Source organism: Hemiscyllium ocellatum, chromosome 22 (genome assembly GCF_020745735.1).
Source record: "Hemiscyllium ocellatum isolate sHemOce1 chromosome 22, sHemOce1.pat.X.cur, whole genome shotgun sequence".
NCBI lineage: Eukaryota > Metazoa > Chordata > Chondrichthyes > Orectolobiformes > Hemiscylliidae > Hemiscyllium > Hemiscyllium ocellatum.
Genome location: NC_083422.1, coordinates 49653458 through 50157396, shown reverse-complemented (window position 1 = coordinate 50157396; position 503939 = coordinate 49653458). Strand labels below are relative to the sequence as shown.

At 45.5% G+C, this 503939-nt stretch overlaps 6 protein-coding genes and 1 non-coding gene across 11 annotated transcripts; 3 read left to right on the top strand and 4 right to left on the bottom strand.

Moving 5' to 3' along the window:
• Positions 1–11389: 11389 nt before the first annotated feature.
• On the bottom strand, positions 11390–30692 carry LOC132826347 (cytochrome c oxidase assembly protein COX15 homolog). Its single transcript, XM_060842205.1, has 9 exons — positions 30565–30692; positions 25371–25552; positions 24305–24427; positions 22754–22940; positions 21561–21728; positions 20488–20569; positions 18129–18283; positions 14309–14422; positions 11390–12457 (listed from the first exon to the last, which is right to left on the bottom strand). Exons 1-9 carry the CDS (start codon positions 30661–30663, stop codon positions 12326–12328), a joined length of 1242 nt encoding a protein of 413 aa, XP_060698188.1. The 5' UTR covers positions 30664–30692; the 3' UTR covers positions 11390–12325.
• Positions 30693–30907: 215 nt separating this feature from the next.
• On the top strand, positions 30908–61266 carry cutc (cutC copper transporter homolog (E. coli)). Of its 2 annotated transcripts, none has more exons than XM_060842481.1 (9): positions 30908–30946; positions 41375–41450; positions 42944–43003; positions 45061–45270; positions 46832–46867; positions 50748–50881; positions 52005–52032; positions 59294–59399; positions 60771–61266. In XM_060842481.1, exons 2-9 carry the CDS (start codon positions 41381–41383, stop codon positions 60880–60882), a joined length of 756 nt encoding a protein of 251 aa, XP_060698464.1. In that variant the 5' UTR covers positions 30908–30946; positions 41375–41380; the 3' UTR covers positions 60883–61266. The 2 variants fall into 2 exon arrangements, with proteins under 2 accessions (XP_060698464.1, XP_060698463.1); XM_060842480.1 differs by lacking the exon at positions 30908–30946 and adding an exon at positions 31132–31309.
• trnar-ccu (transfer RNA arginine (anticodon CCU)) lies at positions 47558–47630 on the top strand. The gene has a single exon. It is a non-coding gene; the product is annotated as a tRNA-Arg (tRNA).
• Positions 61267–87885: 26619 nt separating the features above from the next.
• On the top strand, positions 87886–163778 carry abcc2 (ATP-binding cassette, sub-family C (CFTR/MRP), member 2). Its single transcript, XM_060842204.1, has 32 exons — positions 87886–87927; positions 96071–96244; positions 99792–99938; positions 102296–102433; positions 103631–103753; positions 106517–106572; positions 106791–107016; positions 111416–111594; positions 114446–114623; positions 115696–115950; positions 118956–119021; positions 124695–124832; positions 126630–126776; positions 128548–128632; positions 129717–129783; positions 130288–130414; positions 132482–132658; positions 135020–135187; positions 137986–138232; positions 140295–140364; positions 142230–142353; positions 143848–144067; positions 147280–147434; positions 148462–148617; positions 150158–150357; positions 152806–152932; positions 154308–154409; positions 155454–155597; positions 158283–158441; positions 159588–159754; positions 160925–161119; positions 163129–163778. The coding sequence occupies exons 1-32, from the start codon at positions 87886–87888 to the stop codon at positions 163256–163258; spliced, it is 4689 nt and encodes a 1562-aa protein (XP_060698187.1). The 3' UTR covers positions 163259–163778.
• Positions 163779–167476: 3698 nt separating this feature from the next.
• Positions 167477–277015, bottom strand: dnmbp (dynamin binding protein). Of its 3 annotated transcripts, none has more exons than XM_060842201.1 (17): positions 276953–277015; positions 240523–240673; positions 233141–233263; positions 221893–223527; positions 191648–191829; positions 191059–191158; positions 188959–189106; positions 186966–186983; positions 184172–184371; positions 181689–181819; positions 179968–180072; positions 179183–179311; positions 177331–177663; positions 173286–173465; positions 171772–171970; positions 170265–170842; positions 167477–169089 (listed from the first exon to the last, which is right to left on the bottom strand). In XM_060842201.1, exons 2-17 carry the CDS (start codon positions 240668–240670, stop codon positions 168904–168906), a joined length of 4395 nt encoding a protein of 1464 aa, XP_060698184.1. In that variant the 5' UTR covers positions 240671–240673; positions 276953–277015; the 3' UTR covers positions 167477–168903. The 3 variants fall into 3 exon arrangements, with proteins under 3 accessions (XP_060698184.1, XP_060698185.1, XP_060698186.1); XM_060842202.1 differs by lacking the exon at positions 276953–277015 and adding an exon at positions 259363–259457; XM_060842203.1 differs by lacking the exon at positions 186966–186983.
• A 13768-nt stretch (positions 277016–290783) lies between these two features.
• cpn1 (carboxypeptidase N, polypeptide 1) lies at positions 290784–321892 on the bottom strand. The gene is made up of 9 exons (XM_060842200.1): positions 321670–321892; positions 314150–314346; positions 311041–311187; positions 307163–307345; positions 306134–306245; positions 304268–304407; positions 301372–301471; positions 293648–293766; positions 290784–291178 (listed from the first exon to the last, which is right to left on the bottom strand). The coding sequence occupies exons 1-9, from the start codon at positions 321890–321892 to the stop codon at positions 290999–291001; spliced, it is 1401 nt and encodes a 466-aa protein (XP_060698183.1). The 3' UTR covers positions 290784–290998.
• A 10140-nt stretch (positions 321893–332032) lies between these two features.
• Positions 332033–443473, bottom strand: LOC132826515 (Kv channel-interacting protein 2-like). Of its 2 annotated transcripts, XM_060842479.1 has the most exons (9): positions 443384–443473; positions 353767–353776; positions 346215–346339; positions 344964–345033; positions 342291–342361; positions 341299–341406; positions 338561–338665; positions 332787–332849; positions 332033–332264 (listed from the first exon to the last, which is right to left on the bottom strand). In XM_060842479.1, the coding sequence occupies exons 1-9, from the start codon at positions 443471–443473 to the stop codon at positions 332217–332219; spliced, it is 690 nt and encodes a 229-aa protein (XP_060698462.1). In that variant the 3' UTR covers positions 332033–332216. The 2 variants fall into 2 exon arrangements, with proteins under 2 accessions (XP_060698462.1, XP_060698460.1); XM_060842477.1 differs by lacking the exon at positions 353767–353776 and having other exon boundaries at positions 443368–443473.
• Positions 443474–503939: the final 60466 nt, after the last annotated feature.

The window sequence follows — 503939 nt, the reverse complement described above, 5'->3', positions numbered from 1 at the left end:
GTCTATCAAGCAGCAGCTGCTCAGCAATAACCTGCTCAGTGATGCCCAGTTTGGGTTTGGCCAGGGCCACTCAGTTCCTGACCTCATTACAGCCTTGATTCAAGCATGGACAAAAGGGCTGAATTCCAGAGGGGAGGGGAGAGTGGCAGCCCTTGACATCAAGGCCACATTCGACTGAGTGTAACATCAAACAGCCAGAGCAAAGCTGGAACCAATGGGTATTGGGGACAAACTCTGCTAGTTGGAGTCATTCCTGGCACATTATGTTTGTGATTATGATTGTTGGAGGTCAGTCATCTCAGATCCAGTGCATTCAGTCATGGCTGATATGTGTCTCAATCCCATTCTCCTGCCTTCTCCCCATTACCTTTAATCCCCTATTTCAATCAAACGAACCTCTCCCTGTTTTAGATACACTCGATGACTTCACCTCTACAGCCCTCTGTGGTAATGAGCTCCACAGAGTCACCACCCTCTGGCTGAAGAAATTCCTCCCCACCTAAAGGGTGAGTTCTAAAGGGTTAGCTCTTCACTTTGAGGCTGTACCTTCCAGTCCTTGTCTCTCCTACTAGTGGAAACATCTTTTCCACATCCACTCGATCCAGTATTCTGTAAATTTCAATCAGATTCTCCTGACATCCTTCTAAACTCCACAGAGTATGGACCCAGAGTCCTCACCAATCCTCATAGTACAAGCCCTTCATGCCCAGGATCATCCTTGTAAAGTTGCTCTGGAACCCCTCCAATGCCAGCACGTCCTTCCTTAGATACAGGGCCCAAAACTGTTCACAATATTCCCAATGCGGTCTGAATGGAGAATTACACAGCCTCAATGGTACATCTCTGCTCTTGTATTCTCGTCCTCTTCAAATTAATGCTAACACTGCATTTTCCTTCCTAACTGCCAAGAGAACCTGCTAATCTTGAGAGAATCTTAAACTAGGACATCCTGGCTCCTTGTGTTTCAGATTTCCAAAGTCTCTCCCTGTTCAATAAATAGTCTACTGCTCTATTCTTCCTATCAAAGAGCATAAACGTAGATTTCCCACATTGGATTCCATCTACCAGTTTGCCCACTCTCCTGGCCTGTCCAACTCCTTCCGTAGCCTCCCTGCCTGCTCAACACATATCTTTGTGTCATCTGCAAACTTAGCAACAATGCCCTCAGTTCCTTCATCCAGACTGTTAATGTATAATGTGAATAGCTGTGGTCCCATCATGGACCCCTAAGGAATTCCATTAGTCACTGGCTGCCATCCCTGAAAGGGCCCTTTTATCCCGACTCTCTGCCTTCTGCCAGTCAGCCCATCCTCTATCCGTGCCAGTAACTTGCCCTAACTTCATGGTATGTCATCTTATTCAGCAGCCTCCTTGCAACATCTTGTCAAAGGCCTTCTGGAGATCAAAATCAATTACATCCCACTGGCTCTCCTTTATCTAACTTGCTTGTTACCTCCTCAAAGAATTCTATCATTCATCAGGTATGACTTCCCCTTTACCAAGCTGTGCTGACTCAGCCTGATTTTACCATGCATTTCAAAGTACTCTACAGTCTTATCCTTAATAATGGACTCAAAAAATCTTACCAAAAACTGAGATCATGCTAACTGGCCTATTGTTTCCCATCTTCTGCTCCCTCCTTTCTTAAACAGGGATGGTCCATTAGCCATTTTCCAGTCCTCTGGAACTGTCCCTGACTGCAGTAATTCCTGAAACATCAATGCCTCCTCAATCTCCTCAGCTATCCATGTGATCTGGGTGATTTATCCACTTTCAGATGCCCTAGCATCTTCCCTTTAGTGATGGCCACTACTCTCACCTCCACATCCTCACTCTCTTGAAGTTCAGGTATGTTGCTGGTGCCTTCCACTGTGAAGACTAATGTAAAGTACCTATTCAGTTCCTCCTCCATTTCTTCATTCCCCATTGCTACTTCTCCAGCCTCATTTTACAGCAGTCTAACGTCCATTCTTGCAATGAAATAACTCCACAGAGGCCAGTATCCTGTCACCAAGTCACCCTTTATTTACACATGGAGAGTCCTTGACAATGATCCAGTTCCCTCAGAGCCAGCTTTTAGAGTGAACAGGACCTCTGACACTCCTGTTTATACCTGTCAGCCAGGACTCCCTGATCGGACCGGATGAACAGTCCCAAACAGGGAAGTCTATTAAATGAGGTCCACCTAGCTGACCTCATTATACTCATTTCAGACTCTTTTTTTACCTTGTAGATATCTAAAAAAAATCTCTTGCAATCTTTTTTTACATTACTAACTTGCTTCCTTTTACATTTCATCTTCTCCCTCTGCTGTTTTTTAAAGGTTTCCTACTAATCTTTAACACTTGGTATGGTTTTCCTTTTGATTGATCATTAGGCTCTCCCTGTCTCCCCTTGTCAGACATGGTCGCCTCATCCTCCCCCTAGTATGTTTTTTCTTCCTTGGGATAATTTTCTGCTGTGCCTCCCGAATTACTTCCAGAAACCCTGCTAGGCTCCCATTCCAATCTACTCATCAAAGAATCATCATCATATAATCTCCACAGTGTGGAAACAGGCCATTTGGCCCAACACATCCACACTGACCCCCCAAAGAGTATCCCACCCAGACCCATTCCCCTACCCTATTACTCTACATTTACCCCGACTAATGCAATTAACCTGCATATCCATGACACTAGGGATAATTTAGAAGGGCTTTTGCCCGAATCGTTGATTTCGCTGCTCATTGGATGCTGCCTGAACTGCTGTGCTCTTCCAGCACCACTGATCTACAATTTAGCAAGGCCAATTCACCTGACCTGCACATCTTTGGATTTTGGGAGGAAACTGGAGCATCTGAGGAAACCCACGCAGACACGGGGAGAATGTGCAAACTCCACACTGACAGTCGCCTGAGGCTGTAGTACTCTTGTAGTTTGTAGTGGATATTGATGGCCAGCCTACTCCCAGAAATGGAAACAGAGATGGAACAGGTGAAGATGAGAGCGACACGGAAATTGGAAGTGAAATGGATAAACTTTTCCAATTCCAGACAAGAAAGAGAAGCAGCACTGATGATGTCATTGATCTAATGGAGACAGACCTGCATGTGGGAGGCGGGACTAGGACTGGAACATGGAATGTTCCATGTACCCAGGAGAGAGACAGGCATAACTGGGGCATATGCGTGTACCATTGGCCACCCTTTTCACCTGAAGAAAGTGAGAGGAGTTAAAATAAAAGCTGTTCAGGGGGAGGACAAGCTCAGCCAGGCAGAGGAGGGTGGTGGTGGATGAGAACGGTTCAGGCCTATTTTCCTGGACAGAGCAGACAGCCCAGAGACCACTCTGATGGGCAATGTATGTGTAAAGGGATTGCACATTTATAGTAAAGAGGAGGCTGCTGGAGCGTGCGAACTAGAAATTCTGAAACGGATGTAACGCATTAGAGGAATCACAGATATAAGTGACAGGGACTGAACAAGAGGAGAACAAAATCAAGTCCAGATAGGAAGAGATGAGTTCTGTGTGGCAGAGGCAGATAGAAACAGAGTCTGGGCAGGCAGTCCTGTTTGTGAGAAGGAGGTAGAAGGGCTGCACGGGGTTGGGACGCTATGAGCTTGGAGGCAGTGATCTTTGGGGAGATCACCAGACAAAATGAGATTAGTAACAGTTATGGCCTGGTGTTTCATGGTGGGGTCATGGTCCAGGAGGAAGTATCTGAGAACTAGCACTCAGTCTTTGCCCCGTCGAGGTCAGTACGCCAGACAACAACAGCACCTTATCTGCTGGCTTCATTACAAAGTCAGTGTTGGATCTGACAGCATTAAGTGCAACCAGTTCAGAGGGAGATAGGTTCAGATGAATTTTTTTGAAGATCTAAAACTCCCTAATCTCCTAAACCAGCTTCCGAAAAGCCCAGAGAATAGAAAACTGAGGTAGAAATATTACTGCCTTTGTCTGGATGAACTGAGATGATTCTGATCAACGTTTCAGAAAAACCAGCCTAGAAGTCCACATTTATACATGTGAAACAATGCATTGTGAAGGCCATTGAAGTAATCCAGCCAGGATTGTTATCTTATTTATCCCTTCACTTTGTTGTATTTGTCCGTCTTTCATGTGAATGGGGACTGAGACCAAATGATTCCTGTTTAACACACAGACATTAATTAGATTACTGTGTTGCTTGATTTTCTTTCTGCTAAAGTTACTGAGTAATGAATAGTTAAGACTTTTTTGTTTAAGATATAAAACACTTGCCTGAAAGGTAATTATTTGCAGACTGGTACACTATTCAAATATCTGGTTAGGAACCAATGGAGTGAATATTTGGCAGGAAATACTACGACTGACAATGGTTTTTTTTAACCGTGTTGTGAATATTTACATGGAATCCCTACGGTGTGGAAACAGGCCCTACGGCCCAACAAGTCCAAACTGACCCTCCAAAGAGTAACCACCCAGATCCAATCCCCTACATTTACCCTGACTAATGCCCCTAACTTATACATCCCCAAACACTATGGGCAATTTAGCACGGCCAATTCACCTACTCTGCACATGTTTGGATTGTGGGAGGAAAGCAGACAGTCGCCCGAGGCTGGATTCCAATCCAGGTCGCTTAAGCTGTGAGGCAACAGTGCTAACCACTGAGCCACTGTGCCGAGCACAGAGGTAGGAAAGCAGATTTGATTCAGCTATCTGTCACTGTTAATAAATACAGGCTTGCAGATAAACCACCCTCTGTAAAGTTGAAAGCAGCCTGCTGCTTAGTGGCAGCTGATTATCTTGAGCAAGACATTCAAATATTAAGTAGTAAAAAGTGAGGTCTGCAGATGCTGGAGATCAGAGCTGAAAATGTGTTGCTGGTTAAAGCACAGCAGGTCAGGCAGCATCCAAGGAACAGGAAATTCGACGTTTCGGGCCAGAGCCCTTCATCAGGAATTGTTTCCTGATGAAGGGCTCTGGCCCGAAACGTCGAATTTCCTGTTCCTTGGATGCTGCCTGACCTGCTGTGCTTTAACCAGCAACACATTTTCAGATTCAAATATTAAGACCAGTAAGATATGAGCAAAGTACAAAATGCACAAGAAGCAAGTCAGCAATTTCAGTCTTACAAATATCTGTTAAGGACGGACCTGCCCAAAGGGTAGCAGCTTTCTTTCTGTTCCAGAATTTGGTGGTGCCGGTCCTGGAATGTGTTCAGTCTGAGAGATTCCGATCGAGGTGGACTTGAAATCAAGCGACTTCAGTCAAACACTGAGGAGTGCGTGGTCTGTGCAGAATTATCTCGGGTCAGTCGAGAGGTCGCTCATCTCCGTAGCCACTTGTTTCACCCTCCTGGTTCTTAACCGTTTCAACCTCTTAATACATTTAGACGCGGCGTTATTGGTCTGTGTGGTCGGGTGTCTGAATATCCCTCACTAGGAGCAGCTCCACATTATTACTTGCTCACTGGGGAGTTGAACAGAATGCAACATGAGAAGGTGCAATTTTTAAACCAGCTTTCAAATGAAGAATGAAAGGCTTTCCCAGTCACAGGATCAAAGCTCCATTCAGGCACACTGCTCCAGCTGCACTGGGTTGCTTGTATTTTAGTACCTTGCCTTTAATAATTTAACAAGAGTACATGATAAGGTCAGCCTGTGACTACATCTGATACAGCCTGGCTTTATCGACATTGTGTCCCGTAACCTACTTTGCCTGCAGTTAATTATTGACAAAAGGTGTACGCAAATATTGATTCCAGTTGCCTGTACCTCCTGGCACCAGCGATCTCGCCAGCCCCAGCCCCCTGCCATCATCCTGGTTGAGGCGCAGTAGTAGGCCATTCGGCCCCATCAGGTCCTGATTGATTATGTGCCTTTGGCTACATGCTCCCACACCAACCCCATATCCCTTCAATCCCCCCAAATCTGTTCACTTCTACCTTAAATACGTTCGACAACAGAGTGTCCATACCTCCGCGAAGGTGGAGAATTATAACCATTCATAGGGAAGAAATGGCGTCCTTCCACCAAAATGGCCGGCCTCCATTCTGAGGTTCCTCAAGCAGAGCCAGCATCATCTCAGCATTTACCCTGTCAAGCTACTTCAGAAATTTCTGTCTCGTTCTATCGACTGGCAATTTTCTAAATTCTAGTGAATGTGGCGCTGACTCATTTAATTTCTCATCATTGGACCATCCCAGGATTCAGTCCAGTGAATGACTGGAGCCCTTCCAGAATTTTCCTTCGTCCTCCCCCAGGATGTGCAAGAAGATTCAATACATTCTCAAGAGCAATGTACGATGCCATGATGGGAGAGGTATTTTGGTTAATTAAAGGATTTGACCAGAGGATCTTAATGAAAAGCTTGAAATGGTAAGTGATCTTTTCCCATTTCTAATGTAACATTGCCAAGACTAGGGTAAGCAAAATACGACGAATTTTACCCCTTGTGAATAAAGGGAACTGTGATTCCCTTTGCTATTTCAGCAAAAGCTGAATTCTAAAAGGTGTGGTGTGAGAAAAATGGCAGCACCTGAGTCAGCGTTCCTTGGGCATGGCACAGAGTACAAAACCGGTTCAAAGTTTAATACTGAATCTGAAAACAGAAACACCCACTTGTGGAATAACAATTCAAGTGAAATAATAAATGAACGGATAATGACAAAGTCCCTTCTGTCAGAAAATGTTAATTTGTTAAGCTAAATGACAGTGGTTAAACGGACCAGAGTCCTTGACTTTGGTCCTGGAAGCACACAGTGCAAAAGCAGGGAGATGGAACATAGTTAGGAGTGTGGCCAGAATATTTCAAATAGCTTTGGGTACTTCCATTCCAGAAGTGATTTAAAAAATACAGGCAGTCCCTGAATTGTGAACAGCTTCTGTGCTGGAGTCTGTTCACAAGTCAGTTTGTACACAGGTTGGAACACAGTGCAAAACAATGTAAAATAACCATTGGTAAGCCCTGGAAACATTATACGTCAGATCTTTAAAATTACACCCTTGTCCGATCACGTTCACAAGTCTGAGTGTTAATTTGGATGTTCTTAAACAGGAGCCTTCCATACAGAGAATGTTACCAGGGATGAGAGCTGTCAGTTCTGGAAAAATAAATGAACATGTTTGTTTTTTTTTTCTCACTGAATCGGAGAAGGTTAAGGAGAAGAGAGTCAACAAGTGTGACGCTGGAAAAGCATAACAGATCAGGCAGCATCTGAGGAACAGGAGAGTCAATGTTGATTCTCCGGCTCCTCTGGATGTTGCCTGACTGGCTGTGCTTTTCCAGCATCACACTTTTTGACTGATATTCCAGCATCTGCAATCCTCACTTTCTCCTTAAGGGGAAGAGAGATGATGAAAGAATGAAGAACAGAACAGTGCAGGAACAGTCTCTTTGACACATCATGTTTTTCTAAACTTAAAAGCCTTTTGCTTCTGTTGTATCCCCTATACCCAGCCTGTTCAGAGATGTCAAAATGCCTCTTAAACATTGCTATTGTATCCACCTCCACTATTTCTGAAGGTACATATCAAGTCTTACCATCACCCTGTGTAAAAAAAAGTCTCGTCTCCTTTACATTTACTGCCTTTTACCTTCAACCTATGTCCCCTAGTAATTGATATTTCTATCCTGGGAAAAAGACATCAACTATCCATTCTATCCATGCCTCAATTTTGTAAACTTCTATCAGGTCACCCTTCATCCTTCCGCATTCAAGTGAAAACAACGTTTGTTCAATCTCTCCTCATACCCAATACCCTCCAATCCAGGCCACCCTCTCCAAATCCTTTGGTCATGTGGTCACCAGAACTGTACATAATATTCCAAATGTGTGACTGTAGGTTTGCTCGGTGAGCTGGAAGGTTCTTTTTCAGACATTTCGCCACCGTACTAGGTAACAATCATCAGTGAGCCTCCGGATAAAGCACTGGTGGTATGGCCTGTTTTCCATTTACGTGTTTAGGTTTCCGTCGGTTGGTGATGTCAGTTCCTGTTCTTTTTCTCAGGGGATGGTAAATGGGATCCAAGTCAATGGGTTTGTTGATAGAGTTCCAGTTGGAATGCCGTGCTACTAGGAATTCTTGTGGATCTCTGTTTGGTTTGTTCTAGGATGGATGTGTTGTCTCAATCGAAGTGATGTCCTTCCTTATCTGTATGTAAGGATACTAGTGAGAGTGGATCATGTCTTTTTGTGGTTAGTTGATGCTCATATATTCTGGTGGCTAGTTTTCTGCCTGTTTGTCACAATTCTTGCAAGGTATTTCTTAAATAATGTTAGTTTTGCTTGTCTGAATAGCATCTTTTAAGTTTGTTAGCAGCTGTTTTAGTGTGTTAGTGGGCTACCATGATGCCAAGAGGTCAGAGTAATCTGGCAGTCATTTCTGAGGTGTCTGATGTAGGTAAGAGTGGCTGGACGTATTTTGTCTGCTTGTTTGGGTTTTCTGCTGAGAAATTGATGGACTGTGTTCACTGGGTACCTAGTCTTTTTGAATACACTGTATAGATGATTCTCCTCTAGTCTTTGTAGTTCCTCTGTGCTGCAGTGTGTGGTGGCTCGTTGAAATAATGTTCTCATGCACTTTCATTTGTGGGTGTTGGGATGATTGCTTCTGTAGTTCAATATTTCATCTGTATGTGTTGTTTTCCTGTAGACGCTGGTTTGAAGTTCCCCATTGGCTGTTCGCTCTGTGACATCTCAGAATGGCAGTTTGTTGTTTTCCTCCTCTTTAGTGAATTTTATGCCAGTAGGGGATTATTAACGGTCTTGAAGATTTCCGCTAATTTGTTTCGTTTAGAGACAACAAAGGTGTCATCCACGAAGTGGACCCAAAGTTTGGGCTGGATGGTTGGCAGCGCTATTTGTTCAAGTCTCTGCATTACTGTCTCTGCTAAGAACCCTGATATCGGAGATCGCATGTGTGTTCATTTGGTTTGTCTGTAGGTTTTGTTATTGAAAGTGAAGTGGGTGGTCAGGCATACATCCACTAGCTTGACGATACTGTCCTTCCGATGAAGTTGGTGGTGTTTGGTGTTATGTATCTTTGGTTCTTTTAATAATGTAGGCAGTACTTCCTTGGCCATATTGATGTTGATGGATGTGAATAGGGCTGTTACATCAAAGAAGACCATTATTTCATCCTCTTCTATCTTAGCATCTTTGATGATGTTCAGGAATTCTTGTGTGGAGTGGATGGAGTGGCGCGGGTCTTCTACAAAGTGTTTTAGTCTTTGGCGTAGCACGACTATGGGTCTGAGGGAGCTCCTGGTTTATGAATTGTGGGTAATCTGTAGAAGCATGGTATGCTGGATCCGTCTGGTTTCATTTTTTGGAAGTTGGTCTTATTTATTTCTCCAAAACTCTGATTGTTTTGACTAGGGCTATGATTCAGTTCTCTAGTTGTGGGGTCAGGTCTACTGCCACCTGTTGCTAAGTGTTGGTATCTGCAAGTAGTGCATTCGCTTTCTCAACGTAGTCTCTTTGATTTTTTAAATTAGATTACTTAGTGTGGAAACAGGCCCTTCGGCCCAAGTCCACACCGACCCGCAACCCACCCATTCCCCCCTTCACCTAACAATACGGGCAATTTAGCATGGCCCATTCACCTGACCTGCACATCTTTGGACTGTGGGAGGAAACCGGAGCACCCAGAGGAAACCCACGCAGACATGAGGAGAACGTGCAAACTCCACACAGTCAGTCGCCTGAGTCGGGAATTGAACCCGGGTCTCAGGCGCTGTGAGGTAGCAGTGCTAACCACTGTGCCACCGTGCTGCCCACTAAATTTAAAATGACTGTCAAGTGTCCTTTGTCTACAGATAGGATAACAATTTTTTTTACTCTTTCTAGCACTTTTCTTCCTTTTTCCTATTTAATATTGGTACAACTATCTGTCTGATGGCTTGCTGGATTTCTTCTGTGAGTTGGTTGTCTTTCAGCGTTGTTTCTAATGCTGCTAAGAAATCTTTCTTGTCCGCATTCTGGCAGTTGTAATTTCATCCTCTTACAAAGATGGCTTTTTCAGCATCCTGCCATACAGATGAGGAAGGACACCACTTTGACTGGGACAACACATCCATCCTAGGACAGGCCAAACACACAGTAATTCCTAGAAGCACGGCATTCCAAGCAGAATTCTATCAACAAACACGTTGACTTAGATCCATTTACCACCCCCTGAGAAAAAGAACAAGAATGATATCACCAACCCAAGGAAGCTTAAACACACAAATAAAAAGTGGGCTATTTCACCAGTGCTTCATCCGGAGCCTCGTTGAAGATGTTCTCTAGTATGGTCTGAAAATGAACCTTCCAGCTCACCGAGCGAACCTACACGCAGAATGTCAACCTGAGCTACAAATCTTCTCAAAACTTGCCAATTCCAAATGTGGTCTAGCTAAAGTTCCATACAGTTACACCACTTGGCAATTTTTATAGTCTATGCCCTAACCACTGAAAGCAAGTATGCCATATGCCTTTGTGACTACCTTATCCACTTGCATGGCCACATTTATGAAACTGGGGACCTGTTTGCCCAGCTCCCTCTGTATGCAGATGCTAAAGATTCTACCATTTACTGTATTCTTCCCTCCTGCATTAGAACTTCCACAAATGCATGCTCTGCGTTTGTCTGGATTAAACTCCATCTGCCATTTCCCTCCCCAAGTCACAAGCCTCTAGATCCTCTGGTAGGAGAAAGTGAGTACTTTATTTTTATCCTCAAAGATGCTACTGCTCCTCAGATGGTGCCTGATTGGCTGTGTTATTCCAGCATCGCACTCTTCAACTCTATGTCCTCTGGGAATCCTCACTATTCAGATTCCCCCAATCTTTATGTCGTCCGCAAACCTACTAGTCAGGCCACCTGCATTCGCTTCCAAATCATTTCAGGTCCCAGCAGAACACCACTGATCACAGATCTCCAGTCTGAAAAATACCCTTCCACCACTACTATTTGTCCTCAATGGCAAGTCAGTTCACTATCCATCTTACCAGGTCACTACGGATCCCATGGGATGTCACCTTTTGTATCAGCCTGCCATGAGGGACCTTGTCAAAAGCCTTGCTTACGTCTAAATAGACAACATCTACTGCCCTGCCCTCTTTGTAACTTCCTCCAAAAACTCAGTCGAGTCTGAGACATGACTTTTGCCTCACAAAGCCACAGTGCTTATTACTACTAAGTCCATATTTTAAGGGTGTTAAAGATGGTACAGACTTAGAACAGAGAGTTCTGATGAAAGATCAGATTCTATATCCACACCATATGTCCCTCTGACTTGCTGAGTATGTCCAGCACTTTCAAGAATTATTTGGAGGTCACCAGCAGTTGTAACATCTTACTTTTGGAAATACTGAGGGACTATTGCTGACAGTCAGAAAACCAAAACAGCTTAGAACAATCCCCCAACAAACAGGATACTGGGAAGAATATTTTAATTTACAAGGAATTGTTGATTTTGAAATGTTGGGTTATTCATAATATACAAGAAACATCCAAAAACAGCACTGGAGTGATTGATTTCTGGTTGCTTTCTGCTTGATTTACCCTTAAGCCATTTGTTAGATTTTTGTAAAAACTGTGGTGTAACACATTTCTGAAACTGTGCATTATAATAAAGTTGCATATAGTTTGAAGATGGACTGCATAATATCTGGGTATTTTACTATTGGAACAGCAGTGAGGACCAATGAAGCAGTTTGAGTTGGCTTGAAAGCATCGATATTTAAACAGGTAAGGTTTGTCATTATTGAGTACGGATACAGTACAACTGAATTAAACCTTGTACCCAATAATATTAACTAACATTACCTAGGTTAAAATTAATTAGTTCAGCAACACATCCATGTTACTTCTGGTCAACAGAATAGCTCACACAAAGGTGTTGGTTAATGGTTTGATGGTAAAGATATTAAAAGAAATAACATCTTCTCTCTCCCCCACACCTCACCAACCTAACAAAAGGCAGGGCTCGCTCTCGAAGCATAGAATGCAAAATTAGGGAGAGGGAGATAGACCATATATACCGATGTAACCAGAGTATTTCACACAGTTTTAGGCACCTTCATTACAGAAAGGATTTAAAAGTAAAAGGCAATGATTGTCAGGGATGAGAGCTGAATAATAACAGAGTTAACATCCAGCAGGGAAAATAATGGTCAACCTTTCAATCAGACTAACACTATCTATACAAAGATCTCAATCAAATACACAATATTTGAGTACTGAATAAACAATTCAACCTCTCATTGGCATTGAAAATAAACTTTGTAGAACAAAAGTGCTTGACAGTTGCTGTAGGAATTTGTCAGATCTTGCATGCTGGTAGGGACCAGGTTCAGTTAATGTCTGACTTCACTTTGGAATCCTGCGGAGCTCATGAATCAACCAGAGCGCCAAGCTGAGCAGTACGAGGGATCCCGACTGGTGTGTGGCTGCCAGAGGAGTTGGGACATACAGCAGTAGGGTAGTGATTCCCAGAGCAGCCTAAAACAGGACAAAATCGCATTAGTTATTGGGAGTGAGCAAAGCATTTGAATGAAAGTTACCCGCTCCATGTTACTCTCCTGTTTTTGAAAACAAGTGGCAACAATGTTCTGCCAACTTTGCCCAAAATGGCCAATTAATGTTACAGGCAAATATAATCTGACCCAGATTGGGTGGCACAGTGCTGCCTCACAGTGCCAGAGACCTGGGTTCAATTCCTGCCTTGGGTGACTGTCTGTGTGGAGTTTGCACATTCACCCTGTGTCTGCGTGGGTTTCCTCCATGTGCTCCAGTTTCCTTCCACAATCCGAAGATGTGCAGGTCAGGTGAATTGGCCATGCTAAGTTTCCCAGTGTTAGGTTTTAGATTAGATTAGATTACTTACAGTGTGGAAACAGGCCCTTCGGCCCAACAAGTCCACACCGACCCGCCGAAGCGCAACCCACCCATACCCCTACATTTACCCCTTACCTAACACTACGGGCAATTTAGCATGGCCAATTCACCTGACCCGCACATCTTTGGACTGTGGGAGGAAACCGGAGCACCCGGAGGAAACCCACGCAGACACGGGGAGAACGTGCAAACTCCAACACAGTCAGTCGCCGGAGTCGGGAATTGAACTCGGGTCTCAGGCGCTGTGAGACAGCAGTGCTAACCACTGTGCCACCGTGCCGCCCACACCACTGTGCCACCATGCCGCCCACTGTGCATTAGTCAGGCACAGATAGAGGGGGTAGGGGATTGGATCTGGCTGGGTTACTCTTCAGAGGGTCGGTGTGGACTTATTGGGCTGAAGGGCCTGTTTCCAAGTTGTAGAGAATCTAATAATTAACTTGTTTCATCAGTTGTCAACTCCATCCTTTCAGTTCCTTGCCTCGGAAATTGGCACAAAGTTACGTTGTGCTGTTGGTCTGTTCCTGCAGGATTTAACAATGCCAGCATTTCTGCTTAGTGGGGATAGATTGGCAATGGAATGAAAAGCTAAGTGACATGGAAAATGAAGTCAATCAATTCCTGGTTTTTCCTGCATATTCTAATAAACCAACCCAGGAAGTAAAATACAAACAAATACCTTGCAACACTACATCATGATGCCATGGCAAGGCGGGGGGGGGGGGGGGGGGGAAGAAAGAGTATGGAGAGAAGAGAGAGACACACACACATGCAGTTATAGATCTCCATGACTTTCATCTCCTTTCTTCAGTACCTGATCAGATCAGCTAAAAAACAAAATTGTTCTGGCTCACACCAGATGAAAGTCTACGCAGTGGTTCACTGACTAATGAGTGGAAACTCTTGCAAAACTGTCTTTGAACTCAGGTACCGAAACCAGTTGAAGTCAAGTTAACATCAAAGCTCAGGGATGAAACCAGTGATCCTCACAGCTCAGTTCCACAGTTGGCAGGTCATCATCACTACGTAGGGATCGTCTTTAAGCGCCATGTGCTAGAATACAGTGACCTGCCGCAACGCTTACTTTGCAATCCAGCAATTGTTACGTTGCTGCAAATAATAATCCAGAGATCACAAATTCAGATTATACTACAGACCTTCAAATTTGAATTTACTTCTAAAAACATCTGTTGGCAAACAACAGTTCTTCAGATGCTGTGAAGATGTCAGGTTGTGTTAAACCCCCTCTGCACCTTTAGGAAGGGACTGTGGCGCTGACCAATATGTGAATTGCTTGACATCGATACAGTAGTCTCTTAATACTCTGAAGTGGCCCAGCAAGACAGTTATATCAATTAGGGACAGCCAGTAGACACCAGCCTTACCAGTGATGTCCACATCCTGATTATTAATTTTTAATTCATTAATACTGAAGACTGTCACTGCCCCCGTTACCTGCATGTAAACCATTGCTAGCAAAGACGATATTGCAATCTTTGTCCTCCGTGGCATTGGTATCCTCCGGGAAAGCATGTAGAGAATGGTCACTGCTGTCACTGAGGCGATACCCTACAAGACACATCAATAACTACAGTGAGAAAAGGGACAGAACCAGAAGTGGAAGAACTAGCCTTCTAGTTGTGACACAAACCACAGCAAATCACTTCACAGCCAGACTAGAAACCTACAATACAAACACACACACACACACACAGGACTGCGTGACTGAACTGGAGAGATGGCATAATATTTCAGGTTAGAGCATATTGAACAGATACAAGTATCAGGAAGGCTTTCTGCCCCTTGTTACTCTGCTGGACAGTACATGTGGAAGTCAGCTACATCAAACTAAAACATATTTCATGTAAGGTCTCAAAATTCACTGGCTCAATCACATCATCAGGAGTTTTAAGAAAATGGGAAGGAGCATTAACTGAAGTCTATGGTGCAGGCACTATGTTAACATCCCGCAGCATTTGGCAAATACACAGGGTCTGAAAGCCACTCAGTATTATGAAACATTAATCTGTTACTTTTCATGCTGGATGACTAAAGAAATTGAGGGTTTGGTTAAGAAAAAGAAGGAAGCATATGTCAGGTATAGACAGGATAGATCAAGTGAATCCTTAGAAGAGTATAAAGAAAGTAGGAGGAAATCAGGAGGGCAAAACGGGGACATGAGATAGCTTTGGCAAATAGAATTAAGGAGAATCCAAAGGGTTTTTACAAATATATTAAGGATAAAAGGGTAACTAGGGAGAGAATAGGGCCCCTCAAAGATCAGCAAGGCGGCCTTTGTGTGGAGCCACAGAAAATGGGGGAGATACTAAATGAATATTTTGCATCAGTATTTACTGTGGAGAAGGATATGGAAGATATAGACTGTAGGGAAATAGATGGTGACATCTTGCAAAATGTCCAGATTACAGAGGAGGAAGTGCTGGAGGTCTTGAAACGGTTAAAGGTGGATAAATCCCCAGGACCTGATCAGGTGTACCCGAGAACTCTGTGGGAAGCTAGAGAAGTGATTGCTGGACCTCTTGCGGAGATATTTGTATCAACGATAGTCACAGGTAAGGTGCCGGAAGACTGGAGGTTGGCAAACGTGGTGCCACTGTTTAAGAAGGGTGGTAAAGACATGCTAGGGAATTATAGACCGGTGAGCCTGGCCTCGGTGGTGGGCAGGTTGTTGGAGAGAATCCTGAGGGACAGGATGTATATGTATTTGGAAAGGCAAGGACTGATTAGGGATAGTCAATATGGCTTTGTGTGTGGGAAATCATGTCTCACAAACTTGATCGAGTTTTTTGAAGTAACAAAGAAGATTAATGAGGGCAGAGCAGTAGATGTGATTTATATGGACTTCAGTAAGGCGTTCAACAAGGTTCCCCATGGGAGACTGGTTAGCAAGGTTAGACCTTGTGGAATACAGGGAGAACTAGCCATTTGGATACAGAACTAGCTCAAAGGTAGAAGACAGAGGGTGGTGGTGGAAGGTTGTTTTTCAGACTGGAGGCCTGTGACCAGTGGATCGGTGCTGGGCCCTCTACTTTGTCATTTACATAAATGATTTTGATGCGAGCATAAGAGGTACAGTTAGTAAGTTTGCAGATGACACCAAAATTGGAGGTGTAGTGGATAGCGAAGAGGGTTACCTCAGATTACAACAGGATCTGGACCAGATAGGCCAATGGGCTGAGAAATGGCAGATGGAGTTTGATTCAGATAAATGCGAGATGCTGCATTTTGGGAAAGCGAATCTTAGCAGGACTTAATGGTAAGGTCCTAGGGAGTGTTGCTGAACAAAGATACCTTGGAGTGCAGGTTCTTAGCTCCTTGAAAGTGGAATCACAGGTAGATAGGACAGTGAAGGCAGCGTTTGGTATGCTTTCCTTTATTGGTCAGAGTATTGAGTATAGGAGTTGGGAGGTCATGTTGCGGCTGTACGGTGCATTGGTTAGGCCACTGTTGGAATATTGCTTGCAATTCTGGTCTCCTTCCTATCGGAAATATGTTGTGAAACTTGAAAGGGTTCAGAAAAGATTTACAAGGATGTTGCCAGGGTTGGAGGATTTGAGCTACAGGGAGAGGCTGAACAGGCTGGGACTGTTTTCCCTGGAGCGTCGGAGGCTGACGGGTGACCTTATAGAAGTTTACAAAATTTTGAGGGGCATGGATAGGGTAAATAAGCAAAGTCTTTTCCCTGGGGTCGGGGAGTCCAGAACTAGAGGGAATAGATTTAGGGGGAGAGGGGAAAGATATAAAACAGACCTAAGGGGCAACCTTTTCATGCAGAGGGTGGTATGTGTATGGAATGAGCTGCCAGAGGATGTGGTGGAGGCTGGTACAATTGCAACATTTGAGAGGCATCTGGATGGGTATATGAATAGGAAGGGTTTGGAGGAATATGGGCCGGGTGCTGGCAGGTGGGACGAGATTGGGTTGGGATATCTGGTCGGCATGGATGGGTTGGACCGAAGGGTCTGTTTCCATGCTGTACATCTCTATGACTATGTACCAGCTACAATGCACTTGTTTTTGTTGAAATTTTTAAAAAGCATGCTGTGACAACTTGGAATATACTTTTGGAATACATAATTACCTGACTTCTAGATTATGGAACTGATGTTCCCATTGTCTCTACCCACCTTGTATATATCTCAAGGCACATTACAGAGATTGAGTTTGATTTATTGTTGTCACATGTAAAGGGAGATACAGTGCCATAAGTAGATGGTATCATACAAAGTCAATTAGGGTTGCAGATAGGAGTGCAGAATTTGGTGTTAACAGCTGCAGAGAAGGCGTAGGGAGAGATCAGAATTAACATTTGGGAGGTCCATTCAAAAGTTTGATAACAGTGGGGGGGAAGCTGTTCATGAATCTGTTTGTAAGTGTATTCAAATCAACAAAGAGCTGCAGCAGTAGGAGACATTTTTGCATGAACATGAACATTGAAGTAATTACTTTTGTAGTGATTAGAACAAGGTCAGCCAGGTGGACCTTACAGAATGAGTTCCCTGATTAGGGCCGTTATCCTGACCCAATCAGGGAGTCCTGGCTGACAGACATAAACAGGAGTGCCCTGTTTTGTGATGACTGAAAGTGGGATTTGAGGTTTGTCCACATTTCCCTGAAAACCGGTTGAATGTCAGAGTTTGGGGCCTGTCTTTGCCATTCCTCTTCCTTGTAAAATTGCTGTTTCTCTGTATACAGCTGGTAACGTTAACTGTTTTGTAAACTGTGTATCGTTTAATAAAATAAAAAATAAACAAGAGTGTCAGAGGTACTGCTCACTGTAAGAGCCGGCTTTGTGCTAGCTGAATCAGTGTCATGTACTATGCACGTGTAAATAACGGGATACCAGCCTTTGTGGAGTTAGTTCAACTTTCTTATTTTAAGAAACCTTTTGGTTTAAACCACTGCAATGCATTAATCAAGCCAAGTGTGCCCACAAGCAGCCACTGGCTGAACAGGGATCAGAAGCACGATCCCTAACTGATCACATCTCTCTCCAGTACACAACTGAAGACAGCCGTCGTGCCTCCACCAGTCAGTCTCGGCAGAAGCAGCTAACTCAGCTCAGAGTAGGAAAAGAAATGAGATACCATCTACAGTCTTGGAAGATTAAAAACAAAATCCAGAAGGTATTGGTTTACGCTCTCCTTCTGGGGCCTAATTCCCCACGTCATAATTCCGGAATTGAACTGCATGAGTGTTAATCAGTAATAGAAGAATCTAGGATGAAGATTACATTCACTTTGAAAACAGTTACCAAGACTCGGTGGTTGAACTGAACAGTAGTTGGATTCTCAAAGAAGTTTCGGAGAGCCGGGGAAAAAGCCAAAAGGTCATCAGGCAACCAACGCTCTCCCATCTTGGGGAAGGAATTATAGACAAGTCCAGCATCCAGTCCAGCTACAAAGGCACCTGCACAAAGATTGAAGAGAAAACCTAATTATTCAAGCTACCATAAAATGGCTCTGTTGTATAGCTTCAAAAGACAAGGTGCCCACCATATTCACCATTTATATGCTCAGTACTATTGGTCAGAAAGCAATTTAACAAGCAGCACCAACTGGAAAAACAGCTTTACTAACCATGTCTTATGGACGCAATGGTGAGTCATCTCCTAGAAAGCAGAGTAGTTTGCTGGACCATTTCAAAGGGCAGTTAAGAATCGACCTTAAATGGGCTGAGGGTCTGGAGTCACATGTAGGTCAGACACAGCAAGGACAATAGTTTTCCTTCCCTAAAGGTCATTAGTGACCAAATTGACAATAGTTTCATGGTCACCATTATTGAGAATACTTAATTTTTCTGCGATAATAACTAAACTTAATTTCCCCAGCCTGCATGGTGGAATTTGAACTCAATATGGATCATTAGCCGTGTAACAGTACAACAATACCACCATTATACAAAGAGCCTTCTAAAACTGATAGTAATGGAGTTGAAAAGAAAACCCTCCTGTAGTGTGGCACAGAGGAATACACAGAAATTAAGGGTACTGGGAAACCAACGGTTACATACCTGCAGGAATTCCTCAGGACAGTATCCTTGGTCCAAACATCTCAAATTCATAAGCAATTTGCTGATACTTCTGTGCACAGCTTCATTTACAACTCAGTGAAAGTGAAGCAGCCCACAGGTGGCCAACATCCAGGTCTGGATAAGTGAGAGTTGGTTCCATACAATACACTGATCAGTTTACACTCACCAATTAGTTGATGATCACATCATTCAGAGGTTTAACTGGAATGATCTTTTCAACACTGTCCCACTAGAGTAGGTCAGTGACTGATACTCTGCTGACACTTGCCACCTGCTGTTCTTAAAGCCTCTTGATCATGTACCAGGCTAGAATCAGGCATGTGATGGAAAATCACCCCTCCCCTGGATAGGTGCAGTCACAACATTGTCATCCATCCTCGCACACTGGGAAGGATGGCTCACATCCAGTCCAAGGGGATAGTTTGGATTTATTATTGGCATTTTTAAACAAGGATTGTTTTTGGGGCTGGGAGGAGGTGCAGAAAGCAGTAAGCTAAATTAAACCTTCTTTGTAGTTTTTGATCCCATCAGCACATTAGATTCCGACAGGTTCCTAAACTTAAGTACTGTATTCCTGTTTTGTCTTCAGTTAATGGAATTAAAAAATCAGTTCAAGCAAATATACGGCATAATTAATCCAAGAGCAGAGTCCCTCCCCTGAATTTAATTACTTTCACTAATTTCTTAAACTTCTCTGTGGAAGGCACCAATTCTAACATGGCCATTCAGCCCACTGAGACTGTTCCAGCCTTCAATTTGGTCATGGCAGATCTACAATCCAACTCCACATACCTCATTTTTCATACCTTTAGTTAATAAAAATCTTACCGATCGTAGATTTAAACTTAACAACTGATCTTGCATCAAATGCTGTTTGTAGAAGTTCCAAACTCTGATCATCTTTTGCATCTACAAATGCTGCGTAATGCCACTTGAGGTCTTAGAGTCAGACTCTATCCCCTAATCCTGATTTCCCAACTAAACAGTTTCTCTCCATTTCACCCTGGAGAGCCAACTAAAACTTTACCACTGTATTGTGTTTGTAACAACATGTGGCTGTAATTTATTAACAGACATTGGGAAGACTTCTTTCGGGGCATCATCCATTCACACACCTGTATTTTCTCATGGTGGATTGGTTACTGGATATCACTCAGAAGTTGGGGGACATTAAGGTTCCACTGATGAAGGCAATTCAAACAGTTCTATCACTGATTTCAACATTGACTTTAGACAAGAATTGTCTTCTCAACTCCCTAGTCATCGCCAATCATTCCTCTGCATCTTGGGAGCTGTTTGCAAACCTTTGTAATAACGAAGACTTCTTGCATCCTGACCATGTATCCCTCACTTGCCCCCCACAACCTGACCAAGATGCAGCTCTTGTATTATTTAATCTCTCCCTCTATTTTAAATCCATCAGCTGGCTCTCGAGCATTCCCAGACTCTTCAACTCCATTTGTGTATCCCTCCACAGAATACAGTGTGGGTGGCCCTTCAGTCTGATGTCACGGTGCCTGAAGACCAACTTTATTTTGCCTCTTTACAGCTTGGCCAATCACCTGAGGCCAGTTCCTTACCTGACAGCGCTGTAATAAACACTAAGCCCCCAGTTCCACGAGCAAATCTCCTCAACAGCATCATCCGATTGGTGTTGGGTATCTGTGTTAACAAAAAGGTGGAATTAAAAGCAACGTGTGCAGACCTGATTGCAACATGTTTAAGCGAAAGCCAAATATTTAAATTCATCTTGTAACACAGTTCTGGTTGCCAACCTCACTCAGGGGCCACAATTTAAAATAGAGGGAGAGATTAAATAATACAAGAACTGCATCTTGGTCAGGAATAAAGAACTGATGGAAGCTGCTCACTGACAATGGGAAAAGCATACATTGATGGAGGACTGCATAGAACTACAAATTGGCTTGATGCCCAACTTTAGAATATGGTGTTATTCCTGTTACCTGCCTATCTCTATGAATCAACTCTGAGAACTTTCTAAATTGATTCATCTCTGCTTCATTCCAGACGGTCTGTCCCATAAAGATCAAACATCTAAGCTCTATAATAAAACAAACAGCATTCACAAAGGCACAATTCAGGAGTGCCATTGCCTGTGCAGCTTCAATAACACTGAAGAAACAGGAAAGTACCTAGGATAGAGCAGCCTACTTGACTGGTACCCCATCCCCTACTGTCAACATTCACTTCCTCCACTACTGATGCACAGCAGCAACACTGGACCATCTACAAGATGTGCTGCAGCAACTCACCAAGAATCCTTTGACAGCATCTTCCACGTTACTGAAAGGACAAGGGAGCGTGGGCTGCAAGCTCCTCTAAGTCTACACTGACCAGCCAACATGGAAATGCACTGGCCGTTCCTTCAGTGGCCCTGAGTCAATACATTGAGATCTGCCTCTTGAAAAACACAACCACAGCAGGTCAAGGTGATAGCAAACTCTCGGCACTTCCAGGACCAATTAAGGATAAACAATAAATGTCAATGCCACCTACATCCACAGAATGAACTTAAAATGAACATTCTTTCCTCAGCAGCTCTGACCTATGAAAACACCATCCTTAGCTGCATTTTATTTAAAAGCAATAGCTTTGAAAGCCAGAGACACTGGTTTTGTTGGAGGAGGATTACCTGGTTCAGGGGCAGAAGCAGGGACAGACCAGTCCACAGGCTGGCACAGTAGAGTAACAGTGCGGATCCAAGATGAGCAGCCAGGCGATACTGGCTGACCCGGGGAATGTCATATGAATCCTCCTTCTCCTCCAAACCACTCTTCACCATATACCAACCCAGCAAACCCTGAGGAGAAACAACAAGGTGAGGTGCTAAAACTTTACTTCACACAGAAGGTGGTGGGTATTTGGAACGCGTTGCCAGCAGAGGGTGGTAGAGGCAGGCACGGTAGATTCATTTAAGATGCGTCTGGACAGATGCATGAGTAAGTGCGGAGCAGAGGGATACAAATGCTTAGGAACTGACCAAATAAAAGCAAATTACTGCAGATGCTGGAATCTGAAACCAAAAGAGAAAATGCTGGAAAATCTCAGCAGGTCTGGCAGCATCTGTAAGGAGAGAAAAGAGCTGACATTTCAAGTCTAACTGACCCTTTGTCAAAGCTTTGCCAAAGCTGAGACTCAAAACGTCAGCTCTTTTCTCTCCTTACAGATGCTGCCAGACCTGCTGAGATTTTCCAGCATTTTCTCTTTGGGCTTAGGGATTGAGTGACAGGTTTAGACAGTACATTTGGATTGGCTCAGGCTTGGAGGGCCAAAGGGCCTGTTCCTGAGCTATAAATTTTCTTTGTTCTAAAACCCTGGAGAGATCAGGACTGTGAAAGCAAAAACAGGTCAGCCAGCACCCAGAAAATTAGACAGAAATTGCCCAAATATTCAATGAATTCCTCATCTAGACTGCTTTGTGCCATCTGATTTTTCCCAATGTACATGCAGGACTGCCTGTGATAATTGCTGAACCCCTTTAACAAGTTCCCATTATTTCCTGGAGAAACTTAGCAGGTCTGGCAGGATCTACGAAGAGAGAAACAGAGGTAATAAGTCTGATATGATTCTTCTTCAATTCTGAAGTGGGCAGGTGTAGAGAAAGAAATAGAATTAACACTTCAAACAATGATCTGTCAGAGTTCAACCCAAAGGCCTAAAATATCAACTTTCTTTCTCTCCCCCTCAGGAATGCTGCCTGACCTGAATATTTCCAGCATTCTCAGTTCTAATCTAGGTCATTTGCAGATTTACCAGGCTTCCCTTTTCGATCTCTCAAGATGGAAGCTGGCCTCTCACTCAGCCCTATTACAGTATTTCACCTACCTGAAAGCACACTAATCCACAAAGTCCTGCCACCCGCAGCTTCAAGCTCCTGGAGAACCAGCCCTTCCTCCAAAAGTAAATAGCAGGCAGGACGTAGGTCAGTCCCACTGCACGGCCCCACATCCGGTGGGAATACTCCATGTACCAGATGAACTTGAACTCATTTAAGGTCATGTCATGATTTAATCTGAAGGAAGGAATACAGAAGCAGGTGATGCGGAGGAGTCACAGACCAGCTGTTACCACAGATAGAGCATAAGTAGCTACTCATTCAGACCAGAGAGAATGTCAAATCATCCACTCCACCCTAATATCTGCAAACTTCAACCTGTTATTAATAAACAGAAGGGAAGGACCAAGGAACTATGGGCAAAATCAGATCTTATTATCTCAACCCAGATCTGAGCAGATGAGAATATCATTGCAACAAGAACTGGCTACAAGCATAACCACTGCGGGAAATTAAAAAGAAATCACATTGGTTTTTAAAAAAAACAAGGCTTTCATTTCTGTAGTGCCCTTATCATCCACAGGATCTACCAAAGCACTTTGCAACCAATAAGGTTCTTTTGAAGTCACAGTTTCAATGCAGGAAACGAGGCAACCAATTTGCACAGAAAACTTTGACAAAGTTGAGGAGTAAACGATGACCTGGAAATCAGGAACAACTATTTATTCCGATATTGTAGAAATAGTGTGATGAGATCTTTTTAATCTTGGGATTGGTTTTGAATGTCATCTGAAAGCCTGCACCTCCAACAGTGCAGCACTCCCCTGTAGTGCACTGGGGGTTTCAACCCGAGGATCTAAAATCTGGATTTAGGCCGTTGTCAGAAGCAACCATTTAATGCATGCTTTTACTAACTACAAAATGGCCTCTTAATGCAAGTAACATAAAATATCAACAAAATGGCTTCCAGGAGCAATGGCACCTAACTCTGCTGAAAACTGCATGCCTGAACTAATTCAGTGATTAGCAAAAAATGCCCTGTTCATAGTGTGAATTAACTAAATAAGATATGACATTACTAAAGTATCCTAAATTGACCTTGGAAACCAGGTGTCCCGGAGATAACGAAACGCAAACAAGTCAGTTCCCAGGAAATATCATAGACATAAAATTAAGCCAATTTGCCATATTATGTCATTTTATTGGATTACTTTTGCAGTTAAGGCTGTTCTGTTTGTTAGGAGACCTATACAAGTTGTCTATGTTTTAAGATTGTGTGCAGCTTTTCCAGAGTACACAGAGGTGATTAACCCTTGCTATGCCCAGCGTCGTAATAATTGTTAAAACTTGCTACAAGAGACTGAGCTGCTAGTGTTTATTTCACCGATCGCAGGAGAGAGAGGCCCCTCTCGGGGGGGTCCAGATTTTCAAACCTGGATAATGTGCTCAAATCTCTGGAATGATGAGTGAATCTACAATCATCTGAGCCAGAGGAAAAATATCAAAAGAGAGCACATCCAACACGGATTAAAGCCAGAGTGATCGACACAGCATTGTCGACCAACATGGTGAAGGGCAGAGATGTTACTATTGTTACTTACATCTTAAATTCTGGGAACTGCTGGTACTTTTGAAACTCAGCTTCCCATTCCCCTCGAGTCTTTGGGGGTTTCATCTCCTTGATGAGGTGCCAGTCCACCATCGATAAGCCAGACTCGGTCAGCCTGTGGGTAATTACGGAAAGCCCTTAAAATATGTGCTCAGCAAACATTCTTCATCTCATCCTACTTGGACAGCACCAGTGTGAGCTTTAATCAATGTAGATTTGGAAAAGAGTTAAAAGTCATTTTGTCATGAAATGATTTCCGACACATTTCCTCCTATTATTCTCATCAAATCCAGCAGTACTACATCCAATATTGTACAAAAAAGCACAACAATACTCTACTTTCTCAGGAGACATGTCCACGAAGACTCTTACCAATTCTTATCGGATGTACTGTAGAAAGCATCCTATCTAGATACATCACAGCATGGTATGACACTGCTCATCCCAAGATGGCAAGAAACTACTGAGTTGTGAACATAGCCCTGTCCATTACGCAATCCAACCTTCCATCCATTCACTCCATCTATACTTCCTACTGCCTTGCAAAAGCAACCATTATAATCAAAGACCCTTCCCACCACAGTTGGGCAGGACAATGGCTCAGTGGTTAGCAATGCTGCATTGCAGGAACCAAGGCTCGATTCCACCCGTGGGTGGCTATCTATGTGGAGTCTGCACATTCTCCGTGTTAATGTGGGGTTCCTCCAGCTGCTCTGGTTTCCTCCCACAGTCCAATGATGTGCAGGTCAGGTGGATTGGTCGTGTTAAATCACCCATAGTATCTAGGGATACTAATGCAAGCTGGGTGGATTAGCCATGGGAAATGCAGGGTTACAGGGACAAAATGGAAGGTGTGGGTCTGGGTGGGATGCTATTCGGAGCGTTGGAGTGCACTCGATGGGTCAGATGGCCTGCTTCCATGCTGTAAGTTTCAGAGGGTAACAATTAAGATGAACATCAAATATTGGCCTAGCCAGAATCACAAATGGGCCATGAATACATAAGCATAACTTAATGGTGGAAGCTGTTGCTTTTAATCACAGAAGATTTTCACTTACCTGGTTACTCCACCAAGGACTACAGCACCCACAACCGTTCCACTGCACACAATCATCCATTTGCCCAGGATTCGGTCGGTGATGACACTGGGCACACGGGCTGTCCTGGAATGTGCTGATACTTTTGTAACAACAGAACTTACTCCCTTCCTCACTCCCCATTGTTTCCAAGACTGACTTAGCTGAAAAGAAGATTTAACAAAACAACATGACTAACTCCCTTTTACGAACCAGATGAAGCTGCATGATCTTTAGAAGAGCTATTGAATTAGAGCCTAATCTATTCTTCTGCCAAAAGTCTGCAAGTTTTCTCAAGAATCTGTCCCTCTTTTGAAAGCTACTCTTAAAATTCCTTCCTATGAGTTTTCAGGTACCACATTCTAAGTCACACTTTCCCTATTTCAAAGGTTGAAGAAACTCAACAGGCCTGACAGCACCTCTGCAGGGAAAAAGTTTATGTTTCAATATGACATCTTGCAACTGCCTCAGTTCCAAACTAGGCATACTGGACTTGAAATTTAGTTGTTTCGTTTGCCACAAAGTTAAAGACCACACACCAGGTTATAGTCCAACAGGTTTATTTGAAAGTACAAGCTTTAAGAGTGCTGCTCCTTCGCCAGATAGATGAAGAAGGATCAGTGCTCCAAAAGCTTGTACTGTCAGAGATGTTGTGTTGAGAGATTTTTAATTTTGTCCACCCCAATCCAACACCGGCACCTCCACATCTTTCTCCACAGATGTTGGCACATCAGAATTTCTCCAGCAAGTTATTTTTATTTTAAAATCTTACAGCATTCACCTTTGTTACTTAATTCTTTTGCTGTTCTGCCAATTGTCATAAAAAAGTCAGAGGTACAGCTCTATTTGTCCTATCCATGCCCCTTGATTTTATAAGCCTCTATAACGTCACCCCTCAGTCTCTGATGTTCCAGGAAAACAGCACCAGACTATTTAGCCTCTCCCTATAGCTCAAAACTTCCAATTCTGGCAACATGCTTGTAAATCTTTTCTGAACCCTTTCAAACTTTTGCAACATCCTTCCGATAGGAGGGAAACCAGAATATCACATAGTATTTCAGAAGTGACCTGTACAGCTGTAACATGGCCTCCCTACTTCTGTACTCAATACTCTGACCAATAAAGGAAAGCGTACCAAACGCCTTCTTTACTATCCAATCCTGTGACTTCACTTTCAAGGAACTGTGAACCTTCACTCTAAGGTCTCTTTGCTCAGCAGCACTCCCCAGGACCTTACCATTAAGTGTATAAGTCCTGCCCTGATTTGCCTTTCCAAAATGCAGTACCTCACATTTATCAAAATTAAATTCCATCTGTTACTTGTCGGCTCATTGGCCCATTTGGTCAAGGTCCCATTGTAGTCTGACGTAGCCTTCTTGGCTGTCCACGACACCTCCAATTTAGGTGTCATTTGCAAATTAACTAACTATACCTCCTATGTTCACATCCAAATCATTTATACATTAGGGAGCTCTGGCCACTAACCAACCTACTAGTGAAAGCAGCTTTGCCTGATCCATTATAGTTTCATTATAATAATTATAATTGCAAACACTTTTTAAACATTAAATCCTATAATATTCATTACCCTTAAGCGAGTAAAACCTGAGGCAGAAGTTTTGAGGGGAAATGCACAGCTTCCCTTTAAAATCCTAACTGAGGTTAGGAACCATAAAGTATTTAAGGTCATGGTAACCACATACCAAGACTCTAAAACACCAGGTTTCAAGGCATCGTGTCCTAGTTATTTTTAATTAACCTGGTTGGCCATCTCATGAGACACATCTGACACGTGAGACTTGAATCTTACAACTCAGGAGGTAGGGACAGTAGCATTGTGCTAAAAGAGACTTTACAATCTGCCTTATATACTTTACTTAAACTCTCACCCTTTGCTGTCCTTCAACTCCTCTCCCCTTTCACTCTGACCCAGCTCTTCGTGGCTTGCATCTCAACTGTAGGACCCAACATCTAGCACTCAGCCAACATTAAGATAATCCCAGCAGATTTGGGGGAAGGAAGGGGAGACGATGGGTGGGTGGGGGGAAAGGAAGAAGGGGGGGGAGAAGAGGAAGGGGAGACGATTGGGGGGGGAAGAGGAGGAAGGGGAGACGATGGGGGGGGAAGAGGAGGAAGGGGAGACGATGGGGGGGGGAAGAGGAGGAAGGGGAGACGATTGGGGGGGAAGAGGAGGAAGGGGAGACGATTGGGGGGGAAGAGGAGGAAGGGGAGACGATTGGGGGTGGAGAGGAGGAAGGGGAGACGATTGGGGGGGTGGAGAGGAGGAAGGGGAGACGATTGGGGGGGGAAGAGGAGGAAGGGGAGACGATTGGGGGGGGAACGATTGGGGGGGGAAGAGGAGGAAGGGGAGACGATTGGGGGGGGGAAGAGGAGGAAGGGGAGACGATTGGGGGGGGGAAGAGGAGGAAGGGGAGACGATTGGGGGGGAGAGGAGGAAGGGGAGACGATTGGGGGGGTGGAGAGGAGGAAGGGGAGACGATTACGGGGGGGGGAAGAGGAGGAAGGGGAGACGATTGGGGGGGAGAGGAGGAAGGGGAGACGATTGGGGGGGGAGAGGAGGAAGGGGAGACGATTGGGGGGGGGAGAGGAGGAAGGGGAGACGATTGGGGGGGGGAGAGGAGGAAGGGGAGACGATTGGGGGGGAGAGGAGGAAGGGGAGACGATTGGGGGGGAGAGGAGGAAGGGGAGACGATTGAGGGGGGAAGAGATGGAAGGGGAGACGATTGGGGGGGGAAGAGGAGGAAGGGGAGACGATTGGGGGGGGAAAGAGGAGGGGGGAAAGAGGAGGGGGGAAAGAGGAGGGGGGAAAGAGGAGGAAGGGGAGATGATTGGGGGGGGAAGAGGAGGAAGGGGAGATGATTGGGGGGGAAGAGGAGGAAGGGGAGATGATTGGGGGGGAGAGGAGGAAGGGGAGACGATTGGGGGGGTGGAGAGGAGGAAGGGGAGACGATTGCGGGGGGGGGAAGAGGAGGAAGGGGAGACGATTGGGGGGGAGAGGAGGAAGGGGAGACGATTGGGGGGGGAGAGGAGGAAGGGGAGACGATTGGGGGGGGGAGAGGAGGAAGGGGAGACGATTGGGGGGGAGAGGAGGAAGGGGAGACGATTGGGGGGGAGAGGAGGAAGGGGAGACGATTGAGGGGGGAAGAGATGGAAGGGGAGACGATTGGGGGGGGAAGAGGAGGAAGGGGAGACGATTGGGGGGGGAAAGAGGAGGGGGGAAAGAGGAGGGGGGGAAGAGGAGGAAGGGGAGATGATTGGGGGGGAAGAGGAGGAAGGGGAGATGATTGGGGGGGAAGAGGAGGAAGGGGAGATGATTGGGGGGGAGAGGAGGAAGGGGAGACGATTGGGGGGGTGGAGAGGAGGAAGGGGAGACGATTGGGGGGGAAGAGGAGGAAGGGGAGACGATTGGGGGGGAAGAGGAGGAAGGGGAGACGATTGGGGGTGGAGAGGAGGAAGGGGAGACGATTGGGGGGGTGGAGAGGAGGAAGGGGAGACGATTGGGGGGGGAAGAGGAGGAAGGGGAGACGATTGGGGGGGGAACGATTGGGGGGGGAAGAGGAGGAAGGGGAGACGATTGGGGGGGGGGAAGAGGAGGAAGGGGAGACGATTGGGGGGGGGGAAGAGGAGGAAGGGGAGACGATTGGGGGGGAGAGGAGGAAGGGGAGACGATTGGGGGGGTGGAGAGGAGGAAGGGGAGACGATTACGGGGGGGGGAAGAGGAGGAAGGGGAGACGATTGGGGGGGAGAGGAGGAAGGGGAGACGATTGGGGGGGGAGAGGAGGAAGGGGAGACGATTGGGGGGGGGAGAGGAGGAAGGGGAGACGATTGGGGGGGGGGAGAGGAGGAAGGGGAGACGATTGGGGGGGAGAGGAGGAAGGGGAGACGATTGGGGGGGAGAGGAGGAAGGGGAGACGATTGAGGGGGGAAGAGATGGAAGGGGAGACGATTGGGGGGGGAAGAGGAGGAAGGGGAGACGATTGGGGGGGGAAAGAGGAGGGGGGAAAGAGGAGGGGGGGAAGAGGAGGAAGGGGAGATGATTGGGGGGGAAGAGGAGGAAGGGGAGATGATTGGGGGGGGAAGAGGAGGAAGGGGAGATGATTGGGGGGGAGAGGAGGAAGGGGAGACGATTGGGGGGGTGGAGAGGAGGAAGGGGAGACGATTGCGGGGGGGGGAAGAGGAGGAAGGGGAGACGATTGGGGGGGAGAGGAGGAAGGGGAGACGATTGGGGGGGGAGAGGAGGAAGGGGAGACGATTGGGGGGGGGAGAGGAGGAAGGGGAGACGATTGGGGGGGGGAGGGGAGGAAGGGGAGACGATTGGGGGGGAGAGGAGGAAGGGGAGACGATTGGGGGGGAGAGGAGGAAGGGGAGACGATTGAGGGGGGAAGAGATGGAAGGGGAGACGATTGGGGGGGGAAGAGGAGGAAGGGGAGACGATTGGGGGGGGAAAGAGGAGGGGGGAAAGAGGAGGGGGGGAAGAGGAGGAAGGGGAGATGATTGGGGGGGAAGAGGAGGAAGGGGAGGTGATTGGGGGGGAAGAGGAGGAAGGGGAGGTGATTGGGGGGGAGAGGAGGAAGGGGAGACGATTGGGGGGGTGGAGAGGAGGAAGGGGAGACGATTGCGGGGGGGGGAAGAGGAGGAAGGGGAGACGATTGGGGGGGGAGAGGAGGAAGGGGAGACGATTGGGGGGGGAGAGGAGGAAGGGGAGACGATTGGGGGGGGGGAGAGGAGGAAGGGGAGACGATTGGGGGGGAGAGGAGGAAGGGGAGACGATTGGGGGGGAGAGGAGGAAGGGGAGACGATTGAGGGGGGAAGAGAGGGAAGGGGAGACGATTGGGGGGGGAAGAGGAGGAAGGGGAGACGATTGGGGGGGGAAAGAGGAGGGGGGAAAGAGGAGGGGGGGAAGAGGAGGAAGGGGAGATGATTGGGGGGGAAGAGGAGGAAGGGGAGATGATTGGGGGGGAAGAGGAGGAAGGGGAGATGATTGGGGGGGGCGTCGGTTGGGCGTAGAGGGGTGTGGATGAGCGGAATGGGGAAGTGCGGGAGCGGAATATCGGGTGAAGGGCGCTAGAGAAATGCAACTTCTTCAGTCGGGCCTTGGCAAAGCGCCTCCCGCCACACCGCGTGGCGTTATGTAAAAGCCAGTCCTTCTCCTCACCGAGTTAGCCCGGCTCCCGTTCCAAACGCAGCTCCAGCTCCAGGCCCGGGCCCGGGCCGCGCTGAGGCCAAAGCGGCCGCACCATCCGCTCAGCAGCATCTCCGCGAGGGAGGGGGTCAGCCGCAGTGACCAATCAGAAACCCGCTACCGGACCGCGGGGGGGAAGGGTGAAAGGGCAGAGGTCAAACCCGACCCCAAACAAAAGTAAATCTGATTACAAACTCAGGCAAAAATGTCAACAAAATAACAATCGAGGCCGAGAAATAACTGGGAGAGGAAGATTAAAAAATAATTCGGAGCCCTTGAATTTTCTGTTCGGGCGGAGGGTGTGTGAGAGAGGGCGTGGTCACGTGACTCGGGCCTACCTCAGGCTGGGGCTAAAGTGAGTATCGATTAAACTGTGGTTTAATTCCGATTCACGCAGCTGCAGCAGCTGGTAAACCTGCTGAGGGGGAGGGTGTTGTATTTTGAGGCACGACGTTAATGTTATTTTATTCTCGGGGAGAGGGTTATTGCTAGCACCGGGTGGTATTGCCGAGCCCCGGTTACCATGGCGATGCCTGCTCCTCCCCAGGAGCCCTGCCAGCTGTGGGCCTCGGCTCTCAGGGAGCCTCAGCGCCGGCTGCCCTGTGTCCACCAACCGGCTGGCTTCTTCATGGCAACCCCAGGGCTTCTTGACCGCCTCTACACAGACCAAGGCACCTGAAGCGATGTCTGTTGCCTGAACCTTGCTGTGATTTGGGAGGTGATGACCAACTGCCTTCTTGAACTGCTGCTGTCTGTGTTTTTTTTCGCCAGTGGTGCACCCACAGTGCCATGAGGGAGGGAGTGCTAGGGTTTTGACCCAGCCACAGCAAAGGGGCAGCGATAAACTCCCAAGTCAGGATGGTGGGTGGATTGGTGGAGAACTTGTTGGGGAGTGTTATTCCTGTATCCCTATTTGCCTTGGTCCTTCTAAATGATAGAGGTCATGCCTTTGGATGGTGCTGTGGAAGGTGATTTACTGTAGTGCATCTTGTAGATTGTACACATCGCTACAACTGAGCATCAGTGATGGATGCCGTGGTTGTGTTCACCAAGCCAGGAAGTTGATTTGCAGATGTTTTGTTCTCCGTCTAGGTGACATCTTCAGTACTTTGGAGTCTCCTGTGAAGTGCGGCTGTACTGTCTCTTCTGGAATTTATTTGGTTCCATCCTTGCTGTTTCCAGTTGCTGGTTCTAGTAGTTTGTTGTAATGCTTGGAATGTTGGCTCTGGGTCTATGTGTTGGTTGATGGAGTCCGTGGATGAGCGTCAGTGATGGATGGAACGTAAACAGTATTTATGGTAGCGATGGTGTGCCAACTGTATATTGTTTTATCTTGAATGGTGTTGAGCTTCTTTAAATGTTGTTGGAGCTGGTCTTATCCAGGCAAATGGGGAGTATTGGATTGCATTCTTAACCATTGCAAATGATAGGCTTGGGAAGCCTGAGAAATGAGTTGCTCAGTTTGACCTCTATTTGTGTTCATTATTAGTGTGACTACTCCAGTTAGATTTCTGGTCTATGGATATTGCTGGTGGGATATCTGTGATGGTAATGCTATTGAATATCAGGAGATGTGGTTAGATTCTCTCTTGTCAGAAATGGTCATTGCCTGGCACATGAATGGCATAAATATTGCTAATATGATTAAGTCTGCATGTTATCCAAGTCTGCTTCAATATTTGAGGAGTTTTGAATAGTGCTGACTGTTTGCAATCTTTAGTGACTATCCCTACTTCTGTTAGACAGAAAGTCTTTGATAAACTCATTGAAGATGGTTCGGTCTAAGCATAATGCGTCTATAGCAATATTCTCTGGCTCCAGCAACACCAACCATCCTCCTTTGTGGTAGTATGATTGACACCAATGGTGAGTTTTCCCACGATCCCCATTGAATTTACTTCAACTACGACTCCTTAATGACATTTTCAAATCAAAGTGGCCTTCATGCTGAAGTACAAATTTTCAAAATCACAGCCAGGATATTGTCAAATCCTGTAGCCATTGTTATTTCAAATCCCTTTAACCCTTTCTTGCCTATTTGGAGTGAATCAAACCAACTGATGACTGACGTCTATAATGCTGGGAACTTTGGGAGGAAGTAAAATGGATCATCCACACAGGCCCTTGGGCTGAGGTAGTTGTAAACACTTTGACCTTTTCTTTTGCAAATGATGGAGGATAACCTCAGTATAAAGATGGAACTTTAGCTCCTCAAAAACAATTCAGTGGTCACCCCTACCAGCAATGTGGTGGACATTTTCATCTGTAACAGGTAGATTGGTGAGGACAAGCTTCAGACATGTCTATATACTGACGTTCTACCTGAACGTAGTGTTGTGTAGATTGGGTCTAGCCAGTTTGCTGCAAAACACTCTAAATTAGTAGGATAAATCATATTCCTTGTAAAAATGTTTGAAAAATTGTGAGCAATTTTGGTCCCTTTTATCGAAGGAAAGATATTTAGGTATTGGAGGCAGTCCAGAGAAGGGTGACTGGATTGATTCTAAGTACGGAGGGATTTTCTTCCAAGAAGAGGTTCGTTAGGTTGATCTTGTAATCGATGGAGTTTTTAAGAATAAAGAGAAGACCTTATTGAAACATACAAGATTTTGGCCATGGCAGGGTAGATGCTGAGAGGTTGTTTTCCCTTGTGAAAGAGTCTAGACCTTGAGGATTTTTTTTCTCTTAGAGACTAGTGAATTTGTGGAATTCTTTACCAGAAAGGGCTGTCGAGACTGGATTGTTAAGTATGTTTAAGGTTGAGATAGACAGGTTTTTAATCAATAAGGGAATCAAGAGTTATGGGGATAAGGCAGGAAAATGAAGTTGAGGATTATCAGATCAACCATGATCTCAATGAATAACTGAACAGACTCGATGGGCTGAATAGTATGCTTCTACTCTTACAATCTTATGGTCTTACGGTGTTATGGTCTTGTCCAGAAAAAACCTTTGATCAGAGTTTATCAGGTAATTTTAGGACTGTAACTTCCTCAATGCCGTGCAATGTTTGGAGATGGTTGATCCTTTTGGATGTATTTATGAGCAGATTGTCAAAATTATTTGGCAGAATGCATCATCACCAGAACTTTCAAATAAACACCACGCAGTTGGCTGCTGGTAGGAAGTGTAACCTTTCATTTTAAAACCAAAGATTATGAGTCTGCACACATTGAATGCTTATTTGTTAATGTGATATTTGAATTATCCCAGATATTTGGTGATGCAAATCCTGTGAGTATTTATTCACAGCAATACTTAACAGAGCTAGACAGCAACTTGACAGACCCAACACAATGCTTCTCGACGTAAATAAGGGATCGGGCAATACCTTGTCTCTGTTCTCTCCCTGTCACTTCTTTTTCTGTGGTCTTCTGCTTTTGGCCAGACAGCAGACTCTGACCTTCAGATTCAAACTTGATATGAGTTTTGGTCACTGAAAACTTGCATTAATAAACTATTTCCCAACCATACCCATAACGTGATCAGTAGTGTTAATGTACTCTGATCAGTTTAAGTGAGGCAAGGCTAATTTCTAATTGTTCCAGGGATGTGTGGTCAATTTCTGGCTGTTAACAGTGATGATCATCTGACGAAGATGCAGCGCTCCAATAGCTTGTGATTTCAAATAAACCTGTTGGATTATAACCTGGTGTTGTGTGACTTCTGACTTTGTCCAGGAGACAGTGAGATCTGCAGATGCTGGAGATCAGGGTTGAAAGCAACACACTCTCAACTCTGACTTTATCCCCCCAGTCCAACATTTGGAATGACACCTCCACATTTGGAATGAGGTGAAAACTTTCAAATAACAAAAATAGTAATTGCTGGAACGCTCAGCAGGTTGAGCAGCATCTGTGGACAGAAACTAGAGTTAATGTTTCAAGTCAAGTGACCCTTCCTCAGAACTGTTTGTCACAAAATACACAAGTGTCTTATGTTAACTATAATTAAACAAAATAATTGTTAGAGTAGGCTAACCGATTAATAGCCTTTGATTATTTCATCAGAAATTAACAAAAACTAATGATTAAATAAATACTTTCCGATAGAAGAGCAGTCCCATCAGATCATTCATGCCTGCCTGGACTCTCAGTGCTGCCCTTGAGACGTGCACAGTGGTGAAGAGACCATGACACATTGTCATCTGGAATGTGCCTTTACAAGGAAGGGGTGGATAGAGACACATTTGTTTTTGTGGAGATATATTCCCAGCAACTCCATGACATAGGACACTATGCTGCGAAACGGGCTGTTGAGACATGCACTGAGAAGACATCAGCTTGATTAAAGTCATTCTTTGGACTGCCTGAAACTTGCTGGCCTTCCAGTGCAAGGAGTTGACCTGGACCAACTGTTTGGGACTGGCACATTCCAAAGTCCAGGACCACATGCTGAGGGATAGCTTGGGATAGCCACTGCAAAGGTGCAGTGGGGAAAGGCCACAGTCCCAGCCCTTTCAGGCAAAGTGCACAGAGAGGCTGGTAACGTTTGAAGCACTGGGGTTGAATGCTTGTCACTGAATCTGTATGGTAAATGCCATGGGTTGAAGCACCTAATAATGCACAAAGGAGAAGAGTTGTATTTATTGCTTTTTCAGTCATGATTTGTTATGAATAAAGTACCACATTTTTGCAAAATTAATGGTAAAAATGAGGTAAAATAGATTTTTATCCTCTTCTGTGTGCTCCCTCAGTATTCGCCACAAACCCCATCTAACAGCAATGTCATAGAGACCTCCAGCACAGAGACAGGTCCTTTGAATATTGTTGGATTATTGTGTGCAGTCCTGGTCTCCTTCCTATCGGAAAGACATTGTGAAACTTGAAAGGGTTCAGAAAAGATTTACAAGAATGTTGCCAGGGTTGGAGGATTTGAGCTATAGGGAGAGGCTGAATAGGCTGGGGCTGTTTTCCCTGGAACGTTGGAGGCTGAGGGGTGACTTTATAGAGGTTTACAAAATTGAGGGGCATGGATAGGATAAATAGGCAAAGTCTTTTCCCTGGGTTCGGGGAGTCCAGAACTAGAGGGCATAGGTTTATGGTGAGAGGGAAAAAATATAAAGAGACCTACGGGATAACGTATTCACGCAGAGGGTGGTACGTATATAGAATGAGCTGCCAGAGGATGTGGTGGAGGTTGGTACAGTTGCAACATTTAAGAGGCATCTGGATGGATCTATGAATAGGAAGGGTTAGGAGGCTAATGAGCCGGGTGCTGGCAGGTGGGACTAGATTAGGTTGGGATATCTGGTCAGCATAGACGGGTTGGACCAAAGGGTCTGTTTCTGTGCTGTACATCTCTGACTCCAGTCCATGCCGATCAAAATGTCTGCCCATGCTGACCCCATTTCCCTGCACTTGGCCCATATCCTTCTAATCCTTTCCTATCCATGTATTTGTCCAAATGACTTTGAAATGTTGTTGATATACCCACCTCGACCACTACCACTGGCAGCTCATTCCATATGTGTATCACCCTCTGTGTAAAAAATGTTGCCCCTCAGGTTCCCTTTTATTCTGTCCATGCTGTACATCACTATTTAACCTTAAATTGATGCCCTCTAGTCCTCAATTCCTCAACCCTGGGAAAAAGACTGTCCTTTAAGATTTGGCCAACTTGGTCAATTGAAGTGCTGTTGAGCTACTCGGTAATAGACACTGAAGAACCTGACCCAGTGACCATTCTCTGTCCTTGCTATCCTCAGTGCTCCCTCCAAGTGATATTCAACATGGTCATGTCAGAGAGGGAGGGGGAAGGGGAATTGAAATGGGCGATGCCTGGGATGTCAGGTTGACCCCTGCAGGACCAGTTGAGATGCTCAACTGGAGGAACAAAGCCTCATCTTCACCTGGGCAGCCAACAGCTGAGAGGACTCAACACTGAGTTCTCCAATTTCAAATAACCTCCCTTCCCATCCCCGACTCCCTTACCAGTCTCTTTCCCCCCCCTCCCATTCCTCTGATTGATCCTTCCAGCTACCAACGGGATCCGTTCCTCCCATCAACGAACGAGGCCGTACCGCACCACTTAGCTGAGACATGTGGATTGCAATATGACGTAATCCCAGGAAAACAAGAATCCCAGTTAACGAGCAGCGCAGATGATGCTGAGATGATATTTCATTGGATGCTGGGCCAGATTGTTTGGATGTTGATTGGAAGCAAATTGTGCCAGTGTACTGGTACTCTCACCTCAGGAAATATTGTGTGTTGCTGTTTAATTTGAAGGTGGTGTTTTGTTCCTGTCATATGATCAGAATGGTTGCACCCATTCCTAGTCTCTGCACGAAAGCTATTCTGAGACTTTGATAGTAGAGCTGTAACATTGACTGCCAAGTAGGATTTCTGTACTGATAGGTAACCAATCCAGTGGGCTCTATGAGAGCTTTTCAATCCAGGCTGAGGCATCTCAGAAGGATCCTGTTGCTGTAGGGCCTTTTCTGACAGCAGAACATCCCAAAGTGCTTTGAAATGCAAAATGGTTCTCAAGTGAGCCTGCAGTTGCCATTGCAGGGTAATACAGTAACCAAGTTGTGCATAGCAAACCCTCACTAACAGCTAATGTGTTTTCAGCACCATTACCCGACATATTTTAGAAGACGGTTGCCTAGTATGAGGGTGTTTCAGGTGTAACCCTTCTTCAGGATTGGGGGTGACGGAAAGGGGGGTTGGGGGAGGGTTTTGGTTGGACAGAGTGGTGAGGTAGTGATAGGTGAAGACAGGTAGAGGGTACAGCCTGGTTGGCGGATTGGAAGAATGAATCCAGTTGGCAGCTGGAAGGAAGGGTAAGTCAGAGGAATGGAAGACAAAGGGAGGGGCTGGAAAGGAGCTGGGGGCAGGAAAGGGTGGTTATTTGAAATTGGAGAATTCAGTGTTGAATTCTCTTGGCTGCCCAGGCAGAAGATGAGGTGTTGTCCTCCAATCTGTAGTCTGATTTGCTGTGGAAATGGAGGAAACTGGAGATGGTCATGTCAGAGAGGGAGTGGGAAGGGGAATTGAAATGGGCAGTGCCTGGGATGTCAGGTTGACCCCTGCAGGACCAGTTGAGATGCTCAACTGGAGGAATAAAGCCTCATCTTCACCTGGGCAGCCAACAGCTGAGAGGACTCAACACTGAGTTCTCTAATTTCAAATAACCTCCCTTCCCATCCCCTGACTCCCCCCTCCCATTCTGATTGATCCTTCCTTCCAGCTACCAACGGGATCCGTTCCTCCCATCAACGAACGAGGCTGTACCCTCTCCCTGGGTTCACCTATCCCTACCACACCACTCCACCCCTCTCCCCAACCAAAACCCTCCCCCACCTCTCTATCTGTGGCTCCACTTACCCTCACCTCCCAGCCTGAAGAAATGGTGACTTCTGCACCTCCTGATGCTGCCTGGCTTGCTGTGTTCTTCCAGTCTCCTGCTTGTCCAACTTGGATTCCAGTATCAGTAGATTTTTGTCTCTAGAGTGTGAGTGTAAGTGAAATCTAGGCTGTTTCTCTGTGCAGCTGCAAAAAAAAAGCCCCAAATTGTTTCCTCTCAAGTGAACTGTTGTGAAGAGCTGTGCAGTGCTCCAATAGAAGGTACATAGTGGATGCTGCTAATATCTACACTTTAATAATTAGGGTATATACTGTTTGTAAAAGGTATTAATTTAGTGATATATTTTCCCACCTTTTGAAAACAGCAATTCAGAGCTCTGCTCAGGTTCCAAGCTACTCCCATTGTGCATGTTCCTAGGCTCATTTATTTTTCACCCAATGGATGCAGGTTTCTTTGGCTAGGCCAGCTTTACTGCCCATCCCTGACTATTCAGAGGGCAGTTCCGTGGTGGACAGCACGGTGGCACAGTGGTTAGCACTGCTGCCTCACAGCACCGGAGACCCGGGTTCAATTCCCGACTCAGGCGACTGACTGTGTGGAGTTTGCACATTCTCCCCGTGTCTGCGTGGGTTTCCTCCGGGTGCTCCGGTTTCCTCCCACAGTCCAAAGATGTGCAGGTTAGGTGAATTGGCCAAGATAAATTGCCCATAGTGTTAGGTAAAGGGGTAAATGTAGGGCTGTGGGTGGGTTGCGCTTCGGCGGGTCGGTGTGGACTTGTTGGGCCGAAGGGCCTGTTTCCACACTGTAAGTAATCTAATCTAATTCAGAATCAACCACGTTGCTGTGAGTCTGGAGTCTCATGCAGGCCTGATCAGGCAATTTCCCTCCCTAAAGCACATTAGTGAACCAAATGAGTTTTTCTGACAATCAACAATGGTTTCATGATCATCCTTAGACCTTTAATTCCAGGTTTTATTGAATTCAACTTCCACCATCTGGCATGGCAGGATTTAAACCCAGGTCCCCAGAATATTCGTTAAGTTTCAAGATTAATAGTCAAGTTATAAATCTACTAGGGCATTGCCTTTCCGAGTTTAGATCCATCTATTTCCAATGGAGTTGACATTTTGTTGATTGATGGCGGATCTGTCTTTATCTATGTCTCACTCACTCTCTTTTCTCTGACTCTCTCCCTCTCCCTCACTCATTCACTCTGTCTTCTCACTGCCCCTCTCTCTTCTACTTTCTCAATTTCTCTCTCCGTTTCTGTTTCACACATTCTTCTCCCCCTCCCTTCTCTCTCTCTCTGTCTCATGCATTTTATCACTTTTTATTGTCATCTCAGTTTCTGACCATCGTTCTCCCTCTCTAAGTTCATGCTGTTGATACAACTTACAGACATTGTGGTGCTTTAAAATCCTTCTCCTACAGTAACTCATTCTTTCAGACCTCCGACATTTGACATTCTAACTCAGACATCGAACATCTAACAATACAGCACAGTACAGGCCCTTGATGTTATGCTGATCTGTGAAACCAATCTGAAGCCCATTTAACCTACACTTGTCATCCATATATTTATCCAGTGACCATTTAAATGTCCTTAAAGTTGGTGAGTCTGCTACTGTTGCAGGCAAGGCATTCCATGCCCTTACTATTCTCTGAGTAAAGAACCTACTTCTCACATATATCCTATATCAGTCATCCCTCATTTTAAAGCTATGTCCCCTCATGCTAGCCATCAGCATCCAAGAAAAAAGACTCTCACTGTTCACACTATTTAATCCTCTGATCATCTTGTATGTCTCTACTAAGTCACCTCTTAACTTTCTTCTCTAATGAAAACAGCCTCAAGTCCCTCAGCCTTTCCTCATAAGACCTTCCTCCAGACCAGGCAACATCCTGGTAAATCTCCTCTGCACCCTTTCCAAATCTTCCACATCCTTCCAATAATGCGATGACCAGAACTGTATGCAATACTCCAAATGTGGCTGCTCCAGAGTTTTGTACAGCTGGAACATGAACTCATGGCTCCAGAACTCAATCCCTCTACCAATAAAAGCTAATATACTGTATGCCTTCTTAACAACCCTATCAACCTGGGTGGCAACTTTCAGGGATCGATGCACATGGACACCGGGATCTCTCTGCTCATCCACACTACCAAGGATCTTACCAATAGCCCAGTATTCTGTATTTGTGTTCCTCCTTCCAAAGTGAATTATCTCAAACTTTTCAGAATTAAATTCCATTTGCCACTTCTCAGCCCAGCTCTGCAGCTTATCTATGTCCTTCTGTGATTTGCATCATCCTTCCGCACTGTCCACAACTCCACCAACTTTAGCGTTGTCTGCAAATTTACTAACCCATCCTTACTTGCCCTCGTCCAGGTCACTTATAAAAATGACAAACAGCAGTGGCTCCAAACTTCCTTTTCCTCCTACAGTCTGGGTGAAATGCAAGGTTATCCACACATAACCACTACTAGCTGGCTTAACTTGCATCCCTCCTCCCAGGAAATTAGCTTGTGATTTGGGCATTTATCTTCTCAGACAAGAGACTGGTTCTCAGGCTGATCAGTAGTCAGTTGGGGAAACAGTGGCTGTGATGGTCAGATGATTATTTATGGAGTCATTGAAATATTTGCATCTTACATAACTTTTTAAAATTTACTCATGGGACATTGCCGTTGCTGATTGACCAGAATTTATTGCCCGTCCTGAGTTGCCCTTGAGCAAGTAGTGGTGAGCTGCCTTCTTGAACCGCTGTAGCCCATGTGCTATAGATAATCCCACATTGCCATTTGGGAGGAAATTCCAGAATTTGGACCCAATGACACTGAAGGAACAGTGATATATTTCCAAGTCTGTATGGTGAATGGTTTGTAGGGGAATTTGCAGGTGGTGGTGTTCTCATATATCTGCTGCCGTTATCCTCCTTGGTGGTAGTAGATGTGCGTTTGGAAGGTGCTGAATATTTGGTGAATTTCTGCAGTGCATCTTGTAGGTAGTACATATTGCTGCTACTGTCAGTTATGGAATGACTGAATGTTTGTGGATGTGGTGCCAATCAAATGGGCTGATTTGCCCCGGATGCTGTTAAGCTTCTTGAGCTGCAGTATACAGGCAAGTGGAGAACATCCTATCAAATTCTTGACTTGTAGATAGTGGACACATTTTGGGGAGTCAGGAGAGGAGTTATTTGTTACAGTATTCCTTGCTTCTGACTTGCTGTTGCAGCCATTACATTTTTATGGTGAGTCTAGATCTAGTTTCTGGTCAGTAGTAATCCCTGAGATGCTGGTAGTGGAGAATTTAGTCCTGGTTATGCTACTGAATATCAAGGTTGGATTGTCTCTTATTGCCATTGCCTGGCATTTGTGTGGCACAAGTGTTACTTGCACTTGCACTTGAACTGTACTTCTGAACCTGCTGTTTGTCATTTTAAAAAATATCATCTATTTGATCCATAGGATTGGATGTCAACACGTATTCTAATGGAGGTGTGTGCAGACTCAGTGGAATCTGCTATCAATGCTGAAAGGGGAGGTATGTACTGCACTGGTCCTATACTGTATATTAGACTGAGGCTGTGTTTCTTAAACCATCAAACGTTACTTTCACTTTCAGTATTTTCTCACTTTGCCCCCACCTCCATGTGGTCACATGATGTGGTCTCGCTAGCTCTGTCAGCATTTGATGTCCATCTGTAACTGCCATTGAGAAGCCAGCGATGAGCTGCTTTCCTTCTCCAGTCCATGTATTATCAGCACATCCACAGTGCTGTTAGAGAGGAAGTTTCAGGATTTTGAGGAAAGGAGGAATGTTTTAAAACTGAGGTGTTTTTGGACTGGTGGCCAATGTTAACTAAGGAGCTTGGGTGAATGGAACTTGGGCGAGTTTTGGTAAACTCTTGTGGAAGGAGGAAGATGGATAGATTTGGTCAAGTCTACAAGTAATCAAGACTTGGCTCAGTAGTTTACATGAATACCACAGCTTCACAGTGTCATTACAGCACAAGAGGACCTTTGGCCTTCGTTCCATACGTCAAATATCCTCTCTGCTAGTCCCATTTTCCTGCACTTAATCCATAACCCTGTATGCCACGGCATTTCAAGTGCTCATCTAAATAGTTTTTAAAATGTTTTGAGGATTTCCACCTCTACCACCATTTCAGCAAGTGAGTTTCAAATACCCACTCTCCTCTGGATGAAAAGCAAATTCCTCAAATTCCCTTTAAACCACCTGCTCATTACATTAAAACTGTACCCCCTGCTTCTTGACCCCTCTACTGAGGGGAAATGCTTCTCTCTATCTCCCCTGTCAATGCTCCTAAGAACTTCACACACTTCAATCAGATTGTTGCCTTCAGAGACTTTCCTCCTCTATATACCACACCACTAATTTTCATGTCATCTGCAAGCTTACTGATCATACATCCTCGATTCACGTCCAGATCATCAATGAACACAGCAAACAGCAAGGGATTGAGTATTGAACTCTGTGGTACACACTAGATACAGACTTTCAGTCACAAAAACACAATTTGACCATTGCCTTCTACTTCTTTGAAGACAACTTTGGATCCACTTTTATAATTTGCCCTGGATCTCCGTGATCTTGCCTTCTTAACCAGTTTACAATGCAAGACCTTGTCAAAAGTTTTGTTGGAGTCCATGTAGAATACATAGATGTATTCAAGGGGAAACTAGATACCTACATGAGGGACAAAGCAATAAAAAATATGTTGCTGTTGTTAGATTAAGAGAGTTAGTAGGTGGCTGGTATGGAATATAAACACCAGCATAGTCCTGTAGTGCCTTATTACATGTTTTGTTCTTGTAGATTCTATGTAAACATTTATATAATTAACATCTTAGCTGGTTTCCTTTAGCCTCTGTGAAGAATCAGTCTAATTATTGTCTGACCTGCTGAATGTTTGCCGAATTAGCTAGAAATTGCAGCTTTTCTTTTGGCCACTCCCTCTTTGAGTTGCTTTGACTTCCACTCTCCCACAGTTAATTGGTTGTGATTGTTTTCAGGAGCATGTCGGATTGAACTGTGTTCCAGCCTAATGGAAGGAGGCATCACTCCCAGTATCGGTGAGTGCTGGATTTTCCACTGTTTCTAACTGTTGAGAACAGGATAAAACAACGCCATTCGGTGATGTTGAAGAGTAAATGTTGGTCCAATCTATGCTGAAAGATTTTCTGTCACTATCTAGCACAGCAGTCCACACTAATAACTGACCTCATCAAGCTGTTAGGGCATCCATCATGTCAGCTCCAGGCATTAATGTATTCATCACGTCAGCTCCAGGCATTAATGTATTCAAATAAACTAAACCACTATGGATGCTGAACATCTGAAATAAAAACAGAAAAGCTGGAGAAACTCAGCAGGTCTCATAGCATTTGTGGGAAGAGGAACAGGGTTAACAGTTTGAGTTAACAGGGTTAACAGTTTGAGTCTAGTGATTCTTCAGCACTGTAACTGTACTGCATTCTTTTATCATTCTTCACAAATATGTCTGCCAGGTGGAACATGAAGGCTGACATAGCACAGATGGGCTGAATGGCCTGTTTCTTTGCTGTAGACCTGGTGTGATTCCCTCACTTTCCTCTCCCCCTCTTGTGGTTACCTAGTGGTTTGAGGATTTGCACTGTTTTCTGTTCTGGCTATTGAAGCCTGAGTAGCAAGATGACAAGTTAGTAACTGTCCTGCTTCACAATTAGGAATTATCCCCAGCCTTTCCAGAAGACGTGGTTGCTATGCAAGCTTGTTAGTGGTGACTGCTGTGGCCAAAGCGATTCACACAAAATATTAAGCAAAATGTCTGATGGGAGATTTGCTTGAGCAATCTTCTTTGCAGTTTTTTCTAAGTTTCTGATAGTGTTGCAAAAATACTGGCTTCGCAATATGTATTGATGATTTAGATGAGAACACTAAATGTAATGTCTCCAAGTTTGCAGGTGACACAAAGCTAAGTGGGAGGGTGAGCTGTAAGGAGGATGCAGAGATATGTCAGTGTGATTTGGGCAAGTGCGTGGCAGATTCAATATAATGTGGATAAATGTGAGGTTATCCACTTTGAGAGTGTTCTGAAGATATGGGTGTACTGTACCTTTTAAGAGAGTTAAAAGCTAGCAAAAACTACCTGATAGCACCAGGTGTTCTGAAAAAAGATATAATGTAACAGGTGCTCCAGCTACTGGGGTAGCTAAGATAGCTGGTTGCCTGGAAACAACAAAACAGATTTGAATTAGGCCAATCAGTTTAAATTATACCATAGAAAATACCAAATTCCAATCCAGTTTGAATTTAGTAAATTGACAATCTTAAAAGCCAATGACCCAATCTGATGCTTTAAGGTATAAGACCGGGAAGGAGAGGGGGAGAGAATTGAACAGTTGAGAGGAGAACTTCCAAGCTGCCCGCATCTAAAGACTGTCTGAAACAATGAAAAAGATATCTTTATCAATCAGTATCCTGTGAAGCAGAATCTCCAAGGAGAAGAATAGGTGACCAGATTACAGAGAAAACTGCAAGCTGCCTGGCTTTGAGATAAGAAGTTTTGTTTTATAAATCATAATCGGGAATTTTATCAGACTAATATTAAGAAGGGAAGGTGAAAGATAGGTTAGAGAGGAGTTCTAAATAGTTGTTAGTTAATTATTCTGTGTTATATTTTAAGAAATAAAGTTGTTAATTTTTACTTCAAATAGTTCTTGGCCTCTTGAATTTTCACAGATTACTGCATGGGATAAATCTTTTCTGTGTTATCGTAAGCAGGAGAGTTTACCCCATGTTGTAACAAGAGCAAAAACAGGAAGATGGAATATTATTTGAATGGTTGGACAGACAATTGAAGAAAATGAATTTTAGAGCTGTCAGGAAAAAGCTGGAATGTGGAACTAAATTAGAAAGAAGAGTCATGATAGGCTAAAGGACTCCTTTCTACATCCTAAGTTTCCATAACTGTTTGGATCATGTCATCTGTGAAATGTAAGCGTCTGCAGTTGAATAGCAGAAATTTGAAGGATTGGGATATTTAGGTTTACTTCATGAGCTGACTAAGGCAATAGAGAATATTTCTATTATGTGTCAAAGTAACCATCCCTCAATTGTTGTGTTTTTTGATACTGGTTGGTTGTGGCAGGTCTATTGCAGTTGGTTAAACGGTACGTAAGGATTCCGGTGTTTGCCATGATACGTCCGCGAGGAGGGGACTTCCTGTACTCCGACAGTGAGATTGAGGTCATGAAGGCTGACATCAAGATGGTCAAAGCCAATGGAGCGGATGGAACTGTATTTGGGGTTCTGACAGAGGATGGAAGAGTCAACACTGAAGTATGCATGGATTTGATCGGTATGACCTTCATACTTTGATGATCTGAATAGAGAGTTTAAAACGATCGAAGGGCAGAAGTGAGAAAGAATCTATTTTATTTGGTTCTGGGGGCTGCCAACTCGTTCATTTCCATTTATTGGATGTGAAGCTCCTGGGGATGGGGTTAAAATCAGTTTTTTGAGGGGAGGAGGCAGAGTGTTATGACAAAACTTCCAGAAATACATCCAGTCTAAGTTAGCAGCCCTGTCAGCAGAGGGACCCAGAATGAGAGAAGGGCATTAACTAAACAATTAGAGCCACGCTGATTGGGGGAATGTCCACAAACTGGCCTTCATAACGAAGATCAGTGTAAATCTGGAACTCTCCTACAAAAAAAACTGTTTATTCTTGGGGTCAGTTGAAAACTTCAGAATTACACAATTACATAACACAATAATTAAGATACAGATTAGCTGTGATCTAATTGGAGGATGGCTTGGGGGCACTGAATAGGCTCTCCTGTTGCATTTTCCTCTGTACCATAAGGCATTCAAGTGCTTTATTAGGGTGTGAGTTCCCCATTTGATTTTCTTCCAGTGTGTTCCTCCCTCTCCTGAGGTGATGACTTATGTTGGGATAGTCCTCCCTAGTTGTGGAAGCCACGTTTGTTTACCTTTTCCTTGTTTCCACATCAAACCTTCTATCATCTAATTGGATGGAGGAGCAATTTGTGGAACTGAATTCTCATACATCAGTCCACAAGAAAAGAGAAAAACTTGCATTTCTTTTGCACTTCCCCCTATCACCAGATGTCACAAGATGCTTTACAGAGAATTAAGTACTTGATGAATGGTAGTCACATTGTAATGTATGAAATATGGCAGCCAACTTTTGTCCATCAGTTTCTGAGACACTAGGTTCATGGGTTGTTATTTCCTGATGAAGGGCCAAAGCCTGAAACATAGACTCTCCTGCCCTTTTGATGCTGCCTGACCTGCTGTGCCTTTCAACTCTGACTGTCCAGCATCTGGAGTCCTTACTCTCTTCCTAGTTGTTCAAATCCAAAACAAAGCCGGCACTCCTGTGCAATACTGAAGGAGTATAGCAATGTTGAGGTGGTATCTTTCAGATGAGAATTTAAACTGAAACTCCAGTCTGTCCTCTCAGGATGGATATTTCCATGACATTATGTCAAAGATGAGCAAGCTGTTCTCCCTAGTGCCCAGGACAGTACTTATCCTTCAACTACCATCACTCAAAACAGATGAGCTCACCATCATCTCATTATTGTTTGTGGCAGCTTGCTGTGTACTAATTGAGTGCCACATTTCCTATATTACAACAGTGATTACATTTCAAAAGTACTTCTCTGGCCGTAAGATGATTTTGAAAGCTTTGAGGGCATTAAGAGTGATTTCAAATTGACACCATTCAATTTGTGATTTTGTCAGGCAGAGGAAGGGAAGGGATGTTGGGGAGATAGCCAACAATAAAGATTTGTTCAGCAGATTAACCCATTCTGGTGCTTATATTAAACTTCCTTTTTTAACGTAAGATGGTGAATATTCAGAATGTCTAAACATTGCTTCCTCTGTTGCAGCTGAATCACGACCTATGTCCGTGACTTTTCACAGAGGTGAGTATGTCTGAAAAAAGAGGGAGTGACTGTTGGGATAAGATAGGAAAAAGTGACCAACTATTTCAAGGGAGAGACAGTGAAGGAGGAACATACTGAATCTGGAAGAACATTGAGGTACTACAGAATTTGCAGAAAGATTATATCAGAATTGACATGTTACAGGAAAGTTTGAATGTCCTGGGACTCCTTTCTGCAACAACAAAAAGACTGATAGAGATCTTTAAGATTTGGAAGAGTTTAAGGGAAAAAACAGGGAGGAGATCTTTCCACTGTAGGGAAAACTGGAATTAGGGCTACCATTCCAAGACAGTCACAAATAGTCTAATAGGGAATTCAAGAGAAACATCATTACTCGGGGTAGTTGAGTCAAAGAAACATAGGCCCAGTTGAAGGGAAACTATTTAATTGAAAGAGAGAAGATATAAAAGGAACCCTAGGGGCAACGTTTTCATGCAGAGGGTGGTACGTGTATGGAATGAGCTGCCAGAGGAAGTGGTGGAGGCTGGTACAGTTGCAACATTTAAAAGTCATTTGGATGGTATACGAATAGGAAGGGTTTGGAGGGATATGGGCCGGGTGGTGGCAGGTGGGAATAGATTGGGTTGGGATATCTGGTCAGCATGGACGAGTTGGACTGAAGGGTCTGTTCCTGTGCAGTACATCTCTAAGACTCTAAGCCCGAATAAAGTCCGACTAGCTCAGTCAGTAGAGCATGAGACTCCTATTCTCAGAGTCGTGGGTTCAAGCCCCACGTTGGGCGTTGTGTTCATTACAAATGCTACAGGAAGGATAGAAAGGGAGGCAAGAGACGAGGGGGAGTGGTATTTTTGATAAGGGATAGCATTATAGTTGTGCTGAGGGAGGATATTCCCGGAATTACATCCAGGGCAGTTACTTGGGTGGAACTGAGAAATAAGAAAGGGAGGATCACCTTATTGGGATTGTATTATAGACCCCCTAACAGTCAGAGGGAAATTGAGAAACAAACTAGTAAGGAGATCTCAGCTATCTCTAAGAATAATAGGGTAGTTATGGTAGGGAATTTTAACTTTCCAAACATCGACTGGGACTGCCATAGTTTAAAGGTTTAGATGGAGAGGAATTTCTTAAGTGTGTGCAAGACAGTTTTCTGATTCCGTATGTGGATGTACCTACGAGAGAAGGTGCAAAACTTGACCTATTCTTGGGAAATAAGGCAGGGCAGGTGACTGAGCTGTCAGTGGGGGAGCACTTTGGGGCCAGCGACCATAATTCTATTCGTTTTAAAATAGTAATGGAAAAGGATAGACCAGATCTAAAAGTTGAAATTCTAAATTGGAGAAAGGCCAATTTTGACGGTACTAAGCAAGACCTTTCGAAAGCTGATTGGAGGCAGATGTTCACAGGTAAAGGGACGGCTGGAAAATGGGAAGTCTTCAGAAATGAGATAACAAGAATCTAGAGAAAGTATATTCGTGTCAGGGTGAAAGGGAAGGCTGATAGGTATAGGGAATGCTGGATGACTAAAGAAATTGAGGGTTTGGTTAAGAAAAAGAAGGAAACATATGTCAGGTATAGACAGGATAGATCGAGTGAATCCTTAGAATATAAAGAAAGCAGTAGTATACTTAAGAGGGAAATCAGGAGGGCAAAACGGGGACATGAGATAGCTTTGGCAAATAGAATTAAGGAGAATCCAAAGGGTTTTTACAAATACATTAAGGACATAAGGGTAACTAGGGAGAGAATAGGGCCCCTCAAAGATCAGCAAGGCGGCCTTTGTGTGGAGCCACAGAAAATGGGGGAGATACTAAATGAATATTTTGCATCAGTATTTATTGTGGAAAAGGATATGGAAGATATAGACTGTAGGGAAATAGATTGTGACATCTTGCAAAATGTCCAGATTACAGAGGAGGAAGTGCTGGATGTCTTGAAACTGTTAAAAGTTGATAAATCCCCAGGGCCTGATCAGGCATACCCAAGAACTCTGTGGGAAGCTAGAGAAGTGATTGCTGGACCTCTTGCTGAGATATTTGTATCAACAATAGTCACGGGTGAGGTGCCGGAAGACTGGGGGTTGGTAAACGTGGTGCCACTGTTTAAGAAGGGCGGTAAAGACAAGCCAGGGAACTACAGACCAGTGAGCCTGACCTCGGTGGTGGACAAGTAGTTGGAGGGAATCCTGAGGGACAGGATGTACATGTATTTGGAAAGACAGGGACTGATTAGGGATAGTCAACATGGCTTTGTGCGTGGGAAATCATGTCTCACAAACCTGATTGAGTTTTTTGAAGAAGTAACAAAGAAGATTGATGAGGGCAGAGCAGTAGATGTGATCTATATGGACTTCAGTAAGGCATTCGACAAGGTTCCCCATGGGAGACTGATTAGCAAGGCTTGATCTCATTGAATACAGGGAGAACTAGCCATTTGGATACAGAACTGGCTCAAAGGTAGAAGACGGAGGGTGGTGGTGGAGGGTTGTTTTTCAGATTGGAGGCCTGTGACCAGGGAGTGCCACAAGGCTCGGTGCTGGGTCCTCTACTTTTTGTCATTTACATAAATGATTTGGATGTGAGCATAAGAGGCACAGTTGGTAAGTTTGCAGATGACACCAAAATTGGAGGTGTAGTGGACAGCGAAGAGGGTTACCTCAGATTACAACAGGATCTGGACCAGAGCCAGCTGGGCCAATGGGCTGAGAAGTAGCAGATGGAGTTTAATTCAGATAAATGCGAGGTGCTGCATTTTGGGAAAGCAACCTTAGCAGGACTTCTACACTTAATGGTAAGTTCCTCAGGAGTGTTGCTGAACAAAGAGACCTTGGAGTGCAGGTGCTTAGCTCCTCGAAAGTAGAATCACAGGTAGATAGGATAGTGAAGGCGGTGTTTGGTATGCTTTCCTTTATTGGTCAGAGTATTGAGTACAGGAGTTGGGAGGTCATGTTGCAGCTTTACAGGACATTGGTTAGGCCACTGTTGGAATATTGCGTGCAATTCTGGTCTCCTTCCTATCGGAAAGATGTTGCGAAACTTGAAAGGGTTCAGAAAAGATTTGCAAGGATGTTACCAGTGTTGGAGGATCTGAGCTACAGGGAGAGGCTGAACAAGCTGGGACTGTTTTCCCTGGAGCGTCGGAGGCTGAGGAGTGACCTTATAGAGATTTACAAAATTATGAGGGGCCTGGATAGGATAAATAGGCAAAGTCTTTTCCCTGGGGTCGGGGAGTCCAGAACTAGAGGGCATAGGTTTAGGGTGAGAGGGGAAAGATTCAGAAGAGACCTAAGGGGCAACATTTTCATTCAGAGGGTGGTATGTGTATGGAATGAGCTGCCAGAGGATGTGGTGGAGACCGTTACAATTGCAACATTTAAGAAGCATTTGGATGGGTATATGAATAGGAAGGGTTTGGAGGGATATGGGCCCGGTGGTGGTAGGTGGGATTAGATTGGATTGGGATATCTGGTTGTCATGGACGGGTTGGACCGAAGGGTCTGTTTCCGTGCTGTACATCTCTATGACTCTGTATGCTGATGGGATGAGTTGAAGGAGGATGGAAGTAATCTCCTGTGAAAACTAAACACAAGCATAGACCTGTTGGGCTGAATGGTCTCTGTCTGTACTGTAGTTCTACTTGAGATAATCTATAGTTAAATAGTGAAGCAGCAAATGGAATTAATAATCTTGAGTTTTGTTAAATTATTTTTAAACTTCAGAATGAGTACAAGCATTTTCCATCAGAAAATTAAAGCTTTTGGATCGAGTTTCCAGTTGTATAGATTTTGTGATTGAGAGGGGCGTGCAGCGGTTGATCAGTAAAATAACAGTTCCCTGGTTTATCTCCATTTGCGAGGCCAATGACCCTCTGATTCCAGCTGTTATTTGTGCCTCCACAGCATTTGATATGGTGCGTGACCCCATGATCTCCCTGGAGTGCCTCATCTCTTTGGGCTTTGAGCGGGTTCTCACCAGCGGATGTGACAGCACGGCACTTGAGGGGCTACCGACCATCAAGCGCCTGGTGGAACAAGTGAGTTTGTGGTTTAGGCAGCAACCATTTTAAATGTGCCCAATTTTGTCTTTGCTGGTACAGAGACGGTTTGGTACTCAGCACCAAATGTAAACGCCAGGGTGAACCTGTGAGGCTAAACGGCCATTTCCAGACTGCAAATATGATGTAATTCAATGCCAGAAACTTGTGAACGATTGAAAAGTGGGGAGAAGAATAAACATGATAATTTCAGGCCTGCAGAAATGTTAGTGGCAGGAAAACTGTTTTGTCAAGGACAAAGTTAATTCTTACTTGGAAAAACGTGCTAATAAGTGACAGCTAGCACAGATTTGTTAAAGACTACTAAAGTACTAACCTGATGGAGTTCTTTGGTAAAGTAGCAGTGAGGGTTGATGATAACAGTACTGAAGATGTTCATGACTCTAAAAGGCATTTAAGGAGTACCACAGAGTAATCAGAAAATATCCGTCTGCTTCACTGATTTCCTTCAGGGAAGGAAATCTGCCCTCCTTTCCTGATCTGACCAAGAGGTGACTCCAAACCCACAGCAACATGTTTGATGCTTACATGCCCTCTGAAGTGCTTTTGTGAGGAGTTCAATTCGAGGGCATTTAGGGGTGGGCAACAGGTGCTGGCATTGCTGACAACACTCGCATCCCATATAAAGGCAAAAGAAAATAGAATCAAATAGTACTGAAGGAAATTTGATAATTTAGATTCAAAATTGACTAAGGAATAGGAGGCAGGAAGTACTGGTAAATGGAGGCAGCTATAGAAGTAAGGAGAGGAGAGCAATGGATGCATTTGCAAGCAAGGATTAGGATTTTGAAATCTAGGGCCTGGGAGCTAATGTGGGATCAGGGTACAGGGAGCTGTAGAGTATCCTTATGATGGGAAAGATGCAGCAGAACATTCTAGAAGGGTTTGTGTGTGTGCTACGTTTTATTCACTTACCAGTGCAATATTTCTGACAGCTAAACCACTGATCCTGTAAGTGTATTCTACATTCTTATAGATGTTCATGAAGGAATTTCTCCTGCTATCTTTTCTAAAATTTATTTTAAATATTTTTTATGTATTGCAGTAATTAGCACTCCCTTCTTTTAGCCTCTAATGTTTTTTTTCCATTTACATCATTCAGGCAAAACAAAGGATCATTGTCGTACCAGGTAATACAGTTTCCTGTTGTGTTTTCAGTTACCTTGGGATTCAAATTGTTGTTCGTTTCTGTGTGGAGACCAGAATCTGGAGGGCTGTAATTCTACTGATATTGGAGGCAATTATTCCAAAAATTGAATAATGTCATTTCCTGTGATGTCATTTCCTGTTCTTTTTCTTAGGGGGTGGTAAATGGGATCAAAGTCAATGTATTGGAAATGACATCACCAACCCAAGGAAACCGAAACACATAAATAGAAAGCCGGCCATGCCACTAGTGCTTCACTGGAGGCTCACTGATGATGTTACCTAGTATGGTGACGAAACATCTGAAAACGAACCTTCCAGCTTAGTGAGCAAACTTACATCCAGAACCTTAACCTGAGCTACAAATCTTCTCAAAGCTCTGATCTGTTTGCTCGTGTATCCTCCAGATCTGGAATATGGTGGGAAGGAGAAAGCACTTCTTTAAAAGTTAAGAGTGGCCTAATGAAACACACCTATACTGCCAATAAAGACCAGAGCCTGTAGCATTCTTAAAACAATCCTTGAATAAGCTCGTGGATGATCTTGGGATAGTATAGGGGGACAAGCTGAGAATAGTTCACAGGTCAGTGCAACATCGAGGGCTGAAGGGCCTGTTCTGCGCTGTATTGTTCTATACTATACAAGAGGATTACACACAAACTCAAGCTTCTTCCACAGTGTGCTAATCTTACACGATCATTGGTGACATTTCCCTGATTAGTGACCATTCTGTACCTTGCCTGAGTGACTTAGCCCCAACTGTTGGCTGAAATGGTAGCAGTTTATATGCTTTGAGGCTTTGTCTAACAGGGGTTGGACTAGAATTATGGACAATACGAGGCACCATCCGATTGACAGTTGATCTTACAATGTTCCAATAAAATATTTTTTATATTACCATAAAACCAGAAGACATTGGAGCAGAAATTAGGCCATTTGGCCCATCAAATCTGCTCCACCATTCAAACGTGTCTGATAAGTTTCTCAACCCCATTGTTCTGCCTTCTCCCCATAGCCCTTGATCCCTTTAATAGTTAGGAACCTATCTATCTCCGTCTTAAATATGCTCAATGACCTGGCCTCCACGGCCTTCTGTGGCAATGAGTTCCACAGATTCACCCCTGTCTAGCTAAGAGGTTTCCCCTCATCTCCATACTAAAGGATCTTCCCTTTACTCTCGGGCTGTGCCCCCTGGTGCTAGTCTCTCCTGCTAATGGAAGCATCTACCCAACATCCACTGTATCCAGGCCTTTCAATATTCTGTAAGTTTCAATTAGATCCCCCTCTCGTTCTTCTAAGCTCCATCGAGTATATACCCAGAGTCCTCAAACATTCCTCATATGTTAAGCCTTTCATTCCTGGGATCATTCCTGTGAAGCTCCTCTGGACCTGCTCCAGGGCCAGTATATCCTTCCTGAGATATGGGGCCCAAAATTGCTCTCAGTATTCTAAATGTGGTCTGACCACAAGCCTCAAAAGTGTATCCCTGCTTTTATATTGTAATCCTCTCAAAATAAATGCCAACATTGTATTTTCCTTTCTAACTACTGACTCAACCCGCAAGTTAACCTTAAGAGAGTCCTGGACTAGGACACCCAAGTCTCTTTACACTTAAGATTTCTGAATTTTCTCCCCATTTAGAAAATAGTCTTTACCTCTATTCTTTCTTCCAAAGTGCATGACCTCACACTTTCCCACATTGTATTCCATCTGCCACTTCTTTCCCCACTCTCCTAACCAGTCTAAAGCCTCCTGCAGCCTCCCTGCCTCCTCAATATTATTTGTTCCTCCACCTATATTTGTATCATCTGCAAACTTAGCCAGAATGCCCTCAGTTCCTTCATCAAGATCATTAATGTAAAAAGTGAAAAGTTGTGGTCCCAAGAATCACCCTTGTGGAACATCACAAGTCACTGATTGCCATCCTGTGAAGGACTCTTTTATCCTCACTCTCTGCTTTCTGCCAGACAGCCAAGTTTCTATCTATGCTAATACCTTGTCTCCAACACTTTGGGCTCCTTTCTTATTCAGCAGACTCCTGTGCGGCACTTTGTCAAAGGCCTTCTGGAAGTCTGAGTAGATAATGTCCACTGACACCCCATGTCTAACTTGCTTGTTACCTCAAAGAATTCTAACAGATTTGTCAGGCATGACCTCCCCTTGATAAACCATGCTGACTTTGCCCTATTTTACCATGCACTTCCAAGTATTCAGAAATGTCATCCTTCACAATGGATTCCAAAATCTTACCAACGACTGAGTTCAGGATAATCAGCCTGTAATCTCCCGTCTTTTGCCTTACTCTCTTCTTAACTAGGGAGGTTACATTAGTGAGTTTCCAGTTCTCTGGGACCCTCCTGACTGCAGTGATACCCGAAAGATCACCATTAATGCCTCCACTATCTCTTTAGCTATCTCCTTCAGGACTTGGGTGTAGTTTATCTGGTCCAGGCAATTTACCCACCTTTTAGATCTTTCAGTTTTTTTCGCATCTTCTCCTTGAAGTTGGCCACCATACACACCTCTGCCCCCAGACTCTGTTGAATGTTTGAAATGTTACTAGTATCTTCCATCATGAAGACTGACACAAAGTACTTGTCCAGTCCCTCTACCATTTCTTTGTTCCCCATTACTACTTCACCAGCATCATTTTTCAGCAGCCCAATGTCTACTTTTGCCTCTCTTTTGCCCTTTTATGTATCTAAAGAAACTCTTGGAATCTTCTTTTATATTACTGGCTAGCTTACCCTCCTATTTAATTTTCTGCCTCCTCATTTTTTTTTTAGTTGTGCTTTGTTAGTCTTTGGAGGCTTCCCAATCCTCTGGCTTCTCACTCCCCTTCTCCACATTGTGTTTTCTTTTTTGTTTTCCAGGACTTCTCTCAACAGCCATGGATGCTTGGTCCTCCCTTTAGTACACTTTTTTTTCCAGAGAGATGAATCTCTGCTGTGTCTCCCGAATTCCTCCCAGAAACTCCTGCCATCGCTGTTCCATTGCCTTTCCTGCTCAGCTCCTCTCTGTCTGTTCTGGCCAGCTCCTCCCTCATGACTCTGTAGTTGCCTTTTTTCAACTCTAATACTGTTATATCTGATTCCAGCTTCTCCCCCTCAAATTGCAGCAGAAATCCTATCGTGTTATGGTCACTGCCTCCTAAGCTCCCTTATCAAGTCTGCCACATTGCACCAGTCTGCAGAAATTTGACTGAAGGGTCTATTTCTGTGTTGTGTAACTCTATTGACTCTATATATGACTTAAGCACATAAGAAATTGGAGCTGATGTCTCGAATCTCCACTGCCATTCATTTAAGATCACAGGCGATCTGCCATGAAGTCCATTTTCTCACCTGTTCCCCATAGCCTTTGATTCACTTATTGATCAAAAATCTTATCATTTCAGCCATCCTCAATGCCGGAATATTCATAATCGGTCTTGAGTGGAGATATTTTTCCTTACCTCAGTTCTAAATGGTAGTGTCTTATTCTGAGGCCCTGCCTCCATGTTCCAGATTTCCCAGCTAAGGGTATCTCACGATCTACCTTGTCAAAACCCTTCAGATCTTTTATACTTCATCCTTCTGAACTCCAGAGAGTACAAGCCAAATTTACTCAGTCTCTGATCATATGACATCTCTCTCAACCAGGAATTAATCTGAATTTGGATCCCAAAGAAGAATAGAATAGAATCGTATTGAAATTGAAATGCTAACTCCGTTTCACTCTCCACATGATGAAACACTGATGAATTTGTTGTGGTTCTGTTCGCCGAGCTGGAAGTTTTTGTTGCAAACGTTTCGTTCCCTGGCTAGGGAACATCATCAGTGCTATTGGAGCCTCCTGTGAAGCGCTGCTTTGATGTTTCTTCCGGTATTTATAGTGGTTTGTTCTTGCCGCTTCCGGGTGTCAGTTTCAGCTGTAGTAGTTTGTATGTGGGGTCCAGGTCGATGTGTCTGTTGATGGATGTTCTTGCCACTTCCGGGTGTCAGTTTCAGCTGTAGTGGTTTGTATATGGGGTCCAGGTCGATGTGTCTGTTAATGGAGTTTGTGGATGAATGCCATGCCTCTAGGAATTCCCTGGCTGTTCTCTGTCTGGCTTGTCCTATGATGGTAGTGTTTTCCCAGTCAAATTCATGTTCCTGGTTGTCTGAGTGTATGGCTACTAGGGATAGCTGGTCGTGTCGTTTTGTGACTAGCTGATGTTCATGGATGCGGATTGTTAGCTGTCTTCCTGTTTGTCCTATATAGTGTTTTGTGCAGTCCTTGCATGGTATTTTGTAAACTACGTTAGTTTGGCTTGTGCTGGCTATTGGGTCCTTTGTTCTAGTGAGTTGTTGTCTGAGTGTGGAAGTTGGCTTGTGTGCTGTTATGAGTCCTAAGGGTCGCAGTAGTCTGGCTGTCAGTTCTGAGACGCTCCTGACGTATGGTAGTGTGGCTGGTCCTTTTGGTTGTGGCATGTCCTCGTTCCGTGGTCTATCTCTTAGGCATCTGGTGATAAAGTTGCGTGGGTATCCGTTTTTGGTGAAACACTCAGACAACCAGGAACATGAATTTGACTGGGAAAACACTACCATCATAGGACAAGCCAGACAGAGAAAAGCCAGGGAATTCCTAGAGGCATGGCATTCATTCACAAACTCCATTAACAGACACATCGACCTGGACCCCATATACAAACCACTACAGCTGAAACTGACACCTGGAAGCGGCAAGAACATCCATCAACAGACACATCGACCTGACCCCACATACAAACTACTACAGCTGAAACTGACACCCGGAAGCGGCAAGAACAAACCACTATAAATACCGGAAGAAACATCAAAGCAGCGCTTCACAGGAGGCTCCAATAGCACTGATGATGTTCCCTAGCCAGGGAACGAAACGTTTGCAACAAAAACTTCCAGCTCGGCGAACAGAACCACAACAACGGACACCCGAGCTACAAATCTTCAACCAGACTTTAAACTGATGAATTTCTCCAGCACTTCCTATTTTCATTTCACACCCCTAACATCTGCATTATTTTATTTTTATTTGAATAAAATCACATTTCCTCATGTTATTTCTTCTAGCAACTTGTCCAAAATATGAGTTTCTATCCTGTATTTCTCTTAGGTTTCTTTGTGTGGTCCTCACCCATTATATCCCTGACAAGCATTGTTTTCTCAGCAACATTAGGTTTAGTCATTTGGCAACGCAAAAATCTGAATAATAGTGAAAAAAGGAGACATTTTCTTGAAGCTTTCCATCTTGCATTCATCAGGATACATGCATGAATCTAAGATTGCAAAGAATGTAACAAATTTATACCATATGAGAAAAATGTTGATTCATTGGTTGGGAAGTTGACTCTGGTCATGGTATTGGCATGGAGAATACCTTAGTGATCTGTTGTTCCCACAGTTTTGATTAGTTCAAGAAAGGCTCAATGCCTGGACCTGTTTCTTTTGCTTGCAGATTGCAGGTTCCTGTGTGTGAGTGTGTGTAGCTTGTAGCAAGTATCCTGATAATTGCAAGCTAAAAAGCCGTGACAGCAAGTCTGCTTTTTGAGTAAAACATTGCTGCTGTATCTCTTCGTCTTAACTATTAAAATAGATCGTAAATAGCCGAGGGCCCAGCATTGATCATGGTTGTAACCTGCCAACTTGAAAGTATGCTGGTTATCCCTAGTCTCTACTTCCTGTCCATTAACCAATTCTCTACCTATGCTAAAATATTCCCATCAATCCATGAGCCTTAATCTTTAATGTTAATCTGTGTGACATTTTGGTTGTTTTCAGTTATGTGTTGATGATATTGCTGTTCCTCTTAAAGCCAGTGTCTACACACTAGGGCAGCACAGTGTCTCAGTGGTTACCTGCCTCACAGTGCCAGGGACCTGGGTTTGATTGCACCCTCAGGTAACTGTTTGTGTGGAGTTTGCCCATTCTCCCCATGTGTGCGTGGGTTTCCTCCAGGTATTCCGGTTTCCTCCCATAGTCTGGAGATGTGCAGATTAGGTGGATTGGCCATGCTAAATTGCCCTTAGAGATGAGAGATGTGCAGGCTAGGCAGGTTAGCTATGAGAAATGCAGGGTTGCAGGGATAGGGTAGGAGGAGTGGGTCTGTGTGGGATGCTCTTCAGACTGTTGGTGTGGACTTGATAGGCTGAATGACCTGTTTCCACACTGTAGGGATTCTGATTCAATGACTTGATTATTCCTCCACTTTTCATTCAGTGTGCCTGCCACCCCCTCAATATAGCCACCAAGTTATTGAAAGTCCTCTTGTGTATCAATATGTATACTGCAAAATCATGATTCTCAGTAGATAGGAATAAACTGTGGATCAGCTGGTAGCATTCCTCCTTGTGCATCAGAAAGTTGTCAGTTCAAGTCCTGGTCCGGAGACACAATCTCAGGTGACAATCCAAATGCAGTATTGTGAGAGTGTTGCACTTTCAGAAGTACAAGTAAAGTTATTCTTTCCCATCAGAGGAATTGAACATAAAACTAAAGATTTCATTCTTCATTTATCCAATATCTTGAATAGAATGTGTAGTTTTGGTCTCCTGATTTGGGGAAGGATATAAATGTGTTAAAGATAGTTCAGAGGAGATTGGAGTAATCAATCCAGTCAGGGAGTGGGTTGTTTATGAGGAAAGGTTGGACAGACTGGGCTTGTTTCCACAGAAGTTTAAGAGTGAAGGGTAACTTTTTGAAGTGAATTGTCTTGGCAAGCTGGATTTAGAAAGGACATTTCCTCTTAGGGTGAGACCAGAACGAGGGGGCACTGGTTCAAATGAGAAGCCATCCTTTAATGACCATGATTAGATTTGTTTTCTTTCTGAGGCTTGTGCCTCTTCTGGAAGGGAAGGTGGGAATAGTTCATTGAGTATTTTTAAGGCACACGTAGGTAGATTGATTCTTGTTAAGGAGTTACCCGGCATAGATGAAAATGTGGAATTCAAAACACAAACAAATCATGATTTAATTGAATGGTGGGTAGGCTTGAAAGGCCAAATGGCCTATTAATGCTCCTAGCTTGTGTGTTCATAAGAACAGGGACTTCTCCCTGGTGTCCTGGACCAATCGCCTGATTATCTCTCGTTCCCATTTTGCTGTTTAAGCTTCCTGTGTATAAGTCGGTTGGCATATTTTCTACATTATGGCACTGACTGTCCTTCAAGAGTACTTCATTGGCTGAGATTGTAAGCAGTATTATGAAAATGCAGATTTTATTTCTAACCAAAATTTGTGTGTTTCTTAGGGGGAGGGATAACAGAGAGAAATGTGCAGAGGATTCTGGAAGGTTCTGGGGTCCAGGAGTTTCACTGCTCTGCCCGGTCCTCTCGAGACTCTTTAATGAAGTTTAGGTAGGTCACCCAGACTAATTGCCTCGAGGTGATGTAATTGAGAAGGATGCTCATCTCCATCAACTTACTACAAATGATTAGTGAAATTATTCACGCTTATTTATAATTGTTGCTGCTTAGTCTTAGTGTATTTCTTCCAGTAGTTGCTCTTTTCTCAGGGTTGGGTGTGGGGGGGTCCAAAACATTGGTTTCAGGTGAGAGGGGAAAGATTTGAAAGGGACCCAATGGGTACAGTTTTCATGCAAAGAAAGGTGTGTGTATGGAATGAGCTGCCAGAGGAAGTGTGGAGGCTAGTACAATTACAACATTTAAAGGTATCTGGATGGGTATATGAATAGGAAGGGTTTAGGGGGATATGGGCCAAATGCTGGCAAATGGAACTAGATAAATTTAGGATATCTGGTCCGTCTGGACGAGTTGGACCAAAGCATCTGTTTCCATCCTGTACATCTCTAAGACTCCAATAAGGAGTGAGTTAGCTCCGGTCGCTGGACAGCTGGTTTGCAATGCAGAGTGATGCCAACAGCACGGGTTCAATCCTATAATGGCCCCGCCATCTCAACCTCAGCCCTCACCTGAGGTGTGGTGACCCTCGGGTTAAACTGTTGGTCAGGTTAATTGTCTCTCTCCAATGAGAGAGCAGCCGACTGGGATTATGGCAACCTTAGCTTTAACTGTTGTGATGAGAGTTTATAAATTCTGTAACAAAACATTCTATATTTAGGCCTAGATAGCTTTTAAACCATTATTTTTAATATATTTTAACTGTATTACTCTTAGATAACTGTACTTCAGTATTTCATTACATGATTATTTAATACAACCTCTCTCCCTAGAATTAGACCTACTGGCTTAATGCTCTCTAACCATCTTGTTCCAGCAGTCTTCCAAAACAGAATTTGTAAACTCAGCTGATATAGTAAAAGCTAGATCACAGCGTGGTGGTAACGTTACTGCCCTGCTAACCAAGGGGTGCAAGTTGAGGAAAAGAAATCAAACCCCATCAAGGCAGCTGATGAAATTTAAACTAATAGTTTTTAAATCTGGAATTAAAAGCAAGTCTCAGTCACGCTTACTGTGAAGTTCTCAGAATGTCCAAAAAGACTCATCTGCTTCACTAATATCCTATAGAGAGGGAAATCTGTTCTGGCCTACATGTGAGTCCAGCCCCACAATGTGGTGATTGATTCTTGGTGTCTGTCTGGCAAACCACTTGGCTGTACCAAGCTACTACAGAAAAAGCCGATGTGTTGCAGGAATATTTTAACTTGCTGTGTGCGAGCTTAATTTGCTGGGATAATGATCAATACTCCAACACTCAGAGATGAATTGTGGTAGATGTCATGTGCGTTCTTTTCTTTATCTCATTAGAAACCCCTCTGTTTCCATGGGAGCATCGCTCACTATGCCAGAGTACAGTATGAAAGTGACAGACACGTGCAAACTAAAAACAATGATTGCTATTGCAAAGGACGTTGTATAAATACTGAGAATCTAGCAACCAAGAGAACCAGGGAATAAATACTGCCATTTGGAAAAACAAACTGAAACGTTTACCTGATCGTGTACGGGTCTGAACAGTCCAACTATTGTGACTTGTTTACTAACTGCAAGAAGAACAAACAAGAGGTTTGCGTTGAACACAATTCGTTAAAGACTTGTAACCAAGGAACCTTTTTATATCACTTTTGTATGTTACAACTGATCGACTCTGTTTTCAAATCAATGCAACCAGAATCCTTACTCGCAGTGTCAAGCCGTGGGAAGTAGGAGCTCCATACAGACTCAAAACACAAGGAATGTGCTTGGCTCCCAGTGATTGCAGCTTACTTTTGTAGAAATTAAAATTTGTTGATCAAATGCTCCAGTTACTTTCTTCAATATCGTTTTTCTTCTCGCTCCTTAGTGCTCGAAACCTTGGGTATAATTCTATTTGGTATCTGACTCAATGTGAGCCTAATCATTGAGTGTTTCCCAATGTTGGTTGCACCATTGCAGTTCTCCCCTCCACTTGACATCTTCACATCCTGTACTTCCCAGTGCAGATTGCTGAATAATGGGCAGGAGTTGGAACCTTTGGCCAGTTTCCTCTCTCTAGCCCATTGCCATCAGCTGTAGCAATCCTGGTTTTGCAACCTTGAGCTCTGTTTGACTCAATTTCTGAATGAGGACATTGCTCTCCTGGTGGCTGCGTATTGTAATTGTGGCAAGATACTGAACAAGACAAGCTATTTAAAGATAGTGGCTACAAGAGCACGTCACAGGATAGGAATGCTGCAACGAATAACTCACCTCCTGAGTCCCCAAAGCCTGACTACAAGTTATAGAACACAAGTCAGGGGTGTGATGGAATACTCCCCAGTTGCCTGGATGGATGCGGCTCCAACAATACTCAAGAAGATTGACACCATCCAGAACAATGCAGCCACTTAATTGGCACCATATCCCAACCATTCATTCCTTCTACCACCGATGCTCAGTAGCAGCAGTGTGTACCACCTATAAGATGCACAGCAGAAATTCAGGAAGGCCATTTAGACAGCACCTTCCAAAATCACTATCTCTTCCGTCTAGAATGGTAAGGGCAGTGGTACATGGGAACAAGGTACTCTCAAAGCCACTCACCATCCTGACTTGGAAATATATCGCTGTTCCTTCAGTGTCACTGAATCAAAATCCTGGAACTCCCTGGCTAAGAACCTTCTAGGTGTACCTACACCAAATGGACTGCAGTGGTTCAAGAAGGCAGTTCACCAACACATTCTCAAGGGCAACTAGGGACAGTCAATAAATGCTGGCCAAGGCAGTGCTGCTCACCTCCATGGGTGAATTTTAAAATGTCCCATTACCTAATTAGGAAATAGGAGCAGGTCATTTGTCCCCTTGAATCTGCTCTGCCATTCAAGATCATGGCTATCTTCCTTCTAAAAACTATTTCCTGCCCAAAGCCCATTTCCCTTCCTGAAATCTATCTATTCCTGTCTTGAACCTGATCAGTGGCTGAGGTGACATAGCCCTGTAGTGGAGAAATCCAAAAATACACCATCCTGTGAGTGAAGGAGTTATTCCTTTATAGAGTCATGGAGATGTACAGCGTGGAAACAGACCCTTCAGTCCAACCTGTCCACGCCGACCAGATATCCCAACCCAATCTAGTCCCACCAGCCAGCACGCGGCCCATATCCCTCCAGACCCTTCCTATTCATATACCCATCCAAATGCCTCTTAAATGTTGCAATTGTTCCAGCCTCCACCACATCCTCTGGCAGCTCATTCCATGCATGTACCACCCTCTGCGTGAAAAAGTTGCTTCTTAGGTCTCTTTTATATCTTTCCCCTCTCACCCTAAACCTATGCCCTCTAGTTCTGGACTCCCTGATCCCAGGGAAAAGACTTTGTCTATTTATCCTATCCATGCCCCTCATAATTTTGTAAATCTCTATAAGGTCACCCCTCAGCCTCCGACGCTCCAGGGAAAACAGCCACAGCCTGTTTAGCCTTTCCCTGTAGCTCAGATCCTCCAACTCTGGCAACATCCTTGTAAATCTTTTCTGAACCCTTTCAGGTTTCACAACATCTTTCTGATAGGAAGGAGACCAGAATTGCACACCATATTCCAACAGTGGCCTAACCAATGTCCTGTACAGCCGCAACATGACCTCCCAACTCCTGTACTCAATACTCTGACCAATAAAGGAAAGCATACCAAACATCATCATCACTATCCTATCTGCCTGCGACTCCACTTTCAAGGAGCTATGAATCTGCACTCCAAGGTCTCTTTGTTCAGCAACACTCCCTAGGACCTTACCATTAAGTGTAGAAGTCCTGCTAAGATTTGCTTTCCCAAAATGCAGCACCTCGCATTTATCTAAATTAAACTCCATCTGCTACTTCTCAGCCCATTGGCCCATCTGGTTCTGGTCCAGATCCTGTTGTAATCTGAGGTAACCCTCTTCGCTGTCCACTACACCTCCAATTTTGGTATCATCTGCAAACTTACCAACTGTGCCTCTTATGCTCACATCCAAATCATTTATGTAAATGACAAAATGTAGAGGACCCAGCACCGATCCTTGTGGCACTCCATTGGTTACAGGCCTCCAGTCTGAAAAACAACCCTCCACCACTATCCTCTATTTTCTACCTTTGATCCAGTTCTCCTTTTATTCCATGAGATCTAACCTTGCTAATCAGTCTCCCATGGGGAACCTTGTCTAACGCCCTACTGAAGTCCATATAGATCACATCTACTGCTCTGCCCTCATCAATCTTCTTTGTTACTTCTTCAAAAAAACTCAATCAACTTTGTGAGACATGATTTCCCACGCACAAAGCCATATTGACTATCCCTAATCAGTCCTTGCCTTTCCAAATACATGTACATCCTGTCCCTCCGGATTCCCTCCAACAACTTGCCCACCACTGAGGTCAGGCTCACCGGTCTATAGTTCCCTGGCTTGTCTTTACCGCCCTTCTTAAATAGTGGCACCACATTTGCCAACCCCCAGTCTTCCCAGCACTTCACCTGTGACTATCGATGATACAAATATCTCAGCAAGAGGCCCAGCAATCACTTCTCTAGCTTCCCACAGAGTTCTGGGGTACACCTGATCAGGCCCTGGGGATTTATCCACCTTTAAGCGTTTCAAGACATCCAGCACTTCCTCCTCTGTAATCTGGATATTTTGCAAGATGTCACCATCTATTTCCCTATAGTCTATATCATCCATGTCCTTTTCCATCGTAAATACTGATGCAAAATATTCATTTAGTATCTTCCCCCATTTTCTGTGGCTCCACACAAAGGCTGCCTTGCTGATCTTTGAGGGCCCCTATTCGATTGCCTGAGATGACCTCCCTGTTATTCTGAAATATTCCTCAGAAAAATGGAAGAGAATAATGAAGCAAAAAACTGTTCTTAAATATTTAATTTGTATCCCCAGCGGGTGTGATTGATTCTATAAAAACAGGAAGTTTTTTGATTGTGAATCTCCATGAACAACACTGAGAGACTTTGCAAGCTTTTATTAAGGTCTGTGATTTCCAGCACCAGTTCCTGAGTGTGTGGTCAGCCCTCAGTAACTGACTGGTCCACACTGAAATGGAGCAGGGTAACAGGACCATTAAATCACAATGGACAGTAGTAGCTGGGTGGGTGATGAATGACTAATACAACAGAGTGTAGGCGGATACCACTCAGATGTGAGAATCACAGGTAGGAATATAATCTGGACAGGGGAATGGAGTTGTGCAAATGAGCAAATGGTTTGAACAGTCGAGGTTGTGTAAAAATTTGTGCTATGAGGCAGCACCAAAGAAAGTCATTCAGCCCTCTTTGTTTCTGTCACTGTCTGGTAAGGCTATCTAATTGTGCCCCCTTCCCCTCTTGTTCACTCTCAGCTGTCTTTACAGCTTGCTTTCGGAAACCACTGTTGAACCCACCTTCATCGCCTCCACAGGCAGCCCACTCCAGATCCCAATAAAGTCAGAACCACAGAAGTGGTATGGCACAGAAAGAGGCTATTCAGCCCATCATGCCTGCACCATCAGCTCATGATGCAAGAATATTGTTCCTCATGTGGCTTATGATCTTCTGCCAATTGCTGTAAACCCGTGGACTCTGGTTACTAAGCATCTTCTTAAATCTTCTGCTCTGATCTAGGTCCCATTCTGTCTGTCTATCACTATCTATCTGTGTGTGTGTGTCTCTCTCTCTCTCTCTCTCTCTCTCCCCTTAGTATTCTTAAGGTTTCTCCTGTGACTGGAAACATTTTCATCTGATTTACTTTATAAGATGTAACATTGAATTCTTGCCTTCATTAGATGAGACAATGAATACAGAGTAGGGCTGTTATAATGTAGTTGTATAAGATGTTAGGCCACAACTGGAGTACTTTTGTGCAGTTAGTCACCACACTAAAGGAAGGATGTGATTGCACGAGAGAGGGTGCAGAAGAGATTTTGCCTGGGCTGAAGCAATTCAGTGATGAAAAGTGACTTGCTGGGCTGTGGTTGTTTTCCTTAGAACAGAGAAAGCTGAGAGGGAATTTAATATACAAAGTTCTCAGGGGCTTAGACAGGGTAGATAGGGAGAAATGTTTCCGTTTAAATGAAACTAGGGGGCAGAAGTTTAAAGTAGAGCAGCAGAACGTTTTCAGGGGATTTAAGCATGAATTATTTCACCCAGAGACGGTGGGTGTCTGGAACTCTCTGTGTAAAGAGGTGGTAGAGATGGAAGCCACCCCAACACTTAAGTATTTAGATGAATGCTTAAATTGCTAAAGAATACTTGATTACAGCTGAGTGCTGGGGATGGGACTAGAGTAGACAGGCACCTGATGACCAGCACAGACACAGTGGGTTGAAGGACCTCTTTCCAAACTGTAAAACTCGCTGTTGAGAAGAATAAACCGGGATTGGTAAAGTTCAACAACAAGTCACTCTCTTCAAACACTCCCAAGGCAGCTACCAAACAGGGTTTTATATACACAGTAAAGGCCCCTCTAACCTGCCCCCTCCCCCCCAAAAAAAAAACACCCAGGGAATAGTCCAATGACTAGCATTTTCCCAATAAAACATGTTCCCTTGCATTCAATAAACTTTGAGACTGTTCTGTTTGAGCCTTAAAGCAACTGCATTTCTGACAGAATTCCTCTCTTTTATGAAAACAAATGCATTCATACAAGGGTACCTAGATGTAAATAAAGCACAATTTCAGAATCCCACTGTTACATAGCAAATCATCCTTCCAGAACCTTGAATAATTTTTGTTTTAGTGCAGCAGTCCGGTAGTTGATGAGTAGTATTGATCCATCAAAACTTCTGAGATTTCTTTCTTCTCCAGCATCTGCTTTAAACTGGCGATCTGAAATCTTTGTTTTTGCTTTACACTTGCAATTTTTTGGAGACTGATTTAACATTGAAATATAGAAAATAGGAGCAGCAGTAGGCCATTTGGCTCTTTGAGTCTGTTTCACTTTCCATCATGATCATGGCTGATCATCCAATTCAACAGTCTGTTCCTGCTTTTCCCTCATTTCCTTTGATCCCTTTAGCCCCAAGTGCTATCTCCAAATCCTTCTTGAAATCAGGCAATGTTTTGGCCTTGACCAAACATTGTGATAGTGAATTCCACAGGCTCACCACTCTCTGGGTGAAGAAATACCCCAGATCGTTAAACTATGACCCCAGGTTCTGGACTTCACCACCATCGAGAAACCTCCTTTCTTCATCTATCCTGTTTAACCTTGTCAGACTTTTATATGAGATAGAGATAGCATGGAAACAGACTCTTCGGTCCAACTCGAGCGTGACAACCAAGTTTCCCTAACCAAGCCAATCCCACTTGCCCGCGTTTGGTCCATATCCCTCTAAACCTTTCCCATTCATGTACCTGTCCAAATGTCTTTTAAATGTTGGAACTGTCCCTGCATCCACCACTTCCTTTAACAGTTTGTTCCACATACGAACCACCCTCTGTGTGGAAAAAGTTGCCCCTCAGATTCCTTTTAAATCTTTCTCCTTTCAGCTTAAAAATATGCCCCCTTGATTTGAACTCCCCCACCCTGGGGAAAAGACCTTTGCTCTCCATTTTATGCCCTCATGATTTTTTAAATGTCTATGAAGAAATCCCTCAACTAACCTCCGATGCTCCCCAGTGGTTCTTCTGAACTTCAGTGAATGTAATCCTAATAGTTTCAACCTCTCCTTGTACATAAATCTCACCATCCCAGGAACTGGTCTGGTAAACCTTCATTATACTCCCTGTATAGCAGGAATATCCTTCCTTAGATAAGTAGACCAAAACTGTACACAGTATTCCAGGAGTGCTCTCACCAAGGCCCCGGATAATTGTAGTAAGGCATCCCTGCTCCCGTACTGGAATCCTCCATTTAAGAAGGTCATGGTACAGTTTACTCCTTTACCACCTCCTGTAGCTTGTATCTTATCTTCAGAAACTGGAACACTGGTCTTGTTGCACTCTCCCCTCTCAATTTACAGCCTTTCAGATAACAATCTGCCTTCCTGATTTTCTATAAAAGTGGATAACCTCACATCTAACCACATTATACTGCATGTGCCACATGCTTGTCCAAATTACACTGAAACATCTCTGCATCCTCCACACAATTCTTAGTACCCTCACCTAACTCATTTATACATTGTGAAAAGCCTGGGTTTCTAACACTGATTCTTACTGGTATCCCACGAGTCACTGCCTACCCATTTATTCCTGCTCTTTGATTCCTGTGTGCCAGATGGTTTTCTATTCATCGAAATACACTACTTCCAATCCTGTGCACTTTAATTCCATGTGCCAATCCCTTCTACTGGACTTTGTCAAGAACTTCTGAAAATCCAAATAAACCACATCCATTCACTCCCTTAATAACTCTACTAGTTACATACTTGAAGATTAATCAAGCATGATTTTACTTTCATAATTCAGTACTGACTGCATCTGATTCCACTTACTATGTTTTGCAAGGGCTCAGTGATTAAATCTTTCAGAATGAACTTTGTGTTTTCCCCACTGCTGACATTGTGTCATTGGTCTGTAATTCCTGTTGTTCTCTCCACTTATCCTCGTTTGCTGAATTCTCAACTGCTCCCATTCCTGAGGTCTATTGTGTTTTTCCTAGCTAGTTTATATACTTCTCCCTTGGATCCAATATGATCGCTAATTTTCCTTGTTAGCCATAGTTTGGCCACCTTTCCCACTTCACTTTTGCCCCAGGCAGTAAATGAACAAGTGTCGCAGTTCACCCATGTGATCGTTGAATGTTTGGCATTGCCCTTCTACCATCAACCTTTTAAGTAACATCTCCTAATCTATCATAACTAATTCACCTGCCTAATTCAATTGATAATCTCTTTTTCAAAGTCATGGGCATCCCCTTACAAAACATCATCCACATGTATCATAAAACTGTCCAGATATTTTCCATTATAGTGGTGATAGAACATTGCTGGGTCTGCCTTCAGTTGTGACAGCTTCCTGTTAACAGAACCTGACTGAAAAATCACACACACGTGAAATATCATTTAACGCAAACGTGTTTATACAGAGTGCCTCCCCTGTGCTTCTTGGGCACTGTAAGAATACAGCCCTCTCAAGCAGTTTACCCTGAAGGGATCCTGCTTTGGTATCTCTATGTATCTCTCTATACACTTCCCAGAAAAGGTAGTTAAAATGGCCAAAAATATTTTCGAAATTACTTATCCAGCCATGGATATCTCTCTTTCCTCCATACAATACTCAAAGCCTTTAGCTACCAACCTTGCCTTGGCCTTAGAATTCCTATGTAGCAGGACCTTTTCTGTGTAGATCCATCTGTGTGACAAAGTAAGTGGGCCTCCATCAACAACTTTCAGATATATTCCAAATTCTTCCTAGTCCTTGAATTCTTAGTTTTGCCACCCTATCTTCCATTTTACTCATACCGACAAACACTTCCTTATCTTAGGAACTTCATCCTTTATCCATTTTCCTGGAAAGCTCTCTGCTGCTCAAGCATTCCAAATGCTTCTTTACTCTTGTTGAGATCTCTCTGGACTAATCCTGACAGAATCGAGAACAGAAATTGCTGGAAAAGCTCAGCAGTTCTGGCATCACTTGAATAGAGAAAGCAGAATTAACCTTTTGAGTCCAGTGACTCTTTGTCAGAACAGTTCACTGGACTCAAAATGTCAACTCTGCTTTCTTCCCACAGATGCTGCCAGACCTGCTGAGTTTTTTCAGCAATTTCTGTTTCAGGTTTAGATCTCCAGCATCCGCAGTCCTTTGCTTTATTATTTCTAACAGAATGTCTGAGATAAATCCTCTCTACAGCATTCTAGTATCCCTGGAATCTATATTGGAAGTACATTACCCAGTTCACCACTTTCATAACTCCTGCTCCTATCCATGGTGCCTGACTATTTTTTTCAAATTGATTCAATTTGATGCATTATTGTCACATGTACCTAGGTGCAGTGAAAAGTTTTGTTTTGCATACAGTACAGGCAGATCATATTGTACAAAGTGCATTAGGGTGATATATGAACGAGGAATACAAAGTTACAGCTGTAGAGAAGTCGGACAAAGAATGAGATCAGCCTTAAATTTAAAATTTGAGAGGTCCATTCCGAAGTCTGGTAACAGTTGGGAAGAAGCTGTTCTCGAACCTGTTGGTTCTTGTCGTTACGCTTCTGTATTTTCTGCCCAAGGAAAGAGTTGGAAGAGAGTATAATTGGGGTGAGAGGGGTCTTTGATGATGTTGGCTGCCTTCCTAAGACAATGAGAAACATAGAATCAATGGATGGAAGGTTGGCTTGTGTGGTGGACTGGGCTGTGTTCACAACTCTCTGTAGTTTCTAACAGTCTTGGACAGAGCTGTTGTCATACCAATCCATGCTGCATCTGCATAGAATGCTTTCTATGGTGCACCTATAAAAGTTGCTAAGTGTCTTTATAGACATGCCAAATTTCCCTTGCCTCCTGAGGAAGTAGAAGTATTCTTATACTTCCTTTACTGTCACATCAATCTGGGCAGAGTGTTTCACCAGTATTTATAACTTCCTGCACACCTTGCCCGTATATCTCCAACCCATGGCCACACTCTGCTTCTACTGGCCAGTAAATTATCAATGAACCTGTTCTGGGTAAATGTGATTGCTTTTTCATGTTCTTCACGACCAGTTAATATGTCAGTTTGTATTTCCTGAGCTCCAAGTCCTGCCCTGTGCTTCCAAATTGTAGGACCCATTGGTACATCATCATTAACACCTTCTTCCACATTCTTGGAGTTGAAAAATTCACAACTCAGCCCCTCAATCCATGTGAAGTGTGCCTTTATAGTCTGATTCCTGTGTTTTATTGTGGATGCTTTCCTGTCATTTCCAATAACTTTTCCTGGCCCTTTCCATTCCCTATGTCCTTCTCTCATATAGTAAGCTACGTCACCCGATCAGAAATCTCTCCCTACCCTCTGATATGGTGTCTCAATGCTCTCCTAACACTTTGTTTCCTCAGCTTTAATTGTGTCTTCCAAAGGGCTTAATGAAGGATGAAGTATTAATTGGAGATCTACAATGGAGGTTACAAGTTTTTTGCAAGGTTTGTAGCTCAGGTTGAGATTTAGGGTGTAGGTTTGCTCGCTGAGCTGTAGGTTTGATATCCAGACGTTTCATTACCTGGCTAGGTAACATCATCAGTGGTGACCTCCAAGTGAAGCGAAGCTGTTTTCTCCTGCTTCCTATTTATATCTTTCTCCTGGATAGTGTTCCTGGGGTTTGTGGTGATGTCATTTCCTGTTCATTTTCTGAGGGGTTGATAGATGGTATCTAGATCTATGTGTTTGTTTATGGCATTGTGGTTGGAGTGCCAGGCCTCTAGGAATTCTCTGGCACGTCTTTGCTTACCCTGTCCCAGGATAGATGTGTTGTCCCAGTCAAAATGGTGTTTTTTTTCCCTCCATGTGTAGGGCTACGAGGGAGTTACAAGTCTCATTATATACAGAATTGAATTAAAGAGTGACTTGGTAAATGGAAAAGTTGTAGTAGGAATAGCAAAAGTACTTTCCAAGAGGGAACTGACTTTATTTTGAGAAATATCCTGGTAGGTTCAGGAATATTGACTTCAACAAGATTGGAGAAGAACCATTGCAGGTAAAGATACTGAAGTGCTACAAGAGGTAGATTGGCTACAGTAAATTGCCGACAGCATCCAGGGATGTGCAGACTAGATGGATTAGCCACGGGAAATGTAGAGTTACAGGGATAGGGTGGGCCTGAGTAGGATGCTCTTTGAAGGGTCAGTGTGGACCCAATGGGCTGAATTGCCTGATTCCAGAATATAGGGTTTCTATGATTCTAAGAGGAACATCCTAATTGTTTCTTGACCATGTCATCACTAGATCTCAGGCCCATAGAATTAGACAGGAAGAAAAAGAATCCATGAAACAGGGATACAATGTGTTAGTGTTATAGAATCCTTACAGTGTGGAAAGAGGCCATTAGGCCCAACCATATATGACACATTCTCTGATTCTTTCGCCTGTCTAGACTACACTACTTAATTCACATCGTTGAGTTCCTTCTTATTCTGATGGGGTCCAGTGAACTTTGCATTTAATAGTTTCCCAGAGAAAGGCACCAACAACAGTGTTGTTGGTACGGAAGCTCAGTGGTTAGCACTGCAGCCTCACAGCACCAGGGACCACACCGACCCTCCAAAGAGTAACCCACTCAGACACAGTCCCCCACCCTATCACTCTACATTTACCCCTGACTAATGCACCTAACCGACACATCCCTGAACATTACGGGCAATGTAGCATAGCTAATTCACCTGATCTGCACATCTTTGGACTGTGGGAGGAAACCAGAGCATGGGACAAAACCCACCCAGACACAGGGACAATGTGCAAACTCCACCCAGACAGTCACCCAATGCTGGATTCGAACCCGGTCCCTGGTGCGCTGAGCCTGCAATGCTAACCACTGAGCTACCATGCCAATAACACTGTGTTGTTGCCTTTCTCAACTATGTGATAGCACCAAAACTGAGTGATCACAAAGATCTGTATTCATTAGCACAAAGTTGAGATGGTAACAAAGATGGACTTGTCCTATACCACAAATGGAGGATTATGTTGAAAGAATTGAACACACCTAGTTTGTTACAAGAATCTAAACAGATATTGGCAAGTTTGGAGAAGATTAGTAGCTCAGGTTGAGGTTCTGGAAGGCTTGTTTTCAGATGTTTCATCACTATGCTAGGTAACATCATCAGTGAGCCTCCAGTGAAGCATTGGTGTTATGTCCTTCTTTCTATTTATGTATTTAGGTTTCCTTGGGTTGGTGGTGTCATTTCCTGTTCTTTTTCTCAGGTGTTGGTAAATGGGATTCAAGTCAATGTGTTTGCTGATAGAGTTCCGGTTATAATGCCATGCTTCTAGGAATTCTCGTCCGTCTCTCTGTTTGCCTTGTCCTAAGATGGCTGTGTTATCCCAATCAAAATGGTGTCCTTCCTCCTCTGATTGTAAGGATACTAGTGATAGTGGATCATGTCTTTTAGCCACAACTAGCCACAAAAAGACATGACCCACTCATGGCATTCCAACCAGAACTCTACCAACAAGCACGTTGATTTGTATACCATCTATCAACCCCTGAGAAAAAGAAGAGGAAATGGCATCACCAACACAGGAAATAACATCATCATGGGAATTGACATCACCAACCCAAGGAAACCTAAACACATACCAGCAGTGCTTCACTGGAGGCTAACTGATGATGTTACCTAATATGGTGATGAAATGTCTGAAAACGAACCTTTTAGTTCAGTGAGCAAATTTACATACAGGTAGTGGCAAGTTCCTTTAATGGAGAGAGGTGAAGAAATCTCAATAAAAACTGAAAGAACTGTGGATCCTATAAACCAGAAACAAAAACAGAAATGGCTGGAAAAGCTCAGCAGGTCTGGCAGCATCTGTGGAGAGAAATCAGAGTTGACGTTTTGGGTCATGTGACCCTTCCTCAGACTGTTTTGGGGAATGGTCATTCGACCCAAAATGTTAACTCTGATTTCTCTCCATAGAGGCCACCAGACCTGCCGAGCTTTTCCAGCAATTTCTGTTTTGTAAAGAAATCTCAACTTTTGTAACACTAGATTGATTTGATCAGGGCAAGTCATGCTGTTTGGAATGAAAATGCACCAGCAACATTTCAGAGCCTGATATTCCTACTGTTTACATCGACAATTTGGTTGTCCTTAGCCCAGCATGGGAGCACAAGATCTATTGAGTGAACTGTTCGAAGGGCTACGAAAAGCTAATTTGGTTACAAATTTGGCTAAGAGCAAATTTGCCAAAGCCCAGATTATTTATTTGGGTCATGCAAGAGTACAGACTGTTTTGGATTTCCTCCACTTAAGGCCAAATGAAAATTTTACATTATCTTGGATTCTATTGCAAGTTTGTTTCAAACTCTAGCACTTTTGTTGCACCATTGATAAAACCTGTTGGAAAAAAGATAGTAAATTTGAATGGAAACAGGAGCATTCAATTGTCTTTGAAAATGTGAAAGCTGTGTCAACAATGACACCAGTGTTAACTGGCTGTTGATACCAATGACATCAGTGTGAGGGTTATTTTACTACAAGATGCTGAGATGGGAATTGAAAAGCATGCTAGTTATTTTTCAAAGAAATTGACTGCATATCAATAAAAATATTTAACTGTTAAAAAAGAGACATTGAGTCTTCTGCTGGCTGTACATCATTTTGAAATATGAATGATTAATAGTGTGGGGAGAATTGTTATTATGGACTATAGTCCTATTATTTTTATTAGAAACATTTCAGAACAAGAAATTATGATTATTTCAATGGAGCTTCATTTTTCAGCTGTATAATTTCAAAATCGATCAAAAAGAAAATGTAGAGATTGTAATGAAGTCAGCCAGATGATCATAGAATGAGTTCACTGTTAACCTGGTCTAATCAAGGAGCCCTGGCTGACAGAGATAAACAGGAATGTTACTTGCACACACACGCACACACACACACACACACACACCATGGGTGCTGGGGAAAACTTAAGCACTACCGCAGTTAGGCGGTAGTGTGAGGGTTAATTTAAAAAAAAATAAACAGGGGTGTCCCCTTTGATGTGAAGGGCACTGCTTGAGAAAAACAAATAAACAGGAATGTCAGAGGATCTGTTTATTCTGAGAGCTGGATCAGTGTGCGTGCAAGGGCTCTCCTCCTTGACTGTATCTGAGAGGAAGGGGACTATCCCTGCACCAGCTGCCCCACATCCAGAGCTCTAGGAAGGGATGATGAAGAAGAAGAGGAGGAAGAAGGGGAAGGAGGAGGAGGAGGCAGAGGCAGAAGGAGGTGAGAGATTTGAGTCCTGGGCCTGCTTTTGGAGCTGCAGCCTGGGCCTCACCCAGGTCAAGGGAGTGTTGCTGCTGACCTGGGGCCCACTCCCACTGCTGGTCTCTGGGACCCTGCCCGGACCTGCCTCAGCTGCTACTGCTGGGGGCCTGCCTCACTGCTGCTGTCTAGGACTCGCCTTGGGCCCCTCCAGGACCTCCACCACTGCAACTACTGTTAGAGGTCCACCTCCACCACTGCTGTCAGGGGACCCTCCCCAACAGGTCTGCTCCCACCGCTGCGACCAAGAGCCTGCCTGGGACTTGCCTGAGGCCTGCCTCCACCACCGCTGCCTGGGACTCGCCTTGAACCCCTCCCCAGGACCTCCACCACTGCTACTGCTGGAGGCCCACCTCCATCGCTGCTGGTTGGGACTAAATTTTGGGGCTGCCTGGGAGACCCTCCCCAACAGGTCTGCCCCCACCGCTGCGACCAACGGCCTGCCTGGGACTTGCCAGAGGCCTGCCTCCACTGCTGCTGTTGCCTGAGGCCTGCTTCCACCACCACTGCCTGGGACTCACCTTGAGCCCCTCCCCACAACCTCCACCACTGCTGCGACCTGAGGCCCATCTCCACCGCTGCTGTCCGGGACTAAATTTTGGGGCTAGCTGGGACTTGCCTTGGGGACCCCACCCCACTGCTGTGACCAAGGGCACACTCTGGTGCTGCCTGGGACTTGCCCGAGGTCTGCCTCCACCGCTGCTGCTGCCTGGGGACCCGACTGGACTCTTGTCAAGCATGTGGAAGGCAGCAAAGCATGGCAAGCTCAAAGGTCGCAGGGCCCAGCCGACCTACGCCGGGGTAGCTGCTGCCTTAGGCTCGGCTGCTCCAACCCCGGCTGCAATCACGACCCCCCTTAAGCACCTGATTAAATGCCTGGGGGTAAAGGCCTATCCCACCCCAACATGACCATCGAGGCCTGCAGTAAGGCCATAGCTAGTGTGGTCGGCCCACTGCAGCCAGGATGTACGGGAAGGCCGTCTTTTTCCTCAAGACCGAGCAGGCGGTCCACCTAGCCGTGGAGAGGGGGCTCACTGTGGGCGGGACACATCTGCCCGTCTACCCTGTAGAGGTTACGACCCAGAGGGTCATGATCTCCAATGTCCCGCCCTTCGTTGCCAGTGAGCTCCTTCTCCCCCACCTCACCACCTTGGGGGAGATCCGGTCGGGTGTCCAACCGCTCCTGCTCGGTCTTAAGGACCCTGCCCTCCATCACGTATACTCCTTCCGACGCCAGGTGTTCATTTGCCTGGCCTGGGAGGAGGTCACCGAGGGCTCTTTCACCCTCCTCCACGAGGGCGCGGCCTACCGCGTCTTCTGGACGGCGTGCGGTGCGACCTGTGCCGCGAGGTGGGGCACATTATAAAAAACTACCCATCCCAGAAGGCTGCCCAGTCCACACCAACGGCTGAGGGTGGCGCCGCCGCACCCACTCCCCCTCCCCCAAACACAACACCACAAGCCCCGGCACCGGGGGCTAAGCCGGAAGCTTCCAATGCCTCAGCCTCTGGCAGGGAGGGGGTGAGCATCCGACCGGCTCAGGAAGATGCAACGCATCAGGCCCGCCCATGGGGAGACCACCCTATCCCCTTCCCCTACTCCTAGCCCACGACCTGCCCCACCCCAACACGACAATGCCCCTGTGGCCGTGCCAGCGTCACCCCGGCAAAGGAACCCTGACCCCCAAACCTGTACAGGATCCTGGCCCCACTGATCCCACACCCAACAACCGCCCCGCTACAGAAACCCCTGGGGCTTCAACACCTGCCCCTGGCGTTGCAACACCTGGCCCGGGGGCCCCTGAGCCCGAGCCCCGCCACACCCTGGCACTAACCTGGGGGGTGCTGAAAATGTGTTGCTGGAAAAGTGCAGCAGGTCAGGCAGCATCCAAAGAGCAGGAGAATCAACATTTCAGGCATGAGCCCTTCTTCAGGATTCATAACCAAAACGTCGATTTTCCTGCTCCTTGGATGCTGCCTGATCTGCTGCGCTTTTCCAGCAACACATTTTCAGCTCTGATCTGCAGTCCTCACTTTCTCCACTAACCTGGGGGGAACCACCGCTGCCTCACTTCCTACAGCAACCATGTCGCTGGGCCCCAGTCCAGTCCAGTCCACCCCACCATCACCTTATAAACCAGGGGTGGGGCAGGAAGTGACACGGCTGACCCTCCCCACCCTGGCCATGCCCCCGTCTTCCCCCAATCATATTCTGGGAAAGGCTGGGGGGGTGGGACCTCGGGCCCCATGACCACCAAGGCGGGCGGGGAGGAGAAGGCCCATAAATTCCCCCCGTCTCGCTTGCCAGCCCTTGGAGAGGAGAGACACTCCAGCAGTGTGGTGCTGGTGCTGGTGCTGGTGCTGGTGCTGGTGCTGGTGCTGGTGCTGGTGCTGGTGCTGGTGCTGGTGCTGGTGCTGGTGCTGGTGCTGGTGCTGGTGCTGGTGCTGGTGCCCGTGCCCCTCTCCAGGGGATGAGCCTATGGTGCCTCTTGACTGTCCTCCCCAATTCCCCGCCATCTGCTGCCTCAGTGCCTCCGGCCCCTGGGAGGGACTTTAATAGCCACATGGGCCGTGGTGCGAGTGACAATGGAGAACCCTCTGCTGGGTCGTTGAGCGGTGGAGGGGAGGAAGGTGTTATCCTCGCTCCTTCCTCCCAGGCTGTTTTTCCGGGGGCGTTGGCCCTGGGGGGAGGACCTTTTCCCTGAGGAGCTGTGCGTCCCACTGTCGGGAGAGGAGCACGGCCCTGAGCCTCAGCCACCTGGTGACCTGAACTCAGGGCGTTCAGGGAAGGGGTGCACTGAGGAAGGTACCACCGGTGACCCTGGGGGTTGGGTTGCCGGGGGTTTGAGGCCAGTTGCTGGTGCTGGACCAGCCCCCATTCTCTCAGTGAGGGAGGGGTCGGTGACCGAGGGCGACCTCCCAGAGGAGGGTTCTGGATCGGTGGTGGACACTGGGGATGACGTGGAGTCTGTCTCCAGCGACATTTTCGAGTCCCAGGTGCCCCCCACCGACCTCCCCCTCAACCCCCTCAAGGAACTCCGGGAGTTTGTCGAGGAAACTTGGAGTCGCCGGGATAGAGCCCAACTGGCGCTCGACCGCTGGAGCTCCTTCGAGAGAGTCAGCCCATGCTGCGTGCCAGGTGCCTGGGCTTGACGTGAACGAGCGAAAGCGCGTCAGGAACTTCTTGGGGGCACTCCTTGTGAGGGTGAGGGACTTCTGTGCCCCTCTTTCGTCCTCCCAGTAAATGTGTATATATAGGTTTTTAACTGGACTGGTGGTGGTTGCACAATGCTTCTGACATGGAGACAACTATGGGGGGGAGGGTCTACATGAGTCACCTCACCCGCAGATCTGGCGGGGTGGCTATCTTGTTGGCCCCACGGTTTCAGCCGGAGATCTTGGGGGTCAGGGAGCCCGTGCCAGGCCGTTTGCTTCACCTGACGGTTCGGCTGGGGGCATGGTGCTTCACTTGGTGAACGTCTACGCTCCCCTGGCCGTGCTGAGGCAAGCGAGCTTCTTTGGAGAAGTGTCCGCTCATCTCTCCTCCATCGACATGAACCAGTGCATCGTCCTCGGGGGAGATTTTAACTGCATCCTCGAAGACAGGGACCACGGCGGTGCTCGCACCGGTTGGGTGTCGGGGAGGAGCTTGGGGGACTTGGTCAAGTCCTTCGACCTGGTAGACGTCTGGTAGAATCTCCATCGCCCTCATCTTCGTGAGGCCTGGGGTCGGAGCGTCCAGAATCGACCGCCTGTATGTTTCGCGGGCGTACGCCTCCTGTTTTCCAACGGCCTCCACGCGGCAGGTGTCGTGCACGGATCATCACCTGGTGTGGGTGGAACTCTTTCGTTCGGCGCCAGGCTCGGCTCCGCGTACTGGCACTTTAACAACCTGCTGCTGGAGGACGAGCGGTTTGTCGTTTCTGGGCCGGCTGGAGAAGGAAGCGGGGAAGCTTCCCCTCCCTGAGGCTATGGTGGGACGTAGGCAAGGCTCACGTCCGCGTCTTCTGTCAGGAGTATGCGAGGGGGTCGACAAAGAGGCGGAAATCCAGGATCGGGAGTTGGAGAGAGAGATTCTCGACCTGGAGTCACGCCTCAGTCAGCCCGACGCGGACCCGGCCCTGCGAGGGGTGTACGAAGAGAAGAAGGCCGCGCTCCGGGACCTGCAGCTTGTCGGGGCTTGGGACGTGTATGTGAGGTCGCAGATCCAGCTCCTCCAGGACCTGGACCGCGGCTCCCCCTTCTTCTACTCGCTGGAAAAAAGGCGTGGCACCCGTCAGCAGCTCCTTGTGCTGCTGGCCGACGACGGGTCCCTCGTCTCGGACCTGGAGGGTATCCAGGCCCACGTCCAAACCTATTACACGGCTCTATTCTCTCCGGATCCATCCAGCGAGGATGCTCGCAGAGTTCTGTGGGAGGACCTACCGCAGCTTGGCCTGGAGGACGCCGGAAGGCTCAATGCTCCCCTCACCTTAGAGGAGCTGACCGGCTCTCGAGGGGCAAATCCCCGGGGCTGGACGGGTTGACTGAGGAGTTCTTCAGGGCGTTCTGGGATGTCCTGAGGAGTGACTACGCACAGGTCCTGGGGGAGTGTCTAAATGCCGGTGAGCTGCCCCTTTCTTGGCGCAGGGCGGTCATCGTCCTGCTGCCAAAGAAGGGGGACCTTCGTTCTTTCAAGAACTGGCGTCCGCTCTCCCTCCTAAGCACGGACTACAAAATCTTCGCCAGTATGTTGTCTTCTCGCCTGGCTTCCGTGCTGGCCCACATGATTCACCCGGACCAGTCCTACACGGTCCCGGGCCGGAGGATACACAACAATGTCCACCTGGTCCAGGACCTGATCCATTTCTGTCGACAGGCTGGTCTGCCGAGTGCCTTCCTGTCTCTCGACCAGGAGAAGGCGTTCGACAGGGTCGATCGCGAGTACCTGCTCCGGACTTTGCGGGCATACGGGTTCGGGACGCAGTTCGTCGCCCGGATCCGACTTTTGTACGCCGTCGCAGAGTGTCTGGTTAAAGTTAACGGGTCCCTGACAGCGCCCCTTCGCTTCGGGAGAGGAGTGCGTCAAGGCTGCCCCTGTCCGGCCAGCTGTATTCCCTGTGCGTGGAGCCTTTCCTGCGCCTCTTGCGGAGGAGGTTGTCGGGGCTGGTTCTGCACGGCGCGGGCACGAGGGTGGTCCTCTCGGACTACGCCGACGACGTGCTCCTCACATTCACCGACCCGGCTGACCTGGGGAGGATGCGCGAGTGCCAGGCTGTGTACTCGGCAGCGTCTTCCACCAGGATCAACTGGGCCAAATGTTCCGGACTACTGGTGGGTCCGTGGCGGGTGGACTCTCTGCCGGAGGAGTTTCGGGGGTTCAGCTGGAGTACCACCCATCTCCTCTACCTTGGGGTCTACCTCAGCCCGACCGAGGAATCCTGGCCGGCGAACTGGCAGGAGCTGGAGGCCAAAGTCTCGGCTCGCCTAGGCCGCTGGACAGGACTGCTCTGAGTGCTATCTTACAGGAGCCGAGTGCTGGTCATAAACCAGCTGGTGGCCGCCATGCTGTGGTACCGGCTGGTCACTTTGGTCCCTCCTCCTGGCTTTGTCGCTGACATCCAGAGAATGTTGGTCGACTTCTTCTGGGACAAAAAGATGCACTGGGTCGCTGCGCAGGTTCTGAGTCTCCCTATTGAGGAGGGCGGTCAGTCGCTGGTGTGCGTCCGCACCCAGGTTGCGACGTTCCGCCTTCAGACCTTGCAGCGATACCTTTACGTCGAGCCTCCTCCTAGGTGGTGCGCCCTAGCGATGTATTTTTTCCGCCAGGTGCGTAACCTCAACTACGACACGCAGCTCCTGTTCGTCGACCGTGACGGTTTGGAGGTCGCCCTCAAGGTGCTGCCTGTCTCTTACCAGGACCTGATCACTGTCTGGAACATGGTCGAATCGCGCTGCGCCTACCCTCCGGCAGGAGTAGCGGCTGTCGTCAGGGAGCCGTTGCTCAGGAATCCGCACCTCCGTGCTTGCGGGTCCGAGTGGCTGTTGGAAGGGAGGGCCGTGGTGGCGAGGGTGACCAGGGTCGGGGACGTGCTGGGTGCCGGGGGCCTGGGCTGGACGCTGCCGCAGGACATAGCGAGCAAGGCAGCGGTAGACGTCCGGTACGTGGCCACTGCCATCTGACGCCTTAAAACGGTGGTGCTCAGACCTGACGTAGTGCACCAGTTGGAGGACGCTCAGGTGTGCGGTGGGACCCCAGTCCGGACGGAATTTCACATTGGCCCCAAGGCCCCGTACTTCCCGCGGGAGCCTGTGCCCCACAACCTGAGCCACCTCCGGAATTTTAATTTTGTTCCCTTTTCAGGGGGTAAAAAGGTGGGCCCTGTATCGACTGCTGCTGCAGACTGTCCACCTCTTCTCCAACATCCACCGTCCGGACACGCTTTGGCATGCCCATTTGCCACCGGGCGGTGGGGATGCCCAGTGGAGGGCTCTCTACGTGGGAGTCCTCCCCCTTTCTCTCGGGGATCTGGGGTGGAGGGTGCAGCACGCAGCGGTTCCCTACAACCGCAGTTTGTGGTGGTTCACGGACTCCCAGCCCAACAGCTTGTTCTGTGGTGCTGTGGAGTCCGTGGACCATGTGTATATTGGGTGTGGGCGTTTGCACTCCATTTTTTGATTTTCTTAAAAACCTCCTCCTCTGCTTTTGGTTGCACTTCAGTCCCACGCTCCTGATCTTTGGGCACCCGGTACGAAGGAGGGAGGGCAGGTCTGAAGACCTCCTCGTGGGTCTGCTCCTGGGCCTGGCCAAACTGGCCATAAACAGGTCCAGCAGCAGGCCGTGGAGGGGGTCGTTAGGGCCGACTGCCTGCCCCTTTTCCGCGGTTATGTCAGGGCCCGGGTGTCCTTGGAGAAGGAGCACGCAGTATCCACCAACACCCTGGAGTCGTTCCACAGGGAGTGGAGTGCATTATTTCTCATTCCAACTCTTTGGATTTAATCCCTGCTCTCCCCTTCACTGTTTGATCACACAGCATTGCCTTTTGTGAAGGGCACTGCTTGTCACTGGCCACTCGGGCATTTTTCTATCTTCCTGGTAGTGGAAATTGAATAAAGATTCGTACACCTTGTGTCTTTCACTGTGTCTCATGCCTGCACACACACAACATGGGTGCTGGGGAAAAAATAAGCACTACTGCAGTTAAGCGGTAGTGTGGGGGTTGAAGAAAATTTTAAAAAACAAATAAAGTGCCAGAGGAAAAAAAATAAACAGAAATGTCAGAGGATCTGTTTACTCTGAGAGCTGGCTCTGAGGGAGCTGGTTCAGTGTAAAGTACAATGTACTGTAAAGGATAACTTGGTGATGGGATGCTGCCCTCTGTGGAGTTATTTCAGAAAATGCCACCACATTTAGTGAGAGCACTCATTGTGGTGTGTTAAAATGGTTACTGTGAAGAGGAAGGCCAGCTTACAGTGTTGTTTGAACAATGGCTTCCACGGGTGTTAAATCTGGAGGCTGGATCAGGCCAGGTAAGGGTGGAATGGGCCTACTGGGTTGCAATACACGGGCCCGGCTCAAACCAGCGCCCCCGCCTGGTCCTGTTCCAGCTGCAGAGCTACAAGGCGAGGCAGATACTCTTAGAAGCCTCCAGAAATCTTGGAAAAGATCCCCAAGCCATGATCTATAAAGGATCACAAGATCATGTTATTCCAGGACTTTTCCCCAGCTCTGATCTGAAAGAGGAAGGCGTTTGATGAGGCGAAGAAGTGTTTAAGGGACTTAAATATTCAGTACTCCTTGCGCTACCCAGTGACGCTACGCTTTAAGCTTTAACCATGAAGGGTCCGTGTATAACTTCGGGTCACTGGAAAAGACCAAGGAATTTTTGGACTCTCTTAGATAAATTGTAAGAGATAATTGTTGGTTGGCTTTCCCCCCACTCCGGTTTACATCCCCCCTCCCCTTTGTTTATATATATTAATCCCTTTTTTTACCTTACTGTTTAATATTATCTTGGGGGGTGGGGAGAGGGATTTATTTATTTGTTCTCTACTTAACGATTTTCTCCTCCCCTTGTTTTTTTTATTTTATATATAGGCCGGAGGGTTTAGTTAATGGTGGGGGGAAGTGGTTACCTTATTCTATTTTACCTCTGTCTCTAGGAGCGGGGTTGTTTTCCCTTGTTATTTTGTATTATTATATTTAATTATTACTTGTTGAGGTTGTAATTTTATAGTTATATATGTTTATACGTGGTATTAACATTACCAAATATATCCAGGTGTTGGTGTGGGTGGTGGGGTGCTCACTGTTAACTCTAGCTCTGGAGTATAGTTGTATTTTCTTCATCCTATTGAGGAGCGCCTGGGTCAAGGGTGGGGCACTGGTTGGGAGAGGATACATAGAACATAGAACATAGAACATAGAAGGATACAGCGCAGTACAGGCCCTTCGGCCCTCGATGTTGCGCCGACCGAATCCTACCTAACCTATACTAGCCCAATAACTTCCAAATGCCTATCCAATGCCCGCTTAAATGACCATAAAGAAGGAGAGTTCACCACTGATACGGGCAGGGCATTCCATGAACTCACAACCCGCTGTGTGAAGAATCTACCCCTAACATCTGTCCTATACCTACCACCCCTTAATTTAAAGCTATGTCCCCTAGTAACACCTGACTCCATTAGCAGTAAAAGGTTCTTAGTATCTACGCTATCTAAACCCCTAATCATCTTATACACTTCTATCAGATCTCCCCTAAACCTTCTCTTCTCCAATGAGAACAGCCCCAAGTGCCTCAGCCTTTCCTCATAAGATTTTCCTACCATTCCAGGCAACATCCTGGTAAACCTCCTCTGCACTCGTTCTAAAGCTTCCACATCCTTCCTATAGTATGGCGACCAAAACTGCACACAATACTCCAGATGAGGCCTCACCAGAGTCTTATACAACTGCAACATGACCTCAGGACTCCGGAACTCAATTCCTCTGCCAATAAAGCCCAGTACACCATATGCCTTCCTCACAGCACTATTTACCTGGGTGGATACGATGGACTTTTGCAAAGGAAATGATACCCCCTGGGAACAAGGGGGAAAATTCCATTTAAATACATTTTATATTTTTGTTTATTTAGAAATAGTTTTTTTATTATACTGTTGTGAGTGTATTAGAGAGCCTTTATTTTTGTGAATTTTATATGCTCTATGTTTGGGATGTTCTGGATAGCGTTTCCCCTCCCGAGGGGTCTCGGATTTGCCCGGACGATTATAGTTGATCAGTCGGTTAAGTGGTGCACCTGGAATGTCAAGGGGAGTAATTCACCAGTCAAAAGAAAGAAAATATTATCAAACCTCAAGAAAGAAAGGGTTGATATAGCTCTTCTACAGGAGACACACTTATTGGATAAAGAACCGTTGAAACCATGCCTTGGTGGATTCAATCAGGCCATTGTTTCTTCTTTTAGCTCAAAAAGTAGGGGAGTTGTTATTCTTATTCGGAAGAATTACCCTTTCAAAATCTTAAATCAGATAAAAGACGAATCTGGACGATATATTCTGATTAAAGCCCTTATGAATGGAGAGGAATATGGGATTGTAAATTTGTATTGCCCCCTGACACATTTAAATTTATAACGGAAGCCTTCTCAAAATTGATGGCATTCGGTACCCGTCATACAATTATAGGGGGAGACTTTAATTGTATTATGGACCTGGAAATAGATAGGATTCCCAAGAGTATCTCCCAGATCTAGACAATTGGTGGATTTGAACAAAGAATTAGGATTAGTAGATGGATGGAGATGTCTTCATCCAGAGGGCAGAGATTTTTCTTTTTACTCCAATCCACATAACTGTCATACCAGAATCGATATGTTTTTTGCCCCCTCGATTTTTTAAAATTCCATATCATCCTGTAAAATAGGCAGTATAGCAATTTCCGATCACGCTGCTGTATATATGGACATCAAGGCGAGGATCAATGAGACATCCCCCTGGCATTGGCGTATGGACCCCTTCCTGATGAAAGATAGTAAATTTGTAAAGTGCTTCTCTGAAGAATTTTAAACTTTTTTTAGAAATTAATTTAGGTACAGCTAGTAACCCATCAATGATGTGGGAGATCATCAAAGCTTATGCGCGAGGTTTGATCATCTCCTACTCAGCGACCCAGAAAAAATTAAAGGGAGACCAACATTCAAAGCAGCTGAAACAGCGTATGCTGACTGACCTTCTATTATCAAATTGCAAAGGATTACGGCCCTTAGGACAGCTCTAAACACCACGCTTACCCAAACGGCTAAGAGGGAAATATTATTTGCAAAACAAAGGTTATATGAATTTGGCGACAAACCGGGTAGATACTTAGCATTTCTTGCAAAGAAAAAGAAGGCCTCTCAAACTATCACGTCTATCAAGGAAAGTACGCGTATTCTGACTCATGATCATAAAAGGATTAATGCAATCTTTAGAAAATTTTATTCTGATTTATATAAATCGCAGGATTGTGAAGACAGGACTAGCAGGATTCAATCATTTTTAAAAAGCTTTACCTTTCCGGACCTAAGTCTGGAACAGGTATCGGTCTTGAATGTTCCCTTGACAATCCAAGAAATACTTGACGCAATCAGGTAACTTCAGAGCGGTAAGGCACCTGGCCCAGATGGCTTTCAGGCTGAATTCTATAAAGAATTTACAGGAATATTGGCTGGTCCACTTATGGACATGTATAACTACTCATACAGTCAGGGCTGTCTCCTGCCTTCGCTGAAAGAGGCAAATATCTCTCTTATCCTTAAAAAAGGAAAGGACCCAGAAGATTGTGCGTCATACAGACCAATATCCTTGCTAAATGTAGATTTTAAAATCCTCTCTAAAACGTTAGCTTTGAGGCTAGAAAGGGTATTGCCACATATCATAAAGGAGGATCAGACGGGGTTTAATAAGGGCCGAAGATCATCCAATAATGTTAGAAGGGTTTTGAATGTGATTCAAGCCTGCCATCAGGGAAAGATACCAGGAGTAATAGTCTCATTCGATGCAGAAAAGGCATTCGACAGGGTTGAATGGTCATATTTGTTTTACACATTGGAAAGGTTTGGCGTTGGAAAGGTGTTTACCAAATGGGTCTCAATACTGTATAGTGATCCCAAAGCAGTTGTGATTACCAATGGATTAGGCTCGGATAGCTTCAGTGTGGATAGGGGCTGCCGTCAGGGATGTCCTCTCTCGCCATTGCTATTTATGCTAATAATTGAGCCATCCTAACAAGGGCTTTTAGTTAATTGAGATGGTGAACCTGGCTGGTCCGGGGCCCCTTAGGAGAGGAATCCAGCACGAATATGGGTTTTGTTACGATTTGATGTTCATACATTCTGAGCATGTATCTCACTATCCAATTTCTGTGTTATCTGTTGTTTTTCTTCTCTTATTTGAATAATGTAAGAGACTTAATTATACACTCTGGTTAGTTGTAGGTTAGATTAGTAGTTAGTTGAGTTTTTTTTTCTCTCGGTATTTTTCTTTTGTTAAATTTTGGTTATTATTTATTTAAGATTTAATTGTATATCAATGTTTATACTTGGTTTTTTTTATTTTGTAAACTTGTAAAAATGTTAAATTTTCAATAAAAATATCTATAAAAAATGGTTACTGTGTACGTCAATGTTTAACTAGTATTAACATGTAATTAGTGTTGGTATAATGTGGACATAGTGATAATATGTCTTTTGATGAATAATGAAAATGACTTTTGAAGATACATTTCCATTCTTCTTTAGGGGAATATGTGGTGTAGCCTGTGAGACTTCTTTTTTATCATTTATTGTACGTTTGGGTTTCTTGTTCTTGAGGTAGTAACCAGTGAGTTTTTTTTTGTGTCTGAAGTTATTGGTTACCATGTAAGTATTTCTCAGAAGTAGTTTTGGTGATTTTATATTAGTCAGTTGAGGCCAGGCTTTAGAATTAATAGGTTCATACATTTATCATGTGTTTAAAAATCTTTGCATTGTATTATAATTAGATGGTTTGTATTACTCTATTTAATCTTTGTTTTGTTAATTAACTTTTGTTTTATCATTAAAGCAAAACCTGCAACATTGACTGCTGATTTTTCAGCAAGAGACCGTTTTATCAAAACCAAAGCAAATAAAAATATAGTCTTTCAAGCCACTTCCTGTTTGGGATTGACTTGTCCAGTAATAACATCTGCTTGGAACTTAACACAGGTCATTTCAGAGCCATGATTTCCATCAAAAATGAGATACTAAATTGAAAAATAAGTCAACATTCCCAATGACTGAACATTTAATCAAAGGGATGGGTTGTAAGAGCATCTTAAAGAGGGAAGAGGGAGATTTGGAGGGAGAGGGCTATTTCAAATGATTGCAACAAAGTGTCAATTTTTTTTATCATGAGCTCACTGTGAAGATTCAACGGCTGGATATAAATTTGTTTGATCAGCGACCTTGGTTTTCTGAATTAGCAAATATCCACCAATGAGACAAATGTCCTTTAAACACCCAGGCCAACATTTTGAAATAGGACAAACACAAGGAGTTTTGTGCTTAATTTGTCTGGACATGTTGAGGCTTGTGAAGGCTCGGGTCCTGTTGATGGCATACGAGGTGTTGTTTGAACTTTCCCCTTCCAGTGAAATGTAGGAAACATAGTGTGAATGTGCAGCTAATTTCCAAATCATATGTTAATCTTTATTTTCCAGCTGGCTTATTTTTCTTTACAGTTGACTTCATTATTGTTGATTCCTTCCATCTAATAGCAATTTACACTATTCAGGGCTTGAGATGATGGGCACCCAGACCAGATCACAGGTCTGTGCATGTCAAGGAAACTTCCCGCACCTCTTCATCTGTTTATCTCTCTCTCTCTCTCTCCCCTCATACTCCGCATGAAAGGAAACTAGATGCTACACTTTACCTCAAGTCGAATGTTAATTTGTTAAGAGGTTGATTATGAATTGGTTTACAAGGCAGAGAGTGTAATGTCCAATGTTCCAACTTTGCCATGGTTTTAAAGTCCAATTGAAAGTGCAGGCAGATTACAACAGAGAAATTGACAAAAGAAAAAGATAATGTTTTCTAATAATTAACCTCATATTGTTGATTCAGCCAAAACTGGCATAGATTTTGTGTGAAAAGAATCAATCTAAAGTGAGGTGGACCTACAAAACCCATCCTTAGCTCCTTCAAAGTAATGGTTTGCACCATTTTGTCGCACCGCTTTGGGCTGTGGGAGACAAACAGAAAGATAGTCATTCCTTCCGCCCCATGTAATGAAACTACCCTCTCAAAAACAAAATAGTAAGTTATATAAAATGAAGAGGCTGCAATTAAATATTAACAGAGGTAGCTTTGGTCTTGTTAGACTCTGCTCACTATACCGTGTGCAATAGAGATCTGCTCCCGTTGTTTCCACATTGCTCCCACTGCCCCCTCCCACTCTGCCTTCGTTTTTTTGCCGACTCACGGTTTACCCTGCAGTTATTTTTGGTGTCAAGACATTTTATTGGAGAGGGCCGCTCTCCACTATTCATTCTGAGCACGCCACCCAGAGAGAGCAGGCCATGTCGTCAACACTGGACAAATACTGTGGTTCCACCTTTTGGGTAAGTGACTCCACTTGGTGATTCCCTTCAATGTCAATCCCTGGCTTTAATCAGGGTTTACATTGATTGATCTCTTTGAAAAAATTGTATTTCCATTGAGCCTTTCACTACTCCAGCAAGTACCTCAGAACATTTCATGTTCCAGCCAATGAAGGATTCATGTTGTCACAGTTTGGATGTGGGAACCCCAGCAGCCAATTTCCTCACAGCAAGCTCCCTCAAACAACAACGTGCAGTGACCAGATTATTTGTATTAGTGATGTGGGTTGAATAGTCACATGGAGAGACTTCCCCATGCTCTTTCCCCCATCTAACTGAGGTCAGATATTTCATGCAAGGTAGTATCTTCAACAATGCCACGCTCCCTCGGTACTGTGGTACTCAGTACTGGGTTCACCAAATTGGATTATTTGCTCAAGTCTTCAGGGTGAATCTTGAACTCATGCCTCTTGCAGTCAGGGGTGAGAGAAATCCATGCCCAGAGGCTGAGATGATGAGATGGTCCATGAGAACTGGGATATTCTGAGCTTCCAGGAGGTTGAGTAGGATGGGACTGCTCAAGAGCAGAGGGAAGAATGTTTCAAAGCAGTACAGTACACTGACTGAAGTCAGATCACCATTGATATGTAGGTCAGGTTAGACTTCTGCAAATAGTGGACGGCACAGTGGCACGGTGGCACAGTGGTTAGCACTGCTGCCTCACAGCGCCAGAGACCCGGGTTCAATTCCCGACTCAGGCGACTGACTGTGGAGTTTGCACGTTCTCCCCGTGTCTGCGTGGGTTTCCTCCGGGTGCTCCGGTTTCCTCCCACAGTCCAAAGGTGTGCGGGTCAGGTGAATTGGCCATGCTAAATTGCCCATAGTGTTAGGTAAGGGGTAAATGTAGGGGTATGGGTGAGTTGCGCTTTGGCGGGTCGGTGTGGACTTGTTGGGCCGAAGGGCCTGTTTCCACACTGTAAGTAATCTAATCTAAAAACAAAGTGAATATATTAGACTGTTTTCTTCCAAGTAGAAGTGACAGGGTATATGAAGCATATCTCCTATAGAATATATGTAATGTATGGGCACAGGGGGTAGAGGGGAGGTGATGGACCATTAATCCAGAGACCCAGTAATGTCCCAGGAACCCAGGTTCGAATCCCAGCACAGCAGGTGGTGGAATTTGAATTCAATAAATATCTGGAATTAAGAGTCTAATGATGACCACATGTAACTCCAGACCCACAGCAATGTGGGTGACTCATAACTGCCCTCTGGGCAATTAGGGATGGGTAATAAATGCTGTCTAGCCAGTGATGCCCTCATCCCGTGAATAAAAACAAATAATCTGCAATGGTTTTCCCTTCCTCAGGGGTTGTTGAATAAATCAGTAGTTGTATTGGGGGTACACAGGTGAGGCCCCGATAGACTGAGTGGCCATCTCTCACTCTTCACTTCATGTGTTCGGTCAGAAAGGTTTAACAATCAAAATATTTCCAGCATTTTCTGGTTCTCGTTTTCTGGACGAGACTTTGTCTCCCCTTTATTTCTCAACAATGACCTCGTAGTATTATCACTGGACTGTTAATCCAGAGACCCAGATAATGTTCTGGGCACCCAGGTTCAAATCCTGCCACAGCAGATGGTGCAAATATAGGGCAGCATGGTAGCTCAGTGGTTAGCACTGCTGCCTCACAGCGCCAGGGACCAAGGTTCGATTCCAGTCTCCGGTGACTGTCTGTGTGGAGTTTGCACATTCTCCCCGGGGCTGTGTGGGTTTCCTCCCACAGTCCAAAGATGTGTAGGTTAGGTGAATTGGCCATGCTAAATTGCCCATAGTGTTAGGTGCATTAGTCAGGGGTAAATATAGGGAATGGGTCTGGATGGGTTACTCTTCGGAGGGTTGGTGTGGATTTGCTGGACCGAAGGGCCTGTTTCCACACTGTAGGAAATCTAATCATCTAATCTAATAATGAACCCCTTCATAATCATATGCCCACACCTGGAGAATGGTCCACGGTGGTGTCGAGTGAATTTGGACAGTGAGTTGGCTGTAATGAATGACTATTCCTTGTTGATTTATTTTGTTCACTACATCTTTAGGAAAATGAAACCAAAAGGCTTTTGTATGTTTTGTCTCTCCGGGCCCTTGAAAATTCCAAGCCGGAAAGATATCACTCCAGCTATTTCAATCTCTGTTTATGTTGATTCTGCCTCTGGGCTGATAGTCCAAACATTTTGCTTTCTAGGTCCATTAATTCCCCTTTTCCTTCATCAGCTTGTTAAGTCTGATGCCTTTGTAGACACAGATTCTGCCTGGATATGTCGCACAATGTGATTCCACGGTCAGGCGACTCTATGTGTGCCAAGATATTTCTGCTGTCCTCAGTCCCACTGTGATTAAACCTGTATTGATGCCCCTACTTCTAGATCCATTCATCACTGGGGCAAATCTTATTCTATTCACCCTTAACCCTACATTGGATCTTCTGAAAAGCCTTTGCTCTTCAAAATGATTTTGAATTTGCTGCTTGGAGGGAGTGCTGCACTGTCAGAGGCGCTGCCTTTCAAGTGAGAACTTATGGCTTTTACTGTGCTGTTTGTGGCTGCCCCAAAATTGTTACAGTGCAGAAGGAGACCATTTGGCCCGTCATGCCTGCATTCTATCCTCTAGAGCCAATCTCCTGCCTTTTCCACATATCCCTGCAAGCCATTTCTATCCAAATAACCATCAAATGCCCCCTCTTGAATGCCTCCATGGGACCAGCCTCCCCCACAAATGAATCTGGTAATGCTATACCATAATCCGCAGAGTTCTCTCCAGCCTCCTGTTTCATGAATTTATCTGTCGGATATGGAACATCACAGGAACAGGCTAACCGTTCAATAGCTAAGACCTAATTTTGTACGAATTAGCTGCTGCACTTCCCCACCGTACAGCCCAGTGATTCCCGTCGAAAGGGTGATTAGTTGTCATGCATTTTGAGATGATGAAAGGTGTGACAGAGATGTTTAGAGGCCTCTGTTGCTGATCTCCAGCCTGCTCTCCAGTTGACTGGGAAGCTGGAGGAGGATTGAAGGTGGCTCTTTACCATTTGGTTTAAGTCTTTCGACTTTCCTTCCTCTCCCAACGGTGAATCGTTGAGTCCCACTCAACCCTGTGCATGGAGACCTCTCTCAAAGTGGTAACTCCACATCATAAGGAGACCATGTCTTTCTTGATGTACCTGTAAACAGCTGAGTCCTTCATGACTGAATAAAAGATAATTCCTCTCAAGATGTCGTTTCTGACTGATGTTCGAAAACAGCTCCCTGAAGGCATATGTTAAGAAAGGGTTGCTCTTTGAGGAAGGAACATCTAATAACAGGAAGAGAATTAAACCATTTAATATCTGAAATCATCCAATATTTTTGCTATCCAAGGGTATAAAAACATATGAGGCTAAGGCAGATGGATGGAGTTCAGATGCAGATGAACCATGAACTCATTGAACAACATAACGTGTTCAAGGTGCAGAATGGTCTTGTCATGTTCCTAACTGAGCAATTGAAGGAAAAAGACTTTTTCTCAAGGGAAACAGACTTAGATCAGATTAGATGAGATTCCCTACAGTATGAAAACAGGCCCTTTGGCCCAACAAGTCCACACCGACCCTCCGAAGAGCAACCCACCCCCTCTGACTAATGCACCTAACACTATGGGGCAATTTAACATGGACAATTCACCCTAACCTGTACATCTTTGTGACTGTGGGAGGAAACCCACACAGACACAGGAAGGATGTGCAAACTCCACACAGATAGTCGATGCTGGAACTGAACCTGGACCTTGGTCCTATGAGGCAGCAGTGCTAACCGCTGAGCCACCATCAGCTCCAACTTACAATTTTATTACCTTCCCTATAACTTAGATAGTTAAAGTCCTGTCGTTGACTTCTTTCAGCAACCTCTTGATGAGATGATTATCCTTGGATTATTAGTAAATTGTTTGAATAAATTACTGGCTTTGTCCTCTTATTACCCCCAATGTGTTAAGCCTGGTCCATGCATTGAACTTTCAGCACTTTCTTGTAAACCCCAAGATCATCTAAGAATTGATCCTTTGTCAAACAGTCCCTGGAGCCTGTTCCACCATTCAGGGGATCATCTCTGATTTGTCCTTTAACTCCATTTGCTCCTTGCCCAAGTAAAATCTATTAATCTCACCTGAACACACTGAAAGATCTCAAAGTACTTCTCATGAGGAAATGTTTTTTGATGTTATACAGAAAAATGCAGCAGCTACATTCCCTGGTAACATCCCATAAATAGCAACGAGGTGAATCCCAGTTTCATAGCTGAAGTGGGAATGTTCCCAGTATTCAGGAGAAATTTTTGCAATACTGATAAGGGCTCTTCAACACCCACCAGATAAAGAAGACAGGACCATTTCGTAAAACACAGTTTCCTCCATCCTCAGTATCCAAGGACCCAAATGTGTCTTCCAAGTTTATCTGCACTTCACATAATCTAGTCTACTGTATTCGCTGCTCACAATATGGCCTCCTCTACATTGGGGAAATGAAGCATAGATTGGGTGACCTGTTTGCAGAACATCTACATTCTGCCTGTAAAAAAGACCCTGAGCTTCTAGTGGCCTGCCACTTGAACCCCCCACCCTGTTCCCTAGCCAACATCCCTGTCTCAGGCTTGCTGCAGTGCTCCAGCGAAGCTCAGCGTAAGCTGGAAGAACAGCACCTCATTTTCCACTTGGGGACCCTGCAGCCCCCCACACTCAATATCGGGTTCAATAACTTCAGGGCTTCAGCTGTTCCATTTTTCTAACCCCACCCCCACACACCAGGGGATGTTATCACACAGGAGAAAGTGAAGACTGCAGATGCTGGAGATCAGAGCTGAAAATGTGTTGCTGGAAAAGCGCAGTAGGTCAGGCAGCATCCAAGGAGCAGGAGAATTGAAGTTTCGGGTATGAGCTGATTCCTGAAGAAGGGCTCATGCCCGAAATGTTGATTCTCCTGCTCTTTGGATGCTGCCTGACCTGCTGCGCTTTTCCAGCAACACATTTTCAGCAGATGTTATCACACAGTCTGCTATCGCACACAACCCATTGTTAGCCACAAATAACAATTAATAGCTATTCACCCTCCTAGCCAGATCGTTATTCCTCCTTTCTCCAAATGTTCTTCTCTACCTTTGGTCTCCATCCCCGCCTGTCATTTACTCTCTACCCCCTCCCCCAACCCTATCTTCTGCCTTTAAACCAACATTTTCCGAGCTACCATCAATTCTGAGGAAAGGTCACCTGACCCGAAAGGTTAACTCTGATTTCTTTCCACAAATGCTGCCAGACATGCTGAGCTTTTCCAGCAATTTCTGTTTTTGTTTCCTATGAAATGTGGTGTTCCATCAGTACCACAGTGTAATACCAGTCTGGGTTATGGCTCAGATCTTGTGATGTACGGAACCATTGAATGTTATGGTACAGAAGCACTCCACCGTGATTGCTAGCTCTTTGGTCGAGCTGCCGAGTTGATCCCTGTCTCCTCCCCATTTCTCCAACACAACAATTCATTCTTCTTCAAGTCTGTACCTAATTTCCTTCTGAAAGTTACTCTTGGATCTGCTTTCACTCAGTGCACGCTGAACCTCAACGACATTCTGAGTTATAAATAACTCTCATCTCTCTGAATCTCTCTCGTTTTTTCCCAGTTGTCTTGAAATCTGTATCTTCTGATTATTGAACGTTAAAACATCTCCTTTATCATTGTCAAAATCCTTTAATATTTTGAATGCCTCCATCAGATGTACCTTCTCTATTAATCCAAGGGAGCATGATGTTGCAATGAGTTTCTGATCTGAACCTGTTGCATTGACAGAGATCACTGGTGAGGACACAGTGACATCATTTAAGTTCAAATTGACTTCCATTATTAACTGTACTGCTCCAATATACACAATGAACAGTCAAGGTGTATCTTTGATAGTCTGCCAGAGTCGTTAGCGTTTGGTGGAGTTAATGCTCAGTCCATGAGTCATTCAGATTGACACTGTCAATAGATATTAACTGGTCATTAACCTTGTGAATTAGATTAGCCAATGAGGGACTATTTCATCTGTATCATGGTGAGTAATAGTGACATCATTAGAGCAAACTTCACTTAGAGATTGTAAGTAAAGTTATCTTAAGATCAAACATGGGTAGGTGGGTAGGTAGGTGGGTGGCTGACTTCCTGCTGTCCTGCCAATTGAGGCCTGTCAAGTGGCCAGTTGCCACTGCCCTACTGTTAACCCCAACAGCAATGTATCGCATAGAGAGTGACTCTGTGTGGGGTTAACTTGTGGGCTGTGAGGATGGATATGGTGATGGCTGCTTGTTGTCAGGTGCCTGACCAAGGGACCAAAGCTGGGAAGGTGGAAGCCTGCTGAGACACATTTCTGTGTCCTTATTGTCTGCATCTTTCAGCCTGCTGCTCCCTGTGACCTACCCCCTCCAATACCACCACCTCTGTCTGTGGTTCCATCGATACTCTGAGGCCTTGGGCAGATGTTGTACTGGCAGTGGCCACCATCTCCCCAGTGGCGCTATTGTCCAATGATGTTGCCAGTCTCTGATTGAAAGGGGGTTCTCAGTTGGAGGGACTTCTTGCCCCGGGGTCCTTGATCCCAGGAAAGGCCTGCCACTGCCCTGTCAATTGCCTGAATTGAATGTGATGTGGTGCAGGCCCCTTCAGTGCCTCACAAGCTGATGGCCGAGACCCCATCACCTCTACAAAACTCCAGCCAAAGAGCAAACAGTTGGAGCTCTCTTCCACCAGTGGCAGTTAATGAGATATCAGCTTTTACAGTTAAATCTGAGGTTCATAGATTTTCATTAGCCAAAGATATGAAGGGATTTGGAGCAAAGAGATAGTTCTCAGGATCCTCCACAATCTCATTATGTGGAGGACCAGGTTGAAAGACTTAAGTCCTCCTCCTTAGAAATGATTCTAAGCCCTTAGGGTGGGCTGATGGAGGCCTTCACATTAATGAAAGAGTCTGATAGGAAAGACGTGCAGATAAACGATTCCGATCAGATCAGAACTGGAGGCATAAATCCAAATGGCGAATAAATCCAACAGAGTGTTTAAGGAAAGCCTCTTTACAGAGACCAGTGAGAATGTGAAACCAGTTGGAGCAGGTGGGGGCAATGGCATTGATCCATTTAGAACCAATCTGGAGAAACGCAAGGAGGGGGCATTAAAGAATTAACCCGTTGGGTGAAAGGGCAAGATAAAGAGGCCTTGAGCTGAGCACAAACACAAATATGATCTGTAGAGCTGAATGGCCTTGTCACAAAACTGTAGACTCAATGTGATCACCTACTCTACTGTAAGAATCCTCGTATGGAGGGATTGTCTTATAAGCAACGGCTAAAGAGTTTGGGAGTCTACTCACTGGAGTTCAGAAGAATGTGGTGTGATCTCATCGAAACATATGGGATTCTTAAGGGTTTTGACGCAGTCAATACTGAGAGGATGTTTCCCCTCACGGGAGAATCTAGAACCAGAGGGGCATAGTCTCAGAACAAAGAGGCGCCAATTTAAGATTGAGATGAGGAGAAACTTCTTCTCTCAGAGGGTTGTGAGATTTTGGAAGTCCTTACCATAGGGACCCGTGGGGCAGAGTCAAAGAATCCCTGCATTGCAGAAGCTGGCCATTTGGTCCATCGAGTCCACACCGGCCCCCCCAAAAAAGCATTCCACCCAAACCCAACCCATCACCCTGCACTTTCCTTGGTCGATCCATCTAACATGCACATCTTTTTGACTGTGGGAGGAAACTGGAGCACCCGGAGGAAACCCACGCAGACACGGGGAGAATGTGCAAACTCCACACAGACAGTCACCCGAGGCTGGAATCAAACCCAGATCCCTGAGGCAGTAGTGCTAACTACTCAGCCACTGTGCCACTCCAAGTGTAACTTAAGATTGAAATAGATTCTTGATCAGTTTGGGGTATCAAGGGTTACAAGGAAAGGGCAGGAAGTGGACAGGCGGAATGTCAGATCAGCCGTGATCCTATTGGATGGAAGAGCAGCTTCGATGGGCCAAAAGGCCTACTCCTGTTCCTGTTTCTAATGGTCTTATAATGGCATGATTCTGAGGTGATGTGTCTTCTCTTTCAGAATGATTCGTACTTGGACCGACCAGATCCTGACTTGCCGGTCTGCTTGGAGCAGACTGTCCTGGTGTGGATTCCTCTGGGATTTTTCTGGGTCTGCGCACCACGGCAACTCCCACCTTTATTCAGCTCCAAACAGAGAGGGGTCAGAAATTCCAAACTCTACCTAGTAAAGCAGGTAACCTCACTTCATCTCTCACTCACCCTCTGTTTCACTCACAATAAAAGTAATTTTAAAATGTCAGTTATAGGTTTAAACAATAGACTTGGTGAAATAATCTTGTACCACAAGCAAAACCCAGGAAATTATGTTGTTTTATGAATATTTGTACCCTCCTACACCCCGAAGTAACGAAATGCACAAAAGAAAAGCAAAAAAAAATTGTCAGAAATAAACAGCAGCTCTGGGTGCATTTGTGGAATAGAAAAACAAAGTTAAAGTTTCAAGTCTGTGATTTCTCATAGAAATGCTAGACATTACACAGATTGGGCAGAAGGGCAGAGACAGGAAACAGGGATATAGGAGGGAAGAGGCAAAGTCTTTTCCCTGGGGTGGTGGAGTCCAGAACTTGGGCTATCTGGTCGGCATGGACGGGTTGGACTGAAGGGACTGTTTCCATGCTGTATATCTCTATGACTCTATGACTTTAGAGGGCATTGGTTTAGGTTGAGAGGGGAAAGATATAAAAGAGACCTATGGGGCAAGTTTTTCACACAGAGAGTTGTACGTGTATGGAATGATCTGCCAAAGGAAGTGGTGGCGTCTGGTGCGATTGCAACATTTAAGAGGCATTTGGATGGGTATATGAATAGGAAGGGTTTGAAGGGATATGGGCCGGGTGCTGGTAGGTGGGACTAGATTGGGTTGGGATATCTGGTTGGCATGGACGGGTCTATTTCCATGCTGTACCTCTCTATGATGATAGGACTCTAGATAAAATGGGAAAATAGGCTAATGGGAGCAAACGGAGTAGGTAATGGGGACAGTAAAGAAACAAAAGATGGGTCTGGGGTGTGTGCTGAGGAATATCACAGGGGCAGAGTGGGAGTGAATCAGGGCAACTTGAAAAATAGCTGAAAATGTGTTGCTGGTTAAAGCACAGCAGGTTAGGCAGCATCCAAGGAACAGGAAATTCGACATTTCGGGCCAGAGCTTGATGAAGGGCTCTGGCCCGAAACGTCGAATTTCCTGTTCCTTGGATGCTGCCTAACCTGCTGTGCTTTAACCAGCAACACATTTTCAGCTCTGATCTCCAGCATCTGCAGACCTCACTTTTAACTTGAAAAATGGGTCAAGATGCCATGGATCAGGAATCTCATGGCGAAAAATGTCACACTCATTGTTGTGTGCTCACTCTAACACTCAACAGACACTGTAACCCTCACTCTAACACTCAACAGTCACTGTAACCCCTCACTGTAACACTGGACATTCACTTTAACCCCTCACTGTAACACTGGACAGTCACTATAATACTGGGCTGTCACTGTAACCCTCACTGTAACACTGGACAGTCACTGTAACCCTCACTGTAACACTGGGCAGTCACTGTAACCCTCACTGTAATACTGGGAAGTCACTGTAACATGGAGAAAGTGAGGACTGCAGATGCTACGGATCAGAGCTGAAAAATGTGTTGCTGGAAAGGTGCAGCAGGTCAGGCAGCATCCAAGGAGCAGGAGAATCAATGTTTCGGGGGTAGGCCCTTTTTCAGGAGGGCTTATGCCCGAAACGTCGATTCTCCTGCTCCTTGGATGCTGCCTGACCTGCTGCACCTTTTCAGCAACACATTTTTCAGTCACTGTAATACTCACTGTAACACTGGTCAGTCACTATAACCCTCACTGTAACATTGGACAGTCACTATAACCCCTCACTGTGACACTGGGCAGTCACTATGACCCTCACTGTAACATTGGACAGTCACTGTAACCCCTCACTGTGACACTGGACAGTCATTGTAACCCCTCAGTGTAACATTGGACAGTCACTGTAACCCCTCACTGTAACATTGGACAGTCACTGTAACACAGCACAGTCACTGTAACATTGGACAGTCACTGTAACACAGCACAGTCACTGTAACTCCTCTCTGTAACATTGGACAGTCACTGTAACACAGCACAGTCACTATAACCCCTCACTGTAACACTGGACAGTCACTATAACCCTCACTGTAACATTGGACAGTCACTGTAACACAGCACAGTCACTATAACCCCTCACTGTAACACTGGACAGTCACTATAACCCTCACTGTAACATTGGACAGTCACTGTAACACAGCACAGTCACTGTAACCCCTCTCTGTAACACTGGACAGTCACTGTAACCCCTCACTGTAACACTGGACAGTCACTATAACCCTCACTGTAACATTGGACAGCCACTATAACCCTCACTGTAACATTGGACAGTCACTGTAACACAGCACAGTCACTATAACCCCTCTCTGTAACACTAGACAGTCACTGTAATCCCTCACTGTAACACTGGGCAGTCACTATAACCCCTCACTATAACATTGGACAGTCACTGTAACCCCTCAGTGTAACACTGGACAGTCACTGTAACCCCTCAGTGTAACACTGGACTGCCACTGTAACACAGCACAGTCACTGTAACGCCTACTGTCATCTGGACAGTCACTGTAACCTCTCACTGTAACACTGGACAGTCACTGTAACCCCTCACTGTAACACTGGACAGTCGTGTAACTCCTCTCTGTAACATTGGACAATTATTGTAACCCCTCACTGTGACACTGGACAGTCACTGTAACCCCTCACTGTGACACCGGACAGTCACTGTAATCCTCACTATACACCGCACAGTCACTGTAACCCCTCACTGTGACACTGGACAGTCTCTGTAACCCCTCACTCTAACACTGGGCAGTCACTGTAACCCCTCACTCTAACACTGGACAGTCACTGTAACCCCTCACTCTAACACTGGGCAGTCACTGTAACCCCTCACTGTAACACTGGACAGTCACTGTAACCCCTCACTGTGACACTGGATAGTCACTGTAACATTGAGCAGTCACTCTTCATCATGGAATAAAATAGCAGCAGACATCAGGATTTAATGCATTGATTTAAAATTCAGCACTTCATTCTACATACATCTCCAAGCATCAACAAAACTCACTTGACATTGGATGGTGCTCAGGTTAATTATGGATTAAAGCTCCCACTACTCCTTTAAGACTGACCTTAAAACTCCCTGGATACTGTCCCCATCAAACACTCCCAGGACAGGTATAGCACAGGGTTAGATACTGAGTAAAGCTCCATCTACACTGTCCACATCAAACACTCCCAGGGAAGGTACAGCATGGGGTTAGATACAGAGTCAAACTGCACCCACCCTGTCCCCAGAACACTCACTGCATGGGATTTCTGCACTGTCTCCTTGAAGCTAAACTAGGCACCGTAATTCCTGAACTGCCTCTGGTACTAGATGTGGCCAAGCCTCAGTGTCTTCACACCAGGACAAGGGGCTGGAGCGGGGTAAGTCACAGTAGCACCTGACTCTGCAGCTCTCCACAACTGAGAGCAGAGGTTTAGGGTGTAGGTTTGCTTGCTGAGCTGTAGGTTTGATATCCAGACGTTTCATTACCTGGCTCGGTAACATCATCAGTGGTGACCTCCAAGTGAAGTGAGAGCAGAGATGTTTATATTTAAATGTTTCGCGAATGTGTTCTTGACTCCTCCAATAGGCCCTCGCTTGCTCGCTGCTGCTGACCTCTGCCATCGGGTTGATTATCACATTGTTGGAAGACTACAGTGACTACAGGGACCCCACACCTGAGACACTGAATCCTCTGGTTCTGTATGTGAACCCTTCCATTTACACAGCAACTTGGGTAAGAAACATCTGGTGTTACATGTAATGTGTCTCAAAGACAGGAACAGCACTGACAGCTCCTCTTAAGGACACATCACAACTGGGTTTTCTCGCAAATTGGAAAATCCCGCCACTGTGAATCCTCAGTAATCTGCTGGAATTTCAGGCTGGATTATCAGCTCTAGTCGTAGAGTCATAGAGATGTCAGCATGGAAACGCACCCTTTGGTCCACCAGTCCATGCCGCCCAGATATCCTCAATTCACCTGGTCCCATTTGGCAGCATTTGGCCCATATCCCTTCAAACCCTTCCTATTCATATACCCATCCAAATGCCTTTAAATGTTGCAATTGTACCAGCCTCCACCACATCCTCTGGCAGCTCATTCCATACACGCACAACCTCTGCAAGAAAACGTTGCCCTTTCGGTCCCTTTTAAATCTTTCCCCTTTCACCCTAGACCTCTCGAGTTTAGTACTCCCCTACCCCAGGGAAAAGACCTTGTCTATTTATCCTATTGATGCCCCTCATGATTTTACAAACCTCTGCAGGTCCCCCCTTGCTCCAGGGAAAACAGCCCCAGTCTATTCTGCCTCTCCCTACAGCTCAACCCCTCCAACCCTAGCAACATCCTTGTAAATCTTTTCTGAACCCTTTCAAGTTTTGTCAGGCTTAGTATCTGACGCACAACCTTCTGACTCTGAGCTGAGGGAGATGATTGCTCAGGTATAGTCTGCAATGTGCTGCACAGTCTCTCCAGGTCTGTCTGACCCATTTTTTCTCTTTTGAAACAGTGAGACAGCAATGACTCAGAGAAGGTGCAGGGCAGGTTGACCAAGTTAGAACATAGAACAGTACAGCACAGTACTGGCCCTTCGGCCCTCGATGTTGTGCGGACCTTTTATCCTACTCTAAGATCAAACTAACCTACATACCCTTCATTGTACTATCATCCATGTGGCTATACAAGAGTCGCTTAAATGTCCCTAATGTCTCTGACTCCACTACCACCACTGGCAGTGCATTCCACACACCCACCACTCTCTGTGTAAAGAACCGACCTCTGACATCTCCCTTAAACCTTAAAATTACATCCCCTCATGATAGCCATTTCTGCCCTGGGAAAAAGTCTCTGACTATCCACTCTATCTGTGCCTCTCACCATCTTGTACACCTCTGTCAAGTCACCTCTCATCCTTCTTCGCTCCAATGAGAAAAGCCTTAGCTCCCTCAACCTTTCTTCATAAGACACACCCTTCAGTCCAGGCTACATCCTGGTAAATCCCCTCTGCACCCTCTCTAAAACTTCCACATCCTTCCTACAATAAGGCGACCAGAACTGAAGGGCAATATTCCAAGTGTGGTCTAACCAGGGCTCTATAAAGCTGCAGCATAACCTCACGGCTCTTAAATTTGAACCCCCTGCTAATCATATCGTGGGCCAAAGAGCCTGTCCTGTGCTGTACTTTTCTATGTTCTATGTTCTATGAAAGTCAACACACCAAACGTCTTCTAAATAACCCAGTTCGGTAACGTGGAGAGACTGGGGAACTTGTCATACAGTGGAGATGGCTAACAAGAGATTGAACAGAGATTTTCCAAATGATTAGGTCAATAAATGGAAACTGTCTCCACTGACAGGAGAGTGGACCACCTAGAGGAACAGCTTTAAGATAATTGGCAAAATTAATTGGGTGAGAGATTATTTTAAGCACTGAATCTGATGGGATGTGGAGTGTGCTGCCCAGAATGGTGGAAATTAAGTCAATAGTAAATTTGAAAGGGAAGTAGATAAGTACCAGAGTGGGAGAAACCAAGGGTTGGGGAAGGGTAGAGATGGAGGTCTAATTAGAGCAGTTTCAGAGGCATGTGAAATCCAACAGTCTCCTTCTGTGAGGGAATGTGGAAATTAATGTAAAGTCGCCATAGTCCCAAAGGACCCTCATTGGAGAGAGAGAGATGAGTGGTGATGGTTAAAATCCACTAGGAGAGAGTGGGGGCTGCAGATGCTGGAGACCAGACTCAAAAAGATTGGTGCTGGAAAAGCACAGCCGGTCAGGCAGAATCCGAGGAGAAGGAGGAGAGACGACGTTTCGAGCATAAGGTCTTCATCAGGAATCATTCCTGATGAAGGGCTCCTGCTCTTCGGATGTTGCCTGACCGGATGTGCTTTTCCAGCGCCAATCATTTTGACATGTGGTGGTGGTTAAACCTGGGGTCACCACCCCTCAATGAGGGGAGAGTTAGAGAGGGCAGGGTATCATTCTAATGAAGGCCTAGCCGTTTTCTCTGAAGCTCTGTGGGTAAAGGGCTAGGGTGGACTCTATCAGTACGACTGGGACTTCCCGTTCATTGGCTCCTTTCTTCTTTTTATAGTTGATGGTGTTGCTCGTCCATGAGAGCAGAAAGCGAGTGAATGATAAGAACTCCCCTTACCTCTTCATATTCTGGCTGCTGTCCGTTCTGTGTGGTGTCTTTACACTGCAGACTCTAATCAGACTGGCTATTAGAGAGGTACGACCGTGGTTACTGTGGGGGGGGGGGAGATGGGGGGTGGAGGGGAAGGGAGTGTGGCTGAAATGTGGGAAGGGGATTTCCATGTTTGGCAGTGGCAGAGGTTCATAACGTGGGCTGTGGTGAGATGACTGCCTCTGACAAGCTCACTGCACTGCACCATCTGAGTTGCCTACCCAGTCACGTAACCAGCCGACATGATATTAGGGGCCTCTGCATCATGGTTATCATTACCACGCTCCTAACTAGGAGAAGCCATAGGGCAGCCTTCGCACTCAAGAGAGAGAAGACTGGTTTGCTTTAACCTGAGGGTCACCACACCTCAGGCAATGGGGGAGGTTGCGAGCCATTGAATCCTAACAGTCTGGAAGCAGGCCATTCGGCCCATCGAGATCACACTGACCCTCTGAAGGGCATCCCACCCAGACCCACCCCATCTTTTTCATGACTAATCCACATTTCCTTCACAACCCTGGACACTATGGGACAATCCGCCATAATCTGCGCATCTTCGGATTGTGGGAGGAAATCGGAGCACCCGGAGGGATACCCACGCAGACACGGGGAGAATGTGCAAACTCCACACAGAGTTGTCACCCGAGGATGGAATCAAACCCAGGTCCTTGGAGCTGTGAGACAACGGTGCTAACCACTGAGCCACTGTGCAGCTTGCAAAGTTGAGTCCTTTATGGTTACTCCAGCTGGTGTGGGAGTTGAGCCCATGCTATTGACATCATTGCAAACTAGCCAAGCAACCAAGTGAATTAACCAATCCCCTACACTTACAAACTGCAATGCGACTCTGTCTCAGTGACATATAAGAGCACGTGAAGTATTCCATCAGCAACATCTCTACCACATTCTCCAAATTGACAGGAACCATCAAACAAACGCCAGTGTCCTTCTTGGAGCCAGCTCCATGATGCATTCAGGCAAATCTGCAGCAATCAACCTTGACAGACTGCACACCGAGTCTGGATCAGCTGAAAAACATCACTGCTGCCACATCCTGTCCTCTCAAGAAAGCAAATTCTGCGTTCCAGATGGAGGGTCATCTACACTGTGTGCTCAGTGACATGGGGTTGAGAAAGGGGCAGCTCACAGTGTTTGTGATGTGTGTGCTCTGCCGATGTTTCAATTCTCAGCGACAATATTAACCTGCTGATTGTTTTCCCCTCCTGTCTCACCTCTCTGTAGGGAAGCCCCCCTGATCTACCACGTTTCTCATTGTTCTGCATCTCCTACTGTCTTCAGTGGATCTCCTTAATTGTCTCCTGCATTTCTGACGTATCTTCCGAAGTTAAAGCTGCTGCAAAGAAGGTCAGTTTTAAACTTTTCCTGTGAGGGAATTAGTGCTCTCAAAGTTTCCCATCACAGGGGCTAGACAGAGTAAAGCTACCTCTACTCTGTTAAACTGAAAGTAAAGTGCCCTCTATGTTGCTCCCATCAACCTCACTCTGAACAGGTACAGCACAGAGTGAGCTACAGAGTAAAGCTCACCCTACTCTTTTAACCAAAAAGTAAAACTGCTTTTATGCCTTGGTTCTGGAAGTAAAGCTCCCTGTACTTTGACCCTGTCAAACACTTACAGGACAGAGCTGAAAATATGTTGCTGGTTAAAGCGCAGCAGGTCAGGCAGCATCCAAGGAACAGGAAATTCGACGTTTCGGGCCAGAGCCCTTCATCAGGAATGAGGAGAGGGTGCCAGGCAGGCTAAGATAAAAGGTAGGGAGGAGGGACTTGGCGGAGGGGCGATGGAGATGTGATAGGTGGAAGGAGGTCAAGGTGAGGGTGATAGGCCGGAGTGGGGTGAGGGCGGAGAGGTCAGGAAGAAGATTGCAGGTTAGGAGGGCGGTGCTGAGTTCGAGGGAATCAACTGAGACAAGGTGGGGGGAGGGGAAATGAGGAAACTGGAGAAATCTGAGTTCATCCCTTGTGGTTGGAGGGTTCCCAGGCGGAAGATGAGGCGCTCTTCCTCCAACTGTCGTGTTGTTATGTTCTGGCGATGGAAGAGTCCAAGGACCTGCATGTCCTCAGTGGAGTGGGAGGGAGAGTTAAAGTGTTGAGCCACAGGGTGGTTGGGTTGGTTGGTCCGGGCGTCCCAGAGGTGTTCCCTGAAGCGTTCCGCAAGTAGGCGGCCCATCTCCCCAATATAGAGGAGGCCACATCGGGTGCAGCGGATGCAATAGATGATGTGTGTGGAGGTGCAGGTGAATTTGTGGCGGATATGGAAGGATCCCTTGGGGCCTTGGAGAGAAGTAAGGGAGGAGGTGTGGGCGCAAGTTTTGCATTTCCTGCGGTTGCAGGGGAAGGTGCCTGGAGTGGAGGTTGGGTTGGTGGGGGGTGTGGATCTGACGAGGGAGTCACGAAGGGAGTGGTCTTTGCGGGACGCTGATAGGGGAGGGGAGAGAAATATATCCCTGGTGGTGGGGTCCGTTTGGAGGTGGCGGAAATGACGGCGGATGATACGCTGTATACGGAGGTTGGTGGGGTGGTAGGTGAGAACCAGTGGGGTTCTGTCTTGGTGGCGGTTGGAGGGACGGGGCTCAAGGGCGGAGGAGCGGGAAGTGGAGGAGATGTGGTGGAGGGCATCGTCAATCACGTCTGGGGGGAATCTGCGGTCCTTGAAGAAGGAGGCCATCTGGGCTGTACGGTGTTGGAACTGGTCCTCCTGGGAACAGATGCGGCAGAGACGGAGGAATTGGGAATATGGGATGGCGTTTTTACAGGGGGCAGGGTGGGAGGAGGTGTAGTCCAGGTAGCTGTGGGAGTCAGTCGGTTTATAGTAAATGTCTGTGTTGAGTCGATCGCCCAAGATAGAAATGCAAAGGTCTAGGAAGGGGAGGGAGGAGTCTGAGACAGTCCAGGTGTCAGACCTGGATTTGAGGTCGGGATGGAAGTTGTTGGTAAAGTTGATGAACTGTTCAACCTCCTCGTGGGAGCACGAGGCAGCGCCGATACAGTCATCGGTGTAGCGGAGGAAAAGGTGGGGGGTGGTGCCAGTGCAGTTGCGGAAGATGGACTGTTCCACATATCCTACGAAGAGACAGGCATAGCTGGGGCCCATGTGGGTGCCCATGGCAACTCCTTTAGTTTGGAGGAAGTGGGAGGATTGGAAAGTGAAGTTGCTCAGAGCGAGGACCAGTTCAGTCAGTCAAAGGAGGGTGTCAGTGGAAGGGTACTGGTTGGTACGGCGGGAAGGGAAGAAGCGGAGGGCTTTGAGTCCTTCGTGATGGGGGATGGAGGTGTACAGGGACTGGATGTCCATCGTGAAGATAAGGCGTTGTGGGCCGGGGAAGCAAAAATCATGGAGGAGGTGGAGGGCGTGGGTGGTGTCCCGAACGTAGGTGGTGAGTTCTTGGACTAAAGGGGACAGATCTGTGTCGAGGTACGCGGAGATGAGTTCGGTGGGGCAGGAGCAGGCTGAGACAATGGGTCGGCCGGGGCAGTCAGGTTTGTGGATTTTGGGCAGGAGGTAGAAATGGGCGGTGCGGGGTTGGGCAGGAGGTAGAAATGGGCGGTGCGGGGTTGGCAGGAGGTAGAAATGGGCGGTGCGGGGTTGGGCAGGAGGTAGAAATGGGCGGTGCGGGGTTGGCAGGAGGTAGAAATGGGCGGTGCGGGGTTGGGCAGGAGGTAGAAACGGGCTTTTTACTTACAGGACAGGTACAGCATGAGTTAAGATACCAAGTAAAGCTCTATCTATGGTATCCCCATCAAACACTCCCAGAACAGGTGTGTTAGACACGCAGTAAAGCTTACTCCATTTTTTAAAATTGAAAATAATGCTCTCTCTACACTGTTCCCATCAAACACTACCGAGGACAAATACAGCATGGGGTTAGATGCAGAGTAAAGTTCCCTGTACACTACTGAGTTAATCCAGGTTGGTGAGTTGAAGAGGAACCGTGGATTAGCCAGATTTCCAATTTGTGACGAATTTCCACTGAACTCCTTGGTGGTGAATAGATCTCACCTGACTGGCAAAGTCAGTCCATCTTCATTGTTTTGGGCTGCCATTTGTTGAGAGTTGTCTTTAAGTTCAACTTCTGTAAAGTACAAATATTATCTTCCTTTTTTTTTCAGAATCCACAGTTATCTGCATCCTTCCTCAGTGAAATAACGTTCCACTGGTTTTCCAGGTAAGGGAAACCCTTCAAATTTTAGGTTCTGGGAATTTTTAGGAATACAAGAAGATCACATTGTTAGCAAAAGTTGTTGGGATTAAACATTGGTAGGGGACAGATTCAGCTGTATCTTTCTAAAGATAATTGGTAAACGCAGGAAATGCATCCAGACATTGGAGTTTTATCATGCTTTGAACTTTGCAGTACATTAATATGTTCACATCTACCAATAGCATGATGCTGAAGGGATACAGAAAACCGCTGGAGGCTAAACATCTGTGGGAGTTGAATGATGTTGATAGAACGCAAGTGATTTATACCAAGTTTGAGCGACACATGATGCAAGGCCTGAAGGAGGCACAGAGGAAGATGGAAGGAAAGCGGAACAAGCAAATTCACAAAGAGACAGAACAGATGAATGGCTTTAGCAGGAGCACCAGTCAGGACATCCTAGTCCTGGTAGGTAGCATACAAAATCTCACCTTACGTAGCGTGCAGTGTTACATTGTGCAACTGTTTTGATCTCATGGGTGAAGACACATGTTTTCTTAAAGGTGTCAAGAATCAGGTGCAGTTGGGCGGCACGGTGGCTAAGTGGTTATCACTGCTGCCTCACAGTGTCAGAGACCCCGGTTCGATTCTAGCCTCAGGCACCTGTCTGGGTTGAATTTGCACATTCTCCCTGCGTCTGTATGGGTTTCCTCCGGGTGCTCTGGTTTCCTCCCACAGTCCAAAGATGTGTAGGTTTGGTGAATTGGCTAAATTACTCATAGTGTTCAGGGATGTGTAGTCTAGGTGCATTAGTCAGGAGTAAATGTAGAGTAATAGGGGAGGGAGATGGGTCTGGGTGGGTTGCTCTTCGGAGGGTCGGTGTGGACTTGTTGGGCTGAAGGGCCTGTTTCCACACTGTAGGGATTCTATGTTGTGCCAATCACTTGTACTATAAGCAATTTGCAACAAGGCTTGCTTATTATGGGATGATACTCGCTTTTGTGAGGTGACCTGACATAAGTCCACTTTGTCACAGAATTGCTTTGGATGCATCTTGAGAGCCAGTGTCCTCTAACTGGGACGATCTGCCTCTTGAACTGTATCGGACTCCGTGCGCTCAGTGGGTGGAGAATCCCCTATCAACACCAGAGGAAGTTGATGATGCTCTCACCTAGTTTAGCTGAGGTGAGGAACGCACACTGGGGTACAATCCCAACTATGTGGGTGCATCGGTGAGAGCAGAGCTCTCCTGTCAACCTTACCCCTGTTTAAAACCAGAGTGTGTGACTGGCCATGACTCAGTGTTACTTGTTCTATCACACAGACCCCGTACCGCTGAGTGTAAGACTAAAGCGAATGGTTCTGGGATGCTCTCATTGATATAATAGATTGTAGCAAGAGAAACAATTGGTCTTTTGCTAGTTACACTGCAGTGCTCACCCTCCCACAGCCTTGCTTTCAATTCCAAATCCGTATTCCTGTTGGACCACTTCCACCACCAGTCTGTACGTTTCACATTATAATCCACTTTGTAAAATAAACCCCCTCATCTCCCCCTGGTTCATGTGGCAATTGACTGGAGTGTAGGAGGTTGAGAAGTGACCTGATAGAAGTTTATAACATAATGAGAGGTATAGATAGAGTTGATGTTAGTTGTCTTTTCTCAGGGACGGGGGAGTTCAAGACGAAGGGGGTACATTTTTAAGGTGAGAGGAGAGGGATTTAAAAACAACATAAGAGGCAAGTATTTTACACAGAGGGTGCTTTGTATGTGGAATGAACTTCCTGGTGAAGTGGTGGATGCAGGTACAAATACAACGTTTTAAAAACATTTAGATAGATACATGAATAGAAAAGAGTCAGGAGCAGGTCGGTGGGACTGGCTGGGCCGTAGGGTCTCCTTCTCTGCTGTATGAATCTCTGACGCTCTGATTTTGACTGTATCCTCTGGTTACCAGCACTTCTTCAAATGGAAACAGATTCTCCTTGTTTTACTTCATGAGAGCCCTGTGTAATTTTGAAGAGCTCTGATAACTCTCACCCTCACCTTCTGTGCCCAAAGGAGAACCATCTGAGTTTATCCTGTGACATAGACTCTGTTCATAAAAGTCTGTCTCATTTGTGTCTTCAGTGATCAATTGTTGAATTGAATTGAAACAGCTTCATTGTTGCATGAGTACAGTGCAAAGCCGACAAGTCGCCACTTATGGTGCCATCTTAGATCCTAGGTACAGAATTTTCAGCATAAGTTCTCAGGCAAAAAACCAATGCCCAAAATAAAGAACTAAAAACTCCAGATTACAGGAATAAATTATAAAATAGAGAAGTAAAAAGTTCAGAATAACAGTTCTTCTGACCCAGTCCACACTGGAATCTAGCCTCCAACCCACACTGGGCTTTGACTCCAGACATTCCCTGCCTCACCTCAAGGCCGGAGACCCTTTTGTAATCACCTCAAGGCCAGGAGACCCCTCTAGAATCACCTCGAGGGCAGGAGACCCCTCTAGAATCACCTCGAGGCTAGGAGACCCTCTAGAATCACCTTAAGGGCAGGAGACCCCTCTAGAATCACCTCGAGGGCAGGAGACTCCACTAGGATCACCTTATGGGCAGGAGACCCCTCTGGAATCACTTTGAGCATAAATCCAGAACTCCATACCTTATGAACTAAGTGCTGGAATAGGCCTTTCAGCCCTTTGAGCCTGTTCTAGCAGACAATATGATCCTGGATTTGATCCAATTGACATGCCCGCCAGCCCCTGGTAACCTGTCACCCCCTTAGTTTAACAAGAACCTCCACCTTAAAGAGATTCAATCACTCAGCTTCCACCACCTTTACAGAAAGAGAGTTCAAAAACTCAACTGTCAGAGAGAAAGACGTTTTGCCTTATCTCCGTCTTAAACAGGTGACCCATGGTTTTTAACCAATGATCCGAAAATCCTGTGAATGAGGGATCTCTAAAATAAACATAAGGTTCTGAAGAAGAGTCACACTGGACTGGAGACGTTATCTGTTTTTCTCTCTCTCCATAAATACTGCCAGACCTGCTGAGTTTCTCCAGCAAACCTTGAGTTTGAACCCAAATAAACATCATCTCCACTTTGGGGAGTGCATCATAAGACAGCAGACACCTGTGGAGTTTATCTACATGACCTGAGAAAAGAATGGAACCTTTTTGACTCCATGGAAATATCTAGACATCTCTTCCCTGCGATTGTACAGATCTCTTCCAATACTCGATTCCTAAAAAAAGATGCAAAGTTTGACCAAAGGCCCCTCCAAAAAAAAATCTGCTTTTTAATTCTGCATTTCTGACTAGCCAATCAATGAAAGAAACAATCTGTCCTAAATGTGTTGGAAGGAGAGCAAAACATTTTCCATAATATCATGTATACACCAGACTGATCTGGAACTGTCTCACCATTCCTCTATGTACCTCAGCATCCTGACTTGGAAATATATCACCGTTCTTTCAGTGTAACTGAGTCAAAACCTTGGAATTACTTTGAGAGTTTGAGGTATAAGGAGAGGTTGAACAGGCTGGGGCTATTTTCCCTGGAGCGTCGGAGGCTGAGGGGTGACCTTATAGAGGTTTATAAAATCATGAGTGGCATGGATAGGGTAAATAGACCAGGTCTTTTCGCTGAGATGGCGGAAGTCCAGAATCAGAGGGCATAGGTTTAATGTGAGAGGGGAAGGATTTAAAAGGGAACTAAGGGGCAATCTTTTCACACAGCATGGATGGAATGAACTGCCAGTGGCTGGTACAGATACAACATTTAAAAGGCATTCAAATCGATATATGAATAGGAAGGGTTTAGAGGGATATGGGCCAAATACTGGCAAGTGGGACTAGATTAATTTAGGATATCTGGACGAGTTGGATTGAAGGGCCTGTTTCCGTGCTGTACAGCTCTATGACTTAATGGCTGTAATAACAGCCTTGCGGGTCACCCCAAGGACTGGAGAGGTTAAAGGAGGCAGCTCACACACCCTGTTCAGCTAGGGCGATTAAGGATGGACCCCACATCATATGAACAAAAGTAAGAAGAATATAAAGAGATAGCCTCCTCTCAGTGCTCTTCATCCAGCCCCATCACTGTGTTCTTCCAATGTTTCTGTCCTTTCACAACATGTGGGTATTTCTGGCTGGGCCAGCCTTTATTGCCCATCCCCATTGATCTGGGGAAGGGTGTGGGGAGCTGCCTTTTTAAACTGCTGTAGTCCTTCAGCAGCAGGGTCAGCCTCAGTGCTGTCAGTGAGGAAGATTCAGGATTTGGACCCAGTGACACTGAAGGAATTGCAATGGATTTCCAGGTCAGGATGGTGGGGAACTGGCAGTGATGAATGGCCATCTGTAGCCATTTCTATTGGCGACATCACATTACAGATGGAAGATCAAGAAGCTTGAACACACAGACCAGCAGGTTCAGGAACAGTTTGTTCCGGGCCGTTATTAGACCGATGAATGGACTCACTAGCCTCGATAAACCATGTAACCTGCATGTCCCTGTCTAAGTCTTTTTGATCTGTGCATCCTTGTTTACTGTGGTCTCCCAGTACTGCTCATAAACACAGCTACTCACTGTACTTCGACAACGTGACAGTAAATCAATCAATCAGGCAAAACCTCATTTCATCATGAGTTTCAGTGTTGGTGTATAAGCATCGATTCTGAATGGTTGTGTGGTTACGCTGAGTAAGCACACCACCCAGATCCTCAGACGTATTCCTGAAGGAACCCATTGTCATTCTGCTTGGAAGCTCAGTGCCTCTGTCTGTGAGGAGCACCAGACCTGCGGGTTGCATTAAACTTTTGTGATTCTAACTGCACCTTGAACTGTTTTTCTCTCTCTCTCTCTTTAGGAAGAAAAGACCAGGAAAGACAAAAAGAAAAAACCTGAGAAACCGAAAGCCACACCAACGGTGCCTGTGGGGTGGCTGGTGCTGTCCATGCTTAAAAATTATCGACACATCCTCATCAAGGGAGTCATTTTTAAATTGCTCCACGACACACTAATGTTTGTCAATCCACAACTGCTGAAGTGAGTGGCGTCGCACTGTGTTTACAGATATAGGACAGGGCATTCGGCCCAACACCTCCATGTTGTTGTTAGTGCTTTATACAAACCTCCGCTCCCATCTCTCTCTATCTCACCCAATCCACATATCCTTCCATTCTTGTGTTAATTCAGCTTTCTCAACAATTAATCAGCACTGTTCACCCCTACGACTCCCTCTGTATTCTCACACTCTCTGTGTAAAGGGAGTGCTTCTGAATTCACTGTTCGTTTTATTTGTGACTGTCTTCAAGCTCTAGGCTTCAGTTTCCCCTAAAAGCTGGTATCATCTTCTCCCCATCTCCCCTCTTCAAAACCTGCTTTTCTTTAAGAACCTGAATGTTGGCCTTTACCACAAGAGGAGAAAGTGAGGTCTGCAGATGCTGGAGATCAGAGCTGAAAATGTGTTGCTGGAAAAGCCTGATGAAGGGCTTATGCCCGAAACGTCGAATTTCCTGTTCCTTGGATGCTGCCTGACCTGCTGCGCTTTTCCAGCAACACATTTTCAGCTTTACCACAAGAGAGCAAGATGCCAAAAACTGGAAATTATAGAAAGACTGCTGGATGGCTCAGCCAATGGAACATGTTTTGAAGTGCTGCGCTACGGGAAACACAACTGTCAACTGGTGCAGAGCAAGATCCCACAAATAATAATGTGATGATGACTAGATGCTCTATGATGGTGGTGGACAGAGACCAGTGTCTTGAGTCACTGAGGAGATCTGCTCTGCTGTCTTTGTAATAATGCTATGGGATTGTCCAGCCAAATAGGCAGATGGGAGCTTGGTTAAGCCACCCTTTCAAACATGGCAACCCTGGCAATGCAGACCCCCCTCAGTGCCAAACTGGAGGGTCAGTTTGGATTTTTGGTGCTGGAATCTGGGAGTGGGATTTGGCATTTGTGGACGTCTAACACATTGTCTCTCACTGTTTTCTCCATACCTCTCTGTTTCGGTTCTTCTGTCGAACCCATACCTTATTACCTCCAGACTAGACAATTCCAAATGCTTTCCCAACTACATTCCATAAATATCCATGGATCCAAAAAGTCTGCTGTCCAATGACTGATTCATGACAAACCCCTTCAATCCGTCACCTCCATGCTCATTGAGCCACACCCCAGCTCTGGCCTGGGCAGCTGTTTAATTTAAAATGATTTTAAACTTCATATCCTTGTTTACCCTTGCATGGCCTCACCTTTTGATTCCAATCTCTCACCACCTCCAATCCACAGTTCTCTGCAATCTCTTCCAATTCTGGTCTCTTCTGCATCTCCCAAGTGTATAAGATAATCAGAGGGTTAGATAGGGTGGACAGTGAGAGCCTTTTTCCTTGGATGGTGATGGCTAGCACGAGGGACATAAATTTAGATTGAGGAGTGATGATGATATTGGACAGATGTCAGAGGTAGTTTCTTTACTCAGAGTATCGTTCACATAGCAGTAGTAGACTTTTAAACAGTCATTGGATAAACACATGGATGAAAATAGAATAGTTTAGGTTGGATGGGTTTCAGATTGGTTCCACAGGTCAGCAGAACATCAAGGGCTGAAGGGCCTGTACTGTGCTGTAATGTACTATGATCTATAAACACACCACAATCGGTAGCTACACCTCCACATGTTGAGTCTGTAGCTCTGGAATTACCTCCTTAAATCACTTTGTCTCTCTCTCTCTCTCTCTCTCTCTCTCTCTCACACTCTCTCTCTCTGTCTCTCTCTGTCTCTCTGTCTCTCTCTCTTTCCCCCACTTCCATTAAGACTCTCCTAAAACCTCTCCTTCCTTGGCTGAGACCAAAATTGCACGCAATATTCCAACAGAGGCCTAACCAATGTCCTGTACAGCCGCAACATGACCTCCCAACTCCTGTACTCAATACTCTGACCAATAAAGGAAAGCATACCAAACGCCTTCTTCACTAACCTATCTACCTGTGACCCTACTTTTAAGGAGCTATGAACCTGCACTCCAAGTTGAGCAACTTGTTGAGCAACATTCCCTGGGACCTTACCATTAATTGTATACCTCTTAGGCTAAAGGGATCAAAAGGTATGGAGAGAAGGTGGGAACAGGGGACTGAGTTAGATGGTCAGCCATGATCATATTGAATGACAGAGCAGACTCAAAAGGCTGAATGGTCTATACATGTTCCTATTTTTCCATTTTTCTAAGTTTTATTTGATACTCTCCTGTGGAAGGGACATTTCTTACATTAAAATTGGTGCTTAGCAATAGACAAGCAATTGTGTTTTGTTTTATTCTCTCCTGGCACTTGGCCATTGCTAGCTGAGCCAGGATTTATTATCTTCTTGAACTGCTGCAGTCCATGTGCTGCAGATACATGCACAATGCTGTTAGAGAGGGAATTCCAGGATTTTGATCCAATGACACTCAAGGAATGTGGATATATTTTCAAGTCAGGATGGTGAGTGGCTAGGAGGGGAACTTGCAAGGGGTGGTGTTCCCATGAATCTGCTGCCCTTATCCTTCTGGATGGGAGTGGTTGTGGGTGTGGAAAGTGCTGTTGAAGGATTTTTGGTGAATTTCTGCAGTGTATCTTGTAGATAGTGCACATAGCTGCCACTGATTGTCAGTGGTGGAGGGAATGGATGCTTATGAATGGGAGCTGCTTTGTCCGGGATGGTGTCAAACTTCTTGAGTATTGTTGGAACTACACTCATTCAAGCAAGTGGGGAGTACTCCTGGCTTGTGCCTTATAGATGGTGGACAGGCTTTGTGGGAGTCAGGAGGTGAATTACAGAACAATGCTTAGCGTTTCTCTTTCAGTTGCCAACTTTAAATCCCCATATTCTCTGTTCCTCTTTTTAACGAACAGGCTAATGGTTTCCTTTACTGAGGACATATCGATTTACCAGTGGATGGGGTATCTGTATGCCGTGCTGTTGTTTGTCGTTGCCTTGTTTCAGTCTCTCCTGTTGCAGCAGTATTTCCAGTGCTGCTTTCTGTTGGGAATGCGAGTGCGGACAGCAATCACAGCAGCTGTCTACAAGAAGGTATCGCACCTGAGAACATTGGGATAGCGAACGGTAGAAATTGTGGGATTGAAATTTAAAGCCAGGATTTGAACGATCCAGAATTATTGGGATTGCAGGATGGGAGGGAGCACAGAGGGGTGGAGAGTTTTGAAAACGAAGATGAGGGTTTTACCAATAGAGAGCTAAAGGGATCAAAGTTTGTGGGGTGAAAGCAAGAGTTAGATAATCAACCATGATCATTGTGAATGGTGGAGCAGGCTGGAAGGGCGGAATGGCCTTACTTTCTATGTTGCTATGAGATTTTTAATGGATTGGGAGCAGGTGAGCAGGGGTGGGGGGAATGACGGATAATTGGGATGATCTGATTAAAGATTAAAACATCAGAGCAGATCAATGGGAAACATTTCTTAGTAAGCCACTACCCTGTCCCCCAATCCTTGAACAGGATCTACACACATGCAGGAGTACACTCTGGCCCTGGTACTGTTTGAAGCCCTTGTGGAATGTGATCTTCTCTCTGTCCAGAAACATGTCCAGTGTTGTTTGAGGGAATTCCACCAAACTGACCCCTCATCCCTTTCCGCAACCTTCTCCATAGGTGAAGGGGATGGTATCGGGGCATGGGGGGAGGGGAACGATTCCTGGTTTCCTCTGGAGCTGTTTCTGGGAATGTCATACCACCTCCGTAAATAGCCTGTTACCTGCTCACTCCCAGAAAGCCTACATTGGAAATAACTCCACAGAGTCTGGTATCTCGTCACCAGGTCACCCTCTTATTTACACATGCACAGGACATACCCAGCTAGGACAGAGCCAGCTCCTAGAGTGAGCAGAACACCCCCCCCCCCTCCACTGACACTCCTGTTTAAATCTGTCAGCCAGGGATCCCTGATTGGACCCGGTTAAAAGCCCCAGTCAGGGAACTCAGATTCTGGGAGGTCCAATCACTCCATCAACCAGGGCCCAGATCAGCACAGATCGGCAATAATGTGATTGTGCTGGGGGAGGTCAAGGTGAGGATGGGTATCAGGGGAGTGTAACTTCACACAATGTAAACATTGGAACTGTCCTTTCTCCCAATCTCCGACAGGCCCTGAAAATATCCAACACAGCCCGCAAGGAATCGACGATGGGCGAGATTGTGAACTTGATGGCTGTGGATGCACAGAGATTCAACGATGTCACAAACTTCATCCATCTGCTGTGGTCGGCTCCTTTGCAGATTTTGGTGGGGGTTGTTTTCCTGTGGCAGGAGCTGGGGCCCTCGGTCTTGGCCGGTCTGGCAATCATGATTCTACTGATCCCCATCAATGGGGTACTGATGAGCAAAATCAAGGACCTACAGGTAACGAGATGCCAATTCTCAAAGCCATCTTTACCAAAGTTAGTCCAAAGGGTCTTGGAGAGGGTACAGAAGAACAATTTATTAGCAACATTAACACGTGGATGATTTTGATCACACTCCATTCCCCACCACACAGTACCTTCTTTACTAGGCTTGGGACCAGCAGAGCTGTGTTACTTGTTGTTATTAACACCTACTCTTCATCTCTATCGCTCCTTTACTTTATTGTCTTTCACTCTGAGCATGTGTTCCACTTACTCCTCCTCCCTCTTTGTCGACAGCATAAAAGCCATCATTTTTGCAGCCATTTCAGTTCAGAAGAAGGGTCACTGGACTGAAAATGTGAAATCTGTTTCTCTCTTCTCATTTGCTGCCAGACCTGCTGAGTTCCTCCAGCATCTTCTGTTCTTAATTCATATTTCTGGCAGTCACAGTATCTTGCTTTTATTACTAGGGAAATTGGGACTGTTTTTCTCAGAGCTGACAAGATTAAGTGAAGATTTACTTCACCTATACAAAGGAGGCCATTGAATGGAAAATCCACCGGCATGGTGGCACAGTGGTTAGCACTGCTGCCTCACAGCACCAGGGACCTGGGTTCAATTCCCACCTCAGGCGACTGACTGTGTGGAGTTTGCATGTTCTCCCCGTGTCTGCGTTGGTTTCCTCCGGGTGCTCCGGTTTCCTCCCACAGTCCAAAGATGTGCGGGTCAGGTGAATTGGCCATGCTAAATTGCCCGTAGTGTTAGGTAAGGGGTAAATGTAGGGGTATGGGTGGGTTGCGCTTCGGCGGGTCGGTGTGGACTTGTTGGGCCGAAGGGCCTGTTTCCACACTGTAAGTCTAATCTAATCTCCCTGAACGTCTCCATCCCTCTGCTTTGCTCTCCTCCCTTAAACCAACCTCTTCAGCTGAGCTTTGGTCTCCTGGAGCTTGGTCTCAAATTTGTTTGATAATCTTTCTGGGAAGCCCCTTGAACCATGTTAAAGGTATGATATAAATGCACAAGTTGCTGTTTGCGTCTTGTTGGAGGAATTGTGCAGAGAGAGGTTGGGATTCTTCTCCTCAGAGGGGAGAGGAGATTTATTTAAAAGTTTTGATTGAGTAGATGAGGAGAAATAGAACATAGAACATAGAAAATACAGCGCAGTACAGGCCCTTTGGCCCTCGATGTTGTGCCGATCCAAGCCCACCTAACCCACACTAGCCCACTCTCCTCCATATGTCTATCCAATGCCCGTTGAAATGCCCATAAAGAGGGCAAGTCCACCACTGTTACTGGCAGGGCATTCCATGAACTCACGACTCGCTGAGTAAAGAATCTACCCCTAACATCAATCCTATACCTACCACCCCTTAATTTAAAGCTATGCCCCCTCATAATAGCTGACTCCATACGTGGAAAAAGGTTATCATGGTCAACCCTATCTAAATCCCTAATCATCTTGTACACCTCTATCAAGTCACCCCAAACCTTCTTTTCTCCAATGAAAACAGCCCCAAGTGCCTCAGCCTTTCCTCATACGATCTTCCTACCATACCAGGCAACATCCTGGTAAACCTCCTTTGCACCCGTTCCAATGCCTCCACATCCTTCCTATAGTATGGCGACCAAAACTGCACACAATACTCCAGATGCGGCCGCACCAGAGTCTTATACAACTGCAACATGACCTCAGGACTCCGGAACTCAATTCCTCTACCAATAAAATGTCTTCACTGACCAGGGGAGTCAGTAACCTGATAACACATGTTTGAGGTAATCAGAGTTGTTTGAATCATGAGCAGTTCAGATAGGGAGAAACTGGTTCCATTGTCTGAAGGATCTGCTATAGGAAGGATATTAATAAACTGGAGAGGTTTCAGAAAAGAGTTACAAGGATGCTACTGGGACTGGAAGGGTTTGAGCTATAAGGATAGCTGGGATGTTTTCCCTGGAGCGCACGAGGTTGAGGGGTGACGTTATAGAGATTTATAAAATTGTGAAGGGCAGGTTAAGGTGAATAACAAAGGACTTTTCCCTAGGGCAGGGGAAATCAAAACCAGAGGACATAATGTTAAGGTGAGAGGAGAAATATTTAAAAGGGACCTAGGGGAACCATTTTCTCACAGAGGGTGGTGCGTGTATGGAATGAACTGTTGGTGGAAGTGATAGATGCAGGTACAGTTATAACATTTGGACAGGTACTTGAATAGGAAAGGTTTAGAGGGTTATAATAGAGGAGTGATAGAGTGAAGAGTAGGTGTTAATAGTAGAGCAATAGAAATGAATTGTAGGTATTAATAGTAGAGGAGCAATTGAGATGAAGTGTAGGTGTTAGTAGCAGTAAACACAGGCAAACAGGACTAGTTTCGTTTGGGAAACTTTGTAGGCATGGATGAGTTGGACTGATGCGTCTGTTTCTGTGATGTATGATTATATGACTATAAGGATCAACTGAGAGCACAGATTGAAGGTCATTGGTAAAAGCATAAGAGGCAACTTGATGAAAAGCTTTGTTAATGTTCTTGGAATAGTCTTGACAGGGTGGAAAGAGACAGCACACACTCGATCGATTGAATGGTTTTCTGTCCTATTCTGGGCTCAAGGAATTGAGTAATCTCCTGCTGTTAGTGATCGTGTACTGGGTTGAGTTATTGTGGTATCAGTTGAGTGGGCAATACTGTCCTGACCATTAGAATAATCAGTTCTTCTTCATGTGAGGTGTTCAGTATTCACTTGCTCAGGGTCACTTGGTCACTTGCTCAGGGTCACTTGGTCACTTGCTCAGGTGGGTGGGACAGGTTTGGAAGAGAGCATCAAAGCAGCTTGGACCAATATGACAGAATGACCAGCTTTGGTAGATTCAAGACTTCATATCCAAATAAAAAACAGTGAAAACAAGAGCAAAACAAAAATCGTTCTTAAATCACTCCTATTGACCATTGCAATATTTAAATTGGGTGAATCTTTGAAAACAATGACAACTTGCAAAACAAACGTTAACCTGATCTTTTACTCCAACAGATGAGCAACATGAAACACAAGGACCAAAGGATGAAATTAATGAATGAAATTCTGAATGGAATAAAGGTAATTTCCATATGTGGCTGCAGGAAACCCTGCTTGAAACAGTGAGAATGAACAGCGATAATGAACAGTCCTGGGAGTTGGTAACTGGAAGCATGAAGGTCTGGGGCACTTATTCCAATGAAACACTGACTGCCTGATGCATGTGCCTCTCAGAGATACTCAGCATTAACACCAATAATTAATCTGTTTGATTATTTCCTTCGTCGAGAGTGTGGTGCTGGAAAAGCACAGCTGGTCAGGCAGCATCCAAGGAGCAGGAGACTTGATATTTCAGGCATTAGCCCTTCATCAGGAATTATTTCCAGCTCCACACTCCCAACTCTGCTCTCCAACATCAGCAGTCCTCACTTTCTCCTAGTTGATCATTTCCTTGTCAACATTCAGGCATTGATCATTTGAGTTTGCAGGGGTAAATAAGTTAGGCTTGTCTTTGACAAGGAGATCTTGAGGTGATCAAATGGAAGACTTTGTAGCAAGAAAGAATGTGAATTTGTGCAGCACCTTTCACAACCTCAGGCTACCTCAGAAGTGCTCTTTGAAGATGAAGTCATTGTCATAGGAAACACATTAGTTAACTTAGACGCAGCAAGGTCCCACAATCCAAAATGTGATAATCAGGGGGTGATCTGTTTTTTGGGAGGTTGTTTGAGGAATTAAAAATAAAGTCAGGAGGTCAGGAAACCCCCTCCCCTGCTCTATCTTGCCTATAGTGATCATTCAATCTTTTTAATCCACCTGAGAGAGGAGATGGTGTCTCATATTAATGTCTCATCCAAAGGACAGTGCATCCACCACTGTCCTCAGCGTTTCCTCAGTACCACACCGGCATTGTCCATCCAGATATTTAGGCCTAGGTCTCTGGAGAGGCACCTAAACCCAAGATGAACTGGCTGAGTAACTGCCAACCATTGTGTAAAAACGTTCAGCTGTTGTGGGGATGGATTTTATGAGAGACAGGGAAGGGGATGTTTGATGAGTTGTTAGTGGTTGTCATCATCGTCCCTCTGAAAGTGACTGCAAGTTCACAATACCAGGCATGGAATTCCTGGAGTTACCTTCTGTCCCTTTGGAGTCGGTCACAGGCTGTGTGTGCTAATGTCATGAATGCCACCTTCACTCAACCAAGGGCCAATTCATCTTCTTCGAGCCTGCTACTGTTTTTGCCCCATTCCTTAACAGGCTGCCCCCTCCCTGTCTTCTAACCCCACAGCCTCACTGATGTTGTTTCGTTTGTACAAGGTTTGCTGACAGATTCCTGCTGACACAGGCCTTCAGCGTGTACAATGTTCATCTGCAGATCCGCTCTGCCTCAGAAAAATAGCACATTTTTGCTACCTCTAACAGTCTCCTGTTGATCAGGCAAACGGGATTGGTGTAAAGTCTGGTCCTCTGACAGTTCAGCAATGAACGTGGTGTTCCATGGTTCTGTGTTTGACTGTGTGTGTCCATTGACTGTTCACTGCTCAGCTCTGTACGATTAGTTAAGCCTGGATTTGGTCACTTAGAGAGAGTAACTAAACTGAAGCACGTTGCTGTGATGATGGGAGAGCTGATATGTTAAAGTATTCAATACTTTATATGTTGAAACAAGTATATCATCATTTGAGGAAGGTGATGGCCTAGTGGTATTATTGCTAAAATGTTAATCTAGAGACCCAGTTAAATGTTCTGGATGCCTTGGGTTCAAATCCTACCATGGTAGAATTTGAATTTGGTAAAAATCTGGAATGAAAAGTCATCTAATGATGACCACAAATTGATTGTTAGGGAAAAGCCCCATCTGGTTCATTCATGTCCTTTAGGGGAGGAAACTGCCATTTTTATTTGGTCTGGCCCACATGTGACTCTCGATCCATAACAATGTGGTTGACTACGTAGCAATGTAGCTGAAGAGACAGTGGAGGCGTTAGTGGTAATCTTTCAGGACATGACACCCCTATTTAAAAAAGGAGTAAGGCAGAAGATGGAACATTACAGACCAATTAGCCTCACTTCAGTCATGGGTAAGTTCCTGGAATCCATTGTAAAGGATGAGATTTATTAATATTTGGAAGTGTATGGTAAACCAGGGCAGAGTCAGCATGAGTTGATCAAAGGGAGGTCATGCTGGATAAATCTTCTCGAATTCTTTGAGGCAATAACAAGCAGATTAGACCAAGGAGAGCCAATGGATATTATCTACCTGGACTTCAAGAATCCCTTTGTCAAGGTGCCACACAGGAGGGTACTAAGTTTAGGGTTCATGGTGTCAGAAGCAAGGTGCTAGCATGGATAAAGGCTAGGCTGTCCGACAGGAAGCAGAGAGTGGGGATGAAAAGGTCCTTCTCAGGATGGCAGCCGGTGACAAGTGGTGTTCTACAAATGCTCAGTGTTGGGACAATGTTTCACTTTATATGTTGATGATCTAAATGATGGAATTGAGGGCACTCTGGCTAGGTTTGCAGATGATACAAAGATAGGTGGAGGGACAAATAATATTGAGGAGGCAGGAAGGCTGCAGAAGGATTTGGACAGGTGGGGGAGTGGGCAAAGAAGTGGCAGATGGAGTACAATGTGGGAAAGCGTGAGGTCATGCACTTTGTTAAGAAGAATAGAGGTGTACGCTACTTTCTAAATGGGGAGAAAATTCAGAAGTCTGAATTGTGAAGATACATGGGAATTTTAGTCCAGGATTCTGTTAAGGTAAACTTACAGATTGAGTCAGTAGTTAGGAAGGCAAATGAAATGATGGCATTTATTTCAACAGGACTTGAAGATAAAAGCAAAGATGTACTTCTGAGGTTCTGTCAGGGTCTGGTCAGGGCACATTCCGAATATCGTGTGCAGTTTTGGGCCCCATATCTCAGGAAGGATGTACTGGCCTTGGAGCGTATTCAGAGGAGATTCACAAGAATGATCCCAGGAATGAACAGCATAACATATCAGAGTGTTTGAGGACTCTGGGGCTATAGTCAATGGAGTTTAAAAGGATGAGGGGGGATCTAATTGAAGCTTACAGAATACTGAATGGCCTAGACAGAGTAGATGTTGGGAACATGTTTCCTTGGGTAGGAGAGACCAGGACTCAACCAGCCTTAGAGTAAAGGGAAGACCTTTTAGAAAAGAGATAAGGAGAAACGTCTTCAGCCAGAGAGTGGGGAATCTATGGAATTCATTGCCACAGAAGGCTGTGGAGGCCCGGTCACTGAGTATATTTAAGACTGAGATAGTTAGGTTCTTGAATATCAAAGGGATCAAGGGTTATGGGGAGAAAGCAGGAGAAAGGGGTTGAGAACGTATCAACCATGATTGAATGGTGGAGCAGACTCGGTGGGCTGAATGGTCTAATTTCTGCTGCTATGTTTTATGGTCTAATGGCCTTCTGGACTCTTAACTGCTCTCTGGGCAATTAGGGATGGGCAATAAATGCTGACCTAACCAGAGACACCCACATCTGATGAATAAATGAATAAATAAAACAAAACTCTGCATCTCTCCAACACAACGGTAAGTAAATGAGCCAAACCTGAAAATTAGGAGGAAAATACCAGTGAATCATGTTGCAAATTGCGAATGGCATAAGAGAGACTGTCAGTGTTGGGTGATGTGTCAGCTGGGGATCAGTGGGTAGTATACTTACCTCTGTGTCAGAGGGTTGTGGGTTCAAGTCTCACTCCAGGGCTAGAGTATAATAATCCTAAGCTGTTGCTCCAATGCAGTACTGGGGAACTTGGCAGAGCTGTTGGATTGTACTGTTTTTCCGAATCAAACTTTAAACTATCCACAACTTGGGTTGGGCCTGGTCAGTAAAGTGCTGCAAAGTGTCATCAATAATGCTATCAAGCAGCACCTGCTCAGCCACCCTCAGTTAGGTTCCACCAGGGCCACTCATCTCCTGACCTCATTTCAGCCTTGGTTCAACATGGACAAAAGAGCTGAATTCCAGAGGGAAGGTGAGAAAGACAGCCCTTGATGTCAAGGCCACTTTCAACTGAGTGTGGCATCAAGAGGTGCTAGCGAAACAGGAATCGGGACAAATTCTCTGCTGGTCAGACTCATTCCTGGCATGTGGGAAGATGGTTGTGATGGTTGGAGGTCAGTCATTCCAGCTGCAGGACATCTCTGCAGGAGATGGCATTGTCCTTGGCCCAACCATCTTCAGCTGCTTCATCAATGACCTTCCTTCCATCATAAGGATGGAAATGGGGATGATTACACAATATTCAGCACCATTTGCGACTCCTTAGATATCAAAGCAAGCCACATCCAAATCCAGCATCTTCTGGACTGGCTTGGGCTGAAAAGTGGCAATTAATATCTGGGCTAAACAAACGCCAGACAATGACCAACTTCCAATAAGAGACAAGCTTAATCACTGCCCCTTGACATTCAGTGGCATTATCATCACTGAATCTATTGCTATCAACATCCTGTGTGTAGTACCATTTGTTGAAATTGAAATAGTTCAGGTACATAAATATGCTGGCTACAAGAGCAAGTCAGAGGTTAGGAATCCTGCAGTAATGCATCAACGCCTGTCCATCACCTACAGGGCACAAGTCAGGAGTTAATGGAATAGTCCCCGTTTGCCTGGATGGGTGAAGTTCCAATAACAATCCAGGACAAAGCAGCCCATTTGATTGGCACCACCTCCACAAGCATTCACCCCCTCCACCACCAACACTCAGTAGCAACAGTGTGTACCATCCACAAGGTGTACAGCAGGTATTCACCAAAGATTCTCAGAAAGTACCTTCTAAACCCATGACCGCTTCCATCCGGGAGGACAAGGTTGGCAGATACATGGGAACAACACCACCTGCAAGTCCGCCTCTGTGTTGCTCACCATCCTGACTTGGAAATATGTCACTGTTCCTTCACTGTCATTGGCTCAAAATCCTGGAGTTCCCTCCCTAATAGCATTGTGGGTCAATCTACAGCACATGGCCATCTACAGCCAGTAGTTCAAAAAGACAGTTCATCACCAGCTTCTCAAAGATATTCGTGGATGGCCAATAAATGCTGGCCCAGTCAGTGATGCCCATGTACCTTGGGTGAATCAAAAAACAGGTGAAAGATTCTTAGGGCATTGGAGAGACCGGGGAAGTTCTCCCTGTTGATATTTATCCCTCAATCAACATTGCAAAAACAGATTATCTCATCATACCTGTTTGTGGGGTGTCCCTGTGTGCAAATTGGCTACTGTATTTCCTATGTTATCATGAAGAGAGTACCGTCATGGAACAGTGCTTCTTTGGTTTAGATTTAGATTAGACTTACAGTGTGGAAACAGGCCCTTCGGCCCAACAAGTCCACACCGACCCGCCGAAGCGAAACCCACCCATACCCCTACATTTACCCCTTACCTAACACTACGGGCAATTTAGCATGGCCAATTCACCTGACCTGCACATCTTTGGACTGTGGGAGGAAACCGGAGCACCCGGAGGAAACCCACGCAGACACGGGGAGAACGTGCAAACTCCACACAGTCAGTCACCTGAGTCGGGAATTGAACCCGGGTCTCAGGTGCTGTGAGGCAGCAGTGCTAACCACTGTGCCACCGTGCCGCCCACACGGTTGTTAAGCACTTTGAGAAGTCCAGTGGCTACAAAAACATCTGTATAAAATGCAAGTTTTTATTCCTTATGTTCACATCAGATGTGCTGAAGGTTATCATTTTTATGTTCAAAGGTGATGAAGTTTTATGCTTGGGAGCCATCGTTTGCAGAACAGATCTTTGGAATAAGGGAGAAAGAGTTGAAGGTGATGAAGAAATCCTTCTATCTATTGGCCGTTGCTATTTTTGTTGTCACATGTACACCCTTCATGGTAAGTGATAACCATTCTGTTCAATTTTCTTGATTTGGGGATCTTTTTCTCAAACTGAGTTTTGTTGTCAAAAATTTCACTGAGTCACATTATTGTATTATGGGCCAGAAGGAGACCATTCAATTTCCTCCCCCCCCCCCCGCCATGTCTGCAACAGCTCTTCAAATAAGCACCATTACCTACTGCCAATCCCCTGCCTTTTACCCTATACCCTTGCATATTATTTCTGTCCAAATAATCATCCAATACCTTCTTGAATGTCTCAACTGAACCTGCCTCCAACACAGTTTCAGGCAGTGCATGCCGTACCCTAACTCCTCATTAAATGAGAAAGTTATTCTCACATCACATTTACTGTCAATCTCTGGGGTCTCGTTGCTGACCCTTTCACAAGTGGCAACAACTTCTCCCTATCTGTCCAGCCCGCTCAAGATTTTGAAAGCCCTACTCAATCTTCTCTCAGCCTTCTTCACTCCAAGGAGAATAGGCACAACTTCTTTGGTCTAAGCTCATCACTGAGGTTCCTTGCCGCTGGAACCATTCTTGTAAATCACCCTTTGCTCACTCCACTGTATTTACAGCCTTCCTGTAATGTGGCAGCCAGAACTGAATACTGTCCTGCAGCTGTGGTCCAATGAGTTATACAGGTTCTTGAACTCTATGCCCTGATTATAAAGCCATGGATATGGTATTTATTATTAATCGTGCTTTCCACCTGGCCTTCCACCTTCAGTAATCTGTGCACACATGTCCCTCTGCCCCGTACTCCCGTTAGAATTGCACCCGCTAGTTTATGTTGCCTTTCAATATTATTCTCACAAAAGTGCATCGCCTCCTGTTATATTTACGTAGCACCTTTAATGTCGCATGATCAAAGTTGAGCCTAGGACACAAAAGGATGTTTGAGCAAGTGACCAGTTAGATTTTCAGGATTGTCTTCAAGTAAGACAGAGAGGCAGAATGGATTAGGGAAGGAATTCTGGAGTTCAAGGCCCTGGTAGGTGAAGGCATAACCACTAACTGGGAAGCACTGAAAATTGAGAATGTTCCAGAGATCGGAATTGTGGGAGCACAGGGATCTGTCAGGATTCCAGGCCAGGAAGAGGTGTGAGAATGAAAGGGAGGTTGAAGACTCACTAGGGCTGGAAGAGGAGACAAAATAGGGATCAGGGGACCGAGGGGGAGACTCACTGGGGATCGGGATATTGAGGGAGAGACTCACTGAGGATCGGGATATTGAGGGGGAGACTCACTATGGTTGGGGGACTGAGGGAGAGACTCACTAGGGATCAGGGTGTTGAGGGGGAGACTCTCTGGGGATCGGGGTGTTGGGGAGAGACTCACTGGGGATCGGGGGTCTGAGGGAGAGACTCACTAGGGATCAGGATGTTGAGGGGAAGACTCTCTGGGGATCGGGGTGTTGGGGAGACTCACTAGGGATTGGGGTGTTGAGGGGGAGACTCACTGGGGATCGGGGGACTGAGGGGGAGACTTACTGGGGATCAGGGGACTGAGGGAGAGACTCATTGGGGATCGGGGAACAGAGGGAAAGACTCACTGGGATTTGGGCCAGTGTGGGTTTAAGAAAGAGATTCACCCTGGGGATTGGATCAACTGGGCGGGGGGGGGGGGGGAGATTCGGGTTTAGAGACACATTGGGCAGTCCAATTCCAGTGTGGATCATTCAACATTGTTTTTTTGAAGGTGCATTTTTTAAAAAGGTACCGAAGATGACAAGTGGAGAATTCCTGTCACTCTCAGAGACCCACATGTGTCCTCTCTCTTGGTGTTGAACAGGTGACTCTAACCAGCTTCGGTGTGTATCTCGCTGTGGATCCCAGAAACATTCTTGACGCTAAGAAAGCCTTTACCTCCATCTCACTGTTCAACATTCTGCGCTTTCCGCTGATGATGCTGCCCATGGTGATCTCATCAATGGTCCAGGTATGAGCTGGGGCAAACAGAGCAGGCCTTATCCACTGTGGATCTTAGAGAAGGACAGTACATGGGAATTCCTTTCTGGTCAATAAACAGAAACAATGGAAATCTAAAGGGAATTGAGGATACAGATGCTCAGAGAGGAAACTGGGAAACATGGTTTTGCACAAGGACTGGTTGGGATTTGGAATGCCCTCCTGACTTGAGAAAGGACGTACTGGCACTGGAGGGGGTGCAGAGGAAGTTCACTAGGTTTGACTTATGAGGAGAGATTGAGTAGACTGGGCTTATACTCACTGGAATTCAGAGGAACGAGGGGGTGATTTTAGAGAAACATAAAATTATGAAGAGAATCGATAAGATAGAAGCAGGGAGGTTGTTTCCACTGAAACTAGAACTAGGGGGCATAGCCTCAAAACACGGGGGAGCAGATTTAGGACTGAGCTGAGGAGGAACTTCTTCATCCAAAGATTTGTGAATCCGTGGAATTCCCTGCTCAGCAAAGCAGTTGAGACTACCTTTTTGAATGTTTTAAGGCAATGAGAGATTTTTGAGCAATAAAAGAATTGAGGGTGGTGGGGAGAGGGCAGATAAGTGGAGCTGCGCCCATGAACAGATCAGCCATGATCTTATTGAATGGTGGAGCAGGCCCGAGGGGCCAGATGGCCTACTCCCGCTCCTAGTTCTTACGTTCTTAATGGTTTTGATGCTCAAACAACTGTTGGTTTTAAATCTCAGACTGTTAGATTCGCATTTGTCAAAGATGTTGAAGGTTATGAAGTAAAGGTAGCCTAGTGGAGTTTGGTCATATGTCCGCCATGATCTCCCTGAACAGGTGTCAAGTGCTGAAGGTCCTCCTCCTGTTTCGAAGGTGGCAGAAACTTCTGGCAATGGTTTTGCTCTTGAGGCAATTTTTCCCTTCCTCTGCTCTGTTCTTGTATATCCGCCCCACAGAGGACAGACAATCATGCCTCATCCAAAAGGCAACACCTCGGACAGCGTGGCACTGCCTCAGCGCTGGAGTGTCAACCTGGATTCTGCGGGCCTATCTTTTTTAAAATGGGACTTAAACCCATAACTTTCTGGCACAGGGAAGACAGGAAATTGGAGGTGGAGTGGACCATTTGGCAGGATGGCCCTGCCAATCATAGCTGATCTTTGACCCCAATTCCACTTTCCTACCCAATCCCTTCATAACCACGCAACTCTTTATGAACATACTTAACAACACAGTGGGGAATTCTGTCACCATTTAATAAATGCCTTCTTATTTCTGTCCTAAGTGGCCAATCTCTTATTTTCAGACTGTGGCCCAATTTTCTATGTTCCCCAGGAGGGAGTCCTACTCATGATACAAAACTGGTTCCTTGACACGGTGAACAGGAGTCTACTCTCTTTTAATAAGACTTTAAAAGGAGATACTGATCTTCCTTAAATACTTCTATTCTATAAATTCTACAAGTCACACTCCTAGTCAAAAAACAAACAGGTGATAAATATAGGACAGATGCCAGAGGTAGTTTCTTTACTCAGAGAGTAGTAGGGGTGTGGAATGCATTGCCAGCAACAGTAGTAGCCTCACCAACTTTAAGGGCATTAAAGTGGTCATTGGATAGGCATATGGATGAAATAGTATTAGTTAGATGGGCTTCAGATTGGCTCCGCAGGTCAGTGTGACATTGAGAGCTGAAGGGCCTGTAGTGCACTGTAATGTTCTATGTTCTACGTACTACATACACCCCTTGATTACTCGGTTTATTATTTCTTTCACCTGTAGGCTGGGGTTTCCTGCAAAAGGCTGGAAGCGTTTCTCGGAAGTGAAAACCTAGACACATCAGCAATTCACCAGGATCCCAGCTGTGGTACTTTGGGTAAGGGGAACCGGGCAGCAGTTTAATGATTGCTCGAGGCTGTGGTCAGTGTTGAATACTCACCTGCACTTTAAGGCAAAAGAGAATTGTCTTCAGTAATGGCTGGGAATATACTAATATACATGGAGATACGGGGGGGGAGAATTTATATTTGCAGCTCGCATGAACCTAGAATGTAATGAGTGATGCTGAGGATGGTAAAAGACTTAAGGAGGCTGGAGATAGTGATGAAATTGGAAGGCACAGGGTAGATGAAATTTACGCTCAAGAAAGTCTGAAATGATACATTGTTCTTGGAGTAATGAGGGGAGGTGAAATGGACAATTTTAAGAAAGGTGCAAAGGACTGAGGAACCATCAGCACCAAAGGTTTGAGGACGAGTTGAAAAGACTGTTTGAAGATAGCACACAGGGATCCCAGTAGAGGTACAGAGTATAAAAGCAAACATGTTGGAGTAAATCTTAGTTTGAGTCGCATGGGGCCCACACTTTAGGCTAAGGAGAGTAGTGGGGGTGGGGGGGGGGTGGTGAGAAGATTTACTAACATTGGATAAGACTTGTGGGACTTCAGCTAATGTGGAGAGACAACAGAAGCTGGGAAGTATGTTCTTATTAGAGTTAGGAAAAAAATTAATCAAGGCATTCAAAATCCTGAAAGGGTTTAATAGAGTAAATAAGGAGAAACTGGTTCCAGTGCTGGGAGGATCAGTACGCATAGCAACTTAGATTAAAACTGATTGACAAAAGAACTGGGCACAACATGAGCTAAACGTTTTATTCTTCAGTGCATTGTGATCTGGAATGCTCTGTCTGAAAGGGCAATGGAAGCTGGTGGAAATAATGTTTAAATAAATATTAGCAGAAACAAATTGACAGGGCTATGGGGAAAGAATGGGGTTTAGGGGAATTAATTACATGGCTCTACTAAAAAGGGCCTAAATGTGATGGGCTGATTGGTCTCGTTCTGTGCTGCATTGTTCTATGACTGTACATATTGTATTCAGTCAGGCAGCACAAATACATTGACATCTATTGCTCCCAAAAAATAATCACTTCCCATTTTGTTCTGTCACCAGATTCTGCAATCACCTTCACAGAAGCCACCTTTTCATGGAATAGAAATGAAACTCCAACCGTCAAGAAGTTAGTGATGTTTGTAAATGTTGTTTCACTGCTGTTATGATGGAAATGTTAAGGCTGGGGGGCTGAGGTTGGGCCTTCCCTCTGTAGCTGTTCTTAAGTGCTCCCCTGTGTGCCAACAACAAAGATAACCAACACCATCTCAATGTCAGTGCAGTCTGAACCTGATGTTGACACACCCTGACTGTCACAGATTAGAAGGAGCGGGAACCCATTGGAAAACTTCTCTTCCTGTGTCTACTACAGCCAGGTGACAAGGCAGCTGGGCCCTTGGTTCAACATCAGGTCTGAGAAACAGCACCATTGACAATGCAGCACTCTGTCGGTGAGTGTCAATTAGGTCCTGTGCTGAAATATCCAGAATGGGGATTGAATCCATGATCTTCTGAGTGAAAAGCAAGGGCTAACCTGAACAAGGACTAAGACCGGAAGTGTGTCCTGTTCCATTTAACCACAGTCTGGTCTTGACTGCCTATAATTGTCCACTTTGTGTTTTTTTTCCTGTAGTGTGACCCTGAATATCAAACCAGGCAAACTGGTAGCAGTGGTGGGGCCTGTGGGGAGTGGCAAGACCTCTTTGATATCTGCGCTACTTGGAGAAATGGAGAACATCAAAGGATTCATAAATATAAAGGTACCGAGAAACATCAACTACTAAATCCCCACTTCTTCCAATTTCCATGTTTTACTTTGAGTAAGGGTTGGTTCTTATTCCGAATTTTCTCCAAGTTTCTGTCTCTCAGTTTTCCAGCTTCACTTCCATCTGCCAGACTTCCCAAAGTTTCCCTCATGGAAAGGGAGCTGCCAGTAGAGTTCAGTCCTAAGCTTATGACTTTGTTGAAAATTCTCTCATGGAATGTGGATATTATTGGCTGGGCCAATGTTTAGCTGCCCTTGAGAAGGTGGGGGTGAGCTGCCTTCTTGAACTGCTGCAGTCCTTGTGCTGTTTTAGACCCACAATGCCCTTAGGGAGGGAATTCCAGGATTTGACTATTAGGGGGTCTATAATACAATCCCAATAAGGGGATCATCCCTTTCTTATTTCTCAGTTCCACCCAAATAACTTCCCTGGATGTATTCCCAGGAATATCCTCCCTCAGCACAGCTGTAATGCTATCCCTCATCAAAAGTGCCACTCCCCCTCCTATCTTGCCTCCCTTCCTATCCTTCCTGTAGCATTTGTATCCTGGAACATTAAGCTGCCAGTCCTGTCCATCCCTGAGCCATATTTCTGTAAGGAATGACAATATATTTCCAAATCAGAATGGGAGTGGCTTGGAGGGAATTTGAAAGTGATGATGTTCCCATGTATCTGCTGCCCATGTCCTTCTAGATGGAAGTGGTCGTGAATTTGCAAGATGCTGATAAAGGAGCCTTGGTGAGTTGCTGCAGTGCACCTTGTAGATGGTACACACTGCAGCTACTGAGTATCAGTGATGGAGGGAGTGAATATTGAGATGATGGAAGGGCTGTTTAATCTTGGATGGTCAAGAGTGTGGTGCTGGAAAAGCACAGCAGGTCAGGCAGCATCCGAAGAGCAGGAGAGTAAGTTCTGCTCCTTGGATGCTGCCTGACCTGCCGTGCTTTTCCAGCACCACTCTATCAACTCTGATCTCCAATATCTGCAGTCCTTACTTTCTCCGTTTAATCTTGGATGGTATTGAGCTTGAAAAGTAGAGGTTTTACAGAAGGGGTTTCACTTTAGTGAACATCAAGTTTAACTCATTGATCCCCTTGTTTCTGGTAATGATCTCTACATCTTTGGCTTCTTTCCTTCCCCTCCCCCTTCGAGTTTGATGGTAATGCTTTCAAGTCTCAATCCATGTATTTTGCGTACAGAATCCATTTAGTTGTATTGCGGGTTAAGGGGTAAGTCTTCCCCAGATCATTGGTTGACCACCCCTACTTCTCCTCCAAAACAGAGGTCACAAAATCTTCTGGGTTCACCCATGAGGGCTGATGAGGACTCATTTTAACATCGCATTGGAAAGGCAAGGTGCCTGGCAGTACAGCACTCTCCCAGCATGCACCTCCGAGTACCAATATCTGCAGAAGGTCATCAACCCACAGCCTTCTGACTTTGAGGGAAAAGACAGTGAGCCAACGGACCACAAAACTTTACAGCAAGTTGTAGACCCTGCAATGTAATGTTGATGAGGTTGAAATGGTCCCATGATTAAGGACTTATTTGAAAACACAGAGAGGTTCATACACTCATAGAGCTTCAGCACAGAAACAGACCCTTCGGTCCAACTCGTCCATGCCGACCAGCTATCCTAACCTAATCTAGTCCCATTTGCCAGCACCTGGCCCATATCCCTCCAAACCCTTCCTATTCATATACCCATCCAGATGCCTTTTAAATGCTGTAATTGTACGCACCTTCACCACTTCCTCTGGAGCTCATTCCATACACACACCACCCTCTGTGTGAAAAAGTTGCCCTTTAGGTCCCTTTTAAAGTTTTCCCCTCTCACCTTAAACTTATGCCCTTTAGTTTTGGACTCCCCCACCCCAGGGAAAAGTCCTTGACTGTTCACCCTATTCATGCCCCTCGTGATAAGGTCACTAGAGAGGAGGGGAACACAAGCTCCTTGTGAGGTGAGGGAGCAGATTTGCTTTCATATATGGAGCCAAGTGATGGTACAAGCAGAGGGACAGAAGGCTTCTCCTCCTCACTTTGTGAATTATGTGCTTTTAGGGTTCATTTGCCTACGTGCCTCAGCAAGCATGGATCCAAAATAATACTCTCCAGGACAATATCTTGTTTGGTCTGGAGTGGGAAGAGTCTCGATACCAGAAAGTCCTAGAGGCCTGTGCTCTTCTGCCAGACCTGGAGTTATTACCAGCTGGGGACCAGACAGAGATTGGAGAAAAGGTACAAGATAAAAATTCAGCAATGATGTTTGAACTGGGCTCTGAACCAAAGCATACATTTTTAAGATGTGACGTTTTCTTCTTGTTCAATTTTATGTTCTTGGTTCTTTCTGGTATTGCTGCCAAGGCCAGCACTTGTTGTCTGTCTGTCATTGGCGTGAACTGAGTGGCTTCCTAAGCCATTTCATCAAGAGGCAACCATGTCACTATGGGATGGGGGTCTGGAGTCACTGTGTAGCCGATGGCCTAGTGGTATTAGATTAGATTAGATTACTTACAGTGTGGAAACAGGCCCTTCGGCCCAACAAGTCCACACCGACCCGCCGAAGCGCACCCAACCAGACCCATTCCCCTACATTTACTCCTATACCTAACACTAGGGCAATTTAGCATGGCCAATTCACCTAACCTGCACATTTTTGGACTGTGGGAGGAAACCGGAGCACCCGGAGGAAACCCACGTAGACACGAGGAGAATGTGCAAACTCCACACAGTCAGTCGCCTGAGTCGGGAATTGAATCCGGGTCTCTGGCGCTGTGAGGCAACAGTGCTAACCACTGTGCCACCGTGCCGCCCGTATTATCGCTGGACTGTTAATCCAGTGACCCAGATAACATTCTGGGGACTCAGGTTAGAATCCCGCCACATCACATGGTAGAATTTGATTTGGAATTAAGATCTAATAATGACCATGAATCCATTGTTGGGAAAACCCATCTGGTTCACTAGTATCCTTGAGGGAAGGAAACTGCCATCCTTATCTGATCTGGCCTACATGTGATTCCAAACCCACAGCAATGTGGTTGACTCGGAACTGCTCTCTGAGCAGTTAGGGATGGTCAATAAATGCTGCCTAGCCAGTGATGCCCTCATCCCATGAATGAATAAAAAAGACTGGTCAAGGATGGCAGATGTCCTTTCCTAAAGGACATTAGTGAACCAGATGGGTTTGTACAACAATTGATGATGGTTCATGGACTAGTCCACCAGCTGATATGATGGATTTGAACCCAAACACCCTACTAATCAGCCTGGGTCATTCTGATGAGAGAATTGGAAACTAGAAAGACTTCCTTGGCAGTGCTGTCACTATTCCATCTAGGGTCAATTCCAGAGAAGGTTAACATGTAACAGAGATTGTCAAGAAAATGGGAGAAGTTGGTGAATTGTTTTCAATAACCAGGCTCGGAGATTCAAAGTCAATGGCAAAAGATTGGGAGAGTTGTTGGGATTTTGCAGGCTCGATAAGAACCAATGTTGTAAAATGATTCCATAGACCTTTTTAGAAAGGACCGGAAGGTGCTGGAGGATTAGGAATTGATAGGGCTACATACAAAAAGCAGTGTGTGAGACAAAACAAAACTGATTATTCAGCAAATTAGTATAGGTGTAATGGGTTGAATGCCCTCTTACTGTTGTGAATTGTAAGGAATGTGATAGATTTATATGGTAGTATGATTTATTTTCAAATTTGGGTTTTAAACTGGTGGCATATGGGTTTTAGTCTTTGTATATGATGGGATTTAATAATTAAATTGTCAATCTTTCTGGAGCCTTTTTGTAAAATGGGTTTGAGACAGAAAGGGCTTCTAGAGTGATAATAGAAATTTATTTGCATTGTGAGAGTTTTTTGATTGGACAGAGTAAATATTGAAAAGCGATAAATTGCTATTAGCACGGAAGAATGATGAATTGAATGTTTGTTTAAGGGAAGGATCCTTAGATTAGAAAGCTTTTGGTTTCAGTTCACCAGAAGCCATGGTTGATATAAGAAGATAAGAATGATCACAAAGCTAGGAATTAGTTAGGAAATAGGCTACCTCAGGTAAGAGTTTTAGTTTGGAAATTCCAGACCAGAAGTATTTGGTTAGAACCCGGAAGGAGTTAATTGAAGCTGAGAAAGTCTCATTTCAGTTGTGTGGATACTTGTGGAAATGGCTCTCAAGAGCAGGAATTGAAAAAAAAGACAAATGAAAACTATAAATGTGATGTAGAGAAGAGAGTTCTCTCTGGTATTTGAATACAGTGACGTGGTGGTGTTGGATAGTGGGATCATATTTTTACCTTGTGTTTCACAATCTTATAAATTGGGTTATTGGATTATTCTATTTCATCTTCAAATATTTTGTGTAATAAACTTCTGTTTAATTGTTAAATCAAGTCTTAAGCATTGAGTGGGTATGCTTCAGGGAATGGCCAACTCTTTAAATTAAAAAAATATCTATTGAGCTAGATTTCAGTCTGCGATCTGACTTGTCCAGTAGTAAGGTCAGCTGGGATTGTAACACTGTGCTGGAAGATTCTCTGGTTCTGAACAAGAAGGAATTGGTCATTCCTCGATTGAATGATTCTCTTTCCCAGGGTATCAATCTGAGTGGAGGACAGAAGCAGCGGGTTAGCCTTGCGAGGGCAGTGTATAGCGATTCAGATATCATCGTACTGGATGACCCACTCTCTGCTGTGGATGCACATGTGGGAAAACACATCTTTGAGAAGGTTATTGGTCCAAATGGTCTGCTAAAGAACAAGGTGAGACTGGGTTTCCGGGGAATGTTTTAAATTAAGTTGATAAGCATTTCGATGTTGTGTGATTATTGATATTAATGTATGTTCCATTTGATCCAGGACAGGGTTAGATTGAGAGTAAAGCTGTGTCTACACTGTCCCAGTCAAACAATCCTAGGACAGGGCAGCATGCATTTGGTTAAAGAGTAAAGCACTTTCTACTCTTTTGAAATGAAAGTAAAGATCCCATGACAGTCTTCCCATCAAACACTCCCAGGACAAGTATAGCATGGAGTTAGATAGAAAATAAAGCTCTCTCTACTCTTTTAAACTGAAAGCAAAACTGCCATTGCTCTTTTGAAATGGAAGTAAAGCTGCCTCTACACTATTCCCATCAAACACTCCCACCACAGGAACAGCACCAGGTTAGATACAGAGTAATCCAGACATGGGTTTGTTGGAATCAGAAACAGAAAATGCAGGAAAAGCTCAGCAGGTCTAACAACATCTGTGCAGGGAAATCCGAGTTAACGTTTAAGGTTGAGAGACCCTTCCTCAGTTCTGATTAACTCTGATTTCTCTCCTTTGATGCAGCCAGACTCTGAGCTTTTCCAGAAATTTCTGTTTTTGTTTAAGATTTACAGCATTCATAGTTCCTTTGGTTTTTATTAAGGATTTATCAGTTACTGATGTATGGTCGTCTCTTTGACTCAAGTTTCTATGATGGCGCTCATCTCCAATTGCTTCTTTGGTTGGGATTTGCCTATTCAGAGCAGACTGGGCAGTGAAGTCATAGAATCCCTACAGTGTGGAAACAGGCCCTTCGGCCCAACAAGTCCACACTGACCCTCCAAAGAGTCACCCACCCAGACTCATTCCCCTACTACTCTACATTTACCCCAGACTAAGTCACCTAACCCACACAATCCTGTCACCTAATCCTGGACACTGTGGGTAAATTAGCACGGCCAATTTACCTGACCTGCACATCTTTGGACTGTGGGAGGAAACCGGAGCACCCGGAGGAAACCCACACTGACACAGGGTGAATGCGCAAACTCCACACAGACAGTCGCCCAAGGCTGGAATCGAACCCAGGACCCTGGCATTGTGAGGCAGCAGCACCAACCACTGAGCCACCATGCTGCCCAATCGGGTCCTGCTATTCTGATTGGTTCAGAGCCATACAGCATAGTCCTAAAGCCATTTCTCCCATTGTGGCTTTGCTGGCTCTTTGTTTAATGCATCCCATCAATCCTTGTGTCTTTGCTCAGTCATGCAAAGATTGATCCTGTTCCCTTTCGAAAATGATAGTTGCATTCGCTTTACTGAATGTAGCTTTTCAACTATTTGCTATTTTAAACAGAGAGTAAACTTAGTGAGTAGTACTTACACATCAGAGCCAGAAGGTGGAAGTCTTGGCTCACTCCATAAAATTGATGACAATTTCCGTTCTCATGCTGCCAGTGCAGTAATAAGGGAGTGCCGCACAGTCCGAGGGTCATGACTGAGGGAGTGCTGCACTGTCAGAGGGTCAGTACTGAGGGAGTGCTGCACTGTCAGAGGGTCAGTACTGAGGGAGTGCCGCACTGTCGGAGGGTCAGTGCTGAGGAAGTGCTCCTCTGTCAGAAGGTCAGTACTGAGGGAGTGCTGCATTGTCAGAGGGTCAGTACTGAGGGAGTGCTGCACTGTCAGAGAGTCAGTACTGAGGGAGTGCTGCACTGTCAGAGGGTCAGTACTGAGGGAGTGCCACACTGTCAGAGGGTCAGTCCTGAGGGAGTGTCGCACTGGCAGAGAGATAATACTGAGGGAGCGCTGCACTGTCAGAAGGTCAGTACTGAGGGAGTGCCGCACTGTCAGAGAGTCAATATTGAGGGTGTGCTGCACTGTCAGAGAGATAGTACTGAGGGAGTGCCACACTGTCAGAGGGTGAGCATTTCATGGGGAAGGGCTTTGAAATGCTCTGAGTTAATGACGTGTGAATGCATCTCACTGTTCTCTCTGAGTACAAGTACAGTAATTATGGTGATTAACATGGATGCATTTACGGGAAAGCCAGACAAACACATCAGCGAGAATGAAGCCACAATGGGTCACTGGCCGGAATATTCTGGAGCTGTCATGTAGGTTGGCCTTTTGCCCTACATCAGGATGTCTTTGCTCTGTATTACTCACATCATCGAATCCCTACAGTGTGGAAGCAGGCCATTTGGCCCATCAAGTGAAGAGCATCCCACCTAGATCCACCCTATTGCTGTAACCCTACACTTGCCCTAGCTAATCCACCTAGCCTGCACATCCCTGGACACTATGGGCAATCTAGCATGGCCAAGCCACCTAACCTGCACATCTTTGTGATTGTGGGAGGAAACCCATCCAGACACAGGGAGAATATGCAAATTTCACATAGATAGTTGCCTGAGGCTGGAATCAAACCTGGGTCCCTGCTGCTGTTAGGCAACAATGCTAACCACTGAGCTATGTGGGAACAGGCCTGAGCAGGTGTGCAGTTTGGGTTTGGGATTGAATGGGGTGCCTGGAATCAAAGCAGTCTCACACCCCTCATGGGGTCTCCCAACCTTGGTGAAACTCCCATGTCACCGCCTCTCACAGCGTCCCCGACCCGAACTGCTCCAAAGGTTTTGCCCATTGATCTCATCAGCGCCCCCAGCTGGAGAATTCCTGGTTAGTACAGAAGGGTAGTCTGAGACAGAGTGGGTTTGGAAGGAGGATCAATGCTGGCATGGTTTTGCTGGGCCAAATGGCCTATTTCTATGCAGAATTCTACACGATGCTCTGACGATCCGTGTTTTTTCAAACAGACTCGAATCCTCGTGACTCACGGAGTCACGTTTCTGCCTCAAACAGATGAGATTGTGGTTTTGGTGAACGGTGAAGTGTCTGAAGTGGGCTCGTACAAGACACTGAGGGCGAACAGGGGGGCATTTGCAGACTTCCTGAATACCTACGGAGAAGGGAGTCACAGTGAGGAGGGAGAGCCAACAGGTATGGAGTCAGCCGTCAAATTTCCCGCCTTTACAATTCCCACAGGGATACCAACAATTCCATGCACATGGACAGTCTCGTAAGGACAGCTCTCACCAAGGCAGGCTGGAGTCACAGCATGGTTAGTGTATGGAGTGCGATTACTGAGAGAATGGACAATGGCACTCAGTTCACTGAACCTATTCCTCCTGCCCCACTCGAGATTCTCTGCAATACATTTAACCCTAGGTACTTCTTTCGACACACAATGGGAACCTATTCAGCAAAGTAATACCCTGAGATTCGATGTTAACCAAAGGTCACTGAAGGTTCACCTGGAAAAGCTCAGCAGATCTGGCAGCAACCATGGAGTTACCATTTCAGGTCCAGCGACTGCTTCCTCAGTACTGATGGTAGCGAGGAAAACGTTTTATTTTGCAGAAGAGAGGGTGGGGGAGGGGGTATGGATAAACGACAGGTGGAGATAGAACCCAAAGAGAGACAACAATTGGACTGGCAAAGGTGTTTTTAACCATTTGGCTAGGAGAATGAATAGCTGCTCATGGGGATGATTAGTGGCTAACAATGGGTTGTGTGTAATAGCAGACCATGTGATAAGAAGGGGGGTGGGGTGGGGGTGGTGTTGGGGGAGGGGAGGGGATCGCAGTGGCAGGCAACTGAAGCCCAGAGAAGTAACATTCGGCTGATCCACATGAGGAGGGATTTTCTTCAGGGGAGAGATTGAGTAGACTGGGCCTGTACTCATTGATGTTTCGGAGATTGAGAGGAGACCTAATTAAGGTTAGTCAGGGGCTTGACAGGCTAGATGTGTGGAGCTTGTTTCCCCTTATGGATGGCACGATGGCTCAGTGGTTAGCACTGCTGCCTCACAGCGGCAGGGACCCAGGTGCGATTCCAGCCTCGGGCGAATTTAAACCCACTTTGCTCTAGGAGTCTGTGACAATGGAGAGTCTGCACATTCTCCCCGTGTCAGCGTGGGTTTCCTCCATAGAGTCATAGAATCATAGAGATGTACAGCATGGAAACAGACCCTTCGGTCCAACCTGTCCACGCCAACCAGATATCCCAACCCAAACTAGTCCCATCTGGCAGCATCCAGCCCATATCCTTCCAAACCCTTCCTATTCTTATACCCATCCAAATGCCTCTTAAATGTTGCAATTGTACCAGCTTCCACCACATCCTCTGGCAGCTCATTCCATACACGTACCACCCTCTGTGTGAAAAAGTTGCCCCTTAGGTCTCTTTTATATCTTTCCCCTCTCACCCTAAACCTATGCCCTCTAGTTCTGGACTCCCCAACCCCAGAGAAAAGACCTTGTCTATTTATCCTATCCATGCCTCTCATGATTTTATAAACCTCTATAAGGTCACCCCTCAGCCTCCAACGTTCCAGGGAAAACAGCCCCAGCCTGTTCACCCCCTCCTATAGCTCAAATCCTCCAACCCTGGCAACGTCCTTCTAAATCCTTTTTGAACCCTTTCAAGTTTCACAGTTTACTCCCAGAGTCCAAAGATGTGCAGGTTAGGTGAATTGGCCATGCTAAATTGTCCATAGTGTTCAGGGGTGTGTAGATTAGGTGCACTAGCCAGGGGTAAATGTTGGGATTGGTCTGGGTAGGATACTCTTCGGAGGGTTAGTGTGGACTTGTTGGGCCGAAAGGCCTGTTTCCACACTGTAGGGATTCTATTCTATCTTTGTGGGAGAGTCTAGGAGCAGAGGGTGTTATCCCAGAGTAAGGGGCATTTCAGTCAGAAATGTGGAGGAATTTCTTCTCTCCCAGAATAGTGAATGTGGAAGTCTTTCCTGCAGTGGGCTGTCTATGCTGGGTCATTCAGTATATTTGAAGCTTTTTCTTTCTTTTAGCTTTGAATAGTGAACATTCTAACCTCCGATCGCTGCGTACCACTCCCTCCATGCCAAATTGCTGATGACAGCTTGAATTTATGTAGCGCCTTTAATTACAAAAATGACTTTGGAGGATCACAGAGAAATCAGAGGGTTGTTGGGCTCAATGGGCTGAATCACCTTCAGTGAGTTTTCAGTCAGTATCCTGTCTGCTTTCAGTCAACGTGGTGACAGAGGAAGATCTCGCACCGGGTGATGATCAAGAGTCTCAAGTAGCTGTGGATCCGAGTGAGGCGATAACACTGAGCCTGAAACGGGAGAACAGTGAACGGGCTAGAAGCAGGAAGTGGAGGTAATCTTCAATAAAACCTGCTCAGCAGTGTGAATCATGTGGTTAACACTTCATTATTTGTATTTCACAATCTCAGGAATGCAAAAAAAACACATGGAGTGTATTGCCAAAGGTGTGGGAAAACAATAGGGCTGTGTGACTGATCTTAAAAGAGGAAGAATGACTGAATGGCCTCTTTCTGTCCTCTGGTCACTTGGGGATAATGCTCTACCTGACGTGTGCAGGATAAAATCTGCGGCTGCACAACTCTTGAATTTAAACGAGGAGTCTGCAACAATGGAAACGGCTTTCATTTCTCAAAGCATTTAATCCAACGCCAACTAATGTATCCCGATATACAAGCAACACACACTCTCACAGATACACACACATCATACACACACTCTCATAGACATACACTCACAATCACACACGTACAACACACACACATAGACACACATGCACACAGACACATGCACACAGACACACACAGACACACACACTCTCACAGACACACACACACACTCTCATAGACATACACTCACAATCACACACGTACAACACACACACATGCACACAGACACACTCTCACAGACACACACACAGTCACACACATACAGACACACACGCACTCACACATACACTCACATACACACTCTCACAATCACACACACAGTCACACACATACAGACAGACACATACATTCACACACACAACACACATACACACAGTCACATACACACTCATACTCACACATGCACACAGACACTCACACTGACACACTGACATACACACATTCACACACTCATGCACAGACACACTCATTCATACGCATACATACACTCACATTGACACGTTGACATACACACGCTCACACGCTCACATGCACAGACACACACTCACAGACACACTCATTCACACACACTCACATACACTCATATTCTCACACACATACACTCACACTGACACATTGATATACACACGCTCACTCATTCACATGCACACACACACACTCACAGCCACACACTCATTGACACAAACACACACACTCAGACACACACTCTCGTTGACACAAACACATATACATACACATGCACATTAGCACAGATGCACACGCTCACTCACTCACACACACTGACACACATACACAGACTCATACACACACTCACATATTAAACCTCCAAGCAACACACACACTCACACTCATGCCCACACATTCACACACACTCTCTCACACATGCGTGCACACACACACACAACATACATAACGTACATATATATATATAGTGTGCGCTCCCATTCCAGGAGGAGTTACAGGAACGAGGAGCAAGTTGCCAGTTAATCCTCTCTCCTTTTAGCTTACCAAAACTCCTTGATGTGTCCCCATCACCACCCTGACCTTCTGAACCAGAAGGTCAGGGGTCATGGTTGTGAGTCCCACTCCAGGGAGTGGTGCCAAGTTGAGGCTGGCACTGTCAGTGCAGCGCTGAGGGAGTGCTGCCTTGCTGGATGTGCCATCTGTCCAATGAGACCAAGCTCCTGTCCACCCTGCCAGGTGGGGCACCAGCAGGATTTGCCCTGATGTCCACGGACACTATTTATCCCTCAGCAACATGACCAGATGGCTTGGCCATTAGCACACTGCTCCCGGCAGGATTCACATTGACTGCTGGGGCTTCAGGCACCTCAGCAGCTGTGAAGTGCTTTGAGGGATCCTGAGATTCTGCAACCAAAATTAGGATTTTGTCTTTGGTTCTGTTGGTTAGTTTGACTAAATTCAGAGAGTGAGAAGCTCACCAACTGGCTGAGTAATCAGCGAGAGGTTAAAGGAAGGAGATCTTCAGTTTAAACTCTCTCTCCGATCCTTCCTTTAGCAAGAGCAGCATTAGAGTGTCTCTGAAGAAGGCCAAGAGGGACAAGAACCTGGTGTCACAGAAGGAAGGGCAAGTGGAAATGGTGAAGGGCCAGAAACTGATAGAGAAAGAAACCATGGAAACAGGCAAGGTAAGCTGTCACTTGCACACAGGAACTGTGGAAGGTTAAAAGGCATTGTCCATACAGACCAAGGATAAAAAAAACCATTCTGTCAGGATAGTCTCTTCTTTACAGATGGGGCAAGGTGGTAATTGTTGAAGGCTATTGCTCAGAGTGAGGGGTTTAGGTTATTCTCAGTTCTGCCACATGGTGAGTTTGCATTCTTGAACCAACCAGTGAATAGATCATAAGAGGATTGCCCATTTATCAATGTTCTGGTTTATAATTCTATAATTCTGAATGAGAAGCAATGCAAAGACAACTCCAAACCAGCGATACTATAGAACAGCTAAACACTGGAACAATTATACTCCAGAACAGTCAATCTCTGGAACAGCTAAATTATGGAAGAGCTAAACTTTGGAATAATTAAACTCTGGAACAATTAAACTCCAGAACAGCGAAACTCCAAAACAATTAAATTCTGGAACAGCTAAATTCTAGAATATCCAAGATCCAGAACATTAAAGTCCAGAACAATTCAACTCCAGAATAATTAAACTTCAAAAAAGCTTAAGTTTAGAACAATTAACTCCAGAACAGTTAAACTCTGGAACAGCTAAACTCTTGAATAATTAAATTCAGCATGATTAAATTCTGGAAGCTTAACTTTGGAACAACTTAACTTTGAAACAGCAAAAGTCTTGAATAGCTAAATTCCAGAATAATTAAACTCCAACATGGTTAAACCCTTAATTTTGGAACAGCTAAACTCTAAAATAGCTAAATTCCAGAACTATTACATTTCAGAACAGCTAAACTATTAAACAGTTTAACCCTGGAATAGCAAACTCCAGGACAGTTAAACTCTGGAGCAGTTAAACTCTGGAGCAGTTAAACTCCAGAACAGTTAAACTCTGGAGCAGTTAAACTCTGGAGCAGTTAAACTCCGGAACAGTTAAACTCTGGAGCAGTAAAACTCCAGAACAGTTCAAATCCGGAACAGTTAAAGGTCAGAATAGCTAAACTCTGGAACATCCCAGCTCCAAATGAGTTCAACTCTGGATCAGTTCAGCTGTGGAATTATGCTGGCTCTAGAACACTAGGGATACTGTAAAAAGATATAAGGGGAAAGGCAACAAGGTGAGATTGAACTAGTTAGATTCTGCTGAAAATGTAACATCAGCATAGATACAGTGGGCTGAATGGCCTCTTGTGCTGCTGATTTCATGAGCAAGATGCTGAAGCCCATAGCATTGCACATCAAACAGCTGACGTGGTAAGGAGAGCAATTGGGCTGAGAAACCAACTTTCCCATAGTTTTGTCAGCTGCATAAGAATTTTTAGCAGAATGAGGAGTCAGTTGTTGTTCAGCGAGATGACCAGCTAATCCTTGACCTAAACTTCAACTTCTCACCCAATCATCCTATCCCTTGATTCCTAAAGTTCAAAGGGTAAAGAGTGACCATGTGACTTGGTTACCTGTCCTGATTGGTCTGTTTGGGGTTCTGTTTTGATTGGCAGGTGAAGTTCTCAATCTACTGGAAATACCTCCGTGCTATTGGCTGGTGGTACTCACTGCTGATAATCCTGTCGTACATCACCCAGAACGTGGCAACCATTGGGCAGAACCTCTGGCTCAGTGACTGGACCAATAATGCCAGCCACTACATCAACACCACCTACCCAATATCCGAGCGTGATTGGCGACTTGGCATCTTTGGTGTTTTGGGCGTCGCACAAGGTGAGTGCCTCTCGGTTCTACACTCGGGTTGAAGGAGCGACAAAAACACTGGTCGCTGATTGGTATCTCCTCATTTGTCACCCTTGCTGCCTGCTACTTGAGACAACTCAAGTTTCCTGCCTGATGTCGTGCGACCCAGAACCTTACATCAGGACGGAGGCCATTCGGCCCACTGTGGTTGTGTTGTCGCTCTTTGAAAGGTACCTCACCTGCCTTCAACTATTTTCCATCCACATTGCTTTTGCTCAGTGCCCTGTAAAATTTTCCTTTTGAAATATTTATCCAAGTTGTTTTTCAAAAGTCGTTATGTTTGAATCTGCTTCTATTGCCCTTTAGGGGAACACATTCCATTTCATCACAACTCACCAATTCTCCTTCTCTGGTTCCTCCACCAGTGCTCAGAAAGCTGTCTCTTCTCTTTAGCCTCCATCCCGCCTTCCTCATCAACAATCCTTCCTTATGAACTCCATAAAAAAGCTCCGCATTATTGATTTACTTCACTTGATTTTTATCTTCTTAAAAGACAGATTTGGAATTTTCTAGTATTTTATGGTGTTAGCTGTGGCTCAGGGACAGAACTCTTGCCTTGGAGTCGAAGGTTGTGCATTCAAACCCAACTCCTGAGACTTAAGCACCAGGTCCAGGCTGGGACTGGTGCAGTACTGCAGGAGAGCAACATTGTTGGTGGTGTGGTGTTTTGGGCGAGTTGGTATATTGAGGTCTCATCTTACAATACAGTATACAATACAATACAGGCGACTGACTGTGTGGAGTTTGCACGTTCTCCCTGTGTCTGCGTGGGTTTCCTCCGGGTGCTCCGGTTTCCTCCCACAGTCCAAAGATGTGCGGGTCAGGTGAATTGGCCATGCTAAATTGCCCGTAGTGTTAGCTAAGGGGTAAATGTAGGGGTATGGGTGGGTTGCGCTTCGGCGGGTCGGTGTGGATTTGTTGGGCCGAAGGGCCTGTTTCCACACTGTAAGTAATCTAATCTAATCTAATCTATCCTTTGATTGTCACATGCACTCCATTGCAGGAGTAAAGTGAAAAGATTTTATATTGTCTGTCTTCTTATGGTGATGTCTTAGGTACAAGTACCCAGGTGCAATTCTTGGACACTGCAGAGGAATGAAAGTGGTTGTATTACTTACAGAGTTCAAAATTAAGTTCAGGATGGGACATCGTTAAGGGTTGACATTACAGGAAGGTGGGACATTTCAAATAGACATTATAGTGCAGCAGCTCAGCATGGGGACGCCACACATGGTCTGACTGCCTGCAGCAGACCCCAGTCCAACAGCCATCCTCGCTCTGCTCCAAGCGCCAGACCACTCCCTACCGGCACTCGGCTGCTCTGAGGTAATTTCCAGGACAGCCTCCCCCCCATGCCTGCCTCCTCCTGGGACTTGCTGCCTGTGCACAGCTCTGGGGTTTGCATTCCACACACTGTAGCAGGGGTCGCAGCCAATGCACTGTTTTTTAAAATTCATTCATGGGATGAGGGTATCACTGACTAGGCAGCATTTATTGTCCATCCCTAATTGCCCAGAGGAACAGTTAAGAGTCAACTGCATTACTGTGGGTCTGGAGTCACATGTAGACCAGGCCAGGGAAGGATGGCAGTTTCCTTCCCTAAAGTATATTAGTGAACCAGATGGGTTTTTTGCAACAATGGATTCATGGTTGTCATTAGACTCTTAATTCCAGATTTTTATTGAATTCAAATTCCACCTTCTGCTGTGGCAGGATTTGAACCCAGGATCTCAGAAAATTACCTGGGTCTCTGGATTAACAATCCAGCAATAATACCACTAGGCCAACAACTCCCCTTTCTCTGGGCTTGCTGCTCACACCCATTTGTGTAAAGACCCATGACATTATTTTGCAGGAGACAGTGGAGTGGTTCCCCTCAATGTGTATCCCCGAACTAACAGATAATCTGACTGTTGTAACAATGTTCGTTTGAGTGAACTTGCTGTGTGTTGATTGGCTCTGACGCTTTCCACGTGACCCATCAATTCAAAAGATTGGTCAAGCACAATTTTTTGTAAATCTGTGTCGGTTCTGCCCAGCCATACATTGTTTTCCCCAGTGACCAATGCATGTTGTACAGATAAGGCATATATTTCTTAGAATGATGGATGGATACAGAATGGAAACAGGCCCTTCAGCCCAACTCATCCATACCAACCAGGTTTGCTAAATGGGACTGGTTCCATTTGCCTATACTTGATTTCCCTCAAAAGGATCAAATTGGGGTGTTTGAGATAATTCAATCTGTTTTCTTTTGACACAAAGCTTAGAACAAGGCAGCATAAATTTGAAAATAGAATCAGACCATTCAGGGAGGATACAAACAAGCGACTCATGGAGAAACTCAGCAGGTCTGTGAAGAAAGAAACAGAATGAACATTCCTTCAGAGATCAATAATTGGCTGCGAAATGTTGATTGTTTCTCTCTCCACTGATGTTGCCAGATGTGCTGAGTTTCTCCAACACAATTTGTTTTTATTCAGTATTCCCAGTGGTCTACAGTATTTTGCTTTGTTTTAGGGTTTGAGGTGATGTTAAGATGCATTTGTTTACACACAGTGAAGTACGAATCAGGGACTATTCTCCCTGCAGAATGCTGGATGACAGCTGCAAATTACAACATCAAGATTCCTACTACTAAGGGCTAGGGAATTGAGAATAGACTGAGGTTAAGAAAAAGATTAGCTGTGCTCTACTGACTGGGCGAGCAGGTTCGAGGTACTGAATCCTGCCCCTGTGAAGGTCCAGAAAAGTTAGAACAGAGAATGTAGAGCTGTACAGTGCAGTACAGGCCCTTCGGCCCTCGATGTTGTGCCAACCTGTGGAACCAATCTGAAGCCTATGTATCCTATACTATTCCATTTTCATCCATATGTTTATCCAATTACCATTTAAATGCCCTTAAAGTTGGTGAGTCTACTACTGTTGCAGACAGGCCGTTCCACGCCCCTACTATTCTCTGAGTAAAGAAACTACCTTTGATATCTGCCCTATATCTATTACCCGTCAATTTAAAGCTATGTCCCTCGTGCTAGCCATCACCATCCGAGGAAAAAGGTTCTCCCTGTCCACCCTATCTAACCCTCTGATTATCTTCTATGTCTCTATGAAGTCACCTCTCAACCTCCTTCTCTCTAAGTTGGAGATGATATAAGTGCTTGTTGTTTTCCTGATTTCCTCAGCTGTCTTCGTGCTCCTTGGAGTATTTCTGATGGCAGGAGGGTCCATTGTCGCTTCCAGGGACTTGCATTCGCGCCTACTGCAAAACATCCTCCATGTTCCCATGCTGTTCTTTGACACCACTCCGACTGGGAGGATCATCAATAGGTTTTCTAAGGTATGACTGCTGTCTGTTAGCTCCCTAGCATCTTCAGTGACCAAGCTGCTGGTTCTGATGGTCTCATGTTTGACCGGTGTTGATTCATATCAAAGGCGCTATTTAAACGTAGCCTTTCTTTAACTCCATGCTAGAGTCTTTACCCACTGACTGGCAAATATTCACTCCCTCTCTTCTTCCAGCTGACTGCCAGATTGTACACAGTGTGAACATCAATACATTATTTTTCTGTCCTCTTGAGAAGAGGATTTTAAAAAATTGGTTTCCTGGGATATGGCCTTCAACAGCCATTTATTGCCTGAAGGAGGTAGTGGGGTAAAGCTGCCTCTTGAACTGCTGCAGTCCATTTGCTGTGGGTTGATCCAAAACGCCATAAGGGTGGGAGTTCCAGGATTTTGACCCAGTGACACTGAAGGAACAGTGACATATTTCCAAGTCAGGATTGGAGGGGAACTTGGTGGTGTCCCTATGTATCTGCTATCCTTGTTACTGTTTACATACCTTCATATACTCTGCAACTCACTCCCCTAACTTCTCTGTTTCTCAAATCTCTTGCCTCCTTTAAAGTTGAAAATCACACAACACCAGGTTATAGTCCAACAGGTTTAGTTGGAAGCACTAGCTTTTGGAGCACCGCTCCTTCATCAGGTGATTGTGATCACCTAGTGCTAGTGATTCCAGTTAAACCTGTTGGACTATAACCTGGTGTTGTGTGAATTTTAACTTTGTACACCCCAGTCCAACACCAGCATCTCCAAATCACTCCACCTTTAAGACACTCATTAAAACCCAAGTTGTGGTCAACTGCTCTAACCCTTCTTATGTGGTATGAGCACATTCAGGTAGGGTGGGAGTAGGTACAATTACAAAATGATACAGATTCTGACCACTCAACCAGGTGGGTACTTCAGATTGTTGGAAACAGCTTAATTCAATCAGCCCTGAATGCTTCTCAATGAAGTGAATCCAACCCAGAGGAAGGAGAGTTTTGGTCTTAATTATGAGATTTGCTTCTCTCTCTGTGCAGGATATTTATACCATCGACGAAACTATTCCAATGTCGTTCCGGAGTTGGCTGTCCTGTTTCTTCGGTGTGCTCGGCACTCTGGCCGTTATATGCCTGGCTACACCTTATTTTACCATCGTCATTGTCCCACTAGTTGTCGTTTACTATTTCATCCAGGTAATGTTGGCCGGATGGTGTCTCGATGTATCTGACTAGGAACTGCTCAATTAAAAAAAAGCCTGGTGTTTGGGATGATTGAATTTATTTTCTCCTGACAGGAAGCTTAGAATAAGGCAGCATAATCTTGAAAATAGAGTCAGAGGAGGATACAAACAGAGCATGCTGGAGGAACCCAGCAGGTCTCTGGAGATAGAAACAGAGTAAACATTTCATTGAGACTGAAGCTGATCTTGAATAATGTTAAAAATCCCACAACATCAGGCTATAATCCAACAGATTTATTTGGAAGCACTAGCTTTCAGAGTGCTGCTCCTTCATCAGGTAGCTGTGAAGTAGGATAAGCAGAATTTGTAACAAAAGATTAGTGTCATGCAACTGAAATGGTATATCAAACAAACCCAAATTGTTACGTCTTTCATATTTTGGAATGGGGTTTGCTGGTTTCGGTTCATTAATATAGAAATCCCAGAACTTCTTTTAAGTCACCTTCTTGAGATAACTTAAAGTTTTATAATAAAAGGTGACAGCTCAGCTCAGACAAAGCATTAAAGGTTAGAGTCTGTCTGCGTCCCAATCTTAATTTTTAACTTTGTTCACCCCAGTCCAACACCAGCTCCTCTGTATCCTGAATGAGTATTTGGATTGAAATGCTGTCTGTTCCTCTCTCCAGAGATATCAAAATGAAGGTGAAAATCCAGGAAGAATGGCTTAGAGGCCAGGTCTGGTTTAACTCGAATAAAACTAACTGAGCTTTGAGGAGCCAGTGGATGTGGTGAAGTGTCCTGATTGAAGCTTTAGAGTTATGGAAGGGATTTTATACACTCAATGTAAAGAAACAGTTTCCACTTCTGCAATACTTAGAATCGAGAATTTGAGAAAGTGACTAAGAAATCCAATTGGAAATTCAGGAGGACTGTCTTTGTCCAGAGAGTGGTGTAGAACTCATTACCACATAGTGTGGCCGAGACATGTAGTAGAAATAGAGTTGACAGTAACTTGCTAAACACATGGAAAAAACTCTCATACAGGTTATTCCATTGAGATGGAATATTTAGAGTGGGATTGAGAGGTTTGTCTGGAGGATAAATTGGTTGGGCTCATGATCTGTTTCTGTGCTGAAACTACCAGAGATCCTTGTGCAGAATACAATCACTGTCCACAGGTTCAACTACACTGCCATCCCTGTCCTGCACAGTGTAGAGGATGTTTTACTTTGACTTTAAAATAGTAGAGCGAGTTTTACTTTCAGTTTAAGAGTAGAGGAGGCTTTAATTTCAGTTTAAGAGTAGAGGAGGTTTACTCGCAGTTGAAAAGTGTAGAGGGTGATTAAACGGGCTTGTCAAGATTGAGCATTGAGAGCGATTGATGAGGAAGATTATTAGTGCTTAGACTCTTCCTTCATGAAATGTTGATGCTCGGTGTTAAACCTTGGCTCGGTTATGGTTGGGACCTTGAAGCTACATCATGGGGTTTCAGTCAGTTGCTGCTTGACCTCCTGCCTTTGTTTATTGACTGGAACATCCACTTGTCATTGCAGATCTTTTATGTCGTGACATCGCGGCAACTTCGGCGTTTAGACTCCGTGACCCGGTCGCCCATCTATTCTCACTTCAGTGAGACAGTCTTGGGTTTGCCAGTAATCCGAGCGTACAGACACCAGGCTCGCTTCCTGGTGGACAACGAGAAAATCATTAATGAAAATCAGAAATGTGTCTTTGCTTGGATTATTTCGAACAGGTATGCAACTCCTTTCTCTGCGTTTGCGCATATTTTTCCTGGCATTTATATTAGAGCGAGACACTAACTGTATTGTGGAATCCGGAAAGAACATTCCTTTAGTCCCAGGATCTTATGACAGAGGAGGTTATATCCAGTGCTGCAGTGGGTAGTGCCACAGCCTCTGAGTCAGATGTTCTGGGTTTGAGTTCCACTCCAGGAAGGAAGGTATTTTCATGACATGATGAAACAGGTTGAGTATCAACTTGTCCATCTGTCGGACTTATGCCAGCAGCTGGTGGTAAGAATTGGAGAGAGTTCTGGGCACCCGTGTGAGATGTTGCAGCCTCCACCATCACCATCTACAACTCCAAACAACCCCAACTAGTTGCCATAGTCACTGGGAGTCACAGAGTGAACTGGAACACACTAGCACCACTGCACTGAAGGAGGCCACTCAGCCCATCACTCTCGATTTGGCTCTTTGAAAGAATTAACCGGTCGGTCCAAATCCCTTCTCTCCTCACAGTCCTGCAATTGTTTTTATTCCGTTTTGCTACTTATCCCGTTGGGTTTTGGAAGTTCTGAGCGAACCTGTTTCCATCGCACTTTCAGGCAATGCATTCCAAATCACGACAACTCGCTGCGTCAAAACAAAATCCTCCCTTCTGTTCTTTTGCCCATTAAAACCTACATCCTCTGCTTAAAACCCCTCATAGCCTTGTGTACGGTATTAAAACCCCTCATAGCCTTGTGTACTGTATTAAAACCCCTCATAGCCTTGTGTACGGTATTAAAACCCCTCATAGCCTTGTGTACGGTATTAAAACCTCTCATAGCCTTGTGTACGGTATTAAAACCCCTCATAGCCTTGTGTACGGTATTAAAACCCCTCATAGCCTTGTGTACGGTATTAAAACCCCTCATAGCCTTGTGTACGGTATTAAAACCCCTCATAGCCTTGTGTACTGTATTAAAACCCCTCATAGCCTTGTGTACGGTATTAAAACCCCTCATAGCCTTGTGTACTGTATTAAAATATCATGTCAACTTTCTTAGTTATAAGAAGTCGATGGAATCTGGGGCAAGATTAACAGTTGGATTTAGTTTTCAAGGCAAGACAAAAGAAGAAGGTCGGTCTTGATCTGACAGTGCAGCAACACGCAGCCTAGGCGTGTGCAAGTCTCTGCAACGTTATTTGAACCCTCAATATTCTGACACAGAGGTGAAAGTGACTACCAGTGAGCCACGCTGACACCTAGATAATGCCATAAGATCATAAGCACTTGAAGAAATGGAAACAGGAGAAGGCTATTTGAGTCCTTGAGCCTATTCTGTCATTCAATAGAATGGTGACTGATCCAACATACCTCATGTCCACTTTCCTACGCTTTCTCTGTAACCATTGATTTCTCCAATTTATTAAGAATCAGTCTCTCTCAGCTTTAAATATACAGAAGGACCCTGCCCCCACAGCTCTCTCTGTGGTAAGGAGTTCCAAAGACTCACAACCCCCTGAGAGAAGGAATTCCTTCTCATTTCAGTCTTAAATTGACGCCCCTTTATTCCAAGCCTTTGCCCTCTGGTCCTCGACCCTCCCACGAAGGGAAAGATTCTCTCAGCATTTATTGTGTCAAGCCCTTTAAGAATCCTGTATGTTTCAATGAAATAATCTCTAATTTTTCAAAATTCAATGAGAAGAATCCTAAACTGTTTAATCTTTGTTCATAAGATGATCTCTCCTTATGAGGTTCATCCTCGTGGACCTTTACCGAGCTGCCTCCAATCAAATGATATCTTTCGTTAAATAACAGACCCAAGCTGCCCACAAAAGGAGAGTGGCACAGTGGCTCAGTGGTTAGCACTGCTGCCTCACGGTGCCAGAGACCTGGGTTCGATTCCAGCCTCGGGCGACTGTCTGTGTGGAGTCTGCACATTCTCCCTGTGAGTGTGTGGGTTTTCTCTGAGTGCTCTGGTCTCCTCCCACACTCCAAAGATGTGCAGGTGGGGTGGATTAGCCATGCTAAATTGCCCTTAGTGTTCATGGATGTTTTGTCTAGGTGCATTAGGTAGGGGAATGGGTCTGGGTGGGATATTGTTCAGGGGGGCACTGTGGACTGTTTGGGTCGAAAGGCCTGTTTCCACACAGAAGGGATTCTAATTCTATTTCTAAAAAATGTACTCCAGATGTGGTCTCCCCAGCACCTTGTATGGTAGCAGTAAGTATTCCCTACACGTATACTGTGACCCCCCTTGAAATAATTCCATTCGCCTTCCTGATTACCTGCTGCCCATGTGTGTGGGGTTTGAGATGACATAGTGTGTAATATTTTCAAAAGCCCAGTTGCAGGACAGGTATTCAATATTCTTCGAAGCTGAGAGAGATAGATTTTCAATATTTAGCCCGAATGTGTCGGCGGTTTGTGGTCCGTGTTTGTAATGTGACCATCACCGTGTGTTTCCATGCAGGTGGCTTGCAATCCGTTTGGAATTTCTTGGTAACTTGGTGGTGTTTTTCGCTGCACTGTTTGCTGTTATATCCAGAGGCAATTTGGATAGTGGTCTGGTCGGTCTGTCTATTTCGTACGCACTGAATGTGAGTACAACGCCATGGCGTTTCCCATTGTAAACACAGATTAGTCTGTTGGACTCAACCATTCCAACATTTCTAAATATCTTGGATTGGATTCAACCCGCAGCATGGTAGCTGGCCTCACAGCACCAGGGACCCAGGTTCAATTCCAGCCTCGGCTGACTGACTGGAGCTGGCACGTTCTCCGTGGGTTTGCTCCGGTTTCCTCCCACAGTCCAAAGATGTGCAGGTTAGGTGAATTGGCCAGGCTAAATTGCCCATAGTGTCCAGGGATGTGTAGGTCAGGTGCGCTAGTCAGGAGTAAATATAGGGTAGGGGAATGGGTCTGGGTGGGTTACTTTTCAGAAGGATGGTGTGGACTTGTTGGGCCGAAGGGCCTGTTTCCACACTGTAGGGATTCTATGATCCTATTCCCAGGAATGAACAGTTCCCCGTGTCTTCCCTTGCCCATGTTACAGTTGAGCAGCCTGAAGTTGAAAGGGCAAGCAATTTTCACACCCTCCTTACACTACATCTGGTCCACGGCAACTGGGGGTGGGTAACCACTGTTGGCGTTCCCAGTATTTCTGACATTACAGGTTTATTACACTGCAGGTGGAATCTCAGACACTAGCCCAAATCCTGGCTTTCTGTGGAGGAATCACAGGCACAGACACCCAATCCACCGTGTGGGGGAATCACAGACACAGACCCCTGTCCTGTAACCAGGTGGAGGAATCACAAACACAGACCCCTGTCTTGTCACGGTGTGGGGGAATCACAGACACAGACCCCGCCCTGTCACTGTGTGGGGGAATCACAGACACAGACCCCCGTCCCGTCACTGTGTGAGGAAATCACAGACACAGACCCCCGTCCCGTCACTGTGTGAGGAAATCACAGACACAGACCCCCAACCCGTCACTGTGTGGGAAAATCACAGACACAGACCCCCGTCCCGTCAATGTGTGGGGGAATCACAGACACAGACCCCCGACCCGTCACTGTGTGAGGAAATCACAGACACAGACCCCCGACCCATCACTGTGTGGGAAAATCACAGACACAGACCCCCGTCCCGTCAATGTGTGGGGGAATCACAGACACAGACCCCCGTCCCGTCACTGTGTGGGGGAATCACAGACACAGACCCCCGTCCCATCACCATGTGGGGGAATCACAGACACAGACCCCCGTCCCATCACCATGTGGGGGAATCACAGACACAGACCCATCATTGAACAGTGTAAAGGTAACACAGGCACTGACCTGATGTATTTGAGATGGTGGGCACTGAGAGAGCAGTTGGTGACTGTGGTCACTCTGTCAGCTGAGCTGCTCTCTGCCTCTGGGCATGTTTGTCCTTACAGAAACTGTTCTTCTCTCCCATCTTTGTCAGGTAACCCAGGCACTGAATTGGCTGGTCAGGCAGACATCGGAACTGGAGACCAACATTGTGGCTGTGGAGAGGGTTTCTGAATACACTGTGCTGGACAATGAGGTACCATGGATACGGAGATGGAGAGGTGGGGGGTGGGGATGTGTGGGAGTGAAGCCCCTGCAATAGGGAAGCCACGGTGGGATCGATACCCCACCGTTAGAGACAAGACTGGAAATGCTTCATTACAGCCACCATACAGCATACAGAGAGAGCTCTTGCAGCACAGTGGTAGTGTCCTGCCTCTGAGCCAGGAAGCCCAGGCTCAAGTCCCACCTGCTCCAGCGGTACCACTAAACATTGTCAGAAGAAGGTGACTAACAGTAGTTAGAGCACACAGGCATGTAATCGTGGCTGCTTCAATTGTTTTCGTTCTACATCATGTTGATTCAGATGTAACTATTAGCTCCAGAACACTACTCCAAGCCCTTCATCAAAATGTAAGTTCTTTCGGGCAGTAGTCAGACTGACTGCTCCAACACCTCCCCATTGCTCAGTGAAGATTTCGGGTGTTGGGATATGGAGTAACATTAGAAGCAAAGGGACACTTGGGTGGGGACACCCACGACACTCCTTCTGACCAGTCCTCCACAACAGTCATGAGAAGCAATTGAAATCTTAGAAAAAAGGTACATAAAGAGAGTAGTGTAGCTTTTTTTAAAATCATTTCTACCATATACAACTGATACATTAAAAACGAGACAGTGTTTCTCCAGGGCCGAGGGTGCTACATGGACAGCACAAACTACACACTCGTACACTGCATAAAGTGCATAAGAAATGCAAAACACACAAGTTACAGAAGGATGATAAATAATAGACATTTTTCTCGCAGAAATTCAAACTCATGCATAGAATTTCAGGTGGTAAAGAGTCCAATCAGACAGTGTTAAGGAGCCTGATGGCTTGGGGGGAAGAAACTGTTGCACAGTCTGGCCCTGAGAGACCGAACGCTCAGGTATCTTCTGCCAGATGGCAGGAAGGAGAAGAGCTGAGTGAGGGGGGTGTGGGGTCTTCCACAATGCTCTTAGCCTTTCGGATGCAGCGTGTGGTATAAAGGACCTGTCTTGAACAATTTAAAGTGAAAATAAAATTGTTTCTTCTCAGGCTCCTTGGACCACTGACCATCAGCCAGAAAAGAGCTGGCCGCACAAGGGGGAGATTAAATTCTTGGATTACAAGGTTCGTTACAGACCTGAGCTGGATTTGGTGCTACATGGGATCAGTTGTGAAATTCAGCCAAATGAAAAGGTACATGGAATGTTACAGTTCCGTACAGGCCCTTCGGTCCTCAATGTTACGCCAACCTGTGAAAATAATCTGATGCCCATCTAACCAACACCATTCCATTATTATCCATATGTATGTCCAATGCCCATTTAAATGTCCTTAATGTTGGCAAGTCTACTGCTGTTGCAGTCAGGCCATTCCACACCCTTACTACTCTCTGAGTGAAGAAACTACCCCTGATATCTGTCCTAAATCTATCACCTCTCAATTTAAAGGTATGTCCCCTTGTGTTAGCCTTCATCACCTGAGGAAAAAGGCTCTCACTCTCCACCCTGTGATTATCTTATATGTCTCGATTAAGTCATCTCTCAACCTTCTTCTCTCCAACGAAAACAGCCTCAGTTCCCTCAGCCTTTCCTCGTAAGACCTCCCTTCCATACCAGGCAACATCCTGGTAAATCTTCTCTGAACCCTTTCCAAAGCTTCCACATCCTTCCTATAACGCGGTGACCAGAGTTGCATGCGATACTCCAGGTATGGCCTTACCAGGGTCTTGTAAAGCTGAAGCATGACCTCATGGCTCTGAAAATCAATCCCCCTACCAATAAACACCAACACACCATATGCCTTCTTAACTACCCTATCAACGTGGGTGGTAACTTTCAGGGATCTATGTACATGGACACTGAGATCTCTCTGTTCATCTACATGGCTAAGAATTTTATCAATAGCCCAGTACTCTGCATTCCTGTTATTTCTTCCAAAGTGAAAGTGAAAGTAAAGTGGAAATAATGAGACTCTTTTGCAGCTTAGCAGGAGGCCAACTGACCACCCACTCAAGCGGTTTCTCCTTCAGGGATTTATCCCATTCCTTTTTGAAAATCCCATTGCCCTTTTTGGCAGCACATTCCAGATCACAGTAAGTTTGATGAAATCTCTTCAGCTTATCGTCCGATTCCCTTGCAAGCTACCTTCAACATGTGATCCTCCTGTAAAACATACCCAGCCCACTAGGAACAGTTTCTCCTCAATTACTCGATCGAAATGCCTCTTAATTTTGAATTTCTTGGTTAAATTTCATTTTAGCTTTCTCCGTTCTAAGGAGAACAATCCCAACTTACTCAGGCCTCTGGTACTTTCTGATAAATTTCCTCTGCATCACTACTTTCTAATACCCCAGCTGAGATTTAACCAGTGTTTTGAAAAGGTTTGTTGTAACTTTGAGAAAGTTAAGCTGCAGATCAGAAACATCGATTCGCCTGCTCCTCAGATGTTGCCTGACCGGCTGTGCTTTTCCAGCACAGCCCACCCTATCAGCCTCTCCCTGTAGCTCAAACCCTCCAACCCTGGCAACATCCTTGTGAATCTTTTCTGAACCCTACCGTCCTACATGGGACTGGAGTCACATGCAGGCCAGAGCAGTTAAGGGGGGCAGATTTCCTTTTCTAAGGGAACAAACATGGCCAGGAATCATGAGAAAAAGAAACATCAGAAAGGCTTTCGTTAATAATTCAATTTTTGTATTCCTTTAGAATGCGTGTGAAACGCTGAAGTTATTTTACACACAATAACTGAATTCCCCTCCCCTTTCTTCCTAATCACGTCTTTAATACTCTCCCCTCCAAACAGGCTGGAAGCTATCTCTTTGTTGGTCCTCTTTCCTGGGCAGCCTCTCTGAGAGTGCTGTGAACCTGTGGAATTCTCTCCCACAGGAAACTGTTGGGGTCAGTCATTAGATATATTCAAGAGGGAGCTGGACGTGACCCTTGAGGCTAAAGGGATGAAGGGGAATGGGATACTGAGACTGCTTGATCAGCCATGATTGTATCGAATGGTGATGCAGACTCGAAGGGCTGAATGGCCTACTCCTGCACCTATTTTCTATGTTTAATATAAACTCTTAGCTGGTCCATTACAACTGAGCTGCCCCACACAGTGGAATATCCATGGTCACCATTTACTATCCAGGGCTTTTAACTTAAATGACCATTCTTAACAACTGAGGTCAGATACTGAGGTTTGAACCTCTACCACGAGGTCTGGGTTTGGGAGGAGGGCAGGAGGTTTCAGAGAGGGGCGGGGGAGAAGGGACTGAGGACAGTCCAGTCTTATAGCCACACTGCTCAGTAGAAATTATTTCAACTTTTAAAACATGTGTTCATGTGATGTGAGCATCACTAGCTAGACCAATCTGTATTGCCATCCTAGTTCCCAAAAGAGCAGTTAAGAGTGGAATATGGTGCTGTGGGATTGGAATCACACGTCGGCCAGAGCCAGTAAGAGTGGCAGATTTCCTTCTCTGAGGGACAGAAGTGAATCCAATGGAACAATCGACAATGGTCACATGATCGCCTATAGACTGGGTTTTTATCCCAGATTCCGAGAGTGTTCTTTGTTCTTATTGCAACTTTCAGATTGACTCCTAAGTCTCACGTAGTCATTTCACTTAAAGCTGTCTCTCCATTCCTGACAATCAGAACTTTAAATTGAGCGCCAACCTTACTGAGCAGCATGGAAAGGACACAGTGCAAAACCTGCCTGTGGGGCTCAGAGCTGTGGTGCTACCCTTCCAGCCTGGGGAGACTCTTAAAAACATCTGTTTACCTCAAACACTTGGCATTTGTTTAGAAGTTAAACTGAGTGCCCACACTCCTCCTCAGACAGCTGTGTGTCTGACATCTCTCTCTCTCTCTTGCTCTGATACAGGTTGGCATTGTTGGGAGGACAGGCGCTGGGAAGTCCTCACTGGCCAACTGTCTGTTTCGCATCCTTGAGTCAGCCGGGGGCAAGATCCTCATCGACGGAGTGGACATCTCCACCATCGGGCTGCACGACCTGCGGCAGAAACTCTCCATTATCCCGCAGGTAGAACGGAGCAAGGCTGCATTTCTGTAGCTTCAGGATGTCCGAAAGGGTTTCAAAATGTAGCTATCGCTGTAGAGAAACGCGACTCCCTGGTTTGCATGTTGTAAGATCCCACAGAGAGAAATGCAGCCATGAAGGGTAAAAGCTACTAAAAGAAAATGTACCCACCACAGGGAATAAGTAACCACCAGGTACACTCCTCAGGTACACGGATGAGTTTGTGAACAAGACTGTTGCTCCCTTTGACTGACACTTGCTCCTGAGTGACACTATGTGGGAGATGGGTATTGAGCAGGACTCCCATTGAGAACTCCCCTATTCTTGTAGAACAGTGAGGTTTTACTAATTTTAACATCTTTTAAAATTTACTTTTCCTTCTTTCCTTGATCCAAAATAAACCAATGATCCCTAGCGATCCCACGCTGTAACCTTACAATTAGACCAGCTCCTTCAGAAGGAAGGCAAAACCCTGCAGGTGCTGCAGATTTGAACTGAGAACACAAAGTGCTGGAGAAACTCAGCAGCATCCGTGGGGAGAGAAAACAGAGTTAATGTGTTCGAGTCCTGTATGACTGTTTCTCGGGACTTTAGGAGAGAGGTCAGCAAATGATCCTTCACACACAGTTGTGAAAATGCAGAATAATTGCCTCCCAAATGGAAGCCATTCACTAGGGGCAAGGATGGGAGAATTCCGTCAAGATTGACAGATGTTTATTGGGTGAGGGTATCAAAGGGGCTTGTACCATGGCAAAGGGAATCAGATTGAACAGTGTGACAATTCAAGGGGCTGAATGGCCTTACCCTGTTTCTATGAAAAGCAGGGTGGACAGTATGAGTCTCTCATTCCTACAGCACATGAGCTCCTCTGCTTCAGAGCTGCTCCTATGGTGATGTGTAGCTTGATTACTAGTCCATAATGTGATCGGCTGCTCGAGGTTGTAGTGTGCAGGTGGCTGGAAGGCATTGCTGGAAAGGGGGACATGTTACTGAAGAGCATTTGCTAAACAATTCTGAGTGTTCTAATAACTACAGTAAGAACATAGAATCCCTACGGTGTGGAAGGAGGCTAACCGGCCCAATGAATCCACACATCTCTGCAGAGGGTAAGTGTTCACTGACAAAATCTCTCGATTGTTTTGCTGCCAGGATCCAGTATTGTTCTCAGGCACGATCCACATGAACCTGGATCCCTTCAGCAGGCACACCGATGAGGAGATGTGGCGGTCACTGGAGCTGGCTCATCTGAAACAATACGTGGCCAATTTACCTGACAAGCTGCAGCACGAGGTCTCTGAGGGAGGCGAGAACCTCAGGTACATTGTCGATCGGCCGGTCACTGGCTCAGGACTGAATTACAGCAGCTCTTGGTTGTTGTCCAGAAGTGATCTTGTTGTAGAACCAGAACCAAGAGTTCACGTTCTAATGTGAAACATCTGACAGTGAACCGGTGATGGAAACAGTCTATAACTCTGTCCCTCTCAGCCCTGGCTCTCAGAGACAGGAAGAGAGAAAGAGAGAGTGGGGGTAGAGAGAGAGCGAGAGATTCACATGGACAAAGAGATTTAGAGAGGAGGGAGAGAGACAGAAAGAGAAAGAGATGCCTCTTAAATGTTGTAATTGTACTAGCCCCCATCACTTCCTCTGGCATCTCATTCCATACACTTACCACCCTCTGCGTGAAAAAATTGGCCCGTAGGTCTCTTTTATATTTTTCCACTCTTGCCCTAAACCATTGCCCTCTAGTTTTGGACTCCCCCACCCCAGGGAAAAGACTTTGCCTATTTATCTTATCCATGCCCCTCGTGATTTTAGGCTGGGTGCTGGCAGGTGGGACCAGATTGGGTTGGGATATCTGGTCAGCATGGACGAGTTGAACCGAAAGGTCTGTTTCCATGCTGGACATCTCTACGACAAATGGGAAGACAGTGTGTCAGTCGGTGGAACTCTGCTCCCTTGCTGTCTCATCACACAGCTGACATGGGGAGATGGTGGCATATGGGGTATCACTGTCACTGAGTTATTAATGCAGAAACCGAGAGACATGTGTTCAAATCCCACCATGGTAGCTGATGAAATTTGAATTAAGTGTGGAATTTTGGGGGGAAAAAACCCTCATCCTGGTGATTGAACAACCATCAGTTGTTGTAGAAACTCATCTGGTGCCCAGGGAAACCTGCCATCCTTCCCTGCTCTGGACAACATGTGATTCCAGACCCACAGGAAAGTGGCTCGCTCTTAACCTGGTATTGTGTGATTTTTCAACCTAGTTATCACCCAGTCCAAAACCGGCACCTCCATATCTTAACTAGCCCTCTGAACCAGCCAATCAGTTCAGTGGCAATTTGGGATGGGCAAACATTGCCCATATTCCATGGAAGAATTTAAAAATGTACAAATTGGGCATTGCACCTAACGTGCAAGTGTCTATGAACCTCTTTCTGGGCTCTGTCTGTTATTGATCTGATGCTGCCTCCTGCCCACAGTGTAGGCCAGCGACAGCTCCTCTGTCTTGCCAGAGCCCTCCTGCGGAAATCCAAGATCCTCGTTCTGGATGAGGCCACAGCAGCCATCGATCTCGAAACGGACGATCTGATCCAGACCACCATCCGGAAGGAGTTTACAGACTGCACTGTGCTGATCATTGCACATCGCCTGCACACCATCATGGACTGCACCAGGTAAGCAACAGGCATTTCCCCAGCACTTTGCAGAAACCATGCCACATTCCAAAGCGACGATGCACCTCTTTAAACCCTCATCATTTGCAAATGTAAGAAACATGGCAGTCATGTTACACACACCAGAAAGACACCAGGAGTAACCTGATAACCAGCAGATAATCTGCTGAATAATTCCTTCCATTGACCAACCAGGTTGTACCCTCTACCTGTGCTCACCTATGAGGAAGTAAGGACTGTAGATACTGGAAATCAGAGTCAAGAGTGTGGTGCTGGAAATGCGCAGCAGGTCAGGCAGTATCCGAGGAGCAGGAGAGTCGATGTTTCGGGTACCAGCACTTCATCAGGAATTGATCTTGTTGTAGAACCATAACTTAAAGTTCACGCTTTAATGTGAAACATCTGACAGTGATGTTCCTGATGAAAGGCATTCTCCTGCTCCTCGGATGCTGCCTGACCTGCTGTGCTTTTCCAGCACTACACTCTCTAGTGTGCTCACCTATGCCTACCTCACCAACTCCCCCCACCCGGAATCTTTATCTGCAGCTCCCCTTAAACCCACCCCCAGTCCTGAAGAAGGGTTACACCCGAAACATTGACTTCTCCATCTCCTGACGCTGCCTGGCTTACTGTGTTCTTCCAGCCTCCTGTTAGCCTACCAAATGATGGTCTTGGTGGAATACGCAAAACAATTATTTTTCCAGTTAATTGCAGAGGTGAGTTCTGCTGTGTCTTTGAGATTTTCATAGTGGCCCAGCACAGGACAGGACAGGAAGGATGTTCAGGATTGTTCAAAATGAAAATGGCCTCCCAGAATCTTTGAGTAAAAAATGAGGTCTGCAGATGCTGGAGATCACAGCTGCAAATGTGTTGCTGGTCAAAGCACAGCAGGCCAGGCAGCATCTCAGGAATAGAGAATTCGACGTTTCGAGCATAAGCCCTTCATCAGGAATAATTTGGGTCAATAGGAGACATTATCCAGTGACCCCTAGTGGTGGAGATTTGTAAGCCATCAAAAATTGGGCTTAGTTTTGATGCTTAGCTTTGTGTCAGTCAGTGTCCACCCTCACCCTGGTCGAATGGTCACTGCAGTAAGGTGCAGAACAACACAAGAGTCCAGCAGAAATTTACAGGAAAGGCAGCAAGGAAATTGGGTTGGCTTATGACAATTTGCAGCATTTGGTCCACCTCCCTTTAAACTCTTCCTATTCAAATACCCATCCAGGTGCCTTTTACATGTTATAATTGTACCAGCCTCCACCACTTCTTCTGGCAGCTCATTCCATACACACACCACCCTATGTATGAAAAAGTTGACCCTTTGGTCCCTTTTAATTCTTTCCCCTTTCACGCTAAACCAATGCCCTCATTTTGGATTCTCCTACGCTGGGGATTACTCACCTTATGCATGCCTATTATGATTTTATAAACTTCTATAAGGCCACCTCTCAGCCTCCGAAGCTCCAGGGAAAAAGAGGATTTACGACAAAAAAAACATATACCGCTGAAGAGAGAGTTGTTGACGGCGTGTTTTCATCTTCAACTCATCAGGGCAAACACACGAATGACAAATTTCAAATAATCACAACCATTTGTACTGCAGGTGAAGGGGTGCTGATTGGTTGGCAAGTCAATTCTGCTTTCCGATTGGCAATGTCTCAGCCAATCAAACTGGGAACCATCAGGTTCTGAATAAATTATAAAAGGAACAAAGTCTTGAACATATTCTGAAGAGGAGTCATACCAGACCTGAAACATTGACTCTGTTTCCCTCTCCACTGATGGTACCAGACCTGTCGAGGTTTACCAGTAGTTGTAGTGTTTTATTGCTAGAGCACATTGCCTGCTCCTTTTCCTCCTGTAATGTAAACTGTTGAGATAGTTTGAAATTTGCCATTCTTGCCTTTGTCCTGATGAACACAAGATGACAAGATGTCACTCTTCCCACTAATATTCAAGATCTGAGCAAGCGAGTGACAATAACATATCTTGTACTTGTTTTGTGCCAGGGTGATGGTTTTGGACGCTGGAAGAATCATTGAATTTGACAGTCCCTTCAAGCTCCTCCAAAAACAAGGATTCTTCTATAATATGGCAAAGGATGCTGGGATAACAGAGGCAGGAGCCACAGCCCTCTGACTGTCGCATTGGACAGGAGAGCGTGACAGCTGACCAGGGGGAGCTCTGCTATGGTGTTCGTTCAGGAGTGTTGATGCTGTGAAATTCAATATCTGAGGCACTCGGGACTTGACAACAGACTCTCAAAACTTCCTTTATTTTCTAGAATGAGCACAAATTTGATTTGAAGTGTTGCTGAATCACGGCACATGGCAAGCTCAGTCTGGCTGGAATTTTATCTGCAGCATTTTATTTGGGCGAGCTGGGTTAGAGCTGGGAGATGATCGAGTTGGGTACCAGGACTGGTGGCTCAAGCTTGGTGCAAACCAACTGAAATTCCAAGTACAAGTCCAGCAAGAGACCCCCATCACCATTCTCTCTGAACCACAGTGGCTTCATCTTCACAAACGCCTCAGCTTTAATCACGTCAAAGAGTCAGGCTGGACTCGAAACGCTAATTCTGTTCTTCCTTATACAGATGCTGCCGCATCATCTGCCTTTCTTGCCATTTTGAGTTAGAATTTTTACTCTGGTTTTAAGACCTCTCCACGGCCACGTCCTCCAACGTGACAGAGATTCAGAGCTCCTTGAATTCTGGTGTCTTGAGCAATCTCCATTTTAATTGCTCCCTCATTGACAGGCACAGGTCAGCTGCCTCAGGCCTAGTACTGGAATTCCATCCTTTCCAACTCTCTCTCTTTAAACCGACCAAGGTTTTAGGCACTTGCTCTAATATCTCCTTACGTGGCTCAGTGTCAAATTTCAATTGCTCAGGAAGCATTGTAGGACATTCTGGCTTGTTAAAAGCACTATACTGAATAATGCCAAGTTGTTGTTGGTACATAATAAAGGGAAATGTTGTGTAACATTACAGATAAAAATCGTGTCTCTTTAAAATAATTTATATTATGAAATCAACCTGCTCAGCAATGTTATTACAAATCTCAAACAGTTGGGACTTGAACACCAACCTCCTGACTTAGTGGCAGGGATACTACCAGTGGCTCAGTGGTTAGCACTGCAACCTCACAGCACCAGGGATCTGGGTTCGATTCCAGCCTTAGGCGACTGTGTGTGTGTGGAGAGTCTGTACGTTCTCCCCATATCTGCATGGGTTGCCTCCAACAAACCGAAGACGTGCAGGTTACGGTAGTCTGGCCATGCTAAATTACCCCATATAGTGTTCAGGGATTTGCAGGCTAGGTGGGTTAACTATGGGAAATCCAGGATTGTAGTGATGGGTTGGGGGTCTGGGTGGGATGCTCTTCGAAGGGGTCAGTTTGACCTGATAGGCCAAATAGCCTGATAGTAGAGATTCTACACCACTGTACCACAACAGCCCTTTCTCATCTCTTTCATTGGGAGAAAGTATAAACGTTTCTGAGATTTAAACCTACGATGTAAGAGTCGGCCATTGCTTACCTGCTCCCTCATTCAGCAAGTCAGGAGTGTGAGGAAATACTCCCCAGTTGCCTGGATGGGTGCAGCTCCAATAACACTCAGGAAGCTTGACGCCATCCAGGACAAAGCAGTTGCTTGATTGGAATCACATTCACTCCCTCCACCATCGACACAGTAGCAGCGTGCACTAACTACAAGATGCACTGCAGAAAGTCACCGAAGATCCTCAGACAGCAGCTTCCAACTCCACAACCACTTCCACCTAGAAGGACAAGGGCAGCAAATACGTGGAAACACACAATCTCTAAGTTTACCTGTGAGACACTCACCACCCTGACTTGGAAATATATTACCGTTTCTTCACTGCTGGGTCAAAATCCTGGAATTCCCTTCCTAATGACATTGTGGGTCAACCCACAGCACATGGACCGCAGTGGCTCAAGAAGGAAGCTCACCCCCACCTTCTCAAGGGCAACTAGGGAGGAGCAATAAATGCCCACCCAGCCAGTGATGCCCACGTTCCTTGAATGATTAATAGTTAAGATTCTGGCTGCTGTAACTGTGACCTCAACTCCACATTCCCACCTACTCTGATAACCTGTGACCTTACCTCTGCCTTAAAAATATTCAATGACTCCCACCTCCACAACTCTCCGGGGGAGAGTTCCAAAGACTCTCAACCCTCAGGTAAAAAAACACAATCTCCTCAGCTCCATCTTAAATGGGAGACCCCTTGTTCTAATGTCTCTCTGACAGTGAATCATCCTCTCTGCATCCACCATGCTCAATCCACTAAAAGCGGCATGGTGGCTAGGTGGTTAGCACTGCTGCCTCACAGCACCAGAAACCAGTGTTCGATTCCAGCCTCAGGCAACTGTCTGTATGGAGTTTGCATGTTCTCCCAGTGTCTGTCTGGATTCCCTCCCACACTCCAAAGATGTGCAGGTTAGGTGAATTGGTCATGCTAAATTGCCCATAGAGTTAGGGGGAATGGAGCTGGGTGGATTATTCTTCGGAGGGTTGGTGTGGACTGGTTGGGCTGAAGGGCGTGTTTCCACACGGTAAGGAATCTAATCTTGTGTGACTCAATAAGGCCAGCTCTCATTCTTATCAACCCCAGTGGATCAACCTTTCAACCTTCACTCTGAACGGTCTACATTAGTCAGGGCAACTGCAGTATGCCTGGTTTGGCAGCATTTGGAGGATAAGACTGATGGTGTTGGCACTGCCATGGTGAAAGGACCATAGTCCTGTGTTATAGCTGGATAAATAATGTCTGTACGACTCAATGTTTCCCATATCAGTCAGAGTGTTCGTGTACGCATGGGCGTGCGTTGAGGCAGGAATGGAATTTGGGTTATAACGCAGAGTAATTTGGCTCCAGCTCAGTATGTCTCGATTAAAGTCACCTCTTCCTTTTCTGCCTCAGCATTATTGGGTTTTGTGTGGGAGGTGGGTGTGCACTCTGTAATGTTGCAAAACCAACTCCTTCATCAAGAACTCTGCACCGAGAAACAAGCTTCAGAGGTTTGTTTCAAAAAATCAGTGTTGGGGTCAGGGCACCAAATGTGGATTTGGAAACTGGCAAGGGTCAGGCACCAGTGGGGGTCGGGGTTCAGAGTTCACACACTGACAGGGGTCAGTGGCTGGGCATCCTGTGACTAGTAAAACACAACATAATCACAATCTTTATAGATTCATAGAGCACAGAAACAGACCCTTCGGTCCAACCATATTCCCAAACTAAAGTAGCCCCACCTGCCTGCTCCTGGCCCATATCCCTCCAAAACATTTCCTATTCACATTTCCAAATGTCTTTTCAACATTGCAACTGCACCCGTATCCACCACTTCCTCTGGAGGTTCATTCCACTTTTGGAAACAGAAAGGGAGAAAATGAGGAGGAAAAACCTTCAGCGTTCAGTGGAGCCCTATGTAAACGCAGAGGTTGGGGTCCAGAAAATGAAACAATGTGTTAATAAGGAAACTATTTAAACCTTACTTTGGCCTGGAGAAAATAAAGATATCTCTCTTTGGGAGTCGTGAGACATCTGGTCTAAGTGACTGCATAATGTAATAACAACATTACAATGGCTCTTCAGCATAAACTCTGCTTCAACTTCCTAAACCCATCTCTCTCACGCAACATTGGACAAAAGAATGGCTTTTTAATTTCAGAACATAAATAGATGCCTTCCTGCAGTGATGAGACTGTGTAGGACAGACTGCATTGATTAGTGGGAGAGAGGTGTTCTAACTGGTGAATGGAAAATGCTAATGTGTAAACTTCCTGCCGATTGGAAACACTGTAGTCTACAAGATTTACCGTATCACAAAGACGACTGTTGCAGAAGGTAAGCCAGGGTGGCTCACTGGGTCTGGTGGGGCAGAAGTTTTTACAGTCACCGAACTGTGCTGGGTTCTCCTTGGCCCCGAACAACATGCCAGGACAGATGCCCGAGGAGAGCTTCCTGTCTTCGTAGGTGGCCGAGGGTCAGGAAAACCCAGCTGAAAACTCTATCTTCACTGCCCGCAGGCAACAGGCAAGGAGTGGGATAACTGGGACAGGAGAATGGGTCACAAACTAATGCTGGCGTCATGAGGATGAGCTGCCTGTCAGGTTTGGCTAAAATACCCAGTCAGCACCATGCTAGATTTGCCAAGGATCACATCCATTCTGGGAGCGGACCGACTCTCAGCCACAGACACAAACTTCAGAGTAGATTAGATTAGATTACCTACAGTGTGGAAACAGGCCATTTGGCCCAACAAGTCCACACCGACCCACCAAACAGTAACCCACCCAGTCCCATTTCCCTCTGACTAAAGCACTAACACTTTGGGCAATTTAGCACGGCCAATGCACATCTTTGTGACTGTGGGAGGAATCCCACACAGACATGGGAAGAATGTGCAAGCTCCACACAGACAGGTGCCCAAGGCTGGACTCAACTCGGGTGCTAACCATTGAGCCACCCATGCAGCCTATGACCTGCTCCACTGTTCCATATGATCACGGCTGATCGTCCAGTTCAATAGCCTGTTCCTGCTTTCCCCCAAACAGCAAGGTGTATTCTCCCCAACCTGTTTTACACAGATGCATCTCCATTTCAGGTTTAATGCAAGATGTTCTCCTTCAGACTGTGCTGTCCATTGCTGTTTGGAAAAGGAGTTTATTTATCCCCTCATACCGATTCCGCCATACAATCAGATACAATCTTCACCACTTGTTTTTCAGCACTTTTGATGCCTTTGGCCAGTTACAGCCCATGACTCATATTTGAGTTTGGAACAACCCCTGCACCACTTTGCCCTCACTCAAAAACCATCAGGCATCTCACTTAGTTTTATTCCATTGACATCATGAACCAAACATAATGGCTCACAGTCTTATGACCCCTGTCAGAATAACAGAATTTATTGAACTGAACAACAAGGTACTGCCATAGCTTCTCAAGTCAACATCCAGAAGTTATATTCCAGTTGGTTCCATTACAAACTTCTGCTTACTGTGTGTCGTGTAAAGTGCCCGTTGTGCTGCCTTCAGGATACTCTTGACTGAAAGTGCTGTATTGCCACATTTCTGAACAGCTGGAGATGTGCAGTTCAGTTGCAGCATACCTCGAAAGGCTGTTCACACCGGAAGTAATCACCTGAGGTCATATGTGAAAGATCTCTCACCAACTGGACACAACGCTCGCAGTAGTTTTATAAAGGCTGCCTTTGTCCTGAATAAAATATAGGTTGCTGTGGTGTTAGGCAAATGCATGATGGGAAATCTGGCTCCTTGCGCAGTCCTGACTTCAAAATGGCTGCCCTGGAAATGGCATGAGGCTGGTGGTTTGGAGAACGGGGTGTGTGGTAGGGAGAAGAGACAGGATCAACAGGTTTAAAATACTGTTTAAGTTCTCAAAAAGAATTGTTCTGGAATTGTATATCTATATATTTATATATATATAATATATATTTTATATTTTCCACTGGTACATTGTCAATTGAGGTCATTTTTGTATAACGCCGAATGTCAGAGTAGAATTGGCCAGGATTAGATCCAGCAATTATTCCGTTTGGTCAGCTTAAACGGAAACCCTTTCAGAAACATCTTTGGAGAAATAAGACACCAAAGCCATCAAAAGGCCTCTTCCTCTGTCTTGAGTTTGGAGCGAGAGACAGTCATTGATCGTGTGTTCAATTGTCTTTAAATACAAGAGGGGGTGCTCATATTCTTTTCCAGGATATTCCCGCTCCCTATTTTGTCCTTTTTCTTCACGTGTATTCCGTTTTTCTGATGTAAGTGGCAGGGACATATCCCCGTCTTCCATTAGCTTCTGCTAGCCACCATTCCCGGTTTCCATTCATATCTTGGAACCGGAGGATTCGCACTCGCTGGTTGTTGACAATGGACAGTTCATTAGCACATCGAGCTCGGAAATCATAGATTGCATAGTAAACCTACAGAGAGACAGAACAACGAAATGGCAATCAGATCTGTGAACAATCTTAGACGTTGCAGCCATCCTGTATTACACATAGGAACAGCCTCATTCCCCCCCAACATTGGCACCGCTGGTTTAGGTCTTTCTACCAGCATCATTAACTTGGCTTGTCAGAGTCAACGCTTGCGGGTCATAGCACATAAAGGTCCATCCTAAATTTTCAGAGCATTACAGAGGGCCTGCTACATTGTCAAAGACAGAATTGCATTTCCATATCAACTTTCAAGAGTTAGGATGTCTTACAGGCTGGGCCAGCATTTACTGGCAATCCGTAATTGTCCTGGAGAGGGAGGCTGTGAGCTGCATGCTTGAGCTGCTGCAGTCCATGTGCTGGAGTAGACCCACAATGTTGTTAGAGAAGGAATCCCTGGATTTTGACCCAGTGACACAGAGGAGGAACGGTATATCTCCAAGTCAGGATGGTGAGGAGGAGAACTTACAGATAATGGTGTTCCCATGTATCTGCTGCCATTGTCCTTCTAGATAGGCGGCATGGTGGCTCAGTGGTTAACACTGCTGCCTCACAGCGCCAGGGACCCAGGTTCAATTTCACCCTCGGGCGACTCCTTGTGGCATTTTCACATTCTCCCAGTGTGTGCGTGGGTTTCTGTCAGTGCTCTGGTTTCCTCCCACAGTCCAAAGATTTGCAACTTCTAAGTGGACTGACCATGCTAAATCACCCTTGGGTGTTCAGGAAGGTGCAAGTTAGATATATTAGCCATGGGAAATGCGGGGGCAAGGGGAAGGGATTTGCTTCAGAGGATTGGTGTGGCCTGTTTCTATGCTGCAGAGATTCTATTGCAAGTGGTCGTGGGTTTGGAAGGAGCCTTATGGTGACCTGTTGTTATGCATCTTGTAGATGGTAAACACTGCTGCTACTGAAGACCAGTGCACATCAAGATAGTGGACTGGGCAAGGTTTCAGGGGTGGAAATGATTTCAGGGATGGGATTGGGGCTCTCGCCGGGTCGGGGTTGGGGCCGGTGATGGGAATGGGACAGGAATGGGAATCTCACTGGGTCAGGGACGGGATGGGATTGGGAATCCTGCCGGGTTGGGGACGGGATGGAGGGGGGGCTCTCGCTGGTTCAGGAATGGGATTGGGGCTCTCGTCGATTCCTGCTGCTCTTACCTGCTGCCCGGGATCATAGTCTTTGCTTTCCAGATATCCCTCCTGTGATGAGGCCCTCCGCAGTTCCCGCTTCCTGCCGCAGAGATCCCGGGAACGTGAGTATTCCATCTGGTTGAACCGTTTCGGCTGCACGGTTAGGTAGGAATCTTTGACGTATGGCCGGTGAGGTTTGGGTGACTGGTGGGAGCTTGTTGCCGGTGGTGGGTCGTAGGTGTTGGATCGATGTATCGGAGGGGCTGGGCGAGATGACGAGGTGGGGGTTTCGGTCTGGTTTGGCCACGGGGGAGATGCGGCCATACGTGGAGGTGAGGGTTCCGGTGCATTCTGCCGCTGTGCTGCTGCCTTGGGGGGAGTGCCGTCCATGGTCTCCGTGGTAACCGGTGGCATGGGGGTGAAGGAAGCTGCACCACCCGAGGAGCTCACTGCTGACCCCGAGGTGCTGTTCTGCCGCGAGATTACCGGAGATGAACCACCGTAACCAGATTCATTGGAGGAATGACTCCCGACTGAGATGTCTGAATGGCTCCGTCGAGGGTTATAGGGCTTCAGAAAGGAGCAGTACACAAAGCCCTTCATCACTGCGGAGGTAGGGTGCACGCCGTTAATACACAACAAAACTTTATCGTGGATAACCCCAAATAGGTTTACATCCCTCTCCCAGCTTCAACAGCCGCCTCATCGCCCACCCCAGACTCCACTCTCCCACCATGGGCTCTGCCCTATCACCCACCCCAGGCTCCCTCCCCACACCCCACCCCCAGGCTCCTCCACACCCCCCACCCCAGGTCACTACCCAACGCCCAGACGGTTGGCGCCGAGGGAGCGCTGTGCTGTCAGAGGTTCGGCGCCAAGGGATGTTGAATCAAAGCTGAATCTGCTCTCTCGTGTGAATGGGAAAGTGCAGCAAAAATTTGAAAGTGAGCTGGAGAGGTCCACAGCAGATGATCTGGTCACTATTTCAATGTTGCTCACGAAGCTGCATTTTCTACACAAGGAGATATTAGGTTTGGTAAGTTTGAAGGAATATCTTAAAAGGACAGAGATAAGGAGATGGAGAAATAGGGTTAGAATTTCCAAGTGTCAGATTCAGACAACTGACAGTGTGCTGCCAATGGTGGAGTGAAGGAACTGGGGGCATGGAGAAGAAGCCAGGAAACCATCTTGGGAATTTTTGGACAGCTCAGACACACTCACATTCTGGACACTCCGGGTCACACTACTGCTGCAGCTCAGTGTGAGGACTGGTGTTTTCAGGGTGTAGAGGGAGAGGGGGGTGGATGAAGAGTGGTGGTGGGTGGGGGAGGGGGGAGAGAAGAGAAGTGTGGGGGGGGGAGAAGAGGAAGAGAGTGGGGGAAAGAGGAAGGGGGGAAAGAGGAAGGGGGGGAAAGAGGAAGGGGGGGGAAAAGAGGAAGGGGGGGGAAGAGGAAGGGGTGGGGGGGAAAGACGAAGAGGGTGGGGGGGGGAAAGACGAAGAGGGTGGGGGGAAGCACCATTGGTCAGCCCTTACCCCCATTGTCCACCAGCCAGCGGTTTTGACTGCCCATGGGATCTTGCTGTTTAATCACCCCGACCAGGTCTCCTTCCTGTAGGGAAACATCCAGTTGCTGAGCAGCGTTGAAGTTCCGGTCCGTCTGATACAGCTTATCCGGTTCATACTTTGCCAGTAAGGCTGCTCGTTGTTCATCTGTCTGGACCGTGGTGTTCGGCTGGCAGGGAATGGGTAAAACATGGACCAAGCAGTTAGACAGAGCAACCGGAATGGGTGATCAAAACGGCATCTCTTGGCAAGGATGGGGCCTTTCGACCTGTGGAACTTGTTCCACTACATGCCTTGATGTGAATCGTAACTCAATTTACCCTTAACATACCCTTAACAAATCCCATCAAAATAAAAACAGCAAGTGCTGGATAAACTCAGCAGGTCTGGCAGCCTCTGTGCAGAGAGAAACAGAGTCAATGTTTCAGGCAAAAGCAGGAATGAGGAGGACAATGTGGAAAGGTGGCATTGAGAAAGAGAACCCACCGTGGTTTTTTTTTCTCTCAGAGCATATTAGCTTGAAGGGCTGAATGGCCTACTGCTACTCAATTTCCTAAGCCTGAGGCAGAGATTGGTTGAATAGGCTGGGACTTTTTTCACTGGAGTGGAGGTGGTTGAGGAGTATTTTGTATAAGTTTATACGATGATGAGGGGCATAGATAAGGCGACTGGCAGGTGTCCTTTTCCTAGGGTGGGGGATTTCAAGATGAGGGGGCATATTTTTAAGGTGAGAGGAGGAAGACATGGGGGGCATTGCTCGTTTTAGAACACAGAGTGGCTTGCATGTGGAACGCACTAACAGAGGAGGTGGTGGATGCAGATACAGTTTACAACGTTTAAAAGACATTTGTATAAGTGCATGAATAGGAAAGGTTTGGAGGGATATGGGCCAGGAGCAGGCAGGTGGGACTAGAATAGTTTGGGATGATAGTCAGCATGGACTGGTTGGACCGAAGGGTCTCTTTCCATGCTGGAGAACTATGCGAGCAGGTAATTTTAAAACCTGGACAAACTCAGATTCAGCCTCAACCAGATTACAGTGTCCAGTCTGGTTGAGCAGCTTTGAGTAGGTGGATAAATTGAGAAGCTAGGGCTGTTCTCCCGAGAGAATCAAGGTGGAGGAGGCATGGCTTTTAGCTCTTGGGCAAGAGAAGCAACAGACAGAGCAAAAGAGCCATTTCACACAGCAAGTGGTTAGGGCTGGGAATGCGAGAGTGCGGTGGAGTCAGGTTCAATCCAGCTTCTTGGAAAGGGAATTGGATTATCATTGGGAAAAGGAAGAATATGCAGAGTTACATTGAATGGCACAAAGTGTATTGCTTGGTTCATCATACAGTACAAGCAGCACAGACTGAATGGACTCATTGTGCTCTGACAACGCAGCGACTCTATTCTCCATTGTACGGGGCCGATGGAACCCCTCACTGAAACACACTGACAGGTCTGAAACATTACAGTAATGTCAAAGGGAGCAGCTGACTCACCGTGGTCAGAGCTTGCAATCTCGACGACTGCCTGTCTGTCGCCTTCCGATCAAATGGCTTTCTGGAGGAAGGGACGGTGTCAGGGAAGAAACTGAAGACTTGGAGTAATTGGATGGCTTTAACGTGTTGCTCCTGGAATGAGGCCACGATACTGGTGTCCTTGCTCACCACCGTGAGGAACTGGACCAGAGAAAGTCTCCATCAGTCATCACCCGACAGACCCAAACACAGTTCAAACAACGCACACGTTGCAAGCAAACACAACTCGGCTCAAAAACGGAGCATCGTATCATCCACTTATCACAGTGAACAGAGGAAAGCTTCCTCTACACTGCTCCCCATCAAACATGCCAGTGACAGGTACAGCACAGAGTTAGAGAGAGAGTAAAGCTTCCTCTACTCTTTTAAACTGAAAGAAGAGCTCCCTCTACATTATACCCATCAAACACTCCCAGGACAAGTACAGCATGGTGTTAGGTACAGCATGGCTAGTTCACCCTGTATTCCATGAGATCTAACCTTGCTCACCAGTCTCCCATGGGGAACCTTGTTGAACACCTTACTGAAGTCCATATAGATCATATCTACCTCTCTGCCCTCATCAATCCTCGTTGTTACTTCTTCAAAAAACTCAATCAAGTTTGAGAGACATGATTTCCCACGCGCAAAGCCATATTGATTATCCCTAATCAGTCCTTGCCTTTCCAAATACATGTACATCCTGTCCCTCAGGATTCCCACCAACAACTTGGGCGGCATGGTGGCACAGTGGTTAGCACTGCTGCCTTGCAGCGCCAGAGACCGGGTTCAATTCCTGCCTCAGGAGACTCTGTGTGTGGAGTTTGCACATTGTCTGCGTGGGTTTCCTCCCACAATCCAAAGATGTGCAGGTTAGGTGAATCGGCTATGCTAAATTGCCCATATAGTGTTAGATGAAGGGGTAAATGTAGGAGAATGGATCTGTGTGGGTTATGCCTCGGTAGGTCGGTGTGGACTTGTTGGGCCGAAGGGCCTGTTTCCAAACTAAGTAATCTAATCTAATCGAAATATCTCATAAGAGGCCCAGCAATCAGTTCCCTAGCTTCCCACAGAGCTCTAGGGTACACCTGATCAGGTCCTGGGGATTTATCCACTTTTATGCATTTCAAGACATCCAGCACTTCCTCCTCTGTAATCTGGACATTTTCCAAGATGTCACCATCTATTTCCCTACATTCTATATCTTCCATATCCTTTTCCACAGTAAATACTGATGCAAAATATTAATTTAGCATCTCCCCCATTTCCTATGGCTCCACACAAAGGCCACCTTGCTGATCTTTGAGGGAGCCTATTCTCTCTCTAGTTATCCTTTTGTCCTTAAAAATGTATTTGTAAAACCCCATTGGATTCTCCTTAATTCTATTTGCCAAAGCTATCTCATGTCCCCTTTTTGCCCTCCTGATTTCCCTCTTAAGTATACTCCTACTGCCTTTATATTCTTCTAAGGATTCACTCGATCTATCCTGTCTATACCTGACATATTGCTTTCTTTTTTCTTAACCAAACCCTCAATTTCTTTAGTCATCCAGCATTCCTGATAACTACCAGCCTTTCCCTTCAACCTGACAGGAACATACTTTTTCTGGACTCTCATTATCTCATTTCTGAAGGCTTCCCATTTTCCAGCCGTCCCTTTACCTGCGAACATCTGTGCACAATCAGCTTTTGAAAGTTCTTGCCTAGTACTGTCAAAATTGGCCTTTCTCCAATTTAGAACTTCAACTTTAAGATCTGGTATATCCTTTTCCATCACTATTTTAAAACAAATAGAATTAAGGTCGCTGGCCCCAAAGTGCTCCCCCACTGACACCTCAGTCACCTGCCCTGCCTTATTTCCCAAGAATAGGTCAAGTTTTGCACCTTCTCCAGTAGGTACATCCACATACTGAATCAGAAAACTGTCTTGTACACACTTAACAAATTCCTCTCCGTCTAAACCCTTAACACTATGGCAGTCCCAGTCTGTGTTTGGAAAGTTAGAATACCTGACCATAACTACCCTATTATTAGATTAGATTAGATTCCCTACAGTGTGGAAACAGGCCCTTCTGCCCAACAAGTCCACACCGACGCTCCAAAGAGTAACCCACCCTCTGACCAATGCACCTCACACTATGGACAATTTAGCATGGCTAATTCACCTGGACATTGTGTGCTGTGGGAGGAAGCCCACGCAGACACAGGGAGAATGTGCAAACTCCACACAGACAGTCACCCAAGGCTGGAATTGAACCTGGTTCTCTGGTGCTGTGAGGCAGCAGTGCTAACCACTGAGGCACCGTGCCGCCCAGATAACTGAGATCTCCTTACAAGTTTGTTTCTCAGTTTCCCTCTGACTATTAGAGGATCTATAATACAATCCCAATAAAGTGATCATACCTTTCTTATTTCTCAGTTCCACCCAAATAACTTCCCTGGACGTATTTCTGAGAATATCCTCCCTAAGTAGAGCTGTAATGCTATCCCTTATCATAAAGGTCACTCCCTCTCCTCCCTTTCTATCCTTCCTGTAACATTTGTATCCTGGAACATTCAGCTGCCAGTCCCGTCCATCCCTGAGCCATGTTTCTGTAATTGCTATGATATCCCAGTCCCATGTTTCTATCCATGCCCTGAGTTCACCTGCCTTCCCTGTTAGGCCTCTTGCATTGAAATAAATGCAGTTTAATTGATCAGTCCTACCTTGTTCTCTGCTTTGTCCCTGCCTGCCCTGACTGTTTGACTCGCCTTTGTTCTCAACTGTACCAGTCTCAGATTGAAATCTTTCCTCACTATCTCACTGGATCCCACCCCCCCAACCCCCACCTTACTAGTTTAAATCTTCCAGAGTAGCTCTAGCAAATCTCCCTGCTAGTCTATTAGCCCCTCACGAGGGGCCAAATGGCCAACTCCAGTTCCTATCACAAATGTCAACATCAGACTAAGAAACAGGACCTCATCTTTCAATGAGGTATTTTACATCTTTCTGGACTCAACACAGAGTTCAGGTGTTGAGTTTAACTTTATTTTTAACTTTCCGATGCCAGATATTCCATGAATGGTTTCTTCTTTGTGAAAATGTAGAAAAATTAAAGTTTGGGCACCCACAATGCTCTTACACATTTCCTTTAAAGTCCTGAGGTGGAAATGACTGAGGATGTATCGCTTTTTACTGTCACCATGTTCTTCATTACTGTTAGTATCCTTACATTATTGTTGCTATAATCCCATTCTAGTTTAGCATCTTCATCCATTGTAAGCTAACTAGGAAACTAACCACTCAACATGATCACTACTTCTATATGTTCATTGTCAAAAATCACTGATCAGTCTGCAACAGACCACACTTCTTATAATATTAACGCAAAGGATATCTCCAATTTGATTAATTAATTCTCTCCCCCTCCTGCTCCATGTCAGACATTTTCTGTTTTACTTCCAATATGATTTGGCCTCTTCTTGGGTCTAGGACATAACATTGCAACAAGCCACCTTGGACACACTAACTTACTACAATAAACGCAGAAAGTGCAAGAGAAACTCAGCAGGTCTGGCAGTGACAGTGAACAGCGAAACACAGTACAGAGGAACCGAAGGACACAGGCGGGAAGTACTTTGTTTAGTTAATCGAATACTGGATAATCGAGTGCTGGATAACATAGTTTAGCCGAGCACTGGGAACTTGCGATTTTGTTCGGATAAACCGAAATTTGAATAATTGAATGCCAGGTAATCAAGGTTCCTCTGTATATGCTTTGAACCAAAGTCTCTTTTTGTTTTGGAGCTGAGAGTGATAAACCCCTTGTAACGCAGTCTCCTCTGCCTATTCCAGTCTCTACGAAAGCTCAACGCCCCTGTTAAAAAATTCCTCTGCCTTTGTTACCCACTTGTTTCAGCTCTGCATTTGGACAATGTACCACAAGCACGGAGTAGACTCCCCACCATTCCAACAGCAGCTGCATCCCCAGCAGCCAGTGCTGATTTAGCCACTTGGTGAAGTACGAGGAGCCCCCGTTGCTTTTACCTGAGACAATGGCTGAAGCTCGTTCAGGGTCAGGCCTACAAACTCCTGGTGGGCCTCGGCAAACCCTTGCATACAGTTGATGAACAGCTGCTCGGCACTCTTGTGAAACTTGGGCAGCTCGTCGAGGAGCTGGGCGTTGAGAGCCTCGTAGTTGTTCTTGGCAGCCTGCAGCTCATCCAGCACTTTCCTGTCCTTCAGCTTTTCGGCTCGCTCCTTGCAGTTGTTGTAATCCAGCAGCTTGTCGAAGCGTTTGATGATCAGCTTGTGGGGCCCCGCGCACATCCCCAGGAGCTGGTTCAGGGGCGCGATGACCAGGCTCTCGGCCCGCTCTTTCTGTTGGGGGAAAACAATCAGGGGAAAAGGTCCTCAGCTCTGTTTGTACATCACCCTTCCCTGACCCCAATCTCTCCGCAGCCCTCGGAGATTTCCATGCTGCTCCCTTGCCCCAGTGTGGATCACTGCAGCACTGCGTACGTCAGTTGTCTAAGCCCAAAAATCCGCAACTTGCTCCTAAACATCTCCATCTCTCTCTCTCCTTGAAATCTCACTTTAACTGCTGCAGCACTTCCTTCAGGTGCTGGGTGAGTATTCAACTGTCTGTCTGGCAACATTCCAGTGAACACCTCAGGAGTTTTATGATGATATAGGTGCTATACAAATGCCACTAATTGCAGGAAGAACTTGAGGATGCACCGAATTCAGTTACAACTCACTTGAGGGTTGCTTGGCGAACCATGCAGATCTAGAAAGTCTCGGACTGCAGTGGCCTTGGAGGGAGGGGCAGGCAGGAGGACACAGAGGGATGTGGAGGGGATCTGGCCCTGGGCTGGGGAGGGGATGGAGAGTGACTGGGAAGAGCCCAGTCAGGCTCTGGAGTACAGACAGGTTCAAGTTGTGATACCTGGACCAGCACATCAGGAAGGAATGACGTGGGCAGGGAAAAAACATCGGTACCTATGGAACCGAAATGGAGGTCTAGTCCATCATCTTTGGATAACAGGAAGAGGAGAGTTAAAAATCCCACAACACCAGGTTATAGTCCAACAGGTTTAATTGGAAGCACACTAGCTTTCGGAGCGACGTTCCTTCGTCAGGTGATTGTCAGGTGACAATTACCTGATGAAGGAGCGTCGCTCCGAAAGCTAGTGCTTCCAATTAAACCTGTTGGACTATGACGTGGTGTTGTAGGATTTGTAACTTTGTACACCCCAGTCCAACACCGGCATCTCCAAATCAGGAAGAGGAGAGTGAGTGTGAGAGCGAGCACGAAAAACTGGAACAACATCTGACCCAATGTCCCTCAGGGTATGGACATCACTGCTGAAGCATCAGCATCTGGTCACTCGGGAGAGGATAATTATCGGAATAAAGATCCAGCAATTCATCCTTTAAGCAATTAGGAATCTCTCAGTACATTAGCAGGCCATTTTATCTACTATTTCTGTATTAGCTCTTTGAAAGACCAGTCTAATTAATCCCACAGTGCTGCATTCTCCCTGTTCCCCTGTAACTCTGTCCTTTTGAACTTTAAACTCCAGCCCTCCTAACGACAGCCCCATCTCATGAGTGAATCGTTTAGAGAAAAGAAATCTCAATTCTCTTTGGAAAATTACTGAATCTTCTTAGCTGGCCTTTCAGTCAGCGCATTCCAGATCGCAACGCACGGTGCAAAATAAAAAAAAATAGTTCATACTCCCTCTCTGGTTCTTCTGCCAATTTTCTGAAATCGGTGACCTCTGTTTAGCAATCTGTCTGCTGGTGGAAACAGCTCCTCCCTATTTACACAACAGATAATAAGGCTGACTCACAATCACTGACTTCACTGATACAGACACTTGGGACCCACACTTACAAAGTTGGTGAAGAGGTTGTCACTGATGAATCGATGTGCTCGCTGGAAACTCTCCAGGTCTGGGTGATTCTTCTCCCCGTACATGTCCAGGATACTCATAGCCACCAGCACCTTCACTGACACAGACTCCTATTGCAAGGAAAGGACCGTGGTCAATCTCCGATCCAGCGTAAGCCTGCAGCAATGCAACTTGCCCCACAGCCCTGGTTAAAGGAAGGGGGTGGGGGTTTTGATGGGGTCGGGTACGGGCAGGGATCGAAGCCCTTTTCAGCCTCAGCTCGATCACGAGCGGGTCACGTTGGGGTCAATCGCAAGGCTCCAGCTGCCTCAACCCAACTGCACCTTCACCAGCCTCATGTCAAGCTGTTTGGACTGTGGAGACAGCATCCAAACACTTCCCTGTCTGTCCCACAATCTTCCACGTCCCCATCAACCCCGATCTGTCTCCCACTTCCCCATCGACCCGATCCCAAGCACTTCCCCAACAATCCCAATCCTTCCCTCAAGCTCCTCCCCATTCCTCATCCACCTCCCAAACACTTTGCCATCAATCCCACTCTGTCCGTTAATCTCCTCCCTATTGATCCCTATCTACCCTCCAGCCCAAACCTCTCCTCAGTCATTTTAGCTTCCACCCACCCACCCATAGGCATTTCCTGGGAGGGTGCCTGTGGTCGATTAGCCCCTCCCCCGTCGTTCGCTCTAGACACAGAGGTGAAGGGGTGCCCTGAGTGGGTTGTGTGGATTCAACCATCTGCCAGTGAGAATGCATGACACTCACTCACCCGCACGTGTTGCAAATAGAGTGAGAGATCGCGAATGAAGGATTTAATCAGCCTCTCCTGTACTCGAAACCTCCTCTCTGCCTCCTCAAATGCCTCGTCCTTAATCTGGAAAAGAGAGGAGATGCTTCAACCCTGACCCCAAATGGTGAGCAATGAGAGTCCGAGCTAGAGGAGAGATGTATTTCTAAACACGCAACTCATTGAAATATACTGCAAGATGTGTTTTTATTTGTTCGTTTGATGTGGGGTCTCACTGGTTAGGTCAGCATTTATTGCCCATTCCTAGTTGCCTTTGAGAAGGTGGGGGTGAGCTGCCTTCTTGAACCACTGTACTCCATGTGCTGTGGGTTGATCCACAATGCCCTTAGGGAGGGAACTCCAGGATTTTGACCCAGTGACACTGAAGGAACAACGAGTGGCCTGGAGGGGAACTTGCAGGTGGTGGTGTTCCCATGCATCTGCTGCTCTCGTCCATCTAGGTGGATGTGGTCGTGGTTTTGGAAGATAGCCAAAAGATCTTTGGTGGATTTTTGCAGTGTATCTTGTATTTAATCTGTACTGCTGCTACTGAGCATTGATGGTGGAGGAACAAGTGGACATGATGCCAGTCAGTCGGGCTGCTTTGTCCTGGATGGCGTCAAGCTTCTTGAGTGCTGTTGGAGCTGCACCCATCCAGGTAAGTGGGGAGGATTCCATCACACTCCTGACTTACTGAATGAGGGAGCAGCCTCAAGTGAATTGAAATGGGAAACCTGCCTCTGAACTGAATTAGAACAAAGTGCTCATTGTAGTGGGCGGCACGGTGGCACAGTGGTTAGCACTGCTGCCTCACAGCGCCAGAGACCCGGGTTCAATTCCCGCCTCAGGTGACTGACTGTGTGGACGTTCTCCCTGTGTCTGCGTGGGTTTCCTCCGGGTGCTCCGGTTTCCTCCCACAATCCAAAGATGTGCAGGTCAGGTGTGCAGGTCAGGTGAATTGGCCATGCTAAATTGCCCCTAGTGTTAGGTAAGGGACAAATGTAGGGGTATGGGTGGGCTTCGCTTCGGCGGGTGGGTGTGGACTTGTTGGGCCGAAGGGCCTGTTTCCACACTAAGTAATCTAATCTAATTTTTCTGAGCTGACGACAAAATTAATGGATTTGTGCTTTTCCTCAACCTGCTATAAAGGTTACAGTATATAAATATCTCTCCATTAACACCACACAGATTTGCAGTTATCAGCTCTCTGACATATACTGGATTAGGTAACTGTTCCAGAACACACTGACCTTGTCATTTTAAAAAGAAAACCCTTTACAAAAGAAACTCACACGCAAATGCCACTATCTTGAAATCAAACTTCATAAACATATATTTATACACACACCTTGCATTGCAGCGTAGTCTAAATGAAAGTCCACATTTGGAACAGGAGGAAGCCAAAGAGCTCTCAAACCTGTGCTACCATTTAATTAGGTCACAGTATTTTAACCACATTTACTCTGTACCCCAGCCCAATAGCTCTTTATGGGCAAAAGGTCCAGCTTTCCAATCCCCTTTATACAAGGGGTTGTCTCTGACATTACCCACTGAAAGCCTATGGCCCCTGCAATGATCAACTGCATTCAACATTTTCAAACATAAATTAAGATCCTGAAAAGAGTTGAGGTTGTTTCACGGTGACCAACGCTGAAAATTTACCTTTGATGGTGAAAGGTCAGGTGTGTGGCCTGATCTCTTACCTGGGGAGCAAGACCCGTCAGGTGCTTGAGGTGACTGCTAACCCGGTTGGATTTCTTTATGATGGAGTGCATGCTCAGCTTCGAGATCTTGTCTATCAGCGAGTCCTCATCCCCTTTACGATACTTCAGAACTGCAGACAGAGACACACACAGGAGTCCCCATCAACAACAACCTGCCTTCACATAACATCCTCAATCTGTCTGCACTCTCCAAGATACTATCAAAACAGGAGTGGTGAGGTGGAAAAGTGGTCTCCCCAATGCTCTGAGCCAACATTAAATCTCCTAATCAACATCGCTTAGAACAGAATGTGGATGATCTGGCCACAATTTCAATTCTGTTTGAACGCGCTTGCTATGTGCAAGTCTGCTGTGAGGTTTCCAACATTATAACAGTGATGACACTTCAGAAAGTAATGCATGCACTTCGGAACATGTGGAGGTCCTGAAAGGTGCTATAGAAACGAAATTTCTTTCAAGATTTTCTTTTTACCAAAATATTCTAAGGTCTTTCATAGGAGCAGTTATCAAATAAGATTTGACAGTTTTTTCAAACTCCTACATGGTATGTGCGCATTCCTGGTTGAGCCAGCATTTATCACTCATCCCTAATTGCCCTTGGTCGTGATACTGCTACGGCAAAGATGTGTGTTTTAAGAACCATCTTAAAGAAGCATTGAGAGAGACAGACAGACAGACAGACAGACAGAGGTGGAAGGTGTAGGCTAGGATTTCCAGAGTTAGCCACCTTGGCAACTGAAGGTCCTGGAGCCAATGGTGGAGCGAGGAAAAGTGTGAAAGCTAAGGAGGTGGGAATTGGAGGAGTGTGGAGAGGGGTTGTAGATCCAGTTTAAACAAGCTGCTGACACCCTAGCCCAGTCTGGGCTATTACAAGAGGACACTGGCAGCCAGCGGAAATAGGATTTGGATTAATTCATCAGATGCAAAAGTCACAGGAAAGGTCAGCTCTTAAAATTTGTAATGAGGATTGTTCTGGACCCAGTGACAGCGAATGCAAACGTCAAACAAGGAATGGAAGTGACTGAGATGAGGAGGAATTTCTTCTCTCAGAACGTTGAATGTCTTGGGAATTTCTCGCTGTGGGAGCCAGAGTCCGCGTGTGTGTTTCTGGCTGAGAGAGACAGATTCTTGATCAGTCGCTCAGGTTAAAGTGTGAAGGTACTGCAGCCAAATTTGTAGACAGCACAAAAATAGGTGGAAAGGCAAGTTACGAGAGGGTTTTCACAAACAGTTTAAAGACAGACATTGATAGGTTAAGTCAGTGGTCAAAGAAATTGGCAAATTGAGTATGATGCTGGAAAATGTGAAGTTGTTCATTCTGGAAGGGAGAACAAAAAATGGAATAGATTATTATTGATTTGGAGAAAAACTGCAGAAAACAGCAACACTGTTTACAACCCACTGCAGCAGAGAAACCAGATCCACCACATGAACTCAGCTCGGTGAACAGATAAATCCAATTTGTAGCAGTTTCGATCCCCTAATTTAAGTTAAAGTATTATTTCATTAGAGGCAGTTCAGAAAAGGCTCACCAGGATGATCCCTGGTGGGACGGTCAGATTAGCAAAGCCTAAATGGGGCCCAACTCATTCCAGTTTTGGAGAATGATGGGTGATCACTCAGGATCCTTAAGGGGTTTGACAGGGTAAATGCTGAGAGGATGCTCCCCCTCATGGGAGAGTCTAGGACCAGAGGACGCAGTCTCAGAATAAAGGGGTGCCAATTCAAGACTGAGGAGGAATTTCTTCCCTCAGAGGGTTGAATATCTTGAGAATTTCTCGCCACAGAGAGCGGTAGAGGCAGAGTCCCTGTGTATGTTTATGGCTGAGAACGACAGATCAGTCGGGTAATCAATGATAATGGGCAAAGAGCAGAAAGGTGGATGGGAGGAATGTCAGATTAGCCGTGACCCTATTGAATGGTGCAGCAGTCTTGACATGTCTTACAGGTGGTTTGGCCATTGCTCATTTGAGGAGGAAACACCTTTCACAATGTACAACACTTGCTGTCTCTCCCCACAGTGAATGAAGGTGATGCACTGAGGCCCCCCGGAGGAGACAGATTGCTCAGGGTCACTGTAATGTCCTGAGCCTGGTTTACAGTGGCCCCCCCCCTCGCTAGTGGGAGCTCAAAGCTTGCCATTGGCTGAGGTTTGTCGCCAAGATCTTGTTAATGATTTTATCGGTTCCTCATTCCTTTATCCAATGGAATGTCTGTAGATCTCCCTCAGGGAGGTTCAATTGAACACAACAGGTAGACCTTGACAGCAAGTTTCTGTTACAGGGACTGAGATGAGGGTGAGGGGGAAGGGACTGAGTGGAGGGGAAAGGGGAAGGGACAGAGTAGAGGTGGAGGGAGTGAGCAACACAGAAGGGGAGGTGGAGGGACAGAGAGAGAAAGAGGGATGGGGAGGGGAAGGGACAGATGGAGGGTAAATGTATAAATGGTAAGGGAAGTCTCACCCAGGTCTTTGCGCCGTTTGTACTCATTGATGTTAACGTTGAGATCCTTCACAGCCAGCACAGCCTCTCCCAGGGGCTTTTTGTCTCGGTGTGTCTCTGGGGTAGTGTTCAACAGCTCCATAAGCAGCAATGGGTACCTCATTACACGCTGTACTGGCTTAATGAGAAACGAACCCAGATTGATGTAGTTGGTTTTGCCCCTGTTTTGCAAGGATAAAAAGGATTACAAATAATTTTTTTTAAAAAAGCACTCACTGCTGCAGTATTGTCTCCAGAAAAGATGCTCAGGTCTTGGAGAAGCATTAGGGTGATTTACCAGAATGGGTTCAGGGAAAAGGACTTCAGTGAATGTGGATAAATGGGAGAAACTGGGATTGTTAGAATCCCTACAGTATAGAAACAGGCTATTTGGCCCAACAAGTCCACCCAGACCCATTCCCCTACCCTATTACTCTACATTTACCCCTGACTAGTGCACCTAGCCTACACATCCCTGAACACTGTGGGCAATTTAGCATGGCCAGTTCACCTCACCTGCACATCTTTGGACTGTGGGAGGAAACCGGAGCACGCGGAAGAAACCCACGCAGAGACAAGGACAATGTGCAAACTCCACACAGACAGTCGCCAGAGGCTGGAATCAAACCTGGGATCGAACCTGGGTCCCTGGCGTTGTGAGGAACTGTGCTAACCTTGGTGGTTGATGGGAAGATTTGACCGAGGTGTTCAAAGGCTGGTCTGATTTATTCAGGAGGAAACTGTCTCCAGTGACAGGAGGCTCATAGGTTGACGGTATTTTCTAAAAGAACAGGAGGGCAGGGGGAAGAGGGTGTGGTAAGTGGAAAATTGCTTTTTCTGTAGCGAGTTGTAATCTGGAACGGTATCTTAAAGAGCAATTGAAGCAGATTCAATGGTAATATCAAAAAGAAAAAATTTTTCAAAAAAAATTACTGTGCTGGAGGAAAGAGTAGGGAGGTGGCACCAATGGGAGAGCTCCTTCAAAGAGTCAGTACATATGGACATAATGGCCTCCAGGATTCTCAGGTTCACAGAGTTTCTGCACAGTATAACATCGCTTCAGACTTCACTCTGGACTTAGCTGACTAGTTGAAATTAAAGGACTGTCCACTGAGCATTATCTGAGCCTTTACACGGACTGTACATCCCATGAGAAAGAGGAGATTGGAAAGGAGACATCGGGATAGAGCCGGCCCACGGGGCAGGGAAATGAAATACTGGAGAAACAAACCTGACTAAGACTGATGGTTGGCCATGATCCTGTTTGATGGGCCAAACGGTCTAACACTGCTCCTATTAATCCAAGTTGAGAGTGTGGTGCTGGATAAGCACAGCAGGTCAGGCAGGGATTCCTGATGTGGGGCTTATGAACAAGACGTCAATTCCCCTGCTCCTTGGATGCTGCCTGACCTGCTGTGCCTTTCCAGCTCCACTCTCAACTCTGATCTCCAGCATCTGCAGTCCTCACTTTCTCCAATTGGTCCAATTCTACATTGGTTAGCGCTGATAGTTCAGCACGGACAGCTTTATATGTAACCCTGTGCACTCCCTGTTCTGGGACTGTTTGATAGGGACAGTGCAAAGGTAGCTTTAATTTCAGTTTTAAAAAGTATAGGGAGCTTTACTGTGGATCTAACCCATGCTGGTCCTGTCCCAGGAGTATTTGATTGAGGTGGGGGAAGTGTGGATGGAGCTTTACTGTTGTCAGGATGAACTTCCTTCCCCTTCTTTGAGTCAGAGTTAAAGGAAATGTTTACAGATAAAACTGGCAACAATTATATATTGAAATACTTACTGCAATGCAGCATCACGTGGATTAAATCCAGCATTACTGGTTAGCAATGTTAAATCAATGGTAAAAACACACGCAGGCTGGTTAATGAGTTTAATACAATCATTCAGTGTTCAAAAAGGAAATAGGTGAAAGTGGAGGGGACTAGGGAAGGAGGCTGCAGTGTGTCCATCGACTAGATGTGAGCTGCCAGGCACAGGGAGGATCTCGAGGTGGTTTGTGGGGGATATTCAGTCACACATTCAGCTGGGATTACACCATGCTCGCTCCACAATGTTAAAAGGAACAAAGCTGACAGCATGGGCTGTAACAACATCACACACTTCCTGCCCATCCCTGCCCTTTCCCCTCTCTGCACCCACTTCCTCTCCTCCGCCCTCCTCCCCCCCCCCCCCACACTCACTCCCTCTGTCTCCTGCCCTTTCCACTCTGCACTCACTCCCTTTATCCCCTGCCCTGACCCTCCTCTGAACACTCAGCACCATCCCCCACCCGCATTCACACCCTGTCCCCATTCACCCCACCACCATAGCTTCACAACAGGATTAACCTCTCCGTCATTGGCCTTCCTGTAGTTTGACACATCATTCAGCTCAGTCCTCTCTCCTGAAACAGTCACTTGGTTACCTCACTGGGAGAAGCACACTTGGGCTTTTGAACTCTGGGGGTGCCACTGTCCCATTGTTTACCAGATATTTGCATGAAGCCTCCTCCACACACCCCAACCTCGTCACTTGATCCCTTGTCTTAACTCCATTCCAACCAACTCCTTCTCCCAACCAACTAAGCAAGTTCCCCTTCTAGCCACTCCCACCTGCTTATCCCTTCCCTCTCCCCTTCTCTCTCACACACACACACACACACACACACACACGTCCCCCCCATTCAAAAGCAAGGACAGGAATACATGTGGTGTTGGACACAGCTAGAACGTGCGGGGGTGGAGGGGGGTGTGAAGGTGGAAGGTTGCAGGGTCAGACTTACCACTTACGATATATTGCCCTGGCAGAGGAGCACGATCAACAGGAGGGGGGGGGGAGGGGGAGAAAGAGGGAGGAAAAAAGTGAGTTACTGGGAGAAAACATCAGTAAGATCCAGGCAGCAAATCAGCAAAAGACCAGACACTGAGACAACTCCATTACCCGCAGGGTCAGACCAAGGCTCCTTAGAAAGCCTCTTCCAAACCCGCAACCATCGCCAGCGAGAAACATATGGAGCAGGTTCACTTGGGCAACTTCAGGTTCTCTTCTGAACCACTCATCATCCTGACTTGGAAAGATATCACCATTCCTTCATTATCGCTGGGTCAAAATCCTGAAATCCCTCCCTCAAGACTTTGCGGGTGTCCCTAATACTCCCAGGACTGCCGCGAGTCAAAGTGACAGCTCAGCACCATCTTCACCAGGGCAATTAGGGAGAGACCATAATGCAAGCCCAGTCAACGATGCCCAAAACCTGCGTACGTTTTATTTCACAAAGAAACTCAAGGTCGGATATTTTGTACGCATTATGAAAACTGGCTTTGAAGGTAAAAGCTGGGTCCAAGGACAGGGACGATGTTGGAAGAACAACTTTCTGATCTGACAACATCTAGGGAGCTGCAGGAGGACATTCAGCCCCTTGGCCTGCCATTCAATGAAATCATGGCTGATCTGGATCCTCACTTTGTGAATAACCTCAAAGTAACAAAAACATAAATCGATGGGTCTCATATTGAAAATGACGGTCTGAGTGCCAAATATCTGCTGCATTGTAGAGTACGGTGTTATATTTCTACTATCCTTGGTGTGATCCCAAGTGTTTCCTCAGTTCACTCCTTACAGCCTGGCTCTGAACGCATTTTTTTTTTAAAAAAAGGTTATCTTCCCTTGTCCAAAATTCTCCCACCAGAGGAAAATAGATCTATCTGTCCTGACATTTACTTTAAAAAGCCCAAAAGTCTAAATCAAATCATGCCTTAACCCCCTGTATTGCAGAGAATATAATTGTAAATTTATTCGATTGCTGACATTTGAGTCAGTGGGACCCCTGTAGGGTTGCCCCACACAGTGCAGGGTTGACAGAACACTCACTGCAGTGCAACCCAGTCTTCCCTCTCTCAGGAGGGTGTGTAAGATCCATGACTAGGGAAGAGATGTGGTGCTGCTATTCCTGGTCAATTTTCTCCTTGATTCAGAAAATAACACCGATTATTCGGTCACAGTTGTTACGTTCTTTCTGGGATCTTGCTGTGCACATACCAGTTGCCGTGGTTTCCCCCCACTGGCTGTAAAATGTTTGGGGATGTTGGGATGATGGAAGTGCTCTGGAACAGTGTGAACCCGTGTTGAAGATTCCTGTTCGAGGTGACATGTGACTGGGTGCAGCATTGAGGGGGATTTGTAGAGGGGCACACAGTCCACACCCACAGAGAGGCCGGACACTTGGTCACAACCACCTCTTTAACTTCGTCTCAGTCACAGGTAGTACTCTTCTCACCTCACAGTCAGATGGGCCGTAGTCAGAGGGATTTGGGCATAAAACCCAGGACAATATTGCCAATGCAGTGGTCCATGACCCAGTCAGGTGGGTCTCAGGGCACTATGTTAAAGCAGCAGCTTGTCAGACGGTCTCCCTGGGGACTGTTTGTCTGTCAACAAATATCATTGGGAAAAAAAAAATTGAAAACACCAACATCCATTATGAATCACATTGTGGGAGCTGGCTGTGTGTAAATTGGCTGCAGCATTTCCTATATTCCTACAGCACATATTAAAAGTACTTCATCAGCTGAGAGGTGCTCCTAGACATCCTGAGGTGGATAAAAGGTCTGACAGAATCACAGATTTTTATTTACCCACGTTTTGGTAACTGCAGTTTAGAAGGGATTTGTTGACAGTAGGACAGCTGGAACACGGGATGACACGTTAAGAATCCTTTAGAAACATGTTAACTTTCTCTCTAGCTCCCTGTGAGCCATCATTTGCTCTCGTCTTACCTCAGGTGATCCAGGCATGTGTTAATATGCCCCTGAATCTCTCTGTCCTTCTCATATATATCCAGGAGAGCGATAGCTTCCTCATGATTTTGACAGTAAACATTGTACATATCCTCAAGCTCGTTCCTGAAGGATAGGAACACATGACCTGCACAGGGTAAGAAAGTGCAAAAGTGATTCTTTAATCGATTGATGAGGCATACAGTCCTTATTCCTAAAATTCATTCGTGAATTATTAATAAATTGAATCATTCAGATACCAAAACCTTCAGTGGCGAGCTCTTCAAAACGCTGTGGGTGAGCCTTGTAAAGATGTTGAGGCAAATCGCTTATTGCTGAAGTGATAAACATGTCGAGAATGTTGCTCATCCTCCACAAAATGTAAGAATCATAGAAAGCCTACAGTGTGGAAGCAGGCCACTCAGCCCATCGAATCCACACTGACACTGACCCCGACCAACAATACCCCGGCATTTGCATTGGCTAATCCCGAGTCAAAATATCCCTGGACACGATGGGCAATTTAGCATGGCCGCCAATCCACCTGACCTGCACATTTTTAGACTGTGGGAGGAAACCAGAGCATCCAGAGGAAACCCACACAGAGAGAACGTGCAAACTCCACACCGACAGTCACCCGAGGGTGGAATTGAACTCAGGTCCCTGGTGTTGAGAGGCAGCATTGCTAACCACTGAGCCACCGTGTCGCCTAGAGAGGTTAAATGATTTCCCACTGTATTAGGAATTCTTTGAGTAAGTGATTTATTCTGTGGATGCAGGGGGCATGGTGACTATGCTGTATTTAGATATGCGGAAGGCATTTGGTAAAGTGTCACATCAAACCTTATCACAGAAAATAAAAGCTCATGATTTCTGGGGTTGGCACACTAGCTGGAGGGAAGATTGGCTGGCATACAGGAATCAAAGAGTGGGCAGGACATCGAGTGGTGTGCCACAGGAATCAGTGCTGGGACCTCAACTATTTACATTTTATACAAATGACTGGAAGGGAAGAATGGTTGAAAAATTTGCCGATGACATAAAGATAGGAAAGTAAGTTGCGAAGATGACGTAAAAGAGGAACAAAAGGATAGAGACAGGTTAAGAGAGTGAAGAACAAAATGTGGGAAAATCTGAATTTGTCCTTTTTGGCAAGAAGAATATTTTAAAAATAACATACTTTCTGAATAGTAAGAGCTTGCAGAGCTCTGAGATGCAGTTTGGAGGAAGTTTACCAGATAACATGAAAGGGTTCAGAAAAAAATTACAAGGATTTTGCCGGGGTTGGAGGATTTGAGCTATAGGGAGAGGCTGAACAGGCTGGGGGGTGTTTTCCCTGGAGCGTCAGAGGCTGAGGGGTGACCTTATAGAGGTTTACAAAAGTATGAGGGGCATGGATAGGATAAATAGACAAAGTCTTTTCCCTGGGGTGGGGCAGTCCAGAACTAGAGGGCATAGGTTTAGGGTGGGAGGGGAAATTTATAAGAGAGACCTAAGGGGCAACTCGTTCACGCAGAGGGTGGTATGTGTATGGAATGAGCTGCCAGAGGAAGTGGTGGAGGCTGGTACAATTACAACATTTAAAAGGCACCTGGATGGGAATATGAATAGGAAGGGCATGGAGGGATATGGGCCGGGTGCTGGCAGGTGGGACTAGATTAGGTTGGGATATCTGGTCGGCATGGACAAGTTGGACCGAAGGGTCTGTTTCCAAGCTGTACATCTCTATGACTAGGCCTAAATCCACTGGAGTTTAGAAAAGTAAGAGGCAACTTGATTGAAATAAATCTGACCCTGAGGGGGGTCTTTAACAAGGTGGTTGGGGTAGTGGGGGGAGGGAAGAATGTTTCACCTTTTGGGAGAATATAAAACTGCAGTGACCGTCAAAAATAAGGCCTACTCCTGCTCCAATGGGAAGGTGGCGAGCAGGGGGTGGGCATGGTTGTTATTCAACTTTTTGCAAAAGGATCACTGGACCAAAAACATTCACTCTGTTTCTCATCCCACAGATGTGGCCAGACCTGCTGATTTTCTCCAGCATTTCTGTTTTAATTTCAGATTTCCGGCATCCATAGTTTTTTTGTTATTTTATGACCGTACCTATACTGTCTGTACCCTCCAGCTCCCTCAGCAGTCGCTTGGAGACCTCGATAACCGTCTGAATGTTTCCGAAGAGAGCCTCACAGTCCACCTGCTGTAACTGAGAGGAGAGGGAAATACATTAATTCCGATAGCGAGGATGACTCCCCTCATTGTGCCCTATAATCAGTACCCTATACTCCAGAGGGCAGACACCCCTAAGCACCTCATCATGGTCCAACGGATATTGGTTCCATATCGGACAGTAGATGTGTTCTGATTACAGATGGTGAGAAATTAATCCTGGTCGATTCTCTCAGTACATTATTGACTGAGTGTCCCGCTGTCAGAAGATCAGTGCTTAGGGTGCGCTGCACTGTCAGAGGGTCAGGACTGAGAGAATGCCACACTGTTGGAGGGTCAGCACCAAAGCAGCACCACAGTGCAGCAGGGCCAGTGCTGAGAGGACTTCAAGTGCCGTTGGAGCTGCACTCATTGAGGACACTATTCCCATTGCATGTGAGCCAATGATGAAGTGCTGATCAAATTTATTAGTAAGTAAATGAGCTGACCAACTTTGCTGGCCCTCCCATTTGCCTCCCGCCCTCACCTGTTTGTTCTGGAGGGGGATCAGCACCTTGTCCACACACATCTCCAGGTCCTTAATGTAATCAGCCTCTGTCTGCAGCAGCTCCTCAATGACCTTTGCCCTCTTATCCATCATCTTCTGACTGGGGTTCTCTGGTGGGGCTGGTTCCAAAGAGCGGTGATCATTGGATAAAAGTGTCATGTCTGGGAGGGGTCACAAGCAAAGAAAAAGGGAAGAGGTTAATAGACATCACTGGCACGAATCTTACCCCTAGAATGAGAACATTCTAGAGTTGAACACCTCCTTTATAAAACTCTCATCATGTTTTTATAATTTCTGACTTCATCCTGTACTGTTCTATGTCTTAAAACAACATAGAACAGTACAGCACAGGAACAGGCCCTTCAGCCCACCAGGTCTGTGCTGCCATCCTAAATTAATCCCATCTGCCTGTGTATGGACTGAATCCCTCTAATCCCTACCTGTATTCTTAAACATTGCTACTGTATCTCCTTCTCCCATCTCCCTCCACATTCCAGGTAGAATTAGAATTAAAATCCCTAGTGTCAAAACAGGCCCTTCAGCCCAACAAGTCCACACTGACCTACCAAGACCCATTCCCCTACCCAATATTTACCCCGACTGATAACCTATATTATGGGCAAATTAGCATGGCCAATTCACCTAATTTGCATATCTTTGGATTGAGAGGGGAAACCGGGGCACACAGTAAACCCACGCAGACATGGAGGGAATGTGCAAATTCCACACAGATAGTTGCCCGAGACTGGAATCAAACCTGGGTCCCTGGTGCAGTGAGGCAGCAATGCTAACCACTGAGCCACCATGCTGCCCTCTGTGTTAAAAGAAAAACTTTGCCTCGCTCATCTCGTTTAAACCTATGCCCCCTAGTATTTGGCAATTCCAGCCTGGGAAAGGCCCAACTATCCATGACTCTCATAATTTTATACACTTCTATCAGGTCGCCCTCAACCTTTGAAGCTCGGGTGACATCAATCCAGGTTTGTCTAAACTCTCCTTTGTAGCTAATGTACTCCAATCCAGGCAACATCCTGGGAAACCTATTCTGCACCCTCCCCGAAGCATCCACATCATTCCTATAGAGTGGTGACCCGAATCACACACAATATTTCAAATGTAACCTAACCAGAGTTTTATACATCTGCAACATTGAGTGCAAAAGTTGGCAAGTAATGTCCTAACTAATGAAGGCAATGTCGCATACCTTTTTTCCCCACCGTATCCACTTGTGTTACCACTTTCAGGGAGTTATAGACTTGCACCCCAAGATCCCTCTATACATCAGTGCTCCTAAGGATCCTACGATTTCATCTTGCATTCCTCCCCCAATTTCATCTCACACTTGTCCAGATTAAACTCCATCTGCCATTTCTCCACCTAATTTTCCAGCTGCTGTATCCTTTGACAATGCTGTTCACCAATCACAACAACTCCATTTTCAGGTCAATTGCAAACTTACTAATCAGACCACTGACATTTTACAAACAGAGGTCCCAGCACTGATCCCTGTGAAACACCACTGGTCACAGGCTTAAGAAAAAGAAAAGATTCACATTAATATAGTATCTTCTATGACCACCTCATATCTCAATAAGTTTTGCTGCCGATGAGTTAGTTATTTTAGTTAACATATTCAGACATACCACTGCAGCAGGCGGGATGTGAACCTAGAACATCTGACTCAGTGGAAGGAACACTACCATGGTGTCACCACCAATGAAGTATGTTTACAATGTAGGGGAGGCGATGGTGCTGTGTTAATGAGTCATAGAGATCTGGGTTTAATTCCCACCATGGTAGATAAAATGTGAATTTAATAAAAATATCTGGAATTAATAAAAAACTGGTCCTCAGCCTATGCAGTCTGTAGCTACTGATAATTGTTGTTAAAAACCTACTGTTTTACTAATATTGGGGAGAGAGAGACAGAGAGAGACAGAGAGAGAGAGAGAGAGAGAGAGAGAGACAGAGAGAGAGAGAGACAGAGAGAGAGAGAGACAGAGAGAGAGAGAGAGAGACAGACAGAGACAGAGACACAGAGACAGACACAGAGAGACAGACACAGAGAGACAGACACAGAGAGACAGACACAGAGAGACAGACACAGAGAGACAGACACAGAGAGACAGACACAGAGAGACAGACAGAGACACACACACACACGAGACAGAGTGAGCGAGAGACAGAGATAGACATAATGTGAAGTTCTACTGGACCATGGGACTGCTCTCTCATTAGAGATAACGGGTGGGGTTTTAACACGAGGGTCACTATGCCTCAAGCAATGAGAGAGATCGAAAAGGAGAGACCTTCGGGTTAACCTCAACTGGTGCAGGAACTGAACCCAACACACTGCATTGCAAACCAGCTATCCTGCCAACTGAGCTAACCAACCCAGGGAGACAAAATGAATGTGAGACAAACGATGTGAGACAACACCGGTCACTGGCACAGACACTTTACAAAGACACAATCTCGCAGATTCTGGTCGGTACACTCACTGAGCTAATAGAGAGAGTCAGTGTCCCTTCTCCAAATCCCATTGACCTGTGCAGAACAGACTCAGCCCAGACATGGAGTCCATCAAACTCTAACAGGGCTGAGCTTTTGCAATGCCTCCAGCTACTCTTCCCTCTTGGTACACGGGAATCTCACAGCGATTGCTGCAATTAAAAGACACACACAGACTAATGACACAATGGCTTTAAACAGGACAGTAATCCCTTCACAGATTAAGTCTCATGAACCATATGTTCATCAGGGTTTAATCCTGTTACCACTTACAAGTAGACCAGGTCCCTCGACCCTGCATTCCCTGTTCAGTTTCGGTAATCTCACCACCCTGTTCCTCCTTCCACACAGTTCTCCAGGATTGTAACCCAATCCGAGTGGACACCCATTGGCCATTACATTCATCTAGTCAAGTGGGAGGCCATTTGGTCCCTCTCGCCTGCTCTGTACTGAACAAGATCACAGCTGATCATCTACCTCAAAACTGTTTCTCTGCTTGATCCCTGCATCCACCAATACCCTGACGATGTTATGAGTTCATCTCTTATTCTCTAAATGCCAGCAAAGGCAGACTTTTTTCTGATCAACTTCTCCTTAACCTCAGAATCGGCCCAAGAATGCTTGGTTGCTCGTCCCAAGACTAGAAGATCCCTTAAGGAAGGAAAGCAAAACTGTGTGATCTCACCAGAGTCCATTGTAATTATAGCAAGACTCCCTTACTCTTACACTCCAATCAGGTGCCAAGAAACAGCAATATGTCATTCACTTGCTGTGATTTGAAAACAAGAATATCCACATTCCTCTGAATACCTATACTTTCTAACTGCTCATCGCTTAAAAATATTCTGCATTGCCATTCTTCCTCAGTGAATAATTTCTTACTTCCATCAGGCTTCCTGTCCACTCATTTCAGTTCTCCATGTTCCTTTGCAGCCTCCCTCCCTGGCTTGGCATCATTAATAAAACTGGATTTGCTTCTTTCTGCTACCTGGGGGAAAATTGCATGTTTATACCACACTCCAAAGGCTGGAGTAGAAATTCCAGGCTGACACAGGGCAATGCCAAGGATCTGCTGCACTGCTGGAGGGTCAGCGTTGAGGGAGCGTAGCATCACCAATAATTCAAAATCGGCCCAGTTTCTCACCCTCCCTTGCTCTGTAACCTCCTGTACTCCTTGGAGATCTCTACACTACTTTAATACTGGCCTTATGCATGTCTTTGGCTTCCATCAATCAAGTATTGACATTCTTATCTTCAGCTGCTTGGGCCCTAAGTTCCTGAGATCTCTCCATGACTAAGCTCTCATCGACCCTTTCACCCTTGCTATCCCATTAGCCTCCTCTCTCAATTGTGATCAAAGAGACAGAAGGTGTTACCGACAGTGACATCAGTGGTGCTGAGAGTCTCAATCTGAGCCTCAATCCTGGGTCAGTGTCGCACCTTTCACCTTTGAGTCAGGAGGTCATGGGTTCAAGTGTCACTCCAGAGACCTAAGCAGATCACCTGACCTGACCTGACCCTCCCAGCACTGATAGAGGGAGGAACACACCTTCCCCAAAGGATGATGAAATGAGATGGGTAACAACTCAATCCTCGCAGAGTAATCACCCAATCAGCTGATGCCTTGGGGTCAGGCTGAACACTCAGATGATCCAACTATTGGATGTACTGAATGAGATCAACTGGATCACTGTGTGGCTGCCTCTCTTGCTCATACAAATCAGAGAGAGATTAGAAAATTGAACAGTGAACAAAAGCTTCATTGAAATGGATGGTGGAAGTTTGGAAAACTTTCTTATAAACAGCAGATGTCAGAACAATGATTTCAACTCTGAAACCAACAGAAGAGTTTTGCCAGACGAGCATGTCAATGGATAGGGAGCTCAGGTGATGGGAGTTAACAGAGGGATCAGTTATAATCTATTAAACTGTGGGCCTATCTGCCTTTACAATTGGATGGATAAAGAACTCCCAGATCTACTTTGAAGCTAGAAAGGGAATTCTTGATAAGTCAACAGTTACACCTGAGTCATAGAATCGTAGCGCTGTACAGCACAGAAACAGACCTGTTGGTCCAACTCATCCATGCCAACCAGATATTTTAAATTAACCTGGTTAAAAATCGCAACACCAGGTTATAGCTGAACAGATTTACTTGGAAGTACTTGCTTTCAGAGTGCTGCTCTTTCATCACGTAGCTAGCTATCTGACGAAGAAGCAGTGCTCCAAAAGCTAGTGCTTCCAAATAAACCTTTTGGACTATAACCTGGTGTTGCGTGATTTTTAACTTTGTCCATCCCAGTCCAACACCAGCATCTTCTCATCATGGCTACCATCGACACCACTAAATTAACCTAGCCCCATTTGTCAGCATTTGGCCCATAACCCTTTAAACCCTTCCTATTCATATACCCACCCAGATGCCATTTTAATGTTGTAATTTTACAAGCCTCCACCACTTCCTCTGGCAGCTCATTCCATTTACCCACCACCCTCTGCATGAAAAAAATCTTTCCCCTCTCACTTTAAACCTAGGCCCCCTAGTTTTGGACTCCACTACACTAGACCTTATCTATTCACCCTTTCCATGCCTCTCATGATTTTATAAACTTCAATAAGATCACCCTTGAGCCTCTGATGGACCAAAGAAAATAGCCCCAGCTTATTCAGCCTCTCCAATTCTGGCAACATCCTTGTAAATCTTTTCTGAACCCTCAAGTTTCACAATATCCTTTCTATACCATGTAGTATTCTAAAAGTGGCCGAACCAATGTCCTGTACAGCCGCAACATGACCTCCCAACTCCGGTACTCAATACTCTGACCAATAAAGGTAAGCATACCAGATGCTTTCAAGGACCTATGAACCTGCACTCCAAGTTCTCTTTGTTCAACAACACTCCTCAGAACCTTATCATTGTGTGTATAGGTCCTGGTCTGATTTGCTTTTCCAAAATGCAGCACCTCGCATTTATCTAAATTAACCTCCATCTGCCATTCTTCAGCCCATTGGCCCATCTGATCAACATCCTGTTGTATTGGAGGTAAACTTCTTCGCTGGGAGAAAGTGAGGACTGCAGATGCTGGAGATCAGAGCTGAAAAATGTGTTACTGGAAAAGCGCAGCAGGTCAGGCAGCATCCAAGGAGCAGGAGAATCGACATTTTGGGCATAAGCCCTTCTTCAACCTTCTTCGCTGTCCACTACACCTCCGATTTTGGCGTCATCTGCAAACTTACTAACTATACTTCATATATTTACGTCAAAATTATTTATATAAATGACAAAAGGTAGTGGACCCAGCACAGATCCTTGTGGCACACTGCTGGTCACAGGTCTCCGGTCTGAAAAGCAACCCTCCACCACTACCCTCTGTCCCCTACTTTTGAGCCAGTTCTGTATCCAAATGGCTAGTTCTCCCTGTATTCCACGTGATCTCACCTTGCTAATCAATCTACCATGAGGAACCTTGTCGAATGCATTACTGAAGTCGATATAGATCATGTCCCCCGCTCTTTTCTCATCAATCGTCTGTTATTTATTCAAAAAACTCAATTAAGTTAGTTAGACACGATTTCCCATGCACAAAGCCATGCTGACAATCCCTAATCAGTCCTTGACTTTCCAAATACATGTAAATCCTGTCCCTCAGGATCCCCTCCAACAAATTGTCCACCACTGATGTCAGGCTCATTGGTCTATAGTTCCTTGGCTTTTCCTTAAATAGGCACCTTTCTTAAATAGGTACCACCTTGAGCATTCCGGTACCTCACCTGTGAGGTATCAATCATGCAAATATCTCAGCAAAGAGGCCCAGCAGTCACTTCCCTTGCTTCCCACAGAGTTCTATGGTACACCTGATCAGGTCCTAGGGATTTCCCCACCTTTATGTATTTTAACACATCCAGCACCACCTCCGCTGTAATATGGACATTTTTCAAGATGTCGTAATTTATTTCTCCCAAGTTCTCTAGCTTCACCACAGTAAACTGGGTGGATTGCTCTTCAGAGGATCGGTGTGGACTTGTTGGGCTGAAGGGCCTGTTTCCACAATGTAAGTAATCTAATCTAATCTAAACGCTACCAATGTCATGAAAACAAACTAATTGGTCATTGCTACATTGTTGTGTCTGGGAGCTCACTATGAGCAAACTGGCTGTGTTTCCCACTTAAAAAATTTATTAACTGTAAAACAGACATCCATAGGTCATAAGAAGTACTGTATCAATGCAAAGTTCGGTTTAAAATCTAAATGAATGGCAGAACAGGTTTGAGGGTCTGATTGGCTGCCTCCAAATTGAACAGCTACCCAGGATACACAGCAGAACAATTCAACAGTCACTAAGTCACTCTGCCCCTAGATATCACAACAACTTGTCCATGTGCTGTAAGCCCTGGATAACATCCAGGTTCAGGCTGATGAGCGACAATGAACAATTGCATCACACAAGTGCAAGGCTCTGTCAAGAGAGAGTGTCTAACCATCTCCCCATGACATTCAATGGCATAACCATCACTGAATCCCCCCACTCCAACCGGCCTGGGGACTAACAGCCACATGAATACAATGCCTACAAGAGCAGCTCAGAGGCTGGGAATACTGAGCAACTCACCCACAAAGCGTATTCACCATCTAGAAGGCAGGAGTGGGATGGCACAGTTCCCACTTGCCTGGATGAGTGCAGCTCCAACAATACTCAAGCTGCTGCCCGCAATCCAGGAGAAAGCAGCACCCCCTACTCCCTGTGACACACAACACACCCACCTTCTTCAGCATTCACTCCCTACACCCCAGTGATGCTCAGTATCAGGTGTACACCGTCCATAAGATGCATTACAACTCCTCACCAGGGATCCTGAGACAGTGCCTTCCAAATCCCACGCCCACTACCATCTGAGGGAGGAGAGGTAGGGGCAGTGGGACCACCACCACCTGCAAGCTCCCCTCCGAGCCAATCACCATCCTTCAGGGTTGCTGGATCAAAATCCTACAACTCCCTCCCTAACAGCATCGTGGATCTAAATCGAGCCCATGGACTGCAGCAGTTCAAGGTGGCAGCTCACCACCACCTTCTCAAAGGCAATTCAGGAAGAGCGATAAATGCTGGCCCAGCCAACAATATCTACATTTTCTGAAAGAGTAAATAAAAGTTACAACACTTACGGTGCTGGCTGTAAATAACAGCATGAGGTCCTGCGGTGCTAAAGGAATAAAAGCTTTCCTCTTTGGCTAAGTGTCTAATTATGTACCATGGGATGCTGTTTGCTCATGATAAAAGGCACTACACAAATGCGGTGCTCTTGTTGTGTAATACCAACCAGCAGGGAATGGGGAAAATGAGCAGCCGTCTTTGGGAGTGGTTCTTGAGCAGAAACACGTTAAGACTTGAGCTCTCGTCCTCCCTTCGAGAACCAATCAAACCAGTTCCACAAGAGGTGTTGCTCTCCTGCGCGTGAGGTGGGTCTGCGGGTTACCAGGCATCCGAAGGAAGGTGAGCAGTGGGTGGCAATGAGGTGGTGTGTTCATATCCTGTGGCAGTGATGGTACACAGCTGAGACCAGCCTGCCCCTCAGTCAGCATAATGACGGATTGAGGAAAGGAAAGGGTTCAACAGACCACCCACCCCCCCCTACTGTTAAACCACAATCTTGTGCCGCTGGGAGAGATGCGTTTAAAAAAACAAGCTGGGCCAGGATATTCCCATGTTATTGGAAGTGTGCAGACTGGAGTCTCATGTTGGGACCTGAGGAACCCGAGATGCAGCACAGTCTGTGGGAATTACACAGGAAACTGCCGATTCCGACAGGTAATTTCCCTGCACCCCCCTTTAAATGCCAGAAAAGCTGGAAGGATCTGCTTCTGTTAAGCTCATAGTAATGCAGAAGTCGGACAGAAAAGTGTAACTCCTGGTAACTATTAAAAGTCAAAACGTGTGACGCTGGGAAAGCACAGCTGGTCAGGCAGCTCTTCATCAGAAACATCAACTCCCCTGGCTCCTCAGATGTCGCCTGACCTGCTGTCCTTTTCCAGCACCACACATTTTGTCCCCTGACCTCCTCACTTTCTCCTGGTAATTAGTAAGCCAACATCTTCTCAAAATCACCAATCCTACACCCTGCCTCCAACCCCAACAAGTTTCCACTCAGCCCCTCCCCTTCTGTCCTGCTGGCCTGAATATACCTCTGTCCATACCCCACATTTCTGAAGGAGCTGGGATTGGAATTCCTGGATAGGAACACAGAGCTCAGTACTAACATTTAAAAAAACTCACTCCTCAGTTTCCGGGCCATGACCACTTTTCTGAGGTGGGCATTTGTCACCACAGAGACAGACTGAGTCTATAACTAGCAGTTATACTCCAGGGCTGCTACTCAACAGTAATTCCACCTCACACCATCAAGAGATCCAACAAAAACTTGAATTTACATAGTGCCTTTAATGTATGAAGCTCTGAGACACTTCACACACAAGTGTTGTCAGGTTTTTTAGATTAGATTAGATTCCCTACAGTGTAGAAACAGGCCCTTCAGCCTAACACCAAGCCTCCGAAGAGCAACCCACCCAGACCCATTCCCCTATGTTTACCCCTGACTAATGCACCTCACACCAAGGGCAATTTAGCATTGCCAATTCACCTAACCTGCATATCTTTGGGCTGTGGGAGGAAACCGGAGCACCCGGAGGAAACTCACGCAGACACGGGGAGAACGTGCAAACTCCACACAGTCACCTGAGGCAGGAATTGAACCTGGGTCCCTGGCATTGTGAGGCAACACTGCTAACCACTGAGCCACCGTGCCGAGCCACATAAAGATATAATCGGGACAAGTGACTGATAGCTTGGTCCAAAAGGTTGTTTTTGAGGGATGTCCTGACGGAGGAGGTAGAAGTATAAGGAACCTCTGGAACTTAGAAGTCGGATAACTCCGAAGATAACTGTTCTCTCATGGGTCCTAGCTGGCCACTCTCATTCTGAATTTCAGAATGTGCTGTCACTACATCCTCACCTGCACAGAGCACTGTCATCCCTCATCCCTGTGCTCACTGAACTCCAATTAAAGTAACGCCACAATTTCAAAATCCATATCCTTGTTAAATCACTCCATGGCCGTGTTCCTCACTCTGTCTCACTATCTGAGTCATCTCTGCTCTAGCTCCATAATCCACCAAAATATCTGCACTCCTCAAATTCTGACCTTGCGCATGTCCAATTATAACTGCTTCACCACTGGTACCTTCACCCTCAGCTGCTTGGGCTCTAAGCTCTGGAACTCACTCCCATGAGTCATTTTAGAATGTTTTGTACATCAGAAGTGCTATATAAATGCACTTGTTACACATGTTATCATAGTACCATAGAATCCCTACAGTGTGGAAACAGGCCATTCAGCCCAACAAGTCCACACCAACCCTCCGAAGACTATCCCACCCAGACCCATTTCTCTACTCTATTACTTTACATTTCCCATGACTAATGCACCTAATGTACACACCCTTGAACACAATGGGCAATTTAGCATAGCCAGTTCACCTAACCCACACATTTTTGGACTGTGGGAGGAAACTGGAACACCTGGGAGGAAACCCACACAGACATGGGCACAATGTGCAAACTCCAGAGACAGTCCCCCAAGGCTGGAATCAAACCCAGGGCCGTGGCGCTGTGAAGCAACTGTGCTAACCACTGAGCCACTATGCCGACATTTAAATGTGCCCACTGATTCCCGAGGAGTCCGCAGTAAAAAAAGAGAAGAGGCAATGGATGTTTACACACACACACATTGTCGACAAGAACAACACAACATCCCAGTCTAAACCACACCTTCACCAACAATGCTGCTGCCAGGGAATTGTCAGTGAGGCGGTAAACCAGCCTGTTCTTCTCCCCTAGGGGATGTCAAGAGTTCCTCTCCACAATCCAACTTCATCTCTCAGTTTCTCTGCTCCCTCGGGCTGAATGACATGGGGTTGAGTCACACCAGAGGAAATGGCTAAGCTCCGCTCGGCCCCAGGTGAAGCTCAAGCCTGCTCCACCCAGTAGTCAAGGATCTCAGGCACCTTGTCACATCTATCTGCCACACCAGCACATCACACTGTGGATCAACAAACATGCAGCAACAAGTATGTAGTTGACTCCCAACTGCCCTCAGGAAGGGCTCAGCAAGCCACACTGGTCTTGGGCAATTAGGGTCAGGGAACAACTGCTGATCTTATCAGCAACACCCACATCCCACGAAAGAGTAAACAAGAAAAATGCCTGTGTGATCATGTACACGTGGGAGTGTATATGTGCACACGCTACTGCAGGTGTGAACTCAAGACAACTGGAAATGCAGGCATCTGTACGTGTGATCCTACATGTGCACATGTCTGTCTGTCTAAGTTTGTATGTGGATGCGTGTGTGATCCCTGTACTTGCAGGGGTCTGCGCATCTGAGCTTGTACATGGGAGTAACTGTGACCCTGTATATGAAGGTGGTTGGGGAGCTGAGCTTCTAAGTGCTGGCTTCTGTATGTATTAGTGTGTATATTCAGGTGTGTGTGTGTGAGCTTATATATGCAGGTATCCATACGTGTGACCCTGTATATGTAGACATCTGTACATGTGAGCTTGCATATGCAGGTATCAGCACATGACGCAGTACATGCAGGTATCAGTACATCTGATCTCGTACGTTGGGGTCTGTTTGTGTGACCCTGCACACACAGGGGCCTCAGAATATACGAACAAGCATTGGCACACCCTCCCGCACCCCTCCACTCACACATTATGGACACCACCCCCAACCGCCCTCCATGCTCAGACTTGGAATGTCAGGTGTGGGCAACAGATTATCCAAACATTCCTTCCAGGTTTCGGATTCATTTCCCCAAAATCTGTTGATTCCTAAAATTTCAGATGACAAAATGGTACCTCGTAAATTCCCTCAAAATAAAATCAAACTTTAGTCTCTAATTCTCAACGGTCACTAACATTCTCAAAACGATTAATTCAATAGGAGCCTTATTAAATTGATCAACTATATATTCTACATATACAGAATCATTAACTCACTGGTGTTATTTATTGTTTAAATTATATTTTATATAGTGAGCTGAAGACCTCCCTTAAGGCAGATTCGTCAAATATAAATATTGTGGCTACATGAACAGGTCTGAGGTTGGGCATTTTGCAGTAACTCTTCTCCTGACTCCCCAAGACCTTACCTAACATCTACAAGGCACAAGTCAGGAGTATGATGGAATACTCCCCCCTACTTGCCTGAGTGAGTGCAACTCCATGCACCACAACCGAAAGTCAAGATCCTAACAATCAGTTTGGGAGGAGGCAAAACTGCAGTGCTCCAACTGAAAGCTCAGGACCCCCAAGCGGGGTTCCAAGCTGAAAGTTGGGGGGTCACAACCTCAGAGGAAGTTGCCATGGAGACTGGCCTCACCTTTCTTCCTCCTTGGCCACAGAGAGGTCGTCCCTCCCCTTCCCTCCTTCTCCCATAAATGATCCCACACCTTCACCAACAATGCTGTTGCCAGGGTATTGTCAGCGAGGCGGTAAACCAGCCCGTTCTTCTCCCCTAGGGGATTGTCGAGGAGTTCCTCTCCACAGTCCAACCTCATCTCTCAGTTTCTCTGCTCCCTCAGGCTGAATCACGTCAGAGGAAACTGGTGTCCCTGCTCCACATTCCGTCCCTCAGCTCGCAGACCTCGAAAAGGGGTCACACCGTGGGAAAGAAAATTCAGAAAGCGAGGTGTGAAGAGGGCAAGGAGTGAGCTCTGATTTGATGGGTGGGGGGCGGGGGAGAGAAGGGGGTAAGAGCGAGGTTGTACAGTGATGCTGTGTCATCAAACACTGAGCTGGGAAGGGACAAGACACAGATGTCACAAGGAGGCAAGATCAATCGAATAAAACAAGTGACGAAGAAAGAAATGATTCAGTTGGACAATTTAGATAAAGGGTGGGCTTTAGCTGGCTCACCCTCACACACCATCATCTCTCTTCCCACACACCCACCCTCTCTCTCTCTTCTGGTGTAACTCAGACCCCAGCCTGGAGATGGACAGCCCCTGGCCCACACTAACCCAGTGTCCTGTCCTTTTACTCACAGACCACTGAGTTGACCTTGGAGGCTGTGTCTTTTCTTCGCACTGGTGACTGGCAGTTTCAAAAATGGCCTCTCGGCTGCACCCACCAACACACACTCTGCACACACCCCCGCCCCTCTGACCACTCACTCAGGCCTCCCACTACTGACTAACTGCAGAGGTGACATTAGCATCTGAATAAAGGGAAACCCAGTGAGAGTCACAGGCTGTTGGAGCCACTGAAAACCTGGAGTCCAGGATTCCCTGAGGAGTTGGAAAATTCCTCAGTTAATGCTTTCCTCCACCCATCTGGGTCTCCGGAATATCAGACCCTCCTGCTCCCCTAGGCCTCAGGATCGCTGCTGAGATGGAGGGACTGAAATCCTGGGTCCCAGTGTTACTCATGGCCCAGATTCTGGCTCTGCACCCCGAGCCCCAGCCTGAGTACAGTGGGGCCTCTTAAAACACTGGGTCCTGATTATTGACAAGTGTGGAGTGCTGGAAAAGCACAGCAGGTCAGGCAGCATCTGAGGAGCAGGAGAGTTGATGTTTCGGGCATAAGCCCTTCATCAGGAATGAGGCTTGAAGGCCAGAGGGCTGAGAGACAGCTGAGAATGCAACAGGTAGATGAAGGTGGGGGGAGAAGGTGATAGGTTGGAGAAGAGGATGGAGTAGATGGATGGGAAAAATGACAGACAGGTCGGGAGAGTGGGGTACAGAGTTGGAGGCTTGGGACTGGGATAATGTGGGGGAGGGGAAATGAGGAAATTGGTGAAATCCACATTAATCCAGTGTGGTTGCAGGGTCCCAAGGTGAAAGATGAGGCATTCTTCCTCTAGGCATTGAGTGGTAAGGGTTTGGCGGTGGAGGCAGCCCTGGACCTGCATATCTTTGGGGGAGTGGGAGGGGCAGTTGAAGTGTTCAGTCACAGGGTGGTGAGATTGGTTGGTGCGGGTGTCCCAGAGATGTTCTCTGAAAATATCCGCAAATTGTGGGGAGAGGGAGTGTGGTTGCAGGCTATGGCAGGCGAAAGTGCCAGGAGTGGGGTATTGGGGGGAGGTGGTTCTGGCAAGGGAGTCACGGAGGGAATGGTCTTCTGAATGCTGATAGGGGTGGGGAGGGAAATATATCCCTACTGGTGGAGTCTATTTGTAGGTGGCGGAAGTGGCCATGATGTGATGTATGTGGAGGTTGGCGGGGTGGAAGATTAGGACCGGGGGGGGCTTCTGTTCTGTTGCATTGGACCTCCCCCCACATTATCCCAATCCCAAGCCTCAACTTGGCACTGCCCTCTTGACCTGTCCATCACCTTTCACATCTATCCGCTCCTCCCTCCTCTTCGACCTATCACCTTCTCCCTCACCTTCATCTACCTATCGCATTCTCAGCTCCCTTCCCCCCACCCCCCTCCCATTTATCTCTCGGCCCACAAGCCACATTCCTGAAGAAGGGCTTATGCCCGAAACATCGATGCTCCTGCTCCTCGGATGCTGCCTGACCCGCTGTACTTTTCCAGCATCACACTTGACTTTTTTAGTTTGTAGGATGTTGGATCGTTTCTCTACCCTTTTGTGAAATAGTGTTTATAGGATCTTTTACATCCTCTAGAGAGGAGACAACTGGTGTCCTCGGTTTAACATCACTCATCTGAATGAGGGCACCTCCACAGTACAGCCGTACAACAGAGACAGAGAGTGTGCGAGAGACAGACAGAGACAGAGACAGAGAGACAGTGTGTGCGTGAGAGATTGGGAGAGAGAGACACACACACACACACACACACACACACACACACACACACACAGAGACAGTGTGAGAGAGACAGAGTGAGAGTGTGTGAGAGGGAGTGAGGCAGAGGCGAGTGAGAGTGAGAGAGAGGGGGAGTGAGACGGGGAGAGAGAGAAAGAGTGAGTGAGAGAGTGATAGAGAGAGAATCAGCCTGCAGTGCTTGCAAAGCAAGGAGTTATTCAGGAGATGCTCAGTGGCCACAGCAGCGAGGATCCGGTCCATGTTTTACTGTGCACTTGACGTTGCCTGCTTCAAATTCCAGAGAGCACAGAAGGTATTAGCTGGAGGTTCTTAGACACAGTCATCACAGACTCTCCCTGAAAATCTCTTGAGAATTCAAACAGGTTATACAGAAGTTGCTCTGAACTCACACAGTCAACTCCATCCACTGAAAATTCTCCTCCAAAAACAGAAGACAGATACTAATATCCAACGATACTGCTGCGCGCGTCTTGTTACACCCAAAAGAAGTGACAAACACAAGACAGCACCCACTGTACAACCACCTCGACTGTAACCAGGCACAGCTGTGGGGTGTACGCTGTACACCAACACGAAATCTGAGGTTTCCTATCTTGGATTCCCTAGTGTGGAGACAGGCCATTTGACCTAACAGCTCCACACCGACCCTCTGAAGAGTAACTCACTCAGACCCATTCCCCTACCCTATTACTCTATATTTACCCCTGACTAATGAACCTAACCTACACATCCCTGAACACTACGGGCAATTTAGGATGGCCAAAAAACCCAGCCTGCACATCTTTGGATTGAGGGAGGAAACTCACGCAGAGGGTGAGAATGTGCAAACTCCACCCAGACAGTCGCCCAAGGCTGGAATCGAACCCAGGTCCCTGACACTGTGAAGCAGCAGTGCTAACCACTGAGCCACCGTCCGTGCTAATCCTTGTTCCAGAACCCCTCAGAGCACAACATCTCGGTGTGTCATGCCCAATGCTGTACTGAGGAGGGGGAGCTACACTGCTGGCAATGTTGTCCCCTAGATGAGGAGTCAAGCTGAGGGGCTGTCCCACTCTCTGTTAGAGGTTCCTTAGCCAATCTTTCCAACAGGAATAGGGGAGTCTCCCTCTGCTAACAACACGCTAACAAATTAACTCCACTGAGAGCCCTTGCTGTGCACAAATTGGCTGCTGCACATTTCCCACACAGCAACAATCAAACTTCAAGTAGTACCTGATTTGTTGTGAAATGTTTATAGGGCATTCTGTGGCCTGAGGGAAAGGCAACATCCTCTTTTCTTTTTGTTGTGATGGTGGGATTGGAACGCTCTCGTTCTCTGGATTATTATTTCTAACCATGTCATTAAGATTTCAGCATCAAGGACTCGGGAAGATGACTGTTATCAGTTCAGATGTAAGTTATAAAGACAGAGAGCTGTACAGGGCTTTGGTTTAGGTCACGGCTGGAGGACTGCGTGCAGTGCTGGTCACCTCACTATAGGAATAGTGTGTGATGTGATGTTTGAGTTATTGCTGTCACACGTACTTAAATACAGTGAAAAGTTTTGTTTTGTGTGCCGTCACAACATGCAGAGATAGGATGTGATTGCACTAGAGGGTTTACAGAGGAGATTCACCAGAACGTTGCCTGGGATTGAGCACTGTAGCAATGAAGTGAGGCTGGACAGGTTTGGGTTGTTTCCTTTAGGGCACAGACAGTTGATTGGCGGGGAGGGGGGGGGGGGGGGTGCGGATCCTGATAGAGGTGTATAAGATTATGAGGGGCATGAAGAGGGTGGATAGAAAGCAGCTGTCCCCTTCGGTCAAAGGATCCGTAACAAAGGGACACACGTTCAAGGTGAATAGCAGGAGGTTTAGAGAGGATCTGAGTAAACATGTTTTCACCCAGAGGGTGGTGGGAATGCAGAATGCACTGTCCAGGAGGGCAGTTAAAGCAGGAAACCTGACAAACTTTAAAGAGTACGTGGATGAGCATTTGAAAGCAAGGATTCATAGGATCCCTACGCTGGAAGCAGGCGCTTTGGCACATCGAGTCCATACTGACCCTCCAAACAGCATCCCAACCAGACCCAGACTGCCCATCCGATCCCTGTAACCCTGCATTCCCCACAGCTAATCCACCTAGCCTGTCATAACATTCAACGCTAGTGCTGGAAAGTGGAACAAGTGTAGATTGAGAATAGCCTCTGGTCAGTGAAGAAACAATGGGCGGAATGGTCTCATTTGTACTGTATGCTTCTATGAACTTAAAATCAGAGCCTAGCAGGGAGCTAGAAGACACTTCCTCACATGATGGAGAGGAGGGGAGAGGGCACTGGGAAAGGGGAACACACTGCTGCAATGAACCCAGTCAGTCCTGGGGATTGTATGAGGGAGATGAGAGAGACGGGGAAAGCCTGAGAACGTTAGAGCTGCAGGATCAACAGCCAGATTAGGTCACAGAGTAAAACTCTGCTGGATCTTGAGAGTACCCAATGCAGGGATCAAATCTCTTAGCTTCAATGTTTTCCCAAACTCGTCAGTCAAACTCCACAACGGACTCATCCGAAACCACCCACCTCTGACACAAGATGCCTAGAAACCTCCCTTCTGTTCAGGACTTTGAGACTTTATTTCAAGGGGCAACTCCGGATATCATGGGAATTCTAGGCAAAATAGTGTCCTTACCAAGGACACTTTTTTTAGAAACTGTAAAAAGCATCTGGTGCAAGGAGGGAGGGAGCTGGGGACAGGGAATAAAGGGAGTGAGGGAGGGGTGAAAAAAGATGTGGAAAGAAGGTACTTGCATTTATATAGCACCTTCCATAACCAGTACATAATCCAAAAGCCTTTACAGACAACAATGGCAGCTATCCCTTGATTTGAGTTTGTGGGTTTCTGCTGTAGGTCATCATGTGACAGACAGACCGATTCAGATCTTTGAGAACAAGGATGGAAGATCATAAGAAATAGGAACAGGAGTTGGCCATTCAGCCCCTCAAGCCTGCTCTGTCACTCAATAGGATCATGGCGGATCTGACACGACTTATATCCACCTTCCTGTGTTTTCCCCATAATCCTCGATTCGCAACTGATCAAGAATCTACCTCGGCCTTAAACATACGCAAGGACTCTACCCGCACAGCTCTTTGTAAGAAGGACTTCCATTGACTCAACTCAAATTCCTCTTGGCACCTCGTTATTCTGAGACTGTGCCCTCTGGCCTTAGGCTCTCCCAAGAGGGCAACATCCTCTTAGCATTTACCCTGTCAAACCCCTTAAGAATCCTGTATGTTTCAATGAGATCATCTCTAATTTTTCTAAACCCCACTGAGTTGAATCCTAAACTGTTTAGGCTTTGATTATAAAGAAATTCCCTGACTTACAGAGGATCGTCTTAGTATAACTGCTCTGATCTGCCTCCGATAAAATAATCTCTTTCCTGAAATATGGAGGCCAAAACCGCTCAGTACACCGGATGCAGTCTCGTCAGCACCTTGTACAGTTGCTTAAACGCCCCCAGTTTTATCCTCTATCTCCCTTGAACTATTCCTTCACAACCTATGAGGCAGTGGGATCTGGGCTGCAGAATTCAGTTCCTTTCCTGTCTGTGTTCTCATTAAGGTGCTGGGAATCACCACAAGATGCAACTTGACTACAGGTTGCCACCATTTTGAATGATTGGTAACAAACTCATCCCAGTTATTAATGTCAATGCTGCTGCACTTCACAAAGACTCCGACACACCTTTTGAAGGCTTGCCTTTATCCTCAAGTAGCAGCACAGCGTTTCCAGCCCTCTTTACACATTGCCCTGCCCATTACAGGCAATTCTATGGAAGGCTGTCCCCCAAACATTTAGGGCTTTGGCTACAACAAAGAGGTTTGCTTGAAGATCCTCCCATTCTTGGCAGAGGCTGTACTGGAGCTATTGCTGGGGAATTGTTCTCTTTCAGCCCGAAACTCTGGCTCTTTTTCAAAAGTGACATGAGGTCTTTAATATCTACCTCAGCACAAAGATGGTGCTTAGGTCAAACATCTTGTTCAAAAGACCCTGTGCAACAATGTGGCACTCCCCTGGCACTGACCCTCTCACAGGACACGTGCGCCTCAGCGCTGATCCTCCAATATTGTAGCACTCTCTCAGCGCTGACCCTCAGAGGACGGGTTCCCCTCAGCCCTGTGCTGAAGTGTCAGCCTGGATTAAGAGTCCAAACTTTGATGAAATGAGTATTTATTGACATCACACTGCTCTGGCACAGGCTGAGTTTGTAAAAGTCGCTCAAGAAATGCAAGTCTTTCAGTAACTTGTTACACTGATGTTATGTTTCAATCAGGCCTTGGAAGGATTGAGAGTTGGAGGGTTTGAGCTATAGGGAGAGGCCGAGTAGACCGGGGCTGTTTTCCCTGGAGAGTTGGAGGCTGAGTGGTGACCTCAGAGGTTTACAAAACCATGAGGGGCATGGATAGGATAAATAGACAAGGTCTTTTTTTCTGGGTGGGGGGGGGGAGGAGTCCAGAACTAGAGGGCATAGGTTTAGGGTGATAGGGGAAATATTTAAAGGGACCTAAGGGGCAACTTCTTTCACGCAGATGGTGGTGTGTATAGGAATGAGCTGCCAGAAGAAGTGGTAGAGGCAGATACAATTACAACATTTAAAAGGCATCTGAATGGGTACATGAATAGGAAGGGTTTAGAGGGATATGGGCCAAGTGCTAGCAAGTGGGACTAGATTTATTGAGGATATCTGGCCAGCACGGACAAGTTGGACCGAAGGGTCTGTTTCCACGTGTACATCTGTGACTCTCCCATTGTCATGGACAATGGTTGTCCTGAGTGTTACAATCGGGTCTCATCAGCCGAAGGTGGCTCTTTCTGAACGCACTGCCCCCCTCCGACCCCACAACACGTTCCTCCTGTGCGCCGCCCCCCCCCCCCCCCCCCCCCACTCTCCTCCCCTTGCAGGGTAGTGGCAGTGACCAACTGGCATCTGCCGATACACTGAAACCTTCAGCCCACTCCTGGGGCAGTATGACAGGCAATTAGCCTCCCTTTCAGTAGCACCCTATCTAACTGGCTCTCTTCCAGGTGGCATCGCAGCCCAGATGGATTGGTGTTTCAGCTGGCATCTCCACAAACCTCTCCCAGGAATCACTCCAGCACACACGCACACGTCCAGGGGAACCTGGAAGAGGTCGAGTGGCAGCCTGAGATCTCTCGGCATCTGATGTGGGCATCGAGCGCGGGGAGATGGAGCCCAGCCTGGCTAAGCACTTGAGAAGGACTGCAACGTTGAACTTTTAATTTTGTTCCTTTGTCTACATTACACTAAGAAGGACTTTAAACTTTTCACTATATTTCCTTACTTTTCTACGAAGGGTCTAAAATGGTGGCGGGAATGGTGACATTATACACTTTTCACCATACTCCTGTATCCTCGTCCCTGAGTACACAGGAACAAAATCTAATTCTAATTCTGTAACAACCTGATCTGGAACACTGCACTCAGACCAGTACAGCTGCATACAGTAACAGTCCAACTAGCTTCCTCCAACCACAAGGGGAAATCACCTTCACCCTCCCAAAGACTGGTAAAAATCCAGGGCAATAGCCCGCTGTCAGAGTCTAACTGCTGTGATAAGACCAATTGATAACAGCAGCAGTTAGGTGGCACACCCTACACTCCTGCTTTCAGAGACAGAGGGAACATAAGTTCACATGGCTGCAATCAACAGACAGTAGTCCAGGTTACTGCCATGGTCCTGCATGTATCTCTGGAGCACACATACTGTGGGCGCAGATCACTTGCAAAGTACATTCAACAACTTGACCTCGTATAGTGTCTTTGACAGAAGCAGACGTCTTGCAGCATCCTGGGAGCATTTAAAAATCTGACACTAAAGGTACACTAGAGATAACAGGGCAGGCTTTAAAGGAACATTTTCAAGGGGGACAAAGTAATTGCGAGAGCTTGGCCCCCCAAGACAAAGGCATGATCTCCACGGCTGCAACAATGAACACTGGGGTGAGTCAACAGGCCAGAGTCGGTGAACCTTCGGGATCTTGGAGGTTGTAGGATTGGAGAAGGTTACAGAGGTTGTGTGTGTGTGTGTGTGTGTGTGTGTGTGTGTGTGTGTGTGTGTGTGTGTGTGTGTGAGTGAAGGGAGACATATAAGCATTTGATCAATGGAAATAGAATTTTAAAACTGCCTCTGTGGGAGTCTGAGAGAGAGTCAGTCAGCAGTCAGGAATGGGATTGGCTGCATGTTACGGCAGAGGGAGCAGAATCTTGGGTGAGCTCAAGATTGCAGGGGGTAGAACATGGGAGTGCAGCCAGTGAGTGTACTGGAATAACCGGCTGTAGGGGGAATAAGTCCTCCGACTAGGGTCCCAACAGTTGGTTAATGAAGATGGGGGAAGTAGGCAATGTTGAGGTGGTAGAGATGGGTGGTCCTGGTGATGGCACAAATGGAGATCAGAGATGGTTATTGGGCTAGACTGGCATTATCTCTGAACCAGGGAGACAGGTGCAGTGGGTAGCTAGGGAATGGAATTTGGGCCGAGGTGGAAAATAATGGCTCCTGTTTTCAAATTATTTAACTGGAGGAAGGTTTTGCTCCTCCAGCACTGGCTGTTGGATAATTTAATAATGTAGGGCATGGTGGGTGTACCAGGAGCATTCCAGTGAAACTTCACACTGCCTTTGGTTGATGGAGAGGGAAGACAGGAAGGAGGAGGAGTAGGCCATTCAGCCTCTCCAGTTTGCTCTGCCATTCAATTAAAGCACTGATCATCTGCTCAATGCCACCTGCCCATACTGTCTCCATATCCCTTAGTGTTATCAATTAGATATTTGTCTTAGACTTAGTGACAGTTCTTGCACTGGCCTCTAGGTAGAGGCCACCAGAGATTTACCATATCCTGCACAAACAAGCTCTTCCTTATCTAAATCTCCCATAGAGCCTGTTCCTTATTCTGAGATCGTGTCCCCAAGCTCTGGACCCACAGCCTGGCAGAGGGAAATATCCTTCCTGTATCTACCAGGCTGAACCTTGTATAATTGAAAGGAGTCTCAACGAGATCACCTCTCATTCTTATAAAGTCTTGTGAATGCAGGCCCAGTCGCCTGCTAGGGCAGTCCCACCATCCCAGAGAGGAGTTTGGTAAGGATTCATTGCACCCGATGGCAAGGATATCCATCTCTAATTGGCCTTAAGAATTTGGTGGCGGGTACCACCTTGAACTGCTGCAGTTTTGTTTTTGAGGGTGTTTGGGATTGGTCAGGGTGAGGGGTCTAGGCACACCCACAGTGCAAGGGAGGGCATTCCAGGACTCTGACCCAGTGATACTGAAAGAGTGGCGAGATATTGCCAAGTGAGGCTGGGGAGTGGCCTGAAGGGAACCAGTGGGTGGTGTTGTTTCTGTGAATTTACCACCCCCTTGCCATTTGCGATGGCAGTGGTCACTGATTTGCATTCAGATTTCAGCCCAGAGTCCAGCTGACAACCCAAGTGAGACATTAAACTGAGGCCAGTTCATGCCCACCAGGGGGACATCAAAGGATCTTTTGACGCTATTTCAAGAGGAAGAGGAAGAGGCATCTGCCTGGTGTCTTGGTTAATACTTCGATCTCAATTACCATTACTTAGAAACAAATGATCTGCCCATCAGTGTATTATGTTTGGTGGGATCATTCTGTGTAAAGGAATGGCTCCAACCTTTCCTTCATTGTCGCAATATTTCGATCATGTTTCATTGGCTGTGAAATGTATCCTGAAGGAATGAGAAGTGCTACAGGATGGTGAGACTTCCTCCTTTTGTTGATATTGGAGAGGCTTGTTGTATAAAGCAATGGTTCTGACAGGGTCCATGTTGGACAGCGTACCAGGTTGGGCGCTTTCGGAGTCCAGGTCAAGATGCCACTGGGGGCAGATGTCTCACTCTTGGCTTCGGACATTCTTAAGTAATTATACTCAATGTATCTTGTACCTAACAAAATCTCAAAATAAACTTCCTCATCTTCACATGCAACAGAAATTCCTGGAAAAACTCAGCAGGTCTGAGTTCTGAGGAACGGCCACTGGACACAAAACGTTAACTTTGATTTCTCTTCACAGATGCTGCCAGACCTGAGTTTTTCCAGCAGTGTGCGCTTTGGTTTCTGATTTACAGCATTCACAGTACATTTGGTTGTCATAAGTTCCTCTTCTTATTCAGACTCATTAATGGTTCACCCTCTTATCAAACTGTTAAGGAAACATGCCATTACAATACTCAAAAGGAAGACTCGTGACAGCACTTTACCCTAACCACAAAGTGTCAACGGCTAGTTCCATAGGCACATGAAAAGTGAGACAGACAATCAGGATTGCCTGCATCCAAACATCTTCCTGATCGGCGAGAACCCAAGCTCAACCAGTCACAACTTTCAACAACAACGTGACACCTTTAGTTTTGTAAAGCATTCTAAGTTGTTTCATTGCAGTGGTTAGCAGCTAAGATTAGACAGACTCACATGAGGGGAGGCTTGGTCACAAAGAGATAGGTTTTAAGGAGGGTTTAAAAGGAGTTCGAAGCAGAGAGATTTCAGAAAGTAAATGTCTTCATTCTTTCAAAGGACGTGGGTGTCGCTGGAAAGGCCAGAATTTGCTGTCCATCCTCAAGTGACCATGAAGTGAGTGGCTTGCTCAGTCACTGTGAGGAATAGTCAGCCACTTTGCTGTGGGTCTGGAGTCACATGCAGGTCAGATCATACAAGTACAGCAGATTACCCTGGACACTATAAAGGCCAGAGTCCCTGTCCATAATCCAGGAAAGGTACTGAAGAGTTTCCCTGCAGGTTAGATTCCCTTAAGTGTGGAAACAGGCCCTTTGGCCCAACATGTCCACACTGACCATCTGAAGAGTAACCCATCCAGACGCATTTCTCTCTGACTGGTGCACCTAACATTATGGCATGGCCAATTCACCTGACCTACATATCTTTGGACTGTGGGAGGAAAGCACAGCACTAGGAGGAAACCCACACTGACAGCAGGATGCATATGCAAACTCTACACTGACAGTTGTCCAAGGCTAGAAATGAACCTAGGTCTTTGGCGCTATGAGGCAGCAGTGCTAACCACTGAGCCACATTGCCGCCCATTCTAGACTTGTGCTCTAGAACTTGCCAATCCCCTGGCCAAGCTGTTCCAGTACAGTTACAACTCAGGCATCTACCAACAATGTGGAAAATATCCCAGGCATATCCTGTAAATGAAAAACAAGACAAATCCAACCCAGTCAAGTACCGCTCCATCAGTCTATTCTCTATCAGAAGGTGTCGCTCTCAGTGCTATTAAGCAGCACTTGAAAGGACACTGACCTGCTCACTGACACACAGTTTGGGTTCACCAGGGTCACTCAGCTGGCAATTTCAAAACAGCTTTGGTTCAAAATGGATTAAAAAAAAGAGAGAGTCCCAAAGGCAAGGTATGAGTGACTGCCCTTGACATCAAGGCCACATTTGACCAAGTATTGTATCAAGAAGTCCTAAAACAAAAACCTGAAGAGGATGGGAAGCTAGGAAAAATTCTCTCCACTGGTTAGAGTTTACCTGGCACAGAGGAAGATGGTTGGAGGTCAGTCACCTCAGTTCCAGGACATCTTGACATGAGTTCCTCAGGATAGTGTCCTAGGCCCCAACCATCTTCAGCTGTTTCATGAATGACCTTCCTTCCACCATAAAAATCAGAAGTGCAGATGTTTGCGAGGATTGCACAATCTTCAGTTGTACTCATGACCCCTCAGATACTGATGCAGCCCACATCCAAATGCAGGAAGATCTGGACTGATAAGTGGCAAGTAACATTCGCACCACACAAATGGCAGAGAAGGATCATCTCCAGTAAGAGACAACATAACCAATACCCTTTGATGCTCAGTTACATAACCCCATTGTTGGTGCTTGTACGGCTAAAATGCAGGAATCAGCATTATCCATAGACGGAATACAAAAACAGGTCAAATGCTTGGAATCCAGTGTGAAAGTCACCTCCTGACTCTCCAAAGCCTGTCCACCATCTACAAGTCAGGATGGTGATGGAGTACTCTCACTTGTCTGGATGGGTGCAGCTCCAACAATATTAAAGAAGCTCGACACCATCCAGGAGAAAAGCACCTTGGTACTTGGTATCTCACTCACCCTCTCCAGCTCAGATACTCAGTACACATTGTCTTGTAGATAGTTAGCAGCATACTGCAAAAAATTCAAACTCCTCTCACAGCACCTTGAAACCTCACAGGCAAATGCATCAAAGGACAAGGGCAGCAGGTACATGAGAACACCACCACAAACAAACTCCCCGACAAGCCACTCACCACCCTGCCTTGGAAATATAAAATCACTGTTCCTTCAGCGTCACTGGGTCAAACATCTCTCCCCAATAGCATTATTGGGTCTACCCACAGCACATGGACTGCAGTGGATCGACAAAACAGTTTACCACTGCCTTCTCAAGGACAAGTAGAGATTGGCAAATAAATGTTGGTTCAGCTGGTGACATCCACATCCTGTGGACAACAAAAGATGTTCTTGATTGAATTTAAATTCCACCATGGAGGAAGTTTAAACCCTGGCCTGCAGAGTATTAGTCTGGCCCTCCAGATTCTTACTCCAGTAATTTGACCACTGCACCACCACCTCCACCATGCAGAGGCAAGGGTCCAGGCGGCTGAAGGTACATGCGGAGGGAGTGAGGGGTGATTAAAAGTTACTGGCAAGGACTTGCGCCTGTTAAGATTAACCTAATTCACAGCAGTAGGAGGAACAAAACAAAACAAAGACCTTCATTTCCTGCTTTCTGATGAGTAGTGGGGTGGGTTAGGATTTGAAGATTAATTACACTTGATGAATACTAAGTGCAGGCATGAGTTTTAAACAGCTTGGAGATCAGATTTCAAAAGCAGATTGTCAAGGAGGCAGGAACACAGTGTACCAGGCCCCAGGAGTTAGGCATCACTAAACAGCACAAGGTACCTTTTTACTTTCACTCCAAGACCTGCTGGATATACTCGCTGCATTCTTGGGTTAGTAACTCCTGTCAGAATCATACAGTAGATTAAAACTGCTGGAAAGGCTCAGCAGGTCTGGCAGCATTTGTCGAGAAAATCAGAGTTAATCTTTCAGGTTCACTTGGGTCACTGAACCAGCAACATTAACTCTGATGTCTCTCCACAGACACTCCCAGACCTGCTGAGCCTTTCCAGCAATTTCTGTTTTGTTTCAGATTTGCAGAGTCCACACACAGTTATTTTAGTTCTCTTACAGAATACCATTCAGCCCTTCACAGCCTGTGCTGGCTCTTTCAGAGAGAGTTAGCCGGTGAACTGTGCCCACATCTGCACATTTGCCTACTTTATGCACCATTTCTGTTTTCTGGGGAGGCTGGAGGTTTTGGAAGGGAATTCCAGAGATTAGGATGCAGACTGCGGGTGATAGAACAAAGAAAATCTGGGATTCTCAAGAAGCCGGACTCGAAGCAGTGCAGAGATCTGGAATGGCTGGAGAGTGGGCGGCACGGTGGCACAGTGGTTAGCACTGCTGCCTCACAGTGCCTGAGACCCGGGTACAATTCCCGACTCAGGCGACCCACTGTGTGGAGTTTGCACGTTCTCCCCGTGTCTGCGTGGGTTTCCTCCGGGTGCTCCTGTTTCCTCCCACAGTCCAAAGATGTGCGGGTCAGGTGAATTGGCCATGCTAAATTGCCCGTGGTGTTAGGTAAGGGGTATATGTAGGGGTATGGGTGGGTTGCACTTCGGCGGATCGGTGTGGACTTGATGGGCCGAAGGGCCTGTTTCCACACTGTAAGTAATCTAATCTAAGGTGGAGGGTACAAGAGAGGTTGGAAATGTTAGTTAGCCCTATAGGCCTGTTGTAGAACAGGAGTGAGGACTGTAAATAAAACTGGAGTCCAGTTATTATGCACGTGGCGAGTGTGCCTGAAGAGCAGAGGCTGTGGATTTCAGCGGCGTGTTTACAAAAGACGCTATGGAAGTGCACGCTCGCTCTCTCATTACCGTGGATGCTCATTTTCCCAATTATTTCCAGATTTACAGAGCTGTGTACACTGATGTGCTCTGGTGCAAAACCCTCTGCAAAACAAACAGCCAGAAATGTTGAGGGACAGGAAGTCACACAACTGACTGACAGGTTCACTGGGGAATTGTAACTTTCCCAAGGGAATGGGACAAATACTTGAGACAAAAAGCTGCAGAAATATTGAGAATGCGCAGAGGAGTCAGACAAATTGGAATGCCCCCCCCACGTAAAGGATCCTCTAGCAGATCCTTGATGGGCTGGAATGCCCCCCCTCCTTTCCGGTGTTAGTCAGTGATTCCGTAACATTCACCTGCTGATTTAATCGGTCAGGATTGTGGATTCCGGACTTACTTTCAGCCCAACTGAAACTTGGAGGCGGAGATACCAGGAAGCTGATACTTTCTCCTCCACCCTGAGTTCTAATGAATCAGGTCCAGTCATACATCACAAACATTCAAGCAGTGACCTAGATTTTGTGACCATCAAGGTTTACTCTCCTGTCTTTCTCTGTACTTCAAACTCTCTCTGTCTCACGCACTCGCTGTTTCTCTCCTTTTCTGAGCAAGTCCCTTGTTATCATGGTGTGTTCTCCTGAGAAGTTGTTCTTCACAAACTTCCTCTTGTTCCCTCCACCCCCCTCAACCCCACGAATGACCCAGCTCCATACCCCTTTCGCCCTCAATATTAAACTATAGAGAAGTACAGCATGGAAGCAGACTCTTCGGTCCGACCCGACCATGCTGACCAGATAGCCACCTGTTACCCTCACTCTCTTTCCCTGCCCAAACACCTGGCCCCAATCCCTCAACCCCCCCCACCTGTGCCCTGCACACTCACCCTCGCCTCTCACATATCTCCCATCGCCCCCACTGCCTCCCCTCTCATTGCCCATGCACTCCGATGTGTTCACCATCATTTGCCAATGTTGAGCGAAAATGAGAAGAATCCTCAAAAGGGGATGCCCCCTCATCCTTCCAAACCACCCTGGAGGGGGCTTTTGGTTGGGACTCCCCCCAGTGTGGTCATACTGCCCATTCCCTGTTGTTATAGCCCAGCAACAGGTCAGCGATCAATGCTGGACTGAGCCACAGTGTTCAGGAATAACAGAGGAGAACTGGGAGCAGACACCAAGGAATGAGGCAGAGTGGGGAGACTGGGAGTGGGGGAAGGGGGGGGGGAAACAGACTGGGAGGTAGTTGCAGGAGAGACTGGAGAAGGTACAGGTGGAGCTGGGCTGGGGTAACAAAGGGAGCAATAAAAAGACAGAATGAGACCTGAGCGGAGGGTGATTTGCCTCCCCTTATGGACTGCAAATCCAGGTGGAACCAGAGAGGAGTAAGGAGAACGGAGCCCACATCCATCCAAAATGCATAGGAAAGAGGAAATACAGCAAAACATCTTGCATTTACAATCCCATGCACTTCCAAAGAGCTTCAGCCCAATTTAATGCTAAAAGTCACAGCACCAGGTTATAGTTCCGGTGTCATGTGATTTTCAACTTTGTCCACCCCTGTCCAATACTGGCTCCTCCAAATCATGGCTACCAATTTAATGCAAAGTCCGACACTGAGCTAAACAGGGCAATCAGAGACCTGGTGATGGAGGAAATTCCACAGCTCGGGGTGGGGGTCAGGCAGCAGAGGGCTCCCCAGGTTGGGAGGGGTTAACTAAAGGAGAAAGGTGAGGACTGCAGATGCTGGAGATCAGAGCTGAAAATGTGTTGCTGGAAAAGCGCAGCAGGTCAGGCAGCATCCAAGGAGCAGGAGAATCAACGTTTCGGGCCTGAGGGTTCCTGAAGAAGGGCTCATGCCTGAAATGTCGAATCTCCTGCTCTTTGGATGCTGCCTGACCTGCTGCGCTTTTCCAGCAACACATTTTCAGCAGGGGTTAATTAAAATCAGGATGTGCAATTCAAGGAGTGCAGAGATCTCAGAGGGGCCTGGGGGCGATTAGAGAGACAGGGAGGGGCAGGATGAGGAGGAGGATTTCAAAATGAAGTGAGTTTTAAAATCAAGGTGTTGCTGCACCGGTAGGGAAGACAGGGACTTGGCGAGAGCAGCACTTTGGAACAGAAGTTTATTTATGCGGGGGGGGGGGGGGGGGGGGGGGGAGCAGGGCCAGTTACAATTTTAAAAAAAACAAACTCTTCAAATTGGCACAGGATTAAGCAGCTCTGAGTAACCCAAGTAGCTGTGTGACACAAACAAACGCTCATAGAAGAAGCTGCGAAACAGTATGAAAAGGAGCAAGACACATACACGGAGGCAGAAACACACAGACACAGACACACATACACAAAAACACACAGACATTCAGAAAGAGTGAGAGTGGAAAGTTGGTCAAACCCTCACCTCGAACCTGCCTCCTCTGCAGCACCATCTCAGAATGTCGAAAACTGCTTGGAGCTGTCCTTCGGTACAAACTGTTCCTGGTCAGGGAGCCAGTATCTACGAGTGGAACTCTCCGATAATCCCGACATTCCCAATCCTCCATTCTGTGAGCTGGGTAGGGGGCAGGCTGGCCTAGCAGCACGTTCCCTTTCATAGTCCAGGCAGACAGACAGTGCCCTCTCCTTAGCCCTCCCCACCCCCTAGGTGGCCTGTTTAACAAAGCCCAGACCCCAGCACAGTCCCCCACCCCTTCTACCCAGAGTGAACACAGCTCAGCACGGAGCGATCTGACACCTTCCAGGCTCCTCCCAAACTGCACACCGGGAGGGCTCAGGACAAGAAAGCAAACAGGTGCTTCAAGAATGGGAGCCAGGGCACTCCCTTTGAGCTGGCACCTCCTCCAGCGACAAACACTTCCCTGGTTTGCAGCAAATCAACAGGTCGGTCAAGGTCCACAACTCTTGAGACTGAACTGTGTGGCCCTCCCCCAGCAGCAATCCTGGGAATACCAGGCAGCACACATACACACACCACATAATGACCACCTCAGCACACAGTGATACACTAATCAGCTTTCCCTAATACAGGAGCAAGCAAGAGTCAATAACTAACAGAGACAGAGAGAGAGAGACAGAGAGAGAGAGACAGAGAGAGAGAGACAGACAGAGAGAGAGACAGACAGAGAGAGAGAGAGAGAGAGACAGACAGACAGAGAGAGAGACAGACAGAGAGAGAGAGACAGAGAGAGATATGGGGGAGGGGGGGGAAGAGAGAGCGAGACAGACAGAGAGAGCGAGACAGACAGAGAGAGCGAGACAGACAGAGAGAGCGAGACACATACACACACACACGGTCAATAACTAAGAGATACAGGGACAGAGAGAAATGCTGGAGAACCCCCTGGTGAGAATGTGGAACCCACAGGGAGGGATTGAGATTACTATTAAAAGTGAGAAGGAAGTACGGGATATTGAGGCCCGAGTGGAGGGATTGAAAGACCTGGGGGTTTTTTCCACAAAGCAGGGAAGGTAAGAGAGGGAGAGTTAACGGAGAGGCTCAAAACCAGCAACAGTTTCATTCTAAAGAGAATCTACTTCCAGTGACAGATGGTTCAATGACCAGGTGGTGATTGATCGATCGAAGCTAGTTGGTAAAAGAACCAAACTGAGAGAAGAATTCTTATGAAAATGTAGTGAGTTGTGGTGTTCTGGAATATGCTGCTCGAAAGGGTGATGACACGTACTTAATAGGAAGTTTCACAAGGGAACTGGACAAATATTTGAAGGGGAAACGTTTACAGAGCTTGGGGAGAGCGTGCACGAGCAGGAGATGGAGACAGGTTGGGCAGCTCTTAATAGGACTGGCTGAATGGCCTAGGGTGATGCTGTATCAGTGAAGTTTGAGAGGCTAGTCTTACCTTTAAGAGTCTGAAGCTCTCCTTCCAACGTCTTGATTTTATAGGAGCAGAATTCCAGGTTTTCCAGTGCTTCAGAATGAAGACTCTCCTCCGCTGGTCTCTCAGTCATGACCCTCAGAGCCTCCTGGGTCTGGTAGTGCATCTCCAAGTCCCACTCCAGCTCCTGGATCCTAGAAAGCAGGAGGCTGGGGCTCGGCCCCCGGGGGAGGGGCACATCTTCCGAGTCCCTGCCCGGGTCCTGGAGCACATGACCCCCACCAGCCAGTCTGGCCCGGGGTGTCCTTGGAGGGCAGGGGTCCGCCTTGCGGGAGTGGGCGGCGTGGGGAGGGGGGAGGGGCGCGGGCCTGGAGGGGCGGAGGGAGCGGGCTGGAGGGCGGGGCGGAGGAGAGGGGGCAGAGGCCAGAGGGCGAGGAGGGGGTGGCCTGGTGAACCTGCCCGGGCTCCGAGTGCAGCCGCTGGCCACGTCCTGCTCAGAGTTATAGTCCGAGATAGAGAAATGGCGTCGGAATAGTGGGCTGACCTCTGACCTCAGGCCTCCCGGCAGGCTGCGGTTGAACTCCTCGATCTGTTCGGAGCACTTGGTGTCCAGGTCGTCCCTGGTGACCGGCCCCACCCCCTCCACCCTCAGCCAACCTCCACCTCCCTGTGGGGTCACCAGGTTGGGGCTCCAACTTCTCACCTCTGACTCCTGTTGACCCCCCAAATCCAGGCCCTGCCCGCTCTCCCCCCTCAGTTGCTCTGCATCAGGAGCGGCCGGTACAACCGGAACGTGAGGAATCTCCGCCGACCCCTGACCCTGGAAGGCGGCAGATTGACTCGGCTTTAGACCAGCTGGGATCACCTGGGTGCGGTCACTGGGAGTCTCCATCAGCTCAGGGGTCAGTGCTGGCCCAATCAGGGCTCCCCTCCCAGAGGAGGCTGATCCCTGGACTGTCTGCCTGCTGCTGGGCTGCGCCAAGTCCCCTAGCTGCCCATCCCCCTCCAGTTTGACAAAGCGGAATGGGAAGATCCCAGTCCGACCCCCTACGGACCCCTGGAGCCAGCCGTCCTCCAATGTCTCGGTCACCCTGATACGCTCACCCCTGACAAAGTCCAGCTCCTCAGGCTCCAGGGCCTGGAAATCATACAGGGCCACTACATAAACCCCTGGCGCTGCCGATCCCTCCATGCTATCTTCCTCCTCAACGCCCCCCACCCCTTCCTCTGCCTCGGCTTCCACCTCAATGCCATCCCCTTCCTCCCCTTTATCGTAGCCCCCTGGCCCAGAGCTAGAGTCCACCTCAGGGGTCTGCAGGGGACCCACCAGCTCGACGAAGCCCTCCGGGAAGATCCCACGCCTGCCATCCAGCTCTCCCTGGTACCAGCCAGGCTCGGGCAATCCCACGATGGTGATGAGGTCGCCCTCGGTGAAGTCCAGCTCCTCAGGCAGCTGGGCCGAGAGGCTCATGAGGGCCCGGGCCAGGCCAAGGCCGTAATCAGGCAGCTCGCCCACCACCTTGCGGGAGAGCTCACGGGCTCGGGATGACAGGCGCAGCTCCCGGGCACAGGAGGCCGGGAATGTGCCACACAGGCCCCAGTTAGTGCGTCCTCGGAGCCAGTACCCATCGGGAGAATCTTCAACCACCACAATGTCACCTGGAAAAAAAGAGAGAGAGAGAGAGAGAGAGAGATGGATGTCATGAGTAAATGGACAGCTGTATTGAAGTACAAAGTGAAGAAACTCAGCAGGTCCGTGGAGAGAAACAGACTTAACATTTCGACTCTGAAGTGAGCAGACCTATTTTCTGCTATTAACACCCACCTTGTATCTATATCTTTTCTCTACCACCATTAGCACTCCTTTTGCATTTTGCCCTTGCACGCCCTTCACCGTCAATTAAACATGCTCCTCCTTTGGTATAAAGTCCTCACTTTTCCAAACCACCTGACATTTCTGAAGAGTCATCTCAGATGTGAAACATTAGCAGTTTCTCTCTACTCTGATGCTGCCAGACCTGCTGAGTTTCTCCAGCACTTGCTAGGCTATGTTCAGATGTCCAACATCTGTAGTACTTGGCTTTACGCCAGGTATTAAGACTCTGCTGCTGAACTTCTCTTCTCCTTCCTCCTGCCCGCTCCTGACCCTCCCCAGCTCTGTCCAAGATCTAAATGGCTCGCACTCCCACCTCAGAGCCAGAAAGTCATGGGTTCAAGTCCCACTCCAGGGACACCAGCACTGAATCCAGTGCAGTACCGAGGGGGTGCAGCACTGTCAGAGCTGCTCTCTTCCAAATAACGCATTGCACTGAGGCCCTGCCTCTCTGAAGGTTCTACATTGTGGAAGAGCAGGGATATTCTCCCCATCAACATTTATTGCTCAACAGTCAGTTTAAAAAAAACAACAAAAAAAATCAGATGACCTGGTCATTACTACACTGCTGTTTGAACACAACCATCAATACGCCATTCACTCTACCATTCAATAAGATCTGAATGAGGCCACCAGTCCACTTCCCTGCTCAGCTCTCGTTATCTTCGAACGCTGATCAGAATTCTGTCAAACGTATTCTTAAATATCTTCATGGGACCCACTTCCGTGGCTATAAAGAGCTCCTTAGAGCTGGGAGAGGGGGAAGAGGTTCATCATTCTTATTTGCTTAGAGTCATAAGAGTCAGAGATGTACAGCATGGAAACAGACCCTTTGGTCCAACCCGTCCATGCCGACCAGATATCCCAACCCAATCTAGTCCCACCTGCCAGCACCCGGCCCATATCCCTCCAAACCTTCCTATTCCTATACCCATCCAAATGCTTTTTAAATGTTGCAATTGTACCAGCCTCCACCACTTCCTCTGGCAGCTCATTCCATTATGATTTCAGACCCCTTTTTTAAACGGTGTACATTAGTTACATTCTCTCTGAAGGAGCCAACATCCTGTCAGCATCCATCCAGTTTAATTTCAATAACGCTTCCTCTCATTCTTCTAAAGTCCAATAAATACTGACCCAAACTGCTCAGCCTTTCCTCAGAGAAGGTTTGCTGCTGCCGGGGCCTCACATTTTTATATAAACCGATTGGATGAAGTGACTGAAGGATTAGCAGCTAAATTTGCCGACGACACGAAGAGAGTAAGTTATAGAAGAGGTCATACACAAGCTCCAAAGAGATTCACACAGACCTTTACCCACTATCAAATGGAGTATAAATGATGGAAAATGCAAAATGATCCATTTTGGCAGGACGAATGAAAAAAAAAGCGAATGATCTGAATGGTGAGAGATTTCAGAGTTCTGAGATGTAGTAGGAATAGGGTGCCCTCGTACACAAGATTAGTGCGCAGGTGCGGCAAGTCATTAGGAAAACCTTTAGAAGATTATTGCTTATTGTGGACGAAATGGAATACAAAAGTAGGCAGGTTATGCTTCAGTTGTGCAGAGCCTGGCAGCTCAGTGGTTAGCACTGCTGCCTCAGTGCCAGGGACCCAGATTCAATTTACCCTCGGGCGACTATCTGTGAAGAGTTTGCGTATTCTCCCATTGTCTGTGTGGGTTTTCCTCCTACAGTCCAGGGATGTGCAGTTAAGTGAGTTGGCCACAGGAAACGGGTTAAAGAAACGGAGGGGGGAGGATAGAGTGGGATGCTCTTCAGAGGGTTGGGGTGGACTGGATAGGCTGAATGGTCTGCTCCCACACTGTAGAGATTCTATGACTGCATTTGGGGTATCATGTACAGAACTGGTCTCCTTATTTAAGGAAAGATGTTAAGTGCTTTAAAAGCAGTTCAGAGAAGGTTTACCAGACTAATATCTGGACTGGACAGATTTCTTATGAGGAAATGTTGGACAGGCTTGGCTTGTATCCACTGGAGTTTAGAAAACTAAGAGGCACCCTGATGGAAATGTATCTGATCTGAGGAAGTGTTTGACAGGTCGACATAGGGAGGATGTCTTACTTTATGGGAGAAACAAGAACACGGGTTTAAAAATCAAAGCTCGCACAGGAGGTTTTTTCTCTCTCCCTCCTCCTCCTTCCCCGCCCCTGCCCCCCCACCCCTTCCCAGAAGGTCATGAGTCTTTGGAGTTCTTCCTGAAAACTAAAGTGGTAAAAGCAGAGTCTTTGAAAAGTTGTAAGGCAGAGGCAGCGAGAGATTCTTAATAAGCAAGAGGAGTCGGGTGTGAGGGGGAGAAAGAGAAAGGACGAAGAGGATGGTGGGAAGAGGCTGGAATATGGAGGAAATCAGATGAACCATGCTCTGATTGAATAGCAGAGTGAGATGAAGGGGCTGAATGGTCTACTCCTGTAAACTAGCATGGTTTGCTGACAATAGCAATGCTTTGTTCTTGCTGTTACAAAACATTCCAAGGCGCTTCAAACAAAATTATATAATCCCTCGTGTGGAAGTAGGCCATTCGGCCCATTGAGTCCACATTGACCCTCTGAAGAACATTCCACGCACTCCATTAACCTATCCTGTAGGCATCAGTGGAAATTGAAATGTGGAGACAAGGAGATATTAGGATGGGGGACTACTTGGTAGCTTTCAGGTGATGAAAGCTTCAACACGTCCAGAAGCAGCTCACTCAGTCCATTCCCCCTCTGCTGGTGATTATATCAGAGTCAGACAGGCAAACATATACAGCATGGAAACAGACCCTTCGGTCCATGCTGACCAGATACCCTAACCTAACCTAGTCCCATTTGCCAGCACTTGGCCCATATCCCTCTAAACCCTTCCTATTAATATACCCATCCAGATACCTTTTGAATGTTGTAGTTGTACCAGCGTCCAGCTCCTCTGGCAGCTCATTCCATACACGCACCACATTTGTGAATAAAAACATTCCCTTATAATCCTGAGCCAATGCCCTCTGGTTCTGGACTCCCCCATCCCAGGAAAAAAAGACCTTGCTGATTCACTATCCATTCCCCACATGATTTACTAACAACTCAATCCCATTGTCTCATCTCACTCAATTATCTTTTAACAGTGACCTCAAGAGAGACGGAGGTGGAGATGTTTGGGGGTGGTGGAACTCATCCATCATCATTAACCACTCCCTTGGGGGTAACCTGTCATGAAGGATGAAGGATAAGCAGAGGGACTCCTTCCAGTTGTCCATCCAACCAGCCAGCGCAGGCGAGAAAGGCAGGACATGGAGTGTGGCGGTTTGATTGTGGACAGCTAAGCCCAGTCAGTCATTCACATCCCCTTCCACCAGGAATCCAAGGGAAACAATTAAGACCCAAGCCTGTTCTCTCTCTGGGACAGGAATGTTTGGGAAATTTCAGAGATTCAATGAAATAGCTCATCAAAACGAATCTCAGGCCTTTCCCCCGAGGATAGACTGCCCTCTGGTGTTCAAAGCACTAACTGACCCACAGTCACAACGTTTCCCAAACCAGTCACAGCTCTTAAGGCGAAAGATCATAAATCCAAACGGACAATTAGTAAGTTTGCGGATGACACCAAAATTGGAGGTGTCGTGGACAGAGAAGAAGATTACCTCAGAGTACAACGGGATCTTGATCAGATGGGTCAATGAGCTAAGGAGTGGCAGATAAAGTTTAATTTAGATAAATGTGAGGTGCTGCATTTTGGAAAAGCAAATCAGAGCAGGACTTATCCCCTTAATGGTGAGGTCCCGGGGAGTGTTGCTGAACAAAGTCCAGGTTCATTGTTCCTTGAAAGTAGAGGCGCAGATAGATAGGATAGTGAAGGCGACGTTTGGTATGCTTGCTGTTACTGGTTACGAGTATGAGTATGGGAGTTGGGAGGTCATGTTGCAGATGTACAGGACATTGCAAGCAATATTCTAAAAGTGACCTAACCAATTATGGTCTTCCTCCTATCGGAAGGATGTTGTGAAACTTGAAAGGGTTCAAAAAAGATTTACAAGGATGTTGCCAGGTTAGGAGGACTTGAGCTATAGGGAGAGGCAGAACAGGCTGGGGCTGTTTTCCCTGGAGCATCAGAGACAAAGGGGTGACATTACAGAGGTTTATAAAATCATAAAGGGCATGGATAGGATAAATAGACAAGGTCTTTTCCCTGAGGTGGGGGAGTCAAGAATTAGAGGGCTAGGCTTAGGGTGAGAGTAGATAGATATAAAAGAGACCCAAGGGGCAATATTTTCACCCAGAGGGTGGTGAGTGTATGAAAGGAGCTGCCCGAGGAAGTGGTGGTCACTGGTACAATTACATTTAAAAGACATCTGAATGGGTATATGAATAGGAAGGGTTGAGAGAGACATGGGCCAAGTGCTGGCAAATGGGACTAAATTGGGTTGGGATATCTGGGGGGGATGAGATGGAGCAAAGGGTCTGTTTACGTGTCGTAGATCTTTACGACACTATGATTACCAGTTTCTCTCGCCACATGTGGCCTGACCTGCTGAACATTATACAGGAGCTGCATTTTTTTTTAATCTTGGTATCAAAAGGAAGGGACGATAGATGATGTAAGCAGGGCTGGATACAAAAGGAGGACATCAGGGCCTGGAAACTGGGAAAAAGCGAGGACTGCAAATGCTGGAGAGCAGTCAAAAGGTCTGGCGCTGGAAAAGCTCAGCGGGTCAGGCAACATCCGAAGGACAGGAGAGTCAACATTTCCGGCATAAACCTTCGTCAAGAATTGGGAGGGGGGGGGAAGAGAGAGTGGAGGGAGGGTGCCGGAGAAGAGAAGGCTGCGGGGGTGTGTGGGGCAGAGGAGGAGTCGGGGTGGGTGGGGATTGGGGGAAGAGAAGGGGTCCAGTCACCCATCCTCAGAAGAAGTCACATGATGTCAGGTTATAGTCCAACCGGTTCATTTGAAACTTTTGGAACAGTACTCCTTCATCACTTGGCTTGACAAAGGAGCAGCGCTTCGCAGGCTTGTGATTTCAAATAAACCTGGCTTCATGTGACTTCTGTCCAACTTAGTCCAACACCTGCGCCTCCACATCATTCCTCAGATTCTAATCTAGCTGTGAATCTAGAATCTTCCATTCCAATCCCAGTTTCCAACACTTGGCATATCTGTCGTTTTGTACCCTACAGCGGTTCAACAGATCGTCTATACAGTCTAAAAGAGTTCTTGACTCTACTACCCTTTCGGGTATGGTCTTGCAGGTACCCATTACCCTCTGGGCAGAATAGCTCTTCCTCAAATCCCCCTGCACCTTAAAAGGTTATTGATCCCTCTGCTGAAGGGGAAAACAATTTCTTCCTACCTACGCTGTTTGTGCCCCTCAGCTTCCTCCCCTCGGAAGAAAACCACTCCAGCATCTCCATCAGCTAGTGTACAAACCGTTGAGGGGGATTAGATTGGGTGGGTGGTGGTGTGCAGATCAAGACGACACTGCCATAAGATTTGAGCCGGGGTGGTTTTCGATAGTATCCAAGATAATTTCAAGGATCAAAAAAAAAAAATAGAAATTGCTGGAAGAGCTCAGCAGGTTCGGACCTATGACCCTTCCCTTCGGTTCAGAGTAAGGGTCACTGAATCCAAACCATCAACTGATTGCTCTGCACAGATGCTGCCAGACTTGCTGAGTCCTTCTAGCAACTTCTGCTTTTTTTTCTGATTTGCATCTGCAGTTCTTTTGGTTTTATTAAGATCCTGAGAAGAATCTCTTCCTCTTCTTGCATGAAGTAGTATCTGGAAATCTAACTCCTGACGAAAGTTTTGCATTCTGGGCTTTAAACTACATCTTTCAAGACCGGGCTTGAGAGAGTTTGTCGTTTTTCCCTGTCGAGTTGGAGCAGGTTCAACGGTCAGATGGTCATCTCTATAATGATTATTGCTACACCCTGGTCCACTTACCCACTGGCCTCCGACTCCAGTGAGCAACACTTAGAACTCTGTGAAAGGACAGTTACGTAGGAGGAAGAATACAGCAGCAGAAATAGTTTACAACCTCGGCCCTGCGTTTAGGGATCACGTCATGCTCCACATGAGTAAACTGGCCTTTGAGTGATGCCACAGCTGGGTGGGAGTGGACTGGGGGCTGTACAGTCACAATAGGGTCTGTGTTTCTCACAGTACCCAAGTGATGCCAAGTTCCTTCAGATACAAAACAAGCCCACTGTGGAATGGGACCTCAGTTACACACAAACAAAAACAAACATAATGAGAGGCTGACAGAGGACGCCTCCCTCACACAGCGATTCAGTAAAAAGCAACCTTCTGAGGTTGTTTCACGGGACTTTGAATCATTGCATGCGACAGCTTGATGTCGTTCTCCCTGATTCATTTCTTGGCAGGCACGTGGGGCGGGGGAATCGGGGATTTACAGACATCCCGTGCTCCAGTTATAGCTGGGGAAAGGCAATTACGATGCGATTAGGCAAGGTTTAGGATGCATAGGACGGGGAAGGGAACTGCAGGGAATGGGCACAGTTGAAATGTGGAGCTTATTCAAGGACCAGCTACTGTGGGACCTTGATTAGTATGTATCATTAGGCAGGGAGGAAGTTTGAGTATGGGAGCCATGGTTTACTAAGGAAGTTGAATCTCTTATCAAGAGGAAGGCGGCTTATGTTAGGGATGCGATGTGAAGGCTCATTTAGGGTGCTTGAGAGTTACAAGTTAGCCAGGAAAGACCCTAAAGCTTTCCATAGGTATATCAGTTATAAAAGAATGACTATAGCAAGATTAAGGCCAATCAAGCATAACAGTGGGAAGTCGTGCATGGAGTCAGAGGAGATAGGGGAAGTACTAAATGAATATGTTTCGTCAGTATTCACACTAGAAAGAGACAATGTGGTCGAGGTGAATACTGAGACACAGATACAGGACAGGATTGAGGTTCACAAGGAGGAGGTGTTAGCAATTCTGGGAAGCGTGAAAGTAGATAAGTCTCCTGGGCCGGATGGGACTTATTCTAGGATTCTCTGGGAAGCCAAGGAAGAAATTGCTGAGCCTTTGGCTTTGATCTTTATGTCATCATTGTCTACAGGAGTAGTGCCAGAAGACTGGAGGATAGCAAATGTCATTCCCTTGTACAAGAAAGGGAGTAGAGACAACCCTGGAAATTATAGACCTGTGAGCTTTACTTCGGTTGTGGGTAAAGTGTTGGAAAGAGTTATAACAGGTAAGGAATAACTTGACTATTAGGGATAGTCAACATTGTTCTGTGAAGGGTAGGCCTTGCCTCACAACCTTAATGAGTGACCAAACCGGTGGATGAGGGTAAAGCTGTTAATGTGGTGTATATGGATTTCAGTAAGGCATTTGATAAGGTTCCCCATGGTAGACTATTGCACAAAATACGAAGGCATGGGTTTGAGAGTGATTTAGTGGTTTGGATCAGAAATTGGCTAGCTGAAGAAGACAGAGGGTGGTGGTTGATGGGAAACATTCATCCTGGAGTTCAGTTACTAGTAGGGTACCGCAAGGATCTGTTTTGGGTCCACTGTTTGTCTTTTATATAAATGACCTGAGTGAGGGGATAGAAGGATGGGTTAGTAAATTTGCAGATGACACTAAGGTTAGTAGAGATGTGGATATTGAGGAGGATGTTGTAGGTTACAGAGAGACATAGGTAAGCTGCAGAGCTGGGCTGAGAGGTGGCAAATGGAGTTTAATACGGACAAGTGTGAGGTGATTCACTTGGAAGGAGCAGCAGGAGTAAAGAGTACTGGGCTAATGGTAAGATTCTTGGCAGTGCAGATGAGCAGAGAGACCTCAGTGTCCAGGTACATAGATCCCTGAAAATTGCCACCCAGATAGATAGGGTTAAGGAGGCATACGGTGCGTTAGCTTTTATTGATAGAGGGATTGAATTTCAGAACCACGAGACCATGCTGCAGCTATATAAAACCCGGCCACATTTGGAGTATTGTGTACAGTTCTGGTCACCACATTATAGGAAGGATGTGGAAGCTTTGGAAAAAGAGTTCAGAGGAGATTTACTAGCATGTTGCCTGGTATGGAGGGAAGGTCTTATGAGGAAAGGCTGAGGGACCTGGGCTGTTTTCGTTAGAAAGGAGGTTGAGGGGTGACTTAAATTGAGACACATACAAATAATCAGAGGGTTAGATAGGTTGGACAGCGAGAGACTTTTTCCTCAGGATGGTGATGGCTAGCACGAGGGGACACCAGCTTTAAATTGCGGGGTGATAGATATAGGACAGATGGCAGAGGTAGTTTCTTTACTCAGAGTAGTAGGGGCATGGAACACACTGCCTGCAATAGTAGTAGACTCGCCAATTTTAAGACCATTTAAATGGTCATTGGATAGGCAGATGGAAGAGAATGAAACAGTGCAGGTTAGATGGGCTTCAGCTTGGTTTCACAGGTCGGTGCAACATCAAGAGCCAAAGGGCCTGTACTGCACTGTAATGTTCTATGTTCCAGGCTAACTTAGTGGGGGGCACACTCACCTGAGAGTCAAACAAACAAACAAACAAACAAGTCATCAGCTCAAATCCCCACACTTTGAGAGTCAAGTACAAAACTCCCAGTTGACGTTCCCAGCATGGGAATGCAGCACAGTCAGTGACTCTACTCGTCACACAGCATGTTAAACAGAGACCCTACCTACCCCCCGAGAGAGAGACACAAGATCCCATAACATCCACTTCAAAGGAGAGTGGGAACATTTCCCAGCATTTTGCCGAATACTCATCCCTCAACCTTTTGGTGTTAATGCTCCATCATTGATGGCCATGCCTTCAGATTTGAAATACCCTCTTGAAATCCCTCTCTTCTTCCTAAAGATACTTGAAAATCTTTCTGGCTAGGTCTCCAAGCACTTGTCCATATTCTATCACTTGGATCAGTGTCAAATTGTCTGAATCAGAGAGAATGGCCTTTAACTATATGAAAAATCACATAATCCCTACTGTGGGGAAACAGGCCCTTCAGCCCACACTGACCCTCTGAAGAGTAACCCACCCCAACCCATTTCCCCCTAACCTATATTTACCCCTGACTAATGCAGCTAACCCACACATCCCTGAACAGTATGGGGCAATCTAGCATGGCCACTCCACCGTAACCTGCACATCCTTGGATTGTGGGAGGAAACTGGAGCACCCGGAGAAAGCCCACGCAGACACAGGGAGCATGTGCAAACTTCACACAGACAGTCACCCATGGCTGGATTTGAACCCGGCACTGAGAGGCAGCGGTGCTAACCAATCGGCTACTGTGCTGCCCCAAAAGGTGCTACATAAATGTAACCTGCCATTGCTGCCACATTTGCCCCAGGTTATAATTCGTACGGATATCCGTCACTGTAGGGGGTTAATTTTCTCTTAAATAACTTGAAATATCACTACACTCACCACGTCGGAGAGACAGGTCACTGCTGTTGGTAGCAGTGAAGTCATTAATGCAAACGCACAACCTCTCCCCTTGCTTGGTGTTCGGGATCGAGATAGTTTCCACAAAACTGCTGGGGAACTGCCCTAGAGAGGGGGGAAAAGGGAAGACAAGAGACACCACCATCAGACAAAACACAAACATGTCCTCGTGCACACAACATGCAGCACAGCATCTGCCCCAAATCACTGGCACAGGAGGTCAAAGTTTAAGGAGTTATCGGTCCGACTGCACATGGGGTTTAGTCCTAAATCAGGGATGGGCAGAAAGGGGAAATAAAACATTGAGTTCTGAAGAAGGGTCACGGGACCTGAAATGTTAACTCGGACTTCTCTCCACAGACGCTACCAGACCTGCTGAAATGTCCGATTTTGCTGTTGGTTAAAACGCTAACTGACTCAGAGGACAAATCCCAGAACCAAGAAGGTGCATAGCCCTCACTGGGAGGCTAAGCCAATCCCAGGAAACAAAATGAAAATTCCCAGGATAAAGGGCGATGGAGTGCAGACAGGTAAGGGGCATTGGCACCAAGATTCAGATTAGCTGTCATGTTAAATGGCACAGCAGGCTAAAAAGGGTTGAATTGCCTACTCCCCTTCCTAATTCCTATGTCCCCATGTTGTAAAATGGATGTGATCCAAAATTGTACTGATTCTCTTCAATAGTTAGGGACGCGTGACCGTAGTGACTCAAGTCTGAACCTGCGCTGTACGTGTCCTGGGAGTATTTGAAGTGGACAGTGTAGAGAGCGCTTTTCCTCTCTTAACTGAAAAAGAGAAAAGTTTTATTTTCAGGTTAAAAGTCACACAACACCAGATTATAGTTTAACAGGTTTATTTGGAAGTACTCGCTTTCAGAGCGCTGCTCCTTCATCAGTTAACGAGTGGGACAGGATCCGAAGAGTTTATGCCCCACCAGTTACCAGATGAAGGAGCAGCGCTCTGAAAGCTAGTGCTTTCAAATAAACCCGATGAACTATAACCTGGTGTTGTGTGATTTTTGAACTTTGTCCATCCCAATCCAACACAGACTCCTCCACATCATATTTACAGGCTGAAAGAGTGAAGGGAGCTAACCCAGTGCTGTCCCGCCCCAGAGTGTGTTTGACAGGGAGCTTTAGTTGTAGTTTATTTTCAGACTAAAAGAATAGAAGGAACTTTACTTTCAGTTCAAACAGCAGAGAGAGATTTGCTCTGTATTTAACCCTGTGCTCTCCCTGTCCAGGGAGTGTTTGATGAAGATGGCATCGAGGGAATGGTCTTTTCCATTTGAAGAGTAGAGGCAGTTTTACAGTTCTTATCTTGGGGACAGTCGAGAGTGTGGTGCTGGAAAAGCACAGCAGGTCAGGGAGCATCTGAGGAGCAGGAGAATCAACATTTCCGGCAAGAGCCCTTCATCAGGAATGGGGCTGTGAGCAGAGGGAGGGGTGGGCTGGGGCGAAGGTAGCTGACAGTACGATAAGTGGATGGAGGTGGGGGTAAAGGTGATAGGTCAGAGGAGAGGAGGGTGGAGTGGATAGGTGGGAAGGAAGATGGACAGGTAGGACAGCACATGAGGGCTGTGCAGAGTTGGAAGGTTGGAACAGGGGTAAGGTGGGGAGGGGAGGAGGAGGAGGGGCGGGGGGGGAACAATGAGGAAACTGGTGAAGTCCGCATTGATGCCCTGGGGTTGGATGGTCCAGAGCCAGAAGATAAGGCATTCTTCCTCCAGGCATCGGGTGGTAAGGGATTGGTGATGGAGGAGGCCCAGGACCTGCATGTCCTCAGCAGAGTGGGAAGGGGAATTGAAGTGTTTGGCCACAGGGCGGTAAGGATTGATTGGTGAGGAGATATTCTCTGAAGCACTCTGCAAGTAGGCGTCCTGTCTCCCCAATGTAGGAGACACCGAATCAGGAGCGATGGATACAGTAAATGATGTGTGGAAGTGCAGGTGAAACTTTGATGGATGTGAAAGGCTCCTTTGGGGCCTTGGAAGGAAGTGAGGGGGGAGGTGTAGATGCAGGTTTTGCATTTCCTGCAGTGGCAGGAGAAGGTGTTGGGGGTGGGGGTGAGGACCGGAGAGGGAGTTGCGGAGGAATGGTCTTTACGGAAAGCAGATGGGGTGGGGTGGGAACTATATTTCTGGTGGTGGGGTCTGTTTGTAGGTGGTAGAAATGGCGGAGGATAATGCGATTTATGTGGAGCTTGGTGTGGTGGAAGGTGAGGACCAGGAGGGATCTGTCCTTGTTGCATTTGGAAGGGTAGGGTTCGAGGGCTGAGGTGTGGGAAGTGGATGAGATGTGTTGGAGGGCATCATAAACCATGTGGGAGGGGCAATTGTGGTCTTTAAAGAAGGAGGGCATCTGGTGTTCTGTGGTGGAACTGGTCCTCCTGGGAGCAGATGCGGCAGAGGCGAAGGAATTGGGTAAAAGGGATGGCATTTTTACAGGAGGCAGGGTGGGAGAAGGGTTAATCCAGGTAGCTGTGGGGGTCGGTGGGTTTGTAGAAAATGTCAGTGTTGAGTTGGTCACTGTTGAAGGAGATGGAGGGGTCCAGGAAGGGGAGGGAGGTGTCTGAGATGGTCCAGGTGAACTCAAGGTTGGGGTGGGATGTGTTGGTGAAGTTGATGAACTGTTTAACCTCCTCGTGGGAGCACGAGGTGGCTCCGATGCAGTCATCAATGTAGCGGAGGGAGAGGTGGGGAATAGTGCCGGTGAAACTACGGAAGATGGACTGCTCCATGTAACCGACAAAGAGACAGGCATAACTGGGGACCCATGCGGGTGCCCATGGCTACCCCGTTCATCTGGAGGAAGTGGGAGGATTGGAAGGAGAAATTGAGGGTGAGGACCAGTTCAGCCAAATGAACGAGTGTCAGTGGAAGGGTACTGTTGGGGATGTCAGGAGAGGAAGAAACGGAGGGCTTGGAGGCCCTGATCATGGTGAATTGAGGTGTATAGGGACTGGATTCCATGATGAAGATAAGGATTGGGAGCCAGGGAAATGAAAGTCTTGGAGAAGGTGGAGGACATAGGTGTGTTCTGAACATGTGTGGGGAGGGTGGGGGGGGTGAGTAGGACATATGTGGGTAGGACAATATCAAGGTATGTCGAGGTGAGTTCGGTGGGGCAAGAGCAGACGGAGATGATGGGTCTGACAGGGTAGTCAGGCTTGTGGATCTTGGGTAGGAGCTAAAACTGGGCAGCGTGGGGTTCCCGAACGATGAGGTAGGAAGCTGTGGGTGGGAGATCGGTCTGGGAGATGACCGCTTGGCGATGGGGAGATGAGGTAGTGGTTGAGAGGGCAGTAGGAGGAGGTGTCTTCAAGTTAGTGCCTGGCTTCAGCGGTGTAGAGGTCAGTGCATGAAGCTACCACTACACTCCCCTCCCCCGCCGGTTTGATGGTGAGGTTGGGGTTAGTGCAGAGGGTGGGAGGTTGGTGTGAGAGAGAGGGTGGACAGGTTGAGGTGGTTAATGTCCCGGTGGCAGTTGCAAGAGACAGGACACCCACTCACAGAGCGCTTTAGAGAACATCTCCAGGACATCCGCACCTACCAGCCCCACTGTCCCATGGCTGAACACTTCAACTCCCCCTCCCACTCCGCCAAGGACATGCAGGTCCTGGGTCACCTCCACCGCCACTCCCTTACATAGAACATTACAGCGCAGTACAGGCCCTTCGGCCCTCGATGTTGCGCCGACCTGTCATACCAATCTGAAGCCCATCTAACCTACACTATTCCACGTACGTCCATATGCTTGTCCAATGACGACTTAAATGTACTTAAAGTTGGCGAATCTACTACCTTTGCAGGCAAAGCATTCCATACCCTTACTACTCTGAGTAAAGAAACTACCTCTGACATCTGTCCTATATCTATCACCCCTCAATTTAAAGCTATGTCCCCTCGTGCTCGCTGTCACCATTCTTGGAAAAAGGCTCTCCTCTGATTATCTTGTACGTCTCTATTAAGTCACCTCTCAACCTTCTTCTCTAATGAAAACAGCCTCAAGTCCCTCAGCCTTTCCTCGTAAGACCTTCCCTCCATACCAGGCAACATCCTAGTAAATCACCTCTGCACCCTTTCCAAAGCTTCCACATCCTTCTTATCAGTGACCAGAACTGCACACAATACTCCAAGAGCGGCCGCATCAGAGTTTCATACTGCTGCAGCATAACCTCATGGTTCCGGAACTCAATCCCTCTATTAATAAAAGCTAAAACACTATATGCCTTCTTAACAACCTGTCAACCTGGGTGGCAACTTTCAAAGATCTGTGTACATGGATACTGAGATCTCTCTGCTCATCTACACTACCAAGAATCTTACCATTAGGCCAGTACTTTGCATTCCGGTTACTCTGACCAAAGTGAATCACCTCACACTTGTCCGCATTAAACTCCATTTGCCACCTCTCAGCCCAGCTCTGCAGCTTATCTATGTCTCTCTAACCTACAACATCCTTCGTCACTATCCACAACTCCACCGACCTTAGTATCATCTGCAAATTTACTATTACACCCTTCTATGCCCTCATCCAGGTCTTTTATAAAAATGACGAACAGCAGTGGACCCAACACTGACTCTTGTGGTACACCACTAGTAACTGGACTCCAGGGTGAACATTTCCCATCAACCACCACCCTGTCTTCTTTCAGCAAGCCAATTACTGATCCAAACTGCTACATCTCCCACAATCCCATTCCTCCGCATTTTGTACAATAGCCTACTGTGGGGAACCTTATCCGCCAACAACTTCTCATGTCTCCTCCTGGCTCTTCTGAGCTCTCACTTTAGGTCTTCCTTGGCTACCTCGTAACCCCCAACGCCCTAACTGAGCCTTCACATCTCATCCTAACATAAGCCTTCTTCTTCTTGAACAGAGATTCCAATTCTTTCGTAAACCACGGCTCCCGCACCCTACAGCTTCCTCCCTGCCTGACAGGTACATATTTATCTTGGACACTCAGGAGCTTTTCCTTGAATAAGCTCACATTTCTAATGTGCCCATCCCCTGCAGTTTCCTTCCCCAATCGATGCTTCCTAAATCTTGTCTAATAATCACATCGTAATTGCCTTTTCCCCAGCTGTAACTCTTGCCCAGTGGTATACACCTATCCCTTTCTATAACTAAAGTAAACAGAACAGAATTGTGATTGCTATCACCAAAGTGCTCACCTACTCTAAGTCTAATACCTGGCTGGGCTCATTACCCAGTACCAAATCTAATGTAGCTTCACCCCTTGTTGGCCTGTCTACATACTGTATCTCACCTGACACCTGGAGGAAGAACACCTCATCTTCCACCTCGGGACCCTCCAACCCCACAGCATCAAGGTGGATTTCACCACTTTCCCCATCTCCCACACACCCCCCTCCTCCCCACCATCTCATCCCAGTTCCAACTCGGCACCACCTTCATGACCTGTCCATCTTCGTTCCCACCTATCTGCTTCACCTTCCTCTCCGGCCCATCACCTTCACCCCCCACCTTCAACTACCTATCGTATTGTCAGCTACCTTCGCCCCAGCCCCACACACCTCCCTCCCATTTATCTCTCCACCCCCAAGGCTCAGCCTCATTCCTAATGAAGGCCGCTTGCCTGAAATGTCGACTCTCCTGCTCCTCAGATGCTCCCTGACCTGTTGTGCTTTTCCAGCACCACACTCTCGACTCTAATCTCCAGCCCTCACTTTTGCCTCGAAGGGGACAGTGTCAAGGACTTTAAACTTTCAGTTTGAGAGTGTAAAGGGAGCTTTACTTTCAGGTTGTAAAGAGTGGAAGGAGTTTCACTCTGTATTTAACCACATACAGTCTCTCCAGGGAGGGCTCGATGGGGACATTGTCAAAGGAGCTTTACTTTCAGTTTACTTTCCATTTAAAAAGAGTAGAGGACATTTTCATTTTACTTCAAAATAAAGAGAGGCAGCTTTGCTCTACATTTAACCCCGTTCAGTATTGTCTTGGAAAATCAATAGGGACAGTACCAAGGGAGCTTTACTTTTAGTTTGAAAGAGTAAAGATAGTTTTACATTCAGGTTGAAATAGCAGAGAGAACTTTAGCCTGTATCAAACCCCGTGCTGTCTCTCTCCAAGGTGTGTTGGGCGACAGCTGAGTGAACTTTACTTTCGCCTTAAAAGAGTAGCTAAAGCTTCACTCGGTATTTGTGTGGCAAGGGGATTCCCAGGACAGATCCAGCAATGATAACTGTCCCATATCAGGGAGCAGGTTTCCAGGGTTGATATTTGGTCTACTTTCCCCGAGACAGAGAGGAAACACGGGTTTGCCAGGTCACACACAAGAAGCAAAAAAAAAAGAAAATACGCCGAAGAAGCATTTATCCAAACACAGACTTTCGAGGATTCCAATTGATAGCATTCACCCTCAGCGAGGTGTTACCCTTAGCACATGACCATTACATCAGTTCACAATCTGTTATTGTGGGATGTGAAAAGGGGTGGAGAAAGGAGGGAAGAGATACTGAGTGAGCCACTCCCTTTTTTCTGTTCTGTCTTGGCATCTCAGCATCGCTGGATGGACCAGTAATTTATAGTCTGTCCATAGTTTATCCTTCAGAAGGTCGTGGCGAGCTATTGTGGGACACCCACAGTGACATCAAGTGGGGAGTTCTGGGGCTTTGACCCAACCACGCTGAAGGGACAATGACATTTCCAAGTCAGGATGGTGAGGGGCTTGGAGGGGGACCTTGCAGGTGGTGGTGTTCCCATGTATCTGCTGCTCTTGCCCTTCGAGATGGAAGTGTTCATGGGTTTGGATGGGGCCTTGGTGAATTTCTGCAGTGCATCTTGTAGATAGGAGCAGCAGTGTGTACTGAGTGTTGATGGTGGAGGGTGCAGATGCTTGTGGATGTGATGCCAATCAATTGGGCTGCTTTGTCCTGGATGGTGTCAAGCTTAAGTGTTGTTGGAGCTGCACCCATCCAGGCAATGCCGGAGTATTCTATCACATTCTTGACACGTGCCTTGTTGATGGTCAACAGGCTTCAGGGAGACGGGAGGTAGGTTACTCGCTGCAGGATTCGGAGTCTCTAGCACATTACTGTACCCACAGTACTGATAGGGCACGTCTAGTAACCCCCAGGATGTCGATAGGTGGGGATTGAGTGACTTTAATGCCATTGTAGGTAAAGGCGGTGATAATTGGAGATGGTCATTACCTGGAACCTAGTGTGGTATAAATATTCAGGGCAAAGGCAAGGAAATGTTCAGAGAAAGGTTGGTTGTGATGCAGTTGTTATATTTGGGTCTGAACAGGGCTGAAGTGCTAAGCCTGTCTCAATTAAATGGTGAGGGATTGGTTGGGTGGGGTGGGGAAGGTCCAGACCAAGTTACTAATACACTTGCCTGTCACGCCATCTTTCTTCCCCAGCAGCCAGAACTCATCAAGCACACTCAACACCTCAATGACATCACCCCCAAATATGGGCAGCTCCTCCGAGACACTGGGCAGGAAATCGAAGACTGCTCGGACCAGGGAGCCAGGTTCCATCATGGCCTGTAAAGCAACAAAACCGACATCAATTCCAGAAACTGGCAGCAAATCAAACGGAGAGCACAGGAGTTTAATATCCTTGCATCTCAGACCTGGTATGGCTGGGCCCTGATGATAAGAGCAGTGCCAGAGAGCAAGGGCCAGTCAGCGTACGATAGAGGAAAGATAGGCAGCGAGGAGAGATATAGATTGTGGAAAGAAAAGATGATTCTCTTCAATAATTCTTGTGCTCACAACCATCAGCATATCCCAAAGCCCTGTGCAGCCAATGACATAGTTTTGCCTTGCGTTCTCCATTGCCGTGGAGAAATGAGGAAGGCATTTTGTGCATAGCAAGATCCCACAGCTGCCATACAGTAGTGGCGGCCACATAGGTGAGTTTTGGCTGAGGCATAAATAACAGCCAGCACGCCTAGGAGAACTCCTCTGGCTCTGTACGAGATTTAGACGACGGAATACATCACATCCCTGAGAGCGAGACAGAGCCGACTCCCCCAGCAAAGTCTGGCTGAGATATCCAGTGCAGAGGACAGTGTTCAGCATCAATTTCGTATTGGGGGGTGCACCATAAGTGGACAAGAGTTGAGTGTTTCCCCACCATGGGAGGCTTTCGCTCACTTTATGGCAGCGTTTCCAATGCTGGAATCTATATCCCAGACCATAGTGCTGTTCCCAGCCACAACAACCCCTCAGAGCCGCCAAGACAGGAACACTCAGCTCTGCAAACACACTTGCTCTGACCCAGCTTCCTGCCCCCGTCCAGGGGAGTTACCGGAGCTGAAAACACACAAAACAGGACAACACTTTGTCAGAGGACGCACTGTCTTCCTCCCAGGAGATGATACTGGCGACGGAACGCCTGCCAATTCTTCTGAAGCCTTCCTTCTTGATCATTAGTTTTATATTTAACCCATTCCAACCCTGGCCCACCCCCATCAGTCCAAGCCTTTTTCTTTCCTTCCCTCCCTCCACTCCCCCCTCCCATTCTGGTTCCGCCTCTTGCACGGTCTTTTCCTCTTCCACCCCCCCCCTCCCAAAACAGCTGCAAACCCCACTCTCTAGAGACAGACGCCGGACAGGGTTGGTCATTGGACCACCTGCGGGTGCCCAGCCGACTGGCCCACCAAGTGAGGCCATGTCTGTGCCCAAAATGAGCTGCTCTCCCTCAGGTTCAGGGTGAGAGTCCGAAAGCGGAGGGCACAAGGAGCCTTTGGTGAGGAGATTAAAATCAGGGACGTGCAAAACTCCAGAGCTAGAGGGACGCAGAAACCTCAACACCAAAATTCTCATCATCTTATGTTTGGGGTGGGGTGGGGTGGGCTTGGAGATCAGTTAGAATCACATGGGGTTAAAGGTATTGTTAAAAGTCAGATACTCTTACCAACCCATATGGTTGCTCCCTCTCATTAGAGAGAGGGGTGACCGATGGTGGTTTAACCTGAGGGTCACCACACCTCAGGTGAGGCAAGACATTGAGAAGGAGAGTCCCTCATGGTCACCTCAGCTGGTGCGGGAATTGAACCCCCACTGTTGGTGTCACTCTGCATTGTAAACCAGCCGTCCAGCCAGCTGAGCTAACGTGTGACACACAGACCGTGGGGAGGCTGCTCTGCTGGTCCGCAGGCAGACGAGGGTAAGTGCATGTATACACACACACACACACTGGCCCAAGCTTCCCACTAAGCACAAATTCACAACAACATCTGTATTCAGCCAGATTCAGAAACTTCAGAATCATTACAGTGCAGAAGATGATAGTCCCAACTCATCCTTGCCCAAGGAGCAATACATTTACTGCCCCTCCCTCCACCTTATCCCCACACTCCTCCTTAGATATTTAAAATATTTAGACAACATGGAAAAATTTGTAGTGCAGAGAGAGGCCATTCTGTTCGTCATGTCAGCGACAGCCTCCAACTGACCCACCCAGCCTCGTGCTACTTTCCAACAGCTTACAGCCATCGAGGTTTCTGTCTCAGCTAACTCTTTCAGGCAGCGGCTTCCATATCCTGATCACTCTGTGGGATAGGGACCTTTTGCTCATCTCTGCCCTGATCCTTCCACTAATCACTGATCTCTCTGCTCGGGTGATTAGGCCATTCCCGTCCACTCTCTCCAACCTCTCCTCAGCCTCCTTTGTTCCAAGTGGGACCACCTCAACCTGCCCAAGCATTCCACTTAACTACAATTTTTCAGTTCTGGCGACATCTCTGTAAATGTCCTCAGTCCCCTCTCCAGGGCTATGACACCATCTGGGAGAACTGCAGAAGCTGGTGAGTCAGAGTTAAAAAGTGTGCCGCTGGAAAAGCACAGGTCAGGAGAGGAGAGGTCATGGAAGAGGGGGCAATAGGAGGTGGTGTCTGAGAGTTGGCACCTGGCTTCAGCGATTGAGGGGTGAGGTGAAGCCATTCCTGATGAAGGGCTTATGCCCGAAACATCGATTCTCCTGTTCCTCGGATGCTGCCTGACCTGCTGTGCTTTTCCAGCACCACACTTTTCAACTATTACATCCTCCCTCTGGTGAGGGGACCAAAACTACACAGTGTACTCAAGCTGTGGCCAAACTGAACGACCCAGTGTAACTTCATGGAGACAAAGCTGGTATAATGCCTAGTGGTATTATTGAGAGACTATTAATCCAGAAACTCGGCTAATGTTCTAGGGACCAGGTTCAAATATTGAATTCAATAAAAGAAAATAGAATTAAGAATCAAATGATGACCATGAATCCATTGTTGATGGTCAGGAAAAACCCTTCTGATTCATTGCCATCCTTACCAGTTTTGGTCTATATGTGACTCCAGACCCACAGCAAGGTGGTAGAGTCCTAACTACCCTCTGGGCATTTGGGAGATGGGCAAAAAATACTGGCCTAGCAAGAGATACACACATCCCGTGAGTACATGAAAGGGAAAACTCCCTTCTCTCAATCCACACTTTGGCTAACAATGCGGAGGATTCCATTTACCTCGTGCACCATGTATTGACCGGGCGGGTAAACCAGCTTCAGTGATCTGTAGACATTGACTCCAAGTCCCTCACTAACTTGATAACTCTCCATATTCTGTCAGTCATTTACTGTTCATGTTTTTGCCTTGTTTGACCTCCCCAAATGCATCACCTCAGGCCCCTCTGGGTTGAATTCTATTTCCCACTTTCACACCCACCTGAAAATCCATTCAAACCCTCCTGCTGATACAAGACTTCAACATATATTATTGAGAACTCGGGTTCCAGTGGAAGAGAAAATGGTTTGAGATTCTCAAGTTTTTGGCAAGGTCTCAGAGATAGCCACTAACTAGCATTGAGTTGATGCACTGAGACTGGACTAAAGGTAACCTATTGCAGCCGGGCCAGCTGATCACCAAAAGCTTTAATGTGGAGATAGGGGGAGATCTCCTCACTTGAGGTTGGAGTATCCAAAAGGGTATTGTTGGGAGAATAGGGAAGACCATTCAGCTATAAGATATAGGAGCAGAATTAGGCCATTCAGTCTATCAGGTCTGCTCCACTATCATGGTTGATACATTTCTCTTCCATTTCTCACCTTCGCCTATAACCCTTGACTCCCAAACTAATCAAAAACCTCTTAGTCTTAATTACACTCAATGTTTTGGTCTCCACAGCATTCTGCAGCAATGAATACTCCAGATTCACCACCCTCTGGATGAAGAAATTCCACATTTCAGTTCTAACAGATTGCCCCTTCACTAGGAGGCTGTGCCCTAACGTGCTCGTTTCTTCTATCGGGGGAAACATCTTCTCCATGTCCTCTGCATTCAGGCCTCTCAATCAGATCTCCCACCCTTCTAAACTCCATCAAGTACAGACCCACAGGCCTCCACCACTCCTCATATGTCAAGCCCTTCATGTCCAAGACCGTTCTTGGAAACCTCCTCTGAACGCCTTCCAACCCCATCACTTTTTTCCCCCCTTTTATTCATTCACGGGATGTGGGTTTCACTGGCTGGGCAGCATTTATGCCCATCCCTAATTGCCCAGAGGGCAGCTAAGAGTCAACCACATTGCTGTGGGTCAGGAGTCACATGTAGCCCAGGCAAGGGTGGCAGTTTCCCCCCCTAAAGGATATTAATGAACCAAGTAGGTATTTTTTTTCCCCCAACAATCGACAATGGATTCACGCTCTTCATTCCAGTTTTTTTTATTGAATTCAAATTCCACCATCTGCCATGGTGGGGTTCAAACCCAGGTCCCCACAACATTATCTGGGTCTCTGAATTAACAGTCCAGTGGTAATACCATGAGACCATCACATCCTTTCTGAGATACAGGGCCCAAAACAGTTCTCAACATTCCAAATGCTGTCTGACTAGAGCCTTCTACAGCCTCAGCAATACATCGCTGCTCTTGTATTCCAGCCTCTCAAAAATGAATGCTAACATTGCATTTGACTTCCTAACCGCCAACTGAACTGGCAGGCTAATCTTAAGATAATCCTAAATGAGGACTCTCTAGTCCCTTTGTGCTTCAGATTTCCAAAGCCTTTCTTGTTTAGAAAGTAATCTAGACCTTTTTTCCTGCCAAAGTGCATAACCTCACATTTTCCCATATTGTATTGCATCTGCCACTTCTTTGCCCACTCTCCTGGTCTGTCCAAGTCCTTCTGCAGCTTCCCTGCTTCCTCGACACCATCTATCCCTCCAGCTATCTTTGCGTTACCTGCATACTTGTGCAATATCACCCAGTTCCTTTGTCCTGATCATTAATACATAACATGAATAGTTGCGATCCCAACACAGAACCAAGGAACTCCACTACTCACCGACTGCCAACCTGAAAAATAAACCCTTTATTCCCAGACTCTGTCTTCTGCCAGTCAGCCAATCCTCTGTTCATGCCAATACTGTGTCCCTACTACAATGGGCTCTTATCTGATTCAGCAGCCTCCTACGCAGCACCTTGTCAAAGGCCTTCTGGAAATCCAAACAGATCACCTCCAAAGGCTCTCCTTTATCTAACTTGCTTGTTACTTCCTCAAAGAATTCTAACAGATTTGACAGGCATGATGTCCCCTTGACAAAGTCGTGCTGACTCAACCCTATTTTACTCTGCAAACTCATCCTTAATAGTGGACTCTTAAAATCTTACCAAAGACGGAGGTCAGGCTAACCAGCCTATAATTTCCCTTCTTCTGCGTCTTTCCCTTCTGAAAGGTAGGTGTTATTATTTGTCATTTTCCAGTCATCTGGCACATTCCCGGACTCCAGGTGATTCCTAAAAGATTACCACCAATGCCTCCACAATCTCAACTATCTCCTTCAGAACGCTGGGGTGTAACCCATCCAGTTCAAATGATTTATTCAGACTTTTCAACTTCTCCAGCACCTTCTCCTTAATGAAAGCCACTCCACTCCCTCTGGCAGTTTAATATGCTGTTGGAGTATTCCACTCTGAAGGTTGATGCAAAGTATCTCTTCAGTTCTGCCACCATTGCTTTGTTCCCCATTACCATCTCTCTTGCCTAATTTTCCAGCAATGTACATTTTTGTCCCTCTCTAAAACAAAACTCTTGCAATCTTCTTTTACATCACTACCCAGCTTATTTCACCTCTCCTTTTATTGCTTTTTAGTTGTCCTCTGCTGTTTTTTTTTTAAAAAAAAGGCTTCCCGCTAATCTTCAGCACATTGGAGGCTTTCTCTTGCATTTCACTCTGTCTTGGATTTCCCCGATCAGCATGGCTGCCTCGTCCTCCTCTTAAGTAGATTTCCTCTTCCTCGGGATGAATTTTTTCTGCTGTGCCTCTCGTGTTACCCCCAGGAACTCCTGCCATTGCTGCTCCACTGTCTTCTCCACTAGGCTCTTCTTCCTGATGAAGGGCTCATGCCCGAAACGTCGATTCTCCTGCTCCTTGGATGCTGCCTGACCTGCTGTGCTTTCCCAGCAACACACTCTCGACTCTAATCATCAAAAACACGGAAATAGAAAAAACACACCGGATCATTAACGCCACACTCACAGGAATCCGATTCACGAGAGAAGAAGAAAAGGATAGCTAACTCCCATTCCTAGACGTGATAGTACAGAGAACACCGAACGGAGAATTCACCACAAGGGTACACAGGAAAACAACACACACAGACCAAGTCCTAAACTATGAAAGTAACCACCCCAACACACACAAACGAAGCTGCATCAGGACACTATTCAAAAGAGCTACAACACACTGCAGTACACCAGAACTGCGAAAAGAGGAAGAGGAACATCTATACAAGGTAATTGCCAAAAACGGATACCCGCGCAACTTTATCAACAGATGCCTAAGAGATAGACCACAGAACGAGGACATGCCACAACCAAAAGGACTAGCCACACTACCATACATCAGGAGTGTTTCAGAACTGACAGCCAGACTACTGCGACCCTTAGGACTCATAACGGCACACAAACCAACAGCCACGCTCAGACAACAACTTACTAGAACAAAGGAGCCAATACCCAACATGAGCAAAACTAATGTAGTTTACAAAATACCATGCAAGGACTGCACAAAACACTGTATAGGACAAACAGGAAGACAGCTAACAATCCGCATACATGAACATCAACTAGCCATGAAACGATACGACCAGCTATCCCTAGTAGCCATACACTCAGACAACAAGCAACATGAATTCGACTGGGAAAACACTACTATCATAGGGCAAGCCAGACAGAGAACAGCCAGGGAATTCCTAGAGGCATGGCACTCATCCACAAACTCCATCTACAAACACATCGACCTGGACCCAATATACCAACCACTACAGCGGACAGCTGAAACTGACACCCGGAAGCGGCAAGGACAGACCACTATAAATACCGGAAGAAACATCAAAGAAGCGCTTCGCAGGAGGCTACAAAGCACTGATGATGTCTCCTAGCCAGGGGACGAAACGTTTGCAACAAAAACTTCCAGCTCGGCGAACAGAACCACAACAACGAGCACCCGAGCTACAAATCTTCGCACAAACCTCTGATCTCCAGTATCTGCAGTCCTCATTTTCTTCCACTTCCAGTCAACTCTGGCCAGCTCCTCCCGCACATCTTTGTAGTTACCTTTTAGTCAACTGAAGTACCACTACATCCGATTCCAGCATCCCTCTTCTCAAAACGCAAGGTGAATTCCATCATATTATAGTCATTGCCCCTTATGGGCTCCTTCACCTTAAATTCCCTAATCAAATCTGACTCGTTACACATCACTAAATCCAGAATTGCATGTTCTCTAATAGGCTGTATCACCAGCTGCCTCCAAACAAAAAAATCTCAGAGACATTCCTTGAATTCCTTTTCTTGGGCTCTGCTACCAACCTGACCTTTCACAGTAAAGTCCCCCATGATAATTGTAATAGTGCCTTTCTTCCATACTTTTTCTGTCTCCTGATTTATTTTCTGCCCCACATCCTGACTACTGTGACAGTGCCTGTACATGACTCCCATTAGGATCTTTCTCCCTTTTCAGTTTCTCAATTCTGTCCAGATTCTATGCCTTCTGACCCTATTATCACTTCTTGATATCAACTGAATTCCATTTCTTACTGATAAGGACAAGCAGAGAGGGCAGGGCTGCCTTTCGATAGGACATGCATCTGTAGATATTTAGTTCCCAATCCTTATCCCCTAGCAGCCATGTCTGTGATCCCAAAACATTGTAGCCAACAATGAAATTTACCTTGTCGCATATAGTGAGCGCTGTTAAGAATAACAGTGCTGCATTGATTAGATTAGTTTACTTAGTGTGGAAACAGGCCCTTCGGCCCAACAAGTCCACACCGACCCTCCGAACAGCAACCTACCCAGACCCATTCCCCTACATTTACCCCTTCACCTAACACTTCGGGCAATTTAACACGGCCAACTCACCTAACCTGCACATCTTTGGACTGTGGGAGGCAGCCGGAGGAAACCCACGCAGACACAGGGAGAATGTGCAAACTCCACACAGACACTTGCCTGAGGCAGGAATTGAACCCGGGTCTCTGGCGCTGTGAGATAGCAGTGCTAACCACTGTGCCACCGTGCCGCCCCTTCCCTGCTGTGCCTGAAGTTAGGTTCCTGACCCTTTCCATCATGTGTCCTAATACTGGTTGTGAAAACTTTAATAATCTCTGCTGAGCCCTCCTTCCTTTTAACTAGTTTAAAGTCCTAATCACTGTCTTAATTAGCCTGTCCACTATGACCTTGGTTTGGGTGCAGCCCACTTTTTTCTTTCAGATGTTTGCAATGAGATCGTTCCAATTGTCGTTATCTAGTGTGATGCAGTTTATGCTCCTCTTTAGTATCATAACTTATAGAACAGTACAGCGCAGTACAGGCCCTTTGGCCCTCGATGTTGCGCCAACCTTTGGAACAAATCTGAAGCTCATTTAACCTACATGATTCCATTATGATCCATATCGAACATTAACACTTTTGAAATATTCTAAAAGTAAAATTATGTTCTTTTGTGAAAAGTATATTGGCAGACTTTAGTTAATATGTTCAGTGAGTGACCACCACAGAAAACAAAAAGAAAAGTAAAACTCACAGTGTATTAGACCAGGTCTCACTATGCAATCAGACTTGTCCAGCATGATCATCATCTGGAATCATAACACTGCAGTCATTTTCACCATCAACACATGGCAACTTTAGTGACACCTGTAAACATCTTGGATCATGCACTTAGATCCAAATCAGTAAAGCAAGGGGGGGGTCTGGTACTCTGTTGAAAGATGTGTTGCTGGAAAAGCGCAGCAGGCCAGGCAGCATCTAAGGAGCAGGAGAATCAACGTTTCGGGCATGAGCCCTTCTTCAGGAAATGAGGCTGGTGTGCCAAGCGGCTGAAATAAAAGGTGGGGTGGGTGGGGCGGTGGAAGAGAAAAGAGTTTGGGGGAGGGGCGCTGGGAATACGATAGGTGGAATGAGGTGAGGGTGATAGGCCGGAGAGGGGATGGGGGCGGAGAGGCCGGGAAGAAGATTGCAGGTCAAGAGGGCGGTGCTGAATCCGGGGGCTTGGGGGGGGGGGGGGGGGGGGGGGGGGTGGTGGTGGTGGTGGTGAATGAGGAAGCTGGAGAAATCTACATTCATCCCGTGTGGTTGGAGGGTTCCTAGGCAGAAGATGAGGCGCTCTTCCTCCAAGCGCCATGTGGCCAGGGTCTGGCGATGGAGGCGGCCAAGGACCTGCATGTCTTTGGCAGAGCGGGAGGGGGAGTTAAAGTGTTCAGCTACAGAGTAGTTGGGTTGGTTGGTGGGGGTGTCCCGGAGGTGTTCCCTGAAACGTTCCACAAGTAGGCGACCTGTGTCTCCAATATAGAGACCACATCGGGTGCAGTGGAGTGTGGTGTGTGTGGTGTGTGTGGAGGTGCAGGTGAATTTGCGACAGATATGGAAGGATCCACTGGGGCCGTGGAGGAAGGTGAGGGGGGGGGGGGGGGGGGGGGGGGGGGGAAGGTGTGGGTGCAAGTTTTGCACTTCTTGCAGTTGCAGGGGAAGGTGCCGAGAGTGGAGGTTGGCTTGGTGGGGGGTGTGGACTTGACGAGGGAGTCGCGGAGGTACTCTGGTACTCTGCAAAACGCTCTGGGAATAGCCTTTCAATAACAGAAACAATAGTTAACAATTACCCTTTGCCTCATTGGCAGGAAACAATTATGCTTCCAACCTGCTACATTCCCCTGGATTCCATAGCATGATATTTTGTTTCAAACCAAGCTGTAATGTGACACATCAACAAAAGTCTTGCTAAAAATCCATGTGGACCACATCAAATCATCAATCTCTTTGTTACTTTCTCAAAGGATTTAGTCAAGTTAGTCAGGGACAATCATCTCTTAACAATTCAGTGCTGACTGTCCCGGATTAACCCAATATTTTCAAAGTCACAGTTTATTGTTACTCTTGGCACTGGTTTCAATAACTTGTTCACTGTGAACATGAGGCTGACTGCCCTGTAATGATTCACTCCATTCATAAAGAAAGGTACATCAGCAAATCTCCAACACTCATTCACCACTCTCCATTGGAGGATCCCTCCCACCCCACCAATATCTTTGACAGTCAGTTAATGGCTCCCTTCATGAATAGGCAAATTGTACAGGCCTTTCTACTGTGTCTCAGTCTGCATAAACACCCACTGACTGACCTGATTAGAAAGCAGCCCTGTTGTGCTGGCCAAACCTCTGACTATTCAGCTTGTGGGTGAAATAATGATTAGGAGAGACCACATGACGTGGATAGATTGAAGTTGGGATTGTTCTCCTTTGACAAAAGGCGACCGAGAGAAAATTTGATCGAAGTTTTCAAACACATGTGCGGGCTGGGTAGAGTGGAATGGGAGAAACCATTTCTATTCATAAAAGAGATGAGAGTGAGACAGTATTGGTTTAAAGTGATGTGCAAATGAAGCAGGACTGATGAAGGAGAAAACTTTCACACAGGGTGCGAAATGCCCTGCCTGGAAACAGGTTCAATAGAGGCATTCAGGAGGTCATTTGGATAGAGATAACATGCAACGGTATGGGGAGGAAACAGGAGATTGGCACCAGGTAATGAGGCTTGTTTGTCAAGCCAATGCAGGCACAATGGGCTGATGGCCTCCTTTTGTGTCATAACACTCCTATGATTCCATATTTGATCTCCGCTCTGTATGGAGTGAGCTGAAAATGTTGCTGGAAAAGCGCAGCAGGTCAGGTAGCATCCAAGGAGCAGGAGAATCGACGTTTCGGGCATGAGCCCTTCCTCAGGCAGAAGGCTCCCTTCATGAATAGGCTCATGCCCGAAACGTCGACTCTGCTGTTCCTTGGATGCTGCCTGACCTGCTGCGCTTTTCCAGCAACACATTTTCAGCTCTGATCTCCAGCATCTGCAGTCCTCACTTTCTCCTCTGTATGGAGTGAGTTGACCTGTCTGCGATGACTGAGCTGGGTCTAAACAACCACCATTCTAGTATTAACTGACTTGCAAACCGCTTCCCACAGTACTCCCTACCGCCCCCCCCCCCCCCCCCCCCCTCGGAGACCTTACCAGGTTGTAATCTTTGATCACATCCCAGCTTACAACCTGGCAAGGTCTCAGAGTTTCTCCAAATCTAGCTTCTTGCATATCCTCAAATTTTATTACTCTACACCTGCACCTTCATCTCCCGGAGGCTCTAAACTCTCGAATTCCCTCTCGGAGCCTCTACCCTCTTCCCTTAAAAAAAATTCTTGAAAAAAAAAAGCTTGTTTGATAGCTATCCTATGAAGGATTTCATGATATGTTACTCCATTTAAGGCATTACATAAAAACTCACTGTCACAATCATATTTCTATTGGATAACTGACAAGGGAATGATTGGTATCAATGAGAGATCAGTCTACAGTCAAAGCAGTGTGCACCATCTATGGGAAGCAGGGCTGTATCTAACCAAGGTTCCATAGGCAGCACGGTGGCTCAGTGGTTCACACTGCAGCCTCACAGTACCAGGGTCCCAGGTTCAATTCCAGCCACGGGTGACTGACTGTGTGGAGTTTGCACATTCTCCCCATGTCTGCGTGGGTTTGCTCCGGTTTCCTCCCACAATCCAAAGATGTGCAGGTCAGGTGAATTGGCCATGCTAAATTGCCCCTAGAGTTAGGTGCATTAGTCAGAGGGAAAAGGGGTGGTGTTGACTGGTTGGGCTGAAGGGCCTGTTTCCACACTGCAGGGAATCAAATCCAATCTTCTAAACCCATGATTACTACCACCGACAAGGACAAGAGCAACAGATAAATGGCAATACCACCTGCTACTCGTTCCTCTCCAAGTCACTCACCATCCAGAGTTAAAACAAGGGCCTTTGTTCCTCCAGTGTCCCTGGGTCCTGAAACTGCCTCCATGATAGCACCAAGAGTCTACCTACACCCCAAAAGATGCAACAGACATGACTGGCAATAAATGGATGCTTTGTATTTGTTCTTGGCAAGAGTATCTAATTGACAAGATGAGGGGTGAGAAAGACAGAGTCCGTGTTTGACAGAGCATTCTTGAACTGATTTTTAGATTTTCTTGCCACGTGTTGCCAAGTAACAAGCATTTGTTGAGTTGAAGCTTATAACTGAAACCATATTCATGTTGCAATAGGGCAACTCAACTCTGGTGGAGAGCACAAACACATGAGGAGATCTCATTAATTCTGCCTCTGCAAGATCTCATTATCACCTTCTCCTGGAAGACTGGCTTGTGTCAGGGCCCACTTCTACTTTGTTGGTGGATGCCTGGAGAGGAAGGGGGAAGTAGAATTGAGTAGGAGCATTGTTTATTTAAAACAGAAACCCAGGAATGGGGGCACACAAACTGGCTGATACTGTAAATCATGGTCTGATCCTAAAAACGGGAGGATTCTTCAATCTGGGATAAGGAATAATATCCAGAGATAGAACCTGCAAAGTGACAACCCCAATAATGTCAGACTGGAGAAGCATGCCTGGGTGAAGAAAGGAGGGGAACATAAATGGAAAATGCATTTTTTTTTTACTTCTTTCTGACACTGCATTAACATCTCACTTGGAATAGTGTCCGAGCTGAGTGGAAGTTAGTGTTTATATCGGAATCAGTGAAAAGGGATGGAGAAAGATTTTGAGCAGTGATGTCAGTACACAAATCATCTCAAACATTGGCATTTACTGGACCAATTCTCCACACCCAACTCACATTCCACCAATTCCCTGCTGCATTCTGTCTCACAAGCTTGCTGGAAAAATATTCCTCTATTCCCATCACCGGGGAAATGCTGAACACGCACACTTTGAAGAGGGCCAGTTCAAAACGCGTTCAGCCCCATTAACAGCAGTGAGGGAGGGAATGCACGCATGTGTTTGAATGTGCACTCAAGAATGGAAAAGACTTTCACAACTCCTGAACTTCCCAAAGCACTTCAGTCAATAAAATCAACATTAAATAGGAGAAGACGACCATGTGGCCCTTCGAGCCTGCTCTATCATTCAATTAGATCATGTCTGTGTTTTGAATTCCACATCCCAATCCTCCCCCCTCATAACCCTCTGTTTCTCTGCTTAGCAAGAATCTATCCACTGACATGGCACTCTTGAAATCAAGTCACGTTATTCCCAAAGTAATCACAAAAAGTTAAAAATGATCTCACAGTACGCAGAGTCCTCAGTTTATCAGTTGAATAGGTCCCAGTTAACGGACCAGGTTTCTGTTCTCAGTACAAACTACTATTTATTATAAATACAGAGGAAATTCGATTATCCAAATACCAATTATCCGAAACTCGGATTATCCGAAAGGAGATCTAGGTCTCGATAGTAACGTTACATCAAAGACGTGTTTCCAATAGTGATCGCGTCTTTTGTTTAGTGATTAAACAGGCACCGTCTCCAAATGACTGACCTCCCGTCCCCTCTCTCTCACCCCCACATTTTCCCTGGAGTTCTACATATTGTGCGGGGAGCGGGGTGGGACCAGGTTGTGAGGCGGCATTGGCCGGGGGGTGGGGGTGGGGGTGGAGTGGGAGGGGGTCACATGCGCAGTCTCCTGAATGAGGAGCAGACTTTAAAAATGAATGAAATAGTGCCCGCCCATCACGTTCAGATAATCGAGTTTCCACTGTAAATGATTCTAGAGGAAAATAATTATGAATCGTCGATACATAGGAGGGTTCAGAAGAGATCTACTAGGATGTTGTGAGGAATGGAGGGTCTGAGTTATGGGGATAGGCTGGGACCTTTTTTTTTCACTGGAATGTAGGGAGTGGAGGGATGACCTTATCGGGGTTTATAAAACCACAAGGGGCATAGATAAGATGCCTTTTCCCTACCAGTAGCAGGGGGCATATTTTATGGAGAGGAGCAAAAAGCTTAAAAAAAGATGAAGGGCTTTTTTTTAAAAAAAGAACCCACAGTGGGATTTGTGTGCGCGTGCATATGTGGAATGAACTGCCAGAGAAAGTGGTGGATGTGAATACAGTTACAATGCTTAAAAAAAACATTTCGATAAGCACATGAATAAGAAAGGTTTGGAGGGATATGGGCCTCCAAACAATTAAATGGGATTAGTTTAGTTTGGGATTTTGGTCAGCATGGACTGGTTGGGCTGGATGGCTGGATGATTCTAGTCATTAACAAAAGACTCTAACCCTCTTCTAAAACACCTCTACACACGTTAATGGGTGTCATGGATAGTGATGGAGAATAAATCAATGGGAATAGTTCAATGACACTCGTCCTCAGGATTCAATGAAGCATTCTGTTTTTGTATTTTAGTTCACAATCGAAAATACAGGAAAATAAAATGGTATAATCTTTATTGCTTCTGTTTTAAAATGACCTTCTTCCACGTCCTTCGTAAGCTCCAAAGTTGCACAATCCTCACAAAAATTATCATCTCTATCCTGAAAGGGTCTGTGCTCATTTTAAAACCATGCCTCCTAGTTCTGGACTGACCCACAAGAGGAAACATCCTTTCTACATCCACATCATGAACATTGGGATCTTAAAACACAAAAAAAACAGAAGTCATACTTCTAAACACCAGGGGAAACCAGCTCAGCTCATCTAATCCTTCCTCATATGACCACACACTTACTCCAAATAGCAATCTAGTTAAACAGATCAATGGAACACCTACATGCTCACCCATCTCTGGGCTCATAGCAGAAGCAGTGATGCAAAGATTGGAGCAAATAGCTCTCCCACAAATCCAACCCAAACACTGGATCAGATACACAGACAACACTTTTGTTATCATTAAGAGAACAGTAATCGAGAACACACTAGATTATTGACACCATACCATAAGGATCATATTTACGAGAGGACACCAACAATCAACTCCCATTCCTGGCTGGGATGGTGGAAAGAACACAGGAAGGTGAATGCACCACAAAAGTGTACAGGAGATACACACACACACACACACACACACACACATTCTGATCAGGCCGTGAACTACAACAGCAACCACCCAAACACACACAGGAGAAGCTGCATTAGGACCCTGTTCAAAGAGACTATAACACGCCCGACCTACGAAGGGAAGAATAACATCTCGACAGAGCAGTTGTTAGGATCAGGTATCCCCGCAACTTCATCCGCAGATGTCTAACGACACCATGAGGACATGCCACAACCTACCTCACTGGCCACGCTACCTTACCTTAAAAAATGTCTTCGAACTGACAGTCAGACTTCTCCAACCACTTGGGTTCGTGACAGCCCATAAACCGACAGCCACGCTCAGACAACTCACCAGGACAAAAGACACAATACCCATCATGTGCAAAATTAATGCAATTTACAAGAGTCCATGCAAAGACTGCACAAAACATGAGAAAGGGCAAACAGGCAGACAACTAGCAATCTGCATCCACGAACACTAACTAACCACAAAACACCACGACCAGTTGATTCTAGCAGCCATACACATAGGTGACAAGGGCCACGAATTTGACTGGGACAACACGACCATTGGACAAGCTAAACATAGGAAAGGCAGAGAATTACTAGAAGCATGGCACTCATCCACGGACTCCATCAAACAAGTAGACCTAGAGTCAATGTACCGGCCACTACACCAAACAACTGGAACCAGCAGGAACAGAACCAAATAAATTCCAGAAGAGACAGTACAGCAGTGCTTCACAGGAGGCTGAGAAGCACTGCAGATGCCACCTAGACAGAGGATGAAACATCTGCAAATCAGCTGCCCAGCTCAGCGAACACATCCATAACCACGGCAAACTCTACACACATTTTAATTGGTTTCACACGTGGTGATGGAAAATAAAATCAATGGAAATAGTTCAATGACACTAGCCCTCAGGATTCAATGCAGTACACTGTCTTTCCATTTCAGTTCACAATCAAAAATACAGGGAAAAAAAATGGTACAGTCTTCATTACCTCCGTCTTAGAAGTATTCAACAGTGCCCTCTCTTCCACGCCATCCACAAGTTTCAAAGTTGTACAACCCTCACAAAAATTCTTATCTCTATCCTGAAAGGGTTTGTGCTCATTTTAAAACCATGCCTCCTAGTTCTGGACTGACCCACAAGAGGAAACATCCTTTCTACATCCACATCATCATGAACATTGGGATCTTAAAACACTTCAAAAAAAAACAGAAGTCATATTTCTAAACACCAGGGGAAACCAGCTCAGCCTGTCTAATCCTTCCTCATAAGGCCACACACTTATTCCAAATAGCAATCTAGTAAACCTCCTCTGAACCATCTTCTTACATTCCCCCTAAAATAGGGCCACAACTGCACTCAGTATGAAACTAAAATAGAAACAGAAATTGGAGGAACTCAGCAGGTCTAGCAGCATCGGTGGAGAGAAAACACAGTCAACAGAGTCCAGCGAGTCTTCTTCAGAACTGACAATGCTGCCAGACCTGCAGAGTTTCCTCCAGCAACTTGTTTTTCTTTCAGATTTGGAGCATCCACATTTCTTTGTTTTAATGAGAGTATAAGATACGGTCCCACCAATTCTCTGTAGAACTGAAGCTTAACATCATTGATGTTCAATTTCACACGCATTTTTCAATTTTTTGAACATTAATTGTTGAACCTGTTGTAATGATCTGGCAGCTAATTAATGCATGATATGAACTTATAAACAGCACTGCAAAATGACTGGATCATTAGTTGTGTCTGCAATGTTGACAGATCTAAACTGCTGCAGTACCACTTCAGCTTAAAACCTTTGACTTAGAAGAGAGCACATTACAGCCGACAGTATCACACAAACCAGCCTTCCATCCATCAACTCTATCTATACTTCCCGCTGCCCGGGGAAAGCGAGCAACATAATCAAAGACGCCTCCCACCCCAGTTACACTTTCTTCTACCCTCTTCCATCAGGCAGAGATGTCAATGTTTGAACGCATGTACAAACAAATCCAAGAACAGCTTCTTCCCTGCTGTTAAGACTTTCGAACAGATCTCTCAAACGTTAATACTGATCTCTTTCTCTGTGGCTGTAATGCTGTATTCTGCACTCTATTCTGCTACCCTGATGCACTTTGTATGGTATGATCTGACTGTATAGCACGCAAAACAATACTTGCCACTGTAGCTCAATACATGTGACAAGAATAAATCAAACTCAAAACACAGAAACAGAGAACCACTTCCCTAGAGATCTTTCCTGCACCCTTTCCAGTTTAATAACATCCTTCCAATAGAAAGACCTCTAGAATTGTACATAGGATTTCAAAAGTGGTCTCAGCGATGTCTTGTCCAGCAACATGATGCCCCATGTAAACTGTCCAGCTTTGATCAAGCCTCGCCCCTCTGTTGACTTTGAGGTTGAGCTTGAGAAACAAAGGGGACGTCCAAATTCTCTGGTACTTACTCACCATGGCCCAGGGGGATTCAGCAGGCCAGGAGGGCACACAGCTGTATCGAGTTTGGAGCCACAGGCAGTAAACAGATGTTGAAATCTCACTGTCAGCCTTGGGGGGTGGGGGGCCCTCATCAGTGAACTGCCAATCAGCCATCCTAGGCTGACACTGGCTGCCTGACCTCATCTGGGTTGAGTTATTATACAACTGTGATCCCAATATGGGCCCTGCACCTTTTAGCTATAGCTAAAAAGAGAGGTTTCCCTCCCTGTCCCTCTCAAGTGTTGACTCCATGGCAAGGCACAAAGTCCTTGCTGTCCTTCCCCCCCCCCCCCCCGCCACCCCCCAGGTATTGTGCTGTGTATCAGCAAATAAACACAAAGACAGAATAGTAGGAGGCCGCCATTTGGCCCTTTGAGCCTGTTCTACCATTCAATATGATCATCCAACTCAGTGCCCTCTCTGCGCATCTTTCGATTCCTTTAGCACTAAAAGCTATACTTAATTCCTGCTTGAAAACAACATTTGGGCCCCAATTACTTTCTGCATTCACTGGCTCACCACACTCTGGGTGAAGACATTTCTCGTTTAAACGGTCTACTCTGTATTTTTAGACTGCGGCCTGTAAGTTACTCCCACTGTGACCAGCACAGAGGGGCTGGGGGCTATACCAGGGGTCTGCGTATGGACTTAGAGACTTTCAGCCGCTTTTCCATTCACCCACCTTGCATAACAGAAACAACGTGTCCTGAGCCCCTCAGAGGTGAGGAATGGGCATGAATATCACTCACTCCTAATGTCAGCTTTCTGACCCCAGCACTCCCATCTTGGAGTGAGGTCACTGCTCCTGGTCCCACTTCAGAGGGGACAGCACAATCTCTAGCCCAAGGGACAGCAGCCCTGTCATTGTTCACATGGGAATATGACTCTGTGAATCTAATCGCAGAGACGATTAACCACAGCCCAATCAGCTACAGGATCCCACTGTCGCTATTTCAGAGAGGAGGAAGAGATGCCCTTGCTACATTTCCCCAAAAAAGCAATTTTAAAAACACAGATTACCCTGTCCTTATCAAATTTCTAAAAAAGACAGAAGTTGCTGTAAAAGCTCAGCACGTCTGTGAAGGGAAATCAGATTTAACATTTCTGGTCTGGCGACCCTTCCTCAGAACAGTTCGGAGGAAGGATCACTGGAGCAGAAACGTTAACGCTAATTTCTCTTCACAGACACTATCAGACCCGCTGAGCTTTTCCAGCAATTGCTGTTTCTGATTTCTTATCAAATTCCTGTTTGTGGGAGCTTACAGCGAGAGACAGAGACACAGAGACGAAAAAAGCAAGGAGAAATAATCCTGAGGAGTTTCTGGCTCCTGATCATTCACCTACCCCCGCATCAAGATGGGGCTTGTCCAGGTTAAGCCTTGACTGGAAAGCCTACCACATTGGAGAGAGCTTTCTGACCATCCCAGCTCAGGTTCAGAGGGGAGGCAACACGTGGGCAAAAGATATGCACCACCACAGGGCACCGACTATAACCGAGCAAAGAGCCACATTTGGCCAGAACAAAGAGGGAGACGGGAGCAGGGCTCCAGCTGCAGCTGCAGGGCGGCGGAGGCTCTTGCTGATTTGGTTCTACAAGACGGACGTGTCCCAACAAGTTACTCACTCTAACCCTCTCCGTTCACATTCCCAAGCATCCAGCTCTCAGCTGCCTGCTGTCACAGGCATCCTCACGTTTACCCAAAGGTGACAACTTCCATTTATATAGCACCTTTAAACAGGGCAAGAAATGTGCTTCACATGAACATCAACAAAAATAAATATTTGATCGTGCACCACAGAAGACATTTGGATAGGGGACCAGACAATGAGGCAGGTTTTAAGGTGCACCTTATAAAGGTGGCAGTGAGCGAGGTGGAGGAATTCCAGAGGTTGGGACTCAGGCTGCAGGCAATGGAGGGATTAAACTTGGGAACATTCGAGAGTTCAGAATTAAAAAGGAAAAACAGAGATCTGGGAAGACTAATTCTCCTCCAGGAGATGCCCGAGACAGTGAAGGGCAAGGCCATGAAAGGATTTGGATGGAAGGAGGGAGAATTTTAAAATCAAGATGTTGTTTAATAGGAGTCAATGAACGTCAGTGGGCACAGGGTGTTGGTGAACAAGCTTTGGTAAGTTAGGGCAGAAGGCTGTACAAGCTGATCGACAGTAACATGGAACACTAGCAAAGAGAGCACTGGATTAGTCAGCCCTGGAGGCCGAACGCACACAGATTCAGCAGCAGATCAGCGCCATTTTATTTATTATTATTTCTATTATGATGATGGAAGGGACAGCTTCAGCGTGGATAGGATATGGAGAGAGAAGCTCATCCTGAGGTTAAATAAAATGTTAGGTTGGGGTTTGTGTGAAGACAACAGGAGTTCTTTTAAAATCTGATTGATGATCGGACAGAGCCCTGCAAGTGGATGCAGTAATAACCTTCATGGGCAAATTAAATAAAAACTGTAAAGAAAGAAACTTGAAAGGACAAGGGTGGGAGCAGAAGTCGAAATGGAAATTGAGAATATTTGGAACTACAAAGAGCCATCACTGTAAGTAATCTAATCTAATCCAATCCAGTGTGGAAACTGTAAGTGGGTAGTCCATACCCTGAAATGGAGATGCAGAGCTCAAGGAAAGAAAGGGAAGTGTCAGAAACGTGAGTTAGAGGGGTGGAAATTGGAGGCATAATGAATGAAGTTTTCTCGGTTCTTGCAGGAGCATGAAGTGGCACCAAAGCCCAACAAATCCACACTGACCCTCTGAAGAGCAACTCACCCAGACCCATTCCCCCACATTTACCCTTTCACCTAACACTACGGACAATTTAGCGTGGCCAATCCACCTAACCTGCACATTTTTGGATTGTGGGAAGAAACCGGAGCACCCGGAGGAAACCCATGCAGACACGGAGAGAATGTGCAAACTCCACACAGACAGTTGCCTGAGGCAGGAATTGAACCCGGGTCTCTTGCACTGAGAGACAGCAGTGCTAACCACTGTGCCACCGTGCCGCCTGAATGGACCAAACGGTCACCTTTTGTCCCTCGATTCCTGACTACTTGCAATCTACAAATCCAAGATGGGGGATGCAAAGTTGATGGGATGTCCAATCCCTCTACACCTCCATTCCCCATCAGGATGGCCTGAGCGCTCTCCTTCACCGGAGACTTGAACAATCCCCATCTACCTCTAGTCACCTCCGCCTGGGCAAACTTGTTCTCTCACCCGAGAAATTTCTCTTTTACTCCATCTCACTCCTGCCAAATCAAAGGACTGGCTGTGGGCACCCGCATGGGTCCCAGTTATGCCTGCCTTTTTAATGGAGTATGTGGAACCATCCTTGTTGCAGTCCAACACTGGCCCCCACCCTCAATTCTTCTCTTGGTAGATTGACAACTGCTTTGGTGCCACATCATGCTCCTGCAAGAACCGAGAAAACTTCATTCATTATGCCTCCAATTTCCACCCCTCTAACTCACATTTCTGACATTTCCTTTTCTTTCCTTGAGCTCTGCATCTCCATCTCAGGGTATGGACTATCCACTACAAGCCACTGACTCCCATAGCTACCTACAACAGCTCGTCACATCCCACGCCCTGAAAGAACTCCATTCCATTCTCCCAGTTCCTTCACCTGCATCACATCTGTTTGGATGATGCCATCTTCCAAAGCAATGCTGCTGACATAGAATCCCTACAGTGTGGAAACAGGTCATTTGGCCCAACAAGTCCACACTGACCGTCCAAAGAGTATCCTATTCAGACCCATTTCCCCTGACTGATGCATCTAACCTACATACCCCTGAACACTATGGGCAATTTAGCATGGCCAATTCACCTGACCTGCACATCTTGGACTGCAGGAGGAAACCGGAGCACCCAGAGGAAACCCACGCAGACACGGAGAGAATGTGCAAACTCCACAGACACTCGCCAGAGGCTGCATCAAACCCAGTTCCCTGGTGCTATGAGACTGCAGTGCTGATCACTAAGTCACCATGACCTGCTTCTTCCATGTCCGTGGTTTCCCACCCATTATGGTTGACCGGGCCATCAACCGCATCCGACCTATCACCCTTACTTCCACTCTTGCTCCTTTCTATCACTCACAACGGCATGATCGGGCTCCCTTTGTCCTGACTTCTCCCCCCCAACACCCCCCACCCCAGCCTCTGCATTCAAAAGGGATCATTCTTCGCCATTTCAGCCAACACCAGCAGAAAGCCACCGCCACCAGAGTCATAGATAGAGTCTTACAGCACTGAGACAGCCCTTTGGCCCAAACTGGTGTCTGCCATAAAAAAAGGTATCCTTCCACACTCACCCCATTTCCCTGCATTTTGCCCTTATCTTTTTAATCCTTTCCTAACCATTTCGCCTGGCAGCCCATTCCAAACGCATACCACCGGCCGTGTAAACAAGTGGACTTTTGGGTACCCTTTATTCGTTCCCCTCTAACCTTAAACTGATGCCCTCTAGTTCTCAATTCCCCAACTCTGGGGAAAAGACCGAGTGCATTCACCCAAACCATGCCTCTCATGATCTTGTATACCTTTCTAAGGTCACCCCTCAGCCTCCTACACCCTTAAGAAAACACCAAATCCTAGCTCATACTCTAGAGTCCTGCCAATACCCTTGTAATTTTTTTTGCACTTTTCCTAGTTTAATAACATCATTTCTAAAGCAAGGTGACCAGAACTGAACATATTACTGCAAATACAACCTCGCCAACATCCTGGACAAATGCAACATAACCTCGCAATTTCTGAACTCAATGTCGAAAAGGGTGGCACTGGAAAAGGAGTGCAGATCAGGCAGCATCCAAGGAGCAGGAGAATTGATGTTTCAGGCACTAACCCCCTTCATGACATTCCTGATGAAGGGCCTTTGTCTGAAAGGTCAACTCTCCTGCTCCTCAGATGCTGCTTGGCCTACTGCGTTTTTCCAGCGCCAACATTTTCGACTGACACTCCAGCATTTCACTTTCTTCTCCAACCTTCTGTAGCCGATCACTTCAACACAGCATCCTGCTCGCGTGCCCACTGCCTGTCCTCTGTATGCTGCAGCGTTCCACTGAACCACAGCATAAACTGGAGGAACAACATCCCATCTTCAGACTAGCCCTTTTACAACCTTCTGGACTTAATATTGATCTCAACACCTTTAAATGTTTTTTCAGCTGGTTAGTATGTCCTCCCATCTCAGTATGTCATTCCTGATGAAGGGCTCCGGCCCGAAACGTCGAATTTCCTGTTCCTTGGATGCTGCCTAACCTGCTGTGCTTTAACCAGCAACACATTTTCAGCTCCCATCTCCCCCACCATTTCAGTTACTTTCAAATCTGGCAGGAAACACCATTGTTCTGCTGTTCTCACATTCCAATCACTTAATCTGAACCATCAACATCTTTTCTCCAGCAACACCCTATACCCACTACCTCCCAAATCGTAGCATAAAATGCTGTCCACGCTGCATTTCACTGCAGCTATGAGGAGTCAACTAGTCTCAAAATGTTAGCTTGCTTTCTATTCCTCTCTCCGTCCATGGATGCTGTCTGACCCACTGAGATCTCCAGCATTTGTTGTTTTCAGTATAGATTGCAGTAATTTGTTCTTACACCTGATGAGCAAGCAATGCTCTGAAAGCTATTGCTTCCAAATAAACCTGTTGGACCATAACCTGGTATTGTGCGATTTTTAACTTTGTTCCGACAAAGTTAATCGCTGTGTGTTATGAACATGCGGGAGATTGAGAAGAAACGTAATGGTTAAACAACACAGAGGGAGTAAATGTTTGAAGACAACATGCAGAGGGAGTGTGACGCCTGTGGTATGAGAAGAACAATAAGCAGAATTTGGCAACCCCTCCGCAAACTGGGACTGGGACAGATCTCTCTTGAACGTCACTTCATCTGGTTTTCATTAAAAATAAAGCTTCCTCGGCTTTCTAAACGAGAAGTATTCAGCACTGCTGCCTCTCAGCAATTCCATTCAGAGTTTACTTCCCCCTCACTGACCTCAGCAGAGCCTGGCTTTGACTCACTGCTTCCCCCGCCTCCAAACAATCCGCCTCTCCTGACGTTCAAACACAAGACCAACTAGTAAGCCTGTTCGACTGCAATAGCCATCACATTTGAGACCAATACCCACTGTTCCCATAATATACTGAGACTCAGGCTTGAACCTGGCGTTTGTACTAGTCTTGCCCACTTTCCTGGAGGGTGGCCACGATTAGATTGGGCACAGAGATGACATCCTCCCCACTCCACTTCACAGCTTGCCATAACTTGTTAAAACTGCTTCAGACAGGACAAATAGTTATTGAGCGAGATGGTGGGTATTGGAGCCTGTAACGCAACACCATCACAAGACTGTGTGAAGGGGCCCTGACGGATTCTGCTCCCTCCCTCTCACTGGGGCTCAGCTCAGGGCGTGCCAGGAGGCCTGACAGTACAATTCACCGCACTGTCTGACTAACCAGAGGCCCAGCCTGCTCTCTTCGGCCAAGGAGTCAGAGAGCACCGAGCAGGATCTACAGCCTCAGGTCTGGACCCACTCCCATTTAAAGTGCTCATCCAAGTACTTTTTTTAAAGATGGAGAGGTTTCCTGCGTCTAAAACATTGCATTCCAGATTTACACCACCCTCTAGATGAAACATTTCCTCAAGTCTCATCTAAACCTCTTGCCTTTCCCTTTAAAATTATGCCCTCTCATTAATGACCCTTCAACTAAGGGGAGCAGCTGCTTCCTATCCACCCTGTCCAGGGCCCTCGTAATCTGATACATCTCCATCAGGTTCCCCCTCTCCGCCTTCAACAAAATAGAACTGGTGAATGTTGAAGATCCCACAACACTACTGGAACAGGAGGCAAGCTCTCTCTGGTATCCTGAGCAATATCCAGCCCTCAAATAAACAGATTCTCCTGTCATTGCCACATTGCTGTTTGTAGGAGTTTGCTGGGTGCTAGCCAGTGAATATGTTTACTGCATTACCAAAATAACAATGCCTCAAAAGACACTCAAGTACCTGTAAAGCACGTGGTGAGGTCTTGCGATTGCAAAAGTTGCTATGCTGATGCAGGCTGTTGTTGTAAAGTCTCAATCTTCCCACATGCAACTCTCGATTTACTTTATACACGTTTCCCAGAATAGCCAATAAATTAAACATCTCCCCTGGCTAAAATTGAAATCCAACAGAAAAAGACAGCTCCACTTACTCAGAAGCCTCAAGTTAGATTCAACAATAAATGTCATTTTCACTGGAAAAGTGAATCTTATAAATATCACCTCCTCCGACCCACAACTCTCCTCATGCCAGGCTCTCTCTGATGTAGCCAGGACTGAATGGCAGCCTTCAAACCCAGTCATTAAAACCATATTTTTCAACTAGATAAATATTTGAATTCATCCGAAGGGAAAGTTGCCAACATTGGCATGTTGAATATTTTTCTGCTTTTAAATGCATTGGCCCCAAGCACTTCAGGGGTAACTACAATGTGGGGTTTCATACAAAACACGTCCTCTATTACACCTTTAATCTGAAAGCAAAGCTCCACCGACACTGTTGCTTGCAGGTTAGGGACAGCACAGGGTTAGGTACAAAGATAAGCGCCCACAGTTCCAAAGCCCCCAGTGCAACATGCCAGTCAAACAACCCAAGGGCGGGGACAGTACAGATTAAAAACACCCACAACCTTTGAACTGAATGTAAAGCCCTCGCCCCAACACTGTCCCTCTCAAACACTCGCAGAATAGGGACAGCATGGGGCTAGACACAGAGTGAAGCTTCCTCTAATCTGTCTCCAGCAAGAGTTAGGGGGGTAGAAAACCCATCTCCAGCAACTCTTTCCTACTCCATTTCCCATTCGGAGCCCCTGCCACAGGGACAGCTCACGTGTCTATCAGGGCCCCAGTATAATTATGGTGTTGAATGCTGGATTTGCAGTACAAAAGCAGGCAGCTTGTACAGAGAGCAACTCTCGGCCTAACATGCTGACTCAGTTCCCCTTGGGCCACAGTCCAGCACTGAAGGCACCCAGTCGGCAGAAATCACTGCTGTTGCTTTCGCGCAAGGCGACTGTTTCCATTATTTAATTACCTGCATCTGCCAAGAGTCAAAGCCAGCAACTAGTAACCTAGCAACAATGACCAAAACACAGTGGGAGAGGTTCAAAATGACCCACAATTAGCCCTCCTGGACTGGTCAATGCAGAAGGTTCGTGGCTGGTCAGACATTGCACTCCCCAATCACACATTGCAAACAGAGACCCACATCTTGCCTGTTCTAATCCACAGACCTCAATTAGATTCCAGCAACAAGCAGAGAAAACCCATTATTCATTCTACCATTAAACTTTGTAAAAATCCATCAATGCCCTTTAGAGAAGGAAACCTGCTGTCCTTACATGTACCATAGTGTTGGGTCAAATCGCAACCATCCTCTGCATTGGCCCAGCAAGCCTTTTCAGGTCAAGGGCAATTAGGAACAGGCAACAAACTATTGTGTTACCTAGTGGGTGGGGGAAAGAAGGGTCTAAGGGTGTAAGGTCCATCTTTCAGGGATACAGTCAGTTGATACCTGCCAGAGCACAGGGGTCCACATTTCTACCGGGTAAGGGAATCTCTTATTGGGACGTGGGACAGCAATCATTGCCCATTCCTTAATGCCTATCCTTGATTACCTGGAGAGCAGTTAACAGTCAACCACATCACACTTGGCTGAAAATGTGTTGCTGGAAAAGCGCAACAGGTCAGGCAGCATCCAAGGAACAGGAGATTCGACGTTTCGGGCATAAGCCCTTCTTCAGCTTATGCCCGAAACGTCGAATCTCCTGTTCCTTGGATGCTGCCTGACCTGCTGCGCTTTTCCAGCAACACATTTTCAGCTCTGATCTCCAGCATCTGCAGACCTCACTCTCACATCACACTTGGGCCAGACTAGGTAAGGATGGCAGATTTCCTTCCTTAAAGGACATGGTCATAAACACCCACCTGGTTCACCAAATGACAGTGATTAAATGGTTGCCTTTAGACCAGTTTTTAAATTCCAGAGTGTTACTAAATTCAAACGTCACAATCTGTCATTGTGCACTTTAAACCTATGACCCCAGAACAATAGCCTGGGGGTATGGGTTTCTAGGCCACTGACAGTACCACTACACCACCACCACCTCCCCTCCTGTCCCACTCAATGTGGACCCTAGGCAATCAGAACGATTCTAGTCACCCAGTGCAGTGGATTGAGTCCTTAGCACCAACAAACTGCTTTGGCAATGAGACTAAGAGAGTTTGCATTGTTCTAGTGTTTTTCATAACAAGCACGGATGCAGTGTACAATTGGGATTTCATCCATACGTCGAGATTAAAGAAATGTTGGCCTTTACTTCATTGGGGTTAAGATCTTGAAAGTAGACAGAGTAATGCATCAGTTCCACAGAGATCTCGGTCAGAACCCACCTGCGCTCAGTGTTGTTTCGTACAACATATCTCGGGAAGGAAACGTTCTAGTTATTTTTAAATTAACCTGCTCAAACATGTTATGATGTAACTCTGGAGTAGGTGGACTTGAACCTGGGACTCCAGGCTCAGAGATAGGGACACTACCATGACCCTACAGGAGATGTTCTATACTGATTAGGTACACGGACAGGTCAGAATCACCAGAATGAAGCCAGGGTTTAAAAGGTTACATGACAGATTGTATAAATTTAGTTTGTCAAGTCTAGCAGCTGGATGGGTGGTCTGATGAATTGCGGAGAATGAGAAAGCAATTCAACAGGGTCAATACAGAGCAACTGTTTCCTGTGTTGGGGGCAGACCAGAATAAAGGAGGTACTTGTCCGAGAATCCCAGCAAAGCTCATTCAGGCCTGGGGCGGCAACGGTGCATCTTGAAGCAATTTGTTCGACAAGGTTCAAGATGGCAGCTCACCATCACTTTCTCAAGGGCAACTAGGGACAGCAATAAATAGTCACACACAAAAAAAAAGGTACAAATCTCTCCATCTGGAGCTAATTGAATCCTGGAACAGGTCTGGGGAGTAGTCATTGGTTGATTCAAGATGAGGTCGTGAATTTCTGCATGGGTCATTTGTGATCAAACAGATCAATTCTCAACCCACAGGTCACTGAGTACACATTTACGATCGGGGTATAGAATTTATTTTCTCTCTTTCTCTGCCATTGCTCTGCCCCATTGTAAAGAAATTGGGACTCTCAGCAACTTAATCATAAGGTGTAGGGTCAGAAATAGGTGATTTTTAAGCCTGCTCCACCATTTAATGAGATCCTGGCTAATGGACAAGTTGTACCATTTTGAGTAGGAGAAAGTGAGGACTGCAGATGCTGGAGATCAGAGGCGAGAGTATAGTGCTGGAAAAGTACAGTAGGTCAGGCAGCATCTGAGGAGCAGGAGAATCAATGTTTCAGGCATAAGCCCTTCAACAGAAATGAGGTTTGTGGGCCAGGGCTGAGAGATAAATGGAACGGGGTGGGGGTTGGGGAGAGGTAGCTGAGAAAGCAATAGGTGAATGAAGGTGAGGGAGAAGGTGATAGGTCAGAGGGGGCAGTGATGTCATCTACCGCATCCATTGAAGCCAGTGTGGTCTCCTCTACATCGTGGAGACAGGACATCTTCTTGCAGATTGTTTCAGAGAACATCTCTGGAATACCTGCACCAACCAACCACACCGTCCCCATGGCTGAACAGTTCAACTCCCCCTCAGTCAAGGACATGCAGATCCTGGGCCTTCTCGACCGCCAAGCCATTACCACCTGACGCCTAGAGGAGGAACACCTCATATTCTGCCTTGGGACCGTGCAACCACACAAGATAATGTGGATTTCAACAGCTTCCTCATTTCCCCCCACCCCACCCCCCAACATTCCCCTCCAACTTGGCACCACCGTCCAGACCTGTCCATCATTCCCCACCCCCGACCTTTCACCTTCTCTCTCATCTTCATCCACCTATCACTTTCCCCATTTACCTTTCCCCAAACCCTATCCCCCTCCCATTTATCTCTCAGCCCACCCACAAGCCTCATTCCTGCTGATGAAGGGCTTATGCCCAAAATGTTGATACTCATGCTTCTCGGAGGCTGCCTGACCTGCTGTGCTTTTCCAGCACCACACTCTCAACTCGTTACCAATCACTCAAAATGGTACAAAGTTCCTCTCAATCAACAATGTTAAGAGGGAACTTCAGAGTTCTCGGAAAGGTTCCACTCATCTTCTCCTGGAATACTGGCCATTTAAGAATTGAGAAAATGGGACTTGGCAAGGGTGACCCTTCCACTCCTGATGAATGAGCGGTCCTCTGAAAGCTAATGCTTCCAGTTGGAATATGGCGTGCAATTCTGGTCTCCTTCCTATCAGAAAGATGTCATGAAACTTGAACGGGTTCAGAAAAGATTTACAAGGATGTTGCCAGGGTTGGAGGATTTCAGCTATAGGGAAAGGCTGAACAGGCTGGGGCTGTTTTCCCTGGAGCGTCGAAGGCTGAGGGGTGACCTTATAGAGGTTTACAAAATTATGAGGGGCATGGATAGGATAAATAGACAAAGTCTTTTCCTTGGGGTCGGGGAGTCCAGAACTAGAGGGAATAGGTTTAGGGTGAGAGGGGAAAGATATAAAAGAGACCTAAGGGGCAACTTTTTCCACGCAGAGGGTGGTATGTGTATGGAATGAGCTGGCAGAGGGTGTGGTGGAGGCTGGTATAATTGCAACATTTAAGAGGCATTTGGATAGGTATATGAATAGGAAGGGTTTGGAGGGATGTGGGCTGGGACTAGATTGGGGTGGACCGAATGGTCTGTTTCCATGCTGTACGTCTCTATGACTCTATAGTGTTGTGCGACTTTTAAAACTTTGTCCGTCGCAGTCCTATACCAGCTGCTCCAATGTCTGGAGTGAATTGCACTCCAGACACTGTCTAGTCCATTGTACCCCATTCTGCAGGAGCTCAGCATGAACGGTTAAGATTGTAAGTGCAGCAGGTGGCGAAGTAGGTAGATGGTACCTTGGCTTTCATAGTGAGATGATTGGAGTACAGGAGCAGGAATGTCTTATTGCAGCTGTGCAGGGTATTGGTGAGGCCACCCCCAGAGTACTGTGTGCGGTTTTGATCATCTTCTTGGTGGATGGATGGCCTGGCTATGGAAAAAGTGCAAAAAGAGGTTTACCAAATTGAGTCAGGGGATGACATGTGAAGAGAGAGATTGGATTGATTAGGACTACACCCTCTATGAATGCTGGGGCGGGGCAAAGCAGAAGTCCTATTTAAAAACCTTTCAAATTCAAAGCAAAAATATTGCAGAAGGATATTCTCAACAACTGGAGAGTCCAGAATAAGATGCTGCAGTGGAAGAATAATGATAGGCCTCTTAGGACTCGGATACGTTTCTTCAAATCATTGGTGAGCCTGGTTGAAAGCAATGGAGGCTAAAACATTGAAGACTTTCAAGACAAAAGTAGATATAGTTCTTAGGACTGAAGGGAATCAAAAAATACAGGGAGAAAGTGAGTCCAGCATAATGGGGGTTGGATGATTAGCTATGATTATACTGAACAGCCAAGCAGACTCAAAAGGGCCAAATGGTCTATTCTTGGTTCTATTTTGTGTTCTAGCTTTAAGAAGACACCATCCGTTGTATCCAGAGAGTGTGTAGCTGATGGAAGTTCTCTCGCACTCTCACATGTCACAGATACACAGTCCAGGTCTTGCTGCAGGGCAGGAGTTGGGTGATGACAATAGATTGAAGTTTGTTGTCAAATACTTGTTGCCGTCGTTGGTTGAAGACTGAGTTGGCAGGTTGATCTAGTGTTGAATCCTACTCAAGTATAAGAATACATAAAATCTAATTCTAACATTGGTGTCTGAAAACCACGGAGGTAAGAGCAGTGCTCACCCCAATGTGACATTAGAGTTTCTTCATGACTGAAGAGTCTCCTCCTGTTCCTATGAAGCGTTACTCACAGTCAATAGTGATAGCTCTGCTGGTTTGGCTCTGGTCCATCGGCCATCTCACTTACACTTTACGGATGGTGAGCTGCAGCACAGACATAATACCATTGCTGCAAGAGTGCTAAACTGCAAGGTGGAACTGAGAGATAGAGACAGCGCTCAAACATCACGTCCAACACAACTTTGAAAACACCACTTACTGTAAATAGAGTCTATCCTAAACTTTGTTTAGGCCTGGGGAATACTTCAAGTACAATCATACTGGGGTAAGGTACTGCAAAAGCACAAACATATTGCCTTTACCTAGCACCTATCATGATCACCAGATGTCCCACAGTTTTATTTATGAATTCCAACAGTTTGAAAACACCGCCCCTCCGAAGAGTAACCCACCCAGTTCCGTTCCCCTACCCTATATTTACCCCTGACTAATGGACCTAGTCTACACCTCCCTGAACACTATGGGCAATTTAGCATGGCCGATTCATCTAACCTGTAGATCTTTAGACTGTGGGAGGAAGCCAGAGCACCTGGAGGAAACCCACACAGACACGGGGAGAATGTACAAACTCCACCCAGACAGTCGCTGGAATTAAACCAATGTCCCTGGTGCTGTGAGGCAGCAGTGCTAACTACTGAGCCACCAAAATGACATGCGTTTGAGTTTATAGATCATAATAATGTATGATACGTAAAAGCTAATTCACACATAGATAAAACATTCCACAACAGAGTGGTAATGACCAGCTAATCAATCTGCTTTATTCAGGTTCATTGCAGATAAATATTTACTAGGACACAGAGGAGAAATTGTCTGCATTTCCATAAAATAGTGCCACGGGAGGTTTCACTGTCATCCACATGAGGCTGCAGTTAGCATCACGCCAGAAAGATAGCACTTCCAGCAGAGCAGTACAGTGCTGGAGATAGAGCACTGACTTGTGGCTACACCACCGGTGGGGACCAGTCCGGCACCGTACACCACTTGGCTACAGTACCGGCAGGGTCTGGTCTGGCACTGTACACCACTGGGCTACAGTACCGGCGGGGACCAATCCGGCACTGTACACCACTCGGCTACAGTACCGGCGGGAATAGGCATATCCCTGGCATGTTTATTTTGCAACCATTCCAGGAATATGATTGATAGCTTGCTTCATTCTTCCCAATACAGGGTGGAATATTCCCAGCAATATGACAAACATTTTACAAAAATATTTTTGGCAGACTCTTTGATTAAAATGTTTCTCAGATCTCAGCACTGGAAACAAATGGAATATAATGCTCACTGTTGGACAGAAACAGTGTGAAAGCCATGGTCTTACAGCAGCAATCATACCATTCAGGCCATGGTACCCCTCGACAGGGAATTAGAAACATTTAAAACCAATCTAGTATACATGAGAAACATTGTCCAGGGGAGTATCAGACCCTGAGAGGAGCTTCCAGAGTGGTGCCATTACACAGGTTACCTAAGTGTAACATTGCCCAACTTTACTCTGTCTCAATTTGTCAGCTGTTAAAACTCTTGTCTATGTCTTGGTTCTCTCAAGCTGACAGTTTCAAAGCACTCTGACCGACCTTGCCGTTTCCACCGCCTGAAACTTCAGCTCATCCAAAACTCAATCTTAATCCGGACACCAAATCCTGCCTTCACATTACTCCAATAATTCCTGTCCTAAATAGCTTGTTCATCCTAAAATCCATCTCCTAGTTTTCACATCACTCTATGCTGCCACCCTTACCTATTTTTCCCGAAGACCTTCAGCTGTTACATCAACGTGTTTCCCAAAGATCAGAAACGGGAACACTCATTGATGACTGTGTAATGCTCAGTACCATTTGGGGCAGCACGGTGGCACAGTGGTTAGCACTGCTGCCTCACAGCGCCAGAGACCCGGGTCAATTCCCACCTCAGGCGACTGACTGTGTGGGGTTTGCACTTTCTCCCCGTGTCTGCGTGGGTTTCCTCCCACAGTCACAAAGATGTGTGGGTTAGGAGAATTGGCCATGCTAAATGTAGGGGTATAGGTGGGTTACGCTTCGGCGGGTCGGTGTGGACTTGTTGGGCCGAAGGGCCTGTTTCCACACTAAGTAATATAATCTAATTTGAGACTGCTTCAGTATCTGAGGAGTCAATGTCTAAACCAAAGTTAAAAATCACAACACCACACTATCTTTTGGAGCGATGCTCCTTCATCAGGTGATAGTGGAGGGCTTGATCGTAACACAGAATTTATAGCAAAAATTTGCAGTGTGATGTAACTGAAATTATACATTGAAAAACTGATTGTCTGTTAAGCCTTTCATCTGTTAGAATACAGTGATAGTTGCACTTCTTTCATGTGTAAATCACAAAACCCTTTTTTAAAAAAAGTTGCATTCTCGGGTTAGCTGTTAATAATGATGATAGCTAGACAACATGCTGAAGGTGTTAGCCCCCTGTGTTCTCTGTCTATGACCTGATGTTTAGATTGATTCTAATCTAAAAAGTGAGATAACAGTGTTTTACACAAATTCATGCAGTTTTTGACTCAGAGTTCTACACGAATGTATGCAGATACACAGGAAAATAATCTCCTGCAAGTTTCTTTCCAAGCCACTCACTACCCTGACTTGAAAATAAATTATCGTCTTTTCACAGTCACTGGATCAAAATCCTGAAAGGCCTTCTCTAACAGCACTGTGGTGTACCCCCTTCCCCCTCCTCCCAAACCATACAGAAGGCAGTGGTTCAAGAAGGCATCTCACCATCACAAAATATGAAAGCCATCAAGGGGTGTTGAGAGAAAGCAGGTATATGGTACTGAGATAGAGGATCAGCCATGTGCGTACTGAACAGCAGAGCAGGCTCAAAGGGCTGAATGGCCTACTCCTGTTCCTATTTTCTAATTTGAAGTGGACAATAAATACTGAATGTTCACATTTTACGAATTAAATCAAAAGAAATCCCATCCACGCCCACATCCTCAGGGTATACTCCCTAGCTCTGAACTCATGGTCACTATATTTTAATTCATTTAACCATCGGCAGACACTAGGTTCTGAAATTTCAGCTCCACCTCTCCCTTCCTTTAAAAAGCTGACCTCGGCTAATTGTCAAAACGCGGCTCAGTATCAAATACGGTTTTATTTTAGTACTGAGAAGCCCCTTGGGACATTATGACAGTGGAGGTGCGATATAAAATGTAAGGTGCTATTTCTCATGTCCTGGGTGCTTGATGTAAACAGTATAGGGTGAGCTTTACTCTACACCTAGCTCTGTGCTGTATCTGCCACGGGAGTGTTGGATGTTGGTTCTAAAAAAAAGGCCACTCTCAGCACTGTGCAACCAGCATGTGAGAGAAACACTGCAATTAAAATATTTTGAAATGATCCACAATTATGTTTGGGGCAGAGAAAACACATATTAGGAAGAGTCTGTCAGTTTACAGATCTGCTTGAAACAACTGATTTTACATTTTCGAAGACACTTGCTTGTGGCATGGGGACAGGGTGGAGCATGTATTGGTTTAGCGTTTGTTTCTAATTTGCTCTGCATTCCACCCTTGGCTTTAATGCCACATGTAGTGTCTGGAACTGTATACAGTCAACAAGAATTTACAGATACATAGTGCTTTTGACAGATTAAATATCCCAAGATGATTCGACGGAGCATTACAAAACAGAATATGACAACAATCACTTGGTGAGATACTGGATAGGTTGACCAAACGTGCAGGATATTTAGCTCTCATCATGGTCAGCACATATACCTGACCCAGTTTGGAGCAGGCTAGCCTTGCTGGTGTGGGATGGACTGCATTATGTGGGCTGTTGCTGGGCAAAGGCTGATGGAAGTTAATTGAAATCTGTGGGTGTCCTGCTCCTGCATGATAATCGATGATCACTAGCATGGTGGAGGTGGACTAATATCAGGACCCATTGCCTCTGATAGGATTGTGATGCACTTTGCTATTGAATAGCCCACTTATATCCAGGCTCACGCAGAGGACTGACCAAGTACTCTAAAACAGAGATGGGTGGGGAAGCTATCAGGAAGGAACAGCAGTTTTGGGACCAAAAAAAAAAGTTGAAATTTTAAAAGGGAAGTATTTTCCAGCAAAGTGACAACCTGTGATGAACTGCTGAAGCAACAGACCACTGCAGAGAGGTTTACCCACCCAGTAGGGTCTTGCGACTCCACTCAGTGTTAAAACCGAGAAACTGGCCCTGCAACAGAACATACACACATTAGGCAACTTGCTGACTGTTCAGGAATTCCAAGCTTGCAGATCAGAAATTCTTGGTGACATTCTCTATCCCAGAGTTCCTCTTTCTGGGGAGGGAGTAATTTTCCAAATCTCTCTGTTTGTTCCCTGTCCGCTCAGTTAATTATTGCTGCAGCAAACAGTATTTAACTATCACACACTTGGCACCAAGAATCAAAATTTTACTTGCTACAGATTCTCAGACCCACCTCCACTTAATCAAGTGGCTCTTAATCAAGACACCAACTTATTGTAGGTTTCTGACCCCACTATCCATCCAGGGTTCCAATGGATTATTGAACCACTAAAGGCATCACTATTGTCCTGAGCCTAGGGCTTGGGCACAACATACAAGCCACTTGAATGCATTGGGTGTTCAGTAATACAGAGACAGGAACATCAGAAGGACAGCTCCATGTCACCTCAGCACTTCAGGGAGGAGTAAAATGATAGAGCCCAGTTCCCAAACTCACAATTACCTTCCACACACACACACGGGAGGGGAAATCCCAGATGTCTATAAAAAGGATTTCAACATGACACCAGAGGCAGATTCACCTCCCTTCCAAAAAGAGTACTTACATGACTAAAGTCAACAAAATCACAGTGTTACTTGACTCCTTAAGTTCCACAGTCAGCAAAACAGATACATAACCAAAGCACAAAGAATAATTTATTCACACAAACAATTTTGTAGATAGGACACTTGCTACTGGGGCAGGGTGAGTAAGACCAAAACACACACAGACACAGTAAGCAGACCATGGGTGGTGGGGGGGGGGCGTGAAAAGACAAACACAAGACTCGACTGGGGAGGTGGAGGAAGAGATATTGACTCATTAGAATTAGAACAAGTCCATACCAACCCTCCAAAGAGTATCCCACACAGCCCATTCCCTTACGCCTATTACTCTGCATTCACCGCTGACTAATGCACCTAGCCTACATATCCCTGAACAATATGGGCAATTTAGAATGGCCAATTCACCGTACCTGCACACCTTTGGACTGTGGGAGGAAACAAGAGCACCTGGAGGAAACCCACACAGACACAGGGAGAATGTGCAAACTCCACACAGACAGTTGCCAGAGGCTGAAGTCAAACCTGGGTCCCTGGTGCTGTGAGGCAGCAGTGCAAACTACTGAGCTACCATGCCATCCATTGAAGCACTGGGATTCCACACTCCCTATTGGTGACTGCAGAGATAGAGGTACCCTGTTGGGAATGTGTGCCCTCTGCCTCACATATCCTGACCAGCCCAGGGTTTAAGCTCACTCGCCCTGCCGTGTCCCAGTCCATGCTCATGCTTCATCTGTCCTGTCCATCCCAGGCTCCAGCTCCATCTGGTCAACACAGGTTCTCATTGTACTTCTCCTGTCCAGCCAAGGCTCCAGCCCCACCTGTCCTGTTCAGCCCAGCTTGGACTTACTTGTCCAGTCCTGTCTTGTCCAGCCCAGCTTGGATTTATTTGTCCTGTCCAGACCTGTCCTGTCTTGTCCAGCCCAGTTTGGATTTACTTCTCCAATCCCGGCTCCAGCATTGCATTGCCTTACTTGTCCTGTCCAGCCCGACTTGGACTTACTTGTCCCGTCCCGGCTCCAGCATTGCCTTTCCTGTCCAGTCTTGTCCAGCCCGGCTTGGATCTACTTGTCCTGGCTCCAGCCTTACCTTACCTGTCCTGTCCTGTCCTGTCCTGTCCTGTCCTGTCCAGCCTCACCTGTACAGTAGCAGCCAAGCTCGAGACAGCTCCCTCTCAGATACATTCCCCGCCGCTTGGATACATTGTGACAAACCACTTGCGTCATGACGTCAGCGCGCAGACGCTGGGGTCCTCGCCATAATAGGAGCGGGGGAGGGGCGGGGCAGGAGATAGAGGGACTATCCAGCCAAAGTCCTGACATGTGTCAGCCATTGCCATGGGAACGGTGTGTGTGTGTGAGTGACAGTCACTCAGGGAATTCCAGTCACTACACTAAGGTGAGCTTTTATTGTACAAGAAGCTGAAGAGTTTGGCTTCATGCACATGGTAAACTCCATCATGGTATAAAGGACAGTTCCTGTGAGGAGCTAACATCACAATATTTCAGTAACAATAATGCACACTTAAATTTTAAACTGTAGCCTGCAGTCTCACAAGAAATTCCCATGCTCTTTTATTTAATTAATTTATTGCCCATCCCTGATTATCCAATGAGCAGTTAAGAGTCGAACACTTCACCATTGATCTGGAGTCACATGTAGGCCAGATGGGGTAAGGATGGTAGATTTCTTCTCTAAAGGGCATTAGTGAACTAAATGGGTTTTTATAACAATCAACAGTGGCTACACAGTCATTGTTAAGCTAGCTTTGTATTCCAGATTTTTGTCTGAATTAAAGTTTTACCATCTGCCATGATGGGATTCAAACCCATGTCTCCAAATATTAGCCTGGGAATCTGGATTACTAGTCATTGAGTGTGGTGCTGGAAAAACACAGCAGGTCAGGCTGCATCCAAGGAGCAGGAGAGAATCAACGTTTCAGGTAAAAACCCTTCATCAGGATTACTAGCCCAATGACATTACCGCTTGTAGTATCTCCTACTCTAAATACCTGACATTTATGTGGACTGGAAGGATTTACAAATCGATCCCCAGTCTCTTTGACCTTGAAATGTACTTTTCTTGACCATCAAATCCGAGAGTGGGGACCCGAACCCATTGCTCCTGAGTACGAGGCAGGGACACTGCAGCACCAGACCTCCTGAAAACATTCCTTACAAGGCAAGCATCTGTCGACCACCCTCTGACGACCCCTTCTCCCGCCTCCAACACACCCCATCCACCTGGACACCCCGTGCAGGCCTCCTACCCGCCCTCGACCTCTTTATAGCCAACTGCCGCCGTGACATCAACCGACTCAACCTGTCCACCCCTCTCACCCACTCCAACCTCTCACCCTCAGAACGTGCAGCCCTCCACTCCCTCCGCTCCAATCCCAACCTCACCATCAAACCCGCAGACAAGGGAGGCGCGGTGGTAGTTTGGCGCACTGACCTGTACACCGCTGAAGCCAAACGCCAGCTCGCGGACGCCTCCTCTTATCGCCCCCTTGACCACGACCCCACCTCCCACCACCAAACCATCATCTCCCAGACCATCCAGGACCTCATCACCTCAGGGGATCTCCCATCCACCGCCTCCAACCTCATAGTCCCACAACCCCGCACCGCCCGTTTCTACCTCCTGCCCAAAATCCACAAACCTGCCTGCCCCGGCCGACCCATTGTCTCAGCCTGCTCCTGCCCCACCGAACTCATCTCCCAATACCTCGACACGGTCCTGTCCCCTTTAGTCCAAGAACTCCCCACCTACGTTCGGGACACCACCCACGCCCTCCACCTCCTCCAGGATTTTCGCTTCCCCGGTCCCCAACGCCTTATTTTCACTATGGACATCCAGTCCCTGTACACCTCCCTCCCCCATCACGAAGGACTCAAAGCCCTCCGCTTCTTCCTTTCCCGCCGCACCAACCAGTACCCTTCCACTGACACCCTCCTTCGACTGACTGAACTGGTCCTCACCCTGAATAACTTCTCTTTTCAATCCTCCCACTTCCTCCAAACTAAAGGAGTTGCCATGGGCACCCGCATGGGCCCCAGCTATGCCTGCCTCTTCGTAGGATATGTGGAACAGTCCATCTTCCGCAACTACACTGGCACCACCCCCCACCTTTTCCTCCGCTACATCGATGACTGTATCGGCGCTGCCTCGTGCTCCCACGAGGAGGTTGAACAGTTCATCAACTTTACTAACACCTTCCATCCCGACCTGAAATTCACCTGGACTGTCTCAGACTCCTCCCTCCCCTTCCTAGACCTTTCCATTTCTATCTCGGGCGACCGACTCAACACAGACATCTATTATAAACCGACTGACTCCCACAGCTACCTGGACTACACCTCCTCCCACCCTGCCCCCTGTAAAAACGCCATCCCATATTCCCAATTCCTTCGTCTCCGCCGCATCTGCTCCCAGGAGGACCAATTCCAACACCGCACAGCCCAGATGGCCTCCTTCTTCAAGGACCGCAGACTCCCCCCAGACGTGATCGACGATGCCCTCCACCGCATCTCCTCCACTTCCCGCTCCTCCGCCCTTGAGCCCCGCTCCTCCAACCGCCACCAAGACAGAACCCCACTGGTTCTCACCTACCACCCCACCAACCTGCGCATACAACGTATTATCCGCCGCCATTTCCGCCACCTCCAAACGGACCCCACCACCAAGGATATATTTCCTTCCCCTCCCCTATCAGCGTTCCGCAAGGACCACTCCCTTCGTGACTCCCTTGTCAGATCCACACCCCCCACCAACCCAACCTCCACCCCCGGCACCTTCCCCTGCAACCGCAGGAAATGTAAAACTTGCGCCCACACCTCCACACTCACTTCCCTCCAAGGCCCCAAGGGATCCTTCCATATCCGCCACAAGTTCACCTGTACCTCCACACACATCATCTATTGCATCCGTTGCACCCGATGTGGCCTCCTCTATATTGGTGAGACAGGCCGCTTACTTGCGGAACGCTTCAGAGAACACCTCTGGGCCGCCCGAACCAACCAACCCAATCACCCCGTGGCTCAACACTTTAACTCCCCCTCCCACTCCACCGAGGACATGCAGGTCCTTGGACTCCTCCACCGGCAGAACACAACTACACGACGGCTGGAGGAGGAGCGCCTCATCTTCCGCCTGGGAACCCTCCAACCACAAGGTATGAATTCAGATTTCTCCAGCTTCCTCATTTCCCCTCCCCCCACCTTGTCTCAGTCGGTTCCCTCAACTCAGCACCGCCCTCCTAACCTGCAATCCTCTTCCTGACCTCTCCGCCCCCACCCCACTCCGGCCTATCACCCTCACCTTGACCTCATTCCACCTATCCCACCTCCATCGCCCCTCCCCCTAGTCCCTCCTCCCTACCTTTTATCTCAGCCTGCTTGGCTCTCTCTCTTATTCCTGATGAAGGGCTTATGCTCGAAACGTCGAATTCTCTATTCCTGAGATGTTGCCTAACCTGCTGTGCTTTGACCAGCAACACATTTGCAGCAAGCATCTGTTGCCCATTCCTAATTGAACAGAATGGCTTTCTGCAGTATTTCAGAGTCTTCAGTCACATGATGGCCAGACCAGGTAAGGATGCAGATTTCCTTCACTAAAGTGGACCAGATGTGATTTTAAAACAATTTGTTACAGAGACTAGCTTTGTACTCCAGATTTAGTTATCAAATTTAAATTCTAGCAGCAGTGGTGGTGGGATTAAAACCTGTGACCTCAGCCTGAGGCTCTGGATTACTCAGTCAGTGACATTACCACTACACCCCCTATTGTACAATGGTCCCACCAAGGGGCTGCGTCATGTCGGAAGGCCATTCTGCCCTCGTGTCACTGTATGGTGGGTCGGTGAGATGAGGTTTAAAGGCAAGGAAAGAGTATCGTTACCCGTTGTCCACAGAACCCAATACCAACAACATGTCTGCAGAATAAATGGGATTGTTTTATGATAAATTCTGCTCCACCTCTGCCAATCATTTACACAGCTCTGATCGACATAATTGCCTCTAAAAGTTTGTTTGAATGCTTAAATTTTGGCTGTGTGTTTGTGGCCAATGTTACAGTGAGGTGGTCATGTGCACAGAACATTGTTTTTAAACTTTCACCTGAACAATCTGCAAATGAATGTAAATAAGGTAATCAGGGTCAGTGGATTACAAGTACATTGAAGAGAATTGGCTGTAGAATGCACTTAACAGTTTTTCCTGTGGCCATAACTCTCTCTGGTATTTCACACAGATGGTAGTAATCCCCTACCTGTTTACATTTGAAGGCATAGTTTTTAGGAAGTGATGTGCCCAGGTGACAAATAGTGTTAAAAACAGAGAATGTTGGAGGAGCATTTTCCAGCACTTTCTGCTTTTGTTTTAGATATTCAGCCTCGACAAGTATTTTGCTTTTATTTAGATAAGCGCTGAAAATGTGTTGCTGGAAAAGCGCAGCAAGTCAGGCAGCATCCAAGGAACAGGAAATTCGACATTTCGGGCATAAGCCCTTCATCAGGAATCATTCCTGATGAAGGGCTTATGCCCGAACGTTGAATTTCCTGTTCCTTGGATGCTGCCTGACCTGCTGCGCTTTTTCAGCAACACATTTTCAGCTCTGATACTCCAGCATCTGCAGACCTCACTTTCTCCTTTTTATTTAGAGTGTGTTTTAGTGCAGCCTTTAAACTCTGTTTGTTAGTGGAAAGTGAAAAGGGACAGGGACGTTGTGGTTTGGAATGTCACTTCCTAATAATGTGACCGTGTTACGGGTGCATCTGTGTGATCATGGAGGCTATAATTAATGGGGACTGTTTAATCTCCTGCTTTGGAAACTCTGATCAGTTTTACAGGCATTGACTCACGCTGTGAAAAACCTATTTACACCATAGCTCAACTGAGGCAATAGAAAATTAAGAACTTGCATTTCTACAGCATCTCACACATCCTCAGGACATTCCAAAATTCTTTACAATCAATTAAGTACTTGCACAGCCAGCACCCTCAACAAAATAAAACGTGTTAATGAATGCTCTTCAATGATGTTGGTTGAAGGAGGAATGTTGACCCCAGGGCATCGAGTAAAATGTCATGCCGTTCTTTGCAATATCCCTCAGGTCTATAGCAGGCATTTTGATAGAACCTTGGACAATGCAGTACATGCTCGATAATGAACTGAGTATCAGATTAGCTGCTCGGGAGCAGGATTTGAGCTCAAAGCTTTTCAAATCAGAAGCAAACGTACTACATACTGAATCATTGCTGGCAAGTTGGTGACAAACTAAAATCTCACAGAATGCTGGTTTCAGTACCTAAAGGTCAATGACACCTCCCCACAGAGTATTTAATTAGACAGAGGATATTATTTGTATTCATTCATGAGATGTGGGCTTCACTGGCTGGACCAGAATTTATTGCCCATTTTAGTTGCCCTTGCGAAGGTGATGGTGAGTTGCATTCTTGAACCATTGCCACCCATTTGCTATAAGTAAATCCACAGTGCTGTTAGGGAGGTAATTCCAGGATTTTGACCTAGTGACACTGAAGGAACAGCAGTATATTTCCAAGTCAGGATGGCGAATGAGGAGTAAGAACATAGGAAAGAAAATCAGCAGTGGGAGATTCGACCCTTCAGGTCTGTCCTGCCATTCAACAAGATCATGGTTGATCTGCCCAAACTACAGCTCTTTTGGGCCAGCTCAGCACAGCTGTCAACTCACTAATGTTTAAAAAAGAACTGTAGACCTTCTCTTTAAATATTTTCAGTGATCTAGAATCCACTACTCTCTGGGTCAAGAATTCTAGACAATTGCTACCTTCTGGGAGAACAAATTCCTTTTTACCTCTTGTTTTGTAACTATGACCCCAAATTCAAGATTCCCCCACTGGTGGAAACATCTTTTCAGCATCCACTCTGTTAAGCCCCCTCAGAATTTTATCTGTTTCAATAAGAGTACCTTCATACTTCTAAACTCTGATGAATAAAGGCCTAACCAGCTTCATCACTCTTTACAAGTCAAGATAAGTTCCTTCATTGTCAGAGTCAGCCAAGTGAATCTTGTTTGAACAGTCTTCAATGCTAGAATATCTGTTTTTAAACATAGGAACCAAACTACAAACATTACTCCGGGTTGCCTTCACCCTGTAGAATAGTCACAAGACTCCTTTGTTTTTAAACTCCAACTCCAAAATAAAGGCCAAAATTCTGTTTGCCTTCTTAATTATTTGCTGCAGCTGCATGTTTATGTTTTATGGTTGATACACACGATCACTCAGATCCTTCTGCACTGCACTTTTTTGGAGTATCTCTCCATTTAAATCATGATTTGCTTTTCAATCTTCCAATAGAATGCGTGCTCTCCCACTTTCCTACATTATAGGGTTGAAGCTATAGGGAGAGGCTGAATAGGCTGCGGTTGTTCTCCCTGGCATGTTGGAGGCTGAAAGGTGACCTCATAGAGGTTTATAACATCTTGAGGGGCATGGATAGGGTTAATAGCCAAGGTCTTTTTCCCAGGGTTGAGAGTCCAAAACTAGAAGACATAGCTTTAAGGTGAAAGGGTAAGGAGTTAAAAGGGTGAGGGACAACATGGTGCATGTATGCAATGAGCTGCCAGAGGAAATGTTGGAGGCTGGTACAATTACAACATTTAAAAGGCATCTGGATAGGTACGTGAATAGGAAGGGTTTAGAGGGATGCAGGGCAAATACTGACAAATTGGACCAGATTAATTTAGGATATCTGGTCGGCATGGACAAGTTGGACTGAAGGGTCTGTTTCCAAGCTGTACAACTCTGTAACTGTCCATCCACCAAGTTTTTGCCCAGTCACTCAACTTATCTATACTACCTTATGTCCTCATCATACCTATTTTTGTATTGTTAATAAATTTGGATAACTACATTCTGCCCCTCTTCCAAGACATTAATATATGTGGTAAATAATTGAGACCTAGGACTAATCCTTGTGGCACTCCACTAGTTACATCTTTAAAACCTGAAAAAGACCCATTAATCTTGACTTTTTAATCTTCTGTCTGGTAACCAATCCTCAACACATTTTAATACATTACCCCAAATGCTGTCAGCAACTTGTGCAATACGTATCATCTTATCAAATGTTTTTTGGAAATCCAAATACACTACAACAACTAGTTCCCCTTTATCAACCCTGCTTGTTATTTCTTCAAAGATTTTATCAAATTTGTAAAACAATTTCCCTTCAATAAAACCATGCTGACTCTGTTTGATTGCATTAAGCCTTTCTGAAATCATATTATTTCTACTTCAATGATGGATTGTATCATTTTTACAACAGCATTTACATTTAAAAGGCGTTGGATGGGTACGTGAATAGAAAAGGTTTGGAGGGATATTGGTTAAATGTTGGCAAATGGAACTAGGTTAATTTAGGCTATCTGGTCAGCATGGACAAGTTGGACCAAAGAATCTGTCTCTATCTGTACAACTCTTTGACTCCATAACAGATGATAGGCTAAATTACTTCTAGTTTCCTATCTGACTCGCTTTCTTTTGGAAGGGGCGCTACATTGGCAGTCTGCTGGTACTCTCCCAAAATCCAGTGTGTTCTGGAACATTTTAACCAATGCCTCCACTATCTCTGCAGGCACTTCTTTTAAAACACATGGACACAGACAATCAGGACTTGACCGCCTTTAGTCTGATTAATTTGTCAAATATCTTGCCTCTTATGATAAATACTGATATAAGATCTTTCCTTCCATTATGACCTTGCTTACAAGTGTCCTCCACTGTGAAGATCATTGCAAAATATTTAAATTATTTTCCAATTCCCTGCTCTCTATGATCAATTCCGCAGTTGCGTCCTCTAAGGCTGTGACATTTACTTTAGCTATTCTCTTTCTTTTAATGTACCCATACAAGCTGTTGGTTTTAGTTATATTTCTTGCTAACTTTCTTTCACAATCAATTTTGTTTATGAACTTTATGAACTTTTAAGACATCCTCTGCTGATTTATAAAATATTCCCAATCCTCAGGCCTACCATGAGTTTTTTTTTTGCCACTTTGCATGCTTTAGTATTTGATTGGATACTCTCCTGGACCACCTTTGTTAACTACGGGTGTTGATCTTTCTCATCAAGTCCTTTTTTTCGACTGGAATAAAGTTTTGCTGAGTATTCTGAAATGTCTGTTTAAATGTCTGCCACTGCTTATCCACTGACATTCCCCCTACTCTATTTTCTCAGCTTGTTTTAAACAACTGTTCCTTCATACCTCTACCCTTACTTACGTTGAGAACACTGGTTTGTAACCTGAGTTGCTCTCCTTCAAACTGAATTTGAATTTCTGTCATGTTGTGATTGTTAATCCCCACAGAACCTTAACTATGAAAACTCTTACAAACCCTCCATTATTAATAGATCCAAAATGACTTGTCCCTGGGTAGGTTCTGTAAACATATTTCTCTAATAAACAATCCCTGACACTCTCTGAAAACTTGTCTTCCATGTTAGCCTTGCCCATTTGTCCAATCAATATGCAGATTAAAATTATCTGTAATGATTGCAGTCCCCTTCTTACTCACGTCCATTATTTCCCAACTTGTAGTTTGTCCAACAGTAAGGCACCTTTTTGGGAGCCTATAGGCGATTCCCACCAATGACTTCTTTCGTTGCTGTTTCTTATTTCCATTCAAAATGATTCCACAAGTTCTTGTCTTCAAAGAACTTTAGGAGATTAGAGTTTGGGAACCTGCAGTATTCTCACCTGCTTCCTTGAAAATCCTAGAATCGAAACCATCTAATTCTTGAGCTGTGTCACCTCTTTAGTGGTATTACTGTTTCGATTATGGCTGTTTCCATCAATATTTGTGTATTGTCATCTATAATTCAATATTACTTTCCTCAATCTCTGCCTGAGATGCAAATACTGAACTGGAAACAAAAAAATGCTGGAAGTTGCAGCAAATCAGCCAGCATCCATGAAGAGAGAGCAAGCTAAGGTTTTGAGTGTAGATGACTCTTCATTAGAACTCAAAACATTGGCTCACTCTCTTTCCATGGATGCTGCTGCTTTGCCAGTGTGAGTTCCAGCATTTTTTGTTTTGAGTACAGATTCCAGCATCTGCAATAATTTGCTCCTGGAAATACTGAACCAAGTTCACCATCCATTCTGCCATCCAGCGAGATGGTGATCCACCAGATCACAGCACAATCCTGCCACTGACTGCATCTCTTCCCCCCCCCCTCCAGAAAGTGCATTGAGACCTCCTCCCACCACCAAAAACTGTGATAGGTGCTATAGAAATGAAAGCTCTTTTGTCGCACATGAATTTGTGAATGATGTTTTATGGCAAACCTCCATTAAAGTTACCACAGTAAACGGGAAATAGCTAATGAAATACTTTTGAAATGTAGCCACCATTCCACTGTAGCAAAATCCAGCAACTACTTTGAACACAGCAGGATCCCATAAACATCAGTGGGATTAGATTCCCTCGGGCGTAGAAACAGGCCCTTTGGCCCAACAAGTCCACACCGATCCTCCGAAGAGTAACCCACCCAGACCCATTTCACTCTAACTAATGCACCTAACACTATGGGCAATTTAGCATGGTTAAACCACCTGGCCTGCACATCTTTGGACTGTGGGAGGAAACCGGAGCACCCGGAGGAAACCCACGCTGACACAGGGAGAATGTGCAAACTCCACACAGTCACCAGAGGCTGGAATCAAACCTGGGTCCCCGGTGCTGTGAGGCAGCAGTGCTAAGCACTGAGCCACTGTGCCGCCATGACAAGATACTGTGTTTTAGTGATGCTGGTTTGGATAAGCATGGACCAGGACACCAGGATAAACTCAACTGCTGTCCTCAACATGTATGTATGGACTCTTTTGCCTATTCACATTTGCAGGCAGTCAGTAACTCACATTAAACACATCTAAAAGACAGCACCTCCAGTAATGCCGAAGCCCATTAGGAGTGTACTGGGGATATTAGACTGGATAAAATACTCAGTTCTCTTGGGTGTGCTTGAAGCTACAACCTTCAGACTTGCAGGTGAGAATGTCACCCACAACAATGGATATTCATCAAATTGGTAAATGGGAATCTGTCAAATTGTGGTTTCCATGCAAATTATTTATATAGATCATGCATCTTCCTCAGTGGCATGAGTCCAAGTTTCATTCCCCAAATGACTGCGTAATGTACATGGCTTCCTGCATCCAGGCTGCAGACCATGTACAGGAAGAGGCAGGCAGCTGCATTGATCACCACCAAGAATCTGCCCGCATGATGCTTGCAGCATCTCAGTCTCAGATGATGTCAGCCTGTGGTACATAACAAAGCAGATAAGTGAAAGAAATATCAGCTCCAGTGAAGACTTTATTACAGTAGGACAGAGATAGCATGGGGTGTGTTAAGACACCCCTACTAATTTAAACCTGAAACATAGAAAGGATTTAATCCGGGCTGAAATCTGTTAAAATCCGAGAGGGCAAGAACTATCCCAAAAGATCACTATTTAAAATAAAAATTGACAACTTTATTTTTACTTAGAAGTCTAGCAGAGAATAATTAACTGACAACTATTTACAACTCCTTTCTCTAACATATCTTTTAACGTTCCCTTCTATAATACTGGCCCGATAAAACCCCTAAGATTTACCAAAGAAATTCAAATTTCAAAACCAACCAGCTGTTGAATCTTCTCTTTGTATCTTCCTTTGTCTTCTTTTCTTCTTCATAGAGTTTCTATTTCACAGGTTGTTGATAGATAAATGTACCTTTAAGAGAGCTATTCTTCAGGCAGTCAGCATGTGTTGGTGTCTTGGCAGTTCTCCCCCAACTGTTCTATCTTTTTTCGGTTTTATACCCAAAACACTGTTTCATTGGTGTTAATATTATCAAAATACCAAATTCAAACTTAATTGGAGTTTGGTATTTTGGGGCATAATTCAAACTGATTGGCCAAACTTGAATTTTATTTTGTCTACTGCTAGCTGCTGGACCAAATGTTAAATTGTATATTTTCTGGTATTCTATGTGCTTCTATAAGACCTTGTTAGCTTTCAACACTCTTAAAGGTACAGTACCCTTACACCTTCATAACAGGATACATTTTAAAATTCTCTATTTTTTAAAACTGAAAGTAAATCTTTTTCTACTTTGTCTTCACCAAATTCTCCCAGAACAGAGACTGCACAGGGTACATAAAGCTCCTTCTCCTCTTTTAAACTGAAATATCCTCGACACTGTGACTGCCAAACACTTCCAGAACGGGTACAGCACGGGGTTAAATACAGAGTAAACCTCCCTCAGCCCTATCCCCAGTAAACACTCCCAGGACAGGTACAATATAGTTAGTTACACAGTCAGCTGGAGGGCAATTTGACTGAACTATCCAAAAAATGTCATGATTGTCATCTTGAATCAATCAAATAATGCTAAAATTTATGTGAGCAGTCATCTTATATTAGTCAAGGAATGAATACAGTCACAATATACACATTTGGGCGGCAGGTTGGTTAGCACTGCTGCCTCACAGCGTCAGAGACCCGGGTTCAATTCCCATCTCAGGCAACTGACTGTGTGGAGTTTGCACATTCTCCCCGTGTCTGCAGGGGTTTCCTCCGGGTGCTCCAGTTTCCTCCCACAGTCCAAAAATGTGCAGGTCAGGTGAATTGGCCACGCTAAATTGCCCGTAGTGTTAGGGGCAGGGTAAATGTAGGGGAATGGGTCTGGGTGGGTTGTGCTTCAGCGGGTCAGTGTGGACTTGTTGGGCCGAAGGGCCTGTTCCCACACTGTAAGTAATCTAATAATATCACCTGACTTTGTCGCAACATTTTAAATATTGCCTTTAAACATTTTATGTACTATCTTTTACTGAAATGAAAGATGATTTGTTCATTCGTTAGAAATTCAAATTGGGTTAAAAATCAGCAACCTTAATTGAACCGAACAAAAGGAGCTAGGATAGGTGAGAGTGTCCAAGAGGAAGGTGATCCCTTTGGCTCCAACCTGATCCGTCCCAGCGCATGGTCACAGTCTTCATACCAAGGCAGAAGAGGAATAATGTTGATGAACTGTTTCTTCACCGGGTCAGAGTATGTCTCCCCCATAATAGAATATTGAAGTAGAGACCCCTTGTCACATTAGTTGGATGACACTCACACAGCCATCTCACTTCCATAACTCCCACCAAACACCTTTTGGCTCAGCTGTCATAGAAACAATTAAAATCGCTTTTTTCATTGTGTGGTTTGAAAGAAATCATCAAAGATGTGCAGGTCAGGTGAATTGGCCATGCTAAATTGTCCATAGTGTAAGGTGCATTAGTCAGAGGGAAATGGACTGAGTGGGTTACTCTTTGGAAGGTCGGTGTGGGCTGAAGGGCATGTTTCCACACTGTAGAGAATCGAATCGAATCTAATCTAGTTGCAGTCAATTGGCAGAGGAGAAAATAGAGTGAAGATGTGGTGTAAACAACAGGTCAACAAAAAGACTGGGTTTGGGAAAAGAACCTTCCATTTGCCTCAGCGTATCTAAATTGAGCCTTCAATTCACAACTGATGTTGCCAACCCTCCAGGATTATCTTGCAGAACCCAGAAAGGTAGTGAGAAAAGACACAATTTGCCAAAGGGTTTTTCATCCTCCAGCCATCAGGATCATTTGTATGAATTACAAATTCAAGGGGAGAACCAACACTTAACCTGCGAGGAGGGAGTGCTAATTGGTTGGCCAGTGGAATAAACACTCTCCTGAGATGCACTATAAATGTTAGTTTCTCCTTGAATTGGTATTTTTGCGAAATGTCCTGATGTGCATAAAATGAAGGGCTTTGACAAAATGTGTCTTTTTTCAGCAATAGTTTCAAGTTCTGTACTGCCAAAAGATTAAAGTGAAAGTTCATCTCCTTAAGCACAGAATCTTGCAAAGTCCAGGGTGAAAAATATAATTGAAGCCAGAAAATAAAATGTATTCTTAAAAACAGTTCTTGATAAATATTTATTTATTGTCATTTTTAAAAACTGTGCATGGGATATAGGACAAATTTTATTGCCTGTCCCTAATTACCCCCAAGAAGTCAGAAGCTAATACAGGCTCCACCTGACGAAGGAGCAGAGCTCCAAAAGTTTATGTTTTAAATAAACCTGTTGGACTATAACCTGGTGTCATGTGACTTCTGATTTTGCTCACCCCAGTCTAACACATCATGTGGCATCTCCACATTACGGCTACTCTTAAGAAGGTAGGTGAGCTGCCTCCTTAAACTGCTGCAGATACTTGGGATGTGAAGATACCCAACCATACCATCTTTCATTGATTCTCTGAGTTATATTCTCTGCGTCATCCACATTGCTATGTGTGTGGAATGACATGTGGGCCAGATCAGCATAAGATGGCAGATTTTCTTCTCTGTTGAGCAGAAAGGCATAAGAAATAGGAGCACATGTAGGCCATTCATCACCTCAAAGCTGCGCACCATTCTACAAGGTCATGTTTGATTTGCCCTGGTTTCAACTTCTCTTTTGAATCAGCTCCTTATAGCCATCAACTCCTTGGTATTTCAAAAATGTTATTTGTCAAGGATATTATTGAACTAGATGGATTTTTATGACAGTGGACAGTGGTTACCCAGTCACCAGGAGGTAAACTGGTGTTTCTTTGAAATTTGAATTCAAATTTCATCTCGGTGGGATTATGAAACCATGTTCTTAGGATTCTAGTTTACTACTCCACCATCTCTCCCGACTCCTTTCTTTTCTCACAATTGCTCTCCCCTCCACCATTATCCAACCCAACCCATAGGCAAGCAGAGGGTAACAAAGAGTTTTGTCACTTCCTCATTGGTCAGCCAACACATCTGTCACTGCTCCAGCCAATGGCAAGAGCTTGTGGCTGGAGCAGTTTGCAGTCAATGTGCTAAACCTCCAGGAACATGTCCAGTTAGAGTTGGTAATCCACAGGCATGAATTGAAATAAAATAAGGAAAAGCAGAATTTTAATTTTAAAAACATAAACAACATTACAGCAAAACTTTAAAGATGAAATATCTCTGTTCAGATGCCTTTTCTGAGGTGATGCTCACCAAAGAAATTTCACCCCACTGTTTTTCCAATACCACGTCATGCAGTGTCATTGAGGGAAAACGGTTTGTATGAACAGAAAAGCGGCTGATTGTTGAGGAGAGGATGGGGTTTCAGTGGCCATGGAAACGCCAGCCTGTACGTCGACGTTCCCTCAGCATCGGGGGTCCCTTCTTGGTTGTCCTTGAGTTCAGTCTGTGAAGGGAAACACTGCTAGTGATGACTGAAGGCAGTGAGATGGTAGGCACACTGGTGCTGGGTGCAGCCAAAAACGGCACCAAATGGAAGTCAACCTGTAGGGAGATCAAAATTACAGGGTGGAAGAGATGACACTCAGAAGGCAGGCTGAGAGCACAGTGTATTTTATTCCAGCAGAAAACAAGAAAAGAACTATGTACATTTATATAGCACCTTTAATGGAGTAAAACAATCCTAAAAATGCTTCATAGGAGTGTTGTCAAACAAAACTTGGCACCTAGTCACACGAGGAGGTATTAGGAGATATGAGCAGTAGCTTGTTTTAAAGAGTGGCTTTAAGGTGGAAAGTGTGGCCATGGGCTGGGGAATCGTGGAGAGGAAATCCCAGAGTATGGGGCCAAGGAAGTCACAGCCAATGGTGCAGTAAATGAAAATTAGAGATGTTAAAGAAACCAGATTCAGAGGAGCACAGATATCTTGGACAGCTGTTGGAGATAACAGAGATAGAGAGGAATAAGACCACAAAACGATTTGAAAATAAGGTTAAAAATTTTAAATAAAAGCAGAAAATGCTGCAAAATGTGGAGGGAAAAAAACGTTTTGAGTTCAGTGACATGACCCGATGGGATGCATGCTAGGTTATTAAAGGAAGTAGCTACAGGGATACCTTTATTCAGAAAGTGAGGGACAGGAAAAATACAATGATAGGTGAGTTAGCTTCTCATCCATCAGTGGGAAAATGTTGAAGTCTATTATAAAGGATGTAATAGCAGAGCGTTTAAAAATGCACAATATAACCAAGCAGAGTCAACATGGCTTCATGGAGGGGAAGTCATGCCTGACAAAGTTATTTCAGCTCTTTGAGGAGGTAGAAGCAAGATAGATAAAGGAGAAGCAGTAAATGTAATATATTAGGATTTCCATAAGTAGTCTGATTAGGCTCCTTAATAATACCAGGGGGCATGGTATTGCAGGTAGAACATTCCCATGGGTAGATGGTTAGCTAACTCATAGAAAACAGGGTTGGGATAAAGGGGGGACTTTTCCAGATGGCATCCTGTAACTAGTGGTGTGCCAAAATGCTCCGGCCACAATTATTTACAATATATATGAATGGATGCAGCAGGTTAATATACGATTGACAGGTTTGCAGATAACACAAAAATAGTGGGAAGGCAAGTGTTGAGGATAGCACAATGTCTACAGAGGGACATAGAGTGAGTGGACAAAAACTTGGCAGATGTAATATAATGTGGGAAAAAGGTGAGGGTATGCACTTTGTTATGAAAAACAGAAGAGGTAAATATTATTTAATTGGAAAGACTGTAGAAAGCTACAGCGCCAACGGGATTTGAGGGTGCTCATGCCTGAGCCACAACAAGCTAAACTCCAATTTCCGTGGGTAATAGAGAAGTCAAATTGAATATTGGTCTTTGTTTTAAAGAAAATGCAGTTTAAAAAAATAGAGGTATTGGTAGAATCTATACAAAGCGCTGGTCAGACCATATCTGGAATACTGTGAACAGTTTTGGTCTCCTTACCTAAGAAAAGATATGGGCATTGGTGACTGTCCAGAAGTGGTTCACTCAGTTGATGCTGGGTATGGTGGGATTTTCTTAGGAGGAAAAGTTTGAGTAGGTTGGGCCTATACTCATTGAGGCAACCTTATCAAAATGCGCAAATTTCTCAGGTACTTGATAGGTTAGGGATTGCTTCCCCACATGGGAGAGTTTACAAGCAGAGGATTTAATCTCAGGAGTCTCACATTTAAGACAGAGATGGGGAGGAGAATGTCTTCACTCAGACGGTTGTGAATCTGTGGAAATCGTTTCCACAGAAAGTTGTCAAGGCTGGGTCATTAAGTACATTCAAGGCTGAATTAAACAGCTTTTTAATGATTAAGAGAATCAAGAGTTATGGGTAAAAGGCAGGAAATGGAGTCGAGGAATATCAGATCAACCCCAATTGGGGTGACGATCAGAGTAGCGGATTCGAAGAGCTAAATGGCCTACTTCTGCTTTTTCATTTTATTGACTCCTGATAAAGGTCTTACGCTTAAAACATAGATTCTCCTGCTCCTTTGATGCTGCCTGACCAGCTATGCTTTTCCAGCACCATACCCTTCAACTCTTCCATTTTATGGTCTAATGACCTTTTTCGGTGGTTTGCTAGAGTTGCAATTGAAATGTTCATCTGTTTCTCTCTCCACCGAATATTGGCAAACCTTCTGCGTTTCTCTAGCACTTTCTGATTTTATTTCAGATTTTAAATAATTGTATTCAAGTGTTTTAAAACTGCATTAGGAGACCAAGCCAGTCAGCAAACCCAGGGGATGAAGGGAAATGGGACTTGGTGTGAGTAGGGAGATCGGAAGCAGGATGAGCTGAAGTTTACAGAGGGTAGAAATATGGGAAACTGCCTGGGCTGGGAGTTGGAACAACTGGTTGCTCAGTGTCAAGCTTGGTTTTGTAAGGATACTTGAGACATCTTGCTGTGTGAAAGGTGCTATATAAATACTGCAACATAGTAGACAAAATAAATATAAGTCTGGAAAGGAGACTCACCCGTGTTGGTTCACCAGCACCAACACTGACAAGAACAGTTTGACCTTTATAACCTGGCGCTGAGGCAGTGACCATATATTTCCCCGGCAACAACAGACGGAAATAGTCTCCACCGATACCTCAAAACAAAACCAAATGATCTTTACCCAAATATATCCAATGCATAGTTACAACACTTAGCCTAAAGCAAAGCCCTTCGCAACAACCTGAGGGGAAAAGGGGGATAATTCCCAGCTTTGTCCAGGCTGCAAGGAGAAACATCAAACTCAGAGATGCCCCGGTTCATCCCAGTCCCTCACTAAGCAAACCTTTCTTGCTCTTCCCATGATCATTCAACATGACAATGTTCACCACTTTGTTTCCACCTCAAAGTAATGCCCTTGGTTGTTAAGAAGAGATCCAAGACCAGCACAGTGGTCAATGAGGTTGCCAGTTCAAGTGGAATTTGAGAGGGCTGGGTGAGAATCTCTCAGGGACGTTACCACATCCTACTTTGCTTCCTGTTCAATTCCCTCTGACCCCGAGAAGATATAGTCATAGAGTGATAGAATCATACAGCATGGAAACAGATCCTTCAGCCCAACTTATCCATACTGACCAGACATCCGAATTGGACCTGCCAGCATTTGGCCCATATCCCTCTAAACCTTTCCTACCCATATATCCATTCAGGGGCCTGTTAAATGTTGTAATTGTATCCATCACTTTCTCTGGCAGCTCATTTCATACAAGCCCCACCCTCTACGCTGACCTTAAACTTATGTCCTCTAGTTTTGGACCCCCATTATCCTAGAAAAAAAGACCTTGGCTATTCACTCTATCCATATCCCTCATGATTTTATAAACTTCTATAAAGTCACCCCTCAAACTCCACAGCTCCAGGAAAAAAAGCTCCAGCCTATTCAGCCACTACAACACAAACCCTCCAGTCCCAACGACATCCTTGTATTTTTTTCTGCATCCTCCCAAGTTTACCAACATCCTTTGAAGGGCAACCAGAATTGTACACAGTATTCTAAATGTGGCCTCATCAATGTCTTGTACAACGCAACATGAGATCCCAACATTGCTCAATGTTCTGAACAATGAAGGCAAGTGTGCCAAATGCCTTCTTCACCACCCTGTCTATGTGCAACTCTGCTTTCAAGGAACAATGCTCCTGCACCCCAAGGTGTCTTTGTTTGGTAACATTTCCCAAGACCCTACCATTACGTGTACAAGTCCTGTTTTGCCTTTCCAAAATGCACACCTCTCATTTATCTAAATTAAACTCCATCTGCCACTCCTCAGCCCATTGGTCCTGATCAAGGTTCCATTGTACTCTAAGAAAATCTTCTTCACAGTCTACTGCACCACCTATTTTCATGTCACCTGCAAACTTACTAACCATACCTCCTATATTCACATCCAAATTTGAATGTGAATGTCATTTATAAGTGACAAAAAGCAGTAGACCCAGCTCCGATCCTTGTGGCACACCACTGGTCACAGACCTCCAGTCTGAAAAGCAATCCTCTACCAACATCCTCTGTTTTCTACCTTTGAGCCAATTTTGTATCCAATTAACTAGTGCCCCCTGGATGCCATGTGATCTAACCTTACTAACTCGTCTACCATGCAGAAGTTGTTGAACTCTTTGCTGAAGTCTACTGTTCTGCCCTTATCAATATTCTTTGTCACCTCTTCAAAAAACTCAAGCAAATTAGTGTGACACTATTTCCCACTCACAAAGCCATGTTGACTATCCCTAATCAGTCCTTGCCTTTCCAAATGCATGTAAGTCCTGTCTCTCAGAATTCCCTCCAACAAGTTACCCACCACTGACATAAGGCTGACCAGTCTATAGTTTCTTGGCTTTTCCTTACAGGCTTTCTTATATAATGGTCCCACATTAGCCAACTTTTGGCACCTTACCTGTGGCTGTTAATTATACAAATATCTCAGCAAGGGGCCCAGCAATCTCTTTCCTAGTTTCCCACAAAGTTCTGGGAAATACCTGATCAGATCCTGGGATTTATTGACCTTTACTCGTTATAAGACCTCCAACCACCTCCCCTTCTGTAATATGAACTCTTTTCAAGACATCACTATTTATTTTCCAAGTTCCCTAGCTTCCATGTCCTTCTACACAGTAAATACTGATGTGAAATATTTGTTTAGTATCTCATCCATCTCCCATGGTTCCACATGTAGATGGCCTTGTTGATTTTTAAGGGCCCTATTCTCTCCCTTGTTACTGTTTTGCCCTTAGTGTACTTAAAGAATCTCTTCAGAGTCTCCTTAACTCTATTTGCCAATGCTATCTCATGTCCCCTCGTTGCCCTCCTAATTTCCCTTTTGAGTACACCCCAACTGCCCTTATACTCCTCTAGGTTATCACTCAATTCCAGCTGTCTAAACCTGACACATGCCTACTTCTTTTTCTTGACCAGAGCCTTGATTTCTCGAGTCATCCAACATTCCATATGCTTATCAGCCTTGCCCTTCGCACTAACAGGAACATACTGTCTCTGAAGTCTTATTATCTCATTTTTAAAAGCCTCCCACTTCCCAACCATCCTTTACCTATGAACAGCCTTCCTCAGTTAACTTTTGAAAGTTCCTGTCTAATACTGTCAAAATTGGCCTTACTCCAATTCAAAACTTGAACTTTTAGATCTGGTCTATCCTTTTCCATAGCTATTTTCAAACTAATAGAATTATGATCACTTTTCCAAAATGGTCCACATTTCCCCTACTTTATTTCCCAACAGAAGGTCAAGTATTGCACCTTTTGTCGGTGTACATCTACAGGGCGGCACAGTGGCTCAGTGCCAGGGACCCAGGTTCAATTCCAGCTTTGGGTGACTGTCTGTGTGGAGTTTGCACATTCTCCCCTTGCCTGCGTGGGTTTCCTCTGGGTGCTCCAGTTTCCTCCCACAGTCCAAAGGTGTGCAGGTTAGGTGAATTGGCCATGCTAAATTGCCCATAGTGTATGTGCATTAGTCAGAGGAAAATGGGTCTGGGTGGGTTACTCTTTGGAGGGTCAGTGTGGACTTGTTGGGCTGAAAGGCCTGTTTCCACACTGTAGGGGAATCTAATTTACATATTGATTGAGAAAGTTTCCTTGTACACATTTAACACATTCCTCCCCATTCAAGCCCTTAACACTATGACAGCCCTAATCTAGGTTTGGAAAGTTAAGATGCCCAACCCTTACAAACCTATTATTCTTACAGATATCTCAATTTCATCTCAATTTCCCTCTGACTATAGTGGGGGGGGTATATAATATAATCCAAAAAGGTGATCATTCCTTCTTTATTTCTTAGTTCCACCCAAATAGCTTCACTAGATGATCCCCCAGGCATATCCTCCCTAAGTACTGCCCAACCAAATGTTATCCCCAACCAAAACTACCACTCCCCTTCTCTCTTGCCACCCTTTCTATCCTTCCTGTAGCATCTATACCCCAGAATGTTAAGCTGACAGCCTTGTCCATCCCTGAGTCACATTTTTGTAATAGTACCATGGTCCCAACCATGTCCTAAGGTCTCGCCTTATCCGTCAGACCTCTTAGAGTCATAGAGATGTACAGTATGGAAACAGACCCTTTGGTCCAACCCGTCCATGCCGACCAGATATCACAACCCAATCTAGTCCCACCTGCCAGAACCCGGCCCATATCCCTCCAAACCCTTCCTATTCATATACCCATCCAAATGTCTCTTAAATGCTGTAATTGTACCAGCCTCCACCACTTCCTCTGGCAGCTCATTCCATACACGTACCACCCTTTGTGTGAAAAAGGTTGCCCCTTAGGTCTCTTTTATATCTTTCCCCTCTCACCCTAAACCTATGTCCTCTAGTTCTAGACTCTCCCACCCCAGGGAAAAGACTTTGCCTATTTACCCTATCCATGCCCCTCAATTTTGTAAACTTCTATAAGGTCACCCCTCAGCCTCCGATGCTCCAGGGAAAACACCCACAGCCTGTTCAGCCTCTCCAGATACCTCAAATCCTCTAACCCTGGCAACATCCTTGTAAATCGTTTCTGAACCCTTTCAAGCTTCACAACATCTTTCCGATAGGAAGGAGACCAGAACCGCACGCAATATTCTAACCAATGTCCTGTACAACCACAACATGACCTCCTAACTCCTGTACTCAGCACTCTGACCAAGAAAGGAAAGCATACCAAATGCCTTCTTCACTATCCTATTGACCTGTGACTCCACTTTCAAGGAGCTATGAACCTGCACTCCAAGGTATCTTTGTTCAGCAACACTCCCTAGGACCTTACTATTAAGTGTATAAGTCCTGCTAAGATTTGCTTTCCCAAAATGCAGCACCTCGCATTTATCTGAATTAAACTCCATCTGCCACTTCTCAGCCCATTGGCCCATCTGGTCAAGATCCTGTTGTAATCTGAGATAATCCTCTTCGCTATCCACTACACCTCCAATTTTGGTGTCATCTGCAAACTTACTAACTGTACCTCTTATGCTCGCATCCAAATCATTTATGTAAATGACAAAAAGTAGAGGACCCAGCAACGATCCTTGTGGCACTCCACTAGTCACAGGCCTCCAGTCTGGAAAACAACCCTCCACAACCACCCTGTCTTCTACTTTTGAGCCAGTTGTGTATCCAAATGGCTAGTTCTCCCTGTATTCCATGAGATCTAACCTTGGTAATCAGTCTCCCATGGGGAACCTTGTCGAACGCCTTACTGAAGTCCATATAGATCACATCTACTGCTCTGCCCTCATCAATCCTCTTTGTTACTTCGTCAAAAAACTCAATCAACTTTGTGAGACATGATTTCCCACACACAAAGCCATGTTGACTATCCCGAATCAGTCCTTGCCTTTCCAAATACATGTACATTCTGTCCCACAGGATTCTCTCCCACAACTTGCCCACCACCGACGTCAGGCTCACTGGTCTATAGTTCCCTGGCTTGTCCTTACCACCCTTCTTAAACAGTGGCACCACGTTAGCCAACCTCCAGTCTTCCGGCATATCACCTGTGACTATCGATGATACAAATATCTCAGCAAGAGGCCCAGCAATCACTTCCCTCGCTTCCCACAGAGTTATCGGATACACCTGATCAGGTCCTGAGGATTTATTCACCTTTACCCGTTTCAAGGCATCCAGCACTTCCTCCTCTGTAATCTGGACATTTTGCAAGATGTCACCATCTATTTCCCTACAGTCTCTATCTTCCATATCCTTTTCCACAGTAAATACTGATGCTAGATACTCATTTAGTATCGCCCCCATTTTCTGCAGCTCCACATAAAGGCCTCCTTGCTGATCTTTGAGGGGCCGTATTCTCTCCCTAGTTACCCTTTTGTCCTTAATGTATTTGTAAGAACCCTTTGGATTCTCCTTAATTCTATTTGCCAAAGCTATCTCATGTCCCCATTTTGCCCTCCTGATTTCCTTCTTAAGCATACTCCTACTGCCTCTATATTCTTCTCAGGATTCACTCGATCTATCCTGTCTATATCTGACATATGCTTCCTTTTTTTCCTTAACCAAACTCTCAATTTCTTTAGTTATCCAGCATTCCCTGTACCTACCAATCTTTCCTTTCACTTTGACAGGAAAATACTTTTCCTGGAATCTCGTTATCTAATTTCTGAAGGCTTCTCATTTTCCAGTCGTCCCTTTACCTGCGAACATCTGCCTCCAATCAGTTTTTGAAAGTTCTTGCCTAATACCGTCAAAATTGGCCTTTCTCCAATTTAGAATTTCAACATTTAGATCTGGTCTATCCTTTTCCATCACTATTTTAAAACTAATAGAATTATGGTCGCTGGCCCCAAAGTGCTCCCCTACTGACACCTCGGTCACCTGCCCTGCCTTATTTCCCTAGAGTAGGTCAAGTTTTGCACCTTCTCTCGTAGGTACATTCACATACTGAATCAGAAAATTGTCTTGTACGCACTTAACAAATTCCTCTCCATCTAAACCTTTAACACTATGGCAGTCCCAGTCTATGTTTGGAAAGTTAAAATCCCCTACCCTAACCACCCTATTATTCTTACAGATAGCTGAGATCTCCTTACAAGTTTGTTTCTCAATTTCCTTCTGACTATTGCATTGGGTTGAATGCAGTTCAATTAATCAGTCTTACCCTGTTCGCTCCCAAGCTGTTGTTTGTCTTGATTATTTGACCTGCTCTCCTTATCTACAACCTTTTCTTCTTTCTCACTACACTTTGGTTCACCAACACTCCTCGTCACTAGTTTAAAGCCTCCTGAGTAGCACTAGGAAATCTCCCTGCAATTCAGTTGGAACCTGTCCCTCTTATAGATCTCAAAAGTCCAAATATGTGAATCCTTGCTCCCTGCTCCAGCTCCTCAGCCACACATTTATCTGCTCTATCCTCCTCTTCCTACTCTCACGATCACATGACATTGGTAATAGTCCAGATACTACTACCCTCGACTGACTTTTTTAACTTCCTGCCTTGTTTCCTATATTCTTTCTGCAGAACCTCATCCCTTTCCCTACCTAAGTCATTGGTAACAATGTGCACAGTGAACTCCTTCTGGTCATTCCCCCCCTTTCAGTGTATTCTATATCACTCCAAGACATCTTTGACTCTGGCACCAGGAAGACAACATACCATCCTGATGTCTCGCTGATGGCCCCAGACCACAGAGCTGCCTATTACAGTTGATCGCTTGGAACCTGACATACCCCTCATTACAGTAGAGCTAAACCTACTGTCAGTGCGATACTCCCCTAAGACGCCCACCCCCCCCCACAGTATCCAAAACGGCATATTTAACAGGAGTTTCGTTAACATGAATTCACTATAACATGATTGACAAAATAGGGACACTTTCTGAATTGCAAAATTTTAAAGTGTGTATTGGGTATAATGCGATTTCAGGCCCATTAGTTTATTACACGATTTTCTTATAACATGGCGTTGCACGAAAACAGAACTACTGCGATTTGGAAGAACTAACTGTACCTGTATGAGTTGGGGATAACCACAGGAGACTCCTGCACTGCCTGGCTACTTCCGCTACTATTCCTAGCAGTCAACCACCTACCTGACTGTTTCTGTGGTGTCTCCACCTTTCTAAAACATCTATCTATCCCACCCCTTTGCTCTTGTATACATTTTTAAAATTCTTCTATGGAATGAGAGAGTGCTGGCTAGACTGGCAGCATTCCAGTGCCCATCCTTAACTGCCCCTTGAAAATGGGGCCTTCTTGAGCCACCGCCATCCTTGGAGTGTAAGGGACACCCACAATGTTGTTATGGAGGGAGTCCCAAGGTTTTTGAAGGAATGGTAGTATATTTCCAAATCAGGTGGTGAATGACTTTGACGGGAACTTGTGGGTAGAGGTGTTCCATGTATGTGCCACCCTTGTTATTCCAGATGGTTAGGGTCATGAGTTTGAATGGTGCTGTTGAAAGGACTGAGTTACCACAGTGCATCATGTATATGGTACATACTGCTGCTGAGTGTTGACAGTGAAGGGAGTGAATGTTTTTTGCTTGTGGTGCCGTTCAGGAGTGCAGCTTTGTTTGTGAATGGTATTAAGCATCTCCATGTGTCCAGAAGAAATGACGGCAACACAAACTGAGGATCAAGTTGTCCAAATTGCATGTGGAAGGTGAGATGGAGATAAAGTTGACAAGGGGTGCAATTCCACAGAAGGAAGAAAAATGAGGTACTGACCAAATTGTAGCGTATTGTCATGGCACCCACCTGAGGTAATGTCATGGTTAATAGTAGAAACTGAAATGACAGCCTTGGGAATCCCATTGTTGTTTTCATCCAAGACCATCCCTTTAATCCCTTTGTGAACCTGAAACCAATGAAGAAGGAGCAAATCAAAATCTAGCAATTCACCATCTACATTGTTCCTCTACTCTTAAACTAAAGTAAACAGAAAGTAAAGCTCCCTCAATTCCAACCCTATCAAACATTCCCAAAACAGGGACAGCACAGGGTTAGATATAATGTAAAGCTCCCTCTTTTTTTTAGAATTGAAAATAAACTATAAGTAAAGCTCAGTCTCAGGACAGGTCTAGCATGGGGTTAGATACAGGGTAAAGCCTCCTTTATCCTGTTCCTATCAAAACATCCCAGGACAGGTACAGCACAGAGTTAGATACAGGGTAAAGCCTCCTTTATACTGTTCCTATCAAAACATCCCAGGACAGGTACAGCACAGAGTTAGATACAGGGTAAAGCCTCCTTTATACTGTTCCTATCAAAACATCCCAGGACAGGTACAGCACAGAGTTAGATACAGGGTAACGCTCCCACTACGCTGCCGCATCAAGATCTCTCAGGGCAGGTACAACATGGGGATAGATGCAGAGTATAGCTTTCTCAACATGGTTACCGTCGAACACTCACAGGACAGGGACAATTCTGGATTAGAAATGGAGTAAAAGGTCCTTTTACTCTTTTAAACTGAAATTAAAACTCCCCCTAAACTGTCTCCATCAAACATTCTTAATACAGGTAAGCTTGAGTTTAGATCCAGAATAATATTCCCTCTACATGGTGTTTACTTGAAAGTATCTGATGTAACAAAGTGTCACTTGGGCAAATTGACAAGCTATGTTTTTGTTTTTTTAAAAAATTTATTAAATCAGATGAGATTCTGGAACTGTTGTGTTGGAATTTGTACCTTTACCCTCGGAGCAGCAGCCTAGGTCTCTAGTTCAGTGATATGACCACAACACCACTGCCTCTTCCCAAGCTGTGTTTCTAATACGTTCTAATCAATGACACACCTTTGGAGGAGAAAGGACTTGAACCCAGGCTTCCTGGCTCAGGAGTAGGTGCACCACCACCGCACCACAAGAGCTCAAGCTGTATTTTGGAATTTTATGACGATCGACAGTGGTTATATGGTCCCCCTTCGACCAGCTTCTTTCCACCCCAAATCTTTAATTGCTAGATTTTCACTGAATTAAAAATTCTACAATGATGGGCTTTGCTTCCATGTCCTCAGAGCATTAGCATGGGGTTCATGAGCTACTATTGACATTGCCAATATGCCAATGCCTCCTCTCAACTTGTGTTTTTGTTTTTCTAGAAGTGTTATCACACACACCTTTCCACCACCAAAATCACCGTGACTTTTTTTTGTGTTTTGTTTTCCTTCTTAATTCCATTCAGAAAGTACGGAGGCACGGGATACAGGGAGATCTGGCTGTCTGGATACAGAATTGGCTGGCCCATAGAAGACAGAGGGTGGTGGTAGATGGAAAGCATTCAGTCTGGAGCTCGGTGACCAGGTGTTCTGCAGAGATCAGCTCTGGGACCTCTGCTCTTTATAAATGACTTGGATGAGGAAGTGAAAGGGTGGGTTAGAAAGTTTACAGTTGACATGAAGGTTGATGGAGTTGTGGATAGTGTGGAAGGCTGTTGTAGGTTGCAACGGGACATTGAAAGGATGCAGAGCTGGGCTGATAAGTGGCAGATGGAGTTCAACCAGGGAAAGTGTGACGTGATTCACTTTGGAAGGTCAAATTTGAATGCAGAATATAGGGTTAAAGGCAGGATTCTTGGCAGTGTGGAGAAACAGAGGGATGTTGGGGTCCATGTCCACAGATCCCTCAAAGTTGCTACCGAGGTTGATAGGGTTGTTAAGAAAGCATATGGTGTGTTGGCTTTCATTAGGAGTAGGTTGAGTTTAGGAACCATGAGGTTATGCTGCAGCTCTATAGAGCCCTGGTTAGACCACAATTGGAATATTGTGTTCAGTTCTAGTTGCTTCATTTTAGGGAAGATGTGGAAGCTTTAAAGAGGGTGCAGAGGAGCGTTACCAGGATGTTGCCTGGACTGGGGGGCATTTCTCATGAAGAAAGGTTGAGGGAGCTAAGGCTTTTCTCATTGGAGCGAAGGAGGAGGAGAGGTGACTTGATAGAGATGTACAAGATGTTGAGACGCATAGTGGATAGCCAGAAACTTTTTCCCAGGGCGGAAATGTCTATCAGAGAGGGCATCATTTTAAGGTAATTGGAGGATAGTTTTGGGGAGATGCCAGAGGTAAGTTCTTTACACAGAGAGTGGTAGGTGCATGGAATGCAGAGCCTAACACCAGACACCTGAAGTAATCGCTCTATCTGGAATTTGGTTCTGTCACAACACTCCCATGAGGACAATGGAAACACTTTAGAGATGGTCTCAAAATGTCTCAGCTGTCCTGCTTACTTATTGGAGACCCTGGCTCTTGTGACAGACCAAAATGGAAGAGGTTTATTTCAGAAGACATCAAACACATCAAGAGACTTTGTCAGGAATACAAAGATGAAGGCAGGGTGTTGGAGGGAACCACAAACTGCATTTGGATTCCAACAACTTCCACCCAACTTGCCAAATGCCAGCCTCCCCATGCAAGCCGGAGTCAGCAGACCCTCCAATGGACTTGTTAGCCATTTCCCAAGCTGGAGTGGAAACAAATCACCCTTGATCCTGAGGGACTGCCTCAGAATAAGATGAAAGTGTATAGCTGTAAGCAAACCTCTGTGTCTATAACAAAACCAATGAGTTGGATTTGGATTATCTCCAGTGATCGACCCAGTGGAACTCAGCCCCATCAGCTGGGTGGATCGAATAAGCCAGAACCGCAGGACAGACTCACCTCCTCAATGAATGCCAGCAATGCCTCACGATTCCCATACCATTCTCTCTGCAGCTCGTGCTGTGGTGGGAATTTCTTGCAGCTCAGTTCCAGTGTGATTTCAAAACAGTTGGTGTGGAGATAGTTGAAGTCCTGCATCCCTATGTGAACAAAGTCCGAGGGAAAGAAGAGATTGATAATTGAGGCCTAGTCACACACTTGACAATGACAATCCCCTCAGTCCCTACTCACAGTGTGGTGTCAGGCAGAGCCACTGCCTGGGCCATTGAAGAGATAATGTGTTCAATGTAGGTAAGTGTGAAGTGATTCACTTTGGTAAGAGTAACAAGAAGATGGGGTACTGGGCTAATGGTCGGATACTTAGTACTGTGGATGAGCAGAGGGATCTTGGTGTCCATGTACACAGATCTCTGAAAGTTGCCACCCAGCTAAATAGTGCTGTGAAGAAGGCATATGGTGTACTGGCTTTTATTGGTAGAGGAATTGAGTTCCGGAGTCCTGAGGTCATGTTGCAGTTGTATAAGACTCTGGTGTGGCCGCATCTAGAGTATTGTGTGCAGTTTTGGTCGCCATACTGTAGGAAGGATGTGGAGGCACTGGGACGAGTGCAGAGGAGGTTTACCAGGATGTTGCCTGGTATGGTAGGAAGATCATATGAGGAAAGGCTGAGGCACTTGGGGCTATTTTCATTGGAGAAAAGAAGGTTTAGGGGTGACTTGGTAGAGGTGTACAAGATGATTAGGGGTTTAGATAGGGTTGACCTTTTTCCACGTATGGAGTCAGATATTATGAGGGGGCATAGCTTTAAATTAAGGGGAGGTAGGTATAGGATAGATGTTAGGGGTAGATTCTTTACTCAGCGAGTCGTGAGTTCATGGAATGCCCTGCCAGTAGCAGTGGTGGACTCTCCCTCTTTATGGGCATTTAAACGGGCATTGGATAGGCATATGGAGGACATTGGGCTAGTGTAGGTTAGGTGGGCTGGATCGGCGCAACATCGAGGGCCAAAGGGCCTGGACTGCGTTGTATTTTTCTATGCTTTATGTTCTAGATTTGCTCTCCAGTTGGTGTTCACTGGATCCCAATTAGCATATGGCTGTTACCCTGGTCAGAGGAATCGAGAACTCAGAGGCACTGTCCCAGGGGGTAAGGGGGTCAGCCATTTAGGACTGAGTTGAGAAGGAAATTCTTCTCCCAGAAGATGGTGAATCTTTGGAATTCTCTACCCCAGTGAATTGTGGAGTCTCCATCATTGAATACACTGAGGGTCAAGATGGACTGATGTTTGATCTTTCAGGGAATCGAGGGATATGGGTAATGAGTGGGAAAGTGGAGGGGAAACCCCAGATCAGTCCTGATCGTACTGAATGGCAGAACAGACCCGATGGGCCAAATGGTGCACTCCTGCTGCTGAGGTTCCCAAACTCAGAAGGAAAACAGGATTGTTGTGCAGACAACAATCAAGGACAGGAATCAAAGATGTTAAGAGTGGAGGGTGCAGACAATTCCAATGGGATCATGTGCTGTGGGGCACACACAGCTCATTTGATTGAATCACCCCTTGATTTCAGAAGTGAGTGGTGGGAGGGATTCTGCTGTCATACAATCCTTTACACCCCAGAACAGGTCAAAGGTGAAACGGTGGGTCCACGTACTTGGCTTCCTCAGGCACTCTAGGAAAACAGCAAATACACCAAGGACTGGCCTAATTAAGATGGAGTGAAGAGAGAGAGAGAGAGAGAGAGAGACAGACACAGAGAGGATGAGGGAGGGTGAAGGAGAGACAAAGAGAGGAAGTAGTGTGGAAGGGTACAGTCAGACAGAAGGGGGGAGTGGACAGACACAGTGACACGTATATAGTCTTACCTCTGGAAAGTGAGTACCAACTGGCTCCATTTGTTATGCCCTCAGGAAAATAGTCTCCGCAGTTGGATCCATTGTGCATCCAGCCATGAGAGTACGAGTAAACCTTAGCGAGCTAGAGTAGAGCAGGGAGGGAGGAAACTGAATCCAGCACTATTTCTAGATTTCCACAAAAACATTCTCGGTTATTCAAAGTTGAAAACACTTTATTTCCACATTTCCCTTCTTACTCTGCAATAACATCTCAAATTACCCCACTTGGGGTTTCAGGAATGAAAGGGACAGCTAATAAACTGCATTACACCTCCTCCCTCTGCTGGACATTAGAAATATAACAGGCACAAAGCAATTGCCAAAGATGTTTGACCAAAATACTCCCAAAAAACACGAGAAATCCACTTCACAGTGTGGACAAAAAAATCCAATTTCTGGATTTCTGCTACAATATAAACCTCTTGAGCTGCTAATTAAGTTCTAGTCTCTAACTCACTCCCAGGGATCTGTTATTCTATATATAAACCAACCTGAACTCGTCAATTAGACACAGTCTATAACTCACTCCCAATGTCTATTGTTCTACATATAAACCCCTGAAGTCCTTGATTAACTCACAGGCATAGGATTGAAACGATGCATCCTACTGCACCAGTGTGAGATTTTGCATCTTGTCCAGGCTGACTCTTCTAATACTGCACTGAAATGGTGCTGCACTGTCAGAGATGCCTTTTGTTTTTTGAGGAGCTGTTAAATCGAGGTCACGTTTGTGTTCTTCAGCAAGATGCATGCCATTGATTCGATGAAGAGCCGGGGATTTCTCCCTGGTGTCCTGGATATGTCTCAAACAACATCGTCAGATTAACTGGTCATTATCACATTGCAATTTGCGGCATCTTTCTGTATCTAAACAGGCTGCCACTTTTTTTGCATTAAAACAGCAACTATACTTGGAAATGTACTCCACTGTGCGCAAATCCATTTGTGAATTCCCAAGAATGTGACAGGCAGTAGGGAAATGTAAGTTCAGTTCTTTACCTTCTGGAAGAGCTTGTGGTCGGGTGTGGTGGAGATAATTCTTCGGTACGGGCCTCTGCCAATGGGTTCCGTAGCCTTGTCGAAGGGGTAATTAGCCACCACAGCCCCCCCGTGCAAGTTGGCCGACAAGACAAAGTTGTAGCTCTGCATCCACCGGATAACTGCATAGGTCTCCTGCTCAGTCTGGGGGAGAGGGGAAAGAATCAACTCGAAATGGCGTCACACTACACTTATCCCCACCCTCACCCGCACTCCCCCACACTCACCCACACCCTCACCCGCACTCCCCCACCCTTACCCACACCCTCACCCGCACTCCACCCCTTACCCACACCCTCACCCACACTGCCCCCCTTAACCACACCCTCACCCATACTCCCCACCCTTACCCTCACTCGCACTCCCCACCCTCACCCACACCCTCACCCGCACTCCACCCCTTACCCACACCCTCACCCACACTGCCCCCCCAACTACACCCTCACCTATACTCCCCACCCTTACCCTCACTCGCACTCCCCACCCTCACCCACACCCTCACCCGCACTCCCCATCCTTACCCACATCCATACCCGCACTTCCCACCCTTACCCAGACCCTCACCCGCACTCCCCATCTTTAGCCACACCCCACCTTTACCCACACCCTCACCCGCACTCCCCACCCTTACCCACACCCTCACCCACAACCTCACCCACACCCGAACTCCCCACCCTTACCCACACCCTCACCCGCACTCCCCACCCTCACCCACACCCTCACCCACACCCTCACCCGCACTCCCCATCCTCACCCACGCCCGCACTCCCCATCCTCAGCTACACCCTCACCCGCACTCCCCATCCTTACCCACATCCACACCCACACTCCCCATCCTTAACCACACCCTCACCCGCACTCCCCACCCTTACCTACATCCTCACCCGCACCCCCCACCCTTACCCACACCCTCACCCGCACTCCCCACCCTTACCCACACCCTCACCCGCACTCCCCACCCTCACCCGCACACTCCCCATCCTCACCCACACCCTCACCTGCACTCCCCATCCTTAGCCACACCCGCACACCCCACCTTGACCCACACCCTCACCCGCACTCCCCATCCTCAGCTTCACCCGCACTCCCCATCCTTACCCACATCCACACTCGCACTCCCCATCCTTACCCACACCCTCACCGCACTCCCCACCTTTACCCACATATTCACCCGCACTCCCCACCCTCACCCACACCCTCACCGCACTCCCCACCCTTACCCACACCCTCACCCGCACTCCCCATCCTCACCCACACCTGCACTCCCCATCCTCAGCTACACCCTCACCCGCACTCCCCATCCTCACCCTTACCCTCACCCGCACTCCCCACCCTTACCCACACCCTCACCCACACTCCCCACCCTTACCCACACCCTCACCCACACTCCCCACCCTTACCCACACCCTCACCCACACTCCCCATCCTCAGCTACACCCTCACCCACACTCCCCACCCTTACCGCACTCCCCACCCTCACCGCACTCCCCACCCTTACCCACACCCTCACCCGCACTCCCCACCCTTACCCACACCCTCACCCACAACCTCACCCACACCCGAACTCCCCACCCTTACCCACACCCTCACCCACACTCCCCACCCTTACCCACACCCTCACCCACACTCCCCATCCTCAGCTACACCCTCACCCACACTCCCCACCCTTACCCACACCCTCACCCACACTCCCCATCCTCAGCTACACCCTCACCCACACTCCCCACCCTTACCGCACTCCCCACCCTCACCGCACTCCCCACCCTTACCCACACCCTCACCCACACTCCCCACCCTTACCCACACCCTCACCGCACTCCCCACCCTTACCCACACCCTCACCCACACTCCCCACCCTCACCGCACTCCCCATCCTCACCCTCACCCGCACTCCCCACCCTTACCTACACCCTCACCCACACTCCCCACCCTTACCTACACCCTCACCCACACTCCCCATCCTTACCCACACCCTCACCCACACTCCCCATCCTCACCCACACCCTCACCCGCACTCCCCATCCTTACCCACACCCTCACCCACACTCCCCATCCTCACCCACACCCTCACCCGCACTCCCCACCCTTACCCACACCCTCACCCACACTCCCCACCCTTACCCACACCCTCACCCACACTCCCCACCCTCACCCACACCCTCACTTCCACCTTTACCCCATCCTCCTTCAGTGTTTCTCTCCCACTCCCTCATACCCATCATCTGTGCTAAACATTCAATAAACGTGGCAACAGGCTGATTCAGTGGTTAGCACTGCTGCCTCACAGCGCCGGGGACCCGGGTTTGATTCCAGCCTTGGGCGACTGCCTATGTGGAGTTTGCACATTCTCCCCGTGTCTGCATGGGTTTCCTCCGGGTGCTCCAGTTTCCTCCCACAGTCCAGAGATGTGCAGGTCAGGTGGATTGACCATGTCCATAGTGTTAGGTGCATTAGTCAGGGGTAAATATAGGGTAGATGGGATGGGTTACTCTTCGGAGGTTCAATGGAGACTTGTTGGGCCAAATGGCCTGTTTCTACTCTATAGGTAATCTAATCTAATCTAATCTAAAAGTTCACTTGTCCCAGAGTTCGCACACAGCCACTATTTAAATTACTCGACCAGTGGCCAGTGTCCAAAATTCTGGAACTGCCACCCTGCAAACCCCCCTGCCCCCTTTCTCTCTCTCTCCCTCTCCCTCCATCTCTCACCTGCTCCTTAAATATTACTTCTTTGCCCAACCCTTTTATCATCTGTCTAACTAGTTCCTTTTTGCCTGATATTTCTACTTGAAAACACCTAAGATGTTTTGGAATGTCAAATACACTACATAAATGTCTTTGATCATCTGATATAAGAAATTGGAGCAGTCCGTCAGGCTTGTACCTGCCATCCAGTAGAAGTATGGCTGAACTTGGGCTTTAACGGCACCTTCCCATTGCCTTCTAATCTCCTGCTTTAGAGACCAAACCCTGTCTCTTACAGGCTCCAATATATTCAGTGCAGACTCCACAACCATCTGGGGCAGACATTTCCAGAGGTGCAGCATGGAGTTGGATACAGAGCAACGTTTCCTTTGCTCTTAAACCATAAGCAAAGCATTCTCAACTCATTTAAACTGAAAACAAAACTTCCCTTTCAGTGTCCCCATCAAACAATCCAAGGATGTTGCCAGGGTTGGAGGATTTGAGCTATCGGGAGAAGCTGAACAGGCTGGAGCTGTTTTCCCTGGAGCTTCAGAGGCTGACGGGTGACCTTTATAGAGGTTTATAAAATCATAAGGGGCATGGATAGGGTCTTTTCCCTGGGGTCAGGGAGTCCAGAACTAGAGGGCATAGGTTTAGGGTGAGAGGGGAAAGATATAAAAGAGACCTAAGGGGCAACTTTTTCACGCAGAGGGTGGTACGTGTATGGAATGAGCTGCCAGAGGAAGTGGTGGAGGCTGGTACAATTGCAACATTTAAGAGGCATTTGGATGGGTATATGAATAGGAAGGGCTTGGAGAGATATGGGCTGTGTGCTGGCAGGTGGGACTAGATTGGGTTGGGATATCTGGTTGGCATGGGCAGGTTGGACCAAAGGGTCTGTTTCTGTACTGTACATCTCTATGACTCTATGATAAGTACACCACAGTATCAGACTCAGATTTAAGCTCCCTGTACACTGTCCCCATTAAACACTCCTATGACAGGGACAGCATGGGGTTAGACACAGAGTGATTATCCCTCGACACTGACCCATCACACATTCCCAAGACAAGCACAGCACGTGGTGAGAACTCAAGGTCTGGTCTCAATCCTCACTTCTGTTGGAACAATAGCGTAGTATTTGTTGGACTGACCTGTTCCCGCCAGTTATCATCAAGTGAGACATGATGGTTCCGACCTTTCAGCTTCTGAAAGGCCAGGTGGAGATCGGGAAAGTTACGGTTCAGGTCCACTCCTCGGGCATTGGCCCGGCCAGTCAGGTAAGTATTTGCCTCTGAGCCCTGGGGAGCACAAAATAGAAAGACAAGCTTGAAACAGAAAGTTAAGAGAAGCAGAGGGCAGTTGAGCTGTGAGGAAATACACCAACTGGTTTATATTCTTGTACCTCAATAACAGTTTCTCTCAGTGCCTGCCAGTCTGAACTTTATGTACGATGTCTATCCTGCATCTGAATTCTTTGTTCCTTTCTCACTCACTATTTGTCTCTCCCAGACAAACTGTCCACCTTTTCCCTCACTCCTTCCCCTTACCCCTCCTTCTTAAGTCTATCTCCTTGCCCCCATATCCCATGCCTCTGTTTCTTTTCTTCTCTGTTCACCCTGCCCACCATTGTCCAACTCTAAAATAGAGTCAGCCTCATTCCACCCTGCCTCTCTCTGTTAGCCCTGTTCAGCCTTAGCTACAGGAGTACTCTGTCACTCACAGTCATTCTGCAGCTCACATCAGACACAGCAACTGACGCACACAAAATCAAAAGTCAGCTCTCCAACTCTCGGAATTACAAAAGCATCAATCTTCTCCATTTCAAGATGTATTCTTCAACAAAAACACCCGTGCTGGCTACTTAATTCTAATCACACAGTGGAGAGGGAGCTTGGAGGGATTTGACTGCAAGTTAAACCTGTCATTTTGCAGACTACATTTAGCAAAGGAAATCAACCCTGGCATGTCTGTAAAAAGCTACCCAGCCACAGGATGAGATCAGTGTGTGTGTGAGCAGAGTAAACAGTAAGGGAAAGGTTGTCAACCATGGCAGGGAGGGGAGGCACCAAACACAATATACATTCAGAACAATGCAGAAACAACTCTGTATCTCACTCTGTGCTGTACCTGTCCTCTGAGTATTTATTGGGTGAGTGTAGAGTTTCAGTTGCTTTCAGTTCAAAATAGTAGAGAAAGCTTTACTTTCAATCTAAAAAGAGTACGGGGAGCTTTACTGTGTATTTAGCCCCAAGCTTTGCCTGTCCTGGGAGTGTTTGATGGGGACAGCGTACGGGGCAGTTTTAGTAGTGGGCATGAAGCCAGATTGATTACATTTTCAACGTAATTCATTGATCGTCCCAAGGTCAAAAAAGGCTCTCCTTTGAAGTTCTTAATATCTTCTGAAGGTTAGAACCTGTGTCCAATTGATCAGAGACTGGGATTACTAATTAACTGATTGAGTTTAAAACTCCCAATGAGGGAGTCGAGGGGAAAGGGGAACATTCCCATGGACTTGGGTGTGGGTAGGTGACCTGAGTTAATGGCTCCAGCAAAGGAGAAGTTTAGAGAGTGATGTGGGAGCTGAGCGCTGCTTACATTTTCTGTACGGGGTATCATTGAAATTCAGGGAGAGCTGGAGAATGTTTAATGAGGGTAATGTTTGTGATAAGGAAGTGACAGGATGGAGCCAGAACAAGGGGACAAGTTTTGCTTTTGAGAACCTCACTCCCCTAACCTGAGAGAGAGTACATTGGTGGACTGGTGTTGTTGGGAGGATGCAGTGCCCAACAATGCTCCCAAGGCTTTTAGACTTTGATAAATATATTTTTCTAGCGCCAGGAAAACAAACATGTGGCCAACTGTGTATCAACAAGCAAAGCCTGTGAAGGGCAACGCTAACATGAAAAAGAAAATGAGAGGTGGGGCACATAAAGGAGAGTAGGGAGTCTAAATCGAAATAGAGTTGGATGGAGAAATAAACCACTCCATCCCCGGCATGCCCACCTCTCTCTCTAAAGGTATTGATGAACAGCACGTGTTCCCTCTCTAATGTTACCCGGACTCAAATGTAATGCAGAGATGATGCTTTTGGAGAAAGGTGATGACACAAGGGATTGAGTGCTTTATCTCTTCCTTCAGCTCCATTTTGATTTAATCCACTCCATCTTTCCCGATCTCTCCGTCAGCTTTGGTGTTATTGCATTGCCCTTAACAGGCTTTGCCATGAATTAATCATTTGGACCATGAGCGATTTAGTGGTAGTGGTTAATGAATGAAAAAATACCATGGGTGGCAGAAGAAAGCCATTTAGATCACCCTTCTGGATATAAATAACAAAACATAGCCAAAATCCAGGGAGAGGTCTTGTGGTGGAGTGGGCAGCATTCCTGCCTCTACAGCTCTAGGTTCAGGTCCCACTCTAGGGCTTGTTGGTAACTAAAGGTGCATTGAAAGCACAAGCAAACAGTTGGTTATTAACCTGTCAACACACCTATGGCAGGCAGTAAGAATGGGTCAGTGTCCCAGTCCTTGGCACCACATTGAGTGTAGAAGTTGGGACATCATGTTGCAGCTGCACAAGACATTAGTGAGGCTACTTTTAAAATATTGTGTCTAATTCTGTCCCCCTGCTAAAGGAAGGATGTTATTCATCCAGAAAGGGTGCAGGAACGATTTTACAAGGATGTTGCTAGGATTGGTGGGTTTGAGTTATGAGGAGGGACAGAATAGGCTGGGGTGTCAGCGGCCCTATAGAGGTTTATAAAATCATGAGGGGTGTGGATATGGTGAATAGCCAATGTCTTTTCCCCAGGGTAGGGAGTCCAAAACTACAGGACGTACATTTAAGGTGAGAGGGGAAAGATTTGAAAAGGACCTGGCAGGCAACTTTTTTCACACAGAGGATAGTGCGTATATGGAATGAGCTGCCTGAGGAAATGGTGGAGAAAGGTATAATTATAGCATTTAAAATATATTTGGATATGGGGCCAAATGCGTGCAAATGGGACTAATTCAGTTTGGGATAGGTGGTCGGCATGAACAAATTGGGCAGAAGGGTCTCTTTCCATGCTGCATGATTCTGTGACACTAACTACAACCTCTGGTTTCAGGCCGGGGGCCTGTTTTAGAGAAAAACAAACAGCTACAAAAACAGATGTAAGTGTCTGCCTCATTTGTCTCTGGACAGAAGTCAATAGACGTCTTCTCAGTCTCAAAGTCTAACCACAGGAATCCGTAAGCAACTCTGGTTGAAACATTTACCTGATCAGCTGCCACCTCATACCCGTCGGGGTTCATGGAGGGCAGGATGTGTATCCGGGTTTCGTGGATGAGATGGGTAATGCGTGGGTTTCTACGGTTGTACTCGTCACACAGGAACTGTGCCAACTGGATCAGCAGTTCACGGCCCAGCACCTCGTTACCATGCATGTTGCCAACATACTTGAACTCCGGTTCCACTGCAAACACAGGAGGTGACATCAGCAGCAGCAATAACCTTCTCATGTCAGCTTGTTCCTGGCCATCTCCGTCTCTTTTGGACGAGGATACAGTTTAAAAGGAAGACATTCAGCCCATCATGCCTGTACTGGCTACTTGAAGTGCTATCAGTCACACTTCTCCTGCTCTTTAATGCATAGAGTGTAGAATTGTTTCCATTAAGTACATATTCTTTTGGAATGTATTGTTGAGCCTTCCATTTCCTGGTCTGGCTGAACACTCACAATCACAACAATACGCTGACAAAAGATTAAAGTCTGGTTGAAGATTTGTAGCTCGGGTGTCCGTTGTTGTGGTTCTGTTCGCCGAGCTGGAAGATTTTGCTGCAAACGTTTCGTTCCCTGGCTAGGGAACATCATCAGTGCTATTGGAGCCCCCTGTGCTAATGCAGCGCTTCACAGGAGGCTCCAATAGCACTGATGATGTTCCCTAGCCAGGGAACGAAACGTTTGCAGCAAAAACTTCCAGCTCGGCGAACAGAACCACAACAGCTGACAAAAGAATTCTCCTCATCCTGGAATCACAGAAGGAGGCCATTCAGCCTCTTGTCCCTGCATTATCTCTATTATTTAGTGCCTTTTCCCCATAACCCTGCACACCTTTACTAGCCAAATAACCATTCAGTGCCCTCTTGGAATGTCTTATTTGAAGCCGCCTCCACCGTATTTCTACATACCCGACTCCACCTCTAATACTTTTTTCAATAACCCTCCATTTGTGTCCCTCTGATTACTGATCCATTTTCCACTGGAAACATTTGCTCTTTACTGACTATCAGATGTTTTCTTGATTTTGAGCATTTTTGTCAAGTCAGTTTCTCTACACCAAGAAGAATAACCCCAGCTTTCCCACTCTCTACATTACCCAACTCCCTCATCCACAGGAGCTTCCTTCTGAAACAATGGTGCCCAGAGTTCATCTCAGAGTCATACAGCATGGAAACTGACCCTTCGGTCCAACCAGTCCATGCTGACCACAATCCCAAACTAAACTAGTCCCATCTGCCTGCGCTTGGCCAATATCCCTCCAAACATTTCTTATTCATGTACATATCCAAATATCTTTTAAATGTTGTAAGTGTACCCGCATCAATCTCTAGAAGTTCGTTCCACACAAGAATTGCTGCATTTGTAAAATGGTTGCTCCTCATGTCTTTCTTAAATCTTTCTCCTCTCATCTTAACTAGCTGTAGACTGCTCAATGAGGTAGCATGGGGTGTAGGTGAAAGACTAAAATGTAACCAAACAGCTGGAATGGAGTCCCTTGGGAACTGGGCAGGCGTTTTAACCACTCCTGTTCAGCCATTCCGAGCTGGTGATGGTGGTATTGGTGGTGGTGGTGGTGGGGAGGGGGGTGGTGTCTTCATCCCACACCTACCCCATGTCTCCACCATGGAGCCAAGTTCAGAGTGGTGTGCTTTCTGCTGAGGTGGGTATGGTGAGCTGGGCAACTTTCCCCCCTTACTGGCAAAAGCTCCAGCCCCAGAACTGGGATCTCAGGATGTGGGAAACTCTGTTTCTCTCCACAGTTGCTGCCAGACCTGCACAGCATTAACTGTTTTTAGCCCAGAATAAGGGCTCAGCTACTTCAGGCTGAGATGAGAAAGAATTTTTTTGCTCAGAGAATGGGGAGCCTGTGGAATTCTCTATCCTAGTCAGTGGTTACAGGGATCATGCAGTAAGGTGGAGTTGAGGTGGAGAATCAGACGCAATTTTATGAGTCCACTACTATCGAGGAGGTCAAGAGTAGCAGATACATGTGGACACCAACTCCTGCAAGTTCCCCTCCAGGCCATTCACCATCCTGACTTGGAAACATAGACTCATAGAGATGTACAGCATGGAAACAGACTGTTCCATCCAACTCGTCCATGCTGACCAGATATCCGAACCTATTCTAGTCCCATTTGCCAACATTTGACCCATTTCCCTCTAAACCCTTCCTATTCATATACCCATACAGATGCTGTTTAAATGTTGCAATTGTACCAGCCTCCACTACTTCCTCTGGCAGCTCATTCCATACCCGTACCACCCTCTGTGTGAAAAGATTGCCCCTTAGGTCTCTTTTGTATCTTTCCCCTCTCACCCTAAACCTATGCCCTCTAGTTCTGGACTCCCCGACCCCAGGGAAAAGACTTTGTCTATTTACCCTATCCATGCCCTTCATAATTTTGTAAACCCCTAGAAGGTCACCCCTCAGCCTCCGACAGTCCAGGGAAAATAGCCCCAGCCTGTTCAGCCTCTCCCAATAGCTCAAATCCTCCAACCCTGGCAACATCCTTGTAAATCTTTTCTAAACCCTTTCAAGTTTCACAATATCTTTCTGATAGGAAAGAGACCAGAACTGCACGCAATATTCCAAAAGTGGCCTAACCAATGTCCTGTACAGCTGCAATATGACCTCTCAACTCCTGTACTCAATACTCTGACCAGTAAAGGAAAGCATTCCAAACGCCGCATTCACTATCCTATCTACCTGCGACTCCACTTTCAAGGAGCTATGAACCTGCACTCGAAGGTCTCTTTGTTCAGTAACACTCCCTAGGACCTTACCATTAAGTGTATAAGTCCTGCTAAGATTTGCTTTCCCAAAATGCAGCACCTTACATTTATCTAAATTAAATTCCATCTGCCACTTCTCAGCCCATTGGCCCATCTGAACATCCTAGGATTGAATTAAAAGAATTAAATTTGGAGCAGCCTTAAATGACTGAATGGCCTGATCTGGTTTCTGAAGTCTCCATGATAGTGTTCCTTGAATGAGATTGCAGCATGAGTTTGAGTGAATACTTTGGACCCCAAGAGAAGAGGCGGGGCTGGGCGGGTGGTGTAGAGCAACTAACAGGTAGGGGCTTTGTGCAGCCCTGGGTTACTGCCAATCTGCACACATTGCTAGACACCAACAGTCTTTGTGCAGGGTTCACTCGGAAACAGTGAGTCCTCTCTTGTGAGGCATACAAAGTACAGAGTGCAGACGTTTCTGGACCAGCAAAGCTGAGAGATCAAGTTCATGGTCCTGTGGGCTCACCACAGCTGGAGGGTGGGCTGGGATGAGAGGGAGACTGAGTGGCCAACCACAGAGTGAATAAAAGCAGAAACAGCCTGTTTTAACTATTCAAAAGAAACATGACACTAAGCCTCACTCGTTGGAGCAGGTAATGACACTGTTAGCTGTATTGCTAGGATTTAATCTGTGGTTACTGACACTTGTTTTGTTAGTCTGGGAGTGATGCCTCGATTAGGATACAGTGTTCCTGGATTAGGCAGTCTTCCTTCCTCTTTATCTGCAGCCCATTCCTTGTTTATTACCTATGTATTATACAGGCCAAACTGGCTGTGGCAGAGGGATATCACACTGGACGCTCAGAGCTGGATTGTAGCATGGGTTAATGTCCTCACTCTCACACACAGACATGACAGCGCATAAATCAAATTAAAAAATCCATCTACTGATCAGAGCAGGAGAAGAACTAGAGGCTGCATGAGGTGCTACAGCTTGGACAGTGGGTTTGTAAGGCAGAGTGATGCTAACAGTGTGGGTTCAATTCCCACACCAGCTGAGGTTACCACAAAAGACTCTCCTTCTCAATCCTTCCTCTCGCCTGAGGCATGGTGACCCTCTGGGTAAACCACCACCAGTCGTCTCTCTCTCTCTCTCTCTCTCTCTAATGAGACAGGACCCCTATAGTCTGGTAAGACTATGGTGACTTTACCTTTACTGTTCCCCTCCACCCTAAAACCTCTCATTGTCCTTCCTCATGTGTCTGTTCTATCAGTGTTGTTCCTGCCCCTTTCCACCAGACAAACAGCGCTAATCATTCACCATCTCCGCAGGGACACAATTACAGCAGCACTGTTTAGATGATAGGATGTGACTGGTGAAGTCACACTGGGGTTCTGTGCTGAGACCTTGGCTATTCACTGCAGGTATTAATGAGTTAGATGGTGGGGTAGAGTTACAAATCAAAAATTGCTGATGACAAAGTGGTACTGCCAACAGTGCAGATCAAAGTTGAACATTTCAAAGAGATGTTGATAGATTAAACAAATGGATTTTACACAGCAAAGAGTCATGATATCTACATTGAATGTGAAAACGGTTCAAAAGAATCCTTTCTAAATAATGAAATGCCTTAAACGGTGAAACTCCAAAGAGACTTGGAGTTCCAGGGACACAGATCATTGCAATATCCTAAACAAATGCCTTTGAACAAAAGGCTAGTAGAATGCTGACCTGTATCTCTCAAGATCTAGAATGCAAGGAGTTACAAGTTGGACATCAAAGAGTTCTAACAGTCATGCCAGACTTGAAATGTTAACTCTGTTTCTCTTTCCACAAATACTGCTGGACCTGCTGAGTTTCTCTTGCATTTTTCTGTGTTTGTTTCAGCTGCACAAAACCAAGGTTAGACACACCTGATGTCACAGTGAGCAGCTCTGGGAAAGAACAACTGGCCTTGGAGGGTGCAGTGTTAATTATCATAAGTACACCAAGATACTCGAGATTAGATTATGAGGAGAGTTTAGACAAACTTGGATTGGGATTTTGCAAGTTAGGGTTGATGTAATTGAAATATTCAAGACATTAAGGGGAACAGTTGGGTAGGCAGAGACAGACTGTTTCTGCTGATCTGTGGAATCTAGGTCTTGGGCAGTGTCTTAAAATGAGAGCCTTATATTCCAGGAGTGAAATCAGGAAACATTTCTATACACAAAGATCAATAGAACTCTGGAATTCTCTACCATAAACAAGAATTGATGCTGAATACATTCATATTTTTAAATCTGAGCTGGATGGCATTTTCATAACCAAAGATATTAAGGGATATGAATGAAAGTGGAGTTATATCACAGTTCAGCCATGCTCTCATAGAATGATGGAATAGGCTGAAGGGGCTGAATGGTCTCCTCCTGATCCATTCCTAAGTGTATTAATGATATAATGTAGCCCCATAAATCCTTTCTGCTTATTATATCCTCTTTCAATTTAAATCCCTCAGCGTTTCATCTTTGAACCTGAGATCTTGTTCATTACTGGTAATCAGCCATTCTAAACTAGGGTATAGCCCATGACCCTGGTAGTAGAATTCAGTAAAAAATTAGGTCTGCAGATGCTGGAGATCACAGCTGAAAATGTGTTGCTGGTCAAAGCACAGCAGGCCAGGCAGCATCTCAGGAATAGGGAATTCGACGTTTCGAGCATAAGCCCTTCATCAGGAATGAGAGAGAGTAGCCAAGCAGGCTAAGAGAGGGAGGAAGACAGCTTCTTCAAGGAAGGCATCCTTGCAAGAGGATTCGCAGTAGGTTAAAATCTTCGAGTAAAAAATGAGGTCTGCAGATGCTGGAGATCACAGCTGAAAATGTGTTGCTGGTCAAAGCACAGCAGGCCAGGCAGCATCTCAGGAATAGGGAATTCGACGTTTCGAGCATAAGCAGTATCAGCAGTAGAATTCAGTATCGCATTTACCCAGCTCGCGGTTATTCAATCAGTAATTAGGGAGCAGCGGAAAATGTTTTGGTTTAAACACAGGTTGAAGCATCTGTTGGAGCTAGAGCAAACGATAAAGAATGGAAATCTCTCAGTTGTTGCTGTCCTCTCATCCCATTCTGTCTTGCTGTTACTCAAAGACATCTGCTGCTTGACACTTGCAGGAGGCAATTCGACACCAGCACCATCCATTATAGGCAGTAGTGACTGTCCTGACCTCGTCAGTACTGCTTCCTTCTCTTCTTCTTCCTGAACTTTAACCCCTTTGCCCTACACCCCATGCCCCTGAACACCACCAACCTCCAACTTGTGGAACACAGTTTGGCATACTCTCCTCTGTTACCTGAGTCTTCATGAGCATCTCCAGCCCAGACAGCACCCAGATCTCTACCCTTAAAACCCAACCATCATGCTTTGTCTCAAACACCTCATCTTTCTAATAACTCTGGACTCTTTCTTTCCCCCTTCGAGGGAATTTCCGAAGCTGGTTGGGAAAGAGGACAGAAAAACAAGAAACTGAGAACAACAAGTTTTGGTTAAATAGGAATATTAATGATTGCATGTACACGTGCAGATCAGCCACAATCTAACTGAATGGTGGAACAGGTTCAAAGGACTAAATGGCTTGCTTCTATTCCCATAGAATCAGCTGGAGAGGCTGAATAGCCTCCTGACTTTTGCGTTTGATTCTTGACCCATATTTCTCAATGAAAGAACACTGATGGTTTTGCAATATGTTGTTTAAAGCAACAAGACAGAAACTAAAACTGGTATTTCGGACGAGCTCTGATGGAGTCTGCCCTCCACAGTTGGCCCAAAGAATCAGACTAAACCACATCTTCTTCAAAAACAGTTGAGGGTGCCTCAAATATCAGTGGGACACCCAGTCAGTTCTGATGCTGAATTGGAAGTGGATCTGGTGCTGTGATTGAGAGGGATCTCACTTCCAATCTTAGGAACTTCTCCCTCATAGCTCTCGGTTCCAAATTCATCTGGACCCCCAAAAGATGCCAACTGACTAAAAGGAGGGGGAGGACCGTAGAAGCCGCAGAGGGCTAGGGGTAAGAGAGGGCAGTGGGTTGTCAAGTCGCAATATGACAAAACCAACAGTCTGGGGAGAAGGGAGGAAGGGTCACATAACATAACAAAAGCACAGAGAAGAACAAAGGGGAAAAAGAATCACAATGGATACTGATGTAAATGCTCCAATACAAGAGGATTCAGGTGGACAATGCGGGAATTAGGAATGAGGGAAATTTGGGCTAGAGCATCTGTGTCATCTACAGGAAATTTGGAAATCAGGAAATATCACCAGGGAACCACTGGAGCATAAATGGTTGGAGTTAGATGATGGGGGGAGGGCAGTGGGGGAAGAGATAGTGGAGTGGTGCTGGTGAGGGGGTGAGAAGGAGCATTTTGGAGATAAGAGTGAGATTGAAGATGTGATTTGGGAGAGTGAGGGTGTGATTTGATGTGAGTGTGGCCTTTCGGGTAGAGATAAGTGAAGAGGGTGGATTTTGGGTGAAAAGGGTCGGGGTGAGGGTGAGATTTAGGGGAGAGTGTGGACGTTGGGAGGGTCATGTGGGATTTGGTATGAATGTAGGTTTAGGGGCAGGGATGAGGATAGGCTTTAGGGGGAAAAGGGTGACATTTAGCAGAGAGGGTGGGTTTTGGTAAGGCGGTGGTGGGATTTGGTGTGAGTTTTGGTGGGTTGAGACTGGAGTGAAGTGGAGTTTGGGGATGAGGTCGGAGATGGTCTGTCTCCCTCCAGCTGTGTAGCCCCTGGTACTCACACAGCTCATGGATGCCGGGGTTGTCGCTGAGCTCCAGGACATAGAGGTGCCGGCCCTGGGCACTGCGGCCAATGCTGTAGAGGCGGCTGATGAACGGACACTCGGATTGGACCCGGAGCAGCGCACTGACCATTTCCGGGTACCGGTGATGCTGGAACTCCAGCGGCAGCACAGGGTGCAGCAGTGCCGTCAGCACCGCCAGCTTCCAGAGCCCGGGCTGCATATTCCAAACTGCCAGCTCCTGTCTGTCCCACCCCCCCCCAGTCACTAGCACCAAAACCCGCCCCTCTATCTATCACAGGCAGCTCCTACCCTCCCCGAACCTGCAACAGGCACCGCTCAATCACAGGGCAGGTCCCTTTATTTAAAGGGACAGCGCCTCCCAAAAAGCTGCAGGCACTTCTGTCCTAACGTTAGCCACTGCACCACTTACAGAAAAGCGCCTCTCTTTTTCATTCATACTCTACAACAACTTGCATTGCCATAGCATCCTCGCCACGCGAACGTCCGAAGTTGCTGTACAAGAGCGGGAATAAACACAAACCTGACAGCGTCCCAGAACAGATATTTTGATAGGAGACCAAAAGTTTGGTTAAAGAGCTCACTGTTTTTAAAGTCTTCGGGAGAGACCGCGTTCAGGTTGCTTTATGTATAGAGTAACGATCGCTGGCAGTAAATTACAGACTGGAATTTAATCCAGGGGTTCAGGGGAGGTTATATAAAGAGCACCAGATACCTGGGAGTGAGGTACAGACTGGAATCTAACCGAGAAGTTTGGGGTGGTTCATGTATAGAATAGGGCGGCACAGTGGTTAGCACTGCTGCCTCACAGCGCCTGAGACCCGGGTTCAATTCCCGCCTGAGGTGACTGACTGTGTGGAGTTTGCACGTTCTCCCCGTGTCTGCGTGGGTTTCCTCCGGGTGCTCCGGTTTCCTCCCACAGTCCAAAGATGTGCGGGTCAGGTGAATTGGCCATGCTAAATTGCCCGTAGTGTTAGGTAAGGGGTAAATGTAGGGGTATGGGTGGGTTGCGCTTCGGCGGGTCGGTGTGGACTTGTTGGGCCGAAGGGCCTGTTCACACACTGTAAGTAATCTAATCTAATAACAGAACCCCAGGAGTGAGTTACAGACTGGAAGCTAATCGAGGAGTTAGAATAAAATATAGTCCTGAGTGATTTATGGACTGGAACCTAATCCAGCGTTTTGGGTGATAGGTCCATGGTCTGAGTGTAATTATTTGATATGTTGTTTACTCCACTGTTTGACCGCGTTTACCTGCTGTCGCAAGGCCGCTGGGAATGATGTTGCAGTGGGTGTTTCATAATCAGTGGGTCAATGGTCGGCTGATGCCACAAACTCATAATCATAACAGAGAAAGTAACCCTTTGAGGCCTACAGCCAATCACGCCGATTTCTAAAATTCAGTACTCAACTTTGTACCAGGAAAGGACCCTGACAATGGGGCGAGTGACTGGACAGAATATTGCTGAAGAATCTCATAGGCCACTGTCTGTTGAGGATACCTTTCACCCTCAGCGTATTCACGGCTGGGCTGTGTCACTCTCCAATTGATTGAAGCATGTCTCAGTTTGAACTACGTGACATTTCACCATTGCAGCTTACGGCGAGAGGCAGCTGTCTCTTATCACTGAGGCAGAACGTGTGTGAGCTCAATCCCCCCACTCACTAACCTTCTGGTTTGCAGTTCTGAGGGAGTGATGCACGGTCCCAGATCTCGTCTTTTAGAAGAGATGCTGAACTCCTGCCCTCTCAGGTTGCTCTAAAAAAATTCCATGCCTCTGTTTTCGAAAACAGTAGGAGAGTTATGCCAGGTGACCACGCTGATATTTAGCCCTCTCACTAAGAACATAGCTGCAAATGGGCTGCTATATTTCCTACATTACCTGTATCTACACTTAAAAACAAACCCTTTAGTCAATGATATGGCGCTTTGAGATATTCTGAGGTTGAAAGGTACTGTTAAAATTTGTCACTTGCTGGGCAAATTGCCAACAGAATAGCAACAGTTCAATGTGTCTAAATCTTGTGTATCCTTCAATTCTGCTGCAAATGTGTTACTGGTCAAAGCACAGCAGGCCAGGCAGCATTCTCTATTCCTGAGATGCTGCCTGGCCTGCTGTGCTTTGACCAGCAACACATTTGCAGCTGTGATCTCCAGCATCTGCAGACCTCATTTTTTACTCGAAGATTTTATCCTTCAATTCTGCCCTACAGAGATTTTCCCAAGATGGGAAGGTAGAGGTGTTCTGGCAGGGCTTTTGTTTATCTATCCAATGGTGCAGTGGCAAGTAGGTAGCTATTTTCAGCTTCTACTTCACCCTGAGAGAAGGTGAGCAGCAATTGTTAGTCCAGGTGATGTAAGCATCACTGAAATGGGTGCTAGTGAGTTTTTAATATCATGAAGCTGATCCCACATTGCCACAAGGGAGGGAGTTCCAGATTTTGACCCGGCCACACTGAGGGAACAGCAATATATTTCCAAGTCAGGATGATGCATGGCTCAAAGATGAATTTGTAGATGGTGGCAGTGTTCCCATGTATCTGCTGCCTTTGTCCTTCAGGATGTTAGAGGTTGCAGGTTTAGAAAATGCTGTCTAAGGAACTAAGAAAGTGCATCTAAGAATGGAACACATTGCCACAACGGTGCATTGATTGTGAAGGGAGTGAATATTAAAGATGGTGGTTGTGGTTCCAGCCAGGCAGGCTGCTTTATCCTGGGTGGTGTGGAACCTCTTGATTATTGTTGGAACTGCACTCATCCAGGCAAGCAGGGAGTATTCATACACAATCCTTCCTGATTTGTGCCTTGTAGATGGTGGACAGGAATTGGGAAGTTACTCATTGCAGAATTCCCAGCCTCAAGGAGTAACAAGTTTACATGGGCAGTTTCCAGTGTAAATATTTACATTTTGTCATAATCCTGGATATAAGTTGACAGGAAAGGTCTGACAATTTCATAAACCATTGTGTAAAATATCAGAGGTGAGCGACGTTTGGAATGCAGACAAGTAACTTTCATTTTGCATAGCAATTATAATTTTTATTTATTTTTCTTACAAAATATACATATTTGGATGGCTAAGCAGTTAATCTAGCAGGGCGAAGGAGATCATTGCACATTGAAATTACAGAATGACCTCAGTACATGATTGGAACAGTACATGCCGTCACAAACCCTCATATACAGTCCGTTATCCGGATTGACCATGCAGGCTGGAGGTCACGCAGATTCACTGAGATCCTTGACAGAGACAGGTGTTTGGCTCAAGTGTCTCGTGAAAGTGTCAGTGGATGGATGGTGTGGCGCCTGGCGGGGTGGTGGGGAGCAGTCGCTGCTCGGTGGCCAGAGAAAGGAGCATCACAACAGTAGGGATATGGGCCTGGGTAAACAGTCTTGTCCACCAGAGAGTGACGATTTGGGGTGGGAGTGACTCTCTCGGGACCTATTGGCAAATCTAGGTGGACAGAATCTGAGAGATTTTGTGCAGATTTCAAAAGTAGATGCTAGATATCTTGGAGGGGGCTGAAGGAAGAGAGATTATTCCCAGGAACTGCCATAGGGTTACCTGGCAGAACTTAGGCACTGGACAGTTCAAGGGGCCAAGAGCACCAATTGGACCACACAGGCAATGAATGAATGAAATCATTGCTCACAGCTAAAGGACGCAGTATTCCATCATTACGTTTCATGTCATCTCCATTCCAGAATAAAGGGTTGTACATTTAAAGCAGGAATGAGGAGGAATGTCTTCTCTCAGAGAATTCTTTACCACAGAGGGCTGTTGAGGCTTGGTCATTATTCAAGGCTGCGATAGACAGATATTTGACCAGTAAGGGAATCAAGGGTTCTGGGGAAAGGCAGAAAAGTGAAGTCAAGGATTATCAGGTCAGCTATGATGTCAGTGATTGGTTGAATGACCTACGTTTGCTGCTGTGTGTTTTGTTCTTATGATCTCTGGTGAAGGGCAGATCTTACTGATTTCCTTGGATCGCCCGGTGCCTGTGTTGGACCCAGTGACCACATTTAGGCCACCCAGGGTGGATTGTGAGGATGAATCAGGCAGTGCAGCTTGGAACAGGTGAGTTTAGGCCACTCCCTAAACCCCACAGAAACAACAAGCAGTCACCACAGAGCTATACTTCCTTCATTAATCATTTGTGTTTTGCTCAGTGTAGCTTTCATGCTATGAGAAAATGGAACACTATAGGATGGGGCTAGATACAGAGTAAAGCTTCTTCTACACTGTCCCCATCAAACATGCTGAGGACATGTACAGCATGGGGGCATCCGCAGAGTAAAGCTTTCACTACACTGTAACCATCAAACCTTCCCAGGTCACATACAGCACGGGGTAGATCTAGAATAAGGTTTTTTTCTACTCTTTTAAACTGAAAGTAAAGATTCCACGATGCTGTTACCATCAAACACTCCCAGGACAGGTACAAAATAGGCTAGGTGCAGAATAAAGCTTCCTCTGCATTGACCCCCTCAAATACTTCCCCAGGTCACATTCAGCACAGCGTAGATTCAGAATAAGATGCATTTGACACTGTCCCCATCAAACACTCCCAGGACAGGTACAGCATGGAATCAGACACAGAGTTAAGCTTGTTCTAATAATTTCAACTGAAAATAAAGATCCCTTTACATTTTTCCTATAAGCACTCTCAGGGAAAGTTTCCATTTTCACAGATGCTGTCAGATTGGCTGAATGTCTCCACCACTCTCCGTATTCTAACTGCTGAAAAACGATTCCCTCATGTCACTTTTAGCAGTCCTTATACCAGTATCTTCTGGTTCTGAACCATCTACCTATCTGTCTCTGGCCTCCTCACAATTGTGAACGCCTCTAACTGGAGGGTAAGAATAGTTAAAACCTGGAAAAGAATGCACTGGTCATATTAAGCCTGAACTATACAAGACGAGTTTGAACAATATCTGTAGGCTTTGTGGTTTCTCCACGTAGGAAATTGCCTCTTGATGTACTCTTCTCGGAGGAGAACAGCTGAGCTTCTCGCATCAAGTAAGGCCCTTCATTCTGGAGTGGCAGATGGTTGTGCATATAGTTGGTTACACTTTTGCTTTCCTCACCCTTGCCTCAACTCACTAAAACACAGCTCAAAATTACTCCAGTGCTGTTCAAACTGGAAAGGCCACTTCTATATTCGTGAAAGCATCAGCCAGATCTGAAACCCCAGTCTAAATTCTGCCTCTGTTTAGTTTTCTGCGTTGATTAACGGCAAGACCCAACAAGAGCTTTCTTCATATGTAGAGCAGGAAATTCGAATGAAGTCTTTGTCTATCATGCAGAACAGTTTTGTGAGATGTTTAATTGTGTAATGCAAAGGCCTGTATGACTGGAAAGCAATCAAATGGTTAAAATTTGTAAACAGACCCGATCAATAACTCGGAAGGCCTCGCTCGCCCCAAGTATTGATCCATCTGTCGCAATTCAGGTTCACATTCTGGGGTCCCAGAAATAAGACATGATCCTGTGTTCAACCTTCAAAACCAACAAGAATAGTGGAAAACAGTTTTTAAACGAGCGTGGAAATGTGGTTTCTGAAATCCCTTTGTTCCAAAATGTTATACCCCTCCCCACCCACTCCTTTCATTTATAAAATGATTTGCACCACCCTACCTCTGGCATCTTCACTTCCTTAGCGATCACTTGGTCATATGGAACTCTAATATCACTGCAAGTAAGGACATGTTTCTGAACATAGAACATGGAAAAGTGCAGCACAGAACAGGCCCTTTGGCCCACGATGTTGTGCTGAGATTTAATCCTAATGTAAAATATAGTAACTTAACCTACGCACCCCTCAACTCACTGCTACCGATGTGCAAGTCCAGCAGTCACTTAAATGTCACTAATGACTCTGCTCCCACCACCACAGTTGGCAATGCATTCCATGCATTCACAACTCTCTGCGTAAAGAACCTACCTTTGACATCTCCTTTATACCCTCCTAATATCTTCAAACTATGACTTCTCATGCCAGTCAGTCCTGCCCTTGGGAAAAGTCTCTGGCTTTTGATTCTATCCTCTCATTATTTTGTACACCTCGATCAGGTCTCCTCTCTTCCACCTTCTCTCCAGAGAAAAAAGTCCGAGCTTATTCAACCTTTCTTCTTAAGGCAAGCCCTCCAGTCCAGGCAGCATCCTGGTAAACCTTTTTGCACCTTCTCCAAAGCCGCTGTATCTTTCCTATAGTAGGGCGACCAGAACTGGACACAATATTCCAAGTGCGGTCTCACCAGGGACTTGTAGAGCTGCAGCAAAGCCTTGTGGATCTTAAACTCGATCCCCCATTAATGAAAGCCAAAACACCATATGCTTCCGTAACAACCCTATCCACTTGGGTGAGAACTTTGAGGGATCTATGTACTTGCACACCCAGATCCCTCTGCTCCTCCACACTGCCAAGAATCCTGTCTTTAATCCTATATTCAGCATTTGAGTTCGACCTTCCAAAATGCATCACTTCGCATTTATCCAGGTTGAACTCCATCTGCCATTTCTCAGCCCAGCTCTGCGTCCTGTCTATGTCACGCTGCAGCCTGCAGTAGCCCTCTATATTATCGACGACACCTCCAACCTTAGTGTCATTTGCAAATTTACTAACCCACCCTCAACCTCCTCATCCAAGTCATTTATAAAAACTACAAAGAGCAGAGGCCCAAGAGCAGAGCCCTGCGGGACCCACTCAACACTGACCTCCAGGCAGAATACTTTCCATCTACAACCACTCTTTGCCTTCTGTCAGCCAGCCAATTCTGAATACAGATAGCCAAGTCTCCCTGTATCCCATACTTTCTGACTTTATGAATGAGCCTACCATGGGGAACCCTATCAAATGCCTTGCTGAAGTCCATATACACCATACCCACTGCTCGACCATTGTCAACCTTTCTTGACACCTCCTCAAAGAACTCAATCAGATTTGAGACATGACCTGCCCCTCACAAAGCCATGCTGACTACCTTTAATCACGCTATGCTTTGCCAAATAGTCATAGATCCAATCACTCAGAATTCTTTCCAAAACTTTGCTGACCACAGATGTAAGACTGACTGGTCTGTAATTGCCAGGGATTTCCCTATTACCCTTCTTGAAAAGAGGAACAATATTCGCCTCCTTCCAATCCTCCGGTACGACTCCCTTGGAGAGTGAGGAGGCAAATATTCTCGCCAGTGGCTTAGCAACCTCCTTTCTTGCTTCCCGGAGCAGCCTAGGATAAATCTGGTCTGGCCCTGGGGACTTATCAATCTTAGTGTTTTCCAAACTTTCTAGCGCATCAACTTCATCAATCTTGATCTGGTCAAAACTGTATCCCAGCTCCTCAAAGTTTTCATTTACAATAAGTTCCCTTTCCTTGGTGAAAACTGAAGCAAAAAAATCATTTAGGGCTTCCTCTATCTGTTCAGACTCTACGCACAAGTTCCCTTCACTATCCCTGACTGGCCCTACCTTCTCCCTGATTGTTCTCTTATTCCTCACGTATGAGTAAAATGCCTTTGGGTTCTCCCTAATCCTTATTGCCAAGCCTTTTTCATGCCCCCTCCTGGCTCTCCTCAGTCCAATTCTAAGCTCCTTTCTAGCAAGCCTGTAATCCTCTAAAGCTGTGCTAGATCCTTGCTTCCTCCACCTTACGTAAGCTGCCTTCTTCCTTTTGACGAGAAGTTCCTCTGTTCTCATCATCCAAGGTTCCTTAATCTTACCCCTTCTTACCTGTCTCAGAGGAACAAATTCGTGCAACACTCGCAACAACTGCTCCTTAAATAGTCTCCACATGTCTGTTGTGCCCTTTCTGTGGAACAATTGCTCCCAGTCTGTACTTCCCAACTCCTGTCTGATAGCATCATAATTTCCTATTCCCCAATTAAATATCTTCCCTTGGTAACTGCCCCTTTCACTCTCCAAGGCTATGCCAAATGTGAGGCAGTTGTGATCACTTTCACCAAAGTGCTCTCCCACTGCGAGATCTGACACCTGTCCTGGCTCGTTGCAGAGTAAATGGCCTCTCCCCTCGTCGGTCTGTCTACATACGAAGTTGTCTCTTTTTTTATTCATTGGGACAGTTGGAAGAATGCCAGTTTTCAAACTATCACAACAATGTACACTGCAAGAGAAAAAAAAAGTGTTGATTGATTGGCTAGTCATCTTTTATTAGCTGAGGTGTTGCCATGGAGGAGGAGAATTTGGCATTCTTGCATTTGTCCTAATGAATATAAGACAAAAAACAACTTTTGGCAACACATTTTTCTTTTCTGTGACATCTCCTTCTAACAGCGCCATTGTTAAATTGTATCCATTGAGATTCATATTCACTCACAACAGGCAATGACTTACCCATTCAGCCATTATCATTTCTGTCATTTGGAAAGTCAATGGTAAGGGTAAACGCTATGAGTCTCTGCCTTTAATCTCTGCCTGACATTTGAGAAGTAGAGTTTGCTTGTTGCTTACTGGTAGGTGCAGGATTGGGCCAATGACAGTCTACATCAGGCCACAGGCCTGTGATGATTTGATTTTTCTCCTTTCTTACATCTCCCCTGGAAAAACTAAGTAAGTACAGGCAGGAGCATTGATAGAGCTTAATAGTGCCTTTGGTACACTCTGAGACTAGGCCCACTTAATAACCATTCTATTCAACCTTACCTTGGATTGGTGGACTAACGATTCTGTCTTTTAAAGGGATCTCTTTCATTTTTCATGCCAAGTGAGAAATTCTCAATCTTGTGTTCAAATCCTTTTATGGTTTTGACCTATCCTATTTGTGTAATCCCTTCCCACCCTCTACTATACCAACATTCCTCCAGTTTTAACCTTTGCATATCCCTCGTTTTCTAACTCTCCTATCATTTGAATAGCTGTGAATTCAGCCATCTTGACTCTAAGCCCTGGATGACCCTCATCAAAACTCACCCTCACTCCCTTTAATCTTTTAAAATTGTCCTTGAAAACTCCTCATGACCCTTATCCCGTAGTCTCTTATTGAGGCTCCAGGTCAATTTGTTTGATAATGCTCTTGAGATTTTCACTTTGTCAAATGCGCTATATGCGTAAGCTGTTGTTGTAGTAACATTCCACAAGTAATGATCATCCAATGTTGAACCAATTTCCAATTCTATATTGATGTAAATATTGAACAATATTGCTCTATTTTTCATCCGGCCTTCATGCAGTCAGTGTTCTCATTGGCAGTTATTGTGAATCAGCAGACCACTGATTCCAACCCTGCTAGACACCACCGGTGATATGGTGAAGCCTCGCTGCAAATAACCATTGAGGGATCTTGAAATCATATGTAAATTTGAGACAAATCTGAAATTGTCAGAATGTACAGAAATGTCTGATTAAACATCTTTTAAAATGGCAGGGTTGTTCTTGTAGGAGATGGAAGCACTTACTTACTTAAGCACCAAATACCAAATGTCAGCAGTAACATTCCCCCCAACCAACTCACTAGAAAGGTTAGACATAGAGTAAAGCTCCCTATACACTGACCCATTAAACACTCCCGGGCACTTACTGCACAGGATTAGGTCCAGAATAAAGCTCCCTCTACAGTCACCCATCAAACACTTCCAGAGCACTTACTGCATGGATTTAGATAAAGGGTAAAGTTCCCTTACATCATCCCCATCAACACATCCAGAGCAGTTACAGCACAGGGTTAGATACAGAGTAAAGCTGCCTCTGCAATGTACTCATCAACTACTCTCAGGGCAGGGACAGCACGGTGTTAGATACAGAGTAAATCTCTCTCAATACTGTCCCGGTACCCCAGAGCAGCATAAGATGGGGCCAGATTAAGTGTAAAGCTCCCTACACACTGACCCAACCAAAGGCTCTCAGAACAGATACAGCACAGGGTGAGGTATAGAGTAAAGTTCCCTCTACACTGTCCTCATCAAACACTCCCAGGGCAGTTACAGTGCACGGTTAGATACAGAATAAAGCTCTATACTTCTGCATGCCATTTTGATTCGACCAGTTGGGATGTTATTGGAGAGCTGAAAGGGTAGTAAAGCCTTTTGGCAGAGAGAAGATTTCGGTCAGTGGGCCCAGCATTTTCTAGCAGATGACGGATGGAACACAGATAGCACTTCTACTATTTTTGGTACCATATATCTGGTATTATTGTATACAGATGCTAATAGTTTGTTATAGTAACATGCTGTGAAGAGCAGCCTGTGTTCGGTGTGTGTATCTTGGCATGTGAGTCTCACAGCCACATTTCCAGGAAGATTGTTGATGCCACACCCTTCATGTTCTCAAGCAGTTCTTGGGTTCTGAGAAAAGTACAAAGTGTGTGTTGCATGGGTCCTTTTCTCCTCCCCTCTCTCAGTGCTTTTTAGAAAGACCTACAATCCAGCTCCTCCCACCACAACCACATGAGTGATGGTAGGAGAAGGTGTAGGCACCCAGTGGACAAATCCAGGATCTGAGTAAAAGTTTTTCAATCAAGGCGACTGCCAAAGAAGGAGGGCAAGGAGTCAGGTCAACCTCTGACCTCTAGATAACATTCTCGAAAAGTTGCATTGACTTCATGATATTTTCATCCTAGAGAAAGAAACAGAAGAAGAAAAAATTAGCGGGAATACACAGAGACACACAAAGACACACAGGACAGACTCACAAATCCCAGGCTCTCTCACATACATACACTCAGCTCATAGACACGCACCCAGCTCTCTCTCTCTCTCTCTCTCTCTCACACACACAAATACACATGCAGTTCTGACTCTCTCACACACACACACACCTAGCTCTCTCTCTCTCACACACACACACACACAGTTCCCACTTATACAGATCAAAATGGAATGAGCAGAATCGTTTGACTGGGATAGAAAGTGATGAGTGAGGATTGGGGAATGAGGTTGGAAATTGGAGCAGAATCACTGTTCAGAATTCAAAGTTATTCGTGTATCACAAGATAATACAAATAAAATATACAGGATCCAAGTGAAGGTCATATTCTCTTCTGTGTTACATGTTTCTTATTGTTCACTCTGGTGTCTCACCTGGGAATGCATGTCTCACCAGGATATAGACATTACACCCGGGGGTTTAGTGTCTCACCTTCTGACAGGTTTCAATAAACTCCTCAATGGTGACAACTCCGTCTCGATTCTTGTCCATTTTCTGTGGAAGAGATATCCAGAACAAAGTGAAAATTAATCATGAGCTGGTCATGGGGTGCAAACCCAAAAAGGAATTCAGATACAAGAAAAACAAAACTCAGAATGGGAAACATGAATGTGGTAACAAAGTGCAAGGCAGCAGATATAAATGCTGGGATTGAGAATCATTAAATCTCTTCGTGTGGAAACAAGTCCACACTGACCCTCCAAAGAGTAGCCACTCAGACCCATTCTCCTACCCTACTACTCTACATTTACTGCTGACTAATGCACATAACTTACACACCCCTGAACGCTGTGGGCAACTTATCACAGCCAATTCACCTATCCTGCTCATCTTTGGATTTTGGGGGGAAACTAGAGCATCCAGAGGAAACCCATGCAGACTCATGGAGAATGTGCAAACTCCACACAAACAGTTGCCCGAAGCCGGAATTGAACCCGGGTCCCTGGTGCTGTGAGGCAGCTGTGCTAATCACTGAACCACCACATGCTGCCCACAATTTAATGGGATCAAAATTTGGAAAAATGTGGAAAAAGTATAATTAAAGGCATTCTATCTGACTACATACAGCACTCACAACAGCACAGGAAAATGAACAGCACAAAAAAGTACATGGACAAAATTGTGACATAGTGGCAACTTGGCTGGGCTAATAATCCTGAGGAGAAAGTGAGGACTGCAGATTCTGGAGATCAGAGCTGAAAATGTGTTGCTGGAAAAGCGCAGCAGGTCAGGCAGCATCCAAAGAGCAGGAGAATCGACATTTCGGGCATGAGCCCTTTTCCTGAAGAAGGGCTCATGCCCGAAACGTCGATTCTCCTGCTCTTTGGATGCTGCCTGACCTGCTGCGCTTTTCCAGCAACACATTTTCAGTAATAATCCTGAGGCCTAAGCTAATGCCCAGGAGAATTGGTTCAAATGTCACTTGTGGGAATTTAAACTGTTTTAGTAAAGATCTGAAATTGAAAGCTTGTCTTTGTTATTGTAACCACAAAACTATTATTGATTGTTGTGAAAACCCATCTGGTTCACACATGTCCTTTAGGGAAGGACATTAATGAACCATCCCTAGCTGGTCTGGCCGACATGTAATTCCAGACTCACAGCAATGTGTTCACTCTTCACTGCCCTAATCAGGGTAGTTAGAGATGGGTAACAAATGCTGGACTTGCCAGCAACACCGACATCATAGAAAAATGACTTAGTCGCTATTGCAGAGATGTAACTCCAAGGTGACTAGGGCTAGAAACTGAATATTATTGAAGGGTATAATAAAGACTGTGATCAGTACAAGAGAATCTTCGATCAGAAGAACAGGAATTAAGAGCTCAGGGGCAGCAAACTTTGGAAGGAGTGGTTTATAGGTCACCAAACAGTAGCACTAGCACAGCATGCAGTGTAAATCATCTTGATGAGCTGGCAACTGGTGCGTTGAGCCTGGTCTCCATAACCACGGAAGGATATACTGTCTAGATAGCAGAGGTTCACCAGACTGCTTCCTGGGAGGATGGGATTGTCCCATTGAGGAGAGATTGAAGCGACTGGGCCTGTATTTTCTGGAGTTTAGAAGAATGAGAGGTGATCTCACAGAAGTGCACAAAATCCTTACAGGACATGACAGGATGGATGCAGGAAGGCGGTTTCCCCTGTCTGAGGACTGTCAAGAACCAGGGAACAGTCTCAGAATAAATTTAGGACTGAAATAAGGAAGAATTTCAGAGGTGGGTGATTCTTTAGAATTCTCTACCTCAGAGAGCAGTGAAAGCTTAGTCATTGAGTTCCATTATACTTAGTCATTGAGTTACATTCTAGTCGGATAACGATAGATATCTAGATGCTGATGACATCACGGAATATGGTGATACTGCAGGAAAATAACAACTGGAATCTTGGAGCAAGCTTGAAAGGCCAAAGGACCTATTTTTGTTCCTATTTCATATGTTCTTAATATGTTATCATTGTAGATTTTTTAAAAACAGATGTGGTTCTCACTCTATACTTGTATCAAAATTGTCAAGTAAATATTTCCTGTTGCTGTGCTTGTGCTAATGAGCTCATCAAACCCTTCAAGGACAGATATAGCATAGGATTAGCTACAGAGTAAAGCTCCCTCTAACTGTCCCTATCAAACACCCCTGGGACAGATACAACCTGGGGTTAGATACAGAGTAAAGCTGCCTCTAACTATCCCTATCGAACACTCCCAGGACAGGTACAGCAGTGTGGGGTTATTTACAGAGTAAAGTCCCCTTCATGCTGCCTCCTTCAAATACCCCCAGGACAGTTACAGCTGGGGTGTGAGTGTACGTTAGGCGATATTCAAAACAGAGTAAAGCTCCTTCTACTGCTCTAAAGTAAGGTACAGCTCTCTCTCGACAGTGTCCCCAGCAGTAGGTGATGGTCAAGTGGTATTGTCGCTAAACAATTAATCCAGAGCCCAAGTAATGTCCTGGGGATCTGGGATTGAATTGTTGCGCAGCAGATGTCGGAATTTGAATTATATGAAAAATATCTGGAATTAAGAATCGACTGATAACCATGAAACCATTGTTGACTATTGGAAAAATCCATCTCATTCATGAATGTCCATCTGGTGTATAGGCGATTCCAGACTCTCAGCAATTTAGTCACTCTCAACTGCCTTCTGAAATGGCTGAGCAAGCCATTCAGTTGTCTTAAGGTCTCAACAAAGAAATGAAACCAGGTGGACCACCAGCATTGTCCTAAGCACTTGGAAGGACAATGCCAGAAACAGCTCTGTCGACACTGCAAGGGCTCCTCACTAACATCTGGGGGCTAGTGCCAACATTGGGAGAGCTGTCTCACCATATTAATCAAGTAACAGCCTAACCCGGTCATATTCACAGACAGTGTCCCAAACACCACCGTCACCATCCCTGGATATGTCCTGTCTCACTGGGAGGACAGACCCGGTAAAGATGGCAGCAGCACAGTGGTATATGGTCAGGACAGGGTTGATCTGAGAATCTTCAATATTGGCTCTGAACTCTATGAAGTCTCACAGTTTCAGGTTAAACAGGGGCAAGGAAAGCTCCTGCTAATTACCACGTACTGTCCTCCCTCGGTTGATTAACCAGTATTCTTCCATGTTGAGCAACATTTGGAGGAAACACCGAGGGTGACATGGGTGCAAAATGTACTCTGGGTGGGGGATTTCAACTTCTACCACCAAGAGTGACTTGACAGCAGTACTTTAGTCAGGTCCTCAAGGACATAGCTGCTAGAATGGGACTGTGGCAAGTGGTGAGGGAACTAACAAGAGGGAAAAACATACTTGATCTCATCCTTACCAATCTGCTGGCTGTAAATGCATCTGTCAATGATAGTATTGGTAAGAATGACTAAAGCACAGTGCTTATGGAGATGAAGTCCCAATTTCACATTGAGAATATCCTCCATTGTGTCGTGTGCCACTATCACTGTGCTAAATGAGACAGACTTCGAACAGATATAGCAACTCAAGACTGGGCATCTATGAGGCACTGTGGGCCATCAACAGCAGTAGAACTGTACTCCAGCACAATCTGCAACCTCATGTCCTGGCATGTCCCCTATTCAACCATTACCATCAAGCCAAGGAATCAACCCTGGTTCAAAGGAAAGTGCAGGTGGGCATGCTAGGAGCTGGACCAGGCATACCTGAAGATGAGGTGTCAATCTGGTGAAGCTACCAAACAGGACAGCTTGTATGTCAAACAACATAAGCAGCAAATGATAGACAGAATGATCCCACAACCAACTCATTAGATCTGAACTCTGCAGTTCTGTCACATCCAGCATGGTGGACAGTTAAACAATTCACAGGAAAAGAAGGCCCCTTAAATATCCCCATCATCAATGATGAAAGAAACCAACATATCAGTGCAAAATAGAAGGCTAAAGCATTTGCAGCAATCTTTAATCAGAAGAGCAGAGTGGATGATCCATCGTTGCCTCCTTTCTGGCACAGTCTACAGTTTTCAGCCAATTTGATTCACTCCACGTGATATCAAGAAACATTTGGAGGCACTGGATAATGAAAAGGCTATGGGCCCTGATACATTCAGGCAATAGTACTGAAGGCTTGTGCTCCAGAAGTTGCTGCTCCTCTCGCCACGCCATTCCTGTACAACACTGGCATCTACCCAACAATGTGGAAAATTGCTCAGGTATGTCTGTACATAAAAAGCATGACAAATCCAATCCAGCCAATTACTGCCCCATCAGTCTACTCTCCATCATTAGTAAGTGATGGAAGGCATCATTAACAGCGCTATCAAGCAGCTTCTGCTTAGAGCCACTCAACTCTTCACGTTATTACTTCCTCTGTTGCAAACAGAGACAAAAGAGCTGAATTCCAGAGGTGTGGTGGGAATGACAGCCCTTGACATCAAGGCTGCATTTGATTGTGTGTGGTATCAAGGAGTCCTAGCAAAACTGGAATCAGGGAGCAAAACTCTCCACTGGTTGGAATCACACCTGCCACTTAGGAAGGTGGTTGTGGTTGTTGGAGGTCAGTCATCTCAGATTTAGGACACCTCTGCAGGAGTTCCTTCGGGTAGTGTCCTAGGCCCAACCATCTTCAGTTGCTTCATCAATAACCTTCCCTCCACAATAAGGTCAGAAGTGGGGATGTTCAGTAATAATTGCATAATGTTTAGCACCATTCACGACCCCTCAAATACTGAAGCAGTCCATTGCCAAATGCAACAAATTCTGGACAATATCCAGGCTTGGACTGACATGCAGCATGTAATATTCACACTACACAAATGGCAGGCTATGACCATCTCCAATGAGAGACAATCTAACCAACCCCCTTCATTTTCACCATAACTGAATCCCCCAGTATCATCCTTGATCAAAAATTAAACTGGGAGAAAGTGATGACCGCAGATGCTGAAGATCAGAGCTGAAAATGTGTTGCTGGAAAAGCGCAGCAGGTCAGGCAGCATCCAAGGTGCAGGAGAATTGACGTTTTGGGCATGAGCCCTTCAACAGGAATGAGGAAAGTGTGCCAAGTGGGCTAAGATAAAAGGTAGGGAGGAGGGACTGGGGGGAGGGGCATTGGAAATGCGATAGGTGGAAGGAGGTCAAGGTGAGGGTGATGGCCGGAGTGGGGGTGGGGGCGGAGAGGTCAGGAAGAAGATTGCAGGTTAGGAGGGCGGTGCTGAGTTCGAGGGATTTGACTGAGACAAGGTGAGGGGAGGGGAAATGAGGAAACTGGAGAAATCTGAGTTCATCCCTTGTGGTTGGAGGGTTCCTAGGCGGAAGATGAGGCGCTCTTCCTCCAGCTGTCGTGTTGCTATGGTCTGATGGAATACTCCCCACTTCCCACAAGTCAATATTTAAAAAAACACACCCAAGGCAGGTAAAACATAGGAGTAAAGTCCTTTCTACTTTTTAAACTGAAAGTAAAGCCATCTCTATCCCTTTAAACTGTAAGTAAAGCCCTTTTCTGCAGCGTTCCCATCAAACACTCCCAGGACAGGTACAGCACAACGTTAGATACAGACTAAAGCTTCCTCTACTCTTGTATAAAACAGATGCAGATGCTGGAGAAACAAAAACAGATATTTCTGGAGACACTGAGCAGGTCTAGCAACCTATGGGAAGAAAGCAGATTTAACATTTCAAGTCCAGTGACTCTTCATCAGAAGTCATATGTTACATCAGATAATCAGAATTTTGAACACATGACCTCTTACCTGGAAGAAGGTTTCCACGTGTTCCTGTGGTGATTCCTCCCTCACTGTCGGGTAGGTGTACTTTCCCATCATGTCGTAAATGGATTTCATAATATCCAGCATTTCCTGCAAATAGGTCAAAGGAAAAGAACTAATCAGACACCACTTGCCATCTCCCTTCAGATCAGTTCAATTAGGGGTCAAACTCAAACTCATTTTAGAACACACAACCACCAACACAGGGGGCATTGTTGGCTGGGCCAGCATTTATTGCCCGTCCCGAGTTGTCCTTGAGAAAATGGTGGTGAGCTGCCTTCTTGAACCACTGCATTCCATTTGTTCTTGTATTCTTAGCTTCAAACACCGATGTCTGATCCTCAACTGAGTACACACACTCACACTCATAAGCACACATTTATGCACATTCTTATACACTGTCACACACACACACACACACACACACACACACATATAGTCTCGCACTCATATACACATACACTCACAGTCATACACTCACAGTTACACTCACACATGTACACACTCACACACACAAACACATTCATACTCCCACTAATACACATTAAGCCACACTCTCAGTCTAACACACACACACACACACACACACACACACATGCAGTCAGACAGGTGCTCACCATCACAGACACAATCATCCTTTCACACACAGACACAAACTTGCTTTTAGACACAGACTTGCTCAGTTTCACACACAGACACAAGCTCGCTCTCACACACAGACATGCTCAGTCTCTCACACACAGAGACACACTCTGTCACATAGACACATGATGAAGGGCTTTTGCCTGAAACATCGACTTTCCTGCTCGTCAGATGCTGCCTGACCTGCTGTGCTTTTCCAGCAGCACACTCTCCACTCGATTCGCCAGCATCTGCAATCCTCAATCTCGCCGCACAGACACATGCTCAGTCTCTCACATATAGACATGTTCAGTCTCTAACACAGACACACACTCTGTCACACAGACACATGCCTTGCTCTCACACACAGACAAATGTTCACCCTCACACACAAACACACACACTCACACAGACACGCTCACACACAGACACATGCTCACTCAAGGCACACGTTCACTCTCAACAAAGACACATTTTCACTCACCCACAGACACAAGCTTGCTCTCACACAAACACACACTCGCTGTTACACACATGCTTGTGCTCACACACAGACACACACTCGGTCTCACACACAAATGCTCGCTCTCAAGCACAGACACACGCTCACTCACAAGTCATATACTCACACACAGACAGGCACACATTTGCTCTCACATTCTCACACTAACACACAAACACAAGCTCGGTCTCTCATTCACACAGACACAAACTCACACACGCACACGTGTACAGACACATGCTCACACATGCTACATGCACATTGACTGTAGTGACACAAGTGAAAATGTGTTGCTGGTTAAAGCACAGCAGGTCAGGCAGCATCCAAGGAATAGGAAATTCGACGTTTCGGGCATAATCCCTTCATCAGGAATGAGCAGGCCCTTTTACAGTCTCCAGAGCCCGTGCAGATGTCTGCATCTGTTCAAGCTCTGGATTATCCAGTGATGTTGAGACCTGTTTTTTTCTGGCTAAGAATCTTAGTCTCAGACTCACTGACTGCAGGGACCAGGAAAACCCCGGTTCCCAAGACAAATGAAAATGGCAATTCATCACCCACTTCCACTGTCTGCAGCACCTTCAGGGAAAGAAGTGTCAACTCCCATTGGAATAACACTTTTCACAACTTCAGAACATCTGAAAACATTGCACAGCTAATTTTGTAGTATTGTTATAATGTTGTAATGCTGGAAACATATTCAATTTATGCAGAGCAAGCCTCCACAGAAAGCAATATGATCACAATCAGATAGTCGTTCACTGAAGAATCAATATTGAGCTGGACTTGGGGAAGATGAAATAGTGGTTCTGGGCTATTTCACATCCTTATGGGAAGCCAGATGGTGCCTGGGTTTCAAACCTCACTGTGACAGGGCAAGTCTCCCACAGCACTGCACTGGGAATGTTGACCTGAATGAAGTGCTTGACTTTCTAGAGTGGAACCTGAACCCTGGAACCTCCAAATCAGGTAAGAGTGAAGCTCACTGAATCACAGCTCACACCACAGCAGAGGAAGTAGACCAGAGATTCTGTCTTGTTAGATGGAGCATCACTGAAATGAGTGACAATATTATGATCGATACAGGGCAGAATCTTGTGGAGGCAATGTCAGTCTCAATCACAGGTGAGACAGCCCCACATTGTGTCTTTCTCTGAAGGCTCACACCATCAATTGGCAGGAGAATGGGATAACCTTTCCACCCACACGTTGGTCACAGTGGAATCTGGAATATGGTGGAGTCCCTACTTGCCAGCTTCCCACCTGAATAAATGACACTCTCTGTGGGTTCAACCACCCAAAGGACTCATGGGAGCTGTGCCTGTTATCGAGGTCAGCTGCTGATTGGAGCTCTCAGAGGATATTCCCACATGATGTCAAATGACCGCATTTCCAAAGTTCTTCGCTGGCTGCACAGCACTTTGGAATGTAATGAGGAAAGTACAAGAGAAGTACAAAAAAATTTCCATTCCTTTGTTCTCTGTCTTTCTCTCCCACACTCTATTTCTCTCTTGTCCTCTTTCTCTCACTTTCCTTTCTCCCCCTTGCATTTAAGAAAAATTATTAATCATTCATTCCACGCCCTCCCTCATCACCAGTTTACCTCTCTGGTTATGCAGCCGTCTTTATTTAAATCATACAGGTTAAATGCCCAGCTGAGTTTGTCATCAATAGTCCCACGGAGAATGACAGATAAACCTGTCACAAAGTTCTGTGAGAAGACAAAATGAGAAACAATAAGATCTGCTCTAGTAACAGTGAGTGTAATCTGTCTTCTGGTATCCTCTGGTTCTCAAACATGGTAAATAATCATACTTTAGACTTGCAAAGCTTAGAGCCTGTTCCCTTTAATCCGTGCTGCCTGGTTAAGAGACTTGTTTAGGCTGAAATTGTGTTACCCAACACCTGACTCTTAAAGGCAGCTATGAATGCAGCCATTGCAACACTTACACACTTAACTCATGTCTGGCTAACTAGTTTCTTGCTCTTTACTGACAATACAATAATATAGAACAGATACTTATCACATGAACAGTTCTAGTCAGGAGCTGTGCTGCACCTCTTGAGACTGTTAGATTACACTGTGACCAATGTGTAGAACATCTACAGCTTGATGGCTCAGTGATTAGCACTACTGCCTCACAGTGCCACGGACTTGGGTTTGATTCTAGCCTCGGGTGACTGTCTATGTGGAGTTTGCACATTCTCTCTATGTCTGCATGGGTTTACTCTAGGTGCTGCGGTTTCCTCCCACAGTCCAAAATGGTGGATTGGACATGGGAAATACTGGTTTCTGGTGATAGATTTGGGGGGTGGGGGGGAGGGGGTGTTGAGGGGGGGGGTGGGATGCTCTTCAGAGAGTTGGAATGAACTTGATGGGCCAGACGGTTTGTTTCGATGCTGTTGGTTCTATGATTTCACTCCTCTCACCCTTCTTTTATCAATTGACCATATCATCTGTCTTGAAATATTTTAAAAAAGCATAACATCCACAATCTGTCTTTCATATCTACTTTGGTGCTTCAAAATCTAACAGGAAGATACTCCCTGCCCCAACTCCCTATTCTTAGCCAGAGTTGCAGGAGATTCACTAACCTCGAAACTGACAGAGCCATTGTGGTCTGTGTCAAAGGCATTGAACAGGAAGTGTGCATACATGCTGGAGTCTGCAATGGAAAGCATATCATCTTCAGTATTGAAACAATAATGTTCAGCTCATTCATTCACTTACTTTCAGTGCACAAGACTTTCCAGCAGATGGATGCAGATTAAAACTCACTCTATACTGTGCCCATCAAACATTTTCACAACAGGTTGGATTAGAAACAGAGTAAAGCATCCTCTAGTCTTTTAAATTGAAAGTAAAGTTTTGTCAACTCTTCTGGACTGAAAATAAAACTCCCTCTACTCTTTTAAACTGAAAATAAAACATTGTCTATACTGTCCCCATCAAACACTCCCAAGACAGATGTAGCATGGGATTAGATACCAGAACAACAAGGACAGCAGATACAAGGGATCACCACTGCCTGCAAGTTCACCTCCAGGCCACTCACCATCCTGACCTGGAAATATTCCTTCATAGTTGCTAAGTCAAGATCCTGCAACTCTTTCCTCAACAGCACAGTGGGTGTCCCTGTAATCAAATGGACTGAAGCAATGTAAGAAGGAAGTTTACCACCACCTTCTCATGGGTGATTGGGGATGGACAATAAATGCTGGCTCAGCCAGTGACCCCATGTCTCAAGAATGCATGAAGAATGATTGTCATTCATTTGCTGATAATTCCCCAGTCTGTTAGGCCTAGCCTCTAAGCCACATCCCTGAGAGTCTTTTAACTTTTAACCTATTCCTTCATTTTCCTAGTTTAGACTACAAAAGACTTGAATGTTAACTATTACCTTATTTCTTTATTTTTCTATGTTTCAATTAAATACTTTGTACCTAATTATTTTTGTACTTTGGTACCTAAGATGGCGCCATGTGTGGTGACATTATATACTTTTCACTGTACTTGAGTACACGTGGTAATAAATTCTAAATCTATCTATGAAACCTATCAGTCTTATAGTATCTGTCTGATGGCTAAACCACTGAAACTCTGATCCTTCATTATCTTTCAATGGGACAAAATAAACACTAGCCCAGAGGTGTGTTTCTGAATATTGGCTGATCTGTGCTGATCCCATGCTACCTGTGTGGCTGAGTTCAGGCATTGCTTTGCCTGTCATGAAAGGGTCAATTGTTTTATAATTCTGAGAATGTTAGAATCACTGACTGCATGCATAATTGTTACCCATTCAAAGGTGCCTTGGCATTTGACACAGTGAGGCAGAAGTGGATACTGCAGATAGAGTCATAGAGTCATAGAGATGTACAGCATGGAAACAGACCCTTCGGTCCAACCCATCCATGCCAACCAGATATCCCAACCCAATCTAGTCCCACCTGCCAGCACCCGGCCCATATCCCTCCAAACCCTTCCTATTCATATACCCATCCAAATGCCTCTTAAATGTTGCAATTGTATCAGCCTCCACCACTTCCTCTGGCAGCTTATTCCATACACATACCACCCTCTGCGTGAAAAAGTTGCCCCTTAGGTCTCTTTTATATCTTTCCCCTCTCACCCTAAAACTATGCCCTCTAGTTCTGGACTCCCCAACCCCAGGGAAAAGACTTTGCCTATTTACCCTATCCATGCCCCTCATAATTTTGTAAAACTCTATGAGGTTACCTCTCAGCCTCCAACACTCCAGGGAAAACAGCCTCAGCCTGTTCAGCCTCTCCCGATAGCTCAGATCCTCCAACCCTGGCAACATCCTTGTAAATCTGTTCTGAACCCTTTCAAGTTTCACAACATGTTTCCAACAGGAAGGAGGCCAGAATTTGCACGCAGTATTCCAACAGTGGCCTAACCAATGTCCTGTACAACCGCAACATGACCTCCCAACTCCTGTACTCAATACTCTGACCAATAAAGGGATGCTGGAGATTAGAGTCTAGATTAGAGTGGTGCTGGAAAAGCACAGCAGGTCAGGCAGCATCCGAGGAGCAGGAAAATCGATGTTTCGGGCAAAAGCCCTTCATCAGGAATTTGACACAATGAGACTTTAGTGGGACATTTTAGAGCATAATTCAGACTGAATCACACAGCAATGGATCTGCAGGAGTCAGATGTCAGCCCAAATCAGTCAAGGACAGCATCATGATGGTGCATCTAAGGACTCACTGGGACATTCCTCAGCTACACAGCTGCTTTTACCAACCCTAGCCATTTTTCAAAGACCAATTCAAATTGAGGGGAAGTGATGGTCTAGTGGTATTATCACTGAACTACTCACCCAAAGTTCACAGGTAATATTCTGCTGACCTGGGCTTAAATCTGGCAGCTGTGGAATTCTAATTCAATACTAATCTGGAATTAAGAGTCTAATGATGACCATGAAACCAGTGTTGCTTGTTGGGGGAGAAAAATCATCTGGTTCATGAATATCCTTCAGAGAAGGGAACTGCTGACTTAGAGACCTGGTCTCACTTACACGTGACTCTGACTCACACCAATATGGTTGACTCTTAACTTCCGTCTGGATAATTAGGGATGACCAGTAAATGCTGGTCCAGCCAGTGACACCCACATCCCATGAATGAATAAAACAAAATTATTAAACTGCCATTGGAGCATTATTAATCCAGACCTATGAATTACTGAACCAGTAAAATAACCATTGTCTTACTATAGACCCAGAACTCAGAGTTTCCACTCACCTCCTTGAGGAAAGAACTGGGAATAAATCTGTTTAAATGTCTCTTCATTAACAACACCACTGGGACACTCCTGGCAGCAAGGGACAAGTAAATATCAAATTCAGTTTGCAATCTGTACAGAGCATTGATCAAACAAGTTATGATTTCAACATGGCACGGTGGCTCAGTGGTTAGCACTGCTGCCTGATGGCGCCAGGGGCCCAGGTTCAATTCCAGCCTTAGGCGACTGTCTGTGTGGAGTTTGCATGTTCTCCCTGTGTCCAGGTGCTCCAGTTTCCTCCCACAGTCAAAAGGTTAGGTGGATTGGCCATGCTAAATCGTCTACACTGATCAGTGATATAGGTTAGGTGCATTAGTCAGGGCAAATGTAAAGTAATAGAGTAGGCAATTGGGTCTGCATGGATACTCTTCGGAGGTTCAGTGTGGACGTGTTGGGCCAAATGGCCAGGCTCCACACTATAGGAACTCTATGATAATAAAGATCTAGGTTTATGTACTATAGTTGATGTGGGACACTTTAAGAGGTGAGTCATGTAACACTAGTGAGTCAATAGGCTCAGGAGCTTGTTCAGATTGCTTTGTGCTTTGCAGAATGTACAACTTCAGAATAAAGCCTCCCTGTCTGAGGGTTGCAACAAACAACGAGTGTGTATGTTCTTTAGTTCTGACTGGAGCTTAACAACTACCCAGTACAGAATACTAACTAGGTTCTTTAGCTGGAGATGTAAATATGTAAACATTGACATTTAGTGCACAGCCAAATTAGGAGAAAACTTGCATTTCTGCGCAGCCTCTCAACATCACTTGACAGACAGTGAAATTCATTTGAAATAAGGTTGCTGCTGTAATGTGGGAAATATGGCGGCCCCTTTGAGCACAGCAGGTTCCCACAAGCAGGTATGAGACAGGCATAAGATCATGTGATCTTAATTCAGGGGTTAAATATTGCCCTGGACACCGGGCGCAACACCCCACACTTGTCTTTGAAATAGGGGCAATTTAATCTCCCACGTCCACCTCCGAGAACAGACAGGTCCTCAGTTTATTGTTTCATGCTAAAGGTGGTATCCCTGACAGGGTGGCAATCACTCAACACTACACTAGAGTATAGGCCTGAATGATGTCCACAAGTCCATGGAGTTGGACTTGAACCCACAACCCTCTGACCCGGTGTGTGTTACAGTGAGCAGTCTGCGGTTAGCCACCACATGGAACAGCTACTTCCTCGTTTTAATCCACCCAAGAACTCACAGTTTTGAAGCCCCGATAGAGGACCTGGAGTTCTTTCTTGGTGAACTTCGTTTGCCCTTGAAGCTGTTCCAGGCCTTCAGGTCGGTGACACACTGTGGATGGTTCAAATTCATCCTCAATGCTGTCTGGATGGATAAAGAGAGAGAGAGAAAGACAAAGAAACAAAGTTAGAGATGAAGCATTCCTAATGGGTGCCAAGTTAACTGGGAAAACGGATGGATAATGGATAAATGAATGATCATTGTCAACTCAAGTGCTAATTCAAATGAAAAAGATGTAATCCCAGGGTCTCAGTGAGGTAATGGAATCATCAAGAGATATATCACTGAGTGAGACCATTTGGCACATCATGTCCTGTGCTAGCCCTTTGATAGGGCCATCTGAGTAGTTATACATCTTTCCTCTTACTCCATAATTCTGTAATTTTCTCTTCAACATTTATTAAATCCACTTTTGAAAATAAATCTGCATCACTGCCCTTTCAGGCAGTGCATTCCAGATCAAAACAATAAAAATTCGCATCTTCCCCTTTCTAATTAGCCAATTGTTTTCATTTTATATCCTCTAGCCCCCTGCAGTTTCTCTTCATTGATTTTCCCAAAACCATTCATTGTTTTGAACACCTCTATATTGAATTTCCGTTTCACCTTCTCTACTGTAAGGACCGTGATCCCAGCTTCTTCAATCTCTTCACATGAACTGAAGTTCCACACCCCTGCTACCTCTGTACCTTTGTCAAGATCCTGAAAATCTTATATTTCACTTCATTCCCTGGTATATTTGAAACAAGCCTCTCTTGGGATCAGCAGTGGAGAATGTGTGTTTGTTAAGGTGCTCATGACATCTTTGGGAGAAAGATGTTGTGAAAATATTGTTTGGTATCACTCATGAAATTACACATTTGAAAGCTGGCAACTGGACTAGTAGCATCTGGTATTTACAATTCAAGTTTTGAGCTCTGAAGTAACAAGCAATGTTGTTTCCTCAATAAGTCATTCAATAGATGCATTCCATAAAACACAACAACCAATAAGATCCCAGATCCAAGCCCAGTCGGTGCTGGGTCAACCAATCTCATCAGCAACCCACTCTGTGCCTTCAGGTCACTGGGAAGGAGAGGAGAGGAAACTAGTCAAGGAATTGACGGGCTGAACAGCCTTCTCTTGAGGCATGATAGTCTGCAATTCTATGAAATAAGCACACCCACAGGTGGCATCAGAGATCTTGCACAGAAAGTGTACCCAGTCTGTGAGGGTAGCCACAGAACTGTGATCACATCACTGCTCCTGGAACTATCTGGACTTTGTGCAGTAAATGGCTTATCTCCTTACTACCCAAAGCCTCAACACCATTTGCAACTTGTGAGTGTGACAAAGAGGTCAACTATCTCCCTTTGACACTCGACTGCATCCTCGTCTCCCAGCATCACATGCTGGGATCAACATTGAGCAGATAGTCACTGACAGCAGCTACATGAGCAGCTCAGACGCTGGGAATTTTGCAGTGAGTAACTCGCCTCCTGACCTCCCAAAGCCTGACCACCATCTACACGACCCTCCAACCACAAGGTATGAATTCAGATTTCTCCAGCTTCCTCATTTCCCCTCCCCCCACCTTGTCTCAGTCGGTTCCCTCAACTCAGCACCGCCCTCCTAACCTGCAATCCTCTTCCTGACCTCTCCGCCCCCACCCCACTCCGGCCTATCACCCTCACCTTGACCTCCTTCCACCTATCCCACCTCCATCGCCCCTCCCCCTAGTCCCTCCTCCCTACCTTTTATCTCAGCCTGCTTGGCTCTCTCTCTCTTATTCCTGATGAGGGGCTTATACTCGAAACGTCGAATTCTCTATTCCTGAGATGCTGCCTAACCTGCTGTGCTTTGACCAGCAACACATTTGCAGCTGTGATCTCCAGCATCTGCAGACCTCATTTTTTACACGACACAAGTCAGGAGTGTGATAGAAGAGTGAAGTGCCACTCTGGATGTAATAGCTGAGAAGCTTATCGATATCCAGGACAAAGCAACACAATAATTAACAACCCATCCACCACCTTAACCATTCCCTGCTTCCACCATCTATACTCAGCAGCAGCAGTGTGTCCCATGCCCAGCAATTTGCTGTCACCTTCAACAACACCTTCCAAACCTGTGATCTCTACCAACTAAAATGGCAAGGGCAGCAGATACAAGGTAACACCACCACTTGCAAGTTCCCCTCCAAGCCACTGACCGTCCTGACTTGGAAATATATCACCATTCCTTCAGTGTTGCTGGGTCAGAATGTATTTTTTATTCACTCGTGCGATTTGGGCGTCTCTGACATTTATTGCTCATCACTAGTTTCCCTTGGATTTTAATCCAAAGGAGAATCCTGGAACTCCCTCCATTATGCAACTCTTGGGCTCCCTACATGAAATGGTTTGCAAGAAGGTAACTCACTATCACCTGCTCCAGAGTAGTTACAGATGGTCAACAAATGTTGGCCCAGTAGCTGATGCCCACATCTTGTAAAAGGATAAATTAAAATGGGAAAACTAGCATCATTGTAAAGAGAAGAATGATGAGGGAGACAAAATCTTTCATTGCTGTCTCTTAACACCAGTCATCCTGCCTATTACCAAAGATATGACAATCTGCCCCATTCATTGGTACTTGGAGGGTCAGGTGGGGACTGTGTAGTCCTGGAAACTGCTCAATAGAGACTATACAATTACTCCAGAGGACAACTCCCAGAGCTTCAACCCATTTCATACAAGAATGAAGACCCTTCTTTCACTTAACAGCAGGGCTGAGGGAATGTTCTGGACCTTCTGTAGAGGTTTAGGAATAAAAGCACCAAGTGTAAATGTAAAATGGGATGGGAACGTGGAACTAATTTGGGAAGGTGAGTGAGCCATGATGACTGAGGAGATAACCAACAGGAATGGAGATGGCGATGGAGATTGAAGGAAACCACACCATTCTTCAGTGGGATCCTGATTGGCCTCATGGGACCCCGATTTTAATTAGGGCTTTTTGAGCCTGGACTTTCCCGTTTGGATTTAAGGTTGAGGATCTGCAGAGAACTTGTCCCATCCGTAAGCTTTTGCACTGAGAGCACCAATTCTTGAATCCTTGGGTGATATACAGGTGGGTATGAGATGCCATCTGAAATGCCCCTTCTTCACTTGAGATATAAAGCACTGATGAGAACCAAATAGAATATAGGAGGTCCACAATTTATAAATGTCTGACTTACAAATGCTCATATTTAGGAACCATCCTATACAGTCGTGTATTTTAAATATCGAACGTTTCCTGCACTTACAGATGACTGCTTTATATTGTCCTGCATTGAATTTGGCTTGTAAACATTGGATTCTCATCAGTGCTTTGTATGTCAAGGGGAGAAGGGGCATTTCAAATGGCATCTCAGCATCCACCTGTATATCAATCTCTCCTCTTGCTGAGATGTGGCGCTGCTCAGGCTAAACCACCACCAGTCATCTCTCTCTTTCTAATGAGAGAGCAGGCCTATGGTTTTATCAGATTATTTCGACTTTACCTTTACTCCAGAGGTGCACCAGTGGACCGGTACTGAGGGAACACCACATTGTCAGAGGGTCAATGCTGAAGGAGCACTAAATTTTTAGAGGATCAGTTCTGAGGGAGAACTTCACTGTCAGAAGACTGAGGGAGTGCCTCCTGTTGGAAGGTCAGTACTAAGTAAATGCTGCACTGTCCGAGGGTCAGTACTAAGTGAGTGTGGCACTGTCAGAGGGTCAGTACTGAGGGAGTGCTGTACTGTTGGACGGTCAGTCCTGAGGGAGTGCTGCACTGTTGGACGGTCAGTACTGAACGAGTGCGGCACTGTCAGAGGGTCAGCACTGAGGGAGTGCTGCACTGTTGGAAGGTCAGTACTGAGTGAGTGCTGTACTGCCAGAGGGTCAGTGCTGAGGGAGTGCTGCACTGTCGGAGGGTCAGCACTAAGGGAGTGCTGCACTGTCGGAGGGTCAGCGCTGAGGGAGTGCTACACTGTCAGAAGGTCAGCACTGAGGGAGTGCTGCACTGTCGGAGGGTCAGCACTGAGGGAGTGCTGCACTGTCGGAGGGTCAGCACTGAGGGAGTGCTGCACTGTCGGAGGATCAGCACTGAGGGACTGATGCACTGTTGAAGAATCAGCACTGAGGGAGTACTGCACTATCAGAGGGTCAGCACTGAGTGAGTACTGCACTGTCGGAGGGTTAGCACTGAGTGAGTACTGCACTGTTGGAGGGTCAGCACTGAGTGAGTACTGCATTATCGGAGGATCAGCACTGAGGGAGTGCTGCACTGTTGGACGGTCAGCACTGAACGAGTGCTGCACTGACAGACGGTCAGAACTGAGGGAGTGCTGCACTGTTGGAGGGTCAGTACTGAGGGAGTGCTACACTGCCTGAGGGTCAGCACTGAGGGAGTGCTGCACTGTTGGCGGGTCAGCACTGAGGGAGTGCTGCACTATTGAACGTTAAGACTGAGGAAGTGCTGCACTGTTGGAGGGCCAGCACTGAGGGAGTGCTGCATTGTCAAAGTGTCAGTTCTGAGGGAGCACTGCACTGTCTGATGGTCAGTACTGAGAGAGTACCATATTGTAAAAAGGGTCAGTGTTGTGGGAGTGTCGCACTGTCAGAGAGTCGATGCTGAGGATGGTCCACATTATTGGAGCTGTCGTCTTTAAGTTATTGTTCCAAATCCTCTGTCCTTCCTATTTTGAAGAGTGAGGGAGTTCTCCCTGGTGTCCTGGGACCAATATTCATCCCTCAACCAGCATCTTTCAAACAGATGAATCTGTTCACTATCACATGATTGTTTTTACATGTGATCTTGCTGTGCACTAACTCAACACCACTTCCCCTTACATTGCAACTATAACTATACTTCAAAACTACTGCATTGGCTGAAAGCACTTTGGGAATGACCTTAAGCCGTGAAAGGCACTACGTAAATGCAAATCTATTTGACTGTGGGTTGCAATCTGTCCACTTTGTGACCTCATTGGAGAGATATTCGAACTGTAAAATAGGAGGGTGAAGACTTCCATTAGAGCAGGAGCAGAAATGAAAGGAATGTGTGAGACAAAAGGGTTTAGGCTTCTCTCACTGGGACTGAGAGTATTAAAGGGATGATGTATTGGAGCTTCTCAGACCAATGAAGGACTTTGAGGTGGTGCATGATATTTGGCTGGTTTAGTGATTGAGTAACAAAGAGACACGGCCTGAACAGTTAGCAGTAGATGAATGAAAAGGGAGGTTAATAATCACATTGTCACTGAGACAATGAAAAAAAATCCTTAACACTGCACATGGACTATAATTTTATTTTAATGGTTCAGCTTGAGAGAAAGAACCAGAACAGTGGACTGAGTGACCTCCTCTTCTGTCATGACATCACAAGAACATAAGAAAGAGGAGCATGAGTGGCCATTTGGCCCATCAAGTCTGTGCCACCATTCATTAGGATTGTGGCTGGTCTTGAGCTTCAACCTCTGCCTTCCCATGTGGTCTCTGCTTCCCTCAAATACATGAGAGAAATCCAGGACAACCTCTGACATATGGAATTCCAGAGAAGTGCAACTCTATAGGTGGAGCAATTTCTCTTCATCTATGTCCTCTATCCAGAGACTACTCCTATCCCACCACAGTTTGGATTCCTCGACCAGCAGAAACAGTCTCCATTTCAACCATGTCAAACCCTTTCAGAATCGTTCATGGTTCACTTAAACCACCTCTCATTTTTCTCAACTCCAGAGGATGTCGGTCCAATCCACTCATTATAGAACAAACCCCATCCTCCCACCCCTCCAATCCCAGGGTTGAAACTAGTGAACTTTCACTGTACCAACCCCCTCCAACATGAGTGCATTTTTCTTCAAAGCTGAAGATGAAAGCTGCACACAGTGTGGTCTCAGTGAATTGTAACAAGATTGCTTTGTCTCTGCCCTTGAAATTAAAAGTCCTAATGGAGTGACCTTGATGACGCTGTGAACAAACAGTATGGGATATTACATGGAACTTGTGTGGCATAGAAGGACTGGAAGGAAGCAAATTTAAAACAAGCAGAGAAACAACAAATTGGAAGCTGCTCACAGGATAAACCTAATTTCTCAGAGAGTAAGGAACATTTGAGAAACACTGCCTTGCAGGAAACGGGAAGTTTGGGAGTATCGGAGAACCTTGGGAAACATCTGGATCCTGCAGTGCAAAAACCTGGAACATACAAGGGCTGAGTGTCTTTTCCTGGTTTAATGCTTGCTCTCCATTGCGCAGTCTTAGCAAGTCCCAAATGAAAACACCATAATTCAATGTTTATTTCAATACACCACAATGTTCCGAAATGCCAAACTATCTTGATTTCTTCATTATATTTAGAAAAAAAGTCAAACACAAAAGTGTTCTCTGTGTTGTCCAAGATTTTACAATTGCTTGCTAACTTGACAGAATCACGTGGTTTTCTCCCCCATCATTCTGTGAGGGAGGTACCAGATCTAACCATTCTGTGAGGGAGGTACCAGATCTAACCATTCTGTGAGGGAGGCACCAGATCTAATGGATTCAGTTTTCCAGTAGGCCACAGCAGGATTGAAGTCACAACTTCTGGCTTGATCCAAACTGGCTTTGCCCATTGTATAGTAGAATCTGTCACAAGTGGCCCTGGCTGTTTGGCTGACAGCAACTTGCTGAGGAGGTACAGTTACTGTTGTCACAGTGAGAGGCAAGACACAGCAAGGTAATTGTACTCAGCAAGATTCCACATAGAGTTGACACAGTTGGAAACCCTTCCCAAGCCAGGAATACTGGGGTTACCGATGGGTATCAGGTGAGATGTTAAACTGAAGCCCTAGCAACTCTTTCAGATGACTGTAAACAATCCAACAGCATTTGAGGTCCAAGAAAGACCATACCAGATTTGAAACATTAAGACCATAAGAACATTATTAATAGAAATAGGAGTAGGCTGTTCAACCCTTGAGCCTGCTCCACTATCCAATGTGATTATGGCTGATCCAACATTGTGTTTCCCCAGAACCTTTAATTCCCGACTGATCAATAATCTCTCTCAGCCTTAAATGTATACAAGGACCCTGCCCCCACAGCTCTCTCTGTGGCAATGTGTTCCATTGACTCACAACCCCCTGAGAGAAGAAATTTCTTCTTATCTCAGTCATAAATTGGTGCCCCTTTATTCTGAGACTGCATCCTCTGGTCCTAGACGCTCCCATGAGGGGAAACATCCTCTCAGCATTTACCCTGTCAAGCCCCTTAAGAATTCCAAATGTTTTAATCAGATCACTTCTTGAACTTCAAACCTCGAGTGAATAGAGTCCCAACCTGTTTAAACTTTGCTCGTCACAACAATCCCTCCATACTCTGTTGACTTTGTTTCTTTCTCTACAGATACTGACAGAGTTTTTCCAGCACTTTCTGGTTGCACTCCTTTTTTATAACACAATTCCCTTTGAAATAAAGGCCATTGGCTTTCTTTACAACCTGCTGAACTTTGGATGCTAGTCACCTGAATCAATGCATGGGAACCCTCAAATCCCTTGTGCTCTGGCTTTCTGCTGTTTTCTCCATTTAAATAATATTCAGCTCCTGTATTCTTCCTGCTGAAGTGCATAACCTCACATTTCCCATATAATATTCTATCTTTCAGGCCTTTGCCCATGCGTTTAATCTGTCTATATCCTTCTGCAGTCTCTTTGTGTCATACTCATTACTTGCCTTCCCATCTGACTGTGTCATCCACAAACCTGGCTGTCATACATTCAATTTCTTCAATCAAGTATATATTGTCAATAATTTGGCCCCACCACCGATCCACGTGGCATTCAACTTGATTACTATCCTGAATATGCTGCTTTAACCCCCAACCTAACTCTCTATCTATTAGTGAGCCAATCCATAACACTACCTCTTACACATTGGGTTTTTAAAAAAATGAAAGAACTGTGGATGCTGGCAATCTGAAACAAAAACAGATACCGCTGGAGAAGCTCAGCAGGTCTGGCAGCATCTGTGAAGAGAAAGCAGAGTTAACATATCGGGTCCAGTGAAATGCTTACTAAATCATCTCTCATTAACTTGATTGAGTTTTTTTGAAGGAGTAAGGAAGAGGATTGAAGAGGGTAGAGTGGTGGACATGATCTATAAGGCGTTCGACAAGGTTCCTCATGGTAGACTGGTCAGTAAGGTTAGTTCTCATGGAATACTAGGAGAACTAGCCATTTGGATATAGAACTGGCTTGAAGGTAGAAACAGAAGGTGAAGGGTTGCTTTCAGACTGTAGGTCTGTGACCAGTGGTGTGTCACAAGGATCGGTGTTGGGTCCACTGCTTTTCGACATTTATATCGAGGTATAGTTAGTAAGTTTGCAGATGACACCAAAATTGGAGGTGTAGTGGACAGTGAAGAAGATTACCTCAGAGTACAATGGGATCTTGATCAGATGGGCCAATGAAGTGACAGATGAAGATTAATTTAGCTAAATGTGAGGTGCTGCATTTTGGAAAGGCAAATCAGGACAGGTTTTATCCACTTAATGGTAAGGTCCCGGGGAGTGTTGCTGAACAATGAAACCTTGAAGTGCAGGTGCATAGTTCCTTGAAAGTGGAGTCCGGGTAGATAGGATAGTGAAGAAGGCATTTGGTAAGCTTGCCTTTATGGGTCAGTACATTGAGTATAGGAGTTGAGAGATCATGTTGCAGCTGTACAGGACATTGGTTAGGACATGTTTGCAATACTGTGTGCAATTCTGGTCTCCCTCTATACGGAGGATGTTGTGAAACTTGAAAGGGTTCAGAAACGATTTACAAGGATGTTGCTAGAGTTGGAGGGTTTGAGCCAAATGAAGAGACTGAATAGGCTGGAGCTATTTTCTCTGGAGTGTTGGAGGCTGAGGGTGGCCTTATAGAGGTTCATAAAATCATGAGGGGCGTGGATAGGGTGAATAGCCAATGTCTTTTCCCCGGGGTTCGGGAATACAAAACGAGAGGGCACAGATTTAAGGTGAGAGGGGAAAGATATAAAAGGCAACATTTTCATGCAGGGGATGGTGCGTGTATGGAATGAGCTGCCAGAGGAAGTAGTGGAGGCTGGTACAATTGCAACAATTAAAAGTCATCTGGATGGGTATATGAATAGGAAGGGTTTAGAGGGATATGGATCAAATGCTGGTAAATGGGAATAAATTTATCTGGGATATCTGGTTGGGCATGGACGAGTTAGACTAAAAGTTCTGTTTCAATGCTGTACATCACTATGACTCTGTGAGTCTATTACCTGTTCTGAAGAAGAGTCACCGGATCCAAAATGTTAACCATAGGCTTTTCTTTTGTTAAGTAGCCAAACCTTTCTGAAAATCCAAACATATACATTTACTGGTTCCCCTTTATTTATTTCTATTTGTTACTTTCCCAGAAAACTCTAATACATTTGTCAGCCATGATTCATGAAGCCATCTCGACTTTGCTTGATTATACTGTGTTTTTAAATGATCTGAATGCATTTTCATGGCCGTAACATGATGTTATTAATGAGAAAAACTGAGGAGAAAGGAGAGTAGGTACAAAAGTAGAATATTCAGTCCCTCAAACCTGTTCTGCGATTTAATTTGAATGGTGGATGATAATTTATCTAAACCTCATCCAGTTGCCTTGGTTACCCATGGAAGTACCTGTTCTGATCAGCAGTGCATGAGTTGATACCCCTGTCATGTCCTTTATGAGTTTGAGGAGGTGAGGTCAGGAACCCCCCAAGAATTGGTTTCATTCTCCCACCCGGCTACCAAACGCCACCCTCCGTTTCCCAGCAGATGGCCCTGGAGAGTCCAGGCATTTAGGATACTGAATTTAGCAAAATAGTTTCTGAAAGAATCTCACTTCGTTCCAGACAGGACGTCTTCACCTGTCATCTTTAAGATCAATTAAAGGTGCAGATTTGAACCAACTGATCATGGAATGGATTTAAGATCCAGGAAAATCCATTGGCCCATCAGTCATATTGATTCATCTTAACATCAGCTGCCCACCACTGAACCTTATCTTTCAATCCCTTCTCTTTCCAGTCAGTTTTCAATTTCATTCAACTCTCCTCCTCAATAACTTATAACAGAAGGTCATTATTTGTGGGATAGAACTGTTTCACTTCCATTCTTCTCAGCAGTCTCAGCCCCCTTTCAACACATTGAAAACTTCATTGAGGTCAGCACAAGGACTCCTCCTTTCCCAACTTGTCATTTAGATTCCTTACAGTGTGGAAACAGGTCCTTCAGCTCAGCAAGTCCACATCAACCTTCTGAAGAGTAACCCAGCCTGACCCATTCCCTTATTTCTCTGCATCTCCCCTGACTAATGCACCTATCACTAAGGGCAATTGTGTATGGCCAATCCACCTAACATGGACATCTTTGGATTGTGGGAGGCAACCCACGTAGAATGTGCAAACTCCACACACAGTTGCACAAGGCTGGAATTGAACCCAGGTCCCTGGCACTGTGAGGCTGACAGTGCTAACCACTGAACCACCATCCCACCCCATGTCTCACAACTTCATTCTTGGAAGGGCTACTGGCCATTTATTGCCCATTGGGAGGAGTTGTGGGGTGTAAAGGTGACATCACTGGGCTAGTAATCCTGAGCCACAGGTTAGTGTTCTGGAGTCCTGGGTTCAAATCCCACCATGGCAATTAGGGATGGACAAAGGAAAAATGCTGGTCTATTCAGCAATGCTATGAATGAAAATAAGTCTGAGAGCTGGCGGGAATTCCTCCCCCGGTTGAGGTGATATGATCAAATGGTTTGCTTGGCTATTTCAGAGGGCAGTCAAGGGTCAATGTTTTCTGTTTAAATCTGGAATCACGTATAATCCAAAAGGGTAAGTTTATTAAGATCCCTCTGCAATCTATCATTTAGGAGACAAGTGAACCAGTGGTATTTGAATGATCATTGGTAGTATCATGGTCACTTTCCCCATTACTGCATTTTTATTTCTATTTCTGACGAAAGGCCACTGATATCAAATATTAACTCTCTTTCTCTCTCTCCACAGATGCTGCCTGACCTCCTGAGGTTCCTGATAAGTTATGTTCTTATTCTATGCTTTTGAAACTAAATTCAAATTCTCGAGCTGCTGATGAGTCATTCAGAAATATCACACTCAGAGTTGTTACAATGCAGTAAGAGGCCATTTGGCCCATGGCATTAGGAGGATGATAGCCTTTTTCCTCGGATGGTGATGGCTAGCATGAGGGGACATAGCTTCAAACTGAGGAGTGATAGATATAGGACAGATGTCAGAGGTAGGTTCTTTACTCAGAGAGTAGTAAGTGTGTGGAATGCCCTCCCTCCAACAGCAGTAGTCTTGCCAACTTTAATGGCATTTAAATGGCCATTGGATAGGCATACGGACGAGAATGGAATAGTGTAGGTTCGATGGGTTTCAGATTGGTTTCACAGGTCAGTGCAACATCGAGGGCCGAAGGGCCTGTACTGTGCTGTTATGTTCTATGTTCTATGTACTGTGTATCTGCACTGGATCTCCGAATGAACAATTCACCTTGTTTCATTCCATCACCTTCTACCCTGCGCATTCTTCCTTTTGAGGGAATAGTTTAATTTCCTATTCACTGCTTCAGTTGAACCTGCCTACTCCACACTGTCAGACAAAGCATTCCAAATCCTAATCACTCAAGTGAACCTACTTCCTCCACTGCCTCAGACAGTACAACCTAGACCCTAACCACTCAAGTGAACCTGCCTCCACAACACTCTCAGACCGTACATTCCAGACCTGGATGTGATGAGACTCGTAGTCTCTGGATTAGTCGCCCTTACCTCGAAATGTGTATAACGGAAGAACTACACCACTCTGTCTCAAAATCCCAATAACAGCCAAAGTCAATAATATTTTCTGCGTAATTAATTGCTTTTAGTATTCATTAATGTCTTCATTGAATTCCAGACTAAAACACTGTTGTGACAATACTGTTTTCATTCAGTTCAAGATAGTGCACCTGAGACTTTCTGGTGATTGTACCATTGATGACTGTATTTAGAGACACCACTAAATCCCAGTCAGAATGGAGGTGACTGAGTATATCCCCTGACAATCAGATCTGAAGATCCCATCCCTGTAAGTGACTGTGGTTCATTTTATGTGCATAATTTGTAGTGTGCAATTGTTCTCCACTCCCCTACCTAACATGTGTGGCTCTCCACAGATTGAGACATTAATTCTATTTAGTAATGCTCTAAGGGAGTCTTTTTAAGTAGATTCTGTAGACTGCTGTAGTTGGTCTTTACAAGTAGACTCTGTAGACGGGTTCTATAAACAGGCAGTATTTGCTGAGTGCTGCCCTGCCCTGCCCTGCCCTGCCTGGATCCAGCTAGGGTGCTAGAGACACTGCCCAGGGGTATTAATGACACCGGGGCAAATCAATGAAAGAATGCACTGAGCGAATTCAGAGAAGATTAAAAAAACACAACAGCATCATCATTATACACAAAAAGTCATGAGAAGAAGGTGGAGAGAAGGTTTCACTTGCATTCACTGAGTGAGGGGACCAGCCTAGGCCGACAGCAAGGTAAGATTTTCAGGAAACGTTGCTTTAGTGCTTTAGTGCTGTGACGAGGCTGGTTGCCTGAAAGTCATCAAAAAAATAACAATAAAATTAACCAAAAAAATAAAGAAAATTTACCCCTCCTCCCACCACCACACTTCTTGTTTAAATCAGAAATTTCAATTTTCTGTGAGATTTTGTTAGTTGAGAAACTTGTCCACTGGCTTTTCAAAGATCTTGGGATTTATTCTACAGTAAAGAGATGAATCGGGCAGCTATTGTGGTGTTCGGTTATTTCAATGGTACCAGGGGATGTTACATTATTCAGGGTCAGTTTCAGATCAGGATGGGATTGGAGATGGTGAACTGCTGACTCAGCACTCTCCCCTTTTTGAAGTCGCTGTTCTGATTGGACAAATTCCACAAAAGGTTCTTAACCACTTTGATGATTTGGAAGCTGGCAGGAGATCACAGCCTCACATCAATGGGGTGGAGGTGCTGGTGTTGAGTTGGGTTGGACAGGCTCAAAAAATGCACAACTCCTGGTTATAGACCAAGAGGTTTATTTGAAAACACAAGCTTTCAGAACTTCACTCCTATTTAGTAATGCTCTAAGGGAGTCTTTTTAAGTAGATTCTGTAGACTGCTGTACTTGGTCTTTACAATAAGACTCTGTAAACTGTTTCCTCCAGTGGGTTCTATAAACAGGCAGTGTTTACTGAGTGCTGCCCTGCTCTGCCTGGATCCAGCTTGTGTTTTCAGATATACTTGTTGGATTATAACCTGGGATCACATCAATGGAGAAGCTTCGTGTGTGTGTGTGTGTGTGTGTGTGTGTGTGTGTGTGTGTGTGTGTGTGTGTGTGTGTGTGTGTGTAAGAGAGAGAGAATATGTCCGCATGAGTGTGTGCATGAGAATGTGTCTGTGTGAGAGTGTTTGTGTGTGTGAATGTGTGTAAGAATGTGTGTGTGTCTGTGAGAGAACGTCCAAGTGAGAATGTGTCTGTGTCTGTGTGAGAGAGAGATAGAGAATGTGTCTGTGTGAGAGTGTGTGTATGAATATGTGAGAGTGTATGTGTGAGAATGTGTGTGTATGAGAGAGAGAATGTGTCCACATGATTTAATTGGGGAGGGGAAATTGCAATGTTATTAGGCAGGAACTGGGGCGCATAACTTGGGAACAGATGTTCTTAGGAAAATGCATGACAGATCTGTGGAGATTGTTTAGGGGGCACTTGCTGATATTGCTGGATAGCTTTGTCCCACAGAAGCAGGGAAGGGATGGTAGGGTGAAAGAACCTTGGGTGATAAGGGATGTAGAACATCTACTCAAGAGAAAGAAGGAAGATTACTTAATTTTATGGAAGCAAGGATCAGATAGGACACTGGAGGCTTACAAAGTAGCCAGGAAGGAACTGAAGAAATGACTTATGGGAGCTGGGAGGGGGCATGAGAAAGCTTTAGCGGGTAGGATTAAGGAAAATCCTAAGGCATTCTACACTTATGTCAGGAACGAGAGGATGGCCAATCAGGGACAGTGAAGGGAACTTGTGCCTGGAGTTGGAGGAGGTAGGGGAGGGCCTTAATTATTACTTTGCTTCAGTATTCATTAGTGAGAGGGACCTTGTCGTTTGTGAGGACAGCGTGAAACAGCCTGATATGCTCAAACAGGTTGATGCTAAGAAGAAGGATGTGCTGAAAACTTTGAAAAACATAAGGATAGATAAGTTCCCTGGGCAAGATGGGATATACCCACAGTAACTACAGGAAGCAAGGGAAGAGATTGGTGATGATCGTTGCGTCCTCACTGTCCACTGGACTAGTGCCAGATGATTGAGAGTGGCAAATGTTATTCCCTTGTTCAATAAATGGAATAGGGATAATCTAAGGAATTATAGACCAGTCAGTCTTACATATGTGGTGGGCAAATTATTGGAGAGGATTCTGAGAGACAGGATTTATGATTACTTGGAAAACCATAGTTTGATTAGAGATAGTCAGCATGGCTTTGTAAGGGGAAAGTCATGCCTCACAAGCCTTATTGAGTTCTTTGAGGATGTGACAAAACACATTGAAGAAGGTAGAGCAGTGGATGTGATGTACATGAATTTTAGCAAGGTGTTTGATAAGGTACCCCATGGTAGGCTCATTCAGAAAGTATGAGGGCATGGGATACAGGGAACCTTGGCTGTCCAGATAGAGGATTCACTGGGCCATAGAAGACAGAGGGTGGTAGTAGATGGAAAGTATTCAGCCTGGAGCTCAGTGACCAGTGGTGGTCTGCAGGGATCTGTTCTGGGACCTCTGTTCTGTGTGATTTTTATAAATGACTTGAATGAGGAAGTGGAAGGGTGAATTAGTAAGTTTGCCGATGGCATGAAGGTTGGCGGAGTAGTGGATAGTGTGGAGGGATATTGTAGCTTGCAACATGACATTGACAGGATGCAGAACTGGGCTGATAAGTGGCAGATAGAGTTCAACCTGGAAAAGTGTGAATTGACTCATTTTGGTAGATCAAATTTGAATGCAGAATACAGGGTTAAAGGCATCATTCTTGGCAGTATGGAGGAACAGAGGGATCTTGAGGTCCATACCTATAAATCCCTCAAAGTTGCCACCCAAGTTGATAGAGTTGTTTAGAAGGCATATGGTGTGTTGGCATTCTTTTGCAGCAGGGTTGAGTTTAAGAGCCACAAGATTATACTGCAGCTCTCTAGAGCCCTGGTTAGTCCACACTTGGAATACTGCATTCAGTTCTGGTCACTTCATTATAGGAAGGAGGTGGAAATTGTAGAGAAGGTTTACCAGGATGCTGCCTGGACTAGAGGGCATGTCTTGTGAAGAAAGGTTGAGGGAGCTAAGGCTTTTCTCATTGGAGCGAAGAAGGGTGAGAGGCGACTTGATAGAGATGTACAAGATGATGAGAGGCATAGATACAGTGGATAGTCAGTGAATTTTTCCCAGAATTGGCTCTCATGAGGGGGCATAATTTTAAGGTGATTGGAGGAATGTTTTGGGGAGATGTCAGAGGTCGGTTCTTTACATTGAGAGTGGTGGGTGTGTGGGGTGCACTGCCAGCGGTGGTAGTTGAACCAAATACATTAGGGACATTTAAGCAACTCTTGGATAGGCACATGGATGACAGTGAAATGAAGGGTATGTAGTTCAGTTTGATCTTAGAGTAGGATAAAGATCAACATCACATCAAGGGCCAAAGAGCCTACGTGTGTGTGTGTGAGAAAATGTGTATGTGTGAGAGTGAGAGTGAGTGTGTGTGTGTGTGTCTGTGTGAGAATGTGTATGTGTGAGAGTGAGTGTATGTGAATGTGTGCATGGGAGTGTATGTGTGAGAGTGAGTGTGTGAATGGGTGCATGGGAGTGTATGTGTGAGTGTGTGTGAATGTGTGCGGGGAATGCATGTGTGAGTGTGTGTGAATGTGTGCGTGGGAGTGTATGTGTGAGAGTGAGTGTGTGTGAATATGTGCGTGAGAGTGTATGTGTGAGTGGGTGTATTTACTGTATGAGAGAGAGAGTGTGAGAGTATGTCCATGTGAGTGTCTCTGTGTGTGCATGTAGAGAGTGTGTATTACGAGAGAGAGTGTATGTATGAGAGAGAATATGTACAAGAGAATGTATGTGTTAGAGATAAAGTGTGCATGTGATAGTGTGTATGACAGTTTGCAAGAGAGACATGTGTGAGACATAGTGTGCACACGACAGCATATGTGTATGAGAGTGTGTGTGTATATGAGAGTGTGTGTGTGTGTGTGTGCAAGAGAGGGAGTATGTGATTGAGAGAGATTGTGTGTGTGTGCGCACACACAAGAAAGGGCGTGTGCATTAGAGAGCACATGCATTAGAGCAAGTATGTGTTCGTGTGTACAAAAGGTTGTGTATGCACATGTATGCAGGTGCGTGCAAGAGACTTTGAATGTGTGCATGATGTGCACTGGAGACTGTGTGTACTTGACAGAGAATGTGTGAGAGAGGAATGTGTGTGAGAGAGAGAGTGTGTGCATTTGAGAGGGAGTTTGTTTGTAAGGGAGAGAGAGGTGTACGTGTTTACGAGTGTGTATTTGTGTTTATGAGTATGAATGTACATTGGTGTGTCTGTGCTTTGGTGTGTGAGAATGTGTGCACACGTATGTGGCTGTGCATAGGTATGTGTATGTGGATGTGTGTGTATATGTGACAGTGTGTGATAATGAGTGTTTGTGAGCATGAGTGAGAAAGTGAGAGAATGTCCGTGTAAGAGTGTGACTGTGGTGCTTAGGGCTGGATATTAGCCCATGGTCAAATTGAGTGGGGGCTGGTCGTGGTCTAGAAGAAGGCATTTTCCACAGATGCTGTTGTATTTATCTTCAGATTCTGGTAACTCTCACTTTGCAGCCTGTGCTGGGTTAGGAACGTCAGCTGGGTAGGTCACTGGCACCAGACTGTAACCAGAAAGATGATAGCAGACTGCGATGGATTGGGAAGTCTAGACAGAGGCACAAACATAGGGCCAAAGGGCTGGGAGATCGGAAATATATCCGAGATGGGATGGGTGGGATGGCAGAGACAGGCAGGGGTAGAGCAGGGATTGGAAAAGGCAAGGGCTGTTTGAAGGATCAGGGTGGGGAGAGGAGTTGGGTCCCGGGTGGCCAATTGCATGGTTTAGGTGGAGCAAGTCACCTAGTTTAAAGGATATATGGGAAGGCAGTTACCCTCCTGACTGCAAACACCGCTGCTTCTCCTGAACTGTTGGCTTTTCTCAGGTCTGGTTTTGTTGAAATCTGGATTGAGAACTTAACTATTTTTATATCAGCTGACCCGAACCCAACAACTAACAGGGTTCAAGAGTCTGGTAGACATGGAAGGGGGAATAATTCATGTTTATAAATATTTAATCAGGGTAATTCACCCCTTTACCCAGCAACTCATGTTGGTCAGATGAGTGAGTTGCACTTTTCCAGCCTGGGAGCAAGGCTTAGGGGCTTGGAAAGTGTGGTCCTAGGATCCTTGTTGCAATGAATTTTGTAGTTGGTACACACAACTGCTAATGTGCGTCAGTGATAGAGTGGCTGAATGTCATGCCAATTAAGCAGGCTGCTTTGTCCTGGGTGGTGCCAAGTTTTTTGAGTGCTCTTGGAGATGCATTCATTAGGAAGGTGAGGACTATTCCATCATACTCCTGACTTGTGCCTTAGAGAATGTTGATAGGCTTTAGCAAGACAGGAGGTGAGTTACTCACTGCAGGATTTTTAACCTCTGACCTGCTCTTGTAGCCACAATATTTAAATGGTTGGTCAACTTTAGAAGACAGCAGGGGTCAATCACACAGAATAAGGCAGTGTCAGGAATTCAGGTTCGTGAAGCAGCTCAGTAACGGCCTGAGATAATGAACTCAGTTTCACAACTTTCCCTGGTTGAATTCCCAGTTCAAAACTCTGTTTCAATAACAGCCCCATTACTCAGAACATACAGATATGGGGCTGATCCCCCCAGGGTGCTGAGGACTGAGTGCTGTTACCATTCTACTTTGTGGTACTGGGGAGAAGGCAATGGAAATCTTTGCTGTAAGGTCTGAGATGATTCTTACTTAATGCAAAACGCCCAAGATTATTGAAAGCCAGTGGACTGTGACAATCAACAATTGAAGAAACACTCACCACAACTTGTCTTTAAAGAACTAAATCCCAGTAAGTTCTCAATTTTGTTTTGTTTTATCACATTTTATACAGTCAGATTTTCTCCCAACCCTCTGGGAGCTGACTCCTTACTGATGGAGGGTTCTTGGCTGGTGTGGGTCTGTGTGGGGTCTGTGTGGTGTGTGTCTATTCTCCAGGAACCCAATCATCCAGGTCTCATCAATCTAGAAGGCAAATGTGGTTGAGCTTTTCAGTAGCATACAGCATCACAGCCAGGCCCTGTCCCATCCCAGTGTTTGTATTTGGTCATTTTCCCAGCAAGGCATGGTGGGTAGAGACACCAAGGGTCACTGTGTAGTGAGAACTTGGGCACAGCTCACTCTCTTGTCTAATCTAAGGAGGTTTCAGTGAGTAATGCTGACATTTCCCCACGCTGGAATCTTCCTGTTCCTGGCAGATCAATCACATCTCGGAAGAGTTCTCAACCTTCATCCATCCATGTTCCACTTGGATCAGAGAATCCCTACCATGGAGAAGCAGGCCATTTGGCCCAACAAGTCCACACCGACCCTCCATCAGCATCCCACCCTGACCAGGCACCCCTACACCATCCCTGTAACTGTGCATATCCCATGGCCGATCCACCTAGCCTGTATATTCTTGAACACTATGGGGCAATTTATTAATTAGAATTAATTAGAATCCCTATAGTGTGGAACCAGACCATTTGGTCCAACAAGTGCACATCAACCCTCTGAAGAGTAACCCACCAAACCCATTCCCCTATCCTATTGCTCTATATTTCCCCTTATTAATTCAACAAAGCAATACATCCCTGGATACTATGGGTAATTTAGCATGGCCAATCCACCTAACCTGCCCATCTTTGGACTGTGGGAGGAAACCAGAGCACCCGGAGGAATCCCACGCAGACACAGGAAGAATGTACAAACTCCTTGTGCTGGTATGGTGTTGCATGGTGCCCTCTCACCTTTCAGCTCAAATACCTACATCCGCCCACAATCCCACACCCTTCCCAGGAGGTGATGGTGTTCACAGAATGGGACATTTGCCTTTTCATTGTTCACTGAGGTCCTAAAGTGTGATCCTGCAGTACAAAACAGGAGAGCAGAACCACTCTTTGTAACCCCACCCTTACAGTTCTCAAACATCAGCAAATTATTCAAAGCACTTGACCCACGGTGTCATCTTAGCAACTCAACAATATGGGGAAAGGAGGCAGCCTGGCAGTCCCTCTAGTCTATTTCATCGTTCATTTAGGTTAGGGCTGAACTGTATCTTATACCATTTACCAGCTTATTTAAAAAATGTAACCAAAAGTTATTTATTAATCTATCAAGATATTTAATTAAGCTCCAGTGAGTTTGAGTTTTCATTATCCTGTGCCTGGGGTGGGAGCTTTACTCTGTATCTAACCCTGTGCTGTTCCTGTCTATGGGCACAGTGTATTTAACCCTGTGCTGTCCCCGTTCTGGAAGTCTTTGAAGGGGGAGTGTAGATTCAGCTTTACCCTGTATATAACCCTCTACCAGGAGTGTTTGATGGAGACAGTGTTGAGGGAATTTTGCTCTATCTAATCCCATGCTGTACCTGACCTGGGAGTTGGTAGGAAACTTGACTTTCCATTTACTTTTAGTTTAAAAGAGTAGAAGGATCTTTATTCTGTATCTAACCCCATGCTGTATCTGTCCTAGGAGAGTTTCATGGCGACAGTGTAGAAGGACCTTTGCTCTGTATCTAACCCTGTGCTGCTATTATCCTGGGACTGTTTGACGAGAACAGTGTATAAGTGTGGTGATCATATGGGAGATGAACTGTCAATATTTGTTTCCTCAACATTCCCGCTGTTTTTGATCAATGACTTCTCAGTCCAACTTGTCCTAAAGGTTTTACAACAGACCGTCTGTTGTATCTTGGGGCGTTGATGCTGTGCAAACTATGAATACTCCTGATTGATGAGCCCCGACTCAGACCCTTTTTCTGAGGGGCCTTGAGAAGATATGGCCCACAATGCCCTCCCACACGTTCTTTTTGTTTGGAATGAACAAGTCCAAATTTAAATTTAGACTCGCTGCAATTCATGAAATGGGTAATGATAGAAGGAGCTTTCTTTCATGGAGGGGGCATTGACTCTCAGGCCTAGAATCTGTATTCTGAGGAAAGGTCACTCCACCCATAATGTTAACTTTGATTTCTCTCCACTGATTTTGCCAGACCTGCTGAGCTTTTCCAGCAATTTCTATTTTTGTCTAGAATCTCTGGCACCAGTGTATTTAACCCAGGAAAACTAATTTAGAGCCCCACACGGTGGAACAAGTGGGGCAAGGTGGTGTTCAGCTCAGTTGGGTAAACATAAAGCCACTGTGACTCAGATAAACACCAGGAATAAAATGTTCAGTTCCCTGTTCTGGCTGAAGTGGACTCAGGACCTTTCTCCTCACTTTAAAGTATTGGACCGTAGCTCATTAAGGGGCTTGTGTTTAGCTCGAGGACTGAAGAAGACAGGAGAATTAATGGAAGACCAAGCGGGGGAATTCCATAAGGAGTCTGGAAAGCAGAATAATCAGCATCATTACTTATTAAAATTTATTGAGATGTCCAGTCTATTTATGCAGGCTTTGGTTCTAATTATAAATAAGAGGCAGCCTGGAGCCATCATCTTGGTCACCGGAACTTTTAAAGCAACTGTGACTCATGAAGTTAAAAATCACACAACACCAGATTATAGTCCAACAGGTTTATTTGGAAGCACTAGCTTTCAACCAATTGATGAAGGAGCAGCGCTTAGAAAGCTAGTGCTTCCAAATAAACTTGTTGGACTATAACCTGGTGTTGTGTGATTTTTAACTTTGTCCAACCCTGTCCAACATCTGCACTTCCAAATCGTGACTCACGAGCGCCTCTTAATGGCTATCTATGGTACCACTGTGACTGTGCAATCACTCTGGAGCTCTATAGTGGGATTGGCAAGAGGGGAGGGAGATGTGGTGGGTGAAAATTGAGCAAGGAGGGTGCAGAGAGAAAAAAAAACAAATCAGTTCAAATCATTGCAAATCAGTAGCGTCTGTGCAAAATTGTACAATTTTGGTATCAATACCAGCCTCCTCATGAAACAGTGCGAGTGCCCACAGACTCAATTAGTTAACCCCAAATGTCACGAGCAAGTGCATGCAGGACTCAGCAACCAGGTACTTTAATGACAAGTTGTGGGCTCTTCTTTTCTCAATCTTCACATTGTTTCCCTTTAACACAGAACCTTCCTGTTGTAATTAGGACAAACAAATAATGCGTTGAAAACCATCAGCAGCATGCAGAGGAGGTTTGAGACAGCAAGCAGACGCAAAATTGGAATGAGTCAGGTAGGGGGTGAGGATATCTTCTGAATTAGAAAATATCACTAACAAGCTAATGTGCCTCTTCCTTTGCCAATTCTAGTAGAAATTATTCCTGGAGATGCCCCACACATTACCGTCCAGCTCTCACTCAACACGTCTATCATTGCAACACCCTGTCTCCCATGGCCAATGAGAAAGCGAGCTCTCCTCTGTTACTTTGGCCGTCAGTCAATCAGCTTATCCATCCCCAACTCCCAACATCTTTTATCAAATAAAGGTTTTGGGTGAAAAGAATTTGGTTTATATTTTTAAATCCCCTGGGGCTTAGTTCCTGGTCTGGCCAATTCTTGGAGATAATGGCATGTCTTGGGAAGCAACTGGAATTCACTCGAGATAATGGTGGGGGTGGGGGTGGGGAAGGACAGGTTTTCCAGGAGAAAAGGAGGACTTAGGAAACAAGGGATAGAGATCAGGAGGAATTTCTTATCTTAAAGGGTAGTAAATCTGGAATATTTTACTGCAGAGGGCCAAGCTGTGTCGTGGTCCAGGCTGATTTTTTAAGCAGTAAAGGAATCAAGGAGAAAGGCAGGAAAGTGTAATTGAGGGGGTCATCTGATCAGCTGTGATCTCATTGGCGGAGCAGACTTGATGGGCTGAATGGCCCACCTGTGCCCCTTTCTGTGAAGAGGAAACACGTGGGGTCCTGAAGCACAATACAGGCCATTCCTAACTGGTGGGTTTCCATTTAGGTGGAGTGCTTCTTTGTGTCTGGGGTTCTAGTTTCCTCCCACAGTCCAAAGATGTGGTAGCTTAGGTGGATTGACCATGTAAAATTGCCCATAGTGTCCATGGATGTGCAGGCTAGGTGGATTGGCCATGGGAAATGTGGGGTTACACAGGGACAGAGTAGGGGTGCTGGGTCTGGGTGGGATGCTCTTCAGAGGGTGGAGCGTGGACTTGATGGACTGAATGGCCTGCCACCACATTGTAGGGATTCTTCTATTCTATTCATCCCCCTTTACTCTTTTCAACCCCCTTTGGAAATGACATTTTAATTGGCCTTTTGATTCCATTAAATAAAATTAAGACATTGTCACCTGTACCACAAGTGCCCTAATATGGAATCTATTAAGGTTTTAATTCCCACCAGGGGCTGTCTAACCCAATTTTTATGAATCTTTTCAAAGATAGCATTAAAATCTTTACCTTGGAAGTGGAGAACTGGGATGGCTGAATAATTAGAAAGTATTGTGAATAAGCAGTAAGAGATCTTATGTGAACCAGCAGCGTTATTAATAACTCCCAGAAATTCTTGCACTGCACTGCACACAGCCATGGATTTGGCAGTTTTCCAATATTCGAGCTCAAAATTTAAAATTTTAATTCACTAATTAACAAAAGCCTTTACCCCAGTCAGATCACTGATTAAATTACCAGTGATTCAGTAATATTAAATTAAGTCACATCTTCATCTGCAGCATACATTTATGGAAATTAAGGGTTTATGTCATGTCTAATTTTAAAACTAACATTGGAGGAGCTCACCCAATTCCTCCCCCTCTCCAAACTAAAACCTCCTTTTCAACTCCTCGGTTCTTAAAAGGCTCTGTTCCAGGACTCTGACTACACTTCTGTATCTCAGCCCCAAATGTGTGTCTGTGATATTCCAGAAAGTGGAAGGCTTTCATGAACTCTTTCACATGGTTGCAAGCTCAGCATCTGTTGACTGCCCCGAATTAACCCTTGAAATGAGTGGCTTGTTCAGAGGGTTGTTAAGAGTCAACCACATTGCTGTGTGTCTGGAGTCACATGTAGGTCAGACCCCATAAGCGCGGCAGATTCCCTTCTCTGAAGGGCATCATTGAATCAATTGGGAGTTTTTTTCAAACATCAACAATTTCATGGCCAATGTTTCTGAGTTTGCAATTCCAGAAGTGTTAATTAAATTTAAATTTGATCAGCATGGTGGGATTTCAAACCGTGCCCCCACTGGATTAGCCTAAGTCTCTAGAGTGCTAGCTCAGAGTCTGTACCACTACCTTCCTCCAAGTGTCTTGGCTGTGGGAAGCATCACAACCGAACTCAATCCCATTGGTATCTAGACCTTTACAGGATTGACGACTCTTCCTTCTTCCAATTGTCCTAGGGTGACACAGTTTGCATTTGTCCTGGTATGGTGGGGAAAGAGGTGTGGCCCTTTAAGGGACCTCTGTTATGTTGGAGTACCAAGCCCTTCAGGATTGTCAAGGAGTCAAAACCGTGCCTCCCAGACACTAAATTAGGAGAGAATAATTGCTGAAAAACATGTTTCTATCAACAATTTTTAAAAAACTTTTTGAAGTCATCAAAAACAGGGTTGTTTGATGGACAGCTCTGAATGATCCAGTCTGCTCGCTTTCCAATTGGTTGTTGGAAGCAGGATTATTGTGAGGATGGACCAATGATGGCAGAATCTTTGTGGGGGTTTGGGGTGGCAGGGGGAAACCGATTCCAGGTCATGTGATGAAACCCCTAGTAATATGTCCAAACTGAGTTGGGTGCCCATATCCCACCCTGTCTGCTTGAGAGGCTGTTGTTTCCGCTGTCTCAAATCTATCACATTTGTCATGCATGTGGTAACAATTTCAACCAAACGCAGCTTACAACACACACAGGGGCCCCGACCTGCAGCTGGAGAAGCAAGACCTGTTTAAGCAGAAGCCACACTGTGAGACAGTGGGGGACAGCAGTGTGCAGAAACAGGACCCACCTCAGTGTGGAGCTGACTGAGATTCCAGCAACATAAAGGGAGAAGAGGAAATGGTCAAATTGGAATGCAGACAGCTTGGCTTGAGCTCAGGATGTGACACTACTTGAGACAGAGATGGATGGCTTTGGTTGGATGGAATTGTATAATGAGGAGGAGGTTGTTCAGCCCATTGTGCCTGTGCTGGTTTGTTGAAAGAGTTAGCCGATCAGCTCCACCCTGCTTCCTCCCACCACCACAAACCTTTCCCTTTCAAATATTGATCTAAGAACTGTTTTGAAAATTCATGTTGAATCTGTTTTCACTTCCCTTTCAGGCAACATGGTACAGATTGTAACACCTCACAGTGTAAAGAGAAAGCCTCATCATGTCCTCCCCTTCAGTGAGTGTTATGGTCACAGTTTTTGTGTCTTCTTTCATGTGGCTGCCACAATTTCTAGTATGTTTCCTTGCAGTGTGCTATGCTGGGTTCTCTCTCTTTTTATTTTCCCAACCTCACCAGCCCAGAGTGTGATCCATTGAACATCCCCTCTTGTAACAGTGCTAACTCTTATTTGTACAAGTTCCACTGGCATTGACCATTCTCCAAGGAGCTATTTGACCAGGTAAGCCTCACTCTAAAAGCCCAGTCTTGACCTTAGCATACATTCAAGCGAGCACATTCCTGGCAGGAAACACCAGATGTCAACCAGGATTGGGATAGACTGATTCCTCATGAGACAATTATATGTGCCTGCATTCACCCACTCAGTTCCTCCCCTGACTGTCCAGGGTCACTGATGTCTCAGTATTGGCCTGGGGACTTGAACTATGTACCTGTGCTCTGTAAAGGTCAGTGCGCAACCTTGGACATTGCCTCTGGGTAAATACTATCACAGGACGCTGGACAGTTGAGAGGCAGAGGCTGAGGGAGCTCAACGTTGAAGCAGAAAGCAAAAGAGAGAAGGTGTGAACAAGCGAAACACAGAATGAAACTGAACAAATTGAGGCAGATATGGAAATGGATTTGAAACAGATAGGAAGAATAGAAATTTGAGAGCAAGAGGCAGAGTTGGAAAGAACAAGGGAGAGAGTCAGAGTGCAAGAGAGAGAAAAAAGAATGAGGTAGATAAGGAGGGAAATAAAGAAGCCAATGAGAAAGAGACATACAGAGAATAAAATTGAGACTCAAATCAGAGAATTAAAGAACAAAGAGAGAGACTGGGGTGGAGGGAGATAGGATGCAAACAAATAATCAAGAGACACATACTGGTGAGAACAGGACAGAAAGGAAGTCAACAAAAGATCAACTTGGGAAGTTCTTGCATGGAAGGAGGGTGAACAGCCAGGTCTCAGTTGAACAAGCAACACACCCGAATTATTTATCCCAAAAATATACACACACAGACATGGAACGATACAGTCACCAGGAGAAAACACCTTCACGTGTCAGAAACACTCCACCATTCCAATTTAACATCATGCAAACAATTTCTTCAGGTACCACAGTAGCCCAGTCACATGCAGTCAAGGGAATTGTGACGAGACGTTTGCTGTCCAGGCTTATATAGAAATCTTTCAATCCTGTTTAATTTCAGAGGTACACAGGTCACCCTAACAGCGTAAAGCACATAGTTACTTGGCACATTAACCCTGCTCCAGACACAGCCCACAACCTTCAGTATCCCAGTCTCCACAAACCCATTTAACCTGATCCCACATTCCTTCCCTCCAGCAAGGATTCATTTGTATAACATTCTTTGATGACTAGACCCTGAAGACCAGCCTCTGGAAAACAGTCTTAATTCTGCAAATTGAATCTGAGTGTTGTACACAGTGGTTAAAATACAGGAAGACGAACTGACAATGTGTTTTACAGTTTCCTTGCAGAATTGTACAAGTCAGGCAATATGCTGATATTTATAAAGTGCAATTCAAAACTTCCTAATTGTCAAAAAACACAAAATAAATAAAACCACTAAACCCTGTCTCTGACTCCGGTCCACCAGAGAAACAAATCAAGAGCAGAATATACTGCCTTGGAAATCTTCCAGGCATTTTCTGAAACAGATTTTTTAAAACAAATTCAGTTCCCATCAAACACTCGCAGCACAGGTACAGAACAGGGTTAGATACAGAGTATAAGCTACCTCTACACAGTCCCCGGACACTCACAGGACAGGGTTAGGTTGAGTAAAAGTCCTCCTCTACTAATTTAAACTGAAAGTTTTGCTGCCTCTATTCTTTTAAACAAAGTAAACCTTTCTTGACACTATCCTGTCAAACACGGTCCCAGGCGAGGTGCAGCAGAGATTTAGGTACACAGTAATGCTCCCCCAACACTGTCCTCATCAAGTACTTCAATGACAGGTGCAGTACGAGGTTAGATACAGAGAAAAGCCCAAAAGTAGAGCTTCTTCATCACTTTCCCCATCAAACACTCCTAGGACAGGTACAGCACGGGGTCAGATACAGAGTAAAACTCCATCTACACCATTCCCATCAAACACTCCCAGGACACGTACAGCACGGGGTCAGATACAGAGTGAAGCTCCATCTACACCATCCCCATCAAACACTCCCAGGACAGGTACAGCACAAGGCCAGATGCAGAGTAAAGCTCCATCTACACCATCCCCAATCAAACACTCCCAAGACAGGTACAGTACAGGTTTAGACATAGAGTAAAGATTGAGATTTTGGATTTTACAGAGTAAAGATGCCTCTACACTATACCCATCAAACACTCCCAGCAAGGGTGGAGCATGGCACAGCATTTGCAGGGATGCTGAACTACAAGTAGCTAATCAGACACAGCAGAATATCTGTCCTGTTGTGAATTTCTAGCACTGTGAGCTGTCTGACTACCCTTTCTGAAACGTGTGAACTGGTAAAAACTGGTGTTCAGAAAGACCAGGTATAAGGATCACAGGGAGTTAGCATGTAACTAAATTAGAGAAACAAGTGGCATGTTAGTCTGTATGGAAGAGGACTGGAGTGCAGGAATAAAGAGGTCTTGCTAGAGCTGTGTAGGGCTCTGGTAAATTGCATTGTGTGTCAATTTAAATGAGGGATATATTGCCATGGACATGGTACAGAAAAGGTTCATGGTGCCTGAAGGGGTTGCCCTTTTGATGAGAGACTGAGTGAACTGGACCTAATTCGTTGGTGATCACTGATACACGAAGTTTCCTGGAGGAGTTTGACTTGGTAATGTGTCCGTCTGAGAGGCTGCTCCCACTCTGGGTGGGGAATCTGGAACTCGGGAGGTCAGTGCCATGAATTTAGGAGTGAGATGAGGAAGAGGTTTGTCACTCAAAGCGGAATGATTCTTTGGAACTCCCTGCAGAAGGGTGTGGAGGGTCCATCATTGATGATATCTAAGGTTGAGATGGACCAATGGTTGGTGTCTCTGGGTGGAAGGTAGTACAAAAACCAGACATGATTTTAGTGAATGACTAAGCAGGCTTGATGGGCCAAATGGTCTACCCCTGCTTCTGATTGGTCTGGTCTTAGGCCCTGTTGTGAATTTCTAATATATCCTGCTTGATTCCAATCGATAAGGTTCAACGAGCAGAAACACAACGTAATGCAGAGTCTGTATCGACCGCATTCCAAATATCACCAAGCTTCTCGTCTCTTGCCAATCAACAGGGTACACAGAGACACCTCCTGACACCATTAATTCTTTATCAATATTTTCTAACCAATCTTTTTCAGAGATGTTACTGCGCACCTCTGTGGGACTTGATCCTAAGTCTGGAGGTAAGAACACTACCACTGTTCCACTTGAGACCTCTAATTATTTATAAAGATATTTTCTTGTCAACCCATTCTGAGATATTATTACACACCTTGGGAGCAGGTGGGTCTTGAATCCGGGTCACCTGACTTTGAGGTAGGGTTGCTAAGACTGCATCACAGGTGACCTTTAATTTTTTTGTTACCTGTTTTCTAACCAACCTGTTCAGAGATGTTATTACATACCTCTGGAGATGGGACTTGAACTGGGTCACCGAGTCCAGGGATAGCGACATTACCACCGCACCACAAGAAGGCCCCCAGTTCACTCAGATTTATTTTTTTAATTTCACCTATTTTTGAACCTAGTGCAAATATGTACAACAGCCCTTCAGAACAGCCCCATAACTTATTGAACTAATGAACACAAACAGGTTGAACACATCTCCTTTCTTCAGTTAAACCAAGGCCATGATCACTTAATTGGATTCAATTTATACTGCTCACAAACAAAGACTTTCACTGTACTACGGTACATGTGACAGCAAATCAAATCAGTCACATCATCCAAAAGGAACAGCACAGCATTCGGTTTAGTCAATTCCTAGAACCCTCTATCATTGCTATTTGTAACAATAAACGTTGTTGGTAACAGGGCATTGAAATAACATGATTAAAACTATCCAGCTGATGTGGTGAACAAGATTTGCCCCATAATGTAGCCCCAGTGTGCACACAGATGTTATTTACAGCAGGAGGGGATTCATCAAACTGCAGCTGCGTGTGAGAGAGAATCGGTGAGGGATACATTTGAAACCATTGCCACTGTGACTTAGCTAGGTCTTCCCTGGCTGCTTGACGAAGTATCAATGGAAATTTTGTGTTAAAATTCAATCGATCACAACCTGGAGGTTTCACTAACCTCACTCAGAAGATACAGGATGTTGGAGCAACTTGGAGTAGGCCATTCCGCCCATCAAGTATGCTTTGCCTTTGAATAAGATCATGGCTGATCTGATTGCTGCCTTGACTTGTTGATCCCTTCCCCTTGTTAGCCCTCAACTCCCTGATTGATAAAAAAATTTAACTTGGCCTTAAATATGTTATTTAAATGACCTGCTCTCTGGAATTGGACATTTAAATAACATGATTTATAATCCTGAGAATCCCATTGTTTTCTGTGAATTTGTAATGTTTTGGATGCTCAGAGTTTAAAATATCCAGGAAACTCTTTTTCTATAATTAACGAGAACATTGACCATTCAGTGAACATCCTGTAATTTGCTGTATGTGTACTTGGACTGTTACCCTCTTCTTCTGTTCTGGCAAAGGCAACTATTAGGACTGTTATTAATCCTCCTTTGCACAAAACCATCAATAGATTAAAGACCAAATGTTTCCAACTTTCCCTGAGATTATCTTTGACAGAGAAATGAGTTAATAACTTTCAACTTATTAAAAACAGCAGCGGCAGCATGTTAATTTATTGGTGTAGAACACAAAGGAAACAAAGCTGAAAATGTGTTGCTGGTTAAAGCACAGCAGGTTAGGCAGCATCTCAGGAATAGGGAATTCGACGTTTCGAGCATAAGCCCTTCATCAGGAAGGGCTTATGCTCGAAACGTCGAATTCCCTATTCCTGAGATGCTGCCTAACCTGCTGTGCTTTAACCAGCAACACATTTTCAACTGTGATCTCCAGCATCTGTAGACCTCATTTTTTACACAAAGGAAACAAAACCAATTTATTCATCTATTTGCTGTAATGCTCCCTGGGAAGGACTGAGGGCGTGCTGCACTGTCAGAGGGATTGTTTTGCAGATGAGGCTTTAAAGTGAGATTCCAGCTGCACTCTCCAGTGACTGGGAGACACCCCATGGCCTTATTTGTAGAAGTTAGAAGGATGCGTCTAGATATTCTAGGCCAATATTTTTCCCTCAAACAAGCTGAGAATGGATAATCTACTCAATACAGTGCTGGTTGTGGTGTCTTGCTGTGTCCAAGTTGGCTGCTATGTTTCTTTCATCATAACATATGACTGCACCTCAAATCTATTTCACTGGATGTAAAGAGCTATGGAATGCTCAGAGGTAATGCATAGTGCTACACAAGTTCAGGTTTTTTCTGTTCCCAGAGGGAACATTGACCACTTCTCCTGGTGCTGATCCTTTATCCATTGACACCAGATGGCTGGCGGCTATTCACCCGCAGCAGGCATCATGGCTGACCTCAGTCAACTGATGCCAGCACCAGAATTATACCGTGTCACCGAGCACCATCGGTGACACAAAGTGACTTACAATCACTGGGACCCATGATCCGTCTGAGAAGGGAACGCCCCCAGGACAATATTCCTGAACTAACACAAGAAGGTGTTTAAAACCCAGGCTGAGTGGTTACTGTAGTGGTTGCCAGATGTTTTGCTTTACAAAGTACACCTGCTGTGTGCTGATGCCCCAGGAAAATTACACAAATAAATAAAGGCCACACTTACGTTTGCTTCTCTTGCGAACCTGGTTGGGCAGCAGGACCCGAATGGTTTTGAACAAGACTCCAGCTGTTTGAGGGATCAATGCCATCACCCTCTAAATCTAGACAGAAGCCCCCAGACAGACCAGAAAGACACAATCTGCCCCACTCCCCAATGTAACTAAGTTAAACAGGCACCTTGTGCTCTTTATCCTGCTGCCTCCTTCCCTTTCTTACTGCTTCCAGCTTTCTCTGAGAGCAAGCCCTTTGTCCAATCTATTTCACTTTCTGTGTCCCTTTTTCACTCTTTCGCCCACAGTCTCTCTGCTGCCCTATCTTTCACTTCCACCTATCTCATTTGTATTTGCCTTCCCTTTCTTTATTTTGATATTATTGTAACCGTATATCTAGATGTCTTCTTTGTCACCCCCCTCCCCCTTGTTTTTCTGAGCTTCCCTTTTTTCCTCCCCTCTGTTTTAGGATCAGTCACTGTGTTGTCTCTTTTTTTTATCTGTGATGGTTTTCTTCTGACACTGCCTGTTGCTATGCTGTTATCTTTCTCTCTCACCCAGTTTTGTGTCTCACCCAGTCTCAGATGTATTTTCTCAGTCTTACTACCTGGGTTCTCACTACCTGGGTTCCTGACCCTGCTGCTTTCTATAACATTGTCTCTCTCTATCAACCTTTTTTCCCTTTCTGTCTCAAATTCTGTGTGCTGTCTCCTGTCTGTCTCACTTCTGCTCTCAATTTATTGCTGTCTCTGCCTGACTGTCTCCCTCTCCATCTCCCTGTGTCTCGCTCTCCAGCCCCTCTGTCTCCCAATCTCCTCGTCAGTCTCTCTTTCTGACCTATCTATACCTATTCCTGTCTAGATCTGTCTCTCAGTCTCTACCTCAGACTCTCAGGATGTGCCAGTATGATCTGCCTGACAAGCTTGGCCCCTGCAATGCTTTCCTATATCACACTGTTCACCAATCACTGCAGCAGGCGTGAGTGAGGTGACAGTGATTGAGTGTCTTCACTGCACCCAGAGAGGACAGAACATGACGCTGTCATCACAGCCCTTTGAGTGAGTGCGCCACTGATTAGACGTGTCTGCATTTAGCACAAGGTACATTTTAAAATAGAACCAAAGAGGCAAGAATTAAAAAAATCTGAAGACGTTGGGAAATATTGAAAAATACCAAGACATTCAGTCAGAATGACTCAAACTGTGTGTAAAATGCCACTGAAATAATAACAAAATGGACAATGGGTTATGTGACTGAGATGACACAGTGAGATCGGTAACCTTTTTTAGTTTTTAAAAACTGGATTGAAATGTGAAAGACTGTGTTTTTAAAACCAGTTGTTTGAAAGAGCTGCTGCAGTTTTGACGACAAGTAATCTGAAAGCCATGACACGTATTGTAAAGACCTGTTTGAACAAACATCAATTGAAGTTCAGATTGCAAACAATCTGGAGCTGAGGGTTTGTACTGATGCAACTTTTGATGGCAACAGGACATTGTTTGATCCATTGGCTAGTGACAATTATCAGTGATAGTTTTTGCTTGCCAACAACTGTGATTGGTTCTTGGTGGCTGAGCAGCTTGGAGCCGGAAACAAGTTACAGATACACAGAGAGAAAGGAAAATAAATGTGCAGATCATCTCCCAGCCCAGAAGCCTCTTGGCAGTCAAGAACTCAGTTTAAGCCTGAAGTAACCCAGATACTTTTCCTGCAGCAGTTGCTGTGAGCGGTGACTTTTGAATTGATAGATCAGAGTCATTTACCAAATAAGGGCGGCACGGTGGCACAGTGGTTAGCACTGCTGCCTCACAGCGCCAGGGACCTGGGTTCAATTCCCGCCTCAGGTGACTGACTGTGTGGAGTTTGCACGTTCTCCCCGTGTCTGCGTGGGTTTCCTCTGGGTGCTCCGGTTTCCTCCCACACTCCAAAGATGTGTGGGTCAGGTGAATTGGCCATGCTAAATTGTCCGTAGTGTCAGGTAAGGGGTATATGTAGGGGCATGGGTGGGTTGTCGCTTCGGCGGGTCGGTGTGGACTTGTTGGGCCGAAGGGCCTGTTTCCACACTGTAAGTAATCTAGTAATCTAGTCTAATTTAATCTAGAAAAAAATGATTCAGTTACTCTGTACTACTTAAACACCAACAGAAGCACTCAGATAAAGCTTTCAGAAGAAAGGCCAATTGGAGAAGGATCATCTTAACATCAAAGCAAAGACCACTGAATCGACTTTGCAGGTTTTCTACCACTGTCAGTAATGTCTGCTATTCAGTAATGACTGACAACTGTGTTCAGACACCAACACTATGTGATACAAAGTTAAAAATCACACCACACCAGGTTATAGTCCAACAGGTTTAATTGGAAGCACACTAGCTCCGAAAGCTCCAAAGAAGGAGCGTCACTCCGAAAGCTAGTGTGCTTCCAAATAAACCTGTTGGACTATAACCTGATGTTGTGTGATTTTTAACTTTGTACACCCCAGTCCAACACCGGCATCTCCAAATCATGACTATTTGATACAACAGTGACACCATGTGACGACTGACTATGTGATACAAACATAGAAACAGGAATAGATCTCAAGTCTGTTTCACTGTTTACTAAGAAATAATGTTTAATGATTTAATGTTGATGTCAACTCCATTTTACTTGATGCTGCCTATTGACATTTTGTTGTCCAAGATTCAGTCTAACTCAGGCTTGAATATATTCAGTGTTCCAGCCTCCACAGCTCTCTGGGGCAGTATTCCAAAAAAATTTAGGATATTCAGCGAGAAAATAAACTTCTCTTCAATGTATTTTAAATGGTGTCCCTTTATTTTTAAACCATATCCATTTCTAGATAACTCTCTCCTCCCCCCATGAGAATTAGCATCCTCCCTCAGCATGCCAAAGCCCCTTAGAATGCATGTTCTTCCAAAACACAATTGTAATATGTTCCGCACTCTCTCCTGGGATGGCACTTACATCCCAGGAATCAACTTTCTCTGAACTTCTTTGAATATTAGTATGTCTGTCCTTAAACAAGGAAACCAAAAGTGTACAATGTACTCCAGCTGTGGCCTAGCTTCTGAGAATCCCATGCAATAAAGGCCAACATTTCATGTCTTCCTAATTGTAGTTGCAATGCTAACCTTTTGTCATTAATGTACAAAGTCACGCTGATCCCTCTGTACTACAACATTCTGTTGTTTCCATCCAATTAAGTAACTTTCAGCTTTTCAATCCTTCCTACCAAAACTTCACATTTTCCCACATTATACTCCATTTGTCAAATTATCTATGTCCCTTTGCAGATTTTCCATGTCCTTCTCATAATTTGCCTTCCTGCTGATGTTTACAATGTCATTAGATTTAGCCACGCAATGCACTTGGCCCCTTCCCCAAATTATTAATATAGACCATCAATAGTAGAGATGATGACCTAGATTGTTAATCCAGACAGCTTGGTAATGTTCTGGGGACCCAGGTTCAAATCCTGCCATGGCAGATCATGGAATTTAAGTTCAATAAATATCTGGAGTTAGGAGTCTAATGCTGACCATGAGACCATTGATGGTTGTTGGGAAAAAACCATCTGTTTAGGGAAGGAAACTGCCATTCTTACCAGGTTTGGCCTAAATGTGACTCCAAACCCATGTGGTTCACTCTTAACTGGTAATTAGGGATGGGCAATAAATACTGGCCTAGCCAGTGATGTGCAATTGCCTTGAATAAATATTTAAAACATTCTAACTGCAGATGAACAATCGAGAACTGTTGACATATAACTATGAGTTAACTCATCTATAAACTCTCCCTCCACAGATACACACATTCAAAACATGGGTGTTATATGTGAAGAGAAAGCTGGGAAGCTAGTTAAGTAGTCCCTTTCCACAGCATTTGCTTCTCAATCTGCCTTCTTCCTTTGCTTGCAAGAGGCACAAGATAACTCTTTCAAACCAATTAAAAGTCAAAGTTTACTATAATTGATGATAAATAAACTTGCTTTCTTCAGAGTTGACCTGGCAACTTCCCATCTGAGTAAATGCACCCAAACTACCAAATCGTCTCTGTACATCTCCAATGCATGTGTATCTATCCTTAAATATGTAGCATTACAGACAGTACTCTGACTCAGCAATACCCTGTACAATTATGACAGGACTTTATTCATGTACTCCAAGCCACTTGCAAGAAAGGCCAATCTGTAATTGCTTGTTGTACCTTTGTGGAATCTTTCTGCATACCTAGCACAAGAATAATCATCATCAATTGTCCTTCACAGACCAAGATAACTCTCTTCCACTCTCAGGGTGAGTTTCTAGGTAGCTGCATAGACTGACACAGGCTCTGTTATACTTGGGGCAGGTGGTGGTCACAGGAAGGGTGGGTGGGGCATTGGCGTGGCAGCTGTTTTTTGCCTGGCTTCCACTATTTTCCTGACAGCAAGTCTTGAAGCACTGGAAGCTTTCCTGGATGCTGCTGCTTCATTTGGATGTTCTTGGGCCAGTGATTCCCAGGTGTCTCTGAGAATGCTGCAGTTTGCCAGTGTACAAGAATATCCAAATCTCTCTGAACATCAACACATGAAGTTTCACACCTTTTCAAAGTGAATAACTTCATGTTTCTCCATCTATCACCTTACTGCACATTCACTTAACCTGTCAAATACCTCTTTGCAGTCTCTGTGTTTTCCCCACATTTGTTCACTAGCTTAAGCACATTAACCCCTTTATCAATCAAACCATTGATAAAAATTGAAACTGACTGAGGCTCCAGTACTGACTCTTCTGCTGGCATTCTGCAATTTACTATCAGTCAACCTGAGAAAGCTCCATTTATCCTTATTCTTTCTGCTTCCTGTCCATTTACTGTACTTCTATCCTTGTTAATATTTCACACCCAACTTCTTGAGCCCTTACCTCGGGCATTAATTGCTTATACCTCATGCCTTTGGGAAATCCAAGTATACCACATCTACTGACTCTCTTTATTTACCCACTAAATCCATGCTAAAAAATTTAATTTGTCAAACTTGAACTTTCTTTCTTAAAACTATAACTTTGTCTGAACATACATGCTTTTCTAAGCCCATTGTTAAGACTTGCCTCATAATAGATTGGTCAGAATTGATGGCTAGCATGTGTTTCAGAATATTGCTGATTCTTTCTCCATTCCATTTGTAGTAAACCTCGGTCTACCCTCCCCTTGACAGTGAAGGACAGTGGCTAATCCGGCACTGACTACAAAAGCTCAGGTTGACAATGAAGCATAAGTAGACAACAGGCGGCCTGGTGGCACAGTGGTTAGCACTGCTGCCTCACAGCGCCAGAGACCCGGGTTCAATTCCCGCCTCAGGCGATTGACTGTGTGGAGTTTGCACGTTCTCCCCGTGTCTGCGTGGGTTTCCTCCGGGTGCTCCGATTTCCTCCCACACTCCAAAGATGTGCTGGTCAGGTGAATTGGCCATGCTAAATGCCCATAGTGTTAGATAGGGGGTAAATGTAGGGGTATGGGCTTTGGCGGGTCGGTGTGGACTTGTTGGGCCGAAGGGCCTGTTTCCACACTGTAAGTAATCTAATCTAATCACACACACCTGGGTTTCTGAACATCGATGTGAATGTATAAAACATTCCAATATCTTTCCCAAAGACTGATGTCAGGCTAACTGTCCTGCAGTTCCCTATTTTCTCTCTCGCCCCTTTCTTAGATAACAGTGTTGTGTTTGTTGATTGCGATCTGTCATTGTATCTACTTTCTCTGCAGTGACCTCTTTTAGAAATCTCAAATGTAGGCCATTAGGGCCTGGGGATTTGTCAGCTTTTAATCGCTCAAGTTCTGCTGTCATTATTTAACCTTGATGTCATCAATTTCATTTTAGCCCCAGTGTGATCAGAGTGGGACTATGTAACAGACATGATGAGTTTGCATTTGTCTCTCGTCTTAGTTAGCAGTCAAGCTATTGTTTACAGATTTATGGTCTTAAAGAACCTTAAACTAGGTTAACGAATAAAATTCAAACAAAAATAAATGAAGTGGCACTCTCAGTCTGCCACCCATTCCTACCTTCACTGGAGAAGTCAATCAGTCCCAGGAAATGCAACAGCTTCAGAGAACTTACAGCCAGAAAGACAATCCCTACAGTCTGCAATCCCTCCGACTCCCACTCTGTATTCAAAACCATCTCGACTGCCTTCTGTCATCTGGGTTGGGATTTCACATGAGACAGTAAGGAAGCCAAGAGTGATGGACACGGAACCACAAGAGATTAAAAATTATAACAATATGAAAGCACAAATCAAAAACAGGAGAAGAGACACAGAGTGAGAGACAGAATGATTTTCATGGACAGAGTGAAAAGACAGACTGGGTTACAAGACACAGAGACAAACAGGGAGAGTCACAGAATGTGATGCAAAGAAACAGTCAGAAACAGAGACTTGAGAGAGAGATGTGTAGATAGGAAGAGATGCAGAGTTGACACAGATGGAATGAGTGACTCACTGAAAGATACAGGACGACGGACAGAGAGAGACAGCTAGACAGACAGACAGAGACAAACACACAGAGTGAGAGTCACAGAAAGAAAGACAGACATGGAGTGTGTGTGGGGGAGTAAGAGTCACAGAAAAATGCACCGAGAGACACACACAGGAGAGTCACAGGAACGCAGAAGAGTTTGTGGGATTTACCGTGAGAAATACACATGGAGAGTTAGGATGACAGACACGGAGTGAGACAGCCTGATAAACTGAACTGGCAGAAGATGAGAGGGCGGGTTCCATCGTTTTCAAATCTTTCTGCGCCTGCACCTTGTGTTTTAAACACTCAGTGTCTGAGTCAGATTTCCCCTTTGGCAATGTCAGTTAAAAAGAGCACAGTTGCCAGTCAAGTGATCTCAATACCTGCCCACTCTGATCTGGCATTTCAGGAGCCTCTCTATTGATAAGTCTTTGCTCCTGAGAAAAGATGGGCCCTTTTGTTGTAAGTTACTGTCAGGCTTTGCTGAAAGGCAGGAAGCTCCACAGAACCTTCGATCTGCAAAGTCGGAGGAGGAGATCTCAAGTAAGGAAGAAAACAAAGCCTGCGGGCATTGGAGCTGTGAAAGTGAAGAGAAAGGAAAGATGGGGATACACTGTGGCTCTCCCAGCCTCAGAAGAAGAAAAGCAAGTCAGTTTTATCACAGCAGATGGAGAAGGACTGCAAACTTCATGAAAGGGTAAATTTCTGGCATGTTTCTTAACTCTACTTGTCGCCTCTTTGTTCTGCTACCTTGCCTTTACCTTTTACCTCACTGTTTATCCCTCCCACTCTCACAGATTTAACCCGTGCCACTCTGACACTGATCCATGACACTGCCTGTATTATTAATCTTTCCTTTCTCTGTATTTTTGCAAGGACTTTCTCTAAGTCTACTGTGTGCACCCTCACTCTCAGCCCCGTTTGACTATCTCTGCTACGCTCGCTGACAGTGGTCCCTGGGTCTGGTATCACCTCGATATTAAAATCATCACCTGTCTTCAAATCCCTTCATGGCCTCTTCCCATCCCTTTTTCTATAATCTCCTCCAGCCCCACAAATCTATGCAACCCCTGAACTCTTCCAATTCTGGCTCTTTCTTGATTTTTGGTGGCCATGCCTTGAGCTGTCTGGGTTCCCTCCTGTCTGGAAATCACTGCCTAAATATCTCCACCTCTCTGTCCTTCTCTGATACACTGTTTTAAACTTTCCTCTCTGGCCAAGCTGCTTATGGGCAGGTGATGACTTGGTGATGTTGCTTGTTGAATCCAGTGACCCAGATCATGTTCTGGGGACCCAGATGGTGGAATTTGAATTCAATTTCTTTTAAAAATCTGGAATTAAGAGTCTAACGATGTCGATTGTCAGTTCACTAATGTCCTTTCGGGAGGGAAACTGCTGTCCTTACCTGGTCTGGCCAAGGTGTAACTCTAGGCCCACAACAATGTGGTTGACTCTTAACTGCCCTCTGGGATGGGCAATAAATGGTGGGCTAGTCAGCGATGCCCTCATCCCATGAATGAATACAAATAAATAAATTAGCTACCTGTCCTCATATCTCACCACTTGCTTTGCTTGGTGTTTATAATAAACTATGAGCTCTCAATTATGAGTTTGAGTAAAGCCATAAGACACTCCAGAGGTGTGGAGATGCCCATAGCGCCTCCCCATGGCCACGGACAGACACATCAGGCCTTGTGCCTGTCCTCTTTTCACCCCACCTTGCGCACGTTAAACATCTCCATCAGGTCATTCAGGTGCTCAGAATTGGGAAACACACTAACAATGGACATGGGCTTATCTCTCTATACATGTCCCTACACAGAATAGCCTTGTTTGTATGTCACAGTCACTTACACACACTCACCCTCGCACATACAGACTCAAAAGTTCACTTAATCACTGTCACACACATACTTATGCACAGTCACTCATTCTCAGACTCACATGCTGAGTCACACACACATACACACTTATTCACTCTCATCCACTTATGCGTGCACACACACATTCTCACGCACATACACTCTCACTCATATACTTGCACATGCACTCTCTCATACGCACAATCTCACTCTCACACTCCTACATCCTTTTGCACACTCACTTTCACAGATACTCGCACATACTAATATTCCGACACACTGATTGCTATACACACACTCATGCTTGCATACTTACATTTTTGCATTATCTCAGACTCAATCATACCCACACTCTCAATCTCTGGATTTTCACACACACACACACTCACAAACATCCACATTCTCACATTCTAACTCACACTTTCACATTCTCACTCTCACAGTTACACTCCCTAGCAGTGTCCTCCCTTCTCGATGTGCTTGCGTCCTGTTAGACTCTCTCTGTCAGAGACATCACACATATATTCATATGCTCACAGATATTAGTATGATTCAGTTTTGATACCAGCCTGAATCTTCCTGATGTGTTTTATTAACTCTGTCAAGTTATCCATAAGTCTCTCAGTGTCATGGCAACAGAGGAAACATTTGTGAAAGGAAGACATTTGTGATGCTTTACTTTAAAATCCTGTTTTTAGTTTATATACGGTTCATAGTTTGCTTAAACAAGAGTCAGTACAGGGCACAGAGAAATTATAAATCTTTTTGTACTGCTGTCTTTATCAAAGATTCCTGGCACATGGGGTCAGATACAGAATAAAGCTTCCTCTATGCTGTTCCTATTAAATACTCCCAGGACATGGACAGGATGGGGTCAGATACAGCGTAAAGCTTCCTCAATGCTGTTCCTATTAAATACTCCCAGGACAGGGACAGCATGGGGTCAGATACAGCGTAAAGCTTCCTCTATGCTGTTCCTATTAAATGCTCCCAGGACAGGGACAGCATGGGGTCAGATACAGCGTAAAGCTTCCTCTATGCTGTTCCTATCAAATACTCCCAGGACATGGACAGCATGGGGTTAGATACAGAGTAAAGCTTCCTCAATGCTGTTCCTATTAAATGCTCCCAGGGCAGGGACAGCATGGGGTCAGATACAGCGTAAAGCTTCCTCTATGCTGTTCCTATCAAATACTCCTGGGTCAGGGAAGGAATGTATTGGGATCCAGTATGGACATTTCTCTCTTAGTGATTGATGTTCCGTTCCATTTATCTCCCCAGCGTCCTCAACATTTGTGACAATGTAAATAAACTTTGATTCTAGGAATTATTGGAAGATAAGGGGCTCGGGCTTTGATCTGATCAAACCTGATTTTGATAGGTAGCCTGGATGGACAGAAACTTTAATCATTGGTTGGAGAGTCTCAAACAAATGGATATTACTTTAAGAGTAGGGTCAGATCCTTGGAAGTTAGACAGAGATAACTCCTTCATACAAGAGTGGAACTCTTCCCCCACAGCTATCAGAAAGTGGAAGATGCCAGCTCAGTTAAGCTGAGTTGGAGAGATTCTGACTGGACGAAGGTATTCAAGGAGATGGAATAAAAGATGTGTGTTTAGAATGAAGGTACTGATGCAGCTGAGTAGCAAAACAGGCTTGGGGGCTGAGCAGCCCCCTCCAGTTTTGTATATCCCCCTTCCTGGGTCGTCAGTTAAAAGCAGCCTGTTGTGAGTAAGGAGCAGCTGTATACCCTTTCACAAGCGCAGACTGGGAATGCCATCTGGTGATATCAGTATTGGCATATCTGGGGAAATCTCATCTTTATCTCTGCAGCCTTGGGATCAGAGAGATGTTATTGGATGGAGACTCCCAGCTGTCAGTGTTCTTATTTCACCTGGAACCAGATCCAAAGGAGATAGATTTGGATGCTGTTAGTTATTGGAGTCCTCTACATAGACTGGGACTGTTTTCCCTGGAGTGCCAGAGGCTGCAAGGTGACTTAATAGAGGTTTATAAAACCATGAGGGGCGTGGATAGGATAAATAGACAAAGTCATTTCCCTGGGGTGGGTGAGTCCAGAACTAAAGGGCATAGGTTTAGGGTGAGAGGGGAAAAGGTTAAAAGGGACCTAAGGGGCAGCTTTTTCATGCAGAGCGTGGTGCGTGGAATGAGCTGCCAGAGGAAGTGGTGGAGGCTGGTACAATTACAGCATTTAAAAGGCTTCTGGATGGGTATATGAATAGGAAGGGTTTAGAGGGATACGGGCCAAATGCTGGCAAATGGAACTAGATTAATTTAGGATATCTGTTCAGCATGAACGAGTTGGACTGAAGAATCTGAGTCTATGTTGTACATGTCTATGACTGTATTAAAAAATCACATCTGCTTGAACCCTTATTTCCTGCCCAGTGGCAGCACTTTAAGTTGGAAGCTTGGTGGGGAAGACTCACTCCAGTGGTCTGAGGGAGGCGGATACTCGCACTGGCTGCACTGTGTGGGAGACCCACTTAGGCAGATTCAAATGACCCACAGCATCACTTTGAGGAAGGGCAGATGGTCTGGCCAGTACACGCCCCTCCACATCACATCACCACAGAAACCGATTATCTAGGCTGTGGGATATTGCTGCATTTCCCCTATGCCAATACTGGGGTACAGGTCACAGGTCGCAGGTCACAGGTCACAGGCTGACAAGTTTCAGCACTGTCCCAGGGGTTGAAAGAAACTAAACGGGGCATCAATTGGGGTCGCGTAGTGGCTCAGGAGTTTGCACTGTTGCCTCATGGGACCTGGGTTCGATTCCAGCCTCAGGAGACTGTCTGTGTGAAGTTTGCACATTCTCCCTGTGTCTGTGTGGAGTTTGCACATTCTCCCTGTGTCTGTGTGGGTTTGCACATTCTCCCCGTGTCTGCGTGAGTTTGTACATTCTCCCCGTGTCTGCGTGAGTTTGTACATTCTCCCCGTGTCTGTGTGGGTTTGCTCTGGTTTCCTCCCACAGTCCAAAGATGTGCCTGATTGGGAAGGGGTCTGGGTGGAATGCTCTTTAGAGGGTTGGTGTGAACTGAATGACCTGCTCCACATTGCAGGGATTCTATGATCTTGAGACTCTTGAATGTTTTTATTCTGTGGCGATAAAGTATGAGGATTACTGTCCCCTGATCATTGTGGGTTCCACCAGATCCGTTCAGCTCCAGGCCTCATTACTGACCTGGTCCAAGGAAGGACACAAAAGTTGAACTCCAAAGGGGAGGTGAGACTGACATCAAGGCAGTATTTGATCAAAGTTAAAAATCACACCACACCAGGTTATAGTCCAACCGGTTTAATGGAAGCACACTAGCTTTCGGAGCGCCGCTCCTTCACCAGGTGATATTGGACACCATTCAGCTCAGTGATAGCCCTAAGATTGCAATAAGACTCAAGAGGTTCAACACAATCCCAGAAAAAGCTGCTCACTTGACCAGCATCTCATTCACCATCTACAACATTCACTCCCTTCACTACCAGCACCAGGAGGCAGATGTCTGTACCACCTATAAGAGGCATCTCCTTGGACAGCATCTTCAAAACCAACAACCCTCACCATCCAGAAAGGCAGCAGGTACACAGGAATGCCACCATCTCAATTTCCTCTCCAAGCCACTCATCATCCTGCCTTGGAAATCTATCGCCGTTCCTTCAGTGTCGCTGGGTCAAAATCCTGGAATTCCCTCCCTAAGGGCATTGTGGGAGTCCCTACACAGCAATTGAAGAAGGCAGCTCACCACCACCTCTCAAGGGTAAGCAAGGACGGGAAGTACTATAAATACTAACAACTTGCTCCTTCAAGCTATGAGCAACATTATGTTGCTCAAATGACCTTGGAGTGCAGGTTCATAGCTCCTTTAAAGTGGAGTCAAAGGTAGATAGGATTGTGAAGAAGGCGTTTGGTATGCTTTCTTTAATTGGTCAGAGTATGGAGTACAGGAGTTGGGAGGTAATGTTGCGGCTGTACAGGACATTGGTTAGGCCACTGTTGGAATATTGCGTGCAATTCTGGTCTCCCTCCTATCGGAAAGATGTGGTGAAACTTGAAAGGGTTCAGAACAGATTTACAAGGATGTTGCCAGGGTTGGAGGATCTGAGCTAACAGGAGAGGCTGAACAGGCTGGGGCTGTTTTCCCTGGAGCATCAGAGGCTGAGGGGTGACCTTATAGAGGTTTACAAAATTATGAGGGGCATGGATAGGGTAAATAGGCAAAGTCTTTTCTCTGGGGTCGGGAAGTCCAGAACTAGAGGGCATAGGTTTAGGGTGAGAGGGGAAAGATATAAAAGAGACCTAAGGGGCAACTTTTTCACGCAGAGGGTGGTACGGGTATGGAATGAGCTGCCAGAGGAGGTGCTGGAGGCTGGTATAATTGCAACATTTAAGAGGCATCTGGATGGGCATATGAATAGGAAGGGCTTGGAGGGATGTGGGCCGGGTGCTGGCAGGTGGGACTAGATTGGGTTGGGATATCTGGTCAGCATGGGATGGGTTGGATCGAAGGGTCTGTTTCCGTGCTGTACATCTCTGAGCCTATAACTCTAAGAGCATGAATCCCAGTGAGGAACTATGGCATTGAATTGTAGAAACTTGTTTCCCTCAGATGAGCCAGCCTCTCCCCCTAACTGGCAGAAGGGGATAGGGAATGCTAGAGGATGTCGGGGAGGTTTTTATAATCAGCCCTGGGTCTAAGGTGAAGAGATTGTTACCAGGACTGTCCAGGAGGCTGCTGATAGAAATCCCAGATAGTACGAGCATCTGCTGGAATGGCTTCCTCATGTCCCTCCTCACTTGCTGATATTCACAGGAGGAGGAGACCAGGAATATGAAATCACTTTCTATCTGAGCTCTGAAGCTTGTAGTTATAACGCTGCACACCAGGTGTCACCTGTGAGCCAGTCAGTGTCAATTCCAATCACTTCTAAAAGCACATTCCCACAAACAATGTGATTTGACTGTGCCAGCCCTGTGTCTTCCTGCATCATCACATCACTTTTGGCATTCTCCCTATATATTGAACACCCCCTCCCTCCTGCACTTCTACACAAGCTTTGTAAAAATAGAATGTGCTGGTTAGCTCAGTTGGTTGGACAGCAGGTTTACAATGCAGACAATGCCAACAGCTTGGGTTCAGTTTCTGTACTCGTGGAGGTTACTGTGAAGGACTCTCTTTTGCAAGCCTGAGGTATTACAACCCTCAGGTTATATCGTCAGCATAGAGTGGGCTCTGATGAAAAGTCATTGAGACTCAGAATGTTAGCTTGTGCTCTCTCTCTCTCTGCCTGACCCCCTGTGATTTCCAGCATTTTTTAATGTTTTCAGCACAGATTCCAGCATCTGCAGTAATTTGTTCTGATGAAGTTTACAGCATGGAAATAACCCCCTCGGTCCAATTAGTCCATGCCAAGCCCTATGGTCTGGTCGGAATATGATGACTATAGCTTTTAGTGGCATTTGAACCCTACCTTCAGTCTGAGACCCTCCATTTCACAGCTGGCACTGAGAAGGTTAAACAGAGCAGCCGTGACTGGCCTTGCTGAACTCCCCAGTGAATTGGCTTGTCTGGCAGTCGCTGGTGTTTTGTCTTTCCAATAATAAGGTTTGCTGAGCACATTATGTCTGTGTGAAATTACAATTTCTCACCTGTGAAACACAGAACAATCTTTTGAAGCAGCTAATTGATGTCGAGCTGCCGAATGTGTTCAGACTGCCTGGCCCTGTTAATAGATAAACAGCTGGAGTCTGCAGAGCTCAGCTCCAAAGCTAAACAGATGCCCTTGTGCTAAGCGCTGAGTGTGGGTGTATCAGAGGGGGCTGTGGACCCTGGCAGATTCCCCAGAGGGTGAACACTAAACAGAAGAAGAAAAATGAGCTGGGCGATAAAGGTCATGGTATTTAGTGGTGCCAATTGCAGTGCTCCCAGGATGCTCATTCAGAGAAAGGGCAGCAGCTGTTCAGATACAACTGTAATAAAGCTCACACTGAGCAAGGGGAAACGGAGACCAGAGCTCTGTCAAGGGTCTGGGGACCTGTGCCCAGACTTGCTGCACACACCATCGAGGTCTCCATTAACCATGGACCCAGATAACACAAAGAAACAGAGGCTGGAGGCCATTCAGCCCATCAAACCTGCTCTGCCATTGGTTGTTCCAAGACCTTACCCTCTCTCAATATCTCTTAACTTCTGTAGGATCCAAAATGCCATTGATATCGGTTTTGAATATAAACAACTGAATCATGTCCCACTCTCCAGGGTACAGAGCTGCAAAGATTTACAGTCCTCAGCGTAAAGATATTTCTCCTTTTCGTTGTCCTGAATCAGTGACCCCTCATCTGAAACCCACGGTTTTGGACTGTCCAAGAGGTCCCCTCAGCATTGACACTGTCAAACTTCGTAACATTTGCATACTGAAAACTGGTATTGTTTTGTGATGGTTTGTGCAGTCCCACTGTCTTACTGTGGACGCTGTACTAAGTGAAGATGAACTTGAGTTAAGTATGTACATGTGTGCATTTCTGGATTGGGATTATATGGAAGGCATGGAGTGGTACCTGACTGGTTAACAATCTGGGCATCAGCAGATTGGATAGTGTGTTGTACATTTCAGCTTTTGATTAATTAATTTTTCTCAACTGTTTTTCATCAAAGTAACAACTGGTGTGTCACATCTAGCGTGTTTGGTCCATGACCACTTCCAATTCTTTAACACCAATTCCATCCCAGTCTCAGCACATGTGCTGCTGTAATCTTCATCCAACCTTTGCTAACTCCTGATGACTATTCCTGACTGACATCCCAATTTATACCATCCATAAACCCACTTTCAAATAACAAAGTCCTGTTGACCCATCATCTCTGTGCTCATTGTCCCACATCCATTATGATCCAATCAACATTTCTAATTTAAAATCCTCATCATAGTTTTCAAACTCCTCCTTGAACCCTTCTCCTCTACTGCTTTAACCTCGTCCATCCCTAGAATCATAGAATCCCTGTAGTGTGGAAGCAGGCCATTCGGCCCATCAAGTCCACAAAAACCCTCTGAACAGCATCCCTCCCAGACCTACCTTATCCCTATAATCCTGCATTTCCCATGGCTAACCCACTTAATCTGCACATTATGGGGCAATTTAGTGTGGCCAATCCACCATACCTACACATCTTTGGACTGTGGGAGGGAACCGGAGCACCCAGAGGAAACCCACACAGACACGGGGAGTATGTGCAAACTCCACACAGACAGTCGTCTAAGGTTGGAATCGAACCCGGGTCCCTGGCACCGAGTGGCAGCAGTGCTAACCACTGAACCAATGTGCCATCCCTCCTGTGGCATTACACTTATTGTGGCCTCTTTCCACATCCACGATAGGAGCCAAAGCCTCCATCAATGTGTCCACCTCTCTCTCCCCCTTTTGAAGATGCTCCTTAAAACCTGCCTTTCTAACAGAATGGTTCATTATCTGTCCAGATATCTCTTGTGTGACTTAGGGTCAAATTTTGTTTCAGCAACGCTTCGAGGAGTGTTTTGGGGCGTTTTTGCTACTTTAAAGGCACTATATAAACATAAATTGTTATTGTCATTACTGAAGTTTGCAATGTGATAGTTTAGCGCTAAGATTTAATGCAGACACAGCAAGCAGTTAGGAGGGTAAATAAGAGATTTAGCTTCATTACAAAGAGATTGGAGTTTAAAGTCTTGCTACAATTTTATAGTGCTTTGATGAGATCAATTAGTTAAACTCGTTCATCTGAAAGGTGTACCTCTTTTAGAGATCAGCTCATCAGGTTGATTCCCAGGATGTGAAGGCAGTCTTGAGAGGAGGGATTGATCAGACCAAGTCTATTCTCTGAAGTTTTAGAAAAATGAGAGGTGATTTCAGTGCAATGCCTTCTGACAGAGTTTGGTAGAATTGGTGCTAATGTGTCATTTGCTTAGTCAGACAGTCTAGAATCAAGGCCTCGAACTCAGCACCGCCCTCCTAACCTGCAATCTTCTTTCTGACCTCTCCGCCCCCACCCCACTCTGGCCTATCACCCTCACCTTGACCTCCTTCCACCTATCACATCTCCATCGCCCCTCCCCCAAGTCCCTCCTCCCTACCTTTTATCTTAGCCTGCCTGGCACCCTCTCCTCATTCCTGATGAAGGGCTCTGGCCCGAAACGTCGAATTTCCTGTTCCTTGGATGCTGCCTGACCTGCTGTACTTTAACCAGCAACACATTTTCAGCTAGAATCAAGGCAGGCTTATACACTTAATGGCAGGGTCCTGAGGAGTATTGCTGAACAAAGAGACCTTGGTGTGCAAATTCCTTGAAGATGAAGTCACAAGCAGACAGGTTAGTGAAGGCAGCGTTTGGAATCCTTGCCTTTATTGGTCAATACATTGAATATAGAAGTTGGGAGGTTGTGTTGTGGCTGTACAGACATTGGTTAGGCCACTTTTGGAATCCTACATTCAATTCTGGTCTTCCTGATGTAGGATGGATATTGTTAAACCTGGAAGGTTGCAAACATATCTCCAAGGATGTTGCCAGGGTTGGAGGGTTTGAGCTATAGGGTGAGGCTGAATAGGCTGGGGCTGTTGTCCCTGCAGCTTCAGAAGCTGAGGGGTGACCTTATGGAGGTTTATAAAATCATGAGGGGCATGGATAAGGTGAATACACAAGGTCTTTTCCCCAGGGTAAGGAATCCAAAACTAGAGGGCATAGGTTTAAGGTGAGAGGGGAAAGATATAAAAGGTACCTAAGAGGAAACTTTTTCACACAGAGAGTGGTACGGGTATGGAATGAGCTGCCAGAGGAAGTGGTGGAGGCTGGTACAATTGCAACATTTAAAAGGTACCTGGATGGGTATATGAATAGGAAGGATTTATAGGGATATGGGTCAAGATTGTGTTGTCGGTCAGGCAGCATCCGAGGAGCAGGAGAATCAATGTTTCGGGTATAACCCTTCTTCAGGACTGGGGATGGGTGTAGGGGGAGCTGCAGATAAAGAGGGTGGCGGGGGCAGGTGATGAAGTGGGGGTAGGTGAAGACAGCTTTCCAGCAAAACCCTCTCTTTTTCGAGGGATATGGGCCAAATGCTGGCAAATGGGACAAGATTAATTTCGGATATCTGATCGACATGGACGAGTTGGACCGAAGGCTCTGTTTCCCTGCTGTATATCTCAGTGACTCAAAAACATGGAGACTGTCAATCCTCAAAAAAGTTGTCATCTTCACTTCAAATGATTATTTTGAGAACCATGTCACCTGGTTCTGGTCTGTCCCATACCGTGAAATATCCCTTCAGCATCTATCCTGTCAACTTCTCTCACGACCCTATATTTCAATGAGGTCACCTCTCAGCCTTCTGACCTCCAACCTGTCCAATCTTTCCTCATGAAACAACCTTCCATTCCAAGGATCAATTGAGTGAATCTTCTTTGAATGGATTCAGTTGTCATCTGTCAGCCTTTTAAAATATTTGTGAATGGGACCGATAGAGTTTTGGAGTTCAGGGGATGTGGGGATCAGGCAGAAGATTGAAATTAAGGTCCAGATTTTGCTATGATTTCATTGAATGGTGGGGCAGATTGACCTACTCCTGTTCCTGGTCCAGACCACAATCGTCTCCGCTATCCCCACATCTCAATTACAGGGAATGAGTAACTGATACTGATTCAAAGCACCAATATCAACAGAGGATTCTATTGTTTTCCAACATATTCATTCCCAATGCAGTTTAACACAATCCTGTGTTATAAAACAATGAAAGGGACAGCAGGAAGGTAGGGAAAGGGGTGGTGGAAGGAAGGTGATGAGGAACAGGAGAAATAGGAGGGAAAGCAAGAGGAGGGTGAAAGACAGAATCATTGAAGGCCGTTCGGCCCATTTTATCAGGGCCAGCCAACCACAAGAGCAATTGGCGTCAGGCCACTCACCCAGATTTTCTACCTGCAATATTTCCCCCAGCAAATGTTCTAATTCTCTACTGAAAGCCCTGGATGAATCTGCTTCCAATAGATTCCCCAGGGGCATACTCACCCTGGCCCCTCACTGTGTGTCCATGTTTCACCATTCCTTCATCTTCAATCAATGTCCTTGCTTTGGACATTTTACCAATGGGAACAGTTACTTTCCTATCTGCTCAGTCCAGAGAATTGGCTAAGGTCACGGTCCTGAAAGGGTTAACCTTCATATTATTTGAAGTTTAAAAATATTTCTTTGCTAAGTTCATAGTGCTTTCATCTTTTGAGCAACCCACAGTTATAGATATCCTCTCAGGATTCAAACAAGTTTTATGTGAACCATCACACAATTATTAAACACATCTCTCAGAGCAACTGCTACAGCACAGGGTTAGATACAGAGTGAAGCTCCATCTACACTGTTCACATCAAACACTCCCAGGGCAGGTATAGGACAGGGTTAGATATAGAGTGAAAAGTCTGGCTGGGGATGTTATCAATACACAGAATCTAGTGACTTTTGTGCGTATTGTTCCTGGGCAGCAACAATCACTTTGTCAAGGTGACCAGGAGGAAAGCTAAGAAAAAGCTGCCTGCCTTTTTAGGAATAATTGAATGCTGCTGGTGACTCACGCCAACTGTGACTATCCCTCCTTGGCTTGCCTTGAAACTATTGATTTGAAAGATCAAACTATAGGTCAAGTGACAAGGACAGCACCGAGGACCAGAATATCGAGGTTCCACACTGTCACTCATCAGCATGACACAAAGCCTCTTTGCTTTGCCAAGCTGTGGACAGTCTAAGATACCCTGTTCGATTTCCTCTCATATTGCTGATTTCCTGATTCATCCTTGTGGAAGCTTATTGCCAAGAGGTTTGGAAATATCTCGTTTTTATTGTGGTTCCCTCACTGGAAAGGTGGGAACACCAGGACGTGTTAGTTTCAATAACCCGAGGGACCTGAGGCGAACAATTTAGACACGTGCAATGGGGCCTGAGAAACACTCAATAAATTATAGTGGCTCTCCTTGTTCATTTACATCATTTGTGGGTGGCACGGTGGCACAGTGGTTAGCACTGCTGCCTCACAGCGCCTGAGACCTGGGTTCAATTCCCGACTCAGGCGACTGACTGTGTGGAGTTTGCACATTCTCCCCGTGTCTGCGTGGGTTTCCTCCGGGTGCTCTGGTTTCCTCCCACAGTCCAAAGATGTGCGGGTCAGGTGAATTGGCCATGCTAAATTGCCCATAGTGTTAGGTAAGGGGTAAATGTAGGGGTATGGGTGGGTTGCGCTTCGGCGGGTCGGTGTGGACTTGTTGGGCCGAAGGGCCTGTTTCCACACTATAAGTAATCTAATCACAGCCTCTGTGCATTGTTGTATCTTTGCACTTGGAGAGATAACATAAAGCATTTGTATCACTGCACTGGTTGGATTCCTGCTTGAGATTCAGAGGGTGAGCAGGCCTGACACAGAGTGGAGCCCTGGATCTGAATTTTCAATCATCTCCAGCAAGGTCCTTGTGTCTGGCGAGTGTGGGTGGACCTGGCTTCATTGTCCTACACAAGGGATCATTGAAACATCCCTCACTGGGTCAGACTGATCCCTGGTTAGCTGACACTCATCCTGTCAAATGGATAATCTGCAACCCACAGCCACTTTCAGATAAGACATGGGAATGAAGCACGGTCTGGGGGATCGAAATAATTATAGAGTCTCAGTTTTCAAAGCAGAACGGGGATGTTCTCCCATTGTCTGGGAGCGAACGTTTACCACACGTGATCAAAAAAAATGTACTTGATCATTACCACGTTCCCCTCTTCAGTATTTTGTGTCAATTTGACTGGATCAGTCCTCATATTACAACAATGACCAGATCTTGAAAAGAAACCCTTCATCATTCATGAAGCATTTTCGAGGATGTAGGGTGCTATAGAAATGCAAGTCATGCTTTTCACTGTTTCACACAATCCCTGCGAGAGTGAAGATGAAATAAAGAAAACAGAAACTGAGATTTAAGTACATAAGGAGAGACACTGTAAATTTATTTTTGGCTCCTTAGCCTTATTTATGTAACTAAAGGACCCTCAGACAAACCTGGGTTTACCTTGTGGAGGTACCTATACTGTACTGTAAAAAGTGAGGTCTGCAGATGCTGGAGATCAGAGCTGAAAATGTGTTGCTGGTTAAAGCACAGCAGGTTAGGCAGCATCCAAGGAACAGGAAATTCGATGTTTCGGGCCAGAGCCCTTCATCCTATCTATACTACCTATCCTGGGAGTGTTTGATGGGGACAGTGGAGAGGGAGATTTACTCTGTATCTAACCCAGTGTTGGACCTGTCCTGGGAGTGTTTATGGGACAGTGGAGAGGGAGATTTACTCTGTATCTAACCCAGTGTTGGATCTGTTCTCGAGTCTTTGATGGGGACAGCGGAGAGGGAGATTTACTCTGTATCTTACCCAGTCCTGGACCTGTCCTGGGAGGGTTTGATGGGGACAAAATAGAGGAAGCTTTACTCTGTATTTAACCCCGTGAAGTATCTATCCTGGCATTGTTTGATGGGAATGGGGTAAAGTGCTTGAGGATGGTCGAGGTAAGGGGAATGATAAAGGGAATATTAACAAACTATTGCAGAAGGTTGCTTGGTTGAAGAACATCGACAGACATAGAAAAGTGATTAAATATTCATGACAATCTGCACGGAAACATCTGATGTAAAAGTGTAACAGAAGGTTTGTGGATCTATCAGACAGACTTTGTTTAACATATTCGTCACTCTGATCCATCACCTGGTGTTAAAAGCTGTAGTAACCAATTAGCAGCCACACTTCACCATGTTGAAGGCTTCACTTTAATCTGTTTTGGATTGTAGTTTGTGAAGGAGGTGACCTGAGCAGATTCAGGGTCAGTTGGACAGAGGTGTTCTCTGATCCCTGTGCTAACCCAGATCCCCTTTCACTTCTCCACCTAACCCTTAGGTCTTCAATTGCCGAGATATAGACAGTGAGTCCGGGGTATTAACAATGGAAAATAAAGAGATGGTAGAATAATTAAATAGGTGTTTTGCAATTGTCTTCATCCTGGAGTAGCTGTAAATCAAGAGATAACAGTGAGGGAGGAATTTACCAGAGCAGCCAGACTAAGCAAACTCTCCAGATAGACTGCCCATCCTATGGTCTTATAATAAGAAGCTAGTGAGATAGTTAATGCATTCATTTCAATTTTCTCAAAATCCCTGGATTCAAGGAAGGTTCTATTAGACTAGAAAATGCAAAACATAATTGCATTATTCAAAAAGGAAGGGAGACAGAGAAGGAAACTGGAGATCAGTTAGATTACCATCTGGTGCATAAGAAAGATGTTAGGCCATAAGATGCACAAGCAGAAGTATGCTGATTTGATAATCATCAACTCCATTTCCTTTACTTTTCCACCATAATCCTTGATCCCTTTACTGGTTAAAGATTTACCCCATCCTTGAATGTATTTAATCACCCAACCTTGACAGCCCTCTGTGGTAAAGAACTCCACAGGTTCATTACCCTCAGGGAGAAGAAGTTCATCCTCATCTGTCTTAAATTGGCCACCCCTTATTCTGAGAGTATGCTCCTTGAGTCCTAGAGTCTCCCACAAGCGGAAAACAGCCTTTCTGCATCTACCCTGACAACTGTATGTTTCAATAAGGTCACCTCTTCCTCTAAACTTCAGGCCCAACTGACTCAACTTGTCCTCATAAAATCCCTCCATGCCAATGTGCAGCCTTATGAACCTTCTCTGGATTGTCTCCAATGTTACTGTATCTTTCCTCTGCCATTTCCGCCACCTACAGTCAGACCCCACCACCAAAGATATATTTTCCTCCCCATCCTTATCCGCGTTCCACAGAGACCATTACTCCGTGGCTCCCTCATTCGGTCCACGCACCCCCCACCGACCCACCCTTCACTCCCGGCACCTTCCCTTGCCGCTGCAAGAGGTGTAAAGCCTGCGCCCACACCTCCCCCCTCACCTCTGTCCAAGACCCCAAAGGATCCTTCCACATCCAGCAGAGATTTTCCTGCACATTCAAATACCTCATCTACTGGGACTCCTGATGTGGTCTGCTCTACATTGGGGAGACAGGACGCCAACTCACGGAATGTTTCGGTGAACATCTCTTGGACACATGCACCCACTGCGCCTCCTCCACCGTTAAATCGCCACCTGCCAACTGGAGGAAACTACCTCAGCTTCCAACTTGGGACCCTTCAACCACGCAGCATCAACATCAACTTCAGCAGTTACCTCATCTCCCCCTCCCCTCACCTAACCCCAGATCCAAGCCTCAAACTCGGCACGTCCCTCTTGACCTGTCCGACCTGTCCATCTTCCTTCCCACCTATCCGCTGCGCCCTCCCCACTGACCAATCACAATTACCCCCCACCTGCATCCATCTGTCACCTTCCTAGCTACCTTCATCCTAGCCCCACCCCCACCCTCCTAATTATCTCTCAGGCCCTTTCCCCCTCCACATTCCTGATGAAGGGCATATGCCTGAAATGTTGACTCTCCTGCTCCTCGGACACTGCCTGACCTGCTATGCTTTTCCAGTGCCACATTTTTCGACTCTGACTCTCCAGGATGTGCACTCCTCACTTTCTCCTAGATAAGGAGACCAAAACCGTTCACTGTATTCCATCTGTGGTCGGACTGCTGCCTTGCATAGTTTTAGCAGACCTTCCCCGTATTACGGACCTTCTGTTATAGTCTCCATGTCCTTATGCATAAATCCTCTCCAAGGTCCAAAAGCAGCAAACTGTTTCAAGCTCATATAAATTGCGAATAGCTAATAATGTATTGAAATTTTCTTGGGTCTATTGAACATATAAGTACTAGAGCCAGAGTCATGGCTATAGCTGTCTGCCAATTCACATTTTTGTCATGTTTGGGTAATTTTCATTACCCTGCCATTTTATCTGTGCAGTGGGGTTTGATGTCATGCCAGTCACATCAAAGATATAAGATCATTGAAATTTTGGAAAGTAAAAACAAATTGAGAAGGTACAATATTGAGCAAGAGATGAGATCCAACTGCAGTCATGTTTCAGTTCAAACTCACTGAGGGGAGACAGTGTGTGACATCACCTTTAAGACATTCCCCCCCAGACTGCAACAGTAACTTGCAGTAGCACCACGATGATGGTAACTGTCCAGCCTGGAGCACACTGACACTGAGCCCAATAAGGAGCTATTCAGGTGGTTGGTAAAAAGGTTGGATAAGAAGATAGGTTTCAAGGAGCATCTTAGAAACTGTGAGAGAGCAGGAAGTATCCAGACCTTAGTGTCCTGGCATCTGAAGGTGCTATTTGGGAAGGTTTTCCCACAGTCCAAAGATGTGCAGGTTAGAAGGGTGGCCTTGGTAAATGCAAGGTTACAGGGACATAGAAGGGGGTGCTGGGTCTGGGTGGGATTCTCTTTGGAGGGTTCGTGCAGACTCGATGGGCCAAATGGCTTCTTTCCACACTGTAGGGATTCTATGATTCTTTGATAAGACTGAGGAAATGGTCTGGGTATATTCGGGAGAATTTTGTTCCCAATTCTTCTTTCTGTGTTAACTTTCCAGTGGTTTATGGTGAACCACATACCTCAGTAGTAGACATGTATCTGACTTAACAAAGGGTGTATCACATCTCAGTAAGAATATCTGGTTTATATTTTACTAACGGTAATGTGAGAGTAGAAGACTTGACTCCTTCCAAATACACCACCCATGACTGAACCCAGCCTCTCTGGGACTGGCCAATACTGCACAAAACTCCACCCAGGAGCTGTGTTATCTACCTGACTGGGCAGAGTTCATCTCACATCAGATTGACTCATTCATATCCATTATCTTATTCTACTTTGGTGCAGTTGCCAATGGTGGAGTGATGAAAAACTAAGGAGATGGGAGATTGTTTGATCTCTGAGGACAGAGATGGAGACACAAAGTGACCTCAGAGGGTTGTGAGGCTGGAGGAGGTTACAGAGATAGGGAGGGATGTAGGGGGTTACAGAGATAGGGAGGGATGTAGAGTCTGAGGAGGTTACATAGACAGGTAACGTTGTAGGGACTGGAGGAGGTTGCAGAGAGAGGGAGGGGTGTAGGGGGTTACAGAGATAGGGAGGGGTATAGGGTCTGGAGGAAGTTACAGAGATAGGAAGGGATGTAGAGGCTGAATGAGGTTACAGAGATAGGGAGGATGTAGGGGCTGGAGGAGGTTACAGAGATAGGGAGAGGTGTAGGGGGTTACAGAGATAGGGAGGGATGTAGAGTCTGGGGAGGTTACATAGACAGGGAAGGATGTAGGGACTGGAGGAGGTTGCAGAGATAGGGAGGGGTGTAGGGGGTTACAGAGATAGGGAGGGGTATAGGGTCTGGAGGAAGTTACAGAGATAGGAAGGGATGTAGAGGCTGAATGAGGTTACAGAGAAAGGGAGGATGTAGGGGCTGGAGGAGGTTGCAGAGATAGGGAGGGGTGTAGGGGGTTACAGAGATAGGGAGGGATGTAGAGTCTGGGGAGGTTACATAGACAGGGAAGGATGTAGGGACTGCAGGAGGTTGCAGAGATAGGGAGGGGTGTAGGGGGTTACAGAGATAGGGAGGGATGTAGAGTCTGGGGAGGTTACACAGATAGGGAAGGATGTGGGGGTTGGAGGAGGTTGCAGAGATAGGGAGGGATGTAGGGCTGGAGGAGGTTACAGAGATAGGAAGGGATGTAAAGGCTGAATGGGGTTACAGAGATAGGGAGGATGTAGGGGCTATAGGAGGTTACAGAGATAGGGATGGGTATAGAGTCTGTGGGAGATTACAGAGATAGGGAGGGGTTTAGGGGCTGGAGGGGGTTACAGAGATAGGGAGGGGTATAGGGTCTGGAGGAAGTTACAGAGATAGGAAGGGATGTAGAGGCTGAATGAGGTTACAGAGATAGGGAGGATGTAGGGGCTGGAGGAGGTTACAGAGATAGGGAGTATGTAGGGGCCGGAGGAGGTTACAGAGATAGGGAGGGGTGTAGGGGGGTTACAGAGATAGTGAGGATTGTAAAGTCTGGGGAGGTTACACAGATAGGGAAGGATGTAGGGGCTGGAGGAGGTTACAGAGATAGGGAGGGGTGTGTAGAGTCTGTGGGAGGTTACAGAGGTAGGGGAGGTGTAGGGGCTAGAGGAGGTTACAGAGATAGGGAGAGGTGTAGGGGCTGGAGGAGGTTACAGAGATAGGGAGGATGTAGGGGCTGGAGGAGGTTACAGAGATAGGGAGGGGTGTAGGGGGTTACAGAGATAGTGAGGGTTGTAGAGTCTGGGGAGGTTACAGAGATAGGGAGGGGTGTAGGGGCTGGAGGAGGTTACAGAGATAGGGAGGATGTAGGGGCTGGAGGAGGTTACAGAGATAGGGAGGGGTGTAGGGGGGTTACAGAGATAGTGAGGATTGTAAAGTCTGGGGAGGTTACACAGATAGGGAAGGATGTAGGGGCTGGAGGAGGTTACAGAGATAGGGAGGGGTGTGTAGGGTCTGTGGGAGGTTACAGAGGTAGGGGAGGTGTAGGGGCTAGAGGAGGTTACAGAGATAGGGAGAGGTGTAGGGGCTGGAGGAGGTTACAGAGATAGGGAGGATGTAGGGGCTGGAGGAGGTTACAGAGATAGGGAGGGGTGTAGGGGGTTACAGAGATAGTGAGGGTTGTAGATTCTGGGGAGGTTACAGAGATAGGGAGGGGTGTAGGGGCTGGAGGAGGTTACAGAGATAGGCAGCATTATTGGTGTAGTAGGAGGTTAGAGACAGGGAGGATTGTAGTGGCTGGAAGAAAGTTATAGAAATAGGAAGGGTTGCTTGTGTTAAAGGGAGTTACAGAGGTAGGGAAGGCTCCTTGTGCTGGATGAAGTTACACAGATAGGGAGGGTTGGAGGAGCTGGTGGAGGTTACAGAGATAGGGAGGATTGGAAGGGGTGGAGGAGGTTACAGAGATAGGGAAGATTGGAAGGGCTGGAGGAGGTTACAGAGATAGGGAGGATTATAGGGGCTGGAGGAAGTTACAGAGGTAGGGAGGATTGGAGGGGTTGCAGGAGGTTACAGAGATAGGGAGGGTTGCCAGAGCCAGAGAAAGTTAGAGATAGTGAGGGTTGCTGTTTGTGGGATTCTACTATGCTCAAACTGGCTGCATTAGCATAAATATACTTCAGAACAATACCTCCTCGGCAATAAGTGCTTTGGGACAGCTCCTGGCTGTGAAATGTCCTGGTACTATACCATACTTTAGTGCAGTCTCAACAGCCCCAGCTACCTCCACCTGACACAACAAAAGCAGGGACCACATGAAAACACTCACACACCAATCTGACTTGGAAATTTATCACTGTTCCTGTGAACCAATGGGTCAAACTCCTGGAGACCCTTAACAGCACTGTGAAATATCTCTACATCAAATGAATTGAAGCAATTTAAGTAGGCAGCTCATCTCAAGGGGCAATTAGGGATGGGCAATTAATTCAGGCCCAGTCGGCAATGCCCACATCCCATGATGATATAAAACAGAAATATGGTCTTCACAGATCACCTGACCTCTTCTCCATCCTCCCCACTCCATCCAGGAGAAGCTGAGTCAAATCTTATATTTCTTTCATCATCCTCTCATGTTTATTTCAGTGATAATGCAGTCAGGTTCTGTCTGACTCAAAGAAGGACAATAAAGTCTCTGTACAACAAAAGTGGCTGCCTTTCAAATTGATTGCTGGAAGATTAGTGAGTTCATAAATGATATATTAGCATTGCATTCACTTTATAAGCACTATTTCACATGCAGTGAATTAACACCAGGTTGGACAATTGGGTTATGAGTGGTTTGGGATAGGGTTTTAGACAAGTGCAATAAATAACAATAACTTATTGCTCATTTCCTTCTTTTCAAAGTCGTGACAATGAAATCCAAGGCTCAGAGATTCAGGTCTCTCAAAGCCCTGCCTTCCCTTCTGCTGCTATCCATCATTCAGTGCAATCTAAATAGCTGCGTTGCAGAGCAGGGACCCTCCAGCTGATGTCTCTCAGTCCACAATGACACAGGCGACTTTGTGGGAATGAATGGAAAGGAACAAAAGTCAAATGGAGTGGAAGATGTTTGATCTGCAATCCTTTCACGTGTCTGGAATGCCATTTATCAAGCGGCTGTGTCCAAGTTGAGGGACGAGGGAAAACATTAATGAAACCTTACTTTTCTCAATTTCAATTGTAGCCCAGCTACTATGGAACTTTCTGATTAACTAAGAGAGTACTGTTACTGGGCAAATATCAGGGCCACCATTCAACCTTCAAACTACATCATCAACACAGGTCACCTAATCATTGTAGCTTGTGGGATCTTACTGTGTGCAAATTAGCTGCCTTGCTTCCCACACTACAACAGGGAGTTTGAAAAGTATGGTATTGGCTGAAAAATGCAAATCCTAAGGCTATGAAAACCCCTATATATGTTTGTCTTTCTATGCTATTTCAGTTTATTGATCAGCCCAATGAGAGGGCGGGAGCTTTACCTGACTTGGTACAATGCTAAGATAAAAGCAGAAAGTGTAGCTGTTTGCTGATTGTTGTAGACATCTTGCTTCCTGAATGGTGGCAGGTACTATGTAAACATCCACGTGTGGGGTACATTTACCCATGTTATAATCAAAGCGGTGTGATGATGCTGCTCCTTTAACAAGGTGATGTTGTCCTTGATTTTCTTTTCAGAGTGATTGTAAATGCAGAAGTTCCAGGGTCTCTAGTTGGGTTTTAGGGCCTGTTTGATCATAGCTAAAAGATACTGCCTCAGATGAAAGGCTTTCAAGTTAAAAAAAAACTTGTACAATGAAAGGAGAGTGGCCAGTTCTCCCAGCTCAGCTTTTCTCTGGTCTGGTTTGGTTACCAAGCAGTTAGTCTGTTTTGAGGCACCTGGTCAAAGAAATAGTTACACGGAAGAAGGTGTTCCATCCTGAATCCCTCTGCCATCTCTCTCTCCCTCCTTTAAGACCTTATGTTTGATTTTATCTTTTATGCCAAGGGGTGTTTATGGGGATTGTTGCAGGAATTTGGAACAGCATCATTATGTTGGGATAATCTGTTGGGTTTTCAGATAGGTTAAGTTATTCGACATGCTATTCTCTTTTGGTTGTGTTTCATTCGATATTGTTGCAAATAAATTGTTTTGTTTGAAAGAGTGGTTGGGCCAGCTGCATCCCTCCTGGAATATCCACTTTACACCTGCTTAAAACAACCAGCAAGGTTAGGGTCCGGGCTACTTTCTTGAAATGTTTTGAGGGGGTCTTGCCTGGTCCATAACATTTGTATTTGTAGATGGAAGTTTAAAGACGCCATCTTTTTATTTTTGCACTTTATAAACCTGTGGACTGAACTGAGAAAGAACTGAAATGAAAACCCAAGGATTGACAGGAGTGGTTGAATGAAAGTCAGGAATTTGATGGGGATTGTGAACCTTGCAGACGAACTGGAGTCAAGGGTTTGTTTCCAAGATTGGTTTGTGGAGTAAGGCCACAGTTGTTAATGACAAAGGCAGGCACGTAGTACTGGAGGAGGGAGTAGTATGGAGATGGGGGTAGGGTGCGGGGTAGCACTGGGTTGGGGAGGGGGAGGATCAGAGGTTCTGTTATTAAGATGAAATATTAATCTGTGGCCCTAACAAGTGAACCAAAAAGATCACGTGACATTATATTGAAGAGGAGGAGGTGAGGTTTATAAATATTAAACAGGCCCATCAAGATGACGAAAAGAGATTAACTGGCCATTATCACATTGCATTGCACAGCCTAACAGTATCATACAATGATTACAACACAGAAGGATGAAATCTGACCCATCATGTCTGTGGTGTTTTCCCATAGGAACACAGTAATTCAGGGAGTGGTACACCCTAACACTGTAATCTCCCACATTCTTCCTTTTCAGATAATGATCCAATTCTCTTTTGGAAGCCTCAACTGAATCAGCATTCATGACAGTCTCAGACAGAACATTCTGGATTCTAACGATTCTACTGCATGGAAAACATTTCTCCTGTCTCCATTGCTTCTTTTATCATTCACCTTAAATCCATAAGCAGCTTGTGACCAAACCCTCCACCAATGTCAACAGGGTCTGTCTGTCTGTCTGTCTGTCTCTGTCTCTGTCTCTCTGCCTGCTCTGCCCAGACTCATGATTGTGGGCACCTCAATCAAATCCCCTCTTAAATATGTCCTCCAATGAAAACCATCCCAACTTTTCCAATTATCTAGCTACATTTGCGAGATGTTTCCAAATTGGCCATAAGTTTCTCAAATGACAGCAGTAACCACACTTCATTGGTTGCAATCTGTACTGCGGCCATCTTTAAACAGGATACTGCCGAGACCCATATTCATCCTGACTTTCTTGCTGAAAATCATGTTCTTGAGCTTTGTGACATAAGTGAAGTCCACCTTTATTCTGACACAGAGGAACTTAAATTTTTACTGTTATCGAACAATTAAACACATGCCTCTCTGCTTTTATGTTTTGGACACTCCATCCTGAAGTGACAAACTGAATCCTCGCCTGATGAAGCAAATCCTTGCCCAGTGATGTTTAGATAGACACCATGTCTCCATTCTTCACTCATTATCTTTCTGCTTCTGCGTATATCTTGCCAACTGTACTTGCACTTCCAACTCTCTTGCTGTAGCAACGTGAAAGGTTTTAGTAAATGCAGGCAACTGAGACAAATTCTTTTGGAAGATAGTCTTGCTGTCAGCTTCCTAATTGAAATGTCTCTGACCCATTCCCATTAAAGAAGGCCCTTTTTATCTGACTCCCTTTAAAGAGAGGCTTCATTAATATGATGACTAGGCCATGATGGTAGCGAGCTGGCAACCATTCTATTATAAAATAATAAACTTTTTAAAAATTCATTCATAGGATGAGGACATTTCTGGCTGGGCCAGTATTTATTGCCCAGAGGGCAGTTAAGAGTGAACCACATTGCTGTGGGTCTGTAGGCCAGACCAGGTAAGGAGGGCAGTTTCCTTTCTGAAAGGAAATTAGTGATCCAGATAGGGTTTTTCTCCAACAATTGGCAATGCTTTCATGGTCATCATTAGACTCTTAATTCCTGACATTTATTGAATTCAAATTCTATCATAACAAGATTTGAACTCAGGTCCCCAGAACATCTCCTCAGTCTCTGGATTAACAGTGCAGCAAAAGTACCACTAGGCCATTGCCTCCCTTTAACTATTTAAACTGGAGAATGTTTTGGGACATCATTAGACTGTGCTCTAACAGGTTTCAGCCACCTGTGATCTGATTTCATCTGACATAGGAACAGAAGTAGGCCATTCAGCCCATCAAAGTTGCCTCATCGTTCACGACTGATTATCTACCTTAGTGCCATTTCCAACACTAACTCCAAACCCCTTGGTGTCATTAACCACCAGAAACTTATTTATATCTCGATGATTGAGCCTCCACAGCCCTCTGATGGAGAGTTCCAAAGATTCACCTTCTCCCCCAAATGAAGAAATTCCTCCTCATCTCACTGATGATGCATTCTAAGAATTAGCAATAACAGCTATTAAAGCCTTCGCCAATTATTAGGCTTACTGTTATACTGGGGCCTCCATTTTCAGACTCTCTGTTAAAGAGGACCCTGATTATTCGACTCCCTGTAAAAGAGGACCCTGATTATTCGACTCCCTGTTAAAGAGGACCCTGATTATTAGACTCCCTGTTAAAGAGGATCCTGATTATTAGGCTCCCTGTTAAAGTAATCCCTGATTATTAGATTCCCTGTTAAAGAGGACCCTGATTATTCAATTCCCTGTTAAAGTGAACCCTGATTATTAGGCTCCTTGTTAAAGAGGACCCTGATTATTAGATTCCCTGTTAAAGAGGACCCTGATTATTAGACTCCCTGTAAAAGAGGACCCTGATTATTAGACTCCCTGTTAATGAGGACCCTGATTATTAGATTCCCTGTTAAAGTGAACCCTGATTATTAGGCTCCTTGTTAAAGAGGACCCTGATTATTAGGATCCCTGTTAAAGAGGACCCTGATTATTCGACTCCCTGTTAAAGAGGACCCTGACTATTAGATTCCTTGTTAAAGAGGACCCTGATTATTAGGCTCCCTGTTAAAGAGAATCCTGACTATTAGACTCCCTGTTAAAGAGGACCCTGATTATTAGACTCCCTGTTAAAGTGAACCCTGATTATTAGGCTCCCTGTTAAAGAGGACCCTAATTATTAGGCTATTCATTAGAGACACGGTTTCTTGCTGGTTGTGGGATATTCCCGTGTACAAACTGGTATTTCCCTATTATGCAACACTTGCCAAGATGTTGATTAGATTGTAAGCGATTGTGACACTGAGAAAATTAGAAAAGTGTTCCATGATTGACCAGTTGTCAGGAATTGACAATTAATCTCCAGGACACACACTCAGCTGTACAGGTAAACATTCATTGGACATAGCCTAGCAATGTTAATAATTATTTACAAAATGATTGGTGCTGGGGGAAATAGATTGACTGACAATCAAAAATCATCCTGGAAATTCTTGTTGACCAGAAACTGAACTGGATTAGTCATATAAATACAGTGCCAACAAGAGTCTGCCTGAGGCTATGAATCCTACAGCCAGTAACTCACCTCCTGACTTTCCATAACCTATCCACCATCTACAAGACACAAGTCAGGAGTGTGATGGATATACTCCACTTTCCTGGATGGCTGCAGCTATAACAATATTCAAGAACTTTAACACTTTCCAGGACAAAATGGCCCATTGACTGACACCCATTGACCACCTTCACACCCTCCACCATCAATGCTTAGTCACAGCAGTGTGTCCCATTGACAAGACGCACTGCAGAAATTCACCAATGATTCTTAAAGAGCACCTTCCAAAGCCATGACCACCTCCATCTAGAAGGACAAGGGCAGCATAAGAACACTACCACATGCAAGTTCTCCTCGAAGTCAGTCACAATCCTGACTTGGAAATACATCGCCGTCCCTTTTGTAATACTCTGAGAATTCCCTCCCTAATAGCAATGTTTGACACCTCCCTAATTAGCAGTTCAGAAAGAAGCTCACTGTAATCTTCACAAGGTAGAAATTAATAAATCCTAGTTCAGCCAGCTTTGCCCAAAGCTCTGGAACAAATAAGAACATCAGGTATTGAAGAAAGATTCACTTGCCAAATGGATAAAAGAAGTTTAGGACAGTGTGAGGACAAGAATGGGCTGGGTCCCTGTGAAAGCAGCATGTCTTGTAACCAATGAGAAGAGGGAATGGGGCAGAGATGCGATGGGGAATGGGTGTGACTGGTGACCAATGGTGGGCAGGGGGCGGGGGGAGGAATGGTGTGGGGTGCCATGAGATGGGCAAAACAGATGACTCCATGTCAGTAATGTTACCCAGAGTAGGTACTCAGATCCTTGAAGTAGTATTTAACCTGCCACAACAACTTGTACTTATAAAGCATCTTTAATGTGGTAAAATGTCCCAAGGTATTTCACAGGATGTAATCAAACAAAATTTGACACTTAGCCAAAATGTGTTTTAAAGCAGAAGGAATGGACAGAGCTGTGGAGAGGATTAGAGCCTAGCAGCGACCAAGCCTGGGATCATTCTGACTCAGAGGTGTGAGTATGACCATGGCTTGGGCTTATAGTTTTGGATAGCACTATCCTTATAAACCTTCTATAATCTTTCTGATTGTGGAACGAGCTATCTCCTGGTGGCTGAGGATCAAGCACAATAGATGGGATCAGTAACTGAGACTGGGAGAGAGAGAGAGCTAAATATAAACACTAGGATTATACCGTTGCTTTTTTTTTGAAGCAAAAATGAACAATATTTAGAGCACATTATCAAATCTCCAAGCCTGTGCACTTAATACCAAATATGGTTCAAGGGAAATCTAATTCCCTTCAACATAGCTGCCTCAGTTGGAAAACAATGTTATTTTAATCCTGTCAGCACTGAGGGAGTTTACCTGGTTTCAGATTGATCCCATCTGTCCTTCTCACTGACATCATTTCCTTTAACCATCACATTGCAGTATTCTGGTTTAATTTTCCACTCTCAGTGCTCAAAGGTTTGTTTTAATTTCTGTTTTACTTTCTTCTTCAACCCCTGGCACTAATATTGTTCCACTGCCCCCTTCAGAAATCTTCTCAAACTTCACCCCTTTATTCTCACCTTCAACACCCCTCAGAAATATCTTTCTCCAAATCTTCTATGCAGTCAGCTGTTGTCCTCAGGTTCACACACAAACAAGCACGCAATTATAAATATACAATCACAAACAATAAAATTACTCACATACACAGGGTCACACACAGACTAACACTCAAATAAGACATACAGGAATATACATAGACAGATACTCACAAATGACAAAGATACAAGCATACAGTCACACTCTCAGATGAGACAGACATACACACAGACATGTATGGACAGACGTTTACGCACACGTAAGCAGTGATATCTTGTTGTATCCATTTTGAATTGTGCAAGCCAGCAAGCTGTGAATGTTGTAACATTAAGGGTACAAACAGCTGCTATTCTTGACTGTTCCAAAATATTAGTTACATTAAATTCTGATTAGACACAATGAAATGTACAAGTTGTAAGATATCAACAGGTCGCTAAAGGCTACTGAGCAACTAGTTGCACAGAGACAGTCCAAGGAAAACATTCCTCCCCATGGATTCCTGGTCAGTCAGGAACTCAGAAATAGGGAAAAGAGGTGTTTATCCTGAACAGTTTCTGCCATTAGGAGTCATTAATCTTCAGGCAATGTCTGAAAGCCAGGATGTATAACTAATTGTAGAAGTAAGGGCTCAGGAATATCCTTGGGAGAGGCAGGGTCTCAGGATAAGTTGTATGCCATTAATACTTCAGTGCAGCTGAGAACAGGTGTGAAGGAAGCTCACAAGCAGCACTTGCTTTGTGAAGCTGAGAAGCACCCGGGCTCAGAGAAATGCAGGGGCAGCTCCAGTTTGGTGAAACGAGCTGTCTGTGAAAAGGCAGGAATTGTCCCTATGAATAGGTGCTGGATGGCAGTTTAATGAATCCAAGGGATGATAGTCACAGGAAGGGAGAGGTTGAAAGACCAAAACATGAGCAGTCTTTGAGGCAGTCCACTTCCGAGGGAATTCCCAAACTACCTCTGATGTCTTCTTCACGACAATGCTTCCAATAATCGGAGCCCACGTGCCAACCAACCAGCACTCTCCTTACGTACAGTGTAAATGGTAGTTTCCCTTTCATGCTGGTATTTCTTGTGAACTGTTCAGACAAAAAGCTTTGACAGCAATAATCATGTAACATTCTATTGAAGAGTAACTGGACAAGTAGCTGCAATGATTTTTTGTTTGCCAGCCTGCTCCTTCAAACAGACCTGAGAAGACCGACTCGAGATAAAATAATCGGCATCAACAGGCCACTGCCTGCTCTCCTGCCTGAAAAGAAAACATCCTCAGCAGGAAGTTTACAGACAGTGTGAAATGGAGAACTTTCAGGGCTAGCGTACCCATCTCGACACCTCCCACTATCACTAAATTTGTTTTGTCAAGATCAAGTATTCAATGAGAGGAAATTTCTTTGCATTAAATATTTATAGTCATAGAGATGTGCAGCTTGGAAACAGCCCCTTCGGTCCAATTCATCCATGCTGACCAGATATCCTAAATTAATCTAATCCCATTGGAATGTCAAAGCCATTATCTTTAGCTCCCAATGTCCCAAACTCCACTCTCAGTAATGGCTCCCTGGCAACAGTCTTGAGCTGAACAAGATTGTTCACACACATGCTGCTACACTTCACCTCAAGTTGGAGTTGTGACCACCTAATCCCCCACCAGTAACATTCACCATCTCCTGCCCTGCCTCAGCTTATTTGCTACTGAAACCATTAACCATGACTTTCGCCTAAGGCTTGACTACTTCAGTACTTTCCTGGTCAGACTGCCAATCTCAACACTCCATAAACATAATCTTATTTAAGCCTCTGCTACCTGAATAGTCCCTCACACCATTGTCCAATGACAATGGTTTCACAGTCACCATTACTGAGATCCAGATTTATTAATTGAATTAAAATTAGTGGGTGGGTGAGAGTTGAGCTCACCTTCCTAGGACTGTAGTCTAGACCATTGGGACTACCAGAACCAATGATATTACTATGACCACCACTGTCTCCTCAGAGTGAGTAGCAAGACACTTTATTGAACTGGAAGAGAGGACAAACCTGCGGGACGTACACTGGCTCCTGATCTGGCAATGTCTCAATTTTAGAATCCTAATAAGATCCTCCTAGATCCATGTGCAGCCTCCTTCCGATTCCTGAGCACCCCAGTTTTAATCTCCCCTCTGTTGGAGACTGTGTCTCTGGAGTATGTGACATTCTTCGACATTATAACACTGAAATACCTTATTAGCTGTTAGTTGGTTTGAGACATGTGGTGGTTTTAAAAAAACACTGGATAAATGCACATTTTAGTTTTTCCATAGTTTCTCTCTGGCTCTCTCTCCCCACTCAAGATACTCCTCAAAAAAAATCTCTTTGACCAAGTCATGAGGTTGATAGTATACTTCCCATTTGCCTGGAATGGGTGCACCTCCAACAACAGTCAAGGAGCTTGCCATCATCCAGGACAAAACAGCCCTCTTGATTGGCACCACATCCACTCCCTCCACAAGCAATGCTCAGTAGCAGAAATGTGTTCTGTCTATAAGATGCACTGCAGAAAGTCACCAAAGATCCTCAGACTGCACCTTCCAAACCACAGCCACTTCTATCTTGAAGGACAAGGGCAGCAGATACATGAAAACACCACCCCCTGCAAGTTCCCTTCCAAGCCACTCACCATCTTGACTTGGAAATATATTGCCGTTCCTTCACTGTCAGTGGGTAAAAATCCTGGAATGCCCTCCCTAAGGGCATTGGGACATGGACTACAGTGGTTCAAGAAGATAGTTCACCATCTCAAGGGCAACTAGGGCAAGGCAATAAATGCTGGTCCAGCCAGTGTCACTCACATCCCACAAGTCAATAAAAGGTTTTTGGTTCCCTGTCCTACTATATGCCTTGGTGTCCAATTCAGTCTGACTCACATTCCTGTGGAGAGCTTTGTGAGGTTTTACTACACAAGAGGTCACTATCCAACTGTAAATAATAATTGTATAGTAAATCCCAGTGGCTTTGGGAACTTTTACTTACTCTCCAGAATGAGTTAATGATTCCGGAGCAAATCTTCATTCATATCGGTGAAGTATTCAACATTGGGGATATAGTGTTTGTGGGGGAAGCTGTAAATAGTTCAGGAGTTAATAACATTTTGTGGGATGAGTAAACCTATTGTGAGATAGACTGAAGGATTATCTATACACATACTCTGAGAAAAGTTGCTGAGCATTTGCTTAAGGAGTTATGTCACTGCAATATCAGCTCAGATGGAATTGGGACCTGCCAGGTTGGTCTTCTCTTACACTTTGTGGGCGGTACGGTGGCACAGTGGTTAGCACTGCTGCCTCACAGCGCCTGAGACCTGGGTTCAATTCCCGACTCAGGCAACTGACTGTGTGGAGTTTGCACGTTCTCCCCGTGTCTGCGTGGGTTTCCTCCGGGTGCTCCGGTTTCCTCCCACAGTCCAAAGATGTGCGGGTCAGGTGAATTGGCCATGCTAAATTGCCTGTAGTGTTAGGTAAGGGGTAAATGTAGGGGTGTGGGTGTGTTGCACTTCGGCGGGTCGGTGTGGACTTGTTGGGCCAAGGGGCCTGTTTCCACACTGTAAGTAATCTAATCTAATCTAAAGTGTTGTGTTACTTGTTCTGAGGAGACACTGGTGTAGGGGTAACATCATTGGTTCTGAATGGTCTAGACTACAGTCCTGGGGAGGTGGGTTCAAATCTTATCCACCCACTAATTTTAACTCAATTAATAAATCTGGGTCTCAGTGATGATGAAACCATTGTCAATTTTGGTAAAAATCCACCTGATGCACTAATACTAGTTAGGGGACAGTTCCTGAGATGTCCTTTGCCAGTCTGACTATATGGAACTCCATAGCAACATGGTTAATTCTTAGCTACCCTCTGGAATGGCTGAGAGAGACACTCAGTTCAGAGGCAATTTAAGGACGCTCAACAAATGTTGGCCTTACTTGTGACACCCATATCCCAGCTGACCTATATCAGTGTCAACATTTTAAAAAAGTTTTCATTTTTTGTGGGCTGTGGGCGTCACTGGCTAGGCCAGCATGTATTGCCCATCCCTAGTTGCCCTTGAGAACGTGGTGGGAGTTGCCTTCTTGAACCGCTGCAGTCCACCTGCTATGGGCTGACCCGTAATGCCCTTAGGGAGGGAATTCCAGGAATGTGTTTCTCTTCAGCTGCACACGGAGCTCTAAGCTATGGTTATTGGTCCCAAATAAAAGGCACTTCTGCTTAATGGGGGCCATTGGGACTTTGATGAGGGGAGCAGAGAATGACGGTCCCTGGTTAATCTTCAGTTTACAAACACTATACTTAACCAAGTAGTCTCAAAGTGACCCACACACCAACTAACCCCACCACCCTGGGGCTGAACACTTGAATTCCCCCTCCCACTCCACCAAGGACATGCAAGTCCTGGCCCTCCTCCACCACCAAACTCTAGAACACCTCATCTTCAGCCTTGGGACCCACCAACCACACGGGACCAATGCGGATTTCACCAGTTTCCTCCATTCCCCTCCCCCACCTCATCCGAAATCCAACATTCCAATCGGCACTGCCCTCTTGAACTGTCCGACCTATCCATCTCCCTTCCCACCTATCCGCTCCACCCTCCTCTCCAATCTTTCACCATCACTCCCCCAACTTCATCTACCTATCGTATTCCCACCTACCTTTCCCCCAGCCCCAGCCCGCTCCCATTTATCTCTCAGCTCCCTTGGGATCCCCTCATTCCTGATGAAAAGCTTATGCCTGAAATGTTGACTCTCCTGTTCCTCGGATGCTGCCTGACCTGCTGCGCTTTTCCAGCAACACACTTTTCAACTCTGATCTCCAGCATCTGCAGACCTCACTTTCTCCAGGTAATCTCAAAGAACAGGAAGCATTTATTTAAGAAAAGCCTACACTGCAGCATTGACATTTATAAAATAATGATGGAATCAGGTTATGTTAATGTCAACCTCCTGTTTCAACCACACAGTTTGGGAAGGACTCGGATCACATTTTACAAATCTCATACTGTCACGATTAGATATCAGGAGGTGACTGTTCTTGGAGAATAATGGAATAGTGCAGCCTTATGATGAGCTGCAATTCACGGACTCATTTAAGTGAAAGCTGGATGTGTTTTGATTGGGAGAGAGATCACTTCATGCTGCATAGAGATTCCTTGCAATGTTTATCACAGTGTGACCTCATGAATCAATTTCAATCAAAGAGGAATGATCCCAAATTGGCCACTTTTTAAAAATTACATCAGGCTTACCTCATGAAAAGAAATGAAGCTGGGGGCAGTGACCTCACTGAGCTTTTAAGATGACAAGAGGTTTTGAGAGACACTGAGAAAATGATTCCTGTTATGGGGAATAACACAATTAGAGGCCATCAATATGAATTTGCCCCCAAGAAACCAACTCACTTGCACAGGGACTGGTTGAAGTGAATAGTAACATGTTTGAGGAGAGATTGGACAAACCAATGAACAAGGGAGAATAGAGGGTTTCTGATGGTGGATTTCACTCTGGAAAACCAGCAAGTGGCTTGATTGGAGCATTAAGACTAGCATGAACCAAATGGGCCAAGTGGCATCTTTCTGTGCCCCATATCCTCGGAGAACCGGATGTGGGAGAACTTTATGGAGCCAAGTCAGTGAAAGAGCAAAGGGCAGTAGGTTTAAGTAGAGTGGTGGACAATCTGTTTGTCAGAATCACGACACGTTCCAAAAAAAACAGAGGATTCCAAGCAGTCACAGCTGGTGACAATTTGTCAATAGCAAGAAATATCGGAGTCTGGAAGACAACACAGCAGCTGGTTCACAGCCAAACTCCAAACTTAATTATTTATTGCCTTTTCCATTTGTAATCGAGTTTAGCCTGGGGCTTCCAAAGACTCACCTGCTATTTATCACTGACATGTCCCTGAGCAGGGTGTACGAGGAGTTGTACATTATTCATCATTGCTGAGTGAGAATTCTGTGGACAATCCATTGTTTCTAGGACTCTGGGTCCTTCAGAGGTAAAACCAAAAGGATGGTTTCAAAGGTGTAGCTCACAAAAAATTCAACCTAGTGCCCTAACCTTTTAAATGAGAGCAATAATCTTAGGTCCAGAGCACTACGACATGGGGTTAGATACAGAGAAAAGCTCCCTCTACACTGTCCCCATCAAACACTCCCAGGACAGATACAGCATGGGGTTAGACGCAGAGTAAATCTACCTCGACACTGTCCCCATCAAACTCTTCCAGGACAGATACAGCATGGGGTTAGACACAGATGAAACCTACCTCGACACTGTCCCCATCAAACACTCCCAGGACAGATACAGCATGGGGTTAGACACAAAGTAAAGCTACCTCGACACTGTCCCCATCAAACACTCCCAGGACAATTCAGCACGGGGTTAGACACAGAGTAAATCTACCTTGACACTGTCCCCATCAAACACTCCCAGGACAATTCAGCACGGGGTTAGACACAGAGTAAATCTACCTTGACACTGTCCCCATCAAACACTCCCAGGACAATTCAGCACGGGGTTAGACACAGAGTAAATCTACCTTGACACTGTCCCCATCAAACACTCCCAGGACAATTCAGCACGGGGTTAGACACAGAGTAAATCTGCCTTGACACTGTCCCCATCAAACACTCCCAGGACAATTCAGCACGGGGTTAGACACAGAGTAAATCTACCTTGACACTGTCCCCATCAAACACTCCCAGGACAATTCAGCACGGGGTTAGACACAGAGTAAATCTACCTTGACACTGTCCCCATCAAACACTCCCAGGACAGATACAGCATGGGGTTAGACACAGAGTAAACCTACCTCGACACTGTCCCCATCAAAAACTCCCAGGATAGATACAGCAGGAGGTTAGACACAGAGTAAATCCAGGTTAGACACACTGTCCTCATCAAACACTCCCAGGATAAATACAGCATGGATTTAAATACAGAGTAAAGTTACCCCCTATACTGTCCCTATCAAACATTCCCAGGACAGGTACAACACGGAATTAGGTACAAAGTATAGCTTCTTCTACATTGACTCCATCTAACATTCCAAACTTTGGTTAGACCACTGCTAGGATACTGTGTGTAGTTCTGGAATCCACATTATAGGAGGGATGTGATTACACTGGAAAGAGTGCAGAGGAGATTTACCAGGACGTCGCCTGCACTGGAGAGATTCAGTTTTGAAGAGATATTGACACATCTTAGAGCAGAGGAAATTGAGAAAGAACATGTTTGAGATGCATAAAAGTATGAGGGGCATAGATACAGTAGACAGGACGAAACATTTCACCTTGATGGGATCAATGACCGGACAGAGATTTAAGGGAAGGGGCAGAAAGTTTAGGGGGATGTGAGGAATAACTTTTTCACCAATTCCGGGAATCTGGAACTCAGTGCCTGTAAGGTAGAAATTCTTAGAATGTTTAAGATGTATTTAGATGTCCACTTATGATGTCAAAGCAATGGCCCAAGTGCTGGAAGATGGGCTGAGAATTGTTAAATGGTTGTTTTTGACTGGTGTGGATGTGATGGGCTGAATGACACTTTTCTGTGCGGTCGATCTCCATGACTCTGTGACTCCCAGGTCAGGTACAGCAAGTGTTTGCATCCAGAGTAAAACTTTCTTGTCCCTATTACCATCCAACACTCCCAGTATGGGTACAGCATGGGGTTAATTCCAGATTTAAGCTTCCTTTATTTTGTCCCCATCAAACAGACTCAAGCTTCCTCCAAACTGTCTTCACTCTGTATTGTACCCAGGGAGTACAATTCTTCTGCTGCTGCTGATGATGTCCCAGAGTGACTCATGGATGCCCAGTCTTGAGTTGTTAGATCTATTTAAAATCCATCCAATTTAGCACCACACAACACAATGATAAATTATTGTGAACCTTCGCGGGGGCAGAGTGGATTAATGTAAGTTTGGGGAGTACGGGGGTGTGCGGTTTGTTAGGAGACCCTTTTTTTTTCTACCTTTGTTAGCCTGCGTGGAGACCAGGAGCTGCAAGCTGTTTGGGAGCGCAGTTTGAAATAAAATGAGAGTGGATCACAATCTAACTTTGTAGATCTCTCTTCTTCAGCTGAAGTAACTAAGATATGACAGGTGAGTTTGCCCACATGGAATGCTCATCCTGTGACATGTGGAGATTTTTTTGAAAAACCACATGAGTTTTTTGAAGAGTTAACAGAGAGAATTGCTGAGAGTGAGGCTGCTAATGTGGTCCATGTGGATTTCCAAAAGGCATTTATTACAGTGCCATACAACAGACTCGTGTGGATAGTGATAGGGGAAAGGGAGGACTGCAGATGCTGGAGATCAGAGTTGAGAGTGTGGCGCTGGAAAAGCACAGCAGGTCAGGCAGCATCCGAGGAGCAGGAGAATCGATGTTTCAGGCATAAGCCCATCATTATAGTGATAGGTCATGGATTAAACAGACTAAAACAATGTGGATACAAAACTGGCTGAGAGATAGGAAACAGAGTAATGACCAATGGGTAGTTTTCAGGCTGCAGGGAAATTGTAATCAAGTTTGCCAGTGATTGATAGTGTCACCTTTGCTTTTTTCAATTTATATTCATGATCTAGGTCGTGGTGTGTTGGGGCAATTTCAGCATTTGCAAATGATGGAAGCATTGTCGACTGGGGGACAGTGCAGAACTTCAAAAGGTACTTTGACAAGTCGGTGGAGTGGGAGGGTAACGTTTGTTCTGGAGGGCTGTGAGGTGCTGTATTTTGGAAGAAGGCACATGGAGAGCCAGTATAAAATCGAGGGTTCTATTGCAAAGGGCATACAAAAGCAGAGTGACCTGGGTGATTTGTACGTAAACCATTAAACATTGCACAACAGCAGTTAATAAAGCATAGAATAACTTGGGTGTTATTGTTAGAGGAAGATAGACTGGTGGTGGAGCTGTGAGGGACTTGGAAGAAGTGGCAGTGAAATGAAAGGAGCAGCCAGAGCAGGGAGCAGACTGTGGATTGAGGGAAGGGGGTCAGGGAACCGAGTCTGAGAAACACCAAGCGGAGAGGTCCCAGATGCAGACAGACTGGTGTCAGGAACCTATGCCAACATAATCGAAATGTGACGCTTGCAGGAGAACAGGTAATTGTTGGGCATTTCTCTTGTGACTGGGTATTGATTTAAGCACTTAAATCTTAAAAACTGTACAGAGATAAATAATTAATATCTTAGAACATCAAAACTAAATTTCTTCACTTGTTAGAGTCTCGATTGTTTGTCTGACGTAAGCAAGTATAAGATGTTTCAAGTCTATACTTAAGTAGGAGCAAAAATTATCTAAACACAACAGGATAATATTTAATTTAGTTAGGGTATGTCTGGGGTGCTCAGGCCTGTGATTTGCACATTTTGCACTTTTTGGGGGAACCCTAACTCTCCGCATGACCATATGTGCAGGAGGTACCTCTAGCTGCAGGACCTTCAGCCCCAGTACTGGGGTATGACCAGCTCCAGTGCATTCATGAGGCTGAGAAGATGGTGGATCGCACATTTCAGGATGTGGTCATCCCATTGCTTAAAGAGGTGCAGGCATAGGGGAATGAGGAACCACCAAACAGTCAAAGAGAACTAGGCGGGAGCAAGGGACCCCTGAGTGTATCTGACTTGCAAACCATTTCTCCACCTTGGGAGTGAAGGTTGCTCTGTGGAAACCAGTCAGAACCAAGGCTGTGGCACTGAGAGTGCTCCGTGAGGTGGGGAGGGAGAAAGGTATGAATCGCAGAAGGTCAACAGTGAGAAGGCATTCTTTAGTGAGAGGAATGGGCAGGCATTTCTGTGGCTGTAGATGTGACTTCAGGGTGGTATGTTGCTCCCAGGTGCCAGGGTCAAGGATATCACAGACAGCTGAGGGCATTTTGAAGGGCAAGATGAACAAAGACTTATATGTCGTGGTCCATGTGGGGTCCAATGATACAGGAAGGAACAGAAATGAGGTCCTACCAGCAGACATTAGGGAGTTAGACAGAAAATTGAAAAGCAGAACTTCAAAAGGTAGCAATCTGAGAATTATTCCCAGTGCTACACCATCATGAGTGTAGGAATAGATGGATAGGACAGGTAAATGTGTGGCTGGATGGGATGGTGTTGGAGGGAAGGGTTTGGGTTCCTGAGGCATTGGAACTGTTCCTGGGAGAGGTGATCTGTACAAATTGGACAGGTTATATCTGACCAGGAATGAGATCAAAATCCTTTTGGGGGTGTTTGCTCATGTTAGGTTGGATTTAAATGAGGTTGATAGGGGTCTGGGATCTCAACATGTAATTTAGAGAAGGGGAGGTAGAAACAGAAGTTAAAATGTGAGCAAGTGAATCTGGAAGGCAGAGGGAGCATAGGTTGGATAAGAAAACAGTGAGTTAAGCAAGGCTAAATGAGATATACTTTAATGCAGGGATCATAGGGAATAAGACATAGCAAGGATGATATCATTGCTATGGATGAGACTTGGCTGAATGATGGGCAGGATTGGCACCTCAACATTCTTGGTGATAGGGAATTCCGACGAGAGCATCCTACCCAGACCCACCCCTATAACCCTGCATTTCCTTATGGCTAACCCTTCACACTATGGGCAATTTAGCATGGCCCATCCACTTAACCTGCACATCTTTGGACTGTGGGAAGAAACTGAAGCACCAACATGAAAGCTTCGCAGACACAGGGAGAATGCGCAAACTCCACACAGACAGTTGCCCGAGGCTGGAATCGAACCTGGGTGCCTCGTGCTGTGAGGCAGCAGAGCTAACCACTGAGTCACTGTGCCACCCTAAAGTACGCAGTTATTAACTGGGGTCATTTTACTGTTCTAGGTAGAGAGGGAGCAAAATTTTAAGTTGCATCCTTTTTTATGCAGAAAGGCCAACAAGGGACTTGGTCCTTCTGGCCTAATTCCAAATATCCGGATATTTGACCAGGCAGGTGGAAGGCATATCTGTAGGAGAACATGTTGGAGGCTGTGGCTGTAACTCAGTTAGATTTAGAACAGTTATGGAAAAAGACAAGGATGGGGTGGAACTGAAAGTTTTAAACTGGGGAGATGCTAATTTTACTAAGATAAGGTACAATTTCGTTCAACTGAACTGAGAGCTGCTCAACTGTGTCAGAGCAATGGGGGGGGGGGGGGGGGGGGGAGCACTCATGGAGGAAATAGTGAAAGTACAGGGCGACTGAGTTCCCGTAAAACCAAAGATGGGACCAAGACCAGAGAACCTTGGACGCCAAGGGGTACCAAGGTTAGGACTAAGACAAAAAGAGAAGCTTCTGGTAGACCCCATGGACTCAATAGTGCACAGTTCCTGGAGAAGTGTAAAATGTGTAGGGGGGAAACTTACAAAGCAAATTAGGAAAGCATAGAGCCTGCAGGAGAAAGTATTGGTGGGTAGAATAAAGGCAACACAAAAAGTTTTTAAAAAATATATAAAAGAGCAAGATTAATAATAAAGGAAAGTGTAAGGCCCTTTCAGGACCGTGGAGGTAATTGGTGAGAGGAACTGGGAGAGATGGGCACAGTCCTTAATGAATAGTTTGCATCAGTCTTCACAATGGAAAAACATGACCCAGGTTCAGACATCAGGGTGGAAGGCTGTGACAAATTACAGGAAAACAAATAACAGACAGAAAGGAGGAACTAGTGCTTTAGCAGCTTTAAAAGTGGATAAATCTGCTGGTCCGGATGAAATGTATCCCACAGGCTGTTGAGGGAGTCAGAGAAAGAGCTCTGGCAGTAATTTTCAAATCCTGTCTAGCCACAGATGAGGTGCCAGGGGTCTGGAGGATTGCTGACCTTATTCCAGGATTTAAAAAATAGTTTAGATAATTACAGGTCAGTCAGTCTATCATTGGTGGTGGGGAAAGAATTCTGAGGGACAGAGTATATCTACTCCTGGAGAGTCAGGGATAGTGCTTGACAAATTTGATTACGTTTTTGAGGAGGTTACCAAGTGTGTTGATAAGGGTGATGTGTTTGATGTGGTCGATATGGATTTTAGCAAGGCTTTTGATGTGGTCCCTTGTGGCACACTGGGTAAATGCTGGTCTCCCCTTGAAATGGTATTCTTGTGAAATGTCCTGGTGAGTACAAGGTGAAGACCCTCATAAAAATATGTCTTTTCTCAGCAGTACTGAAATTCGGCATCACCAAAAGACATGAAGATGTGTGAAATTGTTTTTGAGTCTGTCAGCATTCATTTCATAAATCATACATTACAAGATATTGATAAAGCCATGTTTATTTAAATACTCAATTATTACTTGACTTATTGACTTTTAATCTCACCCTATGTAAAATTCATTTTGTCTATGATTTGAAATCCATTATATTAGGCTTGCCTCCTCCAATTTGAGAGGAGTATTGACTGATTGATGAATGATTCCAGCTTCTGCCAGGCAAAGTGAAGATGGAATATGAAATCGCAATCATAGAAAAATCACCATTCAGCCAGGTTTGATAGGGACAGTATAGAGGGAGCTTTACTCTGTATCTAACCCTGTGCTGTCCCTGTCCTGGGAGCATTTGATGGGGACATAACAGTGGGAACTTTACTCTATATCTAACTCCACGTCGTGCCTGTCTTGGGAGTGTTTGATGGGGACAGTATAGAGGCAGCTTTATTCTGTAGCTAACTCTGTGTTGTCTCTGTCTTGGGAGTGTTTGATGGGGACGTAATGAAGTGAGCTTTACTGTATACCTAACCTCATGTTTTGCCTGACATGAGAGAGTTTAATAATGATAGTGTGGAGGAAGTTTTACTTTATAGCTAACACAGTGCTATCCATATCCTGGGAATATTTGATATCAGGATTATGAACAATAAACTGAAGATACAGAATTTAATATACATTCATAAACCTCATAGGACAAAGGTGCCTCATAAACTGAGTTTGCGACTAATGCTAACTGGAATCTTTTGATCTTAAGGCTGCTTTTCCCTGGCAGACAATTGAAGGGTCAGTGAATTGACCATAAGAAGAAAGGAAATGACAGATAGTAACAGATCGCTGCATTTCTGAAACTGCTTTGGACACAGAGAGATTTATCTGAAAATCCAAATTTGAACTGAGCAAAGAAATCCTAAATGTAGCCTTGCTTTCTAAGCTTCCCGTTTCCTGCGTTTACCCTCACTTTCCGGAGTCCTGTTGTCCCTTGCTGCAGTTTTGAATGAATGTCTTTTTGGAATACAACTTTGCAAACACAGAAAGATGGAGCAGATAACGTGGCTGTAGTGGGAGCCAATGAGAGACAAAAACATACTTGACCTCATCCTCACCAATTTACCTCCCATAGACACATTTGTCCATGACAGTGTGGGTAAGAGTGACCACCGCAGAATGGTTGTGGAAACTAAGTTGTGTTAGCGATTTTTGAGAAGATTTGTAGCTCAGGTTGATGGTAAGTATGTAAGTCAGCTTGCTCAGCTTGAAGGTTTGTTTTCAGACGTTTCGTCACCATACTAGGTAACATCATCAGTGAGAGCCTCTGGCGAACTGCTTATGGTATGTCCCGCCTCTCTATTTGTAGGTCTTGGATTCTTAAGGTGGGTGATGTCATTTCCTGTTCTTTTTTTCAAGGGAAGATAGATAGGATCTAAATCGATGTGTTTATTGGCAGTGTTCTGGTTAGAATGCCGTGCCTCTAAGAATTCTCATGTGTGTCTTTGTTTTGCCTGTACCAGGGTGAATGTGTTGTCCCAGTCAAAGTGATGTCCTTCTTTGTCTGTACATATAGAAACTATGATGGTGGGTCATGTCTTTTGGTGACCAGTTGGTGTTCACGTATCCTGGTGGCAAGTTTCCTGCTAGTTTGTTCAATGTAGTGTTTTTTTTACAGTTGTTGCATGGTATCTTGTAAATAATATTTGTTTTGCTGGTAGTATCTAATGGATCCTTTAGGTTCATAAGTCGCTGTTGAAGTCTGTTGGTAGGTTTAAGGGCTACCATGATGCAAAGGGTCTGAGTAGTCTGGAAGTCATTTCTGATATGTCTTTGATGTAAGGTAATGTGGCTATAGTTTTTGGTTGTGTTGTGTCTGCGTGTTTAGGTTTGTTTCTGAGGAATCAGTGGATAGTGTTTATTGGGTATCCGCTTTTCTTGAAAACATTGTATAGATATTTTTCTTCTGCTTTTTGTAGTTCTTGGGTGCCGCAGTGGGATGTAGCTCATTGAAATAATGTCTTGATGCAGCTCTGTTTGTTCTCATATTGAGCATACCTTCCACCCTGTTGTGTGGCTCCAACACCATGTTCAATGCAATAGACTTTGATCAGATCCAGCAACTCAAGACTGGGCATCATGAGGCATTGTGGACCATCAACAGCAGCAGAATTGTATTCAACTACAATCTGTAGCCTCATGGCCTGCATATTCCCCACTGTACCATTACCATCAATCCTGCTTCAGTAAAGAGTGCACGAGGGCACGCCAGGAGCAGCATCAGGCATACCAAAAAATGAGGTGTCAACCTTTGATGAAGCTACAAAACAGGACTACTTGATTTGATTCCCTACAGTGTGGAAACAGGCCCTACAGCCCAACCCGACCCTCCGAAGAGTAACCCATCCCCCTCTAAATAATGCACCTAACACTACGGGCAATTCACCTGACCTGCACATCTTTGGACTGTAGGAGAAAACCCATGCAGACACTGGGAGAATGTGCAAACTCCACATCGATAGTCACCCAAGGCTGGAATCGAACCTGGGACCCTGGTGCTGTGAAGCAGCAGTGCTAACCACTAAGCCACCATGCCACAGTGCCTGCATGACAAAACTCATAAGCAGCAAATGATAAACAGAGATTCCACCAAAAATGGATCAGATCTAAGCTCTGCAGTCATGATTGATAGGCGGACAGTTAAATAACCCAATGGAGATGGTGGCTCCACAATAATCCCCAACCTCAATGACAGGAGAACTCAGTGTATCAGTGCAAAAGTTAATGCTGAAGTAGTTGTACCAATCTTCAACAAGAAAGGTGAGCTGGATGATTCATCTCAGTCTAATCCTGAGCTCATTAATTACCTGTTGGATATAGAATTAGAAATTAGGAGGAGTGGACCATTTGAGCCTTTCGAAGCTCCATCAGTCAGTATGACCATTAATGACCTGGTTGTGATCTCAGCTACACTGTTCTGTTTGTCACATCACCAATTCCCTTAACTCCTCTGTCTATCACAGTTTCAAGAAACAGTGAAGGCCATTGTGCAAAATTGCTGGCTGCATAAACTACATCGTGGCAATGGACATGAAAAGTTGTGCTCCAGCAGTAGCTGCATATTTAGTTGTTCCAGTATAGCTACAACTGAAAACCATGTGACAATGTAGAGAACTGCCCAGCTTTCTGCTGTCCACAAATAACGTCGATTTCGCTGCTCCTTGGATGCTGCCTGAACTGCTGTGCTCTTCCAGCACCACTAATCCAGAATCTGGTTTCCAGCATCTGCAGTCATTGTTTTTACCTCGTTGATTTTAACCCTACTGCGAATCCTCTTGCAAGGATGCCTGCCTTGAAGAAGTTTTCCTCCTCTCTCTACAAGAATGTCAGGGAGTCCCTCTCCCACTGCAACTCCCAGGTCATTTCCTCTGCCCTGAAGCTCTTCAACCATGTCGTGAAACAAACTCGCTACCACAGCGACATTTGCTTCCTCAGTGCCTGCCTCCATAACCAACTCATCCCACACGGACTCCGAACCACCTTTAAACTAGCAGAGTTCGGACCCGAACAGGACAAACAGTACAGACTACAGATTCAAAGACACCAGCAACAGTTCTCCTTCAAGATCCTCCGCTCCACGCTTGCAGCAATGCCCCGGCACCTAACCTCTCTACAGTCAGCCCTGCCTCAGCTGAGGGCCACACTCTCTCAGAATTGTAAAGGACCCACTCTGTACTACATCCTCAGGAAAATTCATATTCTCAACAAACAGTATTTCAATTTCATCTCAAACATCAAAAACTGTAAGTACAACAAACTTTTATCTACCCACCTCCATAACCAGCACTCCTCAAACATTGCAGAAGATTTCCCTGGCCTCAAAAACTACTCAGACGCCATTAGCCGTGTGGCTGATGCAGCTGCCACCCCCATGCTGATTGATGATGTCACTTCCGCCCCCATCATGGCCATTCCCACAACCACTTCCGTCCCTCACAATTCCTCATGCATCACACATGACTTCTGCCCCTCACATCATCGCTGATGCCACACGCTCAGTGACTTCTGCCACCCCTACTGCCATGGTCACCACCACTTCCGCCCCCACCAGTGCCACTCACCTGCAGTCTGCTGACACACACCCCCACAGACCCCACTGTCACTATCCCCACCCGCCAGAACCCCAAGGGGAACACTACCCTTACTCATGACTCCACCCCCATTCCCCCCACCACCACACCCACTCCAGTTACAGGTTCCCCCCCCACTCCCAGCTCCACACCCACACTAGATCCCAGCTCCCAGCCCTACCGAGTTTTCACCATCCCTCCAGACCTCCCCCTCACTGAGGATGAGTGATCAGTCCTCAGCAAAGGACTCACCTTCATCCCCCTCCGTCCACGCATCAATGAATTTAATACACGCCGTGACGTCGAACAATTCTTCCGTCGCCTCCGCCTCAATGCTTACTTTCACAATCAGGATTCCCGCCCGCCTTCCGAGGACCCCTTAGCCCACCTCCAACACACTGCATCCACCTGGACACTCCTAATAGGCGCTGGCCTATTACCTGCCCTCGACCTCTTCATTTCCAACTGCCGCCGGGACATTAACCGCCTCAACCTGTTCACCTCCCTCCTCCACTCTAACCTCTCACCCTCACAACGCGCAGCCCTCCAATCCCTCTGCTCCAATCCCAACCTCACCATCAAGCCAGTGGATAAAGGGAGCGCAGTGGTAGTCTGGCGCAGTGACCTCTACACTGCTGAAGCCAAACTTCAACTCAAGGACACCTCTTCCTACTGCTCCCTCGACCATGACCCCACCCCCCATCACCAAACTATCATCTCCCAGACCATACAGAGCCTCATCACCTCAGGAGATCTTCCACCCACAGCTTCCAACCTCATAGTCCAGGAACCCCGCACTGCCTGGTTCTACCTCCTTCCCTAGATCTACAAGCCTGACCACCCTGGCCAACCCATTGTCTCAGCATGTTCCTGCCCCACTGAACTCATCTCTACCTACCTCAACACTGTCCTATCCCCCCAGTCCAGGAACTCCCCACATACGTTCGAGACACCACCCACGCCCTCCACCTCCTCCAAGACTTCTGTTTCCCGGCCCCCAATGCCTCATCTTCACCATGGATATCCAATCCCTCTACACCTCCATCCGCCATGACCAGGGCCTCCAAGCCCTCCATTTTTTCCTCTCCAGACGTCCCCAACAGTACCCTTCTACCGACACACTCATTGGTTGGGCTGAACTGGTCCTCACCCTTAACAATTTCTCCTTTGAATCCTCCCACTTCCTCCAGACCGAAGGGGTAGCCATGGGCACACTTATGGGCCCCAGCTATGCCTGTCTCTTTGTTGGCTACGTAGAACAGTTGATCTTCCGTAATTACACCGGCACCACTCCCCACCTCTTCCTCCGCTACATTGATGACTGCATTGGCGCCACCTCGTGCTCCCGCGAGGAGGTTGAGCAATTCATCAACTTCACCAACACATTCCACCCTGACCTTAAATTTACCTGGACCATCTCTGACACCTCCCTCCCCTTCCTGGACCTCTCCATGTCCATTAATGACGGCCAACTTGACACTAACATTTTTTACAAACCCACCGACTCCCACAGCTACCTGGATTACACCTCTTCCCACCCTACCTCTTGCAAAAATGCCATCCCGTATTCCCAATTCCTCCGCCTCCGCCGTATCTGCTCCCAGGAGGACCAGTTCCACCACAGAACACACCAGATGGCTTCCTTCTTTAGAGACCACAATTTCCCTTCCCACGTGGTTAAAGATGCCCTCCAACGCATCTCGTCCACATCCGCCCCTCCGCCCTCAGACCCCACCACTCCAACCGTAACAAGGACAGAACGTCCCCGGTGCTCACCTTCCACCCTACCAACCTTCGCATAAACCAAATCATCCGCTGACATTTCCGCCACCTCCAAACGGACCCCACCACCAGGGATATATTTCCCTCCCCACCCCTTTCCGCCTTCCGCAAAGACCGTTCCCTCCGTGACTACCTGGTCAGGTCCACGCCCCCCCTACAACCCACCCTCCCATCCTGGCATGTTCCTCTGCCACCGCAGGAACTGTAAAACCTGCGCCCACACCTCCTCCTTCACCTCCATCCAAGGCCCTAAAGGAGCCTTCCACATCCATCAAAGTTTTACCTGCACATCCACTAATATCATTTATTGTATTCGTTGCTCCTGATGTGGTCTCCTCTACATTGGGGAGACTGGGCGCCTCCTAGCAGAGTGCTTTAGGGAACATCTCCGAGATACCCGCACCAATCAACCACACCGCCCCGTGGCCCAACATGTCAACTCCCCCTCCCACTCTGCCGAGGACATGGAGGTCCTGGGCCTCCTTCACCGCTGCTCCCTCACCACCATACACCTGGAGGAAGAACGCCTCATCTTCTGCCTCGGAACACTTCAACCCCAGGGCATCAATGTGGACTTCAACAGTTTCCTCATTTCCCCTTCCCCCACCTCACCCTAGTTCCAAACTTCCAGCTCAGCACTGTCCCCATGACTTGTCCGGACTTGTCCTACCTGCCTATCTCCTTTTCCACCTATCCACTCCACCCTCTCCTCCCTGACCTATCACCTTCATCCCCTCCCCCACTCCCCATTGTACTCTATGCTACTTTCTCCCCACCCCCGCCCTCCTCTCGCTTATCTCTCCACACTTCAGGATCTCTGCCTTTATTCCTGATGACGGGTTTTTGCCCGAAACGTCAATTTCGCTGCTCCTTGGATGCTGCCTGAACTGCTGTGCTCTTCCAGCACCACTGATCCAGAATCTGGTTTCCAGCATCTGCAGTCATTGTTTTTACCAAGTCCAATCTCAGTCATTAGTAAAGTGATGGAAGGTGTCATTATCAATGTTATCTGCTGCACTTGCTTCGTAATAACCTCCTCACTGATGATCAATTTGGATTCTACCAGAGCAGACTGACTCCCATTCTTCAATGCTAAAGGGATTGAGTTTAAAAGCAAGGAGGTTACGTTGCAGCTGCATAGGGTGTTGATGATGCCACAGCTGGAGTACTGCGTGTAGTTTTGATCTCCTTACTTGAGAAAGGATGTACAGGCAGTGGAAGGGGTGCAGAGAAGGTTGATTCCGGAGTTGAGGGGGTTGTCTTATGAGGAAAGATTAAGTAGAATTGAATTATATTCACTGGAATTTAGAAGAATGTGGGGGAATCTTATTGAAATATATAAAGTTATGAAGGGAATAGATATGCTAGAAGTAGAGAGGATGTTTCCACTGGTGGATGAAACTAGGACAAGAGGGCATAGCCTTAAGATGAAAGGGATCAGATTTAGGACTGAATTGAGAAGGAAATTCTTCACCCAGAGGGTTTGAATCTGTGGAATTCCCTGCCCAAGTGGTTGAGGATTCCTCAGTAAATGTTTTTAAAGCTAAGATAGACATTTTTTTGAACAGTAAAGCACTTACTGTGGTGAAAGGGCAGGTAAATGGAGCCATGAAAAGATCAGCCATGATCTTATTGATTGGTGGAGCAGGGCCAGATGGCCTACTCCTGCTCCTAGTTCTTATCTTCTTATCAGCACCTTATCCACCGCATTCTATATTCATCCTGTCCATCACTGTTATAAAGAAGCAGCAGTGTGTACCATCAACAGGATGTACTGCAGCTACTCCCCTAAGCATCTTCCAAAACCCAAGTTAACCCACCTCCCCCACCCCCCTCAGTCTGGACGAAGATGACATGTGGTGTTTTGGATGCTGGGGGAACAGGATGGGGTGTGTTTGTGAATCGATGTATCAGGCACCAAAGTAACAAGTGTCTCAAGCTATTTAGCACAAAAGCATTGCCCCGTGAGTATTTTTCCTAATTGTACTGAATTAAGTCCAGCTTCACAATGACTGTTTTTTGTGTCTGTTAATTGCAACCTGATGTCTGGAGTCTTCTGGAGCAACACAAGGCAGCTCCCAGGGGGTAATGTGAGCATTACTTACAGACTGGGGTTTCAAATTCCCTAATTTTCCCTCCACTACCCTCACCAACTGACCCATTGCCACATCCCAAAGCCCCTCATCAATCCCCTGGTTCACTGGGATCCAGTTTGTCTTGTGGGTATCACCAGGCCATGACCCTGTCCTGAAGTTTAAACTGACCCATGACCCTGTCTTAATGTCCAAACTTTAAAATGTGTTGCTGGAAAAGCGCAGCAGGTCAGGCAGCATCAAAGGAGAAGGAGAATCGACGTTTCGGGCATAAGCCCTTCTTCAAAAAAATGTCTATCTTAGCTTTAAAAACATTTACTGAGGAATCCTCAACCACTTGGGCAGGGAATTCCACAGATTCAAACCCTCTGGGTGAAGAATTTCCTTCTCAATTCAGTCCTAAATCTGATCCCTTTCATCTTAAGACTGCGCTTTTCCAGCAACACGTTTTTAAGCTCTGATCCCCAGCATCTGCAGTCCTCACTTCCTCCTTAATGTCCAAACTGACCCACAACTCCCTCCAGATGTCCAAACTGACCCACGAACTTGTTGTGACACTGAGACAAGGGTTCATGTCTGGCTGGTAGTATTGGGTAGGACCTATCCTGATATGTAGAACCCTATACAGGATTAGCCACTGGATGGCACTGAATGCTAGCAGCTCCAAGCAGAGATGTGTTATGGTTCATGATATAGCTGAGAAAAAAGAGCATGGACTCAACCCCTGCTCTAGGGAAATCAGCACAGATTCAAAATACACACACTCAGTGCAGTACTGAGGGAGTGCTGCACTGTCCAAGGGTCTGTGCTGAGGGAGTCCTGTACTGCCAGAGCATCAATAATGAGGGAGTGCCGCACTGTCGGAGGATCAATACTGAGGGAGTGCCGCATTGTCTGAGGGTCCGTGCTGAGGTAGTGCCGCATTGTCCAAGGGTCAGTACTGAGAGAGTGTGGCACTGTTGGAAGATCAGTACTGAGGGAGTGCCGCACTGTCCGAAGGTCAGGACTGAGAGAGTGTGGCACTGTTGGAAGATCAGTAATGAGGGAATTCCGCACTGTCCGAAGGTTGGACTGAGGGAGTGTGGCACTCTTGGAAGATCAGTACTGAGGGAGTGCTGAGAGGCTGTCTTTTGGAAGGATTTTAAATTAATATCCTATTTGCTCTCTCAACTGTTTGATCAAAGAACTCACTGTCACTACATTAAAAAAAGGACCAGGAGAGTGTACCATATCCCAGAAAGTTACCATCGAGCAAGTACAGCACAGGGTTAGATACTGAGTAAAGGTCCCTCTGTATTCTCCCTGTATAAGATGAACTTTAGGAGTTGGGAGGTCATGTTGTGGCTATATAGGACATTGGTTAGGCCACTGTTGGAATATTGCGTGCAATTCTGGTCTCCTTCCTGTCAGAAAGATGTTGTGAAACTTGAAAGGGTTCAGAAAAGATTTACAAGGATGTTGCCAGGGTTGGAGGATTTGAGCTGCAGGGAGAGACTGAACAGGCTGGGGCTGTTTTCCCTGGAGCGTTGGAAACTAAGGGGTGACCTTATAGAGGTTTAAAACATTATGAGGGGCATGGATAGGATAAATAGGAAAAGTTTTTTGACTGGTGTCGGTGAGTCCAGAACTAGAGGGCATAGGTTTAGGGTAAGAGGGAAAAGATATAAAAAGAGACCTAAGGGGCAACTTTTTCACACAGAGGGTGGAATGAGCTGCCAGAGGAAGTGGTGGAGGCTGGTACAATTGCAACATTTAAGAAGCATTTGGATGAGTATATGAATAGGAAGGGTTTGGAGGAATATGGGCCAGGTGTTGGCAAGTGGGACTAGATTGTGTTGGGATATCTGGTTGGCGTGGACGGGTTGGACCGAAGAGTCTGTTTCCATACTGTACATCTCTATGACTCTATGACTCTAAGTGGATTATTACTGGAATCTTACTGTGCACAAATTAGCTGCAATGTTTTCTACTATCGGACAGTAAATGTGCTTCAAAAGTACTTGGTTTGCTATAAAGCACTCTTGGATATCCTGAGGATGTGAATTTGCAGAAATACCAGTCTTGCTCTCTTCCCTTTGATTTCACTGAGTGCGGATATGGAGAAATATTGGCCATTTCTCAGCAGCATGTTTGATTGGAGCTGAGATGCTGATAACCATTGCATGTGTTCAGAGTAATATGCGACTTTGGGAGCTGAGTCCATTCTGTACTGGCCCTTATCTCCCTTCCATTAGCATTGTTGTGGCTTGTTATTGAGCCAGCAGTTGGCTATTAGCCCCGTGTGAAGCCTCAGTTCCAGTCACTCAGCGAATTGATTTTCATATTGTATTGGCTTTCTCTTTTGAAAGCATGCAGCAGTGTGCCCCTCTCTTGGGCTGTTACTTGTATTCACAAACGGGCTCTGAAACTGGGGTGTTTTTGTGAATTAGCTTAACACAAATAGTACTTGCAGGGATCCCCAAGAACAACTGTTGCAAACAATGTTTTTGGCCAGGTCTGGATAGATTTTCAGGCCTAACTTGTTTTTATTCGTTCATGGAATGTGGTTGGCACTGACTAAGCTGGCATTAATTGACCATTCCCAGTTGTCCAGGGGACAGTTGAGAGTCAATCACATTGCTGAGAGTCTGGAGTCACATATCAGCCAAACTAGTAGCTTCTTTCTCTGAAAGGACATTTCTGAATCAGATAGGATTTGCAACAATCAACAATGACTACATGTTTACCATTAAACGAGTTTTATTCAAATTTCAGATCTCTATTGATTTCACTGTTTGCCAGTGTGAGAACTGAGCTGAGGTTCTCAGAACATTAGCCTCGTGCCCTGGATTATCAGTCCAGTGACGTTAGCACAGGCAGGCAGTGGGGTAGTGGCAATGTCTCTGGGCTAGGCACTGACCTAGGCACTGGAAATGACAACACAAATGTTGCAGCTCATTTGTGCAGAGTAAGATTCTGAGAGCAGGAGTGATGCACTTAATAATAAAGTTAATCTTATACAGGGAGAATACAGAGGGGCCTTTACCCAATATCTAACCCTGTGCTGTACTTGCTCGATGGTAACTTTCTGGGGTGAGATACACCCTCCTGGTTTTGTAAGCTCAGCAAAGTCCACCTGATCAACAGCAGGGCCTCGTACCAAATTGGGAGACCTTTCTCATGACACTATTTTCCAAACCCACAACCAACATTCAGAGGTTCCAAAGCAGCAGATACATGGGGACATCACCATTTGCAAGTTCCTCTCTGAGCCACTCACTATCCTAACTTGGAAAAAAAATCACTGCTTCGAGTCTTAGAGATGTACAGCATGGAAACAGACCCTTTGGTCCAACTCGTCCACTTAATCTCGTCCCACCTGCCAGCACTTGGCCCATATCCCTCCAAATCCTTCATATTCATATACCCATCCAGATACCTTTTAAATGTTGCAATTGTACTAGCCTCCACCACTTCCTCTAAGTAAAAAGTGAGGTCTGCAGATGCTGGAGATCAGAGCTGAAAATGTGTTGCTGGTTAAAGCACAGCAGGTCAGGCAGCATCCAAGGAACAGGAAATTCGACGTTTCGGGCCAGAGCCCTTCATCAGGAATGAGGAGAGGGTGCCAGGCAGGCTAAGATAAAAGCTAGGGAGGAGGGACTTGGGGGAGGGGCGATGGAGATGTGATAGGTGGAAGGAGGTTAAGGTGAGGGTGATAGGCCGGAGTGGGGTGGGGGCGGAGAGGTCAGGAAGAAGATTGCAGGTTAGGAATGTGTTGCTCAGTTCGAGGGTTGGGACTGAGACAAGGTGGGGGGGAGGGGAAATGAGGAAACTGGAGAAATCTGAGTTCATCCCTTGTGGTTGGAGGATTCCCAGGCGGAAGATGAGGCGCTCTTCCTCCAACCGTCCTGTTGTTATGTTCTGGCGATGGAGGAGTCCAAGGACCTGCATGTCTTCGGTGGAGTGGGAGGGTGAGTTAAAGTGTTGAGCCACGGGGTGGTTGGGTTGGTTGGTCCAGGCATCCCAGAGGTGTTCCCTGAAGCGTTCTGCAAGTAGGCGGCCCGTCTCCCCAATATAGAGGAGGCCACATTGGGTGCAGCGGATGCAATAGATGATGTGTGTGGAGGTGCAGGTGAATTTGTGGCGGATATGGAAGGATCGCTTGGGGCCTTGGAGAGAAGTAAGGGAGGAGGTGTGGGCGCAAGTTTTGCATTTCCTGCGGTTGCAGGGGAAGGTGCCAGGAGTGGAGGTGGGGTTGGTGGGGGGGTGTGGACCTGATGAGGGAGTCACGAAGGGAGTGGTCGTTGCGGAACGCTAATAGGGGAGGGGAGGGAAATATATCCCTGGTGGTGGGGTCCGTTTGGAGTTGGCGGAAATGACGGCGGATGATACGCTGTATACGGAGGTTGGTGGGGTGGTAGGTGAGAACCAGTGGGGTTCTGTCTTGGTGGCGGTTAGAGGGGCGGGGCTCAAGGGCGGAGGAGCGGGAAGTGGAGGAGATGCGGTGGAGGGCATCGTCGATCACGTCTGGGGAGAATCTGCGGTCCTTGAAGAAGGAGGCCATCTGGGCTGTACGGTATTGGAACTGGTCCTCCTGGGAGCAGATGTGGTGGAGACGAAGGAATTGGGAATATGGGATGGCATTTTTACAGGGGGCAGGGTGGGAGGAGGTGTAGTCCAGGTAGCTGTGGGAGTCAGTCGGTTTATAGTAGATGTCTGTGTTGAGTCGGTCGCCCGAGATAGAAATGGAAAGGTCTAGGAAGGGGAGGGAGGAGTCTGAGACAGTCCAGGTGAATTTGAGGTCGGGATGGAAGGTGTTGGTAAAGTTGATGAACTGTTCAACCTCCTCGAGGGAGCATGAGGCAGCTCCGATACAGTCATCGATGTAGCGGAGGAAAAGGTGGGGGGTGGTGCCAGTGTAGTTGCGGAAGATGGACTGTTCCACATATCCTACAAAGAGACAGGCATAGCTGGGGCCCATCTTAGCCTGCCTGGCACCCTCTCCTCATTCCTGATGAAGGGCTCTGGCCCGAAACGTCAAATTTCCTGTTCCTTGGATGCTGCCTGACCTGCTGTGCTTTAACCAGCAACACATTTTCAGCTCCACCACTTCCTCTGGCAGCTCATTCCACACAAAAGCACCACCCTCTGCGTGGAAATGTTGCCCCTTAGGTCTCTTTTATATCTTTCCCCTCTCATCATAAACCTATGCCCTCTAGTTCTAGATTTCCCTACCTCAGGGAAAATACCTTGCCTAGTGATCCTCTCCATGCCTCTCATGATTTTATAAGCCTCTATAAGGTCACCCCTCAGCTTCTGACACTCCTGGGAAAACAGCCCTAGCTTATTCAACCTCTCCCAATAGCTTAAATTCTCCAAACCTCGCAAAATCCTTGGAAATTTTTCTGAACCCTTTTAAGTTTCACAACATCCTTCCGATAGGAAGGAGACCAGAATTGCAAGCGATATTCTAAAAATGGCTAACCAATGTCTTGTACAGCCACAACATAACCTCCCAACTCCTGTACTCAATACTCTGATGAATAAAGGAAAGCATACCAAACGCCTTCTTCACTATCCTATGTTAAGCATCACTGGGTCAAATTCCTGGAACTCCCTCCTAACAGCATTGTGGGAGAATTTAATCTAATTGGATTGTAATGGTTCAAGAAGGTATTAGTTTCTCAAGGACAATTAGAGATGTGCACTAAATGGATTCCTGATAAAGGGCTCCTGTCGGATTTTCCTGCTCCTCAGATGCTGCCTGACCTGCTGTGCTTTTCCAGCACCATTCTAATCTTGTCTCATGTACACCAAATGTTGGCCCAACCAGTGACACCCACATCCATGAGAATGAATATAAAGAAGCAATGTGTTTTAGAGAGTTGGCAATGAGCTGGAGTGTTGTGGGTATGATCTGAAAACCTTACGTGGTGACTCCTGCAGCGCTGAGGGGCACAGCCTGTGTGTGAGAGAGAGAGTGAATAATTGCAACCTGATGTTCACCCTGACAAGGCACAGCAGTTATACTTATCAACTGCTTAATGTACAAAGTGGACTGAAGAGAAAGTAGAGAGACAGAGGACAGTGAATTCTTTAAATCAGAGAAGGTTTGAGGAGATTTTATAGAGGTGTTTAAAATTGTAAAGCATGTGGATAAAGTATATTGTGAGAGACTATTTTCAGAGACTGGGGAGGGGAGACAGGATGAGGGTAACTGGCAAGATGCCCAAAGAGAGAGCGGGGAAGATTGTCTTATAAAACAATTCAGGAATTCACTGCCTGGACAGTTAGTGGCAAGTAAATTCAACAGTTACTTACAAATAGGAAATGGATAAGCACTTGAAAAGAAAAATAAATTGTTGATCACTAATACACTCCACATACCTTCCAACACTTAAGCTACACACACTAACACACCCCACTTACCTTCCCTCACTTAAACTACACACACTAACACACCCCACTTACCTTCCCTCACTTAAACTACACACACTAATACACTCCACATACCTTCCCTCACTTAAACTGCACACACTAATACACTCCACATACCTTCCCTCACTTAAACTGCACACACTAATACACTCCACATACCTTCCCTCACTTAAACTGCACACACTAACACCCTCCACATACCTTCCCTCACTCAAACTACACACACTAATACACTCCACATACCTTCCCTCACTTAAATTACACACACTAACACACTCCACATACCTTCCCACACTTAAAATACACACACTAATACACTCCACATTCCTTCCCTCACTTAAACTACACACACTAACACACTTCACATACCTTCCCTCACTAATACCCTCCACATACCTTCCCACACTTAAACTGCACACACTAATACACTCCACATACCTTCCCTCACTTAAACTGCACACACTAACACCCTCCACATACCTTCCCACACTTAAACTGCACACACTAATACACTCCACATACCTTCCCTCACTTAAACTGCACACACTAACACCCTCCACATACCTTCCCTCACTTAAACTACACACACTAATACACTCCACATACCTTCCCTCACTTAAACTGCACACACTAATACACTCCACATACCTTCCCACACTTAAACTGCACACACTAATACACTCCACATACCTTCCCTCACTTAAACTGCACACACTAACACCCTCCACATACCTTCCCTCACTCAAACTACACACACTAATACACTCCACATACCTTCCCTCACTTAAATTACACACACTAACACACTCCACATACCTTCCCACACTTAAAATACACACACTAATACACTCCACATTCCTTCCCTCACTTAAACTACACACACTAACACACTTCACATACCTTCCCTCACTTAAACTGCACACACTAATACCCTCCACATACCTTCCCTCACTTAAACTGCACACACTAACACCCTCCACATACCTTCCCTCACTCAAACTATACACACTAACACACTGCACATACCTTCCCTCACTTAAAATACACACACTAACACACTGCACATACCTTCCCTCACTTAAAATACACACACTAACACACTCCACATAACTTCCCTCACTTAAGCTACACACACTAACACACTGCACATACCTTCCCTCACTTAAACTGCACACACTAATACCCTCCACATACCTTCCCACACTTAAACTGCACACACTAATACACTCCACATACCTTCCCTCACTTAAACTGCACACACTAACACCCTCCACATACCTTCCCTCACTCAAACTACACACACTAACACACTGCACATACCTTCCCTCACTTAAAATACACACACTAACACACTCCACATACCTTCCCTCACTTAAACTACACTCACTAACACACTCCACTTACCTTCCAACATTGAAACTATTCACTCCACACTGCAGTGGATCAACTATTCAAGGACAACTGCGGAGATAGATAATCTCTTTAGCAGCTTGGTGTGCACAGGACCAGGAAATTAAAAATATTCAGGTTGTGGGGTGAGGAAAGAGGATGTAATTTTCTTGCTCATTCAAGAGAGAAATGTCCCCACCAAACATAGAATAAACCTCCTTCTACACCATCCCCCATCAAACACTCCCAGGACAGGGACAGCACAGAGTTCGATACAGGGTAAAGTTCCCTCAACATTGTCCCCCCAAACAATCCGAGGACAGCGACAGCACAGCATTAGATATAAGGAAAAGTTCTCTACACACTGTCCCCATCAAACACTCCCAAGACAGATACAATACAGGGTTAGATACAGGGGAAAGCTCCTGCCACACTATCTATCAAAAACTTCCAGGACAGGTACATCACAGGGTTAATACAGAGTAAAGCCACATCTGCACTGTACCAGGACAGGTACAGCATTGGGGTTAGATACAGAGTAAAGCACTCTCTATACTATCCCTATCTAACATTCCCAGGACAGGTACACAGTGTTAAATAGAGAGTAAAGCACTTCACATACTGTATCCATCAAACATTTCAAGGACAGTTATTGCATAGCATTAGGTACAGAGCAAAATTCTCTCTACTCCTTTAAACTGAACATAAGGCTCCCTCTACTCTTTGAAAGTGAAAGTAAAGGTTCCTCTACAATCGTTCCCATCAAACACTCCCAGAAGAGTTACAACACAGGGTTAGATAAAGCCTAAAGCTCCATCTACACTGCACCCATCAAACACTCCCAGGATAGGTGCAACACAGGGTTAGATAAAGACTAAAGCTCCATCAGTACTAAACCCACCAAACACTCCCAAGGCAGGTACTACACAGAGTTAGATAATGATTAATGTGTGCCAACAGTGGAAGCTCTCAGTAGCTTCTATGAAAGAAACAGCCTATTTGCTGTTCCTACAGTTTTAATGAAATGAGTTTGATGATCCAAATCCAGTCCAAACTGAGTAAGAATCAGTTTATGCATTGAGCTGCAGCTAATAAGAAATGTGTTCCTCAGTTCCAATCAGCTGCATATTGGACCCTTACTAATCTTGGAGATGGAGGGTCACTCCTTCCACAAGGTGTGGCTGCCTGAATTACTTTGTGTGTGATGGCCATCCCTCCTACCTTTGGCATTGCTGATGCGTCATGCTCTGTGGAGTTTTGAAGCAATTTGTGAGTGGGATTCACTCCTAAAAGGATAGGCCCAGATCAGTACCATGTAAATTGTCTGTCTGTTATCATTCTTATGGTGATGTGACTCCCTAGTCAGAGAGGTATACGGGGAGAAACATACTGTCATGCAGGTCTGGAGCCAGGGCACTTTGCAATTGGTAAGTGAGGATAAAAAATAGGTGATTAGTCTATTTGGCCCTACAAGCCTGTTCTACCGTTGTTAAAATCCAGGCCAGGCACTATTGCAACCTCAATCTCACTTTCTGCTCAAGCCCCATTTTCGTGAATTCCTCCAAGCAATGATTGCTATCCACCTTGAAAATGCAGAAAACCTGAGCTACTAAAGCCCTCTAGGCTGGAAAAGTCCAAAGATTCACAACTATGTGCGTGAAGAAAAATGTCCTCATTTCAGTCTGAACCTTGAGGTTGTGATCTTGGGTTCTAAATTCTTCAACTAGACGAAACAAATTACCTGCCAACCCTACCCTGACAATATTGCCCTACCATCTGTGCCCTTCCTATTCTGCCTTCCTAACCTTGTCATACCTTGTCAGTTTTGCCTTGCCAACACTGCTCTGCCAATCCTGCTGTACCAACCTTTCCCTACCCTGCTAATCAGACCCTTTCAATCTTGCCCTGCTAATTCCTCAATAGCAGACAAGCTGGAAGAGCACAGCAAGACAGGCAGCATCAGGAGGTGGAGAAGTCGATGTTTCAGGTTTAACCCTTCTTCAGGAATGGAGGTTGGGGTAGGGGGAGCTGCAGATAAAGTTCATGGTGTAGTCAAAGAGCTGAAGGGCTGAAGAACTCACAGCAGCCTGGCAGTGAGAAAGGGACTCACTGAGTCTACATCTGAGGGAGGAGAGAACTTTTTCAAAGTGGGCATCCTTTGAAGAGACTTTGCAGTGGTTCAAACTTAATTAGAGACAAAATAACTCCTGATGCTGCCTGGCTTGCTTTGCTGTTCCAACCGCCAATTCCTTAAAGTATTTTATACATTTCAATGGAATCACATCTCATTCTTCTAAACTACAGAATGTACATATTTATTTTAAATCATTCTCTGCTCAGTAGAATTATACCCCAGTGAGAGTCAGTGTGTGTGGAACCTGTAGGCCACCAAGAGTCAGCGCATATGAGATCCATACCCCAGTAAGGGTTAATATGTGTGTGTGGGGTCCATATTCTGGAACAGTCAGTGTGTGTGGGACCCTTACCCCAGTGAGAGTCAGTGTGTTTATTACCTGTACCCAGTGAGAATCAATGTATAGGACCTGTACCCCAGTGAGAGTCAGTATGTGTGGGACCATTCCCCAGTGAAAGTCAGCGTGTGTGGGACTTGTACCCCAGTGAGAGGCAGTGTGTGTGGGACCCATTCCCCAGTGAAAGTCAATGTGTGTGGGACTTGTACCCCAGTGAGAGTCAATGTGTGTGGGACCCATACCCCAGTCAGAGTCAGTATGTGTGGGACCCGTACCTCAGTGAGAATCAGTGTGTGTGTGTGGTACCCTTGCCCCAGTGATTCAATGTATGTGGGACCCTTAACCCAGTGAGAGTCAGTGTGTGTGTGACCCATACCCCAGTGAGAGTCAGTGTGTGTGTGACCCATACCCCAGTGAGAGTCAGTGTGTGTGGGACCCATACCCCAGTGAGAGTCAGTGTGTGTGGGACCCATAACCCAGTGAGAGTCAGTGTGTGTGGGACCCATACCCCAGTGAAAGTCAGTATGTGTGGGATTCATATCACAGTGAGAGTTAGTGTGTGTGGGACTCTTACCCTAGTGAGGGTCAGTGTGCATGTCAGTTCTGAAGAAGCATCACATGACTCAAAATGTTAACTCTGTTTCTGTCTCCACTGATGATGCCAAAACCGCTAAATTCCTCCAGCATTTTCTGTGTTTGTTTCCGATCCTAACAGGAATAGACAGGGAAGGATGTTCCCAATGGTGGCAGAGTCCAGAACCAGGTGTTATAACTTAAGGATTAGTGGTAAACCTTTCAGGACTGAGATGAGGAGTAATTTCTTCACCCAGAGACTGGTGAGCCTGTGGAATACTTTACTACATAAAGTAGATGAGGCCAAAACATTGTGTTTTCAGAAAGGTAGATATAGCTCATAGCTAAGGGGTTAAGGATTATGGGGAGAGGGTGAGGTTAGGGTTTTGATCTGAATGATCAGCCATGAGCATATTGAATGACAGAGCAGGGTCAAGGGGCTGAATGGCTTATTCCTGTTGCTAACAAATATATCTTGGTATTTCCATCTCCAGCATCTGCAGCATAGCCATTGCTTCAATGCACATCAATGTGTGTGGAACCTGTACCAGTGAGGGTCAGTGCCGATGAACTTATACCCTGGGGTGCGTCAACTCCTTAGAGATGAGTTGAGCATAAAAATAGGAGAAAAAGTTTTGCAACACCAGCAGTTTTAATAGAACTCTAAACATTGTTGTAATGAGACCTTTAAATCTCAGGAACATTAAACTGTTGTCTGCCATCCTACATACTCTGAAGAAATAGACATTGAGCAATATCAAGACAGAAGTGACTGACTGCATTTTCCCTTCGAGGCAGTAAAAAGTCATTTTTTTTTAAGATGGAGATTTGATTACAACCACAGTCACTGCACACCAGTTGTGAGTTGTATCAGATAGTTTGAGCCCTAATTGAAAATATCTCTTCCACTGTACCAACTGAGGAATATCACAGACTCTCCAATATGAAAATAGGCTATCCAGTCCAAACAACCATGTTGGTCCTCAGGCTCCACCCCTTGGTTGGTCTCACCCCATCAGTATATTTCTCTATGCTTGCTTTTTTAATATATTCATGGGATGAGGCCATCGCTATTGCCTATTCCAGAGGGCAGTTAAGAGCTAACCACATTGCTGTGAGTCTGGAGTCACATGTAGTCCAGATCAGGTAAGGATAGCTGTTTCCTCCAGTCAGGGCATTAGTGAACCTGAAGTGGTACAATGGTAGTGCCCCTATCTTTGAACCAGGACAGGCCCAGATTCAACTCCCACCTGTGATGGGTAATAAAATCTGTGAACAAGGTGATTAGAAAATATGTATTGCTCTATTTCCTTTCTCCTTCCCATGTTAATGCAGTTTCCTCTTCAACTCATCAATCCCATTCCCCTCCACCCACTCCCTGTGGGAATGCATTCCACAATCTCTCACTCTTTGGGGAAAGACGATTCTTCTTGAGCTCCAGATTAGATTTATTCCCAACTCTTTCATGCCAAAGACCTCTAGCTTTGGACAAGGTTAGAATAGCAAAGTGTTTACAATCGATGCAATTCAGACAACACTTCATTATCCTTCTGTTCTCACACCTCAGTTCAAGAAACTCATGCCTGGGCAATACTTTTCTGCAAATGAGCTTGATTTGTTTTCCAATGAGATGTAGCAGAGGCTTATTGGAAAGTAATAAAGTTGTCAGACATGTGTACTTTATCACCAAACTAAAGAAAAGGCACGTTGCTTAAATGTGTGTGTGTGTTAGTGTCCCTAAATGTCTTTTGTGACCACTTTATTCCTCTTCCAACTTGCTTTTCAAACCCTCTTCACCTGACTCTGCATTTAATGAGCAAATCTTATCAGCGGTTATGGAGCAGAACTATTGCTCACAGACAGTGAAGATTAAAGTCCCTTAAAGGAGGACAAATAAAGAAATCACAGACAAAACAGTAAACAGGTTCCCACTCTCAGTCCCCAATGGGATTATCTTCCCTGCTCTAAACCTGGAAAGACTTTAGTGCGTGGAGTCTGTGAAAAATGGATTGCTTTACCTCCTTCGATGACCACTGGTTCGAAAAGTCCAAACTGTTCCAGCACTTTAACAAACAAGGCAAGCACCACCAAAACTGCTATCATCTCAAGGCCATCGAATTCCATGATGAGCTGGAGCGCTCATTCCGTCTTCGGTCCAGCGCTGCCGGCGACACAGCCTCGCTCCCTCAGCCCCGAGTCCTGGGTTCCCCCCCTCTCTCTCTCTCTCTCGCACACCTCTCACAGTGAGCGCCAGCAGTGGTGGTGGGGAACAGCCTAACACAGGCTGAAGGGAGGCGTCACGGGCATCTACTCCTCCTCGCTCTCTCCAACCCCCCCGCCCAAAACAATCCTGGAGATCCTGACTTTTGGAGTTTTTTTTGGGGGGGGGAAAGGGGGTGAAAATGTAGAAGGAGGAGAAGGCTGGGGGGTGTGTAGTGTGGGATGGGGAGGGGGGTGGAGTGTGGGATGGGGTGGGGGGGGAGGTGGAGAGTCAGGCTCCTGGCATCTGAGGTTGCACTCCCGGGGAAGATGCAGCTGTGAGATACTGTTCTGAGTTTGACCTGACGCTGTGTGTGATCTGATCTCTCTTTGCTACACTTTGAGAAGCACTGCGCTCTCTCTCTGTGTGTGTGTGTGTGTTAGGGGTGTGTGGGGAGGGTTATGGAGCACGCCCTCCCATCCCAATCACACCACCTCCATCGATTTGCCTAATGCAGTTGCCTATGGGAAGTGTGACTGGGTGGTTAAACTCCTTTCCCCTGTGGTGAGGGAGTGCTGTCCCCTCTCTGTCTCTCACACACACAGGCAGATTCCAGGAGCGGTCTCCCTGTCAGACAGCTCCTCTCCCAGTGTCACCAACCCCAGGGTCTGTCCGCGGCTGGAGTTCCAGGAGGTGAATTCTCGGTGAGCTGACCATGTCTTGGGGAGGGGGTGGGCTGGATGGGTGGTTAAATTGAGACAAGGGGCGGGGGAGGCACGGAGCGGCCTGGGGTTTGCATTATCACCCCTCCCCTCCCCTCCATCCCCCCCCCCCCTCCCCTCCATCCCCACCCACAGCCCCCACCGCTTCAGGTTCGCGTTTAGTTGTAATTTTCAGCGCACGGGAGTGTTGGACATGGAGCGGGAAGGTCATTACAGTGACGGCGCTGGGAGGGGGGTCAGTGTGGGGGGGTGAGAGTGGGGGGGGGAACAGTGTGAGGGGGGTCAGTGTGGGGGGGTCAGTGGGAGGGGGTCAGTGTGTGGGGATTCAGTGGGAGGGGGGTCAGTGTGTGGGGGGGTCAGCGTGGGGGGTCAGTGTGGTGGGGGTCAGTATGGGGGGGTCAGTGTGTGGGGATTCAGTGGGAGGGGGGTCAGTGTGGTGGGGGTCAGTGTGGAGGGGTCAGTGTGGAGGGGGTCAGTGGGGGGGTCAGAGGGGGGTCAGAGTGGGGGGTCAGTGTGTGGGGGGGTCAGTGTGAGGGGTCAGTGTGCGGGGGTCAGTGTGGTGGGGGGGTCAGTGTGGGGATGTCAGTGTGTGGGGGGTCAGTGTGGGGGGGTCAGTTTAGGGGGGTCAGTGTGGGGGGGCAGTGTGCGGGGTTCAGTGAGTGTTGGGGTCAGTGTGAGGAGGTCAGTGTGGGGGGGGCAGTATCGGGGGGTCAGGGAGAGTGTTGAGGGTCAGTGTGGGGGGTTCAGGGTGGGGTGGGTCAGGGGGAATGTGGGGGGTGTCAGTGTGGGGGGTCAGTATGGGGGGTCAGTGTGGGGGGTCAGGGAGAGTGTTGGGGTCAGTGTGGGGGGTCAGGGAGAGTGTTGGGGTCAGTGTGGGGGGGCCAGTGTGGGGGTTCAGGGAGAGTGTTGGGGGCCAGTATGGGGGCATCAGGGAGAGAGTTGTGGGTCTGAGGGGTCAGGGAAAGTGTTAGGGCTCAGTGTGGGGGGGGTCAGGGAGTGTGTTGGGGGCCAGTATGGGGGGGTCAGGGAGAGAGTTGTGGGTCTGGGGGGTCAGGGAAAGTGTTAGGGCTCAGTGTGGGGGGGGTCAGGGAGTGTGTTGGGGGCCAGTATGGGGGGGTCAGGGAGAGAGTTGTGGGTCTGGGGGGTCAGGGAGAGTGTTAGGGCTCAGTGTGGGGGGATCTGGGGGAGTGTTGGGGGTCAGTGTGAGGAGGTCAGTGTGGGGGGTGTGTCAGTGTGGGGGTCAGGGGTGTGTGGTGTGTTCAGTGTGGGGGAGTTGGGGCAGTGTGGGGGGCACAGTGTGGGGGTGTGTTGGGGGGGATGTGGGAGTATGCAGGGGTGGGGTGATGGTGAGAATGTGGGTGTGTTCAGCAATGATGGGATTCGGGGTGGATGTGGGACAATGAGGAGCTGAGGGTTCTATCAGTGAAACCACTGGAAATGTCTCCAACCAGAGTTATCAATCCAGAATGTGACGTTTCACCTTGCTGAGAAACAAGGAATCATTTCTTTTCACTGCACTCTGGGACCTGGGTTTGCCTGAAGATTTGACTTTTCTCAAAATTGGTTAGATCAGGCATCTTTTAGTTAAGGCCAGACAGAAGGACATAATTTGCATTTAGAGAATGCCTTCCAACTTCAGGATGTCCCATTGAGATTTATAGATAATTTGAAAGTATTTTGTTGACTGTAGGGTGCTTGGAATATCCTGGTATTGTGAAAGGTGCCACATAAACACACAATTTTCAAACTTCCTGGAGAACAGGAAATTCAATTTGTGCACAGCACGTTCCCACATATATCAGTGTGTGATAATGACCAGATGATCTGCTTTTGTGATGTTGTCTGAGGAATTGATAAGGACATTGGAGAGAAATCCCCTGGTCCTGTTTGAAACAGTGCCATAGCATCTCTCCAGCTTCACCTGAGAGGTTATGAGCGGCACGGTGGCACAGTGGTTAGCACTGCTGCCTCACAGCGTCAGAGACCCAGGTTCAGTTCCCGCTTCAGGTGACTGTGTGAAGTTTGCGCATTCTCCCCGTGTCTGTGTGGGTTTCCTCCGGGTGCTCCGGTTTTTCCCACAGTCCAAAAATGAGCAGGTTAGGTGAATTGGCCACACTAAATTGCCTGTAGTGTTAGGTGTAGGGGAATGGGTCTAGGTGGGTTAACTTCTCACCCATCAGATGGAAAACAGGTCCTACCCTGATCTATATCAGGCAGTTCTACAAACACCTGTGCACTTATCTAGTGAGTTATGACAGGATCCCCTGGTATGGGTATGGAACCATTGAACATGTGGCAACGATGTCAAGCATTGACTGCCTGGTGCCCACCAGTTGCCGATGGTAACCATGCAGGTGCAGCACGCAGCGAAGAAAACAAATGGTATGTAGGCTTTCATAGCGAGAGGGTTTGAGTACAGCAGCAGGGGGTGTCTTGCTGTAACTGTACAGGGCCTTGGTGAAGCCACACCTGGAGTATTGTGTGCAGTTTTGGTCTCCTGACTATGGAAGGAGGGCAATGAAGGTTTACCAGACTGATTCCTGGGATGGCAAGATTGACATTCACAGATGGTTGGATCAGTTAGAAATACATTCACGGGAGTTTAGAAGAATGAGAGGTCTCACAGAGATCTGTAAAACTCAAACAGGAATGTGACCTCTACTCCTCTCTTGAATCCTTCTGTGTTTCCATGTGGATACATTTGCCACCACCAGGGACTGAAGGCCAATCTATACCTTGCACTGGATGAAGCAAAAGAAACCTTTAAAATGGGTCATGTTAAGGAGATTCCATCTCTATTAGAAGGTTGACAGTGAGGCTCAGACTTCAAGGGAAGTTGTAATAGTTCCATAAAAAGGGATTTGAAGGTGAGAATCGGTATTTAGAATTAGATTCCCTACAGCATGGAAACTGGCCCTTCATCCACACCGACTCTCCGAAGAGTATCTCACCCAAACCCATTCCCTTACCCTTTATTTATTTCTGACTAATGCACCAGCCTATACATCCCCTGAACACTATGGGCAATTTAGCAAGGTCAATTCACCAAGCTTGCACATCTTTGGATTGTGGGAGGAAACCCATGCAGACACGGGGAGAATGTGCAAATTCCACACAGACAGTCGCCCAAGGCAGGAATTGAACCTAGGTCCCTGGCGCTGTGAGGCAGCAGTGCTAACCATTGATCCAGCGTGCCACCCTAAACTTGGATCTCAATGGCGATCTCAATTTCACATGAAGATTTCAATCCTTTCTGTGCCAGTACATGGTTGTTCAGACCAATCTCTCCCATTTTGATTCCAGAGTTTCAGTGATCAGAGAGAGAGGAATTGGTCAGAGCTGGATAAAGGGACTGTGCATCAGCAAAGTTCCCATATAAAAAGTAGTGCACCAATACATTGCTCTGTGAATGGCAGTCTCATCTTTGAGTCCATTAAAAAGTAGGTGCAGAAATGTCTCAGCCTTGAATATACTCAACGACCCAGACAACAGCTCTGTGTGTTAGAGTTCAATTGATTCACTATCCTCTGGGAAAAATACATGTTTTTCTCATCTCTGTCCAAAACGGACGAGCTTTTACTCTGAGATGATATCCTCTGGTCCTAGATACTCCTATAAGGGGAAACAACCTCACCACATGTACCCCATCAATTGCCCCAAGAATCTTGTATGTTTTATTAAGGTCTCCTCTCATTTGTCTAAAGTCCTGTGAGTATAGGCTTATTCTAAGAATCTCTCCATTTAAGAAAATTCCAGGGTCAGTCTAGTGAGTGGTCTCTGGATCTGCTCTCAATTCCAGTATACCTTTCCTTAGATAAGGGACAAAACCTGTTCGCAGCATTCCAGGCATGGTCTAGTCCCTTGTATACTATTACTCTATTTTTATATTCCATTCCCTTTGACATAATCTTTACCTTCCCTATTACCCACTGAACTTGGATGCCAGCTTTTTGAACCACAAAGATCATTGAATTGAATTGAATTGAATTTATTGTCACATGTACTGAGGCACAGTGAAAAGCTTTGTCTTGTGAGCAACACATGCACATCCCACAGTTAAATAGCATAGATAGTAAATAATAGGTAAACAGTGGCAAAAACAAAAACAGAGGTACAGGCAAATTTTAAGAAGATTTGTAGCTTAGGTTGATGTTCTGGATGTAGGTTTGGTCGCAGAACTAGAAGGTTCATATTCAGACGTTTCGTCACCATACTAGGTAACATCTTCAGTGAGCCCCTGGACGAAGCATTGCTGACGATTCCTGCTTTCTATTTATATGTTTGGGTTTCTTTGGGTTGGTAATGGCATTTCCTGTTCTTGTTAACAGGAATGTTAAGAGGCGAATCCTGTTAATGGGCGAATGTTAAGAGTTTGTGAGTCCATTCAATATTCTAACAACAGTAGGGTAGAAACTGTCTTGAAACTGGTGCGTGTGTTCAGGCTTCCATACCTTCTCCCCAGTGGTAGAGGTTGTAGAAAAACATTTGCCATCATGCCAAATTTCCTCAGCAGCCTGAGGAAGAAGAGACGTTTTGGGATTTTGTAACCAGTGCATCCACATGATGGCTGTTAGTTGGCTTGCAGAGACTTTAGCACAATTCCTGGCTTCTACTCAAAGCATTACTGATAGAGTGCTGCACCATAAGAGACGTCCATTCTTTGGGAGCAGACATTAAGCTGAGTTCCCATCTCAGGCGAATATAAAAAATCTTCTGATGTCTACTCTAAAGAATAGTTGAAGCATTCTCCCCTGTGTCCTGGCCAATAATTATCCCACAAATCAGCACCTAATGAAACAAATTATCTGACCACATTGTCTCTGTGTTTTGTGGAATCTGGCTGAGTGAGGTGGTTGCTACGTTCCCCATGTAGCAAAAGGAACTGCACACTGAACTTCTTCATTGGCTGTTGTTATACCTCACTGGGGTAGTGCACTGGAAATCAAGACCTGCTATTCACAAAAGTTAAAGATTTTATAAAGTATACCAAGTTCCCAATCTACCTGACTTTCCGACCTTTACTGATAGACAGCACTGACCATATTTCTGTACTGAACCAGAATCACTATTTATTGCAGGTAATTAGATGAAGGGCTCTGGCCCGAAACGTCGAATTTCCTGTTCCTTGGATGCTGCCTAACCTGCTGTGCTTTAACCAGCAACACATTTTCAGCTCTGATCTCCAGCATCTGCAGACCTCACTTTTTACTTGCAGGTAATTAGACTCTAGCTACAGGTAAACAATTATAAATGGTCAGCATATAACCCTACAAATTAAAACTCAAATCCCCTTATAAACTCCCTCTTACACACACACGCACACACTCAAATAAGGTTAAATAGGTTATGGACAGAGGAGAAAGACTGGAAATACAGTTCAGTAGTTTTTGTTCCCTTATACCATTCTTGAGATGTTCTTTATGACTCTTCTGCTCGCCAGTATGTTGCTTCATTCATTCTCCTCCGGTTGTTTTCACTTGTTAGTAAGAGACACAAAGTGACTGCTTCCCTGATTAAAGTCTCTGACTTACCAATTATGTTACAGTTTACAACTGTTGCAGGGAAGATAAACTGGTTTTCTTCAGTTTTACAGCAAATTTTGGCTACAGAGAAGAGAGAGACTGCTCCTGGTTGGGGACATACTGAACATTTCTCCCTCTCTGAAATGTGTTCCCAGATCAAGCTGCTCAGTTACCTGAGAGCCAACCTCACAGTTGTTGGTAGGCAAAAGGATCTCTGTCTGTCCCTACTGGTCACCAGTCCATAGACCATTCAACTTCTGTTTCCAGCAAAAGCTGGATCAATACCACCTGCGGGTAAAAAATGAGGTCTGCAGATGCTGGAGATCACAGTTGAAAATGTGTTGCTGGTTAAAGCACAGCAGGTCAGGCAGCATCCAAGGAATAGGAAATTCGAGGTTTCGGGCATAAGCCCTGATGAAGGGCTTATGCCCAATACATCGAATTTCCTATTCCTTGGATGCTGCCTGACCTGCTGTGCTTTAACCAGCAACACATTTTCAACTTTCAATACCACCTGCCTCCACTCCAAATCAGCTGACTCAAACTGTAAATACCTGCCTTAAAACAATTGTTTACGATGTTTGCTATAGGAATTAGTCTATCTGCTTTCAAAACTACAACTACTATTTCAAATACTGGTTTTTAAAACAGTTCTTTCTCATTTTAGTCCACAATTTTTAACACACAATAATAAAAATACACAATTCTTCCAGATGTAAAACATTTTGACATGTTTTGAGGTTACAGAAGGTACAATAGAAATTAAAATTCTCCCTTTCAGTAAATGACCTGTATATTGTGAGTTCACATACATTCCAATTACAGGACCATATTAAGATACCTGGATAGGATGAAGCTGCCTCAGGCACAGGTATTGTGTCAGACACAGCTCACCTATCACCACACCACCCCTCATGGCCTTTGGCATCCATAACTGGTCACAGTGTACAAATCAATCAGTTACCTGTTACTGACCAAATCACATATATGTAGATATATGACAACATACAGGTAGATATTTAATCTAACCCTATAAATATGACACTTGGAGGGTGGGTGTTCCTTTCGACTGATCCCTCAATCAAGGCAAGAGTGGCTTGATATTTTCAGTGCACCAACAGGCCATACAATTCAATTGGTCCATGCTGGCATTTTTATGACAAATGAATCACCTCTTAAACTACTTTATCTCAACCAATGAACATATTTTTCTATTCCTTTCCTGATGCATTTATCAAGCTTCTCTTCAAATGTATCAATATCATTTACCATGACATTCATTAAGGCATTGAGTTGCACAATGGTTAAAGAGATTTTCCCGCAGTCCTGACTGCATGTCTTAACCTCAATCTCATTCAAATGGCAGCAGGAGTTCACTTAGTTAAATTGGCAGCAATGAGGTCAAAACACAAATAGTTCCGCTTAGCCGTTTCAAAGAGATGGAGATGCCAGTCAGGTGACAACTGGTCAAAGAGTAGCCAAGTTATGGAGCCAAGGGTCAAGGAAATGTTAATAATTGAACAAAAATTTGTTGACCAACCAATAATTGGACAACTGATAGACAATCTTTTTGACTCCCTGTACTCATGGTAGAATCCAAAAAGAAGAAAGATTTTAATGAGATTATCTCTGTTGGCAAAAAAAAACTATTTATGAAAGGATGGAAATCTGGGGGTACAATAAGATGGTAGAAATGTTTGCCACTGCTATTAGCACTGAGCTGCTAGAGGAAGTGCTGGACGCTAGTACATTTGCAACATTTAAAAGGCATCTGGATGGGTATATGAATAGGAAGGGTTTGGAGGGATATGGGCTAGGTGCTGGTACGTGGGACTAGATTGGGTTGGGATATCTGGTCAGCATGGACAAGTTGGACTGAAGGGTCTGTTTCTGTGCTGTACATCTCTATGACTCTATTACTTTCTGTTTTTCAATCTCCTTTATTTGGGTTCTTTCACTTCTTCGTAGGAGGCAGAAAGTGATTCTACACTTACTAAAAGGTCTCTTAGCTACTAGCTAATGAAAATATCTTACAGAAACCAGTAGGAGAAAATAACTGGCTTTCTTCAAGCTTCAGGTATTTTTACTGCAAAGAGACACATGCGCACACAACCTGCCCTTCCAGAAGTCCAAAGGTTTGTCAATGAATTGTTCACACCCATTAGCTGTTCAGCTGCTCAGGAGCCAAACAGAGATTTGTTGTCAGGATGATGACTTCACAATTGTACCAATCAATCAGCTACCTGTTGCTGACCAAATCACATTCTGCATGCACTCCTGCCTTGGTGCCAAACTGTCTATACACATCTCTGCTCCCCATTCACTGATTAAACAAAGCAGCAGTGTGTACACCAGGCACAGTGAGATTCACGAATTTGTTTTTTTTTAAAACACAGTCCTTTTTTTCTCTTTCAATCAACAACTGAAAATATAGAAAATAAGCAGATATGGTAGTTAAGCAGGTATGGTAGTCTATTGAAGATTTAATGTGGCTACATCATTACAACACTTACTGGCCATACCCCACTGCCCCTGCGCTGAATCCAGCTGCAAGTGGGTCTTATTGCTTCCTACAAAAGCCTATTATCTCCCAGTTATCTCTATTGAAATGCATTTGTAGATTACATTACAATTCTGCAATAATATAAGTCCTTAAGACACAGCAGTAGGCCATTCAGCCCATCGAGTCTGCTCCGCCATTCACTGAGATCATGATTGAACTGATAATTCTCAAATTCACTTTCTGCCTTTACCCCATGATCCTTGACTCCCTTAGTAAATAAAAGTATCTCAGCCTTTAATATGCTTAACAACTCAACCACAACAGCTCTCTGCAGTAAAAACAATTCCACGGATTCACTACCATCTGAGGAAGTCTTTTTGTATCATCCCTTAGTTCTCCTCCATATTAACCTTACCTCCAATCAGGTGCCTCTTGTTTCTGCTTTATGCTCAGCTTGTCATCCCTTCTGCTATCTTTCCTCAAAAGCAACAATCTGTGATCAAGGTCATCAGGCTACACTGACACACCTTTTGAAATCCAAAACCAATCCAAAAAGGATGTAAGAACATAAGAAACAGGAGCAGGAAAAGGCCACTCATCCCTTGGAACCTGATCCACCATTCTTGGCTGATCTCTGACCCCAAATCCACTTTAATGCATTGCACCACCCTTCTTGATATCCAAAATTCCTTCGATCCTAAAGTTGAACACCTTCAATGATTGATCCTCTCGTGCTCTCTTGTCAAGAAGTTCAGAGATTTACAACCTGCTGATTGAAGACATTTCTCCCCATCTCACTCTAAATTAATCAACCCCTTATCCATCGACCATGACCCCTAGTTATAAGATTCCCAACCAGGATAAATATTCCCTCAAGAAATAACCTGCTTAAGACTTATTATATGTTTCAATTAGATCCTTTCTCATTGTTCTAAATTTCAGGGAAATTTCAGTTGACGTCCATATAATCTCTCCTCATAGAGTAGTCCTTTCAACTCAGGAACAAGTTTCATGAACCCTTGCTGCACCCCACTCTAAGACAAGTGTACCTTCCCTTAGGTAAAGGTTTAGAAACTGCACACAGCAGAGTGTTATGCAGATTGGTTTTTGATCCTTTTAGTTTTTTAATATTGTTTCTTTAAGTGTCTCAGTTTTGCTTCACAATGGGATTTGGTGAACTCAGTTGGTTGGACGACTGGTTAGTAATGTTAACAATGTAGGCTCAATTCCCACACCAGCTGAGCTCCCCATGAAGGACTCTCTGTCTCAGCCTTTCCCTCCACCTGAGGCATGGTGACCCTCAAGTTGAGCTTCCCAGCAATTGTCACTCTCTAATGAGAGAGCAGCCCTCTGGTCCAGATGGGGCTATGGCAACTTTACTTTTCATTCTTCACTATTTCAACATTATACTTTTATATTTTCTATGGAGAAGACAGAAACAAAGTATTTATATAATGTCTCAGTCATTTCTTCTTTTTGCCATTAGAATTTCTGTCTCAAAGGTATTCATGTTTATTTTTGTTAGCCTCTTCCTTTTGCACAAACCTACCTTTTTATGTTTTATGTTAACTTACTCTCAAAACGTTCTTTTCTGTGTCAATTTCATGATCATTCAAAAATCCCTTCAAACCTTGGGTTTAATTACACAACAGCGGGCAATATTACAAACTCTGTAATTTAGTATGATTTTTTCAGTTTTTGTTAGCTACTATTACACTACTTTCTTGTCTGATTTTATTCCTTGAATTCCAATTCATAAACTAATTCATCAAATGTTTTCCGGGAATACCAAGGTAAAATAAAGCAAAGATCATTACGATATTTATGTTATTAGGATTCAAAGTTTAACAGTCTGTAGGCAAGATACAAAATTGCAGTTATTAAATTTATTACTCTTTAATGGAATGTGCATAATCTTACATCTTAATTCAGCTCACTGTATAGAGTCCTTAAGATAAGAGCTTGTGGGTGACAAATAGTAGTTTAGAGTTTGGCAGTGATCTTGGGAATTAGAGTCATAAGTATTACAGAGATGTACAGCACGGAGCCAGATCCTTCGGTCCAACCCGTCCATGCCGACCAGATATCCCAACCTAATCTTGTCCCACATGCCAGCACCCGGCCCATATCCCTCCAACCCTTCCTATTCATATACCCATCCAAATGCCTTTTAAATGTTGCAATTGTACCAGCCTCCACCACTTCCTCTGGCAGCTCATTCCATACACACACCACCCTCTGCGTGAAAAAGTTGCCCCATAGGTCTCTTTTATATCTTTTCCCTCTCACCCTAAACCTATGCCCCCTAGATTTGGACTCCCGCAGCCCAGGGAAAAGACTTTGTCTATTTATCCTATCCATGCCCCTCATAATTTTGTAAACCTCTATAAGTTTACCCCTCAGCTCCAGGGAAAACAGCCCCAGTCTGTTCAACCTCTCCCTATAGCTCAAATCCTCCAACTCTGGCAACATCATTGTAAAACTTTTCTGAATCCTTTCAAGTTTCACAACATCTTTCCAATAGGAAGGAGACCAAAATTGCATGCAATGTTCCAACAGTGGCTGGACCAATGTCCTGTACAGCAGTAATATGACCTCCCAGACATACTTGGTGGGCCATATGACATCAACAGAGTGAGAAACAGAGTTAATGTGTCAGATTGCAATGACCCTTCATTCGACATCACAGACATGAGATGTTAATTCTGTTTCTCTTCACAGATAATCTGCCGAGAATTTCCAGCATTTTCTGTTTTTAACTCAGGACCAAGAAAAGTTCACACTAGGTTCATGCCTGAAAAGGAAGAATTTAAACGACAACGGGGAATGAGCAGGGAATGGCTTAAAGTGAATAGTTATTTCAAAGAGCTAGCACGGATATGATGGCCTGAAGGTTCCCCTCTGCATCCTGTGATTGTTTGATTAATGCAACTTTGTCTTTCACTGTCTCATTTCAGTTGATTTAAAACTCTCCCCAAGGATTCACAGAGCCCAGCGATACAAGAGAATTAAAAAACAAATGCAGCTCAATCACTGAAGCACTCTATGCTAATGACTCAAACTCCATTGACATTATTTCAATACTTGCGGCAAATTACCACTAATTGGTACTAAATTGACTGTCAACTCGAGAGTTGAAAAAGCAAGTGCAGTATTATCTGCAGCTTAGTGGGTAGCATTCTTGCCTCTGAGTCAGAAGGTAGTGGGTTCAAGTCCCAGTTGAGATACTTGGGCATGAAAAAATGGCATATAGCACATTACTAAGGGAGTGCTGCATTGTGAGAGATGGTGTTGAAGTGAGGCCCCATAGGTGAATGCCAAAGAGCCTGCGTTGTTGCTGTGATAGAGAAGAGAGACATTCCTGGGGTTTCCTCACCTCACAATCATATGGCACTGTTGTTGTGAGATCTTGGTTAGAGTGGTGCTGGAAAAGCACAGCTGGTCAGGCAGCACCCAAGGAGCAGGAAAATCGACATTTCAGGCAAAAGCCCTTCATCAGTTGTGAGATCTTGCTGTGCACAAACTGGCTGCATCCCAACAGGTATTTCATTCGTTGAAATCAACTGATATTATGAAAGATGCTATTGCAATGTATGTCATTCTTTATCAAGGTGTGCTCAGGCTCTGGGAGATAGAAGTGTCGCTCTCACATTTCACCTGAAGTTGGAAGTCGGGTGCCTATTTGGACGCTGTGGAGAGGTATTCCTCGTTTCTAACCCTGTACCTATCTTGGGAATGTTTGATGAGGAATGTGTGGGGAGCTTTACTGTATACTTAACCCCATGTTTTTCCTATCCTGGGAGTGTTTAATGAGGACTGCATAGAGAGATCTTTACACTATATCTAACTCTGTGCTGCAACTGTCTTGGGAGCGTTTGATGGGAACAATGTTGAGTAAGCTTTACTTTCAGTTTAAAAGTATTTACAGAGTTTTACTCTTTTTTTAATTTGGTGGTATACCTGCCCTGGATGTATTTATTTGGTACAAGGGAGCTTTAATTTCAGTTCAAAACCATAGAGCGAGGTTTACGCTATCTTTAACCAGGTGCTGTACCTATCCTTGGACTGTTTGATGGGGACAGTATAGAGGGAGATTTACTCTGTATCTAACCCCATGCTGTACCAGTCATGGAAGTGTTTGATGGGGACAACTTTACTCTGTATCTAAACTGGATAAGTCGAGATTGTGTTGCTGGAAAAACACAACAGGTCAGGCAGCATCTGAGGAGCAGGAGAATCAACGTTTCGGGCCAGAACCCTTCATCAGGAAAGGGCTCTGGCCCAAAACATAGATTTTCCTGCTCCTTGGATACTGCCTGACCTGCTGTGCTTTTCCAGCAACGCACTCTCGACTCTGATCTCCAGCATCTGCAGACATTGCTGTCTCCTCTATATTGGATGATCCAAGTTTAGTGCCTCAAAGCCAGGATTGAAGGAGTTCTGCAGTGTCAGAGGTGTTACCTTTGGAGCCCAATGTAAAACCAAGTACTCCATTACCCTCTCAGAAGGGAGTCAACAGTTGCCTGGTTATTGATTTGGAGAAGATCAGGAACAGGAAGGAATTATATCGTCTGGTCATTGTCACGTGACTTCTTGTGGAATCTTGCCGAGTGCAAACTGGTTGCTGGGTCCTGAGGTTGTGAAGGAGTCGTCTTGTTGTACCATCAGTTACTGGTATTCCTGGGACAGAGCTTAAATATTTCCCTCTTTCGTGTGCCCTGATGCTGGTTCCTTCCCTCACCATCAACATTTGTAACATTTTGCAAAAGGCTTGAGTGTTATTCAGGTACTTGAGATGATGGAGTGGCTGAGCGATCGATCAGGAATATGAGCTCAGTAGTCTAGCTGAGAGCCAAGTGCATTTGCAGTAGGTTTGTGGTTTCACCAGCTATCAGGACTGGCAATTTCACATTGTTTAAGCTTTCTGTCTGTGAGCACTGAGATCAACTTACCCTAACCTGGTTTGGTACATTCCTCTTCTGAACGGTCGTGTTTGAGTGTCATTATGTTTGGGGACACTAATTAACCAACACGGACCCCTGATTTGGCAAAGCTATAGTCTTAAATTTCTTGCCAAATATCCCTCCCCCCACTCAAATGCCCTACAACAGGACTATCATGTCTGTGCTCCTCCAGTTCAGGTCTTTTTGCAAATTCCCACTATTTGAAATGGGCTTCCCCCTGCTCACTCTCTGTCTGTCCCCGGGGGCTGCTTACTTTCACTGTGTTCCACAGGGATAAATTTCCTTTCATTTACAATTAAGACCACCTCCTGACCAACCACTTCTGTATCTTCCTGCCACTCACATTCAGCCAGTCCCATTTAGGACTCTCGCCCTTGCAAGGGATGGTGTGAAGCTAGAACCTGGTGTATCTGGTTCTTCCAGTTCAGGTCTTTGTCAAAAATCTCACCAATTGCAAGGTGCCTTCTGCTGGTCAAGGCCCAGAACTCTGCCATAACTCCACCCACCCTCTCTCCAACGCCACTAAATCTTTCCACCTCTCTCCTCCTTTAGGGTCCTCCTGAAAACCTGTCTCTTTGATCAAGCTTTTGGTCACTTCTCCAAATGCCTACTTTTGGGAGTCAAGCCTATCTGATTTATACTTCAGGGCTTTGACATGTTACTGTGTGCTGTGCTGGGGCTAGGGCCAATTGAGCTCATAAAGTGACTGCTATTCACTCCAATATTCAAAGTGTAAATGTATAGGGTACATGACACAAGGCAACGTCAACTTCTCCCTTCCTGGTGAAATGTTACTGGAGTGTGGGAAATACTAACAAAATTGAATTTATTGCCTTTTCACATTATCCTGAGGGCATTGAGGTACAACAGCGTAGAGTCATAGAGATGTATAGCACAGAAACAGACCCTTCGGTCTAATGCATCCATACTGACCGGATATCGTAACCTAATCTACTCCCATTTGACAGCACTTGATCCACATCCCTCTAAATGCTTCCTATTCATATCGCCATCCAGATGCATTTTAGATGTTGTAATTATACCAGCCTCCACCACTTCCTCTTGCTGTTCATTCCACACACACCACCCGCTGTGTGAAAATGTTGCTCCTTAAGTCCCTTTTAAATCTTTTGCCTCTCATCTTAAACCTATGCCCTTTAGGTCTGGACACCCCCAAACCAATGGTCAGCTGTCATTTCGACTTTGTATAGGCCAGACTTCTCTGTCTTGGAGGGAACCTTTTTGGATGATTTTCCCATTTGTAGTGCCAGTTACCACATCCATTCAATTCACAATCCTATACATTGGATTGTGCAGCCTCGTACCCTCAGCATGATGCTGAAACTGGGACAGTTTCCCGGCTCTGATAAAAGGTTCATGAAATTCCATGTTAAAATTTATCACATGGCACATTGCGCTCAGTTATAAAACAATAACTCCAGGACAGGGCAATTCCTGTGAACAACATTGACAAGATGCAAACATCTCATTGAAATATTTGATTAAATGGGTTGGAGGTTTAGTTTCTGCTGCAGAGATGCTGTGCTCGATTAATATTTGAGCCAGGTCTCCATGCAGGGGACTTCCTCCTCGTTGTGAGAGGTCACACCACCTGGTTGTCCAGTGAGAGCCCTCTGGTGTCTCACTGCAGCGTGGCTGATGGTGAATAGACATTTAATTCATGAAGCATCAAAATTAGAAAATAAATATTTTACACAGTAAGTCTGTTCATCAAAAACAGGAGCCTGGGGTGTGAACCATTAACATTTTGTTGTATTAACTCAGTGCCCTAATGAAGACAAACTCTTAATTTACTTCCAGATCACAAAGGAGAATAGTATTTGAAATATATTGTCCAAAGTCCCATCAGACTGCCCCAGACAATGTTTTATTCCGCATTTTGAAGGTGACAATTTATGGGCGGCACGGTGGCACAGTGGCTAGCACTGCTGCCTCACAGCGCCAGGGACCTGGGTTCAATTCCTGCCTCAGGCGACTGACTGTGTGGAGTTTGCACGTTCTCCCCGTGTCTGCGTGGGTTTCCTCCGGGTGCTCCGGTTTCCTCCCACAGTCCAAAGATGTGCGTGCCAGGTGAATTGGCCATGCTAAATTGCCCGTAGTGTTAGGTAAGGGGTAAATGTAGGGGTATGGGTGGGTTGCGCTTCGGCGGGTCGGTGTGGACTTGTTGGGCCAAAGGGCCTGTTTCCACACTGTAAGTAATCTAATCTAATGGTGAGTGCTTCCTCTACACTGTCCCAATCAAACACTCCCAGGACAGGTAAGTGGAGGGTTAGATGTAAAATAAAGCTCCCACTACTCTTTTAAAATAAAAGTAAACTTAGAGGAAAGGACCCTCAACACAGTCCCAATCAATCTCAGGAGAGGTACAGCATTGGGTTAGATATAAATGGAAGCTCCTTCTACACTGTCCTCCATCAATTACTTCCAGTTCTGCTTTACCACAGCATTAGATACAGAGTAAAGGTCAGCCTACACCGTTCTCCATCAAACACTCCCAAGATAGGTACATTTAAGCTCACTCTGCACTGTTCCTGTTAAACACTCCAGACAGCATGGAGTTAGATACAGAGCAAAGCGACTCTACACTGTCCTCATCAAACACTCCCAGGACAGGTACAGCACAGGGTTAGATACAGAGTAAAGCTCCCTCCACGTTGTCCCCATCAAACATTCTAGAACAGGTACAGCACAAAGGATCAGATAAAGGATAGCATGGTTTGATGCAAGATTATGGTTAATCTGAGTAATCATGTATTGTCTCTAAATGTTATTGATAATAATATGCTAATTGAACAGCAGTTTCTGGATGAAGAGGGCACAAAGACAGAAGACTGGATGGATAAGCTTAATCTGTACCCAAATGCTTGAAGTAAAGTGTCAATTTCTAAACCAGTGCTCCATTAATGTTTGGTCTTCCTGCCTTCATAAATGTATTTATTCTTCTTCAAGAAGAAATTAAGATTTTGAGGGATTAGCCCACAGTTTTTTTTGTTTAGTAGCAGGACAACACACCCCACATGATCAATAACTTTGCTTTCTAAGTCAGAGGTCACACACAACACCAGGTTACAGTCCAACAGGTTTATTTAAAATCACAAGCTTTCAAAGGTACTTCACGACTTTGTCCACCTTAGTCCAACACCCGGCACCTCCATATCATTATCTGTTTCTATATTCTACATCTTAAAATAAAATTTCACAATGCCCTGCAGATGCACCTCTGTTGGAAAAGACAGTTTTGTGTTCATCCTTACGCGTCACAGAAGTTCAACCTTCCTATTCACTCCCAATATACATACTCCCAATGGACAAATCCCCTTCCCATTAACTCTCATTCTACAGAATCCCATTGGATAAACCTCTTCCCACATACTCCCATTATACATGTTCCCAATGGAACATATTCATTCCCATTCTATTCTATTTTAGAGAATCCCAACGGAACAACCCTCCAACCCTAGATAATCTCAATGGGCCAAACTGCCTTCTACTCAATCAGAAGTCACTTGATACCAGGTTCTAGACCAACAGGTTTATTTGAAACCACCAGCTTTTGGAGCACTGCTTCTTCATCAGATGAACTTCACCACTTCACCTCACGAAGGCACAGTGCTCTGAAAGCTTATGATCTCAAATAAACATTTGGATTAACTGCTGGTGTCATGTGACTTCTGACTTTGTCCACCTCAGTCCAACACGGCCCGTCCACATCAGTCCTTCTACGGAATTTCATTGTACACAATCCTAATGGACCAACCTCTTCGCATTCACTCCCATTGTACAGAACCCAATGGACCAACTACTTCACATTCACTCCCATTGTACAGAATCCCAATGGAATAACCTCTTCACATTCACTCCCATTGTACAGAATCCCAATGGACCAACCTCTTCACATTCACTCCCATTGTACAGAATCCCAATGGACCAACCACTTCACATTCACTCCCATTGTACAGAATCCCAATGGACCAACCACTTCACATTCACTCCCATTGTACAGAATCCCAATGGACCAACCACTTCACATTCACTCCCATTGTACAGAATCCCAATGGAATAACCTCATCACATTCACTCCCATTGTACAGAGTCCCAATGGACCAACCTCTTCACATTCACTCCCATTGTACAGAATCCCAATGGACTAACCTCATCACATTCACTCCCATTGTACAGAGTCACAATGGACCAACCTCTTCACATTCACTCCCATTGTATATAATTCCAATGGACCAACCTCTTCACATTCACTCCCATTGTACAGAGTCACAATGGACCAACCTCTTCACATTCACTCCCATTGTACACAATCCCAATGGACTAATCTCATCACATTCACTCTCATTGTAACAATCCCAAAGGACTAATTGCTTCACATTCACTCCCATTGTACAGAATCCCAGTGTACCAACCTCTATACATTCACTCCCATTTTACAGAATCCCAATGGACTAACCTCATCACCTTCACTCTCATTGTACATAATCCCAATGGACTAACCTCTTCACATTCACTCTCATTGTACAGAGTCCCAATGGACTAATTGCTTCACATTCACTCTCATTGTACAGAGTCCCAATGGACCAACCTCTTTACATTCACTCTCATTGGACAGACCCAATTGAGCAAATTATGTCCTGACCACTTTGATTATGCAGCTTCCTGCTTCACAATGCAGAATGATGGACTCTTTTGAATTATTCATTATTTAAGCCATTAACATAATCGATCCAGAACCAAATGTTTCTAGGAGAAAGCAACGTAGGTTAGAGATCAAACAACTTTTTTGTGCAATATATGTTTTTAATTCAGCTCTTCCTGTTTGTGTTTGAATTATTTATTAATCTGTCTACATTACAGCAATATGTAACCTGACACTTCCACAGTTGTCTGTTGAGGCCCTGTTTCACTCTTAATTCTGATCAATGCAAAACATTTTCTTGGTCAAAATACCCAGTGCTGATCAGTATTTAGTTGCAGACAGTTTTGTTCAAATTCACATCAACCGAAGGCAGATAGAATACAGACAATTTAACCCCTTCCCACAACCTTTCAGAATGAGATTTTACTGCTGCCTTTCATTTGATAGGACTGTGTGTTTATGCTGTTTGTGAATTGGACCATTGGTATATAGAAAGATGCAAAAGGCCGATAGTATTTCTAAAAGTAATATTATTAAATATAATATTATCAATAGTGTTAATAATATCATGTCTCATTCGTCGCCTATGGACCCTTCCATGACTGACTGAGAATGCAGAAAGAGGAAAGAAAGATCATGGGGTAATCATCTCCTTTGAGCTGCGCACCATCCCAGTTTATATATCAGACCATCTCAGTGAGATGCACTCCATGCCTTTGAGTCCAAAGGCTGTTGGTTTGAGAGGCCTAAGCATGTATTTCAGGCTGATGTTGACAGAGAGCACTTAATGGTCAGAGGAACAGGCTTTTAGGGCAAATGTTTAACTGGGGGTCTCTCTACTCTCAGGAGGGTGTGAAGGAGCCTTTTGATATGAAGAAGAGCAGGGGTGTTCTCCTTGTTGTGCAGTCTAAAATTAATCAAGTCAAACAGATAATTTGGTCAGTATCAGAATGTTTGTAGTAGCTTGCTATGAACAAATTCCTACAATTCAGAAGTGACTCTACCTCAATGTTTAATTTAATGCAAAGCTCCTTGGAACATCCCTAGGCTTTGGCAGCTTCCAAAACAATACAAGTTCTTTCTCTCTGTCATAGTTTCTCCATCATTATCAGGTCTACACATATGACAAGGAAGAAGAGCAGGCCATTCGGCCCTTTGAGTCTCCTCTCCCATTTAATATGATCATGGCTGATCTGATTTAAACCTCAACTCTATATTCAAGTGGTTTAACATCAAACCCCACCCTTCAATACCCCTGGGGTGGGGGGGGGGGGGGGATTCATTCACAGCAAATAGGTGTTGCTGACTAGATCAACATTTATCACCCACTCTGACTGAACACTACACATTGGTACAACTAAATGGCTACTTTTAATAGGTTATTTCAGAATCAATACACGTAGGCCAGATTTCCTCCAGCATCGAATATTAATGTGGTTTCCATGGTCCAGGACGACAGGATTTGCTGGGTAAAGGAAGATGTGAGTACATTTTGTTCACCTTCTACTATCCTCATAGCCTCTTCATTCAATAATAATGGGCTACTGACCAGCCACAGTGATCAGTCTGTAGCGTGGAACCTGTAACAGATGCAGACACATAGTGAGGGGATCCTGAGTGGGGGAGGCATAGACCAAAGCCACTTGTTTCTCTTCAACATTGGGACACTCAGTGCACATCAAGTCTCAAATTCCTCAGATACTGGATCCTGATATGGAAGTCAAAGGGGACTCAGATATGTTACGATGCTCATGGTGGTCAAAAAGCCAGCAACACGCCACATAAAGGCTCACCGGTGCAATGCAGAGAGATAAAACTCTTTTCAGGCATGGTATTCAAGTGAGGAAGGATGACAGAGAGGTAAGAGTGGCAACTGGATTGAGGTGGGGGCAGGGAAGATTATTGAGGGAGTAAAATGGATAAAACATTCCAAGATTTCTTTGTAAAATGCTTCAAACCTGTCCTTGAAAGGCCAAAAGCAATGTTTTGCTCCTTCCTTCATTTAGAGTTCGAACCTACACAGCAAGATGGCCCACTGGGACTTCAATATCTGAGTAGTCTGAACAAAGCTGTGTAGGATTCCACTGGATCAATGGCTGGCCCTGAACCATTTCTTCGTGACTTGCATTATCTAAGGTCACTTGACCTGAGAATGATAAATGTTATACATTTTTTGAAGAACTGAGTAGAAATAATGATCTCATGGAAAATCTCTGGTGTTCAGGGAAAATCGTGATGGTGTGCTTGATGTTTTCTGTCACCGGACAGGCTGGGCATCTGGGCTGATCCTACATGCCTTGAAGATGCCTCTCAATTTTTTTTTCCCTCCCAAAGCCAAATCCATTTCTGCTTTCCAACACTGAGCTGTAACACAGACTAACAATCGATACATAGCCAAGCTTGGACTAAAATCAAACAGCAACAAGTCCTGGGTCCCATTAGATTAGATTAGACTTACAGTGTGGAAACAGGCCCTTCGGCCCAACAAGTCCACACCGACCCGCCGAAGCGCAACCCACCCTTACCCCTACATTTACCCCTTACCTAACACTACGGGCAATTTAGCTTGGCCAATTCACCTGACCCGCACATCTTTGGACTGTGGGAGGAAACCGGAGCACCCGGAGGAAACCCACGCAGACACGGGGAGAACGTGCAAACTCCACACAGTCAGTCGCCTGAGTCGGGAATTGAACCCGGGTCTACAGGCGCTGTGAGGCAGCAGTGCTAACCACTGTGCCACCGTGCCGCCCATTAGTCGACTTGATCATTATCACCATGGTACCAAGTGGCTTAAAATGTCAGTTACGGTTCAATGATTAGTATTATTGTCTCTATATCAAAAGGCTGAGAGTTCAAATCTCTATTTGATGAGTTCAATGCACAATCTTGGTTGATATTCCATTGCAGTACTAAAGGAATTATGAGATGTCTGGCCTCAATTATAAGAGGTCCTATTGCACTATTTCAAAGATCTATTTGATGTCCCAGTCCACATTTAACACTAAACAACTGGTTCAGAGATAAACCCGTAAGACATAGGAGCAGAAATTAGGCCATTCAGCCCATAGAGTCTGCTCTGCCATTCAATCATGGCTGATAAGTCTCTCATTCCCATTCTCCCACTTTCTCCCCGTAACCCTTGATACTCAAGAACCTATCTATCTTAGGCTTAAATTTCCTCAATGCCCTGGCCTCCACAGCCTTCTGTGGCAGTGAATTCCATAGATTCCCCACTCTCTGGCTGAAGACGGTTCTCTTTATTTCCGTTCTAAAGGTCTTCCCTTTACTCTAAAACTATATCCTCAGGTCCTAATCTCTCCCACCAACAGAAACATCTTCCCAATATCTACTGTTACTATTACACAGATACAGGTACTGTTACACACCTCTGGAGCAGGTGAGACTTGAACTTGGATCACCTGGCCCAGAGGTAGGGACACTGCTCTGCACAAACAAACCTAAAACAGATTACTTGATCATAATCAAATGCTGCAGTGTGTGTCCTGTTTTCTGTGTTACTGTACTGATGTTATTTGATGTACATTTTGATGTTGCTTCGTTGGATATGAAGCACTTTGGGATGTCCTGAAATTGTGTAAGGCATTATACAAATGCCAGAGATTTTCCTTTGATCAGAGCATCTTTTACTTTTTGAATCTTTTTCCTACAATGCAGAAACTCTTCCTGTCCTCTCTCCCTTCCCTGTCCCTTTCCCTCCATCTTCCTATGTATCACTTCTAGAGCTGCTGATTCATGCTGGGGGATCATTACCCAAAGTATCTGCCTTGTCATCCCTTACTCAGTTGGCACTAAGATGCAGACTACTGAGTATTACTGACATGAAGCAAAAAGTGTTGGAAACACCCCAAACACTCAGCATCTGTGAACAGGATAAGAGAGTTAACATTCCAGGTTGGTAACTCTTGATGCAAGTGATTGATTGGATATGTGAACTCTGTTTCTCTCAATAGCTGTTGCCTCACTAGCTGATTACTTTTGGCATGTTTGGTTTTTATTTCGCATTTCCAGACTAGCTTTGATTTTGGGAATTAGTAGCCACTTGGTAAACATGGTGATAATGATCAACTGAACTCATGGGAACCAGGACTTGCTGCTGTTTGATATTAGTCCAAGCTTGGAGAAAGTGAGGACTGCAGATGCTGGAGATCCGAGTCGAGAGTGTAGTGCTGGAAAAGCACAGAAAGTCAGGCAGCATCCGAGGAGCAAAAGAATCTATGTTTCAGGCAAGAGCCCTTGATTAGGAATGAGGCTGTGAGCTGAGGAGCTAGAGGGATAAGTGGGAGGAGGGTGGGGCTGGGGTAAAGGTAGCTGAGAGTGCGATAGATGGATGGAGGTGGGGGTAATGGTGATAGATTGGAGAGGAGGGTAGGGCAGATAGGTAGGAAGGAAGATGGACAGGTAGGACAGGTCATGAGGGTGGTGCCGAGTTGGAAGGTTGGAACTGGGGTAAGGTGGGGGGGGGAGGGAAAATGAGGAAACTGGTGAAGTCGACATTGATGCCATGGGGTTGGAGGGTCCCGAGGCGGAAGATGAGGCGTTCTTCCTTCAGGCGTTGAGTGGTTAGATAGTGGCGATGGAAGAGGCCCAGGACCAGCATGTCCTTGGCGGAGTTGGAGGGGGAGTTGAAGTGTTCAGCCAAGGGGCAGTGGGGTTGGTTGGTGCAGATGTCTCGGAGATGTTCTCTGAAGCTCTCTGCAAGAAGGCGTCCTGTCTCCCCAAAGTAGAGGAGATCACATCGGGAGCAATGGATACAGTAAATGACGTATGGAAGTGCAGGTAGAACTGATGGATGTGGAAGGCTCCTTTTGGGCCTTGGATGGAGGTGAGGGGGGAGGTGTGAGCGCAGATTTTGCAATTGCAGCAGTGGCAGGGGAAGGTGTCGGGCGGGGAGAGTGGGTTTGTGGGGGAGTGGACCTGATGAGGGAGTCACAGAGGAATGGTGTTCAGGGAAAGCAGATGGGGTGGGGAGGGAAATATATCTCTGGTGGTGGAGTCCGTTTGCAGCTGGTGGAAATAGCGCAGGATGATGCAATGTATACGGAGGTTGGTGGGGTGGAAGGTGAGGACCGGGGGGTTCTGTCCTTGTTGCAGTTGGAGGGATGGGATTCAAGAGCAGAGGTGCGGGAAGTGGATGAGATGCGCTAGAAGGCATCATCAACCACGTGGGAGGGGAAATTGCGGTCTTTGAAGAAAGAGGCCATCTGGTGTGTTCTGTGATGGAACTGGTCCTCCAGGGAGCTGATGCGGCGGAGGTGGAGGAATTGGGAATAAGGGATAGCATTTTTACAGGAGGTAGGGTGGGAGGAGGTGTAATCCAGGTAGCTGTGGGAATCTGTGGCTTCGTAGAAAATGTCAGTGTTGAGTCAGTCACCATTGATGGAGATGGACAGGGCCAGGAAGTGGAGGGAGGTGTCTGAGATGGTCCAGGTAAACTTAAGATCGGGGTGGAATGTGTTGGTGAAGTTGATGATCTGTTCAACCTCCTCGTGGGAGCACGAGGTGGCGCCGATGCAGTCATCCATGTAGCGGAGGAAGAGGTGGGGAGTGGTGCCAGTGTAACTACGGAAGATGGACTGCTCCATGTAACTGACGAAGAGACAGGCATAACGGGGGCCATGTAGGTGCCCATGGCTACCCCTTTCATCTGGAGGAAGTGGGAGGATTCAAAGGAGAAATTATTGAGAGTAAGGACCAGTTCAGCCAAACGAATGAGAGTGTCAGTGGGCATTAGTCCAAGCTTGGCTATGTATCGATTGTTAGTCTGTGTTACAGCTCAGTGTTGGAAAGCACAAATGGATGGCATCATAAGCAGCCATGAAAAACCCTACTCAAATTTTATTTACACTTTTGGTGGATGTGGCAAGATGTGACATTGTTGGCAAGGTTAGCATTTTTTGCCTGTCCCTAATTGCCCTTGAACTAAGTGGTTTGCTGGGCCATTTCAGAGGGCAGTTAAAAATCAACATTGCTGTGGGCCTGGAGTCACATCTTGGCCAGATCAAGGAAGGACGGTGGATTTCCTTTCTTAAAGTGAACCCAATGGGTTTTCACACCAAGTGATGATCGTTTCATGGTTGTCATCACTGAGACTAACTTTATATTCCAGATGTATTAACGTAACTTCCTCCAACAGATATGTTAGGATTTCAGTTTATGTCCACCTTATCATATAAAAACCAAAAAGAACTGCAGATGCTGTAAATCAGAAACAAAAACAGAAATTGCTAGAAAAACTCAGCAGGTCTGGCAGCATCTGTGAAGAGAAATCAGAGTTAACGTTTGGAGTCTGGTGACCCTTCCTCAGACCTGCAGTTAACTGGACTCAAACCGTTAACACTGATTTCTCTTCACAGATGCTGCCTGATCTGCCGAACTTTTCCAGCAATCTTTTTTTTCTGTTTTATCATTTGTCCAGCTCTTCATGGTATTAACAACAGACCATTGTACAGAACAGTCCCACAGTGATAATGTGGAGAGACCAGGTGCTTGTTTTATCTTGCTACCTTGAAACAAACAGTTGACTTTAATTTTCTACCACAGCCACCCATTCACGATTGATCACAACAGGCAGGGGTTGGGTTTTGTTTTGGGCTTGAATTTAGACCAAGGCTCAGGTTATGATTAGACTTAGCAATAAGGATTAGGAACTGGGTTAAATTTAGTCCAAGAGTTCATATTAGGGTTAGAGTTGTGGTTACAATTAGTGTTGAGGGATTAGGGTTAAGATAAATATTAAGGTTAAATTTAGGTTTAAGGTTGTGTGATTCTAAGAAGACTGCTATAAGGAATATTAACATTAGTTGCAAATTACTAACACAACTTTATCTCTATACATGAAGGGTAGCTGAGTGGCTAACACTGCTGCCTCACAGTGCCAGGGACCCAGGTTTGATTCCAGCCTTGGATGACTGTCTGTGTGGAGTCTGTACATTCTCTTTATATCTGCGTGGATTTCTTCTGGGTGCTCTGGTTTCCTCCCACAGTCTAAAATGTGCAGGTTTGGTGGACTGGCCATGCTAAACTGTCTGTAGTGTCCTGGGATGTGCAGACTAGGTGGAAATGCTCTTTGGTGTGGACTCAGTGAGCTGAATGGTCTGCTTCCACACTGGTTAGCTTTTGAGATCAGACAATATTGGCTTGACAGACTGATTGAGCCAATTTCCCTGATCTAATGTACATACGACTCCAGACCCACAGCAATGTGTTTGACTCTTAGGTGCCCTCTGAAATAGCCCAGCAAGAGGCTCAGTTCAAGGGGTGGGCACCAGCCTTCCCTGTGACACCCACATCCCAAGAATAGGAAAAAAAACCATGAGGGAGTTCAAGGCTGCTTACCCATTTTAAACAGGCTCTGGTTGTCAACTCAAGAGCAAATCTTGAAAGCCAAGACCCCTCTGTACATCAATGCTGTTCAGGGACCTGCTGTTTACTGTATACCTTTCCTTAACATTTGATCTCCCAAAATGCAGCAGCTCACACTTATCCAGATTAAACTCCATCTGCCTTTTTTCTGCCCATATCTGCAACTGATCTATATCACCACTGTATCCTTTGACAACTTTCTACACTATCCAGAACTTTGCTGATCTTTGTATTGTCTGCAAACTTACTCAGCTAGCCATCTACATTTTCATCCAAGTTATTTATATGTGTCACAAATAGCAGAGGTCCCTGTGGAACATCACTAGCCATGGACCTCCAGCAAGAAAAGCACTCTTCGCCCACTACCCTTTGCTTTCTATGAGTAAGCCAGTTTTGAATCTACATGACCAAGTCACCATGGATCCCATGCATCTTTATCTTCTGGACGAGCCTACCATGAGGGATTTTGTCAAAACTTTTACTAAAATCCATGTCATTGGATGGTCGTTGTCCGACAATGTTGTAGCACAATTGTTACTTAACCCGTATTGATCCAAGTCTAAGTGTTGTCTTGGGCTTGATTTACATGGTCATGAACTCCAAAGTACTGGAGGAGTCACGGATAAAGCTGAACATTAAGCAATTATCAGAGATCATCCCACATCTGACCTTATGATGTTGGAAAGGCGAATGATGAAGCAACTGTAGATGATTGGGGTTAGGTCGAGACCGGGAGAATTTCAGCAACTGGGAGAATTTCATCCCATAATGTTTCTCATGCCCCTCAATCATTTTCTATTCAGATACCTAATCAATGCCATTCTAAATATTCATATTAATCTGTCCCATCAGTGTCTTAATATCAGCCATGATCACTTTGAAAGATAGAGCAGGGATGATGGGCTCCTCCTACTTCTATTTTCTCTGCTTCATGTATTTATATCCCATTTCACATTTTCATCCTTTTTCTACGTAAAGCCGTTAATTCTAAACTGTCTTTCTCCGTCTGGTCTCTCTAGCTGAGAGGCTGCTCCCCTGTTGTTCAATACAACAGTCAAGCGTTTTAACAATTAGATCTTGTATAAACTCTGGATAGTGTATAGAAAGCAAACTCATTCTGTTATCTACTCAAAAAGGTGATAAGTATCGCACTGTCATAAATTTTGTTTCGGTAAAATCTAATTTTAGATTTATTAAACAGTAAGATGATTACATAGAGGCGGTGAGACAAATCAGGAACAAATGATTGGAAAAGCTTGACCAATCCACAAGCAATTAGAGTAGTTTTCTCAAACTTATTTCTTGTATCGCCATTACTTGATTAGCTTTTCTGTATGAAACAACTATCATCTTTCACACTGCAGTGCCTTCACATTTTCTACTCATCTTACAAGTTTATCTGTTGATTCATCTGAATTGAAACCAAAAGGTGGGAGATAATTATTCAGAAGTTACCCCAGTCCTTACTCTCTGAATGGTGAACTGATGTACACACTCCAGCACTGTGTGCCATTTGAGGAAGCAATGTACCAACTCACCATAGTTAACCCAATAATGCTTCCTAGCCCTGAAAAGGCCACTACTGAGGACAAGAGTCACAAAGCGAATGTCATAGAATCCCTACAGTGTGGAAATAGGCCCTTTGGCTCAACAATCCACACCGATCCTCCGAAGGGTAACCCACCCAGAGCCATTTCCTGACATTTACTCCTGATTAATGAACTTAACCTACACATCCCTGAATGCTATGGACAATTTAGCATGGCCAATTCACCTAACCTGCACATCTTTGGACTGTGGGAGGAAACCGGAGCACCCAGAGGGAACCCACACAGACACGGGAAGAACGTGCAAACTCCACACAGACAGATGCCCGAAGCTGGAATCAAACCCGGGTCCCTGGCGCTGTGAGCCACCATGCCACCCTTGGGACCATTATCGCCTAGTCAATTGCTATCATGATTCAATCATAATAATTTATGCTCTTCCATAATTGCTGCTGAGCAAACATCCTGGCATTCTGAACATAGTCTTAGTGTGGAGTGCAATCACCCTCTGGATTATATCAATTCCAGCAGAAGGTACATCAGCACCTTCTCAGGAGATGTTCAGGAAGGAAAATAAATGCCAACCTTGCCCACACCCTGAGAGAAAAATCAAATAAAATCACTTGCTACTCAGCCCCTGTTCCTGCTTTAACCATGCCAGTTCTGACTAACACCAGGAGCAGTTTCTGAGACCTGGTAAGCTAAGAGATCAAATTGTCTGCCCTAGCCTCACAAGCAGTATACCATCAGGATATGCACTCGACCTGAGTTGAGGATTTCAGTTTCAGTGCTGATTCGTGTGTTGACCGCTCTAGAGACACAAGCCAGAGAAAGCTTTCTGAAATATAGATAACTATATTCAATTTTCCAAACACATTTACCTTGAGCATATAATGTAATTCAAAACAAACCAGAATCTGTTATCTTTGATCTGGAGTTAAGGCTGCAACAAACTGAACGTCACTCTACAAAGAATGTTGAGAATTTTTAAAGAACACATTCTCTGCTAAGAATACAATTCTATGCAGCAATGCTTCATTGACCCATTGACTTGATGCTTGTCCAGAAATCATACAATATGTACAGTGAATGATTGGTACTTCTTTCAATTTAACATAATTTATTTACTGCTCATGTTGTGGTCTCTTCTACAATAGGGAGATGAAGCATAAGTTCAAGGTTTACTCTGGGAACTGGTAAGAATCGTGAGCGATAATCTTTGTTGTCTGAAGCTTACTTTCTCCTTTAATTTGGCAATTAACTAAACAATATGCTTCAAGTTATGTTTTACTGCCTTAATCCAGCTCTGAGAAAATTAGTTAATTAGTGGCTATTTAATCCAGTTTTTTTAATTCACCTATTTTTCTAAGTGACCTGTGCAGATATGTTATTACACACCTCTGGAGCAGGTGAGACTTGAACCTGGGTCTCTCAGTTTGGTGAGGGTTAGGAGGAAGGGGACATTTTATTTTTAAATTGTTTTCAGCCTGCTGTAGTTGGCTGTTACTTCAGGAATAAGCTAATTGGTGAATAGAGGTATCCCTCTACTATTAGGGGTGGCAGAGTGGTTAGCACTGCTGCCTTACAGCATTAGGATCCCAGGTTCTATCCCAGCCTTGGGTGACTGTCTGTGTGGAGTTTGCACATTCTCCATGTGCTCCAGTTTCCTCCCACAGTCCAAAGATGTGCAGGCCAGGTGAATTGGCCGTGCTAAATTGTCCATAGTGTTTGGTGCATTAGTCAGAGGTAAACGGGTCTGGGTGGGTTACTCTTCAGAGGGTCAGTGTGGATGGGTTAGGTCGAAGGGCCTGTTTCCACACTGTAGGGAATCTATTCTAATGCCAACATTTAATGCTTTTAAAGATACAGGGTGACAGGTCAGCTTGGCAGAGTGGAGTGTGGCACATGTGTGGTTATGGATGCACCATGTGTCTCAGACGAGCACATCTGTAAGAAGTACCACTGCCTATACAAACTTGAACTTGTGCAGCAATTAGCGGGAGTCACTGTTGTGCATCACGAGACAGGAGGCTACATGGCAAGCACTCTTAGGGAGATGGTCACACTGCAGGTTAGAGATGTACCAGGCAGCAAGTCCATGAGACAGGCATCCCTCAGGGAGGCAGTGAGGGAATCAGTATTTCATTTTGGATACAGTTAAGGGTGATGGCAGCCAGAGTTAAGTCAGTTGCACCACGGGCAGCGTAACCACTCAGGGAGGTAGGGCAAGGAATGGAAGAGCAATACTTCCATACTCAGGTTCAGTCTGACTTTCCTATGGTTGTAGACATGACCTTAGATTGCCTCCTACTGCCACAGTAAGGGATGTGAGAGTGTGGCTGTGTAGGGCAATCAGCCTGAGGTCATGAGTTATGCTGGTTCCAATGATTTAAATAGGAATGGGAATTCAGTCCTGCCAGCAGATTTCAGACAGCTAGGTTGGAGATTGAATGGCAGGACCCTCTAAAGCAGCATTCTCAGGATCATTCCCAGTTCCGTGAGCGAGTAAGCTTAAAATAGGAGAACTGAGCTATTGAACTTGTAGCTGGAAAGCTGTTGTAAGAGACATGGCATCAAATTTCTGGGGCATTTTGTTATGGAGTATCCCTTGCCCTTCTACCTTAGCCCACTTTGTCAGCCTCTGTTTGAAACCTGTTGTATCTTTAACTTGGTCTAGTTCAGATAAAAAAGATTACAAGCTTATAAAGTTATCTCTTGTTTCTCTCTGCACAGATGTTGCCTGGCTGGTTGAATAATTGCAGTGTTTTCTATCTGTTCTGCAGATTTCCAGTTTCTGCAGGGCCTTTTCTCATTGTATTAGTAGCCGCAGTAATCACAGTTTTCTGATTTAACATCCAACCTATTATCCAATTACAGTGGATCAGTGACAGTGACACCACGTTCGGTTACTTTATGGCATACTGTTATTCTGTAGCTAAATGCAGCATCAATTTGTCCTAGTTACTGGATGGTTCATTTCAAATTGATATCATTTCATTTGTGTTCTAAAAGGCATGTCAATATCTTATCCCCCTGCTGTGCAGATTATTAGAATAACGACTTTAACTGAAAGCAAGAGAGATAAATGTTTGGAGTTTCGTTTTCTCTCCCTCTCAAAGTGATCGATCTGCAATGATTTACTGATGACAACACTGCTTGGCCTGGCAGACACTAGGCGTCCTTTCATCACAGGAATACTGACACTTGGAAAATGTAGAATGACTACTAGATTCATGCTGTGACTCACTGGTATTCAGTAGACTCTCAGAGCACGGTGGCTCAGTGGCTAGCATTGCTGCCTCACAGCGCCAGAGACCCGGGTTCAATTCCTGCCTCAGGTGACTGACTGTGTGGAGTTTGCACGTTCTCCCCGTGTCTGCGTGGGTTTCCTCCGGGTGCTCTGCTTTCCTCCCACACTCCAAAGATGTGCAGGTCAGGTGAATTGGCCATGCTAAATTGCCCGTAGTGTTAGGTAAGGGGTAAATGTAGGGGTATGGGTGGGTTGCGGGTCGGTGTGGACTTGTTGGGCTGATGGGCCTGTTTCCACACTGGTAAGTAACCTAATCTAATGTAATTGAATTACAATATCCCAGACTCCACCCTCCATACACCCATCTGAAAGAAATTAGATCAATTGCTTGGTGTGAAAGCATAAGAAATTGGCATACTGCTGCATGATGGCTTACTTGACCATAGAGTCATAGAATCATAGAAATATACAGCACAGCAATAGACCCTTTGGTCTAACTTGTCCATGCCGACTAGATCTAGTCCCATTTGCCAGCACTAGGTCCATGTCCCTCTAAACCCTTCCTATTCATATACCCATCCAGATGCCTTTTAAATGCTGTAATTGTACCAGCCTCCACCTCTTCCTCCGACAGCTCATTCCACACACGCACCACCCTCTACATGAAAAAATTGCCCCTTGTGTCTCTTTTATATCTTTCCCCTCTCATTTTGAACTCTAGTTCTGGACTCCACCACCCCAGGGAAAAGACCTTGTTTATTTATCCTATCCATGCCCCTCATGATTTTACAAACCTCTAGTAGGTCACCCCTCAGCCTCCGACGCTCCAGGTAAAACAGCCCCAGCCTGTTCAGCCTCTCTATGTAGCTCAAACCCTCCAATTCTGGCAACATCATTGTAAACCTTTCTGAACCCTTTCAAATTTCACAATATCCTTCTGATAGAAATGTGACCACAATTGTATAATATTCCAAAAGTGGCCGAACCAATGTCCTGTACAGCCACAACATGACCTCTCAACTCCTATACTCAACGCTCTGACCAATAAAGGAAAGCACACCAAATGCCTTCTTCACTATCCTATCCACCTGTGACTCTACTTTCAAGGAGATATGAACCTGCACTTCAAGATCTCTTTGTTCAGCAATATTCCCCAGAATCTTACCATTAAGTGTATAAGTCCTGCTGTGACTTGCCTTTCCAAAATGCAGCACCTCACATTTATCTGAATTAAACTCTATCTTCCACTCCTCAGCCCATTGGCCCATCCGATCAAAATCCCTTTGTCATCTGAGATAACCTTCTTCACTGTCTACTACACCTCCAATTTTGGTGTTATCTATTGCAAGATACCTCGGCTCTCAGCTTTAGTGGAAACATGCTGCTCGAGATAAAGAATGAGTTGTATGATTATAATTTGACAAAATATAGGGAGTGTATCTTGAGCTCGTTATTTTCTCTGTTCTTGAGCAACATCAGAGAACAAAAGGACCTAGGCTCTGTGCTTATCTTTATCTTGAATTATTGTATTCAACATTACTTGAGTGCAGATTGTAATCAAGGTTGTTTGTATATTGTATAAATTTCAGCCAATTGTTCAGCTCGAGAGAGAGTGCTGTTAGACAGTGAAGATTGTGGCACTTTCCCCACGAATTCACGAAAAATAAAGCTTCTTGAAACAAGACTCGAAGTCTCAGACGAAATAATTTCCTCAACATTAGATATTACAGACCTTCAGCTCGATTAAGAACAGACACCATCTTGCATCTCGAAATTCTTAGAACGCGGGTGCAAGAAATTAAACTTTGAAAGGGAACACGGAATAATACAGCATGAGAAGAACTTGATGCCTAGTTGGACCATAACTTACGTGGAGAATAACAGAATCTAAGATCAACAGTTAACAGATAAGTCTCTCTTTTCCTCATGCTGCATTATACACGATGCCCCTTTCTAAGTTTCATGTCTTGAACCTCAATCCCGAAGAGTGAGAAATGAAATAGACTTTTTATTCAGCAGTGTAGAAGAGAACAGTTTCCACTGGCCTCATATTTGATTCCTAATGTTTTCTCCGATTGATTTCACAGATTATTGTGCCAATTATTACTGTCAATGACACTGAAGCTTTCAACAACTGCAATTGTACAACAATAAAAACATTGAGCAAACCTAGAAATTAGATTTGCTTTGTTCTATCGATAGTTATGTGTTCATATTTCATCATTCTTTCCGGCTTTTGCCACATCTTTGACACATACCCATCAATAACACGGAATGTGAATGCTGAGGATAAATAATTCTTAATTGTTTGCCAAACTAAACTGTTTTGAGTTGAGAAGGGCAGAGGCAGCATTATTGAGGAATTGCAGGTAGCTATGAGAGGGAGGTGGGGATAAATCTATAAAAGATGTTTGCATCCAGAGAGAGATATTAACTCAGGAGTGTCAAAAAGGCTCAATTCAGATGCTAGCCATGGTTCACAAGTTTTTAAATGTAATTCCAAAGGCTTAAATATATAGCCGGGGTTGTTTCTGCAGTACTAACTCATGGAGTGTTGTGCCATTGAGTTGCCATATTTCAGACAAGCCATCAACCTGGAGCCCTGGCTGTCACTTCCAGTTGATATACAAGTTCCCATGGCATTGTGCAGAAATGAACAGGGGGCTGTCACGTATGTCCTAGCCAGTATTCATTTCCAAACCAACACCAAAAACAGGTCATCTGGTCATTAATCATATTGCTCTTTTCGTGGGATCTTAATTTGCAAAACTGACTGTGCCTACATCAGAACACTGACGATGATTGATGCCAATGAGTTGTTTTGGGATCCTAAAGGTGCAATAGAAATGTTTATTTCATATTTGTCAGTTCCCTCTGATTCAATCTTTCACCTGCTGTGTCCCATTTTCATGGAAAACTCAGCTCAGATATCACCGGAGAGATTTTGTTCTGCTGGCATTTTGCTCCTTTCAAAATGATGAACAGAGTACTCTCCAACTTATTCAATTCTGTGTCAGGGTCAATTACTCCCTGGTTAGGTTAATCTTCTTTTAACATACGCCATCAAACTTCCTGAGGTTGGGTGTAGCTTGCATCTCTTGAGAGTAAACATTCATTGAAGGATATTATTAAACTGGAAAGGGTCATAGAGCCATAATGATGTACAGCACAGAAACAGACCCTTCAGTCCAACTCATCCATGTTGATCAGATATCATAACCTAATCTAGTCCTGTTTGCTAGCACTTGGCCCATTTCCCTCTAAACCCTTCCTGTTCATATACCCATCCAGACGCCTCTTAAATGTTGCAATTGTACCAGCCTCCACCACTTCCTCTGGCAGATCATTACATACACGCAGCATTCTCAGCTTGAAAAAGTTGCCCCTTAGGTCCCTTTTATAGCTTTCCCCTCTCACTCGAAACATATGCCCTCTAGTTCTGGACTCCCCCACCCCAGGGAAAAGATCTTGTTTATTTATCCTACCCATGCCCCTCATGATTTTATAAACCTTTATAAGGTCACCCCTCAGCCTCCTACACTCCAGGGAAAACAGCCCCAGCCTGTTCAGCCTCTCCCTACCTCAAACCTCCAACCTGGCAACATCCTTATAAATCTTTTCTGAACCCTTTCAAGTTTCACAACATCCTTCCTATAGAAGGGAGACCAAAATTGCACGCAATATTCCAAAGTGTCCTAACCAATGTCCCGTACAGCCGCAACTCGACCTCACAACTCCTGTACTCAATACTCTGACCAATAAAGGAAAGCATACCAAATGCCTTCTTCACTATCCTATCTACCTGTGACTCCACTTTCAAGGAGCTATGAACCTGCACTCCAAGGTCTCTTTGTTCAGCAACATTTCCAAGGACCTTACCATTAAGTGTATAAGTCCTCCTAAGATTTGCTTTCCCAAAATGCAGCACCTCACATTTACCTAAATTAAACTCCACCTGCCACTTCTCAGCCCATTGGCCCATCTGGTCAAGATCCCGTTGTAATCTGAGGTAACTTTCTTCGCTGTCCATCTCTACTTTTGGGGTCGTCTGCAAACTTACTAACCTAACCTCCGATATTCACATCCAAATCATTTATATAAATGACAAGAAGTAGTGGACCCAGCACCGATCCTTGTGGCGCTCCACTGTTCACAGGCCTCCAGTCTGAAAGACAATCATCCACCACTAGCCTCTGTCTTCTACCTTTGAGCCAGTTCTGTATCCAAATGGCTAGTTCTCCCTATATACCATGAGATCTAACCTTGCTAATCAGTCTCCCATGGGGAACCTTGTTGAACGCCTTACTGAAGTCCATATAGATCATATTTTGGGAGATTTGTAGCTCGGGTCCTCGTTGTTGTGGTTCTGTTCGCCGAGCTGGGAATTTGGGTTGCAGACGTTTCGTCCCCTGTCTAGGTGACATCCTCAGTGCTTGGGAGCCTCCTGTGAAGCGCTTCTGTGATGTTTCCTCCGGCATTTGTAGTGGTTTGTATCTGCCGCTTATACAAATCACTATAAATGCCGGAGGAAACATCACAGAAGCGCTTCATTGGAAGCTCCAGCACTGAGGATGTCACCTAGACAGGGGACGAAATGTCTGCAACACAAATTCCCAGCTCGGCGAACAGAACCACAACATAGATCATATTCACCGCTCTGCCCTCACCAATTATCTTTGTTACTTCTTCCAAAAATTCAATCAAGTTTGTGAGACATGATTTCCCATGCTCAAAGCCATGCTGACTATCCCTAATCAATCCTTCCCTTTCCAAGTGCATATAAATCCTATCCCACAGAATTTACTCCAACAACTTGCCTATCACCGATGTCAGGCTCTCATGTCTATAGCTTTACCTTACACCTGTCTTAAATACTGGCACCACGTCAGCCAACCTCTAGTCTTCCAACATCTCATTGATTATCAATGATACAAATATCTCAGCAAGGGGCCCAGCACTCACTTTCCTAGCTTCCTACAGAGTTCTGGGTACACATGGTCAGGTCCTGAGGATGTATCCACTTTTATTTCAAGACATCCAGCACTTCCTCCTCTGTAATATGGACATGTCTCAAGATATCACCATCTATTTCCCTACATTCTATATCTTCCATGTCCTTTTCCACAATAAATGCTGGTGCAAAATATTCATTTAGTATCTCCCCCATCTGCTGTGGTTCCACATAAAGGCTGCCTTGCTGATCTTTGATGGGCCCTATTCTCTCCCTAGTTACCCATTTGTCCTTAATGTATTTATAAAACATGAATTGTCCTTAACCTTATTTGCCAAAGCTATCTCATGTCCCCTTTTTGCCCTCCTGATTTCCCTCTTTAGTACACTCCTACTGCCTTTATACTCTTCTAAGGATTCTATTCTGTCTATACCTGACATATGCTTCCTTCCTTTTCTTAACCAAACCCTTAATTTCTTTAGTCATCCAGCATTCCCTATACCTACCAGCCTTTCCTTTCACCCTGACAGGAAAATACTTTCTCTGGATACTTGTTATCTCATTTCTGATGGCTTCCCATCTTCCAGCCATCCCTTTACCTGTGAACATCTGCATCCAATCACTTTCTGAAAGTTCTTGCCTAATACCATCAAAATTGGCCTTTCTCCAATTTAGAACTTCAACTTTTAGATCCGGTCTATCCTTTGCCATCACTACTTTAAAACGAATAGAATTATGGTCACTGGCCCCAAAGTGCTCCTCCACTGACACCTCAGTCACTTGCCCTGCCTTATTTCCCAAGAGTAGGTCAGGTTTTGCATCTTCTCTAGTAGGTATATCCTACATATTAAATCAGAAAATTATCTTGGACACAGTTAACAAATTCCTCTCCATGTAAACCCTTAACACTATGGCAGTTCCGGTATATGTTTGGACAGTTAAAATCCCTTCCCATTATCACTCTATTATTCTTACAGATAACTGAAATCTTACAAATTTGTTTCCTAATTTACCACAGACTATTAGGAGGGTCTGTAATGCAATCCCAATAAGGTGACCAAATCTTTCTTACTTCTCAGTTCCACCCAAGTAACTTCCCTGGATGTATTCCACGAATATCCTTCCCCAATACAGTTGTAGTACTATCCCTTATCAAAAGCACCACTCCCCCTCCCCTCTTGTTCCCCTATCTATTCTTCCTGTAGCATTTGTATCCTGGAACATTAAGCAGCCAGTCCTGTCCATCCTGGAGTCACATTTCTGTAATTGCTATGATAGAAAAGATTTGGAAGGATGTTACCGGGAGGGGAGGGAATGAGTTAGAAGAGGCGGGATGTAGTGTCGGAGGTTGAGGGGTGACATTATAGAGCTTTATAAAATCATGAGTAGCATAGTTAAGGTGAATAACAAAGAGTTCAAACTAGAGGGCCTCGATTTAAGGTGAGAGGGGAAAGATTTAGAAAGGGACCTGGGGGGAAACTTCTTCAAACAGAGGAATAAACTGCTAGAGAAGTGGCTACAGATACAACATTTAGAAGCTATGTGGACAGGCAAATAGGAAAGGATTGGAGGCATATGGGCCAACCATAGGCAAATGGTTTTAGTTTAGTTTGATAAAACTGGTGGGCGTGGATGAGTTGGACCGAAACGTCTGTTTCCACGCTTTATGACTCTGATTCTATAATTTGCAAACAATCAGGGGTGGAAGTAGGCCATTTGATCCTCAAGCATGTTTTGTCATTCATCAAAATCTAGTTGTGTTCTGAATTCCATAATCTCATCTAACCTGCGGACCTTTAATTCCCTTGTCTAAGTAGAATTTCTTTCTAGTCTCACCTTAAAAATACACAGTGGCTCCATTTCCACTGCCTTCTGAGGCAAAGAGTTCCAAAATCACACGATCCTCTGAGAGAAAAAGATTGCCTTCATCTCTGTCCTGAAAGGGGCATTCCTGATTTTGAAAAGATGTCGCCTAGTTCTGCACTCACCCATAAAAGAGAACATCCTTTTCCATGGCTACTTGTCAAGACCTTATACACTTCAATCAAGTCTCTCCTCATGCTTCTAAACTCCAGTGGAAACAGATCCATCCTGTCCAAACTTTCCTCATAGGACAACCTGCTCCATTCTGGTATCAATCTAATAACCATCCTCTGAACCAGCTGCAATGCATTTACTTCCTTCATTAAACAAGAAGAGCAAAACTGCTCACAGTATTGAAGAAGTGGTCACACCAGTGACCTGTATAATCAAAGCATAATATCTTTACTTTTACGTTCAATTGCTCTTGTAATAGCGGATAGCCTTAACACTCACTGTGCCTGTACACTAATCTTTGATACTTTCTAGATTCCACTGCACCTCCACATTCTACAGTAATTTTCCATTTAAGTAATATTTTGTTTTGCCATTCTTCTTGCTAAAGTGAACAAGTTTATATTTTCCCACATTATATTCCATCTGCCATATTTTTGCCCACTCAACTAACCTATCTATATTGGCTTACATTCTCCTCATGTTCTTTTCACAATATACTTTCCAACCTATCTTTGTGGCCAATAGTGGCCAGGAAATTTGTCAGTGCACAGCTCCATCAATTTGTTCAGTGCTGCTTCCCTCATGATTGTAATTTCACTAAGTTCATGTAATTATAGAATCCCTTCTGCATGGCTATTTGGCACTTCAAGTCTACACTGACCTTCTAAAGAGCATCCCACCCTGGCCCACACCCCCATCCTATCTCGGTAATCTCAAATTTCCCATAACTAACCCACCTCGCCTGTATATCCCAGTACACTACAGGGCAATTTAGCACGGCCAATACAGGCACATCTTTGGACTCTGGGAGGAAACTGGAGCATCCGATGGAAACCCATGCAGACACTGGGAGAATGTGTAAACTCCACACAGACAGACGCCTGAGGGTGGAATCAAACCCAGGTCCTTGGTGCTGTGAGACTGCAGTACGAACCCTGAGCCACCGTGCTGCCTCGGAGAAATTCCTCTACCTTCTACATCCTGCTATTACTAAAATTGTTTTTCTATTCATTATCCTTAAGATACAAGCAAAATATTTGTTAATTCCATTTTCTTATTATCTCCTACCAACCCCCCATTGTCTGGAGGACCAGCTCTCACCTTTTACAAACTGTTGCTATCCCATTTTTATATTCCTCGCTAGCTTTCAAAAATGCTCTAATTTAGTCCTTCTGGTTAGTCTTGTTGTCATTCTCTGCATTCTTCATATTCCATCCAAATATCTGACCTGCCATTCATTTTTGCACAACGATATGATTTTTCCTTAAGCTTTATGCTTTCCTTAACTTCTTTAATTGAATCACAGATGGTAGATCTTCTCCTTAGATATTTTCTTTATGGTAGGAATACCTTGATTCTCAGAATTCTGAAATATCCCCAAAATGTCTGCCATTGTTTTTCTATTCTGTTCATCTATCCCTTTGGCTAGCATCCCAAGATAGGCAAAAGTGAGGACTGAAGAGGCTGGAAACCAGAGTTTAGATCAGAGTGGTGCTGGAAAAGCACAGCAGGTCAGGCAGTATCCGAGAAGCAGGAAAATCGACGTTTCGGGCAAAAGCCCTTCATCAGGATTGCCCAAAACGTTGAGTTTCCTGCTCCTCGGATGCTGCCTGACCTGCTGTGCTTTTCCAGCACCACTCTGATCTAAACTCTAGCATCCCAATATACCCCAGCTAAATCAACTTTCATAACCACTTAGTTATCCTCGTATAATTTTAAAATAATAAATCCATTCTTCTCCCTTTCAAACTCCTTGTAAAATTCAAAACGTTGTGGTCATTTTTATTTAGAGATGCCTCTGAGCTAATGATGCAACTGACTGTCAAAGGCAAAAGTGTACCTACAATACAGATCACCATTTCCTTTTTTATGTCAGCCACCGAACTGGCATATCTCAGTGCTGATGCAGAAAGTTTTCACTTCCTTTATCATTCTTTGTTTTTTTTTTGTTAAAGCTTGATATCAGAGTTATTGTCTCTCCTCTTTTTCAGTCTTGGTTGTAACCTGCTCACCGGGCATCTGTCTTTCCCCAATATATAACATAAACAACTTAAGAGTTTCCATACTGAACTGATGAGCTGGTTCAATTTGAAGCCAAGTGACATAACCTTTCTTTATTTCATAGGTTGTGGCTCCCCCTTACTTCCCTCCAAGGCCCCAAGGGATCCTTCCATATCCACCACTAATTCACCTGCACCTCCACACACATCATTTACTGCATCCACTGCACCCGATGTGGCCTCCTCTACATTGGGGAGACAGGCCGCCTACTTGTGAAACGTTTCAGAGAACACCTCTGGGACACCCGGACCAACCACCCTGTGGCTCAACGCTTCAATTCCCCCTCCCACTCCACCAAGGACATGCAGGTCCTTGGACTCCTCCATCGCCAGACCATAGCAACATGACGGCTGGAGGAAGACCGCCTCATCTTCTGCCTAGGAACCCTCCAACCACGAGGGATGAACTCAGATATCTCCAGTTTTCTTATTTCCCCTCCCCCCACCTTGTCTCAGTCAAATCCCTCGAACTCAGCACCGCCCTCCTAACCTGCAATCTTCTTCCTGACCTCTCCGCCCCACCCCACTCCGGCCTATCACCTCACCTTGGCCTCCTTCCACCTATCACATCTCCATCGCCCCTCCCCCAAGTCCCTCCTCCCTACCTTTTATCTTAGCCTGCTGGACACACTTTCCTCATTCCTGTTGAAGGGCTCATGCCGAAACATCGATTCTCCTGCTCCTTGGATGCTGCCTGACCTGCTGCGCTTTTCCAGCAACACATTTGCAGCTCTAAGCTCCAGCATCTGCAGTCCTCACTTTCGCCACTTAGAAAGGCCAACATTTGTTATCCATACCTAATTGTCTATGAACTGGCTGGCTTGCTTGGTCATTTTGGAGAATATTTAAAACCAGTGGCATTGCAGTGAGTGTGGAGTCACATGTCGGCCAGGCCAGGTAAGGATAGCAGATTTCCTTCCCTAAAGGACATTTGTTCACCAGATGTTTTTTAAAAATGGCAGCTGACAAACATTTCCATAGTTGCAACAAAGACCAGTTTTTTCACAGAAATCAGAATTGTTACAATGCAAACAAAGATCATTCAGACCATCACGCTTGCACCAACTCCCCAATGACTATTATGACTAAGAGTTGTTCTCCTGTCTTTTCCCAATTTTTTTCTACATTATTTTCAATTCAAATATTTATCCAATGTCCTTTTGAATGCCTGAAATGACTCTGCCACCTCTATGCTTCCAAACCCAAACCACTCACTGTGTGAAAAGAATTTCTCTTACATTAGATTTGTTTTACTTGCAACTCCCTTTAAATCTGTTCCATCTCATTTTCAAACCTTTTATGAGCAAGAACAGTTTCTCCCTATTTACACCATCCAGAGCTCTCGTAATTTTGAAAACATTTATCAGATCTCCTCATTACCTTTTCCCTCCAAGGAGAACAGTCACAAATTCTCCAATCTATCCTCATAAGTGCGGTTTCTCATCCCTGGAAAAATCTTAGAGCCATTGAATCATATAGCATGGAAATAGACTCTTCAGTTCAACCAATCCACACCAACCAAGTCCCACTTGCCTGCACTTGGCCCATATCCCTTCAAACGTTTCCTATTCATGAACTTATTTAAACGCATTTTAAGCATTGTAACTGTACCAGCATCCACCAGTCTCTCTGGCAGTTCATTCAACTCACAAACCACTCTCTGCATAAAAATGCTGGCCCTCATGTCCTTTTTAAACATTTCTCCTCTCACTTTAAAAATATGCCACCTAGTTTTGAATTCCCCCACCCGAGGAAAAAGACCCTTGCTATTCATCTTATCTGTGCTCTTCATGATTTTATAAACCTAATAAAGTCACCCCTTCAACCTCCTACACTCCAGTGAAAAATGTCCAGCCTAGGGGCGGCACGGTGGCACAGTGGTTAGCACTGCTGCCTCACAGCGCCAGGGACCTGGGTTCAATTCCCACCTCAGGCGACTGACTGTGTGGAGTTTGCACGTTCTCCCCGTGTCTGCGTGGGTTTCCTCCGGGTGCTCCGGTTTCCTCCCACAGTCCAAAGATGTGCGGGTCAGGTGAATTGGCCCTGCTAAATTGCCCGTAGTGTTAGGTAAGGGGTATATGTAGGGGTATGGGTGGGTTGCGCTTCGGCGGGTCGGTGTGGACTTGTTGGGCCGAAGGGCCTGTTTCCACACTGTAAGTAATCTAATCTTTCCAGTCTATCTTTACATCTCAAACCCTCCATAGCCAGCACCATCCTGGTAAATCTTTTCTGAAACCTTCTCCAGTTTAATAATATCCTTCCTATAACAGGGGTGACCAGAACTCCACACAATACTCCTGAAGAGGCCTCACCAATGTCTTCAACATGACATCCTAACTACATTCTCTCTAATGTATTCATATCTTCCTCTAGCAGACACCCAAAACAATTGTGGTAAAACATATGACTCATAAGTGCAAACTTATCCCCTCATGCCTCTATTTTATTGAGTGAGTTTAAATTTTACCAGCTGCTATAGTGGGAGTTGAACCCAAGACTCCAAAGAATTAGTTTCCATTATGGATACTTAGTTCTATAACATCATCACTACACCATTATCTCTCTTATAAAAATCCTGCCACCTAGAATCCTTTGTGTTGTGATAAGTTGTCTTGCTTCAAAAGTGAGATGACAGAGATTGCTCCAGCAATGGGAAGTACATTGTGATAATGTCCTGACAGCAATGATGTCAACATTTGTGCTGTACTTAATTTGTATTAGTATATCTAGTCAAGTGTGTTCACTGGTCCATCAATATAACATTCTCATTTATTAATGTGGTTATGGCTTCTGCTGCAAAATTATTATTTTGATTGAGAAAATACTAACAAATGGACAACTGAAGAACTATAACTAATCCATAGGTTAGAACCGAATGAACGCTTAAACCTGTATGGAATCCAACTCTCGCATTCTGTTTAACGAACCATTCCCTTATTTTCCAGGAGGATGCAGTTGTGTTCCGTCCAGACCTAGAGGGCATAGGTTTAGGGTGAGAGGAGAATGATATAAAAGAGACCTAAGGGGCAACTTTTTCACACAGAGGGTGGTATGTTTGTGGAATGAGCTGCCAGAGGAAGTGGTGCAGGCTGATACAATTGCAACATTTAAGAAGCATTTGGATGGGTCTATGAATAGGAAGGGTTTAGAGGGATATGGGCCGGATGCTGGCAGGTGGGACTAGGTTGGGTTGGGATATCTGGTCGGCATGGACGAGTTGGACCAAAGGGTCTGTTTTCATGCTGTACATCTCTGTGACTCTATGACCAGATTAAACTCCAATAGGTTTACTTCGAAGTACTAGCTTTCGGAACGCTGCTCCTTCATCAGGTAGCTGTGATTAGGTAGCTCCTGTTTGGGAACTGCCCATTCAGCGACACTGCACCATTCAGCATTGCCACCCTGGCCTAGGCTGAGAGCTGTCCATTCAGCACCACAGTGTCATTCAGCATTGCCACCCTGGCCAAGGATGGGAGCTGTCCATTCAGCACCACAGTGTCATTCAGCATTGCCACCCTGGCCTAGGCTGAGAGCTGTCCATTCAGCACCACAGTGTCATTCAGCATCGCCACCCTGGCCTAGGCTGAGAGCTGTCCATTCAGCACCACAGTGTCATTCAGCATCGCCACCCTGGCCAAGAATGGGAGCTGTCCATTCAGCACCACAGTGTCATTCAGCATTGCCACCCTGGCCAAGGACAGGAGCTGTCCATTCAGCAGCGCCATCCAACTCCAGACTGTGAAGCGTTCAACCAGCACCACTGCACAGTTCAGTGAACATAAAAACTAGGAGCAGAAGTAGGCAGGTCATCCGATCCTTTGAGCCTGCTCTGCCATTCAATAAGATCATGGTTGATCTTTTCGTGGACTCAGCTTCACTTACCCACCCTCTCACCATAACCGTAGCTTCTACCGTAGCTTAGAGCATAGAACATAGAACAGTACAGTGCATAACAGATCCTTTGGCCCACGATGTTTTGTTGAGTATTAATCCTAATGTAAAATAAAATAACCTAATCTATGCACCCTTCAATTCACTGCTGTCCATGTGCATGTCCAGCAGTGTCCCTAATGACTCTACTTCCACCACCACCACTGACAACGCATTCCATGCATTCACAACTCTCTGTGTAAAGAACCTACTCTGAGGTCTCCTCTATACCTGCCTCCTACTATTTTAAAACTATGTCCCCTCGTGCCAGTCAATCCTACCCTGGGGAAAGCTCTCTGGCTATTGACTCTATCCATATCTCTCATGACCTTGTACACCTCGATCAGGTCACTTCTCTTCCTCCTTCTCTCCAGAGAGAAAAGTCTGAGCTTGGTCAACCTCTCTTCATAAGACAGGCCCTCCAGTCCAGGCATTTGCACCTTCTCCAAAGCCTCTTTTTCTTTCCTACAGTAGCGTGACCAGAACTGGACACAATATTCCAAGTGTGGTCTTACCAGGGACTTGTAGAGCTGTAGCAAAACCTCACAGCTCTTAAACTTGATCCACTGTTAATGAAAGCCAAAACACCATATGCTTTCTTAACAACCCTATTCACTTGGGTGGCAACTTTGTGGGATCTATGTACTTGAACACCTCTGTTCCTCCACACTGTCAAGAATCCTGTCTTTAATCCTATTTCAGCATTCAAGTTCAACCTTCCAAAATACATCACTTCACATTTATCCAGGTTGCCATTTCTCAGTCCAGCTCTGCATCCTGTCTATGTCATGCTACAGCCTGCACAGCCCTGGATACTATCAATGGCACCTCTAACCTTTGTGTCATCAGCAAATTTACTAACCCACCCCTCAACCTCCACATCCAAGTCATTTATAAAAACTACAAAGAGTAGAGGCCCAAGAATAGAACCCTGTGGGACACCACTCAACACTGACCTCCAGGCAGAATTATTTCCATCTACAACCACTCTCTGCCTTCTGTCAGCCAACCAATTCTGAATCCAGATAGCCAAATCTACCTGTATCCCATTCCTCCTGACTTTACAAATGAGCTTACCATGGGGAACCTTATCAAATGACTTGCTAAAGTCCAGATATACCACATCCACTGCTCAACCTTCATCAATCTGTCTTGTCACCTCCTCAAAGATCTCAATAAGATTAGTTAGGCATGACCTGCCCCTCACAAAGCCATGTTGATTGCCTTTATTCATGCCATGGTTTCCCAAATAGTCATAAATCCTATCCATCAGAATTCTTTCCAAAACCTTACTGACCACAGATGTAAGACTGACTGGTCTATAATTACCAGGGATTTCCCTATTACCTTTCTTGAAAAGAGGACCAACATTTGTCTCCTTCCAATCCTCTGGTACGACTCCCGTGGAGAGTGAGGAAGCAAAGATCTTCGCCAGCAGCTTAGGAATCTCCTTTCTCACTTCCTGGAGCAACCTAGGATAAATCTGGTATGGCCCTGGGAACTTGTCAATCTTAATGTTTGCCAAAATTCCCAATACATCAACTTCATCATTCTTGATCTGGTTAAGCCTGCATCCCAGCTCCTCAAAGTTCTCATTCACAACAAGGTCCATTTCCTTAGTGAAAATGGAAGCAAAAAAACTCATTTAGGCCTTCCTCTATCTGCTCAGACTTCACGCACAAGTTCCCTACGCTATCCCTGACCGGGTCTACCTTCTCCCTGATCATTCTCTTCTTCCTTACTTATAGTAAAGTGTCTTTGGGTTGTCCTACCACTGATCCAGAACCTAATCCTTCTTGCCAAGCCTTTTTCGTGCCCCCTCCTGGCTCTCCTCAGTCCATTTCTGAGCTCCTTTCCAGCAATCCTGTAATTGTCTAAAGCTGTGCTAGATCCTTGCTTCCTCCACCTTATGTAAGCTGCTTTCTTCCTTTTGATGAGAAGCTCCTCTGTCCTCATCATCCAAGACTCCTTAATCTTACCCCTTCTTACCTGTCTCAGAGGGCTAAATTTGTGCATCACTCACAACAACTGCTCCTTAAACAGCCTTCACATGTCTGTTGACATGTCTGGGAACAATTGCTCCCAGTCTGTACTTGCCAACTCCAGTCTGATAGCGTCATAGTTTCCTTTTCCCCAATTAAATATCTTCCCTCAGTAACTGCTCCTTTCACTCTCCAAGACTATGGTAAATGTGAGACAGTTGTGGTCACTGTCACCACTGTTTTCCCACTGTGAGATCTGACACCTGTCCTAGCTCATTGCCAAGCACCAAATCCAAAATGGCCTCTCCCCTCATCGGTCTGTCAACATACTGAGTAAGGAAACCCTACTGAACACACCTGACAAAAATGGCTCCATCCAACCCACCTGCACTAAGGAGGTTCCAGTCGATATTGGAAAAGTTGAAATCACCCATAACAACAACCCTGCTACATCTGCATTTTTCCAAAATCTGCCGACCTATGAGTTCTTCAATCTCTCTATTGCTATTAGGGGGTCTGTAGAAAACCCCCAATGAGTTGGCTGCTCCCTTGCTGTTCCTAACTTCCATCCATACTGACTCAGTAGGCAAACCTTCCTCAACAACCTTTGTTTCTGCTGCTGTGATGCACTCTCTGATTAGTAATGCTACTCCCTCTCCTCTTTTTCCCCCCTCTTTGTTCTTTTTAAACATTCTAAACCCTGGAACATCTAGCTACCATTCCTGCCCCTGTGAAACCCACGTCTCCGTTATGGCCACAACATCGTAGCCTCAAGTACTGATCCATGCTCTAAGTTCATCACTCTTATTTCGGACACACCTTGCGTTAAAGCAGACACACTAACTTATCCCTTTGTTTCATCGCGTGAGAAACCTTCCCAATAGATTCACTACGCCCTGTCACTGCCCTATCTACAACTACCCCCCCCCTCTCAGATATGTGGCTCTGATTCCCACCCCCTGCCAAACTAGTTTAAACCCTCCCAAACCACACAAGCAAATCTTCTACCAGGACACTTGTACCCCTCCATTTCAGGTGCAACCTGTCCTTCATGTACAGGTCCCACCTTCCCTTTGAAATCATTTACTGAGGAAGCCTCAACTACATCACTGGGCAAGGTAAAAATGAGGACTGCAGATGCTGGAAACCTGAGTCTGGGTTAGAGTGGTGCTGGAAAAGCACAGCAGGTCAGGCAGCATCCAAGGAGCAGGAAAATCGATGTTTCGGGCAAAAGCCCTTCATCAGGAATAGAGACAGGAAGCCTCCAGGGTGGAGAGATAAATGAGAGGGGGGTGAGAGTGAAGGGAAAGTGGCATAGAATACAATAGGTGAATGGGGGTGGGGATGGAAGTGATAGGTCAAAGAGGAGGGTGGGGGAAGTACACAGATTCATAACCCTCTGGGTGAAGAAGGTCCTTCTCAATTCAATCCTAAATCTGTTCCCTCTAATCTTGAGGCTATGCCCTTTCGTCCTAGTTTCACCCACCAGTGAAAACATCCTCTCTACTTCCATCTTATTTATTCCCTTCACAATTTTATCTGTTTCTATAAGAGCTCACCTCCAACACCGCTCCCCCCGCCCCACACATGCTTCTAAATTCCAGTGAAACAATCCCAATCTGCTCAGTATCTCCTCATAAGTCAACTCCCTCAACCCCGGAATCAACCTAGTGAACCTCCTCTGCACCCCCTCGAGTGTCAGTACACCCTTTCTCAAGTAAGGAGACCAAAGCTGCAAGTAGTACTCCAGATATGGCCCTATCTGATCTGAGTAACCACTGAATAACTGGAAGTTCAGTTCTGAACAAGGACTCAAAACATTAATTCTGTTTTTACTCTACAGATGCTGCCAGACCTGCTGAGTTTCTCTAGCAATTTCTGTTTTGCTTCACATTTCCAATATTCAGAGTTCTTTGTTTTAATAACGTGCATATGTTACTTCTCTTTGCAAAGAACAACAATGTATAGTCGACAGAATGTGCAACTACACTTAAATGGGCTTAACACTGGCAATTTTATTCTTGAGAAGTGGACACTCACCCTCAGATTACCCTAGGAGGGTAAATCATTTTACAGAAATATAAATGCTGGGTGAAGCTAACTGTTTCACACTATTTCCCTCCACTCTCACTTCTGAGCCAGAGATTGTGGATTTGACCCACACCAGGGACTTGAGCAGGAAGTCTGGACTAACTTTCTAATGTTAGTAATAAGGGAATGCAGCATCACAAAAAGTGCTACAGACAGTTGAGACATTAACTGGAGGTTCTGTCCACCCCTTAGGTGAATGTGGAAAATCTCATTATACTCTTCAGTTAACAGCAATAGGGTTTTCAATGCCTTAGGCAACATGTACCTCTCACTCAGCATCACAAAATCAGGTTATCCAGAAATTTATTTAATTACTGTTTGTGTTATGTTACTGGGCACGAATCCAATGCCACCCTTTTCACAGTTTGTAAACTTTACAGACTGACCATGCTTGGATGGGACTGGAATCACATAAATACCAGATTGGGTAAGGACAGCAGATATCCTTTTCGAACATCAGTGAATAAGTTGGTTTTTTAAAAACCGTTTAACTGCTACTCACGTCAACATCTTATTTCCAGATTTTTAAAAGTGATTTCAAATTCTGAAATTCTCATATTTGGAACGCAGATGTAAATAGATCCCATGGCATAATGTAAAGAAGAGCAGGTGGAGCTCTCTGGGGTGCAAGCCAACATCTGTCTCTCTTCCAACAGCAAAAGCTGATAATCTGGTAATCATATTCACTGGATTATTGATCCGCATCAATATTCATTTCTGTTTGCTGTGTGCAATCTGCTTGATGTACTCCTGGTCCCTTTAGGATTGACGTATGGACAAGCTTATGTTCCTTCTAAATGGAAAATGCTTATGTATAGCCAGTTAGTTCCTTGCATCTCCCTGACTGATAAGTGCCTGTGTACCAATGCATCTGAGAGGAACCTTTCATTCAGGTTCATATGACTATCCAATCAAATAGCTACTTCTCTGCTATGCCATTAGCTGTCACTAGTTGGCATTAATCAACTTAAAGGTCTGCCTAATTAATTTGGTTAAGTTTACCACATCTATAGCATCAAGGTATTTTTCTTCCAACTGAGACACTTTCAGTTAGATGACCACTAAATGTGAGTTTAATTTTTTTAAAAGAAAATTCCCAAGAGATCTATCTTAGCTTCAGGCCCATCAAGACATATCAGTTTCTGACTCATATTACATTATGTTGAGATTAATCTATCTTCTTATGTGTACATATCCACATACTCATGTGAATCATCCGGCCTTTTCTCACACAAGCTTTCTGCTCTGTTCCAACTAATTGTGCTTTCACCATGCTATTAATGTTCAGTGATAGGTAGCACCATGGCATCATCACACGGCAGCTCCCAGGTCCTGTAGCCGTGACACAACAATTTTCTTTGGTGCTTTGAAAAAAATAAATCCCTTCAGTATTATGTAACTGGAGCCATGGTGCCAGTCCCGATTTTCCCTTATTCTCCCACATTTTATAACATTGTCCATCCTTGCCAGCTCAACACATTGAGTTCAACAATTTCAAATCATTTGGTTCCTTTTCTTTGCATTTTCAACCAGCTGTACTCTGGCTGTTGACGTATCTTGTGTTTCTTTTCCTGCCCAATCACCATTCTCTTTGGTCTTGGAAAACTAAGTTGGTTGTCATTCGATTTCTCCTGTCACTCATCTTATTGCACACTTCTCTTCATCCTGATCTCACTCACCTTTGCTCAGAACATATTACATCTCTAACATTTCCCCATTCTAATTAAAAGTTCTCAATCTGAAACATTAATTCTGTTTTCCTTTCTCTTCATAGACATTGCCACAGCTGACTATTTCCAGTATTTTGTGCTCGGACTCCTGTCTGGTGTGCAATGTCAACTGTTCTAGTTTTCAAATTAAAAACCCTGTGAGAACAGTCAACAGTTTGTTTTTCATTTATGGGATGCAGGGTCACTTGTAAAGTCAGTATTTGTTGCTCATCCATAACTGGTCTCCAAGAGACTGCTTTGTGAGGCTGTTCCAGAGGGCAGTTAAGAGTCAACCATATTGCTGTGAACCTGGAGTCCCACGTAGGCCAGACCAAGCAAGGATAGTTGATTTCCTTGGAGAAAGTAAGGACTGCAGATGCTGGAGATCCGAGCTGAAAATATGTTGCTGGAAAAGCGCAGCAGGTCAGGCAGCATCCAAGGAGCAGGAGAATTGACGTTTCGGACATAAGCCCTTCTTCAGGAATGAGGAAAGTGTGCCAAGCAGGCTAAGATAAAAGGTAGGGAGGAGGGACTTTGGAGAGGGGTGTTGGAAATGCGATAGGTGGAAGGAGGTTAAGGTGAGGGTGATAGGCCGGAGTAGGGGTGGGGGTGGAGAGGTCAGGAAGAAGATTGCAGGTTAGGAAGGTGGTGCTGAGTTCGAGGGTTGGGATTGAGACAAGGTGGGGGGAGGGGTTGATTTCCTTCCCTAAACGACATGAGTGAACAGATGGGCTTTTATATAATTGATGGTAGTTTCATGGGTACCGTCAATAAGGCTAGTTTTCAATTCCAGACTTACTATGTCACAATGCAGGTCTTTTACAAGGTTACTATGCCCTTGAGTTTATTGTTTAGAGAGGGGGTAATTGGCCAGGCTCCATCATGGCTGAAGTTTGAATGGTTCTCTGGACCCTAATAGACAGTTCTTCAGGTCAAAAGCTCTCCACCCTTTAGGCTCTCTGCCTCTATTCCTGATGAAAGGCTTTTGCCCGAAATGTCGATTTTCCTGCTCCTCAGATGCTGCCTGAACTGCTGTGCTTTTCCAGCATCACTCTAATCTATAAACTGGTTTCCAGCATCTGCAGTCCTTGATTTTACCCAAAAGCTTGAAAAGTCTTTTGAAAAAAATACTGGTCAAAGGTGACTGGCCAGCTCTCTAGCTGTGCAATTCAATTCAGTTCAGGAGTTAGGTGAGTAAGAGTTACAGTTGAAGCTGGAAGCTCTCTCTCTCCTTTTGCTCTTCCAACTGTGCAATTTGTGCCATTGTTACTGTTTGTGTGAACGGATGTGTGCATTGGGACTGTTGCAAGTATTTTCAGAACAGCATTCTGTTTTCTGTTCTTTGAGTTTCATTCTGTAATTTTGTAAATAAATTAAGTTTGTTTAAAACTTGGCAATCGAACCAGCTAACTTATTCTGAGAATATCCACTATACACTTACAGTCATAGAGTCACAGAGATGTACAGCATGGAAACAGACCCTTCGGTCCAACTCATCCATGCCAAACAGATATCCCAACCTAATCTAGTCCCACCTGTCAGCACCCGGCCCATATCCCTTCCTATTTATACACACATCCAGATGCGTTTTAAGTGTTGCAATTGTACCAGCCTCCACCACCTCCTCTGGCAGTTCATTCCATACACATAGCACCCTCTGCGTGAAAACATTGCCCTTTAGGTGTCTTCTATATCTTTCCCCTCTCACCCCAAACCTATGCCCTCTATTTCTGGTCTCCCCAACCCCAGGGAAGAGACTTTGTCTATTTATCCTATCCATGCCCCTCATGATTTTATAAACCTCAATCAGGTCAACGCTCAGCTTCCGACTCTCCAGGGAAAACAGCCCCAGCCTCTTCAATCTCTCCCTATAGCTCAAATCCTCCAACCCTGGCAACATCCTTGTAAATCTTTTCTGAACCCTTTCAACTTTTACATCGTCTTTCAGGTTGGAATGAGACCAGGATTGCATGCAATTTTCCAACAGTAACCTAACCAATGACTTGTACAGCTGCAACCTGACCTCCCAACTCCTGTACTCAATACTCTGACCAATAAAGGAAAGCATACCAAACGCCTTCTTCACCATCCTAACTACCTGCGACTCCACTTTCAAGGAGCTATGAACCTGCACTCCAAGATCTTTTTGTTCAGCAACACTCCCTAGAACCTTACCATTAAGTGTATAAGTCCTGCTAAGATTTGCTTTCCCAAACTGCAGCACCTCGCATTTATCTAAATTAAACTCCATCTGCCACTTCTCCATCTGATCAAGATTCTGTTATAATCTGAGGTAACCTTCTTTGCTGTCCACTACACCTCCAATTTTGGTGTCATCTGCAAACTTACTAACTATACCTCTTATGCTCATATCCGAATCATTTATATAAATGATAAGTAGTGGACCCAGCACCGATCCTTGTGGCACTCCACTTGTCATAGGCCTCCACCTTCCATCACCACCCTCTGCCTTCTACCTTTGAGCCACATCTGTATCCAAATGGTTAGTTCTCCCTGTATTCTGTGAGATTGAACCTTGTTAACCAGTCTCCCATGGGGAACCGTGTCGAATGCCTTACTGAAGTCTATATAGATCACATCTACTGCTCTGGCCTCATCAATCCTATTTGTTACTTCTTCAAAAAACTCAATCAAGTTTGTGAGATATGATTTCCCACACATAAAGCCATGTTGACAATTCCTAATCAGTCCTTTCCTTTCCAAATACATGTACATCCTGTCCCTCAGGATTCCCTCCAACAACTTGCCCACCACCGATGTTAGACTCACTGGTCTATAGTTCCCTGGCTTGTCCTTACAACCCTTCTTAAACAGTGGCACCACGTTTGCCAAACTCCAGTCTTCCGGCACCTCACCCGTGACTATCGATGATACAAATATCTCAGCAAGAGGCCCAGCAATCACTTCTCTAGCTTCCCACAGAGTTCTAAGGTACACCTGATCAGGTCCTGTGGATTTATCCACATTTATGCATTTTAAGACATCCAGCATATCCTCCTCTGTATTATGGACATTTTTCAAGATGTCACCATCTATTTCCTTACATTCTATGTCTTCAATGTCCTTTTCCACAGTAAATACTTACGCAAAATACTCATTTAGTATCTCCCCAATCTCCTGCAGCTCCACACAAAGGCTGTCTTGTTGATCTTCGAGGACCCCTGTTCTCTCCCTAGTTACCCTTTTGTCCTTAATGTATTTGTAAAAACCCTTTGGATTCTCTCTATTTGCCAAAGCTATATCATGTCCCCTTTTTGCCCTCCTGATTTCCTTCTTAAGTATACACCTACTGCCTTTATACTCTTCTAAGGATTCACTCGATCTATCCTGTCTGTACCTGACATATGATTCCTTCTTTTTCTTAACCAAACCCTCAATTTCTTTAGTCATCCAGCATTACCTATACCTACCAGCCTTTCCTTTCACCATGACAGGAATATACTTTCTCTGGTCTCTCGTTATCTCATTTCTGAAGGCTTCCCATTTTCCAGCCGTCCCTTTACCTGCGAACATCTGTCCCCAATCAGCTTTTTAAAGTTCTTGCCTCATACCATCGAAATTGGCCTTTCTCCAATTTAAAACTTCAATTTTTAAATCTGGTCTGTCCTTTTCCATCACGATTTTAAAACTAATAGAATTATGGTCGCTGGTCCCAAAGTGCTCCCCCACTGACACCTCAATCACCTGCCCTGCCTTATTTCCCAAGAGTAGGTCAAGTTTTGCACCTTCTCTAGTAGGTACATCCACATATTGAACAATTTCCCCTCCATCTAAACCCTTAACACTATGGCAGTCCCAGTCTATGTCTGGAAAGTTAAAATCCCCTACCATAACCACCCTATTATTCTTACAGATAACTGACACCTTACAAATTTGTTTCTCAATTTCCCTCTGACTATTAGGAGGGTCTATAATACAATCCCAATATGGCTATCATCTCTTTCTTATTTTTCAGTTCCACCCAAATAACTTCCCTGGATGTATTACAATATCCTCCCTCAGTACAACTATAATGCTAATCCTTATCAGAAACACAACTCCCCCTCCTCTCTTGCCTTCCTTTCTATCCTTCCTGTAGCATTTTTATCCTGGAACATTAAGCTGCCAGGCCTGCCCATCCCTGAGCCATGTTTCTGTAATTGCTCTGATATCCCAGTCCCATGTTCCTAACCATGCCCTGAGTTCATCTGCCTTCTCTGTTAGGCCTCTTGCATTAAAGTAAGTGCAGTTTAATTGATCAGTCCTACCTTGTTCTCTGCTTTGTCCCTGCCTGCCCTGACTGTTTGACTCACCTTTGATCTCAACTGTACCAGATTGATCTCTTTCCTCACTATCTCCCTGGGTCCCATCCCCCACCTTACTAGTTTAAATCCTCCTGAGCAGTTCTCTCAAATTTCCCTGCCAGTATATTAGTCCCCTTCCAATTTAGGTGCAATCTGTCCATCTTGTGCAGGTCACTTCTACCCCAAAAGAGATTCCAATGATCCAAAAATGTGAATCCTTCTCTCATACGCCAGCTCCTCAGCCATGCACTCATCTGCTCTATCCTCCTATTCCTGCCCTCACTAGCCACAGCACCAGGAGTAATCCAGATATTACTACTCTCAAGGACCTCCTTTTTGAATTCCTGCCTAACTCTCGGTAATCTCCTTTCAGAATCTCAACCTTTTCCCTTCCTATATTGTTGGTTCCAATGTGGACAATGACCTCTTGCTGGCTCCTCTCCCCCTTGAGAACATTCTGCACCCTCTCTGAGACAATCTTGATCCTGGCACCAGGGAAACAACACACCATTCTGCTTTTTCACTGGTGGCCACAGAAATGCCTGTCTGTACCTCAGACTACAGAATCCCCTAACACAATTGATCTCTTGGAAGCCCTCATTACATTAGGACCAGTCTCAATACCAGGAACTTGGCTGTTCACGCTACGATTCCCTGAGAATCCATCGTCCCCTACATTTTGCAAAACAGCATACTTGTTTGAAATGAGTATGGCCACAGAAGGCTCCTGCACTAACTGCCTACCTCTCTTACCTTTCCTGGAGTTAACACATCTATGTGACTGTATCTGCGACTTTTCCCCCATCCATCATATCCCCTTGCTCTTGTAAATTCCTCATTGCCTCTAACTGCCACTCCAACCGATCCATTCAATCTGATAGGATTCGCAGCCAACAGCATTTATTGCAGATATAATCCTCACTAACCCGTAAACCCTCCCTAAACTCCCACATCCGACAAGAAGAGCATATCACTCTACTAAAGGCCATTTTTGCATCTTTCAATCCACAGACTCAGAAAATAGCACTGTCTTATTCCTCTACAAAACACTGCTCCAGGTTAAATTAATACTTATGGCATATATTTTAAGTTTAATCAAGAGGCAAAGTTCAATAAAACATATAATCAAGAATGAATCCACTCTATGCATGACTGCAGACTTACTGTAAGGCCACGCTTAAAATATCTACTTATCTGTTTCTGTGCTGTGACCTCTCCCAAACAGGTTCCTCCAAGATCAGTTGTGAATTTCACTGTTTGTTAATTTTCCCAGACACACTCCGATGTCCAACATTCAACAGCAAAGGCAGTAACTGTACAGGTTCACTGCTCTGTCAGTTAGCAATGTGGGCTTCTTTCTCTCTCCCTCTCTCTCGCTCTCTCTTCTGCACTGACCTCACCATGTGCTTCCTTTGTCTATTTATTTCCCCTTTTAAAAGTGCTGTTGTTTTGACTTTTTTCTCTCCAAAGTTCCAAAACAATGCAACAACATATAAAGCAGTAATTACTGGTCCTGGAATTTGAGGAAATCACCTCCAGCACCTAAAATACCTCAAAAAAAAACAGCTGTTACAGCCAGAAATTTCTCTTGTCCTCCATCTTGGATTACCCAGAATCCTGCTCTTTAGATTAGATTACTTACAGTGTGGAAACAGGCCCTTCGGCCTAACAAGTCCACACCGACCCGCTGAAAGGCAACCCACCCAGACCCATTCCCTACATTTACCCCTTCACCTAACACAAGGGCAATTTAGCATGGCCAATTCACCTGAACTGCACATCTTTGGACTGTGAGAGGAAACCGGAGCACCCGGAGGAAACCCACACAGACACGGGGAGAACGTGCAAACTCCACACAGTCAGTCACCTGAGGCGGGAATTGAACCCAGGTCTCTGGTGCTGTGAGGCAGCAGTGCTAACCACTGTGCCACCGTGCCACCCACCGTGCTCTTAGCTAAAACAAATAGCAAAGTTACGGTCTTGTCTACCTGCTTAAAAATGTTTTGAGGGGTTTGGCCTAGTCCATAACAACTAATACATTTAAATTCTGCCAGATACCATACTGGGTTTTGAATTTATATCCTAGAACATAGGCCTAGCCCTTTGGATTATCAGTTTAGTGATATTACTTGTCCATCACCAGTTCAAACCTGTGCCTTTATCTCTTGACTTGGTCTGGAGTAGCAATAAATTTCACATTCTTCTGGCTAATGTTAAGTCAGAATTTGGATAGAGTTGCATTTATGCATTGCCTTGAATCCATTTTGGGAGAGCAACAACATTGATGGGCTGTGTAATCTGTGCTGCTGCTCTGGGAAGGAGCGAGGAAGAACAAAGAGGAAGATGGTTAATTATTGATGCTGATCAATGTGAAAATGTCTATGAAACCTGCCACACACAGGCGAAAAAGGTAACTCGAGAAGAGACATTGCTTCCAAGAAATCTCATCCACCCAATTTAATAACATTCTCTGAATATTATAATCACTTTGAGAATTGGAATTCTCTCTTTGCTCCCTCTTCCTTGCTCTCTGTATCAAAGGTGCAAGAAGTGGATAGTGGCCTGGTCCATTAAACACTACATGAAAATGTGAATATGAATATGTGAAGTAAATTGACTGATTTTGGTTCACTCAGACAGGTGTACAAGGCTGCCATGTCAACCTTCTAACTGCAAACCTCTTATACCTGGCTGACATCTCTAATTGGAGCAGATCAAAGACTCAATTCCAATTAATTGAACTTCAGAACTGCACTGGAGGAGTCTACGCAGCCCACACTGTGTGTGAATTCTGGTCCCTTGTAGGAGTTACCAATTTCTTCCGTGGTTCTTTTCCCCCAAAACTCTGCAATATTGTTCCCATTTAAATATTTATCAAATTCCCTTTTGAAATGCTGCCCTTTTCAGAAAGTTCATTCCAAACCTGAACTTCCCCCCCAGGGAAAACAGCTTCTCCTCATTTTGGCTGTCAAAACTCTTTGCAATTATGAACACCACTTTCAAATATGCTCTGATCCTTCGGTTGCAGCATCTCTAGCCTCTCAATATCAGTGACATTTCTCATGCCTGGTTCTATTCTGGTAAATCACCTTACTCCCCATTGGAGATACAGTGCGGCTTGAATCAGTTAAAGATTCTGTTTGTCTTAATGACCTTCTGAGACAGTTATTAACAAATCTAATGCTAGTAGATCATTCAGTCACTTCATGAACTCTGGTTCCTCAATTATCACGATGGTATCACACACCTCATTCTTCACACTATTGATATTGAATAGCCTTATAACCTGGATATTCCATCCTCTCTCTCATGCTCATTCCTGTATAGATATTAACAATCTATTCAGGATCAATTGTCATTTAGTGAAGTAAGTTCACAACTTCCTTGCGTGTAAAAATATATCCTAATTTAACTCCTGACTTTTTAACCTCTACATGTTTTTCTGACAGTATTTCCCAAACACACCCCTCTCCTCCTCTCTCTCTCTCTCTCTTTCTGTCTTTCCAACTTTGACTTTTTTTCACTCAGGGAAAAGACTTTGTCTATTTATCCTATCCATACCCCTCATGATTTTATAAATTTAAAAGGCATCTGGGTGGGTATATGAATAGGAAGGGTTCGGAGGGATAGGGGCCGGGTGCTGGCAGGTGGGACTAGATTGGTTTAGAATATCTGGTCGGCATGGACGGGTTGGACTGAGTGAGGGGCTTGTTACTGTGCTGTACATCTCTATGACTCTATGACTCTAAAAAGATAAACAAAGAAAGACAGTGAGAGAAGGAGGGTTGGAGTGAAAAAAGTCAAAGTTGGAAAGACAGAAAGAGAGAAAGAGAGAGAGAGAGAGAGAGAGAGAGAGAGAGGAGGAGAGGGGTGTGTTTGGGAAATGCTGTCAGAAAAACATGTAGAGGTTAAAAAGTCAGGAGTTAAATTAGGATATATTTTTACACACAAGGAAGTTGTGAACTCACTTCACTAAATGACAATTAATCCTGAAGAGATTGTTAATTTTAAATCTGTGATTAATAGATTTTTGTTAGCTAAGGGTGTGAGAAGAGATACTTTCTCATTTACAACACCAGAAGAATGAGAGTGTGTGTGTTAATGAGTCTGTTTTTTTAATGTTAGTTTCTTTTTTTTTCTCAGTCGGTCCCTTTCGTAATGAAATGAGAATGAATTTCATTTTATTCATTGCATGAGAGAGGCGTCATGACCATGATCATCACCCTGGGTTACAGACATATCACGTTTTTAACTACTACATTATGTTCTTCAAAAGAAAAGTTACAGTTAAAAGATGACTGTGGATGCAAATTGAGTGACTGTCTGGAAAGGAACCCTGGAATGTCACATGTGAAGTGAGGGAAACATCAAAGGGAAAAATTAACTCCAAACATGACCATAATCTCTTTTGAGTATCTCAGACTGTGAACATAACGGTAGAAAGGATAATAGTCTTCATGACAGACACTTCTACATTTTCCCTTTCCCTGGGGTGGGGAGTGCACAGGTTTAAGGTGAGAGGGGAAGATTTTAAAGGGGCCTAAGGGGCAACTTTTTCATGCAGAAGGTGGTACGTGTATGGAATGAGCTGCCAGAGGAAGTGGTGGAGGCTGGTACAATAACAGCGTTTAAAAGGCATCTGGATTGGTATATGAATAGGAAGGGCTGAGAGGGATTTGGGCCAACTTCTGGCAAATGGAACTAGATTAATTTAGGATATCTGGTCGGCATAGACGAGTTGGACTGAAGGGTCTGTTTCCATGCTGTACAGCTCTATGCCTCCATGAGTCAGCGTGATGGCTCAGTGGTTAGCACTGCTGCCTCACAGCGCCAGGGACCTGGGTTCAATTCTAGCCTCAGGCAACGGTCTGTGTGGAGTTTGCACGTTCTCCCTGTGTCTGTGTGGGTTTCCTCTGGGTAATCTGGCTTTCTCTCACAGTCCAAAGAAGTGCAGGTCAGGTGAATTGGCCATGCTAAATTCCCCATAGTGTTTCTGGATGTGTATGTTAGGTGCATGAGTCAGGGGAAATGTAGAGTAATAGGATAGGTGAACAGGTCTGGGTTGGTTACTCTTTGGAGGGTTAATGTGGACTTATTGGGCCAAATGGCCTGTTTCCACACAGTAGGGATTCTATCTTTGACTCTAAGATTACACAAGGGTGGTAAGGACAAGCCAAGGAACTATAGACCAGTGAGCCTGACGTCAGTGCTAGGCAAGTTGTTGGAGGGAATCCTGTGGGACTGGATGTACATGTATTTGGAAAGACAAGGACTGAATAGGGATAGTCAACATGGCTTTGCGCATGGGAAATCATGTCTCACCAATTTGATTGAGTGTTTTGAAGAAGTAACAAAGAGGGTTGATGAGGGCAGAGTTGTGGATGCGATCTATATGGACTTCAGTAAGGCATTTGACAAGGTTCCCCATGGGAGACTGATTAGCAAGGTTAGATCTCATGGAATACAGGAAGAACTAGCTATTTGGATACAGAACTGGCTCAAAGGTGCAGGGTTGTTTTTCAGACTGGAGGCCTGTGACCAGTGGAGTGCACAGGGCTCAGTGATGGGTCCATAACTTTTCATTATTTATATAAATGATTTGGATGTGAGCATAAGAGGTATAGTTAGTAAGTTTGCAGATGACACCAAAATTGGAGGTGGAGTGGAGAGCAAAGAAAGTTATCTCAGATTGCAATGGAATCTTGATCAGATGGGCCAATGGGCTGAGAAGTGGCAGATGGAGGTTAATTTAGACAAATGTGAGGTGCTGCATTTTGGGAAAGCAAATCTTATCAGGACTTATGCACTTAATGGTAAGGTCCTAGGGAGTGTTGCTGAACAAAGAGACCTTGGAGTGCAGGTTCATAGCTCCTTGAAAGTGAAGTCGCAGGTAGATAGGATAGTGAAAAGGCATTTGGTATGCTTTCCTTTATTGATCAGAGTAGTGAGTATAGGAGTTGGGAGGTCATGTTGTGGCTGTACAGGACATTGGTTAGGCAACTTTTGGAATATTGTGCGCAGGTCTAGTCTCCTTCCTATCGGAAGGATGTTGTGAAACTTGAAAAGGTTCAGAAAAGATTTACAAGGATATTGACAGGGTTGGAGGATTTGGGCTATAGGGAGAGGCTGAACAGGCTGGGGTGTTTTTCCTGGAGTGTCGGAGGCTGAGGGGTGACCTTATAGAGGTTTATAAAATTATGAATGGCATGAATAGACAAAGTCTTTCCCCTGGGGTGGGGGAGTCCAGAAGTAGATGGCAAAGGGTTAGGGAGAGAGGGGAAAGGGACCTAAGGGCAACTTTTTCACACAAAGGATAGTACATGTATGGAATGAGCTGCCAGAGGAAGTTGTGGAGGCTGATACAATTGCAACATTTAAAAGGCATCTGGATGGGTATATGAATAAGAATATGGGCCAGGTGCTGGCAGGTGGGACTAGATTGGGTTGGGATATCTGGTCAGCATGGATGAGTTGGACCAAATGGTCTGTTTCTGTGCTGTACATCTCTATGACTCTCTGTCTCGAAGTAGGAGGAAGGTGTCAAAAGGCAGTCTGAACACTGGTCTGTGTGTACTCGTGGACCGAACTGCTCATGTACACCAGCCTGGCTTTGAGTGCTAGTGTGCAATAAAAGTTGCGGTTATCCATAATCACGTATCATTGCAGGCAATGGAATCCCTAACTCTAAATGCTGGAGGCCAGCTAACAAGCCAGTTTAAAAGGAATCAGACAAAAAAAAAATCAGCTTGCCTACAAAGCTAAGCAT

Excerpts from the sequence above, each read along its gene's own strand:
- LOC132826347 (XM_060842205.1), bottom strand. The coding sequence starts at position 30,663 with ATGCTGCTGAGCGGATGGTGCGGCCGCTTTGGCCTCAGCGCGGCCCGG. Across the intron at positions 25,553-30,564 it reads ACGGGAGCCGGGCTAACTCG|CTAAGTCAGTCTTGGAAACA; the intron begins GTGAGGAGAAGG and ends TCTTCTTTTCAG. Across the intron at positions 18,284-20,487 it reads GTTTATTACAGCGCTGTCAG|GTGCCTTTGTAGCTGGACTG; the intron begins GTAAGGAACTGG and ends ATCTTTGTGCAG.
- cutc (XM_060842481.1), top strand. The coding sequence starts at position 41,381 with ATGTCAACACGTATTCTAATGGAGGTGTGTGCAGACTCAGTGGAATCT. Across the intron at positions 43,004-45,060 it reads AGGCATCACTCCCAGTATCG|GTCTATTGCAGTTGGTTAAA; the intron begins GTGAGTGCTGGA and ends TGGTTGTGGCAG. Across the intron at positions 45,271-46,831 it reads AGTATGCATGGATTTGATCG|CTGAATCACGACCTATGTCC; the intron begins GTATGACCTTCA and ends CCTCTGTTGCAG.
- abcc2 (XM_060842204.1), top strand. The coding sequence starts at position 87,886 with ATGTCGTCAACACTGGACAAATACTGTGGTTCCACCTTTTGG. Across the intron at positions 87,928-96,070 it reads ACTGTGGTTCCACCTTTTGG|AATGATTCGTACTTGGACCG; the intron begins GTAAGTGACTCC and ends CTTCTCTTTCAG. Across the intron at positions 155,598-158,282 it reads AAATTCAGCCAAATGAAAAG|GTTGGCATTGTTGGGAGGAC; the intron begins GTACATGGAATG and ends GCTCTGATACAG.
- dnmbp (XM_060842201.1), bottom strand. The coding sequence starts at position 240,670 with ATGATGGAACCTGGCTCCCTGGTCCGAGCAGTCTTCGATTTCCTGCCC. Across the intron at positions 223,528-233,140 it reads TGACCTGTCTCTCCGACGTG|GTGACATTGTGGTGGTTGAA; the intron begins GTGAGTGTAGTG and ends CTTTTTTTCCAG. Across the intron at positions 177,664-179,182 it reads ACAACCTCTTCACCAACTTT|AAAGAGCGGGCCGAGAGCCT; the intron begins GTAAGTGTGGGT and ends TTCCCCCAACAG.
- cpn1 (XM_060842200.1), bottom strand. The coding sequence starts at position 321,892 with ATGCAGCCCGGGCTCTGGAAGCTGGCGGTGCTGACGGCACTGCTGCAC. Across the intron at positions 301,472-304,267 it reads TGCTGGCATTCATTGAGGAG|GTTCACAAAGGGATTAAAGG; the intron begins GTGAGTCTGTCC and ends CATTGGTTTCAG. Across the intron at positions 291,179-293,647 it reads GTGCTGGTGAACCAACACGG|GTTGACTTCCATTTGGTGCC; the intron begins GTGAGTCTCCTT and ends ATCTCCCTACAG.
- LOC132826515 (XM_060842477.1), bottom strand. The coding sequence starts at position 443,473 with ATGGAATTCGATGGCCTTGAGATGATAGCAGTTTTGGTGGTGCTTGCC. Across the intron at positions 346,340-443,367 it reads ACCAGTGGTCATCGAAGGAG|ACAGCATTGAGGATGAATTT; the intron begins GTAAAGCAATCC and ends TTATCCATCCAG. Across the intron at positions 332,850-338,560 it reads ACGTGGAAACCTTCTTCCAG|AAAATGGACAAGAATCGAGA; the intron begins GTAAGAGGTCAT and ends TCTCTTCCACAG.